General features: G+C 38.3%; 14 protein-coding genes and 2 non-coding genes across 24 annotated transcripts; 8 read left to right on the forward strand and 8 right to left on the reverse strand.

The window, feature by feature from the left end:
- The first annotated feature begins 403 nt into the window (after positions 1–403).
- Positions 404–22,462, forward strand: LOC149088652 (U3-aranetoxin-Ce1a-like). Of its 3 annotated transcripts, none has more exons than XM_089248496.1 (4): positions 404–561; positions 672–783; positions 1,442–1,557; positions 3,348–3,586. In XM_089248496.1, the coding sequence occupies exons 1-4, from the start codon at positions 514–516 to the stop codon at positions 3,396–3,398; spliced, it is 327 nt and encodes a 108-aa protein (XP_089104622.1). In that variant the 5' UTR covers positions 404–513; the 3' UTR covers positions 3,399–3,586. The 3 variants fall into 3 exon arrangements, with proteins under 3 accessions (XP_089104622.1, XP_089104636.1, XP_089104628.1); XM_089248510.1 differs by lacking the exons at positions 672–783; positions 1,442–1,557; positions 3,348–3,586 and adding exons at positions 6,737–6,848; positions 7,538–7,653; positions 22,331–22,462 and having other exon boundaries at positions 412–561; XM_089248502.1 differs by lacking the exons at positions 404–561; positions 672–783; positions 1,442–1,557; positions 3,348–3,586 and adding exons at positions 5,273–5,366; positions 6,737–6,848; positions 7,538–7,653; positions 22,331–22,462.
- A 3,461-nt stretch (positions 22,463–25,923) lies between these two features.
- LOC149088653 (U3-aranetoxin-Ce1a-like) lies at positions 25,924–52,477 on the forward strand. 3 transcript variants are annotated; one of them, XM_089248540.1, is made up of 4 exons: positions 25,924–26,049; positions 26,139–26,250; positions 26,419–26,531; positions 30,126–30,273. In XM_089248540.1, the coding sequence occupies exons 1-4, from the start codon at positions 26,002–26,004 to the stop codon at positions 30,174–30,176; spliced, it is 324 nt and encodes a 107-aa protein (XP_089104666.1). In that variant the 5' UTR covers positions 25,924–26,001; the 3' UTR covers positions 30,177–30,273. The 3 variants fall into 3 exon arrangements, with proteins under 3 accessions (XP_089104666.1, XP_089104657.1, XP_089104648.1); XM_089248531.1 differs by lacking the exons at positions 26,139–26,250; positions 26,419–26,531; positions 30,126–30,273 and adding exons at positions 45,775–45,886; positions 46,014–46,129; positions 52,249–52,477 and having other exon boundaries at positions 25,939–26,049; XM_089248522.1 differs by lacking the exons at positions 25,924–26,049; positions 26,139–26,250; positions 26,419–26,531; positions 30,126–30,273 and adding exons at positions 45,543–45,675; positions 45,775–45,886; positions 46,014–46,129; positions 52,249–52,477.
- LOC149088654 (U3-aranetoxin-Ce1a-like) lies at positions 33,553–39,513 on the forward strand. The gene is made up of 4 exons (XM_089248553.1): positions 33,553–33,653; positions 33,769–33,883; positions 36,373–36,488; positions 39,262–39,513. The coding sequence occupies exons 1-4, from the start codon at positions 33,606–33,608 to the stop codon at positions 39,298–39,300; spliced, it is 318 nt and encodes a 105-aa protein (XP_089104679.1). The 5' UTR covers positions 33,553–33,605; the 3' UTR covers positions 39,301–39,513.
- Positions 52,478–57,422: 4,945 nt separating the features above from the next.
- On the forward strand, positions 57,423–64,910 carry LOC149088655 (U3-aranetoxin-Ce1a-like). The gene is made up of 4 exons (XM_089248565.1): positions 57,423–57,649; positions 57,762–57,876; positions 62,727–62,842; positions 64,024–64,910. The coding sequence occupies exons 1-4, from the start codon at positions 57,602–57,604 to the stop codon at positions 64,060–64,062; spliced, it is 318 nt and encodes a 105-aa protein (XP_089104691.1). The 5' UTR covers positions 57,423–57,601; the 3' UTR covers positions 64,063–64,910.
- Positions 64,911–68,553: 3,643 nt separating this feature from the next.
- LOC149088656 (U3-aranetoxin-Ce1a-like) lies at positions 68,554–74,164 on the forward strand. Its single transcript, XM_089248577.1, has 4 exons — positions 68,554–68,692; positions 68,809–68,923; positions 71,906–72,021; positions 73,901–74,164. Exons 1-4 carry the CDS (start codon positions 68,645–68,647, stop codon positions 73,937–73,939), a joined length of 318 nt encoding a protein of 105 aa, XP_089104703.1. The 5' UTR covers positions 68,554–68,644; the 3' UTR covers positions 73,940–74,164.
- Positions 74,165–79,032: 4,868 nt separating this feature from the next.
- On the forward strand, positions 79,033–88,945 carry LOC149088657 (uncharacterized). The gene is made up of 4 exons (XM_089253066.1): positions 79,033–79,342; positions 79,557–79,683; positions 81,005–81,120; positions 88,720–88,945. Exons 1-4 carry the CDS (start codon positions 79,295–79,297, stop codon positions 88,843–88,845), a joined length of 417 nt encoding a protein of 138 aa, XP_089109192.1. The 5' UTR covers positions 79,033–79,294; the 3' UTR covers positions 88,846–88,945.
- Positions 88,946–94,360: 5,415 nt separating this feature from the next.
- On the reverse strand, positions 94,361–104,346 carry LOC149088658 (uncharacterized). The gene is made up of 4 exons (XM_089253067.1): positions 104,114–104,346; positions 103,863–103,965; positions 94,685–94,800; positions 94,361–94,518 (listed from the first exon to the last, which is right to left on the reverse strand). The coding sequence occupies exons 1-4, from the start codon at positions 104,183–104,185 to the stop codon at positions 94,414–94,416; spliced, it is 396 nt and encodes a 131-aa protein (XP_089109193.1). The 5' UTR covers positions 104,186–104,346; the 3' UTR covers positions 94,361–94,413.
- A 9,694-nt stretch (positions 104,347–114,040) lies between these two features.
- LOC149088659 (thymidylate kinase) lies at positions 114,041–130,421 on the forward strand. The gene is made up of 6 exons (XM_089248585.1): positions 114,041–114,156; positions 119,122–119,256; positions 121,638–121,746; positions 121,853–121,943; positions 125,333–125,521; positions 129,281–130,421. The coding sequence occupies exons 2-6, from the start codon at positions 119,130–119,132 to the stop codon at positions 129,410–129,412; spliced, it is 648 nt and encodes a 215-aa protein (XP_089104711.1). The 5' UTR covers positions 114,041–114,156; positions 119,122–119,129; the 3' UTR covers positions 129,413–130,421.
- A 5,548-nt stretch (positions 130,422–135,969) lies between these two features.
- On the reverse strand, positions 135,970–151,844 carry Polr1D (RNA polymerases I and III subunit AC2 l(2)37Cg). Its single transcript, XM_089248597.1, has 5 exons — positions 151,745–151,844; positions 148,920–149,017; positions 140,449–140,528; positions 138,824–138,903; positions 135,970–136,145 (listed from the first exon to the last, which is right to left on the reverse strand). The coding sequence occupies exons 1-5, from the start codon at positions 151,775–151,777 to the stop codon at positions 136,110–136,112; spliced, it is 327 nt and encodes a 108-aa protein (XP_089104723.1). The 5' UTR covers positions 151,778–151,844; the 3' UTR covers positions 135,970–136,109.
- Positions 151,845–162,232: 10,388 nt separating this feature from the next.
- On the forward strand, positions 162,233–208,957 carry LOC149088661 (major facilitator superfamily domain-containing protein 6-like). 2 transcript variants are annotated; one of them, XM_089248609.1, is made up of 6 exons: positions 162,233–162,368; positions 182,234–182,368; positions 199,850–199,936; positions 201,927–203,519; positions 207,060–207,227; positions 207,351–208,957. In XM_089248609.1, exons 3-6 carry the CDS (start codon positions 199,870–199,872, stop codon positions 207,485–207,487), a joined length of 1,965 nt encoding a protein of 654 aa, XP_089104735.1. In that variant the 5' UTR covers positions 162,233–162,368; positions 182,234–182,368; positions 199,850–199,869; the 3' UTR covers positions 207,488–208,957. The 2 variants fall into 2 exon arrangements, with proteins under 2 accessions (XP_089104735.1, XP_089104742.1); XM_089248616.1 differs by lacking the exon at positions 162,233–162,368 and adding an exon at positions 162,616–162,897.
- A 6,807-nt stretch (positions 208,958–215,764) lies between these two features.
- Positions 215,765–215,836, reverse strand: TRNAA-GGC (transfer RNA alanine (anticodon GGC)). Its single transcript has one exon. It is a non-coding gene; the product is annotated as a tRNA-Ala (tRNA).
- Positions 215,837–227,032: 11,196 nt separating this feature from the next.
- On the reverse strand, positions 227,033–253,499 carry LOC149088663 (uncharacterized). The gene is made up of 9 exons (XM_089252178.1): positions 253,328–253,499; positions 250,501–250,597; positions 249,570–249,660; positions 248,050–249,429; positions 243,175–243,336; positions 235,795–235,958; positions 235,611–235,695; positions 229,485–230,828; positions 227,033–227,286 (listed from the first exon to the last, which is right to left on the reverse strand). The coding sequence occupies exons 2-9, from the start codon at positions 250,585–250,587 to the stop codon at positions 227,120–227,122; spliced, it is 3,480 nt and encodes a 1,159-aa protein (XP_089108304.1). The 5' UTR covers positions 250,588–250,597; positions 253,328–253,499; the 3' UTR covers positions 227,033–227,119.
- Positions 253,500–259,893: 6,394 nt separating this feature from the next.
- Positions 259,894–278,054, reverse strand: LOC149088664 (major facilitator superfamily domain-containing protein 6-like). Its single transcript, XM_089248637.1, has 7 exons — positions 277,939–278,054; positions 275,286–275,357; positions 273,653–273,749; positions 272,570–272,660; positions 266,922–268,304; positions 266,053–266,202; positions 259,894–261,194 (listed from the first exon to the last, which is right to left on the reverse strand). Exons 3-7 carry the CDS (start codon positions 273,722–273,724, stop codon positions 261,148–261,150), a joined length of 1,743 nt encoding a protein of 580 aa, XP_089104763.1. The 5' UTR covers positions 273,725–273,749; positions 275,286–275,357; positions 277,939–278,054; the 3' UTR covers positions 259,894–261,147.
- A 5,736-nt stretch (positions 278,055–283,790) lies between these two features.
- LOC149088665 (major facilitator superfamily domain-containing protein 6-like) lies at positions 283,791–314,833 on the reverse strand. The gene is made up of 6 exons (XM_089248628.1): positions 314,777–314,833; positions 302,789–302,885; positions 301,232–301,322; positions 291,594–292,976; positions 289,488–289,637; positions 283,791–284,595 (listed from the first exon to the last, which is right to left on the reverse strand). The coding sequence occupies exons 2-6, from the start codon at positions 302,858–302,860 to the stop codon at positions 284,537–284,539; spliced, it is 1,755 nt and encodes a 584-aa protein (XP_089104754.1). The 5' UTR covers positions 302,861–302,885; positions 314,777–314,833; the 3' UTR covers positions 283,791–284,536.
- Positions 314,834–325,244: 10,411 nt separating this feature from the next.
- fuss (SKI family transcriptional corepressor fussel) lies at positions 325,245–429,197 on the reverse strand. Of its 4 annotated transcripts, none has more exons than XM_089248662.1 (9): positions 428,354–429,197; positions 393,792–395,004; positions 387,294–387,820; positions 363,645–363,684; positions 352,959–353,051; positions 352,772–352,831; positions 347,360–347,434; positions 341,781–341,855; positions 325,245–326,968 (listed from the first exon to the last, which is right to left on the reverse strand). In XM_089248662.1, exons 1-9 carry the CDS (start codon positions 428,444–428,446, stop codon positions 326,880–326,882), a joined length of 2,265 nt encoding a protein of 754 aa, XP_089104788.1. In that variant the 5' UTR covers positions 428,447–429,197; the 3' UTR covers positions 325,245–326,879. The 4 variants fall into 4 exon arrangements, with proteins under 4 accessions (XP_089104788.1, XP_089104797.1, XP_089104781.1 ...); XM_089248671.1 differs by having other exon boundaries at positions 326,810–326,971; positions 428,333–428,578; XM_089248655.1 differs by having other exon boundaries at positions 326,810–326,971; positions 428,354–428,526.
- On the reverse strand, positions 401,043–401,116 carry TRNAT-GGU (transfer RNA threonine (anticodon GGU)). Its single transcript has one exon. It is a non-coding gene; the product is annotated as a tRNA-Thr (tRNA).
- Positions 429,198–522,503: the final 93,306 nt, after the last annotated feature.

The raw sequence follows: 522,503 nt of genomic DNA on the forward strand, positions 1-522,503 counted from the left end.
TCTTCTTTCATCTTGCATACGCTGCTAAATGCCAAATTGTTTTGTTTATCAATTGCATTCCTGTTGCCACTTATTTCTTGGTGTTATTTATATGTGTATTTTTTCTCTCTCATTATTTATGCCGACAGATATGTATCGGATATTGTTTTGTGGGCTCGCACACAAGCTTGCTTAGCCCCTAAATGTTTTGTAACTGTGTTTAAAAATCTTAAATAAAGGAAATTTGAATTTATTTATTCATTTTTTGCCAGATGATAATATTTCATAAGAAATATCCTGTGGTTGTACGACTCCACATTGTTTGAGATTGTCATCCAATGTGTCTGGCTTTTACTTGAGAGAAGGTCATCGAAAGATTACGAACATTTCCGATAAGTAGGCACATGTCGATGATAAGCAGATGCCGTTTTTTTCCATAACATGGAGATATAATAAAATTGGTATCTTTCAGCAAAATTACTCCGTGTGAAAGGCGTTGTTTGTTATTATTTGTACGTAACTAGGGACGTGAAGATGAGGAATTTGGTATTTTTTCTGGTCGTTTTGGGTCTAACGTGCCTGGTAAGCAGAAAATCAAATAATATATTAAAAGCGCTCGAATATTATTGTATAAATTTTACAGGTTTACTATTCAGTGAGTTTTAATTATTATTATTTTTTTCACGTTATAGGCATTATGCGAGGGAAAAACATGCGAGAAACAAGAAGATTGCGGTTCGGACGAATGCTGTGTGCACGTACATGATTTCATGAGCTCCAAATGCAAGAAGAGGAGAGAAAAGGGTGACTATAGTCAAGCTTTTAAATTACAAACCTCGGCTAACGAACACTTCGGTTAACGAGCAAAACATTTGAGCAAATTTTGACTCGGTTAACGAGTGAAGATTCGCCTTACGAGCAAACATTTTGTACTATTTATTTTCACTTTATCACAACTGAGGTTGACTGACGGTTCTTCGCTTTCCTCCATTCACGTACGTGTGGAATTGTGGCCAATATTCTTCCCTGCAGTCTCCGGTAAGCGTGCCTCACTCGAAAAATGAACACACATAGGCGTGTGTGTGAGTTTACGATACCAAAACAGATGTAGCATTGTAGATCACGCGTATGTGTGGTTGAAGGTTTATTTATATATTTTTGATTTCGCTTGGAGAAAACTGCGAGCTAACTGCAGTATTGAACGTGACTATGGACTAGCTCAGGGATAGGGGCCAACACTTGTCGAAGTGATTGGAGACTGGACGTGCATGAGGATGGCATCCAAGAATACCAGCGATTCGGATAACCAGCACGTTGGCGAAACGAATTAAGCTCGTTAACCGAAGTTTTACTGTAATTAGCTAATTAACAAATTGTTCAATTTCATATTGGGGTGAGGGAGGGGAAACAAGGAGAACGTCAATTTTATTTTCATTGCAACGTTTTGTTTGTCGTCGTTAAGGTTTCTTCTGTTTCCCGGATGCGGACAAATTCAAGAAAGACAATAAATACCGATTGCTCTGCCCTTGCCAGGATGGACTCGAATGCAAGCCGGAACGAATTGAAGAGAAGGATGGGGTGAGTTTTTCTATTTTATACCTTTTCCAGCCTGGTATGGAAACAAAAGGAATATCCGATAAGCGGAGAAACGAAACGCTTAGCACACATTTTCCGATCTACGCCATGCAGTAATTACCGTATTTTAACGTGTGTAAACAACCTCTTTTTTGCCGAAAAATTCGAGGGGGGTTTCTTATACATGCATAGGGCAATAGAAGTCCGTTATAACGACAGTTCACAATCGACAGAAAATTGTCTTTATAACGGTCTTCTTGCCCTAGAAAAATGTACACGTACAAAACAGTCATGTAACAGTCCTTATTATACAGCCCTGTAAAGACCACGTGCTGTATCTTATTTTCTTGTTTAGAGCTTTTTAAAAAATGCTTAATTTTTTTTGGAGAGACATTTACATCTCCAAATATTTACATGCCCGAAAAATATTATCACTGCGCTTACTTAAAAAAATTTAAAAACAAATTTATCCAATTTCGTACAAAATATCGAAAATGATGTAATTTTTTTTTGTAATGGAAAAGTTGGTCAATAATTAAAAATCTAAAATTAGTCAAACTACTAATTGTAATTGTCATAATTGTAATTTTCTGCCCTGTTGGCGTCCGACAAGAAGTCACCAAGTTACAATTCACCTCTTTCATAGAATCATAGCCGATTTACGATACGTGACCGGACTTAAGCAGGTGCAGCCTACGATGGGGTGACCAGATCATGCGATTGAGAAACCGGGACAAATTCCGATAAAACACCGGAGTCGAATTGCAAAACAATGGCTAAAATTACCCGTTGGCTTAAAGCATGCGCCAACGTTTTTCTAATTGTTGAACTTAAGTGAACATCTTCGTGAACCGGCAAGAATGTGAAAAGTAATTTGCGAATAGGCGAAAAAAAGTATACAGGGTGTTCTGTTAATGGACCGACAAACTCAGAGGGTTGTTAGTAGGCATCAAGAGGAACAGAAATTGCAATGGAACATGGTGTCGCAAACCACGTTGAGAGGGTGAAAATCGCGAAAAACGCATGCAGGTTTTGCCGTCACGGTAACGAAAAAAAGTACAATAATAACAACAAAAAGATTTATTTGATTAAATATTACAAGAATTGTTTGAAGTGGCGGCCGCTGAGGTCATTGCGCAGTCTTCAACGACTTAAAAACGATTCCCAGACGCGCTCGAAGATACAACGTATGCTTATGATGTCTGCCGCAGCGACGACAATCCACGCAATGAGATCCTCAGCTGCGTCCACAGGCGTCGCATAAACGAGTGATTTATGGTGACCCTATAAGAAAAGTTACACGGATTGAGATCCGGCGAACGTGGATCCTGCTACACATGCTTAAACCGCAATAGCGCTTATTTACGTCGTCAGCAGCGCGTGATCCTACCTCAGCGCATGCGTTTCACGACACTGCTTACGTCAGATATGGTGAGCGAACCCACGAACGTATTCAGCGATCAGCTGCCATCCACTTTTCGTCTCCTCTGGACTCAGAACCCATGCGTTTTTAGAGATTTTCACCCTCTCAGCATGGTTTGCGACACCATGTTCCATTGCAATTTCTGTTCCTCTTGATGCCTACTAACAACCCTCTGAGTTTGTCGGTCCATTAACAGAACACCCTATATTAGGAAATATGCTTGCGGCCCTGTATTAGGCATAGGATCCACAAATTCGCTCCGCAAATTAACAAAGGTTGAGAACCGCTGCATAATATTGTTTATATACGTTGATATACACCAAGTAACTCGCTATGTGTATTTTATTATTATTTTTTTCATTTCTTTCAGCGCACAATTTACTACAATTCCAAGTGCCAGGAGCCTTCATGGATCATGTGAAACTGAATACATTTTCTTTGTAATTTAAGCCAAGTATAAATGACCTCTGACATTGATGGAAATATAGTTCGTCTTCAAATACTATTTAAAATGCATGTTTTGTGGATTTTTCATTCATATTTTTGCGATATCTCTTCTTTGAATGGGCGAATTTCATAATAAAACGTTTCAAATGTGTGTGGTGTTCTGAAATTTTTGTTTAATTAATTATGTTTTTTTTTAAACTGAGCTCAAAGGGTCTAGTTCATGGGTGGGTGACCAACCAGCACCTCCTAGCGAGAGAAAGGTTCTTCGGATACATCAGTAACTTCACTTTCCCTCGACGATGTTTTGGCTATGATTGGCAACTTAACATTATCAATTTTTTTTGGCGTATGGACGGTGCCGTCTTAAAGCGTGGGGCCACACCCGGGCACGGCCCGTACGGAGGGGGGGGGGTTCTCAGGTGTAGAGGGAGGCCCACATAATAATGACATCTCGTAAAGATTTTCGAGACTGAGCATGCAAATTTATAAGCAACCACTTCTAATCGTGGTGGGGGGGGGGGGTACTCGGGAAAATCTATTAATCTACCCGGGCACACATATAGTTTTTAACTTCCCGTACTTTCCATGAAGGAATTCTTACCGGAACATCTTTGTGGGGGGCATTCAGCCCACGGGCCAAACGTAGTGCACCCTGGTCTAAACCAACAAAGACAGCCCCGTTCCTTGGTTTAGTAAGAACCAATTGAAAGAAACCATGAATTTTTTTTTCGCCAAGCAGCGTATATAAATAATATTTAATTTTGTTTTTATTACTATGGTGATAGCAGGGATTCCATTGCAACGGTGTCTTTCGCATGTGTAAATAATAGAGCGCTATAAAATTGCAACAGTAGAGCTCTTGCTTCCACCTGCAAAAAATAAAACATGCGTATTTTAGTGGGTTTTGTCTGCCATAAAAATTCATACTATTCGTTACGCTTGCGCAGTCACCGCACAGAGCCACTGCTTCGCAATAAACATTTATTACGACGAAACATAATGATTATCTGGGTTAATAAAAAGGAAGACAGACATAGAAATTTTGAACCTCATGCTTTCGTGTGTAGTGACTCTCTGCCTCCAATACTCGGAATCACGTGGCACTCTCGAGGTCGTTGAAACGACTCTTGGGAGACGTCTGTGAGGGGCACCACACGCTGTCAAGTAGTTCATCAGGCCCGTAGCCAGAAATTTCGTTCAGAGGGGGACCAAAGTGATAGAACAATTGATTTGGCCATCTTTTTCCCTTTTTTTCGGTCAGTTTCGCACATTTCGGGGGGGGGGGGCATCCGACCCCCAAGCCCGCCCGCCCCCGCTACAGCCTTGCTGTTCATCTAGACAGGCCAAATGATCTAGAATAGACGAGCCAGACCCTTGACGAGCCTTTTTTTACGGGCTTCAGTGACTTTATATCGTGAAGAAAAAAAAAAAAATAAGAATCGTCCCTGGTACCTAGACTGCAGCCCTATCAGCCCCCACCCTTTTTGGGGATCACGGACAGCCCTGTTCCTTGGTCTAGTAAGGATCACGGCAGAACATTCATACAAATTTGGCTTAAAAATAAGTGCTACAGGTATTGTATGACCTCATAAAGTTAAAGCAGCCACGATTACATGCCGTAAATCGGGCTAAACTAAAAGTACTAGAATGCTTTATTTATTTTATTTATTTATTATTGTTACCAGGCATTTTATATAAATGATATGTCATAGGAAATATCCAGCAATTGTAGAAATATAGCATTTCCGATAAGTAGGCTCGTGCTGATGATAAGCAGATGCCGTTTTTCCCATAATATCGTATATATAATAATAAAACTGGTATCTTTCAGCAAAATTACTCCATGTGAAAGGCGTTGTTCGTTATTATTTGTACGTAACTCGGGACAGTAAAGATGAGGACTTTGATAATTTTTCTGGTCGTTTTGAGTCTAATGTGCCTGGTAAGAACAAATAAAATAACATAATGCGCTTGAATATCTACTCTCTATAATATAAAATCGCAAACTCGAAACGGGCCCGTTTCTAAGAAACGGAAATTAATGACGATTGTATGTAACGGAAGTCGGCAACGTTTTTATGCAACGGAAGTCGGTGACGTTTTTATGTGACAAAAATCTGTTACGATTTTGTGTTACGGAAGTCGTTTACGATTTTGGGTCAAGTTTTCATTTAAAACTTTCATATCGGGACCCATTTGACCCCTCGGGACTAACTTATGTGTATGTACCGAGAGGTTTCCACATCCTTCAGCAGGGCCCCCAAACCAGCTTTTTCACGGGCCCCCTCTGTGGTTAATTTATAGTGTGAAAATCAAAACGTGATAAGAATCGTTCTTGCCCTTGTCAGGCCATGCCCTTGTGGTCATGCCGAGAGGTAGGTATATGTATAATATACATATATCACCAGTGCTCCCAACACACAGAGTCGGGGTACCCGGGAGCATTGCACATATACCTTGACGGGGAAGTTAAAAGGTTTCGTTTCCATGATGGACCTCATTGTTTTCTTGCTGCTTTGAAATTGAAAAATTTCCGATAGCGAAACCCAAGATATATCCAGCCTGGGGCCCCCCATAAAAATCTGCGAATTCGGTCCCGAGTAATTAATTGCGTGGGGCGCTGGATTTTATTCGTCGGTAAAATGAATACTAATGAATATTTGCCGGGGCCCTCACGGGGGAAGCCCGATAAGCTTCCGAGTCGGGGACCCTGTTTCATTTTGGGCCCTGGGTTTTATTCGTTAGTAAAATGAATAGAAATGAAAATTTTCTGGACGTCTGACAAGCTTCCAAGTCGGGCTCCGTGCGGAAATTGACAGGTTTCATTTTGGGGGCCCTGGATGAATTTCATTTTTTTTCTGTTGTTTAAAATTGTGGAATTTGCAACAGCTGAAGCCCGAGATAAATCCAGTCTGGGTCCCACACTAAAAATCTGTGTATTGCCCCCCCCCCCCACTGGATGTGGGGGGGCCCTTGATTTTATTCGTTGTAAAATTAATAAAAATGAAAAATGTTCGACAAGCCTCATTTCGGGTTCCCCTGGTTGAATCTCAATGAATTTTGTTGTTTAAAATTGTAAAATTTGCAGCATCGGTAGCCAGAGATTAATCCAGTGTATGGTGCTGGGTACCCTCATGGAGAGACGTTTTCTCGAGGTACTTGATGAACCACATTTTTATTGTAAAATTCGCTTCTTCATTAAGCTGGTGCTTTCATATGGAAGGGAGGCACAGTCCTTTTAGTTATTGTATAATGTTACAGGTGTACTAATCAATGAGTTTTAATTATTATTATTTTTCTGTTACGTTTTAGGCATTATGCAAGGAAAAAATATGCGACAAACAAGAAGATTGCGGTTCGGACGAATGCTGTAGGTACACGCATTCGATCAGGATCGCAAAATGCAAGAAGAGGATAGAAAAGGGTGACTATATATGGTCAAGCTTTTATATTAAAAACTTCGGCTAACGGACAGTTCGGTTAACGAGCAATTCGGATAACGAGCAGAAATTTTGAACGCATTTTGACTCGGTTAACGAGCGAAGATTCACCTTACGAGCGAAAAATTTTGCACTATTTATTTTCACTTTATCACAACTGAGCTGATGGTTCTTCGCTTTCCTCCATGCACGTATGTGTGGAATTGTGGGCAATATTCTCCCCTGCAGTCTCCGGTAAGCGTGCCTCACTCGAAAAATGAGCACACATAGGCGTGTGTGTGAGTTTACGATACCAAAACAGATGTAGTAAACCACACTTATGTGTGGTTGAAGGTATATTTATTTATTTATTTTTGTTCTGCTTGGAGAAAACTGCGAGGTGGTTTCATTATTGAACGTGATTTTGGACTAGCTCATGCTTAGGGGCCAAAACTTGTCGAAGAGATTGTTTCCTTGGGGAAAGACTTAGGGACTGGAGGTGTATGAGGATGGCATTCAAGAATACCATCGATTCGGATAACGAGCGCGTTGGCGAAACGAATTAAGCTCGTTAACTGATTTTCCACTGTAATTAGCTAATTAATAAATTGTTCAATCCCATATTGGGGTGAGGGGGAAACAAGGAACATACATTTTTTTTTTAAATTGGAACGTTTTGTCTGTTGTCGTTAAGGTTCCCACTGTTCGCCGATTACGGAGAATTACAAGAAAGGCAGTAAATACATGTTGCTCTGCCCTTGCCAGGATGGACTCGAATGCAAGCTGGAACTAATCGGAGCGAAGGATGGGGTGAGTTTCTCTATTTTTTTTTGTACCTTTTCCAGCCTGGTATGGAAACGAAAGGAATATCCAATGATCATACGCGTACGCAGAGTTTTCTCTAGGGGGGATGTTTACTGCTTTTCCTGCAAAATAACACTAATCTCGGCTTGGAGGCCCCTTCCCTCTTGCGTACGCCAATGTCCATGATGAAAGCAAAGAAACATTTCCCAATCTATCTCATGCATTAGTTACCGTATTATAACGTGTGTAAGGAACCGGTTTTTTGCAAAAAAATGTTGTTCCAAAAATAGGGGGGGGGGGGGGCGTCGTTCTTATACATGGATAGTGCAATAAATGTCCGTTATAACGACAGTCCACAATCGACAGAAAATTGTCTTTATAACGGACTTCTTTTTCTAGAAAAATGGACGTGTAAAACTGTTATGTAACAGCCCTTATTATACAGCCCTGTAAAGACCACGTGCTGTATCTTATTTTCTTGTTGAGAGCTTTTTAAAAAAATGCTTAATTTTTTTAAAACTGTTAACAAGAAATAAAGATACAGCATGTCGTCTTCATTACGGGCTACTACTACTAAACCATACATGCATCTCGTTCATATTCCCCTGCGGAACTTCTAAAGAATTGGTACATGTTGGAATGTTCTTGTCCGTGTTGTGAATCTAACGTGAAGCTTGCTTCTATGTTATGCTTGTTATAGCGCTGCCATCTGCCCCCGATTTTTCGAACTATGAGTGAAGTGTAATGATTGAAGATTTATTGTTGTATGCCTGTTGCTCTCTGTGGCGAGACTTTTTAACGGGAGGCCGGCTTGCAGCACCTCCTAGATATAGAAGGTCTCTCTGCTGTTTGCCGTAAACGTCATTCAGACAACCTAGCAAGTTTTCCACATTTTGAAACACAGCATCCTATTTCTTTTCTTCTTGTTTTGGCGTATAATCTTCCTGATTGGCTCACAAATACCGCATGGTGATTGGATGTGGGGGCATAGAAATCGCCAATTCTGAGCCCGATGATTTCTTTTCCTCACAACGATGATACTGGCACGAGCAAGGAATTTTTTTTCCTTGAATATTCTGAGGGAAAATTGACTACTTACTGAAGTCACAAGCAGAGTGCAGAGGCCTTCTATCTCTAAGAGGTGCTGATTCGCACCTCGAGGTTGGGAACTACAGAAAACCAACTTCAGCCGACCACCACTGTGACGACAGTGGGGTTTGTTCCCGGGCCCTCGCGATGAGAGTCCGTCATTATGAACACTCGACCACCACAGCGGCTTCATTACAGGGCTGTATACTAAGGAGTTGGTACCAGCTGACGTCATGCGTGACGTCATTGCTTAAACAGAACAGAGTGCGCTCGCTGTGCTATCCAGTCAATCACGATAGAGTTTGCGATCACTGTACTGCCTATTTCACTGATAATTTTGGAATTATTTTCAAAATTATCTTTTCGATTATTGTTGTATGGTTTGCTTTTGTCAGCATTTTGAACACTTAAAAGAGAGAAATTTCGGTATTTGTTTATGACCGCTGTGATGGTCGAGTAGTTATAATGACGGACTCGCATTGGGAGGACTCGGTTTCCATCTCCATCGCCGCCACAGTGGTGGTCGGCTGAAGATGGTTTTTTGTGCTTCCCAACTTAGCTAGGCGTGAATGAGAGTCGATCTTCCTTTTGAAAAGTCTGGCCACCGATAGCAACAGGCCTATAACTATACAATTACTCAATCATCACACTCCACTCATAGTTAGAATTATTGACGGCAGATGGCAGCACCGTATACATTCACTTCTGAAATTTTGATGGCAGCACTGAAAAATCAGACACAGCACTAGATACGCACTCAGAAAGACTATTAGGCACAAACACACTCTAATACTTCCGTCACAACTCATTAGGTACTACATTTCCCATGGCGATAGAACGAAGTTATTCTCGGTTTGAAAGAAAGCAAAAAGAAAGCACTACACACACATGACAAGCATTATACAGAAACAGACTTCACAGGTTCACATCACATTCATGCACGGTTTCCAGCATGGCCTCAGGTCTTCTTCGACCAATTGGTAAAAATCCCTCCATTGCGACAGCGTTGCGGGCCATGATCTGGCTAAGCGGAGGAGGTTATGATTTAGTTAAGAGGAGGAGGAGAAAAGATTACGATGTAAACTTACATTGAGAATATTTTCCTCGGACCCATTTCAGTCGAATCACGTGCGCTATTTAATTTCAATTGGGTTGATTGGAAGCCACCTCGAAACACATAATTTCAATTATCTTCTGAACTCTTTCCAATAATTTTCGATTATCTTTTTGTTTTCTTTTGAATTAGGCGTAGCTTTTAGAAGCCTTGGACTTCCTTTATTACCAATACAACGCAACATTAACACATGGGAAGCAAATATAAAAAGAAAACAATCCTAATGTAAAATGCTTGAAGTTATTATTAGCATTTTGGATGCTAAATATCACAATAGATAGTATTACTGCTATGGCGTCAATAGCCATCGCTATCAGATGAAGCGGGAGAGGTCCAATTTCCAGCCCAATATAATATAATAATAAGAGAAAAGGGAAAAGGGGACTTGGGCCATTTAAATTGTAAAAAACATGCTCTTTCGCCTTCATCAACACTCCTTAATTTTATGGCCACTTACTTAAAGGGCCCCTTCAAAGTTTGCGTAATAGCCGCTCCGTATTCTTCTTTTCTCTCTCTCTTCCCTATATACTGAAGCCTCTTGACCTTTGTAATTGCCACCTGCAGGCGATTGACTTTATTTCATCTATTGTACGCATCCCTTCTTGGGAATATGTGCTTTCTGACTTTCTTGCTTCCTCTCTACTTTTCTTTTCCTTCTTTTTTGTACAACTTCCCCCTCCCCCCACAGAAAACGTCTTCCTCCCATATGCTTCGAAAGATCGTAGGGGGTGAACCTTGACCAATGATGTCAATTTAATACTATTTGTACCTACGTAATCCTCATCACCCAATGGAAGGATCTTTCTTTGAAGCCGGACTACCAATTAGAAATAGGGGGTTGGTACCCCTCAAAACTTTACTTTTTGGAATCTTTGAAAATTTAGAGCAGATTGATTAGTGCAGTCTAGAAATCAAGTTGAAAAAAAATGTAGTTTTTTTTGTTTATATACATTTTCAACTGTAGCATCAGGAGCGGCGATCATCCGTGATGAAAGGGATGGAGGAAAAGGTAGGAAAGAAATTCTTACCACAATTCTAGTACATTATAGACGTTTAGTTAAAACATAAATTAGGAGGAATTAACAGGGGGCAGAGATGGTGAAATTAGGTATTTCAGTGATAAAAGAGAGATATTCCAACATCAAATTAAAATTATTATAATTGAACATACAGTATTTTGTTTATGTATTATGCAGAATTTGATATCGTGTAAAATGGATTTTTCTAATTGACTTTTATTTTGTGTAAATATAACTCGTTCTTTTCATATGATCATTTGATTAAATATTAATGCTAATGAAATTTAACTGATTCTTTCTTTCATGAGTCATCGTTTTATTCTAAATGTATATTGGACCACTAGGAGCCTGGGTTAATCTAGATAATTATATATATATATTCTTCCAGTGGTTCGATATAACAATGGTACCGTGACCATTCCCTTACAGTATTATTCCAAATTTTATTTTTTGTAATACTGTTCTTAATTCATAAATTTACCCTTTTATTACCTTCAGATAAAAATGTCAAAACATGAACAAATGATGACTCTTGAGAGAATGTTCAAATTGATATGGTCATAATGATAATTTAAAAGGAAAAAAAGAAACATTAAGTTGGTGTTGAAATTTATTATTGTATAGAAACTTTTGTGTTTTGGGAATTTCTACATTTACTTTCATTGAATTTTGATTTTATAATTTTGTGAAATCTTTTGAATATATTGCACTATGGCTGAAGATCCTAGCAATTTTAATAAGTTAGCAGGGTGCCAGGCATTAATTCCCCATTTTGACAACGTGTCCGCTGTCACTCCCCGATATTTTGTTGATACGTTAGAGGCAATCGCAAAAACCGCAAATTGTACTGAATCAGAGAAATTATTGTTGCTAAAATCCAGAGTTCAGGGAGATGCGTTGACACAGATCATTAACAATGTTGATTTGGAAAATGAGCAGAATTATGAAAACTTTAAACAGAAATTTTTGGATTTTTTCTCCACCAAAACAAGCCTTGCTACACGACAGCAACTTTTTTCGAATTGTCGCATGTCCTCCGACGAAGGGGTCAAAATCTATGCTGCGCGTGTTTCCACAAATACACAACAATTTTTCGGCAATGCCGATATCAGTAAACCCGAAGTGAAATCACTCTACGAACAAACACGACTAGCCAAATTCTTGGAAGGCCTCCTACCAAAATACAAAAGTTCTATTTTAGTGAAAGACCCCCAATCGTTTCAAGATGCTGTGAATTTCATTGAAACTTTACAAGTTAATGAATCATCAACACAACACGAGACAATTTGTAATGTAGAAAACAGCAAAGATAAAGAAATCAAGAGCTTACTAGAAACGCACACAAAACTGACCCACAACACACTTGCTGCACTACAAAAGCAGGTGGAAAATCTTCAACTGCACTCCGTGCCAAGGCACGAAAACAGTGCGCAATTTCGTTTTGAAAATAATCCCTCCACAACTCAAGCATTCTCTGAACCCCCACAGCAACATACTCACACACAGGTGTGGACCGCAGGTTGCGGTGGAAACACTTGCTGCAACGAAACAATTTCACACAGATTTCCACTCAATGATTTTGAAGGTCATAGACACCCTCATTTTGCTCAGAATTTTTGTGGAAACTGTGGTCGAAACAATCATACAACTTCAGAATGCTATGCTTATAATCCTGAGCACCGTTTCAACCAACGTTCACACGCCCCACGCACTCAAAATTTTCATCAGACATTTCATTCTAGTCGAGGACGTTTTAATACACGCAATCATTCACCACATCCTCGAAGAAGCAATAGAGACAGATCAGTAAGATTTGAGAACAACAACACATCTCATTCCGGTACTTCCGCGGCTAGAGTCCGTTCCCCCAACATGAATACCACTTCAACTTCTACAGAGCCGCAACAAGATACATGTATTACACAAGTTAAAACGATAAACACACAGATTCTGGATTCACAAGAAAATGATTTCTACCTTCCTGTTGCTGATGTGAAATTTGCTGGTTGCCAAACAACCAGTTTGATTGATTCTGGCGCCTCAGTCTCATTACTTCAGTATTCTGTTTTTCAGAAAATCAGAAATGACGCACGCATAAAAAAAGCTAACACTGATGTCAGAGTTAAATCTATTTCAGGAGAGCCACTAGATATTTTGGGGTCATTCAAAATCCCTCTCACTTTGGGAAATAAATGCATTATTCATTCATTTTTTATAGTCAGAAATGATTTAGCTACACAATACCAAGCAATAATTGGCTATGACCTTTTGAAGGCCCACAAATTCACACTCAACCTCGATAATGACGTATTAGAAGCTGGTAATACAAAAATTAAAATACGAGACGCCAATTCTCCAACTTGTAACACATTATCCACAGAGTACGCCCGACTAGCAACGAAAATCACACTTTTGCCACACGAATCCAGGGTAGTGTATTTGAAAACTGACATTTTGGCTAGTGAAGGGGATGATATAATGTTGACACCTACACTACAAAACGATGCTATAGAAGTACATAGAGCTGTGTGCTCCATCTCTAAAGATAAAACGATCCCCATTATGCTTTCGAACTTGACCGCTCGAAAAGTGGCTCTAAACAAAAACACTCGTGTAGGTACAATCACGAATGACGTAGAAATCAGAGACATGGAGGAAATCAAACAGTTACGCAGGCAGGAATTGTCGGAAAATGATTTTGAGCTGAGCCACTTAGACGTTCCAACTCGTTCGAAGCTATTGAAATTACTTTTTGAATTTGGTGATATATTTAGTAAACGCTTATACACCATAGGTTGTACAGATAAAATCACTCCTATTTTACAAGTAGATTCATCAAAACTACCATCTACTCGCCCCTACAATGTTCCCTACGCTTTGAGAGACGAATTAAAATGTCAGTTAAATGAATTAGAGCAAGCAAATTTGATTGAAAAATCAGACAGTCACATAAGCTTCCCTTTGATCATGATAAAGAAGAAAAATCCTTCAGGAGACCCGAAGCAACAGAAATGGCGATTGGTAGTAGACTATAGAAAATTGAACGCTCATTTAAAATATCCAAGATATCCTCTACCAATCATTCATCACTTACTGGAAATGCTACGGGGATCTAATCTTTTTTGCTCCCTTGATCTATCATCATCTTTTTGGCAGATTCCTTTGAAACCCGAGGATCGTGACATGACAACATTTAGCTCTCCATTTGGCTCGTTCCGTTACAAAACTATGCCTCAAGGCTTGAATGCTAGTCCGGAAACATTTTCCAATCTTTCAGATCAACTTTTAGCTCCTCTTTCGGATTTGAAAATTGCCAACTATATTGATGATTTTTGCTTGGGTGCCGACAATGTCTCACAAATGCTCTACAAATTGAGAAAACTATTCGAGAGGTTCCGCTATTTTGGTTTGACACTTAATCCAGCTAAATGTTCATTTCTTGTTCCTCAGATCGAATTCCTAGGTCATACTTTGAACAGTTCAGGCATTCGCCCCATTGAGACAAACATTAGAAAGATAGAAGACTTTCCAGTTCCCAACACCGTACGGAAAATTCGCCGTTTTATTGGGCTGGTTGGGTATTACAGGCGTTTCATACAAAATTTTTCAGATATTACGGCACCTATTACTAACCTCACTAGAAAGAGTAGAAAATTTCAATGGACTCAAGAGGCCCAGAATGCTTTTGACATTCTAAAACAAAAACTTTCGCAACCTCCAATTTTGATTCATCCGGATTTCAACAAGGAATTTATCCTTTCTACTGACAGCAGTGACGTTGCATTAGGTGCAATGATTGGGCAGAGAATAGACAATTCTAATGTCATACATCCAATTGCATATTTTTCCAAGAAGTTAAATCCCACACAAATTCGATACACTATTATGGAAAAAGAATTAATGGCCATTGTGGAATCTGTAAAAGCATTCAAGTACTATTTGTATGGTAGACATTTCACTATTAGGTGTGATAATGCTGCTTTGACCAAATTATCGAAATGGGATTCACCAGGTAGCAGAGTCACTCGATGGTTTGCATTTCTCTCAGAATTTAATTATGATTTTGAATTAATCAAATCTTCGGAAAACCAAGTCGCCGATATTTTTTCACGTGACTTTCATGTGAATACAGTACAGATCACTTTACCTACCATAGAGGAGATAAAGTTGGCTCAGCGCGAAGATCCTAAATTGTCAACCATAATCTCTACATTAGAAGACGATAACACTCAACACTCAAAGCTCAGGATTAAGTATGTCCTATCGAATGGTCTTCTTATGCACAAAGGGATTATCACTCGCTCAGGGGGTCAGAAGATCATACTACAAATAGTTATACCTAACAAGTTCAAACCACACATTCTTGCAGCCAACCACTTGACACACTTTGGACACTTAAAAACATACCACGCCATTAAAGAGAAGTATTTCTGGGATAATTTATACACAGATACAAAACATTACGTAGAATCTTGCACACATTGCATATCTTTCCGATCTCCTCGTAGAGTACCACCTGTCCCATTGCAACGTCATTTTATTCCATCTCGACCAATGGAATATGTCTCTTGCGATTTTGTCGGAAGATTGCCTAACACCTCACGTGGAAACTGCTACATACTTACGTTCATTGATCATTTCACAAAATTTGTGAAACTGTACGCAGTTCCCGACCAAACATCAAAAACAACAGCAGAGAAATTCCTCGACTTTGCTTGCACTTTTGGATTTCCTGAGAAATTATTATCAGACAAAGGTTCAAATTTTGTGAGTGACCTTTTTAAAACACTTTGTAGTCGCCTAGGGGTAACGAAATTACAAACAACGGCGATGTGCCCACAATCCAATGGTCAAAGTGAAAGGATAAATTCTAACTTGAAGAAGTCCCTCTCTATATTTGCACTAGGAACAACTGATTGGGATGCATACATTAATTACTATGAATTAATTTATAATTCAACTATTCATCAAGCAACACAGGAAAAGCCGGCATATTTACATCTTTCCTACGACCCTACACTTCCAACAGACATTCTTAATCAGACAACTCCACATACACGTGTCTCATATTCTGATTTTGTCACACAAAAAACAACACAACTGCAGTACACATTCAACAAAGTGCGTGAAAGTCTAATTACATCAGCAGAGAAGCAGGAAAATTACCAACGAAAATTCGCGAAAGATAGGAATTTTCACCCAGGTCAGTTAGTATTCTTGCATCAACCCGACGCTGATAGACACGCTTCGCTTCCTAAGCGAAGAAATTTCGTCGGTCCCTACAGAATTCTCACAGTTCACAATCCTGTAAATTTTACAATAATTGATACAAGAAATCCAAAAGCAAAACCTATTAAAGTACATGCAAACAGGTTGATCCCATTCAAAGAAAGACGTCAAGAATTGGATTATATGCACAGTACTATTAGGGAAAACAGGAATAGTAGAAATCCGGCAGACTCCATTGTACAACAAAGGCCACACGCTAGTTTCGATGAATTGTCTGACCTTCAATGGCTTCAATGTATTTCTCCTAGTGCCGCACGTTCGGTGGGGAACCCACCCAGCAGTAGCCCAGGGCACTATTCCGAGGAGCCTTCTCGAAACACAGATAACCCTGCCGTTGTAATACCACAATCTTCTATTCAAGGATGTCAAGCACAAAGGCCTTCCACAAGTACAGCAAGTGATGCACCCCCTGCTCTGGATAATATGTCCCGTAATTTATTGCCTCAGCGTTCCGTTGGTCATCGATACAATTTGCGCTCTAACCGGCCGGCACAAATTAACACTTTCACTTTTGGAACATATTAATCAAGTGTTGTGTATGTAAATACATAAATAATATGGGACTTGCAAATATAAATTTTTTTAAAAATTTCTATAACGATTATTCGAAAATTAATTCATCGAATTTTATAATCGTATTCAGTGATAAGTTTTTTTTTTATTACTGGAATTCCGTCGTGGATACAAATATGCTGTTGATTGTTCAGTGAGAAGGGCCCCTCATTGGACGGTGAACGCTTATTTGTTTCCAATTTTCTTTTTTTTTCATGCAAAATTTTTCTTCAAACTCACTATCTCTCCTTCACAAATTAAATTTGAGGTAGACATTGAAGTACACTGCAAGTTTGATCAAGTCCCACCTTATTTAAAAAAAAAAAAAAAAAAAAAAAAAAAAAAAAAATTCATATATGTACATATCTCTATTTTTGAAGAAGCAGAAGATGAAGCATTCAGCAACAATGACTGTCAAATTATGTTTATATTGAAAACTATATGTTTAATGGATGCATTTACATTGTTCATTTCTATGCGTAATCAATTTCGCACTATTATATTTGAGAAAAAATTGTTAAAACCTTGAAAACAAAGTAGAGTTATAATGGAATTATGAAAAAAAAGTTATTATGAAAGTTTGAGAAAAAAATGAGACTATGAGAAAAAAAAAAAGAGAGAAAAAAAAAAATGAAATTATAAAAGGAAAATTGAACGTATAGAAAAAAGATGAAAGTATAGAGAAAAAAAAAAGGGAAATGAAAGTATACAAAAAAAGACGAAAACAAAATAAGGATGAAAAAAATGAAATTAAGAAAAAAAAAAAAATTGAAATTATGAAAGAAGAAAAAATGGAAGTGAAAAAAAAAAAAAAAAAAAAAAAATTTTTTCAAAATGTTAAAAATGTGCATGAGGAGCAAAAGTATTAATGTTGTACACTTATGCATGCAAGTACTTTCATGTAAATATCCACATATAGCATATATGCAATTTTGTGTTAAGAATACGACATACTGAGTATTAGTGTAGTATAATTTGATGTTGGAATCTATAATCCCTCAGAGTTATTAGGGTTTTAATATTTATATTGAGCATTTAAACAAGTTTAATTTGGGAATGATTATAAATGATCACACTGTGGTAAGATTTTTTCTTTCTCTGCCAAATGGTTTATATATATTATGTTTCTATATCTCTTCAAAGTTCATAATTCATAAGTGAAATGTGCCCGTACTCTCAGGACACCGCTCACAAATTTCAATTAACTCTGCTTAGAGGAGACAGTTATCAACTGTTTCAAACTTTCCCTTCGAACGATGCAAATTCCTTTTCAGCAGACAACGACATCGATCACTCAGACTCGTTGATGCGATGGTTCACCGAGTAATGTGGCAGTGATATCTTCAAGCAAAGAAATTTGCTAACTTCACTAATGTGTTCCAAACTTCACAGTGAACTGCCATTTCCAGACACCATAAACTGAAATTGTTTACGTGCAATTTCTCTTGGATACGCCTACGGAACGAGATGCTTCGTCGGTGTCGCACTTTGGTTGTCCTCAGTCGTCTGTGTAACAAATAGTGTTCGGGACTGACTGCACGTCTGAACACGAACGAACGGTCGAATATTTCGTTTAATAATTTTCGCTTCGACAGTACTCCAGCGTCGTCCTCTATTCAGTGACTGACATGTGAAAAGAACAAACACATTCGACGCTCTATACACATTCGCTGCAAAGTGCAACCCACGCTGAACATCATGAGGACTGATTCCTGACATTGGGTCTAGTGCGGATTGAGCCACAACAAGCCAATTTGTTTCCTGTACAGCTGGATTTTTGAAAATTTACACTTTCGAACTAATAACACTCGAGGCACTGAACAAGTACGTTGAAGTTCAGAGTAATGAATGTGCTGTAACTAATCTAGAATCAATGCGCAGCATTTTCAGGGAAACATGTTCTGCGACACTTAATGTTACATTTATTTCAGTGATAAATGCAACAGTGATTTTCTTGTTGCTGTGTCTAAACGTATTATTGATATATTTTTGTGACGTTATCCGAAGAAATTATATGTATCTTCGCTATTCCGAGAAAAAAAAGTACTTCCGATAAATCATCGAAAGGGATGATACGTAATCTACGTTATGAATTCATGAAATTTTTTAAAAAAGCTTCTGTGTATTTCATGCTCAGCGATTTTTGCAAAGCTCTTTTGTATATTTTTTTATTTCTGCTTATATTATCTTCTGCAATTCACTTACGACAATATCGAAGCACATGTATATATCTACAACACATAATGTATATTCACTTCAAATTTTTATATTACATATATATATTTTTTTCTTTTCGCATATGTATATCTAGGTACCAGTATTCTTTTCAATGCATTCCTACATTGCTTACCTTTGTGTCAAGTTATGTACATTTGTACATATCAGATTTTCATTCATGTTTTGAAGAGCAAACATAATTTTATTGCCAGTATTGTAATCTCCCGACTTATATTTTCTTTTTCTCTTTTTTTCGTTTTTTTTTCTTTTTCCGCAAGATGGATGTGCATTGCTATGGCGTCAATAGCCATCGCTATCAGATGAAGCGGGAGAGGTCCAATTTCCAGCCCAATATAATATAATAATAAGAGAAAAGGGAAAAGGGGACTTGGGCCATTTAAATTGTAAAAAACATGCTCTTTCGCCTTCATCAACACTCCTTAATTTTATGGCCACTTACTTAAAGGGCCCCTTCAAAGTTTGCGTAATAGCCGCTCCGTATTCTTCTTTTCTCTCTCTCTTCCCTATATACTGAAGCCTCTTGACCTTTGTAATTGCCACCTGCAGGCGATTGACTTTATTTCATCTATTGTACGCATCCCTTCTTGGGAATATGTGCTTTCTGACTTTCTTGCTTCCTCTCTACTTTTCTTTTCCTTCTTTTTTGTACAACTTCCCCCCCCCCCCCACAGAAAACGTCTTCCTCCCATATGCTTCGAAAGATCGTAGGGGGTGAACCTTGACCAATGATGTCAATTTAATACTATTTGTACCTACGTAATCCTCATCACCCAATGGAAGGATCTTTCTTTGAAGCCGGACTACCAATTAGAAATAGGGGGTTGGTACCCCTCAAAACTTTACTTTTTGGAATCTTTGAAAATTTAGAGCAGATTGATTAGTGCAGTCTAGAAATCAAGTTGAAAAAAAATGTAGTTTTTTTTGTTTATATACATTTTCAACTGTAGCATCAGGAGCGGCGATCATCCGTGATGAAAGGGATGGAGGAAAAGGTAGGAAAGAAATTCTTACCACAATTCTAGTACATTATAGACGTTTAGTTAAAACATAAATTAGGAGGAATTAACAGGGGGCAGAGATGGTGAAATTAGGTATTTCAGTGATAAAAGAGAGATATTCCAACATCAAATTAAAATTATTATAATTGAACATACAGTATTTTGTTTATGTATTATGCAGAATTTGATATCGTGTAAAATGGATTTTTCTAATTGACTTTTATTTTGTGTAAATATAACTCGTTCTTTTCATATGATCATTTGATTAAATATTAATGCTAATGAAATTTAACTGATTCTTTCTTTCATGAGTCATCGTTTTATTCTAAATGTATATTGGACCACTAGGAGCCTGGGTTAATCTAGATAATTATATATATATATTCTTCCAGTGGTTCGATATAACATTACAGTGTAACCTAACATAACGGACATCCCGTTAACGGACAATTTTATGATCCCCGGTCTGATGGAATACTGCGGTTCCCAATTTCGAGCCGATGTCCCCGTTAAAAAGTCTCGTCGCAGAGACGCAACAGGCCTACAACGGTATAATTATTCATTCATTACACTTCACTCACTACGGAAGGAGAAAAAAACTCATAGTTTTAAAAAGTTGATTGCAGATGGCAGCACTACAACTAACAAGCATTACACAGAAACAAACTTCATGGAAGGTCGCTCTATATGTGCACACACATTCCAACATGTACCAATTCGTTTGAAGTTCCGTAGAGGAATAGGGACGAGGTGCATGTTTGGTTCAGTAGTGGTTTCATGGAATAGGGATTAACTCCCTTTATTCCCCCCCCCCACACGCGCGCGCGCACACACACACACACACGCACGCGCACACACACACACTCTCTCACGTTTAAATTGCATAGGAACCAATTGCGGCCGAAGTCTCAAACGTCGTATAAATATCAAAGTCGTATAAATGAGGTTAAACGGTATATTGTTCGTCCCCATTAGCAGACAAAATTTTTGGTCCCATGGTGTCCGTTATCGGGAGGCTCTACTGTACTTACCAACCACTTCTTGGATTTAATTCATTTCTTAGCTGATAGATTATAAGAAGATTGTAAAAGTACCACGCGCACATCTGTGACAACACCACAAACGGGAGATTCCTTCACTCAAAACAGCAAATAAACAACTAAAATGTGAAAAAAAACAACACGTTTCGTGCGCTGCTGTGGTCTGCTAAAAAAAGTGCTTGGGCAGTGACGTCACTCAGTAGCTCCGAGACCACGCCCACTGCGTTGAAGCGGCAACTCAGCACCTCATCCTAGAGATAGAAGGCCTCCACACGGATTGTCAAGTTCATCCACAACGTCACCAAGACAAGTTTGCCATGTTTTGAATCAAAGCATCCTATTTCGTTTCTCCTTATTTTGGCACAGAATCTTCCTGTTGCGGTAAACAAAAAGATTCATTTGATTAAATATTACAAGAATTGTTTGCAGTGGCGGCCATTGCACAGTCTGCAACGACGTAAAAACGATTCCTAGACGCGCTCGAAGATACCAGGTATGCTTCTGATGTCTGCCGCAGCGACGACAATCCGCGTTATGAGATCCTCCGGTGCGTCCACAGGCGTCTCATAAACGAATGATTTAAGGTGACCCCATAGGAAAAAGTCACTCGGATTGAGATCCGGTGAACGTGGAGGCCAAGCAATGGGTCCTGCACTTCCAATCCACCTCTTTGGGTATGTAACATCGAAGTGATTATGCACCTCGCCGGAAAAATGTGCAGGGGTACTATCATACATGAACCTCGTTCTACCTGAGCCTCGCTGCACTGGCCATCTGTTCGATTGTGAATCAGGTGCATATCAGCGTGTTCCTCGTTCATGTAGTTCAGAGATCACGATACTCATTGAAGCAGACAACTTAACTGCTACAAGTGCTTAAACCACAATAGAGTGCTAATTTACGTCGTCAGCAGCGCGTAATCCTACCCCAGCGCATGCGTTTCACGACGCTGCTTACGTCAGATATGGTGAGCGAACCCACGAACGCCTTAAGCGATCAACTGACACCCATCTTCCGTCTCCTCTAAACTCAGAGCCTGCATGCGTTTTTCGCGATTTTCACCCTCTGAACGTGGTTTGCGACACCATGTTCCATTGCAATTTCTGTTCCTCTTGATGCCGATTCACAACCCTCTGAGTTTGTCGGTCCATTAACAGAACACTCTGTATTAGAAAGTAGCCTTGCGGCCCTGTATTAGGCATAGGCTTGCGCATCAGGCGACAAAGTCTCTCCGCGAATCAACAGAGGTTGAGAACCGCTGGATAATGTTGTTGATATACGTGTTCCCTTTCTTTCTATGTGTATTTTATTTTATTTATTTATTTATTTTTTCATTTCTTTCAGGTCACTGCTCATTACCATTCAGAGTGCAAGGAGCCTTCATGGTTCATGTGAAACTGAATACATTTTCCTTGCAATTTAGGTCAAGTATAAACGACCTACGTGTATTGAGGGGAAATAAAGTTCTTCTTACAATGGGCAATTCCATAATAAAAACGTTTCAAATGTTTGTGTGTGTTGTTCTGAAATTTTGTTTAATTAATTATGCTTTTTTAATTGAGCTCGAATGGTCTAGTTCGGGGATGACCAACCCGCGGCACGGCATGGTATCAAGAGTGACACGCGAACGCTTTTCCAAAATCAAATATAAAGTCTATTCCATTTTCCAATTAAAAATAAATCCCCTCCAACTTGTAAACAAGCCTTTTTCCCCAGTTCAGACTCTTCACGACCCCCCCCCCCCCTAATATGAATTTGTGTGAAAAACAAAAACAGAATCAAATCTGATGAGAATTATATCGGGCCCCCGGGCAGGAGCCCTACCCGACCTACTCTTTTTTGCGGGGGCCATGCAAGGGCCTCAGTCCTGCATAGAATAAGAGCTTCCACGGTAAGATCTGGCACAATGATTCTCGACAATAAATATATAAATCTAGGCTGCCGACTCGTTGCCTCATTCCTGGCGCCGGCCCTGCCAAAAATGAAAGGACGTGGGTTCGGCTCCCCGCAAAGGCGGTTGAATTTTCTCTCTTTCTAAAAATTCATCTTCGCAAAAGCCAGTTATTAAAAAAAAAGCGTTCGTATGGATAGCGGAGAGTTACGTCATCCTTTCATCATTCTTCATAGCTCAGGCCTTGTGTATCATCAAGAGCACGCGTAGCTCTTCTCTGTATTTCCTCAACTAAGTCAATGTCTTTTCGTAGGTACGGGTCTAAAAATCCTTACGGCATACTCCAGTCCAGGACGAGTTAAGCCTCGGAAAAGCGGAAGAATAACTTTAGGAGAAGAGACCTTTTTGAAAATGAAACCGAGCACTCTATTCGATTTTATGACCACCGCTGAACAATGTTCAGAAAACCTAAGCCGTTCAGCAATGAGAATTCCTAAATCGATGACCCTAGTTGCATTCCGGATAGTGACACCATTCAACTCGTAAGAGAAACATGTGTCCGAACAATTAACAAATTAAACCATTTCGTGACGACTGCTATGGCGTCAATAGCCATCGCTATCAGATGAAGCGGGAGAGGTCCAATTTCCAGCCCAATATAATATAATAATAAGAGAAAAGGGAAAAGGGGACTTGGGCCATTTAAATTGTAAAAAACATGCTCTTTCGCCTTCATCAACACTCCTTAATTTTATGGCCACTTACTTAAAGGGCCCCTTCAAAGTTTGCGTAATAGCCGCTCCGTATTCTTCTTTTCTCTCTCTCTTCCCTATATACTGAAGCCTCTTGACCTTTGTAATTGCCACCTGCAGGCGATTGACTTTATTTCATCTATTGTACGCATCCCTTCTTGGGAATATGTGCTTTCTGACTTTCTTGCTTCCTCTCTACTTTTCTTTTCCTTCTTTTTTGTACAACTTCCCCCTCCCCCCCCCCCACAGAAAACGTCTTCCTCCCATATGCTTCGAAAGATCGTAGGGGGTGAACCTTGACCAACGGTGCCGAGTTGCAGAATCGAATTATCAACAGTTTTGATGATAGTTAGCAACTATATTTTTACTTGACAGTTTCTTCGGATGGTTTGGCTATAATTAGCAACTTAACATTATCAATTTTTGTGGATAGGAGGTGGTAATGGCTCGTATGTACAGTGCCGTCTTAAGGCATGGGGCCCACACCCGGGCATTCCCCAGGGGCGCTCAAGTGCAGAAGGAGGCCCACATAATAATCGTATCTCGTAAATATTTTCGAGATTAAGCATGTAAATTTAAAAGTAACCACTTCTAGTCGTGGTGGAAGAGGAGGGGGGGGGGGGTACTCGGAAAAATCTATTAGCCCGGGCACATGATGCTCTTATCCCGTATCATTTTGAAATAAATTTCCAAAATTTTTTATCGCGGTTATTTCGTAAATACGAAATTTACGTATCCCTAATGATCAGCCTTTTACCACTGTTGTACCAGATATGACCCAGGTTCTGTCCCATATGGGATATAAGCACATCAACCCGATAGGTTGGGGTCACACTGGAAGCTTTTTACCACTGATACTTTTCTTACCAGAACACCTTTCTGGGGCCGCATTTGGCCAACACCTCCTAGAGATAGAAGGCCTCCGCACTCTGCTTGTGACGTCAAGTAAGTAGTCCATTTTCCCTCAGAATATTCAGGGGAAAAAAAATTCCCTGCTCGTGCCAGCGTCATCGTTGTGAGGAAAAGAAATGATCTCGGGCTCAGAATTGGCGATTTGTATGCCCCACATCCAATCACTACGCGGTATTTGTGAGCCAATCAGGAAGATTCTGCGCCAAAATAAGAAGAAACGACAGAGGATTCTGTGTTTGTGTAGCAAACTTGCTAGGTAGTCTGAATGACGTTTATGGCAAACAGTGCAGAGGCCTTCTATCTATAGGAGGTGTTGAGTTGGCCCGCGGAGCAAATGCACCCCCTGGTCTAAAGTAATAAAGACAGGCCTGTTCCTTGGTCTAGTAAGGATCAAATTAAGAAACCATGTTTTTTTTTTGCCAAGCAGTGTATATATAAATAATATTTTATTTTTATTACGCGGGTGATAGCAGGGTTTCCAGTGCAACGGTGGTTTTTCGCATGTATAATAATAATAGAGTACTACAAAATCGCTACACTAGAGCCAGGGCCTTCTTAAGAGCATCATGGGCACCCCCGGGCCAAGTGATGTTTTTGAGGCCAATACCTGGAAAATTCTTGAAAATTTCAACCACTTCTCATTTTTGTGAAGCCCCTCTCTTCTTAAGGCCTCATGCGCTAAGACGGCACTGACTAGAGCCCTTGCTTCCATCTACAAAAAGAAAAAGATGCACATCTTAGTGGGTTGTCTACCATAAAAATTCCTATTACTCGTTGCTCTGAAGTTCATCTATACAGTTAATCAGGAACCACGAAAGCCCCCTCCCCCCCACAAGACTGGGATCCTTGCCGAGCCTTATGCCAGATTTTCTACGGGTGACCCCTATAGTGAATTTATATTGTGAAAAAAAAAAAAGTAATGAGAAGAATCGTCCTTGATCCCTGGACTGTAGCTTTGCCGGCCCCACCCTTATTGTGAACCATGGACAGCCCTGTTTCTTGGTCTAATAAGGATCGTGGCAAAACGTTCATGCAAATATGGCTGAAAAATAAGTGCTACAGGTATTGTATAACCACATAAAATCAAAGCAACCATGATTGCATGCCGTTAATCGAGACAAACGAAAAGTACTCAAATGCCTTATTTCTTAATATTATTCAATTTTTTTTGCCTGGCAGTGTATATAAATGATATTTTATAGGAAGTATCCTATGATTGTACGAATTGGCATTGCTTAAGATTGTCATCCAATGTGTCTTGTTTTTACTTGAGAAAAGGTCATCAAAAGATTACGAACATTTCCGATAAGTAAGGCACATGTCGATGATAAGCAGATGTCGTTTCTTCCATAATATGGTAGATATAATAATAAAGTTTGTATCTTTCACACACACAGCAAAATAATCCCAAACGCAAGGCGTTGGTTATTATTATTTGTACGTAACTCGAGACAGTAAAGATGAGAACTTTGGTATTTTTTCTGGTCGTTTTGGGTCTAACGTGCCTGGTAAGCAGAAATAACGTAACATAATGAGCTTGAATATTATTGTACAATTTTCAATGAGTTTTAATTATTATTATTTTTTTACGTTATAGGCATTATGCGAGGAAAAATCATGCCAGAAACAAGAAGATTGCGGTTCGGACGAATGCTGTGCGCAAATAGATTCGTTCACGGACCCAAAATGCATGAAGAGGATAGAATGGGGTGACTATATAGTCAAGCTTTTGAATTAATTTAAGCTCATTTATATAAATAAGCTAACATAAGCTATTATAATTAAGCTAATTTATAAATTGTTCAAACTCTGGAAGAAAAAGAAGAACGTCAATTTTTTTTTTCCCCCATTGGAACGTTTTGTTCGTCGTCGTTAAGGTTCCAACTGTTTCCCGGATACGGAGGACTTCAAGAAAGGCGGTATATACCAATTGCTCTGCCCTTGCCAGGATAGACTCGAATGCAGGACGGAACTAGTAAGAGAGAATGGGGTGAGTTTCTCTATTTTGTACCTATTCCAAAGCCTGGTATGGAAACGAAACGAATAACCGATAAGCAAAGAAACGAAACGCTTAGCACATTTTCCAATCTATACCATGTGTACCGTATTTTAACCCCCCCTCAACCGTAAGGAACCCCCCCTTTTTTTGCCAAAAAATGTTGTCCCAAAAATATGTGGGGGGGGGGGGGGGAGTTCTTATACATGGATAGTGCAATAAAAGTTCGTTATAACGGCGATTCACAATCGGAGAGAAAATTGTCTTTATAATGGACTTCTCGTTCTAGAAAAAGGGACACGTAAAACTGTAATGTAACAGCCCTTATTATACAGCCCTGTAAAGACCACATGATGTATCTTGCACAGTCATGTTAGTCACAGTCATGCCTACATGAAGAAAAAAATTAATTATTTTTGAAAAACGTTTAACAAAAGGAAATAAGATACAGCATAACAAGTCCCGCCACAGAGAGCAATACAATTACTCAATCATCACACTTCACTCGTAGTTAGAAGAATTGACGGCAGATGGCAACACTACAGCTTCGCTTCTGAAATATAGATGGCAGCACTGAAAAATCATACATAACACTAGATGCGCGACGCACCCCGCTCAGACTGTTGAGTACACACACTCTGATACTTCCGTCACAACTCACTAGGCAGTAAATTGCCCATGACGATAGACCGGAGTTGTGCTCGGTTTGAAAGAAAGAAAGAAAATGCACTATACACATATAACAAGCATTGCACAGAAAAAGCATTCACGTTAGGATCACATCACGTACATGCACAGTTTTCAGCATGGCCTCAGGTCTTCTTTGACCAATTGGTAAAAATCCCTTCATTGAGACAGCGTTGCGGGCCATGATCTGGTTAAGCGGAGGAGGTTATGATTTAGTTAAGAGGAGGAGGAGAAAAGATTACGATGTAAACTTACATTGAGAATATTTTTCTCGGACCCATTTCAGTCGAATCACGTGCGCTATTTAATTTCAATTGGGTTGATTGGAAGCCACCTCGAGACACATAATTTCAATTATCTTCTGAACTCTTTCCAATAATTTTGGATTATCTTTTTGTTTTCATTTGAATTAGGCGTAGCTTTTAGAAGCCTTGGACTTCCTTTATTACCAATACAACGCAACATTAACACATGGGAAGCAAATATAAAAAGAAAAGAATCCTAATGTAAAATGCTTGAAGTTATTATTAGCATTTTGGATGCTAAATATCACAATAGATAGTATTACAGTGTAACCTAACATAACGGACATCCCGTTAACGGACAATTTTATGATCCCCGGTCTCATGGAATACTGCGGTTCCCAATTTCGAGCCGATGTCCCCGTTAAAAAGTCTCGTCGCAGAGAGCAACAGGCCTACAACGGTATAGTTATTCATTCATTACACTTCACTCACTATGAAATGAGAAAAAAACTCCTACATTAAAAAAAAAAATTGATTGCAGATGGCAGCACTACACGTAATAAGCATTACACAGCAACAAACTACAAAGAAAGTCACTATACGCACACACACATTCCAACGTGTACCAACGTTCGTTTGAAGTTCCGTAGAATAATACGGACGAGGTGCATGCCTGGTTTAGTAGTGGTCTCATGGAATAGGGATCAACTTTCTTTATTTAGACCATAGTTTCCCAACCTTTTTTGTCCCATCGCCACCTTCTTTAGAAATCGTTTTCTCCCACCGCCCCCCGACGCAATCTAACCCATAAGATCCTATGTTATACCCGTAGCTTCCACGGTTCCCCTGGAACTTTCCACCGCCCCCAAGGGGGCGTTAACGCCAACATTGGGAATCAATGATTTAGACGATTGGTGATTATGCATAACCACCAGTGCATCACTCTCTTTCACACACACACACACACACACACACACACACACACACACACACACACACACACACACACACACACACACACACACACACACACACACACACACACACACACACACACACACACACACACACACACACACACACACACACACACACACACACACACACACACACACACACACACACACACACACACACACACACACACACACACACACACACACACACACACTCTGTTTCTTCTCTCTCTCTATAACATTTAAATGCAAAGGAACCAATTGCGACCGAAGTCAAACGTCGAATAAATATAAAAGTCGTATAAATGAGGTTCCACTTTATATTGTTCCTCCCCCGTTAGCGGACAAAATATTTGGTCCCATGGGTGTCCGTTATCGAAAGGTTCTACTGTACTTATCAGCTATTTCTTGGATTTAATTCATTTTTTAGCTGATAGATTATAAGAAGATTATAAAAATGCCACGTGCACATCTGTGACAACACCACCAACGAGAGATTTCCTCATTCCCGTGGCAAGCCAGCACCTCCTAGACATAGAAGGCCTCCACACGGGTTGCCAAGTTCATCTGTAACATCACTAAGACTACCTAGCAAGTTTTCCATGATTCGAATCCTATTTCGTTTCTTCTTATTTTGGCACACAATCTTCCTGGTTGGCTCAGAAATACCGCATGGTGATTGGATGTGGGGCATAGAAATCGCCAATTCTGAGCTCTATCATTTACTTTCCGCACAACGATGATATTGGCACGAGCAAGGAATAATTTTTCCTAAATATTCTGAGTGAAAATGGACTGCTTGCTAACGTCACGAGAAGAATGCGGAGGCATTCTATCTCTAGGAGGTGATGGGCATTTAAATTTCCGGGTGAACGCCCTACACCGTTAAACTACAGAGGCAACCAATTTTCCTTGGAGCTGGTGTGCGCTGAATAGACCGTACATGGACGGTCGGACCTAACTGCGGCCAAAGCTCACAATTGCTGACAATGCCATCAGATGGCGACTAATCCGAGAATGATGTCACTCTCCGCTATCCATGCAAAGGCTTTTAACAGTTGGCTGATGCGAAGATATATTTTGGAAAAATAGAGAAAAAGACAAAATATACCTTCGCATCATCAGTGGTTTCCGAGCTATTAGGCCATGGTCTAAAGCATTTTCTTCCTCACGTTTGCCCGCACCTGTGACACCCATCCCTGACGTTAAACGGACGTACGTCCCTAAGAGACTAAGGCTCCGTTTCTCGTTTCCCGCGGAGACCTACGTCCGTTTAACCTCAGAAGATGCCTGCCACAGATGTGGGCGAAACGTAAAGAAGAAAATGCCTTAAACCATGGCCTAATAGCCCGAGAAACCGCTTGTAAGTCATTGAACGCCGCCACGAAAGCCTCAGACAATACATCCCGAGCGTGTTTCATAGCATTTTCCATAGAATATTTCACCCGTATTTGATCACGCGTTGAGACGAACGTACACAATAACCACCATTTTTGACTGTGCAGCGGTTTTCAACCGGTGCTCCATGTAACCAATGTGACTCCATGCGCACTTCCCAGGGGCTCCGCGGAAGTTTCCGCACTCAACAGACTCGCTCCGCGAACCAACAAAAGTTGAAAACAGCTGCATAATATTGTTGATATACGTGTTCCCTGAGTAACTATGTGTATTTTATTATTATTAATTTTTATTTCTTTCAGACCATAGTTAATTACAATCCCAGTTGCCGGGAGCCTTCATGGAGCATGTGAAACTGAATACATTTTCCTTGCAATTTAGGTCAAGTATAAACGACCTACGTGTATTGAGGGGAAATAAAGTTCTTCTTACAATGGGCAATCCCATAATGAAAACGTTTCAAATATTTGTGTGTGTTGTTCTGAAATTTTGTTTAATTAATTATGTTTTTTTAATTGAGCTCGAATGGTCTAGTTCGGGGGATGACCAACCCGCGGCACGGCATGGTATCAAGAGTGACACGCGAACGCTTTTCCAAAATCAAATATAAAGTCTATTTCATTTTCCAATCAAATATAAATCCCCTCCAACCTTTTAAACAAGCCTTTTTCCCCAGTTCAGACTCTTCACGACCCCCCCCCCCCCTAATATGAATTTGTGAGAAAAAAAATAGAATCAAATCTGATGAGAATTATATCGGGGCCCCTGGGCAGGAGCCCTACCCGACCTACTCTTTTTTGTGGGGCCATGCAAGGGCCTAAGTCCTGCATGGAATAAAAGCGTCCACGGTAAGATCTGGCACAATGATCCGACATAAATCTAGGCGGCCGACTCGTTGCCTCATGCCTACTACTTCACCAAACACCAACTCTGGCTATATCGCTTTAATGCAATTTGCTGCCATTAGTGAGATGGGTTGGAAGTGAAGGCGTTGCCTATCGGTGGTCGCCTCGAGTTCATTAGGGAAAATATCTTATCTATATCCTCTCTTGGGTTCGAACCCATGACCTCGATAGCAACCTTCACGATGGTAGACGAGCATCTTACTACCATGCCACTCGGGCAATTTGCCTCATGCCTGGCGCCGGCCCTGCCAAAAATGCCATTTCTCAATCAAATTAAATCCCCTCCAACTTGTAAACAAGCCTTTTTCTTATGAATGATGATCTTGTAGGTCACCAAACCTATATTCAGTATCGTAGCCCACAAATGCGTAGCGTGATTATGAAACACGTTTCTGCTGGCGCGAAATGGTCTAATTCGGTTCACGCGGCGCAAAAAAAAAAAAACCTATTCCTAGGAAAACCCGGCTTTATGCGCGTTCTTCGTCGGACGGAGTGGGCCCACGAAGAATTTTATCACGCTGCGGTTTTTTTCTCTTCTATATTTCGTTCTAATTTTGCTACAAAGAATTCTTTTGAGAGTTTCCAACAATTTGGAGCCCTACGCACCCCATATTCATTCGCATGGATTCGAGGCCTTTTCTCAGGCCCCGTTGGCTCACCTGTTAAGATGCCACTGAATGGTTTTAAAAGATTGTAAAACCAAATACTTTTTTTTTATTTAGGAACATTTAAGAAGCATATTTTCAAATTCGAAATAGACCCATAGGTTGTGAAGTTTATCCTTTTGTTTAAAGATATTCTGAGTTAATTTTTATGGCAGCGCCATCGATAGAAGAAGACATTGTGACGTCACAAAGCGTATGACAGCGCAGTCATTTAGGAGCAGCGCCGTCTTAAGGCATGGGCCCACCCGGGTACGGCCCGGGGGCCTCAAGAGAAGAGGGGCCTCAGAAAAACGAGAAGTAGTTAAATTTTTCGATAATATACCAGGTAAGGTCTCAGAAAATCACTTGGCCCGGGGGCCCATGATGCTCTTGAGACGGCCCTGTTTAGGAGCTGGCACGGTGACGTCACAAAACGAGTTCGCGTGTGAGGTAGAACCCCTTTATACATATGAAGGCGTCTTAGTGCGAGGTATACTCTCGTGTGGCCAAGAGGTGCAAGCTGCTCAAAAACAGGTTTGACATCCAGCTGGAAAACTGTCCAGTGTGTCCGTAGCCAAAGACAGTTTATTACATAGCTATATTCACTTAATCAAGTAATTAATTGACGGATTATTATATTTACCAATACGAGCTTGGGATTATGCATAATCGCTATTAAATGTGATAAATTCTCGATTTATGAACAAAACTTCACAAATTTTGAAAAAAAATTAGTTTGCCTGATTTTATTGTCCGCTAACGAGGGAGTGAAATACAGTAAGTATTACAGCCTTATTCCACGGGAGCGATGATCAGAAAAAGTGTCCGTTAACGGGAGGTGTCGGCTAACAGGGAGTCTCCGTTAAGGGAGGTTCCACTGTATTTGGCTGCGCTGTACATCTAGAGCTCTTCACTTTTTTTCTTTTCTTTTTCTTATTCTTCTCACTCCTGTACTAGACCCCTTCAGTTCCGATAAATACAGTCAAACCTCGTTAGTGCGTCACCCGGTTAACACGTCACTCCGCTTACCGGGTCACTTTTTGGAAGTCCCAGTTGTCCTCGGGCAGGAATTGGCACAGCTATGGCTTACTCCGTTTAACGAGTCACTCCGCTTACTAAGTCATATTTTTGCTCTCCCAAGAGGGACTCATTAACGAGGTTTGACTGTATCCACCCCCCCCCCCCTAATTTAGAGATAACCACGTTTATCCCCCGAAAGTTTTATAAAACAAATCTGCCACACATAACATTTACTATGGGATTATTATGGCATTTAATTAAATTAAAATTTCTAAATTCGATTTTGAATAATTTGAATTAAATTCAATTGAGGTGAATCTAGTCATGTCAGACCTAGAAGTTTCACTCCTATCGCGTGAGATTTTCGCGCAGATATTTTTGCCTGGCAGTGTATATGTTAAAGTAGTGTGATAAATCAGTTATTATACGTAATAATCAGTTATTATACATACTTATCAATCGTATTTACTAGTTTGATAAATTTATCACTTTTACCTGGTGATTACGCATAGTAACTAAGTGTCGTTGGTGAATTGTATAAATACTTGAAATTTATCGCCTTTGTCTGTGATTATGCATAATAGTGTAATTGATGAATTTGATAAATATTAAAAAAAAATCCAAATGAGTCTAGTATGTGTGATGAATATATTCGAACCCCGATATAATGACAACATATTTTACGATCGTACCGCGATATAATGATTGAATGCATGTGTTAATTATCATGAATTGTGTAGCATATAGTACGATTTATCATGTTTCCCAACAACGCGACGCTTGGGTATTATTCATAATCGCCGGTGAAAGCGATAGTTTTTTAACACTCAATATCAACCAACGACGCTTGGTTACTGCGTAAAAGCTCACTGGTAAAAGCTTACCAAAATGCTCGGCGATTATGAACAATAACCGGTTATTATGTATAATATACCACATTTATCACATTTACCGTAACATATATAAATAATATGGAATCTCTTTTAATCATGCCGTAGATAGTTCTCATGAATTTTGTTTTTTGCATCTTATTAGACGGGGAAGGTCATTAAAAAGATTACGAACAGAATCTGAGAAGTAGGTGCACATTCGATGATAAGCAGGTGCCGTTTTTTCCAGAGAACCGATAGATATTAAAGATAATGATATCTTATGGCACCAGAACATACAAAAAGGCCTGTTCACTTGTTTCTAAGTAACTACGACGGCGAAGATGAAGACTTTGGTATTTTTCCTGGTTGTTTTGGGTCTGACGTGCCTGGTAAGTGCGGAAAAAAATTATGTGTTAAATGTTACAAAATGAGGTTGAATTTCAAAGGCTTCCCGTATCTAATGAGTTTTGATCAATTAATTATTTTTTTTGCACGTTTTTTTAGGCGCTGTGCGAGAAGGGCCAAAAATGCGAGACACAAGAAGACTGCGAGTCGGATGAATGCTGCGTACACATACATTCGTTCACGAGCTCCAAATGCAAGAAGAGGATAGAAAAAGGTGATTATTAGAGCCCGGATTGTACAGGTAAGTCCTAGTGCGGCCTTAATGTCATCAACCGTTCGTCGTTACAGGTATGGTTCTAATTTAAGAAAAAATGCTCAAAATGTGTTCAGAAATCATCCTGTACTAGTTTTGGGGGTAAAAATAGACTGAATTTTTTTTTTTTTTTTTTTACTGTTGGCCTCAAAAGAGACCAGGCAATAACTTTCTAATTTGAAGTTAGAGGACTGGGGAACCATATAAGATTTGGGTTTTGTTTTACTTTGTGACACACTGTATCTTCACTCTCAAAACTGGTACAGTGTGATTTCTGAACGCATTTTCAGCATTCTTTTAAATTAGAAACCATGCCCCTCTGCGACGAACGGTTGATGAGATAAAGGCTGCATCGGGACTTATAGTACATCTTGCATGCAAATGCATATGCGCATGTGCATTTGCATATTTCGGCCTTTTTGGAACTAATGCATATAAATGAATAAAATCTAAGAATTCTTGGAAAGAATGCATATAAATGCACGAAATCTAAGAATTTTCAGAATAAATGCATAAAATATAAGAATTTCCAGAGTAAATGCGTGTTTTTGAATGTTTATTTAAGATACTTAATTTTATTTTATAATTTTTCAAATAAATATTTTTCGTAATATTTTTCCATAACATCGTTTTTTTCTCCCGCATTTGGGATTCAGTGAATTAATAGATGTTTGTAAAGTATTCAGAGGAACATTAATTTTTTTTATTGAAAGTCTATTTCTAGGCAAATGTGTCTCAAAGAGTTACATTTTTTTTTTAGAAACACTGTCAAAATTCTTATTTGCTACTGGTATTTCCGTTACTGAGCAACCTGGAAATGAAAAATGCCTGAATAAAAAAATACGTGAAAGTTAAAAATATTGAATTTGCATACGCGGTATATACAGGGTGTCTGTCCTGTAAGTTCTAACGTGGCTTTATCTCATGGACCGTTCGTCGTCGAGATATGATTCCAATTTAAAAGAATGCTCAAAATGCGTTCAGAAATTACCCCGTACCAGTTTTGAGAGTGAAAAGTGTGTAATAAAATAAAGAATCTAAATTTTTATACTGTTCCCTCACCCTTCCCCTATGGGGCCATTCAAGTATTACGTAAACAGATCCCCCCCCCCCCAACCGTCAGCAATATTTCGTCACCAGCTTAGAATATTTCCCATCTGGTTGATGACGTATGCAACCTTCAAACCTCCCCTACCCTCCTTGTTATGAAAAGTAAGCGAATCCGAAACCTCCCCCCCCTCGATGCTGACGTAATACTTGTATGACCCCCATCGTCCAATTAGAAAGTTGTTGCCCTGTCTCTTCTGAACCGAACAAAAAGGTGAATTTTAAGAAACACCTTTCTTTTTCTTTTTTTTCATGGTGATTTTTTTTTTAATGCACATTTTCTCTTTTTTTTTGGCGCACATTCGGAAGACTTTTAGTGCATATTCTGGGGTTTTTAATGAATATTTTGGCATTTTAAATGCATGTCTTAGGATTTTAAGTGCATATTTCGCCATTTTGAATACATATTTTGGCATTTTTAACCTCAAATTTTGGCATTTTTAACTGCATATTTTGGCATTTTTAACTGCATATTTTGGCATTTTTAAATGCATATTTTGGCATTTTTAACTGCATATTTTGGCATTTTTAACTGAATATTTGCATATTTTTAAAGAAGAAATTTCTGAGGATTAGATTATTTCACCAGAAACAAGAATTTACAATTTAGAGTTTTCAGGACTTTCAGTGCATATTCTGGGGGGGGGGGGTTTAATGAATATTTTGCCATTTTTAAGTGCATATTTTATCATTTTCAACTGCATATTTGCATATTTTGTCATTTTCAACTGTATATTTGCATATTTTGTCATTTTCAACTGCATATTTGCATATTTTGGCATTTTTAAGTGCATATTTGCATATTTTCGCATTTTCAACTGCATATTTTTAAAGAAGAAATTTCTGAGGATTAGATTATTTCAGCAGAAACACAATTCGATTCTACAGGAAAAAGCTCAAGAAGCTGCAAAAGAACTCGAACTCACCAACCTCGAAGCTTCAAATGCTTGGTGGGGGTAGTTTTCGTGTGCGTAACGAAATTATATTTGAGAAATCGTGCGATGAATCTGCTGATGTCAATGATGAAGTGTGCGGAGAACGGAGTAAAAAATTGCCAAAACTTATCGAGGAATATGCTATATATATATATATATGTATATGCTATATAACACCGGGGTGGCCAACAGCTGACTCACGGACTGCGTGAGGCCATGTTTGAGAAAGTGTTTGAATATTCAGCAAAACCCACCAAATATCATCTGATTAATTTTTTCAAAAGATGTAAATGCACTTTATGAACTTATGCACAATACTTTTTTCATAATTTTCATTGCCTATCTGTGCAATGGAGGGGTTTTTACTATTTTAACTTTTATTAGAATGCTTTGTTTTTCATTTTTAAGGTTCCTTCTGTTTCCCGGATTCTGAGAAAGCTAAGAAAGATGGTAAATACCGAGTGCTCTGCCCTTGCAAAAGTGGACTCGAATGCAAACCGGCAAAAGTGGAAGAGAAGGAAGGGGTAAGTTCGACTTGACGAATGGCAACGATTTCAAATTAATGAAAACATTTGTACATTGCAAGTCTGATATTGTGCGCAAAGTTGCTAATCATAGTTAGATAACACTTAAACTAATGCCATTTACACGCATGCAGTAATTATCAGCACTTGCGACGAGGTCGACTAGATGGGGTGCTCATATATTCCTATCTAGTCGGACTTGGTTGCGATAACCTGGTGTAATAGGGAGAAATAATAGTGCAAGGGTGCTCAACGTTTTGGGGAGTGCGCGTCACTTCACTGGTTTCAAAACGTGTCGAGAGCCAATTGAGTTATCTGGTTCCACGGGCTACTTAGGTCATTTGAAAATTTTCCGAGTGATCTGAAATTGTACCGCGAACCACTTAAGTGATCTAAATAATTCAACGAGTCGCTCAAGTGAACTTTTAATGTGTTTCGGGCCGCCTAAGGACGAACACATAGTAAAGGGTTGAGATAAGAGGGCGGCTAGCCTCGAGAAAATGCATCGAGGTGTTGGTAGAAGTGCCTGCACATACTAGAGGAGGTGGCGGAGAGCGAAAATGACCGGAGGGGTTCTGAAATGGAAGGGTGTGTGATGATGATGCCACCGCAGAAGAGGGGAGGGGGAAAAAAGGGAGAAAACGGGCCAATCACCAATGAGCGAAATGCCTTACCCGTCGCGGTAAAATGCCTCACTGCTCGAGTATGTGAGGGGTAGAACAAAACAGTACAATTGTTTTCGCCGCTCGCTTCTACCTCTTATCTCGACGCTACACTATGTGTTCGGCCTAACGCCGGGTTTTCCCATTACATCCTAGAGGTTTGTATCTAGGAGGTAATAGTTTTCCCTAGGAGTAGAAAGCACCGTGTGCAGCGTGAAAATGCTGATTGGTTAAAAGCCTGAAATTCAGGTTTTTTCTGTCCAATCAGAGATTTCACGTTGCACGGACCGTAGAAAACCTTTTTCTAGGAAAAGCCGGCTGAAATTATCTGAAAATGTGGTTGGGGTCGCATAATTGATCTGGATATGCTGTGCCGTTGGCTGCTTAAATGATTTGGAAATGCATCGCGAGCCACTGAAATAATCTGGAAATGTGCCACATTGATTTGATATTCTTTTGTGGCCAATTGAGTGGCTTGGTGATTTGCCACATCAGATCACTTCGAGAGCTACATTTGTCCTGTGGGCCATGAACATGTATACCCTAAGCAGGGGTTCTCAAACTGTCCGCCGCGGAAACTCGTCGTGTAATTTTTTACGTCGATATAACCGAGTTTGACTGTAGCAGCATAGCTTACGAATAATCTCTCAAATCGCTGATCACTTCAAAAGGAAAATGGGGCCCGTGGCCACTTTGTATGGGATTGAACCTCCTACTGGCCTGTTTTCAATCACCTTAGTTATAACTCAACTGATCAGTGAATATTTGCCAGGGTTCATGACTGGGTTCAGCGGACCCATTTTGTTCTTTGAAGAGGTTTTAGGGAGTCCGTAAGGGGGTTGGATGAGAAAGCAATTTATTGTTCTTACATTATTATGTGCTGATTGCTATCCAGTAAAGAGGTCAGTGGCCTTCATGTTGTTAGGAGAAGGGGTCCCTGACTTTTGTCTATGCAAAAATGCATAGGACGCAAAAGGTTAACACAGCCCTGGGATCGATAATAATTCCATAATTCCGCTTAGTTCATGATAATACAAAGTTTTATAGGATCCTATCATGCATTTGGAGGACCCTAGACGGAATTACCTATGCTTGAGTCGGACAAGGCCACCACCATCTTGATATCTCAGATAACTATCTCTGAGATAACGATGGTGACGACAGGGCCGTAGACATTTCATTTCATTTCGTGCCGTACACTTTCCAGGCTCTATCACCCATTGTCAATTTTAGCCATTTCCCCGGATGAGGGATAGGATGTTTTCGCGTGCTTTATTATGCATGAATAAATTACATATGTGCACATGCGATAATAAAACACACACAAAAAGTTATAGTTGCAATAAATTTACAAAATTAAACAAAACAGCTATCAAATATCGCCGCCATGTGAATAGATGCCTCATTCGGCGGTTATATGGTTTTCAGACATGTCTCGACGTTGCCGACCGGCCCAGGTATCGGCCAAAGGGACTGTATTTTGGGCACCCATTTCAGCACCCAGCGATCGGTTGAGCTTTTGCTGCATTATTTCGAAGTTGCCGACCGGTCCAGGTGCCGGAAAAACGGGCTTTGTGTTGCGGGCTTTCAGCTCAGCCTCCAGCTATCGGTTGGACTTTTGCCGCCTTATTTCGGTATTTCGGAGTTCCTTTGAGGTTTCCCAGTTGCCGACCGGCGTACGCAGGCACTGGTGAAACGGGGGGGGGGGGAAGGGGGTAATTATGAGACTGTGCCTCATAAGTTCGAGCCCTGGACAAATGCAATTTTTTTTGGGGCCCATTTTTTTCTTGTCTTCTTTGAGGCGGAAGCGTACGCAGGGCAAGGGGACATATTGGGGGCCTTAGGCACCACTTGTCTTAGTTGTCTTAGTTGGCCTTAGTCGTCCCACTTGCCCATACAAAATACGGGCCCTGGGAGGAACAAAATGATAGAACAGTAGATTTAACAATGTTTTCCCCGTACATATCAATCATTTTCTCACATTTCGGGGTAGGAAGCTACGGACGCCTGAAGTACCTTGACCAGACATGTACATTATTTTCGCATTTATGCATGTTGTTGATATGCATGCAGTCTGATTCACGTGACACGTTCTACATTTTTCTTTTCAGCAAACGATTATCTACCATGCCAGGTGTGATGAGCCGTAAACTCCATGGATCATGTGAAGATGAATATTGTTTCTTGTAACGTGATTCAAGTATAAATGTATCTTCCGTACATATAGTATGCACGAGAGAGAAGGGGGGGGGGGGCATAGACTCCATTCTAAAAAATTATTCAAAATATGCTTTTTTCATATTTTATTTTTTCAAATCTTTTTGCAATTTCTCTCTATTTCATAATAAAGCGTTTCAAATATATGTGTGGATTTTCTTAAATTAAGCTTAATAACACAGCATAGCGTTTCAAGTGAACTCAAACTGGCTTTATTCCAGATAACTTATGGTAGGGGTTCTTAACCTCGCGACCCGAAAGGGGTTTAAGATATTTGTCGCTGTCCAAATCCAAACAGTCTTAATCCATTCATAGCCGGTGAGGAGGGGGGGACGCAGGGGCTCCCAAAATGGTCGCAGAAATCTAGTTACAGCTAGGGATTCTTGAGCTATGGATCACGACCGAAACTTCATTAGCAGGGGAAGGGGCTTCAGAGATAGGTCGTGCAAAGCCAGTTATAGTTCTGGGCTCTTGACCTATGGGTCATGACCTAAACTGGATTCACAAGATCTTCCGAGATGGGACTCAAAAACCCACTAACAGCCAAGTATTCTTGAGCTATGTAACACGACCCAAACTTCATTCGCAGGGGGATTCCGAGATGCGGCATACAAATTCAGGTTATACATGTACCACGCGCATATCTATGACAACACCACGAACTAGGGATTCCCTCACTCAAAACAGTAAATAAGAAACTAAAATGTAAAAAATAAACAGCACGTTTCGTGTGCTGATATTATCTGCTAAAAAACGTGCTTGGGCAGTGACGTCACGCATTAGCTTCGAGATCACGCCCACTGCGTCGAAGCGGCAAGCCAGCACCTCCTAGTGATAAGCCTCTGCACGGGTTGCCAAGTTCATCTGTTACATCACCTAGCAAGTTCGCCATGTTTTGAATCAAAGCATAATATTTCGTTTCTTCTTATTTTGGCACAGAATCTTCCTGGTTGGCTCCGCATGGTGAATGGATGTGGGGCATAGAAATCGCCAATTCTGAGCCCAATCATTTCTTTTCCGCACAATGATGGAGCATTGAATTTTTCCCCCTGGATTTTCTCAGGGAAAATGGACTGCTTGCTGAAGTCACGTGAAGCGTGCGGAGGCCTTCTATCTCTAGGAGGTGCTGGGCAAGCGCGACTTGAAAGGGATGAAACAGCTCAGTGGTCTTCTTATCTACATTGAGAGGTACATGTGCCATTTATAAACACCTATGGATTAAGGGTGAAGAGATTAAAAAAAAATCCCACTACTAGTCGTTATTTTTATACATAATTCTTAAAGGAAAGGAAAACATGCTTTTCGAGAAATTCGGTTGTCGTTATAGCGAATGTGTTCTGATTTTAATTCGCTATAAGCGGATATTTTTTTGTATCTTTAAAATTTGACAATCGCTTGCGAAGTACTCGGAATAGCGAGATTTTCGTTCTAAGCCATACTCGTTATAACGGAGACTTTTAATGTATTATACATATTAACAAGTTACTCAATTCCTTGCGATTTACGATGGGAGTGAACTCTGATGATAATAATGAACTAGTCCATGAGCTGATTAGAGCGCATTGCATGAGAACGATGAAAAATTTAATGGTTTCTATGATGAATAAAATAAAAACACGTATTTTTTAGTATCTAAAAATAAAAAAATATCTTCAGGGTCGGCCTTAAGCAGGGGCGAAAAGCACAGCCGCACCGGGCCGCTAAATTTTAGAGGCCACAAAAAACGGAATAAAATACTTAATAAAAGTATTTTATTCCGTTACATTTTGACTTCTTAATAAATAATCTTAATAGCTCAAAGTCAAAGGTAGAATTCTTTCCAAGACAGGGAACCCACAGGTCTAAAGTTTTTGCCCCCCCCCCCTTCAAGCCAAGAGTGCTTGGGGATACGCGGTTACAGTGTCTGCCGGACGAAAAGGAGCGCTAAAATCTGTCTTTAAAGATGTAATTTATTTAGGTATACATGGAGGGATGTCGGCTCACCCCGGCCGAGAGTATTTATTTGTGGCTCTCTGGGTAGCGATCGTCTAGCCCTGACAGACCATTGTGGTCCCCATTATATAGATATTGTACACATGGCCCCATTAGGCCGTGTTCTTTGTGGGAACATAGAATAGATTTACTTCACCGGCCCCTCTATAGGGAATTTATAATGTGGAGGGGAAAAAAAAACAATAATGATTTAGAAACAAGAAGAAGGAAAAACAATATAGAAATCAGTGGAATCCCAGAAATGAGGAATGAAAATATTTTTGAAATAATAGAAACAGTACGGGGCCATCTGAGGATTCAAGAAACAACCGAAATAGCGAGTGCACACAGGGTTCCCACGAAAAGCAGCAACAAACCAAGGCCTATAATAGTGCGATTTAAAAAGTAAAAATCGAAGAGCATTTGGATACAAAACGCCAAAAAGCAACGTATCACAGCTGAAAAACTGAGTCCAGATTTTCCAAATGCCAAAATATATATAAATGAACATTTAACACCAGAGAACAAGAAATTGTTTTATATGATGAGACAAACTAAAGAAAGGATTGCATACAAATTCGCCTGGGTGAAAGAAGACAAGCTATTCCTCCGAAAAGATGAAAACTCTAAAATAATAAGGATAACCACTGAAGAACAACTTCAAAAGCTTGAGTTCAATGCAAGCAACAACAGAAATTGAAGACTATGAGAGCTCTACACAGAGCCCTTACCCACTGGAGGAAATTAAAGAAGTAAGGATAGAGAATTCTCAGTATTCCTAAGGCAGGAATTAAAACACTGACTTTTCTGGTTTTAAATATCCAAAGTTTAAGAACTAATTTTGACAATTTTTAGATTTTCCAAAGAACTTTATATAAACAAATTGATGTGATATGCTTAACTGAAATATGGTTAGATTGAAATTGCAAATTATAAAGGCATAAGTGAATATTATTCATATATTAATTGTAGAACATACAGTAGATCAGGTGGTGTAGTGATGTATATAAATAATGATATTGTATCAAACAAAAAAGAAAAGGGAGTCAACTTAATTACGGCTGAAGAACTACATATAAATCTTCCAGAATATAACTTAGATATTTTGCTCTTGTATCGATCTCATTCATATACTAGTACTCGATTCAATGAAGAACTGGTATTATATTTAAAAAATGTGAACAGAAATTTATTAATTGTTGGTGATATTAACATTGATTTGTTCAATAGAAATGGCATAGCGTCACAATATCTTGACGTATTAGCAACAAATGGATTAGTCCCTTTTACTAGACAAACAGACATAACACAAACATGTATTGATCATGTTTTTTATAGAAATAAACAAAACTGTGCTCATGAATTTAGTGTTTTTAAAACCCAAATTACAGATCACTATCCTGTATTGGGATACATAGACTTTCTGCAGAAAAAAATGAGTATTATAGATGAGGAAAGTAAATATATAAAAATCATAAATTATGAAAAATTTGAAACTTTATCTCGAAACTGAATCTCAAGAATGTCATTGAAGATGATAATGTTCATAATAAATATAAGCGATTTATGGATATTTTAATGTTGAATTCAAATTTATGGACCAGACAGTAAAACAAAAGCCTAAAAAAGATAAGAAAAACTGGATAAATGAAGATATATTGAAAAGAATAAATTATAAAGAAAAACTCTACAAAAAATACAAAAAGAATCCTCAAATGGTCTCGTACAAATTGCAATACAAGCCAATAAAGTCAATAATGACTTTATTACGAGGAATTTAAATACTAATGAACAAAATAATTTTTGTACCCGTTGTTTGGAACAAAATAATGCTACTAGCAATTCAATCAATTCCATGTTTTATACTGATGTAAATCAAGAACAGTTAAAACACATGTTATAAGGGATTTAAAGGAAAATAAAGCAAGTGGTTATGATGGATTGACCCCTAAAATGATTAAAATAATTGCAAAATACCACTTAAGTACAATAAAAAATTTAATTGATCATTCTGTATTGAATGGAATATTCTACCATGATTTGAAATACTCTCTAGTCCATCCCATATATAAAGCAGGAGATAGTAATGATTTGACAAATTACAGACCAATATCAATACTTCCCGTCTTCTCAGAAATAATTGAAAAATGTATAAAAAACCAACTACTTGATTTCCTAAACAGACAAAAAATTTTCTCAACTAACCAATATGCATTTCAAAAAAATAAAAGTACAGAAATGGCGATACTTGATCTAACTACCTATTTAAACAATGGATTCAACAATAATAAATGTTCCATAACTGTGTTTCTAGATTTGAAAAGAGCATTCGATTTTGTGGATTTGGACGTTTTAACAAATAAACTATTTGAAATAGGAGTGAGAGGAAACATACTTGAATGGTTTAAATTATACTATTGCAACAGGAAACAAGCAGTTGTTATTCAAAAAGAAGTTAGTACTTTTCAAGAAGTGAAAAAGGGGGTACCTCAGGGTTCTGTTTTGTGTCCGACATTATTTTTGATATATATATAAATGATTCATGTAACTTGAGATTGAATGGAAAAATTATAACATTTGCCGATGATACAGTGCTTTATGTAGAAGATACTGATACAGCAAATTTAATTTGAAAAGTAGAAGATGATCTAACAAATATTAATATCTGGTTAATTAAACATAAATTAAAACTTAACACTCAAAAAACAAAATTTATTTATATGAAGACACGAAATATAAATTGTAACACAAACATACATCTAAGAATACATAATCATTGTCAGTGTCTGGAAAACAATGAATGTCATTGCCAAGAAATAGATATTGTTCGGGAATACAATTATTTAGGTATCACAATACAGAATGATCTTAAATGGAACACGCAACGTGATGTTTTAATAAAAAAGATTAGAAAATATGCAGTGATCATTTACAAAATGAGAAACTTGATTGATGAACATTTTTTGACAAAATTTATTCTATGCATGGATATATTCAATTGTCAATTATGCAATCAGTGCTTGGGGAGGAGCATATTACGAGAATATTCGAAAATTAGATAATATATATGAGAGAATAAGATCTCAAATATTAATCGATAGTTCTGAAATACAATGCCATATTCTAACGTTGAGAAATCAGTATATATTTCTAACTCTGTCAAAACTTTTTGTACAGAGTTATCAAATTTTCACGATTAAATGAAAATTACTTAACGAAAAATCAAAATAGAACTACAAATAGATATAATCGAGTTCATCAAGTACCGAAACCAAATAAAGCATTATATAAAAAGAGCTTTTCCTTCATTGCCCCTAAGATATTAAACATTTCTCACACTGAAAATCAATTTAATAATAATAATAACATAAATCATGTGATTTTTGACTCAGTCAGACGCATAGATTACGAAACCATTTAAATGAAAGTATTTGAAAGAGCAAAAGAGTGTAATAATAAATAAGAGAAGTGGTGTACGATGGTTGTATTATATTGAGCTTCACGAAAAACAACTTAATTGTGAACATTATTCAGATATATATAGATAAGCGAAAATACATTTGTGAACACATATCTAACAGATATAATAATGCTGTTGCAAGAGAAAGAAAAAATATTCTATAGCTTATTCCTTTAGGCCTGCTGGAAGGACTTTTCAGTCCTTTGAGGCTACAAAGTGTTTGTAATATGTGTGCATCCATTTTTTTTTTTTTTTTGTGTATTATATATTTGTATTTGTGTAACACATTTCTAGATTTGTGTACTACATACTTGTATTCGTGTAAGACATACTTGTATTCGTGTAACACATTTTTGTATTCGTGTAACACATGTTTGAATTTGTGTATTACATGTTTGTATTTGTGAAATTAAAAAAAATAATAATAAGTGCTACCGGTATTGTATGACCACATAAAATTAAAGCAACCATGATTGCATGCCGTTAATCGAGACAAACTAAAAGTACTAGAATGCCTAATTTATTCTTTTAATTATTTTTTTGCCTGGCAGTGTATATAAATGATATTTTATAGGAAATATCCTATGATTGTACGAATTGGCATTGCTTAAGATTGTCATCCAATGTGTCTTGTTTTTACTTGAGAAAAGGTCATCAAAAGATTACGAACATTTCCGATAAGTAAGGCACATGTCGATGATAAGCAGATGTCGTTTTTTCCATAAAATGGTAGATATAATAAAATTGGTATCTTTCGCACACACAGCAAAATAATCCCAAACGGAAGGCGTTGTTTGTTATTATTTGTACGTAACTCGGGACAGTAAAGATGAGGACTTTGGTATTTTTTCTGGTCGTTTTGGGTCTGACGTGCCTGGTAAGCAGAAATAACGTAACATAATGCGCTTGATTATTATTGTATAATTTTACAGGTTTACTCTATTCAATTAGTTTTAATTAATTTTCTACGTTTTAGGCATTATGCGAGGAAAAAACATGCGAGAATCAAGAAGATTGCGGTTCGGACGAATGCTGTGCGCACATACATTCGTTCATGAGCTCAAAATGCAAGAAGAGGAGAGAAAAGGGTGACTATAGTCAAGCTTTTAAATTAATTAACTAATTTATAAATTGTACAATCTCTGAAGAAAAAAAAAGAAACAAAACCAAGAAAACGTCAATTTTCTTTTTCATTGGAACGTTTTGTTCGTTAAGGTCTCTTCTGTTTCCCGGATTCGGAGAAATTCAAGAAAGACGGTAAATACCGATTGCTCTGCCCTTGCCAGGATGGACTCGAATGCAAGCCGGAACGAGTAGAAGAGAAGGATGGGGTGAGTTTCTCTATTTTATAGCTTTTCCAGCCTGGTATGGAAGTGAAAAGGATATCCGAAAAGCAAAGAAACGAAACGCTTAGCACATTTTCCAATCTATACCATGTGTACCGTATTTTAACCCCCTCAACCGTAAGGAACCCCCCCCCCTTTTTTTTGCCGAAAAATGTTGTCCCAAAAATATGGAGGGGTTGGGTGTTCTTATACATGGATAGTGCTATAAGTCCGTTATAACGACAATTCACAATCGGAAAAAAGATTTTCTTTATAACGGACTTCTCGTTCCAGAAAAATGGACACGTAAAACACAGTCATGTTGGTCACAGTCATGCCTATGCCTACACGTTAAGAAAAAAATTAATTATTTTTGAAAAACGTTTAACAAGGAAATAAGATACAGCGTAACAAGTCTCTTAAAGAGACTCTGTCTGTAAACAGACTGTCTGTAACAGAGTCTGTTAAACAGACAGCAATACAATTACTTATCATAACATTTCACTCATAGTTAGAAGAATTGACGGCAGATGGCATCACTACAGCTTCGCTTCTGAAATACAGATGGCAGCACTGAAAATCAAGCATAACACTAGATGCGCAACGCACCTGGTTCAGACCGTTTAGGGTACGTCCATAGTGCACCGCTTCCCGCTTCTCGCTTTATTGCTTAAACCGCGGCAGTTGTAGAAGGCGAGATGATCCCGCGCGATTCTAGCTGGTGGTGGTTATAGCGCACCGCTCGCGGAAGCGTCTGCCTGCATGGGCAGTTGGCATCATGGAGCTATCACGTGGGGGTCTATTGTGTGTTTTTGTTGACAACAAAAAATATTTATTATAAAATTAAACATGAAAGAATGACGAATGTACATGAAATTAATAGGACTCGCCTTGAAGTTGCAATGGGTTTAGTGTAATCGCTAATTATAGTTAATTAATTAATTGATGATAAATCAGCGATTTCGCTTTTAGTGCCACAACAAATTTTCGATTAGAAAAACGAAAATTAATCGTTACAAAATTCCGTCTGATTTAGTTTCATCGTTAATTAATTTATATTAATGATAAAACTAAATCATGATCGATAATTAACTAATCAACTAATAACGATAAAACTGAACTGGCCGATAATTAACTAATTAACGGCAAAATCCGTTGGATTTAGTTTTATCGTTAATTAGTTTATTAACGATAAAACTAAATCATGATCAATAATTAGTAACGATAAAACGAAATCCAACGGTAGTTTGATTAATTAACGATATCGTTTTCATTACGTCAACTAATTAACGATTGGTATTAACAATAATTAGGCGTCATAAAAACTCCGTTGGATTTAGTATGATAATTAATGATCCTTAATTAATTAACGATTTCGCTTATTATGTCATAACTAATTAACGATTAGTATTAGCAACAATTATCCATCACAAAAACTCCGTTGGATTCAGTATAATCGTTAATTAACCTTAATTAATGATTAACCAACGATATTGCTTTTATTATGTCATCTAGTTAACGATTAGTATTAATAATCAATCGTCACAAAAACTCCAATTGGATTCGCTATAATTGGTAATTTTCTTTAATTACTTAATGATTAACGATTTCGCTTTTATTATGTCATAATTAATCAACGATTAGTAATAACGATAATTGATCGTTACAAAAACTCCGTCGATTTACTATTCCATTATAAAACGAACACTTAGAGGAAAGTATCCGTTCAAAACTGCAAGCGGTGAGCCGGTCAAGCGAGAAAAAGAAATAATAATTTATTCTGGTTAAAGCGGGTAAAAGCAGGTAGGCGGGCGCACTATGGCCACCCCAATGAGTTTTCACGATCTTTTTTCAGCCGCGATAAAACGAGTAGCGAGAAGCGGTTCACTATGGACGTACCCTTAGGCACACACACTCTAATACTCCCGCCGCAACTCACTAGATAGCAAGTTTCCCTTCGCGATAGACCTGAGTTGTGCTCGGTTTGAAAGAAAGAAAGAAAGAAAAATCCCTATACCCATAACAAGCATTGCACAGAAATGACCTTCACGTCACGTTCGCGCCACATACACGCACCATTTCCTGCATGGCCCCAGGTCTTCTTCGACCAATTGGTAAAAATCCCTTGATTCAGGCAGGGTGACGGGCCATGACCTGGTTAAGCGGAGGAGGTATTTGTTTATGATGTAAACTGACACTGAGAATATTTTTCTCGGATCCATTTCAGTCGAATCACGTGCGCTATTCAATTTCAATTGGGTTGATTGGAAGCCACCTCGAAACACATAATTTCAATTATCTTCTGAACTCTTTCCAATAATTTTCGATTATCTTTTTGTTTTCATTTGAATTAGGCGTAGCTTTTAGAAGCCTTGGACTTCCTTTATTACCAATACAACGCAACATTAACACCTGGGAAGCAAATATAAAAAGAAAAGAATCCTAATGTAAAATGCTTGAAGTTGTTGTTAGTATTTTGAATGCTAAATATCACAAAAGATATTATTACAGCGGAATCTACCCTAACGGATATCTCCCGTTAACGGACAATTTTATGATCCCTGGTCTCATGGAATACTGCGGTTCTCAACTTCGAGGCGCGAATGCGAGCCGATGTCCCCGTTAAAAAGTCTCGCCGCAGAGAGTAACAAGCCTGCAACGTTATAATTATTCATTCATTACATTTCATTCACAATGAAATGAGAAAAAAACTTGTAGTATTAAGAGGGTTGATGCACGCAAATTTTCCAAAAAATACATTTTTTTCAATTTTTAAATACTACGGAATTTTCTGCGTGTAACTGTGTTCAAGTGTTTGTTCTAGCCGCACTAAAAAATATTTTAAAAATATTTTAATATAAACTGCTGGCAGGCATTACACATGCTAATGTTTTCCACTAAAATGCGTTTTTTGTTAGATAAGGAAAATTTTTTTTTGGGAACACCACTCATTCAAATGTCTTGAAACTTTGTGCGTCTCTCAACACTATGGTGTTACATACTTTAACGCGAGTATTTAGAATTTTAATTGTTTGTTATTTTTTTAACGAATTTTAACTTCAACAACATGCAACATTTACAAAAATCACCAAAATTTACCCATATTTTGTGCGATAGAAATTTTTTGAATAATTTTAATAAAAAATCCTCGTGTTAAACTATGTAGCACCATAGTGTTGAGAGATACACAAAGTTTTAAGACATTTGAATGAGTGATGTTCCAAAAAAAAAAATGTTTCGTATCTAACAAAAAACTTAGTTTTGAGGAAAAACGCATTCAAGTGAAAAACATTAGCATGTGTAATTCCTGCCAGCAGTTTATACTAAAATATTTTAAAAATATTTTTAGTACGGGTAGAACAAACACTTGAACATAATTAGACGCAGAACATTTAAAAATGTGTTTTTTTGGAAAATTTGCGTGCATCAACACACTTAAAAAAATTGAATGCAGATGGCAAAAAGCACTTTGCTTAAACAAACTTCACGGAAGGTCACTATATGTACACACACATTCCAACGTGTACCAATTCGTTTGAAGTTCCGTAGATGAATATGGACGAGTTACATGACTGGTTTAGTAGTGTTCTCATGGAATAGGGATCAACTTTCTTTATTTAGACGGTTGGTGATTATGCATAATCTCACCAGTGTATCCCTTTCATTCACACACACACACACACACACAATCGTATAAATGAAGTTCCACTTTATATTGTTCCTCCTAATTAGCAGACACTCCCCCGTTAGCGGACAAAATTTTTCGTCCCACGTGTGTCCGTTATCGAGAGGTTCTGTAATATTTACCAACTATTTCCTGGATTTAATTCATTTCTTAACTTATAGATTATAAGAAGATTATAAAAATACCACGCGCATATCTGTGACAACACCACGAACAAGAGATTCCCAAAACCGTAAATAAACGACTAAAAAAAAACACACAAGCACGTTTGGTGTGCTGCTGTCGTCTGCTAAAAAAAGTGTTTAGGCAATGACGTCACGCAGTAGCTCTGAGACCACGCCCACTGAACCGAATCGGCGAGCCAGCGCCTCCTAAGCCCCGTTCACATGTGCAAGATTGGGGGTCGCTTTGGTGGTAATTACCGGCATGACAACTTTTTTCCCCTCGTAGGGAAGAAAAAGGTGGGAGAGAAGCTCATCAAAAAAAAGCCTATCTTTCTTGGGGTGGATTGGAGGTCGACACCGACCTTCTCTCCCATAATCCTTTGCGCCGCGAAAACTGCTATAAGCTCCTTCGTCAACCATCTTTAATCAATCACTTCCGTTCAACCTACGTAACCAGTGACGACTTCCGGAAATAAGAGGGGAATTACCGACATAAACTTAACGTCATGTGAACGGTCTGTAGCGAAAATCCCCGTTGGTAGGCTCACAAATACCGCAAGGTGATTGGATGTGGGGCATAGAAATCGCTAATTCTGACCCCTATAATTTCTTTTCCGCACAACAATGATATTTACACGAGCAGGGAATATTTTTCCCTGAATATTCTGAGGGAAAATGGACTACTTGCTGACGTCAGGAACAGCGTGTGGAGTCCTTCTATCTCTAGGAGGTGCTGGGCAAGCGCGTCTTCAAAGGGATGAAGACCAGCCCTGATCTTCTTATCTACATTGGGAGGTACTGACATGTCCCATTTATAAACACCCACGAATAAGGTGAAGAGATTTGAAAAAATCCCACTCCTTCTAGCCGTTATTTTTGTACATAATTCTTAAAGAAAAGGAAAGGAAAACACGCTTTTCGAGAACTTCGGTTGTCGTTATAGCGAATGTGTTCTGATTTTAATTTATAAATAATTCGCTATAAGCGGATATTTTTTGTATCTTTAACATTAGCTCTTTGACAATCACTTGCTAATTACCCGTAATAAGCCGTACTTGTTACATATAACGGACTTTTACTGTATTACACACATTAATCAATCCGAGGACGATGCTACTCTCCGCACAAAGGTTTTTAACAGCTGGATGATGAGAAAATATATATTGAAAACAAAATTTTCAACTGCCCTCGTGGGGGAATCGAACCCACGTTCTTTCACTTTCCGGGTGAACGCCCTAGACAGCTAGACTATTGAGGAAACGAACAACACAACTCCAACTTTCTTTGAAGCTCGTGTGCACTGAAGAGGACTGTACATGGACGGTCGGACCTAACTCGGGACAAAGCTCACAATTGCTGACAATGCCACCAGATGGCGACTTATCCGAGGATCATGTCACTCTCCGCTGGCTGATGCGAAGATATATTTTGGAAAAGGGGAGAAAAAGACAAAATATATCTTCGCATCATCAGTGGTATCCGAGTTATTAGGCCATGGCCTAAGGCAGAGGTTCTCAACCGATGCTCCGCGGAGCACTTGGGGCTCCGTCTACACTTCCTGGAGCGACTCGAGGAAAATAAAACAAATCAGTAACTTTGACAGATAAATAAAAAAAAGAGGCCTACAAGGTTCAACCATAAAAATTATATGCAAAAAAGGGCTCTTCGAGTGAAACAGGCCTCCGCCATTGAAATTATATACTGAAAAGGGTTCAGCGAGTCCAAAAAGGTTGAGAACCGCTGGTCTAAGGCATTGTCTTCCTTTTGTTTCTCCTGCCCTTGTGACAGCCATGTCTGACGTTAAACGGACGTAGGTCCCTACGAGAGAGGCTTCGTACTCGGCTCCGTTTCTCGTTTGCCGCGGAGACCTACGTCCGTTTAAACCTCAGAAGATGCCTGCCACAGATGCGGGCGAAACTTCACGAAGAAAATGCCTTAAAAGTTATTGAACGCCGGTCACACGAAATATTCAGACAATATATCACAACGTGTTTCATAGCATTATCCATAGAATATTTCATCCGTATTGCGACGGACGTACATAATCCTCCCATTTATTGACTGTAGTATAGCAGAGGTTTTCAACCGGTGCCACGTGGAATCAGTAGGACTCCATGTGCACTTCCCATTGACTCCACGGTCACCCCCGCAGTCAATAAATTCGCTCCGCGAATCAACAAAGGTTGAGAACCGCTGCATATTGTTGATATGCGTGTTCCGTGAGTAACTCTATGTGTATTTTATTATTATAATATATATTTTTTCATTTCTTTCAGCGCACAATTAATTACAATCCCAGGTGCCAGGAGCCTTCATGGATCATGTGAAACTGAATACATTTTTCTTGTAATTTAAGCCAAGTATAAATGACCTCTGGCATTGAGGGAAATAGAGTTCGTCTTCAAATACTATTTAAAATGTATGTTTTGTGGATTTTTCATTTTCATATTTTTGCGATATCTCTTCTCTGAATGGGCAATTCCATAATAAAGCGTTTCAAATGTGTGTGTATGTGTGGTTTTCTGAAATTTTTTTTGATCAATTATGCTTTTTTTTTTAACTCCGCTCAAAAGGTCTAGTTCAGGGGGTGACCAACCCGTGGCACGACATGGTATCATGTATACAAATACAACGCCACAACAGACAAAATGCCCAACGAGGTGGGTGATAAGTCTATTCCATTTTTCAATCAAATATGAAATTCCCTCCAACTTTTAAACAAGCCTTTTTCTTATGAATGATGGTCTTGTAGGTCAACAAACCTATATTCAGTATCGTAGCCCCCCCCCCTCTTAAAATAATAATTAAGTGATGACTTCTATTTAATGCATTTCAGTTCAGTATTCCATCTTTGTGTGTACAGTCGAATACCGTTAGAACGAACTCCAAAAGACTGAAGAAATCACTTCGTTATAACGATATTTCGTTGTAAGGGATTTCACGAATTTTAACATTCGTTAAAGAATATTCGTTGTAGTGGAATTTGATAGTTCCAAGGAAAAAATTACTTATTTACGTTCTAGATAATTAATAAAAAGAAAAGTTATTGAAAATTGTCTTCGCGGGTTCAAAGACCGTCGTCCGTTTTGAGTTTGTTCCCAACGTTTCCCCCAATACTAATGGTTGGCGTCTTCAAGAGAATTGATAAAACTGGATCAAAAGTCGTTGAGAGTCATTGGGAAAACGTTGGGTATTAACTCAAACGGACGACGGTAGAAAAGTTAAGTTCAAAAAATAATTCGAAGCAACTCAAGTAAATTGGACATTAAATTTTTTTTGGATAAGTTTTACTTACTTAACATACATGACTAATGTCCTGTGAAGACAACTTCATTCACATCTTGAAAACTTGGGTCTTATTTTTCTATGTGATCTGCTGTTTGAATTCGGTCCGATTTTTAAAGTGTTGAAAGAGTAGATGGAGATATTTAGCATTTTAATGCCAAATTATTGTCATTTACTCCAGCGTCAAGTTCAGAAATGAACTTAAGTTTTTCCTTTAATCGAAAACTGCAGGAAAATGAACAAAAGGGGGATTGTATAGGACCGGTCTCGTCTCTCACACACGTCCACAACATGCGTTCCTCACCCCGTTTTTGTTTGTGTTTTCAAGGACGCACGCAAAAAATCCAAATTTTAAGCCGGCTTTTCCTAGGAGCAGCTTTTGTGCGCCGCATGCAACGTGAATCGGCCAGTGCGACACGCCATGCACTCTCGAATAAGAAAAGCAATATGACTGTTCTACAGAGCGCAATACGGCTCACGACAGCGCTTTACGTCGAACATGATTGGCCGACTGCTACTGGAGGAGTCAAATGCTTCGTGCGCCTTTGTTTGCACTTCTTGTGCGTTTTGTTTTCCGCCCCTGCAAACCGGGGCATGCAGACGACAGAGTCAGGGGCGTAGCCAGAAATTTCGTTCCGGGGGGGGGGGGAGTGAACCAAAGTGATAGAACAATAGATTTGGCCATCTTTTCCCCTTTTTCGGCCCTTTTCTCACATTTCGGGGGGGGGGGAAAGGACCAGACCCCCCCAAGTGCCCCCCCCCCTACGCCCTTGGACAGAGTAGCTGATGCCAAGGCCATATACTATAATATAGCGGCCCTGATCTGATGCGCCACGCTGGGAAAACACAAACGCGTAGCGTGGTTATGTAACACGTTTCTGCTGGCCCGAAATGGTCTAATTCGGTTCACGCGGCGCGAGAAACCTATTCCTAGGAAAACCCTTCTTTATGCGCGTTTTTCGTTGGACGGAGTGGACCCACGAAGAATTTTATCACGCTGCGGTTATTTCTCTTCTATTTTTCGTTTTTCTTTTGCTATTTAAAGGTAAATAATTTCAGAATAAGTGAAAAGATTTCTTAGTTAAAGATGATGCGAAATTAATGAAAATAATGAGTGCCGCTGTGGTGGTCGAGTGGTTATAGTGACGGACTCGCGATGCGAGGATCCGGGTTCGAACCCCACAGCGGTGGTCGGCTGAAGTTGGTTTTCTGCGGTTCCCAACTTCAAGGCGCAAATGCGAGCCGATCTCCCCGTTAAAAAGTCTCGCCACAGAGAGCAACAGTCCTACAATGAAAAATCATTCAATCATAACACTTCACTCATAGTTTGAAAAACTGGTGACAGATGGCAGCACTACACATAACAAGCATTACAGAGAAACAAAAAAAACTTCACGTCAGGTTTCACTACACGTACACGCACATTCCCGCATGTACCGATTCGTTGGGGGTTCCGCGGGGGGTTGTGGGCGGGGTGCATGTGTGGTGTAGCAGTAGAAGGTAAGGCTCGTAGGTAGGGTAAAAAAGGGCTCGGGGATCCATGATGTTCTTAAGTCAGCCACCTCGTTGGGCAATTTGCCTGTTGTGGTGTTGTATTTGTATAACTAAGAAGATTTGTATTTGTGTATTGTATAATGCAAGAATCATTAAAAATATTGCAAAAATTAATGGAAAAAAATTGGAAAATTAATGAGAGAAATAAGTCTAGGATTAAAAAATTCAGAATTTATGGAAAAACAAATTTGGTTGAGAGTTTCCAATAATTTGGAGCCCTACGCACCCATATTCATTCGCATGGATTCGAGGCCTTTTCTCAGGCCCCGTTGGCTCACCTGTTAAGATGCCACTGAATGCTTTTAAAAGATTGTAAGGCCAAACATTTTTTTTTATATTTAGGAACATTTAAGAAGCATGCTTTCAAATTCGAAATAGACCCATACGGTCGTGAAGTTGATCCTTTCGTTTAAAGATATTCTGAGTTAATTTTTATGGCAGCGCCATCAATAGAAGAAGACACTGTGACATCACAAAGCTTATGACAGTGCAGCCGTTTAGGAGCTGGCACTGTGACGTCACAAAACTTGAGTTCGCGTGCGAGTTATACTTTCGTGTGGCCGGAGGGGAGGGGGTGGAAGCTGCTCTAACACAGGTTTGACAGCCAGCTGGAAAACTCTCCGTAGCCAAAAAAGACAGTTTATTATCTTTCCCTATCCCCCCTCCCCGTGACTCTGCACACCGCACTCTTTTGAGCTGCTACAGTAGAATCTCCCGATAACGGACATCCATGGGTACCAAAACTTTTGTCCGCTAACGGGGAGTGTCTGCTTTTGAGTAGATACCATATACAGTAGAACCTCGTCTATACGGCTTTCACATTTATACGACGTTTTGCTTCGGACGCAATTGATTCCTACATGCTACTGGGTGTAAAAATGATACACCGGTACTTATGCATAATTATCAATCGTCTCGTTAAAGAAAGTTTCATTAAATTTCAGTACATTTATCACTTTCACACCTGCGATTATGCATAATTCCGAAATAGAGTTGAAAAGTGTGACAAAAATATAGAAAAATTGAAAACCTTTCTTCTCTTCATTAAACCAATTAATTATTTTTACCAGCACATGATACGCGCAGTGCCTATATTTTGGAATAAAAATTGAATTAAATTAAACCAAGTGCAAAAAATATATAAACATTCATAACACCATTATCAATCTTGTAATGTTGGCTTTCTTCACGCGTATAACCATCCGCAAACAAAGCCAACATTACCATTCGGAATCAGCATCCTCCTGGACCATTGCTAATCAAGTTGATTCCATCTACTATTCAGTTAATCAAGTAATTAATATTGACGGATTATATATATTATTATTATATTTCTTCTTATATTTACCAATCCGAGCTTGGGATTATACATAATCGCTATTGAATATAATAAATTCTCGATTTATTAACAAAAATTCACAAATTAGAGTTTGGGAGAAGAAAATTAGTTTGCCATTTTACATTTTACCGGCCGCTGAGGGGGAGTGAAATATATTAAAGCCCTATTCCACGGGAGCGGTGATCAGAAAAAGTATCCGTAAACGGGAGGTATCCGCTAACGGGGAGGGCCCGTTAAGGGAGGTTTCACTGTATTCGGCTGCGCTGTCATAACGCCGTAAATCCAGAGCGCTTCTCACTTTTTCTCTTTTCTTACTCTTCTCACTCCTGTACCAGACCCCTGTACTAGACTTCAGTCCCGATAAAAATCACCCCCCCCCCCGCCTCTAATTTAGAGCCAACCACGATTATCGCCCGAAATTTTTAGTGAAAAAATCTGCCACACTTGGCATTTACTATAAATTTCTAAATTCCATTTTGAAAAATTTAAATTAAATTCGATTGAGGTGAATCTAGTAATGTCAGACCTAGAAGTTTCACTCCTATCGCGCGAGATTCTCGCGCAGATTTTTCTTTTTTGCCTGGCAGTGTATGTTACGGTAAGTGTGATAATCAGTTATACATAATAACCAGTTATTATGCATACTTATCAATCGTATGGTTAGTTTGATAAATATATCCCTTTTACCGGATATTGCGCATAATAACCAAGTGGCCTTGATGAATTGGATAAATACCTGAAATTTATCGCCTTTGTCTGTGATTATGCATAATACGCTAGTGTAACTGATGACTGATAAATATAAAAATAATTCCAAATGAGTCTAGTATGTGTGATGAATATAATCGAACCCCGATATAATGACAACGTATTTTACGATCGTACCGCGATATAATGATTGAATGCATGTATTAATTATCATGTATAGTGTAGTATATAGTAACGATTTATCATTTTTACCAACGACGCGACGCTTGGGTATTATTCATAATAGCCGGTAAAAGCCATAATTTTTTAATACTCAGTATCAACCAACGACACTTGGGTACTGCGTACTACTCGCTGGTAAAAGTCATAAATTTAGGGGAATTTATCAAACTTACCAAAATGCTCGGCGACTATGCATAATAACCGGTTATAATGTATAACATACCACATTTATCACATTTACCGTAACATAAATAAATAATATGGAATACGCCGTGATTACAGCATATCTCTTTTAATCATGCTGTAGAAAGTTCTTATGAATTTTTTTTTGCATCTTATTAGAGGGGAAAGGTCATTAAAAGATTACGAACGGAATCTGAGAAGTAGGTGCACATTCAATAATAACCAGATGATGTTTTTTCCAGAGAACCGATAGATATTAAAGATAATGATATCTGATGGCACCAAAACATACAAAAAGGCACTGTTCACTTGTTTATAAGTAACTACGGACGGCGAAGATGAAGACTTTGGTATTTTTCCTGGTTGTTTTGGGTCTGACGTGCCTGGTAAGTGCGAAAAAAAAAAAGAATTATGTGTTAAAAATGTTACAAAATCACGGTTATATTTCAAATGCGAGTTCTGATCAATTAATTAATTTTTTTATTCACGTTTATTTAGGCGCTGTGCGAGAAGGGCCAAAAATGCGAGACGCAAGAAGATTGCGAGTCCGATGAATGCTGCGTACACATACATTCGTTAACGAGCTCCAGATGCAAGAAGAGGATAGAAAAAGGTGATTATTAGAGCCCGGACTGTACAGGTAAGTCCTAGTGCGGCCTTTATGTCAACAACGTTCGTCGTTACAGGTATGGTTCTAATTTAAAAAAAAGAAAAAAGAGTTCTCAAAATGTGTTCGGAAATCACCCTGCACCAGTTTTGAGAGTAAAAATACGGTACATAATAATGTAAGAATAAATTGTTTTCTCAACCAACCCCCTTACGGACTCTCTAAAACCTCTTCAAAGAAGCCCAAGGATGGTCCATGAACCCTGGTTAGTATTCACTGATCAATTGAGTCATAATTGAGGTGATTTAAAACAGGCCATTAGGAAGTTCAATCCCTTACAAAGTGGCCACGGGCCCTATGGTCCCTTTGAAGTGATCAGCGATTTGAGAGATTATTCGTAAGCTATGTTGCTACAGTCAAACTCGGTTATATCGACCTCGAAAATTCCACGCACAAATTTCCGTAGCGGGCAGTTTTAAAACTCCTGCATAGGGCATACATGTTTACGGCCCACAGGATCAATGTGGTCCTGGAAGTCATCTGATGTGGCCCATGACAAATATCCAAACCACTCAATTCGGCACAAAAGAATATCAAATCACTTGAGTGGAGGGACGGTGTGGGCACATTTCCTGATTATTTCAGTGGCTCGCGATGCATTCCCAAATAATTTAAGCTGCCAACGGCACAGCATATCCAGATCATTTATGCGACCCCCAAGCACATTTGTAATTGAAAAATCGGTGAAAAGTTTGAAAGAACAGTATACAGTAACGGGGAACGATCTCTCACTTACGCTGTTCTTTCCCACCTTTTCTCCAATTTTTGAATCCAAATGCATCAGCAAATATTGCACATAAAGACTGAAATTTTTTTTTTTTCCGTTGGCCCCAAAAGAGACCAAGTAGCAACTTTCTAATTTGGAGTTTGAGAACTTTACTTTGTGACACACTGTATCTTCACTCTCAAAACTGGTACAGGGTGATTTCCGAACGCATTTTGAGCATTCCTTTAAATTAGAAACCATGCCTCTGCGACGAACGGTTGATGAGATAAAGGCTGCATTGGGAATTACAGTACACCTTGCATGCAAATGCATATGCGCATATGTATTTGCATATTTCGGCCTTTTTAGAATTAATGCATATAAATGAATAAAATCTGAGAATTCTTAGAATAAATGCATATGAATGAATGAAATCTGAGAATTCTTAGAATAAATGCATATGAATGAAAGAAATCTGAGAATTCTTAGAATAAATGCATATGAATGAATGAAATCTGAGAATTCTTAGAATAAATGCATATGAATGAATGAAATCTGAGAATTCTTAGAATAAATGCATATGAATGAATGAAATCTGAGAATTCTTAGAATAAATGCATATGAATGAATGAAATCTGAGAATTCTTAGAATAAATGCATAGGAATGCATGAAATATAAGAGAGAATTCTCAAATGAACGAAGTCTAAGAATTCTTAGAATATATGCATATGAATGAATAAGATCTGAGAATTCTTAGAATAAATGCATATGAATGAATGAAATCTGAGAATTCTTAGAATAAATGCATATGAATGAATGAAATCTGAGAATTCTTAGAATAAATGCATAGGAATGCATGAAATATAAGAGAGAATTCTCAAATGAACGAAGTCTAAGAATTCTTAGAATATAAATGAACGAAGTCTAAGAATTCTTAGAATATAAATGAACGAAGTCTAAGAATTCTTAGAATATAAATGAACGAAGTTTTAAGAATTCTTAGAATATAAATGAACGAAGTTTTAAGAATTCTTAGAATATAAATGAACGAAGTCTAAGAATTCTTAGAATATAAATGAACGAAGTTTTAAGAATTCTTAGAATATAAATGAACGAAGTTTTAAGAATTCTTAGAATATAAATGAACGAAGTCTAAGAATTCTTAGAATATAAATGAACGAAGTTTTAAGAATTCTTAGAATATAAATGAACGACGTCTAAGAATTCTTAGAATATAAATAAACGAAGTCTAAGAATTCTTAGAATATAAATGAACGAAGTTTTAAGAATTCTTATAATATAAATGAACGAAGTTTTAAGAATTCTTAGAATATAAATGAACGAAGTCTAAGAATTCTTAGAATATAAATGAACGAAGTTTTAAGAATTCTTATAATATAAATGAACGAAGTTTTAAGAATTCTTAGAATATAAATGAACGAAGTTTTAAGAATTCTTAGAATATAAATGAACGACGTCTAAGAATTCTTAAAATATAAACGCACGAAGTCTAACAATTTCTAGGATAAATGCATGTTTTTGAGAATGTTTATTTAAGATACTCTTAATTTTATTTTATAATTTTTCAAATAAATATTTTTCGTAATATTCTTCCACAACATCGTTTTTTTCTCCCGCATTTGGGATTCAGTGAATTAATAGATGTTTGTTAAGTATTTAGAGGAACATTAATTTTGTTATTTAAATTCTATTTCTAGGCAAATGTGTCTCAAAGAGTTAAATTTTTTTTAGAAATATTGTCAAAATTCTTTTTTGCTACTGGTATTTCCGTTACTGAGCAGCCTGGAAATGAAAAATGCCTGAATAAAAAATATGTGAAAGTTAAAAATATTGAATTTGCATACGCGGTATATACAGGGTGTCCTGTAAGTTGTAACGTGGCCTTTATCTCATGAACTGTTCGTCGTCCAGATATGATTCCAATTTAAAAGAATGCTCAAAATGCGTTCAGAAATTACCCCGTACCAGTTTTGAGAGTGAAAAGTGTGTAAAAAAATTAAGAACCTAAATTTTTATACTGTTCCCTCCCTACCGTCCAATCAGAAAGTTGTTGCCCTGTCTCATCTGAACCGGACAAATAAGATGCATTTTAAAAACACCTTTTTTTCACCTTTTTTTTAATGGTGATTTTTTTAATGCACGTTTTCTCATTTTTTTGGCAAATATTCGGAAGACTTTTAGTGCATATTAGCATGTCTTAACATTTTAAGTGCATATTTTGGCATTTTAAATCTATGTTTTGGCATTTTTAACTGTATATTTGAATATTTTTAAAGCATATTTGCATATTTTTAAAGCATATTTGCATATTTTTAAAGCATATTTGCATATTTTTAAAGCATATTTGCATATTTTTAAAGCATATTTGCATATTTTTAAAGCATATTTGCATATTTTTAAAGCATATTTGCATATTTTAAAGCATATTTTGGCATTTTCAACTGCATATTTGCATATTTTTAAAGACGAAATTTCTGAGGATTAGATTATTGCACCAGAAACAAGAATTTACATGTTGCCTACCTGATTCCACAAGCAAAAGCTCAAGAAGCTGCAGAAGAACTCGAACTCACCAAGTTCGAAGCTTCAAATAAACTGAAGAGCCAAAAAAACTGGTAAAGGAATGCGTATGCAAATAAAGAGATATGGAACCAATCAGAGTACGGCGCTGCGGTCGGCAACGCCTATATAACACAACAAGTGTCTGGCATAGTTGTTAGATCGGTTACTGCTGCTACAATGACAGGTTATCGGGATTTAAGTGAGTTTGAACGTGGTGTTATGGTCGGCGCACGAGAGATGGGACATAGCATCTCCGAGGTAGCGATGAAATTTGGATTTTCACGTACGACCATTTCACGAGTGTACCGTGAATATCGGGAATCCGGTAAAAAATTAAATCTACGACATCGCTGCGGCCGGAAAAAGATCATGCAAGAACGGGACTGACGAGAATCATTAAACGTGACAGACGTGCAACCCTTCCACAAATTGCTGCAGATTTCAATGCTGGGCCATCAACAAAGCTTTGCGCCTCGCCTGGGCCCCGACAACACCAACATTGGACTGTTGAGGACTGGAAACACGTTGCCTGGTCTGACGAGTCTCGGTTCCAATTGCTTCGAGCTGATGGACGTGTACGGGTATGGAGACAACCTCATGAATCCATGGACCCTACATGTCAACCGGGGACTGTTCAAGCTGGTGGAGGCTATGTTATGGTATGGGGGCGTGTGCAGTTGGCATGATATGGGACCCCTGATACGTCTAGATACGACTCTGACAGGTGACAGGTACGTAAGCATCCTGTCTGATCACCTGCACCCATTCATGTCCATTGTGCATTCCGACGGACTTGGACAATTTCAGCAGGACAATGCGACACCCCACACGTCCAGAATTGTTACAAAGTGGCTCCAGGAACGCTCTTCTTCTCCGCTGGCCACCTAAATCCCCAGACATGAACATTATTGAACATATCTGGGATGCCTTTCATCGTGCTGTTCAGAAGAGATCTCCACCCCCTCTTACTCCTACGGATTTATGGACAGCCCTGCAGGATTCATGGTGTCAGTTACCTCCAACACTACTTCAGACATTAGTCGAGTCCATGACACGTCGTGTTGCGGCACTTCTGCGGGCTCACGGGGCCCTACACGATATTAGGCAGGTGTACCAGTTTTTTTGGCTCTTCAGTGTACTTGGTGGGGAAAGTTTTCGTGTGCGTAAGAAATTGTATTTGAGAAATTGTACGATGAATCTGCTGTTATCCATGATGAAGTGTAACGGAGTAAAAAATTGCCAAAACGTATCGAGGAATACGCTATATATCACAGGGGTGGCCAACAGCTGACTCACGGACTGCGTGAGGCCAATGTTTGAGAAGGAGTTTGAATACTCAGCAAAACCCACCAAATATCGTCTGATTAATTTTTCCAAAAGATGTAAATTTTCAGTTTACGAACTTTGCACCATATTTCTTTTGTAATTTTCATTGCGTATCTGTGCAATGGAGGCGTTTTTTACTGTTTTGATTTTAATTAGAATGCTTTGTTTTTCATTTTTAAGGTTCCTTCTGTTTCCCGGATTCTGAGAATGCTAAGCAAGATGGTAAATACCGAGTGCTCTGCCCTTGCAAAAGTGGACTCGAATGCAAACCGGCAAAACAGGAAGAGAAGGATGGGGTAAGTTCGACTTGACGAATGGCAACGATTTCAAATTAATGAAAACATTTGTACATTGCAAGTATGATACTATGCGCAAAGTTGCTATTCATAGTTAGAAACACATGATGACATTTACACGCGTGCAACAATTAACAGCACTTGCGACGACTAGATAGGGTACCCATTTCTTCTTATCTAGTCGGACTTGGTTGTGACAACCTAGTATAGGAAGGGGAGAAACAATAATGTAAGGGTGCTCAACGTTTTGGGGAGTGTGCGTCACTTCACTGGTTTCGAAACGTGTCGAGAGCCAATTGAGTTATCTGGTTCTACGCATGTGTATTCTACGTCACTACACTATGTGTTCGGCCTAAAGCCGGGTTTTCCTAGAAGTAGAATTTCATTGAAAATGCCGATTGGTTAAAAGCCTGAAATTCAGGTTTTTTTTTTTACCAATCTGCGATTTCACGCTGCACGGACCGTAGAAAACCTTTTTCTAGGAAAACGCGGCTTAAGTGATCTGAAAATGTGGTTGGGGTCACAAAAGTGATCTGGATATGCTGTGCCGTTGGCTGCTTAAATGATTTGGAAATGCATCGCGAGCCACTGAAATAATCTGGAAATGTGCCGCAGGCCACATCAGATGACATCGAGGGCCACATTTGTCCTGTGGGCCATGAGCATGCGTGCCCTATGCAGGGGTTCTCAAACTGCCCGCCGCAGAAATTCGTCGCGAAATTTTTGACGTCGATATAACCGAGTTTGACTATAGCAACATAGCTTACGAATAATCTCTCAAATCGCTGATCACTTCAAAAAGGAAAATCGGGCCCGTGGCCACTTTGCAAGGGCCAGGAGCTCTGGGCAAATGCAAATTTTTTTGGGGCCCATTTTTTTCTTGTCTTCTTTGAGGCAGAAACGTACGCAGGGCAAGTGGACGTGTTAGGTGCCTTAGACACATGTCCCACTTGCCCATACAAAATACGGGCCCTGGTGGGGGGGGGGGAGCAAAATGATAGAACAGTTGATTTAACAATGTTTTCCCCGTACATATCAATCATTTTCTCACATTTCCGGGTAGGGGGCTACGGACGCCTGAAGTACCTTGTGCAGACATATACATTATTTCCGCATTTATGCATGTTATTGATATGCATGTAGTCTGATTCACGTGACACGTTCTGCATGTTTCTTTTCAGCAAACGATTCTCTACCATGCCAGGTGTGATGAGCCGTAAACTCCATGGATCATGTGAAGATGAATATTCTTTATTGTAACTTTATTCAAGTATAAATGTATCCTCCGTACATATAGAATGCACGAGAGAGAAGGGGGGGGGGGGGGTGGATAGACTCCATTCTAAAAAATTATTCAAAATATGCTTTTTTCATGATATTTTATTTTTTCAAATCTTTTTGCAATTTCTCTCTATTTCATAATAAAGCGTTTCAAATATATGTGTGGATTTTTTTTAAATTAAGCTGAATAACACAGCATAGCGTTTCAAGTTAACTCAAACTGGCTTTATTCTAGTTAACTTATGGTAGGGGTTCTTAACCTCGTGACCCGAAAGGGGTTTAAGATATTTGTCGCTGTTCAAATATCTCTGCTCACAGAGAGAATGGAAAAATTCGATGCATGGGCCGAAAATATTGATAAGAAAATTACCGAGTTCGATGAAAGGCTCTCTGCATTCGAACGCGTCTGGAGCATACTGGGATAATTGAATCAACGGCTCATCCCACACCTAATGTATACAATGACTTAATATTAAAAATTGATGAATTAGAAAATCGTAATGGACGCAATAATCTATTATTCTTTGGAGTCCCTGAAACTGATGAGACATATGGAGTGATACCGAACATACACTCACAGAATTTTGTAAAAAATATCTGCTTCTTGAAAACATACTTTTTTCGAACGTATGCATAGCCTGGGAGGAGTACGTGCGGATCGCGCAAGGCCAATTATCTGCCGTGTCCTGAACTTCAAGGATAAGGAAATTATAAAAAAAATCTCCGTTTCGACGCTGAAGGGATCCGGATTTTCGATATCAGATGACTTTAGTGTCCACGTGCGTACAATAAGAAAAAAAAAAAAAGCTTTGGGCTTTCGGACAAGAAATTAAATTGCCGGGGCAGAAATCACGCCTCTATTTCGACAAACTCTTAAAGTGAATGGCAAAACATTAATATATGACGCAAACTCCGATTCAATCGAGGAACTGAAAATTGAAAGTTCGAATTTAAACTGAAACCGCTCCCCATGGACGACAATATTCTCTCAACGATGACATCCTCAAGATCTGATGAAACAGTAAGTTATCTAAGAATTTTATTTTACAATGTGCCGCGGGTATTTTTAGTAAATTTTCATTTCCCGATTTTTCGAGACTTTTATTATCGCATGATATATTCTGTCTTGCTGAAACTTGGAATATAAATCATTTCCTTCTCCTTAATGTACACTGCTCAAAACAATTAGGGGAGCACATGGTTTTAACAAAATGACGCAAAGATGTATACCGATAAGTAACATAAAATGAATCATCCATAATTTAAAGCCTAGCAGGAAACGGGAGAAGAAAACTTCATATGCAAATCAAAGTTCATGACGTCAAAAACCAGAAAAAGGAGATAAGGGCAGAAATCGAGATGTTGCAGAAACGTCTGTTTTACTGCCGTAACTGTGGAATTCGATTGCGCAGTATTTTTTTTTTGAGACGAGGTGACTTGAGGATGTCTCAACAACGTGATTTACCGGAATCCATGGCATGGCGTGTTATAGGCAGACTGGAATCCGGGCAAACACAACGTAGTGTCGCGGACGCTGTTGGAGTCGCCAGAAGTGTTGTTGCAAGGCTGTGGAATCGATTCCAAGAAACAGGAAATGTTAGACGTCGACCAGGGCAAGGTCGGCCACGCGCCACTACAGCAACTGATGACCGGTATGTACGGTAACAGCCCGTCCAAACAGAACAGAGAATGCTACGCAGCTGCAAAGACGGTTGCTCTTGGCAACAGGACGAAGGGTGTCCAGCCAAACAGTACGTAATCGGCTTCATGAGGGAGGGCCCTATGCACGTAGGCCAATGGTTTGCATTCCGTTGACACCACGCCACCGTGCGGCCCGAAGAAGATGGGCTGCTGAACAACGAGATTGGGAGCAACATGATTGGAGCCAAGTGTTGTTTACAGACGAGTCCCGATTCAGTCTGGAGTGTGACACCCGAAGTGTTCTGGTATGGAGGGACAGGGGCACTCGAAATAACCCCGCATTCGTTCGTGAAAGGTCACAATACAGACGAGCTGGTTGGATGGTATGGGGTGGAATCAGCATAGGCGGACGTACGGACCTGCATATCATTCGGAATGGCACTTTGACGGCCCGAAGGTATGCAGACGAGATACTGCGACCTCACGCCATCCCTTACGCTGGAGCCATTGGAGATTCCTTTGTTTTCCAGAATGATAATGCCCGACCGCATAGAGCTCGTCTGGTGGAGAACATGCTTGAAGCTGAAACAATACAGCGTATGGAATGGCCAGCGTGCTCTCCTGACCTGAATCCAACGGACATGCTCGGACGACGCATTGCTGCGCGACCAAGGCCGCCTGTTACTGTCCGAGACTTGCAGATTGCACTTCTTGAAGAGTGGAACAGTATTCCCCAAAGTCCGATCGATTACCTCATCGCATCCATGGCAAACAGGTGTGCAGCAGTCAGCTGTTCGAGGAGACCACACGCCCTATTAAAACTCATGCATCATGTCTAAACAGTACTTTTTTTTATCGTTTACATGTAACCAAATTGTTGCCCTAAATCATTTTTTCATGTTTTTTCCATATTTTCAAAGAATTAAAGCTTAATTCCAAATTTTTTTACGTCTTTTTTCTGTATTGCGCATTTATACGCGTGTACTATCCATTGTATGCCAATACGTGGCTGTCTCGCACGGTTTTCTTCACTTTTTTGCTTGCTCCCCTAATTGTTTTGAGCAGTGTATTATCCGCATATTCAACCGTTCAAGTTGATGGTGTCAAAACTTCAAACACGGGCAGGACGAGCGGGGGAATCGTATCGGGTTATAACACCGATAAAATCAAAAATTTAAAAATTGTCTCGAAAACTAGATTCTCTATTATTGCCAAATTTTCTTTGACGAGTGATCTAAAATGTTTAACAGTTTTTGGCAGTTTCCTTACTGGCAAAGAATATAACACTAACGTTGGACAGTTTTTATCAGACCTGTCTGAACTGATTTGTAACTTCGATAATGTTATAATTACTGGGGACTTTAACGCTAGATTAGGTTATAAGACATATTTTCCTATTATGCATGATGAAAATGATACTGTTACTAGAGCTTCAATGGATAAAATAAATAACGAGCGTGGCCTTTGCTTATGATATTTTTTCTTAACTAATAACTTGATCTTATTGAATGGTTATCCAAGGGGAGATGCACATGGCGCGTTCACATGTTATTTCTACAATGATGCTAGAGCACGATTGATTTATTTGCTATCTCATATGATTTATACATACAATTTTTTCATGACTTTGAAATTTTGGATGATCGTTTCTCCGATCATTTTCCAATTAGTGCTAAATTTATCTCAGCTACTGTCCCTCAAAACAAAAGATTATTAACAAGCTACAAAAGATCATTCTGGAATGCCGATTGCTCAGATGAGTTTGACACGAAATTTAATCATTCTTTTTCTAGGTCTCTCTCTCTCTCTCCTGATTTAGAAATAACTCCAAACATATTCGTCGACTCTCTTTATGGGGCTACTGAATTGAATCTTATTCGTACCGTACACAATCGCGAGTTTTCCCATAACGCAGACAAACATGGTTTGATGAGGACTGCCGTAATTTGAAAAAAAATATATTCATAGAACTCTTCGTTCTCTCAGAAGATCTCACTCTCAAGAAATATTTTTGACTTTTCGAGTTCTGAAATTAAGGTATAAAAACTTTGTAAAACGAAAAAAAAAAAATGATTTTTTTTCAAACCAAACATAGAGATTGTTTATTTCTGCAAAAAAAATTTTCTGAATTCTGGAAAATAATTAATAATTTTAAACCTAGACTTTCGAATTCAATAATGTTCCTACATGGTACCACTTTTATTCAAATCTGTTTTCATCCTCCCGACTGATAACAATCAAGTACAAATTTTTCCCTCCAGTTTCGAGTCGGCTCTTGCACATACGAATCCTACTTTGGCCAACCCGTTTTCTTTGGAAGAACTTCTGTTTGCCCTCAGTAATATGAAAAATGAAAAGCCTCATGGAAGTGATCTCATAAAACCTGAATATTTGAAGAGTTTGAGACCTGCGAATATTTTCAAGGCTTCTAAAAATCTTCAATGATATGGTATTATTCATAATCGCCGGTGAAAGCGATAACCACCGACGCTGGGGTACTGCATACCACTCACTGGTAAAAGTGATAAATTTAAGGGAATTTATCAAGCTTACCAAAATGCTCTGCGATTATGCATAATAACCACTTTTATCACATTTACCGTAACAAATATATATATAATATGGAATACGCCGTGATTACAGCATATCTCTTTTAATCATGCTGTAGAAAATTCTCATCAATTTTTTTGCGTTTTATTAGAGGGGGAAGGTCATTGAAAGATTACGAACGGAATCTGAGAAGTAGGTGCACATTCGATGATAAGCAGGTGCCGTTTCTTCTAGAGAACCGACAGATATTAAAGATAATGATATCTGATGTCACCAAAACATACAAAAAGGCACTGTTCACTTGTTTCTAAGTAACTACGGACGGCGAAGATGAAGACTTTGGTATTTTTCCTGGTTGTTTTGGGTCTGACGTGCCTGGTAAGTGCGAAAAAAAAATTATGTGTTAAATGTTACAAAATGAGGTTGAATTTCAAAGGCTTCCCGTATCTAATGAGTTTTGATCAATTAATTAATTTTTTTTCACGTTTATTTAGGCGCTGTGCGAGAAGGGCCAAAAATGCGAGACACAAGAAGACTGCGAGTCGGATGAATGCTGCGTACACATACATTCGTTCACGAGCTCCAAATGCAAGAAGAGGGTAGAGAAAGGTGATTATAAGAGCCCAGATTGTACAGGGTGTCCTGTAAATCTTAGTGTGGCCTTAATCTCATCAACCGTTCGTCGTTAGAGGTATATTTCTAATTTAAAAAAAAGCTCAAAATGTGTTCAGAAATCACTCTGTACTAGTTTTGGGAGTAAAAATACAGTTTGTGCCTCAAAATAAATAAATATAATATAATATAAATTTTTATGCGTCTCTAATATACGTTGTATAACATTTTATCATGTGTATATATTGTTTGCAATTTTTGTTAATTGCATTTTTAATTGGGTTGCTATATTTTTGAAATTGTTCCTCTTTCTCTCCTGACTTGAACTGGAAAAAAATCCACGTCTCCAAGTGCATTGAGATATTGTAAATGAAAAATCGGCGAAAAGTTTGAAAAGAACAGTATACAGTAACGGGCAACGCTTCTTTCCCTCAGTTATGCTGTTCTTTCCCAACTTTTCTCCAAATGCATCAGCAAATATTGCACTTGAAGACTGAATTTTTTTTCTCTTGGCCTCAAAAGAGACCGGGCAACAACTTTCTGATTTGGAGTTTGAGGACTGGGGGAAACCGTATAGAGATTTCGGTTCTTCACTTCGTGACACACTGTATCTTCACTCTCAAAACTGGTACAGGGTGATTTCTGAACGTATTTTGAGCATTCTTTTAAATTAGAAACCATGCCTCTGCGACGAACGGTTGATGAGATAAAGGCTGCATCGGGACTTACAGTACACCTTGCATGCAAATGCATATTTTGGCGTTTTTAGAATTAATGCATATAAGTGAATAAAATCTAAGAATTCTTAGAACGAATACATATAAAGGAACGAAATCTAAGAATTCTTAGAACGAATGCATATAAATTCACGAAATCTAAGAACTTTCAGAATAAATGTATAAAATCTAAGAATATTTAGAATAAAAGCATAAAATCTAAGAATATTCAGAATAAAAGCATAAAATCTAAGAATATTCAGAATAAAAGCATAAAATCTAAGAATATTCAGAATAAAAGCATAAAATCTAAGAATATTCAGAATAAAAGCATAAAATCTAAGAATATTCAGAATAAAAGCATAAAATCTTAGAATATTCAGAATAAATGTATAAAATCTAAGAATATTCAGAATAAATGTATAAAATCTAAGGATTTCCAGAATAAAAGCATAAAATATAAGAATATTCAGAATAAAAGCATAAAATATAAGAATATTCAGAATAAGAGCATAAAATCTAAGAATATTCAGAATAAAAGCATAAAATCTAAGAATATTCAGAATAAAAGCATAAAATCTAAGAATATTCAGAATAAAAGCATAAAATCTAAGAATATTCAGAATAAAAGCATAAAATCTTAGAATATTCAGAATAAATGTATAAAATCTAAGAATATTCAGAATAAATGTATAAAATCTAAGGATTTCCAGAATAAAAGCATAAAATATAAGAATATTCAGAATAAAAGCATAAAATATAAGAATATTCAGAATAAGAGCATAAAATCTAAGAATATTCAGAATAAAAGCATAAAATCTAAGAATATTCAGAATAAAAGCATAAAATCTAAGAATATTCAGAATAAAAGCATAAAATCTAAGAATATTCAGAATAAAAGCATAAAATCTTAGAATATTCAGAATAAATGTATAAAATCTAAGAATATTCAGAATAAAAGCATAAAATCTTAGAATATTCAGAATAAATGTATAAAATCTAAGGATTTCCAGAATAAAAGCATAAAATATAAGAATATTCAGAATAAAAGCATAAAATATAAGAATATTCAGAATAAAAGCATAAAATATAAGAATATTCAGAATAAGAGCATAAAATCTAAGAATATTCAGAATAAAAGCATAAAATCTAAGAATATTCAGAATAAAAGCATAAAATCTAAGAATATTCAGAATAAAAGCATAAAATCTAAGAATATTCAGAATAAAAGCATAAAATCTTAGAATATTCAGAATAAATGTATAAAATCTAAGAATATTCAGAATAAAAGCATAAAATCTTAGAATATTCAGAATAAAAGCATAAAATCTAAGGATTTTCAGAATAAAAGCATAAAATATAAGAATATTCAGAATAAAAGCATAAAATATAAGAATATTTAGAATAAAAGCATAAAATATAAGAATATTCAGAATAAAAGCATAAAATATAAGAATATTCAGAATAAAAGCATAAAATCTTAGAATATTCAGAATAAAAGCATAAAATATAAGAATATTCAGAATAAAAGCATAAAATCTTAGAATATTCAGAATAAATGTATAAAATCTAAGGATTTTCAGAATAAAAGCATAAAATATAAGAATATTCAGAATAAAAGCATAAAATATAAGAATATTCAGAATAAAAGCATAAAATCTAAGAATATTCAGAATAAAAGCATAAAATCTAAGAATATTCAGAATAAAAGCATAAAATCTAAGAATATTCAGAATAAAAGCATAAAATCTTAGAATATTCAGAATAAATGTATAAAATCTAAGAATTTTCAGAATAAAAGCATAAAATATAAGAATGTTCAGAATAAATGCATGTTTTTGAATTTTTATTTAAGATACTTAATTTTTTTTTATAATTTTTCAAATAAATATTTTTCGTAATATTTTTCCATAACATCGTTTTTTTCTCCCGCATTTGGGATTCAGTGAATTAATAGATGTTTGTAAAGTATTTAGAGGAACATTAATTTTCTTATTGAAATTCTATTTCTAGGCAAATGTGTCCCAAAGTGTTACATTTTTTTTTAGAAATACTGCCAAAATTTTTTTGCTACATGTATTTCCGTTATTGAGCAGCTACAACATCCAAATATCGTCTGATTAATTTTTCCAAAAGATGTAAATTCAGTTCTTGCTAACTTTGCACAATATTTCTTATGTAATTTTCTTTGCGTATCTGTGCAAAGGAGGGAGGTTTCTACTGTTTTGATTTTTATTAGAATGCTTTGTTTTTCATTTTTAAGGTTCTTTCTGTTTCCCGGATTCTGAGAAAGCTAAGAAAGATGGTAAATACGTAATTCTCTGCCCTTGCAAAAGTGGACTCGAATGCAAACCTTTAAGACTGGAAGAGAAGGATGGGGTAAGTTTTTGATTTGAGGAATGGCAACGATTTCAAAGGAATGAAAAGATTTCTGTGGTGTTTTTTCAGAACATGACAACTTTTGAGATATCACATTTTTGAGATATAAGCATTTTCATTGCCATTCGAAAATAAAAAATAAAGTATACACACAAATACATATGGAGATATCATGTTCTGACCAAACACCACAGATTTGTGCACATTGCCAGTCTGATATTATGCACAAAGTTGCTAATCCTTGTTAGAAACACATGATAGCAATTTACACGCGTGCATCAATTAACAGCACTAGTGACGGGGTCGACTAGATGGGGTGCCTACATCTTCCTATCTAGTCGGACTTGGTTGCGACAACCTGGTATAGGGAGAAACAATAATGCAAGGGTGCTCAACGTTTTGGGGAGTGCGCGTCACTTCACTGGTTTCGAAACGTGTCGAGAGCCAATTGAGTTACCTGGTTCCACAGGCCACTTTGGTCATCTGAAAATGTTGAGCGAGCCACTTGAAACATCTAGAAATGTACCGCGAGTCCCTCTGGTGATCTGAAATTGTACCGCGGGTCACTTGAGGGAATCTGGAAATTTGCCGAGAGCCACTTAGGTGATCTATAAATATGCAACGGGCCGCTTAAGTGAACTGTTAATGTATCTCGGGCCGCCTAAGTCTGAACACATCGTGAAGGGGCGAGGTAATAGGGCGGCTAGCCTCGACAAATGCATTAGGGGTGTTGGTAGAAGTGCCGTACATACTAGAGGAGGTGGCGGAGAGCGAAAATGACCGGAGGGGTTCTGAAGTGGAAGGGTGTAATGATGATGATGATGATGCCATCGCGGGAGAGGGGCCAATCACCAATGAGCGAAATGCCTCACCTCACGGTAAAAACAAGATTTCTTGTTCGACTTCCCCTTACCTACGATTGAGTCACCCCTTGGGGTTCTTTGAAGAGGTTTGAGGGTCCGTAAGGGGGTTTGGATGAGAAAACAATTTATTGTTCTTACATTATTATGTGCTGATTGTTAGCCGGTAAAGAGGTCAGTGGCCTTGTTGTTAGGATAAAGGGTCCCTAACTTTCGTCTTATTTTTCGTTTAACGTTGGTGACGACAGGGCCGTAGACATTTCATTTCATTTCACGCCGTACACCATCCAGCTTATATCCCCTATGGATACATAGCGGGTTTCGGGAACAGGTGCTGGCCACAATGACTTTGTATTGCGGGCTCCCAGTTGAGTCCCCAGCGATCAGTTGAGCTTTTGCTGCATTATTTTGAAGTTGCCGACGGCCCAGGCGCCTGCCAAAGGGGCTTTGTGTTGCGAGCATACATCTCAGCTTCCAGCTATCGGTTGGGCTCTCGCCGCCTTATTTCGGAGTTGCCGGGCAAAGGAACTTGGTGTTGCGGGCTCCCACTTGAGCCCCCAGTGATCCTTTGAGATTTCGCTGCCATATTTCGTAGTTGACGACCGGCGTACGCATTGGTGAAACGGGAGGGAGGAAATTATGAGACTGTGCCTCATAAGTTCGAGCCCTGGGCAAATGCAAATTTTTTGGGGCCCTTTTTTTTCTTGTCTTCTTTGAGGCAGAGGCGTACGCAGGACAAGGGAACATGTTGGGGGCCTTAAACACGTGTCCCACTTGCCCATGCGAAATACGGGCCCTGGTTGGGAGGAGAGCAAAGTGATAGAACAGTAGATTTAACAATGTTTTCCCCCGTACATATCAGTCATTTTCTCACATTTCAGGTGTAGGGGGCTACGGACACTTGATGTAGCTTGCGCATACATGTACATTATTTTCCCATTTATGCATGTTGCGATGTATTGTTGTTGATATGCATGTAGTCTTTGATTCACGTGACACGTTTTACATGTTTCTTTCAGCAAATGATTTTATACCAATCCAAGTGTGGTGAGCCGTAAACTCCATGGATCATGTGAAGATGAATATTCTTTCTTGTAACGTGATTCAAGTATAAATGTATCCTCCGTACATTTAGTATTCACGAGATTGAAGGGGGGGGGGGGGAGGGGAATAGACTCCATTTTGAAAAATTATTCAAAATATGTTTTTTTTTCATGATTTTTTATTTATTTTTTCAAATTTTTGCAATTTCTCTACATTTCATAATAAAGCGTTTCAAATATATGTGTGGATTTTCTTAAATTAAGCTTAATAACACAGCATAGCGTTTCAAGTTAACTCAAACTGGCTTTATTCTAGTTAACTTATGGTAGGGGTTCTTAATTTCGCGACCCAAAAGGGGCTTAAGAGATTTGTTGCTGTCCAAATCTAAACAGTTCTAATCTATTAACAGCCAGTGGGGAGGCTCTGAGCTATGGGTCCCGACCGAAACTGGATTCGCAGGGGCTCCGAAAATGGTCGTAGGAATCTACTTACAGCTATTGATTCTTGAGTTATGGATCACGATCGAAACTTCATTAGCAGGGGCATCCGATATAGGTCGCACAAATTCAGTTACAGCTCCGGGCTCTTGACCTATGGGTCATGACCCAAACTGGATTCACAAGTTCTTCCGAGATGGGTCGCAAAAATCCACTAACAGCCAGGGATTCTTGACCTATGTAACACGACCAAAACTTCATTCGCAGTGGGATTCTGAGGTGGGTCATACAAATTCACTTATGGCCAGGAATTGTTAAGTTATAGAACATGACCTAAACTTCTTTCAAAAGGGCTTCCAAGAATGGACGTGCTAATCCACTTACAGTAAAGGATTTCTGAGCCACGACCCGGTCTTCGATTCGCAGTGGCTTTTCAGAGGAGTCGTAAAAATCCACTCACCTGTGATAAATGCACTTATTGCGTCACTATGGTCCTATATGGTCCACTGGTCCTAATTTCGGAAACAGTCTCATGGGTCGCGAAGCTGATCTTGTTGCTGATTTCGGGTCGCGGCTGAAAAAGATTCAGAAACTCTGACCTACGGAATACAGTCGATGTGGGGTTGATGATGATTCATTTAAGGAAAATACACTGGTCAAAACAATTAGGATAAATGTAGTTTTTATTTAATTGTAATTTTTAAACATTTTAATTGATGAAATATTAGCAAAGAACATTGTTAGGTATTCACAAAGATCGTATCGCAAGACTTAAACATCAACTGATATTCAATAAATTCAAATAAATAATAAATAAATAATAATAAACTTAAATATAAATAATACACAAATCCCCTAATTGTTTTGAGCAGAGTAATTTATATATTTGAGATGAGGGACGTCTCACGGACTATTAAGTGGGGTCTGTCGTCGTCCACTGAAGGCGACCTACTACGCTACTGCGATTCCATTCTCTACAAGTATGTTTATCGGGGATATACATACAGGGTGATTCAGAAAAGATGGGGGGGAAAACTTTAAGAGGTGATGGTACGCACCAATACAGACAAACAATTGTCATCAAGGAATGCATGGTCTAACATGAAACGCAAACGCTTTTCGAAACGGCCGCTCCGCAAACGTTAAAACGGCATTCCCGTCGGAGTTTATCGGGAGAAAAAGAACATCATGTACGAAAATGTAACCTGGGGAAGAAGAAGAAACCGTATGCTAATCTGCGTCACAGTGAATAAAAAGCGCGGACGCCAGCCCTGTGAAGTTATTCCAACGTGCAACCGTTCTAACAGTTTTAACGTACGGGATAATGGCGCACTTTGGTAATACTGAAGAAGCAGGCACGCATTTCACACCCTGTGAAATGCATGTCTGTATACGGTTTCTTCTTCTTCCCCAGATTACATTTGCGTACATGGGTGTACTTTTTCTCCCGATAAATTTCAGGAATGCCGTTATAACGTTTGCGGAGCGGCCGTTTCGTAATACGCTAGTGCGTTCGCGTTTCATGTTAGACATTTGATGGCAATTGTTTGTATTGCTGTGTACTATCACCTCTTAAAATTTTTCCCCCCATCTTTTCTAAACCACCCTGTAGTGATGGACTATACACGGTGTCCTGTAAATGCTAATGTGACCTTTATCTCATGAACCGTCCGTCGTCCAGGTATGATTCCAATTTAAAAGAATGCTCAGAAATGATCCTGTAGCAGATATTTGAATTCAAAAATTTTATCGAATTTCATGAAAAGAACTGAACTGAATGTAAAACCACTGCTTCTAGACAAAAATGCAAATCTTGTACGTCAAATACGTAAGCGTACACGTGTGTGTAGGCGGAGCCAGTAGAGAAACAGGCTTTATAAGCGCGCGTAAGTTAAGACGCATTTCGTTCGCTAGCACACCTCGGCGAATTTCTTGGTGTTATTTTGCAGCAATCGGTTAATTTCAAATTGTAACAGTAAAAATGTGTAACCACCAACGTTTAGATGATGGAATGAGGTGGCGAATTGTGGGGAGGCCAATCTCAAGTCCAGATTTGTAGAGAGTTCAATTTAACGCCCAGCATCGTGTGTAACTTATGGAAACAGTTCCAGAATACCGGATCCATCGAGAGAAAGCCTGGGCAAGGTCGTCCAAGAGCCACGACGGCCAGAGAAGATCGCCATTTATCGATTATAGCGAGGCGTAACAGGAGTGCTACAGCTCTCTCGTGACTTGTATGCAGCCACAGGAACCCGTGTATCAAGGGTGACTGTTTCCAAAAGACTTCATGAGAGAGGGTTGTTTGCAAGATGACCTGCTGTTTGCGTCCCGCTCACTTCTACGGACAGGAGAATCCGTTTATCATGTTGCAGAGAGCATAGATATTGGAGTATGGATCAATGGCCGACCGTTCTCTTCACTGGTGAGTTCAGCCTAAGCACCGATTCTCGCCGTACGTTCATATGGAGAGAGCCAGGGACCCGCTATCTACCCTCCAATGTCCGCGAAATCGATCATTATGGCGGAGGAGGTTTAATGGTCTGGGCAGGCATCATGCTGGATGGCCGCACACCTTTCCATGTCTTTGAAAGAGGCACTGTGACTGGTGTGAGGTATAGGGATGAGGTCTTGGAGCCTTATGTTCGCCTTTTCAGAGGTGCAGTTGGCCCTGAGTTCATTTTAATGGACGATAACGCGAGGCCACATAAAGCTCTTCTGCTCGACGGTTTTCTAGAGAGTGAGGATATTCGCCGGATGGACTGGCCAGCCAGATCTCCAGACCTTAACCCTATAGAGCATGTCTGGGACACTCTGGGGAGGGCAATTGCAACTCGCAAACCCACTCCGGGAACCATCCAGGGAATGAAAACAGCGTTGCCGAACGAGTGGGACCAATTGCCACAGGAAATGATAAACCGCCTTATTTCAAGAATGAAATCACGCTGCGAGACCTGTATATCTGTAAGAGGGGACCATACCCCCTATTAACCCATTTTTTTTGTTTATCCTGCAACCGCTGTTTCATACCTTCTGACTCTAACGAGTGTTACGCACGATCATGCGTGTGTATTATTACAATTATTGAATGGTTATTTGTTTTGTATTGTATCAATGTATGTACATATAAAATTTCATTAAAATCGGTACAGTAGTTCTAGAGATAATCGACCAAGTCTGCAAATTCTCTTAATTTCTTACACCAGTGTACAACATCTTAACGCCGAAGTTGACGAGTTATAAAAAATTGAATTTCTAAATTTTAATGAATTTTCTTCATCAGAAAAGGAATTTTTCCTTCCAAACTCAAAATAGTTCAAGACTGGACTTGAGTTTCTCTGTCGATAAATGTGGCGGATTATATACAGCAGTGGTTCTCAACCTTTGGAAGCTCGAGGCCCGATAAATCTCTTTTGCGTAAGTGAAAGGACAGGTCATACACCGAGAAATTTAAGGGGAAAATGAAACTTCGAATCACTCACGACCCGGTGAGACTAGTGTTAGGGCCCGGCGGTTGAGAAACACTGATATAGAAGGTAAATATTTGTTTGGAATTACTAATAATTTGCTATTCAAATTCCCTCCAATCCCCCCTAAATAAATGCCCTACTTTGCGGAAATCACGACCTGCTGCATAAACACCGAGAATTACAGGGTGAGCAAAAAGTCCGTAGAAACTTTAAAAATGCATAAAAACCGGAGAAATAATCGAAATAAAAAACGGTTTGCAGGGTTAGCATCGCTAGGTCACTAAAATTTTTTTAAGACAGCCGATAGGTGTTGCTGAAGTACACAAGTCAAAGAAAAGTGTATCGATCCAGTCCATCCAATCTGTCGGAACTGAAAAATTCGATCCGCCGAGAGGTGCCATGTACAGTCAAACCTCGTTAGTGCGTCACCCGGATAACACGCCACTCCGCTTACCGGGTCACTTTTTGGAAGTCCCAATTATCCTCAGGCAGGAATTGGCACAGCTATGTCTTACTCTGCTTAACAAGTCACTCCGCTTGCTAAGTCATATTTTTGCGCTCCCAAGAGTGACTCATTAACGAGGTTTGACTGTATAACATCCTGACCTGCTGCACTCTGCCATTGCTGGATTTGTGACTCGCCTGCTATTTGTTGTCCCCTGTGGTGGTGGTCATGTGGAACACATACTGCTGAAAAAACGATTTGGAGTCATTCTGTTCGTTATACACGTATCTTTTCTTTGACTTGTGTACGTCAGCGCCACCTATCGGCTGCTTTTTTAAGTTATTTTTTTCCTGTCAAAAAAAATTCCCTTGACCTAGCGATGCTAACCCTGCAAACCGTTTTTTATTTCGGTTATTTTTTCCGGTTTTTATGCATTTTTAGTTTTTACGGACTTTTTGCCCACCCTGTATAATATTACGGTCTGCAAGAGAGAGAGATTAAAACGTTATTTTGAAATTCGTATTTCATTCAGTTTCCACACTGGAATGATTGAATCTAAATTTATTCAAAAATACACTCTATATGTTTGACTCTGTACAATTTACAGTCAAATTTACATATACATGAACAAGTTTACATATCAACGATGTAAAGGCTCTCTCTCTCTCCATTGTCCAGCATTTGAGAATTTTCAAAAACTAGCGAATGACGTCATCCAACAAAAAGAAAAGTTTATTGTATTGTCTAAATATATCATCATCATAATAAGAATGATGGTTAACATTGAAATTTTCACGGAAAAAGAAGAAAACTCGTGCAGTTTTCGAGGCCCATCCTTGTTTTTAGACGTGTTTTCAAAAGACATTTTATATTTTCGTGTTATATCATTTAATTTATCGTCACAAAACCGACGCCGAAAGGAACGAAAAACCACCTACTGCGTGTGTGTTACGAACACAATTATACGCTTTCAAAGACATCGTTTTCCAACTCCATAGTGGACGCTTCAACCCTTTCAAGATGGCTTTTCTGATCGCGATGGTCCTCTTCCTTGTGATGAACTCAAAGGTAAATCACATTTATCATAATAAATATAATTTATACTGAAATAAAATAATTATCGAGTAACTTAAGTAGAAATCGAGGTAAGGAAATGGAATCCAAAACCGTACAAAATGGCTCTAGATAGAAATCTTAGAACATTGAGAATAAAAATTTCGTTGCATTTTTCCATAGATATTTTGTTAAGAAAATATGAAGGAAGCATAATTTTTTTATTAAGGCATACGGGAAAGTCAACGGGACTTGTAAAACCGGAGCCGACTGTGATTATGACGAATGCTGCGTTTGGGACGACGATGACCGTGACCTTACATCTGGGGGACTTTGCGAGAAAAGACTGAAAGAAGGTATTCAAAAACACGTGCATTTTTAATTATAAGCTTAATTAAGATTCATTTGATCATCGTTGAACTTTTTAGACGTAGAAAAATCTCATTTGACTGTGTAATTTACAGTGAAACCTGTCTAAGACGGACACTGTATGAGACGGAAACCTGTCTTAAACGGAATCAATATATAGTCTGTTCAATGATTAGCGTTTTGATTTGCACCTGTATAAGGCCGGCATTACACTACAAAAGTTTGATAAAAGTTCGTTTATAAAACTAAAATAAGGCGGATCAGCAAAGTTCGCTCGAATATAACAGATGTGCTTATTGGCTAGATTTTTCAAGTTTTATAAAATAATTTTTATCAAACTTTTACAGAGCAGTAACGGCCTAAAACGGAAATCTGTCTAAGTCTGGGATTACACTATAAAGGTTTCATAAAAGTTCATTTATATAAAACTCGAAAAATACAACCAGTAAGGTCATCGATTGCATTTGCTAGAATGTTGTTACCAATGCTCTTATTGGTTACATTTTCAACTTTTATAAAAGCATTTTTACCAAACTTTCATAGTGTAATGCCAGCCTAAAACGGAATATTATTTCAATCTCTTGACATTCCGTCTCATACAGGTTTCACTGTATTTACTCATGATTGAGATGAGGAGGATTCGTCTTACTAAAAGCACACGGTGGTACGCTTTCTCTCAGCTCTAAAGTAACGAAGAAAAAAAAATTTCATACTGAACAAGCAAACATGTTGTTATCCCGCCCTTACTGTTGTTATCCCTGGCGGGATACCCGAGTGGCGCGGTGGCTATGATGCTCATCTACCACCGTGAGGGTTGCTGTTATGGACCCGGGTTCAAATCCGAGGGAAGGACATAGATATTTTCCCCTAACGAGCTTGAGACGATCACCGGTAGACAGCGCGCCTTCATTTCCAACCCATGTCATTAATGACAGTAAATTGCAATATAGCGATATGGCCAGAGTTGGTGTTTAGTGAAGTATTATACTGACGGGCGCTGTATAAGTATGTAGCGCTCTTTCTGGAGGACGTATTCCATTGGAACTCTGTGTATACGCTATATGGTCCCCATGGGGAAAATGCAATAAAAAGTGCCACTTATTCAGCTGGTGACCGAAAATGTAACACTTTTTTTTTTTATTGCGTAAATCTCTCTCCTATGGCCTCGTTAAGATACCCTGACAATTTAGCTGTATTCGGATAATTAGTTTTTGAAGAAAAAGTACAGGAACTTTAATTATAGTCACTATATATATTAATGTACATTAAAGCGTACACGTCTCTAACAATAGCACTTTAATTATACAGGTGATCTGTGTTTCATGACTTTGAATATGGCGACGGATGACGAAACCTACGAATTTATTTGTCCTTGCCGCCACGAGCTGGAATGCAAGACCCGGAAGCTTTTGGTTCTTGGTGGCGTAAGTACCCGTGCAATAATATTGCAATAATTTTATTAATTATGTTCTATCTAATAGGCTCTCAACGAAGGGTTCGTAACATTTCATTTCATACCGTGCACCGCCCAGGCTCTATCGACCATTGTCAACTTTAACCATTGCCCCGGATGATGGGACTGGCCGGTGTCGGGTGCTTTATTAAGCATATAAAATACATGAATATAAAAACACATTATCAAAAAAAAAAAGTATATATAGATTTTTTTAAAATTTCTATTATACAACTAATTCCGATGAGCTCTTCTGATGTCTTTGTAGCTCTATTGAGCTTGAGCCCTTTGTGGCCAAGCACCAGGTTATGAACCACGTTTTCCCTCATTGGCTTGTTGGCTCGGGTGAGCCCTCCGCCGTGACCAGCAGGTCCTGGAAGGGTTCGTGGCAGTTGCGAATGCAAAGAAAACTCTCAACTTCCTGGGTCTACTTAAATGGGATGAAAGGTATACAAAAGTAATGACTCATAGTAAGGCAACTACGCACGGTTTGTGATAAATTTTAGTTACATTTACCTTCGGAGTGCTCCCATCATTCACAGATGATGAGCACCGTGACCTGTTCAATCATCCCGCGATGATTGGAATATTTTTTTTTAAGATAAAATTTTTTAAATGACATAATACCCTTGAATTTATTTATTTACTGATAGAATGTTGCATATGTGTATTCATAAAAATTCTCAATAATTTGGAGGCTCTTATTCCACTTTACACTGTACGAGACCCGTTGTACCCTTCTCCTTACTTTTTGTTAAGGTGCCACTACAAGTCTACAAGTGCGAACGCTTGTCACAATAGCCGAAATTACTGTTCAAAAGCGGCCATAAGTAAAATTCGAATTAAATTTCAGTTCAATTACATTATCAACATTCACAATTTTCTAGTGTAACAAGCAAAAGAAGAGGGATGAATAAAAAATATCTATATAGTATTCTATATCTCCCATTTTGATGGGCAGATTGACAATAAAATAGAGTTGAACAAGAGAATTCATGATAAATTTTATAAAGCTTATTTAGTTCTACCATTTTCCAATGTTCATAATGAGTGAATAGCTAAGTAATGTTGTGTGACAAAGTACCCCATAGTCTGCGACGACTTGTCCCGTATATGGAGTTGGTTGTCACACTCGACAAGAAATTTTTAAAAATTTATCTTTCATAGGAAGAGTGATTTTTTGTATCCGCAGAAAGTTCTAGTACACGCAGAATGTTCAAACTTGATGTAGATTCATTAAACATTAGGATTGGTTTTAATTACACATACACGAAATTAACTGAAATGTAAAAAAGTGTGACGGTCATCCCCGGTCTACCCAAGTATTTTGCATAGCTGAGCATTTCGTGTATAAGTATAGAGGTGAATAGTGTCTCCGAATTATTGTCAAAAGATCTACATTCTACACTAACTTGTTCAGGCTCTGAACAAACACATAGTAACAATTTATCAATTTTACAATTTAAGAAAACAAAGCTTGCACCTTCATTAAAACATTTTCCCATAGTAACTAAATACGTTTTCGACTTATTTTTGTTAAAATCCTTATTTGATATTTGAAATAAAAATTAAGAACAAAACAATACAAACCTTCTTTCAGATTGCAAAAAAATAATGTCAGATTTATTAGTGACACTGTATATGCAGGGTGCACAGACAACAGGGCGTATGGTATTTCACTGATGAATCGTTGATCCCAGAGTCCAATTATGAAAGGTATCCAAATAACGTGAACTACTCATATATGCCATTCCCGTTGCAAGTTGTTTTGTATAGTTATTAAAATAAAGATGTTAACATTTCATACACACACCCCCGTGATCAAAAATTCAATTAGAAAGAGCCTTGTCTGTCCTGATGACAAATTTTCGCGCTTCTAATCAGCATTAAATGCAGGCAAAATGGTTTTTTCCGTATTTAAAGCTGTTTTTTTCCCAACTTTCCTTCATTTCTTGAATTCGAATATCGCATTGCACTCAGAAGCGTGGGAATTTTTCAGTTGGCATCGGGAGAGACAGGGCAACAACTTGGTCATTGGGTTTTTGACCGCAGAGTGTCCATTTCAAAAAATAACATATTTATTTTAATAACTATACAAAACAACTGGCAATATGAATGACATATCTGAGTACTTCACGTTATTTGGATACCTTTTGTAATATTTACAAAAGGATATTTTTGGATACCTTTCTGTAATAATTGGAAGTATGCCCCTAGCAATAAAATGTCATACGCACTGTATTCTATGCATTTATATGCAACACTCTATTTTTTATTTCCTTCCTCATGTTAATGTCATTTAAATAGGGAGAAAATTTCGAATATGATATTCTATGCATTTTGTTTGAAATTAAATTTTTTTGGTCACTGTTTTCACAAATTTCTTCATGCCCCCCACCCCCTTCTAATCAGCAGCCGTGGCTCTCCTTTTGCAAGATTTTCTTCCATGGCCTTCCCCTGGAATATCCTAGGGCCCCCGGTTGAGAACCACTCCTTTTGACGATGGGTATAGGCAGTGCTCGCGACTCGAAACATGTTGAAGTCCTCTGCTTTAAACACAGAGTAATAATACTATAGAGTGCGCGCGAGGGGTTACAATGTGAAGCAAAGATCCGGAGTCACGTGACTCCAGTCGAAAGGCTGGTCAGGGAATCTCGCTGGCAATGCTTTCCTTATGGCTACTCGTATGACGATCTACACGCGCTGTCTTATTTTTGATTAGAATGGCCAACACTTGCGCAGCTTTCGGATGTTCTGAGCGGTTTAGGAAAGGGGGACCAGTATCCTTTCACAAGGGAATACTTTTTTGCTTATTCCTCTTCTTATAAATTAAAAATTGGAATATTAAATTGACGATGCAATGGATTTCTGACGTAATCTCAGTTTTTAACGACTCCATTTTGGATTTAATTCAATTAAAGTTCCAAGTTTTGGTAAAATTCAAATGTCATGAATCATTATTAAATGTTTTAATAGAATTTTTGGCAATAAATGATTGAAATTGTGAGTTTTATGAAGTTTTAACTGAAATATACGTCTCCGCAAGATTTGGCGAGATTTGGCGAGCTAGTGAGTTCATTCGAGTTTTGCTCAACTTGGAAGAAAATATGCTTTTCAGAAGGAGAAATTGATGAAAAATATTCTATTTAAATAGAATGTGAGGAAAACTTCCCCCCCCCCTCTAGACAATTGCAGTTTTGCATAAAAATGCATAACAACCTCTAAAAATAATAGTATTTTTACCCCTCTTCACACCTGAGATAAAGCTATTACAGAAAAGAAATTTTTTTATTCATTAATTTGTTTTTTGTATGTGAAATTGCCGCTTCAAACAAGAAAATTAATTATTCAATTGATTTTTTGAGTCAATATCTGTACTAAGACCTGAAGTCATATATTGTGTACCTCAGATGTTATCTTGAAAAAGAATCATTCTAAAAACGATTTAATACCTTAAATTAAGATTAACATATGCATACTTTTGGAGCGAAGAGATTACATATGTCACATATATATATATATGTGACATGTGTAAATATTATATTATATATATGAAATATTATATCCTAAAATATTATATATATATATATATATATATATATACACACACTTTAAGTTATTACATATATACTCTACATGGAATTTTAATTCTTATAATTTAGAGAAATTGATGATGAGATTCTGTAATTTTCTTGAGTAAAATCTATTTTAATCCTGAAATATTATGTAAGTGTTTACAGTTTTGTGTGATGAGGTTATAAAAGGTTTTTCAGGAATGTTAGAAATGAAACTTTTTCTTATTGTTTGAATATTGTTTCATGACTGAATATGGTATGAGTGTGAATGTGTTACATTACATAACATAATATGATGCATTATAATTAATTATACATTAATTATGAGTATATAGAGTAATTGTAATGTTCTGGAAAGATATATTTTTGTTTTAATAACCCCTAGTATAAATAAATTTTCGAAATTAAAAGCGACAAAGTGAATGAAGAGAATATTTAAAAATATAAATGAATTAGGCTTTACAACATATACGTTGTTCCGTTTTCCAATATTTGTTTATTTTATAGAATTTATTTTTTCAAATCTGATACTCCCTAAATATTTCACATAAAAATGAGTGAAATTCATTGAAAAAATGAAGGAAAGTTTTCATCAACTTGATCGAATTGAGTCAAATTTCGTTACAGCAACATCCTAGCTTCTGCGAAAACGCGCCAAATGTAATAGCGCAGAACCTGTTCTTTCCCCGACAATACTGCTCATCTTTTCTTCACGTTCGACAAGTTTTATGAATAGCGTGCGCGGTCTATTTATATCTTAAGTCTATGGCTTTAAATCATGGTTACTCGCCATTTCGGAGAGTAGGCTCCCAACGCGATTTGGTAACGTTCACGGACCATCCGAGTGATCTTTTACTGCAGCGGTTCTCAACCTTTTTTGACCTTTTCAGTATATAATTTCTATGGCGGAGCCCTGTATGATTCTAGGAGCCCTTTTTTGTACATAATTTTTATGGCAGAACCTTGTAGGCCTCTCTTATTTACTTATCTATCAAATTTACTGATTCATTTTATTTTCCTCGAGTCGCCGCGGAGCCCCTGGGAGTTGCACACGGAGTACCGGTTGAGAACCACTGTTTTACTGATTTTGTTGTTTTTTTTACATAAAGCCCAGAGGATCAGCTTCAATTTTCAATATATTTTGATATTTTAATATCTTTATCAGTTTTTAAAACAAAAAAATGGCACCAATGGTTTTCTTAGGGGGTCATAATCTCTCGTCGGACTGAGATGGAGTTTTCATTAATGGCGACTTGGCTCATAATACAAAAACAGCAATGGAAAATCCAATTCAGATACTCCAATTTTGAGGACTTGAGAGGACAATAGGGACGCTCAAATGAAATTTCTTATTAATGTATAATACTTGCTAAAAATGTTTTAATGACATTTCATTATCAATATGATTACAATTTCAAGTGTCTTAGTTTAAAAATGTTTTGTTTCAACAAGCTTGGTGCCAAAAGGGGCCAAACTGGAACAGTCATTTTTTGTCTCCCTGCGTCTCAAATTTAACTGAATTTTCTTTTTGGTCTGTAGGCATATACCAATGATTTCTTGCATGCATTTTGTGTTATGAGAAATCATTAATTAATAATTAAATATATATACTTGTTTTTGTGGCATAAATTTGCAAATTTTTCATCATTGTCAACTTGTTATTTTTTTTTTTTGCCAAAATTATCATAAAAATATAATCACACAGTAAAATGTATGCTACAAATTATTGATGCATGCGTATAGAGAAAAATATATAAAAAAATTGATGCTTTTCTGTGGGGGGGAAAAAAAAAAAAAGACGCCGGACACAAAAGAAATCACCAAAAAATGACCGTTTCAGTTTGGCGCCTTTTGGTGTCGACACTAATAAGGCGGCAAAAGCTTGTCGAAACACATATTTTTTAAACTAAGAGACCTGAAATTATTATTATATTGATACTGAAATGTCATCAAAGCATTTTTAGCAAGAAATATACAATAATAAGAAATTTTCATTTGAACACGTCCCTTGTCCCCCCTTGATTTAACAAAAACATTTTGAATGCAAGTCGTTCTTATAATGGTCTCTTTTATATTAATTATTAGATATTGTAAGTTTGAGTTTCTGGTTCATACCCAAAAAACTTCGAGTGTCGTGAGCAATGACTTGAAGATTTATGCTTTAAATCGGGGTTTCTTAACCCTTTTTAACCTACGGCCCTACCAATTTCCTTCTCGTGTGTTTCTGACAAACGCCCAGGACCCTCCTACCCTCATCCAAGTAGAAACTCTTTCTACTTGTTGTATTGAATTTCATCAAAACTGAATTTATATTGGGTAAACGTTTTATAAGTAAGATCAGTGGCGTCGGAGCCGGGGGTGCTATGGGTGCTCGAGCACCCACGGAAGTTTGTAAAACAGGTCCGAGCATCCACAGAATTGATTCAGAAATCGAAATTTCCTACATAGAACTCAAGACGAGCACCCACAGGTTCGAAACACTTCCGACGTCCCTGAATAAGATCGATCTCTGCTGGAACTCTGGATAGGCACGGATCCAGAGAGAAGGTGGGTGATCATAAGAGCCGAATTATATGGGGAAAAATATGTCTGTGTGAAATACGAGACGAGGCAGACTCAACGAAACTACGTAATAAATCAACTTTCTCAACACATCACCCTGGGTCAGCGCCTACTCTGGACTAGATTTCAATGAGCTTACTTCAAGTGAGGTTTTTATGCACGGCGTCTCGAAATAATGGGTCCTCAGGCAAAGTGATGTTCTGGGGCACCATACTCAGCTGGAAGTAACAGCTTACATATTTACAGGCGCCAGGTCACCATGGCGACTAAAAAATTGGTATTGGCGCCTGGAATTTTCTTTGTGTAGTTACTAAATTGCAGGCACAAAATATGTGCAATTTGTAGCAGCATATCTGCTAACACAAAAGAGGGTCACTAAACCCATGAAAAAGGTCAAAAGAAGCATTATTTTGGACCTTTTTCTCTGGGTAAACATTTTTTGACACCTCATCCAGCCCTCATATAAGCCTACTTACACTTGAAGAGCTCAGAAGGCAATTATTAGTATAAGTCAATAAACATTGGAAATGAAATAAAAAGATGTTTGAACCCTTTAAGTGGTAATGACGATATATCTCGTCTCCATAAAAGCCTCTTATTTCAGCATTGACAAGCACAGATAGTTTGCGGAAAGATTTCTTAATGAAAAACTCTTCCCTATACCCCTTAGTTTGCTGAAAATCGGAAAAAAAAAAAGCCATTTTCATTAAAAAAGATATGGCATTTCGAAGGGGAATTTGATGATTTCTAATTGCCGCTCAAAGGGGTTAAAGTATCTCCTTATTTCGTAGTCAGTATAAGTGGCGCTTTCTGCTTTTGCAATGTAAAGTTATCGACTTGAATTCTTTGAGAACCGAAAGTTTTAACAATGAAAAGGCACTGCCAATACGAGATTAATGAAATTTCAGAAAATTGACTTACACTAATTGGCTTGTGAGCCCTTCATTTGAAAATCATAAACCAAATTGCATTGTGTATCCCCCCCAACTATGGATATGAGGCCGCCCCCCCCGAGTCATGTCCATATGAGCCCGTGGGTAAAGATGACCCTGTCGCTATAGACATCTATGCTTCATTCTTGAAGTATAATCACATTTCCCCCCCCCCCCATCATATTTCACTTGAAGCCGCATTTCTTCACTGCACTTTATGCCTTCTCCTTCACAACTTGTGGCTGCTCTTTCATTTTCTGATTTTTCACCCGTAGCCCCCTCAGAATATCCTAGGACCACATGAAGGGGGGGGGGGGACTACATGGGCCCAGATTGAGAATCACCGCTTTAAATTGCTGATGCAATGACATAAAAATCCGGAGCTCTTTTTATGTCACCATTTTATTCTTACCACTATGGAATGTTTTTGCTTGTATTTACGTACATTTCAGTTAGCTTGAATAAAAATTATTTTGATGTAAATTTTATTTATTTCTCCAGTATCCAATATATAGTTATCCAATGTGCGAGCAGAAGAAGAAGAAGTCTCAGAAGAAAGCAAAACATGACGTCGGCGAAGCTTCGAACAGCTTATTCGACATGGTCTTCCCTCCGAATTCAAGTTGAGAACATGATTTTTCAAACTACTAACGTTACTGTAGAAATTCATAGAATTTTCCAGTTAAAAACAAACTATAAAGTGTCAGTGGCGGAAAATAAATACTAAAATAAGGTTTTCTCTTCATTTGGGTTATCCTAACCATTTTTGGCATGCGTTTTCATCACATTCACTTTAATGGGCCGTTCAAGTATTACGTCAGCAATTTTTCAGCCATTTTTGACTACCCCCCCCCCCCCCCGTCAGCAAAATGTCGTCATCTCTGCCATCTTACCTCCTATCACATTGGTGGAATCAAAGATCGTACGCGGGGAGGGGCTCTTGCCCCCCCCCCCACCCCAAACAATAAAAAAATCATTTTTTAAATGAAAAAATATTTAAAAAAAAAATCAAAATTGCGAAAGAAAATGCCTTTATATGTTATTATAATCAATTTTGTTGATGCTATTCGATGCTATTTGTTCAATGCTATTCGACGGATAAGAACTCAAAATTTCCTAATAAGAAATTCATTGTAACCAAGCCATATAATGATAAATCCTTGGCCCGTGGACCAAATGTGGCCCAGGGGGTTATCTGATGTGGCCTGCCCCCTCAAACCTAATTTTGTAAAAATGAATTAAGCGGCACATTTTCAGTTCACTCAAGTATACCCGTGGCACATTTTTCAGGTCACACAAGTAGGTCCATGGCACATTCACGGGTCACTTAAGTGACCCGCGACACAGGACCAGACCCGACCCAGGCTCTGTCCCTCCCGAGAATATGTATTGGAGGGGCGGGGGATCGAACCCCGGGGGTTTCACATTACTTCACTCAAGTTACCCCCGGCACACATACCCAGATTACTAAAGTGATCCGCGGCATAATTACGGAACACTTGAATGATGCGTGGCCCAGTTCTAGAGTACTTAATCGGCCCAAACACATTTCTAGACTACTTGAAGGATCCACTAAATATTTATAGATCACTAAAGTGGCTCTCTAGGAGATTCAGTTCAGGCTGCCGTTAAGAATATTTCATATTTTTGTAAAGGATGGTTGATGACGTAATCATCTTCCAACCCCCCCCCCCCCATCGATGCTGACGTAATACTTGAATGACCCCTAATCAATATAAATTGAAAGTTTATTTTCCATCATACTAAATAGCTGCCAAAGTTTAGCATCATTACTTAAATTTTGATATAATATATTGTATATACAGTGTGTCCTTTAAGTCCTTAATCGGCCTTTATCTCATCAACCGTTCGTCGTATATACGGGGTGATTATAAAAAAACTATCCCGACATATGGGCCCCTAACTATCATACCATTCACAGAAACTGAATGAAATTTTGGCATGAGGTATTTTGAGGTATGCGCTCAAGAATGATATGGAAAACAACAGTGTCACTCTAACAGTTACGGTTACAGTGAGAAAATTTCGAAAATATCAAATGGCAACACCAAGTTTTTTGTATTGGAATGCGATCTCCATACTGAAAAACACTAAATAGCGTTGGAATGGCACCTGTAACACGAAAATCCCCGGAGCTAGGCAAGGAAAAAGGACTTTGCCGTGCACCAGAGCATTAATGTTCGTTTCATTCGTCACACCGTTTCTTCGGCTGAGGTCCCAGCCTGATTAGTCCTCCACAAGGCATGTGGAAAACACAATAAAATGCTTTATTTTATGCTGCTTCTCTGTCCTTATTGGTTGTCCTCACTTTTAGCCTATCTACCGCCGGTGATTTTCATGCTACAGTTGCCGTTCGAACGCTATTTAGGGTTTTTCACAATGGAGATCGCATTCCAATACAAAAAACTTGGTGTTGCCATTTGATATTTTCGAAATTTTCTCACTGCAACCGTAACTGTTAGAGTGACACTGTTGTTTTCCATATCATTCTTGAGCGCATACCTCAAAATACCTTATGCCAAAATTTCATTCAGTTTCTGTGAATGGTATGATAGTTAGGGGCCCATATGTCGGGATAGTTTTTTATAATCACCCTGTGTATATATATATATATATGTATATATATATAGAGGTACGGTTTCAGTTTAAAAGAAAATGCTCAAAGTGTGTTCATTAAAAACCCTGAACCGGTTTTGGAAGTGAAACTCAGTGTACCACAAAATAAAAATAAAAACGAAATTTTTATATGAACACCCTATCCTAAAAACCAAATTTGAAAGTTGTTGCACTGTCTCTCCTAAGACCAACAAAACAAAAAAACATTCATGTTTCAAAGTGCAGTATTCGCTGAGATATTTGAATTCAAAAATCGAAGAAAAGCTGGGGAGGAACAGCGTAAATGAGGGTCAGAAGCTTTGTCCGCTAGTTTATGCTGGTCTTTCCTAACTTTTCTCCACATTTTTGAATGCAAATATCTCTGTAAATATTCCACTTTGAAACGTGAAATGATTTTTTGTTGTTCTCAGGAGAGACTAGTGCCGTCTTAACGCATGGGTCCATCCGGGCACGGCCCGGGGGCCTCGAGAGACAAGGGGCCTCAGAAAAATGAAAAGTAGTTGAATTTCTCGAGAATTTGCGATGTAGGGCCTCAGAAAAATCACTTGGCCCGGGGGCCCATGATGCTCTTAAGACGGCTCTGGGAGTCAAAACAACGTTCTAATTGGGTTTTTAGGACATATAGTTTTTTCATTTATTTTCTGACAAACTGCTTTGACTGTGGAAACTGGTATAACGAGTGATTTCTGAACACATTTTGAGCATTTCACACTGGAACCCCATACCTCCACGACGAAAGATTGATGAAATAAAGGCCGAATTAGAACTTACAGGACGCCAGGCCCGTCATTTGGGGGGGTCGGAGGGGGGGGGGGCGTTGCTCCCCCGGCTTTTGAAAATACACTATAAATAGTATATATGTATACAAATATATATATATATATATACACAGTAAAACCTCGTTAAGTCGTCACCCTAATAAGTCGTCACTCCGGTTAAGTCGTCATTTTTCTTCCGGCCCTTCCACCTCTCATAGACAACAATGTTATGAAACCCTCGTTTACTCGTCGCTAATTTCGGTTAACTCGTCACTATGAAAAAATTTGGGAAAGTGGGGCAGACTATTTTTATGGCTCCCATTAAAAAAAGAGCTTTTAAGCATTGCCATATGCTTAAAAGTCACCATAAAATTCTATTTACCCAAACGGAACAGTTTGAGTAACGAAAGTTACGCTGGGGAAGTTCATTTGCCGACTATGGTTTTTGGAACGTTGGGGACTGTTCAAGCTAGATCTCATTTCTGCATGGGCTCTACTGGAGAAACTGGACAAACCGCGAGACACCCAGGCTCTGTCGCAAGAAGCAACGTAAGCACTTCGGCCCCTAAGGGGTGGGGGGACCAGGGCATCTCCGGCAAAACCAAAATTTACTGATACGTCAAAGATTACACATAGTGCAAGGAAATCAAAAATTACGTAAATCAAATTCATCAAGTCAAAGTGCAACGCGGGTACGGATAATAAATAATCATAGAAAGCATGAGCTCTACTAATTTAGGGCTTGAAATTTAAACAAAATATCTTTGTTGAAAAAAATTAGACATTCTTTCCCAAGTCGAGGTCTTATGTTTACTTTTCCCTGCCCAGGGCCCCTCGACCAAGTCGAAGGTGTTCGAGATTACTTTGTAGTTGCATCATGAACTACTGATGAAGAATTCAAACACTAAAATTAAATTTGATGTCTGTGTAAAATTAATGTGCAATAGAGAGTTCTATTATGAAGAAAAGCTACTTATAGCTTTAGACTAACAGAGCAGCAACTGTTAGTCTAAATTAAAAATTACTAGTATAAATCAAAGTGTACAGTACATTTTACCACAATAATTTAAGTAATAAGAGATGAAAAAGGTAAAAAATGGCTATTATTTTTTCTTCCGCGATCTATAAATTTTATTAATATTGTTATTTTGATTCATACTTTAATAAATTTCATATTACTCTAAATTTATGCGATTTTCATAACATCGCACATTGAAACTGACGGCACTCCGCTTAAACCGTCATAATTTTCGATAACTTGAGGTGACGACTTATCGAGGTTTTACTGTATATGCATACCTTGAGTACATGTTCTATGTCCCCCCCCCCCGGAAAAAGTTGAAATGACGACCCTGCAGGATGCCCTGTATAATATGGATATCAATACAAATACAAGCCACAGCAGGTAAAAAGTCCCACGATGTGGCTGAGAAAAAGACCCATAACAAATATAGATGTCATATGCAGGGTATTCTGTTAATGGAGCGATAAACTCAGAGGGTTGTTAGTAGGCATCAAGAGGAACAAAAATTGCAATGGAACATGGTGTCGCAAACCACGTTCAGAGGGTGAAAATCGCGAAACACGCACGCAGGCTCTGAGTCCGAAAGGGGAATGCCAGTTGATCGCTGAATGCGCGTTCGTGGGTTCGCTCACCATATCTGACGTAAGCAGCGTCGCGAAACGCATGCGCTGGGGTAAGATCACGCGCTGCGGACGACGTAAATTACCGCTATTGCGGTAGTAAGTAGTTTGTAGCAGTTAGTCGTCGGTTTCAATGAGTATCGTGATGACTGACTACACGAACGAGGAATACGCTGATATGCATCTGATTTACGGTCGGGCAGCTGGCAATGGGACACAACGGAGGATCTCATAGCGCCGATTGTCGTCGCTCCGGCAGTAGCGATGCTCCTGGCATCTTCGAGCGCATCCGCGAATCGTTTTTACGTCGTTCCAGACTGTGCAATGACATCAGCGGCCTCCACTTCCAACAACGCTTGCGATAGATTATAAAATAAATTTATTTACATTTATCATTGTACTTTTTGTCGTTCCAGCGTGACGTCGAAACCTGCGTGCGTTTTTCGCGATTTTAATCCTCTCAACGTGGATTGCGACACAATGTTCCATTGCAATTTTTGTTCCTCTCGATGCTTACCAACAACCCTCTGAGTTTGTCGGTCCATTAACGGAACACCCTGTATTTCTTAAAACACAGCAACCCGATTGAAAATGCAATCACTAAAAGCTATGTATCATCATCATCAGCAACAACCATTTTCAATCCACTGCTGGATGAAGGTCTCCTCTAAATTTTTCCATTCTGCTCTGTCTGATGCTTTAGCCACTTTCCTGATCTGATCAATCCATCTTGCGTGGGGACGCCTTCTCGGCTTTTTTTAACCAGTGTGTGCTACCAGCACTGACTTATGGAGCTGAAACATGGACACTCACAAGCAAGACGATACAAAGGCTACAGACAACACAAAGAAGCATGGAGAGATGTATGTTATGCATCACAAGGAGAGACAGAAAACGAATCATTTGGATAAGGAACCACACAAAGGTATATGTTATCAGGGAAAGAATCAAACGTTTGAAATGGAAATGGGCTGGACATATTGCAAGAAGACGGGACAACAGATGGACCACAAGTATTCTAGAGTGGTACCCTCGTGGTGTTAAACGTCCGAGAAAAACTATGTATACATGATAAAATATATAATACGGATTTTTTAGAACATTTTATTCGTTATTGGTCGTTACATAACTTTTGTTTTATCGGAAAATGCATGGCTTAGAACTCTTCTTCCCACTGCACAAGTGGATAATCCGTGCAGTTGCGTACTGTTTTCATTTCCTCGGGGTCCTGACACCTCCGGTAGAGAGAATGGTAGGTTGCCTTTAAAAAGAAAAGAAATTCGCTATCTTATTAATGATCACGGTCACATCATGACACGTTAGTAAATTAAGCTTTCCTAATTAATACATTTCTCAACATGCCGATGGGCGATAGAGCCTGGGCCTTGTTCGGTTCAAAAGGGTATATCTCTCGTATAAATTCTTACCCCACTTTCGTGTCGGCATTTGATGGTCCTGCATTTCAAACAGTCCTCGCATGGGCAATTGATGATGTATTTATTACCCATTCGCATATGTTCTGGCTCACCAAGGCACATATTCCCTGAAGATATAAGCGAAAAAAATTCCTAGGTAAACTTATTTTCCAAAACAGTATCGTATGAGCACACAATTGCATCCATATCAAATAATTTTCATGGCATGACTTTCATGCTTTCACCATGAATGGGGGAAAGGGTCTGGTTCTCAATTAACAATGTCTCATGATAACGGACACTCATGGGACCAAAAATTTTGTCCGCTATTGGGGAAGATACTGTCGCGTGTTTAAACGACGACATTGCAAAAGTTGCGGGTTAAACGATACCACAAATGTTGCATGTTAAAAGATACCACAAGTCTTAAACGTGGCCTCATGCCCAGTTTTTTTAGCGCGACATATTATATAATACAAAGAAATTATGAAAAGGACATTGCGAAAATAATACTACTTCAGTTTCACTTAGAGAATTAAAATGAAGAGCCAAAAAACTGGTACAGGCATGCGTATGCAAATAAAGAGATATGGAACCAATCAGAGTACGGCGCTGCGGTCGGCAACGCCTATATAACACAACAAGTGTCTGGCATAGTTGTTAGATCGGTTACTGCTGCTACAATGGCAGGTTATCGGGATTTAAGTGAGTTTGAACGTGGTGTTATAGTCGGCGCACGAGAGATGGGACATAGCATCTCCGAGGTAGCGATGAAATTTGGATTTTCACGTACGACCAATTTGGATTTTCACGAGTGTACCGTCAATATCGGGAATCCGGTAAAAAATTAAATCTACGACATCGATGCGGCCGGAAAAAGATCATGCAAGAACGGGACCAACGACGCCTGACGAGAATCATTAAACGTGACAGACGTGCAACACTTCCGCAAATTGCTACAGATTTCAATGCTGGGCCATCAACAAGTGTCAGCGTGCGAACCATTCAACGAAACATCATCGATATGGGCTTTCGGAGCCGAAGGCCCACTCGTTTACCCTTGATGACTGCGCGACACAAAGCTTTACGCCTCGCCTGGGTCCGACAACACCGACATTGGACTGTTGAGGACTGGAAACACGTTGCTTGGTCCGACGAGTCTCGGTTTGTACGGGTATGGAGACAACCTCATGAATCCATGGACCCTACATGTCAACAGGGGACTGTTTAAGCTGATGGAGACTCTGTGATGGTATGCGGCGTGTGCAGTTGGCGTGATATGGGACCCCTGATACGTCTAGATACGACTCTGACAGGTACGTAAGCATCCTGTCTGATCACCTGCACCCATTCATGTCCATTGTGCATTCCAAAGGACTTGGACAATTTCAGCAGGACAATGCGACACCCCGCACGTCCAGAATTGCTACAAAGTGGCTCCAGGAACACTCTTCTGACTTTAGACACTTCCGCTGGCCACCTAAATCCCCAGACATGAACATTATTGAACATATCTGGGATGCCTTGCAACGTGCTGTTCAGAAGAGATCTCCACCCCCTCTTACTCCTACGGATTTATGGACAGCCCTGCAGGATTCATGGTGTCAATTACCTCCAGCACTACTTCAGACATTAGTCGAGTCCATACCACGTCGTGTTGCGGTACTTCTGCGGGCTCGCGGAGGCCCTACATGATATTAGGCAGGTGTACCAGTCTTTTTGGCTCTTCAGTGTACAAGTTAATTTTATTTATTCGTGGTAATCCTTAGTAGAGCTTCGTTTTTACGACTTTCCGCATTTACACGACGTTCGGCTTCGGTCGCAATTGGCTCCTACACATTTTAATGTTAAAATGAATGTTATTGCAAAAGTGAGACATCGGTGGTTATGCATAATCACCAAATCTCTCGATAAAGAAATTTTTATTGAATTCCACTACATTTATCAGTTTTACTGGCTATTATGCATAATTCTCTAAGCCCGGGATTACACTATAAAAGTTTGATGAAAGATCTTTTATAAAACTTGAAAAATCCAACCAATAGGCGCATTCGAGAGAATGCAACCGGTAATCTTATTGGTTGAATTTTTCACGTTTTATCCGTTTATTTTTACCCGTACATGATACGCGCACTAACGTATTTTGCAATAGGAATTGAATTTGAATTAAAATAAGTGTGAAGAAGATAAAAACATAAAAACCACATTATCAGTCTTGTAATGTTGAATTTCTTCATACGTATCAACGCGTGCAAACAAAACCAACATTAACATTCGGAATCGGCATCTTCCTGGACCATAGTTACGTATGTTCTAGTTAATCAAGTAATTAATTGACGGATTATCATATTTACCAATACGATCTTGGGATTATACGTAATCGCCGTTGAACATGATAAATTCTTCGATTTATGAACAAAAATTAATAAATTAGAGTTTGCAGGATTTTACTGTCCCTAACGGAGAATGAAATATACATTAAAGTCTTATTCTACGGGACCGGGGATCAGAAACGTGTCTGTTAACGGTAAGTGTCCGTAAGGGGAGGTTCCACCATACTGTAGCATGTAAATTAGTATGAATGTTGTGCTCAGGCCTCGCGTATACGGCATAATTGCCCCTTATGCGGAAATTAAGCCTTACATGAATAATATCCCAAAAAAAAAAAATAATAATAAGGAATAGTATTTGGAATATTCACGAATTTTACTCGGAATACTTCCTATGTGTTCGCACTCTTATCGTCTTATGTAACATATCGTGAAATAAGGAACACTATACAGGGTGTCCACTTTTATAGTTGTTCAACAACTGTTATTCCTGAACAGTTAGCCTCAGAGGTAACTTCCAATCAAAAAATGAAATGTTTCAAATGTTGTCGCACATCACCAAGGGATTTTTTATACGGTCCTTACAAATTATACTTAGTAAAATGTTCTTTTCTTTTTTTCATTGGCATGTTTCACAAATAAAATGAAAATAAACAAAAAAAAAAAATATTCCATTCCTTTAAGACAAAAACTGGCTCCGACATTTTTCAAAATGAATTTAAAGCTTGAATATGGGGAATCATGTACAAACTAACGGTACTTCAGTGATTAAAATTTTTTTTTACTATTTTAACCGCTTTGCTTACAAGCGATTGGCAAGGAATTTGGATCTTCTCTGTTTGTCGAATCGATGATAAATGTGATGATCTTGTTCTAACGTAATGACATATTAGAAAAGGAAGGAAAAAAAAAATAAAAAAGTAAGGAAAAAAAACAAATGAAAAGGAAAACAGTATATTATCTATAATGCTTATACAGATAAGAAAAAGTAGGTATGAAGTATATTTCTCTTTTCACCCTCACCTACCTGTTCTCCTTTCCCTCTTATGTACATGTGTATATAGTAGAACCTATATAACCTACGAGTAGAAACTTTTTACCTCCTCATGACGGAGGGAAAAAGAACTACTTTCTTTTCATAGGGTTGGTTTCATTTCGTGTTGGTGAGGAAAGAAAACGGATAGACTTGTTTGAATTTATTCCACTCGCGTTTGGAAGCAATATTGCGTCCTTGGTCGTAAAGTGGTTAAATTGTAGTATTATTTAGAAATACCTACCCTAGCAAGTCCTTATGTTACACCATTGAATGGAATTTTTTCAAAAAACCACACGGTATTAGTAATCACGCATAAATTTTTATACTGCTCTCAAGAAATGAGGCGTTTTCTGATGGAGAAATTTCCAAAAATTCCCAAAATTCAACGTTTTATAATTTTTAGTTCAGCTTCGGTAGTGAAATTATAGACTTTGGTGTGAAACCGTCTTTTAAATTATCTGACAAAATGTTCCGAACCAAATCCCTCAAATATTCGCATCTCAGGAAGGTATTCAGAATCTATTAGTGTTTTTGATGTCTGCTGGTAGATCTCATCAAGACGAATCCAGTGGTACTAGCCCCACTTTAATACCTCTTCCGGTCTGGGCACAAGACCCGCGGCCAGCTTTCGTAACGAAATTGTTTTACTCTATACTTAAGGAAATTCGCAACGCAAATAAAAGCTAATGGTATTGTCTGATAGGCAATTCTGAGATAAATTCGATGATAAGACTCTGGTTTTAATAAATCTTCCGATCTGGGTACCAGGCACGCGGCCCGCATTCTTAACGAAATTGTTTACGCTATATCTTGGGAGATTCGCAACGCAAATAGATGACATTGGTATCGTCCTTTAGCTACTCCAAAGACAAATCCGATGATTCTAATTTCATTATGTTAATACCTACCACATAGGCACAAAAAACGTAAAAACTTACGGCCATGTCAAAGACATAACCTACCCCAATTATTATTATTATTATTTTGTTAAACATGGCAGTGCATGAAGATAAATATGACCCAATAACCGCAACAAAAACTCAATTTCGTAACTTTTTAAGAAATACAATATATATATATATATGTATATATATATTGGGTTCCAGATGATGTGTGACGACATTTGAAACATTTTTTGTGAGTAGAGGTTAACTCTACAGATTTAAGAATTAGCTTTTTCAGATAACAATAAGAATGAACAATCTGTACTTTACACAAAAATTGCCACGTTTTTAAGACAAATAAATCACACTGGTCGAATGGTCGACGCGTTTCGGCTCTTCAATGGAGAGCCGTCATCAGGACCTCGTGGTCAGAACTCACACGAATGAAGAGTGATGTTTACGTCTGGTCGTCCGAAGAGTTCGCCTTTGTATTTGCTGCGTCCGAGTGGTCTTTGGATGCGAATTGGGGAGCCATCTGTTGTAAAGTGTTGAAAGTTTTTTCACGACTGAGGTTAATAAAGCCTGTCCAAGCTGACGAAATAGGTGGTGTGTTTCTTCCATCATTAACGAGGAAATTCTGGCATGTTTTGATGAAATATCCCTCGAGAAAATTCAATTCCGAATTGTGTGTTGCTTTTTTAAAAACAAATGCTTTGTCAAAATCAAAATGATGTGAATGTTGCCAGCAGTGTTGGGCAATAGCCGAATTATCCGTCCGTCCCTTCTCAACATGCCTTCGGTGTTCGAGAACTCGAATATTTAGATTTCTTCTAGTTTGGCCAATATATCCATTTTCACAATTCTTGCATGGGATGAAGTAGATACCAGATTCTTTGGAGGGTGAGATAGGATCTTTCAGATGGGAAAAGGTGAGTATATTTGTTGGCTGGAATATTGTATGGAAGTCAAATTTCTTGAAGATAGAAGAGATCATGAAACTTGAAGAAACGAATGGAAGAACAACGGTATTAGAAAACTGTTTTGAGTCAGCTGGGAGCAGGTTCGTGGTGCATGTCTGGGTCATTTTTCTGAGGACCTTGTCGATGATAAAAGGTGAAAAACCCCGATTAGAAGCGATGTCACGAAGGATATTGAGTTCATTCTGGAGGGAGGCTGAATCACTGCAAAGTTTTTTTTGCTCGATGAACAAAAGAAGAAAATGCCGAAAGTTTCTGATGGGGGATATCTTCAAGAAATTTGACTTCCATACAATATTCCAGCCAACAAATATACTCACCTTTTCCCATCTGAAAGATCCTATCTCACCCTCCAAAGAATCTGGTATCTACTTCATCCCATGCAAGAATTGTGAAAATGGATATATTGGCCAAACTAGAAGAAATCTAAATATTCGAGTTCTCGAACACCGAAGGCATGTTGAGAAGGGACGGACGGATAATTCGGCTATTGCCCAACACTGCTGGCAACATTCACATCATTTTGATTTTGACAAAGCATTTGTTTTTAAAAAAGCAACACACAATTCGGAATTGAATTTTCTCGAGGGATATTTCATCAAAACATGCCAGAATTTCCTCGTTAATGATGGAAGAAACACACCACCTATTTCGTCAGCTTGGACAGGCTTTATTAACCTCAGTCGTGAAAAAACTTTCAACACTTTACAACAGATGGCTCCCCAATTCGCATCCAAAGACCACTCGGACGCAGCAAATACAAAGGCGAACTCTTCGGACGACCAGACGTAAACATCACTCTTCATTCGTGTGAGTTCTGACCACGAGGTCCTGATGACGGCTCTCCATTGAAGAGCCGAAACGCGTCGACCATTCGACCAGTGTGATTTATTTGTCTTAAAAACGTGGCAATTTTTGTGTAAATTAAAACCAGGCAAAGTTACTCATTTTTTTGTGATAATCTGTACTTGTATATATATTATATTAATATAATATATATACAGTACAATATATAATAAGTATATATATATCATATTAACATATCATTATAAGCAGTGAACTTGACATAATTAGAGCTGGTCCAACTAATGGATCAGTTGTTAATCGCAGTTAAAATTTTTAGTTCAGTTAATCGACTCAATCCAATTAAAATTCTATTAAAATTTTTATCAAAAGTTGATAATTTATTTTCATTTGTTTGGTAAAATTTACTAGATGTCTTAAATTATGTTCCTGGGTTCCATTTCAAGTAAGTGACCATCAAAATGTTTGAATCAATATTTTGATCAAATTTTTCCACATGCGAGAAATACAAGTCGGTTCAACGAAAACTGGGTGATATATATATATATATATATGATTTCAGTTCCAAATTACTTTCGATGGAAGTTTTAGAGGAAAAGAATGACATTTTTTGTTCCCACTGTAACAGCATTTTCGAACTCGGGAAACATTAGCACAACCTACCCCCCCCCCCGTCCGTCCGTCCAGTACTATCTGGAAGCAGTTTCTAGGAAGGACAGTAACATCCTAGCATCCTAACCGAACGGTATTCCATATTCCAAGGAAAGGTCACCGCCGGATGATGATATCATCTTTCCTCCCCCTTAGTCCCAAGATCAACCACACAGGCAAACAAAGGACTGGACCCGTGCCAGCTAACACAACCCCCCCCCCTCCCCCAGTGCGACCACGAGCACTCTCTGCCAACACCTCCTATAACTACAGCTATAGATGGCGTTGGCACTGCCGAGCACCCACCAACCAGAGAATCATATGTTGTGCTGGAGAAACTAATATACAGGCAGTACTCAGCTGTGGGAGCCGAATAGGGCACTTCACAGGTCCTGAGACATGGTATTGTTGCATGCCAATTAGAGAACAGACAAATATAGAAACATAACTACACATCAATACGATACCGAAGCAGAGTTAACACTGGAAAACATTACAATGTTGTCGCTAGAATGTTGATCAAAAACATCTCGGTTGTCCTTGCTATGGATAACAAGTCGAGTCAAAACAACACCCCGCGGTCCTGGCGTTGGGTAGCAAACCTAAAACAACATCTCAGCCACCATCCCCGCTCAGGGTAGTGACCGGAAAGTTCTCGACTAGGGGTGGCTGTAGTAGCCATGTGGCCATATAAGGCAGTAGATCAAAATGAATGTAAATATGGGAGGATAATAACAGTGCCGTCTTAACGTATGGGCCCACCCAGGCATTGCTCGGGGACCTCAAGAGAAAAGGGGGTAAAGATAAGATGCGGTGGAAATTTCGTCTGAAGATCGAAAGTAGTTTCGAAATCAGTGACTAACCTAAAATGACTGATTTTCTTAACAAACAACATGATCCCAGTGAAGAAACTCCACTCCGGAATGCTAAAATGTTCAGTATCCGCAGTCTTAATTTCTTAATCTATTCCAATATTTTTATAAAAAAAAGTTTCCTAATAGGTTTGTTATAAAGTAATAGCCATTTGAAAACTCCATTAATAATCTATTAAAAATCGATTAATCGATTAATTCTTTTTATTAATCAGTTAAAAAATTTTAACCGATTCCCAGCCCTAGTAAAAATGGTATTATGAACATGCTAAATCCCTTAAAAAAACTGTCATATTATACGATAAATCAGGTCAAATATTCTAAGTTTATGGGGTCTGGGAAATATAAAATAAAAATTTAGACCAAGTTATGGTGTGTAGGGGGTTTTAAACTTTCTCAGCAATGACCCAAAATCAACAACAAGATCAGCTTCGCGACAAATGGGACTGTTTTTTTTTCGAAATGTAAAACCAGTAACGCAATACGTACGTTTATAACAGGCTGTGAGCGGATTTGAATGACTCATCTATAAGTAAGCCTCTGCGAATCCAAGTTTGGGTCGTGACTTGACTCATAGCTGAAGAATCCCTGGCTGTAAGAAGATTTTTACGGCCTATTTTGGATGCCACTGCGAATCGATTTCGGTGTCGTGACCCACAGCTCAAGAATCTTTGGCTATAAAAGTGTTTGCACGACTTTTTTTTTGGAAACCATTGCAAATCGAGTTTGGGTCGTGACCCATGGCTCAAGTCATACTGACGGGCTTGCATCGCGAGTTCCCAGGTTCGAACCCCACCGGCACCACTGTGGTAGTCAGCTGAAGTTGGTTTTCAGTAGTTCCCAACTTCGAGCCGATCTCCCCGTTAAAAAGTCACGCCACAGGGAGCAACAGGCCTACGAACGATACAAATATTCAATCATTATCCTTCACTCATTTCACTTCTGAAACTTAGATGGCAGCACTGAAACATCAGATACAATACTAGATACGCACCCATACTGTTAGGTACGCACTCTTTCACTTCCGATATAACTCACTAGGCAGTAAATTACCCATGGCGATAGACCTGAGTTGTGCTCGGTTTGAAAGAAAGGAAAAAAAAGAACAAAAAGCTCAAGAATCACTGGCTTCAAGAGGGTTTGTACTATCCGTTTCGGAAGCCATTGCGGATCAAGTTTGGATCGTCACCCATAGCTCAAGAATCTCTGACTCTGAAAGTAAATTTCTACGATTCCTTTTTGAAAGACATTACGAATAAAGTTTCCGTCGTGAGACATTATTCGAAAATACTCGGCTATAAGTGGGTTTATACGACCCATCCCGTAACCCCCTACGACCCATAGGTTAAGAACCCTGGCTCTATGGGTTTTTTCTTGGCAATCGTAGATGTTTTCTGATACAGTGGAGCCCGCTATATACTTGGGATCGTTGATCGCAGTGCCGTAACCAGCCATTTCTGTGACCTGTTCCAGAATTTGCATTTAGGCCCATTCTGCGCCCTCCCCCCTTCCAAGTGGGCCCTGTGCGGGTGCACCTGTTACACCTGCCTAGTTACGGCACTGGATGATCGCACATGTTTTTTTTTTTTTTTAATTCGGTTAATAATTGTCACTCGATTGTAATCAATACACTTACCTTGCTTGATATACGGTAAACAGTAGCTCCTTAACTTGAAGAATCGCTCCGAGCAACATTCGTATGCTCCGCACTCTTCTTGTTTTGCACACGGTTTCTTGATCTACAACAGAATATATGACAAACTTATAAAAAACTTTTTTTTTTCCTTCTAAATCAATGAAATAGTTCCAAAAATTTTGATGTCATTATTGACATATTTTTAGGGGTTTCTTTATGGGGGGAAAAAAATACAAATAATTCAAACTTGCCGATTCTGTCGAATGCAAAACAAACAGCAACGCAAACGTGGCGCTCGCTAGAATTGAAGTACCAAACCACATGGTGATAGTGGCGTTGCTAAGGGATTACTGAAGCACCGCATGCGTTTTGGTAGGTCCTAGGGAAGTAAACACGACTGCGTATCGCAAATGCATCAAAGCATGAATCGGGAACGGTTAAGCCCTGAATAGGAATTCAAGAACGCAATATAGCAAATCTTTTTTTTTCATTCATCAACAATACGACTTTGATATATCCGAGGTGAAAAAGTAGAGTCACGGGACATTTTAGGTGTGAAAAAACACACGGTGGGACTTCGATTAACGAGCACAATTCGTTTCGTGAACGTGCTCGTTATCCGAATCACTCGTATATCGAATCAGACTTCCTTGTAGGAAATAATGGAAACTTCGGATAATTCGTTCCACAATCATTCCTTCACCTAAAAATGACCAATAAAAACGGCATTAAATCAGTAATACAACACCATAGCAATACAGTCAACGCCGCTTATTAAAATCATGGATAATGTTATCATTTGGGTATTGTTGTCACTTTTCTTTTCAAAGAACGGAACGGACCAATATATGGGGAAAAAATTTTTCGTTTATAGTTTGTCAGGAATTCGGATAATATTATCCATTTTTGTTCCCATCGAAATTTTTTTTTTTTGCGCATTCTCAAGCCAAGGTTCAACTAAACTTATTTTTCGTCCTGTAAGTTATCGTTATCAGGCTGCAAGACAATGAAGGAGACTATAAGGAATATAATACTATAAGGAATATAAGGAGACTATAAGGACTATAATGAAGGAGACTATATATTATAGAAAATGTTCTCCCTCTCTCCTCTCCTCTTCCCTATTGACAAATATTTCCGTTCTTATTGTCATAAATTAGTTCGTATAATATTCGCTGTGATTCATGTACGTGTGAACCTACTTTTGCAATGGCTTTCCTGTAGTGATAAGGCAAATGTGTGACAAAAAAAAAAAAGGCTTTCCTTCAGTTTTTGATCAGTTTCTTTCAATTGACTAGATTCAAATTTCTTTTTCCGAGGGACTTTCTGAATTCATATAGGCCTCTATGAAACGTATTGTTACATTAAAAAAATGTCGTAATTCTCGTGTGATATATAAAGATCCCACGTACGCCTATCAGCCTATAGCACAAGTACAAACTGCCCCACCTCGCCGCTCACAAAGAAAAAAGAAACTGATCAACTACAAAGAAGACTGACTGATAGCACAAGACCAGTATAATGTCATGGAAATCGAACGATTTAAATTGAGGATGAAATCGATTATGAATTTTATCTGATTTTTATTATTGATTTCAATATGCGATTTAGGACTTTATATTCGAATTAAGATTTAATATGGAATATATAGGATTATATGCTTGATTTCCGATTGTATACGTAGATTTGTGATCTCGCAATTGATTTTATACTTAGATTATGATTTTATAGTTGTTATGATTGTAATGTATATTTTGTAATGTATGCTTTTTTATGAATAAATTGCCAGAGGTATCCAGTCCGTGTGGACAATGAGCCGATATTGCCATATGGCGATGTGGTCTGGGTATCTTTCGGTTTGACGGCCTTCCTTTTAACGTACAAAATTACCTGCAAAAATGTATTAAAAATATTGCGGATTTTTCCCAACCTAGACTAGCCTTTGAGATTTTTCTCATTGACTTCAGCCTGCCAGGCCTTTTGTAAGCCGCTGTAATAGCCCTGAGGACAGATCTCGGCATCAAATTCTCTCATTCCGCAAGGACACGGCCTCCTTTACAAATATTGGTTCCTGTTCGTGAGCTAGCTGAGGGGGGGTCTTCAACATTTGGCCATCGGAGTTTTTGTCGTGTCCCCACCGATCATTTTCGGAAAATGGTTGAAAACGTTCAAGAACGATTAATTCTAGAATTAATGAAAGAAATAATTTCGGAATTCGTAAAAGAAATAATTGATTTCGGAATTGGTAAAAGAAATGATTCTAGAATAAATGGCAGATAATTCCAGAATTGATGAAAATACGGAATTACTGTAAAAAATAATTTTTGAATTTTTGAAACAAATAACTGCAGAATTAGTGGAAAAAAATAACATAAATCAATGAGAGAAATAATTTCATAATTTCTGATGGAGTTTATTTCAAAGAATAATTACATAATTATTGAAAGAAATTATTACAAGTTACATACATATTGAAAAAGGAAATAATGTCACAAAATTACATTATTAAAGAATCATTTAAAGTGATTTCAGATTAAAATTAATCTCGGAACTAATTCATTTGGCATGCTTGCCCGGTGTGCAAGGAGACCTGGGTTCGAGTCCCGGAGGAGACAAGATAGCTTTGCTTTCCGAGTTCACTTCAGCATAATATCCGGACCAGCATATACCGGAGAATATCTGTTTCTATTAATTAATTTATTTAGTAATTAATCAATAACTTTCAGAATTCTTTAAAACAATTATTTCAGAACCAATCGGAACTGATAATTAATAAAAGAAATAATTTCAGAATAAATGAAAGTCTTCAATAATTTTTGTCCCTGTTTAACTCGGGGCTCTATGGGCCCCTTCTATTAAGATTCCGTAAAATTACACGAGTTGGTGACCCGCGGGCTTCGTGGGAAGTTTCAATTTGGCCAGCCGTGTCTGAAAGGTTGTAGACCCTCTGAGCTAGTCCCTCAAAGTCACGTTCCATAATGCAATCAGCCCACAGTTTTTTTTTTCAAACAGAATTAAAATCAAACAAACTTCAAGCTCATATTATCGTAGTTAGAATACTAGTTTTGTATCGTAAACAATCACGCTCACACGTGTGCTCATTTTTCGAGGGGGGGCACGCTTACCGGAGACCGTAGGAAAGAATATTACCCACAATTCCCCAGCACGTGAGGAAAACTATCAGCTCAGTTACGATAAAGTGAAGATAAATAAACAAATCCAAAATTTCTTGTTCCTAATAGCAAATCATCGCTTCTTAACCGCGTCAAAATTTGTTCAAATTTTTTTGCTCGTTCTGCGAATTGCTCGTTAACCGAATCGCTTGCTAACCGAAGTTCCACTGTATATATATATATATATATAGAAAAAAAAACGGAAAGAAATAAGCGTTTTTTTATAGGCTATGTATGAATAATTTATCAAGTGCGAATTATTGTCTGTGTTGCTTGTATGAGGTTATTGAAGAAAGAAAACAAGTGATCGAGCTATAAAACCTGACAAAATATCGGACATAAAAAATGGAGAACGTTTGACTTTCCAGATATGCGAAGGTTACGATGTGTGTTTTGAGTCGAATCGTTCTGAAATGAATTGACTACTATGCGTTTGTCCGAACTTGCATGCATACCTAAACCTTGAATTTTCGACAACGAGACGTATATAAACTTCAAGCATTATTAGATCAATGGTTCTTCATCTTTCTTTCATCCCCTATGCAATACGATTTACCTTCCCACATCCCCCTTGGATAATGTGTTTCCTATTTGCCAAAAAATTCAGTTTTTTAAATTAATTACATTAGTTGTACCTGTCAGTTAATTTTTACAAATTCTTTTACATATTATTAAATTCACTTTTTGGCTGTGGTATCATAAATAGTTTCGGCTTTTTTTTGGTTGAAAATTCAAAAAATATAAACTAAGAAAAGATTTAATGAGTTGTTTTTGATTAATTAATGCTAGACGAACTATAATATTAATATGTTGTTTGGTACTTGATTAAATTTTTTAATCAAAGTTAAGCGCAACATGCTAATAACACGAGGTACGAATGTATAAATAGACCAGAAAATATTTTGGAATAGTATTTTTCCTCAATCGAAATGAAAAACAAGTCCGACCGCTAACTACTACTACTAAACCCCACGTACACCTCGTCCATATTCCTCTGCAGAATTTCTAACGAATTCATACATGTTGGGCATGTCCGTGTTGTGAACCTACGTGAAGCTCGTTTCTTTGCGATGCTTGTTATAGTGCTGCTATCTACCCCATATTTTTTGAACTATGAGTGAAGTGTAATGTTACGATCGCTAACTGAAAAAGAAACTTTTGCGGTCGGCTATGATTCATATTTTTAAAGAATCGAAAAATTCAATTTTTCTCATCATCGTAGTTTTTCTGAATAATCAGTTTTCGCTTTTCATCTCCGCACACCCTCAAAACCATTTTGTCGCACCCCCGGTTAAGAACCACTGCTTTAGATGCTTATGGTATAACAATAATAAGATATAAACGAACTGATTCTGCCTCGTGAAATGCAGAAAAAAATAAGTAAATAAAGACTAAATTAAATTTTTCTGCAAATCATAACCATTGATTGTCATCAAATGTCCGATAGGCAAAATAGGACGTAACAAGAGAGTGAAGAAGAAACTATAATTAGAATTATGTTTTTGTAATAATACATTTATAGACAATCTGGGATCAATTATTTATAAGGTATCCCTAAGGGATACACGTATCATTGGCTGGGAACCACTGACTTGAATAATATGCGAAATGACTTGCATTTCATGAACCGGCAAAGTTTCTCATTGTTGTAAGTGTTGCTTTTCGAAAGAAAGCAGTTTTTGAAATTTTATTGATCCACATTATAACTCCCAAATTTGAAATTGCGAAACTTTCGCAAATTGCCACCTATTTTCAAGAAGAAGTTTTTTTTCCCTATTTGGCGAGCTGATAACTGCTCCTCCCCCAACAAGAAAATTACTCCGCCCATCGCTTTTATTTCCCCTCACAAGTAGGGTGACCATACGTCCCGTATTTCCAGGGACAGTCCCGGTATTTTCTGTTTTTTTGGCCGTCCCGACTTTTTGGCAAAAGTGTCCCGGTTTTTCCCGTATTTTACACGAAGCCAACTTGAATTTTTATTCTTTATTGAAGTCAAAGATTGACATTATTTTTCAACTCGTAAATTATTTTACGATAATTACAACTACATGTGAGAATATTAATCTCCCACATTTGCCTTGAACGTCTGTCTTTCGTGGAATACATTGTAATTCACTGCAATTTGCATCATTTCCCGCCATTGTGATTTTTCCGTAATTTCATTATATTTTCCCGTATTTGGAAACGCAATGTCCCGTATTTCTCTCGAGGAAATATGGTCAGCCTACTCACAAGGTCACAAGTTTCCGCACTTTTCAAAAATTGTCTACTCTTTGCTGATGATTTGAAGATTTTTAAAAGTATTGATTGTATTGATGTATGCTATAGCCTTCAAAATGAGCTGTCTTTACTTCACGAATGGTGTTTACTCAATAGACTTAATCTCAATATTGATAAATGTTTTGTTCTTTCATTCACTCACAAAAAGAAACCAATTTTTTTTACGTATAACATTAATAATAGTCAATTGCTTAGAAGAACCTCTGCGACCGATTTGGGAGTTATTTATAGTACCAATTTTAACTTTGCTGATCACATTAAAAATCTTTGCTCTGTGTCATATAAAAAACTTGGTTTGCTTAAAAGAATGTCGAGAGATTTCAAGGATAGTAATACGTTAATATCCCTTTTTAATACGCTTATAAGATCTAGACTTGAATATGCTTCAATTATCTGGAACCCATTTCACGCTTGCCATATTATGAGTCTTGAAATTATTCAAAACAATTTTCTAAGGTATTTATATTTAAAAAAATATGGTCCTTATAACAATATTCTATCTGCCACTCATCTACGAAACAGTTTCAATGTCAATAGCTTACAAAAACGCAGAGAGTACTTGCTCGGTATTTTTTTCAAGAAACTGTTGACTAACCAAATTGATTGTATACCAATTCTTAATGAAATCTGTTTCAATATTAAGTGTCACAATACAAGATCTAATTGTTTATTTGCCATCAAATCATATAATACTAATATTGGTAATTTCTGTGCTATAAACAGATTTTCTGAATTTTATAATGCGCTTCCTCAACATCTGGATATTTTTCATTCGTCTGTTACCGACTTTAGAAGATTTTTGCTGTGATTGCGTTGTATATATCTTTGTATAGAATTTTTGTATTTTGCGTAATTCTTTGTTACTTTTTATTTGTCTTTTGTGTACTTTATCATGTCGCTTTTTCTATTCTGTGCAAATTTTTATTTTTACTGCAAGCTGTAATTGGGTTTAAACCTGTAGCTTTGTTTTATAAATAAATAAATAAATAAAATCACCTACCTTTAGTGTGTGGCTATCTGAGAAGAGAAATACTTTTTTTTTTTTAAATCTTTTTCCAATTATTTATACCGTATACTTTTTTTAACCGTGCTGAAAGAAGGGTGGAACACACACAGTCTATTTTTCTCGCTCCTTCTCTTATCTAACCTTGAACAAGTGTTGTTTCCGTCCACTGGCAGTTGATTGATTTGGGGGGGGGGGGGATGAAAAACATGTTTCACTGTAGAAACAATTTTAACACATTTTTAGATGCCGAGGTATTTCGGGGTGGCTAAAATAAAGCAGATCAACTTGAACGAGATATCTCGGGATCACCACTGAATGGGTTAAAAAATAAACATATGTCCGTTAAATTTTAAGACTGCTATTGTCATTTCTTGATAGAAAACTGAAATTAACAAAAACAAACATAAAGGTACAAATTGGGGACTCATCTTGCCATCTTGCAGGGTTAGCAGACGTTCTGCTTTCATAGGAAATGTCCTCCTTTTTGATGTCATTTCAAGCATCCTCCTGCGTTTCTGAAAAATCACCCTTTTGTACCCTTTCTCATTTTTCCGGAATTATTACCGAAATTAGATAAATGAGAATCTAATAGAAGAGGAGAGATATCGAAAAAAATATCTTTTTACTTTACAGTAATGTACACAACCACACAGCTTAGTCAATCTACTAAAGCTGTTGCCCACAACCCAGTCGTGTTCGAAGGTGTCCCCATCCATTTGCGATTTGGTCAGCTCATTTCTGTGTCTGATGCATGCAGATAGAAAAAAGCTCTTGAATTCGTCCAGACTTTGTTTACTTTGATACTAACATTTCAAAATGTTTCAAAGCAGTTTCATTATATAGATGGTAGCCTGGGTTGCAATTCCTTCTTGTGATTCAAGCAACAACCTTTCGTGATTTTCTATAAATGTGATCATTTCACATTTTTAGATTACGATAATAGTCACCGCCATTGGGTTAATATGGCAGTGATGATTATAATCGGAACTGGACTCTACGAGACAAGGACACTTAAGGCATTCCCTTCCCCCATAATAATGATCATAACACCAATTTGCCCGAGGTGCATAATCTTGAGACGAACCTCGTGATTGCCCTCTCTCCACCCCCCCCCCGGCAAATTGATTATTATAAAAGTACAAATGTTGTTACCAAAATTTTTAGTTTGCATTCCATAGAAAAATGCTACGACAGTTAGGTATAAATGCAAACACAAGGCCACAACAGGCAAAAATGTCCAACGCGGTGGCTGAGAAAAAGATGCCCGTAACAAATATGTATGCCACATACTTCCAACTCCCAATTAAAAATGCAGTCATAAAACTGAAGACTATATATGTGTATATATAGTCTAATAAAATATAAAGCAATGCCCATGTAAAATATAAAACAATGCCCATGAAACTTATTTATGATTTTTTTGTCTTATTCTAAGTATGGATAGCTCTCGATTTATCTCAACATGTTTATCGTATTTATTTTTAAACATGTTAATTGTGTTTGCATTTACTACCCCCAGGGGTAAGCTATTTCATTTATTAACATTCTATTAGAGAAAAATTCCCTGCGACACCATAAACATGTTTAGGAAGGAGAGAAAATTCAACTGCCCCTCCTGCGGGGAGAATCGAACCCACGTCCTTTCGCTTTCCGGTTGAACATCCAAGACCACTAGACTAGAGGATAAGGGAGTTAAAAACCTTCGTATGGATAGCGGAGAGTGACATCATCCTCTGATAATAATTAGTTGTTATAAAGACTAAAGGTGTGATTAAAAATGATTGAATATAATCTGAAAGTTTTTTTTTTTATCTTTCTATCAAAAATAATCCTCTTATTCGTAATTATTACGAACCATCATTGGCGTTGTTTTTATAAAATTTGAAAATAAGAACTTTATCGTCATTACATGAGTCATTTTTAATTTTATGATTAGATGGCAGCACGAACGATATAAATCAAGCAGCAGAAAATGTCGTCTGCTCCTCCGAGCCTCTTCGTTTCGGATACCTCCTCCTATTATTACAGGAAAAACCGAACTTTATATTCAGTTCAATTTGTGAGTTGCACTTATAGGGAACTAAACTCAATGAAAAATTCTGCTTTTTTAAAAACAAACTGACCAAAAAACATCACCACACGAAAGATGACTAACTATAAAAATAGATGCCAGCACCAATACCATAAATTCAAATGAGAGAAATTCCTATTGTACTCTCGTCTGCTTCTTTAAAACCAGGTTTTCCTAGAAGCAGGTTTCTACAGCGCGTGCAGCGTGAAAACTCTGATTGGTCAAAATAACCTGAATTTCCAGTTTTTAACCAATCAGCGTTTTTACGCTGCACACTGCGCAGATATTTTACTCCTAGGAAAAACTCCGGGTTTTCCTAGGAATAGGTTTCTTGCGCATCGTGAACCGAATTGGACCATTTCGCGCCGGCAGAAATGAGTTACATAATTACGTTATGCGATCTGATGCGCCACGCTAGGCGCATCAGACCAGGACGGCTATATAGTATATGGCCTTGGCGCATGGGTGGAGATACGGGGGGGGAGTATTGCCCCCCAGCATCAAAGGTGAAGTCGACAGATCTAATGCATATATGTATAGATGAATCGACATCATCATCATCGTGCCCCTCCCCCCAGACTTCCAAGTCTATCTCCGCCTGTGCCTTGGCGTCAGCTACTCTGTCGTCTGCACTCCGGTTTGAAAGGAAGGGAAAGAAAACACACAAAAGTGAAGAGAACATCGGCAAAACTCGCGGTGCACGACGCATTTGACTCCAGAAGCAGTCGGCCAATTACGCCCGACGTAAATCGCTGTCGTGAGGCGTATTGCGTTGTGTAGGAAAACAGTCATGCTGCTTTTCGTATTGGTGAGTGGACGGCGTGTCGAGCTGGGCGAATCACGTTGCGCGCGGCACAGGAAACCTGCTCCTAGGAAAACCCGGCTTTAATGATTCTTCGTTTTGTATGAGTCCTTATATGACAGAAAAAAATACCGAACATTTCGTCCAGTTCAGTTTGTGAGCAGTGCTTCTAGGGAACTGAAATAAATGAAAAATTCTGCTTCTTCAAAATTAAGGCATTATAACCTTATCAGTGGTGTCTAAATTAGAAAGTAGATGACAGCACCAACATTCTACTACCTATTCATATCTCGTCTGCTTTTTGCACTGAGCTATAATGTAACACTTTTCTGCCGGCGCGAAATGGTCTAATTCGGTTCACATGGCGCAAAAGTTCTACTCCTAGGAGCAGGGTTCCTGTGCCGCGCACAACGTGATTCGCCCAGCGTGACACGCCGTCCACTCACCAGTAAGAAAAGCAGCATGACTGTTTTCCTACAGATCGCAATACGTCTCACGACAGCGCTTTACGTTGGGCATTATTGGCTGACTCCTTCTGTGGAGGAGTCAAATGCGTCGTGCGCCGCGGTTTTGCCGATATTCTCTTCACTCTTGTGTGTTTTATTTCCCTTCAAACAGGAGCATGCAGACGACAGAGCAGCTGATGCCAAAGCCATATACTTTTATATAGCCGCCCTAGGCGCATCAGCTCGCGTAAGGTAATTATGTAACTCATTTCTGCCGGCGCGAAATGGTCTAATTCGGTTCACGCTGCACAACAAACCTATTCCTAGGAAAACCCCGTCTTTATGCGCGTTTTGTGAGAGCGGCATCTATACTATCTTTTACTGAAGTGAATGTCTCTTTTGAGATTAATTGATCCCGAATCTGGCAACACATTCACGCACGTTTCTCCTTGTTTTGCTTATGGCCGGTGGTCAGTGAGTGATTGTCCAAGTGCTAAAGATTCTCAGCGATCAAAGGTACGTGCTTGAGGGCTAATTATTTAGTGATTCAATCGTGGTCCACGCTTTGTTTACAGTGATTCAATAATGAACTAATTTGTTCATAAAACTAAAGATCCGGGGTCGATCCCAGTAACTGCACCTGAACGTGATATGTATATAAACAATCTTGCTGAATATTATTTTGTTTATTTCATTTCCCATTAAATTACAGTGAGAATTACTTGAGAAATTGTTTTCGATTTATACTGTGTTATGATGGTATCTCATTTCCTATACAAATCTTGGAAATGAGTTTTTTTTTTTGTGACATGCTTACATGAGTTGAATTTTATTGATATTGTAAACAGGGCGGCTTAACTCTTTAATGCCCAGATAGAAAACCTGGGAGGTTCGTGAAAATACCAAGTTTTTTGTGTTCGAAGTGGAATCTTCCAAATTTCGGCCACTTTCCCTCTCCCCACTCTTTCTCTATGAGTTTCTATTCATGCTACCCTTTGCATTGACGTTCACCCTTTCATTTCAATGGATTTTCGGGAGATAATTTGTCTATACTGAAAACACACCCTCACAGTATTATGTCTTTGTAAAATGCATTGAGTACCCTTATCTTTCTATAAACAAAAATACTGGTATACATGAGTGCAAGGAGGTGTGATCCATCCAGGTCTATTGTGTGAGAGGGTCTACTGTGTCAGTAAGGAAGACAGTAACTGTACTTGGATATAAGCAGTCCATTCTCAAGGAGCATTCTAGTACATCAGCTTTTAAAATCCCATTGATAGGGCGTTGCAGTTGTCTTTTCCGTTCCCGCCTCTGACAAGAGCTTTCATCTTCTTCCCCGTTGGTGACAAAAGCCCACCAAAACATACCCATACCCCCTAGCTGGGCCGACTTGAGGCGGTTACGGGCATTAACCTACTCTGCCGATCTGGGCATTATAGAGTTAAGCAAGGGGTGTGGTGCACCCGGGTGGCAGGCTGCAAGGGGCAGCAGCGTAGACTTTAGTTAAAGCTTTAAAATTTTTTTAAAAATTCACTTATGACATCACGCTTTTGAGTCATGCCTCGATAATGAAAGGGTCCTGTCTAAATAAATAGAGGGGGGGGTGTCTATGACCGTAATACCAGAAACAAGAATATAAGCTATCAGGGGCAGCTCGAGACAGAATCTCTTATTTGGTATCTTAGATTTTTGCGCCTCCTATCTGCGCCCCACATCCTGCATCAGGGTCCCTAGGCTGAAATCTTTCAGGAGCCAAAAGCCAGATTCTCTATGTGGGGGTACCTTCAGTTAATTGATAGCGTGAAAAAAAAGGATGAGGATATAGTTCTGGAGCCCTGTCAGCCCGACTCTTGTGGACCCTCCCTCGTAACTTATCCCAAAAAACTTGGATTTAGCGCCTCTCCAAAATAGACAAATTTTTTTTTTCTTTTACCAATGAATTTTTTTCACCCATTCACCGTGGACTTAGCACTCCCTTGTGAGCAGCGCCCCGTACGACCGCAATGGTTCGCATGGTCCAAGAGCCGCTCCTGTACTCTATGAAAAGGGGCAAGTGTGCATTTTGGTTCCCTAACGTAGTATTCTTTCCAGAATGTCTCGTAAGCAAAGGAAAAATTTGGCTTCTCACTTATCCAGTCTCTGGAGTACCAGAAACACGTTCGAAATAAATTTCTTAATAAAAATAACGTCGTTACATTATCTTTACAGGAGAAGTGATGCTGATGGCTCATCAAAAAAAAGAGCGGTTTTAAGGTTTAAGTTACCTGTTATTTATCTGGCACATTATTAAGAACGGTGAAATAATTCTGCATCAGAAAGCAGAAAAATCTGCTTCAAAAGTGGGACGTATCTTCTTTACTCTCTTGTTACGCCCTATTTTGCCCATCGAATATTTGATGACAATCAATGGTTATGATTTTCAGAAAAATTTATTCTTTATCTTTTTTACTGCATTTCACTAGGCAGAATCAGTTCGTTTATATTTTATTATTATTATACCATAAGCATCTAAAGCAGTGGTTCTTAACCGGGGATGCTGCAAAATGTTTTGTGCGGAGATGAAAAGGGAAAACTGCAGCGTGTCGACTGATTATTCAGGAAAACTACGATGATGAGAATTTTTCGATTCTTGTAAAAATATGGATCACAGCGGACCGCAAAAGTTTCTTTTTAGTTAGCGATTGTAACATTACACTCATAGTTAGAAAAAAGATGGTAGATGGCAGCACTATAACAAGCATCACACAGAAACAAGCTTCACGTTACGGTGTATCTGTAGGTCCCCTTGACTGAAGCCCTGCCAGCCCCTCACCAGGATCATCTTAAGGGTGTGGCATATCAGGTTTTGCACCCGGGCGGCAGATAAGCTTGAGCCACCCCTAGGAACAATTTATTATAAATGAAAGGAGATGAATGGCCATTTTTTAATGCTATTTTTGTTGGGAAAAATTATTGTGGTGTTGGAGTTTTTGTGAATGTAGTGGCAGCATCTGTTGTGGAAATTGGGGAAAATGACATCATCATCATGTGTGTATGCGCAGGCGTCCTTTCTCAGTTTTCGAATCTAGTAACCCTACCCAGGGCCGATGTATATTTTGGCATCTCCCCGCTTTCCGTAATTTTGAATGGAAAAACAGTAATTTCATTGTCTGACCTCCCTGATCGAGTGCTCTGGGTACCAGACCCTCTGTCCTCCTCTGATTGCACCCCTCTCCCATCCCAGTCATAACTTGATATTAAATTTAAAGATTTGACAGGCTGAAATACACGCCGTGATTATTTGTTCAGCTGTTGAAAAGTCTTGGATTTCCAGCTAATATCAAGTTACAACACTACCCAATATGATGGGAAACGTTGTGTAAAATGAACTCGTACCAATGAAGGCCTTTCGCCCGGAGAACTTCTCTTCTAACATTCATTTCGCTTTATACCCAATAATTTCTCGCTTCCAGTTCAGAGAAAAAAGTTTTACAGTACCCACTTAGTTTGCCGATCAGCTTGGTTTAAATCACAAAACTTCATTTTTCATTTATTTAACTTCAATGATATTTAAGTTAAAGTAACCTGGCATAGTATAGGGTTATCAGGTTCAAAAACTGAGAAAGGAGGATGCCTATAAGCACACCCTTAATAACCTCAGTTTTCCCAATTCTCACAATAGGTGACGCCACTATACCAACCAATAAAAACTGATAACAACTGACCAATAAAAACACAATAATTCTTCATAATTAAAACGAAACTGCTAAAAAAAACAAAAAAAAATCCTGGGAATTTTGACGGCTATTGGTCAATGTGTATGGGAAAAAAACAAACACACTGATATCTGAAGAAATACAGTGGATCCCGTTTGCATCATTTTTCAAACTAGAGTCATAAAAAAACTTAAGTGGGAAAACGCTTTAAACAGGAAATTTTAGTGAGAACTTGTTAGAATTTTAGGACTATGAAAATTAATCGTACTAAGCTGGAAAACGTTCTAAGTGGGAATGTTATAAGCGGGATAGACTATATATATGTTTCAGTGGAAGAAAAAATAGATACAGTGCAGAAAGACAGTTGCTATATTTCTAGATTTTGTGCATGGAAATAATTTCAGAAAAATATAGGTGGCGCTAAACGTATGTATGACTGCACTAACCATTTGTATTGCATTGTAATGAGGTAGTAGGGTTTCCCTGATAAAAAGGAAAACAGAAAATTTAGTTTTTGCAGAGATCTTCGAATTTTGTGCCACGTAATTGCTGATTTAAAATGATATTGTACCACCATGGATATCGTTGGACTAGAAATTTTAATATGAAAAGTGAAAAGGTCTAGATTCGCTTGTTTTTTTAGCTAAACTTATAAAAAATCTTTGAAGGAATAGACGAAACATGTAAATTATTAAGCAATATCGTGCAAGTCGAAAGCTCATCATAGTAATTGCATGCATCAGTTTCAAGAAACAATCTTGTCAATAGAATATTTTTTTTCATTTAGTCAATGCTGAAGGACTTTTGTTGTACATCAGAGTGAATTGGGGGAAACCCTGTACCAAATGTGATATTGGGGTCATTCAAGTATTACGTCAGCATCGGCGGGGGGAGGGGTTTCAGATTTGCTGAGTTTTGATGACAAGGGGGGGGGGGGGTTTAAAGGTTGCTTACGTCATCAACCACCCCTTTCTGAAGATATGAAATATTCTAAGTTGATGAAATTTTGCTGACAGGGGGGGGAGGGGGTCAAAAATAGCTGAAAATCTGCTTACGTAATACTTGAATGGCCCTATTGAGTCACCACCGTGGATTTACTTCGGCAGGGAAGGGGGGGGAGAAAAGACACATGAATAAAAGCACTTTTCTCCACAAGAGAAACATTAATCCATAAGGTTCTATGAACTTTCATGTTAAATAAATGCAGATTTTTGTGTTCATATTTCGTGCTTATAGTTCACTTTAGTTAGTTTATTTATTAATGCAGAATTAAATATAAGAGATTACGCGAAGAAATATTCATTCGCAATGATTAACGAAATAAGGGTGTGCGGTAGCCCAGGTCAATAAGATACTTGCCTAAAGTACCAAAGGATGTTTAGAGGTGCAGCGAGTTTGATACCTGGTTCGTCCTTGTCAGAAAACTTTTGTGACACAGGGGTACAACAGAAACGGCAACGTGACCGCAGAAAAAATTGCTACTGCAGGGACTCCCCCATCGAGTGGTTAGCGCACCAACCTCTCCATGAGTATAAAAACAAGCCTGCCATTTGGAATCGGCAATAAATTGTAGGTCCCGGTCTAACTAGCCTTCACATGCAGAAAATGGCCGTGGTGTTACAAAAATGATCAAATGATTAACCAGATATGTTTCATTTAATCAGCAGTCGTTTAATTTAAATGAAGGAAATCTGATTCTTTATTTTCATACACTGCTTAAGCGCGAGATATATTTTGGTTGAAATTCAATATGAAATATATATTTTTTTAATTCTTTATTTAGTTCTTGAAATGCTTAGGAGAGGAGCTTTCATTGTGTTGGAAGGATGCGACCGTGTAGGGAAAACGACTCACGCGAAGATGCTAGCTGAAGCTCTGAAAGAGGATGGGCAGAAAGTGGAAATGATGCAATTTCCTGGTATTCTTTTTTTCTCTCTCTCTCGAGTCTGATTATGTGTCAAATATTTCCTCTATCTTAGTGATGCTAACTATGTATTATTTTTCATTGAAGCGTTTTACCATGTAGGGGCCAAGGGTATTCAACCTTTAAGGGAGTGTAGGCCACTTCATTCAGTTATAAATGTGTTGTGGGCCACTTAATTAAGTGATCTAGAATACCACCGCAGGTTGCTTAAGTCTATTTGCCGGGGACCGCTTGAGTGATCTATTAATGTGTCACAGGCCTCTTGAGTGATTCAGAACTGTGCTGCAGAATTTTCTCAAGTGTGTGTGTCAGGTTAAATTTTTTCTTCTTTTGAAGGGGAGGTTTACATTTTTCCCTGCAAAATAACGCTATAATTTTGCCTTTGGGGAGGGGGGTTAGAACCCCAAAACTTCCCCTTTGTTTATGCCAATGGCTTCAGGTCACTCAAATTATCTGTAAATATGCTTTGGATTACTTAACTCCTTAAGCGGCACAACAAGAATCGTTAAGCCCCCTTCAAAATGCAATTTTTTTTTTTTTTAATGAAGTAGGCCAACCGATTGGGAGTTTGATGATCACAGTGTGTACTTACTTTTTCGACTTGTCAGGTGCTGCTTTGCACGTCATAAACTAAAGCACATTGCACGTCATAAACATTCCTTAGAGTGATTTATAGTGAATTGGCACATGCTGGAATGTGCTGTGTACCTAACATGATACTCATTTCCGAGAGATGCATGTCATGTGTTCGAGAATTTCTACCATCTGTCTTTCATATTCAGAAATCTTTCTTTTTACTCAAGCACAACTCTAATCTATCACCATGGGCAATTTACTACCGATTGAGTTGTGTCGGGGATGTGTGTGCCTAATGACCTGAGTGTGTGTATATAGTATTGTGTGAATTTTTATTGCTGCCATCTATACTTTGAATTGTGAATGAAGTGTAATGATCAAATATTTGTGACATTGTGGGCTTGTTTTCTGTGGCGAGACTTTTTAATGGGGAGATTGGCTTGCATCTGCTCCTGAAAGTTTGGAGCCACAAGAAACAAACTTCAGTCGACCGCCACTGTGGCAGCAGTAGTATTCGAACCCAGGTCCTTGCAATATGAGTCCGTCACTATGACCACTAGACCACCACAGCGATATTCAAAAGTCTGCTGATTCTCTGCAAGTTATTTTGTCCATATGTAAGCCAGGGTTGGACAAATCGCAAAAAAAAAATCTAGGCATCAAAAAGTTTTTTACCCGACAAAAGAGATCCATAATAATGCTTCCTTTGACTTTTTCAGGGAATAGTGACCTTCTTTCATGTTGATAGATATGCTGTTACACATTCTAAACATTTTGTGCTCTTCTCGGCCTGCAATTTAGAAACTTCATAGAGACAATACCGATTTTTTAGTTTCCATGGTCACCTGATGCCTGGGATTTGTCTAGTCCTGATGTAAGCGTACTAAGAATTAGTTTTGAAAAAAAAAATTTGTGTACTTGAACTGATGACTGATCATCCGTAAGTCTAAAGGCGGTCACCATGTCACGTCAGATGGCAGTGGGGGATCATATCAGACATTATGCTGTGTGTACACTGGTCTGATGTTTTAAAATATACATTAAGGTCCAAACACACTACGATGACAAATTTGTGAATTCTTATTCATGGAAATTATGTGACATAGAATTTCCACGAATCAGAATTCGCTTCTCTGACATGATGTGAAATCATGTCACGTCAGTGTAGTGTGTTTCAATTTTACCTCTACGCCTCCCTTATTCAATCACAGCTTTCTAGATCAGTGACTTCCAAAGTGGTTGCCTTGAGATTGGTCAGAAGTGTCACAAAATATTTGATGAATAAAATCACATCAAACACAGTAATAAAAACTGATTCTCAATCAGTGTGTCATAGCACTCGAGAAACCCACCCAAAGTGTCAGGGGGGTGCCTTGAAATATTTAATGTTCTAATTTCAAGTCCTAGGGTTCTGTGGAAGCAAAAAGTTCAGGAATCTCTGTTTCTACACTCAAGGGTTACTTTCATTAGACAACACTTCCTCAACAAACAATCGGGGCAAAACAGTACTCGCCTAGCAAAAGAACCTTTTGTAAGACTTTCATGATGCAGCCTTTTATGAAAGTCAGTTATCTTTTGAAAAAACTCTGTACCTGGCTACAAAATCATGTAATTCAGTATTCAGTGGTTCAACTTGGACACCACCTGATGATGCCAACCAGTAGCACTGGGAGAATATGGAGAAGAAAATAAACTCGTAATGACTGCCCTTTGCCCCGAAAAACTCAAGTTACAATGGCCTCTGATCAGTTACTTTCTCAGTAATGTTTTCTGTATCTGTTTTTTTTTTTCTTTGTAAGATCGCAGCACAATGACTGGAGGGGTAATCAACAAGTATCTTGAGGGTTCTGAAGAAATGGAAGATCATGCTATTCATTTGTTGTTCTCTGCAAATCGATGGGAACAGGTGTAAGTTGTTGATTTTTTTTTTTTATTGACTATCAAAATGAATGATTTGACTGCTATAATATCATGAGTAGATGCAAAATTATTTCTTGCTGATCTTTATTTTCAGTCCAAAGATTGTCAAACTGCTCAACAGTGGCGTGAATTTGATTGTGGATAGGTATGCATATTCTGGCGTAGCATTTTCTTATGCTAAAAAGGTAAGAATCATCATAATTTTTATATGCAGTTCAAAAACGTGCCATGTAACTTATTTTTCTCTCGACTTAAAGTTGATTGATTTCTATTGGTAATGTAATTCAAGATTTTTTTATAAATGGGGTTCAATCAAATTAAGCCATTGATCTTTTACTCCCACTTGTTCAGACCTTTATGAGCATGAGGATGTGCATTGTTGTGTAACAATATAACATAGCTGCCAAGTCCCCCAAGTTTCTCCATCTCCCAGACTGGTGAAAGATTCTTATATCTCTGTAATTTCAGCCGTTATTGCAAAAAAATTCGAGTTTTGAAATTTAAAAGAAAAACTTAAAAGATTTAATTTACATAGAAAAAGTGCATTTCTTGTGATTTTTCCCAAAATTGCATCACGGGTAATGCTAAGTGGCACCATTGCATCAAATTGTCACCAAATGATGAAGAAATGTTTAATTTTAACAGGAAAAGACACTTTGCCAAATGTGCAGCATAAGTTTAGTCTCTTGACAGTTGTATCAGAGAGATGACCTGTATCTGTCATATGGAATGACCATATGCCCTGTTAGTCTATGTCCTGTTTTTTGTCCCGTTGGTAATTTTTTGTTGCCGATTATTTGACCTACTGTTTGTGGGGGGTACAATCATTGATGACATAGCGCTAATCAATATTAGCTAGACATACTTGTTTGTATCATTTTTCCAAAACCAGAAAAAATCCCAATAATTTCACTTTTATGTATGAAAAATCTGTCAAAAAACCTTCTTTTTTTTAGCAAATATTTCTCTGTGTGCACTTTTCATATGGAAATGAGTGTTTGAATGCCTCTGGTTTCTTCTTTTGGCAATCTTAAGCAGGGGCGTAGCCAGAAATTTCGTTCGGGGAGGGGGGGAACCAAAGTGACAGAACAATGGATTTGCCCATCTTTTTCCCTTTTTTCGGTCATTTTCTCACATTTCGGGGGGGACCAGACCCCCAAGTCCCCCCCCCCCTCGCTACGCCCTTGATCTTAAGGTACATTTTGAGTTATTTTTACACTACATTGCTGGGACAAAAACACTCCCAGGCACATAACAAGTGCAGGGTGTTACCATTTTTCGCAGTTGGGAATTTTGCTTGTTTCTTGTGATAACCTGCTTAACGTTTTTTCCAGAAAAAATTATGTACAGTCTTCTCACAGTGCAAGTTTACTTCCTATACGTGTATCTGAATGATAATATATATATATATATCATTTTCTGTGATAACTGTGTGACTGGAAAGAGGAAAATTGCCCTCATATTTCCACTTGAACTGCTAGCGTTCTACCAAAAATGAATGTGATTTCAAATAAGAAACATTTTGAGTATAAGAAAATACCTCCATGAAGTTGTAAAAAATTTAAAGTAAGGGTTTTTTTTTAAAGCTAAATCCTTTGGTGATAGTTCTGCACAAGATACTTTATTGGTTTTTTATATTTCTCCTTATACCAACTGTGCAGATAGTTTTTATGAAACTGTGTTGATTTTTGTGCATACAGTAGTCTCATTTATCTGACATTCCGTATTATCTGACGTCCCACTGTGTAAAAAAAAGCTGCATCAATTGGCAACAAGAACTGTAATTTAAATACATTGAGCAACAAGACGAAACAGGAATCGATATAATGATGCTACAAAGATGGTTAGACTTGGTAGCGAAGAAGTCAGGAAAGCAGACTACAATCAAACATTTTTTTACATCTTAACAGGATTGAGCTTTTTAAGTACTGTATTTAACTTCAAGATATTTTGTAACTATAAGTTTCTTTTTTAAGTTCATTTTTACTGTTCTTTGTTCTAAAACATCATTATTTGGTTTGTAATGTGTAAAATTGTAACATAGTTTGCCGTTTAATACACCTTTTTTTAACACCTTACTGTTATCCGACATTCTGCCAACCCATTTATGTCGGATAAACGAGACTCTACTGTATTTTTTGTCATGTTCATTTTCCGTTGAAATAATTGCATAAGGAATTGAGGTGTCAAAAACATTTGATTTATGTTAAAAAATTGACCATTAACCTTAAAAGTCAAGCAACGTAGTAAGTACGTCGTGCCCAGCCTTCATATGTGACGACCAATAGCATATGCTAATTCTTTAATTCATTATATTATTTCATGATCTCTGCATGTTCGGTATCATGAAAACATATTATTTTCATTTATCATATTTTATTGTGAATTGTTTTAATAATACAAAATTTTTGGCATTTTCTTTAACACACTCTGAACATTTGCTGCTTAACATTTATTCTCGAGAAATTATGACGCGCCTTTCTTCCCATGGCGGAAGTGTTCCTGTTCCAGAGTTTTTAGAAGACTGTGCTAGCTCATAATCTTTCAACGGCTCTCGCTTCTGTTTCTCCTGATCACTCTCCATATTCATTGAAGAAAGGGCCAGTTGCCATGCCCTCTTAATACCAGCTGGTCTCAAGCCTTAATTTGGTTTTCGTCTCTATCAACACTTCACCTTCGTAAATAATGAGAAAGATCTTTAGGTCTACACATTTTGTTTCCTTTCTGTACAATATCCTTCATTATGAAGTTGCTTATGGTGTTGGAAAGTTGACCATGACCGAGTTCTTTCCTAAGCCAGAGTTCCGTCTTAGGGAAGGACTCAGTCATGGGCCATTAGCTGGAACTCCAGCAATGAATACTCAAGCAATGAAGAATACTTCCCTTTAAGTATTCTTTATTGCTCCGAGTATGCAAAGAGAATTAAGGAGGAAAGACGTGGTCCAGGAACTGGCCATGGTGGAGGGCTCACCTGAGCCAACGAGGGAAGACATGATCCAGGACCTGGCCTGGCCACGGCGGAGGGCTTACCCGAGCACACAAGCCTAGGAGGGAAGTTGTGTGGTCTAGGATCTGGCCTGGCCACAGCGGATGGTTCACCCAAGCCAATGAGGGAAAACGGTTCAGAACCTGGCTCGCCGGCCACAGAGAACAAAGGGCTCAATAGAGCTACAAAGACATCATAAGAGCTCATCTATATAAATTTGTATAATAGAAATATTTAAATCTGTATATACTTTTTTTTTAAATAATGTGTTTATATTCATGTAATTTATTTTATATGCATAATAAAGCACTCGACACCGCCCAGCCCCCCCTCATCCGGGGCAATGGCTAAAATTGACAATGGTCGATAGAGCCTGGGCGGTGCATGGTATGAAATGAATGCAAAGAGAATTGAAGTAGCTGATTAAACTGGGTTAATTATTTTATGTTTATATGCAGATATTTATGGTTTTTGTGTGTAATTCTTGGTTTTTGAAGTCAGTATATTTTTTCATATACCTGATTTAAACGGAATGTACAGTTTTCTCATACCTTTTAAAATTAACTGTCATTTCAATTTTGTTTGTAGGGCTTGAACTTTTCTTGGTGTAAGCAATCTGATGTAGGACTGCCCAAGCCAGATTTAGTCCTCTTTTTAGATCTGCCTACTTCTGCCAATACCGAGAGAGCTGGATTTGGTGATGAACGTTATGAAAATGTTGAGTTCCAGACGGAGGTCAAGAAAATTTATGGTTTATTACAGGAAGACAACTGGAAGGTACATATTTTTTTTACATTAATCATCATGAGAAAAAAACTACTCTATTTCGAATTCAATGTGTCTTAATATGAACAAAATGATGGTATAAAAAAATGTACACGTGAGATGTGAAATTACATTGATTAGTAGCATTATAATTAAACTGCATATGCCCATGTTTATTAGACTTTTTATCCCTTGATTACTGTGTTGTAATCATGAAGGAATTTTGAAAGAATCAAGAAACTGGGGAATTTCCCTCAGCGAAAACACTTTTTTTAATCCTATAGAGTAGAAATTTTATTCACTACCATTGTATTTCTCTATTAACAAACGATTTTGTTTTATGGGTTCCATGACTCAGTGGTTCCACTTGTGTAATAAATCAAGCTGCTATAACTTGAATAAGTAACTCAAATTAATATTAAATTTCCTAGAAACACTAGTTTACCAATACACATGCATGCCAACCTTGAAATCAAGTCTCTCATGGAATGGGAACCCCCCAATTTTGCCTTCACCTCATGACTTCAAAATTCAAATCAATTTTATTGAAGAATGCCTTGACATTTAAAGTAGCCTGTCCTTTAAGTTGGGCTTGTTTGCGTGAATATTCCTTGTCAAATCACCAAAAACTCTTCAATATTTTGGAACAGGGCATTATCATTGCTATGTCGTCATTGACATCCCATAGTAGAAATTTATCCATCAAAAATGTTATGAAGAAAATTTAGGTTTATATATGAGCTTATGAAGTTCAATAATTTATCAATTATTGAACATCTGCTCATTGTTTTTTTTAATTCAGAAATTAAAATGTTTTCAGGGCCTATCTGGATTCAACTTGCGGATGAGCGGACACCCAAACAATGCAAGCTGTTACAACAGCTATCAACAAGGTCGTTTCACCTCAATATTTATTGTTTGGAGATGCGGTCTGTGTGTGCCGTCATTTTGTGCTCGATGGGACAATAGAATTCAGAGAAATCTTCAATCGAAAACAATGCTTTTGAAAAACAGGCTTTCATAGTTTTTCCACGATTGGCAGTAATTCTGTATTTTATGTTAAACATCTGCAGAAACTACAGGCACTTCATAGTAGTTGCCAAGTATGCTAATACATGTGGCAAGCATATCAAATGAAACCTGTGAAGTTGCTTGATTGGAAGAGTTATAAAGTAAGAAATTTAAAAAATGCTGGGGTCCATACTAAGGTTTTTTAACTTCATATACAGTAGTTTTGACCCAAAAAATGTGAAATAAAAGTTATCACATGAAATTTCAAGACTAATAATATTAAAAATTTCAAATGAATCTGTATGAAAGGTGGGGTTGTTTTTTAATTTTAAAATTACACAAATAGTTGAGGAGATATATGTTCAGTGAAACCTCCCAACAACTGTAATGGGACCGAGTAAATGTGGACGTTATTAAGACATCCAGTATTTCTGAAACATGGGTGATTTTGACAAAATTGGCCTAAATTGTGTCTCCAGCAGTTTCCATTAAATATATTTGACAATGAATTTTTTTTTTATTATGACTTTGTGTTTATATTCTAGTTTCTGAAACATGGTCAATCTAATTTTAATTTTTTTCATCAATATATTAGCAAATTTTCATTTGTTAAGAAAATGTCCTTCTCCTAGCTGCTCCCAACCTATTTTTAAAATTATAACTTTGTATCCTAAAACAAAATATGGTTTTTTTTTCAATGATAAATATTTTTAGGACCGGTATACTTTCATATTTAATCTTTTTTACAATTTCAAATATTTTTTCTCAACAGTTTATAGACAAATGAAAAATTTTCCCTAGCTTTTTTTTACATTAATGACATTTGGGTAACATAGGTGACAACTGATGTTGTAGGACTTGAACCAATCGGATTTTGTGTTGAGAAGATTAAGAATGTAGCCTCCTTTTAAATCAATTAGAATTGTAGATTAATGCTGAAATTATGTTTATTCAACAAAAAAGAAAGAGGTGAGTGGTGTATTAAATGGCCTTCTCCCGACTAGTTTTTTTGTGAGAAATATATAATTGAAAATTATTTTCAATTCACCTCATGTTTCAGTTTGGAGACATCTATTATTTCTGAAAAGTACATGTTTCTAACGTGCATAGTTTTTTATCAGTGTTGGAAACCATGCAAATATGTTTCTCCTGGCATTAGGTAACCAGAAGGAAGGTTTGCATAAATTGGGGGAAGGGGGGGGGCAAAATAATTCAGATTTTTTTGGCTGCAACGTCAAGCTGCGGTTATTTTTCATCTGGGGACTTTGCTTTGAGAGTGCATCTCGTGCTCTAGCAAAACAATGACAAATTAGAAATCTGTTGTCTCCCATAAACTTGACGAAAGAGTGTGAAACACAAAAAAGAAAGAAAAATGCAATCTACAAAAAGTTGTTCAGAATATCGGTGCTTGTCCAAGTTGAAAATGAGCTATCAAAATAGATGGAACATGTTGCGATTGTGAAGCATTGATATCAATATCAGCAGGTAAAGAAGTGTCCTTAAGAATTTTTTTTTTTGTTGACATTATTATTTTTTGGTAAATTTTTTTTTTCATTTTTTATCTTAATTTTGTGAAAATGACCTGTATTAATTTTTTTGATTTGCTTGTAGAATTATAACCCATTAATTAGAAGAACCTGTTTTTAGCACAACATTTATCTTGCATTGAAGATGTTCATGAAGAACTTTATATGCGATTTTCTATTGTTAATTTCATTCAAAAAATTCATGTAGAAAAATGTGTACAGCTGCGCCATAATCCTTGTATCCGTGTTCTTCATCAGATCAGATTCATCCTCTGATACAATCAGCTATTTTTTGTTTTTATCTAGGGCAATGAATGAATGAACAGCAGAACTTTGCCACTGGACTTATCCCATTGCCTAGCTTTGTAGCAGAGTCAGGAACACTTTATTTGGAGTCAAAAGAAAAAAATAATAACAAACTTAAAAAAATCTTTACAACATATTTTCCCCAGACAATTAACAAATGTTGTGGTGATAGATCAGATGGGGTTGGAGAAAAATTTCAGAGTTTGATTAAGGAGGATGAATATACATATTAGAATGAAGGTATGTCTTAGAAGCGATTGGGGAGGGGGGTGGGGTATCATGCCATCTCATCTTATCTTTTACACATATCTGTTGTGATTACATAGTTAAGTAATGTTAAAACAATAGGACCTTGCTATATACTGCAGAAGCCTTATTTACATGTTCAGTATTGGGGTAGAATGAGGGAATTTTGTCTGGTGAATATTAACCTACTACTTAAAACCTCTTTTCTCCCATAGGGGAAAAAGGTGGAAAGAAATGTTTAAATCATCATCTTTGGTGGATATATGGGTTTCATGCCCCATAATCCTTTGAAATTTGTCTCTATTGTCTAGTGAAATATACCAACCTTTATATATATATTTCACATGTAAACAGGTTCTCGCATAACGCAGGTACTGTGAAAGTCATTTTTAACATAAGGTAATACTGTCAATTTTTGCTATAACGACCATGCATTATAAAAAGCATTATGATGAGTCTTAAATGTTTTCATATAGTGACTATCCTATGTTTTCCTTTCGGCTACTTGATATAAAATCAATTTTTGAGGAGGAGGGGTCATTATAACAAACGTTGACTATAAAAATTATATTAATTATTTCAAAACATGAAACATGCTTGTGAATCCAATTACTTTGCTGTTTTTTTCCATGGAAATGATTATACAAAGTGACTCAGTCTACTCTCAATTATCTTGTTGCAGATAGTGAATACCGACCGACCGAAAGAGGAAGTTCATCAAGATCTGAAAGTATTTGTTCAAGAAGCCATCGATAACGTCTCAAGCCCAGCGTGTGAAACTTTATGGACTGATAATTATGAAACCTATGTGTGATAACTATTACTTATTATCTGTCAATGTTTTTTATACCAAACTTTTCAAAGTCATTTTTTTTACCTGTCGTGTACTTAACACGTGTGAGTGCTCTTGCAATAGTTGCGTCATTTTTTGGTTTTTTTCTTTACATTTCACCAAAAAAGTGTATTTTTTTTTATGTGGCAATGTTCAACACCTTCTCTTGTCATAGCATGGAGCATTTTTTTTTTCAATGTTTCGAGCTTTTTCTCGTATCATTGTGTTAGCTGACTGAAAAAAATAATCTGTATTTGTTTTTGATTTTGTGTTGTCCAAAACAATTTTTTTTGTCCTTTGTCTACTCTTTTTTTTTTTTTTTTCATAAAAAATGTAGTCATTTTTAGAAAAAAAACTAACACTGTATTTTGAAACTAATGGTTCCGTTACATTATAATCAAAATCATCAGATGCATAATTTGTTCGGCATTTCCTACTCATGAACAAAAATGTATAAAAACTGTGGACATCACTGCCTAAAATATGTACACTTTGCTCGATAATGGTGGATAAGTCAGCCTGGGGTTTCAGGGAGCCCTAGCTCTCTGTCTAGCAGAGGCATGTTTGCGCTTATGCTCTCTTAATTCATTTCAGTTAATTTAAACTGCAGACCTGCCAACTTTCCAGATTTAAGTGGGTGACTTGGTATTTTTCACCTGCTTTCTGGAATTTATAAAAATTGGCACGTCTGAAAATTTTTTTTGAAGGTTGGTAACTGGCAATTCTCTGGAAAAAATTCATTGTGCCCCTTTTAAAGGTCAATCCTGCATATGACCTCGCTATCTAGTACATTCAGCCCTCGATCATGGTTGGAAGACTCCTGCTTAATAAAAGTTGAACAAACTGCTGACTTCACTTATTGCAAAAGATATGCCGAACATTTTAGAGCTTATAAGCTCAACACATTAAATTCTATGAATAATTTATTACACTGCATGTCTAGGGCCACTGGTTTACTCTCCAATATTACTACCTAATCAAAGTAAATGAATTTCAAAATTTGGTTGAATGAGCAATATTCACAATTTGGTGGTATGACAATATCTGCAATTATGGTCATCTTTTGAGTGACCATAATGATATTCTAGTAGACAAGTATGAGGTAGGCTCATAGGCCAAAGATCTCATATGGGGGAGGAGTACTATGCAGGGTTTAAGCTATGGTCGCATTTTTCGTAAAATGTGAAAGAAAATCTTAGAATGCAAAAGAAGTGGTAGCCACTTTCGCAAAAATGCGCACAGGAGGTATGGAACGAGTAGGCATCAATCATTACATTAGCATTTTCGCGAAAGGAATTTTTTATCTAGCTTAAACCCTGGTACCATGCATGTAATATATAAATGCTACCCATCAAACTCTTGTAATATTGAATTAAAAAGCAAAGGTTGAGTTCTGGGTGTGTAATTGTGGCCTGGGACCTGAATTTGTTTTTGGAGCGATTGTGTAATAGAAATCCATTAGCATACCATCACTTTTATCCCATTTGTTTCATGAAAATCTGTTAAAATCAAATTCTTCTGGAAGTAAAATAAAATTTCCTCCATGCGTGACTCATGTTAAATGTGCATACTTATCTTTAATTCCAGTCAAGATATAGCTATTCTGTGTGTATGCACAGATAAGTTGTGCATAATTGCAGTCCAGGGTAGTAACTAGGATTTTTGTCGGGGAGGGCAAACACAATTTTGTTGTCCTTTCCACTGTAAAATTTGATCATTTTATAACAAATTTTTTTGTTCCCTCCTAATTTGTAAAATTTTGCTGAAACCAGCAAAAAAATTTGCTTGTTCCCCCCTTAGTTTTTCTACCCAGGGCAGTCGTCCCATCTGATCCTGGCTCTGTCAGTCTATCAACTAAGTGTAATTTTACTCTGTTGAAGCACAGTATGATGTTCCGTAAGTGCAATAAAAATAGATCTGCTGTGTATGTGTTTAAATGGCAGTGATGTCCATAATTTATTTTTTGGAAAGCCAGATATAATTTTGTAATTTGCAAGGGTGTCGAAATTCAATGCACATTGATGTTTAATTACCCTGTAAAATGTTTCTTATTGAAGTGCTAAATAATGTGATCATTATTCAAAAATGTTCTTGAGCAAGTCTAATAATTTTTTAAAAATCAGCCATGCATCATATACCAGTGCCAAATTAATCATCGCAAAGTACTCTTATTTGGCTGAATTTTCTCGTTGCTTTGATGGAAAAATATTAAGCATCATCACTTTTTTTTTCTACATACAGATTTTTAATTAGAAATTTCGTGCAAGAGCAGAAAATTCTTTTGGAAATTCTGGAATGTTTATTGAGTAGTGTTCGTACGACATCGTAATTTTTGACATTAAAATTCATACTTTTTCCCTTCCCATTTCATTGCATGAATATAGATTTCTCACGCTGCCAATGCATCATTGCTCATTATAGTAGTTAGAACGAGTAAAAAAAAAATCTTGCCTGCCATTAGATATAGATCTCTATTTGCTTTTATAAAGTAAACAGTTTTGAATGTTAATGATGAAAAAATTAATATAGTAGAATTTTTCATACAAATCCATTGTCATTGTATAGAGTGCAAGATTATCTATAAAAAGAGGAAGTGGTTTTTGTCAATCATCAGTTCCGGTTGATTAATTGCCAATCTTTCACCCTTTATACAATGTAAAACTACCAAGTATAGGAAATGTTAAATTTGCAGAAAAAATGCCACACATAGAGAAAAATGCTACTATATAGAACCTGTTTATTTGGCGTTTCCTTCGAAGCAACTACCCTGTGCAATTATGCATGTTTTTCCATTGTTCAAAAAGATGTAAACACTGATTGCAAGCCTTTTTGTCACATCCTCCAGTGCCTTCATTGTGCACTTCTTAGGAATCTGAGAATTGTCACCTCCCAAGGGCAAATTCTTTATCAGAGGAAAAATACACACAAGGCAAGATCGGGGAATAAGGTGGTTGTAGAAGCATCAGAATTGATGTTTTGACAGGTAATGTGAACCCAGTTGGGCCAGTGAGCCGACGCATTGTCGTGATGGGGCACCCATGACCCTTCCAAAGATCTGTTTGCTTGCATTGTGCAAGCAAGTAAGCACTCACAGGTGTCAGATTTATCTGTCAAAACATCACACTCCGATACTTAACCAGTTTATTCTCCTAATCTTGCCCCCATTTTATTTTTTTCAGATAAAGAATTTGCTTTGGAGGCAACGGTTCTCAGATTCTGGAGAAAATGCAGTGATGAAGGGGCTGGAGGATGTGACAAAAAAAAAATCTTGCAATCTGCATTTACATCTTTGTATAAATAATGGCAAAAATGCATAACTGCATAGGGTAGTTACTTCGAAGGAAACACCAAATAAGCAGGTTGTCTGTATTCATTCTTTCATAATAAAATAATGGGGTCGCTCATGCACTAAGGGACATTGCCCAGTTGTGTCCTTGTATTAAGATAGCCCTGCCGATATTTTTTATGACATCACATACAGTGATCTCTCGCTTGTGTGTCGTGCAAGGAAACAAGAAAAAAATATATATACACGAGTGAGAGAAGTGAATAGCATAATTGCACCATATCTTTGATTGCGAGTGCAGAAAAATTGCATAAGCTAGAGATCATTGGGGTTCAATAAGATACTCACCTAAAGTACCAAAGGGTGTTCAGAGGCGTCGACAGTTTGATATCCGGTTCATCCTTGTCAGAAAATTTACAGACATGTTTACAACGGAAATGGTGACATGACCACAGAAAAATATTGCTACCGCAGGGAGTCCCACACTGAGGGGTTAGTGCACCAATCTCTTGGTGAGTACAAAAAAGGCCGTTTGGAATTGGCAATAAATTGTAGGTCCTAGAGAGAGAGTCTAATTAGTTCTCCATTGCAACAAAAATGATCAAGAGATCACCATAGTTTATTTCTGGGAGATAAAGACACCGGGCTGTGCAAGCTCTTGATGACTGTTAAACGCGGTGGTGTCAGCCACACAGCAGTCGAAAATCAGATTTTTTATATTTGTTCTCAATTCTTTTTTCATCCCACCTCAATATTTCATTCTATTGTGTTATTTGCTGCAGTGTTTAATCGCTGGACATTTTTTAAACTAAAGTTGAAAAAAAACCTGCTTGTTTCAGTAGTTCTTGGCTAGTACATACGAATACCCCTACCATTACAAATAGTTGATAAAATGAACCATCTGAAATTTTTGCAAATCTGATCAGGTTCAAATGAATACAGATCAGTAGCGTTTTGCTGTATTCAGTATTACTAATAGTAAAATCTCGTTATTTGTGATGGTCTTGTGAAACCAAACATCCTTAGTTGTTGAATGAGCATTTAAAAAAAATTAAGTAAAATTTTATATTATTCTGTGACAAGATAATCATTCTCGCAGTTATAGAGACAGTGACAGATGCTTGTATGATCAAGGAGAGCGTATTGCATTTGGCATCCAGAAAATGAGTGTACAGTCGAATCCAGTTTTAACGAACACTTTTTTAATCCCCTAGATACGTTTTGATAGGAACAATGCACAAAAATCTTGAATTCCTTTATAACGAAGGGATTTCTCTGGTCTCTTGGAGTTCGTTATAACAGGATTCGACTGTATTTGAAAGTACCAAAATGAAGTTCCCGTCCCAGTATGAAGATTTTTCAAGTTCTCTGGTGTCCTATCTGCCAGAGTTTCAACCAACTGCCACATCTCAGTGCAGCAATGGAAATCCAGCTTCATCATTTGAGCTTAATGTTTGGACGTGGCTAACCATTCCGTTTAGAGGGTGGGGCTTTTGATAAATATATTTTCCAGGCAAAGCATAGTAGGCGCGTGTTACCCATCATCTCACAATTTAAAAAAAAATGCTATGAATACTGTGGGGGCATGTTACATTAATACTGTCACTGCTATAAAATTGTTTAAATGTGTTGTGTTATTTCTATATACTTGCAAAATTGATTGGATTATTGTCAGTTACGACTTGGTGGATTTCCTATTACAGTTGATGCTTGTTTTTACAAACTCAAATAGACTTGAATAATTAGGTCTTGTGCCGTAAATGAGAAAGATGCTTAACAACATGGCTTATTGTTCTGGACCAGAGGACTAGTTTGTAAAATCAAGCAGTGATTGCATATGAAAATATTTGTAAATGCTAATTCAATTCATTATAACTTTCTCTTAGTCGTATTACATTATCACGATATTTTCTTTAACCCTAGAATACTAACTCTACATCTCAGAAATGTAGAGGTATAGGCAGTTAACGTGCAGTTTTATCAGTTTTTTTAGTTAGTATTCTTAGGTTAAATATACTTATGAGATATTTCTCACTGAATCGTCCATGAATTTTCAGTTGGATCTTTCAGTAAATTTTAGATTATTTTCATTTTTAATCCCTGTGTTTCATAGGCTTAGAGTGATAATATTTGATGGACCAACTAATTTATTAACATTCCGCTAAGGGTATAGTGGAGTTTTTTAAATATATTTACAAATATATTCCATTGATCATTAATAAGTCATTTATGAAATATCAAAGTTTACATTTAATTCCGTGTATGATTCAGATCAAAATTTTGTCTTTCATGAGCCCTATTTACAAAGCCTGAACTCAAGAGCGCAACTTTATCAACATCACTTAAAGACTAGATTTCATTTAATCTGTGATTAGTTTTTTTTTTTTTTTTGCTTTGTTACAGGTGAATCCTTACTGTATGCTAACCCCTATAGTTCTTACGGAAATGGATAGCCAGGGCTTCACAAATCGAAAAAATATTTAAGTACCAGTCTAATTTTTTATTAGCCAAGCATAGTATTTTGCTCAAGAAAAATGGTCCTAAAAATAATGTTTTCTTCTATGTTAAAAGATGTAGCTTAATGAAATCAGAAAATTTTGTGTCACCCTGACTCCAATTTAGAAAAATTTACTCTAATTTAGCAACCATATTTAGAAAATTTTAGGCGATTTCTAGTTGCCATGGTGACACCACGATATCCGGTCCTTGATAACAATTGCATTAGACACATATTTTTAAATTATGCCCGATTTGGTGGCCATGGTAATTGGTAGAAAGCTTATTAAAACTAAAAATTCTTGCCAACTAAAATATACGAAGATAATAATCTGCAATAACTCAAGTTTTCGATACACTAGAATATCAATATTTTGAAATACTTGATGAAATGTGATAGGCTTGTGAAATGCACATATATATAAATTCTAAAACCGTATAAATGCGGTTTTAGTTTAATCCAAGCCATAAGATTCTATATCAATTTTTGTGAAATACAAAGAACAAAACCCAAAAAACCTTAATTATTTAGTGCCTTTTTACAATTGTGTTTTGTGATTGCACCAATCGCTGCCTTTCTCATACCCTTCCGCCATCAAAGAAAAAGTTTTCGAACAGGAAGAGAAATGAATGACACTTTCCCTCCAATATTCATCCACGAGCAAAAAATACCATTGAATTTAAATGCATTGTATATTTACAATATATCTGTATCTTCTCGTTTTTTTTGTTTTTTTTTTTCAAGTTTTTTTTTTTAATCTTTATTATTAACTTTTATTTTTAGTCTTTGAAGACATCAATCATTTGTGTGGTTGTTATATACAAGTGATCTCTTTGTAAAGAAAATTGTATTATTTTTCAATAAACTTCCGAACCTCTCGCCGGTGCTCTCTCTCTTCATTCCATGTTCTCTTCATATGATTTGAGCGCTTCCTGCAAATGAAAGAAAATACTTGTGAAAATCACAAACACTATCCTCTGAAAAGTTGTTTCTCAACAGAACAATACGTTTCTCTTAATTCTACAGTTTTGATTTCTGTTAAGAAGATAGTTTTACTACTTCTTTTTAATCAACATTCAGTGATACCTCAACCATATAGGTGGCAATGCTTCCGATTTACCTGGAAGCCTACCGATTTTTCTACCTTATTAAAACTTTCTGGTCGGAAATTAGATTCTCCTGCCAAATTGTTTGTATCTTCATAGAAAAATCCCTAGTAGTCCTCAAATTATGCTTCGTTTGAATGGAAAATCCCTGAAGAAAATACTCTTAGCCCTTGCAATTCCAGGCTGACCACATTTTCTCAGGAAAAATCTGGGGGGGAATCAGGATTTCAAGTATAAAAAAATCAGTATCACAAAAGCAAGCAAAGCGGCCAATTATTGCTAAAGAATCAGGACAGCAGAAAAAACAGGATTTACATATGGTCTCCCATTGCAATTCCAATGGGTTTTTCCCCCTTCTATTTGTGAGACATGTTTTCTTTCATGCAGAATGTGTCATCACATGATGAACTACAGATTTTTCAAGTCTGTGAATTGGCACCCCTGTGCTCAACTTACAATTAATCAGAGTTACATGCAAAAAACATATGCTGAAAATATTTCCCAGTGAATATTCGACTATCAAGCACAAAAAGAAAATCATGAAAAAAAAATGTATAAAATATGTGAAACAAGTTTGCATGACAAAGCAGTTGAATACACAGGCCTATTCTAGGTTTTGTGTCTCTGCAAAGGGCTAGAAATGAAAATGCTTACATTTCTAAAAAATGGTGACGTTGGCACTAACAGTAAAATGTGAACAAATCTCCCTTTAAAAAAGACTGGACAGCATAGTAAAATCATCAGGTTTGTCTTGACTTATTTATATTGGACCTTGAAATTGACACATTTTGCACTTTGCTTTTGAAAGAAGTCTCAAAAAGGAGCGTCATTCTTAAAAAAAAAAACTCACATGCCATCATAATTTGCTCTTCATCGAGGAAAAGAGTTGACAGACTTTGGAAAATTCGAAAAAAAAAAGGAATGTAATACATACTGTGAGGAGAGACAGAAAATAATTATTTGGTTTTTTTTGTCATTTTGCTTTGAATCGAGTCAATTTTATAGGATACTGAAATAGTGGTATTGGGAAAAAATTACTAAAACAATATTTTTTTAAAATAAAAAAATAAGTCGAATGATTTTTTTTTTTATCGTGCTACGATTATGTTGTCTGAGGGGCCCACCTCCCCGACTGTCCTACTTTTTCTAATTTTTTGAGTGGGAGCCCTGAATTAGTTTAAAATTTGAGCTCACGAAAGTCAGAGGCAATTGAATTTGTCAGCATATCCTGCAGCAGGGGCCCCAAAGGTGGGATCTCTCATGGGCCCTTCCAACATATCTATCTGTACCTCAACATACAATCTGTACCTCAGGATCATACTATCATATGTTTATTTATTGTCAATTTTGAGACATTACTTCTTCTAGTTCACATTCTGTAGTTTAGGATCATAACATTGTATTTTAACTAAAATCTTCTGTGTACCACAGAACCATACCATTGTACATCTGTTTGTGTGATTTTACAGTATGAAGTATACTGTAAGATCTGGTCAACTAAACAGAGGCGTTTTTACAGAAGGCTTAGCGCAGGCTACAGTCCTGGGCGACAAATTTGAGAAGTGAGTGGTCAAGATAATTGTTAGAATGGAAGAAAGGTGGCAAAGTTTCTGTAGCCCACAGGTGGTAAAACCATAAATTTATCTCTGACAAGGGACTAGGTCAATGAGCGGCCAAAGAAGTGTGCAGGCATGCGAGCAACCAAAAGAAAAACCTAAAGAGTGTTTGAGCATGGAAGTGACCCAGAAATCGCTGACCTGGTCCCTTGATCCTCTTTTGGTGCTTCATTGTCAGTGAACACCAAAAGAGTGACCGAGAGAGTGAGATATCACATTGGTAAGTGGACCAAAGAGTAATCAAGAAAGTGTGCAAGCATGTGGATGGTCTAAAGCAGTAGTTCACAATATTTTTTTTACTTGCAGAGCTCTTTTTAGCATATAATTTCCATGGTGGAGCCCCTTAGGCCTCATTTTTTTTTAATTTTATTCATCAAATCAACCAATTTTTTCTCCTCCAGCGCCCTCAGAGCCCCTGGGAAGTGCACACACAAGGGGCTGAGAACCACTGACGACCTAAAGAGCAAGGGGTTAGGTCAGTGAGTGGCCAACAGAGCGATTTATGGTGTCAAAACATATGCAAGCATGTGAGTGATGAAAAAGGTGATTAAGAGATGGCATATTTACGGGGTGGGGGTAAGCAGGGTGTGAACTTTGAAAAATGAGTGGTAAAAAAAATTAGACAAGAAGAGAAGCAAAATTCATGTAGCCTGCAGGTCGCAAAACCATAAATTTGCCCGTGCACCCTGATGATATTGCTATTCAGTGATGATTTGTATTTCTGACAGTTATAGTTTTAAAATTTGTCCTGAGTTCCACTCTCTGAAAACTACCTCCAATAGGTTGTACACGTGAGCTTATTAGCAACTTGAGGTTTCCTGAGGGCACAAGACTCTCAAATGTGGCACAAAATTATCTACAGAGACAAAAAAAAATTTTCACACATACTTTGAAAGTATCAGAAACATGATCGCATATTCTCAAGAGATCTTCCAAGCCCTTTTTGAAAGCATCTGCTGCAGCGACACCTACAGAAAAATAAGAAGTATAAAGAAATTAAAAATGGTGTTAATTTGTCACTTTCAAGCTTATTGAAAAATTAAAACTACACATTGGACTTCAGAAATACGAAACAGATATAAACTTGTGTGATACACTTCGTAAGTTGCTACTTATACACATCATTTTGTTGCTCTTGGGGTTCTCTGATGGCACGGGGGTCTGTGCTGCAGTAAAGACCTTGTGTGCCTGTCTGTAAGACAAATATCACATGATTTTGTGTCTATGTTCATAATAAAAGAAAAGGCATCTACAATTGGGTACCAAAGCATTATTTATCATGCAGACCTGCTAACCCTGGATTTAGGCGGGAGACTCCAGATTTCAGCTAAAAATTTGATTTTTCTCTTCATTTTAACGGAAAAATTATGAGTATTAAATGCACATTCATCATTTTTGATGTAGGCTTTGGCAGATAACGTGTGAACTAGAGTTGCCAGACGATCGCAGACAGCCAATGATGAGTGGGCGGTTTTTTCAGTTATGAAGCTGGGATTCATCTGTAAAAAAATAGCACTCATCGGAGACAACTTATGTGTTCCCCCAACTTTGATGTACGGCGATAATCATGCTTGTCTGGCAATGACCTTAAAAATTGATTTCTTTTTCTTTTACAAGCAATGTTTCGAAAACCAATCTGCCACCTCATGCAAATTTCTTGCTCGCCAGAGCACTGGATTCAGCGTACATGTAGACTTCCTCTGTCGCCTCCCATTCATTGCAGTTCTTTCATGCCATCATAATTGCCTGTGCTGCCCTCGGCCAAGCTTCCAAATTAATTTTTGTTTGGTTTGGCATGGCTGCGGGTCTGGATTCTGCTTTACGACTGTGATTGTCATAGATTACAGTAGCTACTGTGATGTATGGGAGCTCTATGAGGTTGCAGTTGTATGTTGACTGTGTGATATAAAGCTGTTGATATGATTACATTGAAAATAAAACGAAAAGACATTCAATATCACGTGCAAATCCAGAGAGGGGGCGACTTTTTTGGTAAGGTTCATTGGATCATCCCATATTTTAGGAGACAGATTTTTCCCTGTCATTCACGGCACTTGGGAAGGGCTTCGACCATACACATGCACCTCATATACATTCCTCTACGGAATTCCTAACGAAATGGTACATGCTGGAATGTGAGTATATGTGTTGTGAACCTGACATGAAGTTTGTTTCTGTGTAATGCTTGTTATGTGTGGTGATGCCAAAAATTTTGCCATGGGAGGGGGGCAAAGACAAAATTGTTACCAAATTTGCTGCTGTTCCAGATAGCATAAAAATTAAAAACAAAATACTGTTGCCTCTTGTCCGTCAAGTTGATGGATTCTTACGCTCTCTGTTCATATGATTTCATACCAAAAGTTTTGTTGATTTTCAAGAGGAGATGCAAATGTCTTGCATCATTATATTCTGCATAGGGAATAAACGGGACCTGTCTAGGAGGTGTGGGGGGGGGGTCATTTTCCTTTTTAAATTAATTTTTTTCACAAAAAAAAATAATTATTATAATTAACCTTTTTTGGTCTGTATCCGAAGAGTCATCTTCTGTTCCGATGGGTGAGGTATCGCATATCCACAGAAATCGACATCTGGACTGCAAATGTTTAAAATAGAAATGATATACATGCAAATAGATGTTCGGTTCTTATTTGTCTATAAGCAGATTTAGCAAAACAATAAAAGAATATTACTCTAAAAATATATATATACAAGGTGATGCCATAATTCCAGTTGCCACATTTTACTGGCGAACCGTTGATCATAGAGACATACTTCCAATTAGAAAAAGTATCCAGATAATGCAGGCGTGGATCTATGGAGTTGGGGCAAAATATGGAATATTGTCCCCAATGCGATAATTCATGAAATTTTCATAACTTCTATATGATAATAATGTATTCAATCAATCTGTTGAAAATTGCCTACATCAATGGTTTTGATTAAATAATAAATTCAAGAAAACTTCGAATAAACAAGTAAAATCGGAACAGAGAAAAAATGACACAGAAAATACATGGCAAAACGCAGGATGTATGGTCATCATAATTAGCACAATTTGTAAAAACACCCCTCCCAACAGCGAGCTCTAGATCCATCCCTGAGATAATGTGTTCAACTCAGGTACTTAATTCATGTTGCGAGGGGTTGGTAGTTTTACTCAAATATAAAAATAATTTTTTTACACAGATACCCTGTTCTCAAAAACCCGATAAAAAGTTGTTGGCCAGTCTCTTCTGAGGCCAACAAAGAAAATTCCAAGTTTCTAAGTGCAAAATTCGCTGAGATCTTTGAATTCAAAAATCGGAGGAAAGTTGAAAAAAAAAACAGCATAAACTGATGGACAATACGTCTTTCCTTCGTTTATGATGTTCTTTCCCAACTTTCCTTCAATTTTTAAATTCAAATATCTGTGAATTTTGCACTTAAAAATTGTTTGTTTTTTTTTTGTTGGTCTCGGGAGAGACAGGGCAACAACTTTGTAATTAGAAGTTGGGATTTTTAAATTTTAATAACTATACAACCCTTAGTGATATGAATGATGTACCTGAGTTCTACACCTTATTTGGATACTTTTTCATAACTGAAAATATGCCTCTAGGATCAACGGGTTCACCAGTAAAATTCAGCGAGCGGAATTTTAAGTAACCACTCTGTATATAGGTGCCAGCCACTTTTTTTTGTCCTCTACAGGAGGACCAGAAAAAGGTTCTCGGGTCATTCCATGTCAAATCACCCAGCCATGACACCCATAGTCTCAGATTTCAATGATTTTTTTTTTATTTGTTGCATTTACCATCCTTATTAACCGTGTGAAATATTATTTGCATATCTCTAAAACTTTTTGAGAAAAAAAATGTTGAAATTTATCAAAAATTGATGCAGATGACTTTTCCGAGGCTCAATTTTTAAGCAGCATTGTTTGAGAAAATAAATCAAATCTTTTTCAATTTTCAGTATATTCAAGTGAAATTTTCACTAAAGTGTTCACAAAAACATACAAAATATGAATAAAAATAATTCATACACTTACATTTGAAATTTACATGCAAAAAAATTATGTAAACTTTGTTTTTGTGGAATTTTTCTTCCGAAAAAATACAATTTTTCAAACGTATTTTTAGACCAGAGGCACAGCAGTTACCAAAACAACTTTTATTTTAAATTTCTCCTAAATAAATGAAGTAAAATACTGGAGAAAAAAAATAATGGTTTTTTGTCCGTTAATATGTTTATTCTGGCTCGCAACACAAAATTCATCGAAATAAGACTGGATCGTTCCGATTTCAAATCATTCAACTAGATACTGAAATGCAACCCATCATCCCGGATTCCAATCATTATTTTTTGTTTATTGCTTCTACCATGCTTGTTGACCATGCAAAGTTTCATGTACATATCTTAGAAAAGTTTTGAGAAAAAAAATGTTTTCTAACCTCACACGAATGACGTCTCTTAGGCTAACCCCATTCAAGCAATATTATTTGTGAAAATATATCATAACTTTGCAGATTTTCAATACATTCAAATGAAATTTCCACTAAAATGCTCACAAAAAAATGTAGATTATGAATAGAAAAAATGTAAACCTTAGAGGAAAAAAGTCATTTAATTTTTTTATTAATTTTTTTTTTAACACAATTTTTTAAACACTTTTTTTTGGATGCACAGCATGAATTTTCAATTTTTTTTAAAATTTAATCCTATTAATATATTAAGAAGACTGTAGAAAAGTAAACATTACTTTGACAGTTAATACATTTGAGTAACAAAACACAATTGTACTTATATGACTACATTAATTATATTTGTACATTTTGACTTAATATAATGATTCATGCTTAGTAAAAAGAAATTTAAATTTTATTTTTCATGTACGCTTATACATTTATTACAGTATTCACTAAATTAAGTTTCATGAGTAGTTAATGCAATAATTCAAAACAATTAATAAATTTTAAAATTCTAGGATTAAAAGAATTCATGAAATAATTAGAAATGTTAATGTAATGTGCCAAATGGGAGTTGGTGAAAAAAAAGGTTTTCAGTGAATGAAATAATTTTTTAAATTAAACATTCATGTTCAGATTCTCAGAAGTGTTCAAATTCCAAATAATTAATTTCACTTTTAATTGATGTATAAATATTTCTTATGATGCAACAAAGACGAACTTTTGCAATCTGATACATTTTTGCATAAAGAATTATTTTGTATTTGATAAATCTAGATAATATTAATCATATATATAGGCTAATTTTTGAAGTTTTTAACATGCTTAATTATAAAGTTATTTTATCACAACAGTGTTAAATTTTTTTTTAATTACTTCGACTTTTACAGTATATATTTTAATAAACATATATTTAATGTATATGATAAATATGAAATGGTTATACTTGTGTGAAAAAAAAATCTACATTATAATATTTAACACAAGCCTCTATATATTTTTCCCAAGAAATAATTTAAAATTGCTGATAAAAAGCCAGAATATGAGGCATTAAATAACAAAGAATGAAATAATGAGGCAGATGGAAGAGAGTAGAATTGAAACATAATGCCTGGGGGTGATATATTAGATGTGATGTTTCTTGCTGTGATGATGATTGTAAAAAATAATAATAGCTTCTGTGAAGATATAAACTATGGCACACTGGTCTTTGTCCTTCAGAGGGCAGCTGGTGTCTTATTTAATTATAAGACTTTATCATCCCAGCAGGTGATGATAAAGTCACTGCTGCTGCTTCATTGGGAAAACTAAAACAAAAGTGTTAGAACTAAACTGCTAACCCTCCCCCCCCCCCCATCAAATGATGCAAGTCTCAATTATGATCTTGCTGAAGACAGAATGTGCTCCATAAAGTAGCCTACTCCAGGGTTAGCAAATTTTTCTTATGATAACACAATTCCCATTTGAGCTAAATATTTTATATCATCATTTTGGAATCCAAAGTAAAATGTCAGAAAAGACACTTGAAATTTGTTGGAAAAGTGTGAGTGTTGGAAAAGAAACTGGATCTGACTGTCATAAAAAGTGTTATGCAAAAGTGTAAAATCTGTTACCCATTACATCATTGGACCTATCGGACATCAATATTGAAGAGTGGAGCAAGTTCTGAACATTTATCTACTGTGTGTTTAAGCATCATAGAGCTTTTTTTTCAAAGTTTATGAAATATATCCGAAAGTATGCTTTAATCCTTTAAAATGTCATAAGAAAAAAATAACAAAAGGTTTAAGGATAGTAAATTTGTATTTTTCATGTATAAATGAAATAAATGATTGTACAAAATCAATTCCAAAAATATGCCATGCCTGTAGGGACAGTGAATATAAACAACAATAAATTAGGTGAAGAAACTGAATACTGTGAAGAGATGAACACTGATAGTAATGTAGAGAAGTAACTTGGAAAAATGTCAATTATTAAACAAGAAGCAATTGAAGAAATAAATTCATCTCTACAGAACATAGTAATACCAATTAAACTAGTCACCAATTAAACTTCATAGGGTAGCTCCACAGTGCAAGTCAAACAATGCCAAAAGAAAAGTTGAATCTGCTTGCAAAACTTTAAAATCAAATGTTTGTAAAGTTTTTGAAGAATTACCAGAAAATTAATCTCAAAGCACACTTAATGAAGGTATTAAACAGAAAGCAAATATGATTATTTTGATAAAGTTAATTAGAAATAAGACTCAATTTAACCATCACAACAAGAGAAAAACTGCAAATTTCAACTCTGGCCCCCTGCTTTAAGAAAGGGGAACAAGGAAAAAAATCTGAAGAGTTCAATGTCACTGAATATGCTGTGCGAAAAGCAGGAGAGCTTTTGTAAATGAAAAAGCAAAGGTGAGCCATTGCGTTATTATAAAAAGAATCAAATTAAATTTCAAAAATTTTTTTTGCAATCTAATTTTTTAATGCAAAGGTTTAAATTTTCTTTCCTAGTGATAATCTACATTTTTTTGTGAGCATTTTAGTGGAAATTTCATTTGAATGTATTGAAAATCTGCAAAGTTATGATATATTTTCACAAATAATATTGCTTGAATGGGGTTAGCCTAAGAGACGTCATTCATGAGGTTAAAAAACATTTTTTTTCTTAAAAATTTTCTAAGATATGTACATGAAACTTTGCATGGTCAACAAGCATGGTAGAAGCAATAAACAAAAAATAATGATTGGAATCCAGGATGATGGGTTGCATTTTAGTATCTAGTTAAATGATTTGAAATATGAACGATCCAGTCTTATTTCGATGAATTTTGTGTTGCGAGCCAGAATAAACATATTAGCGGTCAAAAAACCATTATTTTTTTTCTCCAGTATTTTACTTCATATATTTAGGAGAAATTTAAAATAAAATTTGTTTTGGTAACTGCTGTGCCTCTGGTCTAAAAATACGTTTGAAAAATTGTATTTTTTCTGAAGAAAAATTCCACAAAAACAAAGTTTACATAATTTTTTTGCATGTAAATTTCAAATGTAAGTGTATGAATTATTTTTATTCATATTTTGTATGTTTTTGTGAACACTTTAGTGAAAATTTCACTTGAATATACTGAAAATTGAAAAAGATTTGATTTATTTTCTCAAACAATGCTGCTTAAAAATTGAGCCTCGGAAAAGTCATCTGCATCAATTTTTGATCAATTTCAACATTTTTTTTCTCAAAAAGTTTTAGAGATATGCAAATAATATTTCACACGGTTAATAAGGATGGTAAATGCAACAAATAAAAAAAAATCATTGAAATCTGGGACTATGGGTGTCATTTTGGCATTTTGCCAGGTGATTTGAAATGGAATGACCCTCTCATCAGAAACATTTAATAGTTTAATAAAAAAAAGTTTCTCAAGAAAAACGGCCAAAAGTAATAGTTTCTGACTTTTCGAGAGTTTGAGACCCTTATGTCATGATATATACAAACTAAGATAAATTTTTAAAAAAATTGTGTTTTATATATATATATACTCCAATCTATATATATAACATTAATTTTTTTTTGTCCGTCGGTTTTCTCTACAAATCTACAATTTTTGACAAATCGTTGCCACATTTTGCATACATACCAAACAGGGCCCAGATTGAACAATAGGCTACTTTAAAAATTCATCAGAGCATTTTGCAAATGTCCAAAATGGGCAAAAAAACTGTCGGGCAACAATGGTTTCTCGGCCTCAACATTCACTTTCGAAATGTTTACTTTCGATATACTGTGGTTCCCTAACAGTGCGTTTCAGACATATGTATGCCTTTACAATGGTTTGTCACTTCTCTAATGCTGCCAGTATATGTATAATAATTTATTCTTTTATAATGGTTTGCAATTTTTTTTCAATCATCCCCAGTAATTGAAGGAAGCCCAGGCAGCGGTGGGTAAGCTAGTTTAGCAATAATACTTGAAAAATTTTAGGTGTCAATCTTAATTTAGTCACTATGATCACCTGCCACCTGAGATTTATCAAGGTTTGGTTTGCAGTCCCGATTGAAGAGCTATTATTTCACTACACCATTTCTCAGCTTTTTCGCTAAGATCAACATCCCAGTAAGCCAGGGCCTGATAAATTCTGGATGCCAGAACACCATTATAATTAAAAAATTGGCATTGGCACCTAAAATTCTAAATGTATGACAACCAATGGAATTATATAAGTCTGACAATGACACAGGATTTTCAGAATTTATGTCATAACAGTGAAGGAAAGACTATTTTGAAGCATTTTTCTTGGGGGAAAAAATATCGTGCTCATTAGAAATTTGAGTAATGCCTATTTTTTATTTTTTTTATTTGTCACACACTTTAAGGTTTCAGAGTTGGCTTGTTTTGTGTTCTGCTGGTACTGCCATCTGACTTCTATATTCTCAAGTGAAGGTGGTAAAAACGCTTGAATTTTCATGTTATGTAAGTACAGTGGAACTTTCGTTAATGAGCTTAATTCGTTCCATGAACATGCTCGTTATCAGAATCCTGTGTATATTCCTCATAGGAAATAATGACAAGTCGGATAATTTGTTCCACAATCACTCATTCACAAAAAAAATTACAAATAAAAACAGCAGTCAATGAGTACAATATAATAATATAATAAATAACACAATGCAATAATCCAATAATAAAATAATGCAATAACACCATAAAGTGAACAATGATTTACAAATTAACTTACTCTAAATGGCGAGAGAGAGGAGGACTATCATTTAAGGTGGCTTACGCACTCACTATTGTCAGCACACTTATTTTTTATCTTTCTGTGCCACTTTTACAACGGAACCTATCCAATGACACTTGCTTTTGCCTCCTCCTCAGGATTTCTCTGAAATGGGAAATTGCACTGCCATCGGACAGATTCATTGCTCACACACTGCCACAGCTTCACTTGGAATGTTCTTTTGTACAAAATTTTACACAGATTCTCACATTTGAAACCATCTCCCTAATCCCATTTGAAGTGAGAAACTTCCCATTTCACTCCTCTCAGACGAGATCTTGTCAATAAGCTCTTGCTGTTGCGTGCAATGGAGATCCATCAGTTTATATGAAGTCAATTCCTGACCCATGTCCCTTCACTAGTTCTTGAATGTCATCCTCATTTACCTCCAAGCAACTTGGAGAATATAACGGGATATGATCTTCTCCAAGGACGTATCTTCAACAACTGGTGGCTTCTGCTCATGACTTAGCCCCTCAAAGTCGCGTGCAATAATGCACAGTTTTCTCCAAACAGAATTTAAAAAAAACAAACCTCTAGTGCACATGCGCATGGTTACAATGCTGTATCTAGTTTAGTATCGTAAGCAGTCATGCTCGCACACATGTTAATTTTTCGAGTGGGCTGATGCTGACCAGAGACTATATGGGAGAATATTACCCACAATTGCACAGTACGTGTGTGAGAGAAAGCAAAAAACCATCAGCTCGGTTGTGATAACATGAAACTTTATTAAAAAAGCACAAAACTTTTTCCTGTTATGTAAATCATCACTCGTTAAGCAAATCAAAATTTTACTCTTCATGAGAATTGGTCATAAACCAAAGTTCCACTGTAACATGCTGAAAAGGTCATCCTGCTTACTGTGGAGGGCAAAATTCAAACGGGGGAAGGCTCCGCATTCGCGCCTTAAAATTGGAAAAAAAATACAGAAAATCAACTTCAGCTGACTACCACTGTGCTGCCAAAGGGGTTCAAACCTGAATCCTCTCAATGAGAGTCCAGCACGACGTCCACATGGCCACACAGTATCAAAACCGATAACAACTTCAGTAAACTAAATTCCAGGTGGCAAGCTCACATCTTTGATTTAGAATACATCTATAGCTTCATAATCGCACTTGGGCAGGTGCACATTATAGAAACATTAAATATTTGAAATATTTCATTCCGAGCATTTCTCATTTCTTCATTAAAAAGGTAGACAAATACAACTAACAATGATAGTCTGACCTTGGTATGGCATTCATCAGGTGATTCAACCCTCAGGGCCGCAACTAGATACTTTGTCACTAGGGGCAAGCATGCATTTTGGCACCCCATGGAGGTATACAAGGATCAGTTAAAGGGTGAGTTTGTCACCAAGACAAGGCATGCTAATGTATATGCACCTTTAGTGTTGGGAGGAGAGAGAGAAAATGCAACAGCCAATACTTAATGGTTTTGAGTAATCAAAAATTATCCCAACAAAAAAAAAAAACAGTTCTCACCATTGAGATGAACAATGGTAGTTTCTGAGAATTTTTTTTTTTTTTTTTTTGGATTCTTATAAGCGGAAATCTGATTCTTATAGCCAATGATTTTCGTATGTTAAAACAGTTTGGTTATAGTTTTGCAGATCTGATTCTTATGCATGGTGTGTGTGTGGCTACTGCATTTTTATCCTATTTCGCAGCCCAGTATGGCAGCACCTGCCACGGCCCTGGCTGTTGTTTTTTTCTCAAGGATATTTAATTTAAGCCAGTGTGACAATAAGCTCAAACATACTTACTTTTGATTGATGACGTATCGTAGGGTGTTTCCAAGAGTATGATCTTCCCCCTTCAATACAAATGTTAAACAAGTGGGATCATCTTCCTCAGAGTGAATCTGAAAAAAGTTAAAAAATATATTAGGCCTATATAAAAATACAATAAAAGTCTATATCTTATATCTGGGATTGACGAATTGGGGGAATGCGACAAATGCCAAATTTCTTAGGAGTAGAGCATATTTTTCCTGAGAAAAACAGCAGACATTTCATAAGCAGGGTACCGCCAAATTTGGCAATTTTCTTCTTCTTGCCAACTGATTACCTTGGGGTTTGGCTATTTCAAAATTTTTCATTTGCGACAATCTTTTTTAAGCTAACGTGCTGCTATCCTTATATATTTTAGCACCATTTTCATATCCCAATGTCGCTAGTGTCGTTGTTATCCTCAGTGTCTTAGGTCTCGTTATGGTGTTCATCATCACTGAAATTTATTGAGCAATATAAGCAGAAGCCCTGTTCGTCAAAATACATCTTTTGCTGGTAATTTTTTAATTTTTTTCAAGGATGAGCCATCTTTATTCAGAAGAAACACGCTTCCGTTTCTGACAGATATGAGTGTGATACCTGCAAAAGAAATTGTAGTTTTTCGCCCAAAATGTGCCTGGGTTTTGAACAGTAATCGCACCAAGGAATTCGGTTGACATTAAGTTCACCAGAATAGGAACTCAGAACAAAAATGTAATGAGTTGGTGAATCCCATGACCAATGCTTTATTTATTGATTTCCCTTTTGCGATGTTCTACCTTGCAACTTTTTATGTACAAAAACGGCCACTGAATTAGCCTTTGCTGGTTTTAGCAAATGCATATATATTTCATTAATTCAAATGTTCCCAAATGACTTTTTCTGCAGTTTGCCAGCATGTTTCACATTATCGTACATTAGATTGATTCGTGTAATAAATTGTATGTTATGTGTTCACGTCATCTTGAATAAACTGCAACAAAGAGGATTTTGCATGGCTAAAAAAAAACAAAAAAAAACATCGGGTTGGCATCAACCATGCTTTTGGAAAATTAACCGATGCAGCCTGCAGCACGACATGGGTTGGTCAGAAATCTGAATTTCAGGGTTTAACTAATCCACGTCGAGTAACATGATGCATACAGACAGCCCCCGCCCCCCCACCATATAATTTAAAAAATTTAAATATGTATAGTCGAATTAGTGAAGGTAACCTCGTGACGCAAAATATCTCATTAGAGTAAATTTTTCTCCATGCATTCCGAAAATTGTGCAGCCACCTATCAGTGGAAATATGTAGTCAAATATTTTACAGTGGAAAAGTATTTTGCTTGATATTTACTTCATTTCTTTTAGTAAATATTCTTTTGTTCGATGAACTCTCAAAATTCCCTACAAACGCCAAGAAATTTCAGAACAGCTTCTCGTATAAGGGATACGCCAACTTGGCGACTTTTTTCTGACGATAAGTCGCCAGCGCAGACACGCTGTTCTGCTGGGCTGTCGTTGTTCTAGCATGTTCTTTCTGTTAAAAAAACTACAGCCTGGTGGCGCTGGTTGTTGTTCTTTCCTGTTCCTAGTGCGTCTTTTGAAATTTTCAAATGGGTCTTCCCCCTTTTTATTCTCTCTCCCTTTTTTTCTTCCAAATAACTTCACCTTACAGCCGCCGCATTCTGAATGATTTGAAAAACCGTTGGGAGATAGATTAGATCATTTTCCTCTTCTTTCCGTATTTATAGTAGTGTGTAGGTCGATTAACTAATTATTGGATATCTCTCACGTTGTACCTTTAATATTTTCCAATATTTATTCTTTTCTGCATACAGGATGCTCTTGTATGAACAGCTTTGGTATAAAGGACACGCCAAATTGGCGACTTTTTACCGGCGATAAGTTGCCATCGTTGGCGCACTCTGGTTCGGTGTTGTTCTGCTGGGTTGTCGCTGTTCTGAAAAATTCTGCCAGGCGGCGTTAGTTGTTGTAGCGCGTCTTTTCAAATAACCATACAGCCATTTTGTTGTTTGTGCTTGTTCCGAGTGTTTGGATTTCATTTTCGTCGCTGGTCAGGTTGTATTGTTCCCTTTTTTTTCCCTTTATTTAAACAGTGCCCGTATTTTATTTATACCCTGATCGCTTTATTATTTAAACAACGGTCTGGCTTTATTTTAAACAATGGCCGGGTTTTATTTAAACCCTGATCGATTTATTATTATCCACAATTTTATTTTTTAAACAATCCAGAGCTTATTTTTGTTTATACTATTTGTTTTTTACTGTTTTCTATAATGGCGATTTTTTTTTTTCTGGTGCACGTAGTGTCTGGCGGCTTTTTCTCGGACCGTCGGACATATTTGGCGTCAAAAATCGCCAACCTGTCCCTTATACCAAAGCTGTTCCGTTTAGTGTCCCAGAGCTGCTCTCAGCGTCTGGGGATGATACTCGAGATATCAATTAATATCACTCAATTATTCAACCCTTGTCCTCAGGTCGGAGTAAATTATTATTTATTTACAGCTATAACAAATAATGTATATATGAGGATGTATTTAAATTATTTTTTTTTTCTTCGGCGCCTGTAATGTGTCTAACGGCCTTGGCGACTTTTGATGGGGGTCGTCGGACATGTTTGGCGCCGAAAATTGCCAAGCTGCCTCTTATACCGAAGCAGTTCCTAATGTTTAACACGTGCTTGGAGACACACACATCAAATAGGAAACGTGGTCCTAAAAACACGTGTTAGAGCGAAATATATAGGAATATTGCACGGAAAAAGAAATAAAAAGTAGGAGGTTACACTTTCGGAGAGGATATTTTCTCACCACTTGCAATCGTTTTTCCAGCGCAAGACTCATGGAGGGGAGTTTAATTCAGATGCAAATGTTTACTTGAATAAACTAACACGGACGACTTTGACCCCCCCTCAGAGATACGTGATGCCAAGTTTTGAGAACTCAAAGTCATATCTCAAAAGAGTATTTACAACAACTTGTCACGACGGTCGTCTGGATGTAGACAAATTTGGCGGCGTTCTGAGAAAATCTGAACTAATTTGGTTTTATATCACCATTAGTAAAATTTATACAAATTACAAAATCTGAAATTTGAAATATTGAAATGCGTGTGCTGCCATCTATACTCAATGTTTACTCACAAAAGTAACTACAGAGTTTTGATTGATCACACACGGATTCTACAAAAGTTATTCTTTAATGTTTGATTCTATTTCGGTTTCGGCTTTCTATCAACAGATGGCAATAGCAATTTTAAATTCAGAGAAACATTTATTTTGTTTTATTTTTAATGAAAAAGGGGGAAAAAATATATAAGGAAAAAGAAAAATTAAACAACCATTAATTCCCCCCCCCCCCACGGGAAAAATCTTCTCTCTGGCAGAAAATGCAAAACAACACTTGCAACAGTCCGAAGTCCAGTCAGTTCACGAAACGTAGGCACTACTACTACTACTACTAAACCAGAAATGCACCTCGTCCATATTCCTCTGCGGAACCTCTCTCAACGAATTGGTACGTGTTGGAGTGTGCGTGTGGTGAAACCTGACGTGAAGCTTGTTTCTGTGTAATGCTTGTTATGTGTAGTGCTGCCATCTGCTTTTCTAACTAAGAGTGAAGTGTAATAATCGAATAATCTATCGTTGTAGGCCTGTTACTCTCTATGGCCTTTTTAATGGGGAGATCGGCTCGCATTTGCGCCTGGAAGTTGGGAACCACAGGAAACCAACTTCAGCGGACCACCACTGTGGTGACGGTGGGGTTCGAACCCGGACCCTCGTGATTTCTAAACACAGGAAAAAATGAAATGAGCTTCAATATACCTACGCAAGGGTTTTTCAACCTTCGGGTCGTCGCGGGGCTTCCATATGGGTCGTAAGAATTCTCTTACAGCCTAAGATTCGTGAGCTACGGGTCACGATTCAAACTGGACTCGCAGGGTCTTCCGACATATGTCGTTCAAATCAGCTAACAGCCCGGGTTTCTTGACTTATGTATGGCGACCAGGGCCGCAACTAGGGGAAGAGAAGGTGGGTCTGGTACATCAGGTGCCGGACCAGATGTGGGTTCAAATTTCACCCTTCAACCTCACCTTCAACATTACAAGGAGGTATGAGAATGCGTGCTTCCCCCTGACTGACCATGCAGTAGTTGCGGCCCTGCCTACGGATAACTTTAAATTATTGTTCACATTACCGAAATTGCAGGGCGGTAATGTGCCTTCTCGGGACCCCGGGGCAGATTTTTCCTTTGCGGCCCCCTCTTGAAAGGATAACTATTATCCAAAGCAAATGTAAATTTTTGTGGGGCCCCAATCGGCTCAGGCCCAGGAGCTGTGCCCTTGTTGCCCCAGCCTAGTTACGGCCCTGCGAAACTGAATGCCTACAAACTAATATTAAATAGCAAAAAAAAAAAATCTGCAATTTGAAGACATTCCCGTTAAGGTAAATCAAGGGTTTCAATTCAACCTTAAGAAGAGTGCGGGCCCCTTCATTGATTTGAAAACGTGTCACGACTTGAGCGATATGTAGATACGCCGCAAATCACTGCAGTATTCTGGAAATATGCCGTGGGGTCTCTTAAGTGATCTGGAAATGCGCCATGGGACGTTCTGGAACTGCGCGGTAGATCACTCAGATGATAATTGTATTGTGTCGCTTATTTCATTTTTAAAAAATTTGGTTTCATGTCACGGCTCACATCAGAGGACTCCAAAGGGCCACAAACTTCCCGCGTTTCATTGATTGAGCATATATGGTAGTGGCTCTCAAAGTGTGGGCCACGACCCCGCAGGTGGTTGCATCAATGAACTGGGGAGGGGGGGAGGGAATCGCGAGAGAGATTCTCCAAAAAATAAAAACGTCCTAACGAGAAATTCATTTTAATTTTAAAAATATGTAAAAACTGAAAAATGTCTTTACTCAGCTGAGCTAATCCTGTATGCATGGCCCCCACAAGAGGTGGACTGACAAGGCTCCAGCCCTAGGGCCCGGGGTGGTTTTAATCATTTTTTTTTTTGTTTTTCATGCTATAAATTCATCATAAAGGAGTCCCCGTGAAAGTCTGGTCGGGGGGCCCGTAAAAGATCCCAGCCTGGGGGCCCTGCATCAGGATGTGGGGGCCATGCCTGTATGATACATGGTGGGCAAAAAGTCCGTAGAAACATTAAAAATGAAAAAAACCGCAAAAATAACTGAAATAAAAAAAGATTTGCAGGGTTAGCATCGCTAAGAGGTCATGGGAAATTTTTTTGAAGACCTATCTGAAAATGAAACCGAGCATTCTATTCGCTTTCTTGACCACCGCTGAAAAATGTTCAGAAAACCTAAGCCGCTCGTCAATGAGAATTCCCAAATCGGTGACCCTAGTTCCACCCGGAATAGCGACGCCATTCAACTCGTAAGAGAAACGTGAGTTGCTCGAAACAAAATGAGCCACCATGCACTTGTCAACGCTAAAACACTAAAATACACTTGTATTAAAAGAACTTGTCAATGTTAAAAAAAGAAACGCTGCCATTAAATCAGAAAATTTTTTGTCATTCATAGACATGATTTAGCAATCATTCACAGAAAATTTTAGGCACCTATATACTGATTTTCTAGTCGCCATGGAAACCTGGTGCGTGGGATCTGTCAAGCCTAGTCTCAAATCTCTTCTTCATATTTTATTCTATAAAAATAGCCAATGCAATATCGGTTTTTATTGTTAAAAAAAATCAAAGAAATTCGAATTTTCAAATTTCAACATTTGAAGTCGAACCATTGAGAAAAAAATTATTGAAATTCGATCCATTTTAGAAAGAAATTGATTCTTAGATTTCAAATTAATTTCAATCCACTTTTTTTTTAGCGATAGGTAATTGGAAATTCGATCTTCTTCCACGTGGGATGGACTGGGATTCACTTTCGTTACTGTGTAGAGCGTGGGGCGAAATAATTGCTTGTAAAATGATTTGGAAGAAAATAGAATTGATGAATTCGAATTGCGAAACTGATCGGGAAGAGAATCTTCTGGAACATTCCTAGGAAATAATGACGAGATAGTGACAAAAAAACGAGAAAGAGTAGTTTTTATTATTCTTAATGATAAAGGTTAAGGTTGAACTTCGATAAGATTCTGATTAAGATTCTCTCGATCAAGTGATTGAGAGTTAATGGCTTCAATTAAGAGAAATATTTCTTTAATAAATGTTGATATTTTTTTCTTGGATCTGTGGGGTTATGAAAAGTCAATTCATTATACATCGTATGTTTCGTTGATTGGGCTCGTTCAGTGGCGTCTTAACGGGTCGGAGTGGCCCATGATTCAAATGGGGGAGTGGGGGATAAAATTTTTAAAGAATTTCATTATTTTTGATTGAATCCTGAAATAATTTTCATTAATTCTGAACACACAGGGGTGGCTCTACCCAGAGCCGTCTTAAGAGTATCATGGGGCCCCCGGGCCAAGTGTTTTTTCGGAGGCCGTACCTGGTAAATCCTAAAAAATTTCAACTGGATCTCATTTTTGTGAGGCCCTTCTTCTCTTGAGGCCCCCGGGACGTGCTGGGTGGGCCCATGCGTTAAGACGGCACTGGCTCTACCTCACATGCTGCCCGGGGTGCGAAAAACTCGTGTGCCGTCTCTAAAGACGATCCTGGTGGGAGCTGGTGAGAGGCTGAAAGAGCTTAATCCAAGGGGACTCTGGGATAAACCTAATTTTTTTATCCGTATGAAACCGTAAACTATTGTTTAGCCTAAAATATTCTTGGCCCATAAGTCCCGCTTTCAAAAAACTGCCCCGTTTTTTTTGGGTTGAGAGTTATTTGATCGTTCTTAACAACGCCGGATAATTACATTTACCTACATTACAGCTCTTATTGATGAGCCATCATATTTACCTTCCTTTTAGGATTGAATTTTTTAATTAATGGAAATTTTTAAAATAGAGTTGAACCTTGTTAACGCCAAAGTATCTACTCCAAGGTGCCCAGGGCGTAAACTAGGGGGAATGTAAGAAGTTTATGGTGCTCGGCCTAGGAGATTAAGGAAAACCCAAATTATTTCTTTGCCTTTATATGACCGCTCTCTAAAAATTAGGGGTGTTGGGGGGGGGGGGGTTGCAGTGGTGCATTTACAGTGGGATCTTAGTGGCCTATAGAATATCTTGCCCAGGCGGCAAGGTCCACGGGGTAGCAAATTTTAGGAATGGTGGTTAAGAAATTCAGATTAGAATTATTATTATTAGGTCAGAAGGGCACCAAAAAATGCATGTTAAAATATAAATTCGGCTCTGTGGGTAAGGGAACTAAAATGCACACTTGTCCCGTGTAATAGAGTCCATTCTTGTTTCTGGTATTACGGCCCCCAGGCCCTGCCTGCAGTGCCGTCTTAACACATGGGCCCCACCCGGGCACGGTCCGGGGGCCTCAAGAGAAAAGGGGCCTGACAAAAATGAGATCTGGTAAAACTTTTCCAGAATTTACAGTAAGGCTTCAGAAAAACCACTTGGCCCGGGGGCCCATGATGTTTTTAAGACGGCCCTGTCTGCCTGTTCCCTCAAGTTTTTCTCGTTATTTTCGTTGTCAAGGTATGGCACAAAAGGGTGACAGAACGTCTGTTAATTTAAATGCGTTTTGAAGTGTGGTAACTCGACATTTCTCGGGAAGAAAATTTTTGTGCCTTCCCTACCCAGCCTTTTGTGCCCGCTCCGAAAGTCAATCCTGCGTATGTCCTTGTACTGTAATTTGTGCAATAAAATTGAAGTGTGTTGCTCATTCGAATTCCAATTCATTAGATTGACGTATGTTAAATAATAACAAACACAGTCTAACGTTGTCAAGACGGATTCACTTAATGCGAATTGAATGCATAGGCGGAGATAAACGTGAAAGTCTGGGGGGAGGCACGATGAGATGATTGCTGGAGGGGGGGGGCATAATGATGATGATGACGCTAATCCATACACATATACATTAGATCAGTAGGCTCCATCTTTGACGCTGGGGGGAGGGTCCCCCCCCCCCGTATCTCCGCCCATGATTAAATATTTTAACGTTAGATATAAATTGAATTGCTATTTTGTGCAATAAGCATTTAGTGCATATAAATGCACAATTCAGTTAGTAATATTTCTGACGTAAATGTGTTTTTTTTTTCCGACTTCATCTCTTAGAAGGTTTGACATAAGAAATTAAGTACTTTCTTAAGACCACAGTCTTAAGAAAGTACGTCCAGGACACAAATAGGACATCCGAACGTCTCGTAACCCTGTTTATGAAACCATGGCAATCCAACTTTATCTCTCTCATCCTTTTTATCTCTCAGCCTTGACCACTGCTAAGAAGTCATAAGAATGAAATCTTAACAAAGCAACATTCACAGAAAATCTTCTAATTACCTAAATTGTCAAAGAAGCTTAAAAAAGTTTTCTGCTAAAAACCCGTTTCTCGCACAAAGCAGGATTGTTCGAACCATATTATCGTTATAATAGCGTATCAGAGATAAGATGTCACCTACTCCAAGAATCCCCGAACAATAAGTAAGCTCCCAATAACACCAGCTGAGCTTTTCTACCATTTGCAGCTGGTAATCCTACTGCGTGGATGATGATTGCCTTTATTTCCGGATTTCGTTTTTATCTCTGACAGCACAACAAAAATAGCAATGAAAAGAGATTTTTCTAGGAAAATTTTTATCATCACTATTATATTCTTTAATTTTATTCTTACAATGGAGAGCAGGTGGTCAACAAGTAGAGAGGAAAGAAATACATGTGCAGTCAAACCTCGTTAATGAGTCACTCTTGGGAGAGCAAAAATATGACTTAGTAAGCGGAGTGACTCGTTAAGCGGAGTAAACCCTAGCTGTGCCAATTCCTGCCTGAGGACAATTGGGACTTCCAAAAAGTGACCCGGTAAGCGGAGTGACGTGTTAACCGGGTGACGCACTAACGAGGTTTGACTGTGTATGGATCAACAAGTGGAGAACAAAAAAAATAATCAAATATAATAAGAACATTTGTGAAAAATCTCTTCTTCACATATTCGGCTATTTCTAGAAACTACCTTAAATAAGGTGATAGACACAGCTCCTTTTTTCCTCAGCTCAATACATAAAGGAAACAGATATTTTCTGACTATTATGCTGAGGTGAACTCGATAACTCTAGGGGGGCCGTTCGAGTATCATCGGGGGGGGGGGGTTGGATAATGCTTACGTCATCAACTACCCTTTATGGAAATATGAAATATTTTTAATGGCATCTTACTCGGCTCGCCGAAAACGAGAAAAACCATTCGATAGTTTGTGGGCACTCTTGAAGTAACATCCCCACCTCCCCCACCACTATTGATAAGTGCCCTACAGAGCCACTTTAGTGATCTATAAATGTTTCGCGGATCCAAGTGATCTGGAAATGTGTCCGGGCCACTTAAGTGCTCTGGAACTGAACTGTGCCACGCATCACTTAAATAATCTGAGAAAGTGCCGCGGGTAATTTGAGTGATGTAGAACCACACTGGGGGTGGGGGGGGGGGGTACTTAAGTGCTCTAAAACTAGGTTACATGTCACTCAAGGGATTTCTAAATGTGTCACGGATCGCTCAAGTGTTCTGGAACCGTGTCCCGGGTCATTTAAGTGATCTGAAAATGTGCCAGGGGCCGCTTAAATGTTCTGGAATTGTACCACGGGACACTTACGTGATCAGTAAATGTGCCGCTTCGTTCATTTTTATAAAATTAGGTTTCAAGAGGCCAGACCGCATCAGATAACCAGGGCCATATTTGGTTCGCGGGCCAAGGATCTTTATGTGATTTATCATTATATGGCTTATAGAGGGTGGGTCGCAATGAATTTATTAAAAATAAATTTTGACTTCATTGCCTTCAGATAACATTGAAATGAACAGAAATTGATTATAATAACATATAAAGGTATTTTCTTCCGAAATTTCAATTAAAAACAATTTTTGATCGTGGGAGGGGGCACGAGTTCCCTATGCCCGCCCCCTGTGTACGTCTCTGATCCTACCAATATGTGTTAAGATTCAGTACTGATGACGAAATTTTGCTGACAAGGGGGGGGGGGCGGTGAAAAATGGCTAAAAATCTGCTTACGTAATACTTGAACGGCCCCAGATGAACGGGACGAGTTTCAAGGTGTCACGTGAATTTCGCTTTTGTTATTTACGATATTTTGATTGCTTATGAATAACACCGATTTCAGAAATGTACGCCTATAACGAATTTTTGACAGGAATTTTCGATTTTCAAACATGCAATTGTCACAAATTTCTTGTAAATGTAATCTTATCTATACCTTCTTATCTGTAAAAATTTACCTTTCTGGAACTATCTCCTTTCTTTCTAGTAGAGCCCTAACTAGTACGGCATTCTAGTAGGGCTGTTTTGGGTACTGCGAAACCCTATTTTTTGCTCCTTTTTTTCCTACTTTTCTCTGTTATAAATGGATTGAGGTTATTTATTCCAAAAAAATCTAACCCCCCAAACGAAACGAACCACACATTTGTCATGGTGTGCCGATTAATTTTGAGAATGCCCAAGTGCAAAACGCTACTCATTGCTTCAAAAATTGTAGCTATGTAGTTAACTGAAAGCCAAAACTGGAGAAAAAAAAGTGAAGTATCAAACGAATTTCGAATTATACTCATAGCTCGTTATCCTCTCTTTAAATGGTTCGAAGAAACGAGATGAAAACTTTCCGGTGTCCGTGCTGTCAAAGGCGTAGCGGGGTTAGGTCCCCCCCCCCCCCCCGAAATGTGAGAAAATGACCGAAAAAAGGGAAAAAGACGGCCAAATCTATTGTTCTATCACTTTGGTTCCCCCCCCCCCACACCCCCGAAATGAAAGTGGTCCCCTTCCCCCCCCCCCCCCCCCGAACAAAATTTCTGGCTAAACCCCTGCGTGCTGTTACTGAAAGGAAAACATCACATTTTGCATGCTTACAGTATTCGGCCAAAATGATTCAAATCGAAACGTTTACCGTCCACAATCATATCAAGGAAGAAAAGAACGAAATAAGGATTGACATACATTTTTCTTAATTACCTGAGATTTTAATTAAATTTTTAATCTTCATTAAAACATATTTCAATCGATTCATTCTAAGAGTACCTTCTCATATCACTGGAAAATGGGTATATCGTGTATGTAAAATTTCTCTTACTTAAACGCATCATTTCTCAGGCCGGTACGGATATGACGAATAGATTCGCAGATTTTTCTGATTTCGTTATAAGCGGGTCCGAATTTAATAGCAAACCGCTTTTTGAGTGTGTGTGTGTGTGGGGGGGGGGGGGGTTCTTACTTATACCTTTTCGTCCTTATCTCACCGGCTTACTTCATTATACAATCGCCAAGACCCATAGACTCTGGTTAAGGGAGGCTTCCTCGGGGTTCCAGGCCCGACATTATTATTTAGGCTCTGATATTATTTTTTTTTGCAACATAAGTTTTATTGTAGATGGGCCTGGGGGATCCACCAGAGACCCCAGTCTAGATAGGGATCAAGGCTTTTTCAGACTGAAATTACTCGCACTCGCGAGAAAAATGGAACAAAACTCGTTCTTGGCGAAAAACCGAGGTTTTGAGAAGGACTTTTGAAAAATTCCAGATTTTAATTCTTTACACTGCGCAGCGTTTCTGCTAACTAATGATAATCATTGATTCATGATTAACAATTATTGTTAATAATTGTGAAAATTCAAATTGTAATTTTTTAAATCAAAATTCAAGCGTGCCTTGGAACAGAGGCGCATTTATGGTTTCGCCGCCCGTGGGCTATACGAATTTTGACACCCTTCTCTGGTCCCTCGCTCAATATGATTGTATATATGACCCCTCGCTCTGAGGGTCATTCTCATATGCTTGCTCATGTTCTAAGTCACTCTTTTGCCACTCTGTGAGTTATAGGAACTCAGGTGCTTGCAAACTTTCTAGGTCACTTTTTTTTTGGTCACTCATTGACCTAGTCCCTAACCGTCTGGGCAGAGGCGGATTTATTGAGGGTTATAAAACTTTTACCGCCCTTCTCCCATTCTACTAATTTTTTTGGGTACTAATTAATCAAATTTGCTACCCCCTCTGAGCGTTATAGCCCGCTGATTCCCCCCCCCCCCGACCAACTGTAAAAACGCCCCTGCCGTAGAAGTCCAACTGCGAGTTCTCAAATGTGCCACGGGATAAAAAAAGGTTGAAAAACGCTGCTTTTTTTTTACACAACGATAACCAGGGGGGGTCTGTCCAGCCGAAATTTGGGTCCGTTTTCCTGACCCTTTACAAAATTCCGGATCTGAAAAACAGACTCTTCACAAAGTTCTGAGTCTGAAAAAGGACCCTTCACAAAATTCCGAATCTGGAAAATAGATTCTTCACAAAGTTCCGGGTCTGAAAAAGGACCCTTTACAAAATTCTGGATCTGGAAAATAGACCCTTTACAACGTTCTGGGCCTGAAAAAGGACCCTTCACAAAATTCCTGATCTGCAAAACAGACCCTTCCCAAAGTTCTGAGTCTGAAAAAGGACCCTTCACAAAATTCCGAATCTGGAAAATAGATCCTTCACAAAGTTCCGGGTCTGAAAAAGGACCCTTTACAAAATTCTGGATCTGCAAAACAGACTCTTCACAAAGTTCTGGGTCTAAAAAAGGACCCTTCACAAAATTCCGAATCTGGAAAATAGATCCTTCACAAAGTTCCGGGTCTGAAAAAGGACCCTTTACAAAATTCTGGATCTGGAAAATAGGCCCTTTACAACGTTCTGGGCCTGAAAAAGGACCCTTCACAAAATTCCGGATCTGCCAAACAGACCCTTCACAAAATTCCGGATCTGCCAAACAGACCCTTCACAAAGTTCTGAGTCTGAAAAAGGACCCTTCACAAAATTCCGAATCTGGAAAATAGATCCTTTACAACGTTCTTGGTCTGAAAAAGGACCCTTCACAAAATTCGGATCCAAACGGACCCTTCACACAATACAAATTGATCAATTCATAAATTTGGCATTTCGTTTCTTTTATATGATCAATCAACTAGATTATTTTTTGTTGCTTTCCCCAAAAATTAGTTATTTCCCCACAAAATTAATGACCCCCCCCCTTCCCTTTTCCACCAAAAAAATAAGGGAAATTTTCACAAAAATATTACCCTACAAAACAAGAGAAAAAGAAGTCTGGACAGACCCCCCCGATAACGTAACACGCGTATGAAAAGATCCAAACACCCTCCCTAACTGGAGTGCGAACGGAAAAAAAAAGGAAGAAAACCTCTCGCTGTTGTGGAAAGTGACAACAAGCCTGTCTCCAGTGCGCATCGCTCCGCACACGCTCACAGACGCAACAGTTAGCGGAGAAGTAACGTCACTTCAAAATAAGTTCGCGTGGATCCCACGGAGAGAAGAAGTTCCGTTCAATACAAAAAAACTCCACACATGAAGGTAAGATTACCAAATTCCTCAAAATTATTCGTATTAATGTTGAGAAAAAATTACCAATTTCCCTCCATGTAAAATTGTATCTTTCTCGCGTTACCGGCTTCTTTTTCTTTCACTAGCGTGCACCAAAACGTGCGGAACCAGCAACAGGTTATGTTTTGATTCTCTTTTTCTTGAGAGATTACCTTGAATGACTGGTTTTATTATTATTTTTTTTTTTTGCTGGTAGAAATGTTTTCTTTTCTCTCTCATATCCTATATGTATTTGTAAGGATAAGGGAAGAAGGAGCTTCTTTTTTAGGCTTTCATTTGTTACGAATCTTTCGAAAGGGATGCAACGACATCGTTACGTTATTGGATACAATTTTCCCGTGTTTGTGGGTGATCCGAGTTGATTTACAACAGTTCTCTCGAAATATTTCGGATTTATTGTGAAAATTTGGGATTTACGTGTTTTTCCTGGAAGAGAGAGAGAGAGAGAGAAATAGTTTATACATGATCAATTTCTTTCGGTTCTGATTAATGGACTCAGGTAAATTCCTTATTTTGTTAGAATAGAAATGTTTCATATATGATGTATAACAGATATAATGAATACTTATTAGTTACTTACGACTTTATAGAAATTGATAATGAACTAAACGATTTGTGCTCGTTGTTTTGTATTGTTATTTGATGATGTTTTGTGAAGGAGTCCCCGTGGCTTTCATTTTATTGTCCACAAAAGACTCGTGGAAGACAAAATATTAAGAACCCCCGGGTATTAAGTAATGGCTTTGTGGGTATTTGAGCGAATTGCATTGATTCTGATTGGGTGCCATAAATGAAATATCGTAAATGTAGACTTATATTACTATCTTCAACAGTTCGGGCTCTTTTTGCTCTTTTTTTACTCGGGGGCTTCCAGTCAGGGTTCCCAGCCAGGGCCGTCTTAAGAGCATCATGGGCCCCGGGACAAGTGGTTTTTTTGAGGCCCTAGCTGATGACTTCTCGAAACATTCAACTACTTCTCGTTTTTCTGAGGCCCCTCTTCTCTTGAGGCCCCCGGGCCGTGCCCGGGTGGGCCCCATGCGTTAAGACGGCACTGTTCCCAGCAACCCGGAAAGTCAGAGAAAATCAAGGCAATGAGAAATAGGCAGGGAAAATGTGAAATATTTGGCAAAAGTCAGGGAAAACGTGAAATACAGTCGAATCCCGTTCTAACGAATTCCAAAAGACCGGAGAAATGACTTCGTTATAACGAAATTTCGTTATAAAGGAATTTCAGGTTGTTTGCATTGTTCCTATGTAAACTTATTTGAAGGATTAGAAAAGTGTTCGTTAAAACGAGATTTTCGCTATAACGGTATTCGTTAAAACGGGATTCGACTGTAGTTGGCAAAAGTCAGGTAAAATGTGAAATAGTTAGCAAAAGACAGGGAAAATATGCAAATATTTTATAAAAGTCAGGGAAAATATGCAAATATTTGATAAAAGTCAGGGATAAATTCTGCGAAGGAGAGAGAAAAACTGTAAAAGCAAAAATTAGAAATTTGGAAGGTTCAATTTTGAATTGTATTTCTTTCTTCCGGAGTTTTGATCGAGGAAAGTCAGGGAAATTTTTAGAGTTTTGGTCAGGGAAAAAAAATGGTCAAGCAGATTTTACTGGGAACCCTGCGCTGACCATAAAATTCTGGTTACCTTTAATACCAGTTTTTTTTTGCTAAATACTCTTTTAAAATTTAAAGTTACAAATCTGATACTTAACCTCGTGCATGTGTGAGATAAGTATCAGTTTACATGTGCACACACCATGGCCCCCACAACTTGGAGTAGGGCCCCTAGGCTGGGATCTTTTGTGGGCCCCCGACCAGTCTTTCACGGGCCCCTTTATGATGGATTTGTAGCGTGAAAAAAACAAAAAAATAATGAAAATCGTCCCAGGCCCCAGGGCAGGAGCCTTGCCAGCCCACCCCTTGTGGGGGGCCATGGCACACACACATACGCAGATGAACCTGTATTAAACTATAATAATAGATAAAAAAGGCTATCAAATTTCAATTATAATTTGGGTCAAAGCTCGGTCAAGCCGTCCGAACTATAATTTTTTTTTCAATGAAATTAAAAAAAATTTCATGACTCCTCGTGTTAAAAGGTGTTTTGCAATGAAAGCTGATTTCATTACAAAAATTTTGAGCTATCCTAGGACTACCCTCCACAAGGGTAGGGCTGACAGGGCTCTACCCCTGGGCCCGGGACAATATTCTCGTCATTCCTTGTTTTTTCACGCTATAAATTCCCCATAGAGGGGAACGTCAAAAGTCTGGCCTGGGGGCCCACCGAAGATCCCACCCTAGATGTCCTGCTCCAGGATATGGGGGGGGGGGGGCATGTATTGAGACTATAATTTATCTATCACATGTAGAAAATTTTAGGTGCCAATACCGATTTCCTAGTCGTCATGACGACCTGGCGCCTTGGTTTGGGATATGTAGGAGTCTATCATGATTTGGGATATATGTAGGATTCTATAAATTTCATTGTTTATTTTTGTAAAATGAATGTTCCTGTGGCAAGGCCGCAACTAGATGTTTGGTCATGCGGGGCAAGCACGCATTTTGACATCCCTTTGTAATGCTGAAGGAGAGGTTAAAGGGTGAAATTTGCGCTACCTCTAGTCTGGAGTCCGGGGCACTAGACCCACCCCCAGTTGCGGTCCTCCTTATAAAAACAGCCATTTCCTAATATTTCTGGGGAGGGCGGGGAAAAATGTTTTTTCCCATCGACCAATAGCCTCCCGGAATCATTCCCAGAATTTTTTCTGTTTTAGTCGGGGAAATTGCGGCCGGGTTTATCGGTCCGAGTAGTGGCGCCACTTGTTGTGAAAATTGGAAAAATTGACGTCACTATATAAGAGCGAACGCAGGCATCCTCCTTTTTTCAGTTTTCGAATCTGGTAACTCCTAATTCAGTACGTACTGGTAAATGTGATGCGATTTCATTGCCATCTTCCATGCTGTAAAAGAACTAAAACAACGTTTCATACTTCTATCGAGAGCTGTCGCCCACTAGTACAGTTTTTGCCAAATTATAACAGTAATACTACTGCAGTCTAACTAACGTTGCAGCTGTTAACTTTGCTGTTAATTGCTCGTTAGTTTAATTGAATTAAAGAAATTTATTTTATTCTCAACTTAGCATTATATATACTTTTTAAATTCTACAACTGGGCCGTGGCCCCTAAGTAGGAACCACTGTCTTAAAGTTACCGCAAAGCCCCCATTGTTAAAAATGAAAGACGTTAAAGATGGTCCAGGAGCCACAGAAATCTGTGAGGAAAAAATACAAATGAGAAGGAATATAAACCTTTTAGGTAAAATTCCATATAGGAAATATAGTGGATCTCGCTTATAATGTTCCCACTTAAAACGTTGTCCCTCTTAATACGGCTCATTTTTGTGGTCCCAACTAGTGCTAATACTCATCGATATTTCTCATATTTCTCGTTTGAAGCGTTTTCTCGCTTACAATGTTGTTTTATGACGGCTTTTTTGAAAAAAAAAAAAACGTTATAAGCGGGTTCTTCCCTGCATTGTTCAGAATATAGCAGAACTTCAATCGTCTCAATGTGCAAGTCCATCCAGTCGTAGTCCGGGACCTCATGTTACTAAGCTGACATAAGAGATGAGATGTACTATGATTTTTTCGGGCGCGTTAGCCCAGGTCGATAAGATACTCGCCTAAAGTACCAAAGAATGTTTATAGGTGTCGCGAGTTCGATACCCGGTTCGTCCTTGTCAGAAAACTTTCCTGACACAGGGGTACAACAGAAACGGCGACATGACCACAGAAAAATTGCTACCGCAGGGAGTCCCCCATCGAGGGGTTAGCGCACCAAGCCTCTCGACGAGTATAAAAAACAAGCCTGCCGTTCGGAATCGGCAATAAATTGTAGGTCCCTGTGTGTCTAATTAGCCCTCGTGTGCAGAAAATGACCGTGGTGCGACAAAAATGATCAAATGTACTATGATTTTTTCGAGAGTAATTGTGCATGTGTAAGATGTAACATCCAGCTAGAGAGAGGTAGCCCCTCTCCCCGAACATAACTTTGCCTGAGGCCAATGGATTTGAGGAGGCCCTGCATAGCACACCTCTTGCTCCCCAAAAATAAAGAAGCTCACTGGACACTACTAACTACTAGTCCAAGGTTTGTAGGTTTATCTTATTTGAAAAAAAATTATTTCCCCTAAAATTTATTCGAAAAACCAATTCAATTGCTAGAAAGGGTCTCGCTTTTTTAAAGAAAGTAGCCCTGGACGGCGGGGAAGAGCAGAAAATATGATTCAGGGGAGGCGCCATGGGTGAAAAAAAAGTTTGTGATTTAGAGCAGTTTCCCAAAGTGCGCTACAGCGCCCAGGCCTTGGAAGCCTTGCCACGTGTCTCGTATATCTGGACTGAATAACTTGGCGGGGGTTTGTGTGGGTATTTATTGGGTTGTATATTCATTAATTATTGGAGGAGGACTAAACTTTCCTCATAAAGTTTATTGGTGGACACTGATGTTTCTCGAGGTTCTCTTCCCAATTTCCGACACCTATGCGGGAGTAAAGACCCTCAACTTTTCCACCCATTCGCAGCTCTTCTGCAGGATTCCCGACCCGGAAAGTCGGGGGGAAATGTAAAACATTTAGTCAAAGTCAGAGAAATATGCAATTATCTGATTATAGTCAGGAAGAACTTCTGTGAAGGGGGGGGGGGACGACACTGAAATTCGAAAAACAAAAATCCAAAATTCAGAAAGTTAAGATTTTGAATTGTATTCCTTTCATCCTGAGTTTTGGTCAGGGGAAGCCATGGCCCCCCCCCCCCCACATGATGGAGCAGGGTCCCTAGGCTGGGATCTTTTGCTGGCCCCGAGATCAAACTTTCACGGGCCCTTTTATGAGGAATTTATAGTGAAAAAAACAAAAAATGATGAGAAAATCATCCCTGGCCCTGTCAGCCCTACCCTTGTGGGAGGCCACGGTTAAAGTCAGGGAGAAGATCAAGCAGATTTTGTTGGAAACCCTGTCTCGTCTCTTACGTGGTACCCTGGCACCGCAGTGCCATACTGGCTGGAAAACACTGTCGACTTAAAAAAAATATACCGCAAATCTATCCAACTTGAAGTGTTCTGCGGAAACCCCAATTTGATATCCCCGATGTTAAGTGCCACATTTCGAATTTGGATGGAATCTTATACGAAAATTGTTTCGAGTATCATTACGTAATAAGAGAAATTGGCTCTTATTAGGGGTCCCACTAAGATTGGGAAAAAAAACAGGGAGGCGAAACCTCTCTTGACTCCTAGTTATCTCCTAAATTTTCAGTATCCATAGGAAAAGAAAACGAAAAAAACAAAAAGAGATTCTTTTCTTATTGGTCTTTCCCGACAGTCATTTTGTCCGTAAATATCTCCCCAATCTTACAGTTTATTTTCATTGCTGCCATCCTTGATGGCCTTCAAGTGGCGAAACGTCCGTTGTGTGTGTGTGTGTGTGTCTTTTTTTTTGTATATTATATTTATATCCTCTCGCTCTCCCTTATGCCATATTTATCATTATTATTTCGCCCTTCATTGTTTACTGAGAAAAAAAATACATACTGTTATACACATACTGTTCTTGACCTTACCACGCTCTTTATGGAGGTTGGTCGAAAAAACAAAAAAAACTTGAGTTGTCATTCAAAATGGAGATTTGCTACCGAGAGTTATTTTAAGGACTGTTCGGAATATCCCTCGTAACAAATCAATTCCCCCCGTGAAAGAGACGGGGGGGGGGAATTTCTACTTAAAGCTGTTAATGTTTGGATTTAATTTGCCACCCGTGACATTTATGTGATACTGGATATCAACTGCCGTGATTTATGGACTGCCACGGACATTACAGTCACTTAGTGGGAAAATAAGTTTTTTTTTCTTTATTTTTGGTTAAACGGAAGTTAGTACGTATTTCAATCGACGTTGAAAAGCCAGCCATTTTTGTCTTTTTTGGTTATTCTATTTGGTTGTGATGACTTTAATGGGGAGTGATCAGTGCCGTCTAAATGCATGGGCCTACCCTGGGGTTCTCAAGAGAAGAGGGGGCTCCCTCACAAAAAGTAGATCTGGTTCAAATTTTCGAGAGTAATCATGCAAATGTGCCTGGTAGCGGCTCAGAAAAATCACTTGCTCTGGGGGGGGGGGGGGTTCCCATGATGCTCTTCAGACAGCCCTGGGAGTGTAGCAGTTTTCGCGTGGGTTTTGGTGATGGGTTCACAATGTATACTGAAAGAATCGGAATATCGATTCTTTGAGTACCCAAGAGATCGTCAGGGCCGCAACTAGGGGGGAGCAGGCGCGTCTCGTGCTCCTGGCGCTGAACCCTAGGGGTCGCAAATTTCATTATGAAACCTCTCCTTCAATATTACAAGGGGGCGTCAAAATGAGCGCTTGCCCAGGGTGACCAAGCATATAGTTGCGGCCCTGGAGAGTGCGCTCGATACTTGTGAACTATTTCGTACTCCGAGGTCATGATCTCCACCTCAAATTCAAGCCCCCATTCGACTTAGCATTTGAAGGATTCACATCATGTCTGTCGGAATTGGAGCATTTTCTCGAAGTTGCGATGTAAAGGATTAGCGAGAAATAAGATCCCCCACTTTAGAGAGCTCTGGAGTTCGTTCTAGTGCTCTGAGACAAAATTTAAATCTGTAATCGCACAGAACAATATTCGATGGCATGTTCTGGATATTTCGGCAGACTCACTACGTTCAGCTCTGGCAAATATGATTTTGTGATTAGATAATATTAATAAGAGATAATATTAGAGATAATATAATATAATTAGATAATACATTAATAATATATAATATAGAGTATATTGTTCACAAAATGAAGGGAGACTTTGAGCAGTTTTAGTGCAACATATTAAACATTTTTATGAGTGCTCCAGCGTTACCTATCGACGGATTTTTCCACTATATTTTTCATTAATAAATGACAATCGTATGCTATAAAGGTGTCTCAGAACATCACTTTGCCCGTGGGCCCATGGTGCTGTTAAGACGGCCCTGCCAGTAAAATATCTAAAACGATTCGACGGAACTCTAACTTACAGTTAATAACCAAATCAAAGGGCATGTGGAAAAATGCTCAAAAGTTCATTGTGTAACAAAACGAAAAAAAAAGCTAAATTTCTATACGGTCCCCTTGTCCCTTTAACTTCAAATTAGAAAGTTGTTGCCCTGTATCTCCTGAGGCCAACAGAAAAAAAAAATCAATGTTTCTAAGTGTAATATTCGCTGAGATATTTTTGAATTAAAAAAATCGGAGAAAAGTTATGAAAGAACAGCAAAAACTAACGGACAACGATCCTTTCCCTCATTTGTGCTGTCTTTTCCCAACTCTTCTCCGATTTTTGAATTCGAATATCTCAGCGAAAATTGCACTTGAAAACATGGAATTTTTTTTTTGTTGGCATCAGGAGAGACAAGGCAACAAATTTCTAAATGGAAGTTAGAGGACAGAACGATCGTATAGAAATTTTAAGTTGGTGGTGACGTAAGCATTATCGAAACCCCCCTCCCCCCTATTGTCATCAAAAGTCAGCAAATCGGAACCCCCCCCCCCCCATCGATGCTGACGTAATACTTGAATGGCCCCCTATTTCAAGCATTTATTTTATGTATTGCTTTTGAGGCTCTGCGCGTCCTCTTTGTGGTTTCGCGTTATTTTAACTTGAGAAAATTATCAGCCCGAAAAAGAAAGAAACGTGCTTTCAGGGGTTGATTCTACTTTTTTCTCCCCAAATGTTCTTTGTAATTCGAAGTTGAAATAACATATATATATATAAAAGAATCACAGTTTTTACTAGTGCAGCCTGAGAGTTTAGGCACATGCCTAAGTTGACACATGGGTGCTCTTCTTCTCATGTTAGTCTTATATGAACGATGCTCACGGCCCAAAAAACTCTTTATATAAACTTTATTCTTTTTACTTTCAATCATTTGTGATCTGTAATTGCACGATATTTGTTCACAATTCCTAGTAACTAAAACGTGTTTGGCCATGACCAAAATCCTTCCCAGATTATTATATCAAATCTGAGCTCATCACATTTTATTGCATGTACATAATATTTTAAATAGCGTTTATGTTATCCCCACGATGTAGTGTCTGCAGTTTTTTGTTTTCACGGACGCAGACGGAAATACTGAAAGTTTACATCAGCGGAACCAACACTCGATAGAGCATGTAATAATCATGCATCTCCGAATAGTTTTGACTACCGCGGCTGTATTTACGCATCAGAGCCCCATACTTCGTGTTGATGATACGATCCAAAGGACGAGCTCGAACGTCTCGAACCCACCGGGAGGACTGCAATTAATCGAGCTGGAAAATAAATGGCGGAATCGTCCTGAAATTGTCTCTTTCACCATATAGACCTATCTCTCTCCTGAGATTAATAACATGAACTTTGTATCTCTTGCTGCGCTAAAAGGCATTTTAACTCGCCTTGCCAGCGGCAGCTGTAAATAACTCAATCTGCAGAGGCTTTAATGTAATCTTTCTTTTATATATATACGGTATAATACTCTCTCAAGAAGTTCCACGCCCCGAGTCACGCCAAATGTAATTTATTGTCGGAGTTACGGGCGGTAATTTCCTCCCGTGTTTTTTGATGGCGGGTCAGCCAGGAAGTCCATAAGTCCAGCTGTTGCGCCATGAAGAGATATAAAAACAGTAAATGAGTAAGAAAAAATAAAACTGTGTGATGAATCACTATCACTGTAGCCATTGCTCTCTGGATGTGCGTGGGATGAGGATTCGGTCTCGGGGCTTGTTTCGGCTTGGGTGGATTTCCACGGTGCACAACACATCATGCGTTTTTTTTTTCCGTCTCTTCTCATTATAACTTGTGAGTTAATATACAGCCAGTGTGGATTTATTATGTAGTTAAGATCGTATTCTTATCACGTACGCGTCCACTTCATGCACCGGCGAACGTTATCGAGATACGCCGTGTGTGTGTGTACTTCGGGGGTGGTGGCGAAATTAATGCCGACATTACAGGCGACATGATGGATTTGTATTTGTCGATATCGTTTAATTCGATGAATTTTTTTTTTTTTTTTTTTACATGGCCGTGGTATGACTATCTGATGGGAGAAACTGTGGGATGTTTCTCTATAAAAACTGGATGAAAAATAATTGGTTTTGGTATCCATGTTATGTGTAGTGTGAAGATTAGTTTCGTACGCATGGTATGATCAGTGTTTTCGATGTCTGGATAATTCATGAATTGGTTCGATGTCTGGCTATGGACATAGGCTTTGATGAAAAGTCGGCTGTTAGGTTATTATGGAAAATCATTTTTCGTTAGATAATAGTTGGAAAAATATTGGGGGATTGGGGTTATCTGTGTATTATGTTGAAAAAAAACTATTTATTTGATCACGAAGGGGATAAGTCAAGGTAAAAATTGATTTCACCTATATATGAAAAGATGGTATTTTTTCGGCCTGAAATATACTGAGAAATTGAATTTTCTGGATGTTATGCTGAAACTGATATTTGGAAAGAAAAGTGATTTGCCTCCTCCGGGAATCAAATCACTCATTCGTCTCGAATTTTTTTGGAATTTTAAATGCGATTGGATGCTACTTCTGACAATTCTTTTGATGACAATTTGGTGATGTCTCGTATTTTTACGGATTATTAATTAAGATCCCAGTAAACCGAATTTTGTTTTTTAAAATAAAATATGTGGTCACGTCAGATCATTTGAATATTTTTTCCGTCAAATATGTACATTTTTGTTTACTGCGATTGTTGCAGTCCTTTATTTCCACACCTTCAGTGATTTTAGCAGCAATTAGCAAATTGCATTTGAAGCAACGAAATGCATTTTTTTTTTGCAAAATTTAGTGGTATCCATAGGCGTACGCAGAATTTTCTCGAGGTGGGTTTCAGATTTTTTTTCCTTCTGAGGGGAGGGGTTTTACGTTTTTTTCCTTATAAATAGCACTGCAATCTTGGGTCAAGAGGCCCCCCCCCCTTGTGTACACCAATGGTGATATCCCGTATTTAGGATCGCAATTTCCTGCATTCTCCTCGATGATGATCTTTAAATATGAAAGTATAATTTTATTTGAACCCATATGCATATTACTAATATCAATTACAACGGATCAAAAATTTCATCATGTCTACCTGCGGACCATAGGTTGAGAAATACTGATCTAAATCATGGTCAGAATAGCCGTTATCAGGATAGCTAACATAGAAGTTTTCCTTACTAGGTAATGTTTAAAAGTCGTTCTTACCAACATAATTGTTGTAAAAGTTGCGTACTCAACTCAGTAAAATGGTATTGTGAAAGAACTGTCTTTATCTTTACAAAACGATTGTTACACCAATTATTTTAACCACATATTTGTTAGAAAAGGGGAAAAATATTTGTCAAATCACTGTTGGAAAAATTTTCATTGTATCACCCTTACAAATTTTCTTTATTAAATCACTGTTGGAAAAATATGAAATCACTGTCGGATAAATCTCTATTTAATAATTGTTGGAAAAACCTCTCTATTAAATCACTGTTGAAAAAGTTTGTATTAAATCATTCCAACAATGATTCCTCTCAGCCACCTCGTTGGACATTTTGCGTGTATTTGTATTTATGTGTATTAAATGTGGGGTCTTATGCTAACGAGCAAGACACACTTATTTCTATTTATTTATTTGTAAATGTATTTTCCACCAGATTACATCACAATACATTATAAAGTTGATTGTTGTAATGATTTCAAATCTCAGTTACATATATTGCACATTGAGTCAAATGATTTTTTTTCATAGAACCATTTTTGCCAGCTTTTTTTGCCCTGGTTTTCCCCACTGTCCCGGCAAAATGACCAACCCTGTGATACATATACAGGATACATAGCTCTCAACACAAATTACTAGCGAACCGTTGATCCTAGAGGGTCCAAGGGTTGTACAGTCATTAAAATATAAAAAAAAATGAAATAAATCTTGTATTTGGACACTCTGTCCTTAAAACTAGAGTTAGACAGTGGTAGTCGTTGCCCGGTTTCTCGTCGCCCGGGGCCAACAAAAAACCCCTCGTTTTCTGAATGCAATATGCGCTGAGATATTAGAATTTAAAAATCAGAAAAAGGTTGAGAAAGAACAGTATGAACCAATGGACAATGTTTCTTCACCTCATTTGTGTTGTTCTTTTCCAACTTTTTTGCCGGTTTTCGAATTCGAATATCTCAGCGAATATTCCACTTAGACACGAAGGGGTTTTTTTTTTCCGTTGGCCTCAGAAGACTCAAAGCAAATCTTTCACATTGGGTTTCCAGAACAGGTTGCTCGTATAAAAAGTTAGTTTTTATATTTTAACCAACTATACAACCCTTTGCGTAACATTAATGATTGGATACTTTTTCTAATTGGAAGTAGGCCTATGTCTCTAGGATAGTTAGGTTTGCGGTGCGAAGAGTTAGCATCTTGCTCGTAAAATAGCTAAGTAGTTAAGCATCCGTATATTTTTTTAATCTATAATTTATATCTCTTATGGCTCTCAAACTTGTGTGACCCGTGGCTCTCTTGCTCTATTCATCGTTTATCCGCGGTTCTCCAGAATTGATTGATCGTTATTGCGCATTCATAAAAGATTCACTATAAAGCACAAGCATCCACACACATCAATATCGCCAGCTCAGCGCGACGCTCCTGGCAAAAGCTGGTGATGTCCCTAGGAGCTAGCCGCGACGCGCACTTTGGGAAACACTGATTTACATGATTGTCAAACGAGACAATAAATAGTAACACAAAAAAGAAAGGAGTAGAAGTAGAAAAAGAACTTTCTCTCTGAAGATCTATATGAGATAACAGGATATAAGAATGGTGATTGCAAATGAAGAAGAAAAGGGTTAAGAACCGAGATGAATGTATGGCTGTCGACAATGTGTTTCCAAGACGATTAATGTCACTTATAGAATCTCGTCAAAGGAAATTCCGTCAACGAGGTCAGTTATTAAGTATTTGGGACACGTTTGAAGCCCGACAACGTCGCGATAGATGGATGGATGTAGGAAAAAAACTAAAAGAAACATCACGCGCTGCTGTGGGTACTGAGTATCGTGAGCCACATCCATTACCATTCGCCTACGTATCCTGTCTCGGAGGATCCAGGAAATGATTCCCTGAAGCCCAAAGAAACTGGTTCATGGACAGTCAATTCAGATGAGTTTTCTCGAACTGATTTACATAAACAGTGAAAACGCTTTGAAGGAACTCTATGAACCTAACAGTCTCAATAGGGTTAGTGTTTTCTGGTCTGAAATATTGCCCTCGCTTAGGGTGGCCAGATCATGCAACTGAGAAACCGGAACAAATCATGACAAAAACCGGGACATTACGGAAAATGTTTTCTCAGTGAATATTACAGAGACGAATTGCGCAGCAATTTCTGAAATTACCTGTTGGTGATAAAACCTGGGAGTTGCACATGAGTGAACATTTTCGTGAACCGGCGTTAATGGGAAAATTTCTCCTGACCTTCTTACTGACTATCTATATCTATATAAAATAACATGTTCTGTGACTGACTGACTGATTCATTATCGCGCGCCGAAGCCACTGAAGCTATACATATCAAATTTGGTCAATAATTGTTTTTCATGACGTAAAGACCCATTAAGAAGGTTTTCTTTTTTCCTTCGAAATTCCACCCCTAAGGGGATCAAAAGGAGGGGTTCGAAGGTGCAAAGAGAAATCACGCCGAGCCGAAACCGCCGAAATTCATGAAATTTGTTTTATTTGATGACTTTTTTTAAGAAAGTTTTTTTTTTTTGAAATTCGACCTGTAAGGGGATCATAAGGGTGACCTGATGATCCCCTTACACTTGGCTATTATGCATAATCGCTGATACAAGTGATAATTTTTTTTAGTACCTACTTATTAAATTTACCAAAGACGCCTGGGTACTTTGCATAATCACGGGTAAAAGTGATTAATTTAGGAAAATTTATCCAAGTTACAAAAATGCACCGCATAATAACCAGTTTTTATGTGTAATAACCGATCAGTTATATTAGGTACTAGCTATAATACCCGGCGCTGCCCGGGTTTTCTTTCTTCAATGAGGCTTTTTGGATATCACATGATCTCTCTTTCTTTCAGGGACATACAAACCGTACCTAAGTTAACCAATATGGCGACTTCCTGCGTGACTCATGAAATAAACAAATCTGGATTTAAAGAAACGTAGAAATGGAAATATTTTTCTTCCTTTTTCAAGGGGCGCTGGGTATTTCGACCCCCCCCCTCCCCTGAACTTCAGGTTATCCATCTGCCTATTTAAGCTTTCAAAAATGCTTAGCTAAAGCTGTGGAATTTCTTCGCGCGCGATGCACTTTACGGCAGTGCCGTCTTAACGCATGGGCCCATCCGGGCACGGCCCGTGGGCCTCAAGAGAAGAGGTGTCTCACAAAAATTACATTTGGTTGAAATTTTACCTGGTATGACCTCAGAAAAACCAACTGGCCAGGGAGCCCATGATGCTCTTAAGACAGCCCTGTTTTACGGGCCCATAATTAATTTTAAAACAACCTAAAATATATGAATTTATGCAGTTGATTGCTAAAAGACAATGCGGAGACATTAATTTTCATTCTTGAGAACATATAAATGTAAAGTTGAAATCAATGTGTTATTGCATGAATATCCAACTCGAAAGTAGGTCCGGCTAATGGCTTCATATTCAATTTTCTGGCTTCGTATCTCTAAGCGAACTCAATATATTTAAAAAAAAAATCAAGAATTCAACACAATTTTTGAAATTACAGATGCAGCAGAAAACCTCATTAAATCTTCGCATTTCTACAGTAAAATCGGATATTTTAACACTGATTTCTATGAGGATCACCCTTTTCCTGACCCTCAAAGCGATGCTGATGATGATTATGACGTCATTCAAAAAAACCTCATTATAGTAGTATTGAAAATGTGGCAAACCATTATAAAGACATAAATTATTATTCATATAGTAGCAGGATTAGAGAAGTAACAAACCGTTGTAAAGGCATATACACGTCTTAAACGCATTGCTAGGGAACCACGGTAACCAAAGTAAACGTTCCGAAAGTGATTGTTGAGGCCCAAAAACCATTCTTGCCCGACAGTTTTTTGCCCGTTTGGGGCATTTGCCCTGGGCTGACGAAATTTTAAAGTAGCCTATCATTCAAGTCGGGTCCCATTTGGTATATATGCAAAATTTGGCGACGATCGATCTAAAATTGTAGATTTGTATAGAGAACACACAGACACACATAAAATCAATTTTATATATATAGATAGACTAGCTATAATACCCGGCGTTGCCCGGTTTTTCTTCAATGAGGCTTTTTTGGATCACGTGATATCTCATTTTCTCTGAGGGCACAACCATGTCTAAGTTCACCAATCTGGCGACTCATGAAAGAAACAAATCTAGATTTAAAGAAACTTAAAAATAAATATATATTTTTCTTTTTTTCAAAGGGTGTTAGTTCAAAGGGTGGTATCATTTTGATACCCCCCCCCCCCGTTTGAACTTCAGGTTATCCATCTCTGCCTGCTTCTGCTTCAAAAATGCTTAATTAAAGCTGTGGAATTTTTTCGATGAACTTTTTACGGGCCCATAATTAATTTTAAAGCAACCTAAACTATATGTGAATTTATGCAGTTCAATATTAAAAGACAATACGGAGACATTAATTTTCCCGCTTGAGAAGATATAAATAAAAAGTTGAAATCAATGTGTTATTACATGGATATCCAACTCGAAAGTAGGTCCGGGGATAATTACTTCATATTTAATCTCCTGGGTTTCGTATATCTCTAAGAGAACTCAATATTTCAAAAATCGAGTATTGAATACAATTTTTAAAATTATTGATGTGACAGAAAACCCCACCAAATTTCCTCATTTCTACATTAAAATCGGCAATTTTAGCCCTAATTTCTATGAGGATCATCCTTTTCCTTACCCTCAAACGATGCTAATGATGATTATGACGTATATTCAAAAAACCTCATTACTGAGAGTATATTGAAAATGTGGCAAACCATTATAAAGGCATAAACTATTATACATATACTAACAGGATTAAAGAAGTGACAAACCGTTGTAAAGGCATATATACACGTCTGAAACGCATTGCTAGGGAATCACGGTAACCAAAGTAAACGTTCGGAAAGTGATTGTTGAGGCCCAAAAACCATTGTTGCCGGACAGTTTTCTGCCCATTTGGGGCATTTGCCCTGGGCTGACGAAATTTTAAAGTAGCCTATCGTTCAAGTCGGGTCCCATTTGGTATATATGCAAAATTTGGCGACGATCGATCTAAAATTGTAGATTTGTATAGAGAACACACACACACACACACACACAGAAAATGAATTTTATATATATAGATAATAAGAAAGTTCAATTTACTGTAACATTTATAGCGTGCATTTATGAAAATCTGAAAATAATTTGCAACTGATAAAACGATTAAATCTAAATTTTTTAAGATGGTTTTCTGTTCATTGGATTTAGATTAATTTTTTAATGGGAATATAATACAGTAAAAGAACCTCTTTAAGGTATGAAACAGTAGGGCTGGGAATCGATTGAAACTGTTAACTGGCTAACCAAACATTTTTAATCGATTAATCGAATTTTAATAGAATTTTTTGTAGTAAATATATAATATTAATTTGTGGCATAAAAATATTTTTCTATTCATTCCATGCACCTATTCGCCAGATGTAGGAATACGTAGATTAGAAGAAATTAACTGCCCACTTGAAGCATTTTAAAATTCTTAACATATATTTTGTCAAATTCTGGAGCTTCTCTTAGATCTTGTTAAAAAAAAACAGTTATTTTAGATCAGTCACTGATTTCGAAAAAACTATTTTCGATTATTCTGTTGCTTGTTGTACTACATAGAAACTCACCCAAATGACACATTACAGGTGAGGAGCGGAGATGATGCTGCCAAGAAAGTAGGAAAAAACTGTTCATAATGGAGACAATAAATTTTAGTCTTTGAACTTAATTTGAAACTGGAGTCACCAGCGTGTGTGTGTGTGTTCGTTGAATCGGATTGCATTTCCCTAATACCATCAAAATATTGATTCAAATATTTTAAATATATTGGTCACCCTACGCAGAACACTATACGTGGGTACATTAAGACACATCTCTCTCCAATCGGTTTCGTCGAACAAATCAAGTTAAATTTTAAACTTTTAAACAGATTTTAATCGAATTTGATCGATTCGATTAACTCAACTAAAATTTTTAACTGTTATTAACAGTTGATTGATTAACAGACACGATTAATCGATCAATCGGACCAGCCCTAGTAAATAGTAATCTTTTTACGGGGGGGGGGGCAATTTTTTTGACCGAAGAAGTGTACACATTAATTCACCTAAATCCAACGGGTCACCGCTCCGAAAGGCTGGCTCTCGAAGAAACGAATAGTGACCTTTTAGTTTTTGCTGTTATGTTCCAGGTCGATTTTAAACCAGTTGGTTATCATTAACTCCATCGATAATCGATCATTATTCATATAAAAAAGAAAACCCCTAGGGAATTTCCCAGTCAACATGAATAAATGACATTACTTTGACCCTTTTCCCATGCTCACAACTTAGGAACATGAAAATGGCAATAGACGATATTATTACTTGCATCTCTTTGATATTGGAGCAAGATTACCACGAACCATAAAACCAGGTATAGATGATTCTGAAGAAATGAATACCCTCGGCGGAATCAGATTGTATCTGTGCAAGGATTGCTGGGCCCGTTTAGCACCGGTGTTTTCTAGGATTATGATAAATTTTGTCATTTGGGCATGTTAGACAGCTGAGCATACATGTGATAGGGCGAAGGCATTGGGAGGTTTCTTCATTTTGTCGTTGTTGTCGATACTCCCTAATGGCCGAAGGCGTCATTTCGTCATTCCCTTCAGTGAAGTCTTGTTATTCTAATATGTCATAATCACATGCAGGCAGAACTCGCTTCCGTGCGCTTAATTTGCTATAATAACCCACGACGGGTCGATGACTGCTTTAGAAAAGAAAAACATTGTGTGTTTTCTAGATTCTGAGAATTTTTCAGTTGATGAAATCAGAGGCGTATTTACGGGGGGGGGGGGGCACGTAGTGGGCTGTAGCCCATTGCTGCAAGTTCGGAGGAGTGACAATTTTGACAAAAAAAAAATGAGTAGAATGGGAGCAGGGTGACAAAATTGTATAGCCCATTGGCGGTAAGGCCACAGATCCGCCTCGGCCTAGAAAGTGAGAGACTAGGTCGGTGAGTGGCCAAAAGTGTGACCTATAGTTTACAAACACGTGAATGACCAAAACAGTGTGCACGCATATGAACGATCAAAAAAAGTAATCTAGAGAGCAAGGATTGGGCAGTGGGCAACCAAAAGCTTGACTTGTAGTGGTTCTCAACTTATAGAAGTCCTTTTCTTTCTTCCAAACAAATCACAAAAAAAAGCGATGGTGGGGTTCGAACCCGGGTCCGTCCGTCACTATGACCACTCTACCACTACAGCGGTCTGTACAAGCCCACGATCCGGTTGATTTCTTTCTTGTGAGTGAAAGGCCCGGTCATACACACTACTTATGGCAAATAAATGGGTAAAAATGAAACGGCGAACCATTCACGGCCCGGCGGTTGAGAAACACTGACCTAGTAAGTATGCAAGTTCATGAGACTTAGAGACTGTGCAAGCATGTGATTGACCAAAACACTGTGAATGACCAAAAGAGGGACCTGGAAATCGAAAGATCAGGTCAATGAGCGATGAAATGAGAGACCAAGAGAGTGAGGCACCAGGTCAGTGAGTGACTAAAAAGTGATCTAGGGAGCAAGGGATCAGGTCGGTGAGTGACGGAGAGATTGACTTGGAATTTGCATAATTGGCGTACGCAGAATTGGCGTACACTATAATCTCAACTTGATGGGGGGGGGGGGGGTTAGCACCCCAAAAATCCCTTTGTGCACGCCAATGACCTAGAGGGTGTGCAAGCATGTTGATTGACCAAAACTGCTCAAGAATGTAAATGACCAAAAGAGAGGGACTTATAGATCGAGGGACAAGATCAGTGAGAGACCAAAAGGATTATCTAGACAATGTTTCCCAAAGTGGGCAATATCGCCCCCCGGTGGGCAATGGAATAGTCCAAGGGGGCGATAAAAGCTACTGATTTAACATAGGATCCTATGGGTTCGCTTGAGTAGGTGGGCGATGAGAGTGAAAAAATTCTGAAGAAGGGGGGCGATGGAACAAAAAGTTTAGAAAACTATGATCTAGACCTTGAGAATGTGAAGGCGTGGTAGCGACCGCGAAAATGTGCAAGTAAATGAGTGATTTCGAAACAGGCGTATTTACGATGGGGGGTGGGGCTGAGCAGGCTATAGCGTAGGTGGAAAATTAGACCAGAATGGTGGAAGGGCGGCAAAATTCGTGAAGCCTACAGGCTGTAAAACCATACCCCTCTGCCTAGAAAGTAGAGACTAGGTCAATGAGTGACGGAAAGAGTGACCTAGAGGGTCTGCAATCATGTGAGTGAACAAAAGAGAGAGTTAGAGAGAGTGAGGGACCAGACAAAAACCCCTACAGATAAGATCTTATAAATAAGGGTTGGTGGACCAGGTGCGCGAGCGATCAACAATGTGACCTAGAAAGTTGGCAATTATGTGAGTGCCCAAAAAGTGTTATAGAGAGCAAGGGGGAAAAGCAACCAAAGATTGACACACAGACTCGTGTGTAAGCGTGTGATTGACCAAAATCGTGTTCAAGAATGTGAATGACCAAAGGAGGGAACCTAGAGTGTGTCCACTCTAGAATATCAAAAGTGTGTCCAAGAGAGCGAGGTACTAGGTCAGTAAAAAACTAGAAGAATGTCCTACACCAGTGATTCCCAACGTGGGCGTTAACCCCCCCCCCCCCCCCGGGGACGATGGCCTAGACCATAGTTTCCCAACCTTTTTTGTCCCATCTCCCCCTTCTTCAGAATTTTTTTTCTTCCATCGCCTCCCACCAACCCATAAGATCCCATGTTATACCCGTAGCTTCTACCGACCCCCTTTAACATTCCATCGCCTCCCCCCCCCCGGGGGTGTTAACGCCCACGGGTGGAATCACTGGCCCAGACCTAGAAAATGTGTAGACATGGTAGCGATAAAAAAATGTGCAGGCATGTGAGTGACTTGGAGATGATGTGTAGCTACAGAGTGTATGTGTGAGCGCGTGCGTGGGGTGGGGGGGGGTATAGCCTGAGTGGGCTATAGCCTAGGACAGAAAATTCGAGGAATGAGTAGGTCAAGGAAATTAGAACAGATTGGGAAAAGGGAGGCCCAAATAACCATAAATCCACCTCTGGATGAAATCGCATATTCTCTGAAAAATAGAAACCCACAGAACTTGCCATAAAATGCAAACCCATTGCCATAATCCTAGTCGCTGTTATTCACTTTCATGTTGCCCCATGAAACTGTCTTAGATCATCACATATGTGACGCATTTCCTTCTTGGAAAGTTTCCACCCACCGGATTCTTATGGATTTCTATCGGAAGAAAAATCCGCAATTATTTCCCCAAGAAGCATTTCATTTTCGTGCAATGCTAGTAAGTAACATTGCATGACGATATATTGAATATGAATCCCTCGGAATCTGTTTTTCCATGTACATGCGCACTAATCTCGTAAATTGATCGTGTTGCAATCTCTGTCGAGAAAGGAAAAGATTATAATTAATATATATATATATATTTTCTTCTTATATTTTTTTAGGGTATTACGCGTATGGAATGGAGAAATGGAGTACACGGAGGACATCATTTCGCTTTCGTGATTGAACCGAATTTTTAATTAAAAGGAATCTCTCGAAGAATCTAATTGAAATATCGGTGGAAATACATTTTCAAGGTAATGTATAGAATAGAATAGCATATGTTAAAGAAAATATCTAACATATTATTATTGTGCGTCATATGTGTCTTCTGTGTGTGGAAGATTTTCAATTTAGAAATTCATTTATGAAAAATGCACTTCGTCCCTAGAGTTAATGTACAGGGTCTTTATAATTAAAGTTCCACTTTGAAATGGCCATAAAAGGAAAACTACAGGACCAAATGTTATTAAACTTGGTAATAGTTTACAGGAAGTCGTGGGATTCAATTTCAGCAAAACAAAAAAAAAGTTCAAAAACTCACCACCAGCGCCGTAACGAAGAATGGCGCTGTATGCGATATTGTTAAACGGAATAAGACATCTGTTTAGAATATTTTTAATCGTTTCTAAAACGTGTTACAAAGCATGTTCAATGTGCCGTCCACCATTTTCTGAAAGCAAGTTCAATCGCATTGCTACGTTCTCAACAGTAGCTCTTATAACATGTCAGGAATGTTACGGACATGTCAGTGTATCGGTGCCATTGTGATTTTGCATAACCCCATAAACAGTTTAGTTTTAGAAACGGTTAGAAACATTTTTAACCGGTGTCTTTCATGTCTTATTTTGTTTAACAATATTGCATACAGCGCCATTCTTCACTGGTGGTGCGTTTTTGAACTTTATTTTTTCGGAAACTTGAAGCCCATGTAAACTGTGCAAGGCCCATGTGAAGCCCCTCTTGTAAACTATTACCAAGTTTGATAACATTTTGTCCAGTAGTTTTCCTTTTATGGCCGTTTCAAAGTGGAACTTCAATCACAAAGACCCTGTAGTTATTTAGATTGCAACAAAATTACATTAAAAATATTGATAAAGTTTTGGATTAGCTCAAATCAACATCCAACCTGTTGCTCGGGAGCACCTCGGTGCTCATTGAAGCATTGTTCAACATTTGTTCCAGACTCTCGTGGTATTGATCGACATCCCCATTTGATCTCCATTCATGGAAAAACAGTTTCAAGCCGTATTTAGGGTAGTTTTGAGGAATATTTTGCTGCTCCTCCTGAGCCTAAATCAATCTCAAAATAAAATATAAAATATACAGGGTGTTCTGGAAGTCCTAGTGGGGCCTTTATCTCATCAACCGTTCGTTGTAGAGGTATGGTTCTAATTTAAAAAATGCTCAAAATGTGTTAAAAAAATCACCCTATGTGAGTTTTAAAAAATACAGTGTAACATAAAACAATTTAAATTTTTAAACGCCCCCCTCCCTGTTCTTTAATTTTGTTGCCTTGTCTCCTCTGAGTTCAAAAACAAAAAAAATCTATGTTTTCAACTGGAATTTGAAGTTGTTGAATTTGACATTGAGTTGTTTGAATTTAAAAAAATAGGAGAAAAGTTGGGAAAGAACAGCATAGAAATAAGAGAAAGTTCGATTATTTTGTGCTGTTCTTTCTCAACTTTTCTCTGTTTTTCGAATTCGAAAAAATTAGATATTTTTATTTTTGCGACACTGAAAACTGGTACTGTGTGATTTCTGAGCACATTCCGAGCATTTTTTAAACTAGAATCATACCTCTACGACGAACGGTTGATGAGTGTGGATTGCAGGCAGGAGACCCTCGTAGCCGGTCAATTTGTCGCAATCAACTTGTCGCGCTCAACTCGTCGCGCATCAATTTGTCGCAGTGCCAATTCGTCGCGGTACAAATTCGTCGCAGAGACAATTCGTCGCGATACAAATTCGTCGCGGTACAAATTCGTCGCGATACAAATTCGTCGCGGTACAAATTCGTCGCAGAGCCAATTCGTCGCGGTACAAATTCGTCGCAGAGCCAATTCGTCGCGGTACAAATTCGTCGCAGTGACAATTTGTCGTGTAACCAATTCGTCGGGACGTCAATTTATCGCAGAGTCAACTCGTCACGCGATCTGTATGTAGGTTTTTTTGTCTCATACGTGAAAAAATAAACATGAAGAAAAGTTTTTTTCCATCAAGAAATGCACACAGTTTACTAAATTTTTTTTTTTGTCATTTCGAAAAAAATCATCGAAATTACATCGAAATTAAAATTACAATTGATATTAATGTTTTATTATTTAATTATTGTAAATGTTAAAAAAATCATTTTTTCTATGATAAAATTTTAAAATTCTGTAAAAAAATGTCGGTGTTTATGATATTCCCCAAATTACAGTACAGCGGAGGCTGTCTTTAAGTGTAAACTTGTATCTGTCCCATGTGGAATCGAGACTCCCACCAACATTAACCACTACAGTATCTCCACAAGAACCTGAAATAATTAATAATTTAATTTAATTAATATTTCATTTTCACCGGATAAGCCACACTTGTCGCTTTCTCTCGAGATTTGCATTACTCGTAGCGAGGGGAGTTGGGGCGCACACCGAGATGATAAATTGCGATCACATACATTTTCAAAATTTAATTTGCACCGGATAAGTTGCTCAAGTTAAAAACTCAAAAAATCCAACCAATAAAGTTCATAGGTTACATTCGAGCAAATGCAACCGATAATCTTATTGGTTGAATTTTTCAAGTTTTATAAAAGGACTTTTAGAACACTTTCATAGTGTAATGCTAGCCTTAGATATATTGTCGGTAAAAAATTCCTCAAAGATGTATTCCCTACATGGCAGATACATATTCAATAGTGAATTAGGGCCATTCAAGTATTACGTGAGCAGATTTTCAGCCATTTTTGACCCCCTCCCCCTTGTCAGCAAAAATCAGCAAAACACTGACCCCCATCCCCTCCCCCGTCAGCAAAATTTCACCAGAAGCTTAGAATATTTCATATCTTCAAAAAGGGGTGGTTGATGACGTAAGCGACCTTCAACCCCCCCCCCCCGCCATCAAAAGTCAACAAATCCGAAACTCCCTCCCCGATCCTGACGTAATACTTGAATGACCCCTTAGGCAAATTGTGCTTTGGGATGGGCATTGATCCTAATTTATCATCTTGGTGTGTTCCCGCAACACCCCTCGCTGCGAGAAATGGAGATCCCGCCAGAAAGCGGGAGTGCGGCTTATACGGTGAAAATTTAATTTTGAAAATTTATTTTATCGTAATTTATCATCTTGGTGTGTTCGCCCAACGCCACTCGCTGTGAGAAATGGAGATCCCGCCAGAAAGCGGGAGTGCGGCTTATACGGTGAAAATTTAATTTTGAAAATTTATTTTATCGTAATTTATCATCTTGGTGTGTTCGCCCAACGCCACTCGCTGCGAGAAATGGAGATCCCGCCAGAAAGCGGGAGTGCGGCTTATACGGTGAAAATTTAATTTTGAAAATTTATTTTATCGTAATTTATCATCTTGGTGTGTTCGCCCAACGCCACTCGCTGTGAGAAATGGAGATCCCGCCAGAAAGCGGGAGTGCGGCTTATACGGTGAAAATTTAATTTTGAAAATTTATTTTATCGTAATTTATCATCTTGGTGTGTTCGCCCAACGCCACTCGCTGCGAGAAATGGAGATCCCGCCAGAAAGCGGGAGTGCGGCTTATACGGTGAAAATTTAATTTTGAAAATTTATTTTATCGTAATTTATCATCTTGGTGTGTTCGCCCAACGCCACTCGCTGTGAGAAATGGAGTTCCCGCCAGAAAGCGGGAGTGCGGCTTATACGGTGAAAATTTAATTTTGAAAATTTATTTTATCGTAATTTATCATCTTGGTGTGTTCGCCCAACGCCCCTCGCTGCGAGAAATGGAGATCCCGCCAGAAAGCGGGAGTGCGGCTTATACGGTGAAAATTTAATTTTGAAAATTTATTTGATCGGCGTACTGACTCTGCGACAAATTTGTACCGCGACGAACTGATTCTGCGACAAATTCGTACCGCGACGAACTGATTCTGCGACAAATTTGTACCGCGACGAACTGACTCTGCGACAAATTTGTACCGCGACGAAATGAGTCTGCGACAAATTTTCACCGCGACGAACTGACTCTGCGACAAATTTGTACCGCGACGAACTGACTCTGCGACAAATTTGTACCGCGACGAGTTTGTAGCACGACGAATTGACGCTGCGACAAATTGATTGCGACGAATTGTCGTGCGACAAGTTGATCGCGACGAATTGACCTAGACCCGGAGACCCTCCACGTCCGAGTCCTTAGATTTTAGGGGAATCTTCCTGCAGGTTCTCTGCTTAATTTATTGCGTAAAAGATTTTAAAAAAATTATAAGTTGATGTCCAATTTCCCAGGCTGACATGTCAGATCTAACGGCGTTTTCCCGTAGAGGTATAGGAACCCGGAAGGTCAAATAGGTGCCCGTTAATCATTGAAGACTTTTTACTTATTTTTTTGAATTTTTTTTTTATTATTTTTTTTATTTCAACATTTAAGTTAATTTTATTCTTGGTAACTTAGAGTTCATTGTCTTACTTCTATAAATGACGCAGAAACTGAAGGGGGTGGGGGTTACACAAATTTTCTTGTCCCGGGTCCCCACCTTGAGCTCAAGTCTGCAACACCAATCTACCTGAAGGACGAAAAACGCTTATGACATCACCCTTTTAAATTCCGAATGACATCAACACCGGCTTCTACCCCAGTTCAATCCATCCTAATGGACCCTGGGGATATAAAAAAAATTGGTAGAAGGTTATCCGGAATTCAAGTTCTGTCACGCACCCTCAGTCTAGGAATTTCAACTCGCAGAATAGATATTTTTTTGCAATCGGGTGATTTCACCCAGGGGGTTAGCAGACATTTCCAATATGGCGGATGGGAACCCCTGAACGAATGTATCCACACATACATGTAGATGGTGTTGGCGAAAATCCTATTATACTGTATATATTATATTCCCATACAATAAAAGAGGGTAAAAAGAACGGGAAAAAAAAGAGTAGGATTGAATAAACAGATAAGTGGGTGAAGAGAAAATGCTTTTTATCACAAAGTAGCTCGGAATTTTTTTTTTTTCCCGTCCACCCAGTCTTGTCAACCCCGCAGCAGCACCATTTCAAAGCAAGCCCCAGACAATAATGGAAGACGTATGTTGTAGACGTATAGTTTGATGGAGCCAAAAAAAAAGTACACAGAGACACCATACAATAGTGGCACTCGTAACCTTCCCCCCTATAGTGTTTTATTGTGTCATTCCCTACTGAGGGAATGCGTCATCGTATCATGATATGTTTGGGAAAGGATAAAAACTTGCTACCGTATTATCATGTGTTGGTGTTATAAATCAGTGCAATGGCGCTGTGGAGGAGGAGGAGGAGGAGGGGAGAACATTCCAGCTGTGCGAGCGGAGCGAATTCCGCTGGGAAATGCTTCCAGAGCAGATTTGGTAAACAACCATAACGTTGTAGATGTTGGGATATCCCTCCAAATAAAAATCTCTTCGCCTATTTCGTTTGTTTTTCCGCTGAATCCACATTTATTGGGACTATAATGTACCGTAAACCGGGGTAACTTGGTGACAGAATTTGAAGTTTCCCTTGCTGTTAAACAATCATTTTCATTACCCTCTCCTTAATAGCCGGTGGTTTTGATATTACCTCTCATCCTTCCTCTACAAAACTGTATATACTAGTTATGCTTCAACCATTTTTGAACAACCAGTATCAGAAGTTGTCGCAGACTCACCCAATGGTGCGGGGTGAGTTTGTGACATGCCGTTTTTGTATTAGAAATGCGTGGGAAAAATAATTGTCACGAAGTCAAACCACATACTCTGTATTCTAATCCATTTTTACAGACTGAAATGAATTATGCATTCAAGTTTTCCATCGCGCTGACTATTACTCCGTCCGGTCTCTTCTCTGTCACTTTTTCCGGGAACGACTGCCCTTCAACGTTAACAACTACATAATGAATCTCCTCGATCATATTCTGTTTCCGTGATTGAAGCTCGGGTGGGAATCTCAGCATCGGAAAACTCTTCGTGTGCAAATCTACACTGGCATCTGAATCTCAAACAGAAAACGCAGTTTCGCTCTCTTCGCCACTAATCTCTTCTCTTTGAGGAGCCTTTTCCGAAACGGAGTTCCTACCCGAAATTCGTATTTAAATTTTCTGGGCGTGGATGGCTCGTCAGGGTTCGCTTCTTTGCTGATAAGAAATGCCCGGGGGCCGTTCAAGTATTACGTCATCATAATGACATAGAGAGGGGGGGGGGTTTCCGATTTGCTGACTTGTGATGACAAGGGGGAAGGGGGGTTTGGATAATGCTTACGTCATCAACCACCCCTTATGAAAATATGAGTTAGGATTTAGTTTCTTTCTTTTCTTTGTGACAAACAGGTGCTGTCACTATGATTCTCTGCTGATCTTTGATTTTTGGCATGATTATTAATATCTAGTATAAGACTCGTCCAATTAATATCATTTTGCAATATGTTCGATATAATATATAAATGCTCAAGAATAGTTACTTGTCAAACGATATCCCTTCTGTGTTTTGTTTGTTACTCAACTCATTTTCCGGTAAATACAAAAGCACCAATTGACTATATAACCTCGCAACACATCCTCGATAATGCCACAGTTAAAGCATGGCGAGTTCGCCGGCCCATCGATAACTGACAGTTCACATGGCACCAGCCTATCACGTTGCCCTTTTTCTGTTTGGTTCCAAGATCACGGCGTGAGATTCGAAATAAGGAAAATTTACATCTGGTCACAAAGTCACCCGGTTTACAAAATGTTCTAAAAAGTTCCAAAAGTAGTCTATATCAGGGGTAGCCAACAGCTGGCCCCGTGAAGTGATTTTGAGCGGTTCGTGACAAGGTAAAAATTACCGTGAAAAAATTAAATTTGCGATCATTATTTGAACTATCGGTTCCAACAGCAGATTTCTTGATTAACACTAACTGCTTAAAAACTTCTTATTTCTGGTGACGAAATTAATTTAATAACTAACTAATTAATTCAATTAATAATGGGGCGGCTTATACACCGAAGTTGCACCGCTGATGCGGCCCGCGACGCTATAGCTGACCATTATGTTGGCCAGCGAACAGAAAAAAGTTGGCCACCCCGGGTCTATATTATCCTCAATATTTTCATGTCTGCGTCTCTGGCACAGGCATTATTGAGAAAATTACCATTACTTGATTGCAATAAAGCTAGGGCCACAACCTGGGGGGGGGGGGCAAGCGGGTCTGGTGCTTCGGACCAGTGGAGGTGCAAATTCCACCCTTAAACCTCTATTTCAACGTTACAAAGGGGCGCCAAAATGCGTGCTTGGCTCCGCCGACCAAGCAATTTGTTTCGGCCTTGATAAAGGTTTTATTGAGAAGACTGTTGCACCACACGTTAGCATCGTTGTTTATTAGCATTGTTAGGAAATCATTGCTGAAAGCATGTTGGAAAAAAAAACTTTCATGTTGGCAATGACGATTTGGCGGGAAATCGTTGCTTGTTGGCAGAGTTATTTACTGCGTATTAACCCTTTAAGCATTTTTTGCAGAATTTTCCTGATCCACATTATAACTGCCACATTGGAAATAAAAGCGTGTTATGAACACGATATATTTCGGGGTAATCGAGATAAAGCATTCATTCATTCATTCAAACCGAGCACAACTCCGGTCTATCGCCCTAGGCAATTTAATACCGACTGAGTTGTGCCAGAAGTATGAGTGCTCTCCCAAATCTCCTGGGTCCCCGGTCCGCGAAAACGATTATATACAGTATATATATAGCCTACATCACACAAAATACACACAGTACGATTATACACTATACATACATCACACACATAATACATAAAGCTGCCTCGCGACATTTGGCCAGTCGTGACCCAGCTCCAAAGTTCAGCCTCTTCGCGAATCTAAACGATATCTGCCCCAAATATCAGGACCTCGGGACTTCTCAAATTTCAAAACTCAGAATTTGACTTTTTTTTTCACTATAATTGAAACAAAAAAAAATTATTGCATAAATATGCATTATTTGAACGCATATGTAAATTACCCCGGATGTATACATACATAAAAATACGAAAACCTTGCAACCAACGCCCACTCTATGTGTCCATTGATGATCAAGGCCGCCATTTTCAAGTCTGAACCCCCCTAAAAACATTCCTCTTTCATTTTTATGCCACGACGAGGACGTTATAACAATCGCCCACCTGAATCCAAATACTATACAGCCATAAAAACAATGGGTGCCCGTATATTTTATTGCATTTTAATGCCACGTTCTCTGTTTCCGTTATGAATGGGCAACAAAATGACGCTCTTCTTTTTTTCCCGAAAGATATATCACATACGAAAAAATACGTTCGTATATAATACAATTTTTTTTTTGTTCCGGGAGGTCCCGACGACCTTGGACAAAAAACCGCGTAGGTATACTTTGGTTTTTTGCCTTTTTTTTACACATTTATTCCATCATTATCATGTATAAGTGCGCGAATCGTTCCGTTTAACCCTCGTGTATTGGTCCGGGTAACTACCATCACGAACTGTATGCATAATTAATGTATACAGGACAATGATTTCGTCTTCCTTATCTCCCTTTTTTGTTTCCTAGTCCGATCACGTATTAATTAGCGCTGGAAAGTAATTACCCCGTAATTATATATCTGTGCCCGGATGGTTATTGCTCGATTCGAGAGTCTTATCTTTATTCTTGGCGCAGGTGCGGAAATGATAGGGTTAAGAGATTTTTATAGGAAACTGTCAGCGAATCTATTTACCTTGTCTTGTGTGTGTTGATATCTTTATTACTGCCTGAATACGCGCGTATATAGACGCATGACTGTATTCAGCTATACTAGTAGGGGTGGTTAGCATTATATGATGGGGTTATAAAGTTATAAATCTGAGCAGAGTTGGCCTTACCATCTGACTTAAAAAAATGAATGTATTTGGTGCTGAGCTAGAGGATTTTGAAGGCAGTTTGTTAACGACCGCAGGATCCAAAAGATGGTGACGGGGGATGAGTGACCCCCACATCCCCAAGAGCTTAACACAGGGATTCTTAACTTATGGGTCGCAGGGCTTCCGAGATGGGCCGTTCAAATCCGTTGACAACCAGGGGCTTTGAGCTGTGGATCCCGACCTAATTTGGTTCGAAGGGAGAGTCCGAGATGGGTCGTACAACTAAGTCCTCTTACAGCTATGGATTCTTGAGGTTTTGGGTCACAGCCCAAACCTCTGCTTGATTCGCAGGGGGTGTTTCGAGATTGGTCGTAAAAATACACTTACTGCCACAGTTTCTTGAGCTATGGGTTGCAACTCAAACTTGATTGATTCGCTGGGCTTCCTAGATGTGTGCGTGCGAATGAGTGAGAGAGAGAGAGAGTGGGCTTTGACTCTTTCCCATTTACGGCAAGGGTGCTTAACCTCGTGGAAAGTGCGGGGCCACTCATTGCTATGAGAATCTGTCGTGGGATACTTTAGTTATGTGGAATCGCGCCGCAAGTCACGTAAGTGATCTGTGAATGTACCGTTGGTTACTTAAGTGATCTTTTCTTTCTTTCAAACCGAGCACAACTCAGATCTATCACCATCTATGGGCGATTTACTACCTAGTGAGTTGTGCCGGAAGTGTAGCTGTGTGTGTACCTCACAGTCTGAGTGCGTATGTAGTGTTGTGTTTGATTTTTCAGTGCCGCCATCTATATTTCAGAAGTGAAGTGAGCGATGTGTTATGATTTGTACTGTTCGTAGGTCGGTTGCTCTCTGTGGCGAGTCTTTTTAAAGAGGAGATAGGCTCGCATTCGCGCCTTGAAGTTGGGAACCACAGAAAACCAACTTCAGCCGACCACCGCCGTGGCGACACTTATGGATCTGGAAATGATGGCATTTCTGAAATATAGATACGCTAGGGTTACCAACCATCCTTCTTTAGGAAGGCATGTCATCTTTTTTGATGTCATTCCAAGCATCCTCCTACGTTTCTGAAAATTCGCCATTTTGTCCTCTTTTTCTGGTTTAAGGAATTATTTTTCATTTCTTCTGCGGAAAGTTTTTTCCCACTTTGAAACATATTTCTTCATTGATATGAGTGTTTTTATGTTCCTCGCCCCCCATCTCCACCCCCCCCCACATTTACCTTTTTTTAGCAGTTGTGTTTTAAAGTTGGGAAAAATTATTGTTTTGGCCGGTTTTATTGATCGGAATAGTGCCGCCATCTATTGAGAAAATCGGGATAACACGTCACAAAGGGTTTCGCGCACCGGCGTCTTCCTTTCTCAGTTTTCGAGTCTGGTAACCCTAAGATACGCACTCAGCAGTGGCGGATTACCGCACAGGCGCATGAGGCGCGCGCCTGGGGCCTCGGCAGAGCGGGGGGCCTCCAAATAGTTGTGTGCTTCATCCTACATATGAATTTACATGCGCATCAACAAATCTCTTGAACTAAGTACAGTATCTGCTCTCCCTTTTTTTTTTAACCGCAATTTTTTTTTTATGTATACTCTACGTATAAAGGGAAGAAAAACGGGAACTGAAAGAAAAGAACAATTTACAAGACGCAGCTCTCAAGGGCCAGTTCTTCCCCGACAAAGAAAGAAAAGACATTGTAAAGCGATCATTCAGGGAGGGTCATTTTCAAACAGTATTTCCCTAAGGGCACAAGCAGGAGGAGGGGTGAGAACAGCAGGTCCTAATGTCTGTCCGAAATGAAAATTGGAGTGAAGGCATAAACAGATGTCTCATTCCACAGTATTAAATGCTTTTATGGGCGCCGATAATACGACAGCTTTGGTGTAAACTTTTGTATACAGTATAATGGATGACAAGATGGCTATCGGCAAGCGGCGACATCGACAGGAAGAGACACTCGTACTAATTAAAATGAATGTAGTAGAGCTCTTATTATTGTGATTTTGTCTCCCACTTGTTTGCATGAAATACTATAAGCTGGTTCAAACAACATATACATTTGCAATCTATGACTGGAACCATACCACCATATGACAAAAAAAAAGTGGGGTTTGAAATGAATGCTGAATGACATGCATTCTGAATCACGTGATTTTTCTGTTTCTCTTTTAACACTCCCTCCCCGGCTGAAAAAAATCAAGGGGGTTTCTTTTCCTTCTTTCTAAAAAAAAAGCTACATTTTTGGATTGGTCAAGGAGGCTTGGGTAGACAACATCTTTGTGTCAGACCGAAAAGTGTTTATTGTTAATGTAATTGTAATGTGTGTTATTGTAATGAAAAAAATTTTCATGCCGATCCTCAAGATTTACTTTAGGATTTAGATTGCAGAATCTCCAAAAATAACGGTAAGCAAAACTAAAAATATATAAATTATCTGATAAATTTTTATTTGAGCATTTCAATTCAACTACAGTAGTCTCTCGAGAATTCGGTCGTGCTCTAATCCGACAAACCAGTCGCGGCCCAGGCTCTGTCCCTCCAGGGATATAAGCCTTTTACCCTTGCGGGCTGGGTCGCGGGCTGGGTCGTGCTCTAATCCAGCACGTCCAGTAGTCCAGGATATTTAGGTGGTGTGGTGTCACTTTTCTCCTGATGCCCTAACCCCTTAACACGTTCTAATATTTCTTAATTGCTGATCAAGTCCTGACTATGTCTTTGCACGAAATTTCATATATTATTTCAATGGGTTTCTTCAAAGTTAATCCAGCAATTTCGGTAAAATCTGGTACACCGTGGTCTAATACGTACCGGATTAGCGAGAGTCTACTGCAGGGGTCTTCAACCTTTGAGGCATAGCAGGCCATATTGAAACATTTTATAAAGTACGCGGGCCACAACGTTATACTGTGGCATTTTTCGTTATTAAACGAAACGGGGGGGGGGGCATAATATAGAAGATTTTTATTCACTCTGAATACAAATAATACAAAGGCAAAGGCCACAACAGGCAGAGTGCCCAACGAGGTGGCTGAAAGAGAAAATAATAATAATTAATATAATAATAGTAAAAATAAAATAGAATAAACAAATAAAAAATAATAATTTCTAAATTTTTTTTATAACGTCTTTCAATGAGTCTGGTATTATTTTTCAATTAAAAATTTTCATCAATTTTTAAATAATTAAAATTCTGAAATTGTTTTTAAAAGTGATTCTGATATTATTTCTTTCATTAAATATAGATTTTTATTAATTCTGAAATTATTTCTTCAACCAATTCCAATTTCCTTTCATAATTTCAATGTAAAGTAGCCATTTTCTGAAAACGTTCGGTGGGCCCAAATAGCTCCGAGCATTGACGTACGCAAGGAAGGGATTTTGAGGTTCTGACCCCCCCCCCCCTCTTCGTTCGGAGGGGAAAAATGATGTGAAAACCCCTCCCTTGAGAAAATCTTGTGTGAACCTATGGCTCCGAGGGTCACATTTGGATCACGAGCTATATAAGTTGAAGACCCCTTTTTGCATTTAGAATGATTATTATTCATTTTTTTCAGTTAATTTTTCCTGTTTTGTTGTAAAATATGATTATTAGGTTTGCAATGTGTGAAATTATAACATAGTTTGAATTAATTAGGATTTTTCATTGATTTCCTTGTTGCATTAATTACAACCGTATAAGAAGTACAGTGGAACCTCGCTACAACGATACTCGATATTACAATAAATCCATCTAGCCCTCTACCACGATATTACTCCAAATCTTGTTTCGAATTGCCTATAGTCCATTGTTACAATTCTCTCGATACAACGATATCCTCTACTACAGTGGTTTGGTTCTTAACCTATGAATAAAATAAATACTGATATGTATAAATTAATAATTGACGGACTGCAGTCTACATTTCCCAATGTAGAAACAATTTTGAGAATCTTTTTGACAATGCCTATCTGCAATGCAAGCGGTGAACGTTCATTCTCCGTACTTAAGCGAGTTAAGAATTATATACGTAATTCATTAAGTCAATTACGTTTGAGCAATTTGGCTCTTATGTTTATAGAAAATGATGTTGTACAATTGTTAGATTATGAATCTCTTATTGATAAGTTCGCGAGAATGAAGGCAAGAAAAGTTCCACTTTAAACGAACTGTTCAATCCGTTGAAATTGTCCATCTTTATAATAATAATAATAACAACGTGATCCTCACGTATTCCCAAGGGATCAGCATGTCCAGGGAATTTGTTAGTGGTAATATTAATTATAATCATATTATTAATCAGTAATATTAAATTACTAAAACTATGACGGATCTCCATTTTTGCCGTGTGGCTGAAGGCACCAGGACGGACATCTTAGATTACTAAAAATAGGATGCAGAATTTTACTGTGATTTTTTTTTTTTTTTTTAATGGGAGTGTGATTATTTTTCATCTAGTACCAGAGAATATCATTATATTTCCTTATCTTATTTTTGTGTTTATGGTTTTGGTGATGCAAAAATAAAAAAAAAAGTTATGATTTTCATAATATTGTTCATTTTAGTGAACCATCTCGTTCTTATTAGGGCCAAAAGGGTGCAGTGGTGGATAAACGCAAATTTGTGGATGGGGGCGGTGGTTGTGACCATGTGTTCAATTTTTCCAGGACGGTTCTGATTTTTTTTGGAAAAAATTCTGAATTTTCCCCCTTTTTTAAGCAAATTTATTTTCTTGGTTTGTTATTCAGTCAAAAACGTAGAAAACATTTTTTTCCCATTTAATTTTTCTACTCTCGGGGGGGGGGGGTGGTGGTGGTGACAGCCCCTACCTTTAATCCGCCCCTGATAGGGGGGCCTTCAGATCAGGTTGCGCCTGGGGCCTCCCAAAATCATGATCCGCCACTGGCACTCAGGTATACACACACTTACACTTCCAGCACAACTCACTAGGTAGTGATTATATATATAACACACCCTAAGGTAGCACTAGGTAGTGAGATAGATACGCCCATTTATGGCGATAGACCTTAGGTGTTCTCGGTTTGAAAGAAAGAAAGAAAGCCGTAAATTGGGAAGATTGTCAGCTTATAGTCTGCAATAGCCGGTCACCAATGACTTCCACTCTTGCTTTCTGACTTGTAAACTCCCCCTTTAGACAATTTTTCAATCTGTATTCATTCCCTTAGAGACCTCCCATACTCAAACTATCACTTAATTCACAAGCAAAAAAAAATCTCATTTTACTCAATAAATCAGACCAATAAAAACTCTCCCGCCAAAAATAATTACCAGAAAAAAGAAAACCAATTTCAGCTCCAAATAATGGGATCCTTCTACGTACCACAAACACGTATTTCCATGCCAGAGAAATTAATTCGGATTAAATTGGGAGATAAAAAAATCAAGAACAGAATATGATTATAACCTCGAGGGGATAATATTTGTGATATTTATCTCTAATACCACCGCCATTTTTTTCCCCCCGCCTGCTCGGGGCACCAGAAATTAACACCAAAAATGGAGTAAGGAGATAACGCAAATATAAGTATCGAAGACTAGGCCGAGAGAGAGAGAGAGAAACAAGTGAGAAAGTTCAAGGGCGCCCAATATAATAAGTAATAAAAAGTCTCGAGAAGAAAAAAAAAATTAGAGGAGGGGCCCCCATGGCCGAGTCGGTTGACCGTGCAGATGGTAGACGGGGGCCGTGGGGGCCCCCTTTCTTCTTATATATTAGAAGAAATCCGTAATTACCGTTTCCTGCTTGTCTATGGATGGAGACACCCATTTTTATACTTCTTTTTCTTAAGGCAACATTGCGTAATGGCGGACCGGCTTCAAGAAATTGGTTTTTTTCACTTTCTTATCTGACTTGTAGCCATTTTTAATGGATTGAAAAATGGAAGAGAAAAAACAGCAATTTATGTGCCGTTCGAGAGCTCTTTTTTTGTTAGTGTGTGTGTGTGTGTTTTGTCGTGCTCATTTCCTTCGGAAAACGATTTTTCTACGTCTTGTTTCAGATGGTGGAGAGAATTCAAGGGCGGAATCGTTCGTGCTTGGATGGCAAGCAGGGGGCGCATCGATGAGATCCTTGACATTGAATTATTTATTAGAGGAAGAGCGGTTTTTTACATGTCGTCGAGTTTTTTTTGGCGATTTTCTAGCTGAAGAAGAAGCTGTGAATTTTTTTTTTTCCCCCAGTGTAGAATAATCTACCTGGAGCAGCAGCGATTCTTACAGCCGGTGCGTGCAGTGGAGATTATAAGCCAACGTGCTTAATGGAAATGATGAAAAATGAATAGAGAACAAACTACGGTGGAAATATAGTACTGCATACAGGGCGTCCTGTAAAGTGCAATCATCAACCGTCCTTCGTAGAGGTCTAGTTTCAGGTTATAAAATTCTCTAAGCCGTTTAAAAATTACCTTGAAGTAGTTTTGAGAGTGAAAATTCAGTGTTTCACACGCAAAATAAGAAATGTAAAATTTTACATGGTCCCCCAACTTCCAATTAGAAAGTTCTCTCCCCGTCTCATTTGATCATTTTAGTCGCACCACGGTCTGCACGCGAGGGGTAATTATACCGGGACCTACAATTTATTACCGATTCCGAACGGCAGGCTTGCTTTTTTATACTCATCGAGAGGTTGGTGCGCTAACTTCACCAAACACCAACTCTGGCTATATCGCACTTACTGCCATTAGTGAGATGGGTTGGAAGTGAAGGTGCTGTCTATCGGTGGTCGCCTCGAGTTCGTTAGGGAAAATATCTTATCTATATCCTCCCTTGGGTTCGAACCCGGGACCCTGACAACAACCTTCACGACGGTAGACGAGCATCGTCATGCCGTCGTTTTTGTTGTACCCCTGTGTCAGGAAAGTTTTCTGACAAGGACGAACCGGGTATCGAACTCGCGACACCTCTAAACATCCTTTGGTACAGTGATGGTAACCTCGTCAAGCAAAATTTCCCTTTTGACTAAAATTTTTCCCACACATTCCGAAAATTGTCCTGCCATCTATCGGTGAAAATACGCAGTCAAGTACTTTACGCTAGAGAGAAGCATTGTTTTGCATGTATATATTTTTTTTTCAATAAAAATTCTTTTGTTTGATGAACTCTCAAAATTTCCCACAAACGCCAAGAAATTTCCCATGTGGACCAATTTTGTCAAATTTTTCCCACGAATAAGGGAAATTTCCCACAAGTTACCATCACTGCTTTGGTACTTAAGGCGAGTATCTTATCGACCTGGGCTACCGCACCCCTTTCTTCGTCTCTCCTGAGGCCAAAAAAAGATCCAATTTTCTATGTGCAATATTCGCTGAATTATTCGAATTTAAAAATTGGAGAAAAATCAGGGGGGATGGACAGTATGTGCGATGACCCTTTATTAATGATATTTTAAAGTTTTGCTACAAACGATGATTAAAAAAAATATGTCGGATGAATATATGCATGGCCCCCATATCCTGGAGCAGGGCCCCTAGTCTGGGATGTTTTGCTGGGCCCCCGACAAGACTTTTACGGGGGTCCCTTTATGGGGAATTTATAGCGTGGAAAAGCAAAAAAATTGTGAACATTGTCCCGGGCCCCGGGGCTGAAGCCTTGTCAGCCCATCCCTTGTGGGGACCATGGATATTTGTGTGAATACATATACCATCAGAAACAAATTAAGAAACACCATATGACAGAGAATTAAATGAAGAATTGGAGAAAAATTAAATTTCTACCAGAATGCTCTGAAATTTTGTAAAAAATATTGTGAAGTCTCGGACATGGTTCGGACACTTTTTGCTGGGGAATGACCCATAGGCATTTTTTTTTAGCCCTTTTATCTCGCGGCACACCTTGTATTTATCGTTGAATTTCTGAGGCACACCCAGAAATACTATTACTGCAGGGAAAACTCTTCATGTGACTCGATATATTTTTCTGATTAATATCACCCTAAAGAAAAAATCCAGTTGTGTTATAACGAATTTAGCTGCAGGATTCTTATTATTAAGATTTAATGATTTCATAGGACTCTAAAGACATGATGGGGTGCTTGGAGTTCTTAGAATCGACATCATCACGGGTCCTGATTTATTTCTGCAATTACTTATATTCCAGGACGACACATACCTGTATTATTTATTACGTATGGAAAAAAAAGCATGGGTTTTTTTTCCCCTCAAACCGAAACGGAATGTTGTAAAATAATGGGGTTTTTTTGCGGATATTGTTGGCGGTTTTTTCTTTTACTGTCAGGAATCGACGACACCGAACCGTAACCGAAAGGGGTTACATTGTTAATTTTTTTTTCCCACCAACAGGTTTATTGCGTTGCTGTCAATAGAACTTACGGCTGAATGTCTCGTAATTTTTTTCAGCCTTTTTTCATATTATTTTCATGTTGAGTTCATTTATGTGTTGTCTCGCCTCCAAACAATACAAAAAAAAAAAAAAAAAAATTCGGCGCTGAAAGCAGTTCAGACACCTGTGACTTTACAAGGACTGTTTCAGGTTATTGACTTTGTTAAAGCGAATGGCTACCTCAATGTATGATCTCACCTGGAAAAAGGTTTAGAACCGCACAGCAGTGTGGATTGAATCACTGAAAATTGATCAATATAGAATTAAATTTGTTTTGATAGTTGAAATTAATTTTTTTATGCTGAATATATTGGATCAGTTCGAATAATTACTAATTATATTCCTTATCATTTACAGCTACGGATTAGAAAACTGAAATGGCTACAGTGTGTAGAAACCGTCAGCTCGTCTACTTATCCATCATATTCTTTTTTTATTTCTCAAGTGAGTATTTATTTATACAGTTATTTCGGTAGCAAAGGTTTTTGTGGAGGAAGTGGGATATATTAAAACATAATTATTGCCATTACTATTGTTAATCAAGATGCATGTATCGTACCTACAAGCTCGAGTGTAAGCGTTTCTACTTCCCGTGATGTTTTGATTCTTCGAATATGTCATAATAGCATAGTTTCTAAATTATTAATATCTTAAACTGCAATGTAAAAATGAAGAATCACAGATACGCGAGGCCTAACCATTTGAAGAGTAAGCATTGCTCAACTTACCAATTTGGTATTGTTTATAATATATACATTCACATTATAATGATCGTGTGTGAAGAGTAGTTATTGCACAGAGCATTGTTGAAGAGTAGTTATTACACAGAGCATTGTTGAAGAGTAGTTATTACACAGAGCATTGTTGAAGAGTAGTTATTACACAGAGCACATTGTTGAAGAGTAGTTATTACACAGAGCACATTGTTGAAGAGTAGTTATTACACAGAGCACATTGTTGAAGAGTAGTTATTACACAGAGCACATTGTTAAATTCATTGATCATCATTTTCAGTGAAGAAAAGTTAAAAGACATAATTGGATTTAAGAAAGTTTTTGAAAAGTCATTTTTTTGCGTAGAAGTTATTTTTCCTCAGAGTACCGTCAGTTAGGAATTATTTCGCAAAATATTGTTGAATACCAACAGCTATTGCACGAGCATTGTTGAAGGGCGGTTATTGCTCAGAGTAATGGCGTACGTGGAGGGGGGGGGGAGGACTCTTCACTCCCGATTTTAGTGCTTTTTTGTAGTAAAAAATGAACCCTCCTCCCGGGAAGAAAAAAATTGATGGCCCACCTGCGTAAACCTTCTTCTGAAAATCCTGCTTACGCCTGTAACTCAAAGCACTGTACGTTCAAAACCAATTATTGCACAGATAAGAGTGTTGATTTGAGATGAGTGATTATTGCTCAAAGATCTGTTGTGAAGAGCAATTATTGCTCAAAGATCTGTTGAAGAGCAATTACTTCTCAAAGATCTGTTGAAGAACAATTATTGCTCAAAGATCTGTTGGGAAGAGCAATTATTGCTCAAAGATCTGTTGAAGAGCAATTACTTCTCAAAGATCTGTTGAAGAGTAATTATTGCACCGTTCATTGTTGAAGAGTAGTTATTGTACAGAACATTGTTGTTGTTGAAGGGAAGTTATTGTACAGAACATTGTTGTTGTTGGAGAGTGGTAATTTAATGCCTTAGCATTAACATTTTCTCTCGCGGAAAATTAAAAGATATCATTGCCTTTGAGAGGTATAAAAGCTTATAAAAGCCATTTTTACATAAAGACCCGCAGAAAAGCTATTATTATATTTACACATAGAGCAGTGTTTCTTAACATTTGAGGGGGGAGGGGTGGTTATACACATGACTAAAGGGGAATAAACGGGCAAAAAGTGAAACAGTGAATCATTCACGGCTCGGTTTGACTGATGCCAGGACCCGGCGGTTGAGAAACACTGGCATAGAGCAGTGGTTCTCAACCTTTGGAAGCCCGCGGCCCGGTAAATCGTTTTTGCGTAAGTGAAAGGCCCGTTCATACACACAACTAACGAGAAATGAATGGGAAAAATGAAACTGCGAATCACTCACGGCCCGGTGACTAGTGTTAGGGCCCGGCAGTTGAGAAACACTGGCACAGAGCGTTTCATGAAGTTATTTTCTCATAGTAGTCATTTCTCTGCGATTCACGTGAAACTTGCCAAAAAGAAACTTACAAAAAAGAATGAAAAAGCTTTTGTTCAAGAGCCTTATTATTGTTAATAATTATTTGAAATACCTTTAAGTATCTGAAGTAATACACATGGTTATTTATTTGAGTTTTACGTTCGTGAAAGCTCCATTTTTCATAGCAAATAGTGTATTTTTGATAAGACCAAACATCTTGTCTACATACTGTAATGTGTTTTTTTTCATTCTTATACAAATCATTGTTTTACAGGTATAGGTTGCTTTTCGCCATTCTTGACACACCACATGAAACACCTGGGATTTTCTTTACCAGAATTATCGTTCATCAATGCCGTGGCAGCGTTCGTCAGCCTGATCGGTCCCGTCATTGGAGGGCTGATAGCCGAACGCTACAACAAGTACAAGTCGGTCTGCGTCGTGACCATCTTCTTGGGGGCAGTGGCGTTCGCCGTGCTGTCTTTCATCCCCAAGTCCGAGAGGCTTCAGTTCCACCCCCTGAAAGACTTTAGCTGCAGGTCTGGCCTACGCATAGAACGATGCATCAACTGGGGATCTTGCGGCAACGCATTCTTCGTCAAGAACATGACAACCGTCAGGCTCAGGGACTGCCGCTATAGATGCAAACACGGTCACAAACCCTTATCTAACAGGCCGCTGCACATTTGTTTCCACGGCGGTAGCGGCACCATTTGCGTCGTCTACGATCCGAAGAGTGGCAACAATTCCGCCGCCGAATTCGACACGGCACTTTCGTCTTGGACGTACGAGGAGCGTAGCGATCTAGAGGGATATTCTGAAGACGTCGATATAGATGGAGGGTCCGGCCCCAGTGGTCATGACGTGTTCGACCTGTCACTGTTGGAACCGGGAAGGATGGCCGATAACGACAAGCTCAGGGCCAACGTGTCCGTGTGCAGCTACGAACCACGAGGCCCGATTCTACTCAACAACAAGAAATACGAAAGCGTCACTTGTCGAGAGCTGCCCATCGACTGTGACGTGTATTGTCGAGTCGGATTCTCTAATGGCCATTCGGTCTGGTCACCGAATCCTTGCGAAGAAGCGAATGGGAACCAAGTCGTAACGTTTTGGAGCTATTTGGTGCTTAGGTGTATTGGAGATCTTTGCGTGTTCACGGCGGTGTGCCTGCTGGATGCTTTAGTAGTTTGTAGCACGTCCGATTTCGAAGGCGCTTACGGTAGACTTCACGTTTGGCCGGTATTGGGAATGTCGGCATTCGCACCTTTCAGTGGTGCTTTGCTGGATCACTTCACAGATCCCAAAGGCATCACTACGTTTTTCCCTGCAGTGTTCGTGGCGGCTGGACTCGCTGTGATATCGTGCGCACTGATAATAGCCCTGCCGATTCACAACAAAAGATCCACGGCCGAGTTCCAGACCCTACCGGGAAAAAACGTGAAATTTTTCTCTCCGGAACTTCTGGTCTTCGTGGTCATCGTCGTCATTCTGGGAATGCAGTGGGGCGTCATTTCTACTTTCCTACCATACCTAATGATGGAGATCGACTGCTCCAGGATGGTTGTCGGGATGGGATACACGATGATATTCGGGTGCTGCTTACCGTTTCTGGTTATATCCAAGAATTTGGTGAGGAACATAGGAAGGGCGAACCTGCTGGTGTTTGCGTTGCTTTTCTACGGGACGAGGTACGCTGGCGTATCGTTCGTCTTCTCTCCGTTGTGGACGTTGCCATTCGCTGCCATGGGAAGTTTCACACTGTGCGTGATGTGGATAGCTTCAGTTGCTTATGGACAGTCATTAGCGCCACCGGGATACAGCATAGTCATGCAGTTCGTTCTCAACTTGTTACACTTTGGAATCGGTGAGTACCAGTTCATTATTATAACCAAGGCCCGGATGTTGTTGACCTAAAAACTCTGAAAAATGGGTGTAAAAAACGGCGAAAAACTAAAAGAAAAATTCCTCAAAAATGACAAGAAATGCTATTAACTGCTTCGCTTACAAAGTACTAGCGAGAAATTCGGATGATCTCTATTTGACGAATGGGCAAAAAATATGGTTACCACGTCCTAACCTTATCGCACGTTAGAGGGAGGTAAAGAAGTTGAAGGGGAAAAAACAAAACCAAATGGAAGAAAACAATATAATGCAGTGAGGCCTGTACCAAACGCAACGTCAATAGACTAAAATAAAATTCCGTTTTAGACAGATTTCCGTTTTATAAAGGAGCAAATAAAAGCACTAATCCTTGAAAGGAATATATTTTGATTCCGTTTAAGACAGGTTTCTGTCTCATACAGTATCCGTCTTGGAAAGGTTTCACTGTATATAAGTGCAGATAAAGAGAGTGTAGGACGGAAGTAGTGTAGTGTACACACGGAAGTAGATTTCTCTTTTCACCCTCACCCAACCAGTTTTCTTTTACTCTTATACGTGTATAGTAGAAGGATACATCATATGTGTGGGGAAAAAGTTGTATAGAAATAAATGGAAGGTAAAAGAACAACTTCGTAGGGTTACAACAAAGCCTTACGGTGCTGAGAAGAGAGGAAAGAAAACAGACTGAACCAGTCATTATATTAAGACTGGAGGAAAAGGGGGGGGGGGAAATCCCATTCACACATTCTAACCATGAGATTTAATTTATTTTTGTTAAAACAATTTATAATTTTTGGAATGGGTTAAGAAATCGGAAGGCCAAATAGAAATTTCCGAAAAGACAAGACAAGCTTCTCTCAACATTAACTGACGTTCTTGGGGATATTGTGGGGATGGGGGTTTTGGTTGATCAACTCGCAGTGTTAATTACTCTTCGATTTCAGACCTCTTAGACCTCTCCCGTAAAGACATCAAAAAAACTGCAGGCAATAAGCCCCTCCTTTTTTTTTCCATTATTTTTCCGAATTTCATGATAGCAAATTGGCCTACCTCACTTTTAGCACACTGACTTTATCGATATCACATCAATAAAATCCATATAATTTTCTGCAAGGACTGCAGGGCCGTAACTAAGATTTTTGTCGCCCCCGCAACTTTAAAATTCGATAATTTTTACAACGGGGGTTATTTGTTTCCGCCTAAAACGGCTACCCCCTGAATTTTGCCGCCCGGGGTAGTCGCCCCCCCCCCTCCCCAGTTACGGCCCTGAGGATTGAATGGTGGAATTCAGAATGTTGAAGACTGATCTTATGCACGACATCGCTGCTTCAATATTCCCAAGGCAAAACAAATCTTACTGCTTGCAGCATTCTCACGGATCAAAATCATTCACATGGATTTGCAGATTTTAAAATCCCCCCGTAGTGCATGCAAGTATCATGTTCCCCTTTTATGTAATGAAAATTCCCCCCCCCCCCTCCCTCTCAACATCCCATATAGGATCAGAATTTCTTGAATTCACTTTCGTTTATTGTTTGGTTAATAGATATGGCCAGTTGTTGGAATTTTTACTATGTACTAAATTTACTTGAAATTGATTCTTAACTTTGTTTGTCATCTATAAAGGAGGATACACGTTAAATAAAGTAATGCATTTTCTCTTTTTAAAAAAAAATAATTTCAAAGTGAAAAAATATGCCGAAAATGCCCCGAAACCTGAAAAAATGCCCTTAAAGTGAAAAAAAAAAATGCAAATGTCACCAACATCCGGGTCCTGACGATACGCTTTTCGTCAAACTCTAATGTATTTTATTTAGTATCGTAGATGGCCAATTATGCAGGCTAATTCCGAACAAAGGTTTGAAGTGCTATAAATCCCACGCGAGAGGTAGCAGTGGTCTAATTGTAGTCATACGTACCAGGTTTTATAAATGTCGATAGTTGCCACGGCACCGTTGGACATGCCCCCCTCTCCCCCCCCCCCTCAAAGCGGGGCTGACAGGGCCTCTAGCCCTGGGAACCGGAACAATTCCATCATTTTTTTTTTTTTCACGCTATAAATTAACTATAGAAGGGCCCGTGAAAAGTCTGACCGGGGAAGCCGCAAAAGATCCCTGACTAGGCCCTGTTCCAGAATCGGGGAGGGACATGACGTTGGAACTGCTATGTCTTAATGCGCAACGGCGCCGGCGTAAGAGCAAAACAAAATGTCGCGACGTATAAAAGAGCTGCCTGGGTTGAAATATAAAGACTGATAAAATTTTTTGAGGTGAAAATAGCAGTTCATCGTCAAATTGTTAAGGTGCAAGGGAGCCAACTTGATGGGTTTGATGGGTGTGAAGCAGATGGCGAAATGGTGTCTGGTGAAGAGGACATTACCAGTTTCACTCATTAAAAATTACATCACACTTCGAATTTCAACATAAGGGTACGAACCTAGTGGCGGGTAGTCTCCGATTCTGAAAGTCGGCACCGTTATGGATTGGTTTCAGGATTTTTTAACCGATCCGTAACTGCTCCCAGGGTCACAACTACGTTGAGGCGCGAGCAGGCAGGCAGGCAGGTCTGATGCCCCGGGGGCTGGATTAGAGAAGGCGTGGCATTCACTCTTTAAATGCTTTTTCTAGATTACACGGGAGTGTCAAAACGCGTACTAGCCTCCGGCTGCCAAAGTATGTGTTTTGCGGCCACGACTCGCAAAATCGGAAGCCAGCCGCTACCATGTTTGCACTCTCAGACTTATGAATCTGAATTGATGAATTTCTAAGGTGAGAACGTTTCAAACGAACAATTCTATAGTGAGAACTTTACGGAGGACCCTGGCAGACTTGAAAACCTGAGCCCACTTTTCTGTCAGTTGAGCCATGTTGTTTTTCCTCTACGTCGTCACGCATCAGGCACATTTGTTCCAACTGTACCCTGGACAAACAACGTCATCCTATGGGTACGGGTGTACATGAGGGAAGAGGGGGGGGGCACGGCCTCCCCGTGCCGACCAAAAATTAGGAAAAAAATGTCGGTGGAAAAAAAAGCAAAAAGTCAAAAGAAAATACACTTTATATACTATATTAACCAATTTCTATTAATGTAAATGCTTTTTGAAGGGTGGTAACTCAAAATTTCTTGAGAAGAAGACTTTTGTACCCTCTCCAAAGGGCGATCCTCCTTATACCCCTGTCTATGGGCCTTGTGTAACCACAATTACGCAACTGCTGATTCAAGAATGGTATTTATGCTCTTAATACTGTATTTTTGGTGTATCAATTTTGTATATTAGAGCAGGGCCGTAACTAGGATTTTTGCCGCCCGGGGCAAACATGATTCAACCCCCCCCCCCCCCACAACTTTGCAATTCTATAATTTTATTACGGTGTTCTTTATTCGCACCTAAAACTGCTTGCTGCCCTCTAAATTTTGTCACCCGGAGCAGTTGTGCTTCCCCTTAGTTCCGGCCCCGTATTTAAGAGTACCTTATGAGATGAAATTTTATGACTGTCAATATCTTCACACCCTTTGAAAATAGGTCGAGGCATTGGCTGTCTTCTCGGAGGGACTTTGATATCTCACCACGGATTGAGGGTTATCTTCAGGGGCATTGCAGTTTTCTCTGCCTGCATTGGCCTCTTGTACTTGGCGTTGTACCATTTGGCGATAAGAAGAGAAAAAGCCAAAAAGAAGAACAATTTTCCAGGTAAAAATTTGTTTAATTAAAATAACGAAAAATCGTTTTTGTTTCAGCAGTTGTATGTCATGGCGGAACAAAAGTTGACGGGGGAAAAAAAATTAAATTTCGAATTTTACCAATTTTTTTCAGTCATGAACGGGAGTTGGTATCCACTCCAGGAACATCACCCGAACGGCGACGCCAAACGCCACCAACTGACGCTAGCGGAACCGGAAGAGGAAGACAACGAAGCCATCGCCAATACCGACGGCCTGATTTCCAAATGAACCAATGGAAGCAGCTAAAAATAGTAGTAATTCTTCAACAATAGAAATAGCATAGTCATTGTTGTAATCATCATCATCATCATCGTCGCAGCCACTTTTCACTCGCTGGGCATTTCTGGTATGTATGTAATACGACTGCGTGCGTGGTGTCTCGCATGCACAGTGGAATTATCGAAATTATATACTGGCGGGAAGAGTTGAAGCGTGTGGGAATGATGGAAACAGGTGCCATGAATAGGAACGAGTTTCTCGAGGGTTTTTCAAGGAAACTTTTTTTTCGCCTCTCTTCTACCACTGAGTTCAAAACAGAAAAGATTCGGTAATTTCTATGAAGACAAGACATTAAACGTACTTTTTATGGATGAAAGCCATTCAAGAGCTAGTTTCGCGCTGACTGGAGACATTCCTTTCCCGAAGAGAGCTGTTCTCAAGGAGGACATCAAAGACGCCACCTACTGTGGGAAAAGTTTCGTGAAGGAGCGGGGCTTTTATAAGTATTTTTTTTAGGAGGATCTATGTTTTGTGATTGTTTCATGCCTTTTCTTTTAAAAATCTCCACAACTTTGGATATTGTTATGCGTTACGAAGTACCTTCAGATTCTGTGAAAATGTTCCTCTGCTATTATCTTATTTTGGATACAGACATTTCTTAGTGTTCGTCGATAACTTAATTTCCATTCATGCGTAAAACTGTTTTTTTCTTGGCGTGAATACGTCTTTTAAATCGCCTAACGATGATACTGGGAGCATTTGCAAAAAAGTTTCGTGACGAAATTCTTTAAACACTCGTATCTTGAGAAATACGCAATTCACGTCAAAAAAGCAATGGTATCGTCTGATGCACGTTGCAAAGGTGCATTCGAGGATATCGCTCCGGTTTCAATATCTCTTCCCGTCTGGGCACCAGGGCCCGCTGCCCTGATTCGTAGCAAATTGTTTTCCGCTATGTCTGGAGCAGTTCGCGACGAAAATAGACGGCATTGGCATCGTTTGTTAACCTATTCCAAACACAAAGCCGATGATAATGACAATTTTTTCAAGACACAAAAAAAACGTATTCGCGTCAAAACTTGCGGCCGTGTCTATGACACACAGCCTACAACCCCCCCCCCCCTTTTCCCAATTTTGTTGGATTCTATACATAACTAAACATTCATTCATTACTTCTAGATGAGAGATAATGCGGAAGGGAAAAGCTTTACGAAATTTTTGTAAATTCTTGAAATAATATCCATGTTTGAGAGACCTCCCTTAATTGAAATGGGGGGGGTGTCCCCCCAAGATCTATTTGCTCGGGGAACCCTCTTGGTTGTGGGAAACGTTGTTTATAGCTGAAATGCGTGGCTTCTGATTTGAATTCATTTATAGTTGTCATGATCATTGCAGAGCTATCATGTGATTATTGTCTTGTGCATTGCATAATCTTTGTCAAATGTGTGTTTTTGAATTCAATAAATATGTATATATTTACGCAATATGCTTGATTTTTTTCATCCAATATACAATCAGACCGTCAGATCATAACGTCGGTACCGAATAAGACGCACTTCATAAACGGGGTGATTTAATAACGAATAAGCATTTAGCTGTTTGGGAAATGAAAGCTGAATTGGCTAGCTGTGCAGTGCCCATTGTTTCATTTCCGGAGGCCTGTTGAATCTTGCGGATTGTTTCCGCTCGGGAATATCACCAAGCTTCACGGTAACGCTGATGAAGTTTTTCTGCCATTTTGTCCCTTTACCTGATCTTAAAGACAGCATTTCACGCCATGTGCTGAACATTTCTCCACACACCCACTTCGGTCAGTTGTGGAACATGCCATCTTGCGATTTCACATGGTATCTGAAAATGATGGCCAACATGTGGAACATGTTTTGTTGCAGTAACAATTGTTAAAATTGTAAACGTTTGCCTAAATGTGTCATTTTTTAATAAAATGCCCTCTGGTGGCGACATGTGCAAATAATGTTTGTACTTGGACGTCACAACTTAGGGGCCATTCAAGTATTACGTAAGCATATTTTCAGCCATTTTTGACCCCCTCCCCCCTGTCAGCAAAATTTCGTCAGCAGCTTAGAATATTTTATATCTTCAAAAAGGGGTGGTTGATGACGTAAGCAACCTTCAACCCCCCCTCCTCCCCCCGTCATCAAAAGTCAGCAAATCCAAAACCCCCTCTCCCCCCCCCCCGATGCTGACGTAATACTTGGATGACCCCTTACCAGACGCTTCAAATGCCCCCAAAACCAAAAATTACATGGAATAAAGTCCGGGGATCAGGGAAGCCATAGATTAGGGAAGTGCCGGCTGATGTTGTGTCTGCAAGGCAGTGACGTGCTTGCGAATCCGGAACGATTTCGTTCTGTAAGAACAATGCATATTGCTTTCCGGTGATCGAACACGTCACCGGACCAGTAGAACGTAACTGCTCGTAGAAGTATTGACCGAGAATAACTGATCTACACCAGACCGTCACTTTTGGTGAATGCAACGGAACCTCTAAAATAGCGTGCGAATTTTCTGGTTCCCAAATTCGGCAGTTGTGAGTATTGACTGCATCATCCAAGTGAAAATGCGCTTCGTCTGTCTGGAGCAGCGGTTCTCAACCTGTGCTCCGCGGAGCCCTTGGGGCTCTATGTACACTCTCCAGGGGCTCCGCGGCCGCTCGAGGAAAATAAAGAAAAGCATTAAAAAAATTAAAAAATTATAAAAAAAATAATAATTATAAATATTTTTAAATAGTAAAAATAAATCAGTAACTTTGATGAATAATTAAAAAATTGGCCTACGGGGCTCCGCCATGGAATTTTTTATTTAAAAAGGCTCCGCGAATCAAAAAAGGTTGAGAACCGCTGGTCCAGAGCAGTGTTTTTCAACCGCCGGGCCGCGGCCCGGTACCGGGCCCTGATATCATTCATACCGGGCCGCGAGTGACTAGCCGTTTCATTTTTCCTCATTCATTTTCCGTTGGTCGTGTGTTTGACCGGGCCTTCGACTCACAAAAATGAATAAAACCGGGCCGCGGGCTTGAAAAGGTTGAGAACCACTGGTCTAGAGGATATTCCAAGGCCATTCTGAATCGACCTCAACGCGAGCTAGAAACTGCAGTGAGAACCAGAGTCGATCGACATAATCATGTGGAAGTAACCGCTGCACAAGTGAAAGTTTGTACGGATAATAGGAGGATATTACGCACGATCTCATGGATAGTTGAACGAGGACTATCCAACGCCTGTGCTACCACGAGAATTTGAAGCTCCGTCCTCTTCTACCTGAAGCGAAACCTCCTGTACTGCGTCTATAGAAACGGGGTTTCGTCCTGTTCCAGAGGACGATCCAGTTGTTTCAAATTTCGTTTGAAGCATTTCAACATTCATTGGACCTTTTCGAATCCTCTTCCAAGTCCGATATTTCCGTAGGCCGCAGGTACTGCGGAATTTCTGTTTTGGTAAAACAATTTGACCAAGAAAGCGCAATCTCGTAAACTCATCGCCATTGTGAGCAGCAAACACATTGAAAAACAAGATCTCTGCGAATGTTTCCTTGTAACAGCTTCTGCGTGACATCACATAAATTTACACGTTTACTACAGGTATTCAAAGTGAAACAACGCCCTCTAATGGCGACACGTGCAACTAATTTTTTTCCCCCCGAAACAAATTCCCATCATTTCATGAAGTTCTCCACAAAATTTCACATTTTTTTCTGATGACTGGTTTCGCCTGCGGCAATTTTAAAATAGAATTTTTTAATTATGGACGCCCTGTATGTCTAAAACTAAATAGTAAAATAGTGGAATGGCTTAACAGAAAATTTATTGTCTTGAAAATGACTGTGGAAATTGAATAGATACCGAAAAACGAATAAAGAAATTAAGATGTGACCGGATTTAGTAATTTACACCTGAATATTAGCTTTGAATAGGTTTTGGTGCATGAAAACAATGTCATAATAGCGTTCAATTTACATTTAATTAAGGAGTTCCCCCATCATTTTGTTTTCATTCAACCGTCAATTCTTTTGTTTTGCATGAAAATAACTCATTAAAAGACATTATTATAAATGTCTATTTACTAACGCCCGAATGTTAGTTTCTTTTAACGTTTGCGTCATTTTAACTGAATTAAGTGGTTTCGCATGAATGGCTAGCTTCAATGGCCTTCAAGTCGGCGAAGTTAATTGATTTCAGATATTAATTTTGTAGCTTACAAAAGGACTAATCCTCTGTCAAGGTTCTCGTGTCAGTCAGGGACTTCGTCAAAAAATATGAATATGTGCGCGAATAAATACAGCCAAACTCTGTTGTAATGACACTTTGGCTATAACGTCAATAACTAGCGGTAACGCAGGGGGGGGGGGGGGTTCGCAATGGCTTTTTGAATGAGTCGTATAAACCCTCTTACAGCTGGGGATTCTCGAGCTGTGGGTCACGACCCAAACTTGATTTTCGGGGACTTACCAGATGAGGCATTCGAATACGCTTACAGCCTGTTCTAAATGGACTTATTCGCGTTGCTGGTTTCACTCAAAGCGCTTGCAGAGTGAAACCATTTCGAAAAACAAACAGTCCGAGCTGATTTTGTAGTTGATTTTAGGTCGCGGCTGGGAAAGGTTAAGAACCCCCTGGGGTAACAGTTGATTCCCATACAGAATTCTGAAAATGAACCTTGCCATCGATGAAAGTGCATCGGCCTCGGATACAACGACAAATTTTTCATCGATTTTGCTTCTATTTCCCTGTCGTTTTTCCATCATATTCCTGGAATTTGACCTCAGTACAATAATGGAATGAGTTCCTGTTTCCTGTCATACGACACATACACGCGACTTTCCCGTATTTTCTCATAATTTTCTCTTCCAGATTCAATTTCTTTTCTTTTTTTTTGCCTTTGTAATATGAAATATCCTTTTTCCCGTATTTTCAACCGAAGCTTTCTTCAATTTTTTTCAGTAAATTCATGCACTGAAACCAAACATTTAAGAATATGTCCATAACTTTCTATTGTAACGTGATAATTATGATTTCTCATCTCAAATAATTTTCATGCTGCGATTTGCAGTAACGCTTTATCCCCCACTATTGGCGATTTTTCGGTGGTGCATAATACAGTCGTCCTCGCTTAATCGGATATTAACGATTCCATCACACAAAATCCGATTACGTGGGGAATAATTCAAATGCCATTTTGCAACGTTAGTATAGTTTGTATATTGAAAACTGTTGAAGGATCAATATTAATGAAGCCTCTCGAACAAAGCTGCATTAAGAGCCACTTACAAGCGGCTTTGCTCTCGAATAAATCAGACATCAAAAATGAAATGAAAATTATATTTAATTACAATGATTAACACTTAAGAATTTCACTTTTCCATTAGGAAAATTAGCGCTCTCTATTGGCTCAATAGACAACAAAAATTAAAATCATAATGTATGTATTGAAGACAACTTGATTACTTGGAGGTCACAGTACCTACTTTCTTAACCCTAGTAAACACATTTTTCATTAATTCCAAGTGTTTCATTCAAAGAAAACATCATGTGTATAGTTGTTGATGTATATCAACAGGTGATATACACGCGTGAAGCGTAATATTCGATTAAGCGGAGAAAAGTCATTTGAATTATCATATTCAATGGGGAACATTGTCTCTACGGGAGATATTTTGGTTAAGAAGGGTTTTATCCGATTAAGCGGGCTGACTGTACCTCCACGTTTGGAACCTTTTTTTGGCGACTGTTAGCGATATCCCATACTTAGGATCCAATTTTTCCGTAATTTCTTCGAGGAAACATAGCCAGAGCTTATGGGTAAAATAAATTAATTAAAATTTGATGACAATTAAATTGTTTGGGGTATGGTAATTGGAATGATTTTGGTTTTCTTGATGATTAAGAGATGTTATTTTGAGATGAAAAATAAATAAATAAATATCTAATAATTAATAAAATTAAAAAAATAATTAATTAATTAATCAATTAATAAAAAAAAACAGAGAGCAACAGTCCTACAACGATAAATCATTCAATCATAACACTTCACTCATAGTTAGAAAAACTGGTGGCAGATGGCAGCACTACACATAACAAGCATTACAGAGAAACAATAAACTTCACGTCAGGTTTCACTACACGTACACGCACATTCCCGCATGTACCGATTCGTTGGGGGTTCCGCGGGGGGGGGAGGGGTGCATGTGTGGTGTAGCAGTAGTAGGTAGGGCCTCCAAAAAATGGCTCGGGGGTCCATGGTGTTCTTAACTCAGCCACCTCGTTGGGCAATTTGCCTGTTGTGGCGATGTATTTGTATTTGTATTGATATTATTAACGGGAAATGATCCCTTCTGTTTACAGCGGTACTCATAAGAGTACGGTGGTGCCATTGTTTGCAATAATGTGTTTATTTCACAGCAATGACATAGAGAAGAGGATTTTTTAAATCCGGGACTCTAAACAAACGATCCACGGTCACGAGTAGGTCGTCCTGGCTTGGATGGGAATCGGCTCTACATTCTATTCTGGTCTGGTACGAGTAGGGAATTTTTTCCCCTGAATTATTCTGAGGGAAAATGGACTATGCGTTGACGTCACAAGCAGCGCGCGGAAGCACTTTCATCTCTAGGAGGTGCTGGTTTGACTGTATTATTTCATGTACTAAATTCCATGTGTACATAAATTACGTGCTTAAGCTATTCGATTTCGCGATCTCACCAAAACTCCAGTCTCGGAGTAGAATTGTTTCCTATTACCATGTTCAAAACAAGACAGAAGTAGTGATACACCACAAATCAACGGATACTACTACTACTACTACTACTCGCAGCTGGGGAAAACAAAAATGCATAAAATATAAAATTCCCGCGAATTGTAAAAAAGAAAAACACCTGCAGGAAGCAAACAATCTTGTAAAAAAAAAAAAAGCGGAAATCGTCAGTGAAAAGAAAATAATTTACACTCCCACGGGGTTTGTGTGATGTATAAAAACTACATTATATCAGCCCTTGTAATAAATCAGTCGATCAGAACGAGGCTGTGTTTTGCCCAGGGTTCAACACTTGTTATTAATTTTTTTTTTATATGCCAGTAAATTAATTTTTTTTTTCTGTATGTGTTTGGGGGGGGATCACAAGAGAAAAAACGGGCACATTTTCTATGCTTTGGATATCCCGTTCCTTTGTCTGAATGAGGACACGGCTTCCAAGCACGTGTACATGCACGTATGGTGTTCTGAAATACGTTACAGAGAGCCGTAACGTATTCAGAACAGAGCAGTGATTCTTAACCATGGGTGTAGGCAAGTGTTTTCGGGGGGGGGGGGCGGGTACGAGATGGGGAAAAGCAATTGTAATACAAATACAACGCCACAACAGGCAAAAAATATACCCATAACAAATATGTATTTAAAAAATACAGCAACCCAATTAAAAATGCAATTACAAACAATTGGTGGTTGATTACACTTGGGCAACAAACTTTCGAAAATTTTCTGCTTCTGAGATGAAAATAGCCATTCCCTAATTACGTGCTGAATACAAGTATGGGGACATTCAAGTGTTACGTAAGCAGATTTTTAGCCATTTTTGACCCCCCCCCCCTTCCCTCGTCAGCAAAACACTGAATTCTTTTTTTAATAGTGTTACCCGCGGTCTGTTTTTGGAATATCTTGTTTCAACTTACAAGTTTTGCCATATTTCCGGTTGTGGTGACAACATAGTTGATAATTTCAGTCCGGGGGCAGGGGCCCCCCTGTAACGGCTGGAGGAGCGAAGCGACGTCCGAGCACGGTGGCGAAGCCGTTTGCGGGCCTACAGGGGCATTTATTAATAAAGTAGTCGGAAGCATGTTTTTTTGAGTTGTGATATTATATTGTATATCATTATTATGATAATTATATTATGTTGCTATAAAATTTTATATCTTTGTAATATTATATCGTGATCTTTAATGAATCCTGGTGTTTGGCGATAAGTTGCCAAACGTAACAGCCATAGCTCCGAATCGGTAATGTTCGGCTCTCCGGCTAGTACGTCACGAGAAAAGTTCGGAGTTAGAATTTCCCTCGATCTTAAATGACGTCATTGTGATCTTCGCCAATGAGCGTATCCCAGGTTAAAACCTGTGTACATAATGGAATTGTGCGTCCCGGCTTTAGGTCGGGGACAAAGAGCATGTACACATATATATATACATAGAAACGTCCTCTCCACTAGTCAATACAAGATTCATCGAAAGACTGGTTATTTGTGGAGATGAAGATTACAAGGAAGAAAATTCATCACTGCCCCCACGGGGACTCGAACCCCGGTCTCTCGCTTGCCGGACGAGTGCTCTACCATCTAAGCTATGGAAGCAGACAGGATATTTTAACCTTGGAGCGTATATAAACTGAAGAGCCAAAAAAACTGGTACAGGCATGCGTATGCAAATAAAGAGATACGGAACCAATCAGAGTACGGCGCTGCGGTCGGCAACGCCTATATAACACAACAAGTGTCTGGCATAATTATTAGATCGGTTACTGCTGCTACAATGGCAGGTTATCGAGATTTAAGTGAGTTTGAACGTGGTGTTATAGTCGGCGCACGAGAGATGGGACATAGCATCTCCGAGGTAGCGATGAAATTTGGATTTTCACGTACGACCATTTCACGAGTGTACCGTGAATATCGGGAATCCGGTGAAAAATTAAATCTACGACATCGCTGCGGCCGGAAAAATATCATGCAAGAACGGGACTGACGAGAATCATTAAACGTGACAGACCCTTCCGCAAATTGCTGCAGATTTCAATGCTGGGCCATCAACAAGTGTCAGCGTGCGAACCATTCAACGAAACATCATCGATATGGGCTTTCGGAGCCGAAGGCCCATTCGTGTACCCTTGATGACTGCACGACACAAAGCTATACGCCTCGACAACACCGACATTGGACTGTTGAGGACTGGAAACACGTTGCCTGGTCTGACGAGTCTCGGTTCCAATTGCTTCGAGCTGACGGACGTGTACTGGTATGGAGACAACCTCATGAATCCATGGACCCTACATGTCAACAGGGACTGTTCCAGCTGGTGGAGGCTCTGTGATGGTATGGGGCGTGTGCAGTTAGCGTGATATGGGATCCCTGATACGTCTAGATACGACTCTGACAGGTGGCAGGTACGTAAGCATCCTGTCTGATCACCTGCACCCATTCATGCCCATTGTGCATTGCGACGGACTTGGGCAATTTCATCAGGACAATGCGACACCCCACACGTCCAGAATTGCTACAAAGTGGTTCCAGGAACACTCTTCTGACTTTAGACACTTCCGCTGGCCACCTAAATCCCCAGACATGAACATTATTGAACATATCTGGGATGCCTTGCAACGTGCTGTTCAGAAGAGATCTCCACCCCCTCTTACTCCTACGGATTTATGGACAGCCCTGCAGAATTCATGGTGTCAATTACCTCCAGCACTACTTCAGACATTAGTCGAGTCCATGCCACGTCATGTTGCGGCACTTCTGCGAGCTCGCGGGGGCCCTACACGATATTAGGCAGGTAGACCAGTTTTTTTGGCTCTTCAGTGTATCTTTGATAGCAAAATCAGTGCTGAGCAGTGAGTGTTATACTCAGGAGAATTGAAATGGGAGAAATTCAATTTTTCTACACAAAAATGGGAATCATGCCATTGTACATGCCATACAGCTCATTTTTTAGCTTTCACTCGCGGAAATGGGTCATTCAAGTATTACGTCAGCATCGAGGGGGTTTCGGATTTGCTGACTTTTGGTGATTAGGGGGAAGGTTGCTTACTTGAAGATTGGCCCTTTTTGAAGATATGAAATATTCTAAGCTGCTGACGAAATTTTGCTGACAAGGGGGGGGGGGGCTAACAATCTGCTCACGTAATACTTGAATGGCCCCAAATGTATTGCGTGAAAATTTTGAATGTTCCCAGGTTAAAAGAATTTAGAAGACACATCCATAAATGTGGGCTCTTCACGGAGAAAAACACACAGCCTCTATTTTCTAAACATTTATTACGCACACAAAAACACACAGGATGATCATACACAAACATAACAAAAAATGCGGCCTTTCCCGCGGACTTTTCCCGGCAAACTCACTGTTGCCAAAATTAATCTTTACAATACTGATTATTCCCCTGCGTGCCGCAGCGCCATCTAACCGATAACAAAAAGAACTAAAAACCCTACATATATATACAATTTTCAGACGCTTTCACAAAGTTTCTTTTTCTTGTTAATGGTACTAGAACTATTTAGATCGATTTCCTTTCGATCTTAATTCCATGAGTGGTGACAATTTATTGTAAAATTACCCCATTGAAATTGGGGTAAATTACCCCCCCCCCCCACCGTTTGGTTGATGCGTACGTCATCAACCGTCCTTTATGAAAATATGAAATGTTCTTAATGACATCGTACTTGCTGCGCTAGTTTGTGGGCACCTGAACTAGCATTCTCACTATCGATAAGTCCCCTACAGAGCCACTTTAGTGATCTCTGAATATTTCGCGGATCCAAGTGCCCTAGAAATGTGTCGCGCGCCGCTTAAGTGCTCTGGAACTGTGCTATGCATCACTTAAGTGATCCGTAACTATCCTGCGGATCACTTAAGTAATCTGGGAATGTGTCTCAGGTAACTTGAGTGACGTAGAATTGCACTGGCGGCCGCACTAATGCTCTAAAACTGTGCTACGTGTCACTCAATGGTAAGCGTGGATTTCTAGAAAAAAATAGGAAACCAGATCCATCCCTAAAAATACGGGACGTATGGTCATCAACATTCACAGCAGTTTCTAAGGAAAAATCACTCCTACCAGCGAGCTCTAGATTCGTCCCCGCTCAAGGGATTCTGAATGTGCTGCGGATCGCTTAAGTGTTCTGGAACTGTGTCGCGTGTCACTTAAGTGATCTTTGAATGTGCCGCGTTGTTTATTTTCACGAAATGGTGAGCATGAGCCCCCAATGCCTCCCCACCTGCGTATCGTCTCTGATCCCACCAATATACATTAGGAGGTAGGGGGCACAGCTAACGAAATTTTGCTGGCAAGGGGTGGGGAGGGGGGTCAGAGTTTTGCTGACGGGTGGGGGGGGGGACAAAAATTGCAAAACAATTGCTGACATAATCATGCCACTTCCCCCACCCCCAGACTTCCAAGTCAATCTCCGCCTATGGATGTAATACTACTTGAACGGCCCCTTTGAGAAAATTTGAATAAAAACTCATCTCTGTACATCTTGTTTTTCCCCTAGCATATATAGATGGCAGCACTTTCCACTGTTATTCTGACCCGAAGTGAAAACATATTGTTGACTAGTAAGGTTACCAACCGTCCTCCTTTTTCATGTTGAAAATTCACCCTTTTGTGCTATTTTTCAGGTTTCCGCAGGGGCGTAGCCAGAAATTTCGTTCGGTGGGGGGGGGGGGGGACCAAAGTGACGGAACAATGGATTTGGCCATCTTTTTCCCCTTTTTCGGTCATTTTCTCACATTTCGAGGGGGGGGGAACCAGACCCCCAAGCCCCCCCCCCCCCCCCCCGCTACGCCCTTGGGTTTCCGGAGTAATTTTTCTTTCATTCTGGGAAATTTTTTGCCGCTATATACTTAAACATATATACTTATTTTTGACTAAATTCAATTCAATAAGAAGAAAGGGGTCTTGCTCCTGGATGAGAGTGGGAGTGACAGACGGACGAGACGAAAATATGGTGAAAAGAGAGGCCATTGGCCAAAAAAAAAAAGTTAAGAAACACTGTACTAGGCTACACATGGGAATACGTATGGATAAAAGTTTATTCACACACACACATCTATCACGGCTCGTCCCAGCCACCAGATTTAATGGGGAAAATAAAATTCCAAAGTTGATGAAAATTCCAAATTAATGGAAGGAAAAATCCTAGAACTGATAAAACATTCAGAATGAATTAAAGAAAAAACTCCGAGAATGATAAAAATCCAGAATTAGTGAAAACTCCCAGAATTGATGAAAAATCAGAATTATTGAATGCAATAATTCCAGAATAATTCCAGTTCTTATCATTCAAGGCGGATTTTTAAAAAAAAATTATTTTCAATAAATGCGGTTAAATATGATTAGATAATAATATAACAAAAGAAATTTTATACAAAAGTTTACGTAAAAATTTTATTACCTTTATGCCCTTTATTACCTCCATCATGATGGAGGTGGCCAATTAATATGTAAAATATGTTTAGGTTTTCTATGAGTTGTTCTAAGTGATGAATCATAATTAGCAATCTCCCTCAAATGTTCTAATTCTGAATTTTCCAAAGTGTCTGTCTGAGCAAGTTCTTTAATGTGATCCAGAATAATAGGGATTTTTAAGTCCTTTCTCATGTTAGAATTTCTAATAAAGCCCTTCTTTAGAAGAAAAAGCCCAAGCTGAAGAAGCATAAGTTAATGTAGCTCTCACTATTGTCTTGAACAGGATAATTTTATTTTTTAACTAGCTATAATACCCGGCGCTACCCGGGTTTTCTTCAATGAGGCTTGGATCACGTGATATCCCCCTCTTTGAGAGACATACAAACCGTGTCTAAGTTCACCAATATGGTGGTTTCCTGCGCGACTCATGAAATAAACAAATCTAGATTTAAAATAACGTAAAAAAAAGTAAATGTATATATATATATATATTTTTTTTTTTCTTTTTTTAAAGGGTGCTATAGTCCGTTTCAGGTTAACTTTGCAGTGAAGAGGAAGCTACGAGGGAACCGCATCACTCGTTGCTATGACAACGAAAGCCTCTTAACCTATGTATCGATGCGCGGCCTCGGTAAGGTATGGCTGATTCTCGCCAATCTCGCAGAAAAAAAATATTTTTTTCGTATAACGTAATGCTTGTAGAAAAAATTGCAGTCAGTAACAATTAGCTAATGAAAAAAAAACCATCGTCGATACTTTCAGAAATTAAAGTGCGGGTTTCGAAATTTTTTTTTTTTTTTATTGAAAAGTATCTTAGTAACTCCTATTAACCCGGTTTTCACGTTTGAATTTGGGAATAGCCCCAATTAATAATAGTAATAAAAATGATAAGGAAAAATTTAGAATTCTTTTACTCACTTTTCTTTCCGAAATTTCCGTTGCTCACCCACCCGAACGCATATACGTCGATGCCACTTGTTATCACTACAGTTTTAGTCATTTTTTACGGATTCCCATTCTATGGAATCCTCGCTTGAAGTTGTAGAACTATCGGATTCTCTATTACTTATTAATTGTTGTTGCTCCAACATGTGTTCCATCAGGCCATCTGCAATCCAAAATTCCTCTTCCTTTCAATAACGTGCTTTATGCATTATTGCCAAAAAGAACGGAGCACGTTTTAGCGTGTCTATCTCTGGTGAAAAGATACAACTGTCGCAGAAGGAAAAAATACACTGCAAGCCTAAACCATTGTGGGTCTCTCTCTCTTGCTTATTTATATTTATCTGGAGAGACAGCCTCTGTGTCTGCTGTGGGGGAGAAGTTGGTGTGGACGCAAAAGAGACATTGCTTATGTCAACACCCTCCGCTATCGGCTATTGGAATTCAGAAACCACCCCTATACGAACACGGCAAGAAATAGATAATTAAAAAAAAAGGGTTGGGGCGACTGGAACCGTAACCTACACCCATAAAGAGAGCCTCTCACAACGGTATCGGCGCTGTCGTGAAAGAGGGACACTTCCTGTAATCTACGAGTGAATATCTGAATTTGTTGGAGGCTATTTTCGGGAGAAAAAAAAAACTGATTGAATATTCGTCGTAGGCCTATAACTACATTCAAAACTGAATGGAAAATTCAACAAAATGACGATATAATATATATATATAATTGTGCAACCAAAAAAAAAGCACGACAGTGATATTGGCGGGGAAAATTTCTTGGAAATCGCGCCAAAATGTTCTTGAGCTCGCCATGGATTTTTGATGATGGTAACCAATATTTTTTCTAATTTAAAAATTTTAAACAAATATACATTGGTTCAAAACGGTATTTTTTCAGTATCTTTTTCGAAATCATAAAAACATTTGAAATATTCTATATAAATGATCATCAGAAACCTCCGATGTATGGGAACTATATTTTGCGGCGAAGGAATACACTCTCTACCTTTCTCTTCACTGCAAAGTTAACCTGAAACAAACTATAGGTATTTCGATTCCCCCTTGAAATTCAAGTTATCTATCTCTGCCTGTTTCTGCTTCAAAAAATGCTTAATTAAAGCTGTGGAATTTTTTTGATGTACTTTTTACAGGCCCATAATTAATTTTAAAACAACCTAAACTATATGAATTTATGCAGTTCAATATTAAAAGACAATATGGAGACATTAATTTTCAAGGAAGATATAAATAAAAAGTTGAAATCAATGTTATTGCATGGATATCCAATTCAAAAGTAGGTCCTGCTAATTACTTCATATTTAATTTTCTGGGCTTCGTATAGCCTATCTCTAAGCGAACTCAATATTTCAAATATCAAGAATTCAATATAATTTTTAAAATTATTGATGTGACAGAAACCCCACCAAATTTACGCATTTCTACAGTAAAATCGGCAATATCAACACTGATTTCTATGAGGATCACCCTTTTCCTGACCGTCAAAGCCATGCTGATGATGATTACGACGTCATTCAAAAAACCTCATTACTGGGAGTATTGAAAATGTGGCAAACCATTATAAAGCCATAAATATTATACATATACTGACAGCGTTGAAGAAATGACAAACCATTGTAATGGCATATACACGTCTTAAACGCATTGCTAGGGAACCACGGTGGGGAAAGTAAACGTTCGGAAAGTGATTGTTGAGGCCCAAAAACCATTGTTGCCGGACAGTTTTTCGCCCATTTGGGACATTTGCTCCGCTCTGATGACATTTTAAAGTAGCTTATCGTTCAAGTCGTGTCCCATTTGGTCTATATGCAAAATTTGGCGACGATCGATCTAAAATTGTAGATTTGTATAGAGAACATACACACACATACACAGAAAATCAATTTTATATATATAGATGACAATTTAGCTTGGGGAAATGTGATTCTATTTAAATTCCCAAGATTCTAGTAGCTTTAGCTATGATATAATTAGTATGCTCATTAAAACTGAGTGATTTCTCCATACTAAATCCCAAGTATTTAATGTTGTATTTTGGTTTTATAACTTCTGTACCGAAATGTAAATACCGTCTGAGAATTTCAGTTCTTTTTGAAAACCAAGTGAAATTGCATTTTTGTAAGTTTAATTGAACTGCAGAATCTGAGCACCAGTCTTCTATCTCGTTTACAGTTTCTTGTAGATTATCAACAGCATGAAATTTATCCCGATGGCTAGTAAGAATTGCAGCATCATCTGCAAAAAGGCTATTCTACCATTTTCTGGACTGGGAGAATCATTAATATAGAGTGAGAATAAAATTGGGTCAAGACATGAACCTTGAGGGACTGAGGCAGTGATATTCTTTAAACTTGAAACATTATTTTGAATTTTAACACTAAAGGTTCTTCCAGCAAGGTAATTTTTAATGAAAATTATGAAATTATAGGGAATGTCCATTTCTAGCATTTTAATTAATTGAGTATTATGGTCAGTTTTGTCAAAAGCTTTGGGTATATCAAGGAAAATTGCAGTAACATATTCTTTGTTATTAAATGCAGTGATGATAAATTCAAGATCTCTTATTAATGATTATTTCTAAATCCGTGTAAGATTTGATTTTTAAATATTAGAGGTTGGTTGTTATTGGGTGAAAATCGCTGTTCGAAGGAATTTGCAAAAACCTCTGCTATTTCTGTACCATCAAAAACTGGTTCATTAATACCTTGTAATATGTTAATGTGTACCTTCATTCATTACACTTCACGCTCTACGAGTTGAAAGAAAAACTCATAGTTTAAAAAATTGATTGCAGATGGCAGCACTACACATAACACGCATTTCACAGCAACAAACTTCACAGAAGGTTCACTATACATACACTTGCATTCCAACATGGGGCCATTCAAGTATTACGTAAGCAGATTTTCAGCCATTTTTGACCCCCTTCCCCACTACGATACTGACGTAATACTTGAATGACCCCCTGAACCAATTCGTTAGAAGTTCCGCAGAGGAATATGGACGAGGTGCATGTCTGGTTTAGTAGTAGTATATATGTTATTGCCAAAGCCTGAATTACGGCCAATTCGTGACGGTACCGGCCAGTTCGCCAAATGGCCGGAGATCCCTGGCCAAAGCTCAATGTGCTGATGTGAGACGGCCCGGTATGAGCCAAATTAATTTTTCTAATCGATAGATATATATAGCAGCTGTATTGGATTAGCTCCATGTGTCGAAAGGAAAAAAAAGTGAAAAATTTGAGGGAAACACTATAAAAATAATTATATAAATAAATAGTTCTTCTGCCGAATCTTGGAGAGGAAAAAATTACTACCACATCGCGACTGTGGTTTGATGGGTTGCCATAACTAACGTGGACATAACTATCACGAAAAACACGCCAACTCTATCCGACGATTATCCCGATTCACTTGTTTTGTTATCGGATTTTGGCCGGGGATCAACGGCCACTTCGCGAACTGGCTGGCTTATGCCTGAATTTTACGGAATTGGCTGATTTCGGACTTTGGAAGTAACATGTCACGAGCGCACCTACACTCAATCTCCCCTCTCTCGTTTTCCCGTAGAGAAACCACAAAACACACATCAATACATACATGGGAAGCAACACGTCTGCTCACCTTTCCCCTCACCAGGGATTTCCACGACGCACTTGGGACCGAATGAGTACTTATTAAATAACACTATCACAACTCTCTACAGACAGACATTGTGCCTCTGGGACAATGAAAACCCCTTTCAGAAATCAGGTCGAATGCCTTCGACCAATAGCAGAAGTCTTCAACTTTGTGCGAAAACACACGAGGCTCTTTGGCAGAGAGAGGGGGCAAGTTTTCGCGGAGGGTGTATTCGCGTTTTTCGAACTCTATCTCTCTCTCTCTCTCTCTCTCTCGCAGAGTGTCATTCGATATGGCATGATTATTGCGTATCATGATCATTTAGATGTCGTGAATGAAGTCGAAGGGTCTTAAGGAATCTTGTACTATGTCTGGCAGTAATTTTTATTTGAATATTTAATTTGAATATCGTTACGACGCATCTTCATTCAATTATATCAATATATTTAATTGGAAGTAAGTAACGGGTGCTCAAAATGGCACCGTTACAAACATATACATAGGCATATATATGTTTTTTGCACTATTACCGTAAGTGTTAGACCCCCCCCCCCCACAAACCGCGGGGCCTGGTGTGGCCACACCTGTCACACAAACCTTTTTTTTTCAAACCGAGCACAACGCTGTCTATCGTCGGGCAATTTACTACCTAGTGAGTTGTGCCGGAAATGTAAGTGTGTGTGTGCATTGGCATCCGCAAAGTGGGGGGGGGGTTGGTTTGGGGGTTCTTACCCCCCCCCGAGCCAAGATTATAGTGTTATTTTGCAGAAATAAACGTGAAAAAAAACTGAAAATTCCCCCTCGAGAAAATTCTGTGTACGCCTATGTGTACCTAACACAGTCTGAGTGCGTATGTAGTGTTGTGTCTGATTTTTTCAGAGCTGCCATCTATATTTCAGAAGTGAAGTGAGTGAATACTTGTATGGTTTGTAGACCCTCTGTGGTGAGACTTTTTAACGGGGAGATCGAATCGCATTCACGCCTCGAAGTTGGGAACCACAGAAAACCACTTTCAGCCGACAACCACTGTGGCGATGTTGGGGTCACACAAACCTAAGAGCGGCTCTGCGTCCCCACAAATACAGTCACTCTCCGCCCCCGTCGGAAAGAAATTTCTAGCTACGGCCTCGCTGGCACTTGCGATAGCAAGGGGGGAAAAAGCAAAAGAAAAGGTCGATGCCAGTAAATAAAGGAGAGCATATCGAGAATACCACAAGATGTCATCTCTACACATACTCCTCTATTGCTTCCGACACTTCCACACACGTTATTTCTCAAAGCGTGGGTAAACGTACGCCATAATGCCCAACACGATTTATACTATAACGCAGATCTACCAGCTCAATAAGCAGGTGAGCAGTTACTGATAAAACACATTCTGTTTGAACAACTGTTCGCTCTTACTTTCTTCAGCTAGCTACCAGGGAAGCCGGGTGCCAGAAAAAGGGCAGTGGAGGGAGGGGGTCGGTGATAGAAATTTGGAAAACGACAGGAGAAAGACTTTCAAGAAGCGAACGATGGCGACGGAAACTCAAAACAAGAGAGCGGAAAGGGCAGAAATTCGTAGAAGGAGGAGTGGAGCTTATATTCCAAAACCTACGAAAGGGGTCACGAGTTGATTTTCTTCTGAACGTTTTATTTATTTACTAGCTATAATACCCGCTATAGTTATTCGGTTATACCCACTACTCCTCCCCCTTACCATATAGTTTTTTTCAATCACTGACGATTGAAAAACAGACAAACTATTATAAAGGCATAAACTATCATACATAATACAGGTATCATTAAAGGAGAGACAAAACCATTGTGTGTGTAAAGGCATATGCATGTCTGAAACGCATTGTTAAGGAACCACGATAACCTCAGTAAACATTCTAAAAGTGATTGTTGAGGCCCAGTATACCATTGCTCTGAGTCTGACAAACGTTTAAAGCAATAGAATTACAAATCGATAATTCTATACAAGGAAGACAAAGCCACGTCTACCCAAAAAATAAAAAAGCCCGAAAAATAGATGAATTGTGCAAAAATACAATATACAAAGATAAGTAAACAGAAGGAAGTTAATATGAAAAACAAGTGAAAACAAGAGAAAAAAACCAGGCAAAGTTACTCATTTTTTTGTGATAAGAGAAAAATCTTATGAATACAAAGCACTCTTAGAGATAAAAAAGGAACATTAATGTGGAAAATATGTACATTATCTAGACTGGAATGAGGAATCTTTATGAAAAATGTCAAATAAACTGCTTCGACAAGAGGACACCAGCATCGATTGTTAAGGGAGAATTCTAGGTTGTGGTTTCGCAGAGAGTTTTCCTCTAATAGGGTTGTGAATAAATGGAATCGCTTGCCTCCGGTGGCCGTGAATTCTAACACAACTGACACGTTCAAAGAAAAAGTAAGACGGACACAGTGGGATAAATCGAGAAGCTATCCATAGTTTCATAATACATTTTCATGCTCACACCGGTATAAAACCACCAACCATTTCATTTTAAGAATAATAACAGATAGTTTCGTTTTTATCCAATAGGTGTAACAACAGGAGGACCAGGCGCGGATCCAGAGCAATATGAGGAGGGCGAACTAGTGGGAGCAAAGGGGAGTACCGTAGATATAAGTCCCGTATTTACGGGACAAAGTTATTTCCTTTCGTATTTCTGGCGAATACGGGACGACCGGAACTCGAGCAAATCGCCCCTCCCACCTCATCGTCCTGGATCCGCGCCTGACACTCAATTTTTTAAAAAATTCAAAATTCACAACATGAAACAAAAGATTTCAATTGATTTTAATGAGCTTCAAAAATTCGTGTTTCCTTGAACAGTTAATTCAATCTTATTTTATTAAATAATTAGCCACTACTTCTTTCCAGTTGAATTTTGATTGACTGGCTTTTTTCTGTAGTACAAGAAGATGGCGTAAAATAGGAAAAAGACGCCGCAAAGAACCGCCACGGACATGAAGGCTAACTTTCCGCCGTACTTGCTCATCATTTGACCGCCTATGAGATTTCCTACGGCCTTACCTAGATATTGAAATTGAAGATTTATTAAATCCAAATTAACTCGAAATGAAACAAATACAGTCGCACTTGGTTAATTCGAACCTCAAGGGGACAGCAAAAAAAGTTTGAATCATACAATTCATCAATATAGGATAACTATACTTCTATTAAAAAAAAATCTATATACAGTAGAGTCTCGCTTTATCCGACATAAGGGGCCGGCAGAACGTCGGATAATAGGGAGGTACAACAGATACGGAAAACTGACTGACTGAGGAGAGATGTCGATGCTTCAGGAAAAGAAAATCCATCTCTGCCCTCACGGGTAATCGGACCGAGCCCTCTACCAACTAAGCTATGAAGACAGATAGATATTCTTCTCCTTGGAGCATATTGTATATGCTGAATGGCTCCGTACAATGGACGGTGGCAACATTCTGCTAATAGCTCTCAGATGATATTAGGGCCACCAGATGGCAGTATATGACGAAAGACGTCACTCTCCATTGTTAATACGACCGGGCAGAGATGAATCTTCCTTTCCTGAAAAACATCGATATCTCTTCATAATACGGATAATACGGAATGTCGGATAAGCGAAGGTCAGATAAACGAGACTGTACTGTATATAAAATTGATTTTCTGTGTGTGTCTGTGTCTGTATGTTCTCTATAATCGACAATTTTAGATCTATTGTCGCCAAATTTTGTATATGTATACGAAGCAGAACCCGACTTGAACGATAGTCTACTTTCTTAAAAGTTTGTCAGAGCTGGGCATGCCCGAATGGGCAAAAATCTGTCAGGCAACAATGGTTTCTGAGCCTCAATAATCCCCTTTCGGAATGCTTACCGTGGTTCCTTAACAATGCGTTTCACACATGTATATGCATCACAATGGTTTGTCACTTCTCTAATGCTAACAGTATTATTTATAATTAGCTTTAATACCCGGCGCTGCCCGGGTTTTCTTCAATGAGGCTTTTTGGATCATGCGATATCTCCCTCTTTCTTTGAGGGACACGCAAACCGTGTCTAAGTTAACCAATATGGCGACTTCCAGCGCGACTCATGAAAGAAACAAATCTAGATTTAAAGAAACGTAGAAATGAATATATTTTTTTTCCTTTTATATTGGCGATAAGTATTTCGATTAACCCCCCCCCCTTTAAACTTCAAGTTATCCATCTGCCTATTCCAGCTTCCAAAAATGCTTAGTTAAAGCTGTGGAATTTCTTCGATGTACTTTATGGGCCCATAATTAATTTTAAAAGGCTGTACACATACTGGGACGAAGAGATACGAGGAACGAGATGCGACTAAGAAGAAATAAATCGCCTGGGGTGGAAGAAGATATGTTCGCACATTTGTCAGGAGGAGGAGGATAGAAAAAAATGACCAGAGGGCTTCTGAAATGTAGAAGGGTGTAATGATGATGATGATCCCTCTCTCTCTCCGTAGAAGCTCTTGCCTTTATTTTAAAGGAAAGGGGGGAAAAAAAGGAAAAAATTTCCAATTTTCTTTGCCTCTTTCCTCTCCTTTGTCTGGCTTCCCGAGTATGTCGGGCGCATAATAAAATTATGCAACTATTTCCATCATTAATTCCCTTCCCCATTCTCGTACCTCTTGGTCGCTTCACTATGTGCGTCGCCTTAGGGCACCAACATAGCGCACGCTGGTTTCTAATTCTGGTAGTCGGCACCGTTGGTGATTAGTTAAAAAACTTGAAATTCAGGTTTTTAACCAATCCGTAACAGCGTTGATTTGGAGGGATCGGCAACCATCGTCACTACGTTCGTACCATTAGGAACACGGGGCGGAATTTGTGCACATCTGTTGAAATGAATTGAGTTACAATTTAAATCGAGTATCGTAAAATTCAGTTTGAATTATTTCTCCACGAAAAAGGCATGAACCAACCACTCTAATGTAGGAACGTATTTTAAATAACTTGGCTTATATATACTGGTATATGCCTATACGGTAGGTAGGTTTTAATCTAAAACAAGTGTTCTCTTGACTTTTTTGTTTCGCGTATCCCGTGTACGAATAAAATGAAGGCCAGGGACCCCTTAACAAAATTTTTTCCCAGCAATTTGAAAACAATGAGTAAATTGTTTACTCATCCAAAGCTCACGGACCGAAAAATATTTCCAAGGACCCTGGTGCAAAAAAAAAAACAAAAACAATATGGAGTACTTGGGGGTTTTTTTTCCTTACCGAGAACAAAGTGGATTATAGCCGCCAATGTTATAACCGTAGCAGCTAAACCTTCAGGGGCTATTTCATAACTGTGTCTGACGACAGCTACCCAAAGAAGGTGGTATGTGAATATGGCCGATGTCTCGAAGATCAAAGCGTGCCACACATTCACCAGGAACGAATAGCCCAAGCAAAAGAAGATACAACCGAGAAAACCACACAGAACAATATTCGAACAGCCAAGAGTACGAATCCACCAGTCAGACGTCAATAGAAACGGCAGTCCGCAGATGCTATTGACAGCCATCATGAGTCCCATGAGGATGCCAGGTGAACCCAGCTGATCAAGATAGATGAACGAATACATTCTCGCGAAAGCTGAGCTGATTCCGAGTACGAGCACTGCCAAAACAAAAGCCATAACGTCTAGATCTTTCATTAGCAATTTACCGTTTTTCATCATGTTGCGGCCTGGCGGGTTGATTTTAATATCCAGCTTGTAAACGAATATCATCAGTAGGGCGAGCATGCCATCGAACAGACATAACGGAAGAACATAGTTTTTCGAACTACCCTGTTCCGGTGTGGTCAAGTCGATGAGGTAGCCGGCGAGAGGCAGCATCAGAACCATGCTTAGAATCGCCCAGAACCTTTCGTGGCCAAAATCAGAGCCATATGTTTCAGCCATGAATACTGAAGTCACTTCTATGATGTTGTAAGTGTTAGATCTGAATACATTCATGAAAAAAATGATAACGAAGCTGGCAGTTTCCACCAAAATGCTATTGTCTTCGACGTTCGGACATTGAATTTCGATCGGAATATCGCCGTCTCCGCCATCACAGAATGATGAGCAAATGCCTTTAAGAATCGATTGACAAAACACTGTCGAGTTTTCTCTTGACGTATTAGAGCTGGAAACTACTTCTGTCCTATTGAATCCATCCCTGAACGTTTGTGGGATGAATTGATTTGGACCGTTAAGATTTTCAAGTAGACTAAAGACATGGTAGAACGTGATATTTGACTCGCATTGTACAAAACACGTATAAGCAACAGATATGCTGTTCGGATCCTTTGCTTTGAATTCAGGATTGCATTGGATTTCCACGTCATCCAAGAAACATTTTCTTTCTCTCACAGAAGGCACGAGCAATACGCTATTCACAGTGATTGCCATCAAGACAAGATTAGCGACTAATACTGGTTTACAACGTCCTATCTTGTCGGAAATAATGCCAGGTATCGTGCCAGCGAAGAATTGAGCAAATGTAGCCGTCGCGTTCATTAAGGATAGCTGTGAAACGGTTATCCCGAGCTGGAGTAAATAGAGGTTGAAGTAAGTCAGTAACAGTCCCCCACCTGAAAAGATAGATTACAACATTTCGTGTAAAATATTTAAAAAGATATTGTCGTTGCATGTTGAGTGAATTCTGCGAACTTTATACTACTATCGAGCTTGGTTAATTCGAAGTCCAAAGTCATTGGACAAAAGTTCGAATTATCCAATTAATCTATCATGGATCTGTAAAATGACTAAAAATTGCAACTTAATCATCAACATTCACATTGGATAATTATTATGAATTATTGAAATTTTATCATAGTTAAGAAACTGTTTTTTAATATTTCAGTAATTTATAATACAGTCGAATCCCAGTATAATTAACTCCAAAAGACCGAAGAAATCACTTCGTTAAAACGAAATTTCGCTGTAAAGGAATTTTAACTTACAGATATTTTCCTCATTTCTCTGTGAACTTATCTGGGAGATTAGCTAAGTGTTCGTTAAAAAAAAGATTTTCAACGACGAACTTTATACTACTATCGAACTTGGTTAATTCGAAGTCCAGTGTCATCAAGTCTTTGTGATATCAAGAAAATATATACCTTCATTAATGTATTACAATCTGAACTTTCCGATACATTACATGCTCTTAATGACGACAAAAAACTTCAGATTTTGAACGTGTTACACCTTGTGTTCGTTTGGTTGAACAGCCATAATCGGTATCAAGTGGTACCAGGGTTGGCAGGTTTTTGATGCATGTCACGTCAGAAACCTTAAATACTGCTTTTCAACATATAAATTCGCATTGAAAATACGCACATTGATTGCATGTAATGCTTGAAGTGACTATGCAATACATAATGTGTGATTTTAAAACAATCTCCCCCCCCCCCCTACATAATTATTTTGGACAATTACATATATATACGTATATATATATACTTTTAACACATAGAATTTGAGTAGAGAATAGTGTTCCGGATAATTTTCCACAAGACTTCGATGTTGCAAAACAAGAAGCAGTTCGACGGATCACAAACGACGCTCAGCTGAACAACGGTGGCGGCAGATGGTCAACACCTGCCGCTACGCATGTGCAGCGTTTTGCTTCGCCAGTGTTGCCAGATCGGCCGTTCTGACTTCATTCACCGAACTTTATTGTCAGAGGTTGTATATTACAATCCGAACTTTCCGATACATTCCATGCTCTTAATGACAACAAAAAAAAAATTCAGATTTTGAATGTGTTACACCTTGATCTGTTTGTTGAAGAGCTATAGTCGGTATCAAGTGGTACACAGTCTCGATGCACTCCAGCTAAACAATGTTAAAATGGGCACTAACTTATCAAAGAAAGAGTAGAGAAAAAAACAGAATTTTCAAACTTTAGTTATTCTTTAAAAATTTATTGTTTAACCACTTCATCTAAAAAAAGTAAAAGTCTGGCTTCTTGTAGAAATTTTCTCATACAAAAACCATGGTTTTTTTCTCCCTCCAACTTCGCATTATCCAAAATATTCGATAACTGTTGGAATTAAACAAAAACTTTTAACATTAAAATTAGAAATAAAACTTATGGAGAGTTCGTAAAAGTTCGAATTATCCAAAATTTCAATTAATAATCCAAGTTCGAATTAACCAAGTTCTACTGTATATGGAAACATGACCTACGAGCCGAATAGTTTGTGCACCCATGATTTGGAATAGCGGCACCCAACTTTCCATCATGATTTAGGTACACCCCACCCCCTTCCCGGAAACGTGAAGAAAGCTTGCGTACCAACTACACTGCTAAAAACAATTAGGGGAGCACATGGTTTTAACAAAATTACGCAAAGATGTATACCGATGAGTAACATAAAATGAATCATCCATAATTTAAAGCCTAGCAGGAAACGGAAGAAGAAAACTTCATATGCAAATCAAAGTTCATGACGTCAAAAACCAGAAAAAGGAGATAAGGGCAGAAATCGGGATGTTGCAGAAACGTCTGTTTTACTGCCGTAACTGTGAAATTCGATTGCGCAGTATTTTTTTTTGAGACAAGGTGACTTGAGGATGTCTCAACAACGTGATTTATCGGAATCCATGGCATGGCGTGTTATAGGCAGACTGGAGTCCGGGCAAACACAACGTAGTGTCGCGGACGCTGTTGGAGTCGCCAGAGGTGTTGTTGCAAGGCTGTGGAATCGATTCCAAGAAACAGGAAATGTTAGACGTCGACCAGGGCAAGGTCGGCCACGCGCCACTACAGCAACTGATGACCGGTATGTACGGTTAACAGCCCGTCGAAACAGAACAGAGAATGCTACGCAGCTGCAAAGATGGTTGCTCTTGGCAACAGGACGAAGGGTGTCCAGCCAAACAGTACGTAATCGGCTTCATGTGGGAGGACTCTATGCACGTAGGCCAATGGTCTGCATTCCGTTGACCCCACGCCACTGTGCGTGCGGCCCGAAGAAGATGGGCTGCTGAACATCGAGATTGGGAGCAACGTGATTGGAGCCAAGTGCTGTTTACAGACGAGTCCCGATTCAGTCTGGAGTGTGACACCCGACGTGTTCTGGTATGGAGGGACAGGGGCACCCGAAATAACCCCGCATTCGTTCGTGAAAGGTCACAATACAGACGAGCTGGTTGGATGATATGGGGTGGAATCAGCATAGGCGGACGTACGGACCTGCATATCATTCGGAATGGCACTTTGACGGCCCGAAGGTATGCAGACGAGATACTGCGACCTCATGTCATCCCTTACGCTGGAGCCATTGGAGATTCCTTTGTTTTCCAGGATGATAATGCCCGACCACATAGAGCTCGTCTGGTGGAGAACATGCTTGAAGCTGAAACAATACAGCGTATGGAATGGCCAGCGTGCTCTCCTGACCTGAATCCAATCGAGCATGTTTGGGACATGCTCGGACGATGCATTGCTGCGCGACCAAGGCCGCCTGTTACTGTCAGAGACTTGCAGATTGCACTTCTTGAGGAGTGGAACAGTATTCCCCAAATTCTGATCGATAACCTCATCGCATCCATGGCAAACAGGTGTGCAGCAGTCTTAGCTGTTCGAGGAGACCACACGCCCTATTAAAACTCATGCATCATGTCTAAACAGTACTTTTTTTTATCGTTTACATGTAACCGAATTGTTGCCCTAAATCATCTTTTCATGTTTTTTCCATATTTTCAAAGAATTAAAGCTTAATTCCAAATTTTTTCACGTCTTTTTTCTGTATTGCGCATTGATACGCGTGTACTATCCATTGTATGCCAATACGTGGCTGTCTCGCACGGTTTTCTTCACTTTTTTGCTTGCTCCCCTAATTGTTTTGAGCAGTGTATAAATGCATAAGAAACGTGGTTGCGTATTCCCTGAAATGTGTTTGTCTTTTAAATATGCCCATAAAAGGCTTGTGGACCCTTTGAAATATACATATAGGGGGGCTTGCTATTAAATTATTTTTTCCATTGGTTATGAATTTCTTTAATTCGGAAATTATTTTTTCATTAGATATGCATTTTCATTAATTCTGAAATTATTTCCTTATCATTTAATATATTTATCAAGCACTAATTTTCATTAATTCTGAAATTATTTCCTTATCATTTAATATATTTATCAAGCACTAATTTTCATTAATTTTTAATTTTTTTTCCATTGAATATGAATTCTCATCAATTCCTAAATCTTTATCTTATCAAATATTTCATGAATTTTGCGATTATTTTTCATCAAATATGAATTTTCATAAATCATGATTGCTACCTTAAAAAATCAAATTGCCCCCCCCCCCTTGAAAAATCATATTGTTCCCCTGTGGGACGTAGAACCCACATTGGCAATCACGAGTTTATATTCATGTGAAAAATAATCCCTGTTCATACATAGCAATGTTCACTACAGCATTGTCAGAAAAAGGACAATCCATTCGGAGGCGTACGCAAAGGATCGACCTTTGGAAGGGGCACAAAAGGCTTGGGGGGGGGAGGGTGTGGTCGCAATGAATTTCTTTAAGAGAAATTTTGTGTTCTTAGCCTTCAAATAGTATTTAAATGTATATTTTCTTTTTACATTTTAATATATGTTTTTTAAATATCGGCAGTTTTTCGCCGCCTGACAGTCGAGTGGTTAGGGAACTAACTACTAAATTCTGACTGTGCAGGTCTGGATTCGAATCCCGGTTTGGGCATCATGGATGTCTACTAGTACCAGAAAATTATTTGGACAGATCCTACAGAGATCTCGTGGTAATGTTGTGAGATCATAATATTTAAAAAAAAAATTAATATTTTTTTGATCACCTGGGGGGGGGGGGGGCTAGTGCCCCCATGCACGTTTCTGATCCCAATATGCGTTTGGAGGTCGGGGGGGGGGAAGAGCTAAGTCTAGCTGAGAAGGGGAGATCACACGACTTTTGATGACGGGGTGGGGGAAGCCAAAAATATTATACTTGCGTATCCATTCGAATGTGTAGAAGTTGTGCATAGCCTCAAAAATATGTAGGAAGCGTGCATGTTCTACAAATGTGTAGGCATCTTGCCCACTAGAAATTGCGTGGTAGGTGCTCGAATTACTAAAAATATTTAGAGGGCTTGTATAATTATCCCACAACAATTTTTGAAAATTTTTTATGACATTTTTTTTCACCCCGCCATCACTGCTTACTTTTTACTTATCAATTCTGAATAGCTCGTGTCACATTCTAAGAGGTTTCACAGATTGGGAACCCCAGACTTAAGAGATCTGGAGCTCCTTGAAATACCATAACGACTCATGATTTTTGACTGACTTCACCTCATATTTCAGCAAAGCTTAATTCTATTTCATGAGAAAAAAAAACCCAACTTACATGCCCACCAAAGAAACAAGGATGCCTTCAACGGTACCATCGGGATATTGATCTTCAAGTATTTCACACATTTATTTTTATACCGCTAAAATACAGAGAAATGTACTTAATATCTCCCTGTTCATAAAAAAGTTGGGAAAAAAAAATCAAACATTCGTAGAAAAATATTAGCTTCTTACAGTACCGTTATACTTCCATTCTCCTGAAACGTGTTGCTGCTGCTGCTGCCGCCCTGTATTTCGTTGATACTTTCGTGTCTTCTATAATATCCATCGGTACAGAAAACAGTTTTTGAAGCACGTGTTTGCTCACAAACAGCATTTACTTGATATTCCCGTATCGCCATCATTCACGTTCATCCAAATCTAAATTTCAAGTGACAAATTAAACATGCAATTACCATATAAAAACACAGCAAATACTTTTCCACAACATGAACAAAACCACAGAAATCAACGAAGTGCTCACCTTCTTTGGAAAACAAAATCAGTTGTTATTAATTTCTGCGCTATACGCGACGGAAACCGCAATGAACAACACCGAGTTTTGGGTGTTTTTTCCCCGTAACTTTGCTTCCGCTTAACTGAGAAAATCGCTGCTCAACAATTCACACTATTCGAATCACATGGATATAGACCTACATAAAAAAAATTAAAAGAAAACACAAGCACAAATACAACGCCACAACAGGCAAAATGCCCAACGAGATGGCTGACACACACACACAGGTGTAATAAACTGAGAGTTCTTCCCTCGTCCTTCAGTTCGCGCGCGTGTGTATTACAACGTATTCGTGATTCAATGATTATGTTGCACGGGGAAGACTGTTATATACCTTAGAACCTTATTTTTCAAAATTTTCTTACCGCACAGTTTTTACTGTGAAGTTTATCTAAATCCATTTTTAGTATCTGTATAATGTATGAAACATCTGGTGATATTTAAATTACCTTTCTGTTCTATTACAACCATGAGATATGGATTCAAGTGCGGGTAAAAATGTTCCAAGGTAAAACATTGGGTCTTGTACCTTGAAACATGTAATGTTGTAATTTGAAACAGGGCAAAAAATTACAACGAGAAAAAAAATACAAATATTACTGGAAAAATAATATAAATGAGTATTTTTTTAAATATAAATCACATATAAAAAAGAAAAATATCAAAATAATGACACAAATATGTATGATTATTAATAGGGCTAGGATTTTTATATGCCCTAAAACCTGTTAAAAAGTGCATTTATGCCCAAGTTACCATCACCGATTCACATGATTAATCTATTTATTTACAGCCACCAACCAGTGTCGTTGAAGGGCTAGTATTTTTTATTCCCCTAAAATTCAGTGTCGTTGCTGATTGGTTGAAAAACCCTGAATTTCATGTATTTTTTTTTACCAATCAGTAACGACGTTTCATTTTCAGTGCATAAAAATCCTAGCCCTAAATGATACTCTCTAATAAAGGCAATTTGAAATTGTCAGTGTTGCGACAGTAACTAACCGGTTTGCACTAACTAAGTGCAAACCGAAGTTGTGTGAGCATATCATTTCTAAGAATCGGAACGAATGCGGATTCTTTCCCGGGACCACAAAAGGGGTCGTCTATGCCCGCAAACGGTAATGAAGCCCGCCCCCCTCCCCCCGAGAACGAAAGATGTTGTCCAGGTATGCAAACGAGAATGGAGGCCTAAGAAAGCATAACTGTGAAGTGTAGAACGAGAGGTGTGGAAGAAAAAGGTTTTATTAAGGGGCTCGGTTTCCTAATTATTAAATAGTCTCCTTTGCATTGGTTTTCGTGGATCTAGGTTTCTTTTGAAATTTGAACGAACGTTTTCCAACTTCTTCAAAGCGGTTGTTGTCGGGAGTCTGGCGATGATATTCCATATCGGGAATGCCGAGTGGGTCCAATGGGTCGGGGGTCGATCTCCGTTGATCTATTCATTTCATCAGCAACAAAATACACTCCCATACTTGATTAAATCCCGTCAGATGCCACCAGAGTTGCGCGTTTGCGTTGCTTATATTCGGGGAAGTACTTCGCGTTCGTTTAGGGTGCTGCCCGGCGTTTTTGATGTCATTCTCTTCGCCATTTTGTTTTCTACGCATTCGGGCCCGATTTTTCTTATTTTGGTTGTACTTTTCACTCATGTATTGCGAAATTTTGCATACTTTTTTAAATTTACAGCCTTGTATTTTTTTAAGTATTTAAGATATATACAAACTTAGTACTCAAAATGAGTTATAGAATATATATTCTTGTTCAAAACAAGACTTGGTTCACTGGGATTGGATAAGTAGTTTCTGAGATATGATCCCATTTATAGACACATGTCGAATCCAAAAAAAATCGAAAATCGTTGGTTCATTTTGCGCATTCACAGTTGCTGAGATCAGGTTACCACAAATATAAAAATGATACTCGCTATAACGAGACCAAGATGGTAGCGCTATGCTTATGTTCTGATGGAGTTATGGAAGTTTGAAATTGCTTCAACAGAAACTGCCGCTCATTGGACGCGTTTGCCTCCCCACACACGCGGCATCATTTTGAAAACGTTTCCGCACGTCAAAAAAAAACAAAATATCATTACTTACTTAAACTATTTCGTGGTTTGTTTACCTCGTGTTATTAGCATGTTGTGCTTAGAATTGATGCTGTCGTGAACGCACGTGACTTAAGAAAAACGATAAAAACTTCAGTCAAGTGTCAAAGAAGCATCAATTTATAGTTGCTGCGGTTGGAATCAATAAGTCAAGAATGAAGTCAGTCAATAAGTCATTTCAATGAATCTTTTCCCCCAAATCTCATAAACATGTTTGAAAAATTGTTTTTTTTTCAGTTTCGTTTTTGAATTAATTTTCAAAAACAAAAACGAAGCCAAAATTGAATATTAGCCATAGCAAAAAAGACATTAAACAATAAGTAAAGGAATTCATAGAAATTAATTATTGGCTAATTAATGTAATCAATTACACAAAAAAAAAAACCAGAATTTTCAAACAGATAAAAAGCGTATTATCCAAGGGGGGTGCGGGAAGGTAAGCCACACATTGATCTGGAAGTAGGGGAAGAAAAAAAGGTTGGGAACCATTGCATTAGAGATAAAATATCCGTGATGTGATTGATGTCAACAATTTCTGTATCTGGATATAACTGATAACAATAAAATATTTTCCCACTTCTCCTCTTGAGGAAATTCGTTTGATAAAAGTTTTTTGTTGAAATTATCCCACACTGTAAAACACAATGTAGGTAAGTAACCTACCGGTGTATCAGCCAGGCGAAGCCACCACACCACCCCAGGGTGCCCCTCGCCAGCTCTCTCGCCCCCATTCCCAGCCCAACAATAGCCCAGCATCGCCACCCGGCACCACCAGGACGTTCGCACCCCTCAGACCCCAACTAAACATCCTCAGCCAAGTCCCACAACAGCCGCAACCCGACCACCAAAAAACTCCACACCACGCCACCGGTACATAAACCTTTTTACCAGTATTTAATGTCGTTTCCCCCCAATTTTCCTCTGTGTTTCGAATTCGAATATCTAAGTAGATATTGCACTTCGAAACGTGGAATTTTTTTTTAGTTGGCATCAGGAGAGACAGGGCAGCAATTTTCTAATTGGGTTTTTGAGCACAGGATGTCCGTATAAAAAGTTAACGTCTTTACTTTAATAAATATTCATCCCCTTGCAACATAAATGCGACATAAATGCCATATCTGAGGTCCACTCGTTATTTGGATAATTTTTCTAATCGGAAGTATGGTATCTAGGATCAACTGTTCGCCAGTAAAATGCCATACGCCCTGTTACCTATGCACCCTGTATACTAGGTATATATTAATCGATGTTTCACTGTATAAAATTTCACTGTAACTGACTTTAAATATAATAAATGTCATCAAAATAATAATTTTTAACCTAAATTTTTCCAAAAAAACAAAAAAGAAACACATCGCCATTCATCAGTTTAAAAATTAGTGTTTTTCAAGTAAACAGCAGATACCTCTGGTACAAAAATGCGCTATAATCGAAAGTGAAACTGGATTTTTAGATACCCCTTTGCCATGAAGCTTGATACATATTTTGTTAGATGTTTTCAAAAAAAAAAAAAAAAAATTAATGTGGGCACTACAATTTGCAGGGAATAAGCTTATAGATCGCATTCACGCGAATGTAACCGATAAGCTGATGGGTTAAATTTTTTCAAGTTTTATCAAAGAGCTTTCATAAAACTTTTATCGTGTAATAATCCCACGTGAATGATGGAATACGTTTTATTACCAATATTTCGCGACACATCCGAACCGAGAACAAATTATCAAGATAATCAGAAAGTTTCAGATTCAGATCCACTGTTGCGTCAGAGTCATCTGAAAATTTGATTAATCATTTGTCACTCATTAATAAATGATGGAATCGAGAATTATCTGCTCTTCCATACTCTTCATATTGTTGACTTCCCCCTTCGTCCTCTTCTTCTAGAAAATGGAAACGAAAGTGTTGTTTTTAGTACCGAAAGCACACCAATAATTGAAATTTGCATTAGACCTCACCTTTACCGAACATAACATCAAAAAAACTGTACAGAAAAAAAACAAAAAAACTTATATATAAATATATATACTGTATAATATAAAATCACAAACTCGAAAAGGGCCTGTTTCTAAGAAACCGAAGTTAGTGACGATTTTATGTTACGGAAGTGGGTGACGTTTTTGTGTTACGGAAGTGGGTGACGTTTTTGTGTTACGGAAGTGGGTGACGTTTTTGTGTTACGGAAGTCGGTTACGATTTTGGGTCGAGTTTTCATTTAACTCTAGCATACATCGGGACCCATTTGACCCATCGGGACCATGTTACGTGCATGTACCGAGAGACTCCCACATTCTACAGCAAGGGCCCCTAGGCTGGAATTTAGATGGCGAGCCCCGAAACCAGCTTTTCGAGAGGCCCCTCTTTGGTTAATTTATAGTGTGTAAGAATCGTTCCGGCCCCTGTCAGCCCTGCCTTTGGGGGGGGGGTGATGCCGAGAGGTATGTATATGTATAAATATACATACAACATCAGGGCTCCCAACACACAGGGTCGGGGTACCCGGGGGGGGGGGTTGCGCGTATACCTTCATGGGGAAGTTAAAAGCTTTCATTTTCAGGGGTCCTTGATATGGATCTCATTGTTTTCTTGGTGCTTTAACGTTGAAAAATTTGCGATAGCGCAAGCCCAAGATATATCCAGTCTGGGGTGGGGGGTCCCATAAAATTTGCGATTCGGTCACGGTTAGTTGCGTGGGAGGGCCTGGATTTCATTCGTTGGTGAAATGAATACAAATAAAAAATTTTCATGGCACTCGCAGCGGGGGATGACCGACAAGCTTCCAAGTCGAGGGCCCCATGTTTACAGGTTTCATTTCGGGGGCCCTGGATGAATCTCATTCTTTTCTGTTGTAGAATTTGCAACAGCGCAAGCCCGAGATAAAGCCAGTTTGGGGCCCCACTAAAAGTATGCGAATTGGTGTCCCGGGTAATTGGTTGGGGCCCTGGATTTTATTCGTTGGTAAAACGAATACAAATGAAAAATTTTCATGGCACTTGCAGCGGGGGATGACCGATAAGCTTCCAAGTACGGAGGCCGGATGTTCACAGGTTTCTTTTTGGGGGCCCTGGATGAATGTCATTCTTTTCTGTTTAACATTGTAGAATTTGCCGCAGCGGAAGACTGAGATAAATCCAGTCTGGATTCCCTACTAAAAATCTGCGTATTGTGTCCCCGCTACTGGATGTGGGACCCTGGATTTTATTCGTTGTGAAATTGATAGAAATGAAAAATTTCGTGGCCCCTCACAGGGGGTGTCTGACAAGCTTCCATGTCAGGGCCTCATGGAAATGTTGACAGGTTCTAATTCGGGGGGCCCCTGGATTGATCTCATTGATTTTCGTTGTTTAACATTGTAAAATTTGCAACACATCGGTAGCCCGAGATATATCCAGTCTGGGGCCCCACTAAAATTCAGCGAATTGAATCTGGGGACCCCCATGAGGAAGTTTTCTGGGGGGGTACTTGATGTATCTCATTTGTTTTTTTTCGTTTTTTCTCATTTGTTTTTCATTTGCACGTTGATGAAGTGGGGCGCAGGGCCCCCCCTAGTATATATATATATATATATATATAAACCACATTTAGCATATAATTACCATTTAAAGCAACTATTAGTCAGGCTCTGATCCAGAACGATGAGTCGGGAGGGGCGAATTGTGCGTAAGTTCTTTGAATCAACCCGTATTTTATGGGACATACAAATTTTCGAATATTCTTCCTCTCTCAAGAGGAGCGATCTCTCTCGCTCTCCCCCCCCGCCCCCCAATGGATCCGCGTCTCAACGAAGGCAGACGTCTTCAGATGTGAATTATGCCGAGGTAGAAGCCTACAGCTCCAAACGGAGTGAAGGCAGACTGATGAGTCGGACAAGCGACTTGTTGCATAGGTGTATTGAACATCCCGTATTTTAGAGGACAGACAAATTTACTCCCCATGTTATTCTAGGTTGATCGCCCCCCTCTGGATACACGCTTGCTACTAGTAAACCACCACATGCACTTCGTAAATGTTCCTCTGATTTTCTAACGAAATGGTACATGCCAAAAAAAAAATGTTGTGTGCCTCGCATGAGGATGGCTGTTTTTGTGAGGACCGCTTGTTATATTTTCGAGAAGCGCTGTCACCGGTCATCCGAATTCGAAATCACCAAATCGGCAGGTCATTGCCCGTACGTATCATGCGTGATTTTGAATGATAACATGATTGTTCTCTGTGGAGAAAGATTTTTCAAATACCATACTAGCGCCGGCATTCACTCATGTTTGAAACCACAGAAGACCACCTTAAGCTGATTACACAATGCCTTGCCACCTCGCATCGAATTCATCGTAAGAGACTACTACTACTACTACTTAACAGTGCACACACCCCTCGTACATATGGCTCTACAAAATTTCTAACGAATTCGTACATGCCGGAATGGGCGTTCTGAGAGTATGTGTGTCCTTAATGTATTTATGTTGTCAGCATTGCGCTTGTTTCGTGTTATTTCTGGTGCTACCACCTGCCACGGTCCCCACGTCCTCAAATTTTCAATTAGAAAATTTTAGCCCTGTAGTAGCCCCTCCTGAGGCCAACAGAAAAAAATTCCATGTTTCTAAGTGCTTTTCATATCATTTGCTAGGATATTTGAATTCAAGAATTGGAAAGTCATGAAAGGAGAGTAAAAACTAACGAATCACGCTCTTTTCCCTCATTTACGCTGTTTTTTCTCAACTTCTATCCGAATTTTGAATTCGAATATCTAAGCGAATATTGCACTTAAAATAGGAATTTCTTTTTCGGCCTCAGGAGACACAGGGAAACTGCAGCTATCCCAAGATATACACAGTCATTCATGAATTTAATCTTCTCGATAAGGTTTTGGTCTCAATCGATTACAAAGTGAAAACTTTTGGTGATTTCGAATAGGCTGAACTCTTTTCCAGATCACCTTGTGCACTAATGAACGTGTCATATTACCTGTGGCATTTCGTTCCTGATTAATTTTATTTTTCCGGAAATGAAGGAAGGCACCATAAACAACACCGGAGAATCCACAAAGGATGGCCATTAATCGATACGCCCATCTCCCACCGTACTTGCTCATAACTTGACCGCCGAAAAGACTGCCGACACCTCTACCTAAAGATCACACAAAAAAAATTAACACAGTATTTGTGTTACCAAATACATACTAATACAAATACAAGACCACTACAGGCAAAATGCCTAACGAGGTGACTGAGAAAAAGATGCCCATAACAAATATGGATGCCATATGTTACTAAAACACAGCAACCCAATTAAAAATGCAATTAGAAAAACTATATAATGTGTAGTTTACAACATATATACATGATATACATGTTTGTATATAAACAACATATATACATGAAAAAAATATTATATAATGCCCATACAATGTATTTATGGTTGTCTTATTCTAAGTATGGACAGCTTCTCGATTTACCCGAACATGTTTATCGTACTTCTTTTTAAACGTGACAATTGTGTAAAAATTCACTACCTCTGAAAAGTTCCCTGTGACACCATAACTTAGAATTTTCCCTTACCAAACCAACGAGAACACGCGTAGCTTTTCTCTGCACCCCTTCAATGTATATGTCCCGCTGTAGGTATGGTCTCCAAAACCTTATAGCGTACTACAGTACAGGACGAACCAAGCCTCGAAAAAGCCGAAGAATGACATTTGAAGAACGCGAAGAGACCTTTTTGAAAATCAAACCAAGCATTCTATTCGATTTTTCGACCACCACTGAACAGTGTCCGGAAAACCTAAGCCACTCGTCAGTGAAATTTCCCAAATTAGTGACCCTAGTTGCATACAGGATAGTGACACCATTCAACTCGTAAGATAAACGTGTGTTGTTCGAACCAAAATCAGCGACCAGGCCCTTTCCACACTCTAAACGTCATGCTCCATTCATTTGCATATGCTGCAATCCTGTTGAAGTTGATCTGGAACAATTTTCTACCGCTTTGATACCCGACTACCCCCATCACTTTCACGTCATCTACGAATTTGCTAGCAATCCCATCGATACCCTGATAGAGTTTATCGATAAAAAGGGAAAAAAGTAAGGGGGGTGGGGAGGGCCAACGACACTTCCTTCAGGAACTACACTTGTGACGTCTGTCCAACCAGAGAATTCCCGGTTCACCATAACTCGTTGAGACCTATCTCTTAACCACGATTCTATCAAATTCAGCAAGTTGCCCCTAATTCCAATGACGTGTAAACGCTTCAAGAGTTTACCATGTTGGATCCGATCGAATGCCTTCTGGAAATCAAGGTAAACAACATTTACATTTTTGCTCCTACCCAAAGCCTTAGTTACGTGATCATAGAAGCATAGGAGGTGAGTTACACATGACTTACTCTTCCTGAACCCATGCTGATTATCCGACAATACATTACTTTCGTCTATCCACTTCACAAACTGCCTTTTGATGGTAATTTCCAAAATTTTCGAGAGGGAGCTCATCAAACTCAGTGGACAGTAATTGGACACAGCTTCTCTACTACCCGTCTTAAATATCGGAACACTATTAGCAAGTTTCCAATCTCTTGGGACGATACCAACAGCAACACTACTCCTGTATATCCGTGCGGCTGGCCCCCAACAATTCATTAGCACATTCCCTGAGGACACTGGAATAGATATCACCTGGTCCTGGTTCTTTGCTTGCACATACATTTCTTAGAAGATTTAGTACCTCCACGTCTTCCAATTCAATTATTGAGGATTTTATAACCCCATGCAACACCCGTACATTGAATATGATTTTCTCTATTAAAAACCGATGCGGAAAAAGTCATTGAAAGCACTACATATGCCTACATTGTTCTTAACCCTAGACCCTCCTATTGAGAGGAGACCAACTGTCCTCTTACATCCGTTATTGACGTATCTAAAAAATGATTTTGGGTCAGAGTCAATGTTATCTGCCAACCTAGATTCAATTTCCTTTTTACTATCCCTTATCGCTTTCTTCAACAGTCTTCTTTTATCAGTAAACAATGATAGGTCACCTCGTCCACTTTTATACTCTCTGGATGCTCTTTTCTTTTCAAGGTAAAGGTTCCGCACGTTATCCGTGAACCATAGAGGGTGCGATGTACAAACACAATTTTTTTCGAACAAAGGAAATGTCGTGCAAAACCGAAGATAGCTTCGTACAAATTTTTTCCCTTTGACTTACCACCCCGACTGAGTCCAACCGGTCTTTCATAACTTCCGCTAACCTCTCTATCAAAACATTAAAGTTAGTTGTCTGAAAACAAGGAACCAGTCTTTTGTTATTAACCTTACCCGAAGAAGACTTACATAAAAAACTAACACGATGATCACTGGAAGAAAACTCGTCCTCCCCCGAAACATGTTAAAAAAAAACATCGGAGCTAGTGAGAACTAAATTCAAAATAGCAATACCCCTAGCAGCTTCTGATACATGCTGATACAAACGAGTCTCGAGTGCCAACTATAAAAGTCTCTTTCATATTGATTTCTAGCTGAAAGATTTTCCAAATCTAAACCCGGGTAATTGAAATCCCCCGGTATGACAACCCTCCTACGCTTACACATGTAGGAAATTTTATCATGTAGTTTGGCAATGTAGTTTGGATTCCTATTCGGTGGATTGTAATAAGCCCCAACAATAAGTTTATGACGTCTTTTGTTTTCAAGCTCAACCCGTATAGTTTCAATATCACTTCTCAGCACATTGCACTCTCTAGCCTTCAAACATGATATCACGTATATCAACACTCCACCCCCTTTCTTATCAGATCTATTTCTTAAAAAAAACATCGTATCCTGAGATGTGTAAGAAAGATTCATCCCCATCGTTTGCCCAAGATTCTGTAATGGCTATAAGATCCAGGCCCTCAACAACCATCATAGTTTCTAAAAAATCTTTCTTATTACCCAAGCTCCTGGTATTTATTATCACAAATTTTAATTTGCCCTGTGATTTAATGTCAAGCGAGAAGCCATCCAAGTCAGAGGTAGATAATTCTCAGTCAATACTGTTATTAATATCATTAACTAACCCGCATTGCCGTTCTACGTGGTCTGGGAGTAAAAACCTGACCTGAGCCTATCGTAAACCTCCCAGAACTCCTCCTATTCAGAAGAATCCCATCCCAACGAAGCCACCTATCGGTAAATGCTCCAATGAAGCTCCCCAAGTGAGGAGCAAATGACCTTCAGGCCTAAATTGAAATGGTGGATCCTACTCCTATATCCCTACTACCCCTTGGCAGTACTGGAATCATTGCTACATCTCAACCCCCCTCCCTACCGAATAACAGTAACTCCCGGTACTCTGAGGGAGACTGTCTAATATTCGCTCCTACCTGATTCGTTCCCACCCACAGAATTACCCGCAAGGGCAACTTTCAACGATGAAAAACGCCTCGAACGTTGCTAATCTTCCCCCAGGAAAATAACAGTCCTAGAAACTCCGAAAATCCCTACACATTCTGTTCCCTAACCATAGAATCACCGATGATTAAATCCCTATCACTATCCCCCTCTACCTCGTCCACGACCACCCATTCTTCCTCTAAACTGTCTTTGTTCGTTGAGATTGCTTCTTCAACGACAGGTGGCTCCGTAATAACCGGGCTCTCTAAAACCCAATCTCTCTCTTAACGCTTCGACCTCGAGTTCCAACCTTGCCCTATCCAAACACCCCTTAGAGTTGAAACTATCAGTTACTATCTCCTAGATCACGGTAACCTCCCGTCACAAGCCCTACACACTCAACACTAATCGAGTTCGAGGCATACTAACACTATTGCTATAAAAACAAGATAATAACAGTTATAAAATAGGAAAGTGAGAAACGTTAAAAAAGGAAATTAAAATAACGTAAATTACATTAGAATGCAAAATAGACGTAAAAGATTGTACGAAAAAATTAAGTAAAATGAAGTGCTCAACACTAAATCAGGAGGAATAAATAAATATGTATATAAAGAATATAACGAATGCAACACAACCAATAAAAAGGTACAAAGTACAAATTATACTTATTAGTATTAGCTAATTATCTATTCACTAATACTAAAAGAAAAGGATCCAAAATAAAAAAAAACTATACTGACAATACCCGGGAAAAATTATACACTGCTCGTTAACACTACCGCCCAAAAAACTCACGAAATTATGTCAAAGAAGCGGAAAAACACAAAAATGGTAGGAAACAAAGAACGAGGTATTCCCTCCTATACGAGCACGTGAGCAAAGAAATTGATTATCGACAAATAAACAACGGCCACAAACCTGGCGAAAGTACAATTAAAATGAAATGAAAATAAAATTTAAGTCGATAAAAAATACAAAATGAAAATTAAAAAAGTTGAGAGTAATAAGAAAAAGTAATCGCGCAAATATCCAACAATGGAAGTCCTTCTAAAAATCCAGTGACAAAATCAAACTAAAGAGACAATCAAACTAAACTCACAATCTGGGAAAATAAAGAAAACACCGCAGAGTTTGATCCAAAAAATAAACACCCTTAATAAAACTCACGAGAACAAAGGAAAACACAAAATGGCGCACCGACGCCACAGATAATCCTTCGGCAACGGTTTCCGATAAAATCACCGATATTGGTCATTATCGGAGCGCGATAAGAACACGTCGGATCACTACCGCGGCCAAGACGAAAATGAAGTCATAAATTATTTTAGACATTTAATCTCCTAAATTTAAAATGCTTTAATTCAATAAATCCTCTTAAAATTATCATAAAAAATTTTTGATTAAGTAAATTTGAGAGCGTGATTTTTTTTTTTCACAATGGGGAAACTAAGATACTGGTTACCTAAAGCCCAGTGTATGCCACCGGCGCACGAGATAACCGTTGCAGGTAGACCCTCGGGTGCTACTTCATGACTGTGAATAATAACTGCTACCCACAGCAGATGATATGTGAATATAGCGGATGTCTCGTAGATTAAAGCGTGCCATGGATTCTGCAGGAACGAATAACCCAAGCATACGAACACATAGGCGAGAAAACCACACAGCAGCAGGTTCAAACTGCCGAGTTTTCGGATCCACCAGTTTGATGTCAGTAGGAAAGGAAGTCCACATATGCTGTTCATGCCTAGTATGAGTCCCATAAGTATACTCGGTGAGCCTAGGCGATCGAGATAGATGAATGAAAAAAATTTCGTGAATATTGAAGCGGTGCCTAACACGAGTAGAGACAGGCCGAACGCCACTATATCCGGGTTTTTCAATAGCTTCAAGGCATTTTCTGTCATATTACGACCTGGTGCGTAAATTCGCACATCCAATTTATAAACGGCCAACATAAGAAAGACAAGAGTTCCATCAACGAAATAGATCGCAGTTGCACAGTTTCTAGGCTCTCCTTCTTCTGTCGTTAGGTCGACTAGGTAGCTTGCGAAAGGCGACATCAAGGTTATACCCAGCATCGACCAAAATCTCTCACGACCGAAGTGTGAATTATAGGTTTCGGCCATGAACATTGATGTCACATCCGTGAATCTGTAGCAGCTTGAAATAACAGCGGCAAACATGCAAGATATAATTGTACAGAGTGCTACGACTAAAATACTGTTATCCTCTACCCGAGGACATTTCATTTCTATCCACGAAGTGTTCGGTTCTCCATCTTTGCCACAGAATGATATGCATTCATCTTTCACCACAGACTGACAAAAAGATTCAGAATTGATCCGCGTAGCGTTTTGTGCAGTGATTTCAATGCCCATTTCACGAAAGGTCCTTTTTAAGGAGTTCGGAATCAGTTTCGTTGTATTCAGGATGGGATTTTCTTCGGCATTAGATTTGAATGGAAATATATGATATAGGGTTTCATTCGAATCACATCGTACGAAACATTCCAGGGAACTATTCATCAAGTGCGTCCTGTTTCCTAAAATCCTAACAGAAACGTTCGGACTACACTGAATTTCGGCTAATTCTGTTAGGAGGCATTTTCTTGTTTTTATCTCCGGCACTAGAAGTATACTGTTCATAACTATCACTACTAATATCAAGTTAGCGATTAACACGGGTTTAGATCTTCCCAGCTTGTCGGCGATAATTCCAGAGATTAGTGGGCCGATGAACTGAAGTATTGGATTCAACGCAAGCATGAAAGACAGTTGCGACACGGATATGCCAAGTTGAAGTATGTATAAGTTGAAGAATGGCAAGGTTATTGCTGCTCCTGTGAGATAATACAAAAGAAAAACATTTTTAGTTTAGAATCACTTGTTCGTTGTATAACTTGTGCATTGAAATGAAAATGTTTGACACTCTTTCAGCGAAAATACAGAAACTGAATACTTTCTATTACTGTACGCTTACCTCCATACCAGAGGAATAATGCTATCTTTAATGGTATCATGGGTTTATTGATCCTCGTGCATTTCCGAAGCTTGCCATCGTGCTCTACTAGCTGAAAGGTAGAATCTACATTGAATGATATTAAAATGCAAAAAGAAATACACACCGAATAAAATAAGAATATATACAGGGTGATTACTTAATTCTTACCTTGCCGCATTTTACTGGTGAACCGTTGACCCTAGAGGCATTCTTTCAACTAGGAAAAAGTATCCAAATAACGTGTATTACTCAGATATATCATTCATGTTGCAGGGGGTTGTATAGTTATTGAAATAACCTCTTATACGGACACTCTCTCCCCAAAAGCACAATTAGAAAATTGTTGCCTTGTCTCTCTTGATGTCTACAAAAAAGATTCCACGTTTCCAAGGGCAATATTCCCTCAGGTATTTGAATTCGGAAATTGGAGAAACGTTGGGAAAGTACACAATAAAATATCAGCCTCAAGAGAGACATGACCATAACTTTAAAATAGAGTTTTTGAGGACAGGGTATCCGTATGCAAAGTTAAATTTTATATTTTAATAACTATACAACCCCTTGCAATATGGATGACGTATCTGAAGTCTACACGTTATTTGGGAACTTTTTTCAATAGAGAGTATGGGTGTGAGACATAAACGGTTCGTCAGTAATTTGCTGCGAGAGGAGTTGACTATGCACCCTATATAATGATATATTATGCATTCGTATTCGTACTCGCCGTTATAAATAACTAAATTTTTTGCCCTCTTGAAGCTCGCTACAACGGGAATCGACTAGAAATAGGTCTTGAACAAAAGATGCTGTTAACACATTTCCCATAAAATGAAATTTACGCATGAAAATACGCATGAAATTACAGAAATAACAAACGGAGAAAGTAATTAGAAGTGAAAAGTTCCAATACCTCTGACTTTAAATCTTTTTGTCCAGTAGAATCGCTACTTGATTCGGACTTATATCCACGGGAAATGGCCATTTCTTGGATTGACATCAGTGATTTCCTTAAGATTGAATGAAAAAACGAAAAATATTCATGCATGTAGCGACTCCATAACCCCATATTTTTTTACACGGCTTATTTTTCAAACTAAGAACATAATTCTGTAGTGTTTGATCAGAACATGATAACCCCAAAATCACATTTTTTAGTTATAGCATTTTCATTGTCATTTAAAAATCAGAAATAAATCATACACACAAATGCAAATGAAAATATCATACCTCGGAATGTTGTTTAGCCGTACGCACGTATTTGTGCATTTATCTCACTTCTAATTAGTTATAATTAACAAGACCTATCACTAGATCAAAAAGACATTTTTTGGAGATATCAGGTTCTGACCAAACGCTACAGAATTATTATTGCAAATAATTTTAGTCAGCAGTGTATAGAAATAAAATAACATGACGACCTGCGTGAGTGCTAATTGAAAAAAAAAACAAGTGAGTAACAAAAGAGCATTAAGCTAGCCGTCCACTGGAAATGACTTGAAACGATAAACAAGTAGCGAAGTTGAAAAGATTTATGGCGGGACCTATCTGCTTTCAGACATCAGCCGCCCTCAAAATGGGCTCCTTTGGGAACCTGTGTGAAGAAGAAAAGACGAGATCATATTTGTATGTGTGAAGTGAAGTGCGTGTATGTCGTCAGAATAGGGGAATTTAGACAAAATCGGGATCCCATAATTAAATAATTATAGGCTTTAAAAAACTCAACATGTCCTTCCGAGCCGGTTAGTAATATTAAAAATTAATTATTTTGGGCAGGAAGAGTGATTTCTGCTCTCTGACGTAACAAGATTCACCATGGTCTCACCGTATTGGCTGGTAAGTGAGAACAAGCAACACCTTCTAGAGCAAGCTTTAGAAGGTATTGGAACAAGTCGCGTGCATCGAGCTTATATTGGAAGCATCCAGCCGCCGCGACGGCAGTGACATCTAATGCAAGGAAACCACGTGACTCGGTGGAAACAAAGTTCGTTTGCCCATAGAAATGTACTGTTCGGTCTCTGAATATTGGGTTTTAATAATTAAAAAAAAGGATAGAGAACTATATAAAGATGAAAAAATATTAAATAATTAAAATTGGTATAAATTTTATTCCGTTTTGGCTTTTGTGGCGCAAGGACCAATTTGTTCAAACTGCGCCAAAACAAATGATCATATAAAAATAAGATAAAATTTATTGTTGTCAAGGAATTAAAAGTACGTATGTTAATAAACCAATGTTACGTGAAGCGTAAAACAATGGCATAGATGTAAATTTCGCTTTGTGTACGGGGTGATTATAAAAAAACTATCTCCCGACATATGGGCCCCTAACTATCATACCATTCACAGAAACTGAATGAAATTTTGGCATAAGGTATTTTGAGGTATGCGCTCAAGAATGATATGGAAAACAACAGTGTCACTCTAACAGTTACGGTTACAGTGAGAAAATTTCGAAAATATCAAATGGCAACCCCAAGTTTTTTGTATTGGAATGCGATCTCCATACTGAAAAACACTAAATAGCGTTGGAATGGCACGTGTAGCACGAAAATCCCCGGAGCTAGGCAAGGAAAAAGTAAAAAGGACTTTGCCGTGACTTTACCAGAGCATTAATGTTCGTTTCATTCGTCACACCGTTTCTTCGGCTGAGATCCCAGCCTGATTAGTCCTCCACAAGGTCATGTGGAAAATTTGTGAAACACAATAAAATGCTTTATTTTATGCTGCTTCTCTGTCCTTATTGGTTGTCCTCACTTTTAGCCTATCTACCGCCGGTGATTTTCATGCTACAGTTGCCGTTCGAACGCTATTTAGGGTTTTTCACAATGGAGATCACAGTCCAATACAAAAAACTTGGTGTTGCCATTTGATATTTTCGAAACTTTCTCACTGTAACCGTAACTGTTAGAGTGACACTGTTGTTTTCCATATCATTCTTGAGCGCATACATCAAAATACCTTATGCCAAAATTTCATTCAGTTTCTCTGAATGGTATGATAGTTAGGGGCCCATATGTCGGGATAGTTTTTTTATAATCACCCTGTATATGCATGAGGAAAAAAAAATTCTTTTGTTTGCTATTTCACACATAGCCATGTATTGATATGATAAAGTAACTATCGTAATCAGTACGTTATAATTTGTTATTAAGAATATGCTGATTATTTTCATTTTCAAGATGCGTAAGTTTTTTTATAGCATATGTGTATTTCAAAAAATAACCATCATGAATACAGATAAAAATGTACGTGACGGAGATCTCGCATTGGTTTGAAGACACTGGTCCAGGCTGAAAAGCTAGTACGTGATAAAACCCATGATACAAGCTAAAAAGCCTGCATTAGTTTGATGACACTGGTACAGGCTAAAAAGCTGATACGTGATAAAATCCGATATAGTGCCAAAATTCCTTGGGACGGATGGTGGCGTTACAACGGGGTTCGAATGTATGTCATTCATGTAATGGTAGTAAATGAAAGTGAATCCGCGGACCTCTTACAAAGTACATACGGAGAACCAGGGGCCCGCGGACCAAAGGATAAAAATAACTGTTCTAAAATACGTTTTAACGTAAGAAGCAAGTTTCTGCAATTTTATAAACATACAGAGACAAAAAAATGGAAATTCGCTTAAACGAAAATTTCGTTATAACGACAATTTTCTTCTAAATTGCGAGAACTGTCGTTATAACGGACTTTTACTGCAATTGGTATATTAGGAAAAGACAAATACTCACTTCGATAGATCATCAAAAAAACAAATAAAAATCACTGAAAATGTTGAAATGCGAAAATTTTCGTTATTTGTCACACACTTGTGCGCTCTATACGCATAGAATAGCTAATCGACTAATTCTACGACACCATTTCTCGTATATAAGAAACAGCTACGGCTAGTGGGAAACACAAATGACAACTCATTCCGGATGTACATGCGTTATGTTTTTTATTGTGTTTATGTGAATGCCAATGAGGAAAAGAAATATATGTCTATTAAGAATGTTTCTCTTGGGGGTCATTCAAGTATTACGCCAGCATCGATGGGGGGGTTTCCGATTTGCTGACAAGGGAAGGAGGGTTGTTCGGACGATGCTTACGCATCAACCACCCTTTACGAAAATATGAAACATTCTTAATGGCATCTTACTAAAACAAGAAAAACCTTTCGATGTTAGTGGGCACCTGAACTAATATTCTCCCTATTGATATGTCCCCTGCAGATTAATGGGGGACATTATCATTAGTAGGGGGACGTCACTAAAAACACTTTAATGATCTGTAAATGTTTCGCGGATCCAAGTGATCTGGAAATGCGTCCGGACCGCTTAAGCGCTCTAGAACTGTGTCACATGTCACTCAAGGGATCTCTAAATGTGCCCTGGATCACTTAAGTGTTCTGAAAATGTGCCACGGGCCGCTTAAATGCTCTGGAATTGTGTCATGTGCATAGGCGGAGATAGACTTGGAAGTCTGGGGGGGGGTACGGTCATTATTGCTGGGGGGGGGGTAAGATGATGATGATGTCAATTCATCTATACATATATGCATTAGATCAGTCGACTTCACCTCCTCCCGTATCTCCGCCCATGGCCATGTGTCACTTAAGCGATCCATAAAAGCGTTACTTAGTTCATTTTTACAAAATTATGTTTGAGAGGGTAGGGGGGTCTGGCCACATCAGATAACCCCCAGGGCTGCATTTGGTCCATGGGCCAAGGGTTTGCCATGTATGACTTAGAGGGTGGGTCGCAATAAATTTCTTGAAAAGAGATTTTGAGTTCTAAGCCTTCAAATAGCAGTGAAATTAACAAAAATTGATTATGCATAATAACGCGTAAAGGTGTTTTCTTTGGAAATTTTAATTAAAAAAAATAAATTTTTGATCGTCTGGGTGGGGGGGGGGGGGGGGAGACACGAGATCTCAACACGACCATCGTTAAAAACTTGATTTTTCTCAGCATCCGGCGATATGTCGATGTAGATTTTTAAGAAAAACTCTCTGGATTGACAGTAGCGTTAGGTCCGAAAGGGATGGACCAATCAGATAATTTTCTCCTCTGCTGATAATCATCATCACTATCAACGAGTGCCGCGTTATTATTATTGTATTTTCATTTATTTTGTACGCTTTTGTGTGTGTTGATTGTTCCTAATTTTCGTAAGCTACATTTTTTTTTTTTTTAAATTCATCCGGATTCTTTTTAGTTTCGTCAAATATTTGAGAAAGAGGTACGACGCTATGCGCACGCACATGAAACTGGCAGGGGAAAATTTTCTAAATTATTACGTTTCAAAAATGATGTTCTGTTAAGTTCAATGATGTTATTATGAATTTTTCAAAACGACTAGCAAAAATATCGCCATCATATATTCCCATGTTTTTACATCAACCGTCTTGATATTTATCAAGATATTATATTATATATCAACCACCAAATTTGCACTGTTGTTTCGGCATCTCTTTTATATTCCGATCAGAAAATGCACTCAAGGATGAGGCTTGAGATTTTTGGCGGTGCGGGTGGATCGGCTGCTTCTTTAGTTTTTTTTTTGCGTTTGTGTTAGAAAAAGGATAATCTTTCCTTTCTGTAATTTTCTCTTTTCCCCTCCTTCATATTGTTCGTCTCGGTAATTTTTTTTCGTTGTTTTTTAGTTATTTATTTAATCCTCGTTTTATCGTCGAGACGGCGGATTTGGTATGTAGTTCCAACTCCCTTATAACTAACTTGATTGATAACAATATCGACATGGAAATTAATAACGATGCTCCCTCTAATGGTTTTGAGAACCCTAATAGGGCTCTGCCTGTCAACACGTGGTCTTCAAATATTAGTGATGTAGACTTATTAGCCTGTGCGTGTAATGAAATTAAATGCTTCACTGTCAAGCTGTCGGGTGCTCAAGCTATTCCGAGATCTCGACCGAGGGACTTGGAAAAAAGCTTATTAAATTATTTTTCGGACACCTCCCAGATCTTAGACGTCCGTTTCACTCGTGGTAATGAACTCATAATCGCGACCTCTTCACAAAAAGCGGCGACTGAAGCCTTATCGATACCTAGGATCCTAGATATTCCAGTCAAAGCTATTTTGCTTACTGATACCATTACCTCGAAATTCCTCCTGCGGAATATTCCTACTCTTGCGGACTTGGCCGACGAAATTCGCGAAAATAACATCACCCTTTTGAGTCTAAGAAGATTTGCAAGAAATGGTGAAGCGTCCACATCAGTGCTTGCTACTATTTTGGGAGTGAATCTACCTTCAGTTCTCAAAATATGGTTCACCATACATAGACCGAAACTTTTCATTGACCGGCCATTTCAATGTTCCAGGTGCTTCAAATTGAATCATCGACAAGTCCATTGTCGGGCCTCTGGTCCAGTTTGTCGATCCTGTGGGGGTGCTCATAGCTCCTCAGATTGTTCAAATCCTAGATCATGTGTCAACTGTGCTGGTGATCATCTGGACAAATCATGTGTGTCATATATCTTTGAATGTAAAGTGCTTGAATTTAAGGCAAGTAATCATGTCACTCTTCTGGTTTTGAGGTCCCTTCCAACCTAAACACACACTCATCCTGGGACTACATCTCATAACTCACAAAAGTGATCTAGCATCGTCCCCTAGATCTGAAGATTTTCTTTTCCATATCATCCCATTTCCATTCTTTTTGTAGTAAGCTACTACCGCTGTTGTTTTGAATTTTCAATTTTTCTTTATTTTATTACCTACCTCACATTACTCTCTCCCAGCCAGGGAATGGTCACTGCAGCCGATAGCCCTGCTTAATTCAACTGTAACTGTAACTCAAGGATGAGAAAAAATTTATTTGTTGACTAGCTATAATACCCGGCGCTGCCCGGGTTTTCTTCAATGAGGCTTTTTTGGATCACGTGATATCTCCCTCTCTTTTTCTTGAGGGACATGCAAACCGTGTCCAAGTTGACCAATATGGCGACCTGCGCGATTCATGAAATAAACAAATCTAGATTTACACAGAAACGTAGAAATGAATGTATATTTTTCTTTTTTTAAGGGGCGCTAGGTATTTCGATCCCCCCCCCCCCCTGAACTTCAAGTTATCCATCTGTCTGTTCCAGCTTCCAAAAATCCTTAGTTAAAGCTGTGGAATTTTTTCGATGCACTTTTCACGGGCTCATAACTAATTTTAAAATATCCTAACCCACATGAATTTATGCAAATAAATATCAAAAGAGACAATATGGAGACATTAATTTTCATACTTGAGAAGATATAAATGAAATCAATGATATTGCTCGAATATCCAACTCAAAAGTATAGGTTTGGCTAATTACTTCGTATTTAATCTCCTGGGCTTCGTATATCTCTAAGCGAACTGAATATTTCAAAAATCGAGAATTCAATACAATTTTTAAAATTATTGATGGGGTGGAAAATAACACTAATTTCCGCATTTCTACAGTAAAATCTACAATTTTAGCACTGATTTCTATGAGGATATCACCCTTTTCCTCATTACTGAGAGTATATTGAAAATGTGGCAAACCATTATAAAGGCATAAACTATTATACATATACTAACAGGATTAAAGAAGTGACAAACCGTTGTAAAGGCATATGCAAGTCTTAAACGCATTGCTAGGGAACCACGGTAACCAAAGTAAACGTTCGGAAAGTGATTGTTGAGGCCCAAAAACCATTGTTGCCTGACAGTTTTTTTTACCATTTGGGGCACTTGCCCTGCTCTGACGAACTTTTAAAGTAGCCTATCGTTCAAGTCGGGTCCCATTTGGTCTATATGCAAAATTTCAAGACGATCGATCTAAAATTGTAGATTTGTATAGAGAACATACACACACACACACACACAGACACACATACAGAAAATCAATTTTATATATATAGATTAATTAATTAATTAATTAATATAAAAAATTTACTTCGCGATTTTTTAAAGTGTACTTAGTGCGCAGAGTATACGGTGTATGAGTGTGTGTAAGGGTGTTTACTGCATTACACTTTTGTGTACTGCACAGAAAGTGTAGCGCAATACAATAAATAATATTCTTATATTGAGATAACTTTAACTTAAGAATAAAGGCATTTCCATGCACGATTTGAAATATATATATATATATCGTTGTAGAGAGATTTATCTCGAGTATAATAATTTATAACGATTTATTACTATGAATAATTTTTCCAATCAGTATGTGTAATTAGATAACATTTTAAACGATAATGCTGTCTCTGAATCATGTCTGTAAATTAAGTGACGTAATTCGGAGAATTATTATTCATTATAATGAGCAGCTTGATAAATTAATCATGAATGAATAATTTCAAATACTACTAATTTGTCTCCGTCGCTCTCGCCTTCACCGAAAAACATACTTTCGAGCGGCCCCCATGTTTATTTCCGTAACGCGAGCTTAACGAGTGCTTTCCTCCCGCGTTATCTACCGCTTCGCATAGCGATGACGATAACGAAGATCTCTAGTAACGCTGTGAGAAAAATCAACCTTTAGCGACGGTGACGTAAATCAATCCCACAATGCACCGCAAACCTCAAACACGTTTGAAACGCGGGCTTAACCACACCAGCGTAATAGACCCCCCTATCCTCCATCTTGGATAACGTAATATTATATTCACATAGAATATGGCATAAAATGATAATATTTGAAGGGAAAATAAAATAACATTTTGTTGGGGAAAATTGTCTTATCCCCCAGTTCGTCACACATTTGATGTCTTCGTTCGTGAGACTGTCTTAACAATTGTCTTAAAAGATGAAAATGAATGTTTGATTATTTACAATATGTACAGGGTGATTCAGAAAGATGGGAAAAGCTTTAAGAGGTGGTAGTACACAAAAAAACAAAACTCGCAGATTTGCATACGATTTCTTCTTTCCCACAGGTGGCATTTGCATGCATGTTGTTCTTTTTATCCCAATAAATTTCAACAGGAATGTCGTTTTAACGTTTGCGGAGCAGCCGTTTCGGAACGCGCTAGTGCGTTGGCGTTTTATGTTAGACCATGCATTCGTTGATGACAATTGTCGGTATTGGTGTTTGCTATATCCTTTTAAAGTTCTCCCCCGCCCCCCCCCCCCATCTTTTCTGAATCATTCTGTATATATCTCGCTGCTTTGCGTCTTCGCATCTGCGCAGTAGCTCGATACGCCGGTGACGAGAGAGTTGATCGTGTACCCATAGCCAGAAAGCGTCAGAATTTCTTCGAACTGCTGGGTGCCCGTCTTGAGTTTCAAGTGGAAAATTTTTCGATTTCTGAATCAGTTCTGTGGGTGCTCGGACCCATTGTACAAACAGGTTGTGCATTCCGTGGGTGCTCAAGCACCCCTTGCTCCGACGCAACTGCCCATAGCCACATGTTTTGTCTTGTTAATCCGTTTGTAAATACAGCCGAATCCCATTTTAACGAATACCGAAAATATAGCGAAAAAATCTCGTTTTAACGAACACTTTTTCTAATCCTCCAAATAAGTTTACATAGGAAAAATGCAAACAACTGGAATTCTTTCATAACGAAATTTCATTATAACGAAGTGATTTCTCCATTCTCTTGGAGTTTGTTATAACGGGATTCGACTGTATATAATACTTAGCAGTTGATTCTCGTTCTAAAAGGGAGTCAGATTATTCCACGTCACCGTCGCATTTTATCACCAAACCAACACAAAAGTATGATTTTTTTTATTCTTGAATGGTTTTTCATTTCAAAAATTATAAGTCTCGTACCTCATGAATATGTAAATTCGACCCCAGCATCATTAAAGACCCAGTATATTGCATATTACAGACTTAATCTCCGCACTTCCTTTTATATATAAAATAGATTGTCTTTCTGTGTGTATTTTCTATACAAATCTACAATTCTAGACTAATCTCCGCTAATGGGTTTTGTTTTGTATTTTGCATATATATAACAAACAGTGCCCGATTTGAGCGATAGACTACTTGAAAAGTCGGACAAATGCCCGAAATGGGTGATAACGATAACTGTTGGGCAGAAATGTATTATAGGCCACAACAATGACAATTTTTGTATGTGTACTTAGGTAACCGAGGTTCCTAGACAATGTGTTTCAGACACGTTTATTCCTTCACAATGGTATATCACTTCTTCAATGCTTCCAGCATATGGGGGAAAACCTGGGAAGCACCGGGTATTTTTTGCAAGAAATAAATAAAAGAGACAAATCTAATAATATCATTTTAAACTTTTATAAAATTTTTCCAATTGAATCAATCACCACGAAGTTCAATTACTCGATATCAAGAGTGTTTGTTCCACAGTATGTTAATTGATATTTTCTTAGAGAATGTTGGAGCACCGTGTATTTTAAAAGTCTCTTGATAATATTCACATCAAGTTAAAAACAACAAAAATTCACAATTTCAATTTTACGAATTTTACTCAGCGGATTTTATTAACATCGAAAATTTCAGAACAGATGAGATATACGCAACATGGTCTTATTTACTAATGATGATAATTCAAAATGAATGTATTTTTCTTTTTTTAAGGGGGGTTGGTGCACGTAAATTTTCCAAAAAACACATTTTCTAGTTTTTTAATTTTTAAATACTATGAAATTTTATGAATCTAACCGCGTTCAAGTTTTTGTACTACCTGAGCTAAAAATATTTTAAAATAAACCGCTGGTAAGCATTAACACACGCTAATGTTTTTCACTATAATGTGTTTTTCTCAAAACTAAGTCTTGTTAGATAAGGAACATTTTTCGAACACCGCTCATTCAAATGACTTGAAACTTTGTGTGGCTCTCAACACTATAATGTTACATACTTTAACATGAGGATTTAGGATTTTAATTGTTGGTTACTTTTTCTTGAATTTTAACTTGGAAAAACGTGCAACTTTTTCAAAAATCACCAAAATTTACCCATATTTTGTGGCATAAAATTTTTTTGAATAATTTTAATAAAAAAAATCCTCATGTCAAAGTATATAATACCATAGTGTTGAGAGACACACAAAGTTTCAAGACATTTGAATGAGTGGTGTTCGAAAAAGTGTTCCTTATCTAACAAAAAACTTCGATGTGAGAAAAAAGCATTGCAGTGAAAACCATTAGCACGTACAATGCCTGCCAGTAGTTTATATTAAAATATTTTAAAAATACTTTTATTACAGGTAGAACAGAAACTTTAACACAGTTGGACGCGGAAAATTTTATAGATTTAAAAATTGAAAAATATGTGATTTGTTTGGAAAATTTTCCTGCACCAACCCCCTTAACATAAAAACCAAAAAAAAAAATCGGAATTTTCTTTTAATTTTCTCTTGCTTACACACTGAAATTTTCAGAAATGTGCGCGTTACATTATCTTAAAAAAAATAATAATTTATTTCCAATATACAGTACATTTTGTGATGTATATCATGCAATGCTTTGATACACATTTCGTAAATATTCAGCGGGAAAGATCATCAGCGAATTGCAAGCTCTAATCGGTCAGTTCTAAAAAAACTTCTTTTCCGAAACACAATAAAAAATACTGTACATATTCTATTTCTCTTCATTATTTAGTGGTCGAATCCGATGCATCTGTGTCTTTACACTCCAGATCTACAAAAAAAAAAATTGAATTCAACATTTAGTTCCGTAAACACTGAGGGGCCATTCAAGTCAGCATATTTTAAGCTATTTTTGACCCCCCCCTTTCCTCCTTCGTCACACAAACAGCTGAAGTCTGACCCCCCCCCCTCCTTGTCAGCGAAATTTCGTAAGCTCTGCGCCTCCCCCCTCCTCACGCATATTGGGATTAGAGGCAAATGAGGGGATTAGATCACGAGCCCCCCCCCCTCCGCCCTTCCTAAAACAAACAAAAATTCATTTTTTATTTTAAAATTATATATATTTTTTAAATTAAGATATTGAAAGAAATACCTTTATATGTGATTATTAGGGCTAGGATTTTTATGCTCTAAAAACTTCTAAAATATGCTCTTAAAAAATGTAAATATGCCCTATAAAACAAAAAGTATATCATAAAAAATGTTTCATTCTTATCTCAAATAACATTAGCTTTAGCAAAATAATGCGATAATAGGAAGTGTTGATGCAGAGTCGAAACTATTTTGAATCATAAGGGGTCATTCAAGTATTACGTCAGCATCGGAGTAGTGGGGGGGGGGTTGGATTCGCTGACTTGGTGGGAGGGGGGGGGTTTGAAGGTTGCTTACGTCATCAACCACCCCTTTTTGAAGATATGAAATATTCTAAGCTGCTGACCTGTGGGGGGGGGGGGAGTCACTGTTTCGCGCTGAATTTTGCTGACGAGGGGGGGGAGAGGGTCAAAAATGACTGAATATCTGCTTACGTAGCTTACGTAATACTTGAATGGCCCCTAACTTATCTTATCCAGCGAAAATTTCCCTTTTCAGCAAGTTTTTCCCTAAAAATTCAAAAGTAATGTGCTGCCATCTATAGGCAAACATACTTAGCCAAGTATATAATTTTTTTTTGCTATTTTTAGTCAATACAAATCCTGGTAGCCCTGGTAGCACTCGTCTGAGACAGGGACCTAAAAAAAAAAAAGCCTGAAGCGGTATTGGAATAGCGGGGAAAAAATTTTACTTTTTATCGGAAATTATGAAATTTGTAAAATGTGCCTTAAAATTTCGGAAAATATGATTTGAAATAATAAACAGCGAAATACGCATAAAAAAAAAATGCAATGACACAATCAATTTCTGTTACATTAAATGCTATTTGAAGGCTTAAGAACTCAAAAAATTTCTGTTAAAGAAATTCATTGTGACCTACCTCCCAAGTCTTTTGTGCCTCTTCTACAGGTCGATCCTTTGCCTCTGAATGGACATACAGGGTGGGCAAAAAGTCTGTAAAGTCGCCTTATTGGTTATCTTGTATGTCCCTCAAAATATCACGTGATCCAAAAAGCCTAATTTTCTTTGACTTGTATACGTCAGTGCCACCTATCGTCTGTTTTTTTGAAATATTTTTCTCCTGTCATAAAAATTCCCATCACCTAGCGATGCTAACCCTGCAAACCGTTTTTTACTTCGGTTATATTTCCAGTTTCTATGAATTTTTAAAGTTTCTACGGACTTTTCGCCCACCCTGTACATAGAGAGTATAAATAGGGAGTGTGACACTGCTGTAGTGAGCTTTGCTATGTATGAACGGGGCTAATTTTCCGCGTGATTAAAGACTGAATACACCATATTTTTAGCCTGTGTTTCAAGTTTATTAATTACTGGTTTAAGAAGTTAAGCATTAATCAAAGGAGATTGCCGTTGCTATAGTTAATGAGCTCTCGTCTTTTTCATTATGGCTTGTCTATGTTCCAGAAATGTTGATCAATGGCAAGATGGTTGCCTAACAACAACCATTTGATTAATTTGAAGTAATTCCTTTTTATAGTTAGCTACTGATGCGATAAATGAAATTATTGCCGATGTGTCTGGTCTTGGCTAACTAATTGGAAATGCCTGACATTTTTATCTCCTGCTCCTCACACAAGATGGAGTTGACGTAAACTTTGGTTTTTCTTTTCATTATTAATATATTTTCCTCGGGGAAAAACAACCATTTGAGTAATTAGAGAAGTAATTCAATTTCAATATTTTTCTCTCGAGAAAAATATGTATATATGTTGACAGCACTCAATGTGCGAGGTTGTTCAGCAAGTCCCCTGAATATGTTTAATACGTAAATCACCCTTTATTAGAATTAAGCGTCGAGCTTTTTAAAACAGTGATTTTCTTATATTCATGGTAATGACCACCAGTGATTGCCAATTTTTATTCCGAGTGCAAGCTATAGGCCCACACACCACGCGTGATCAAGTATTTCAGGGGTACATTAAATAAATACACACCCAAACGCGTTTGGTCTTTTTCCCGATATCCCACCCTTCACCGCAAACCAGTTGCGGTCCCAGCTTTCCATCATTCAAGAAAATAGTTTTCACGATTTGTAGGTTCTTTGCTCGTCCCGTAAGTCATCGCAGCTTGTTTTCTCGTCCACATCATGCAGGAGCATAAACAATACGGGGCTGGGTGGTGGTCCGCTATTCAAGAAAAATTGTATCATTTGAATATGGGGGCAGGGCGAAGTAAAAAATCCATCCTCCTCCCCCCACATCACCATGCACACCTTCGGTGAACCATATCACCCATTGTTGCAAGAGCGTGTACCCGCTTATGTACGGGAGTCCAGTAAATTAGTCGGTGCCCGAGTGGCATGGTGGTGAGATGCTCGTCTACCTTCGTGAAGGTTGTTGTCAGGGTCCCGGGTTCGAACCCAAGGGAGGATATATATATATCTTCCCTAACGAACTCGAGGCGACCACCGATAGACAGCGCCTTCACTTCCAACCCATCTCACTAATGGCAGTAAATTGCAATATAGCGATATGGCCAGAGTTGGTGTTTGGTGAAGTAGTAAATCAGTCAAGCCAAGCGCTGAGGGAAAAAAAACAGTTTAAACAGTGTACCCCCCCCCCGTAAGTGATACCGGATGGAAAGGGCAGTCACAAGAGGTATGAGAGATTACAAGAGAAAGAGGTCCATACGGGACTAATCAATAAGGGGAAATGTTAGTTCAGGAGCCCACAAACTGTTGATGTGCTACAACACAGTGAATTTGCTTTCCACAGTTTGCAAAACAATATTGTTTCATTTGCACAGAACACTACGCTGGACCTCGGCTTGGATGAAATGGCTACTCAAAAGACCGGAACTAACCAAACATCTGGTCAAACCAAAACCTCATCACCTTCCTGAGCGACAACCCAGAGAAGGTGAAGATAATGGGGAAGAACGAATGATGACAGAAAAATGGTGGACCCGGACACACCAGTGGGCCCCTTGGAGATCAGCTAGACTGACAACAACACGCGATTGTATGTACAACGAATTATACGATGTATAGCGATTACCGAATGTATGACCCCCTACGAAAGGGCCCCCCAGTCTCCCGCCTTGTCTTTCAGAATTTTCTCCGGCACGACAGCGCCCTTCAGGAGCAATGAGCTAAAATCGCGTAAAACACAGAGCCAAAGTCGTTCTGTTCTGTTCAGTACAGAACACTTTCTCACTATAACGAGAAAAGAATTTTTTCATACAATATCTGTGATGTCCTTTGCTTCACTTCAGGCACGTTGAAAATTGGATTTCACAACAATACACGAATCATTCACAATCGATACAAAAATATTATTTGCATTTACTATAAGGGTAACTTCCGAAGAATTTGAAAATATTGAGTCCCTATGGCCATATTTATCTGGATCTGCTCGAACTTCATCAGATGCAGAAATTGACGGTAAAATTTCCCTTATGAGTGTTTCCTCCCTTTCTCACAAATTCAGAATTAATGTGCTGCGATCAATATGTAAAAATATCTTGCCGAGTACTGTATTTAGCTGCACAAAATTTAAAAAAAAACCCCATATAATTCTTTTCATAAAACTCTCAAAATTTCCCACAAACGCTAAAAAAATCCGCCATGGAACAATTTTAGCGAATTTGATTGGCTAACAACGTCTTTGTTCTACCGCTCATTCTTGTACACTTTTTCCAATGGGAAAAAAATCGTAAATTATGGTAAAAATTGCTAAACATCTGCTAAAGGGCGGGGGGGGGGAGATAGATAGGAGGCCAGTGCCTACAGCAGTGAACTAAAATGCATTTTCAACATGGGAAGGACGGGAGAGTTGGACATGACAAATATATTGGATATGGATATTCTTCACACTATCCTAAAAATTACAAGAAATAAAAATCATCTCCACCCGCGATTTTAGATAAGTTTAGAAATTTAAAATTAATTTTTGTTCAAAATATTTTTATCAAATAATGTCAGGTTGTGTGTGTGTGGCCGAAATTGCCGCTGAAAATGCGGGAATATTCAGTAAAATAAGGGTTACATCAGTGATTCCCAACGTGGGCGATGGAAAGTTGTAGGGGGCGGTGGAAGCTACGGGTATAACATAGGATCCTGTGGGTTAGATTGCGTTGGAGGGCGATGGGAGAAAAAAATTTCTGAAGAAGGGGGTGATGTGGGGGGACAAAAAGGTTGGGAAACTATGGGTTAGGGATCATTCAAGTATTACGTCAGCATCGGGGGAGGGGAGAGGGGTTTCGGATTTGCTGACTTTTGATGACGAGGGGAGAGGGGAGGTTTGAAGGTTGCTTACGTTCTCAACCACCCTTTTTGAAGATATGAAATATTCTAAGCTGCTGACGAAATTTTGCTGACAGAGGGGGGGGGGGTCAGTGTTTTGCTGACAAGGGGTGGGGAGGGGGTCAAAAATAACTGAAAATCTGCTTACGTAATACTTGAATGGCCCCTTATATGGTCATCCTACTATATAATGAATTTTCTGTGTGGGATATTTCTACTGAAATATTAAATACAAAACTTGTGCATCTTCAAACATGGAATTGGCTTTACACACCTTTCCGGCTGGTTCTATTTTTCCGAAAGTGAAGAAAGGTACCATAAGCGATACCGGAGAAACCACAAAGGATGGCCAATAATCGATATGCCCATCTTCCACCGTACTTACTCATAACTTGACCGCCAACAAGACTTCCAAGACTTTTACCTGTTAATGAGAAAGGGGAAAAAAAGATTATTATAATAGTAAATTATAATCTTTTTCATAATGAGTGAACATACGGGTGCATAGTAAATAGGGGGGGGGGAGTATGGCATTTTACTGGTGAACCGTTGATCCAAACTCTTCACCTACGTACATTTTATCATTTTCATCTTATAATGTCAAAATCAGAATTCTCAAATTCACTTTCGTCAACGGATGACACTTCGCAAATAGATTTCAAGGTTCTTTCAAAATTTCCATTAAAATATGAAATATATTTCCATGAAATATTTGTATGCAAAACAGTGAAGAAGAAAAAAAATGCCAACATAATTTGGGAGGGGAAGAGTTTTTGTTAGATTTTGCTGTTCTTTCCCAATTTTTTCGGCAACTTTTTGAATTCAAACGTTTAAATGAACATTGCATTTGGAAAAGACGCGTTATTTTGTTGACCTCAGGAGGTAACAGAGCAACAACTTTATAATTGGATTTTTGAGAATAGGGTACCCGTATAAAAAGTTAATTTTTTTTGTATTGATAAAAGTATAAAAGTATATTCTATACAACCCCTTGCAACTTGAATAACTTATCTGAGTTTTAATGGTTGTTATGTGGATACTTTTTCTAATTGCCTCTAGGATCAACGATTCGGCTATTAAAATGCGGCCAAGGACTCACTGAATTATATACTTAACCTAAAACATTCAAAAAATATTGGTTACCAAGAGACCAGTGAATTCCGCCAGCACACACGATAACCGTTGCATGTAAACCCTCAGGAGCTACTTCATGACTGTGTCTGATGACCGCTACCCACAGCAGATGGTATGTGAAAATGGCTGATGTTTCGTAGATTAAAGCGTGCCACGTATTCTCCAGCAACGAATAACCTACACAGTAAAAGACATGGGCGAGGAAACCGCACAGCAGTAGGTTCGAACTACCGAGTTTTTCGACCCACCAGTTGGATGTGAGTAAAAATGGAAGTCCGGATATGCTGTTCACGCCCAGCATGAGTCCCATGAGGGTACTCGGTGCTCCCAGGCGATCGAGATAGATGAATGAGTAAATTTTAGCGAAAATAGAAGTTGTGCCTAGCACGAGTAAAGACAGGCCAAAAACGACGATGTCCAGGTTTTTCAATAGCTTCGCTGCGTTTCTCATCATATTTCGTCCTGGTGGGTAAATACGCACGTCCAATTTATAAACAGCCATCATCAGAAGAACAAGTACTCCGTCAATGAAATAGATTGCAGTTGCAAAGTTTCGCGGTCCTCCTTCTGGTGTTGTTAGGTCAACGAGGTAGCTTGCAAATGGCGAGATCAAAGTTATGCTCAGTATCGACCAGAATCTTTCACGGCCAAAATCTGAATTATAAGTTTCTACCATAAACATTGATGTTACATCCATGAATCTGTAGCAGTTCGAGTATAGAGCGGAAAACAAGCAGGATATGATTGTACAGAATGTTACAACTAGTATACTGTTGTCATCTATGAGAGGACATTTCAGTTCTGTCCAGGAAGTATTAAGTCCCACATCCTCACCACAGAATGATGCGCAATCGTCTCTCATTATAGACCGACAGAAAGTTCTAGAATCTATCCACGTAGCATTTTGTGTCGCGATTTCGATATCCGGCGCAGAAAAGGCTCTCTTCAAGGTACTTGGGATAGGCTTGGTGCTATTCCAAGACGGATCTTCTCCAGTTTCAGTTTTATTTAAAGGAAATGCGTGGTATAACAGTTCACTATAATTACATTGTACAAAACATTCTACAGTAATGTTCGTAAATTGGCTCTCTTTGAGTTTGTTTTCCACAGACAAGTTCGGATCGCATTGGATTTCGGCAACATCTGTCAGGAAGCAATTCCTTTTCCTTATCACTGGAATTATGAGAACGCTGTTGATAACGATGGCTACTAATATGATGTTGGCGACTAATACGGGTTTAGATCTTCCTATTTTGTCGGCGATTATCCCAGATAATGTAGGGGCAACGAACTGGAGTATTGGACTCAACGCAAGCATGAAGGATAGTTGCGAGACGGATAGGCCCAGTTGGAGTAAGTATAAGTTGAAGAATGGCAGAAGCATTGCTCCTCCTAAGGGATAACAAAAAATATTGCATGTAATAATTATTATCGAAACTAAAAAAACAGTGTCATATAATTTTTTTAAACTTGAATGTGCCTGCCTCATTTGGAACCCTGTGTTCGTGATTATGAAATGGACACACTCGTGTCCCTTTGGTTGGCCCATCGAGCTTATATTACTGGAGGGAGTATGACGTCAGCGGTCTCCGCCTTGGCAGTGCTGAGAACGGTGTCCCCAAACATCTTTCTCGGAAGACCACGTGACTCGGTAAAAACAAACATGATCCCCCAGATCCCCCATAGAGATCAATGTTAAAATTGCCGATTTTAGCATAGAAATGAGGAAATTTAGTAAGGTTTCCGCCGCATCAATAATTTTAAAAATTGAATTGAATTTTTGATTTTCGAAATATTGAGTTCGCTTAGAGATACGAAGCCTAGAAAATTAAATATAAAATAATGAGCCAGACCCACTTTTGAGGTGGATATCCATGCAATAACATTAATTTCAGCTTTTTATTTACACTCATGTCCATAAATTGAGGATAATGCCAGCTCCGGCAAATAAAGGTTCAGAAACAAAACAAACGTTACTTATTCATAAAGCCCATTTATTAAACAAAAGATAAAGAACAAAAACGATGATGTATGTATGATACCATTCATAAAAACTACGATTTTTGCTCCTTGGCGCAATTGTAAAAAATATCTCCTTTACAAAAACTTACTATTACATGGTTGGTATGATGGTTAATACATTGTATGTCATCCATGCGATGAAATACAGTCCGTACAACGCCTAGGCATGCTGAGTATCAAATTATCGATCTGATGTTGGGGAAGATCGCTCCACTCAGCAAGCAATGCTCTCCGAAGTTCCGGTACACATGTAGAGGTGGCTGACGGGCTGCAACTCGTCGGCCAAGCATGTCCCACACATGCTCTATCGGATACAAGTCAGGTGAGAATGCTGGCCATTCCATACGGGTTATATCCTCAGATTCAATGCATTCGTTTACGATGTTTGCTCGGTGAGGACGGGCGTTGTCATCCATAAACGCAAATTCTGCGCCCATGGCACCCCTAAACAAATGTACATGTTGTTCCAGAATGATGTCCCGATAAATTTGGGCTTTCATGGTTCCGGTTTGAACATGCAGATCTGTTCTGGAACCCAGTATAATTCCACCCCAAACGAGCAATGCTGCACCACCGAAACGGTGTCGTTCAATGATGTTGTCTTGGTGATAACGGGTACCTGGCGTTCTCCATATGAAAGTCCGACGTGAATCAGACTGCAAGCTAAACCTGGACTCGTCGGAAAACATCACACAAGCCCACTGTGACGATGTCCACATTGCATGTTGTCTACTCCTGGCTAATCGCTGCCGAAAGTGAGTTGCCGTGAGCGGAACACATCTGACAGGCCTGCGAGCATATAGACCAATATCTCCCAAACGTCTGTACACGGTTTGCCTTGAAACGTTGGTACCCGTGGCTGCAGATAGCTGACGAGACAGGTCGGATGCTGTGCTCCGTCTGCTTCTTTTGGCAGTTACTGCCAAATACCGGTCTTCATTCGGCGTTGTAACTCGGGGGCGACCTGTACTGTAACGTCTACTGACATTTCCGTTATCTTGGAATCGTTGCCAAAGCCTAGAGATGACACTTTGGGCAATTCCAAGTTAATCGGATACTTCCATCTGAGTACGCCCACATTCCAGGCGGCCGATAATTCTACCACGTAAAAAATCATCCACATGCGTCCTCTGTGTCATAACTATTCGCTTATGGCACTGAGCGCCTTACAGAACTCTTGTGAACAATTTCACTTCTTTGCCACCATTCCTTATATACCCCCTTCTTACACTCTCGTCATTGTGGCATTACTATCGCTATCATCTGGTGGCTTCCTGAAATTTGCATATCATTCTTGCAGATGTGTGTGATAATTCTACAGGTGAAATTTATACTTTAGGGTTTCGATTTCCGTGTGATTCTGAATTATCCTTAATTTATGGACATGAGTGTATATGTTCTCAAGCACGAGAAAATGAAAACTAATGTCTCCGTATTGTCTTATATTATCCAATTGCATCAATTCATATGGTTTAGGATGTTTTGGAATTAGTTAATTATTAACTAATTAATTATTAATATTAATTAATAATTATTCATAAATTACAATGAAGAAATTCCGCAGCTTTAATCAAGCATTTTTTGAAGCAAAAACAGGCTTATCGATTCATTTCTGTGTTTCTTTAATTTAGAATTTGTTCCTTTCATGAGTCGCATGTGGCATTCCTTTCACATGAGAGTAATTAAAGATAATTCCAGAATTAATGAAAGAGATACTTTCAGCATTGACGAAACTGATAATTTCAAAATCAATGACAGCGATAATTTCAAAATTAATGAAAGTGATAATTTCAAAATTAATGAAAGTGATAATTCTATAATTAATGAAAGTGATAATTCCAGCATTGATGAAAGATAATAAATGAAAGAAAAATATATTGCATGGATATCTACCTCAAAAGTGGGTCTGGCTCATTATTTTATATTTATTTTTCTGGGCTTCGTATTTCTAAGCCAACTCAATATTTCGAAAATCAAAAATTCTATTCAATTTTTAAAATTATTTATGTGGCGGAAAAAACCCTACTAAACTTCCGCATTTCTATGGTGAAATCGGCAATTTTAACATTGATCTCTATGGGGATCGGGTTTGTTTTCACCGAGTCACGTGGTTTCCTTGCGTTAGATGTAGACGACGTCGCGGCGGCTGGATGCTCCCTCCAGTAATATAAGCTCGATGGGTTGGCCCAATATGTTCGGAGGTCAGTCATGCGCAAGTAGTGTTGCCACTCCAACATGGGCAATTATCGTCAAATGATAGAAGGTATTGGACGGCTGCGAAAGATTTTAACAGGTGGCTGATACGAAGATGTATATTTAGGAAATAGGGAAAATTCAACTTCTCTTTTCTGTGGAATCGAACCAACATCATCTCACTTGCGGGTGAGCGAACGAGACTACAAAGGCATCGAATATCTTAATCTTTCCTTACAGCTCGTCTCCACTGAACGAGACTGTACATGGACGGTCGGACCTCATTCAGGTCAAAGTTCGCAATTTCTTACACTGCCACTAGATGGCGACATATTCGAGGATGATGCCATTCTCCGATATCCATACGAAGGTATTTACCAGCTGGCTGCGAAGATGAATCTAGGAAAGAGAAGACTCAACTGTCCTTCCGGAAAATAGAACCCTACTCCTCTTATTTGCCGGGTGAGCACCATAGAGCACTAGACTAGAGAGGCAACGAATATCTCAATCTTTCCTTTGAACTCGTGTGCAGACATGGACTGCGGAGAGGGACATCGTCTTCGGATAAGTCGCCATCTGGTGGCAGTGTAAGCAATTGTGAGCTTTGTCCTCAATTAGGTCCGATCATCCATGTACAGTCCCGTTCAGTGCGCACGAGCTCTGTATAAGGAAAGAGTGAGATATTCGTTGCCTTTGTAGTCTAGTGGTCTAGGACGCTCACCCGGCAAGTGATAGGACGTGGGTTCGATTGCCCGCACACAAGGGTAGTTGAATTTTCCCTCTTTCCTAAATTTACCTTCGCATCATCCAGCCGTTTAAAACCATCGTATGGATAGCTTAGCGTGACATCATCCTCGGATTGGACGGCTGGTCGAACAGAACGACTAGTAGCATCCAGCTTCCAACCCAAGTCCAAGGAGCCGCCTTCGTTCCCGATATTACAATCGATCTGGCCCCAGCAATCATAACACAGAGAGTGTCCTGGAAGCAAATTTTCCTCCAAGAAACATTGGGCGAAGCTGGGCCAGTGTGTAACCAGCCCGTGCCGCTGCTGCTTCTTCGCACCGGAAGGGGGGGGGGAAGACAAATATTGGAAGCAAATATTTTAGCATTTTTAATTCAGCAAATGGAGTCTATTCAATATAGATTTCTTAAACATCTGCATTTCAAAAAATTCGGTGTCAGTTACGATTTTCTTATTGCTGATTCGTTTTTAGTCTCATTATTTCATGTTGTTAGTTTGAACGATCGTAGAGAGATTTTTTGCTTTCAATATTTTTTTCACAAATTGTTAAATATATAATGAGAGTGATTGTATGCAAATTTTACAGGAAGTGAGCATTAATGCCCCAATGTATTGCACGGGATCATATAAGTTATTTACCATTAAATTGGAGTGTATGTTACTGTTTTAACGGATTTTATAATTGTTCAATACTTACCTCCGTACCAGAGGAATAATGATATCTTCAAAGGTATCAAGGGTTTGTTGATCCTCATGCATTTCCGTAGCTTGCCATCGTGTTCTACAGGCTATGTTATTGAATCATCAAAAAGTACAGAAAATAAATTAATTTCGATTGCATTTTTAATCGTTTGTTTTTGCATTAAAATTTTGATCAATCGAATGCTTTTGCAGATATTTATACGTCTGCGGACTTATATTATCAGCTGAAAACACGTTTCCGCCCAATTCTTAAAAACTTGTTAAAATAGTGGAAACTAAAAAAGAATTCGTAACTTTTTAGGGTTGACTTAATAAAAGTGAAAATTTATATAGAAAATTGACTACTTGACAGTCGTGGAGGGTTGATGTTTATTTTTGGTAGTCCGGAGAGTTCGCCTCCGGTGGCTAAATTCCAGCCAACAAATGAACTCATCTTTTCTCAACTAAAAGATCTTATCTCACCCTCCAAAGAATCTGGTATCTACTTCATCCCATGCAAGAATGAGAAAAACGCTATATTGACCAAAAACACCAGGAGACATCTTAATATTCGAGTTCTCGAACGCCGAAAACAACGCCGAGAAGGGACAGACAAATAGTTCGGCTATTGCCCAACACTATTGGCAACTTTCACATAATTTTGATTTTGTGAAAGCGTCTGTTTTTAAAAAAAGCGACACATAATTCCGAACTGAATTTTCTCGAGGGATAGATACTTCATCAAAACTTGCCAGGATCCTGGCAAGAAATAGTGTGCTTGGACAAGATTTATTAACCTCAGTCGAGACAGAATTTTAAACACTTTGCAACAAATGGCGCCCCCAATTCGCATCCAAAGACCACTCGTCCTGAGCAAATACAAAGGCGAACTCTCCGGACGACCAAACAAACTTCAACCGTCCACGACTCATTTGTGTGATTTCTGACCACGAGGTCCTGATGACGGTTCTCCATTGTAGAGCCGAAACGCGTCGACCAATTGAAATTTCATTTGTCTTAAAAGCGTGTCAATTTTCTATATTAATTAAAACCAGGCAAAGTTCTAATTTTTGTTATAAAAGTGAAAATGTTGCGATACCTGTGAATTCGTACTTCCTTGTCTCGTAGAATCGCTCCTTGTTTCAACAGTTTGTCTATTAAAAGTATTCATCCCTTGAACAGACTCGAGACACTTCCTTTTGAAGAAAACAGAAAATATTCAACTATTATTTAATTCAACAAAAATGGATTCACATTCTGTGTGTGGGCGTGTTCTTTCTCAATACAAATGTAAAGGATGCAACCGGCAAAAATCTCAACGAGGTAGCTGAATAGACGTGTCCATATATGAGGTGTCTGTCCAGAATATGGATGCCAAATGTATACAGCAACCCAAAATTAAGAGTGATTATTTAAAGAGAAAGCAAATACACAACTGAAACAAAACTAATACAAATAATACAAACAAATGATTATGACAAAATGAAATACACTGCCCATAAAAAAAAAGATTATGGTTGTCTTACGTAAGTATGGATAGCTTCTCGATTTATCCCAAAATGTTCATCCTATTTCCTTTTGAACGCGTCAATAATGTAATAATTCACGACTCCCGAGGGTAAGCTGTCCCATTTATTCCCACCCTATTAGAGAAAAATTTTGCGCTCTGTTCATTTATTTCCACGTTATCAGTTATCACAACTGGAGAAACCGCGAGACACCCAGGCTCTGTCGCTAGAAGCAACGTAAGCTCTTCGGCCCCCCCCCCCCGGAAGGGGGAGGTCCAGGGCATCTCCGCCAAAACCATTATTTATTGATACGTCAAAGATGACATATAGTGAAAGGAAATTAAAAATTATGTAAAAAGAAGAATCAAATTAATCAAGTTAAAGCCAAAGTGCAACGGGCACGAATAATAAGTAATCATGGAAAGATGTATAAAATCATATCGCAAAGGCGCAATCAGAAATTTGATTAAATTAAATAAATAAATAAAATGAAATTAAATAAATAAATAAAATGAAATTAAATAAATAAATAAAATGAAATTAAATAAATAAATAAATTTGATTGATCGAGGATTGTTTGACAGAAAGGCAGAGCACCCCGTTGCGCTCGGGCAGTTCAGTACACTCTGTCCAATTCACTTTTGACCACAGTTGAAGGTCTTTAAAATATCTCCGAGACACTTGAGTATAGATTTAGGAGCTGGAGGAGATGGATCCCTTATCTTCCCAGGATGTTCCTCAAGGAATTTCACCATTTTTCTTATCTTTTCTCTTGATTCCTCTCGACGTAGTATGCCAAGCATCCATAGTCTGTGTAGATGGGCAGCCGGCGAACGGAAGCAGCAAGGGTTTATGGACGGTATCTCATCTGAGGAAGAGAGAAGTAAGGAGATGTCCCTCTCTCATAAAATGAGATTATGGGTCATTCAAGTATCACGTCAGCATCGGGGGGAGGGGTTCGGATTTGCTGACTTTTGATGACAAGCGGGGAAGGGTTTGAAGGTTGCTTACGTTATCAATCATTCCCTTTTTGAAGATATGAAATATTCTAAGCTGCTGACGAAATTTTGCTGACAGGGGGAGGGGGGTCAGTGTTTTGCTGACTTTTGCTGGCGGGGGGGGGTCAAAAATGGCTGAAAATCTTCTCACGTAATACTTGAATGGCCCCTTTGAGAGATGTGCAGAATGTGAGAATCTGTTTAAAACTCTGCAGAAAACAACCACCTGAATAAAACTAGCAGTGTGCGAGCAATGAATCCGTCCAACGACACTGCAATTTCCCATTTCCTAGGAATCCTAAAAAGGAGGCAAAAGCAAGTGTCATTGGATTAGGCTCTTTTTTGAAGTCATGCAAAAAAAATAATAATAATAATAATAAGTTTGCAAAAAACAATGAGTCTGTAAATTGTCCTGAACGATAGTCCTCCTCTCTCTTGTCGTTTAGAGTAAAGTCAATAATCAATAATGTTTGTAAACATTATCGTATTTTACGTTTATTTTTGTCGTTATTTATATTATGTATATTTTATTATCATTATTATTATTATTATTGTGTTTAATTATTGATTGAATGCCGTTTTTATTAGTCATTTTTATATGAATGACTAATTGTGGAACGAATTATCCCAGTTTCCATTATTTCCTATGGGGAAGTTTGATTAGAATAACAAGCTATTCGGATAACGAGCACGTTGGTGGAACGAATTAAGCTCGTTAACCGAAGTTCCACTTGTATTACTATACTCTATTATCTGTAATACTTACAAATAGTAGGTATATGAAGTATAATACACTTTTCACCTTCACCTACCTGTTTCCTTTCCCCTCTTATGTGTACATACTTTTTTATATTGTACAACCTATAATAATAACCTTAGAATAGAAGTTTTTTTCTCCTCAAAAAATGATGGAGATGAAAAGAACTTCTTTTTTGTAGGGTTGCAGCAGTTTTGTGTTGATGATGAGAGAGGAAAGAGAAAACAGATAGATTTGTTTTAATTAATTTCACTGGCGTTTGGACGCAATATTACGTCCTTGATCGTAAAGTGGTCAATAACGAAATACAGGACAAGGGAAAAAATCTACTGCTTACTGTACTTGGTCAGCCGGGTTGAGTGTGGATTTTGCATACACCATTCTCATCCGAAATATAGAACGAGTGTTCAAAGGAAGAGAAAGAGTGAATTCGTCCACCCCCCCCCCCCTTCCGGTCCAGTGCGTCAAACCAACATCAGCTATAGTAAAAACGAAGATTAAATTATTCAAATTTTTCAGCACAAAATGAAATCGTGGTCTGAGAGGAGCGAAAAATCCCAATTTGAGCAAAACATAAGACATGAAGTGAAAAGAACGGTCAGTTTTTAGCAATTGACTCCTTTCAAAGCACTAAACAAGCAATCAGCATTGTCGACAGCTAGCCGCGACACCCTTCACAAAGGTTTGGCGATGCCCCGACGAATTAGAGCCGCGACGCACGGTTTGAGAAACAGTAATGTCCAGTATTACGGTTCCTTTCTTTTAGACAACATTTATAAAGAGCCAGATTCCATTAATTTTTATCTGCTTTACTCAGATATGGAAAAAAAAATATTATGAAAAGTTGTTTTTTCTTTCAAATCTTCAGGAGAACAATATAAGAATACTCAAGATTTAAGCAATGTTGATGTAATGCGAATTACAGTTATTCCAGTAATTTATAATATGATTTTAATGTTGGGGGTAATTTATCACGAGAATGATTATTATGTAACAAACAAAATTCAATTAAAACACAAAATATCACAATAATATAATTATATAATATCACAAAAATTAGCGTTGCATTTTTGTGATATTTTCTTTGAGGTCTATGGGGGGGGGAGGGGGCATCATTTTTAGCGAAGTTTCAGTTGCACGATTTTCACCCATAATGCAACGTTTTGATATGGCCTCTTGAACGTCGTATAAACGAGGTTCCATTTGCGGTGAAGAATCTGTAGAATGGGAAAAACAGCCTCATGCAAGTTAGAAAATGAAACTTTTCTCTATGTCTTAGGATTGCTATTTAGGATTTGCTATTCAGAAAAGCGATAAGAAATCGTGAAGCTCAATTGGCCATCGGAAGGAAGAGAGGCGGGGGGGGGGGGAAGAATCCAAAGAAACAATTTAAAAGTTCCGCATCTATTGGAGGAAGACCCTCATAAAATCCGCATATAGGTCTTGAGTTTCGGGAATATGAGATTTTTCCAGAATTCCCAGGAATTCTTCTTATAAAAAAATCGCTACAGGTGAAACACAAGAAAAATTTTGAAGCTATCGGGGTTCCGACATCTTTGGCGTTCCGTCACTTATGCTTCCGCGGAACCCCAAAAAAAAATCTCTCGCGGAACACCAGTTGGAAAACCCTGCTCTAGGAAGGCGTTTGACAGCAGGTTTTTACCAGCCGCCAGCAACGATTCCGGAGTTACAGTTGGCGCTATAACAGGAATGGACAGCAATGTCTCAACGGCTCGTTGACAACCTTGCACTCAGCATGGGCAGACAATGTCAATCCTGCATAATAGTCAGGGATCATCATATCCCCTTCTAAAGGCCGAATTTTCCTTGCCAGTCTCTTGCTACATGGCCGTTTCGGTCAAAAAACACGGAGGATATTTGAGGGGGGGGGGGGAAGCGATCAATAAAACGGATACAACGGTTTTTCCAAAATCTCTGTTAAGGTCCCAAAGAACTGAAACAACATTCGGTTGTGAGGTTATGAATTCCTGATATTGATACACATCTCTGAAAACATCAGCTACAATGATGCAATACTATCAAAACTGTTTCAACTGTCACTATGGTCAAGGTAGAAGACTGTTCCACTGTTCGGGAAAGGAAAAGGAAAATATATACTTACTTTTTGATGACACTCTCTTGAAATGAAATCCCGTACAATCCCGCAGATATCCGAATTATTCGTGCTTTTGCTAAACACAGTGTGTAGAAAATGGTCTCTATAGTGGGCGCATTCACTCTTTACACATACTGCACGGAGATCTAAAAAGACCGAAATACACTGACTTGACGTGATTTCACGTCATGTGAGGAACGTTGTGAATTCTGATTCGTGGAAATATTCTGTGACGCGGGAATATCCTACGTAATATAATTTTTACGTCACAGAATTTCTACGAATCAGAATTCATAACGTCTCTGATGTGACGTGATTACCCCGTCACGTCAGTGTAGTGTGTGTTTTGGCCTGTACTGATCTATTCACTGAACATTTGAGTGTGAGATATGAATCTTGATGAAATTCGTTGATACGCCGGGATGTATTACATAATGCTTTCTTAAACTATTCACAGAAAGAAAAAATACACGACCTATAATAGAAAATTATTCGCTCTCTTCAACTAATGAATGGTCATTTCTGTTGATTACGTGATCCATCGGGGGGTTTTGTCTCATTAGTACTTCTGTACAAAGTTATGGAGGATGACCTTCGATTGTTTATTTGCTTCATTATCTTCATTCCCCCCCCCCTTTCCTCCCCACGCTTGAACGCGAACTATGGGTGGTATGTAACTTAATCATCATCATGCATTATAGTCGCAGAGGATGAAGTTACTTCATTATGATTAGAGGGTTGACCATATACTTTTTAGAAGGTTACGCCATACTTTATCGACAAAGATGAAGGAAATTGGGATCACAGAAACAAGGGATGACACTGACTCTCACCAAAAATGTCACCATCTGACGGCGGAATCACTAATTGCTACTTATATATAACTCATAAAATAAACTGATACCGCAAAAAAATGATAAACAAATAAATAAAAATAGCGACAAAGAAAACACGTCGCACAAATATGTCAGAAGATTATTTAAAGTCATACACATATATATATATGTATATATAAAATTTATTTTCTGCCTTCCTGTCTTCTCTGTGTGCGTACATTCTCTATACAAACCTACAATTTTAGACCGATCATCGCACAATTTTGCATATATATATACGAAGCAGGGCCCGGATTGAATGATAGGATAGTTTAAAAGTTTGTCGGGACAGGTCAAATGTCCTAAATGGGTAAAAAAAGTCAGGCAACAATACTTCTAGACTTTTAGAATACAAATACAACGCCACAACAGGCAAAATGCCCAACGAGGTGGCTGATAAAAAGATGCCCATAAAAATATGGATGTCACATATTTCAAAAATGCAGCAACCCAATTAAAAATGCAATTAACAATAATTATAAACAATATATAAACATGATAAAATATTATACAATGCCCATAAAGAATACTTATGGTTGTCTTATTCTAAGAATGGATAGCTTCTCGAATTACCACAACATGTTTATCGTATTTCTTTTTAAACGTGTCAATTGTGCTACAATTTACTACCTCCGGGGGTAAGCTATTCCATTTATTAACAACCCTATTAGAGAAAAATTCCCTGCGACACCATAACCTTGCATTGCCCCTCACCAATCGATACTGGTGTCCCCTTGTAAAAGCAGTCGATTGGCGGTGTACTAAAAGTTCATGGTCCATCCTATCCATCTCATTGAAAATTTTGAACACTTCGATCATATCTCCTCGACACCAGCGTTCATCCAATATAAACATATTCAAAAAATGAAGTCTCTCTTCATAACTCAAGCCCTGTGTGCCAATAAGGACACGCGTAGCTCTTATCTGCACCCCTTCAACCAAGTCTATGCCCTCTGTAGGTATGGTCTCCAAAACCTTACTGCATACTCCAGTCCCGGACGAACTAAGCCTCAAAAAAGCGGAAGAATGACTTTAGGAGAACGCGAAGAGACTTTTTTGAAAATGAGACCAAGCATTCTATTCGCTTTTTTGACCACCGCTGAACAATGTTCAGTAAACCTAAGCCGCTCGTCAATGAGAATTCCCAAATCGGTGACCCTAGTTCCATCCGGTATTGTGACACCATTCAACTCGTAAGAGAACCGTGAATTGTTCGAACCAAAATGAGCGACCATGCACTTATCAACGCTAAACGTCATGCCCCATTCATTTGCCCATGCTGCAATCCTGTTCAAGTTGGTCTGGAGCAACTCCCTATCGCTTTCATTCCCGATTACCCCCATTAGCTTCACATCATCTGCGAATTTGCTAGTAATCCCATCGATACCCTGATCGAGTTTATGGATAAAAAGTGAAAAAAGTATGGGGCCAAGGACACTTCCTTCAGGAACTCCACTTGTGACGTCTGTCCAACCAGAGAATTCCTGGTTCACCATAACTCGTTGAGACCCATCTCTTAACCACGATTCTATCCAATTCAGCAAGTTTCCCCTAATTCCAATGACGTGTAAACGCTTGAAGAGTTTACCATGTTGGACTCGATCGAATGCCTTCTGGACATCAAGGTAAACAACCTCTACATTATTGCTCTCACCCAAAGCCTTAGTCACGTTATCATAGAAGCAAAGGAGATTAGTCACACATGAATTCCCCCTTCCTGAACCCATGCTGATTATCCGACAATACATTATTCTCGTCTATCCACTTCACAAACTGCCTTTTGATGATAATTTCCAAAATTTTCGAGAGGGAGCTCGTCATACTCACTGGACGACAATTGGACAAAGGTTCTCTACTACCCTTCTTAAATATCGGAACAACATTAACAAGTTTCCAATCTCTTAGGACGATACCATCAGCAACACTACTCCTGTATATCTGTGAGGCTGGCCCCCAACAATTCATTAGCACATTCCCTGAGGACCCTGGAATAGATATCTCCTGGTTCTTTGCTTGCACATACATTTCTTAGAAGATTTAGTACCTCCACGTCTTCCACTTCAATTATTGAGGATTTTATAACCCCATGCAACACCCGTACATTGAATATGATTTTCTCTATTAAAAACCGTTGCGGAAAAAGTCATTGAAAGCACTACACATGCCTACATTGCTCTCTAACCTAGAGCCTCCTATCGAGAGGGAGCCAACTGTCCCCCTTACATCCATTATTGACGTATCGAAAAAATGATTTTGGGTCAGAGCCAATGTTATCGCCCAACCTAGATTCAACTTCCTTTTTACTATGACTTATCGTTTTCTTCAACAGTCTTCTTTTATCAGTAAACAATGATAGGTCACTTCGTCCACTTTTATACTCTCTGAATGCTCTTTTCTTTTCAAGATAAAGGTTCCGCACGTTATCCGTGAACCATAGAGGGTGCGATGTACAAACACGCTTTTTTCGAACAAAGGGTATGACGTCGTGCAAAACAGAGTACAGCTTGGTACTAAATTCTTCCCATTGACTTACCACCCCCTACTGATTCCGACCGGTCTTTGAAAACTTCCGCTAACCTTCCTCTCAAAACATCAAAGCTAGTTCTCCGAAAACAAGGAACCAGTCTTTTGTTATCAACATTACCCGAGGAAAAGTTACAGTGAAATCTGACGATACGATGATCACTGGAAGAAAACTCTTCCCCCACCGAAACATGTTCAACTACTGTAGATCCTCAGAAGTAGTAAGAACTAAATCCAAAATAGCAGTACCCCTAGTGGCTTCTGATACATGCTGATACAAAAAATTTTCGAGCACCAACTTAAGAAAGTCTCTTTCATACTGATCCAAAGCCGCTTGAAAGATGCTCTCTTAAAAAGACGACTCTTAATGCAGCTTTGTACTGATCTCTAGATGAAAGGTTCTCCCAATCAATACCTGGGTAATTGAAATCCCCTGGTATGAGAACCCTCTTACGCTTACACATGTAGGAAATTTCATCATGCAATTTGGCGATGTAGTTTTGATCCCTATTCGGTGGATTATAACAAACCCCAACAAGTTTATGACGTCTTTTGTTCTCAAGCTCAACCCATATAGTTTCAATATCACTTCTCTGCACGTTACATTCTCTTGCCTTCAAACAGGATTTCACGTAAATGTATATTAACACTCCACCCCCTTTCCCATCAGATCTATTTCTCAAAACAGTATCATATCCTGAGATGTGTAAGAAAGATTCATCCCCATCGTTTGCCCAAGATTCTGTAATGGCTATAAGATCCAGGCCCTCCACAACTATCATAGTTTCCAAAAAATCTTTATTACCCAAACTCCTGGCATTTATTAACGCACATTTTAATTTGCCCGGTGATTTAGTGTCAATTTCTTCTTTTCCACAGGTTGCATTTGCATGCATGTTGATCTTTTTATCCCAATAAATTTCAACAGGAATGTCGGTTTAACGTTTGCGGAGCAGCCGTAAAACGACATTGTACAAACAGGTTGTGCATTCCGTGGGTGCTGAAGCACCCCTGGCTCCGACGCCACTGCACATAGCCACATGTTTTGTCTTGTTAATCCGTTTGTATATACAGTCGAATCCCATGTTAACGAATACCGTTATAGCGAAAATCTCGTTTTAACGCGAACACTTTTTTTCTAATCCTCCAAATAAGTTTACATAGGAAAAATGCAAACAACTGGAATTCCTTTATAACGAAATTTCATTATAACGAAGTGATTTCTCCAGTCTCTTGGAGTTCGTTATAACGGGATTCGAATGCATATAATACTTATCAGTTGATTCTCGTTCTAAAAGGGAGTCAGATTATTCCACGTCACCGTCGCATCATTTTATCACCAACCCAACACAAAAGTATGATTTTTTTTATTCTTGAATGGTTTTTCATTTCAAAAATTATAAGTCTCGTACCTCATGAATATGTAAATTCGACCCCAGCATCATTAAAATCTAGTATATTGCATATTACAGACTTAATCTCCGCACTTCCTTTTATATATAAAATACATTGTTTGTCTGTGTGTGTTTTCTATACAAATCTAGACTGATCTCCGCTAATTTTTTTTTTTTTGTATTTTGCATATACAGTATATAACAAACAGTGCCCGACTTGAGCGATAGACTACTTTAAAAGTCGGACAAATGCTCGAAATGGGTGATAACGATAACTGTTGGGCAGAAATGTATTATGGGCCACAAAAATGACAATTTTTGTATGTGTACTTTGGTAACCGAGGTTCATAGACAATGTGTTTCAGACACGTTTATTCCTTCACAATGGTATGTCACTTCTTCAATGCTTCCAGCATATGGGGGAAAACCGGGCAGCACCGGGTATTTTTGCAAGAAATAAATAAAAGACAAATCTAATAATATCATTTTAAACTTTTATAAAATTTTTCCGAATGAATCAATCGCCGCGAAGTTCTCAATTACTTGATATCAAGAGTGTGTGTTCGACAGTATGTTAATTGATGTTTTCCTACAGAATCTTGAAAAGTACCCCGTTGTATTTTAAGTCACGTAATAATATTCACATCAAGTTAAAAACAACAAAAATTCACAATTTAAATTTTACTAATTTTACTCAGCGGATTTTATTAACATCGAGAATTACAGAACAGGTGAGATATACGCAACATGGTCTTATTTACTAATGATGATAATTGAAAATGAATGTATTTTTCTTTTTTTAAGGGGGCAGTTGGTGCACGTAAATTTTCCAAAAAACACATTTTCTAGTTTTTTTAATTTTTAAATACTATTAAATTTCAAGAATCTAACCGCGTACAAGTTTTTGTTTTACCTGAGCTAAAAATATTTTAATATAAACCGCTGGCAAGCATTGCACATGCTAATGTTTTTCACTATAATGTGTTTTTCTCAAAACTAAGTCTTGTTAGATAAGGAACATTTTCCGAACACCACTCATTCAAATGACTTGAAACTTTGTGTGGCTCTCAACACTATAGTGTTACATATTTTAACACGAGGATTTAGGATTTTAATTGTTGGTTACTTTTTCTTGAATTTTAACTTGGAAAAACGTGCAACTTTTCAAAATCACCAAAATTTACCCATATTTTGTGCCATAAAATTTTTTTGAATAATTTTAATAAAAAAAATCCTCATGTCAAAGTATATAATACCATAGTGTTGAGAGACACACAAAGTTTCAAGACATTTGAATGAGTGGTGTTCGAAAAAGTATTTCCTTATCTAACAAAAAACTTCGTTGTGAGAAAAAAGCATTGCAGTGAAAACCATTATCACGTATAATGCCTGCCAGCAGTTTATATTAAAATATTTTAAAAATATTTTTATTAGAGGTAGAACAGAAAATTTAACACAGTTGGACGCGGAAAATTTTATAGCATTGAAAAATTGAAAAATATGTGTTTTGTTTGGAAAATTTTCCCGCACCAACCCCCTTAACATAAAAACCAAAAAAAATTCGGAATTTTCTTTTAATTTTCTCTTGCTTACACACTGAAATTTTCAGAAATCTACATGTGTGAGTTACATTATCTTGAAAAAAATTTCATTTCCAATATACAGTACATTTTGTGATGGATATCATGCAATGCTTTGATACACATTTCGTAAATATTCAGCGGGAAAGATCATCAGCGAATTACAAGCTCTAATCGATCAGTTCTAAAAAAACTTCTTTTCCGAAACACAATAAAAAATACTGTACATATTCTATTTCTCTTCATTATTTAGTGGTCGAATCCGATGCATCTGTGTCTTTACATCTAGATCTATAAGAAAATGAATTCAACATTTAGTTCCGTAAACACTAAGGGGCCATTCAAGTCAGCATATTTTAAGCTATTTTTGAGAGGCAAATGCGTGGATTAGGTCACGAACACCCCCCCCCCCTTCCACCCTTCCTAAAACAATCAAAAATTCATTTTTTATTTTAAAATTATATATATTTTTTTAATTAAAACATTGGAAGAAATGCCTTTTATATGTGATTATTAGGGCAGGGTTTTTATGCTCTAAAAACTTCTAAAATATGCTCTTAAAAAATGTAAATATGCCCTATAAAACGAAAAATATGTCCTAAAAAATTCTTCATTCTCATCTCAATAACATTAGTTTTAGCAAAATAATGCGATAATGAGAAGTGTTAAGAGAGAGAGATTCAGTCTAAACTATTTTGAACCATAACTTATCTTAGCAAGCGAAACTTCCCTTTTTGAGTTTCTTCCCTAAGTTTTTTTCCCTAAAAATTCAAAAGCAATGTGCTGCCATCTATAGGCAAAAATACATAGCCAAGTATATAATAATTTTTTTTTGCTATTTTTAGTGAATACAAATCCTAGCTCTGGTAGCACTCGTCAGAGGCAGGGACCGAAAAAAACAAGACTGAAGCGGTATTGGAATAGCGGGGAAAAAATTTACTTTTTATCGGAAATTATGAAATTTGTAAAATGTGCCTTAAAATTTTGAAAAATACGATTTGAAATAATAAATTTTGAAAATAATCACGAAATATGCAAAAAAAAAAAAAAGCAATGACATAAATCCGAATCCTAGTGATTACAATCAATTTCTGTCAGTTTAAATGCTATTAGAAGGCTTAAGAGAGAGAGAGAGAGAGAGAGAACTCAAAAAATTTCTGTTCAAGAAATTCATTGCGACCTACATGCCAAACCCTTTGTGCCTCCTCTAAAGGTCGATCCTTTGCGTACGCCTCTGAGTACATATACAGGGTGGGCAAAACTTTGAAAATTCATAAAAATCGTAAAAATAACCGAAATAAAAAACGGTTTGCAGGGTTAGCATCGCTAGGTCAAGGGGATGTTTTTAAGATAGGGGAAAAAAACCCTCAAAAAACCGCCGATAGATAGCGCTGGCACGAGCAAACTTCGGTGGAAATATGTAAATAAGACGATTTAAGAACTTGCGCTCCTAATCCACAAGCAGTTCACCGTTGTAAACCGCGTATGTGGACCTGCTCCACTTTGCCGTTGCTATATTTGTGATTCGCCCTGTGGTGGTGGTGGTCACGTGGAACACATACTGCTGTAAGAAACGATTTGGAGGCATTCTGTTCGTTATTTGCGTATATGAGGCTTTTCGAATACACGTCATAATCATCATCATCACTCCTGAGGGACATACAATGGATGATCCCCATAGAGATCAATGTTAAAATTGCCGATTTTAGCGTAGAAATGCGGAAATTTAGTGCGGTTTTCCGCCATATCTATAATTTTAAAAATTGAATTGAATCTTTGGTTTTCGAAATACTGAGTTCGCTTAGAGATACGAAGCCTAGAAAATTAAATATAAAATAATGAGCTAGACCCACTTTTGAGGTGGATATTCATGCAATAAAATTGATTTCAAATTTTTATTTATATCTTCTCAAGCGGGAAAATGAGAATTAATGTCTCCGTGATGTCTTATATTATCCAATTGCATGAATCCATATAGTTTAGGATGTTTTCAAATTAATCATAGGCCCTTATAAATTACATCGAAGAACCGCAGCTTTAATCAAGCATTTTTTGAAGGAAAAACAGGCAGAGATCGATAACTTGAAGTTAAAAAAAAAAATCGAAATTTCTAGGTCCCATTAAAAAAGAAGAAAAAACGATTCATTTCTATGTTTCTTTAATTTAGATTTGTTTCTTTCATGAATCGCACAGAAAGTCGCCATATTGGTTATCTTGTATGTCCCTCAAAATATCACGTGATGCAAAAAGCCTCATTTTCTTTGACTTGTGTACGTCAGTGCCACCTATCGTCTGTTTTTTGAATTATTTTTCTCTCATCTCATAAAAATTCCCATCACCAAGCGATGCTAACCCTGCAAACCGTTTTTCATTTCGGTTATTTTTCCGGTTTCTATGAATTTTTAAAGTTTCCACGGACTTTTTGCCCACCCTGTATATAAAGAGTATGCATAGGGAGTCTGACCAGCACCTCCTAGAGATAGAAGGCCTCCGCACTCTGCTGGGGAAAATAATTCCCTGCTCGTGCCAATATCATCGTTGTGCGGGAAAAAAATCATCGGGTTCGGAATTGGCGATTTCTATGCCCCACATCCAATCACTATTTGGTATTTGCGAGCCAATCAGGAAGATTCTACGCCAAAATAAGAGGAAACGAAATAGGATGCTGCGTTTCAAAATGTGGCAAACTTTCTAGGTAGTCTGAATGATGTTTATGGTAAACAGTGCAGAGGCTTTCTATCTCTGCTGGTCTGACACTGCTGTAGTGAACTTTGCTATGTATGAACGGGGCTAATTTTCCACATGATTAAAGACTGAATACACCATATTTTTAGCCTGTGTTTTAAGTTTATTAATTACTGGTTTAAGAAGTTAAGTATTAATCAAAGGGGTGGCATAGATTGTCGTTGCTTATTAATGAGCTTTCGTCTTTTTCATCATGGCTTCTCTATGTTCCGGAAATGTTGATCAGTCAATGGCAAGATGGTTGCCTAAAAACAACCATTTGAGTAATTTGAAGTAATTCCTTCTTATAGTTAGCTACTGATGCGATAAATGAAATTATTGCCGATGTGTCTGGTCTTGGCTAACTAATTGGAAACACCTGACATTTTTATCTCCTGCTCCTCACACAAGATGGAGTTGACGTAAACTTTGGTTTTTCTTTTCATTATTAATATATTTTCCTCGAGAAAAACAACCATTTGAGTAATTAGAGAAGTAATTCAATTTCAATATCTTTCTCTCGAGAAAAATGTGTATATATATGTTGACAACACTCAATGTGCGAGGTTGTTCTGCAAGTCCCCTGAATATGTATACGTGAAAAGTACTATAGAAATTACGTAATTTATTAGAATTAAGTGTTGAGTTTTTTAAAACACTGATTTGTTGATTCATGGTAATGACCACCAATGATTGCCAATTTTTATTCCGAGTGCAAGGTAGGCCCGCACACTACGTGCGATCAAGTATTTCAGGGGTATTAACATTAAATAAATACACACTCAAAAGTGTTTGGTCTTTTTTCCGATACCTCACCCTATGCAAGAAAATAGTTTTTACGATTTGTAGGTTCTTTGCTCGTCCCGTAAGTCATCGCAGCTTGTTTTCTCGTCCACACCATGCAGGAGCATAGACAGTACGGGGCTGGGTGGTGATCCGCTATTCACGAAAAATTGCATCATTTGAATATGGGGGCAGGGCGAAGTAAAAAATCCATCCTTCCCCCCCTCCCCACATCACCATGCGCACCTTCGGTAAACCATATCACCCCCTGTTGCAAGAGCGTGTGCCCGCTTATGTACGGGAGTCCAGTAAATCAGTCAAGTCACGTGCTGAGGGGACACAAAACAGTTTAAACAGTTTTACCCCCCCCCCCCCCCCCCGTAAGTGAGACCGGATGGAAAGGGCCGTCTCAAGAGGTCTGAGAGATCTACAAGAGAAAAAGTTCCATACGCGACTAATCAATAAGGGGGAATGTTAGTTCAGGTGCCCACAAACTAGACTGTTGATGCGCTAGAACACAGTGAACTTCCTTTACACAGTTTGCAAAACAATATTGTTTCATTTGCGCAGAACACTACGCTGGACCGCGGCTTGGATGAAATGGATACTCAACAGACCGGAACTAACCAAACATCTGGTCAAACCAAAACCTCATCACCTTCCTGAGCGACAACCCAGAGAAGGTGAAGATAATGGGGAAGAACGAATGATGACAGAAAAATGGTGGACCCGGACACACCAGTGGCCCCTTGGAGATCAGCTAGACTGACAAGACGCGATTGTATGTACAACGAATTATACGATGTATAGCGATTACCGAATGTATGACCCTACGAAAGGGCTCCCAATCTCCCTCCTGGTCTTTCAGAATTTTCTCCGGCATGACAGCGCCCTTCAGGAGCAATGAGCTAAAATCGCGTAAAAGACAGAGCCTAAGTCGGTCTGTTCTGTTCTGTTCAGTACAGAACACTTTCTCACAATAACGAGAAAATAATTTTTTCATACAATATCTGTGATGTCCTTTGCTTCACTTTAGGCACGTTTAAAATTTTATTTCACAACAATACATGAATCATTCACAATCGATACAAAAATATTATTTGCATTTACTATAAGGGTAACTTCCGAAGAATTTGAAAATATTGAGTCCCTATGGCCATATTTATCTGGATCTGCTCGAACTTGGTCAGAGGCAGTAATTGACGGTAATCTCATTGAGCCAAAATTCCCCTCAAAAATTTCCCTGATGAGTGTTCCCCTTCTCACAAATTCAGAATTAATGTGCTGCCATCAATAGGTAAAAACATCTTGCCGAGTACTGTATTTAGCTTTAAAATAAGGTCAGGTTGGCCGAAATCGCCGTGGAAAATGCGGGAATATTCAGTAAAATAAGGGTTATATCAGTGATTCCCAACGTGGGCGATCGAAAGTTCTAGGGGGCGGTGGAAGCTACGGGTATAACATAGGATCCTGTGGGTTAGATTGCGTTGGAGAGCGATGGGAGAAAAAAAATTCTGAAGAAGGGGGGTGATGTGGGGGGGACAAAGAGGTTGGGAAACTATGGGTTATATGGTCATCCTACTATATATATAATGAATTTTTTGTGTGGGATATTTCTAATGAAATCTTAAATACAAAACTTGTGCATCTTCAAACATGGAATTGGCTTTACACACCTTTCCGGCTGATTCTATTTTTCCGAAAGTGAAGAAAGGTACCATAAGCGATACCGGAGAAGCCACAAAGGATGGCCAATAATCGATATGCCCATCTTCCACCGTACTTAATCATAACTTGACCGCCAACAAGACTTCCAAGACTTCTACCTGTTAATGAGAAAGGGGAAAAAAATATTATTATAATAGTAAATTATTATCTTTTTCATAATGAGTGAATATACGGGTGCATAGTAAATAGGGGGGGGGTATGGCATTTTACTGGTGAACCGTTGATCCAAAACCTAATGGTATACTTACAATTAGGAAAAGTTTCTCAGATACGTCATTCATGTTACAAGGGGGTTGTATAGGTATCAAAATAAAAGAAAAATTATACAGTCCACGCGTGCCCCTAAAACCGAATTAGAAAGTTTTTTGCCTTGTCTCTCTTGATGCCAACAAAAGTAATTCCACGTTTCTAAGTGCAATATTCTGTTATTCTGCGATATATTTGAAAAGCGGATTAAAGTTAGGAACAAAACATATCGAAATACGGAAATACACCTTTAGGATCAACGGTTCGCCAGTAAAATGCCGTAGCCGCTGTGGTGGTCGAGTGGTCATAATGACGGACTCGCATCGCGGGGATCCGGGTTCAAACCCCACCGTCACCGCAGTGGTGGTCGGCTGAAGTTGGTTTCCTGTGGTTCCGAACTTCGAGCCGCAAATGCGAGCCGATCTCCCCATTAAAAAGTCTCGCCACAGAGAGCAACACGCCTACAACGATAAATTATTCAATCGTTACACTTCACTCACAGTTAAGAAAACTGGTGGCAGATGGCAACACGACACATAACAAGCATTACCCAAAAACAAACTTCACGTCAGGTTTCACTACACGTACACACACATTCCCGCTTATACCAATTCATTAGAGGTTCCGCAGAGGAATATGGACGAGGTGCATGCGTGGTTTAGTAGTAGTAAAATGCCATATACTTCTTTCTCCGTTTGCAATGCACCCTGTACATACTGAGTAGTAAAGAAAGGCCCTTTTCACATTTTACTGGCTGAACATTGATTCTAGAGGCATTCTTCTAATTAGAAAAAAGTATCGAAATAACGTGTAGTAGTCAGATACATCATTCATGTGGCAAGGGGTGTATACTTATTAAAATGTAAAAGAAAACAACTTTTTGTACACAGTACCACCATGTGCTAAAAAACACAGTTGGTAAGTTATCCCTGTTTCTACTGACGTCAACAACAACAAAAGTTAAACGTTTCAAAGTGCAATATTTGCTAACAAGGAAACGCTCCCAATATAAACTCATAGAATTTGACGAAAATTTTACAGGCGTTAGTAGATGGCTCAAAATATGTACTGTGAAAAGGGAACAGATTTTAGTGTGCGATGTTTCATTTTATTACTGCTACCGCCAGTATTCAACGGCTGCTCTTTCAGTTTCAAATGAAGATACTCTGGATTTCCTCATTTTAACTCTTCACCTACGTACATTTTATCATTTTCATCTTATAATGTCAAAATCAGAATTCTCAAATTCACTTTCGTCAACCGATGACTCGAAATCCAGAGCGTCTTCTACTTCATCACTAAACACTTCGCAAATAGATTTCAAGGTTCTTTCAAAATTTCCATTAAAATATGAAATATATTTCCATGAAATATTTGTATGCAAAACAGAATGAAAAAGGAAAATAAAAAAGCCAACAAAATTTGGGAGGGGACGAGTTTTTGTTAGATTTTGCTGTTCTTTCCCACTTTCTTTCGGCAACTTTTTGAATTCAAACATTTAAATGAACATTGCATTTGGAAAAGACGCGTTATTTTGTTGACCTCAAGAGGTAACAGAGCAACAACTTTATAATTGGATTTTTGAGAATAGGGTACCCGTATAAAAAGTTAATTTTTTTTGTGGTGATAAAAGTATAAAAGTATATTCTATACAACCCCTTGCAACTTGAATAACGTATCTGAGTTTTAATGGTTATTTGGATTCTTTTTCTAATTGCCTCTAGGATCAACGGTTCGGCTATTAAAATGCGGCCAAGGACTCATTGAACTATATACTTAACCTAAAACATTCAAAAGATATTGGTTACCAAGACACCAGTGAATTCCGCCAGCACATACGATAACCGTTGCATGTAAACCCTCAGGAGCTACTTCATGACTGTGTCTGATGACCGCTACCCACAGCAGATGGTATGTGAAAATGGCTGATGTTTCGTAGATTAAAGCGTGCCACGTATTCTCCAGCAACGAATAACCTACACAGTAAAAGACATGGGCGAGAAAACCGCACAGCAGTAGGTTCGAACTACCGAGTTTTTCGACCCACCAGTTGGATGTGAGTAAAAATGGAAGTCCGGATATGCTGTTCACGCCCAGCATGAGTCCCATGAGGGTACTCGGTGCTCCCAGGCGATCGAGATAGATGAATGAGTAAATTTTAGCGAAAATAGAAGTTGCGCCTAGCACGAGTAAAGACAGGCCAAAAACGACGATGTCCAGGTTTTTCAATAGTTTCGCTGCGTTTCTCATCATATTTCGTCCTGGTGGATAAATACGCACGTCCAATTTATAAACAGCCATCATCAGAAGAACAAGTACTCCGTCAATGAAATAGATTGCAGTTGCAAAGTTTCGCGGTCCTCCTTCTGGCGTTGTTAGATCAACGAGGTAGCTTGCAAATGGCGAGATCAAAGTTATGCTCAGCATCGACCAGAATCTTTCACGGCCAAAGTCTGAATTATAAGTTTCTACCATAAACATTGATGTTACATCCATGAATCTGTAGCAGTTCGAGATTAGAGCAGAAAACAAGCAGGATATGATTATACAGAGTGTTACAACTAGTATATTGTTGTCATCTACGAGAGGACATTTCAGTTCTGTCCAGGAAGTATTAAATCCCACATCCTCACCACAGAATGATGCGCAATCGTCTCTCATTATAGACCGACAGAAATTTCTAGAATCGATCCACGTAGCATTTTGTGTTGCGATTTCGATATTCGGCGCAGAAAACGTTCTCTTTAAGGTACTTGGGATAGGCTTGGTGCTATTCCCAGATGAATCTTCTCCAGTTTCAGTTTTATTTAAAGGAAATGCGTGATATAACAGTTCACTATAATTACATTGTACAAAACATTCTACAGTAATGTTCGTAAATTGGATCTGTTTGAGTTTATTTTCCACAGACAAGTTCGGATCGCATTGGATTTCGGCAACAGCTGTCAGGAAGCAATTCCTTTTTCTTATCACTGGAATTATGAGAACGCTGTTGATAACGATGGCTACTAATATGATGTTGGCGACTAATACGGGTTTAGATCTTCCTATTTTGTCGGCGATTATCCCAGATAATGAAGGGGCAACGAACTGGAGTATTGGATTCAACGCAAGCATAAAGGATAGTTGCGAGACGGATATGCCCAGTTGGAGTAAGTATAAGTTGAAGAATGGCAGAAGCATTGCTCCTCCTAAGGGATAACAAAAAATATTGCATGTAATAATTATTATCGAAACTAAAGAAATAGTGTTATTTAATTTGTTCTAAACTTGAATGTGCCTGCCTCATTTGGAACCCTGTGTTCATAATTATGAAAGGGACACACTCGAGCTTATATTACTGGAGGGAGTATGACGTCAGCGGTCTCCGCCTTGGCAGTGCTGACAACGGTGTCCCCCAACATCTTTCTCGGAAGATCACGTGACTCGGTGAAAACAAACACGATCCCCCATAGAGATCAATGTTAAAATTGCCGATTTTAGCGTAGAAATGCGGAAATTTAGTGGGTTTTTTTCCGCCGCATCAATAATTTTAAAAATTCAATATAATTTTGGATTTTCGAAACATTGAGTTCGCTTCGAGAGATACGAAGCCCAGAAAATTAAATATAAAATAATGAGCCAGACCCAGTTTTGAGGTGGATATCCATGCAATAACACTAATTTTGGCTTTTTATTTATATGTTCTCAAGCATGAGAAAATGAAAACTATTGTCTCCGTATTGTCTTATATTATCCAATTGCATCAATCCATATGGTTTAGGATGTTTTGGAATTAATTATGGGCCCCATATAAATTACAATGAAGAAATTCCGCAGCTTTAATCAAGCATTTTTTGAAGAAAAAACAGGCAAATCGATTCATTTCTGTGTTTCTTTAATTTAGATTTGTTTCTTTCATGAGTAGCATGTGGCATTCCTTTCATGAGAGTAATTATAGATAATTCCAGAATTAATGAAAGATAATTTCAGCATTGACGAAATTGATAATTCCAAAATTAATGAAAGTGATAATTCCAGAATTAATGAAAGCGATAATTCCAGAATTAATGAAAGCGATAATTCCAGAATTAATGAAAGTGATAATTCCAGAATTAATGAAAGTTATAATTCCAGAATTAATGAAAGATGATTCAAAAATTAGTGAAAGATAATTCCAAAATTAATGAAAGTGATAATTCCAAAATTAATGAAAGTGATAATTCCAAAATTAATGAAAGTGATAATTCCAAAATTAATGAAAGTGATAATTCCAAAATTAATGAAAGTGATAATTCCAAAATTAATGAAAGTGATAATTCCAAAATTAATGAAATCGATAATTCCAGCATTGATGAAAGATGATTCCAGAATAAATGAAAGAAAAATATATTGCATGGATATCCACCTCAAAAGTGGGTCTGGCTCATTATTTTATATTTATTTTTCTTGGCTTTGTATTTCTAAGCCAACTCAATATTTCGAAAATCAAAAATTCTATTCAATTTTTAAAATTATTTATGTGGCGGAAAAAACCCTACTAAACTTCCGCATTTCTATGGTGAAATCGGCAATTTTAACATTGATCTCTTTGGGGATCGTGTTTGTTTTCACCGAGTCACGTGGTTTCCTTGCATTAGATGTAGACGACGTCGTGGCGGCTGGATGCTCCCTCCAGTAATATAAGCTCGATGGGTTGGCCCAATATGTTCGGAGGTCAGTCATGCGCAAGTAGTGTTGCCACTCCAACATGGGCAATTATCGTCAAATGATAGAAGGTATTGGACGGCTGCGAAAGATTTTAACAGGTGGCTGATACGAAGATGTATATTTAGGAAATAGGGAAAATTCAACTTCTCTTTTCTGGGGAATCGAACCAACATCATCTCACTTGCGGGTGAGCGAACGAGCCTACAAAGGCAACGAATATGTCAATCTTTCCTTACAGCTCGTCTCCACTGAATGAGACCGTACATGGACGGTCGGACCTCATTTTGGTCAAAGTTCGCCATTGCTGACACTGCCACTAGATGGCAACATATTCGAGGATGATGCCATTCTCCGATATCCATACGAAGGTTTTTAACAGCTGGCTGATGCGAAGATGAATTTAGGCAAGAGAGAAAATTCAAACTGTCCTTGCGGAGAATCGAACCCACGTCCTCCTACTTGCAAAATGAGCACCCTAGACCACTAGACTATTTTTAATTTTTTTTTTTTTTAATTAAAACGAACAAACAGCAAATTTAAATATACAAATACAAACATATGTTACACGACGCAAAACACACACACATATAATACATACACTATGTAGCCCCAAGGGACTATGAAGTCCTTCCAGCAGGCCTATATGATTTTAATTACATGATTTTGTCCCTCAGCAACAGCCTCTTTTCTTCATTAGATGTATTTTAGTATATAATTAATATGCATTGGTGTACAATAATTTATTTCAAAGTACTGCATTAATATCTGTGTTTTTGATCATAATAAAGACATTGTAATGTGTATTTTTATTACTATTTGTGTAATTACTTGAGTAGATGAAGTTCATTATTTTCGGTGCGGTGTAACAAAAACTTGTTTGAAATGATGTTTTGTTACTTTTAGGCACTTGATAGATATTTTTATATCTATTCGAGGTTCTATTTTCATTTTTTACTAACCATTCTTCGTTTTTGATGACAAATTTATAAATTCTGTACATGTAGTTCTGTCTCAGTGTCAATATGTGGCACTATATGTTTTTGTTTTCTATTGGAACATTTATTAATTCTCTTAATTTATTGTAAAGATTGTCTAGATTGCGTATGTTTTCATAATATGCTCCTCCCCAGACACATATTCCGTAATTTATATTTGAATAAACCCACGCATAGAAGATATCTTTCAAGAAGTTATTATCAACTATGTATTTGAGTTTATAAATGACTCCTGAATACATTCTGAGTTTTTTTTTATCATTTTTTCACTATGTATGTTCCATTTTAGGTTGTCTTGTATAATTATTCCTAAGTATTCATAATTGAACACTCTACCTATTTCTTGACAATTGCATACTGATGTAGTTTGAGATTGGCAGTGAGTGTGTAATTTTACGTGAATTTCTGTACTGTCATTTATATTTCTTGTTTTCGTGCACATATAAGTTTAGTTTATTTAGTTTTTTGTGTATTTATTTTTAATTTGTGTTTAATTAGCCAGTGATTTATTTTTGTTAGGTCCTTCTCTGTTCTCTTAACCAAACTATATGTTTCTGTATCTTCAACATATAAAACTGTGTCATCTGCAAAAGATATAATACTACTATTTAGATTTAGTTTACTCAGTTCATTTATGTAAATTAAAAATAGCAACTGCCCTAAGACCCCCCCCCCCCCTGTGGAACGCCTTCTTTACTTCTTGAAAATTGCTAATTTTTTTCTCTATTATGACAGCTTTTGTCGTCTAGTGTAGTAGTATGATTTAAACCATTCTAAGATATTTCCTCTTATACCGGCTGAATATAATTTCTCTGTTAAAATGTTCAAGTCCACATAATCAAATGCTCGTTTTAGGTCCAAAAAAACTATTATTGAATATTTATTTTTATTTATTCCATTGTTTATCAAGCCCGTTAATTTTAGAATTGCCATTTCTGTATTTTTGTTTTTTTGGAATCCATATTGATTGGCTGAAAAGAATTTTTGATGATTCAGGAAATTGAGCAGTTAGTATTTCATACACTTTTCTAAAATTTTTGAAAAAATCGGTAGAATTGAGATAGGTCTATAGTTGTTAGTATCATTGGAATCTCCAGTTTTAAATATAGGGTGCACGAGGGAATTTTTTAGTTCAGAATAAAATACTCCATTTGTTATTGAGGAATCCACTAAATCCTTTAATACATCTATATGGTAGTGAGAGATAATTTTCATCATTTTAGGTGTAATTGGATCGTAGCCATTTGCTTTATTTTCTTTAATTTCTGAAACAATTTGTCTCAGTATATGACTTTCAGTTTCGAGGTAGAACATGGAATTTATTGATGTGTTTGAGGAACCTTCTTGTTCTATACAAATACAATTATCTGCGTTTCCCTCATCATCATTTATATTTCTTGTGATAAATTCTTGATTAAATTTATTTGCAAGTTCTGTTGGATTTTTAAAATTTGGTAATATATATTTTTTCAAATCTTTATTTAATACATTTCTTCTAATAAATTGCCATTGCAATCGTTTATTCTTTTCACAAGCGTTAAAGTTCCTCTGGAAGTATTCTTGGTTTACCTTTTTTATATAAATTTTCAAATTTTTATTATAACTTTTGTACTCGTTCTCATATAAGGTTATGTGTGGATTTTTTTTTTTGTTTTTTATATAGCTTTTCCTTCAGGTTTATTCTGACAAGTATTTCCTTAGTTATCCATTGTTTTTTTATTTTTCTTGGAGTAAACTTTAGTCCAGAGATTAGTATTTAATGTTATTAGATCCAAGAGATTCAGATACAGAGATTCAAGATACAGATATTATATCCATAATGTCTGTATTTATTTTGTACTGAATCATTTTCTCGTATGCAATCGAAATTTATTTTTGATATGAATTGTTCAAACCTTATATAATCTATTTTCGTTATTTCATCGTTCAAATTCTCTTCTTGTTTTTCAAGGAATGTTATACTTCCTAATATTGGGTAGTGGTCAGTGATATTAGTGTTAAATACTGTGAAGTTTTGTGAAGTATTTCCTCTTGTTCTATAAAAGACGTAATCTATGCATGTGTGACTTTCCTTTGTTTCTCGTGTTATTTTTTTGTGTAGTGGTTCGAATCCATTTAAGGCCATTATGTCTAAATATTGTGATGTTCCATTAGTTTTACTATGTAGATCAATGTTGATATCGCCAACAATTAATATGTTGCTTTTCAATTTTTTCATATTGATTTCTAATTCTTCATTAAATTGTGTAAGTGTATGTATGTGAACGGTACAAGAGCAAAATATTAACATCATATTCTGTGAGGTGTATAAACAAATCTTCTGCTGTAGTGAAATTAGTATGTTTTTTTTGTGTTGATTTAATTTTTTTATTTATATACATAATTACTCCCCCTGATCTATTGTAACTTCTAGAATTTGTGTAACAGTAATAATCATTGAGATGTTCATAATTTGATGTATAGTAATTGAATTCTTCATTTTCATCTATCCATATTTCACTTAAACAAATTATTCAATTTTTTCATTTAGTGTTCTTAGAGAAATCAAAAGATTGTTAAAGTTCGTTCTAAGGCTCTGTATGTTGATTATTAAAAATGTAAGTGTTCTATTTCTAATGTTATGACACCTTATCACCTTTCTCACTTCTTGAATTTGCTCCAGAGGCCGTTGATCCTCTATCATATCTGTTTCATCAGTTTCTTTAATTTCCATTGTCATTTGAGATTGGGTTCAGTCTCTGTAGTTGATCTTCTGCATATATTCTCAGTGTTTTCGATTTCTCATCTCTCCGGAGGAAAATCTTTCCATCTTTTGCCCAAGCGAATTTATAACCAAGTCTGTTTTTGGCTTGCCTTGCTTCGTAGAACAGTTTCTTATTTTCTGGTGTGAGGTGTTCATTGAGGTATAATCTGCCATCCTGAAAATCTGGATTTATTTTGTTAGCTGTTAGACTATCTTGTCGCTTTGGCTTTTTCCATCCAGACATTCCTTGACCTTTCATTATGGAACCTAACAATGATTGGTTTCGGTTTACTAGTGTTTCTCGAAGGCACTCTGTGGGCTTTTCCTATCTCTGTTGTTCCTTGTATTCCCAGGATTGTTTTCATTGTGTTCATTATTTAATTTATATTTTCTTGCTTTGTTTCTGGGATTCCACTTATTATTATTCTATATTATTTCCCCTACTTCTTGTTTCCATATCATTCATTCTTTGTATCAAATCGTTTACTTCTATTCTCAACTTTTCATTTCCTATTTTTGTTTTTTTAACATCAGAATTAATCTGTTCAACTGTTCTTTGAATGACATGAATGTCGCTCTCCACTTGTTAATACAAGATATACAGAAGACTGGATGTTGTGAAGATATTTATTATTTGAGATGTTAATTTTTTAAGGAAGGAAAAAACTCATCTCTGCCCCTACCGGGAGTCGAACCCGGGTCAAAAAAAATGCCGGACGAGTGCTCTGAACACTAAGCTATAGAGGAGATAGAGATTTTCCTTCGCTAGAGCGTATATATGCCGAACGGAACCGTGCAATGGACGGTGAAACCGATCAGCTAATAGCTCATGGACGACGAGCCACCAGAGGGCTATATATATGACATGAATGTCGCTCTCCACTTGTTAATACAAGATATCGAGGGACCCGGGTTCGACTCCCGGTAGAGGCAGAGATGAGTTTTTTTTTCCTTCCTTAAAAAATTAACATCTCAAATAATAAATATCTTCACAACATCCAGTCTTCTGTATATCTTGTGTTCTTTGAATATTTTCAATTTTTTTCCCTACATCCTCCATTGATTTTGATTGGAATTCTATTGCTTTCACAACGTCCTGGACCTTTTTGGTAAGTTGATCTTGTTTTTGGGTGATTTTATTTACTGCTAGATCCACGGTCTTTTGCATTTGATATTTAAAGGCCTCGAGCATTTTTTGCATTTTTTCCAATGGTTCATCCATATCGACTTCATCTCCAGAAGCCCAACATGCCTGTTTCCTGCCTGTTTCATGTCCAGTAGCACTTTTCAGCTCATGTTTACAGTCTTTGCACCTATATTCCTCCTTTTTTTCCTTTGCCATCTTTCTAAAGCTAGATTCTGTCGTTCCAACACACTTCGGATGAAAAAACTTTCCACACTGAACACAACAGAAAAACTCACTTTTGTCATATACCGGATCCTTGCAGGTTTTACATTCATCCATATTTATTTGTAGCTCGTTGCAAGTTCACTGTAAAAATTTTCTCCGAGACACTTTAAGATTTGATCTTTTAGTACCTATTTTGTATCACAGATGGCAGCTCTATCATCACCCTCTTCTTTCCTCACTTTTTCGTCAATATCTTTTAATTAACTTTTTTAGGTTTTACTTACATCTAACGTGTTTAATTTAACATTTTGTACTCATACTAACATTATTTTATCAATATCTCTCACCTCTGTGTGCAGTACTTCCAAATTTCACGATATTTAATGTTTATTTGCGGAGCTTGTTGTAGACACGTGTTTACAAACATTACGGCGTGTTGCCACTGTCAAACTAGAAAGGAGAATATCTCAATCTTTCCTTAGAACTCGTGTGCACGCATGAACAGCGGGGAGTGACATCATCTTCGGATAAGTCGCCATCTGGTGGCAGTGTAAGCAGTTGTGAGCTTTGTCCTAAATTAGGTCCGATCATCCATGTACGGTCCCGTTCAGTGCGCACGAGCTCTATATAAGGAAAGATTGAGATATTTGTAAGCTGACCATATTTTCTCCAGAGAAATACGGGGAATTGAGATTCCAAATACGGGACATCGCTAATTATCGCCAAAAATGACGCAAAAACCGAACAAAGTTGCCAAATATTGTTGAATTTATGGAAAAAACACAATGACGGGAAATGAAGCACTACTGCAAATTGCAGTGTCCCGGGAAATACGGTACGTATGGTCATCCTAGATATTCGTTGCCTTTGTAGTCTAGTGGTCTAGGACGCTCACGCGGCAAGTGACAGGACGTGTCATTCGATTGCCCCCACACACAAGGGTAGTTGAAAAAATTTTCCCTCTTTCCTAAATTTATCTTCGCATCAGCCAGCCGTTTAAAACCACCGTACGAATAGCGTAGCGTGACATCATCCTCGGATTGGACGGCTGGTCGAACAGAACGACTAGTAGCATCCAGCTTCCAACCTAAGTCCAGGAGTCGCCTTCCTTCCCGATATTACAATCGGTCTGGCCACATATTTGTCGGAGAACGCCAGCAATCATAACACAGAGAGATTGTTCTGGAAGCAAATTTTCCTCTAAGAAACATTGGGCGAAACCGGGCCAGCCGTGCCACTGCTGCTTCTTCGCACCGGAAGGGGGGGGGACAAATATTGGAAGCAAATATTTGCGAATGATGGGCTAGGCTTGACCGGAGTGTGGCCCTAGCATTTTAAATTAAGCAAATGGAGTCTATTCGATATAGATTTCTTAAACACTTGTATTTCAAACAATTCGGTGTCAATTCCGATGTTCTTATTGCTGGTTCGTTTTTACTCTCGTTATTTCATGTTGTTAGTTTGAACGATCGTAGAGAATTTTTGCTTTCAACATTTTTTCACAAGTTATTAAATATATAACGAGAGTGATTGTGTGCGTGTCAGCAAATTTTACAGGAAGTGAACATTAATGCACCAATCTATTGCACGGAATCATATAAGTTATTTACCATTAAATTGGAGTGTATGTTACTGTTTTAACGGATTTTATAATTGTTCAATACTTACCTCCGTACCAGAGGAATAATGATATCTTCAAAGGTATCAAGGGTTTGTTGATCCTCATGCATTTCCGTAGCTTGCCTTCGTGTTCTACAGGCTATGTTATTGAATCATCAAAAAGTAAAGAAAATAAATTAATTTCGATTGCATTTTTAATCATTTGTTTTTGCATTAAAATTTTGATCAATCGAATGCTTTTGCAGATATTTATACGTCTGCGGACTTATATTATCAGCTAAAAACACATTTCCGCCCAATTCTTAAAAACTTGTTAAAATAGTGGAAACTAAAAAAGAATTCGTAACTTCAGGGTTGACTTAATAAAAGTGAAAATTTATAAAGAAAATTGACACGCTTTTTTAAGACAAATGAAATTTCAATTGGTCGACGCGTTTCGGCTCTACAATGGAGAGCCGTCATCAGAACCTCGTGGTCAGAAATCACACAAATGAGTCGTAGAGGGTTGATGTTTATGTTTGGTCGTCCGGAGAGTTCGCCTTTGTATTTGCTCAGGACGAGTGGTCTTTGGATGCGAATTGGGGGCGCCATTTGTTGCAAAGTGATTGAAATTCTGTCTCGACTGAGCTTAATAAATCTTGCCCAAGCACACTATTTCGTGCCAGGATCCTGGCAAATTTTGATGAAGTATCCCTCGAGAAAATTCAGTTCGAAATTATGTGTCGCTTTTTTTAAAAACAGACGCTTTCTCAAAATCAAAAACTATGTGAAAGTTGCCAACGGTGTTGGGCAATAGCCGAACTATTTGTCTGTCCCTTCTCAACATGTTTTCGGTGTTCGAGAATTCTAATATTCAGATTTCTCCTAGTTTAGTCAATACATACCCTTTTTCGCAATTCTTGCATGGGATGAAGTAGATACCAGATTCTTTGGAGGGTGAGATAAGATCTTTGAGTTGAGAAAAGATGAGTTCATTTATTGGCTGGAATTTATCCAAAGAATCTGGTATCTACTTCATCCCATGCAAGAATTGCGAAAAAGGGCATGTATTGACTAAACTAGGAGAAATCTGAATATTAGAATTCTCGAACACCGAAAACATGTTGAGAAGGGACAGACAAATAGTTCGGCTATTGCCCAACACCGTTGGCAACTTTCACATAGTTTTTGATTTTGAGAAAGCGTCTGTTTTTAAAAAAAGCGACACATAATTTCGAACTGAATTTTCTCGAGGGATACTTCATCAAAATTTGCCAGGATCCTGGCACGAAATAGTGTGCTTGGGCAAGATTTATTAAGCTCAGTCGAGACAGAATTTCAAACACTTTGCAACAAATGGCGCCCCCAATTCGCATCCAAAGACCACTCGTCCTGAGCAAACACAAAGGCGAACTCTCCGGACGACCAAACATAAACATCAACCCTCTACGACTCATTTGTGTGATTTCTGACCACGAGGTTCTGATGACGGCTCTCCGTTGTAGAGCCGAAACGCGTCGACCAATTGAAATTTCATTTGTCTTAAAAAAGCGTGTCAATTTTCTATATTAATTAAAACCAGGCAAAGTTCTAATTTTTGTTATAAAAGTGAAAATGTAGCGATACCTCTGAATTCGTACTTTCTTGTCTCGTAGAATCGCTCCTTGTTTCAACAGTTTGTCTAGTAAAAGTATTCATCCCTTGAACAGACTCGAGACACTTCCTTTTGAAGAAAACAGAAAATATTCAACTATTATTTAATTCAACAAAAATGGATTCACATTCTGTGTGTGGGCGTGTTCTTTCTCAATACAAATGTAAAGGATGCAACCGGCAAAAATCTCAATGAGGTAGCTGAATAGACGTGTCCATATATGAGGTGTCTGTACAGAATATGGATGCCAAATGTATACAGCAACCCAAAATTAAGAGTGATTATTTAAAGAGTAAACAAATACACAACTGAAACAAAACTAATACAAACAAATGATTATGGCAAAATGAAATACACTGCCCATAAAAAAAAGATTATGGTTGTCTTACGTAAGTATGGATAGCTTCTCGATTTATCGCAAAATGTTCGTCCTATTTTCTTTTGAACGCGCCAATAATGTAATAATTCACGAATCCCGGGGGTAAGCTGTCCCATTTATTCCCACCCTATTAGAGAAAAATTCCCTGTGGCACAACAACCTGGAACTGTCCCTTGACAATCGATACTACTACAACTATAAACCACGCATGAACTCGTCCATATTCCTCTGCGGAGGAAACAACGAATTGCTACATGTTGCCATTGGAATGTGCTTGTACGTACTTTTAAGTTTTAATGCTTTTTTATGTGGGGGATTCAAACCCGCGGGCCTCGCGATGCGAGTCCGTCAGTATGACCACTCGACCACCACAGCGGCTTAACAATCGATACCCCATGTAAAATTGAGGTCGAGTAGTATTTACGGATGAAAGCAGATTTAGTCTGACTAGCGATTCTGGACGCATACACTTCTGAAGAAACCGGGGAACACGCTATAAATCCTGCAACATCATAGAAAAGAACCGGTTTGAAGGTGGCGGAGTTCTGGTTAGGGGAGGTATCATGCGCTTGGTACCCGTACACCAAAGCTGCATTAAGAGTTAACTTTCAAGCGGCTTTTTCGTACACCTGCCTAGGTGGTTCAGTCGGACCTACTTGGTAGTGGGGTAACCGAAAATACTGTTCGCAAGAAACTGCATTTTTAAATTTTAAGGGACCTAAATGCAAATTCTTGCACAGGAATGGCTATTTACGGCTCCACTAACACTCAGGGTCTCGTGCTGTGGGTCGTCAGGATTCGTCAGGTCTTCCGAGAAAGGTCATACAAATCCATTTACAGCCAGGGGATCTCGAGCTATTGGCTGTTTAGTGATGCGACTACATCGATTGCGAACGAGAACATAACTGACTCTTTAATAATAAACATCCGGCAGAGACATGTTGCCATAACAACCGAGCCGACATTCGAATGCCATTATGTTGCCATTCCGCGACTCGTTATAATGATAATAGTAATAAATTAATAACATCTTCAACAATTGGTCACTATGCAAGTTTGATTCTCAAAGGCTTCCGAGACAGGCCGAACAAATACAATTACAGCCAGGGGCTCTTTTGCTATGACCCACACTTGATTCGTGGGATCTTCCGAGAAGGGTCGTATGAATCTATTTACAGCCAGGGATTCCTGACCTATGGGTCACGACCCTAACTTGATTCGCTGGGGCTTTTGAGATGGGTCGTACAAATCCACTTAAAAACAGTAATGTTATAAGTTTCCACCTATTTCGAGAAACAAACAGTCCCATGGGTCGCGAAGCTGATCTTTTTGTTGATTTTGGTCGCGGCTGAAAAAGCTTAAGAATCCCTCATGTATGCTTAGATTTGATACTGTCAGAGGCGGATTTAACACAGGGCGAACCGGGCGCTCTTGGGGCTCCGACTTCTGAAGGGCGCCAAAAACCCCAAACTTCACACTTTTTTCTAATTCAAGGGGCCCAATATTTTCTTTTGCGCCTATTTAACAGATAGAAAGCGTATTATCTAAGGGGGTGCGGAAGGTCAATTCGCATTGCTCTTGGGGTGTGGGAAGGAAAAGAAGGTTGGGAACCACTGCTCTAGGGCAGGGTTTTCTCAACGTGAAAGCTCGCGCGGAACCCTTGATGATTACGAAGCTATTCCGCGGAACCCTTAACAAATTTTGAATATTTCTTCAATATACAGGGTGTACCAAAAGTCCGCATTCACTCTACGGAACAAGAGTCGGAACTCGTAGTAGATAAAAAGTGTCTAAAATATATATGATCCATATTTTACGGGACAGAAATATTTTTTTCAGAATATTTGGCTATTTCATCGTTTTAGCACAAATGTTAATTTAGACAAGCTTGCTGAAAAAAAACTCACTTTGAAATTTTTAAATCGTGAATTCGTTATTTTAACATGAGCTATAGGGTCTTACATCACAGAAATGGCCGGCTTTTTTTACATTTGGTCATCTTACTTATACACATAGCTTCAGAATAACGAAAAACATGCTCATTTAATCATTTTTCCCCCACCACCTTCATTTCCTGCACAATAGGACAAATTATACCGTTACTTATACAGTTCGCAGCCGATTCCGAACGGCTTTTATATGCTTCCCACCGAGATGCTCGTGTGCCAAACGTTTGGTGTGTGCAGACTTTCCTCAATAGCAATGTGCTGTTTGATCATCATGGCGCTGTTAATAGCTAGTAAATGTCATAGTTCTCTTGTATCAGAAAAGACATTTGGCAAGAGGACAAAAAAGGGTAGCTAGCATAGGACATCTCTGTGCATCTTGTGGCACAGTTGGCGAATATCTTATCGACCTGTCTACCATATTCCACTGAAAAAAAAAAAAAACAGATGAAAGAAAGAGGGAAACAGTATACAGTCGGCCCCCGTATTCGCGGGGGTTACGTTCCGGGCTGACCGCGAATAACCGAAACCATTTTCTCTTGTATATCTCGTTTATTGAACATCATGGGAAAGAACAGGGTGACGCAGAGGATAGAACGAAATGTAAAAGAGGGTGCAGCGATTGTTGGCGATGTTTTCTGAAAGAACATTGTGATTTCTGTTTGTCGTATCTTCTTCATATGATCAAGTATGTTGTAATATGATGACAAGGCTTCCTCTACCAATTTTTCTAAATGTGAAGAGCGTACCATATGGGGATCTGTGGCATGAAAATAATCCATTGCAGATTTGAACGTGCGAAGCCTTTCCGCTATGTTACTCATGGTGAACCTGTCTTCTACTTCTTTATCTTGATCTTCATCTGGTACCGCTTCAGTTTCAGGAGCAGTCAACCTGCATTAATTCCTCCTTGGTCAACACCTCTGAATTGCTATTAATTTAGCTGTTCGAGTTCCTCTATATCCATATCATTGAACTCTTCTCCACTCACCTGTTTCGCTAACGTGACAATGTCTTTTATAGTCTCTAAGTGGTTGTATTCTTTAGTGCACATTGTGGCAAAAGATTAATGCAACCCAAGAGGACTGTTTCTCTCTTGGAGGCTGCCACGGCTCTGGTGATGACAGTAATGTCATTAGCGAGCCATTCTAAATATGCACAACTAAAATTTTGTAAACAAAACACATGAATGACGATTTTTGAGAGTTGAAAAAAAAATTCCAATAAAGGAAAAAAACCGCGAATACGGGGGGGGGGGGCGACTGTACAGTGGAACTGTCGTTAGCGAGCGGTTCGGTTAACGAGCAATTCGCATAACGAACAAAAATTTTGAACGAATTTTGACTCGGTTAACGAGAGATGATTCGCATCACGAGCAAAAATTTTGCGCTTGGTTAATTTATTTCCACGTTATCAGTTATCACAACTGAGCTCATTGCGGATAATATTCTCCCCTAAACTCTACGGTAAGTGTGCCTCACTCGGAAAATTAACACACGTGCGAGTGTGAATATTTACGTTACGAAACTGGATGCAGCATTGTAGCCATGTTTACGTGCGCTTGAAGGTTTTTGTTTTTTTTCAAATTCTGCTTGGAGAAAACTGTGGGCTGATTTTAATTATTGAACGTGACTTTGAAGGGCTAGCTCATGAACAGGAGCCACCACTTGTCGAAGAGATTGTGCGATTGGGGAAGACACCATGGACTGGGAGTGCATGAGGATGGCATTCAAGAACTAATGGTGAAAAATATGTAGGAGTTGACGGTAGGTGAAGTGATGGATCTCTCTTGCATACACCAGCAAGGTTTTATGGACGGTATCTCATCTGAGGAAGAGAGAAGTAAGAGAAGAAAGGAGATGTCCCTCTCACATAAAATGAGATTAGAGAGCTGTGTAGAATGTGGGAATCTGTGCAAAACTCTGCAGAAAAAAGAACCACCTAAATAAAACTAGCAGTGTGCGAGCAATGAATCTGCAATTTCCCATTTCCTAGAAATCCTAAAAAGGAGGCAAATGCAAGTGTCATTGGATGAGGCTCTTTTTGGAAGTCATGCAAGAAAAAAAATAAGTTTGCAAACAACAAGGAGTCTGTAAATTGTCCTGAACGATAGTCGTCCTCTCTCTTGTCGTTTTTAGAGTAAGTCAATCTATCTATATATATAAAATTGATTTTCTGTGTGTCTGTGTGTCTGTGTGTGTGTATGTTCTCTATACAAATCTACAATTTTAGATCGATCGTCGCCAAATTTTGCATATATACCAAATGCGACCCGACTTGAACGATAGGCTACTTTAAAATTTCGTCAGACCAGGGCAAATGCCCCAAATGGGCAAAAAACTGTCCGGCAACAATGGTTTTTGGGCCTCAACAATCACTTTCCGAACGTTTACTTTGGTTACCGTGGTTCCCTAGCGATGAGTTTCAGACGTGTGTATGCCTTTACAACGGTTTGTCACTTCTTTAATCCTGTTAGTATATGTATAATAGTTTATGCCTTTATAATGGTTTGCCACATTTTCAATATACTCTCAGTAATGAGGCTTTTTGAATAGACGTCATAATCATCATCATCAGCATCGCTTTGAGAGTCAGGAAAAGGGTGATCCTCATAGAAATCAGTGCTAAAATTGTCGATTTTACTGTAGAAATGCGGAAATTAGTGGGATTTTCCGCCCCATCAATAATTTTAAAAATTGTATTGAATTCTTGATTTTTGAAATATTCAGTTCGCTTAGAAGCCCAGGAGATTAAATATGAAGTAATTAGCCAAACCTATACTTTTGAGTTGGATATTCGAGCAATATCATTGATTTCATTTATATCTTCTCAAGTATGAAAATTAATGTCTCCATATTGTCTTTTTTGATATTTATTTGCATAAATCCATGTGGGTTAGGATATTTTAAAATTAATTATGGGCCCGTAAAGTACATCGAGGAATTTCCACAGCTTCAATTAAGCATTTTTGAAAGCTGATACAGGCAGAAATAGATAACTTGAAGTTCAGGGGGTAGATAGAGGTTTATCGAAATACCTAGCGCCCCTTAAAAAAAGAAAAATATATATTCATTTCTACGTTTCTGTGTAAATCTAGATTTGTTTATTTCATGAATTGCGCAGGTCGCCATATTGGTTAACTTGGACACGGTTTGTATGTCCCTCAAGAAAAAGAGAGGGAGATATCACGTGATCCAAAAAAAGCCTCATTGAAGAAAACCCGGGCAGCGCCGGGTATTGTAGCTAGTAGTCAATAATGTTTGTGAATATTATCGTATTTTACGTTTATTTATGTCGTTATTTATATTATGTATATTTTATTGTGTTATCTATTATTATTTTTGTGTTTAATTATTGATTGAATGCCGTTTTTATTAGTCATTTTTATATGAATGACTAATTGTGGAACGAATTATCCGAGTTTCCATTATTTCCTATGGGGAAGTTTGATTAGAATAACGAGCTATTCGGATAACGAGCACGTTGGTGGAACGAATGAAGCTCGTTAACCGAAGTTCCACTGGTATTACTATACTCTTTTATCTGTAATACTTACAGATATAGTGAAGTATATTTCTCTTTTCATCTTTACCTATACCCCCCTGTTTTCTTTCCCCTCTTATGTGTACATGTTTTTTTATATAGTACAACCTATAATAATAACCTAATTTCTTCCACTAGTTCTGGAATTATTGCTTTCATTAGTTCTGGAAGTATTTCTTCCACAAGTTCTGGAAGTATTTCTTCCACAAGTTCTGGAATTATTGATTTCATTAGTTCTACGTTCGTCCTACCATTCTACTCGGAATACGCTCAAGTTTCAAACCTGATTTTGGTGCTACGCTGGCGGACTTGGTCTTCGGAACATCTTTGAGGTTACGTGGAGACTTCTTTAAAGATTCCGACAAGCACATCTCGAAATCCGATTACGTCACGAAATTGCGTATGTCAAAGCTTCGTCCTTCGGCCTTTGTCCAATCATTCTTCAAAAAACATTTTTGTGCACAAGAACTTGGCCAAATCCACACACGTTTTTGTGAGGGTTGACATTGTAAGGCGTTCGCTACAGCAGCCTTAAAAAGTACCTTATGATGAAATTTTGAGCAGGAGAGATAAATTTTTTACACTGTGTATCACACACACACACACACGCACACACACACACACACACACACACACACACACAATAATGAATGAATCTAAGTGTATTTCTATTGATCATTTAAAACCTGCATTTTTGTGTGTAAGTAATTCTTTGGAGTGTAAAGAATCTAACGTCTGCAAATCATATCTATGTAACGCCTAGCCTCGCCACAGGGCTTAGTCATTAAGCTACAAGCTTAACGTCCTTCGGACTCGTGGGGAAGTACTGTGGCGACGCTGTTGGCAAGAGTGCGCAGGTGTTGGCACTCGTAATAGCATATATCTGTCATCACATAGTTTTCGTGTGCGTGCGCCTTTTCTTTATCTTTTTTTTTCTGTTCGAGAGAGAAGGCTTTCGTTTCTTGCAGAGTCAAGATGTTATTTTCCAGGTATCCGCGTATATTCGTTTCTTTCTATATGTGTAACGTACCATGTGTTTTGTCAAATTAATAAACTTCATATTTAGCCGTTCTCTGGAATTTAAGTAATTATCGTATAAGTCAGATTTATGTTATCTATGGATAAATCACTGCTTTAATTTTAGTGCCAGTACACCACTTTCTACGCCAGTGATACAACCATAACTTTCGATCCGTCCAAAAACAAAAATTAGGCAATAAAAGCTCACTAACACTCGTCAGGAAAGCAGACTACGATCAAAAATTTCTTTAAATCATCACAAGGACTGAACTTCTTAAGTATACTGTATTTAGTACCGGTAACGGTATTTAAATTTCTTACACATTTAGATTCATAATTTGTTAAAATTTTAACATAGTTTGCCGTTTAATAGGCTTTTTCTTAACACCCCTCTATTATAAGACATTTTCGCTTATTCGACGTTCTGCCTTCCCATTTATGTCGCATAAGCGAGACTCTACTGTACTCAGCAGAAAAGATCATCAGCGAATTACAAGCCGTCAGATCTAAAAACCTTTTTTTGGGTGCCACATCAAAAATACGCTAAATAATCAATTTTTCTTCACTATTAAATGATCGAAAATCCGATGCATCTGCCTCTTTACTGGATGTTTTATAAGAAAAAAAATTAATTCAACATTATAGTTCCGTAAACACTAATAACATAAATTCACACCAATTAATATCCATACAAAATATAAACAAAAACAAAGAAGCGTTAGTCATTTAGGCAAAACCTGAATTAGTGAATCTGTTAAAAAAATTAATTATTTTTAGAAATTTTTACAAAGTTTTTGATCAAAACGTTCCTGAACTGAAAAATGTCTGAACCAAGTTTTCAACTTATAGGCCTAAATCATATCCTTCAATGAAGCTTTCATTCATTGGCCAAACATTGTTTTATACATGCTACGGTGAGCGTGATAAATGCGGTTATTATACATAATAACTGGTACAATTTCACCAAGCATTTGGTAAGTTTGATAAATTTCTCTAAATTTATCACTTTTTTACCGGCGATTATATATAGTTATCCAAGCGTCATTGATAAATTTAATAAGTACTAAAAAATTATCACACTTACCAGCGATATACGCATAATATCATTGGTAAACATGATAAATCGTACTATATGATATATTATACATGATCATGATAATCATACATATGTTGTATCATTATATCGAGGTCGTAAAATTCGTTATCATTATATCGAGCTACGATTGTAGAATTTGTTATCATTGTATCGGGGTACGACCGTAAGTTTTGTTATTGTATTGTAGGTATGGTCGTAAAATTTGTTATCATTATTCGTTGTCTTACTACCGTTATCACACATATTAGACTCATTTGTAATTTTTCTTATATTTATCAAATTAACCTTAAATTACACTTGGGTATTATGCGTAATCACTGATAAAGACGATAACATACCGTAACATACATATTGTTCCGGATAATTTTCCACAAGACTTCGAGGTTGCAAAACAAGAAGCGGTCCGACGGACAAACACAGATTTATTTACTGAACAGCAATTTACTCGTATTTATAACCTAATCACAGAGCTAACAACTTTCTCGCAAAAAGTTCAACAACAACTGACTTTCAATTCAGTCTCTCTCTCTATTCGAGCCTCTTTGAGCCTGCCATCTTGTGAGCGCCAGGCTATTTATAACCCTGGCAGAAAATTCGAGAAATAGAATGTTCTACCAAATTCTATTTTACAGTTTCCAAGTCGGCGGTGCCACTGTACGGACTGTCTGGAGGGACGGCACTTTATGAAATGTTATCACCAATAGCATCCCTCTCCGATAAACCGAAACCGGCATCAACTTCCGTTGCCAACAGCAGACCGCGCTAAAGAAATTGCGCCATCTATCGTCTCTAGTTCGTAACATTGCCCCTCTCTTAGAATTGTTCGTCCCGACAATTCAGTTCTTAGGTCGGCGGGTTGCATTCACCGTGGTAAGAGGGTCATCTATTGAAGTGGACCACCTTGTACTTTGAGGACGGTGTTTTTTGGATCCGAGCTACGACGTCCTTCAGTCTCTTCACGACTCTGTAGGGTCTTCCCATGACGTCTGAAATTTCGGGCACAGTCCTTTCCGGCGCATCGGGTTCCACAGCCAGACAAGGTATCCTTCCTTGAAGTCATGAGACGTGGCCTCCGCATCGTAGCGGTTCTTCATCTTTTCAGAGCCGATGTTGATCCTGTGTCTGGCGATTCGATGCATGTCCTCGAGGCGCTCCTGGAGTCCCTGGACGTGTTCTTCCGGTGGAAGAGCAGCATCTATCGGTCGACGAAACATCAGATCACCTGGCTTACGAAGGTCCTCTCTCATCAGCGATGGCGAGTATCCGGTGCTCTCGTGGGCGGTCCTCGGTAGCGGTCGCAGGATGTTCGGGGCGATTCCTTTGCGGACGGCGCAGGCGTCGCAATTCTTGCACCATTCGTGCACATCGGTCCTGGATTTGTCCCAACAGAATCGTTCACGGTCCTTCTGGAGAGTCCTAATCATGCCGAAATGTCCACCGGTCGGGCTTTCGTGCAATTCTTTCAGCACTTCTTTCACACGACTCGTGGAATAAATAAAAAATGCCCAAAGAACTGTATGACCCATAGTTTTCGAGAAAAATAAGGAAGTAAAGTATGACGTCATATCCGGTGCAGGGGAGAGGGGAACTTTCCGTGTCATTCCACGGTGCGCGCAGGCATGCCTGGATATGCGCGGTGGATATTTTGAACATCTGCCTATGTAATATGTAAATATCGAAGTTCATGTTTCCAATAAAGTTTTTTTCCCCCTGCAACGGATATGACATCATACTTTTCTTTCTCATTTTTCTCGAAAACTATGGGTCGTACAGGTTCAGTTCTTTGGGCATTTTTTATGTATTCTAAGCGAGGCATCTGGCTGTGCAGAGTTTTGGTGGTCCCGATGGGACACCCTGTATAAGTACAATGCTTTTCTTTTATCTAGAAAGTGTTGATTCCTTGTCTTTTTCTGAGAGCTGCGGAAATTTAGTGTTTTTTCAGAGATTTATCAAAATTTCACTAAATTTTTTTTTTTTTTGAATTTTTGGTATTTGATTAAATTGACCAGAGTCAATTAGTCTTGAGTAAGAAAATGGACTGGAGGTACACGGGGATGACATTCAAGAACTAGTGGCGGAAAATATCTAGAAGTTGACGATAGATGAAGCGATGGATCTCTTTCGCACGCACCTGCAAGTGTTTATGAACGGTATCTCGTCTGAGGAATGGAGAAGTAAGCAGAAAAAAACTCTGTAGAAAAGAACCACCCAAATAAAGCTGCAGCCGTATGCGAGCAATGAATATGTCCAAAGAACACTGCAATTTCCCATTTCCCCAGAAATAAGGGAAATAATCCCCCTAAAAAGGGGACAAAATCAAGTGTCATTGGATAAGGTTCTTTTTGAAATTCACGTAAAAAGAATAGGTTTGTAAACAACAGTGATTCTGTAAAACGTAATGAACGATAGTCCTCCTCTCTCTCGTCGTCTAGAGTAATTTGTAAACATTATAGTATTTATGTTTGTTTATGTTGCTATTTATATTATGTATATTTTATTGTGTTGTGTATTATTATTGTGTTTAATTATTGATTGAATGCCGTTTTATAAATCACTTTTATATGAATGAATAATTATGGAACGAATTATCCAAGTTTCCATTATTTCCTATAGGGAAATTTAATTCGAATAACGAGCTATTTGGATAGCGCGCACGATGGCGGAACGAATTAAGCCCGTTAACTGAAGTTCCACTGTAATAGATAAGTTGATACGAATGCGGTACAGAGTAGATTTCTCTTTTCACTCTACCTGTTCTGTTTCACACTTATAAGAAGAAAGATACATTGGGAAAAAAAATCACTATCAGGATGTACAAAACACAAATAGAAAAAAATTATGGGGTTGCAACAAAGCTTCATAGTGATGAGGAGAGAGGAAAGAAAACAGAGGAAACTTGTTTGAATTTATTCCACTGGCGTTTGGGCGCAATATTACTCCCTTGATCATAAAGTGATTAATTAAACCTACGGAATTTCTCCCATCTACTTTATGGACCCATAATCAATTTTAAAACTTACTAAACTATGTGGATTGATGCAGTTAGATATTTAAAGACAATACGGAGGCATTAATTTTCATCCAACTCAAAAGTAGGTCCAGCTAACTATTTCATATTTAATTTTCTGGGTTTCGTATCTCTAAACGAACTTAATGTTTCGAAAATCGGGAATTCAATTCAAATTTTAAAATAATGCGGCGGGAAACCGAAATAAATTTCCGCATTTCTAAAGTAAAATCGGCAAATTTAACATTGATTTGTATGGGGATCATCCCGTGCTTGTCTCTGAAAGTGATGCTGATGATGTGATTATGACGTCCATTCAAAAAACCTCATACTATTATCACTTGTTTGACAAATTTATGATGGTATTCTACTTCTCTCTATATCATTGATCAAAGTTTCCGTGTGGTCAAAATGGCCTCACCTCACAACTTACGTCAGTTTTTTTTGTTTTTTTTTTTGTCTCATGGCCGGGGTGTTCAGATCGAAATGGCGTATCGGAAGAGTGTTTTCTCGGTAACATTTTCAAATTAGTCGTGAAACATCGGATATCCAAGTTGAGCATGAGGAAAGTGCTGTTAGAGTGCATTGTACATCAGATATCTGTGATCAAAAATGTCATAGTGTTGTTTTTCAGTACTATGTTACCGACTTAAAATAATACTAATTTTGGTGCTTGTGAAAATATAGTAAAAATTATTTTAATTTGTAAATTTTATTTTCTGAGTATGCTTCAATCATGTCTGTTAATTTTTTAATCATGAAAGCTGCGTTCAAAAAATTTAATAAATAATTTAAAAAATAATTCAAAAGTCACGTATCCCTCCATTTTTTTTCGAATGTGTATCTTAATAAAATAAATATTTTTTTAGGAAAATAATTAAAGAAATTTGAAAAATTATTTAGTGAATTAATTGATAGATGAATGAAATCATGTAAAAAATTCAAAAAGTGAAAGGAAAATATATTTACTTTGATGGACACCTGAAATAAAGAAAACGTACAATCTCGCAGATATTCCAAATTATTTGTACTTTCGCTACACACAGTGTGTAAAGAAAATGGTCTCTAGTGAATACGTTCGCTCTTTCCACATACTATACGGAGATCTTACTGATCTATTCACTGAAAGGCACCATTCGTATGTGAGACATGAATCATGATGAAATTCGTTGATACGCCAGGATGTATTGCATATGCGATGCGCTCTTCAACATTTCAGAGAGAAAATACACAACATATATAATAGAAAATTATTGGAACCTTGAAGAACTAAGAATCCTCCAATCTCTTCTTCACTGTGGATCTTCAATTAATGAATGCTCATTTCTGTTAATTACGTGATCCATCGGATTTTTTCTCATTCGCACTTCATCATGATGCATTATATCTGCAGAGGATGAAGTTATTTCATTATGATTAGGGGTGGCCAACGAAAATTTCATCATCTGTCGGTAGAATTGCTAATTGTTACTTATGCAGACCTTTTAGCGGGAAATAAATTTTCCCGCTAAAAGTTGGTGTGGTAAATATGTGAGATGATTATTTATAGCCATATCTATATATATACAGGGTGGTAACTATCGACCGCCTAATGATTACACACGTGATTCCTTGTGCAAAACTAATACGGGGAAGTGTTATCAGTTGTTTTCATCTCACACATAATTAATGAGTTATAACGGTTTAAAAATTGATGACGCCAGTTCGAAATCCTGCCAAATTCACCAAACGTATAGCTTGGCGTTTTTTAAAATGTTTAAAATGTATTAACGAGACGAGTATTGTGCGAGTATTATTGTGCGAGTATCGGGCTACCGCGCCCCCACAGCCATTTCTCCAGCGCCAACTGAAGAGACTATATAGGACATTGTCCGGTTAGAGAAACAGGTGGGTGGAGAACGGTTCAATAATATGGATATAGAAGTCGAACAACTAATTAATAGCAATTCAGCAGAGGTATTGACCGAGGAGGAAGTAATGCAGTTGACTGCTCCTGCAACTGAAGCGGTGCCAGATGAAGAAGATCAAGATAAAGAAGTAAAAGACATATATGTTCAACATGAGTAACAGCGGAAGGGCTTCGCACGTTCAAATCAGCAATAGATTGTTTTCATGACATAGATCCCTCTATGGTACACTCTTTACATGTAGAAAAATTGGTAGAGGAAGCCTTGTCATCATATTACAACATACTTGATGATATAAAGAAGAAACGGCAAACAGAAATCACACAATATACTTTCAGAAAAAATCACTGCACCCTCTTTTAAATTCCCTTATACCACTGCGTCACCCTGCTCTTCTCATGCTGTTCAATACACGAGATATACAAAAATAAAACCTATAGTTTCGGTTATTCGCGGATTTCTGTATTCGCGGTCACCCCTGGAATGTAACCCCCGCGAATACGGGGGGGGGGGCGACTGTATAAGACAAAACTATATAGTTATAGATTAATAAAATTCTCATTCTTTAACAATAAATGGTTAGAAACGAAACAAAATAGAACCTCATCTAGATTGAATAACTTATATCAAGTGCTGAAAACAATTAAAACGCTATTCCAAAAGAGTTATATATATACAGCCCCGAAAATAATGAACCAATACCATGCAACTAATCGCACAAATAATAACATAAAATCCAATCACAATATATTTATATTCTCAATAAACAATAGTTCAGAATCCATACTACAACAATAATGGATCATAAAGCGACACAATTAAAATAATTCATTCTAAAAACATCAAAAATATAATCATTGCTGTAATCAACTTAAAAATACATGTGAGTACACAATGTACGTGAATTCTGTGTTCCCCAACTGACCTAATTTTATATGTTTATATTTAAATAAATATATATATATATACAGGGTGATTATAAAAAAACTATCCCGACATATGGGCCCCTAACTATCATACCATTCACAGAAACTGAATGAAATTTTGGCATAAGGTATTTTGATGTATGCGCTCAAGAATGATATGGAAAACAACAGTGTCACTCTAACAGTTACGGTTACAGTGAGAAAATTTCGAAAATATCAAATGGCAACACCAAGTTTTTTTGTATTCGAATGTGATCTCCATTGTGAAAAACCCTAAATAGCGTTCGAACGGCAACTGTAGCATGAAAATCACCGGCGGTAGATAGGCTAAAAGTGAGGACAACCAATAAGGACAGAGAAGCATCATAAAATAAAGCATTTTATTGTGTTTCACAAATTTTCCACATGACCTTGTGGAGGACTAATCAGGCTGGGACCTCAGCCGAAGAAACGGTGTGACGAATGAAACGAACATTAATACTCTGGTGCACGGCAAAGTCCTTTTTACTTTTTCCTTGCCTAGCTCCGGGGATTTTCGTGCTACAGGTGCCATTCCAACGCTATTTAGTGTTTTTCAGTATGAAGATCGCATTCCAATACAAAAAACTTGGTGTTGCCATTTGATATTTTCGAAATTTTCTCACTGTAACCGTAACTGTTAGAGTGACACTGTTGTTTTCCATATCATTCTTGAGCGCATACCTCAAAATACCTTATACCAAAATTTCATTCAGTTTCTGTGAATGGTATGACAGTTAGGGGCCCATATGTCGGGATAGTTTTTTTATAATCACCCCCGTATATGTATATTTTCTTTTTTCAGTTAAAAAAAATATCTTAAAATATATACATGACTTTATAAAATATTAACCAATTAGCACAGTAACAAGGCTGTTGCATAATTCCAATTAACCCTTTAATTTGTTTCAGTTGATTTTCAAGAAGTGGCAACCCGCTGCTGGCTGGCGGAGAAATGCACTTTTGTTCAGAGTTTGGCACTCAACTGACCGTTAGAAAAATGGCATGTATCCATATATATTTGTATATATATATTCTCTATCTTATAGATATATATTTATATCTACTCTCTACTGTGGTGAACTATTAATTACCACAACACTGGTTTAGTTCTGAAATGCATTTCAGACTGTGATGTTTCATGAGAATATTTTGTGTCTAGTCTCTCGAATTCCCACTGCCAATCCTGGATATTCATCGGATGGACTGTGATGTTTGTCATGTTGTTCTTGCCTGACAATTTCCACTCGATGTTAAGCACTCGCTGTCATTTCTGTTCAGTGCTTGCTTGTGCCATGTGGCGCTTCACAATATGCACCTGCTGATTTCTTTGGGGCTTGCTTCGCGGTCGCTTGTTCGGAATTATGAGACGACATTTTAGAATTAGATTTAATTCCTTCAAATACAAAACATGCGAGCTAAATACATGTGCGACTTGCTACCACGATGTTTAGAACGTAACTCCCTGTTGCCATCTTACAAACAGTAATAATGAGAATAATCGATAAAAAGGAAGAAAACAAAAATAAAACGATCCCCGATCGTCCACCATGTATGTATGTTTTCTTTCGGGTGGCAGAAGAGCTGAAACGAGTGATTGGATGCCACGAGTCCATCTACAGATGGATTGGTGGCGACAGAGTGCAATTGTGACAAGGACAGACACAAGCTGCTGGAAGAGGACGGACATTTGGTTCCGTTCTGTTGCTCCTTTGGGCGATGAGTGACGGACGGAGGTGTTATTTCGTGGGCTGGTGGGGAGCCTAGGGCCGCCGGATGTTTTTGCTGGGTCGGAGATCTGGCGGGCTGTCCACCTGTGCTCCTGCTTGAACTGCGGGTGTTTCCAGGAGCTTCCTGGAGTGTGGCTGCTGTTGCTTGAGATGGAGTGGGGTCTCGGCGGGGACGGACCCGGTAGCTTGCGAGTCGGGGGATGTTCGCCGGGCCCGGATGCCAGGAGAGTTCTTCCAGCATGGCCCAGCCGCAAGTTAATCCGCTTACATCCCGCAAGGGACATAGCGAGGCCATGTATGGTGTTATGGTTAGAAAAATGAAACGTCACAAAATTTCAAACCCGCCACACTGTCTCAATGAAGAGATATAGGCAGACCTAGGCCTATGGTGGCAGCTGTGCGTCTATATGTGAAGTTTGTTTCTGTGAAATGCTTATTATGCGTGGTGCTTCCATCTGCCATCAATTTTTGTAACTATGAGTGAAGTGTAATGATTAAATGACTACCACCACAGGGAATAACGCATTGCAGGCGAGTCACAAATCCAGCAACGCCATAGTGCAGCCGGTCCGGATGTGTATACATGGTACCTCTCGGCGGATCGCATCTTTCAGTTCCGACCGGAATTTTTCCCGGTCGGGAATGTAACTTAAAATAATGTAATAAGTGTAAATTTCTGGAGATTTTTTTTGTCCAGCCCTGGAAAGGACAAATGTTTATGAAATGCGAGTGAATTTTTCGATAAATCCATATATTTTTACAGAAAAATATACTTCGACTACAATGTAGAAAAACCTCACGACATATACTATGTCTATTAAATGTAAAAGTTGCTGATTTAACCCAAGGGAGTGCAAGTTTTGCTCCAACCGCTTCATTCTATGAATATACGTAGCATTTATCATGTGGATCCTTATTAGAAATATTCATTTGACGAAGAAAACAAATTCTCGTGGAGAGGAGGCGGGGGGGGGGGCAGTGGATATGTCTTTCAGATAAATCTGGCTGGATATGTGGCGAATATTCGAACCAAATGTGACAAAGTATTTATATCTCATCATCAATGGCGTCAGATCTCTGAATCTCGCTTTCCCTGCAATAAAAACATATTTCTCGAGGGTTTAATAAATTAATGTGATCCATTGGCTTTTCTTGGTCTTGCGGACAATTTATAGAGTGAGTGATCTATGATTTATGTTTCGCTCAAGAGAACCCCCCTCCCCACGAACCACGTGTAGATACTTAATATGTATTTCATTTATTAAATAGCATAATATACGTAGGAGAGTCATTAAGCAAGTCACAAAAGAACTACGTCCACGTGTTGGAATTTTATCGGGAAAACGGACGAGATCTTATTTGTCGATCGCACCGTATTTGTAGGTCGCGTTCCGTCGAAACCTCTGCTTGTAAATAAATACTTGTAAATAACTGTTCTGTACAATAAATTTGTGTTCTCCGTGAAACTGATTCGTGGTTGACCATCTCAAGTTCTTGTGAGAGACATTATCCATAACATGTGCGTCTTCTGAAAATTCCAATTTCTTCATCGCGTGTTTTTTTTGCTTATAACATGTAAAGTTTTCAACCCAAATTTCATGAATCTCACAAGAATTGACTCTCTCTTGAAAAATTGAGTATTTTTCTAAAAATTCGAAAGAAAATGTCTAAACTTTATACGAAAATTTGCAATTCGTCTCTCCTTAATTATACAGTAATTCACGAATTTGGCGGACTCTATTCACGGACTTGGCATGCTTAAAACCGTTATCTCAATCATTATAAGTACAGTTATATCGTTCACCAACCTGTAGGAGCAGCGAATCGTTGTGAATAGCATTGGTCTTCATTACTGTATTTGCGGTTCGTATGGTTTTGAGGGAAAAAAAAGGAGGGGGTAGGCTCTTGTGTCATAGGCACCGCTATTACTACTACTACTAAACCATACATGTATGTCGTTCATATTCCTCTGCGGAACTTCTAACGAATTGGTACATGTTGTAATGTACGGGTAGTGAAACCTGACGTGACGTTTGTTTCTGTGTAATGCTTGTTATGTGCAGTGCTGCCATCTGTTTTTTCTAACTGTGAGTGAACCGTTGTGAACTGCTCGAGATGATAGCGGTGACCAAACACTTTCCCAAGCCGTGCCACAATCAAAATTATTCTGAAAATTTCAATACGCAGACCATACGTCCTGCTTTTAAGGGACATGAGCTCATTTTCTCTTTTCCTTTCTCCGTCTCTTGTTTATATATGTATATAATATTGTTCGGCTATCCTCTTATTTTCGTAAAAATGTTCAGTTTGTCACTCTTTTCAATTCGAACTTGTTTTTACTTTTGAGCCACAAAATTCGATTATCGCAATGCAGATTGTGTGTTTTTACTCGGTAGAAATTCATCTTACTTACACCGTGTTGGACATGAACACCGGAACCTGATGTTTTAGACTGATTCCGCCCCCCCCCCCCACCACCAAACTTAGTAAGAGGACTTGGCTTATTGAAGTTTTATCAAAGGACTTTTACGAAATGTTTATGAAAGTTCTTTTATAAAACATAAAAATGCAACCAATAAGCGTATCGGTTACATTCGATGCTATGTGCTTATTGGATGTTGATTTTTTTTTTTTTTTTTTTGAAGTTTATAGATATTTTTTCAGTTCTGCAGCAGATCTTTTATCAGACTTTTATAGTGTAGTCCCGACCCAGGCGGTAAAAGCCGGTAAGAGGTTTTACCAAGTCGAGTTGGTAAAAGCTGACATTTCGTAACTTTCATAAAAATTAGTAAAAATGTGAATTTTCTAATTTTCATAAATTTGTAAGCTTGTCATTTATCAATCACAATGATCCTTGTGCTAATTAAGACCATCATTAATTAACTAATTAGTCATTCAAATTAGTCAAAATTAGTAAAATTGCGAATTTTTTTTAATTTTTACTTTTTACTCTTTTTATCACAAAAAATTTGCTAAATTTTGTCGGACAGTTATCTACTGTACTGGAAGTTTTGAAGCTCCTTTAAATTGAGCTTTTTTATATTTTGTAAGGCCTCACGCGTGAGGCATTATCTTATTAGCACTGTCCCCCCTCCCAGGGGCGGTTCGAAGTTATCCGCCGCCTGGGACCGTCGTGAGACAGTTTAGTTTTTCCGAAGATGATGTCACTCTCCGCTATCCATACGAAGATTTTTTTTAACAGCTGGCTGATGCTAAGATAAATCCAGAAAAGAAAATTCAATTGCCCTTGCGGGGAATTGAACCCACTTCCTCTCACTTGCCGGGTGAGCACACTGAACGACAAAGCCAACGAATCCTCTTTACTTGCAGCTCGCGTGCTCTGAACGGGACCGTACATAGACAGCCAGACTGCTGTCAAAACTTTCGCAGCAGAGAATGATATCATTTTCGGATAAATTACCATCTGGTGGCAATGTGAGAGCTAGAAATTGTGAGCTTCGGCCTGAGTTAGGTCTGGCTGTCCATGTACGGCTTCATTCAGCGTACACAAGCTCCAAGCAAAGAGGATTCGTTGGTTTTGTGGTCTAGTACGCTCACCCGGCAAGTGACAGGACGTGGGTCCGCACAAGGGCGCTTGAATTTTCTTTCCTGGATTTATCTTCCAGCAGTCAAAACCTTCGTAGTAATAGCGGCGAGAGACATCATCATCGGATATTATCAAAGCCTTTGAAAGTAGGAAAAGAAAAGCGTTAGCGAAAGGGGGAAACACCTTCAATGCCCGTGCTTAGAAATATTCACACTATAATTCTGCCTTAGATTAATTACTTCGGAAACATGAAATTTCATTTATTTATTTATAGATTCAATATCGAGTAAAATATACTTGTAAGGACCAGGGTGGTGGGGGGACACCAAAACCATTCAAGTGCTCAGGGCCTCCAAACATCTTAATCCGGCCCTGTTAAAAGACAGCTAGATGCTGTCGCATTGTCCTGCTGAAATTGTCCAAGTTCGTCGGAATGCACAATGGACATGAATGGGTGCAGGTGATCAGACAGGATGCTTACGTGCCTGTCACCTGTCAGAGTCGTATCTAGACGTATCAGGGGTCCCATATCACGCCAACTGCACACGCCCCATACCATCACAGAGCCTCCACAAGCTTGAACAGTCCCCTGTTGACATGTAGGGTCCATGGATTCATGAGGTTGTCTACATACCCGCACACATCCATCAGCTCGACGCAATTGGAACCGAGACTCGTCAGACCAGGCAGTACAATGTTGGTGCTGTCGTGCCCAGGCGAGGCGTAAAGCTTTGTGTCGTGCAGTCATCAAGGGTACACGAGTGGGCCTTCGGCTCCGAAAGCCTATATAGATGATGTTTCGTTGAATGTTTCGCACGCTGACACTTGTTGATGGCCCAGCATTGAAATCTGCGGAAGGGTTGCACGTCTGTCACGTTTAATGATTCTCGTCAGTCCCGTTCTTGCATGATCTTTTTCCGGCCGCAGCGATGTCGTAGATTTAATTTTTGACCGGATTCCCGATATTCACGGTACACTCGTGAAATGGTCGTACGTGAAAATCCAAATTTCATCGCTACCTCGGAGATGCTATGTCCCATCTCTCGTGCGCCGACTATAACACCACGTTCAAAGTCACTTAAATCTCGATAACCTGCCATTGTAGCAGCAGTAACCGATCTAACAACTATGCCAGACACTTTTTGTATTATATAGGCGTTGCCGACCGCAGCGTCGTACTCTGATTGGTTCCATATCTCTTTATTTGCATACGCATGCCTGTACCAGTTTTTTTGGCTCTTCAGTTTATATACGCTCCAAGCTTGAAATATTCTGTCTGCTTCCATAGCTTAGATGGTAGAGCACTCGTCCGGCAAACGAGAGACCGGGGTTCGAGTCCCCGGGGGGGGGGCAGTTTTGAATTTTCTTCCATGTAATCTTCATCTCCACAAATAACCAGTCTTTCGATGAATCTTGTATTGACAAGTGGAGAGGACGTTTCTATATATATATATGCGTACATGCTCTTTGTCCCCGACCTAAATCCGGGATCGTAACCGATCAGCCTATTCGTTGTGTTTTTAAAGCTGTGGAATTGCTTCGATATACTTTACGGGCCCATAATTAATTTTGGAACAACCTAATCTATATGAATTTATGCAGTTCAATATTAAAAGACAATACAGACACATTTTCATTTTTGAGGAGATGTAAATAAAATGTTGAAATCAATGTTATTGCATGAATATCCAACTCAAAAGTAGGTCAGGCTAATTACTTCATATTTAATTTTCTGGGTTGCGTAACTCTAAGAACTCAGGAAATTAAATATGAAGACTGAACTCTGTATTTCAAAAAATCAAGAATTCACCGCAATTTTTAAAATTATTGATGTGGCGGAAAACCCCTTACTAAAGTTCCGCATTCCCTACCCGGATCTTACTTGAGACCATAACGGGCAACACGGAAGTGCAATCTACCATTTTCCATTGTGGACACCCGTACAGAAATGTTGTTTGTAGGAGAGTGGTTATCTTATTTTGCCGAATATTTACTTGTGTGGATGACATCCCGTGTATAAAGATGTTGCTCCAGTGCCCATCAAAATTCTGAGCATGGTAATGAAACTCCGGTACAAAAATTAGATCGGTTTGAGGTAACGCGTTGCATTTTTCCATTGAATATCGGTCGATGAATCCGCTGTTGTCATACACTACACTTTGATCTTAGCCAAATGGCCGAGAAGCGATGTGCGGCCATCCACTAGATTAGGAGTGCGCAACCTCCGGTCCGAGGGTCAAACGTGGCGTGCTAAGGGGGTTTCATCTGCTCGAAAAGTTTTCCGGTAGAAAAGTATCAATGAAGCTTTTTTTGGATCACGTAATATCTGCCTCTTTCTTTGAGGGGCATACAAACCATCCGTATATATCCAAGGTAACCAATATGGTGACTTCCTGCGCGACTCATGAAAGAAAAATATCTTGATTAAAGAAACGTGGAAATGAATCTTTTTTAAGTTAAAGTTATCGACCTGCCTGTTTTTGCTCCAAAAAAAATGCTTAAAGTTTCAAAATTTATTCAATGTAGGCCTACTTTATGGGTAAATAATTAAAACATCCTAAACTGTTATGGATTGATGCAGTTGGATATTAAAAGACAATACGGAGACACATTAATTTTCATGCTTGAGAAGATACAAATAAAAAGTTGAAATCAATGTTATTGCATGGATATCCAACTCAAAAGTAGGTCCAGCTAATTACTTTACATTTAATTTTCTGGGCTTTGTATCTCTAAGCGAACTCAATGTTTCGAAAATCAAGATTTCAGTTCAGTTTTCGAAATTACTGATGTGGCGGAAAACCTTACGAAATGTCCACATTTCTACAGTAAAATCAGCAGTTTTAACAATGATTTCTATGGGGATCATTCTTTGCCTGAACTTCAAAGTGATGCTAATGATGATTCTGACGTCTATTCAAAAAGCCTCATTACTGTGAGGATTGAAAAAGTGGAAAACCATTATAAAAGCATATACACGTCTGAAACGCATTGCTAGGGAACCACGTTATCCAGAGTAAACATTCCGAAAGTGATTGTTATGGCCTATTAATCATTGTTGCTCGGCAGTTTTTTGCCCATTTCTGGAATTTGCCCAGCTATGACAAACTTTTAACGTAGCCTATCGTTCATGTCGGGTCCCATTTGGTATATATGCAGAATTTAGCGAAGGGATCCATCTAAAATTATAGATTTGTATAGAGGACACACACAGAAAATCAATTTTTATAGATTTCACATGTTTGTTTTTCTTGTATTGTTGTTTTTTTTTTTGGTTTTTTTTTTGAAAAATCAATCAAAAGACTCCGAGACATTCGATTGTTTTATTGATTTCAACGCTCATAATATTTTTAGTTACAAAGAAAGGAAAAAATTGCATTTTCTCGATAATATTTTCTTCTCATCGTTCAATTATGGAACATCATCCACCATTTTTTTTTATTTTTAGTTTCAAACAGGAACCGTGTCAGTTAATATACAGGTATTTTCTTAAATGCGACTTCTTTGTGTACAATGCATTGTACAAATAAAATATACATAATATGAGGTCTAAAAGGTTCATACCAAGGTTTCGAGAACGAATTTGTTCACAGCCGAGTCAATCAGATCTTTGCTAATTTAGGTATTGCAATGATGGAAGTTCCTAATTGCATTCTAAATCTTATTTTCTACTTTATTGTGCATATCATTATTATTATTTGTTATGCATATCGTATGTTTAAGTGGTAGGAAAAAGCAACGTCATGGATGTAGGATGATAACATAAAATCAAGGCCAACACATTTTGTCCACATTTACATTAGACCTCCGGGCTTTCTAGAGTTAGCTGTTGACTGTTTGGAGTCAATTAGATCTTCATTGATAGGTGAGAGATCCGAGTCGAGATCCAGATTTTAGTTCCGAGATGACTGACTTATCGAACAGCAGGAAAGATCTAATCGACTCATTGTTTTATTTCGCTTCGACTCATTTTCCATTCTCCATGAACAGTGTAATTGGCACCTAGAAATATCTGCGGTATTAATGGGGTAGATGAAGATTTTTGCTGCAGACGTGGACGTTAAAATTCGGAAACCCAGATTTTGATAGTACTGATAGTACCCCAGAACTATCAGTGATAACGTACAGGTTTTAGCTGTTCCTATCAACAGGATTGGCAGCAGTAACACAATTCGTGTATACAGTTTTCTAATTGATCCGGCTATTTTTGAATTTCACTTTTTTATTCTCGAAAATAATTGGGCAAGATTTCATCATTATTACGGGGTGTCTCATGCACCCGAGTGGAGCCCATGACAGTCATAGAGTCAGGGCCCCTCAGTCAGTCCTAATTAATAGAATTTTTTTTTTCATAAAAAGGAACAACAGAGTTTCTTCAGAGAAAATCTGAATCATATTTTCCTAAAAACAGGATACGTCTCTAAAAGAAACCACCTCTTACAATAAGAGATGCTAATTTCTTATTTCTAATAAGCTTTTTTTTTTGTTTTTAGCTCTAAAAATTACATTTATAATTTTAGCATTGAACAAACAGACACCGTATGATGATATAACAACTCAATTTACAAGGCATGTGAAAGAGAGAGGCATTTCTCGATTCCTCAAGGGTGTTTTTTTTTCATATATATATAAAAAAATTAACGTGATCTACACATTAAAGTACCTATATAGGAATACTTTCGTGAGCACTGAAAGTGCCAACTCTAAATTCGTAGAATATATTGTATGTACATCACCAAAAAAAAAAAAAGAGAGAGCACACACAAACACACTCAAATAGTATATCGATATTCGTGACTATCGACGACGACGACGACGGTCTCTTGCGGGAACGAGTTTCTGGGAAGTAGGAATGATCAGAGAGACAGAAGAACGGAGAGTGTTCCACCATTTTTTGGAGCATGTAGTTATTTTGCTTGTCGGCAGATGGCGTCACACTCGCCCTCACTCTGGTATGGCAGCTTTGTATCCGCATTCCGTGCAGTGCCTGGAGGATAGCATCTTGCAGGAGAAGTGGTGAAGTGCGTCGTGAGCTTCTGGGAGAAAAGATGTAGTTTTGTGTTAGTGATGTGATCTTTTTATCCAACTAAAGATACACGTCAATAGCATAAAATACAGAGTATGAACTAGTGCATACTAGATAGGCCGTAAAATAATTAAGTTTGTTAATTTCAGCTGTAGCCCTCCCACACTTCCTCCTGCAAATATGGAAAGTTAATTTATGGCAGATATATTTTTTATGATACAGTGAAACCTCACTGCTATAATACTTGATACACGACGCTCGTTATAACGACACATTACGTTACAGCGACCATTCCATTACAACGACAGGTAGGATAAGTCCTAAATGTTTTCATAGAACGACTACAATATAGGTTTTACTTTCGATATAACACCCTCTCCTCCCAACATAACATCCGTTTCCGGTGGGACAAAGGGGGTCGTTATTTCGAGCGTCGACTGTATAATGATAAATTCCTCTACAACGATATTTTTTGTCTTGTTGGGAAATGCCTGGTGTTGCTGCCTCTCGATATATTATGTGATAATTCCTCAAAAAACATCTTTTCTTTGTCCGTATAGTATCTTTTTTTTCGATATTTCACTGCTTTCCTAAAACTATTTGCTTGCTAATAAATTAAAACATGAGCTACATACACATATATTACCAGTTTTTTGTAAAAATCAAGATGAGGACGCACTCTCCAACTGCTTTGGTAACGACTCGATTATGACTGCTCACAACAGATGGCACCGCTATACTTTAAAAAACTATGACAGTTTTCAGTTGCATTAAAACGGAATTGCTATTACTATTTTTTCTAGGGTTACGGATTCTCAAATTTAGAAAGACATGTGCACGTGCTCTCAGAAAATTCCCTACATATTTTCACAATAGATGACGCCTGTATCTGTACCAATAGAAGAGAAGTATAACTAGGATTACCTGATCTGGAAACTGAGAAAGGAGGATGCCTGCGCACGCACATAGTTAGTAACGTCACCTTTCCCAGTTTTTACAATAAATGACGCCACTATTCCGATCAATAAAACCGGCCACAACAGTAATTTTTCCCAACTCTGAAGCAGAACTGCTAAAAAAACGCAGAAACTGAAAAAATTCTGGGAATTTCGGCGGCTATTGGTAAATGCGCGTGGGGGAGAAAACTCAAAACAGTCTTATCAATAAAGAAATATGTTTCGAAGTGGGGGAAAAAGTTTCCCCCAGAAAAAAGGAAAATAATTCCGGAGACCTGAAAAGGAGGACAAAAGGGCGAATTTTCCGAAACGTATAAAGACGCTTGAAATGGCATCAGAAAGGAGGACGGTTGGTAACCCTGAGCACAACTGTTTTCCAACCAGAACAGAGGCTAATTTTACATTATGTTTCGGCAAATGTGATAAATTGATGTTGTTATGCATATACTTTATTAATCACTTTGGTAAGTTTGATAAATTTATCACTTCTATCGGCGAATATGCATGATACCCGAGCGTCGTAGATAAATTTGATAATTACTTGAAATTTATGGCCTTTATCTGCTGTTATGCATAACATCCTTGTGTAATTGGTGACTGATATATACGAAAAAAGAAAATCAAAATGAATCTTATAAGTGATAAATTATATTAATATGTTAAATAATATTATATATGTGTGATGAATAGCGTCGGCCCCCGACATAATGATAAATTTTACGATCGTACCCCGATATAATGATACAATACATGTATGAATATCATACAGTACTATTTATCATGTTTACCAGAAACGCGGAGCTTGGGTATCATGCATAATCACCGGCAAAAGCGATAATTTTTTTAGTATTTATTAAATTTACCAACGACGTTGGGGGGGGGGGGAGTTTACATGTATAAAGTTCATTCATTTTTAATCCCATTTCCATGACAGAATATAAGAAACCTTTCGAAGAAATCTCATGATTTTGTTACTACCAACTGAAATAAAACTATGCTTTTGATAAAGGAACACTCTACGAATATAAAACATTAATTTGCGTATAATAAATAGCCATGCAATAAAGAAAATGGACGGAAATCTCAATCAAGACACTCTCTACCAGTGAAACATGTATTTCTTCATTGATACGACTGTTTTTGTGGTTTTTCCTCCCATACGCATTCACCAACAATCGTCGAAACTCCCAGAATTTTTTTTGTTTCTCCTTTTTTTAGCGGTTCTGTTTAGAGTTGCGGAAAATTATTGTTGTGGCCGGTTTTACTGGTCAGAATAGTGGCGCCATCTATTCTAGAAATATGATAAGTGACTTCATTAAGGGTGAGGATATGCGACCGTCCTCTTTTCTCAGTATTTAAACCTGGTAAACCTACCACAAGAGCAAAATTTCCATTTTGACTATGGTGACCATACATCCCGTATTTCCGGGACAGCCTCGGTTTTTCTGTTTTTTTCGGTGTCCCGACTTTTTCACGTATTTCTGACGAAGTTGTGAGTATTTATTCTTTATTTTATTCTTCAAATCAACGATTGAAATTACCATTCCAAGTCAGAAATTACGTTAAGATTATTACGACTACAAACAAGAATATTCATTCACAGATTTGTCACGGTCTTTTTTTAATTCACTGCAATTTGAAGTGGAGGTTCATTTCCAGTGATTGGCGACTTTCGCGTGATTTTAGCATGAGATGGTGACTTTGCTGACTTTTGCCATTATTTTTGGCGATAATTAGCAATGTCCCGTATTCCTCGTATTTCGAACCCCAATTTCCCATATTTTGCTGGAGCAAATATGGTCAACGTACTTTTGACAATATTTTTCTCACACATTCTGACAAATGTGCTGTCATCTTCCGAGGAAAATACGTAATCAAGTATTTTTCAATACAAAAGTATTGCACTGCATTAATTTTTTCAAAAAATTCTTTTGTTTGGTGAACTTTTGAAATTTCCCACTATTTTCCCCACGAGTTACCACAGAACCTGGTTACCATCACTGCTTCCTAATGACTTATGTCCAAGGAATTAAAAAAAAAAACAGAAGTAAAACTAGTACTGCCATCTAGTATTGATAAAGAAAACCTATTTAGTTCTTCATTCTGTCGATAGATAGCAGCACGCGCTATTCTAACTGCGATTCTTCAACTTCGAGGCGCAAATACGCAAGCGAATCTCTCCCTCTCCCCTATTTAATACTAGGTTTACCGACATTTTCTACATACCTATCTCTTATCATATCGAAAAGGGTCAAAATAACCCTCCCGGTGAACCTAGTGTTAAAAACATTTCTATGCAGAAAAAAAAGCCGAAGTTCCAACTCTGCTCAAACACGACTTTTTGTAGCTTTTTACGTGTAGCATTCTTTGAAGAAGAACTGAAGTGTACTAGAACAAGGGCATGGGGGGCCTGTGCTCCACCACCCCCACCCATTGGTATAATTTTTGTAAATAAAATTTGTAAAAAAAAATATTGGAAGAAGTTGACATCCGAATGGGCCTCAAAATTTTTTAGGCCCTTGTCCCACGTGCTTCGCTGGCCCATACGGGAAACAGAAACTGTGCAGACTTCGAAAATTCACGCATAAACCAAACATATCAATTAGCTGCCGAGTTCTTTGCTTCTCAGATTCCTAAGACAGGTGGCAGTACGTTACCACACATAACAAACATTCCTCAGGAACAAAATCACCCCGCTTATGAAGTCATTTTTATTTGGTCTGCAGGGCTGACGTTATTTCGACGTCTGACTGTACAGTGGAACTTCTCACGACGGACATTCCTCATTAGCGGGCACTTTTCTGAGGCCGGGGTTATACTGTAAAAGTTTTTAAAAAAGTTCTTCAATAAAACTTTAAAAATGCAACCAATAAGCGTATCGGTTACATTGGATCGAATGTAATAAATACACTTATTGGTTGCATTTTTCAAGTTTTATAAAAGAACTTGCATCAAAATTTTATAGTGTTATGCCTGCCTGAGTTCCATGTAACTTCAAATTAGAACAGCGTTTTCCAACGTATACTCGGCGACGATGGCATAGGTGGTTCTCAGGCAGACTTGATGAAATTATTCACCCACTATAACTGTTGATATTAGTAAATATCCATATGGGTTCAAATCTTCCATACATCATCGAGGAGAACACCGGAAATTGCTATCCTAAATACGGGATGTCTGAATTTTGCCAAAAATTGCAGTTTATTGCTTCAAATGCAATTTGCCAATTACTGCTAAAGTTGCTGAAGGTCTGCTGCGAATCGCAGTAAACAAAAAATTATTTCACGAAAGAAATATTGAAATGCTCCAATGATCATATTTCATTGAGAAAAATACGGTAAACTGGGTCAGTTATACGGTAAACTGTATTATTATCTTAAGTAATAATACGTAAAATACGGGCCATCACCAATTGTCATCAGAAACAGACAACAAATTGTCAGAAGTAGGCACAATCACCAATCGAAATTTGAGGACAAAACGTTAAACCTGACAAATATGTAAGATGAATATTATTTATAATTTTTGCCGTAATTATAAAAATATAATTTATGTCAGGAAAACACTGTATTCACGACTTTAGTAAGTATTGTAAATTCAAATAAATGTCGTTGAAAAAAACGGGACATATACAAAAAAAAAAATCGAACAACGAAAATTGCAGGAATGTCCCGTAATACGGGACGCAAGTGGTCCGTCAAACTGCTTCAGACATTTTACTGGTCCTTCTTTTCAGAAAGGGAACACTAAATTGGAGTATTTCACTCATTTGTCGGGGTTTGAAAAAATTGAAAATAAAAAATTTCATTTTTCAAGCAAGCATTGCATACTTTTCTCCCGAGAAAAAGCGCCTTGAAGAACATTCTTTTTGGAGTCTTTTCTGGGACTCAGTGCACAGTTTAAAGGCATAGGGGGCCCACCCGGACACGGTGCTGGGTCCTCGTGATATTTTTTCGCGAGTAAGTATTTAAATTATATAGGTGGCCTTCTAGCCAGATGAAGGGGACCCCGAGAAAAATCCTTTTCCTCGGTGGCCTATGATGCTTTTAAGACTGTTCTGGACTTCGTGATAAATTTTTTCGTGTTAGTATAAATGTTGTGCCATGAACTTTGAAATTTTCTGTAGTCCTCGGACCCTATAATTTAGTGACTACACATGGAAAATTTTTCCTGTATTGATTTTTACGATAATTGTTATTGTTGAACAGCATTACTTCGTTTTGTCTTGCAAAATATATAATAACTAGCTATAAAACCCCGGTGCTGCCCGGGTTTTCTTCAATTACAGGGAGGATTGCAAAAGTGACAAACCGTCATAAAGGATTAAACTATTATACATAATACTGGCAGCATTAAAGAAGTGACAAACCATTGTAAAGACATATACGTGTCTAAAACGCATTGTTAGGGGAACACAGTAACCAAAGTACACATTCAGAAAGTGATTGTTCAGGCTCAGAAACCATTGTTTCCCGACAGTTTTTGGTCCATTTTGGGCATTTACCCAGCTCCGACAAACTTTCAAAGTAGCTCATCTGAGTCATGTCGGGTCCCATTTGGCATACAGGGTTATTTAGAAAAGATGGGAAAAGCTTCAAGATGTTGTAGTACACACCAATACAAACAATTGTCATCAAAGAATGCATGGTCTAACATGAAATGCAAACGCATTTCGAGACGGCCGCTCCGCAAACGTGAAAACGGCATTCCTGTTGAAATTTATCGGGTGAAAAAAGAAGATCACCATGCATGCAAATATAACCCGGAGAAGAAGAAAACGTATGCAAATCTGCGTCACAGTGATTAAAAGGCGTGGACGACAGCTCTGTGAAGTTATTCCAGCGTGCAAACGCGCGCGCGTTATAACAGCTGTAACGTACCGAACAATGGCGCAGTAATACTGCAAAAAGCAGACATGCATTTCGTTCACGGAGCTGCAAACGGAAGCACCACAGCATGGGCGGAAATACGGGGGGGGGGGCGTGGGGGCATTGCCCCCCCCCCAGCGTCAAAGGTGAAGTCGACCGATCTAATGTATATATGCATATATGAATTGACATCATCATCATCGTGCCCCCCCAGCAATAATGACCGTGTTCCCCCAGACTTCCAAGTCTATGACCGCCTATGTACCACAGAGGAAGCACAAATGTACGTTGAGTGTTTTTCCCAGAGGCGGTTGCCCAACCCGAAAACTTTTGCGTGCTTGCATCGGCAGCTGTGCGAAACGGTATCATTTCTTTTTTCCCAGTCTGATGCAGGTCGTATAAGGACTGCCAGAAAAGCAGGTGCGGAAGACGAGATTTTGCAGGTGGTGGCAGATCAGCCAACTACAAAATGTGAGCTGTGGGCCGCAATGTACAACATGGGGGATGCCGAAGGGTGAGAGGTTGCACCCATACCTTTTTCAACGAATCCAAGCATTGAATGAAGGAGATTATGCTCGTCGCGTAGACTTCGCCCGCTGGCTCCTAGAGCAGAGTTCATCACGCCCAGATTTTGCGGCAACTCTTCTTTTCTCCGATGAATGCACTTTCGCACGAGATGGTGCATTTAATATCCGCAATAAACATATCTGGGCGTCTGTAAATCCACATGCGCATCAGCGACGCTTCTCCATCCATTTTTGGGGGGCAGAAATCACCGGCGACCACCTAATAGGACCGAATCTTCTGCCAGAATGCTTTGACGAGAGTAAATACCGAAAGTTTCTGCAAGAGGTGCTGCCAGAGTTGCTGGAGGATGTTTCATCTGCCCTCCGGTAGCGTATGTGGTTCCAGCACGATGGAGCTCCAGCCCATTTTGGGCGAGAGGTACGGCATTATCTGGACGTTACTTTTCCAAAACGATGGATTGGGCGAGTCGGTCCTGTAGCTTGGTCACAACGATCGCACGATCTCTCGTGTATTGATTTCTCTTTATAAGGGGACAGCTGAAGAGTCTGGTGAATGAGACTCTTCTTGACTGTGAAGAGGACCTAATCGCAAGACGCAAGACTTTCGGTTGCTGCTGGGGAAGTTTGCGATATGCCTGGAGTATTCCAGAGCGTTCGCCAATCCCTCCTTCGCCGCTGTTCTTCTTGCATCACCGTTGGCGGTCGCTCTTTTGAGCAATTATTGTAAATTATTCATTAAAATTATTTTTTTAACGTATACGTTATTCTTTCTTCTCGTATCCTCGGTTTTACTATGTTGCGCCCTGTAGCACGTTTGCATTTCATTTTAGACCATGCATTCTTTGATGAAAATTTCTTGTTTTTGTGTTTACTACCACCTCTTAAAGTTTTTCCTATCTTTTCTGAATCACCCTGTATATGCAAAATTTGACTACGATCGGTCTAAAATTGTAGATTTGTATAGAGAACACATTATGATATTATAGTAATAATTATGCTTATATAAGTAATTCGTTGAACTCAATTGTAACGACACCTTGATTATAACGTCAATAATTTTGTGTTAACGATGGAAAATTCCGGGGGGGAGAGGGGGGGGGTGGTAGAAGCTACGGGTATAACATAGGATCTTATGGGTTAGATTGCGTTGAGGGGGATGGAAGAAAAAATTTCTGAAGAAGGGGGGAGGCGATGGGACAAAAAGGTTGGGAACTATGATGTAAGGGGTATTGGAAACTTTTCTCCAAATTTACTTAGTTCCCGAGAGGCGATCTCTATCTCAATAGTTCATTCCTTTTCCGCTAGAGGAACTATGTGTCAATTTTCTTGTTTCATCAGTAACATTGTTACTTAGCGACCATGTTGTTGATGACTTTCTACAATATTTAATATGACATTGAACCGACTTTGTTTACATTATAACAATGGTTTTCGAAATTTCCCACGGCAATAGTCATCTCTTTCCAACAATGCAATTATTTCAACAATACGGATTTTTGAGCTAGAAAATATGCATGAGATTAAACCCTTATATTTCTACAACAAAAACAAATAGAGCGACAGAATAAAGGCTAGATGATAAATTAGATGCGTTTCATCAGATAAAGCTATCTTAACGCCCTCTAGTGATAAGTTTAATAACTTTCTGGCTTAATATTCCAGTTTCCAAGCCAAACAAAATACAAAGAAAATTATAGTAATATAGAAGAATAGTAAAAAATATAAAAACTGTTTCTTCAAAAATGTCCCTGGTGAAAAACTCTTTAAGGTGGGGGGTCGATTTTCATTTCTCCGAGCAATTGACTCTTCACAGAGGTGGTCTTTAACAGAGGTGCATTTTGTGAAACTTGTGTGTAAAAATAAATGATTCCCTCATTTTTTAAACGGAATCACATTTATGTAATCCGTGCTATGTTTCTTAGTGTAAAATTTATGTAGATATTTGAAAGCATGGTCTGTATTCAGAGCCACCCTTAGAGGGGTGAGCAATAAGTGCAGTAGCACCAGGACCGTTCTTTGAGGAAGTGGGGGGGGGGGTATACCATGGTAGTAGAAAAAGAAAAATTATGATTTTTTTTCCCGTGATAAGCTAAGGGGCTGCACTTAAACTATGAAAAGTTTATGAATATTTTATCAGCATCGATTCACACAAAGGTTCACGCAGTTAGAGTACAGTATATGAAATGATTGTTTAGCTGTAATTAATGTTTCGAATCACTAGATGTCACGTAGAGACTACTTCACCAAACACCAACTCCGGCCATATCGCTATATTGCAATTTACTGGCATTAATGAGATAAGTTGGAAATGAAGGCGCTGTCTATCGATGGTCGTCTCAAGCTCGTTAGGGAAAAATACCTTATCTATATCCTCCCTCGTATTTGAGTTTCACTATCCTGACCCTGACAGGTACCAGATTCACGGACCAGGCACGTGGTCCCCACAAGAGTGGGGCTGACAGGGCTCCAGACCTGGGTGCCCGGGACAAATACCATCATTTTTGTTTTGATTTTTAATGCAATAAATTCACTGTAGTACTCCCGTAAAAAGTCCGGCTTGGGGGTCCCAGCCTAGCACCACCCAACCCACACGGGTAGAGGGCTTACATCCTGGACGGAACAGAGCCCGGGTCGTGTCTGGTTTGCAGCCTAGGGGCCCTACCCCAGGTTGTGGGGGGGGGGGGACATGCCTGTGACAGTAACCTTCACGATGGTAGACGAGCATCTTACCATCACGCCACTCGGGAGCTTTTGGTAGAGACTGTCACGTGTTTGAAATGTCTCAACGACCTGAAAACACACTAATACAAATACAAAGGCCACAACAGGCAAAATGATCTCAACGAGGTTATCTGATCGCTAAAACGTGTTTGTGCACGTAAATCCTTTATACTTTGCAAGCATATAAAAAGGTAATCTAACTAGAATCATCTGGTTTTTTTTTCCTGCTTTCTCCAAATTCCCAGATTTCCACTTTTGGTGGATCCTTGCACAGGAGAAGAGAAAATACATTTCATTAAAAAGAAGGATCCAGATAAAAAAAATATATATATATTGGAGAGGTTAACAAACAGGTCGCTGAGGAAAAACATCTCCCGATTTTAATTTTTCCGGAATTCAACACTACTACCTATATCGCGTCCTTTCAACTGTTGATGAATATACCGTTATTTTGTGTTTGAAATATGGCCTGTCGATATTCAATAAGACTATTGATCGAATTGAACACAGACGTAATGCCTCGTTTATCTAAAGCAACACCTGATATAAATCGTCCGGCCTTCAACTGACATTGCGGGTTTTATATCTTTATATCCACGATTTGTAGATCAATATCCACGATAAACAACTCCGAAAAAAATATTCATCAGTAATTTCTTTTCTTTTCTTTTTTATCTCGAATTCATCAGTAAGTCCATCAAAACTGGACTCTGGTCATTACTGTGTGGCATCGGGTAATTAAGAGCGAGAAAATCACACACACACAAACGCTATCCTAGACGTCTGAATGGCGTCGTCCACCGTCGAAAATTACTTATCTTGCTATTTAACTGGTTTTTTTTACTTAGATAGCGTGAGAGAATAGTATTGATGTACAAAATGGCGGATCTCATTTCAAACTTAACACAAAAGGCGAGAGAGAGAGAGGCAAAACAAAACTTTGATACTCAATTGGAACCGATAGGTAAACGTTAATGACACTTGTTCAGTTTCATTTAAGAGATGTCAGAGAAGTCATTAGCCGGGAGCGTGAAAGGATCTCCCGCCTAATATATATATAACATTTAAGTGTCCTCTCCTTCCCATCATTATTAAGTGTCCAGTCGATGTATCGGACTCGGACTATTTGTAAATACTCATTTTAGTTCGGGATTGCGGCTATTAAAAGTAAAGAGAGTCTCTCTCTCTCTTATGCAATCAGTACCGGCGTTAAAAAAGTAGTAGAGAAAAAACAACTGTGAATCGATGGACACTGATTGGCATTTGACGTTTTCTCTTTGCTGAGATGACGTGACAGCATCATAGGTCCATTCTGGTAGGTCACGAATAAGACATGTCTTATTCTAGTAGGTTAGTCATCATTTTCAATGGAACTGCGATTAAGTTTGAAATTTTTGAAAGTTAATGAAATAAACTTTTACACAGACCTAAGCAATTTATTTTTTTAGGAATTTTGAAAAAAATTCAAAATTTTTGCATTTTTGATACTCAAAAAATGTATTAAAAACATAAATGTCAGCAAATTCTTTCAATTTTTTTTTATCCTTTTTTTTTGTTATCACACTTTATACAATACAATACAAATACAACGCCACAACAGGCAGATTGCCCAACGAGATGGCTGACTTAAGAACATCATGGATTCCCCGAGTCCTACCTACTACTGCTACACCACACATGCACCCCGCCCCCGCGGAACCCCCAACGAATCGGTACATGCGGGAATGTGCGTGTACGTGTAGTGAAACCTGACGTGAAGTTTTTTGTTTCTCTGTAATGCTTGTTATGTGTAGTGCTGCCATCTGCCACCAGTTTTTCTAACTATGAGTGAAGTGTTATGATTGAATGATATATCGTTGTAGGACTGTTGCTCTCTGTGGCGAGACTTTTTAACGGGGAGATCGGCTCGCATTTGCGCCTTGAAGTTGGGAACCACAGAAAGCCAACTTCAGCCAACCACCACTGTGGGGTTCAAACCCGGATCCTCGCATCGCGAGTCCGTTACTATAACCACTCGACCACCACAGTGGCAACCTTTGTTAACCTTTTTGCAGCCAAGATGATGGAGGGTATATTTATCTTCAAATGAATTTTTTTTTTCGCGAATTTTATTGCTAAATTTTATGTAATAAATCACACTTTCCCCGGAGAAGCACTTTCGCCTTCGCCCCCCCCCCCAATGAAAGTTCACCTTCAAGTGCTGCCCTCTGATGAAAGTCCCCAAAGTTCATGTTAATTATATTTCTAACTCTAAACTTACAAAATCCTTTAAGCCAGGGCTTAACTCCCTGAGGTGAAAGGAAAAATTCTACTGCGAGGAAAGACGAAACACACATTTGTTGCACCAGGGTCTGAAAGGAATAAAGCGGGAGGATCTAGTCCAGAGCTAAAAAGTTACCTTTTAGAAACGCTTCAAAAGCAATAATATTAGAGTGGCTGGAGGGCTGAACAAATCTCCAAAAATTTACATATAACATAAAATAATTGATACCCGAGGTAATTTTTTTACATGCCCGAAAAATATTATTAATGGATTTATTTGAGTAGGTACTTATTTCATATTTATCCTTCACTATTATGAATAAAACGGTGAAACGAAATGAAATGAATGAAAAAACGGTTTCAGCGAGACTCTTGCTTATCACCTATTGAATAAAAACAAAACTATTTGTTATAATTCCCAAAATAAAATGGCTGTTGGTTTTAAACCAATGTGTAGTTTGAAAATGAACAACATGTGGTATGAAACGATGTGTTGTTTGTTTTTATGTTGCGTACCGGTGTAAATTTTATGCGCCAAAATACCGGTTAACATGTTTTTTGGTGCTCACAGAGTAATTTAGCGGCAAACATAAAAACATATTAACCGTTATTTTGTTATTTTGGCATGAAATTTTCAATGATATATATATATGACATTCAAATAACATATTTTGTTCGTTTCCATGCTGCATACCGGTTTGAAACCAACACAACCCACTTTACTTAAAAATTATGACATATAGTTTACTTTCTATTTGATAGGTAGCAGCAGATGTCACATATTTTTTTGATAAATATTTTTTGCGATATTTTTGTGCAGAACAGAAATGCGTGTAAGCATTTTCTACAATTTTAGAATCGCTCGCAATTTTTTTTATCCCTTTCCGACACTGTATAATTGGGCCATTTAATACGTAGTTGTTGGGTTTTTTTTTTTTTTTTGCGAAAGTATATTTTTACGTATTTATGTAAGCTAAAAAGTATTTTTTCTCTTCTCCCATTAATACCGTCAGGATATACTATTTTGCTGAAAGTGACATTTTCCGTTTTCCAGAAAAGCCCAGTTACAGTACGCGATTCCATTTTGATCCAAGCTGAAGTACATGAGGGGCCCCCATGACCGCACCGGGCTGCTAACTAATTAGGACCATGAAAATATATCGAAATACGTTGACTAGATACACATGCAGCATATTTAAAAAACCTTCGATGCATCTCTGGAAAGTCTGCAACACTTCTCAAGAATAACCTTCAACGCATTTTCTGAAAAATCTCCGAAGCATTTCTAGATATGCGTACGCCTCTCCTAAGCACCTCTAAAAAGCGTGCGTCTCCTAAGCATTTCTTAGGACACGTACGCCTCTTAAGCATCTGTAGCGGTACAAATGTCTCTGAACCATTTCCGGCAACATACTTTGAAGCATGAAAGTTCCGGAACCAGGTCTATAACGATCATATAACAACTAGCTCTCAAATGATTCCCAGCCCATGTCCAAGGATACCATTCATCCTTTACTATCCACAACACTAGAACCAGTGCCGTCTTAAGGCATGGGCCCACCCGGGCACGACCTGGGGGCCTCAAGAGAAGAGGGACCTAACAAAAATGAGATCCGGTTAAAATTTTCCAGGATATACCAGGTAGGGGCTCCGAAAAACCACTTGGCCCGGGGGCCCCATGATACTCTTAAGACGGCCCTGACTAGAACCACCAGACGGTATTTATGAATTTATAAATTACTTCACCTTGAAATCCGACATTTCACGAATTGATGGGGAATTTTCCGCATTCAATCGGATTTCCAGCATTGTTTCTCTAAAATATTGCCCCTGATATATAAAATTATTTGATTACTATCAGGTAAAGAAAAAAGGGACTATGCACTTTTTCCGTCTTTTTTCTATTTTTCTCTCAAGATTTTCTCGACGACGACGAAAGCTCTAGAAAGAGCTCCACTCACTGAGCACTGACCAATTGGATTTTTTTATTTTATTTTGCTCTCTCTCTCTCTTCTAGAATCCTGGACACAGGGTTGGATCACTCAATAATCCCAGATTGCCCTCTTGGGATTCGGCCATCGATGGGGTCCTCGCCGAGGCAAAAAGAGAGAGAGAGAGAGAAAAGGTAAAGTAAAAGAAGGTCAGGATTCGGGAGAGCTTTTCATCCAGAGCGAGCGTCCCCGGGGACACCGAGCTCCTGTCCACGCTGGTGTCCACCCTATCCTTGTTGTTCCGCCCGACCGTTTCTTTCTTTTGCCTTTCAAATCTCTTCCCTGCCACCACCCTAGTCAGGTATTTTTTTATATGGACAAAGGGTATCGATGGTGGGGGGACCCGAGTCAGATAGGTTTAGGTGGACATGGTCGAAGGACAGAGGGCTACAGGGAACCTATGAGTTGTTTGGCCCACTACTTCAGAAGGCCAACGGACCGTGCAAATGCAATTCGCAAAGTCTAGATCGTAATTTTTTTCTTTTGGTACAAGGTCCGTTTAAATCAACATAAGGGGTGACCGATGTTGACGTCACTCGGTGAGTTCCCTTCCCTGTGTCCGTCTTTCAAAGGTTAGTGCCGTGTACAGTACGATATTTTATAGCTGCGTCCGGGTATTTCCAGTAAAATAAAGGCCCGGTGGATAATAAAATTGTGTATGATGTTGAATCTAGAACAAGATTCGATTTTGTTCCCCCGAAGTATAATCATGGGATTAGCTTTGAGATTTGACCAGATGTACCGGGTATCGGTCAATTGGTCATTTTAGGAGACATCATTATGACCTTTAATCGGTGTTCTTCAACCGCTGGTCCGCGGTACGTGAAACAATTCGACTTGTTCATTTATATAGCCCCAACACAACACAACTTTAAATTTATTGTGAACATTACATTATCTTCATACTGGATTATATTTCTGTTAGCCGTCAGGTCAGCAAATTACTTCTCCTACTTTATTTTTTGCTGGGTCCGTGAACTATTTCTACTACTTACTTATTTTTTGTGTCGTTCCTCAAATTATTTCTCCTGCTTGTCACTGTTATTTAATATTAATTATTATTTAATTAACAATTACTTTCTTCCGCTTATTCATTTCCCAAGTTATTTCTCCTACTTATTTATTTTACACGCCGGTCTTCAAATTATTTCTCCTACTTATTTATTTCTCATATTACTTCTTCTACTCATTTATTTTTTTGCTGGTCCTCAAATCATGTCTCCCATTAATTCATTTTTTGCGTGTACTCAAATTATTTATTCTACTTATTTATTTTTTCCCGTTCCCCAAATTATTTCTCCTATTTACTTATTTCTCTGCCAATTCGCAAATTTTCGATATTTTGCGGACTATTTCAACTGCTTTCACCAGTCTGCAACTGTAAAAAGGACGAAGAACACCGCCTTAAAAAACGTCCGTCGAGGACTTTAAGACTATGAATATAAACGCTTGAATATTTACATTTTTATGAAGATAAACATGAATGTACATTACCTCGAACGATTTGCAGCTGTTTGGCAACTTCTTCCCTGTAAGCGATTTCTTTTCGGACTTGTTCTTCGAATGTATCTGCGGAAAATAATAGAAATATGAGATGAGCATGCTATAGTGTGTGTAGAGTACAGTGAGGGCTAGTCAAATCTCCAAAAATTTACATGCCCGATCGAGCATGTAACTTAAAATAATAGATGCCCAAATCGATATTCTACATTCTCGAAAAATACCATCGCTGGATTTACTTACTTTGAAAATTTTTGAAAACAAATTCAGTTTATTTGCATAAAAAGTATCGAAAAGAACATTTTTTTAAATCAAAATATTGAAAGAAATACTAAAATGCAAAAGGAATGTGATCACCAATTGAAAATTTAAGATTAGTCAAATTGCTAATTAGGATTTCCCATGCTCTTGGCTTCGGAAAAAAAGCATAAACCAAGTTAAAACTCCCCTTGCTTATAGAATCACAGCCATGGCCCCCACAAGGGGTGGGCTGAAGAGGCTCCAGCCCCGGGGCCCGGGAGGATTTTAATCTTTTTTTTTTTTCACGCTATAAATTCATCATAAAGGGGGCCCCGTGAAAGTCTGGTCGGGGGCCCGTAAAAGATCCCAGCCTAGGGGCCCTGCTTCAGGATGTGGGGGCCATGATCACAGCCGGTTTACGGATTTACGGAATTTTCATGTTTTGTCAGTATCGTGTTGTAGGCCTGCCTGCTTTCTGCGGAGAGACTTTTTCAAATGGGGGACCAGCTTGAGGCACGAACGTGAGCCGGTCTCCCATTTGGAAAAAGTCTCTCCGCAGAGAGCAGGCAGGCCTACAACACGATACTGACAAAACATGAATATTCAAGCATTTCCATCTTTACTTCAGAAAATGGAAGACAGATGATAGTGATAGTGATAGGAACCGAGAGACACCCAGGCTCTGTCACACTCAGTGATATAAGCACATTGTCCCTGGGGACTCGGGTGCCTCCGGGGAAACCTAACCATTTATTGATCTTGAGAAAGATATATTACATACATGGGCAGGTGCCATTACGCACCTCGCCAGTAAACGAGTATAAAATTTGTAATCGAAAAATGGTGATTCATGTAAATAAATCACAATTGTAAATCACAGGTTATAAATCACAAAATCATCGTAATAATCGTCATAATCGGGAATAGTTCTTGATAAAATTTGTGTGTGTGTGTGATCTGCTTCTCTTCAGGGATTTTCATTTGATCAGTAACTATCACATCAATGAAAGCTGTCAATCTGCTGCTGGGTTGATCTAATCGCTGCACCGTGTTGTTTGATTTGGTCCAAAGAGATTCGTCAGTAATTGCTGCCTGTATCCAGCTTTTCGATAAGCCAGCGTGGATCAAACTATTCTTGACTACTCAGGCTCCTCTCCTTCTTCCTCTTCTCTAAACAGATGTACGAGATCGCTGTCTGGGTGTAGTTGACGTCGTAGTCTAGTGGATCTCCTAACTGGCATAGGTGGCTCTCTATCTGGTTCTAGCTCCGGGACTGTAGTTCTGATATCCTCAGGGTATTTCTATGTCCCACTATGCGGCTTTTGTGAGGCAATCAGGAAGATTCGACGCCAAAATAAGAAGAAACGAAATACGGTGCTGTGTGGCAAATTTGCTAGGTTGTCTGAATGACGATTATGGCAAACACTGCAGAGGCCTTCTATCTCTAGGAGGTGTTAACCATACATGGGCAGGCGCGAGGAATAGCGTGGCAGGGTCATATGACTGAGAAACCGGGATAAATCCTGATATAAACAGGGAAAAATTATTTTTTTTTTTTTAAGAAGTCGTTATAGTGTGGAATTGTAAGGCAATCCTCGTGTAAATTAGGATGATGCTCTCATGTTTGATGCTGTTGTGAGCATGATTCACGAAAAACGTGAAAACTTTTAATCAAACGCCAAATAACCATCCATACATCGGTTGTTCCAGCTTTAATCAATAAGGGTAAGAACATTTATAAAAATAATACACTAGTAATCAGAAACAATACACTAGAAATCTCTTCCGAAGCCAAAAAAATCCACGTTTCTAAGTGCGATATTCGCTGAGATATTTGAAGTCCAGAATCGGAAAAGTTGGGAAAGAACAGCATAAACGAAAGAAAGAAGCGTTGTCTGTTTGTTCGTTAGTTGGAAATTAGCATTTTTCCAGATGCTAATTTGCCACCCATCCATGTTTTTCTTTAATCGGGGCTCAAATATGTCCCGAAAATGTTGTAGCCCTATGCTCCAGATCTTGCCAATACAGCCTTGCCCTAGCTCTTCAGATAGCGAAGTCATAACGAAATCTTTGTACCCAGACTGCACCTAGGTAGTCACAATTAACTCGTGGATTTTAAATCCGGAAGTTTCAATTTTTAAAATAAAACTTCATGTAATCTAGAAACACAAAACAATGCAAATCTACAGTGCCTTGGATTTCGTTTCACAGTTTCTCCTTACATCGATGTTCGATAGATGGCGGTGAATCCCAAAAAAACATTAATCTGGGAACTTGATGTAAATTCAGCCAAGCATTTCTCGAACATCCATATTTGGGACAACACGAGTAAACACCAATTTCACTTCCGAATAAAAGTTTCCGTGAACACAAAAATGGCCGCTAAAAGTGGATTATATCCCCACTCTGGAGATTAAACCCGTGACGTCATAGGAAGTCGACAAAGAGGGAGAGATTGGCTCTAAATCTTTTATTATAATCATTTATTCTTTTATATTCCTCCATCTTTGGTTGCTTTTTTGCGATGTTCGTCGTTGAAGAAGAAGAAGAGCGAACTGCAATCAAAGTTAAAAGGGCCTGGGCAATCGCCATGAGTAAAGGTGGGCCAGGATATGTATTTACCTATCGTCGATGTATAAAAAGGAGTAGGAGAGGTTTTCTGTATATACATAGAATGCAAGGGCGTATGTGTGTGTGTGTGTGTGTGTGGGTGTGTGTAAGTTCGAGTTCTAAGGAGAGCGATTTTTGAGCTTCCGTGAGTCGTATTTAATGTTTACTCAGGAGAGAGAGAGAGAGAGCGATGTGTTGAGCTTTCAGGCTTATTGCTCTTGATCGAGTTCAATACCATGAACTTACATTTATTCCAAAGTGCATAAAAGACGAGGATAATATATATACGGAGTCTTTTGACATGGGATCCTGATCGATCACGATCCTTTTCTATGTACCTACTGTCTCCAGAAATCGTACATTAAATGTCTTTTAAGCCATTTGTTTGATGGCATGTCTTCGTCTAGTAAATAAGAATAATGTATTATTAAATGTCTTAAAAGTTAGTTTTTAAAATCACGCATTAAGTCCTTGTTAATTTCTCACTTATGGTTTGTGAGACAAATGAAGAATCTAGTGTTCTTCGTGTTTGGCGGCATGCTGGCTTATGGTGGGGGGGGGGGCGCTGTATATTTCAAATTGAAAGTTTTGACGGAAGTTGACTAGAGACTGATGTAGAAAACCAAACTAGCCGCCAAATCATTCAATATATGCGTCAGCATCGATTCGTGTTAAACACACGCATATCTAGACACTTACTTACTAACCGAAACGTTGACCCAGTCCATATTCCGAAGAATTTCTAACCGATAGGTCACCGCCTGGGTATATATCTAGACACTACAGTCTGGTGCCTTTACATTGGATTAAGGTTAGGATAATACAGGGGTGTCTAAGCTGAAAATATACATAATGGCATATGTGAGAGAACCACGCATGCTCAGTTATGAAAGATTATCGCGAGTAGATAGGAAGAATTGCTCAAATAATTTGTCCAAGTTTAATAATAATTTGCCAAAGTCGTGAATTCGTTCTATCGACAGCTGCTTTGTGTCGCTTTCCGCAGTTTCGCGGACTGCCAGCACGGGGACGCAGTGGCCGGGTGAAGTTCGTTTTCTGTGGTTTTCAAACTTTTAGATACCAATGCGAGGCGATCTTCCATTTCATTGCAGTCTGTCCACAGAGAGAGCAATCAAGTCTACAACACTGAAAATTCACGTATAGTTCGTTCGTGATACAGGCAAAATGTTGATGCAGGGTTGTTTGCTCCCGAGTTCAGAAGACAGTGGGCAGCATTCCTCAGAAACAAACTTGTCGATGGGTCATGGCCTCTACATCCTATGGAATCTTTTATGCGTGCCTCCCCCTCCCCTACACCAGACTTTCACATGCCCCTTTATGACGAATTTATAGTGGGAAAAAACAAAAAATGCTGAGATTCGTCCCGGGCCCCAGGGCTGGAGCGCTGACACCCCACACTTGTGGAGACTATGACGATGGTACGCAAAATATACATCGCACATTCGGAAGAACTTGAATTTTTCCGAAGTTTCAAAGAGGAATGTTTACTAGGTGAGCGTGATCAACTATGCGAAGACGGAAATCGCAGCTCCTGCTTTCATAATTTCAATCACGGTTTTTAGTTGTGGTGAACAAAAGTTCCGCTTATGTACGGGAGTCGGAAGAACAATCATGTCACATACTGAGTGGACACAAACGGTTTAGCCGTTTGGGGAAAGGAACCCTTTCGGGAAAGGGCGGGAGGGGGATGTCTGTTGTGGTATGAGAGGTCTACTAGAGAAGGAGGTCTCTTGAAGACTTACAGGCTATTGACAAGAAATTCGGACGATCTCTATTTGACTAATCGGCGATAAATATGGTAACCTTGCCCTAACTTAACCACACGTTGAAAAAAGGAGAAGGGAAAAAAGGGGAAGGAAAGGAAAGAAAGAAAAACAAATGAAAAAGGAAAACAGTTTAACTGATAAGTTGATAAGAGAGTACGTACGAAGTAGATTTCTCTTTTTACCCTCACGCAGGACTGCAACTAAAGAAGAACAGGCGGGTCTGGTACCCGGGCAGAGGACATGTATCCGTCTAATATATACATACATATGAGAACGAGAGAACAGTAGGGTGAGGGCAGGGCCGCAACTAGATACTTGGTCAATCGGGTTGCTGCCCTGCCCTCACCCTACTGTTCTCTCGTTCTCATATGTATGTATATATTAGACGGATACATCACATGTGGGAAAAAATCACTAATACGAGTTTAGAAATAAAAAGGGGTGAATTGTGAACAACTTTTATTTATGTTTTTTACTTTACAACAAAACTTCGCGATGATGAGGAGAGAGGAAAGAAAACAGAGAGAAATTGTTTGCATATATTCCACTGGCATTTGGATGCAATATTACGTTCTTGATCGCAAAGTGGTCAAGTCAGTGGCACATTAAATGCCATGTTCGAACTGAGTGCATTGTGATGTCTCTCCTCCATTATTTGAAACAGCTTATTCCCGCAGCACTTGATTAAATAACACCTCAAACGCTCTTGAACACTTGGCAAGGTGATCGGGTATCGTTTCGACATCTGCAGAGCCACTAATAGTGCTCACATTGAACTTTATGGACCATTAAATAAATCTGAACAGTTACCCTGTTCAACGTAATTTAAATTTACGAGTCATCATGTCTGTTTCTCTCACTAAAAAGCCATTACTTTTGGACACCCACCAGCCATTAAACACCCTATATTTGAACGAAAAACGACATCGTGATTACCTCTAATGACTTGATACTCTCTTTCGGCTCTTCTTCTTGCTTCGGCTTCTTGTAAAAGAACTTCCTTGAGCTCTTCTGTTAAGAAAAAGTCAAAATCAACAATTTATAGCTATCATTTTCCACGTTTTTTTTCGTTCACTACTGTATGAACTGGGCAAAAATTTCGAACTCGTATGTAAATTGTAACTTAATAACTATTTACTCTGCCCTTTGAGTTGGTCACAGCTGCAATTAAACGTGGCGTGGATTTCGATTGAAGCCACTAGCAAATAGGAAAGGGGGGGGGGGTTGTTCAGCAAGGTTTTCAAAATGGCCACGGTGTTTATTTACACGTTACTCCAGGTAGTTAACCAAACTCTCTAGAGCAGCGTTTCTCAACCTACGGTCCGCAGACAGACTTGATAAAATTATTCACCCGTTATAATTGATACAGTGAAAAACTTCCCCTAACGGACACTCCCCGATAACTGGCACATATCGTTAGTGGACACTTTTCCGATCCCCGACAGACTCTAACAAAACTCTCATTTATTAATTTTTATTCATAAATCTAGAATTTATCATATTCGACAATGATTATGTATAATCCCAAGCTCGTATTGGTAAACCGATAATCAATTAATCCGAACATACCTATGGTCCAGGAAGGTAAATTCCGAATAGTAATGTTAGTTTTGTTTGCACATGTTTATACGTGTGAAGAAAGCCAACATTACAAGATTGATAATGGTGTCATGAATGTTTTTGACACTTTACTTTAATTTAATTTTTATTCCAAAATGTGCTTAGTGCGCGTATCAGACTTTACAACTTTATTTAGGAATTATGCATAATCGCAGGTGAAAGTGATAAAAAAAAGTGTAGCGAAATTTCAAATCAAGCTTTCTTTATTGAGACAATTGGTGATTATGCATAACCAATGCACCGGTGTTCACTTTTACACACACGCGCAGTATTATATACATTTTAACATTAACGTTTATAAGAACTAATCGCGACTGAAGCCAAACGTCATATAAGTGTGGAAGTCGTATAAACGACGTTCAACTGCACATTGTACCTTCCCCCATCAGCGGACATTTCCCGTTAGCGGACAAAATGTTTGGTCCCATGGGTGTCTGTTATTCAGAGGTTCTACTGTATTAGTAATATGGGTAATCATATTTGGGTTCAAATAAATTTACACCTTCATACGTAGGTTCACACCATACATCGTCGAGGAGAGAATGCAGGAAATTGCGATCCTAAGTACGGGACATTGCTAAATTTCTCCTTAAAATGACAAGAAATATGGTCTGCCTAGGTATTCATCACGTTGTGAGTGTGAGGCTTTTTGAAGAGACGTATAATAACCATCGCATCACTTTCAGAGAATAGCACGAGATGATCTCCATAGAAATCAATGTTAAAACCACCGATTTTGTCTGCAGAAATGTGGAAATTTAGTGGGGTTTGCCGCCACATCAGTAATTTCTAACATTTAACTGAGACCTTGATTTTCGAAACATTCAGTTCGCTTAGGGATACGAAGCCCAGAAAATTAAATATAAAATAATTAGCCGGACCTATTTTTGAATTAGATATCCGTGCAATAACATTGATTTCAACTTATTATTTACATCTTCTCAAGCACGTGAATGAAAATTAATATCCAACTGCATAAATCCAATATAGTTTAGGATGTTTTAATTATTCACCCATAAAGTACATTGTATAAATTCTGCAACTTTAAGCATTTTTTTGGAGCAAAAACAGGCTGATCGATAACTTTAACTTAAAAAAGATTCATTTCTACGTTTCATTAATCCGGATATTTTCCGGAGTCGTGCTGGAAGTCGCCATATTGGTTACCTTGGATACGGACGGTTTGTATGCCCCTCAAAGAAAGAGGGAGATATTACGTGATCCAAAAAAAGCCTCATTGATACTTTTCTACCGGGAAAAGTTTTCGCGCAGATGAAACCCCCCCCCCCTTGGCAGGCCACATTTGACCCTCGGGCCGGAGGTTGCGCACTCCTATTCTAGTGGATGGCCGCACATCGCTTCTGGGTCTTTTGGCTAAGATCAAAGTGCAGTGGATAGCCACAGCGGTTTTGATATGCAAATCTTCATCGACCGATATTAAATGAAAAAATGCAACGCGTTAAACCTCAAACCGATCTAATTTTTGTACCGGAGTTTCATTACCATGCTCAGAATTTTGATGGGCACTGGAGCAACATCTCTATACGGGGTGTCACCCACACAAGTAAATATTCGGCAAAATAAGATAACCCTCCTACAAGCAACATTCCTATACGGATGTCCACGATGGAAAATAGTAGATTGCACTTCCGTGGAGCCCGTCATGGTCTCAAGTAAGTTCCGGAGAAACCTCTGGCTATAAATTCTCGAAATTCCTCCGTAATAGGAAATAGAGAGGATGTGTCTTGCCGATCTAGTGGTTTGGTTGCTCTATTGACCAATAAATCTCTCGTTCCTGGTGCTCGTTACGACCTCAAAACTGCTTCAGCGGGAGAACACTACTGCCACACACACACACCGACTCAGTAGTCTTCTCCAGTTACTTGCTTGCGATCGTAAATTTTCACCATGAATAGGGAAGGAGGACTCTACCTGAAAACACCACGACCACGCAGTGTTTTAACTCTGATTTGTTGTTGCGGATACCGGGTGTCCTAGTGATAACACGGAGATAACGGGGAGGGGGAGACGAGTGATAATTTTTTCGCCCATGACGTTACAATGGAGGGCCTCGTCTCGAATTAAAAGCGCTGTTCGTCCAGTGACTAACAAGCAACTTTCAAGCCTCAACGACTTTTGAAAGCCGCGGTTAATTAATGGTTTTTGATGCCGCACGTAACAAGTACGGGGTCGGGCATTTCCCAACTAGAGTTCCATTTAATGATCTCCATGATAGAATACCCGTATATAACTGCTAGTATACCTCACCTTATTTATACATGAGACCGATCGCTTCTAAATATTAATGGCTGAATGAGAGAGAGAGAAAGAGTTTTTACGCCAAGCTTTTGACAGTGGTTTCAAAATTAGGGTCCGTTTCCTGTATGTGTTAAATGTGTGGCGCATTTTCATTCCAATTTTGTACTTTTTTCATTTTCTTTCCTACCTCCCCCCCTCCTTCATTGTAGAATGACGCCAACTATGATGATGATGTATTGGTTTGATTGATTGCGATGGCCGCCGGACTCGAATTTGGCTTGTAACGCGTTTTTTACGTAACGACGAGACGATGGGAATAGGCATACCGTTGTGTGGTATCGTATACAACGAACTTATAAAAATTGATGTCCCGTTTTTTACGGTCTGTCGCTCGAGGTTAAATTTACTCGATGGGCGGAATCCTGTGATACAAAGACAGAGAGAGGGGAGAGAGAGAGGGGAGGGGCAACATTAGCTATTCACGTGACTAATTACCTTGGGGTTCATGTTTAAGCACTTTCGGTTTGTACGTGAAAGGTTAAAAATGTTTTACAACTCGTAAATTCCGCATGGAAGAGCCCTCCTACGATCATGGAAGTTCGACTTGCTTTGTCGATGGAAAATTCGCCAACTGTACCAAGTCCCTGAGGTTTTGTGGATTCGAGAATCCGACCAGTCCTTCTCAGAATAATTTCTGAAATAGTGGAATTACTTCCACTTGTGAAGAATGGATGGTGCCCAAGATCAGTGGTGTACGCAGGGACGAACAAAGGGAACCCCGAAACTTAAAAATCACCCCCGAATATTAAAAATTTAAATTATTTTTCGAATATTGTTATAGAAAAAACTAGCTGCTACTCACGGCTTCGATCATGGGGATTTCGTAAACTAAAAATTCCTCCTTATGACACCCTTTCGGTGTTGAATTTTGAGAAATCCTTTCTTAGCGAGTCTCTTTACCTTTGAACCCCTCACGTAGGGCCGGAACTAGAAGGCGCGGGTGCAACTGCCCTGGGCGGCAGTTTTAGGTGGGAACGAAGAACATAGTTATAAAATTATCGAATTTTAAAGTTGTGGGGGCGGCAAAAATCCTAGTTACAGCCTTGCCTCGAGACCCCTTAGGGGCGGAATTTTAAGAATTCCGTTCTTTGTGAGTCTTTACATTATGGAATAAAACTACTGACAAATTTTTTTGACATTTCATATTTATAGCTGCAATGGTTTTGGCTCGGTGGTGATGAATGTGAATCAGTCAAACAGGACTTATTTACAGGGACATTATTATACAGGGTGCCCTGCAAATGCTAATGTGACGTTTATCTCATCAACCGTCCGTCGTAGAGGTATGATTCCAATTTAAAAAATGCTCAGCAGACGTTCAAAAATTACCCTGTACTAGTTTTCAGAGTGAAAATACAGTGTGTTACAAAATAAGAAATCTAAATTTTTATACGGTCCCCGTGTCCTCTTCAAAATTCTTTCAAGGAACGGAATTCCTTGTGCCCCTCCAAAGGGAGATCCTGTGCTTACGAGGTGTCCAAGATGAGCTCACAGCACACAGAAACACAGAATGCTTTGTACATCTACTCTGTGCGACACAACATGTTGGTCTAATAGTAAAAATAGTTTACAAGAGCCCCTTACAATAAAATAGACGTACTCTCAGGTTTTGGCACTAGTTTGCAAGTTAAAGTTTAGTTGAGAGAGAGGCGGAGACAATTATTTCGAAAACCTCTGTGTGCCTCTTTTCAAAGGCCTTGGGCTGTGAGTGAGGTTGTCCAATAATTTATAGCGCTATTCAACTCACTGTTTGAGGAAAACATCTGATCTTTTTAGAGGTTTTGTTTTGCGGTTGGTGGTGGTGGGGGGGGGCAAACAGACGATTGTAGCTAAGTGACAAGTCTGGACTACAGGTTAGGTGTTTCTGCATTTCTCAGCGAAATTTGGTGAGAATATTATTTGCTTGCTGCAAGGCTTGAACTAGGAGACAGAGTAATTATTTTCGGGAAGAGGAGGAGGAGCATAATTTTGCCACATCTTTCACGCTCAAAATTCTACGATTTTATAGCAGTATTGTTTTTTTTTTTGTTTCTTCCAAAAACTTCGCAAACAAAAAACAAAAATCTGGGGCAACTCCCCACTAGTTAAGGCCCTGGCTTGCCGGGACAAATGTGAAATGAACATTATCCATTATCGTACAGAAATACAACGTCCATAATCGACATGTCTGCTCATGTTCTTCATCGAAGACGATGACCAATCTGAAGCCCGGAGGGTGAGCCTACGAGTGCTACTTCTCATCAAGGGCTGTTAAGCCGTTTTGATCTCAACACCTTTGAAAGAAAATACATTCGGAATCTACTATAAACCGTACGTCCAAAGGGGATAGTCAGGCTTCACGTGATTGAAATGGCCATGGTTAAGACTAGAAATCGCAACAATATATTTTCAGAAATATTGAATTCTTACCTTTACTAAGAGAAGACAAACGCTCGGGATCCATGAGAATAGATTCGGAAGCTCTTCCGACTGAAACAAAACAAAATGTTTAGTAATTTTGTCACCAAACAACAATTTTTGGTTTGAAATAAAATTTTTTTGTCATGGCTTCTATCATATGAATGGAATTCAATGTCAACTAAAAGCCGGAACGTACCTTTGAAATGCGACGAGGGTGAAGTTATCTGCATGGGGCTGAGTTTGTCCATCAGTGGCCGGAATAACAGGCTGTTGCCGCTCACCGAATCAACTGCGTATGAATATCATGGTGGTAATAATCACGTGAATACACAATATATACAAAAATAAATAAACCTGATAAGTACAGGGTGATTAAAATTAAATTCTGCACACTCTGAGTAGTTTTTCTTACGAACTGCTCATCCGAACACAGCCAAATTTGCAGGGCACCTTAATGAGACCATGGGGGGAGTAGCCTATCGTACAAGTCGGGTCCCATTTGGTATTTATGCAAAATTCGGCGACGATCGATCTAAAATTGTAGATTTGTATAGAGAACATACACACACACACAGACAGAAAATCAATTATATATATATAGATTATTTTTTATTGGCCATTATTCTATGAGGGAACTGAACATTAATGACGTTCGATCATGCCATTAAAAAAAAGTTGTGGAAAAACATTTTCTTTTTCACTGAAAAACAACACAACTGACGGTGTTTTTCGATCCAATTCGAAGCAGAACTCATGGTCAGCAAAAATACAAAAATTCAAAGGGAATATGTTTGCAAAATAAAAATACAAAAACAGCGAAATCCCAGATTAGAAAACTTTGCAAATTAAGACACCGAGTTGCCGTTCACCTTGCTTATCAAATCCTAGTGTTAGGTTAAATCCTGGTTTGGTGACACGGAAAAAATTCCCGGTAGCCGAAATACCTGGACACAGATAATGAAATTATTAAAAATTCCATCATTGGCTAGAAATTGCACATTGAACTCAGTAATTGTTGAACTCCCCCCCCCCCCCCCCGTGACGACGATGACTCCTAATATACGACGATGTAAGGAGTGTGATAAAAAGGTTCCTAATCTCATCTTTAGATAAATTCTGTCAGGCATTCATCAATTGTTGCTCCAGACATTTTGGGTTGCCCGAATCTGGCTGCCTACCATGTCCCATACATGTTCACAATCTGGACCTTTTCCGAGAAACAGTATCAACAGCACGGAGGCAGTCCAGAGAGGATGCCAGGCATTATGGCCCCAGGATGTCATCAACATATCATTAAGATGTTGATATTGTACGCAGGATGAATATAGACTACCTGCTGTCGTAAGAGGTAGCACCCCCCATGCCATCACACCAGGGGTAATAACTGTATGCCTCTGTAAAACAAAGGCTGATTGGGACCGCTGGTCCCGGCACCTCCACACACGGATCCGATGGTCATCTGCTCCGAGACTGAAGCGGGATTCATCGCTGAACACTATGGGATGCCAGTCTGTTGGCAGACATGATGATCGGCAACTCTAGACGACTTTGCCGATGTTGTGGGGTTGAAGGCAGATGTCTTACGCTGTGAGCGTAACTCCGCCTCAGCCAAGCTCCGTGAGATGGTGGAAGGTACCACGGGTACCTTGGAAGTAGTTGGAAGTGGCTGGTATGGAAATTGGTATGGAAGCGGCTGTAACACGTTGGATAGCGAACAATGATGCCGTTGGGGCAGTTCGGACTTGTCGCACAATCATCCGATATTGCCTCACATTCGTGCATCTTGGCCTTCCAGAGCCTTCATTCCACCAATGAGTTCCTTGCAGCAACCATTACTGCCAGCACCTTTGCACAGCCGTGTCCGTACGGTGCAGGTGCCGGCCTATTTGCTCGGTATGAGCAGCCAGTTTCACGCATACCCGACTAACGTACGAAGTCGTCCAATTGGATTTAAGATCTTCGACAACATCGTAACGACATTATTGGTTGTGTCTCCAGGGAACTGCAACGCCGACAACGAGAAAAGATAAACCGTCCGCGATTGTTACCTGTTTTATACAACGCTGGTGGCGCAGTAGAACCGCGCGCTATAACCGAAGTTGACATTCATTGGCCGTGAAAATTTAATCATTTGAATACTTGGTAAAAAGGAATTTTCATGCGGAGTTTTGAGCTGATCGGATTACTTTTTATATAGGGTAGTGCTTCGTTTTATTTTGCTGAAGAGTGTATTTGAATTACTGCGTCCGAAAAATTAGGACATTTATTAGGGAATTCTCTAGACATTTTCTTGGGAAACTGAATCTCACAAAAAAAATGTCGTTATATTCGAGGTCGTTATAGGTTTTCATTAACCTTATAAACAACGTTCATTAACATTATTTTCCATAGGAATCAGCTGAGGCTGCATAATATCGACGTTTTTGCAACCGAGTTTCACTGTATCTCCCATATTCATTTCAGTCTCATAATCAACCGTGTAATTTCTGTTTCTTATTAAAATTATCATAATTGAAATAACACTGATATCATAAAATATCTACACTGTGCAGGTACATTTTCGAAATGGATTAGGCCATGGTATAGGCAGTACATTAATGTCTTTTCAGGGATATTAAACGTGAAATCACGGACATTAATGAGTAATGCAATCTGTAAAGTAACCTTCCATGTATTACATGATCCCTTCCGGTTAATGTCGAAAGTCATCTTCGATTGTTTTGTATGTTTCTCGGACTGCATATGACCGAAAAATGTTTAATGATAATAATGATAATATATGGCGACCTACATTTTTTCCTAACCGATATGTTATCATTTCGGACGCTCGGCTAAAAACAAGGGCAATGAAGAGATCGTTTGCCAAAATGATTGAATGTTAAACTAACTGGAACTATATCATGTTACATCAATTTCGGGCGAACAAGTTGCGATATGAGGGAGCACCGGCCCGTGCAAAAAACAATCATCCTAATAGAATGTATTCGGAGTTTTTTTTTTGTTTTTGGAATCGAAATGCCGATTCTCACATGTTATATTAAATGCAAAAGTATTTTGATTCGATTTTCTCTGTAGAATTATTCTCAGAAAATGGCCATGCAATTACACTTATCTCAGATCGGATACCCGGAAATGGATTCCGTATCACTGTATTCGAACACCTCCGATGAGATCATCAATGAATTTTTGAGTCACTATTGAATTTGGAGCGACCAATGATCATCGCATGGAATTTAGAGCATTTGCACGGTTATTGGAATTAATTTTTGGAGTTTCTGAGGCTTTTATAAGTGAATTTAAAAATCTCTAATGAAATTAATCCTTATAAATGGAATTCAGAGTTCAATATATTTAGTGTTGTATTCGAATCATAAAGTGGTTATCTTGAAATTCGTCACCGTTGCATTCGCAGACAAGAATGTTATTGTCGAATTCACAGATCCCCTGGCTATTACCATTGGATTCGCAGATCTCCTGGCTATTATCACTGGATTCGCAGATATGAATGCTATCCGACTGGTATCATTGAATTCGAAAATTTTGATTGTGCTATCATTGAATCCGCTGATACGAATGTTATCGTTGAATTCGCGGATATGAATGTTGTCGTTGAATTCACAGATATGAATGCTGTCGTTGAATTCGCAGAATTCGCCAATGCGATTGTTATACAGGAATTCGCATGAATTCGTAGATGCGATCGTTATAGATGAATTCGCAGAGTTCGCAGACACGAATATTATAGATAAATTCGCAGATGCCAACGTTATTGCTGAATTTAAAGATCCTGACTATTGTCATTGAATTCACATATTCTGACTATAATCATTGAATTCACTTATTCTGACTATAATCATTGAATTCACATATTCTGACTATAATCATTGAATTTGCGTATATGAATGTTATAGAAGAATTCTCTGAATTTGCAGATGCGATTCTTGTGGATGAATTCATTTAATTCGCAGATGCGATTGTTATAGATGAATTTGCAGAATTCGCCGATGAGATTGTTAGAGGAATTCACGGAATTCGCAGATGCGATTGTAATAGAGGAATTCGCTGAATTTGCAGATGTGATACTTGTAGATGAATTCGCGAAATTTGCAGATGTGATACTTGTAGATGAATTCGCGAAATTTGCAGATGTGATACTTGTAGATGAATTCGCGAAATTTGCAGATGTGATACTTGTAGATGAATTCGCGAAATTCGCAGATGCGATTGTTATAGATGAATTCGCAGATACGATCGTCAGAAATGGATTCGCAGAATTCGCAGATGCGATTGTTATAGATGAATTCGCAGATGCGATTGTTATAGATTAATTCGCAGATGCGATTGTTATAGATTAATTCGCAGATGCGATCATCAGAAATGGATTCGCAGAATTCGCTGATGCTATCGTTATAGATGAATTCGCAGAATTCGCTGATGCTATCGTTATAGATGAATTCGCAGAATTCGCAGATGCGATCGTCATAAATGGATTCGCAGAATTCGCAGATGCTATCGTTATAGATGAATTCGCAGATGCGATCGTTATAAAGGAAACCACTGATACGAATGTAATCGTTGAATTCGCAGAGTTCGCAGATACGAATGCTATCATTGAACCCAGAGCCTCCATTATCATAAAATTCCTAATTCGAAACAAATACTACGATTTTAAGACTAAAATCATATTAATAATTTTAAAACTTATATCATTGACTTTGGATTCGCCGACTGAATTCACCTATTTGGATTCACTGCTTCATTTTCACTCAATGATTAAAGTAATAAACATACTGAATTAGTATCTGAATCGGCGGCAGCCTTTGTCTCGCCGCGATTCATCGGCTTTGTTCCAGCACAAAATCAGGCATTACGAATATTGTGACATAACAGATTATACATAACTAATGTTTTTTGCAGTGTCGTTAATATTCAGGGAATGCAAATCCTGCGCAGTTTCGCGAAGCCAATCGGGAGACCTATCGCCGCATAATACACATCCAGAAGGCAACTCGCTGATGACTACGGAATAGTCGAACGTTTAGGAGATATAACTCCGGTTTGTGTGTACAGGAGAATGACGGTGAGGCGGGACAATTGATTGGAGGAGGCTCCGAGAGTAGGAGAGGGATTGAGGAATCGTTATGATGTAAATAGGGGCAAAATGGATTTTGTGCCGAAGGGTCTTTTGTGGCCGACACAGAATAGACAAATCGGGGGAGAAACAACTTCGCGTAACACAGGCGGCAAAGTTAGATTTGTTGCAAATTACTTATCGGAGGTGTTATCGGATCAGAAAGAGAGACGAGTAGTAGGGAGTTCGGGGAGAAAGGGAACCCTTTTTCGACTTATCGCCCGCGGATAACCTCTCAAACGACCACAAAAGGATGCCAAGGGTTTATATGGTGTATCGTCATATTTGGCTGTAGAGAGAGAGCTTCCCTGCTTGGCTTGAGCTGTGGATTTACGGGCCGCGTCCTGTCCACAGTCATTCCCGAGAGAGAAATATTACCAATGATTTGTCTTGTTTTAAAATAAATATGATACTCTGACATATCCGATAGATCATGTGGAGTAGGTGAGAAATGATACTCTGAATCATAACCGCGAGAAATGGCTCTTGATTCGATTATGAAGAATACATAATCAATTAAAAAGAAAACGACATCAAAAATACTTTAAAAAAATGCCAAAAATAGGCATTGAAGAAGGCAAGTGTAAAAGAAAAACAACTAAAATATTAAGGGTTTGGGAAAACTGCCAAAAAATTTTCTGCATTTACTTCGTCTATGTTTCAATAATATAGTTTATGATAACTGCATTATCAGCCAAGCTAAATTGATACTACGCTGATCAATGCTGATCCGTGAACTGGATAACAGGAGTCATGTTTGGAGAAAAGAATTTGAAACAAAATCGCCATGTGACCATAGACTTCTCAATAGAGGATAATAGAGACTATTCTTGATATACGAACATGCGAGTCGGAAAAAATTAGACTGAATCCAAAGGAACAATATTAGATTATTTGATCTCTGAGGTTTTTCCCATTATAAAAATACCTGGGGATTATAATCTCTTCCGATCTCCGCTGGAATCTTCACGTTGATTATATCTGTAATAAATGTCTTCAAAATCTCTTTTTCCTTCGCCCCGTAACCTGAAAAACTCCACCCGTCATGTCCGTCACTTGTGCTACCAGACATATATTCTCCCTGCTCTGTCTTATGCCTGTGAAGACTGGTATCCCCATACCCAAACCAACATAGACAAATTAGAATCTATCCAAAACAAGTCCACTCGCTTCATTTTTAACTGTTGGTCTTCATCTGTCTCCATATTGGAACTCAAGCGCCAACTCAATCATTCCCAAAAATTTCAGCTTATCTTTGCCTCGTCAGATTGTCACAAATTTAGCTTCTTCCCAAGAACTGGGACAATCTACCACCAAATATTGTAGATTGTACTACGATTTACGAATTTTCCTGTTCCATCAATCGTCATTTTCGTCATACATAACTTCCGCATCCTCTTGTAGAGACCTCGACCAAACAATATTGAATAAATAAATATACAGTCGAATTCCGTTATAACGAATACCGTTATAGCGAAAATCTCGTTTTAACGAACACTTTTCTAATGCCTCAAATAAGTTTACATAGGAACAATGCAAACAGCCTGAAATTCCTTTATAACGAAGTGATTCTCCGGTCTCTTGGAGCTCGATATAACGGGATTCGACTGTATTATGTTCGTATATCAAGACTAGTTCGTAAACCAAATTGTACGCAAACCTAGAGTTGACTGCAATCTGTTGTCTTTTGGAATAAATAGTGAAATATCTGTTAGATCATGGAATACATTTGCCATGATAAACGTTTGATGTTTTAACATGCCAAAAAAGCTTTTTGTTATTAGTTGGATTTTCCCCGTTTTATCGTCTCAATGAATTCCGTAGATTTCTTTAAAATTCAAATATCTCCGACTTACAAATAATTCGACTTACGGAACTGAAGTCGGGAATGGCTTTACATACATATAAAGGAAAAACTTAAAAATGGAAACACTTGATAACAGAAGTATTTAACACCTTGATACACGAACTAAAAAGGTGTCAAAATTAATAAAGAAAGTGTTTTTTTTTTTTTTTTGCTTCCATCAATACACACAATAATTGATAGTAATTGCATTATTATACAAGTTGAGTAGCAGATGACGTGAGTGAAGCCTATTGTTTAGGGCTAGTTTCTGGACCATATCTTAGCTTTTAGTTTTTTCTCTTTCTTCCAATAATAATTATAAATGCCTTTTTTCAGTGCCTAATTTGAGAATTTTTAGTGCCTATTCTTCCGGGTTCTAATCATTATACTTCAGAACAGGTAAATAAAAACTGTATAGTCCAATGCTATTTTCAGCGTGGTTTCCTAGGGCGTTATATCCAATGCGTTATATCCAATACTCGCTTTCTTCACTTTTCTTATTGGCAAGTACGGGTATAACCGCGCAATATTGTACCAACCCATTGAAGAAATCTTCGATTTAACAGTACACGAGACGATTTCTTCTCGATTATATTATTTCCCCTCTGACGGATTTTGCAACATTTTCATCCAGCTCACTAGTCTCCCACATATACATGTACGTGTGTTTCCACAGGCCTAGAAGGGGGATACATGTTCTATTCCGTGATTAGAACGACGTAATCCTTTCCATAAGCGGCAACTAGTTTTGAACGAGTTCCAGACCGAGAAGGAGAGAGAGAGAGAGAGAGGATAAAAACGGGAATAAAAATCCTTTTTCCCGCTTGGACGAATAACACTACAGCCGATGAATCAATTCGAAGTAGAAAAATACGGGACAAGAGCGGGGAGGAAAAACGAATGTATAGAAGCACACCCTAAAGTGAACACGAGTGGTCAATTCGTAATCGTGGTTAATCCACTAAGACCCGATTTCTCCCTCAAAAACCCGCCGTTTTCTCATCATGGAAGCCGCACAGTCATCCTTTTGGTACGAGTTGATGCAAGTTAAAGCGCAATCCAGTGTGAAAATTCGCCCCTTCTTCCTAAGCCCACCCCTCCCCTAAAAAAAAAGTAGTACATAAAGACGACCAAAATAAATAAGATTCTAATGAAGGCTCCACACACACACACACAGACAATATCTTTTCAATTAACCGAAGAACCCAGTGTATTGTATTAAATCTCTTGAACGTTAATTCTGTCTGGAAGTACCACGAAAAATAATTACGGCGCGAGTTCTTAAGCCGCTTGTTTCCTTATTCTTTTCTGCTTTCAAGGAGGAGGATCTTGTTGTGGTTTTTTTGTGCGTGTCTTTGAATGGACTCTTTAAGAAAAGGACGCCACCGTCACCATGTTCCGTCCCCAACGCGACGCCAAGTTAAGTTTCCCCAAAGTCAAAGGGAGCGAGATTATACGAGAGGATAAAATTAACCACATGTCCGAAAAACACTCTCCTGTGTGTGGGTAAACGAATGCATGGAGTGTATAAAGGTATCTAAGTACGTTTTCCTTGTCCGCTGTTTTAGGTAGTGGTAGTTGTGTAGGAGCAGTAACTGCACTGAAATGATGTTACTAAATGGCCCCTGCGAGGAGAAAGAGTATGTACTTGGAAGCCAAAGTGTCTTAAGGGAATCTCGGGTAGAATCGCTTTTTTTTTGTTTAAAAGCCAACTTCTTTTCCATCCCATACCCGTGGGTTACCTGATTTCCCTGAAATACTTAGAATTGTGTCAACTCGTGCACTGGCTCGTGTACAAACTTTTCACTGGCCCCTGGTGGAACCTTGTGAACTTGGAATTTCTGTGACATATCTTTTCCGTCTTTTATGTAATTAGCATTGTGTTCACTTCATACAGAGTGTCCCACAATCGACTGACGTTCTTCAAAATGGAAACAGCAAGAAAACGGTGACATATTAAAGTCATTCTTGCGGAATATAAGTGTGCGGTCAGCATGGCCCCCACATCCTGGAGAGGGTTCCCCCAGGCTAAAATTTTTGCGGGCCCCGGTCAGACTTTTCACTGGCCCCCTTCTGTAGTTAATTTATAGCGTGAAAAAGCAAAAAATGTTCGAAGTGTCATGACGGTCAGGAATTTCAGACACGTCATTCAAATACGAATATAAATACAAATACAAAAGCCACAACAGGGAAATTTGCCCAGCTGGGTGACTGAAAGAATTATGCCCATATGGATGTCAAAATACTGCAACCCAATACAAAAACATGTAACCAAAAAAATAAATAATAATTAATAATTAATAATATGTCATACACTGCCCATGGAAAAGATTATGGTTGCCTTGCTGTAAGTATGGATAGCTTCTCGATTTATCCCACGATGTAATTCTTTTTAAAACGTGTCAATTGTGTTAGAATTCACGACCCCCCCCCCCCGAAAGTAAGCTATTCCATTTATTAATAACCCTATTAGTGGAAAAACTCTCTGCGACACCAGATCCTGAAATTGTCCCTTCACTCGTAGTTTTTCTCTGCACCCTCTCGACCAATTCAATGTCCCTCTGTTGGCGTGGTTCCCAAAACCTTACGGCATACTCCAGTCAAGGACGAACTAAGCCTAGGAAAAGCTGAAGAATGACTTTAAGAAAACGCGAAGAGACCGTTTTCAGAATGAAACCGAGCATTCTCTCCGATTTTTCGACCACCGCTGAACAATGTTTAGAAAACCTAAGCCGCTCATCAATGAGAATTCCCAAATCGGTGACCCTAGTTGCATACGGGATATCGACACCATTCAACTCGTGAGTGAAACGTGGGGTTCTTCGAATCAAAATGAGCGAGCATGCACTTATCAACAGTAAAGTTTGTACTCCATTCATTAGCCGATGCTGCAATCATATTCAAGTTTGCCGGAGTACTTCCCTATCGCTTGGATTCCCGACTACCCCCATTAGCTTCATGTCATCTGAGTATTTTCTAACAATCCCATCGATACCCTGATCGAGCTTATCGATTCATGTTGCAAGGGGGTTCCGGGAATTTCACGATTTGTGTAAGAACCCACTTGCATCATCGTCGATGAAAAAATTCAACAAACGAAGTGTTTTCTGTTATTTTTCATGTCTGCATCGGGCTTATGGTCAAGAAAAAGAAAATACAATGTCCGGTCGAAATTTTTACATGCCCCGGGCATGTCGGACAATCGATTTGCCCAACCCTGGCGTGCACCGTCGGTCTCGGACATAACTACGCGGATTCTCTGTCTCTGTCTCCCCATCTGAATAAAATGGTAGTGGGTGCTACCATCTATCTTGTAAGTGAACGGTTAGCCGAGAGAAACTTGACCCAATTTGTTACCTGCGGCCGCCTATTCGGTAGTCAAATAGTGGTAAAATTGCCTCTGGTAGTAATAGACCTTGATGGTGTATCTTATATATAAATGTGAATGCATGTCTGTTGTTTATACAAATCTGTAGTTTTTGACCGATCGTCGCCAAATTTTGCATATATACCAAACGGGACCCGACTCCAACGGCTACTTTAAAAGTTCGTGAGAGCTGGACACATGCTCGAAACGGGCAAAAACAATGCCGGGCAACAATGGTTCCTGTGCCTCAACAATCAGAATGTTTACTTTGGTTATCGTGATTCTCTAACAATGCGTTTCAGACATGTATATATGTCTTTACAATGGTTTGTCACATCTTTAATGCTGCCATTATAACAGTTTATTCCTTCATAATGGTTTTTGTCACTTTTCCAATCCTCCCAATAATTGAAGAAAACCCGGGAAGCGCCGGGTATTTTTGCTAGTGGGTAATAAAGTAAATCTAACGGGTGAATAATTTATTAACAACATGATTGGATTTATTGAGAAATGAGGAAAATTAATTAACTTAACTCACCGGTTTGGTTATTCATCAGCTCTTCGTCATCAATTTTCTCCTACGGAAAGAAATAGGAAAAAGACGTTCAGTTCGGAATTTCGTACCAAAAAAACATATCGTAATCCCATACAACTCAGACGGTTTACGGAAATTCACAGCCGGAAAATTCACCGACAACAATTCACCGCTATGCAATTCACCGCTGAAAAATTCCCCGCTAGGAAAATTCACCGACAACAGTTCGATGCGAGTCAGAAAGCGAGGAAGTGAGCGATTGAGTTAATGAGTCAGTGAACGAGGGATTGTGCGAGTGAGTGATTGATTGAGTGAGCGAGCGAGCTACTGAGTCCATGAGCGAGTAAGTGAGGGAGTGAATCAATCATTTGTGATACTACTAGGTTAAAACGAACTAATTCACTCACTCCCTCACTCACATACTCACTAGGTCACTCACTCATTCAATTACTAGGTCACTTACATACTCAGTAGGTCACTCACTCACTCCTCTCTCACTAATTCAATCGCCCACTCCCATGCTAACTGACTCGCATCGAACTGTTGTCGGTGAATTTTCCGGACACGACTCAGACACAGTATTAGTTACTGTACAAATCATCATAAATGGAGAAAATATACAGATTTGAAGTGCCACAAAGACCTACTGCTACTACTAAACCAGACATGCACCTCGTTCCATATTGCTCTGCGGAACTTCTAACGAATTGGTAAATGTTGGAATGTGCGTGTAGTGAAACCTGACGGTGAAGTTTGTTTCTTTGTAGTGCTTGTTATGTGTATAGTGCTGCCATCTGCCACCAGTTTTTTCTAACTATGAGTGAATTGTAATGATTTATCGTTGTAGGCCTGTTGCTCTCTGTGGCGAGACTTTTTAATTCGGCTCGCATATGCGCCTCGAAGTTGGGACCCACAGGAAACCAACTTCAGCCGACCACCTCTGTGGTGACGGTGGGGTTCGAACACGGATCCTCGCGATGTGAGTCCGTCACTATGACCACTCGACCACCGCAGCGGCGTCCACGAAGACCTCCGACGCTTGTGCGAACCATTCTCATTGCATTCCGGTACGTTATCCAGTTCACATCCAAGGGCTGGGAAGGCTGGGAAAATCTATTGCCGGCCGGCCCTGGGCATGAAAAAATTTCGAAAGGCACACAGTGGGGGTATTTGACCCGCAAACCTAGCCAAAATTATTTTTACTTTTCATTTCGATATTTTACGCTGAAATATCAACTACTTAACCGTTAAAATATTAAAAAATAATGTTATGAACTATATTGTATAAAGTATTAGCGTACAATAATGTACAGTGTGTCTGTCGTGTAAGTGCTGCCTTTATCTCATCAAACGTCCTTCGTAGAGATACAGTTTAAATTTCAAAAATCCGTTCAAAAACTACCCCGTACCAGTTTTGACAGTGAAAATGCAGTATTTAACAAAGTAAAAAAATATTAATTTTTATACTGTCCCCTAACTTAGAATTAAAAAGTTGTTGCCCTGCCTCTACAAAATTTCCAAGTTTCTAACTGCGATATCCGTTGAGATATTTGAATTCACAAATCTAAGAAAAGTTGGGAGAGGACAGGATAAAAATGTAAGGAAAGGAGCGTTTCCCTCATTCGTTTTTGCTGCTCTTTCACTACTTTTCTCCAATTTTTTAATTCAAATATCTCAGCGTATATTGCACCTAGAAACATGGAATTTTTTGTGTTGGCCTCAGAAGATACAGGGCAAAAACTTTCTAGGTGGAGGTTAGAGGACGGGGGGGACAGTATAAAAATATACAGTCCAGACACACTTTGAAAACTGGTAATTTTTGAATGCCTTATGAACATTTCTTAAATTGGAATCATACGGCCGATTGGTGAGTTAACGGCCACATTAGCACTTACAGGACACACACACACACACACACACTGTATATTAGCATATATACAATCGAATCCAGTTTTAACGAATACCGTTATAGCGAAAATTTCGTTTTAACGAACACTTTTCTGTAATCTCCCAAATAAGTTTGCATAGGAACAATGCTAGGTAACCTGGAATTCCTTTATAACGAAATTTCGATTTAACGAAGTGATTCCTCCGGTCTCTTGATGTTCGTTATAACAGGATTCGACTGCATTACCAAACCGCCTCAATGATGAGTAAAATTCCTATGAGAAGAAAAACTCCAACGGACGTGAGAGATGTCAGCGTGTACTTTCTCAAACGTTGTGGAGATGATTTTATGCTCGTTTCATTATTGCTTTGCGTTTGATATCATTCGTTATGATTATTTATTTGTTAATATTAGCATGGCAATAACATTTCTTCATAATCTATAATATATAATCTTCATACATTTCTTAATTACAGTACATGCTTAAAAGTTTTTCACTGTTTCTTTCCAGAGTGCACCATTATTTCCTGAAATAGTTTGTGTGTGCGTGTGGTTTTTCTTTATCATGAAAACTTTCATGATAATTTTCATTTTATCTTAATCATTCCGCAAAAAAATGCCATATTACTGAAGAGATGTAGTGCATTCTTTCTCTGCTAATCGTAAAATTGTGTTACCGTGAATGAGTTATTTTTTTTGTTAATTTGATCATTTTTGCCACACCATTTTCACGCCACGGTCATTTTCTGCGCACGAGGGCTAATTAGACCCGGGAACTGCAATTTATTGCCGATTCCGAACGGCAGCCATTTTTATTTTCATGCTCACGGAGAGGTTGGTGCGCTAACCCCTGCCGCAGCAATCTTTTCCGTGGCCACGTCACCGTCTCTGTTGTATTTCCGCGTCAGGAAAGTTTCTGACAAGGACGAACCGGGTATCGAAACTGGTGACACCACTAAACATCCTTTGCTTTAGACAACACTACAACACATTAGTCTTATAAAGTTACATTATCTTGTTGTAATGTTTATCTATCACAAGGCATCAACAAACCAACCTAATATTGCCATTCAAATCCACACATCCTAGGCCATTCAGTTAATTAAGTAATTAATTGAAAATTTAGCATATTTACCAACACGACTGTTGAACGTAATCTTGTAGGAAGTGATAAATTCCCGGTTTATGACCAAAAATTAATAAATTAGAGTTTTCCTAATTTTACTGTCCGCTAACGGGGAGTGAAATACATTAAAGCGTTATTCCACTTGACCGGGAATCAGAAAAGTATCCGTTATCGGGGATTGTCCGTTAGGAGAGGTTCCACTGTATACAGTTGTATCCCGTTATAACGAATGCCAAGAGCCCGGAGGAATCACTTCGTTATAACGAAATTTCATTATAAAGAAATTGCAGGTTAACTAGCATTGTTCCTACGTAAACTGATTTGGGGGATCAGAAACGTGTTAAAACGAGATTTTCGCTATAACGGTATTCGTTAAAACGGGATTCAACTGTATTTAAAACCTGGTTTAAGCAACGAAATTTTCAACTCCTATCAAAATCACTCCTCTCGGTAGTTCTTCAGGTAAAAGAAGTTTTAAAAAAATCAACGGAATGACTGAAATTTGTTTTTTTTTTTTTTGGTTTTGCTTCAAATGACAATTTTCGGCAAATTTTGGAAAAAAATCACGGAGGAAAATTTTGAAATTTTGGAAAATAGAGTTGTAAATGGGGGGGGGGCGACCAGAGTTTGGAAAAAAGCGGTCAGAAAATGACCACGAGATAGTTCTAGTGTTAAATGGATAACCGTGAAAAATCTTGGCCTATAGAGGGAGTCGCGTATATCATCCCATGGTACGGAGGCCATGATTACACCATACCGTGAATGATTTTCTCTTCGCGTGACGAATCTATTATAAGTAAGTGTATTTAGTCTATCCATGGCACGAGGCTGCTCTTACAGTTCGGGATCCCGAAGAACGTTTAACAAGCTCTGCCGTTGTATTGAGCGTATTGAGAGGTCGTTTTGTGACGATCCTTTGTGTATTTGTTTAATGTCGGTATACCATTTTGGTTGAGGGTTTTTTGTCCTTTAACATACTGAGGAGACTAGAAGTGGCTATAGAAACGACCGCGGCAATTGCCAGAAATGGTAATGGACACGGGAGAAGAATAAAAGCGTTTACTTATTCTCCCTATGAGATGTTGAATTGTATCCTTTTGTGAATGTTTTTTGTACATTATGCTTAAAATACATTATTAGCCATCATTTCCGGATCGACAAATCAATGGTTATGGTGAGTAAATGAAGAAAATTTCTAGCAAAGATTAATGACGTTCAAAAAAAAAAATGAAAATTGCTTATTACTTTATATTTCTTGCTAAAAAAATGCTTTAATGACATTTCAGTATCAATATTATAACAATTTCAGGTTTCTTAGTTTAAAAAATGCATTTTAGCAAGCTTGGCGCCTTATTTATACACCAAAAAGTGTCAAATTGGAACGGTCATTTTTTTGTCCCCTGCCTCTCAAATTTTTTTTTTTATTTTTCTCTGTAGGCACATATCAATGGATTGTACCTTGAATTTTGTATTATGATAAACCATTAATGAAAAAAATACATATGCACCTGTTTTTTATGGCACAAAAATTGCAAATTTTTCATCATTTTCAACTTTTTTTTGCCAAAATTATCATCAAAATGAAATCACACAGTGAAAATACAAATACAACGCCACAACAGGCAAATTGCCCAACGAGGTGGCTGACTTAAGAACGTCATGGATCCCCGTGCCTCTACCTACTACTGCTACACCACACATGCACCCCCCCCCCGCGGAACCCCCCCAACGAATCGGTACATGCGGGAATGTGCGTGTACGTGTAGTGCAACCTGACGTAAAGTTTGTTTCTGTGTAATGCTTGTTATGTGTAGCGCTGTCATCTGCCCCCAGTTTTACTAACTATGAGTGAAGTGTTATGGTTGAATGATTTACCGTTGTAGGACTGTTGCTCTCTGTGGCGAGACTTTTTAACGGGGAGATCGGCTCGCATTTGCGCCTTGAAGTTGGGAACCACAGAAAACCAACTTCAGCCGACCACCACTGTGGGGTTCGAACCCGGATCCTCGCATCTCGAGTCCGGCACTATAACCACTCGACCACCACAGCGGCATACAAATTATTGATATATGCCTAGAGAGCAAAATAAAAAAAATTATGATTTTTTTCAGTGAAATTTGAGACGCAGGGGACAAAAAAATGACTGAAAAATGACCGTTCCAATTTGACGCCTTTTGGTGTATAAATAAGGCGCCAAGTTTGTTGATTCGCCTTTTTTAAACTAAGAAACTTAAAATTGTTATTATATTGATACTGAAATGTCATTAAAAAGCATTTTTAGCAAGAAATATAGAATAATAAGAAATTTTCTTTTGAACGTCATGTCTCCTTAAAGACTATTTCAAATATCTAAAAATGTGTAAGAAAATGCCATGTTCTTAAATAAAAATCATTGCGGGAATTCAGTCTCTTTCTTAGTCTTCCTTTTTACTTGGTCTCGTGTATACAGGGTGGTTCTGAACTCGTTGTACACACTTAAACAAGTAAAAGCACAGTACAAGAAAGATAAGTACACTGTACAATAATGTATATTATCTCCCCCCCCCCCAGAAATGGGCGCTTTTGAATTATTTTCACTCTCTCTTGGCACTCTTATCTTTTCCAACGTCCTCCCCCCCCCCCACACACACACACTTCCTTACCCAGAAGCCAGGTCGTTTTTGCTTATTGAATTGATTTTTTGAGTAAATTGTATTAGGGTGACCCAGTAGTGACCCAGGGCTAAAAAAAAATCACCGAAAATGCACATGTGTCCTGTTGTACATGTAACTTAAACCAATACATGCCCGAAACCACTGCAGAGTTGATTTTTAAATCAGAGTTCTTTTATTCCGGTTCAACGTACGGTCATCTAAATAATGAATCTTAAGGCGCGTATATACTACCGCGCCGAACTTGCAACGCACGATCTTAAAGCCGGGTTTTCCTAGGAGTAGGATATCTGCGCAGTGTGCAGCGTGAAAACGCTGATTGGTTAAAAACTGGAAATTCAGGTTATTTTGAGCAATCAGAGTTTTCACACTGCAGGCGATGTAGAAACCTGCTTCTAGGAAAACCTGGCTTAAAAAACCGATTCCAGGTGGGTCCAGTGAAAACAGCTCAAGAATTGTAGTACCGTACAAATACAACGTACAAATTACTGAACAACCAATTGCGAATGCTTTCATTGCATGATCCGCGCGATACTGTATACGCGCCTTTATAACGGCAATGGGAATGACTTATCGTGTGTACTAATGGCAAAATGCCGATTAAGCATAATAACCGAAACGTGATGGATTTAGTAAGATTTATCATGTTTACCAACGACGCTTGGGTATTATGCATAATCATCGGGGAAACAACGATGAATTTGGGAAAATTATCAAACTTGGCAAAATTGTCAAAGATTTTGTCATAATAACCGAATTTATCACACGTTTACCGTGAAATATATACTCTCCATGTCAATGAGGTTTCTATACAATCAATAGTTACATTACCATCGCACGCACAAGCGTGTTATCAAAAATTTTCTCCCAGTACATATTCCCTCGCACGGCTTTACGTATTCACCATTACATGAATCGAGAAGCTTCTGATCCGCCAACCTACCTGGGCTGCACCGAACAATAGTTTCGGCTTCGTAAATCAATACCACCGTATAATAGAGGAATGGGAGCCTCAACTCTCCAGCGGCGGTGGTCGTCACCATCATAGAACTGTTTTATTGCGCGTCACCCAGGATAGATGGATATATATATATATATAATATCCAGAGCTCTTCGACATGCGAAGCCTATCTCAAATAATCGAGAGGGTCAGGAGAGAGGCAAATAGGGGCGAGAAGAATCCATCATATCCCGGCATGCTCTCTCTGTCCACCCTCTGTTACATGTGAAGCAACCCTTAATTCGAAACGATTTGCTGGGCTATTGAGTCAGTCAGCACATGTTTACCCTCGTCACAGAAGAGGAGGAGGTGGAGAAAAGAGGGTTTTGAAGGCACTGTCGTATCCCAATGGCGATTAGAATGTTGTTCATTGGCGAGGCTTTAGTCCATCCAGCCTCCCTCACACCAGTGGTGTAGACACACACGCACGCAACAAGGAATGGTATAGAGAGTGAGACAGGAGGGTTAGGTCCCCCCCGCTTTCATCTAATCAACTGATTAAATCCCATCAAAGCACGTTATATATATTCCGCTTTTCAGCCATTCAATTCCCATCCGGATTCATTCGGAATCGCATCACAATGTCCGCGCGAACTGAGAGAGAAGGTCCATTGTGAAGTGATTTTAGCATAAATTAGGGAAAACGCTGGTTGTGTGTGTAAAGTGTCGACAAAACGCACATGTTAATTGCTCGTCGGGAATTGCGTTTTGTCAACGTTTCAGATTTTCTGAGCTGGAAAATATTCGCCCGCGAAATGAATGGAGTCGGAAAAGCGATTCCCGTACATTATGATACGTATCGTGGCTCTTTTAAGAGAAGAACTCGTTGGGCTACTCGCTCATATCCTGGAAAAATGGTAGCTATCTATTCATTTATATCATCAGTTCATTAGCGATGAGGGATAATTATGAAATTGCTAATGTTCGACATGATTGTTGTTGGAATGAAAATTCGATTCGATCTGTAAATCGACGGCCCAGTTCAAGGAGGCCCACGACTCAGGAAATTGCGCTTTTTTGAGATATGCACGTTACGAAGAACGGTGAGAAATGGTTCAATGTTGCAAAACAACAACAATTTCGCTAATACCCAACCTACTGTAATTGATTCCCGTTCAGTTGTCCTTGCAAGTTGAATCTTTAAAGCGATTTCCACACTGGTGCGCTACTACAAGGGATGCAGTGTGGGATAGGGTGCGAATGCGAGCCGATCTCCCCGTTAAAAAGTCTCGACACAGAGAGCAACAGGCCTACAACGATACAGTTATTCGTTCACTACACTTCCCTCATAGTTAGAAAAATTGATGGCAGGTGGCAGCACTAAACATATATAACAAGCTTTACACAGAAACAAACTTCTCTTAGGTTCACAACACGTACACGCACCTTCCAATAATGTACTAATTCGTTGGAAGTTCCGCAGAGGAATGTGGTGCATGTATGGTTTAGTAGTAGTAGTAGTAGCATGGCATTGGTTAAAAACCTGAAAATTTCAGGTTTTCTAACCAATTCGCCTTACATGCTGCATCGTTTGCAGTATTACGCCAGTACGGGCCGATCTTCCCTTGAAAAAAAAAAGTCTTGCCACAGAGAGCAACAGGCCTACAACAGTCCAAATATTCAATAACTAAACTTCACTCATTCTTCGAAAAATAGATGGCAGCACTATTAAAAGCATTGCACAGAAACAAACTTCAAGTTTGGTTCACAAAAAAGCACACGGACATTCCAACATGTACTAATTCGTTAGAAGTGGCGCAGTGTGCACCCTGCCCAAAAATGCACGATATCTCAAAACAGAATTTTGTCCCTCTATGTCCCTTAGCTCATTTTTGACAGCTCGTACAGTTCGAGAACAATTTGCATAATTTTTTCATATACATGTATGTGATAACTGTCTACTTAAATAACATATCTTCGAAGTTTCGAAAAATTTGGATATTGGTTGAACATGCTTTTCTGTTTGATTAATGTAAATTTCAAATCACAATAAATTTTGTAATTAATATAAATGCATTAACTTGATTAAATCAAAATAATTAAAAACTATAATTTTGGCAAACCTCATATGCCATGTGACAAAACATGGCATCCTATTTTTAGAAAAATTATTTCCGTTCATGGTCAGGGGAAAAGAAATCCAAATAGAAAATCGGGATAAAATTTCTAAAAACTCAATTTTTGAAAAATCATAAAAAAATCAAATTTCATTGTGAACATATTACGATGCTCAAAAAATGAGCAAAATACTATCAGATTTGAGCCTTGAATGTTTTAAGTCTGCGAGTCGGAATAGTTAATGCTTTGGATCACAAACAATGATGATTTTTTTGAAGTGAAACTTCTTTAGCTAGGAGAGTGCATTTTTGTGTGAGGGGAAAGAAAATTCATCACAAAAAGTGAAACACTTTCTTTTTCCCCCTCAAAACCCGTTCCGTAGAATAACTAATTGTGTAATGAAGTTCCGAGAAGTAGATGGGTTGTGATGAAGCGGGGGAGGGGGAAGCCCACCACAATTGAGGGTTGCCAACAGTCAAATCTGCCATACAAGGGATTTATAGGGGTTCAATTGTGATTCCATATGACGCCGAACTCGTTGGACTTCTACGGGGTGGACGATGTCTTGGGGTGTAAGAGGTCAATTAGATCAAGTGGGTCAAGTTCGGGAAGAGAGTAAGATTTGAGGATGATAAGGGGTCAACAAGATCAATCTTATTTAAAATTTCTAAATTAAATTTTAAATAATCAAAATTAAATTGAATTTATTTACGTGAAAGTGTATAGTCATGTCAAACCTAGAAGCTTCACTTTTATCGCGCGAGGTTTTCTCGTTTTTTTTTTTACGAACATCTTTTGCGGGCCAGAAGTTGTGCACTTCGGCTGCGTGGGATTTTAAAAATAACGTAATTCACCGGTCAATCTACCAATGAAAGTTCCCCTGAGTGTTCGTTACGCTAGTCGTAGATGATTGCGGTTGCGGCCCCATGCACTTCGAAATTGGGATTTTGGAATATTAGTCTTTCCAAACTGCGACTATCTTTCCGATGCTGGCAAAACGCTTCTACTCATAATGTAAAGGGTAATATTTTTTATCAAATCGATGATTTCTGGCTATCATCGCCCTCAACTGAAGCACACCCATAGGATCCCATGTTATACCCGTAGCTTCTATCTCCGACCTGGACGATTCCATCGCCCAGCAGGGGCCATATTGCCCACTTTAGGAAACACTACATTAGAGTTAGACTACTAACTACTTCAAGGTAGGAAAAACGAGTTTATGGGATCCTCAAGTGTTCATAAACATTCAGCTTCAGATAACCCGTACCACTAGCTTCTCCGAAGCATGAAAAATTGGTTTTGGCATCCAACAGTCCTTATAGGTATACATGTTTTTAGATACCCAGGACAACTAACTTCCTCCTAAGAATAAAAAACTAGTTTATGAGATTCATGTCTCCACAAATATTCTGGACCGCCTAATATCTAAAGTCATCAGAAACTGGTTTATGCGATCCACCAGCCTTCATAAACATACGGCTTTAGATACCCCGTAACACCAGGTTCCTTCGCAGCATGAAAAATTTTGGGATCCATCTGTAAATATAAGTATGTATTTTTAGAAACCCAGCACAACACCAACTTTCTCTGGGCATGAAAAACTGGATAGGATATACCAGTCTTCATAAACATTCATGTAAACATGAATGTATTATTACCAATCGGTTCTGAATTTCATCAGGGGAGATTGTGTATTTTCTACACAAAATGATTTGCATACCCTAGTCTTGATACTGATACGTTTCAAGATTATATCCATGTTAAAACATCATAACCACGCAAGTGGAAATCGAGCATGTCCATGGTGATTAACCTGAGCAAATGAAGGATTCTCGAATTCATTCCCAACCTTGTGTACTTTATATCGCGATTGTCGGCAGGAATCGGTAAAAGAGCTTCCTAATGATTAAATGCCATTAAAATTTTGGCTTTCATCCACCGTTTTGTTTGCGTGAAAATCCCCGGAAAAGGAAATATCCGCACACGAGAGAGATGGGAATCCGAGAATCCCCCTCGGGAGATTACCAAGGGGGAATCATCGTATTCCCAACCTCACATCTCTCCCTCTCTCTCTCCTTTTACCCTCACACTCCCATAATAGTACAATGCTGTATCTATGAGGATGAGTGGGTGATTCCGGAATCACCGAGAACAAGTGTATGTATCCATGTTCAGGAGTATTAGACATGGTACACACGTGTATACTCGACTCCCGACTCCATCTACTCCGGGACAAAGATTCGCGTTCTCTCGGCATCATCTTTGGAGTGGGAATTCTTAAATAAATATTAATATAGAAGCAAAATTTAAACGAACTTCTCTGTCCGGGTGGGGGGGGGAGACTATTTTACCCCTTACGATTACCCCTAGGGAATACGAGGCGGCGCTTGTAAGTAATGGCTCCTAATATCAGCCAAGGTTAGATTTTAACAATGTGGCCGCTGCTGGTACGTATGAGGACTCGTCCAGTGGCAGGGAATGGGATAGAAAAAAAGTTTATTGTTCCGTCCTGTAGCCTACTCCTTTCATTTTTCAGTACATACTTCCTTTACCTCATGAATTTTTGTTATGTATAGTCTCGTCCAATTTTTTTCCCCCACAAAATGCTTTAAGGTCAATCTAGAACAGGGGCTAGGAACTGACACGAAAAATAAGCAGTAATGGCGGGGGGAAAAACAAGTGAAGTACCGTAAACGCGGGATACACTTTGGCTACGTGTGTGTGTGTGCGGGGTGTTACTTTGTCCTAAAACAGAAACAAAAATGAATTTAAACATGCTTGCTACAAGCTGATTGCTTCAGGTTCGCATCTTATGCAGCGATTCCGCCATGCCGTAGCACTAGTTAGACAATTTCCACCTTCAATAGTGTTCTGATATTCACCGCTAGGTTGCAGCAGTGCTGTTTTCATAACTCCGTTAAATACATGTTTTTTTTTTTTTGTTAAAATTTCGTTCGTACAACGAATCCAGTACATGTTTCAGTTTAGGTAAGTACCAAATTTTAAAACCAATATCACCCTGATTAAGAATACAGGGTGTGTGAAGTTAAGTCTTTAGACACCCTTTATCTCTTGAACCGTTGGTTACAGAAGCATACTTCCAGTTAGAAAATGTACCCAAATAACATATATGTCGAGATACAAGATTTAACTTTTACATGGGCCCCCTGTTCTCTAACTTCCAATTAGAAAGATGTTGGCCTGTCTCTCTCTCTCTCTCTCTCTCTCTCTCTCTCTTCTGCTCCCAACAAAAACATTCTACATTTATAAGTGCAATATTAACTGAGATATTCGAATTCAAAAAACCAAGGAAATTTTGGGGGAAAAAAGCGTTAAATGCGGGTGAAACGGTTTTTCCGCATTTACAGCTGTTTTTCCCCAAACTTCTTCCGTTTTTGGAATTCGAATACTTCGGTGAATATTGCACTTAGGAACGTAGAATTTTTTTTGTTGGGATCAGAAGAGAGACAGAGATCGGTCAACATCTTTCTAATTGAATGTTAAAGGACAGGAGGAATCATGTAAAAATTAAATTTTGTATATCGATATATATACGGCCCCTAGTGAAATGAATGACATATCTGACTCCTACTTATTTCTAGGATACGCATGCATATAACGCATGTTCAGTGTATATAATATTGCCCCTTATGCATTTCAAGGGGGTGCACAAGCGTCCGACGCATGTCCAGAGGTAATAACCATATGCATGTTCAGGAATAGGTGAGCGTCTTACCCATTTTCAAGAGTACGCAAGCGTATCAGTGAATTTGCGTTAATCCCGGTTTGTGTCAGGATTGGCCAACAGAACCCGATTTGAACCCGGTCAACAGAATAAGGATTGGCCAACAGCCCCGGTTTCTCAGTAGCATGATCTGATTACTCGATTCCACGCGCGTGCCCCCATGTGTGGTCGCGTACCGTAAATCGGCTATGATTTTATAAGTGAGATGAATGTGTTTTCTTTTGAACTTTTGGGCCTTTTTTTTTCGACGAAACCAATGGGGAAACTAGGAACTGGCCTACTTTTGGAAGAAGATTCCTGACGCTCATATTTCATATTTGGCCCAAAGCCGCATTGGGGCCTTAGGGCCGGCCAACAATCTCCGTATGACTTGAAGACGCAGTACGAGACACCCAGAGGGCCAACTGAGAGCCTCCAACGAAAGAACAAAGTCCCACTTGTCTGGCCTCACGGCCGGCCGGCAAGCCCGGCACGACTTGATGAATGGAGGAGGCTTAACTCAACTGCTCTAAGGAAAGAAGTTAGTTACTTCTGTAGCGTTGGAGTCTAGTCTAGCGTTCTCCTGAGACGCGAACCAGCTTATATCCCCTAGGGGAACAGAGCGGGGCTACGGTTGGTCTGGAAGGAAGTCTAGCGCGCTTGCCCGACAAGGGTGAGGACGTAGTTTCATTTTCCCGTAGAGGCAGTTCAATTTTCTTTCCTGAATTCACCTTCGCATCAGCCAGCTGTTAAAATCTTCAGTAAAAAAAAAATTGCCACATAACAATTATTGCCACGGAAACAAACTTTACGTTACATTCACAATACGTACATGAACATTCCAACGTGCACTAATTCATTAGATGATCCCCAGATTAATATGGACGAGGGGCATGTCTGTTTTAGTAGTAGTAAAAAATGGACTTTACGTAAGATTCGGCTCGATGAAACCCCGAGTACTATTTCAGGGTTCCCGTGGCTGAGTTCCCGTAAAAAAAATTCCAGAATAAAAATAATTTTTTTCTCCATCTCTCAAACAAGACGCTGCCAAAGCCCGAAGACTCTTAAAAGGAAGCCGTTGCACCAGACCGAAAATCAGACATACGTACATACGTATAAAGAGGGATGCGGATGGGCACAAGCTGTTGCACTCCACCCACGGTGTTGGCAGATCCACGGAATAAGCAATTACTGATGCTGAAAAGCTTTTCGTTAGAATTTCCCAGTCGAAGTTTACTGTTCTGCCGGGCTGTAACACAAATATTTTCCCTCCATCGTCAATTCACTCGGATCTATCTCTATCTAGTCAATGGAGAGTCGTCAGTGGTTGGCGGCGGTGGTCGGTTGGATTTTCTGATGAGGCACACTCGCAAGCAGGAGAGAGGCGGCCCTCCTTTTACCCATGGTTCTTAGTATACACACACGACTGTCCTAGAATTTACTTCACTCGGGAATATACCGACTCTGAGTCGTCGCATTTATACACACACACACACACATATATATACCAAACATGCGAAAAGAGGATTTTCCTCTCTTTTATTCAGTCGATTGAGCATTGATTGAGTGAAGGATGAAGAGCGTTGCTTAAAATGTGTCGGCACCAGTCTATGAAACACGTGTCTACATACACAAGAGCCATTTTCTCTCACTCTTTCTCTATGTAAGGGGGGGGGGGGGTTGTTTCTCTTCAATCGGTAAAAGCTTGGAAGTCTCGGGAAATTAAATTCTTTTGAGTTTGGTGAAGGGCGTGTTAAATTCCCAAATGTATTCACGGTCTAGGGTTCGAATGGCGGCTTGTTGTTGTCGTCGTCGTCAATGAACAAGAATAAGAAGAAGACGTAAGTGAATTTAACGTGATGATGATGTGAATCGACGACGTGGAACAACAAACTTTTGAAGAAAAAAAAGAAGAAATGACAAAAAAAAAAAAATGTATGGATGAGAAAACCTTTGATGTTTTTTCATTTAAAACGACGCGATGAATAAAAGCGATGCGTCGACATGAAAAACCGGTTTATACGTAAAATTTTAAAATAAAATTTTTCCTCGAGACTTTGGTATTGGCGCTGCGAAAATGTTCTTTGAAGTTTCCTTGAGGAAAATGTCTTTAATCAATTTTCTTTGCGATGCTTTTATTCGGGGAAAAATAAAATAAATGAAACGTCTTTAATCGGTTACTCCTTTTGAAATTATACTCCCCGTAAGACGCCGTTATTATAACAGATTTCACATCCCTCACTATTTCATTCGATTAAGTTTTCTTCTTTAAAGTTATATTTTAATAAGTGAAATATATCGAAATTTAAGAAATGCATACTGAGAAATACTCATATAACTCTGTTACTACGATATCGAAGGGACTGTGTAAAATTGCGTCGCTATAGCTGGAGTTGACATTTTCGAGATATTGATTTGAAATATATATTATCAGATGTTATTAAGAAATGGTAATTGTATACAAATACAGTAAAACCTCGACATAATGATATTTTACGTATCAAGAAAAAAAACCCCATCGTTGTAGAGGGATCATCGTTATATCGAGAGGCACCATTATCATGCATTCATGTGCCATGAAAGAAGCTCCGTCTTGCATAAAGATTGTTCCAGTGTTACCATAATAAAGAACTGGATGGTTTCATAATATTCTTTATTATACACGAGACGAAAAAGTGTTGGACTCCTGCTGCCACATATCAAATAAAAACAAAACTATCTCATAATTCTGAATTGAAAATTGCTTTATTCATTTGAAATCGGTGTGCAGCGTCAGAGCGAACGAAATTCGGTATGATACCACGCATTGTTTATTTCAATGCTGCACACCGATGTAACTTTTTACCGGTTTACTATGCCCACTGTATAATTTTAATTATTACTTTTCGTGTAAAGGACATGAATGTGAATAGAGTTGATGCGGCTCATAACGTTTCCTAAAAAAAAAACCCGTCATTAAAAGAACATTGTAGGCGAGGGACTAAGTCAGTGAGCAACCAAAAGAATGACTTAGAAAACAAGTGACCAGTGAGTGAGCGACTAAGAAGGTGATGTGCAAGCATCTGAGTAACGGAAAAATGGAGACAGAGGTGTATTTACAGGGGTGGGGCTATAATGAGCGGGTTATGTCTCAGAGCTACAAATTTGAAGGATGAATGGTCAAGAAAATTAGACTAGAACGGGAAAAAGACGGCAAAAGCTGCGTAGCCTACAGGCGGCAAAACCATGAATCCACCTCTGAGTATTCACCTACCTAATCATTTACATCCATCCACCCAGACTTCAATCTTTCCTAATACATCCACAACATCTTAATGCTAAAAATCAATCCCCACAAAGGAATCCATTTCTCTTCCGACACACGATCCCTACGTCTATTGCAAGTCAGAAACACTAAAAAATCATTCATTCATTGTCGCGCGTCGAGGCTATTACATTATCTGTTGCGTTTCCTTCTCGGAATAAGTCCCAGAGAGAGAGAGACAGGAGATAGGACTCTCGGAATATCTTTTGGTTGCTCACAAGAAAAAAGATAGATCTTTTCTCTTATATCTCCTTTAATCACTTGAGAGTACTCGAAATCTTGTGCAACCGACCCGGAGGAAAGTAAAAGTTTTGAATCCGTGTCAAGATGGAGAACATTCCCATGCAACCATTTTGCTTCTGGGTTTTGGCAGATGGTCTTACATCTTTTCTTTTCTGGGAGTGGGGGGGTCCCTTGTATTGATGAAGTCGCTATCTCTATCTCTTTTTATTCCTTTTTCCTCCTCCGGATCTCACGTTGTTCCTGATATATTACCTCCAGGATATATCTCAATCATTCCTCAAGCTCTCGGTCCCTCCATATATCCACGAGAAAAAAAAATATATATATATATAAAAGCCAATCTTATTCTTTCTATCTTATCTCCCCTCGGTGTGCAACATTATTTGCATAGAGAACGGAGATAAAACAAAAAAAAAGTGGTTGAATTAATTGAAAAAGTTCCGAAAAAGTCCTTCTCTCCCCCTAGGAGAACCAATCATAAGACAGTCATTAATCTCCTTGTTGTCCTCCATATTTTTTTTTTTTTTTTTTGTGAGATAACTGAACGTTTACTTTTGTATCTCTTTGTTATCTCTCGATTTTACGAAGGCGTTACTGTGAAATTGTGATCATCTTTTGGGAAGAGGTTTATTAATTAGAGAATCCGATGTTATAATTAATTAATTTTTTTTTTTCGATTTGAGTGTGTTTTTATCTCGCTTTTAAATTGTTATCTCTCTTTTATTTTTATTCAAGACGCTGTAACTGAGTTATTAAATTTTAAATTTGATTTGATCAACGGCAATTCATACATTTCTTGGATGAATTAGGCGTCAGTGATCCGCGTAATTTGGATGTTTTAAAATCTGCCTTTCAAATATTTATGTAATTTTTTTTGGATATTTATCTAGTAGATGTTATTTCTGTAAAAAAAAAATTTAATTTAAAAAAATGGGATGAAATACGTTATTTTTTTTTTTACTGTATAAATGAAAGCATTTAATGAGTATATATTTAATGTTTGAAATTTAAGGAAATTTAAATTGGAATATTCGAGTTTTTTTAAAATTTGCTCTGAATTTCGTTTTGCGACTAAATTTTTACGTGGATGTAATTTACGCTTAGGTGGATCCTGATGTATTTAAAAGCCCTTAATCAATGTTATTTTGATTTAGAAAATTATTTTTCCATATTAAGTATGATTATTTTCGTTATTATTGGATTTTATTTTTTACAATGATGATAAAATGAAATATATATATATATATGCATATATTTCATTAATATACATTTTTATTATAATAAATTGGATATTTTATAGTTTTAGAAATTTACTGAATTCTTTCATTTTTTGTGATTGAATTCTTGGATGTGATTGGATGATTTAGGCGCTGCAGGGAATTCTGGTATATTTAAACCTGAAATAAATGTTATTAAAAGTTAGAAAATTATTATTTTTTTATATTAATTGTTAGTTTCGTTATTATTAAATTTTAGAAATTTTTATGTGAATTTTTGAAATTGATTTGGTAAGTAAAAATGAATTGGAAAAGATATGAATACTTTCGGAGCTTTTACAATGTTTATAAATTGAAATTTTGTTAAAGTTAAAAAAACAAAAATCAGGGATTAAATGTAAGTTATTTCTCGCTGTATACAGAAAATGAAGACATTCAATGAATATATATTTGATATTTAGAGTTTAATTGAATACAGTCGAATCCCGTTATAACGAACTCCAAGAAACTGGAAGAATCACTTTGTTGTAACGAAATTTCGTTATAAAGAAATTCCGGGTTACATAGTATTGTTCCTATGTAAACTTATCTGGGGGTTAGAAAGGTGTTCGTTATATCTGTATTTATCATATATAAATATATAGTTTCATATCTGAAAGATGTTCGCTATAACGGTATTCGTTAAAACGTGATTCGACTGTATTTTAGTTTTCTAAATTTACTGAATTAGAATTCAAAAACGAAAGAACTTTCATTTTTCGTGAAAGTAATATAGGCCAGTGGTTCTCAACCGGGGCCATATGCTTCCCCCCCCCTTGGGGTCCTGGGATATTCTAAGGGAGCCACAGCAGAAAATCAAATGAAGGGGGAGCCATGACAGGTGCTCAAGGAGGTCACAGAGAACCGTGGAGAAAAATGTAGATGCGGAAAGATATGTTTTTTTTAAGTGAAAATTTAGTGGGGGAAAAATTGACCAATTTTTAGCAAAACTGCCCTTAGAACCAGGGTCATCTTAACACATGTACCAATCCAGACATTGTCCATGGGACCTTATATCCACGGGGTGCCTACTCAGTACCGAGTAAATGAAAGTGCCCGAAATGGGCAGAAAACTGTCACGCAACAATGGTTTGAGGGCCTCAACAATCACTTTTAGAATATTTACTTTGGTTACGGTTACTTTGAGGTAGTGTTTCAAGGGGTTGTAAGGTTATCAAAAAACTTTTTATATCGTTCCCGTTTGGTTTACTGTGGGTTTCAAATATGTTTATTCGTTTGAATGGTTTGCCGCTTCTTTAATCCTGCCAGTAATTGAAAACCCGGGCAGCGCCGGGTATTATAGCTGGTTATGAGTATTTTTGGAGTTTTTGCAACGATGAGATAAAATGGAATATACAAGGTTTGCAAAAAGTCCGTAGAAACTTTAAAAATTCGTAAAAACCGGAAAAGTAACCGAAATAAAAAAACGGTTTGCAGGGTTAGCATCGCTACGTCACGGGGAATTTTTTTAATAAAATAAAACAGGAAAAAAAATAACTCAAAAACATCCGATAGGTGGCGCTGACAAGTCGTAGAAAAGATACGCTAATAACGACCAGAATGCCTCCAAATCGTTTAGTACAGCACTATGTGTTCCACGTGACCACCATCACAAGGATAACACATTGCAGGAGAGTCACAAATGCAGCAGGTCCACATACACGGTTTACAACGGTGAACTGATTGTGGATTAGGAGCGCAAGTTCTTATAACGGTCTCATTTGCATATTTCCACCGAATTCGCTCGTTCCAGCGCCACCTATTGGCTGATGTTTGAGTTTTTCCCCTGTCAAAAAAATTCCCGTGACAGCGATGCTAACCCTGCAAACCGTTTTTTTATTTCTGTTATTTTTCCGGTTTTTATTCATTTTTTTAAGTTTCTACGGACATTTTGCCCACCCTATACATATACAGGGGGAATAGCAAACAGGGACATTTTAGTGACGAACCGTTGATCCTAGAATAATGTGTGTGTGGTACCTTTTTCCCTTCCCGCACACCCTTGGATAATACATTATTCATGTTAGAAAATTCAGATTTTTGTACTCTGTAATTCATTACATTAATTATCCAATAATTAATTTCTGTAAATTCTATTACTTATTTTTAATGTCTTTTAGGCTATGGCTAATATTTAATTTTGGCTTCATCTTTTGGATATTAATTCAAAACGAAACTAAAAAACCATTTTTCAACATCTTTTTGAGATTTGGGAAAAAAGATTCATTGAAAATTTAGGGGGGAAAAACAACGTTAAATGCGGGTAAAACGGTTTTCCCGCATTTAGAGCTGTTTTTACCAAAATTTCCCCCATTTTCCGCATTAGATATCTCTGTGAATATTACACTTACAAACGTGGAATTTTTTTAGTTGGCATCAGGAGAAACGAGACACCAACTGTCTGATTGCGTTTTGGGCACACGGGGACGATATAAAAAGGTATTTTTTAATAACTACACAACCCCTTGAAATAAGAATGACATATCTGAATAGTACATGCTATTTGAAAAAATTTTCTAATTGGAAATATACCTCAAGGATCAACTGTTCGCCGCCAGTAAAGTCAAAAAAATAAAAATCGGGATAAATATATGCTATATTTCCTGTATAAATGAAGGTATTTAATACGTATATAGTTAATATTTGAAATTTAGGAAAAAAATTGGATGTATTGTAGTTTTATAAATTTACTTAATATTGTTTTGTTACTAAATTTCCAAATGGATGTAATTTAGACGTTCCTGCGGTGAATTCTGGTGTATTTAAAACCATAGTAAATGTTGTTTTAATTTAGAAAAAAAAGTTCATATCAATTATGTATGGGTTCATTATTATTAAATTTTAAAAACTTTTAAATGAAATTTTTGAAAGTGATTTCGTAAGTAAAAATGAATTGAGAAAGACTATTATTAATATTTTTCGAACTTTTCCAATGGTGATGAAATAAAATACAGTAAAACGCATCTTAACCGACACCCCTCAGATGCGGTCATCCCTCTTTTACGGCCAAATAATAATTCCCCCTTTTGTATAATAAAAGCATGCGTTTCAAACCCCCTGATCAACGGTCACCCCGTTTTATGGACGAATTGTTTTTTGACCCGCCGGTGTCCGCAAAAGAGAAGTTTCACTGTAATTATTTTTAACAAGCATTTCTTGGGTCAATTAATGTGTTTTCAGCAATGTGTGAGACAAACAATACGTTTTCAGCAATTCATCTGGCAATTAATGTGTTTTCAACAAATGAATTTCGTTGGTGAAACAATGTGTTTGTTTCCAATAATACTTTTCAAAAGATCAGGAAGATATTTGTTGAATTATTAATTTTTGAAATCGATTTAAAATTTTAAATTTTTTTAGTGGAAATGAATGGGAAAAGACTATATTATATGAGAAAATGTCAACGCGTTTGATTAGTCAAATAATATTGCTTTCCGTTGATTAAACGATAAGTTTTCAACAAAAATTTCGATAGGTCGGTAATGTTAATTTTAAGGGGGGTTGGTGCATGCAAATCTTCCAAAAAACACATTTTGTAATTTTTCAATTTTTAAATACTATGGAATTTTTTGCGTCCAACTGTGTACAAGTTTTTGATTTACCAGTACTTAAAATATTTCAATATAAACTGCTGGCAGGTATTACACATGCTAATGTTTTTCATTAGGTGCCTCAAAACTAAGTTTTTTCTTAGATAAGGAGCATTTTTTCTGAACACCACTCATTTAAATGTCTTGAAACTTCGTGTCTCTCTCAACACTATGGTGTCATTTGATTTAACACGAGGATTTTTCATTAATATTATTTAAAAAAATTTTATGGCACAAAATATGTGTAAATTTTGGTGATTCTTTTTGAAAAAGTTGCATGTGTGTGTGTGTGTTGATGAAGTTGAAATTAGAGAAGAAAATAACCAACAATTAAAATCCTAAAAGCTCGTGTTAAAGTACGTAACACCATAGTGTTGAGAGACATACAAAGGTTCAAGACATTTGAGTGGTGTTGGAGAAAAAGTTCCTTACCTAAGAAAAAACTTAGTTTTGAGAAAAATGAATTTTTGTGAAAAACATTAGCATGTGTAATGCCTGCCAGCAGTTTATATTAAAATATTTAAAAAATATTTTTAATGCAGGTTCAACAAAAACTTGGACACAGACACATAAAATTTCATAGTATTTAAAAATTGGAAAATTGATGAATGTGTTTTTTTGGAGAATTTTTGCGTGCGCCAATCCCCCTTAAATATTTAAACCTGAATTATTACTGAATCTTAGTTGGCCAAAAAAAATGCCAAACAACAAATGTAATACATATGGGTATTTTGTTGGTCAAAAGATGCATTTTCGACAATGTAATTAATATTTGCTTAGTTAAACAATGAGGTTTTCAAAAATTCATTCTGACGTAAATCATCGTTATTATTAAATCAAGAATTTTCAAATTGATTGTGTTTTTGAGTGAGAATAATTTAAATGAGACTGAAATAATATTTTGCAATAATTTGGGGGGAAAAATTAACAATAATAAATTTATCAACTTTTGATTTGTAGAACAATACAGTGGCATCAAAAATAATAAGGGAATTTTATTGTTAAAAATTAGGTTGTTTTTTCAAAATTTAATTAAATTCGATTTTTTAGTTGAAAATTAGAAAAGGCTATTACGAATATAAATTTATTTCTTTTTAGGATTAATTACTCCAAACTGCCAACAATGTATTTCATTAATAAATTATTGCGTTTTTAAAAATACATTCCGATGTAAATTATTGCTATTGTTAAATTTTAAGTTATAGAATAGGATTTGGAGTTGGTTTTTCAATAAAAATGCAATGAAAAAGCTATTATGTAAATAAATATTGACCTATTTTTTACAGAAACAAAGAATTTATGAAAAATAATTAATATCAGCAATTTTAAAATTTTTGAAATTGAATTTAAAGCATCGATTAAGTTGATTTGATATGATAAAAGGCTCCAAAAAAGACCAATATCAATTGCGTTTTTAACTAATGGAGAATTGGAAAAATGTCAACAATGAACTTTCAGTAATGTATGAAATCAACAATGTTGTTACTGATTGGATTTAAAAGTTTTTAAATTAAATACTTAAAGTTGATTTTTTTTAAGAGAAATTGAATTTAAAAAAATGTTATGACTATAAATTTACTTTCTACAACAATATAAAATTTCAAAAAGTAAACAATGGTATCTAAACAATGTGTTTGGCAGTTATTTAATCAAACAATGTGGTTTCAGCTATGCATTATTCGGGAACTTTAAAATTTTTGAAATGGAATTTATAAGTTGATCCATCAAATTAAAATTAGTTGGATACAGTAATAATATTTTAAATTTTGTTAGAGCTAAAAAACAATTTCAACAATGAATTTTGAGCAATGCACTTCTGGAAGTTAAGAATATAGTTCCTAATTAAATACTGTGAACTAAACTTTTAAAATGAATTTAAAGCTAATTTTTTTGGGGTAAAAGTGGATCAGAAAGACGTGAATGTTATTTTAGACATAAATTAAGAACTCAAAATGTCAACAATGCATTTGGATATGGTTCGTAAAGAAATTTATTCTCAACAATTTTTGAACTGTATTTGACTTGATTTCTTAAGGGGAAAATGAATCAGAAAGACTTATATTAATCGAGTTTTTTAATCAACCAACCACAATACATCAACAATGTATTTCCGAAAGTCAAGATCATTGTTATTAGTTTCAAGTTCCTAAAATTCGATGTCAACTTTTAAAGTAAATATGGATCGGAAAAGAATAATGTAACCAGTAATCTAGTTTGAATAATTAGCGTAGATCTCTCTCTCGCTAAAAAAATGCCAACAATGTATTTCTGGAAGTGATTATTTAAGTTTTAACACACTTAAATTCGAATTCAACGTTGACTTTCGAAGAAAATATGGACAGAAAAGACAAATATTAATTAATTTTAATCCTAAGTGGAGAACACAAAAATTTCAACAATTTATTCTCAACAATGTATTTCTGTGAGTGATTTTTAAGTTTTAAATTGCTCAATTTGAATTAAAAATTGTCTCTTGAAGTAAATATGGATGAAAAAGATCAATATAAATGTCAGTTAATTTTAATTCTGTGTGGAGATTCAAAAATTCTAACAATGGTTTTTAACAATGTATTTCTGTAAGTGATTACGTAATTTCAAGTTTGAATTCAAAGTTTATTTTTGAAGTGAATACGGATCGTAAAACGACTAAATGTATTTATTAATTCATTTTAAATAATTGAAGTGTATCTCAAAAATGTCAACAATGAATATTCAACAATGCAGTTGGCATTTTTTCGGCCTTAAAAAGCGTTTTCAACAATGGAAACTCAGAAACATGCATAAAAAAAAAAATGTATGAATCAATTACCTGTTTGCTGCTGATCTTGTCGTTGCAGTGGTCACTGGTATCAGGTGTGGCCGAAGTGAGGTCCGGTGGTGACCCAGAACGGTCCTCGTCGGGACTCGGTAACGAGACGTGCCTCCGACCAGAAGTGACCTCCTCGGCGTCGTTGCTGACGTCGGTCACGTCGACCTCGTCGTGTTCGCTGCTGCTGCTGCTGGTGTCACCACCGCGTTGCTGGTGGTCATCCGAGCAACACGACGGGTATCCCAGATTGTTGCTGTCGTAACAGCCGTGGTCGTTGTCCGTCGTCGACGTCGTCGTCGTGTCGACGGCCGTGTCGGCTTCGGCGTGAACGGCCGGAGCGGCTGCTTGGGGGCCCCGGCCGCCGCCGCCGCCACCTCCTCCTCCGTTCGAGCCGCAGACTCTCCCGACCGGCCGGAAAGCCGACGCGTGAGCCGACGGCGATGCTCTCCCGGGGCTCCCGGTGCTCTCTTCTCCCGGATCCGGGAACGAACGGGTCGTTCCTTCGCTGGCTGATGACAGAGGACGCCCTGCCACAAACAAATTTGAATAAAAATATAAAAATAACTATAAATTATTTCACTCACTTGCTGCACTTAAATAAATTACACTTAAATTTTTTTTACAATTTATAACATTTTTAACCATTTAAGCGGCATTGACGAGATATCTCGCCTCCTAAAAGCCAACTTATTTCAGATTTCTAAAATTCAGATTGTGACACGTTAATGAAAGTATATTTCCTTTCGTAACTGATGATATCAGTAACTATATATATATTTCCGTGAATCAGGCTTTGAGCGTGGTCAAGAAATTCTGCAGTGACGCTGATTCGAGGACAGTGGAATCTAGCTAAGATCGATTATTATAATTATTAAAATTTTGAAAACAGTTTCTTTATTGATGATGAAATTTTAATAACTATAAATACTATCTTATGAGAATGGTGGTGATTAAGTTGGAATTTGTAGTCATTTTTTTGGTTTGGGATAAAGATTAAGGTATTCGACTACGTTGAAAACGTCATTTTGGAAGAAAATATTGATTTTTGTTTGTGTTTTTCCCCATTTTTTATGAAAGCCCCATTCTTTGTGATTTCCAAACAGGCCTTCTTTTGTTTATATGACGCTCAGAACCGAAGTTACGTCCAATTTGTGTTGTGTTTTTACGTACAAATAACGATGCTTAAATAACGACTTCAAACGCGTTTAACGGAGAATGTTATTTTTGACATTTTACTTGAGTTTTGAAACACGATTTTTCTAAAAATTCTATTCATTGATCATTACGAAATTTTAATATGATATTCTGCTATATATATCACCGAGGTTACGAAACAAAATCTAAGGTATATCACATATATTTGTCTAATTATAGTGTTTTATAGGAGAAATGTAGAATGAAATTTCAAAAAATTCACACGTACATAAACATCTTCCAGTGTAACTTATGGGCATATCATACAATCCTTTAGATTTTGGTTCATAACCTGCAACATTATTAGCTGAATGTACTGGGGAAATTACAAAAAATTTCATTAACAAAATTTTTCGTAATCGTCTTTGGAATATTACGTAAATTTTGCCTAAAATTTGATATAAAAATGACTTTTCCATAAAAAAAATAACCTAGGTAGTTCAAAATTTATTGTTTTTGTCATTTCGGGACGCTTTATAACAAAAAAGTGTTATTGAAGTTCACTCCAGTACCATTTTAAATAAAAGTGACAGGAAAAGTAGTCGCAAAGTAGAATTGGATAATTCAAACTTCTTTTCCAGTGACTTTGGACTTCGAATTGACCAAGTTCGACTGTATTTTGTAGATGTTTTTTTTTTTAAAAATAAAAATTTTCATTAATACGGCCGTGATTCTAAACCAGGCTGCCACGGAATTTTTTATTTAGGTGCCAAAGAAAGTGTTTCGAGATCGAGCAAGGGTGCCGCGAGATATAAAGTATTTGAAATTCCGAAAACAAAATTTTCAACCCTCTATCGTCCGGTGAATATCCGAATATACGTAGCAAATACGTGGTCAAAAAACTCATTACATCAATTTTTTTTTTTGGTAGTTTGCAAATTGCAGCGGAACCTCTCCTACCGGACACCTCTCGTTAACGGACACTTTTCTGATCCCTGGTCTCCTTGAATAGGACTTTAATGTTCACTCCCCGTTAGCGGATACTCTCGATAACGGACAGTAAAATCCTCCAAACTCGAATTTTTTTTTCAGAATCTAATTTACTAATTTTCGCTCATAAATCTAGAATTCATCATATTCAAATCGGTGATTATGCATAATCTCAAGCTCGTATTGGTAAGTATCCGTCAATTCATTTCTTGATTAACTGAACATAACTATGATCCAGGAGGGTGATTCCGAATGTTAATGTTGGTTTTACTTGAACATGTTAGTGCGTGTTAAGAAAACTAACATTATGAGACTAATAATGGTTTCTATGTTTTTGGCTCTTCTTCACATTTACTTTAATTTAATTCGGTTATTATTGTAAAATACGCGCAGTGCACGTATCATGTGCTGATAAAAATAATTGGTTTAATGAAGAGAAGAAAAGTTATATATAAAATTTTCCATATTTATCAGACTTTCCGACTTTATTTGTGCATTATGAATAATCTCTCGTATGTGAAAGTATTGAAATTTAATCAAACTTTCTTTATCCAGGCAATTGGTGATTATGCATCGCCACCGCACCGGTATTCACTTTTACTCACACACAGTGACATAAACATTTTAACATAAAAATTTATAGAAACCAATTGTGACCGAAGCCAAACGTGTCGTATAAATATGAAAGTCGTATAAACAAGATTCCATTGTACATCGTACCTCCCCATTAGAGGACAAAATTTTTCTCCCATGGGTGTCCGTTATCGAGAGGTTCTACAGTAAATATTTCGGTGTCATTTCAGTACAAAATATGGCTATATAAGTGCAATACTTTTTTGCCTAGAAAGAGCTGATTCTTTATAGGTGTCATTTTTTTACTTGAGAGCTGCTGCAATTTTACGTGTTCACAGATTTATAAAATCGCATCAAATTGAGGGAATTGGAAATAAATCTCAAGGCAACGACTATTCATCTTAGCTAAGCAAGGTATGTTTCATTCATGTATAAAACATTAAAATCAAAAGGAAAGCTATAAGTGTGTATATATTTTACCCTTATAATTAACTGTCTTAAATAATTAAAGACCGATTAATAAAGACCCTCTGTCTACACCAGTGTTTCCCAACCGTCGTGCCCCGGACCGGTACCGGGCCCTGGCATCAGTCAAACCGAGCCGTGAGTGATTCATCGTTTAATTTTTTCTCCATTTCCCATTAGTCGTGTTTATGACCGGGACTTCCACTCGAAAAAAAAAACAACTCAACCGGGCCGCGGGCTTCCACAGGTTGAGAACCACTGGCCTGCACTTTAAGAACCTTACTTGCGGTAGGGCAAGAGCTGCGCTGTATAAGCAACGGTTTTAAAGCATGGCCCTGAAAATCACGACGGTTAGGCAGCTGCTCGCGAGGTGGCTGGACCTTGAAGACTGGGCCACGACTGGCCAAATGTCGCGAGGCAGCTGCGTGTACTATGAGTTGAATACTTAGTACTAATCGTTTTCGTGGCCCCCATCCAGGGGTTCCGGGAGATCCGGGGGCCGGATTCGAGGCGGGTGACACTCACACTTCCGGCACAAATCAATCGATAGTAAATTGCCTATGACGATATACCGGTGGTGTGCTCGGTTTGAATGAATGAATATCCCACCAGTGTTTGCAGTTTCGCTGTATAATGTGGTAATTTAAATTCATGAATTTTATTTTGACTCTAACTGCTCAACAAAACGCTAACTTAAAACTCTTTCTATTTATGTCAAATCAAAGAAATAAATGTAACTCATTAATAGCAAGCGCATGTTTCAGTACAGAGGGTATAACGTTTCCTAAATTCTTTTTTCTTTTTTTGCTGACGTAGGGGTACAACAGAAACGGTGACATGACCGCAGAAAAAAATGCTACCGCAGGGAGTGCTCAATCGAGGGGTTAGCGCACCAACCTCCCGATGAGTATAAAAACGATCCTGCCGTTCGAAATCGGCAATAAATTTTGGTCCCGTAATTAGCTCTCGTGTGCAGAAAATGGCCGTGGTGCGACAAAAATGATCAAGTACTTATCATGATCTATTTTTATAAATAAATTAAAAAAAAATTCAAATTTCACTCACGAGTGGCGCTGTAAAACAAAAAACTCGACTTAACACATAAAATGCAACACAGATTCATGATTAATGTTTATGAAAATTTGCGTTATACAAAACTACCACATTACAATATGAGAACCCTTTTTTAACTCGTGCTACATCTGAACAAGTGAAAGGTTGCTCATGTTGGAATATAGCAGTTTTATGTAGCGCAAGTCGTCATAAGCATAAACATTAATTATGCACTGTTCGTGTTGCATTTTATGTCTTTTCGAGTGTTTCGCTTTACAGCGCCACCTGTGAGGGAAATTTCAATTTTTTTAATTTATCAAAAAGAAAACAAGAAAGCAACTCTTGGGTATGAAAAATATTTTGGTGTGAACCCTAACCTTTTCATTGGTTGGTTATTCGTTATATTGACAATTGGTTCATTTATTATTAATTTTTTAAATGTGTCCAGGACTTTTCGTCCACACTGTATTTTACAGATAACATAGATAGCCTTGGATAGCAATGGCGAAAATTATTCCAGCCTATTTCAATCGATTTCCTGCGGAAATATGACTGAAAATGGTGGTTGACCGTAATGAAAATAGAGCCCTTTTTTTCGAGAGCACGGCTCTTCTATAACAACACTATGGAGCAGTGTTTCTTAATCTTCCTTGCGCGAATACCCCTCCACCCCTTTATAGCATTTCCTCGTGGTAACTCTCCCCCCCCCCCGTCTTATCCAGCCTGTGCATCTGTTGTGCTTTCATCCAGACAAACAAGACCCTTTCTACTTGTTGAATAGGTTTTCAAGTAAATTTAGACTGAAGAAAATATTTCACAAATAAAGATCGGTCTCCGGACCACTGAGCCTGAGATCAGAAAGCTTCCCCTTCTTTTCCTGGGGCATCTCAAAATCATGGATACCTGGACAAAAATCAATTTTGGGGGTGGGGGGTGCTACTTAGATGGAAAAAACGACTTTCATATTCACACCTTTACTCTGATACATCATGGTACCAGATATCATCATGTAGATCCCCGTCCCATGAACATGAACCCCCTTCCCCTCCCGAGCTGGTCCGTGCGATAAGTTGGCTCTCGTTCCACAGGCAGTTCTGCTGAATTCTGAAAGTAGTTGCACTTTTTCCACCATATTTCGCATTTCTTCACGTCTGAATTATTTTTTTTTTCACAGCTCTCTGTGGTCTCTTTTATTCTCTGTCATGGCTTCCCTTTTCAATTGATTTCCACCCGTGCCCCCCCCCCCCCACTCCAGAATATGCCAACACCGCAAGAGGGCATATGGCTCCCCGCTTGAAAGCCACTGCACTGGGCGACCAATTACGAGGTTGGTAGTACCATTCTGCACTCTTCAAGGTCCACCCCCCCCTTTTAGCAACAGCGCGAACCCTCTTTAAGTGGTCAGTGGTCGCGATGCCAGTCTGCTCCAAATTGCCCATCGACTGTCAATAATTAAGTGTGAATGGGTTCCCTGTGCCGTGGCTGGGTGAGCCAGTGTGTTCCGAAAGCTGTAAGAACAACTCAATCAGAAAACGTTTTTTGCCCAAGACATCCATAAATTTTAAAGGTACGATAATATAGGACCGGACTTGGGCAGGTGCGAAGAATGCGATCTCAAAGGACCGCTAAATTTTACGGGCAGCAAAAATAACTAAAAATACCTTGATTACATTTTGACTTCAACTTCTTAACAAAGCAATAGCTTAAAATTCTGTCTAAGACCTCTAACATTCAGACGTTGAACCCTCTGTACTTCTGACAGATCCCCCCCCCCCGAAACCAATAAGGGTGGTACAGGTGGATCTGGTTCCCGGGTGCTGAACCGGGGAGGTAGAGCTAAATTCTTCTTTTGCCAACTTATTAAAAATTAAATGAGGTAGGCGTAATGCATTCTTATACAAAGGTGAAAGTATCTAGTGGAGGCCCTGGGTAGAGATGATCTTTTCTCTAGCCTTAAAAGCCCCAAACCTTCAAGTGCTTGGGGACATAATTGGAATTTTTCCGCTGTCCAAATTTATTGGCTTTTTTATGACCACAAAATAGTTTTTCTCAAGTGTCAATGTCGTGCAAGAAGATACGTATGAATACTCGGAGATTGAGAAAACCCGTTTTAGAGAGCCGCAAAGTTTTTCCTTCTCCGGGCAGCAAAGCACTTAAGCCCTTCCCTGAGTGTTTTCAAGCGTTAACTAAACCAAGTGTGTGCCCAGAAACATCTCCAGAGATTTTAGTTTCGAGATTTAGAGAAACATGGCATCTCTATATAAGGAAGATAGATCAACTTACCTTGGTCTACGAGAGTAGTTGTCGTGTCGGCAAGGCTGTACGGCAACGTCTTTTCTTGCGAAACGACCCGGCTCTCCCTTAGATCGATAGTTGCTGGAGGAGGTGGTGGTGGGACGACACCGGCCGATCTCGGCCATAACATTCCTCCATACGGGAGGGGAAAAGTCTGCTTTCCTGCCCACATGTACTCCGCAAAAGTCTGTCTGATATCGGCTGGTGATATTGGTTTTCCTGTGGCCAACCCGAACGCTGGACCAGCGGGGGACACGAACGCAGGCGAGGGCTGCAACGAGAATCCCTTGTTGGCCAGCGGCACCACTGGGAAATACGGTGGCTTGGCCGCCTGCAGAGTTGACTCCGATGGGCCGACGACTGGAATGGAATCGTTACCACCACCACCACCACCGCCGCTAACGACGTTTCCACAGCCAGCGGGAGACGACAACCGCGACCGTTTCTGGTCCTGATGGTGACTCCTCGAAGAGCTGTGTCCACTGTGATTGCTGAGTATTCTCTTCCGGCTGCCGCCATTGAACATCGCCTTGACGTCCTCCCAAGCGTAGACAACTTCGTCCGGCGGATTGCCTCCCAACTTGATGTGCCTCCTCCACGAGTTGAAATTAGCTGCGTCTGGTTGAACGTACTTCGAATCCGGAAGTCTGTGAGAGTGGAATATGAACTTGTTCGGCGAGAAGAACAGGCCGCAATAGGCGCACTTGATACATTTGGCCCTGGAGCTGTTGTACCTCGAGGGCACGAACGAGCCCCTGCATCCCCAAGCGCATAGGTGCATCACTTCGAACGCGAAGTTCTCCGGCAGCTTCGGCGGCCTGGTGTCCGCCAGGAAGCTCTTGCACAGTCTCTCGGCCTCCCGTTTCGTAATGAGCCCACACCTCCTTGACGAAACGGGCATAGCCCCGGCCCGTCTCAGTAGCTCCAGCTGCACGGGGGTGCACTGCACGCAAGTGATGCCCAGGGCCACGCGCCTGTTGTGTATCTCGTTGTAGCTGAAGGTCTTCAGCAAGGTGTTGGATATCTGGGCCAGGCACAGCCTCTCGTAGCCGTCGATGACCAGGGCGACGATCGGCACGCCGTACAGCATGACGGACCGGACCTCGTTATTCCTCAGCCCGTGGTTAGGGGTGAACATGCTGCTCGTACGATCCAAAGTTGTTGATGAAGGACTAGACTGGCATTTGGGTGCTCTCGGATCCTGAAACAACATATAACAGAAGAAAACATTTATGTTCAGTGATTTAAAAATTCTCAATGAAATACATTAAGGGGGAAATCATTTTGATGTCGGCTCTCAATCACTTCAGCCGGCCTCCAATTTGTGGCCATGGGCAGCAAACTCAAGCTAGAACGATGCGAAGAATCGATTTGAACGGGACAAGATTGATTTCTATTGATCCATTTTTGAAGAATTTCCGCTCTTTAAATCAATATGGAGGAAACGTAATTCCTGACGCTTCTCCTCCGACTGATATATATAGTGAAACTTATGAAGGAGTTACCTTCCCTCGGGCTTTTTTTTGGTCTGAAATTATACTGTGTATGTTATTCCACTTCTATTGAGGGATCACGGAAAATTGATTTTTCGAAGGGCTGGTTTTCTAAGCAATGGAAGGTGGCTTTGTGTCATCTTCGTTCTTCGGTGACCAAATACAATTGGAATGTGCAGTACCTTGAAAAAGTAGCCACCGTTTCAGTCGCGCCGTGAGATATTGGGACGCCTGCTTTGTGCCATGAAGGAGAAATTTTCTGAAGGTGCATCATTTGCTCGGCGATAAGAATCAAGTCCTTAAATCATTGAGGTCCCTATAGCTAAGTATGAAAAAGAAATTTTAGTTGCCTTGGGAAGTGGTCCTACCATAGAACGGTAGTACGACCCCTGAAACACTCAGAGTGAGTGTTTTCACGGCAATGTCTTCCCGCAAATGTACCAGGACATGACAACCTTCTCAACAAATTTCACTGGAAAGCACTGAAACATCCTTTCTAAACCCATACCTTTCCTTTCTGCGTAATGAACAAGGCCCAGGCTGTATCGCCGATCGGCAACTATCGATTACCCTGTGACTTCCATTCGGTGCACCCCCCCTCCCATCAAAGAAACTGAGAAAATCTGAGAGGACTGAGGTTAGCCTCGGATTGACTGCTGTTGTGTCTCAAGGCTTTCTTTGAAAAGGCCATAAAATAGGTTTTGAGGCAATGGAAATTCTGAAATAATTTCATCGACTTCAATGGCAGGAGTTTAGTGAAATATACTGAACTTCCTTGATAAAAGGTCCTGTTTTAGTGAAATTCACTTCCTGATGTTTGAATATTTGTACTGTTGCAGGCCTGTTGCTCTCTGTGGCGACACTTTTTAACGGGGAGGTCGGCTCGCATTCGCGCAGTTGGGCACCACAAAAAACCAACCGACTACCACTGTCGCGTTTGAACCCGTGTCCTCGAAATACGAGTCCGTCAATCAAACCACTGAACCAGACATGCACCACGTGCATATTCCTCTGCGGAACATCTAACGAATTGGTGCATGTTGGAAAGTGTGTGTACGTGCAGTGAAACCTGGTGGGAAGTTTGTTTCTGTGTAATGCTTGTTATGTGTAGTGCTGCCATCTGCCACCAGTTTTCATAACTATGAGTGAAGTGTAATGATTAAATGATTAATCGTTGTAGGCCTGCTGCTCTCTGTGGCAAGACATTTTAATGGGGAGATCGGCTCGCATTAGCGCCTCGAAGTTTTGAACCACAGGAAACCAACTTCAGCCGACCACCACTGTGGTGACGGTGGGGTTCGAACCCGGATCCTCGCGATGCGAGTCCGTCACTCTGATCACTCGACCACCACAGTGGCACCTATTGTTACTACTGCTAAACCAGACACATGCACCTCGTCCATATTCCTTTGCGGAACTTCTAACGAATTGGTACATGTTGGAATGTGAGTGTATGTATAGTGAACCTTCCGTGAAGTTTGTTTCTGTGTAATGCTTGTTATGTGTAGTGCTGCCATCTGCAATCAATTTTTTAAACTATTGGTTTTTCCTCAACTCATAGAGCGTGAAGTGTAATGAATGAATGATTATAACGTTTTAGGCCTGTTGCTCTCTGCGGTGACACTTTTTAACGGGAAGGTCGGCTCGCATTCGCGCAGTTGGGCACAACAAAAAAACCAACCGACTACCACTGTCGCGTTCCAACCCGTGTCCTCGCAATGAGAGTCCGTCACTCTGACCACTCGACCATCACAGCGGCACCTATTGTTACTAAAAGAATGTACCCTTATACAGTTTAGTTTAGTGTTCTTAAAATTTTTTCTCATTGTAGACCACTGAAATTAAGTGAAAATTTTCGCGGACCGGCATGAATAGTAAAAGTAATTTTCGAACCGGTGAAAAAAATATACATTAGCAGGAAAATTTTCTAACCTTGTCTAACACTATAATTCATATTTTTATACTTTGCCGTTATAAAAATACGATAAATTGCTTTAAGCTAAGAACCCTGCTGTCACCTATGAACTAAAAACAAAACTAACTGTTATAATTCTTAAAATAAAATGGTTGTTGGTTTAAAACTGATGTGTAGAATAAAAAACGATGAGATGAAAAAAAATGAAGATGAGAAAGAATGAAAAAGTATGAAAAAATATATAGTAGATTTTTTTTCCTTTTTTTATGCTGCATACCGGTATAAATTAATATAATGCGTGAAGAAATACCGATTAACATCATTTTTGATCTTTACAAAAAGTGATATGGCGACAAACACAAAAACATATTATCCGATACAGTCAAACCTCGTTAGTGCGTCACCCGGTTAACACGTCACTCCGCTTACCGGGTCACTTTTTGTAAGTGCCAGTTGTCCTCAGGCAGGAATTGGCTCAGCTATGGCTTACTCCGCTTAACGAGTCACTCCTCTTACTAAGTCATATTTTTGCTCTCCCAAGAAGTGACTCATTAGACGAGGTATTTTGGCGCATACATATTTATACCGGTATGCGGCATAAAAATAAATAATACACAGTATCTCAACACCCTTTTGTTCGTTTCCATGCTGCATACTGATTTGAAATCACCAATTATCTTTTATTTAAAAAATTATGAAATTTTTGTTTACGCAATTATAAATTTTCATTATTTCTGAAAAAAATTCCATTAAATATGAGCTTCTATTGATTCCGATTCTCCCCCCCCCCTCCCCACACCAAATATGAATTTTCATCATGAACTGAATTTTTCCCTTAAATTTCGAAATAATTTTTCTTCATCAAATATCAATTTTGGAAATATTTCTTTCAATATTTTTAGTCATTTTTCTCTTTCGTTATAATTCTAAAATCATTTCTCGTTAATTTTTAAATTATTTCGCACTTAATCTTCAATTATTTCGCACTTAATCTTCAATTACTTCTCATCAATTCTTGAAATATTTCTTTTTAGTTCTCTCTTGAAATATTTCTTTTTAGTTCTCTCTTAAATTATTTCTCGTTTTAGTTCTTAAATATTTTCTAAAATTGATTTTGAAATTACTTCTTTCATCGATTCGGGAATATATTCCTTTATAGTTTTTGTTTTTACTTCAGCTTCAATAAATTCTGTAGCTTATGAGTATTTTCAACGGTGGGCCCCTGTAGAAAGCTTCCGAGCCTACACGTGGTCCGCGGGATATGCATTGAAGACCCTCCCTCCCCTATGGCATTTGATCAGGTTCAGCAGACCCGTACTGTCACCAACTTACCTCTCTGAAGTTGCCCGCCACACGCTGAACGTCCGGAAGTGTGTTTCTCAGACCCTGGCCTAACAGCCCGAAAATTATATTTATTTTAATGGTATTTCTGTCTTCAGGTCCGAGACAGTTACTGAGAAGTAATCTTTACTACCAGTGACTTAATTAAGTGAAATTAAAGGAATTTGGTGACTTAGAAAGAGAATTTCAAGCTCGAAAGAGCCGTAAACAGCGACGCTTGGCTGTGAATCCGAGCAAAACGAAACCGAAACTAGATATTCTCCTAATGATTACTCTTTTTATTCTTATCTTCCAAGATAAGCAAGCTGAAAAGATAAGTAGCATATACAACACTCGTGAAAATTAATTAGCTCAAGTGGAAAATATAATTAGATTTCCATCCCGAAAATTAAACATTTTCTTATAAGATATTGCCGTTGAGAGAAAAAATAAATATTCCGCTCTTGTTATTAACAAAGTTTTTGGCTCGTTAGGCTTCCAGCCAGCTTTTCACGACGTTAATAACTACTCGGTAAGAATACTTTTCTTACAGTATATATATATATATATATATATATAATTATCTCCTAAAATATTCAAAGCCCTCCCCTACCATCGAGAGCACCTTTCATCGAGATCATAGACGATCATACCTGCGGAGGCATCGCTTTCAAATAAGAATACCAACGACTACACAAAATATATTGTTTTTTCCACGGATACAGATGCTCTGTGGCGAGAAAATGGAACAGTCTGCCATCAAAACTTGTTGTATGCATGTCCCCTACGCAAGATTTGCTTCTTCCGCTATTGAGGATTTTGACATTTCTCCGTATGCGAAGTGCTTTCCCTTCTGGCTATTATTTTTATTATTCATTTATTATTTTATATTATTATTACTGTTCCGGTGTAACTGCATTTCATGTCATCTGGGGTTATTGTAAATAAATGGCGTCACGGAGGATAGGAAAAGGTAAAAAACTGTCTTCATCCGGCACAAACTGACCAAACCAAACTCTCCCTCACCCAACTTTATTTTCTTACACTTCCGAATTCGTGTATTGACACCACCATCACAACCCATCTGCTTCTGAGTACTTCATTACACAATCATTTATTCTACGAAACGGGTTTTGAGAAAAAAGAAAGTATTTCACTTTTTGTGATGAATTTCCTTTCCCTCACAAAAATCGACTCCCCCCCCCCCCCCCTGGCTAAAGAAGTTTGACTTCAAAAAATAATCATAGTTTCCTAGCATATGGTGTCCATTTTCATTCTGCACGTCGGTTTAAAACCACAACCATTTTATTCTGAGAATAATTACAGGTAGTTTCGATTTTATTCGATGGGTGACAACAGGGGTTCGGGCTAAAACGGGTTTTATCAAGTTTTATCCCGGTTTCTCATACGCATGATCTGACCACCCTATCTGCGTCTGCCCTTATACAAATACAACGCCACAACAGGCAAATTGCCCAACGAGGTGGCTGACTTAAGAACATCATGGATCCCCGAGCCATTTTTTGGAGGCCCTACCTACTACTGCTACACCACACATGCACCCCGCCCACACAACCCCCCCCCCCCGCGGAACCCCCAACGAATCGGTACATACGGGAATGTGCGTGTGCGTGTAGTGAAACCTGACGTGAAGTTTATTTGTTTCTCTGTAATGCTTGTTATGTGTAGTGCTGCCATCTGCCACCAGTTTTTCTAACTATGAGTGAAGTGTTATGATTGAATAATTTATCGTTGTAGGACTGTTGCTCTCTGTGGCGAGACTTTTTAACGGGGAGATCGGCTCGCATTTGCGCCTTGAAGTTGGGAACCACAGAAAACCAACTTCAGCCGACCACCACTGTGGGGTTCGAACCCGGATCCTCGCATCGCGAGTCCGTCACTATAACCACTCAACCACCACAGCGGCAATTCCCGCAATTTCCCTTGTCCGGTCCCGTACAGGGAATCAGCTATGGTTCTATAAGCGGGGGTGAATTGTAACTTGTTGACTTCTTTTCCGACGCTAAACAGCATGGGAGATTATAATCAGCGGTTTGTCTAATTTTGGATTTCTCAATGGTGACCCAGAAACATTTTGAATTTCCGTATTTCTTTCAAAATTTTGATTTTGAAACAAATGTCACTTCCGGTAATTTTCATTATTCAGAAAAATCAATTTGTTTTTAAAATTTTTCAAGTAAGGAAATCCAGTGATATAGTATTTTTCCGGGCATGTAAAATCTTGATTCGGGCATCTGTCACTTTAAGGGGTGTCACGACCCCCTGAAGTCGATTTTTCAAAAATAACTTTAAAAAAATGTTTTTATTTAATTCAAAATCAAATGCAAAAGTAGAAAATAAAATGCGTCAATCGGTTAATTTGTTCTTTCAAATTGAAAGAAAGAATTAATGAATTAATTATAGTGTAAATAATATACAAAAACAAACACATTAGGAATCAATTATTTTCCGGATATTATGCTGAGGTGAGCTCGGAAAGAAAAGTCATCACGTCTCCGCCGGGACTCGAACCCAGGCCCTCTTGCATACCGGGCAAGCATGCTACCATCTACACCACTGGAGACACATGAATCTGCCCTCCAAATTTCACGAACTGTGTCGTGAGGCGCTGAAGTAGAGGAATTAGTAGCCTCTCTTAACTTCAAGAGGGTATGCAAGAGGGCCTGGGTTCGAGTCCCGGCGGAGACGTGATGACTTTTCTTTCCGAGCTCACCTCAGCATAATATCCGGAAAATAATTGATTCCTTGATATCTCTGGCTGAGAAAAAAGCCATCTATATCTCTCCAAACACATTAGATTCGAATACCAGGGAACGACCGACGTATGTTGACCCAAAATCGCAAAAAAGGAACCACAGCTAAACGCGTTTCGGAGCTACTATATATGAAGTTCCTTCATCAGTAGCAAAGAAAGAATAGTGAAAATACTCCTTATAGCGGGATTTACTCGCTGTTGTAGACAAAGAGTCGAATTCAGAATGAACCGACAAAGTCTTGGTTGGCTACGTATTTTCTAGCCAACCAAAACTTTAACCGTGTTGAACCGTGTTCAATTTTTCAAAATTAATAAAACTTTAACAAATTGTCAAATATCCACGTGAGATTCATTTTACTAACACGTGTCGAATAAACATTTCTGCAAATTTTGGAATTTTTGGCGCAGTACCAGTAGTCTTTTTTACAATCTTAAGCTCGAAATCTGAGAAAATCGAGTTCAAAGAACGTGCTCGAGGTTGAACATTCAAGTCAAGGGTTAAGGAGGCTTGAATGCTTCGCATCTATGTTATTTCTCAGAGCTCTAATGACCTGCTGTGGCTTCTCTTTACTTTTTCATTTTTCCACCTGTGCCTCCCTTAAAATATCCCAAGGCCGTGGGGGGGGGGGGCATGTCCCCTTCGTGGTTGAGAACTGCTGACATAGAAAAATGAAACCCAACGATTACCGCTTAAAATACAAAAAATTGGAACCCCAAATAGCCGTTTCACAGCTAATATAGCCTCTCCTTCAGTGGAAAATAGTTAAAAAGTCTCGCCACAGAGAGCAACAAGCCTACAACAATACAATTATTCAATCACTTCACTCACAGTTAGAAAAACTGATGGCAAATGGCGACACTTCACATACCAAGCATCATGCAGAAACAAACTTCACTTCAGGTTCACAACACGTACGAATGCATTTCAACATGTACCAATTCATTAGAAGTTCCGCATAAGAAGATGGACGAGGTACATGTTTGGTTAAGTAGTAGTAGTAGTAGTGGAAAATGGTCTCACATAACGCAGCCCATTCGCGAGAATAAAAGCACAGTTTCGTATAGAATGGCCGCGGGCAATGATGATGATGAAGGCAGATGAAGTGATAGTGATAGATATAGACAATTTTAAAATTTGAGCTTAGATTCGGGCTCAATTCTTAAAATTAGCCATCCTTGCAACTCCATCATCGATATACTCCGTCTAGTAATCGTAAACGCACCTATCATCATCTAAATCTTGTTTTGTCATCATCATTACCATCAACTGTCGGCCTACTATACGACCAAGTGCTTTAGCTCTAGTGAGCGGTCTGCGCTATATTAGACCATTTCCCACTGAAGAAGGGCTATATTATCCTTAAAACGGCTGTTTGGGTGTTGCAATTTTTTTTGTACTTTGAGTGATATTCTTTGGATTTGATTTGTCTACACTGTGCTCAAAGGGTATTTCCTTTATACTAGAGATACTACTATCTTTATACTACTATCCCAGAGCAGTGATTACCAACGTGGGCGTTAACGCCTCCAGGGGGCGGTAGAAGCTACGGTTATAACATAGGATCCTATGGGTTAGATTGCGTTCGGGGACGATGGGGGGAAAACAATTTCTGAATAAGGGGGCCATGGGAAAAAAGGTTGGGAAACTATGATATAGAGCATAGTTTCCCGACCTTTTTGTCCCATCACCCCCCTTGTTCAGAAATTTTTTTCTCCCATCACCACCCAAGGCAATCTAACCCATAGGATCCTATGTTATAACCGTAGTTTCTAGCGGCCCCCGGAACATTCCATCGCCCCCAAAAGGGCTTTAACGCCCACGTTGGGAATCACTGATATAGAGTATAATTTCTTCTCAAGAAGATATACATACATTATACTTGTGCTTAAAAAGACTTATCCATTGCGAGGATGGTGATATAATAGCCGAAAATTGTAATATAGCCAGTGAAAAATACTATTTGAAAGAATTGAAAACTGAACCCTTTAAGCGGTATTGACGAGATATCTCGGCTTTTTAATAAAAATATCCACAAATAATTAATTATCCGCGCAGGTTATAGACCATCTCAAAAACATTTCGGAATAATTTCCGAAGCCAAACTTTGGCTTGCTTTCATCACAAACACGCATCCAAAAGAAGCCAATGTGGAACCAAATCCTTTTAAAGTACATCTTTCATCAGCCAATGAGGTACCAGAAACGTCCGTAATCGACTGAACGGGAGCAGAAAAATAGGGGGAAAAAAGGATAAATAAAAAGCTTTTCCCAAAAAAACGGGAACGCTTGGCGATCTCCTCTTCAACTTCACGGTCTAAACCCAACACCACATTCTATATCAAGTGAAAAAAAGAATCCGAGCAACACTAACAAAAAAAAAAATCACCAGGGTGAGAGAGAGAGACCGAAACTCCCGTTTTTCCCATTTTCGAATGACATTCTAATCCTTATTTTCCTTTTTTCTTCCAGTTTTTTTTCTTTTCCTGTCTCTCCTCTCCTCTAACTCCAATTCCGGACGACTGATTTCGTTCGTCCGTAGCTGTAAAAGCGGGACAATTTTATTTTATTTTTTTGTCCCGGATATTTTATCGCAGATGAGACTCTCTCTCCCGAAAAAAAAACTAAAACTGGATCTCCATTTTAAGTCGTAATTGTTTTTTTTCTGAATTTTACTTTTTTAGACTTTATTTCAACGACTTAATCAGTTTGAAGACAAGTCTTAAAGACATAGAGAATAGAAAAAAAGGAAATCTAAAATTCCTGGGACGATAATAATACTAAGAAGCATGGAGCTCTCCGGGACGGGGAAGAGTCAAAAGAAATTCCCGGATTTGTAAGAATTGTTTTTTTTTTATAAGAGACTATTTCAATACGTCTCTAGAAGTATATTCAAATGAGCCCGAGAGAATTCTCCAGGAATGTCCCGGAGAAAAAATCTAATCTGTCCGTACAGAAAAAGATGATTTCAAGCAGCAAAATGACTAAGAAGTCTCCGATGATTGAGTCTCTTTTTGGAATTTGTCCCGTTTTTTTTTTCCTTTTGGAAATTCTTTTGAAACAGGGGGAAAAAAGTGTATGTATTCATTCCAGGAATGACTCTTAAAGCTCACGGACTAGAAAATGGGAATCTCCCATAGAAAATAGTCTTGTAAGAGACGATGGATTTGACTAGAAATAAGTGTCTGTCGCCAATGGAACCGTTCGAGAGATCCGGGAAATAGAGTTGTAATTTTGTGGCTTTAATAGCTTTTCCGTGGTGTTTTTCCGGGAACTGGAACGAATATTGGGAAATTGGATTCCTTTAAGGAGGAGTTGTCTCAAATTTGGAGGCATTGAAGGCCAAATTACAATTTAGTTTTTACAAAAGAGGTTACGCTGCTGTTTTTGGATTGTAGATGGCTTCCAGATTTACAAGGGCCTGATGTAAATTACGAATTAATTAATTTTAAGCATTTTTAAATTATTTTTACCCGTAATTTCGAATTATTTTAATAATTATTTTTAAAATTATTTCTTTCCTCAGTTCTAAAAAATAAATTTCATTATTTCTTTCATTGATTCTTAAAAATAAATTTCATTATTCTTTTCATCGATTCTAAAATTATTTCTCTCAGCAATTTTAAAATTATTTATTTCCTCAGTTCTAAAAATGAATTTGATTATTTTTTCATCGATTCTGAAATTAGTCATTTAATCGATGCGATTCTGAAATTATTCCTTTAACCGATTCTCAAGTTATTTGTTCCATCGATTCTGAAATTATCCATTTCATAGATTCTAAAGTTTTTATTTCATCGATTCTGAAATTGTTCCTTCAATCGATTCTGAAATTGTTCCTTTAATCGATTCTGAAATTGTTCCTTTGATCGATTCTGAAATTATTCCTTTAATCGATTCTGAAATTGTTCCTTTGACCGATTCTGAAATTGTTCCTTCAATCGATTCTGAAATTATTCCTTTAATCGATTCTGAAATTATTCCTTGGATCAAATCTAAAGTTATTTCTTTCATCGATTCTGAAGTTATTTCTTTTCATCTTTTCTGAAATTATTCCTTTAATCGATTCCGAAGTTATTTCATCGATTCCGAAGTTATTTCATCGATTCTAAAATTATTTCTTTCATCAATTCTGTAATTATTTTTCTCTTTTCTTTTTATGACCTTAAACTTGGCTACTGAAAGGATGAAATAAGCTCTCGTGAGTGGGATGAGAAGACGAGTCCATTAAGAGGAAACGAGTCCACCTTATAAGGAATGTATTCCAGTCAATCCTACGCGCGTGCTGACGGGTTAATTAATACGAAAAGTCTTATAAGAAATTAAGACTGGGCATTTACATCTAAAAATTTATATCGGAAGTATAGCCATCTTAATAGCGTCATGGGATGGGGCCACTCGGCGAAGCGATGCATTAGTAGTCCTATCAGTTGCCGAAATTGACGCTAATTGCAGTTGGAAGATTATTACGAGGAGAGTCCCGCAGGCTGCGTTCATAGTAAAGTGAAGAGTTCCATGAATTTTGACTACGAAGAAAAAATTCATAGGGGTGGTGGACGAGATGTCCGCATATAGTGAAAGAGTAGCAGGATAGAGAAAATGATCGGAGAGATTCTGAAATGTAAGGATGTGATGATGATGATGATCCCCCCGCAGAAGAAGGGAAAGAAAAAAAAGGGAGAAACGGACTAATCAGCAGATAGCGTAAATCAGCTGATCGAGGTGAAAACAAACATGTTTTTTCGACTCCCTCAGTGAGTGGCCTCTTTCTCTTCTTTGTCTCGCTCCTCCAGTATATGCTGTGTAGAACAAAAAAAAACACAATTGTTTTCGTCGCTAGTCTCTATCATGCACTCCCGTACCTCGTGGTCGCCTAACTATGTGTACCGCTTTATGCATGAAGTTCTCCTTCTTCGGGCTTTGCCCACTCCGCTCCCCTCGAATGGCGTTTCACGCGATCGTTTCTATTCGGATACCAAGTCTATTGTGTGAACTGTACTTCACCACGGAAGCCATTACACTTCTTCGTTCCAAGAAGAAAATACGGACTGAAATATCAGCCACTTGGACGAGATATTTTATTTGCTGTTGGATCAACGAGTTTAAGCGACTTTACGGCTACCGATAGAAATAATTTACTTTTTGGCCCCTTTAGACAAGAAGGGAGGTTCAGAAGAAAAGAAGCAAGTCTCTCGGACTTTTCTTCTCCTTTATTTTGGACGATTGATGATCACGAAACTTCTGCTGCCAACGACAAGTCACCATTTTTCCTCCATTTTTCTTTTTTCTTTTGCTCACGAAAAATCTCAGTTTTAAACAAACGCACTTTTGAGTTTTTTAAAGATGAAAAGCCTTGGGAATTGGGCCAAAAAAAAATTTTTTTTTCTTAACCCTATCTTTTTTTAGATCTCAAGTAAAGATCGAAGTGATCTATGGTTCAGTCAATGATCGTTTGGTACAGAATCACTAAAGAAGAGCGAAATTTTCATGATCTCGTGAAATACTTTTTCAAAAAGTCTGATATATAATGGCTGTTCATTTCCTATTTCGATCAAGAGCTTTCATGAAATGAATGCATTCAAGGGAATGCATTCTGAAGGAAATAATATTCATGAAACATACACTTATGCGGCCATTGTATTCGATCAAATGAGCAGAGTACAGACGAACTTGGTTAATTCGAAGTCCAAAGTCACTGGAAAAAAGTTCGAATCATCCAACTAATCTATCCTGGAAGCGTAAAATGACTACAAATTGCAACTCAATCATCAACATTCACATAAGATAATAATTATAAATTATTAAATTTTAACATCAGTTACGAAACTAATAAAATTGTTTTTCTGTCTGTGTATGTATATATATATATATATGTATGTATGTTTTCTATACAAATCTACAATTTTAGACTGATAGTCACCAAACTTTGCATAACAAACGCCAAATTTTGTATGCAAAACTGAACCCGACATGAACGATGAGCTACTTTAAAAGTTTGTCAAAGCTGGGCAAATACCGGAAATGGGCAGAATACTGTCGGGCAACAATGGCTTTTGGGTCACAACAATCACTTTTGGAATGTTTACTTTGGTTTCCGTGGTTCCCTAGCGTTTCAGAAATGTATTGGCCTTTACAATGCCAGTATTATGTATGATAGTTTATGCCTTTATAATGGTTTGTCACTTTTTCAATCCTCCCAGTAATTGAAGAAAACCCGGCAGAGCACTGTATACTATAACTATGTAGTTATCTATATATACAATATAATCCCAGGCTGCGGTCTCCGGTCCTTATGTGCCACTGGGCGCACGTGCAATTTTTCTCCCTAGTCATTGGATTCAGTCACCCATTTTTGTCAAATGGCTTGTATGTTGCATTGAGTTGATGACTGTCTTCATGGGGAGAACGACGCGAGTGATTCGAAACTTGCGAGCACGGGGCAAGGGGAGCCACCACTATAAATCTTTGCTATCTTTTCCGACACAATTCTGCCTCTTTTGAGGTAACGGAGGTAAGGTGCTTTGCATCAGTTCGGGGTTGTGAGCGGTATCTATCTATCTATATATACAATTGATTTTTTCTGTGTGTGCGCGTGCGTGCGTGTGCGCATGTTTTCTCTATACAAATCTACAATTTTAGTGATTTGTAATTAACGACCGATCGTAACCAAATTTTGCATGTATACCAACCAGGGGCCCTGATTGAGCGATAGGCTACTTTAAAAGTTTGTCAGAGCAAGGCAAATGCCCAAAATGAGAGGAAAAACCATCGGGCAACAATGGTTTCTCAGCCTCAACAATCACTTTCGGAATGCTTACTTTGATTACCGTGGTTCCCCAGCAATACGTTTCAGACATGCACATGCCTTTACAATGGTTTATCACTTCTCTGCCAGAAGGATATAGATAAGATATTTTCCCTAACGAATTCGAGGCGACCACCGATAGACAGCGCCTTCACTTCCAACCCATCTCACTAATGGCAGTAAATTGCAATATTGCGATATGGCCAGAGCTGGTGTTTGGTGAAGTAGTATTATGTATGATAGTTTATTCCTTTATAATGGTTTGTCAGTTTTTCAATCCTCCCAGTAATTGAAGAAAACCCGGGCAGCGCCGGGTATAGCTAATAATATTATATAATTGAGTTTTGCTGCTACATTATTTCACTGTTCTCGAATCAGCGTCACTGCAGAATTTCTTGACCATGCTCAAATCCTGATTTACGGAAACAGCTCATGATCATCCATTGTGAAACTGTTTCCCTAATTTTGCACCTGATTCTTATGCTATCAAGGAAATATACTTCCATTAACGCATAACAATCTGAACTTTCCGATACTTTCCACTCCCTTAATGACGACAAAAAAATTCAAATTTTGAATGTTACACCTTAATCTATAGGTTGAAAATCGAGAGCATAATCGGTATTAAGTGGTACACACACACACACAGTCTCGATGCACTTCAGCTGAACTATGTTAAAATGGCCATTAAATTATCCAAAAAAAAGTGTAGAGAAAAATACAACTTTTAGTAGTGTCTAAAAATTTGTTGTTTAACAACTTGATCGAGAAAATCAAAGTCTGGCTTCTCGTAGAATGTTTTCAAACTAAATTTGCTCATACAAAAAAATCATTATTTCTTTTTCCCTCAAACTTTGAATTATCCAAAAAAAATCGAGAAAAGCATGAATATATGAAACAAGAAATTTTAACATCAAATTAGATAGAAAACTCAAGGGTTTTCCGTAAAAGATCGAATTATCCAGAATTCGAAATAACCAAGTTCTACTGCCTTATAACAACTTTGAGGGGAAGTAGGGAACAATTTGCAAAGCAAGCATGACCGGAAACATCACCCAAAGGTTACAGGTAGCGCCGTTTTCCTGCACTCGAGAAGGCTTTTGAGACATCCTTTCTTAATAGGAAGCTTCAAGCCAGTGTATATGAAACTCGTTGTCTCTAGAATCGCAAGAATCTCTCTTATATCAGCTCTTATATATTTATATATATCTTATATCCACTCTTATATAAATACATATATATATATATATATATATCTTATATCGCCTCTTATATCCACAAAAACCCAAATACAGCCGACGTCGTTTATTATAATTACGGATAACCTATAATTTTATCATTCGTGTATCGTTATCACCGAAGCCCGGATGTTGTTGATCTAAAAAATCCTGAAAAATGCCCATAAAAAATTTCTCAAAAACTCGAAAAAATGCCTGAAAAACTAGAAGAAAAATTCTCCAAAAATGACAAAAAATGCTATTGAAATAGCAAAACAAATTTCTTTAGAAACTGAACTAGTCATTATATTGTCTGGAGTTGAAAAAAAAAATTCTCTTACAGTATCTATTGAAAATCACATTCAAAATTCTCAACATTAGATTCCACCAAAATTTTCCAATGGAATTAATTTTTCAAGTAAACAAACAATTCATAATTTATGAGTGGGTTAGAAAATCTAAAGACAAAAATACAAATTTCTGAAAAGACAAGATAAACTTCTCCCAATATAAACAGATGTTATTGGGGACATTTGTGGTGAGGGAAGGAATCTGATCTATTCACAGAGTGTTAATTTATATTCAATTTTAAAACTTTTAGACGCTCCCGTAAAGACATAAAACAATTTCTACACAGGCACAAGAAATCCTCTTTTTTTCCGATTATTTGTTTCGAATTTCATGATAGCAAATTGGTCTATTCCACTTTTTAGCACACTGGTTTTATCGATAGTATTAATAAGCTCCATACTTTTCTGCAAGAACTGAATGAGATGAACCAGAATGTTGAAGATTGATCTTATGTACGTCATCAGTTCTTCAATATTCCCAAGGCAAAAGAAATCTTACTGCATGCAGCATTCTTACAGATCGAAATCATTCAACATGAATTTGCAGATTTCAAAATTCCTCCTGTAGTGCATGCAAGTACTATACTACGTACCCTTTTATATTATGAAAATTCTTCTCTCTCAACTTCCCATGTAGTGATCTTGAATTCACTTTCGTTTATTGTTTGGTTAAGTGTGGAAGTTTAGTATTAGTGTGTGTTTAGTATTTTTTTACTAAATACTAAATTTACCTGAAATTGATTTTCAACTCTGTTTGTCGTCATGTAAATTTGTCGTAAAGATGCACTTTACGTGATGAAAGCAATGCTTTTTTTTCCTTTAAAAAAATCTGGCCTCTCTTTTATTTTGAAAAAAAAAAAGTTCAAAAATGGAAAGATTATCCTAAAATTTCCGTAAAACCTCAAAAGATGCCCAAATGTGAAAAAATACTGAAAAATGCAAAACAATGCAAATTTTATCAACATCCGGGCCTTGGTTATCACTTTTGTAAAGAACGAACCGGACCAATGTCATAACATGAGAAAATTTCGTTTATAATTATCAGGGCATGATAATTATATTTTACCCCTGAGAATTTTTTTTTTGTTTGGTCAAACATTCTTTTTCCTGTAAGTTATCGTTATCAGGATGCAAGACTATGTAGGAAGCTAGAAAGGTGATCTCTCCTCTCTCCCTTGTTGACAAACATTTCCGTCCTTTATGTCGTAATCACTCCATAGTATCCGCTTTGATCCATATACGTGAGGAGCTGCTTTTGCAATGTCCCTCCTATACTGAAGGCAAATTTTCATCAGTTTCTTTCAGATGATCAGATTGAAATGTCTTTTTCCGAGACAGTTTCTCAAGGTTTCTACGGGAAACGTATTGCCCATATAAAAAAATATTGCAATGCGTGAAACACATTAAACAGTTCAATTCTAACACCTCCCAATGGCTGAATAACAAAACTGGCGGATTTAGGATCAAGGGAGAAAAAGTCCTGTTTTATAATTGAAGAAAAAAAATGGAACGATTGTGAAAGTTTTGCAGCCACTTTTGTGGAAAAGAAAAACAAAGCTGTCCCGTTTACAGAGGCGGATTTAATGGCAAGCGCGCCCGGGGCCCCCGAAAAACCAAAACTTTACACTATTTTCCTTATTTATGAAGGGAGGTCCAATGTTTTCTCTTGCGCCCGGGGGCCTCATCCGATTAAAATCCGCTTCAGCCATCCCGGTTTGACCCGTTTGGTCAAACAGGATGTGTAATCGCCATGCTTGCAAACGGGACACTTTTCCGATACAGTACTCAGATGTATATATGGCAGAAATACATCTGACCTCACGTTACGGCAGCTATTTTGCTGGTGTTTCTACCACATTAAAGTTTAAAGTTTCCATCCAAAATAACCTAAATGAAAAGTTCGTCAAAAAAAACGGGAGAGTCCCGTGAAATATTGCATCTATAACCTTCGGTATTTATGATGTGCGGCTCATAAATAGAGAAAACGGCTCTAATCTCCATCTGTAATCTTGACTGGGAGAGAAACAAAAAAGAATGGTCTGTGGCCACACAAATGTGTTCGTACGCATTATGATTCATGACGAGAAACAGACACGGGCGTATTCCGGTAGCCACAACGAGAGAGATCCCATCTCCCAAAGATAAAGGCTTCTGGATGCAGTCTTTTTTTTATTGATGTTATTCCGTATTTTACCCTTATCGTCACGTTCACGTGTGCCCTTACGTAGAAATTCTGTGAAAGAGAGAGAGAGAGAGAGCTGTAGATGGATGAATGGCCAGGCGAATCCTTCGGTTAATGATGAATAGCTCGCTTCGAGCAGAATTAACTTTTCATGTCCAACACTGATTAGAACAAGGGAAGGCGTGAATGAGGAGAGGGGCAACGCCCAAAAACCTAGTTACTTTGCCACTTCCAACACCGATATATACATACATTATATTTCTTGTGCTTAAAAAGACTGATCCATTGTGAGACAAAAAAAAAATGATAATAATAACTAGATATCCGCAAGGTCTCCAAAACTGGGGAATAAAATCTTTCGTGGAGCACGTATGTGTGTGCGATGGTGATGTAATAACTAAAATGGTAATATAATCAGTGAAAAATACTATTGGAAAAAATTGGACATTTAACCCTTTAAGTGACATAGACGAGATATCTCGTCTCCTTAAGGGGGATTTTGTTTTAGTATTTACAAGCTCAGATATTTTTTAAAGTTGATTTCTCATTGGAACACTTTTCCATATAGGCCTACATTTTTTCTTTGCAACTGCTGAAAATCGGAAGGAATCCTGTTTAATTGGAAAAGATATGACATTTTATAAGGAGTTTAGTTATTTCTACTATGCCGCTTAAACGTATACTTCCAATTAAGGGATAGTGCACATAAAAAAAAAGAGAAATTAACTTTTCTATACAGTGCTGAAAAACCTAATTATTAATTAGAATAGCGAGACCTGTGCAGCTGCATCTGACCCGAAAATCAAGACGCGTAAGAATTTTAGGATCACTTTCATGCCGCCGCAGAGTGGTCCGAATTGCGACATTGGCGAAAGCGTTTTCGTATCGGGGAAAAAAAATCTTCGTGAGGTTTGTTTAACCCCTAGGCTGCAAGAATAGGCGGGAGCACACACACTCCTTCCCACTCCACCCTAACCCAATTTTCTTTTTTTCCTAACTGCGCATCGCCCATCACACTGAAGGGGCAATTCGACGATTCCAGCGATGTCACGGGCGTAGTGAAAAGTAATAAACTGTCTTTGTGCGACATAAAGCTTCCAAGCCACCCCCACCTTTCTTTATTTTCTTATACGACCTAATCTGTATTCACATTCCCCCCCCACCACCACCACAGCCCATCTGCTTCTCGGAACTTCATCGCACAATCAGTCATTCCACGAAACTGGTTTTGAGGGAAAAAAAAACGTTCCACTTTCTGTGATGGATTTTCTTTCCCCTAACAATTTTTTACTCTAAAGAAATTTCACTTCAAAAAAAAACCATTGTGTATAGGAAAATGTCATGTGTATCTTGAGGTGTTGTTTATTTCGTAATATTTGTTTAAGTGGGGGAAGCATCAGCGGGACAAAATAGAATGATGACTCGTTCGGGATTTTCACTGAAATGTGATGAGAAACTAAATTTCTTAGCTCATTACTCAGTTGTGCGTCAGTGACATCGGAAAATATTTTTTACCACTCCTTTCCAGGCTCTTTTTTTCTTTTCGACTAATGTGTAGAATGAATTGTTTTTGAAAATGATACTTGAAGCTCTGTTTTGGATAGTTTCAAGCACAAAATGTGACTTACGATAAAAGTTCATCTTTTTCCCACCGAATGAATTACTTTTGCCGAGATTCGTGGCTAAGTCTGGAATAAAGTGTGTGGTGTAGACCTAACAGTCTGAGCGCGCATCTAGTGTTGAATCTGCTTTTTCAGTGCTGCCATCTATATTTCAAATCGAGAGTGAAGTGTAATGATTGATTATTTGTATCCTTGTTCAGCGGTGGTCAAAAACGCGGATAGAATGCTTGGTCTCATTTTCAAAAAGGTCTCTTCGCGTTCTCCTAAAGTCATTCTTCCGCTTTTTCGAGGATTAGTTCGTCCTGGACTGGAGTATGCTGTAAGGTTTTGGAGACCATTCCTACAGAGGGACATAGAATTGGTTGAAGGGGTGCAGATAAGAGCTACGCGTGTCCTTGTTGGCACACGGGGCTTGAGTTATGAAGAGAATATTTTGAATATGTTTACATTGGATGAACGCAGGTGTCGAGGAGATATGATCGAAGTGTTCAAAATTTTCAATGGGATGGATAGGATGGACCAACTTTTAGTACACTGCCAATCGACTGCTTTTACAAGGGGGGACACCAGTATCGATTGGTGAGGGACAATGCACGGTTATGGTGTCGCAGGGAATTATTCTCTAATAGGGTTGTTAATAAATGGAATAGCTTACCCCCGGAGGTAGTAAATTGTAACACAATTGACACGTTTAAAAAGAAATACGATAAACATGTTGGGGTAAATCGAGAAGCTATCCATTCTTAGAATAAGACAACCATAAGTATTCTTTATGGGCATTGTATAATATTTTATCATGTGTATATATTATTTGTAATTTGTGTTAATTGCATTTTTAATTGGGTTGCTGTTTTTTTTTTTTTTTTTGAAATATATGACATCCATATTTTTATGGGCATCTTTTTATCAGCCACCTCGTTGGGCAGTTTGCCTGTTGTGGCGTTGTATTTGTATTTGTACGCCTGTTGCTTTTTGAGGCTAGACTTTTTAACGGGCAGATCGGCTCGCACCAGCTGCTCGTGATAACGGTGGGTTGGGCTTTCATTTTGGAAAGTCGACAGATCTGTTGATAAAATACATTGATCAGAACCCCCCCCCCCCAATACGCTAAATTTAAACATCCCCTCGAACAATGAAGCGTTATACTTAGTCAGAATATAAAAAAATTTCATCAGTTGTCGTCTATACAAGACTCCTCGAAAGACTGGTTATTTGTAGAGATGAAGACTACAAGGAAGAAATTTCACCACTGCCCCCACGGGGACTCGAATCCCGGTCTCTCGCTTGCCGGACGAGTGAACTCTACCCATCTAAGCTATGGAAGCAGATAGAATATTTCAATCTTGGAGCGTATATATATGTTGAAAGGCACCGTACATGGACGGCGTCAACAATCAACTAATAGCTCGTGAATGACATAAGCCAACCAGATGACCACATGCACATAGAAATGTCCTCTCCACTTGTCAATATGTCCATGTATTAGAATCTTGCTATCAGTTGATTGTTGACGCCGTCCATGTACGGTGCCTTTCAACATATATATACGCTCCAAGGTTGAAATATTCTATCTGCTTCCATAGCTTAGATGGTAGAGCACTCGTTCGGTAAGCGAGAGACCGGGGTTCGGGGTCCCCGTGGGGGCAGAGATGAGTTTTCTTCCTTCTAATCTTCATCTCCACAAATAACCAGTCTTTCGAGGAATCTTGTATTGACAAGTGGAGGGGACATTTCTATTGCAGTTGTCGTCTATTAGGAAATTTATAATCATGCAAAGCAAGACATAAACACGTTTCTCCGACAAGAATTCGTCATGATTAAGAGTAAAAGTCGATATGCCGACAACAATACTCCACAAACATCGAGACAGAACTGATCATTTGATCGCTCTTTGTCACACCACGGTCATTTTCTGCACATGACGTCTAACTAGACCGGGACCTGCAATTTATTGTCGATTCCGAGCGGCAGGCGGCTATTTTTTTATACTCACCGAGAAGTTGGTGCGCTAACCCTACGGTGTGGGACTCCATCCGATAGTCGAGGTCGAATTCAGAAAAATTTCAAAGTTAGTCGTTTGTAGACCAAGATGCTTCAAATTGAAAGGAGTCTTTTGGAGAAGAAAGAACCGCTCGAGAGCGAGTCTGGCTATGCAATACAAGTTGTTGCAAGATCTCTGGCCAATGCACGATAACAAACTTTTACCTTCAGTTAGATTAATTTTAAAAGCAAAGAATCAGTGCTACTGATTTTTTGTTAATATTTAAATTGTAGAAAAAAATTACATAAACGTAAATTACTGTTTGGAATCGATATTTTTTTTTCAAGTTTTGATGGCACTGTACAGTGCGTAACTAGCCATTCCTGTTCTCTGTGCAAGAATTTGCATTTAGGTCCCCCCTCTTGGGCCCAGAATTGCCAATTTAGGCCCATTCTGGGCCTCCCCCTTCCAAGTGGGCCCTGTGTGGGTGCACCTGTTGCACCTACCAAGTTACGGTACTGACCATGTAGATACATATTTGGGATTTTTCTATAACCAGTGGAGCTTTCTGTATTTTTTATTTCAAATTTCATTCTAATTACAAATATCTGATCGATTATAAAAATCTAAAATGCGCACTAAATGTTCCATTTTACTCTTTTTTCTCTCGAATTGTTGCGCCATAGAGCAAAAAATATTATTTTTTTCGAATAATAGTGACCAAAAAGTGTGTGGTATCTTCTCTAATTGATTTACAAAAAGTGACCGAATCAGTAAAACCCTAAGCAAGGTAACACATATTAATATCCATCAAACAACTTCATTCATTCCTTTTAAGTCATTCTTAAAATATTACTTTGATAGGTGTTATCCACCATATTCTTATTACTCGTTAATCTAAATCATTGCAATGCATGTGCTACTGCCAAAGCCCGAAATTGACCAATTCGTGATGAGAACAACCGCTTCGCGAATCAGCCAATTTCGTTACACCCGGCCAGTTCGCGAAGTTACGAGTGATCACTGTCCAAAGTCCGATAACAAAAGACATGATTCGGGATCATCGTCGATTTGGCGTATTTTTTCGTGATAATTATGTCTACGTTAGTAATGGCAACCCATCAAACCTCAGTCACGATGCGGTAATCATTTTTTTCTCCAAAATTTTGCAGAAAAAACTATATGTTTATATAATTATTTTTATCGTTTTTTTCTTTTAAATTTTACTTTTTTGTTCTCTCGTCACATGCAGCTGATCAAATACACAGCTGCTACATAAAACATGTATAACACGTTGGTGGTTAAAACAAATGGATTTGGCTCCTACCTGGCCGTCTTACATCAGCACATCGAACTTTGGCCAGGAATCTCCAGCTGCTTCGCGAAATGGCCAGTCAAAGTCCGAATCATTTCTGCAATTCGCAGTTTGGCAAAAACTCTTGGCCAACTCGTGAAGTGACCGGCCCCGTCGAGAGTCGGCCGTACTTCGGAATTTTACAGTAACGTATATAAGGTACAATTTCTCTAGTCGCCTTCGAGACAGACACACGTTAACACGTGTCTGTAGTCGATGATATGAATGTTGATCAGATTCCACTCGCGTGAGAGACATTTTTTAACGCAAAAACGATGTCTATTTTTTCCGATTAACTGCGTAACATCGGAAGTGTCACATTTTACGTGCGGTTTTTTATTTTTATTTTTTGTGTCGTTATTCTTGCCCTTCCTCCGTGTCGCGTACAGTGGAGGTGGTGGTGCTGTCAAATAAATCCTTCAGCGCGTCAAACCGTGAAACCTCGAGGGAGGAGAGGATTGAACGACAATCCATTTGTACCAGATCCATTACCGCCACCACCATTCCGGCAAACCCAAGGAGGAGCTTCATTTACGTACGTTACTCCACGTAAACTGTGAAACTAGATACACAGGGAACATATTGAAATGAACCTTATTCCCCAAAAGGAAAGCATGATTAAGGTTACAGGAGGTTCGATTCGCCAGCGCTCGAGGTGGGCTCATTGAGACGATTTATGATACTTTGCGGTCATGGCTTTCAAAACCACGGTGTACGGAACTTCCAAAATCTCTGACCTGAGCTCGTGGAAAGAATCACTATTCACTACTTACTATTGCTCCGTACCTTAGTCACCCCAAGTGAAGAGGGGTTACTTGGGTTTCTCTCTCCCTCTCTCCCCCTCCCCCCCCCCTCTCTCTCTCTCTCGAGGTGGAACTTTTAGTAAAAAAATATCAATTCCTAACCCAAGTCACCACAGTTTACGGTATCCCTAACACATACAGTATAACCTCAAAAACACTACTAACACTTACCGTAGAATTATATATTAAATTATATATGCATTTCTTGCAACGCATGACGTAACGCTAACGTAATAGAAGGCATGAATTGCTAATATCAGATGGCTAAGGTTCTAACTCCAGTAGAGACTAAATATTTTGGCTCTTTAGCCACAGAAAACGATCAAATCCTGGGATCAAACTGGAGATTTTTATTGGCATTTTTGGCTGGTAGGAAAAATCGAAATTCCCAAAAAGAACGATGACATCACACTACAGTTATCATATCGCGTCTATTCTGATTGGTCTAGGCTTGAAAAGTACTCGTACGTATAAAAAAGAAGTAATTGCACCTCCATTAAGCGGACGGGTGTAATTGTCACGTTCCAAGTAATACAGTTCCGAATGGTTTAGCTTTTTCTTGGGCCGCGAGGGTAAAAAGACGGATCTCTGTCTCTCAATGTGTGTGTTCTTTTGCCTCAAATGGCGCGTTTCCATTAATGCAGGAGAAAGAGGGGGGAAGGGAGGGAAAGAAAACATTAAAAAGATCGACTGTCCTCGGAATTATTTGTTATGTGTGTCCACTGATGCAAGTGATATTCGCACATTTGTCCTTTCTCCAATCACCCTATAAAATATTCAATGTCTAGCTGGCCATTCACTTTATGTATCGGGCCGCACGATCGTGATCTCTGTCCATTTAATGGACGATTTTGATTCGTAACCACTTTTTCGCGGCTAATATCTCTCCTACCCACCATGACAAATGGCGGCCTGCAAAACTGCGACTAACGCTATTTAGTGTCAGGATTTGTTCTCGAAATAATGATAGTGGGAGAAGGGATCATCGTTGTGCGGAACGTTCTTCGAGAGAGAATCGTAACGAGATTGATATTTTTCGAGGTGAAAACCACACTTACTTCTTCCCTTCCCCTTCCTTTTCTTATTACTACCATTTTCCTCGTTCCACTACCGTCGACAATTAAAGTACGGACTATTATTGGCCACCTCGTTTTGTTTCTATGTAATTTTCGCACCATTTCATCAAATGGCTTTTCTTGCCCTCCCTCTGTGTGGCTTTCTACTGATCTCTGTGGCAATTTTGTCGAAAAGATTATGAAACCGAAAAATTCATCACAAATTTCATTGCATTTTATACCTCACTCGGGTTAAGAAATGCATAAATGTACACATTATTGGAATTCTCAGAATACTTTAACCTATTAATTATCCAAAATAGACTGCGTCTTAGTAGCAACTCAATAAGCCGCAGGTACAATTGAAGCTCATTTGTGCCCCCATTAATGTCTAAATAACCTCAATAGCTCCTAAATAGGCCTCAGAGTAATTCTCAAATAGCACTTAAATAAGTCGCACAAAGCATCTAAATAGCGCCTAAATGAATCGTATAACACCTCCGTAGTGCTTAAGTAAATCGAAAAGTGTCGCAATAGCACTTATATAAGTCGTAGATCGTCTCCCGATAGCACCTAAATAAATCCCAGAGCACCCCAATAGCTCTTAAATAGCCCACAGAGTGCCCTGAATAGCACCTAAATAAGCCGCAGATCGTTTCTCAATAGCACCTAAATAAGCCGCAGATGGTCTTAGACCGCAGAGCCAAACGGGCCACCTACGCTCAAGCATTGTAATGTAAAAAGAATAATTTTGTTATAATTCGCACTATCATCCCTTGAAGTTTTATAATGACTTCAGATTCAATGTAGGTCTACAGAAAAAAACGTTTTTGAAAGCTTTTTTAGTTTTATTGACTGATTTTTATGTTGTTTTTGGTGCTGATTTTAAAACTGCAATCTATGTGTTTCATTAAATTTATTTGTATTAATATTATTAAAACATGAAGAAAAAAACATTTTTCCTATCACGTAAGGTTTTTTTCACAAAACAATTTCCTATTTTGGGAGAAAAATAACTCAAATCCTGATATTTTGAAATTTTTGTTTTATATATCGCCTCATAAAAACATACTTCACATTTATATCCTAGCTCTATCATTATAATGATCGGCCCTAAAATCACACTAAAATCAATGAAGTATCTTCGGCAATTATTATTTACTGAATTTATATTTATTCATAACAAACAGTTTCAATGTGATTTGTATGAGAGAGATGCTTATGTTTCCCTTTATCTCAAAAACTAGACCCCATCTGACAAAACCAATGCAAGATTCGGAATCAGCGCTCTAAAATCGGTGGCAACACGACAGCAGGGAGGACGCACGCATGTTGCTAATGCTCCGGAAATTTATTAAATTTCCCATTTATTTATTAATCATTTTTTAAAAATATTTAATTTGTTTGCGTCTGATAGAAAGGTATTTATTTCGAAGTATGTCGATGAAGTAAAATTAATCCATAGACATATATGATCTCTTTGCGAATGACGTCCACCGCGTTCTTGGTATTTATGTTGATATATCTGCTTTGATCAATCATAACAATGGTGGATACATGTTCAATTTGTGAAGGCGAAGTACTGAAAGGGAAGGAGGTATTTTCATGTTCTGGTTGTGAATCACTTATTCATCCGATATGTGTTGGAACCACAGACACAAATTTCAAAAAAATGTCTACTGAAATGAAACAAAAATGGCGATGTACTGACTGCATAATATCAGCAAAGATTGAAAAACGGGAAAAATTGGAGCTTGAAAAAATACATGATATCATTCGTGAAGAATGTCGAATTATGACTAAACAGATGGAAAAAAAATTCTCTGAAGAATGCAGTGTGTTGAAATCCGAAATGATCGAATTGAGAAAATCAATCGAGTTCAATGATGAAACACTCAGGGACATGAAAGCTGAACTATCGGAGGTAAAGAAAGAATTACAGATAATGAAGAGATCGAACGAGGGGTTGCGAAGTGAAAATAATGTTTTGAAGGAAAAAATCAAGAACATATACGATGAACTGGATAAAATAGAGTTACGATCGAAATCAACCAATATAGAGATACAAGGAATGCCGGAGGAAAAGGGGGAGGATGTGATGGAAATAGTGACTGAAATTGGTAAAACTTTGAATGTGTATAAACCGAATGATATAATGAAGCTACATAGGGTAAATTCGGTAAACAAAAATAGGATCAGACCAATTATTGTCCGATTTAGAGACTCTGCGGTGCGAGATGAATGGATCGAAGCTAGCCGAAGCAAGAAGGGACTAAATGCAAGTGAAATTGATGAACGTTATGGTGATTCAAGGCTATTCATAAATGAACATCTTACTAAGACTCTCAAAGACCTTTTTTATCACGTCCGGAAGTTCAAGAAGGATAACGACTTTGACTTTGCGTGGGTGAGGGACGGCAAGGTCTTACTGAGAAAAAGGCAGGGTGAAAAACTTCATTATATTCGTAACATAAATGACTTGGATAAAATTAATCAACAGCAGAATTCCCAGGAATCAATAATGTAAGTATCAACTCATCTTGCCTTGAAACATTCGATGATTTGGTGAGTTTTTCAAATAGTCCTGAAACTTTCAATATATTGCATGTAAATATTAGAAGCGCTCGTGAAAATTTTAATAATTTATTATTGCATTTAGAAAAATTAGTGGTTCCATTTGATGTTGTATTACTGTCTGAAATTTGGATCAAAGATCATGAAACTGATCTGTACAATATTTATGGCTATAATAGTTTTTGTGAATGTCGAAATAGAAATAGATCAGGCGGCGTTATTGCATATGTAAATAAAAAATATTCATTTTTAAGTACTGCCTTGAATATGAATACAGCTGAAGGCTTATATTTGTACAGTGAAATGTTAGATCTATGCATAATTTTAATTTACAGATCCCATGATTTTTCTCGAATGGATTATATTATTGAGTTCAGATCAATTATTAGCAATTTAGGGTATAAAAATATTATCTATACTGGAGATATTAATATGGATATATTGAAGTCTGACACGGACAGTGATGAATACATGAGTCTCATGTCTGAATTTGGTTTTTTATCATACATAAATACACCAACAAGAAAGTCAGCGTGTTTAGATCACGTTTTCATTCGAAACGCGAGGTTAAATTATCGATTTGAAACAGCAGTATCAAAATTAGAGATAACGGATCATTTACCACTGGTTATTAAATGTAATCTTGGAACTGATACAAAACTTTTAAATAATAATCAAAATAATAAAAATCGGTTTTGTCAAAATGTGGATTATGATAAGTTTGAAATATGTGTAAAAAATTATGAATTTGATGAAAACATTTTCAATGAGACTGATGCAAATGTATTATATGACAAATTTCTTGATATTGTGTTTAGGCATCGTAATTTCTGGACAAAACAGTCTAAATGCAAAACAGGAAATAATTTGAAAAGTGAATGGATTACATATGAATTGAAATGTATGGTCGATACTAAAGAAAGACTTTATAAAGTTTTTAAACGAAATCCTTCAGATCGTGATAAGGAAAATAATTACAAAAACTATAACAAACAGTTAAAAAAGAAGCTAAAAGCTGCAAAGGATGCTTTTTACTATAATAAATTTATAAAATGTGGTAACGACGTCAAGAAACAATGGAAAGTTACTAATGATATCATAAATCGAAAAATAAATAAAATAGTACTTCCAGTAAATACTAATCCTGAAACAGTGAATGAAATGAATGAATTTTTTATCAATTCTGCAATAACTGAAGATTCTGAGTTAATAGATGAAATAGAGCTTCTAGTACCAAACCAGTATAATTCTATAGTTGTTACTGAGATAGAGGAAAGGAATGTAAAGAATTTAATAAACATACTTGAGAATAATAAAGCGGTTGGTTATGATGGAATCACTCCAAAAATGCTAAAAATTGTCAGTAAATACCATTTGAAGTTTATAACCCACATTATAAACTCTTCAATTCTCAATGGAGTTTTTATTGATAAATTAAAATGTGCTCTTGTTATACCCATTCATAAATCAGGTAATGTCAATGATTTCAAAAACTATCGTCCGATCTCTATTTTGCCCGTCTTTTCGAAAATTTTGGAAAAGATAATGAAACACAAAATTATAAATTTTCTAAATCAATTTAATTTTTTTTCGAGCAATCAGTTCGGTTTTCTTGGAAATAAGAATACTGAGATGGCAATTTTGAAATTTTCAGCAAAAGTATATGAAAGTATTAACGAGAGCAAAAGAACCCTTGCTATGTTTTTAGATTTAAAAAAAGCCTTTGATAGTGTCGATCATCCAATTCTTATGCATAAGTTATATTGTTCAGGTCTGAGAGGCAACACTTATCACTGGTTTAAAACTTATCTGTCAAATAGAATGCAAGCAGTTAAAATAAATGATACAATAGGTACATACAGGATTATTAAAACTGGCGTCCCACAGGGTTCTGTTCTTGGACCGATTTTATTTCTAATCTTTGTTAATGATATCAATAACCTGGATCTACATGGTGATTTGATTAGCTATGCCGATGACACAGCTATTGTTTTGTCAGAACAAACGTATACCATGCTGAAATCTGATACTGAAGAAGATTTAACAAAAATTAACACTTGGTTGAGGCATAATAAGTTAACCTTGAATCTCAACAAAACTAAATACATAAATTTTCAATTATACAATAGAAATATTGAAACACTTATAATTCGATGCCATGAGTTGGGATGTTCTGATGACCAATGTTTTTGTCCGATTGTCTCGGAAACTGAAGAGTATAAATATTTAGGAGTCACTATAAACAAAAATTTGAAATGGAACTCTCATGCAACTGCACTTAGTAACAAAATAAAATACATGAATGTTCGTTTATATTGCTTAAAAAATATTATATCTCCTCAATTTATTCATACACTTTATTTTGCTTGGTTCTACTCACTTATCCAGTATGCTATATGTGTTTGGGGAGGTGATTATGAGTCCAATTTAAATGTTTTAATAAGTGCTCTGAAAAAAACTATAAATATTATTTCCTCTCGTAACCCTACACCATCTGCCTATAATTATAAATCAGACTATAGATTTAATATTGAAAAATTGTATATATACCGAAGTCTAATGTTTATTTATAAAAATCCTACTTGGTTTGAAATCAAGCAATGCCCAACAAACACACGTCTCCGTCGAGGTTTTCAATATAATATTATACAACCTAAAAAAACATTAACCCAAAAGCAATTTATATATTTGGCTCCATTATATTTTAATAACCTGCCAAATGAAATAAAATATGAAAATAAATTAAGAGCTTTCAAACAATTAATTATCAATTATATTAATATTTTACTACAATAGGAAGGTACTTCTCGGCCCCCAGTATACAGTGTTGTGTCACCTAGGCCTTTGAAATATTTGTCTATTTCTATACTTGTATTTTGCTTAGTACTTGTTAGTAGCCTATATGAAAGTGTTTGCCACCACAGAAAAATTTATGTTTGTATACTCTGGACGGATCAAGCGATCCCTTGAGTAGAATACTGTATTTATATATTTATATATATTGTTTTATTTTTTTTCTTCTCTTAATAAACTATTATATTTCACCGAAAAAAATCACTAAATAATTTTCGCCGCAACCGATTTACTATATTTCGATATTTACTCATAGCTCGCAGTTTTTCAATGTGGTTTCTATGCTGCCACGAGATGTGATGAAATCTTTAAAATATTTTTCCAGTAATTTTAGCAAAACAAAAAACTACAAACTGATTATTTTTAAGAAAGCTTTACCATTGCTAGCCTGTATAATCTATCTTTCCCACAGTCTGTGTTGAAGATAGATTGGATTTCAACATGCAAAACTGATGGGTTAAAGATCAAGTTTCGGGCGCTCAATTCTTCACCTGAATATTTTCGTTAGTCCTCCCTCCCCCTAAAGCTTCTTTTACACGTGCAGGAAAACTTTCGAAGCCATCGATTATATTTAGCACCACTCATGAAAATTTTCGCTCGATGCATGAAGCTATTTTATATGAAGTTAAAGCTATTGATTTACATTAAAAAAAGGTATTGAATGAAAAATCGACACACAGTCCAGGGTTATAGTAAAATATTAAATACACATCAAAATTTTAAGTTCAACGAATTTGACTCGGTATATTTTAGTGAAGTAAGTTATGTTCTAATTATAGCTACCTTTTCTGAAGGAAAAACCCTTTCAGAAATTAATCCTGGAGGACAGTAATTTGGTTATAAGTGACTTGCAATGTGCCCCCCCCCCCTCCTCCACGGATAAAGAAAGCTTTTTTTTTCATACTTTTTAGATGCAAATGACTTTTAGAACTTGTGTTGATAATCATAACACTATGATAATAAACATTAAAAAAAAACTTGGCCAACCAGAAAACAGCTCTTTTTTTTCAATGCTGAGCTGAATAGTACGTTTGATTGCGTATAAAAAGCTAACTTAAATTGATTGCAGGTACATATAATCAGAGGCGCATTTAAGGTTTTGCGGCCCATGGGCTATATATACACGAATTTTGCCGCACTTCTCCCATTCTAATCTGATCTCTTCTTGACTACTCCTTCCTCGAATTCGCCACCCCGTCCTATAACCCGCTTTCCTCCCTCCCCTTCCTGAAAGTGCACATGTGCGTCACTATTTTAGTCATTCACATGTTTGCACACTGTTTTAGTCACTCACATACTTTCACACGCTCTAGGTCATTCACTGAACTGGTCCCTCGCACTGCAGGTCACTCGTTTGATCATCCACATGCTTTCTAACTGTCTAAGTCATTTGCTCACTCACGTGCTTTCAGACTCTCCAGGTCATACATGCTCAATCCATGGCCAGCGCGCCAATTCTGGCCCTCGAAGTCATCTGATACCGCGACCTCAAACCTAATTTTGTAAAAATAAACTAAGCGGCACATAACCAGATCACTTAAGTGACCTGTGGTACATTTAAAAATCACTTACGTGAACTGAGGGAGCTGTACCATATCACCTAAGTGACCTACGGCACATGTACACATCAGTTAAGTGACTTGGGTCACATTTACACATCAGTTAAGTGACTTGGGTCACATTTACACAACACTTCGCTGACTTGGGGCATTGTAACAGATCACTCAAGTGACCCGCACTTTCCAAAAAGTTTAGCATCCTTGCTCTAGGTCACTCACTGGCCCAGTTCCTTGCTGTGCCGGTCTTCCCCCATTCTACTAGTTTTCTTGTGGGGCTCTTTCCTCAAATCTGCCGCCCTCTGAACTTGCCACCCTGGGCTATAGCCAGCTAATGCCCCCCACCCCCAGTAAATACTCCACAGCATGTAATCGATACATGATCTTCTAACATGGGTAAATAATCCAAACAGATATAATTTCATACTGCATTTTTGGCATTGGCACCTCTTGTGCATACCAGGTTATTCCGTGCAAAATAATACTCATTCTGAAAAACATACATGATGTTCGCATTGAAATACATACTGTATAGGTTGTGGTAAATGTGATAAGTTTGATAAATTTTACGAATTTATCACATTTTACTAGTGATTATGTATAATCCCCAGCTCGTATTGTTAAATATGATGAATCACCAATAAATTACTTAAATTTAACGGAAATTTTGCTCAAATTTCAGTCTAGGATGATGTATTTCTATCGGTGATGTTGATTATGTTTAAAAATGTTGATAAATATGAAGAAGGCTAACATTACAAAGCTGATAATTATTTTTACGTTTTTATATTTATGACACTTATTTGCATTTAATTTAATTTTATGGCTAAATTATATGTTTAGTGCACCTATCACGAACAGGAGATAGTATTATGTGGGTGAATTTGTGTTTTTTCAGCATGATCTCTTCCATATTTATCACACTTACCAACTTCAATCGGGGATAATACATAATGACCAGTAAAAGTGATAAATTTTGGAAAATTTATCAGACTTATTTAGACGATTGGTGATTACGCATAATATACGGTGATTATCGATAATCACTGATTTATAACATTTACCGCACTATATAGGGGAAACTGTTATATCTTGACCAAAGTAAATCTTAAATCTCTTAAAGTAGTTTTAAGAGTGTTGCATTCTAGCTGATGTTTTTGGAGTGCAAGACATCAGAAATGCATAACCCTACAATGTTACTTCAGCACTTTGAGACACTTCACAGAGATTTTTTTTAGTAATAAAATTGTACGCTTGTTTTTTTGCCGTGTTCCCTCTAAGCATTTCAAGTTCAGCGAACTATATTTAGTAATTATATAACCTATGCATTCATTTGATGAACCATACCAAGTTCTCAATTATATCAAGCACAGTGAATAAAGTTATAAACATTTCTCACAAATGGTGAAAATCGTGTACCTTGAAACGGAAAAAAGATCATGTACCTTGGAATAATATAAAACTTGAAATTTCCCTAGTTTGCCTTGCAATACTAAACTTACACTAACTTTTAATACCTCTTCTTTTCGTTTAAATGTAATGCATATATATTTTTAATATTTTAATTCCATTCTTTTATAAAAACTTCAGCTGTATCCCCATTTCTTCTCTTCTATCGACCTTTGATTTCTTGCTCAAATTTGTTAAAAAACAAAAAAACTAAGTTTACAGTGTGAGATACAAGCAACGTCGGCGCTCAAGCAAACTGACTCTGGGGAATGGTTCGGAGTTGGCATCGTCCCTCTGTCCCTCTCTCTCTGTCCACTAATAATATGCTGATCTTTTCACAAGAAAATACGACCGAATAAAGAAAGTTTTACCGAAGAACCAAAAATTATCACCAAGTGAGCTTCCTTGAGAGCAGAGGTGAGAGAATATTTTATTGTTCATGAATGACAGATGTAGCGAATGTTGGCATCACGGATGTTGCAATTCTAATGAAATGACCCAGAATCAAAGGAACAAACAGAACTAAAGGTTTAAACATTTCATTTTCTTTTCTAGACGTATAATGTAGAATAATATTATGTGTTTCATCTCATCTTCATTAATAGTCTACGTTCCTACCTCCATTATTGTTACTTTTGTGTATATATATATATATTATTAATAATCATATTTCTGTCATTATTTTAATATATGATTTACATTAAAAATACTAATCATATTATTTTTCAGTAATATTCGCATTTTTTTGCCTTTGTACTTTTACCCTGTTTTAACGTTCAAGATTATATGTTTCAAGGTACAAGACGCAATGCTGTATCTTGGAACATTTCATCCCGCTATTAAATCCATATCTCATGATTATAGGTAGAATTAAAGTTAGTTTTAATATTACTCGATGTCTTATACAGTACAGTATACTGGTTCTACTGAAACGAATTTAGTGAAATTTTACAGTAAAAACTGACTTGGAAAAAACAGGTTTGAAAATAATATTCCAAGGAAAAATAGTCTCACCGCACATTTTTCCAAATTGAAAGTTTGCGAATGTTGGTTTCACTGCGGTTAGGCTATATCTACAAAGAAACAAACTTTACGAACTTCACGCTTATCCATACGATATCAATGAGTTTAATACGCGTGTTTTTAATCGGACACTGAATATAGATATCGAGGGTAATCTTTTGATTATTTCAAGAGAGATAAAAGAGTATAAAAGTTCAAACTCACGTAAGTGGTATGAGGACTTACCGCCGTGACGTCAGGAGCCGGTGGAGGCGATTCGTCCCGTTCGATTTCGGTGCTCAAGCGAACTGACTCTGGGGAACGGTTCAGAGTTAGCATCGTCCCTCTGTCCCTCTCTCTTTCTCTCTGTCCACTAATATGCTGATCTTGCCCCAAGAAAATACGACAGAATAAACAAAGTTTTAACGAAGAACCAAGGAAAAATCCTAAAGTCCAAAATCGGAAACGTGTGTCCAGTCAATCACAAAATTCATAAAACTGGATGCTGCTATGGAAATGTAAATAAGATATTGACAAAAACAATGATAGTCCTTTTTCGAGATCAGTCTTTGGTGATGATGAATGAATTCAGAAAAAATTGGTGCATTTACAGAGAAAGAATGATCGCTATAGTTTATTGAATCTGAACATCCAGCAAAGCTTCAAAGAACTTGGAGAATATTCCACTAAAGAATCTTTGGTGATCCCTATTCAAGGACTTCGCGGAAAAATTATATTGCTCAACTGTGAGGAATTTCGACTATAGGACGGCTTCTTATACTCCATGGATTTTCCATGAATAATTTTGATCTGACGTCCTTCTTCATTACGTTCAAATGTGATCAAAACGGATTTATGTCCTGTCGAGTGCAATAAAATTCACGGTCGCGGACGCCGCTGTCTTTTGTGTCCAGGGTACCAACCAAGTTTTCATTTTCTACGAGACTTTACAAGTGAAAGACAGAGAGCGAGAGAGAGACAGAATGAAGGGGGAGGCGCATGTATGTGTTCCCCCTCTTCCGGGCAATCACGTGCCCAATGATCATAATCACTTGACTAATCCTTTCGGACTTGGTGCGTGAGCGGCAATGAACGATGTCTGGCGCTCTTTTGCGCAGGGCGATCCGATTTGTTCGAGCTGCGGGTGCGCGCGATTGGCTGAGGCGGCTTGTGTGTGCGAGTCAATACGGTCACCGGATTTGAGGAGTGGCTTTGGAGGACGTCTCCCATTGGGCGAGAGGAGATGATATATCACTCACCTACTGGAAACTAGCTCTCTCTATCTCTCTCTCTATGTCTCTGTAGCTGCTGCTTTTCACCCGCTAATTGATCAAGTTCACGAAACACATGATGACGGAGCACCGAGAGGATGAGGAGGACTCCGTAGAAGTGAGGGAGAGAGAGAAGAAGGAATTCGGAAGAGAGAGAGATAGAGGGAGGATTCATCCCCTCCTCGAAACTTCATCAAAGCTTTCGACTACCGTGTCTGTGTGCATTAAACTTTTGAAGTTAATTTAGGATGAGTTCCATTGACGATTCTGGCACGCAAAAAATCGGTGTCGAAACATTAATTAATCATTAGAAGAAAAAAAATTAATGTTTTAAATTACTGTTTAAATCTCTAGAACCATGTGTATTGGAATATTAATGTGTATACATGAATACACATGGCAAATACGTGGTCAAAATAAAACCCACTACAGCAATTAATTTTCCCAATTTTTTTTTTTTTTTTTTTTGGTATTTAAATGTACAAAATCCATCCATTTTTATTTATTCCATCCATCTTCAATTTACATGTACACATCATATCCATCCAAATGCCAAAAAGAGATTTAGATCTACATCAAATACCCAAAGATTTAGGAAGTATATCTTTTCGTATCATTTCAGTACAAAATATGTCTATATAAGTACAATACTTTTAATATCTAGAAACAGTTGATTACTTGCCTGTGTCATTTTTTGAGAGGTACTGAATTTTTTTTGTGTTCAGAGATTTATGAAATTGCACAAAACCAAGGGATCGAAAATGGAATTCAAGGTAAAAACTATTCAACTTTTGCTAAGCAGGATTTTATAAATGACATTAAAATCAATGTAAGCTGTATTTTTAACCGCAATTAACCATTTTAGTAAATGAAAAAATCCACCCTCTAATTAATTAAACTACTGATGTATTGTATCAATATAAAATGATGCTAACAACACTCATTTGCATCCGTACTTTCTAAAAAAATTTCATTACGTTTTGATGACTGAACCATGGAAGATCAACTCTGTTATAACTAGGTCTGGGAATCGATTAAAAATTTTTAACTGGTTAATCAAAAAAATTTTGAATGAATAGCATTTATTTTCAAATGCTATTCCTTCGTAGAAAACGTAGTGTTGGTAACAATGTAATATATCAATTGATGCTCTAAAAATATATTCCATTCATTTAATCGAATTTTTGTCGAATTGGTAGAGTTGATTAACTTCACTAAAATTTTTAACTGCTATTAACGAATGATCGATTAACCGACCCGATTAATCGGACCAGCCCTAGTTATAACCACATCGGTTATCACAAAACTTCGTCTACAATGAGAGGGGTTCATATATGCTTCTCACAGAGGATAATTCAATTTCTTTCAAGCGATAAAAAAATGCAATGACCTCTGATATAACGCACGTTTTCTGCTATTTTAATTATTGACATTTCACTTAAAAACATTGATGTGCTATATCTTCCTGATTATTCCACTAGTAACTAAGATAATAAAAACAGGATTCATTATAGGGGTTTTTCGGTTTTCTCAATTTTATTGGAAAAATATTGCTAACCTTTTAGAATATTCACGGATTTATATGTTTCTTTTTATTCTTTTCAGTGTCTAAAGGTAAGCTACATGTGTTTCTACAGGGATGAAGACCATTAATCTTTGCATTGTTGATTTTTCTTGATTCTCTATTTGTTTGCATCCAAACATTCCTGGAAATTAGTAGATATGATCAGTGGCTATGCGGTTTTTTTCCATTAACTCAGCACTTTCATTCCTTTCACTTTGACCACAAATTCAGGCAATATTGTCACTTCTGCTCTGCTTCAACAGTTTGGCGAGGGCTTGTGTGTCTATCTCTGATCGGGCAACTGACTATAACGCTCTTAAAATGAGAGTGCATGAATTGGACTGGCCTTTCTTGAGAATCTGATCTGTATTGAGAATTTCTCAGCGATGAAACCATCCAACCCACAATGGTTCAAAACTTTTCATATAATTAGTCCTGGCCCTTTTATGGGAATAAAGAGATCAATTTCGAGCAACACACTTCAAAATTAGTGAATAACCTACACGAGAGAGTGATAGCAGGGATTGCAGTCAAAAGTGAGTCCACACGTTATTATATTATTAATGTAATACGGGCCGAAAACTTGAAACAACGAAGCGTCTGGATCAGTGTTTCCCAACCTTTTTTTTCGCCATGCTCCACTTAAGCATCTTGTGAAATCCCGATGTCTGCCCATACAAGACACATACGCCAATCGAGAGTGGGGGGATATGTGGCCCAAAATAATTAAAAATTGAAAAAACATATTGTAAAACAAGTTAAAATATTGAACAAATATCGTTAAATGTGCTGTTTTTAACCTATTTCTATGAATTTGACTCTTTTTTGAAGGTTAAAAACTCGAAATTTCTATGGAGAGATCCTCTCTGTGCTCTTGAATTAGCCCCTATGTCTCCCTCCTCCGCTCTCAATCCACGTGGAGGTATCCCAAAACCTGGAAAGCCCTATAACCCAAAGCGCAAAGCCTTATAACCTGGTTCTAGAGCATGAGTTTTGTTTTGAACCATAAAGACAATTTTAGACGAAAAAAAAGAAATTCCAATGACCAATAAGTCATTGGTCATAAGTAATACAGTATGTTGATTCTCACAGTAACGTCTTAACGGGTAAACCCAATGGGGCCTCGGGGTTTTCAAGGCAAACAGGGAGTAGTACATTATTGGAGAATTTTACTTATTCTGATATCATTTTTTTCATTAAATATGAATTTTTCATTGATACGTGAATTTATGACACTATGTTTGATGTCGCTCTATACTTGTCTATGCAAGACATACAGATAACTGGGTGCTGTGCGAAGATGCTTGTTTAATTATTATTATTATTTCATCTCGTTCCATAAATAATGAAATAAGCATCTTCACACAGTATCCAGTTTTCTGTAAATCTTGAATACTTTAATTATTTCCTCGCTAAATACGACATTTGGGCATTTCTTTTTTTGACTAGATATGAATTTCTTTAATTGGGAAATTATTTTTCCATTAAATATAGATTTTTCATTAATTCCGAAAATTATTTCCTTAATATAATTAAATACACTGTGTGTATGCTCTGCAATTATATTTTCATTAAATATAAATTTTTCATTAATTCTGAGAAATTTTTTTTTCATCAAATACTAATTTATTTTCCCAATCATGATCTCTCCCTTAGAAAATCAAATTGCGCCCCACTTAAAAATCATATTGCCTCCCTGTGAAGACATGGGCTCCACATTGAAAATCATAGGTCTAAATCAGTGATTCCCAACGTGGGAGTTAACGCCCTCTGGGGAGCGATGGAATGTTCCGGGAGGGAGGTAGAAGCTACGGGTATAACATACGATCGTATGGGCGTCCGTTAGGGGTGGGGCGATGGGAGAAAAAAATTTCTGAAGAAGGGGGCGATGGGACAAAAAAGGTTGGGAAACTATGGTCTAGATGCTTATCATTAGAGAGCTTTAGAGAGGCCACATCAGCTACAAAAATCCCAGATGCAGAAGCCGTAAGCTCCGAAGACCATGTTCTGTCTAAGATCACTTACATGGACCGTATAAGAGCTCAATCACGTTTTTTGAGAGCCAAATACTAATCAAAAAAAAAACTTGAAAAGGCATGTTGGGCAATTGCATAGAAATTTCCATCATAATCAGCATCAATCCATTCACAAATTAAAATTAAATTCGCATCTCGTATGATGCTATTTCAATATTATGAAATTCCATAGAATTTATGGGCCAGAATTTATGAACCTCGCTATTATATAAATATATCATCGCTATTATATATCTGCAGTATTTACTTAAATTTATCGGTTCGTGTTTCGTGTCCAACAGAGAATAATTTAATTTATCTTTTTTACAATATATTTATTTATAAATTTTTCCTGTTTGATTTGACCAAAGCGAAGCGAAGTAATAAAATAAAGAAAGGACTTTCCCAATCCTTTTCTTTCTATTCTGAGGAAAAAGGGGGAAGGTCCAGGTCGTCCGAATTGTCCCAAGAGTAAACAAGAAAAAAAGGTTTTCTAAACATTCCTAGGATGTACTTTTCGAGTTAGTCCTACAACAATGACCACAGGCCGCGCTGCTGCTGTTGTCTCTTCTTCTGCTGCTGCAATTTCCAGAAATAAATGGAATTTCTCTTATTTCTACTGTTTTTCGTTTCTCCTCTTTTTTAGACGAGTTTTTTTTTTCTAACTACACTGCTCAAAACAATTAGGGGAGCACATGGTTTTAACAAAATTACGCAAAGATGTATACCGATAAGTAACATAAAATGAATCATCCATAATTTAAAGCCTAGCAGGAAACGGAAGAAGAAAACTTCATATGCAAATCAAAGTTCATGACGTCAAAAACCAGAAAAAGGAGATAAGGGCAGAAATCGGGATGTTGCAGAAACGTCTGTTTTACTGCCGTAACTGTGAAATTCGATTGCGCAGTATTTTTGTTTGAGACAAGGTGACTTGAGGATGTCTCAACAACGTGATTTACCGGAATCCATGGCATGGCGTGTTATAGGCAGACTGGAATCCGGGCAAACACAACGTAGTGTCGCGGACGCTGTTGGAGTCGCCAGAAGTGTCGTTGCAAGGCTGTGGAATCGATTCCAAGAAACAGGAAATGTTAGACGTCGACCAGGGCAAGGTCGGCCACGCGCCACTACAGCAACTGATGACCGGTATATACGGTCGAAACAGAACAGAGAATGCTACGCAGCTGCAAAGACGGTTGCTCTTGGCAACAGGACGAAGGGTGTCCAGCCAAACAGTACGTAATCGGCTTCGTGAGGGAGGGCTCTATGCACGTAGGCCAATGGTCTGCATTCCGTTGATCCCACGCCACCGTGCGGCCCGAAGAAGATGGGCTGCTGAACATCGAGATTGGGAGCAACATGATTGGAGCCAAGTGCTGTTTACAGACGAGTCCCGATTCAGTCTGGAGTGTGACACCCGACGTGTTCTGGTATGGAGGGACAGGGGCACTCGAAATAACCCCGCATTCGTTCGTCAAAGGTCACAATACAGACGAGCTGGTTGGATGGTATGGGGTGGAATCAGCATAGGCGGACGTACGGACCTGCATATCATTCGGAATGGCACTTTGACAGCCCGAAGGTATGCAGACGAGATACTGCGACCTCATGTCATCCCTTACGCTGGAGCCATTGGAGATTCCTTTGTTTTCCAGGATGATAATGCCCGACCGCATAGAGCTCGTCTGGTGGAGAACATGCTTGAAGATGAAACAATACAGCGTATGGAATGGCCAGCGTGCTCTCTTGACCTGAATCCAATCGAGCATGTTTGGGACATGCTCGGACGACGCATTGCTGAGTGACCAAGGCCGCCTTTTACTGTCCGAGACTTGCAGATTGCACTTCTTGAGGAGTGGAACAGTATTCCCCAAAGTCTGACAGATAACCTCATCGCATCCATGGCAAACAGGTGTGCAGCAGTCTTAGCTGTTCGAGGAGACCACACGCCCTATTAAAACTCATGCATCATGTCTAAACAGTACTTTTTTTTATCGTTTACATGTAACCAAATTGTTGCCCTAAATCATCTTTTCGTGTTTTTTCCATATTTTCAAAGAATTAAAGCTTAATTCCAAATTCTTTTGCGTCTTTTTTCTGTATTGCGCATTGATACGCATTGTATGCCAATACGTGGCTGTCTCTCACGGTTTTCTTCACTTTTTTGCTTGCTTCCCTAATTGTTTTGAGCAGTGTAAAAAATAATTTAATATAATGTAACGCCACCGACGATGCATAATCTATAGCTACTCTCTAAGCGCATTGCAAGAGCTGTGTTCCTTTACTTTCACATTCGTTCATTCATGCCATTTTTCATGAAATGCAGTATCTTAAACATATTATGGTAAAATTTTACTGGGTACTGGGTCATATAGGAATACCGGGCAATGAGAAAGCTGCAGCTTGAACAACATCTAAAATTAACAATAGGCTTTTTTTGGTCCCTGCAGTGACCACGAAATGGGCAAAAAATCTGTTGGGCAACAAGGGTTTCTGAGCCTCTGCAATGACTTTTAGAATGTTTACTTTGGTTACCGTGGTACTTTAATAATGCGTTTCCGACATGCATATGCCTTCACAATGGTTTGTCACTTCTTTAATGCTGGCAGCATATGTATGATAGTTCATTCCTTCTTAAAGGTTTGTAACTTTTTCAATCGTCCCAGTAATTGAAGAAAACCCGGCCAAAGCGTCTGGTATTATAGCTAGTAAATCATAAACTACATGCTATTAAGCCCACACTTGGCCATTGGCGTTCGAACTGTAGGTTTAACCGAAAAGGAGGATGTCTTACTCGCCCGGTTGCGCACAGGAAACAGTCACCTCACAGAATAATATCTCTTATTACGATAGAATCAACCAGAGTGCCCCCCCCCCATTGCCAAACTCCATTGATCATTGCTCATTCTTTTACTTGTTCACATCGTCGTCCTCATTTTACGACCGCTTCTGGTCACAGTCATCTTTCACTTAGCGACATTTTAAATGGCCATTGAGATGCATCTAGAATTTCTAAATACACCAAAGCCATTGATTTTTATGAGAAATTATAGGTGTTTAAAACCCATGTTATTGTTTCATGTTTCATGTAAAATTGTTTTTTATCGTGCATGCTTTTACTTTCCTGACATGATGGGCCATTTATATGGTCATTTGTTTTGGCGCATAATAAAAATCCAATCCTATCATAAGGTATGATTTTTGATATAAAAGCTGATAGTAATTGATTAATGAAGGGGAGGGGGTTGATGAGATTTTTGAGTACTGTCTCATTGCAGCAAGAAAGTGGGGAAGGTCGAAATATTTTATTTGTTCTTTTTTTCATTCTGGTGTTGGCAACGGAACGGAGAGGGTCTCGCATTCCCCAAAGCCGTCTCTGGAAAATTCACAGACAGGAAATTTCACTGACGGAAAATGCACTGAAAGGAAAATTAACTGGCAGGTAATCAATTAAATAACGAAATAACTAATTTATTATAAAACAGATTATCATGATCACACGGAAAACACCACCATCACGCTACAGCAACTCACAAGCTACTAACGGTATTGGCGGGAAAACATCGGAAAACCGCCACAAACAAACTACAAAGGATATAAGCGGTGAAGAAAACATTACAGTAAATATCTCAACAATAATATCTTAGAACATTTGTAATTTTATTGCCTTGAACATAAAAATTGAAAAAAAAATCATCGAGGCGAAAATTCACTGAAAAAATTCATCGACAAGAAAATCACAGAAAAGAAAATTCGTGGAAGGAAAAATTCACAGAAAAGGAAATTCACACAGGGCCGCAACTAGATGCTTGGTCAGCCGGGGCAAGCACGCATTTTGGCGCCGCCTCATAATGTTGAAGGAGAGGTTAAAGAGTGAAATTTGTGCCCCCTGTAGTCCGGCGCCCGGGGCACCAGACCCACCTGCACCCCCCTAGTTGCGGCCCTGAATTCATAGAAGGAAAAAATTCACAGAAAAGAAAATTCATAGAAGGAAAAAATTCACAGAAAAGAAAATTCATAGAAGGAAAAATTCAGACAAGAAAATTCTGGGTGTCAAAAATTCACAGTAAGGAAAATTCATTGACTGGAACATTAACTGAGAGAGGGAATGTGTGTGAAAAACTAACTCATCGACAAAAAAATTCACTGAATGGAAAATGAATCGACAAGAAAAATCACAGAAATTGAAAATTCAAGAAGGAAAAATTTACAGAAAGAAACATTCTTAGAAAGAAAATTTACATTAAAAAATTCATAGAAAGAAAATTTACATTAAAAAATTCATAGAAAGAAAATTTACATTAAAAAATTCATAGAAAGAAAATTTACATTAAAAAATTCATAGAAGGAAAAATTGACAGTAAGAAAAATTGATTGCAAGGAAAATTCGCAAAAAGCAAAATTCACCGACAAAATAATTCACAGGAAAGAAAATCACGGAAAGGAGTATTCATCGACAGGAAGATTCCCTGAAAACACTCATCGAGAGAGTGACCACGTCAGTGAGCAAATGTGAGAAAGGGTAAACGGGTGAGTGAGCGAGAAAGTGAGTGACCGAATGTGCAATGGGTCATTTGAGAGATCTGAAAATATACTGCGGGCGACTTAAGTGATCTGGAACAGTGCAGTGAGTCACTTGAGTGATTTGAAAATGAGCCATGGGAATCTTAAGGTCTCTGTAACTGTGCCGTGAATCACTTAAGTGATGGATAACTGCATCGCGGGTCGTTTAAGTTATCCGTAAATGTACCGCGGGTTACGTGCGTGCGTCGCCAAATTTTTGCATATATGCCAAATAGGATCCGACTTGAACGATAGGCTACTTGAGAAGTTCATCAGAGCTGCGAAATGCCCGAAATAGGTGAAAACTGTCGGGCAATATTGGTTTCCGGGCCTTAACAATCACTATCAGAATGTTTACTTTGGTTACCGTGGTTCCTTAGCAATGCGTTCAGAGATGTATATATCATTACAATGGTTTGTCACTTCTTTAATTATGCAGGAATTATGTATAATAGTTTGTTTATTGCTCTATAATGGTTTGTCACTTTTTCATAATATAATATATGGAAATGAACCAAGTATAATAAATATACTTGGTTCATTTTTACAAAATTAGGTTTGAAGTCGCAGGCAACATCAGGTGATTCCAAAGACTACATTTTTCCCTTCGGACCATTGGTTGAGCATGTATACCGTGAAATGTCATGGAACACAGCAGTATTGGAATACCACTGAAGAGAGTCCAGAGGTTCGTTCAAGCGTACGTGGCATTATTTCTCGGGCACCCCCTTACCCACCGCCTTACTAACAAAAAGGGGGGGGGGGGCAATTCCATTAAAAGCGTTTCATTCGTTGATCTGCTTCTGTCGACGCAATCAACAGTTACTGACCACCATTGTCCGTATAGACACACACATACACGAACACCCCCCCCCCAGAAAAAGCTGGTCATTCTTACCGCCCCCAAGGGATACTCCCCTGGAGGATATCCACTGGAGAATGCCTCCTTCTCCTCCGCCCCCCTCCACACGAACCCAGTCCATAGATGTCCGAACTAACGAGGGGCCATTAATTACCGGGAACAAAAGTCCGAGCCATAAACTTTTCTTTGTCCTTGTGTGTGTACCTTTTGTTGTGTCTCTATTCTCGGTAGGATTCGGTAACTTATGTACCGAAACAGTTAAAGGAGTTTCTTCTTTTGGTAGGTGGGGGGGGGGAGGATTCTGGACATGGGGGGGGGGGGGGGAGAAGGAAGTCTTTTTCTACAAACATCCGGGGTCCTTTAAACGGCCATAATGTAATTCCCTCTCCGTACTAACTTCTCAAATGGCTAATTCCATTACTAACTTGACCGCTGAACTCCCTCTATTGCCTATTGTGGAAAAAACACAAAAAAAAAAAAAAAATTTCCTAAACCCCAAAACTGCTCCGTCAATTGCTGGACAATGGCTATTTCGGACTCCTCGACTCTTCTCTCCCTCTTTCCCCATTCACTATCCTTTATTTTTTCAGGAGTGCACAATCAATTCAGTCCGCGGGTGACCATGCGACCGGTATTTTAAGGGACATTCTCATTTGCTGTCCCAACTATTTCATAAAATGTCCTGTTCCATTCCCCCCCCCCCCAATATTCTCAACAGGACTTAATTTAATTTCTGAAGTGAAGATTATATATTTTCATGGCTTATGAGTTATATACATTTATTATGATAATTATGACTATCATAATTGATTATAGTCACATAAATATATTCATCTCAGATATTTGTCAAATATATACGTTTTCTATGGTAACATTTTAACTTGCGGAACCCATCGTTTTCCGCGACTGGCCGCGATTTTAGCGATAGTTGGCAACTTCAACTGCCTTTGACTATTTTTTTCGCTGTGATGTATATTTTTTTGACAACTTTACTTGACTTTCTCAATTTTTTTTTTGGGTGTAATTGACAACTTTCTTTGCATTTGACAATGTTTTGGCTGCAATTTGACTTTCCTTCCATTTGACAACTTTTTTTGGCTGTAATCGACAACTTTACTTCCGTTTCACAATTTTTTTGGCTGCAATTAGACTTTCCTCGCGCATTTGTAAATTTTCCGACTAATTACTTTACCTGCATTCGACAATTTTTTGGTGATAAATGAAGATATCCCGCATGTTATTATTTGAATTATTATTATTTTGAAGGAAATATGGTCTGCATAGGTATTTATCACGTTGTGAGTATTGATACTTCTACCTATTGATTCTACCGAAAAACCCTTCGCGGTCCGGATGAAACCACTTGGCGGCCCGCATTTGGCCCGTGGTTAGGAGGTTGTGCACCCCCTGTAGTACATTATCTGGAGATGATATATCTGCTGTATACATACAAGGTGATTCCATAATTCCCCTTTCCATATTTCACTGGCGAATCGTTGATCCTGAAAGCGTGCTTCCGATTAGAAAAGGTATCTAAATAACGTGTAGTACTCGGATATTGTCATTCTTGTTTCAACGGATTATATATAGTTACGTGCTCGGTTCATTCTGTATTCTGTATATAGTTATCAAAATATAAATTGGGATTCTTTTAGGACAGGGTGTCCGTCTAAAAAGTTTTTTTTTTTTAAATTTTAATAACTATGCATCCCCTTGCACCATGAATGACTTATCTGAGGTCCACACGTTGTTTGGATACTTTTTCTAATTGGAAGTAGGCCTCTAGGATCGAAGGTTCGTCAGTAATTTGCGGTCAAGGGACTTGAGTGTTCACCCTGTATATGTTACTGCCAAAGCCTGAAGTTTGCTACTTCGGGAACTAGCCTGCCTAGTTGACCAAGACAATGTCCGAAATTCGGGTTTTCACCGGTCCCTATTCATCAATACCTATGATGTCGATATTCAGATTCCTTTGGTCGTTACGTTGAATAGCTATGTTGTTAGCTATGGCTAATTATAAATGACCAAAATTATCACAGAAATACATGGCGATGTTCCCGAATCATATGGATCGATATATAGAAATTAGGGATTGATATATAGGGGCCGGTCAAAGCCCGAATTTCAGATATTGGCCTTATCAACTGGGCCGCCCAGTTCGCTAAGTGGCGAACCTCGTGCTTTGGTAATGACATATATATAAATATATAGTCCAAAATGCAACTTTTTCGCGAAATGTCTGAAAACTTCATGATTGCCTGAAATTCGGACAACGGTCCCTTCGCGAAACAACTGGCAATTTCGGATAGTGCTTTGAATTCCTACACTATGAAATAGGAGCAATAATTTGCGGACATTTCCGCAAACCAAGTAAAATCATTTACACAAACCGTCAATAAATACATAAACAGGAGAAATCATTTGTGTGTGTGGACGGGCAAAATACATAAACAAGTGAAATGATTTGCTGGCCAGCAATACATAAAGTAGAGGGCAATAATAGTTTGTGACGCTGGCCAAAATAAAAAACCCGCAAATATGAGAAATATTTTGCGGACCGGCAAAAAGTAAATAAAGAAGAGGAAATAATTTGAAAAACTATCAAAAAAATATAAATAAACAGAAGATAATTTGTTCAACTGCGAAAAATGAATGAAAAATAATGATTTTAGGACCAATGAAAAATAAATGGTTTTAATGTAATCACTTGATCCGGTCAGAAATAACACTTCTCAGGCTTATTCGGAAAGGAACGTGTTCGTAACTCGGGGTATGACCATATGCATCCAAAAATTTGTACTTTGGTAAATTTCACACGAGTTTTAATTGAATGGCGTTAACTTTTTTTTTTGCCCATTACGCCAATCTCATTATAACAGGAATATGAGGTCGGCCATTGTGGTGCAAATTCAGAGGCGTTCTCTGACTACCATAAATATCCGAATCGTGTTTGCGGTTGTGCACCAGACACGTGACACTCTCTCTCTCCTTCGTGGCGCACTTCATCGGTGTCCACGTGCACATTAACGATGTGCACAAGGGAAGGGGGGGGGGATTGAAGTAGGACACGTGCCCGAAAGGGTGACGCGCAGAAAAGTTCTGGATCAGGTGTTGATTTCTCAATAAGTGCGCACATGCTGCACATCACCATGGTGAGAAATTTCAGAAAGTTGAAATTTCCTTTCGGGGCCCCTTTAAAGAATGAATCTTTCATGGTCTCCTTTTAAGTATCCTTGTATGACTAAAAAATATTAATAGCAATGTTGACACAGGGTTTCTCATAAAAAGGGCATGGTCTCTCACAACCCCCTTTCCTTAAGAATTCCCAAAAAATTCATGTCCAAGGCACTGTCTTGATATAATGAATGGGAATTGCATGACTTTGTTGAGACGTTCGAACCACTTTTATCAATGAAATATCTCTCGGCGCCCCTGCCCGACCCCGAGGCCCCGTCGGAAATCACCGACTTGGACGAAATGTCCGAAACATGAACCCGATTTGTATCGTTCAAAAACGTTTCCAAACGTCTGGCACCCACAAATTACAGGGAACCCTCACATCATAGAGAAAGAGGGTCTCCTAGACCAGCGTTTCTTAACCTTTTATTTGCCCGTGGCACCCTTTGAAGCATATTTTTTTTCTCGTGGCTCCCCTGTCTTACCCAGTCTTCGACCCTCATCTAGAAGCAAGATCCTTTATACGTATTGAATTGATATTTTTCAGTGAATTTATACTGAATGAAAATTTTGCAAATAAGATCGGCCTCCAGACCACTGCCAAAGTGATCTGCCAAATATTATTTAGTTTTACTGAGGCAACCGCATTGAGTCATCGATGGAGCGAAAAAAGACGCCGTAGCACCTATGATATTCATCGATTTGCGGAGTGGACAAGGCAGACATGTTGCGCTCACTATATGACAGGTACAGAAATTCAAAGAAATGGTGTCACAGACTGTTTTCCATGATGCTTGAAACGGCCTGTGCCATTTATAAAGAAATACGTGGAGAAGTTTCACTATTGAAGTTCCGAAGAAACTTGGCAATGGGACTCATAGCCGAGGAAGTAGCCCAGTAAAGAAGAGAAGTCGTACCTGCTGTCACCACCACATCATAAAACAGAAAGAAGTAACTTTACGAGACATCAGGAAACAAAATCTGGGAGCTCATTGGCGTACATTTGTTCAGCAGATGGGAAGATGTGCTAGGTTCGAAAGATACAGTCCAAAGCCTCACTCAAAATGTTCATTTTGCAATGTATTTCTCTGTTGTAATGAAAAAAAAAATTGTTTTCAGAAGTATCATCTCGAGTAGTGTGAATAAAAATTGTGTGTTTGAATTTTTCCTTACATGCACTGGTGAAATAAATTAGGAGAATTTGCATATTTTATCGAATTTCATGAAAAGAACTGAATGTAAAACCACTGCTTCTAGACAAAAATGCAAATCTTGTACGTCAAATACGTAAGCGTACACGTGTGTGTAGGCGGAGCCAGTAGAGAAACAGGCTTTATAAGCGCGCGTAAGTTAAGACGCATTTCGTTCGCTAGCACACCTCGGCGAATTTCTTGGTGTTATTTTGCAGCAATCGGTCAATTTCAAATTGTAACAGTAAAAATGTGTAACCAACAACGTTTAGATGATGGAATGAGGTGGCGAATTGTGGGGAGGCTAGAAGCAGGCCAATCTCAAGTCCAGATTTGTAGAGAGTTCAATTTAACTCCCAGCGTCGTGTGTAACTTATGGAAACAGTTCCAGGATACCGGATCCATCGAGAGAAAGCCTGGGCAAGGTCGTCCACGACGGCCAGAGAAGATCGCCATTTGTAGATTATAGCGAGGCGTAACAGGCGTGCTACAGCTTCTCAGCTCTCTCGTGACTTGTATGCAGCCACAGGAACCCGTGTATCAAGGGTGAATGTTTCCAAAAGACTTCATGAGAGAGGGTTGCTTGCAAGAAGACCTGTTTGCGTTCCGCTCACTTCTACGGACAGGAGAATCCGTTTATCATGGTGCAGAGAGCATAGAGATTGGAGTATGGATCAATGGGCGACCGTTCTCTTCACTGATGAGTCCCGGTTCAGCCTAAGCACCGATTCTCGCCGTACGTTCATATGGAGAGAACCAGGGACCCGCTACCTACCCTCCAATGTCCGCGAAATCGACCATTATGGCGGAGGAGGTTTAATGGTCTGGGCAGGCATCATGTTGGATGGCCGCACACCTCTCCATGTCTTTGAAAGAGGCACTGTGACTGGTGTGAGGTATAGGGATGAGGTCTTGGAGCCCTATGTTCGCCTTTTCAGGGGTGCAGTTGGCCCTGAGTTCATTTTAATGGACGATAACGCGAGGCCGCATAGAGTTCTTCTGCTTGACGATTTTCTAGAGAGTGAGGATATTCGCCGGATGGATTGGCCAGCCAGATCTCCAGACCTTAACCCTATAGAGCATGTGTGGGACGCTCTGGGGAGGGCAATTGCAACTCGCAACCCCCCTCCGGGAACCATGCAGGGAATGAAAACAGCGTTGCTGAACGAGTGGGACCAATTGCCACAGGAAATTATAAACTGCTTATTTCAAGTATGAAATCACGCTGCGAGACCTGTATATCTGTAAGAGGGGACCATACCCCCCCCCCCCTATTAACCCATTTTTTTGTTTATTCTGCAACCGCTGTTTCATACCTTCCGACTCCAACGAGTGTTACGCACGATCATGCGTGTGTATTACAATTATTGAATGGTTATTTGTTTTTTATTGTATCAATGTATGTACATATCAAATTTCATTATCTCTAGAACTACTGTACCGATTTTAATCGACCAAGTCTGCAAATTCTCTTAATTTCTTACACCAGTGTATTACCCATATTCCTGTCGGTACTTCTAAGTACCAGCTGCATGATTAATCACTGAAGCACTATAAAAAGTATTTTACTCTTTTTTTCCTAGGGTTATTCTGCACCAAAACTTATCCAATGATGCAAAAATATAATTAAAAAGTTACTGGTAAATTAATTCAGGATATAAAGGGTTAAAAACGTTGAAGAACCCTGACCTAGAAGACCGAAATATTTTCTCCTCCAGCCCCTGGGCCCTAACATCCCTTATAGAAGGCGTCGAGATCTGTTGGAATCGGATATTAATCAATTACCACCATTTTTAATTTCAAGACCATCGCCATCGCACTTGAAGAGTTACTTTTTGCGCACAATCGCGTCAATTAAACGCACCGATAGGATCGAAACAGCATTTATTAGCCCAAAGATCGGGTTCGAATCCCTGAGGAGGAGGGTCATCCATCGCTCGATCATATCAATGATCCTGCAGGGATACACGGATCACTTTACATCGCACCGGCCAGAAGTGAAATGAACAATAGGTTTTTCCTCCCCTAAAAAGCCACCATTATCCAGATTTTTATTACCCCCCCCCCCACCAACCATAATGGCCCCTTTCATAATGGCCCGAAACGGTGTAACAGGTCGACTTATGCATATGGTTCGTTTTTCCGAGGGAGAGAGGGTTGGCAATAAAAGGTTGATGAATATGACAAATGATTGGGATTTCAAGCCATTCGGGTGATATCCGATAACCCTTGGGGGAGAAAAAAAATTCCATATCTACTCGGCGGGGGTTCTAGGGCTTTCGGGAAAGGGGGGGGAGGCGTGTGGGCCGATCAGCCGAAAAGTCAGTGAATGATCGGCAATCGGAGTCAGTCAATCGGACTGGGTGAAAGAAACCTGGCATATGGCGTTGAAACCAATTAGGTGATGTGACTGTCCCGTTTTTCCTTCTTCGGGTAAGGTTAACAAGGGTGATCAGATCGGTCCTGGGGAGGGGGGGGCGGTGGCCACGAGGGCCCCTCCCCTCTCTCTTTTATGATATGATCGCCGATGACTGCTCAGTTTACTGTCCTCTCATTATTACACTTCGTGAATCGTGCGTAGGTTCAGTCGCGTGAATCACGTGGTCAATTAGTGTACACTTTATTGGTCGTTGATCAGGGTTCAGAAATTATTATGAAACAATATTATTTGTAACGTTATAGCTCAATACAATATGAGCGATTGCCTCATTTTAAAAAAAAACGTGATGAAAGTTTATTGTTGATTTCTAATTCTTGCGTAACATTTATAACATTGAATTTTCGTTTGACAGATGCATTTTCAGCAGCTATTTTTGTGCATAACAATGCTGCTTGAAAACCATTGTTATGGCTGCAATTTATTCTTTCCGAAATTTTTTTTTTGGTTACTTGGAAAAAAAAAATCATTATTTTTTCACATTGTTCTTTGTGCATTTTTGATTAACACGGTTGTATACTGTTGATTAGTGATCATCGTTATGAATCTGTATTGTTGATTAGAGACCATCAGTTATAGTTCACTATTGTTGATTAGAGACCATCAGTTATAGTTCACTATTGTTGATTAGAGACCATCGTTATGAATCCGTATTGTTGATTAGAGACCATCAGTTATAGTTCACTATTGTTGATTAGAGGCCATCGTTATGAATCCGTATTGTTGAATAGAGGCCATCGTTATGAATCCGTATTGTTGATTAGAGGCCATCGTTATGAATCCGTATTGTTGATTAGAGACCATCAGTTATAGTTCACTATTGTTGATTAGAGACCATCAGTTATAGTTCACTATTGTTGATTAGAGACCATCAGTTATAGTTCACTATTTATTGATTCGAAAAAACGTTGTAGTTATGAGTTGTTTCCACATCGATGATTACGTCATGGGTTCTGCATCGTTGATTTAGAAACCATCGTTACGGTCGTAAATTGTTGTTTCCACATTGTTGATTAGAGACCTTACCTTCGTTATGGTCCCACATTGTCGACTAGAAACCATCGTAATGGTTCTGCATTGTTGATTAGAAATCATCGTCATGGTTTTCATTGTTGATTAGAGACCATCGTTATGCTAATTATGCTTATGAATTCTTGTTTCTGCATCGATGAATGGAGGACATCGTTATGGTTCCGCATCGTTGATTAGAGGCTATCGATATAATTCCTCATCGTTAATTAGAGAACATTATTGGTTCGTTTCCGGTCATGTTTTCTCCCACAAATATATGGTTTGGTTCCGTCGTATGTTTCTCCTCTCAAAGTTCCCAAGACGTTTTGCATCACACTGTTTTCGCTAATACTGTGATGCTGCTAAAAAAACTTCCATGATATGATCAGCTGCTCAATATTAATGATAAGTTTACAATGCTAATTATATAGAAAAATCTTACCTAATCATGTGTAGAATTCAATATAAAATTGGAATAATCCATTTCTTCCTTCTTCTTCTTCTTTCCCGGCGTTTTTACATCCAGCTTTCGTTTCTCGCCCCCGCGGGAAAAATCCGGGGATCGATTAGAATAATCATCGAATCTCCGGGAGAGAGAGAGAGAGAAAGAACGCGAAACCAATTTCCCGGTAAATATCTGATTTCGGCAGTGTTTTCGGAACGTGCCTCTGATCGAGTGATGTTTGGACATATCAAGCTGATTAAAAGTCCTTTAGTATAATTGACTGTCTCTCCATCGCATTTAAGGAGGATCTGGCTAGTTAAGAGGAGATTCTCTCTCTCTCTGGAAAAATCACTTTTGGTCATTTCACCTGATTAGTTTGTCATTAGAAAGACGCGATCTCTTGGTAATGCATGAGATGAAGGCTATTTTGGTGTTCGATTTATAATGAGGAAATTCCCTCGAAAAATAGCCTTCGAATAAATTACGAGTGGAAAGTTCACATCAGAGGATTGGTAAATTTTTGTAACGTATATATTTCTAATTAGTTGAGATCCAGAATTATTTCGCATCAAACACGTGAAATTTGTCCTACTTAACGAAATTACTGTAGGTATATTGAATACTAGAAATCACTGGCTATACCCTTTTGCCACAAAATAATTAGATTAGTATGAAGATTTTATCAGACACAGGGAGAATCGGTAGGGGTGATGGTTTTTCGGTGCTACACATCCCGTATTTTACGGGACAGAAACATAACTTCCCTACTTTATTTTAGGCCGGGATTATACTACAAAAGTTTTATAAAAGTTCGTTTATAAAACTTGAAAAGTGCAACCAATAGGCGGATCAGTTAAGTTCGCTCGAATGTAACAGATGTGTTTATTGGTTACATTTTTCAAGTTTTATAAAAGAATTTTTATCGAAGTTTTATAGTGTAATACCAGCCTAAGGTAGAGGGTCCTGATTAAGACGGGAAAGAGTTTACGGAAATTTCACTACGACATTTCGCTGCTCTTGGCACGTTTCGTCTCGGGTGCATTTCACCCTCGGAAATTTTTTCCCTGACATTTCGGCTGCTCTAACCGTGCGAGTGACGAAGTGGATGACCAAGTGAATGCGTGAGTGACCATATGAGTGAACAAGTGAGTTGGGAGTGACCATATGAGTGAACAAGTGAGAGATGAGTGAACAAGTGAGAGATGAGTGACCACGTGAGTGAGTGATCATGAGTTATTGAAGTGAGTAACCATATTAATGATCAAGTTAGTGACCGTATGAGTGACGAAGTGCGTGACTTATACTCACTCACACACTCGTATGGTTACTCACTTGGTCATGCGAGTGACGAAGTGGATGACCAAGTGAATGCGTGAGTGACCATATGAGTGAACAAGTGAGTTGGGAGTGACCATATGAGTGAACAAGTGAGAGATGAGTGAACAAGTGAGAGATGAGTGACCACGTGAGTGAGTGATCATGAGTTATTGAAGTGAGTAACCATATTAATGATCAAGTTAGTGACCGTATGAGTGACGAAGTGCGTGACTTATACTCACTCACACACTCGTATGGTTACTCACTTGGTCATTCATACGGCCATTCACATGACAGTCATACGGTCTCCCTCAATGGGTCGCTAATACTTTCTTTCTTTTCAACTGAGTCGCTGATACTATCATTCGCACACTTACTTGGTCACTCATATGGCCGCTCACTCACTTTATCATTCATATGGTCATTCACTCACTCACACTCCTCCACCCATACGGCCACTTATAAGGTCACTCACACACTTTTATGATCACTGATATAGTCGCTCACTCACTTGGTCACTCATACTCGTTAGGGCAGGTGAAATGTACTGGAACGAAACGTGCCAGGGGCGAAATGTCGGAGGCGAAAACCGTGGATCCCACAGAGGAGCCACGAGAAGAAAATATGGTCCAAAGGGGGCCGTGGACTTAAAAAAAGATTGAGAAAACACTGCTATAGCACGGCCGACTAGACATTCATAATTGTTTAGTGGGCTATGGCTATAGGCTGCTATTAGTCACCCCGACCCGACAGGCTCGTGCCTGACAGAGTGGACATTCAATCCAGGAATGTCTTTCTAAAACACAAAAAGAACAAGGCACACACACACGCGCGCGCACAAAAAAAATGGCGTCACGCTCGGCATCTTATCGGTTAAAGAATGAAACCATGGAAAAAGCATTGCTCAATGGAGTGAGAAAAGAAATGGAAGCCCGAATATAATAATATGATTACTACATTTAATAGTGATTCGTAGGAACAAGATCCGAACACGACTTTCATCTTTACCCGATGAGGTTCCAGATGAGGATGACACGTATTTCCAATCCGAATGACAAGGACACGAGAAGATATAGCGATGAATCCGTGACGTGTTGTGACTTATTGTGACCCGATGCGTGAAGAGACAGTTACAATAGCCCTTATCAAGGATATGAGGATAGACCTTTTGGGAAAACACGTTACTTTTGTGATCATTTTGCTCATGCCGTTGATTGATGATACCTATAACATGACAGAGTCGTTCATATCCCATGAGATAGAATTTCTAATTTTTCCTATGAACGAGTATATACGTCGGAGGGTAAACCGATTGGCAATAGAGAACGAGGATTTAGATTTCCATCAAGCAGTCCATCTCGCAATGTTGCTACATTGTTGAACATTGAATATGATTAGGTTACTCTCTTTCCATCGTTGATTGGACCAAGGGAGCCTTGAGTCGAAATGTTTGACAGAGTGATCACTGAAGAATGAAAATGATTGGCCACGGGGGCGGGTTTATTAGTCAAAGTGGTCCTGTATATATTGAAATTATTATTTTTTCCAAAATCCTGATCATGAAAATGATAGGCCGAAAAGGGTCACGAATCAAAATGGTCATAGTAAGGACGGAAATTGTCGCCAGGAGATTGCAAATCAAAGTTGTTGAGTAAATCTTCAGATAAAATTGTGTTTATTTCTGAGATGGAAAGATCTCTTCCTATAAGAGGAAGGGGGTAGGCCATGACATAGACACGGCCGCGAGTTTTGACGTGAATACGTTCTTTGTGCTTTGAATCTCGCAGTAGATGCTGACTTAATCGAATGGGTGTCATCGGATAAGACTCAAAAATATCTATCGATGATACATAGGCATGATAATCATTGGCTTTCATTTGCGTTGCGAACCTCTCGAGATATTGGGGAAAACAATTTCGTCACGAATGCAACAAGCGAGCCTGGTGCCCTACCGGAAGGGATATTGAAACCAGCGTAGTACCATATCGGATTCAACAAGATCTATCCACACATATCAAAAATTGGATATAGTTTTTGAGATACGGACGTTTAAAGCATTTCGTTGCGAAACTTTTGAGGATGTACCGGTATTGTCAGATGATACTCACTTCTCATTTCAAACTTAAACTTGAAACAATTGTGCACAATCACATTAGATATAATAATAGATCGCCGCTGAATTCTTGGATTCCACTCATGAATTACAACACCTGACAAAAATTAAGCAAAAACTGTATTATAAAACACGAAAATTTCCATTCAAGTTCCCATTAATTTTAGCCTATAAAAATGTAAAACTGATCAAATCCAAAATAAAATCTGCTAAACTTGAATATTTTTCCTACCGATTTTCAAAATGTAACATTTTCGCAAAACGTTGGAGGTTCATATTGATGGTATAATTAATGAAACTGATGATCATAATAAACTGTTTTTCTCCGATTGTGATCCTATTCCACTGACCCAAAACTTTATTTGCCATTTTGTTAATATTTCTCCACTCAATATCAACATGAATGATGATTTTAAGCAACACATGATATCGAATTGTTTCTCAATATACCTTTTTCCAACAACTGCTGATGTGAAATCTTGATAATTATTAAAAAATTACCCACTTCTGGATCCTTTGTAGGAACAATCAACACCGAGGTCTTGCAAATTCTTCCATATAATATTTTGAATACTCTTTCAGATTTAATAAATACATGTATGGCTAGTGGTGAATTTCCGAGGTCTTAAAATCAGCTATCGTAACCCCCATTTATAAATTTGGATTGTTGCTTCTTATTTAACCCATAGAACACAGTCAAAATTCACAATAGCTTTAGTACCCCATTGGAAATAGTGAAAGGCGTTCCTCAGGGCTCTGTCTTGGGACCATTGTTATTTTTAATGTTCATAAATGATTTATGCAACTTAAACATAAATGGCAATATCATAACTTTCGCCGATGACACTGTATTACTTTACTCAGCTGACGATTTCCAATCTCTAAATAACCTAATCAATACTGATTTGATTAGAATTCAAAAGTGGTTAGTTGCTAACGACCTTCAGATAAACACATCAAAAACTAAGTTTATAAATTTATCTTTCCCAAACTAACATTCACTTTTGCTCTAATTTAATTTTCCATAATCACAATTGTACTGTTAGTTCTGATTGTAATTGTTCATGTCTCGAACAAGTTACTATAATTAAATACCTTTCCACATACATTGATCACAATCTTAAATGGAAGAGTCATGTCAAGTACTTGCAAAAAAAGACTACGGCTTAGCAATTCATAAATTTTATCATCACAAACCTTACTTGAATCAGTCGTTTTTACTAACTCTTTATTACTTCTTGTTTCACTTACTACTACCACATGGTCTGTCTGGGGTTCTGACTACATTTCAACCCTTTACCTTGTAATCAGCCTCCATAAGAGAATAATTAGAATCATCGCAAATGATTTTACTACTCCATCAACAACTTCATCAACATCTTGGAATACTTACATTACGCGTCAATTATATTTCTATAAATCTATTCTTCTATACAAATACAAATACAACGCCACAACAGGCAAATTGCCCAACGAGGTGGCTGACTTAAGAACATCATGGATCCCCGAGCCCCTACCTACTACTGCTACACCACACATGCACCCCCCCCCCCGCGGAACCCCCCAACGAATCGGTACATGCGGGAATGTGCGTGTACGTGTAGTGCAACCTGACGTAAAGTGTGTTTCTGTGTAATGCTTGTTATGTGTAGTGCTGTCATCTGCCCCCAGTTTTACAAACTATGAGTGAAGTGTTATGGTTGAATGATTTACCGTTGTAGGACTGTTGCTCTCTGTGGCGAGACTTTTTAACGGGGAGATCGGCTCGCATTTGCGCCTTGAAGTTGGGAACCACAGAAAACCAACTTCAGCCGACCACCACTGTGGGGTTCGAACCCGGATCCTCGCATCATGAGTCCGGCACTATAACCACTCGACCACCACAGCGGCAAATTCGAAGGTCAATTCTCCTTACCTTTAAATACATCTTGATCTTCAAATAGACTAAATAATATGTATTCACTTTCGTTACCTCATAAAATACTGTTGAAGAAACATTTCACTTAACCCAAAATTCTACAAAGCATTACCACCAGAAATCACTCACGATACTAATTTATCATCCTTAATTTATCAAAATGTGTCAAGCAATACACGTTCTCACTTGATGATATAGAAAATTTGTTTTAATGTTTTCCTTTTGCTCATGTAATTCTTAAATACGTAACAGTTTAATTTAATTACATGCTGCATCTAGTTGCTTTTGCTTTGATTCCCCAACATCCAAAAATATATATATTTTTAGATGTAGCATATAGAACTGTTTTTAAAGTCCAACTTCTCTGTTGCCATCAATTGAATTGAGTCATTTGAATAACGCAATAGACGCCACTTATTAGAATCATGGATAATGTTATCATTCGGGTATTCATATGACTTTTGCAAAGTACGAAACAGATGAATTTTTGAAAATTTGTTTATAGCTATCAGAGTTTTGGTTTATGTTATCAATTTTTTTTTTCTGTCGAAAGTTTTTGTCGCGCCTTTTGACGTTGAAGTCGAACCAGACATTTTTCACCGATAAATTATCGTCATCAACCTGCAAGACTATGCAAGATATCAGAAGGTGCACTCTTTCCTTGTCGGCAATCGCTTCCATACTCGGTTAACAATGCCCTATTTGGGTAGAAGCCACTATATAATCCATATACGCACGAAGTCACTTTTGCAATGACCCACCCTTAATGGAGACACAAATGTAATGTAAAAAAAAAAAGATATTCTTTGGTCGGTTTCTTTCATTAGTCCAGATTCACAGTTACTCAGCCGAAAGATTTTCTCGGGGGATCTATGAAATGTATTAAAAGAATTAATATATAATTTGTAAAACATATGAGTATTTTTTTTAATATAACGTGATCGTCACGTATTCCCAGGTGCATTCCTGTATTATCCCTGTATAATTGATTCTCTGTATGATCTGTCCAGGGAATTTGTTAGTGTTAATAGACATCCATGTCCGAACCCAGACCTGCACAGTCAGGGCTAGTTCCCTGACCACTCGACTGCCAAGCGGTAAGTCGATTCCATTTAAACTCCCCATAATTTGCGTGAATAAAAATAATAAACACAGGATAACACGCAGGCTTAAAGCAAAAATATCTTGTTTTTAAACAATATGAAAAAAGGAAACGGCACGATTGAAAATTTTGCAAACAGTTGTGTGTAAAAGAAAAAACCGAGTTGTCCTGTTCGATTACACTGGGGGGAGCTATGGCCATCGTATGTGCTTTTGGATGTCTTTCGATAGACCAGTTATCAATCGCTTGCGTTTATCACAAATCCCGAGTCCCGATATGATTATATTAAGCAGCGTGAACTGCATGAACTTCTGAACACAGACATGCAATGACACGTTTTCCTCTTCTATGGCTTAAAGAAAAATCAGCCGGATTACTGTACGGGCCAGATTAGCACACGGCCGGATTATCGAGAGTCTACTGTATTCAAGTGCAGTGGTTGGCGAGACAAAATCATTTTCGTGATGAAGTTATTTTTTCTGAAATAGATTTATACATAAAAAAATGGTCATGGAGAATGAAAATGGTGGACCAGGAGCATCATGAATCATAGTTTTTGGATGGAAAGAACGAAAACTAAAGGTCAAATATTTGGAATGTCGATTGAGAGTCAACCGCTCTTCCATCGAATCATGTTAATGACTTTTGAATCAATTTCCTAAACTGATATGAATCAAAAATATACAAATAGGATTTCAGAGGCCACAACAGGCAAATTCCCAACAACGTGACTGGAAAAAAATAATGAAAAAGGTAAAAATGTATACTATAAGAAAAACACATTTTCCTTTCAGACATTTATCAAGTCAAAACCCGCTTTTAACGAACAAATCCTCCATCATGAACTCATTAGTTTCCCCATGAACTTATTAGTTCCTTATTAATTAATAAATATAATTATAAATAATTAATAATAAACAAATTAATTAATTAGTTACCATGCTAACACTAATTAAACAATTCTTAAAATTGTCTACTCCTGACGCTGATTAAGCAATTATTAGTTACTATTCATTACCTAATTAATCTACTCCGACCATCAATAATCATTGAAAATCGATTTTAACTATTCAAATTAATTAGTTTTCTCCGAACAGTATGAAGTTTGAATCAATCAATTCACTAATGATAATTTGTCATTATTTCGTTAGCGTTAGGAAGTATTGAGTTCTAGAAGCTTGATTAATTCAATAGTTACTAGTTATAATTATTAAATAATCAATGAGAACTTTCATAATGGTTGATTTATTCATTAAAAATGAACTTTGACTTGGTAAAAGTCCGAAATGAAAATGTTTACAATCGTATTTTGGGCTTTTACCAACTCGCCTTGGTAAAACCTAGGTTTCACCAGTCTACGGGCTTTTACTGTAATATATACTGTATACATGTGTATGTATATATACTGTAATATATATACATACACATGTACAGGGTGATCAGCGAATAAGCCCTTATTTCAAAATTAAATATCTCTACAACAAAGATCAATAGAATTATGCGGTAAACGGTACGTTTATTAGCAAAACTATAAGAATGCACAGAAATTTCGAAAATTTCGTTTTTTCTTAATTTTTTAAAATTAGAAAAACCAAAAACAAAACTGGAGATTTTGGGGTTCCGAAAATCCTCATTTGTGTGAAGAGAAACCACTGCATTCGCTTAAAGTTACTGCATGGGCTGCGGTATTCGCCATGTGTGCTGACAAATTGTTCCAAAATTGTAACGTAACGTTCAGTAGTAATCGTTTCTCGCACGAAGAAGGGGCTGATAATGCCTCTGGCGCATACCGCAGCCCATGCAGTAACTTTAGGTGAATGCAGTGGTTTCTCTTCACACAAATGAGGATTTTCGGAACCCCAAAATCTCCAGTTTTGTTTTTGTTCTTTAATTTTAAAAAAAATTTTAAAAAAACTGAATTTTTGAAATTTCTGTACAACATTCTTACAGTTTTGCTAATAAACGTACCGTTTACAGCATAATTCTATTGATCTTTGTTGTAGAGATATTTAATTTTGAAATAAGGGCTTATTCGCTGATCACCCTGTATATACCTACATCATGTACGTATATGTAACTATTATAACAATTTTTGAACTTGTGTAACATGTGTAAGTGAAATAAATTTGAAGTTTGAATGACACACATATCTGAGTCTCTACACGTTATTTAGATACTTTTTCTAATTGGAAGTATTGTACAGAAATTGCCCTTAAAGATATGGTTGTAGTTCTTTCAAGTATGGATTATTCCCACCCAGCTTACGTTTTCCCTTGAAGGTGTCACTCGTGAGGAAATTAACGATAACCGAAGATAAGTTATTCCATGCATTTATAGAATTTATGCCTAATAGAGTTGAACTTGTCGCATTGAACCGCAATTGAATAACGGCGTAAGAAACTCCCTGGGGATAATTTGCATGCATTGAATGAAAAATTGCTTCAAAGTCCAGAAAAATACTTTTCCGGAAATAATTTTTTTTTTTTTTTTTTTGGTATACCTATTTAGACGAGAGTTTGTATTTAAAATCGGTAAAAGTCCAGAAAAGTCCAGAATTTAAAAAAAAAAGGACCGAAACTTTGAGGAAACGATCCCGAGGAGAAACACCGTTACGATAGCAAATAGGGCGTGAAGAACAAGGAGAAAAAAAAATAATAATAAAAACGGGATATATTTTTCCCGGAAGATAAAAAAAAACACGGACCCTACGGTTATAGCGTAAAAATCCAAAGCGGAGGGGCGGGGGCGTCGGAGTCGGAAGGGAGGCAGACTAAAAATCGCACACACACACACACACGCACACGCGCCCATTAATATCCGACTCTCGGCAACCAGATCTGGCAGCTTTGAAGTCACAAGGGGGTCCAAACCCCGGGAAAACACTCGGTCACGGATGGGGTGAGAGACACCCCGGAACGTGTTTAAACTTTTCCCACTTTTAAAACCTCCTATAAAAGGTTTGGTTGGTTTCGGGCTCTCCGTTGCAAAGAGAGAGAGAGAGAAAGATTGTGCAAGTGACTCTCTTGCCATCCACTTGGTATCCATCACTGACGAAGAAGACCATGAGACCGTGAAATTGCGACTTCCTGTGCTTTAACTAATGGGTCGCATGGCCCTTTTGAGCCAACTACTACTACGACACCTCTCCTTCCTTTCCTGGCCAACTGATACAGCGATGGTTGAGCAATAAGTCCGGGAAGTAAAACCTGGAGAAAAAAATCCGTAAAAAAAAAAAAAAATCCGGTGAAAATTACATTTTGCCGGAGAAAATGGAGAAGAGAAAAATTCCGGGTGAGAGAGAGAGAGAGAGAGATGTTGCAACATGGCGATTAACTTTGTAACTTATACGCATGCATGTGCTGTGTACAAGCATGCGCGATGCAATTTTTTTTTATTTGCGTACCTCATTATTGGTGCTCTCGAGTTTGGATTAAACTTCAGGAATCGTAGTGAAAATGAGGAGTAACGAGCACCGTTGAAGGTGATGACTGACTTTTTGAGGTGTTTAACCTCGTCCCGCGTGTGTATTTGAATATGCATGGCAAATGCGTGGCCAAACAAATATGTATTTCTGCTGTTTATTTATATATTTCGTCGGTCCTAAATTATTTTCCATATTTTTTTCCACTTTTTCGCGGTCCCAATTTTTTTCCCCATATTTGCGGTCCCAATTTTTTCCCCCATATTTGCGGTCCCAATTTTTTTCCCTATATTTGCGGTCCTAAATCATATTTCTCCCATTTATTCATCTTTTGTCGGTCCAAAATTTATTTCTCCACATTTATAAGTCTTTGCAGTCCCAAATGAAATTTTTCTTACTTATTTTTTTGCGGTCCCCCAAATTGTCTCTGTCATTTCCGCCGGTCCGTAAATGTGAAAAGTTTAAAAAACATGCTTAGGCCGGGATTAAACTGTAGATGTTTTATAAAAGTTGTTTTATTAAACTTGAAAAATGCAACTAATAAGCGCATCGGTTGCATTCGAGCGACCATTAACCCATTAGGCTAATTGGTTGGGGGTTCTTTTTCAAGTTTTATACATCTTCTATCAAACTTTTATAGTGGCTTTCCCCGGCCTTATAGAAGGTGATTGACCAACTATTTATGAACATGACACCCATTCTCCACTTTCCAGCTCGTCAAAAAGCAAAATGGTGATTTTCCTCGGATGCTGGAATCATGAACAATATTGGACTCGAAAGAAAATATTAAGACTTACACAAGATCCTCGATGATTATAAGACGGCAGGTGCAAGAGTGATCAATCATTCAACTTTCTCCCGGCCGTCCTTAAACAGTTTCATCCATCAACGAACTTCAGTCATTCATCACAAACGGCTGGCAGGAGTCACATTTCTGGCTTTCAGGTGCCAAACACGCATTTTATCTCGCATAAAGCGGGTCGCTCTTGATCTCATTCTTGATCTTAAATTCCAAGATATTTTAAACGTTCATTGTAGCAGAGAAATATCCTTCGTACAATCACACATTTATCGTCAGTTTCGCTTACATCAAAAGCTCGGTCTTAATTTACAAAACGGCTCTAGCGATATCTATCGTTGTTTTAATTATATCGGGGCCGCCATTTTTTTTTCGGCTTTCGCTATTCATTAGGCCGTTAACGTAATTACAGTTTCGTTCTGGAAAATTCTACACTGTTCAGTAAATTACCTTCGATTGTGTGTATATTATACATTTTTCCCCTTTGAAGTGTTATTACACGCACGCATTGGTGCATCGTATAGGGCCTTACATTTAATCACCGTTTCAGGTACAGGGCGGGGTTTCATCGTCAGAGTGAGTCCGAGGGGGATCACTCTCTCTCTCTCTCTCTTTGTATTTTCACGTCGAATGATTGATCCTTTTTTACCTAAAAGTGATCTCACCACAGCGAGGAGGAGAATGATGTTCTAACAGATGGACGCGTGTGTTTCGCTTAATGAAAAACTACACGTTTTTAGCCGCCACGGGATCATCATACACACGCGTTCCTCTCACTTATAAATAATGAATTGGATATATAGGATCATTTTTTATTATATCCTTTGTTCGAATGATCCCCAAAGGATCATTCCCGCCTCGCGTAATGTCTTAATATGCCGATCCTTTCATAAGGATCGGTTTTAAAGTTTTGTTATTATTTCTTAATACAGTAATTTCATATCTTTGTTTGGTTGTGTCTCTTAATTCGATTGTTTTTTTACGAATTAAATCATTTTTTTTCCTCAATTTTGTAAATAAGTTCAACCAGAGTTTATGATTGACATCGACAATTTAAAAATAGCAGATGGATTATCATGTATGATTACAGGTCGGGAAGGACTTGAAATTGCGCATATCGTGACGGTAATAATTTTCGGAAAATTCACCGACAACAATTTATCAATTTGCCGATATAGAAAAATTTACCGCTAAAAAATTCTCCGACGGAAGAGTCACCGCTGGGAAAATTCACCAATAACGGTTCATCACCAGTGAGGGACTGACGGAGTGCTTGCTGATTGAGCAAGTGAGTGAGCAAATGAGATATCGAATGAGTGAGTGACTCGCTCGCTCTCTCACCTGCTCACTCATTTGCTGTATTCATCCATTCACTTCCTCACTCACCCACTCATTCATTTGCTCACCTGCTCACTCACTAACTCCCTTACTCACTTGTTCAATCACTAATTCGTCTACGTACTCGCTTGCTCATCCACTCACTCACGCTGTCTCTTTGTTGATGAATTTTCCTAGTGGATAATTGTCCTGTCGGTGAATTGAGTGGCCGTGAATTGTTGGCGATGAAATTTTTCTCACAAGGACTGAAACATCAGAAATGTGTAGAAAATGACCGTTGAAAAACTGCTGCAGAGATTTCATATGTTGCTGGTATGTCAGCTATGAGTTGTTCAATTTTAAATGGATAAACTGCGCGTGTGTTGTATGTGCCAACGAATCGTCCTCAAATATCTGGCACAAGAAAAATACAGACGCTCATCATTCTTGATAGTCTGCCGGTTGTTTTTTGTGTGAGTTCTCCATGTCATTCATTAAGTCCAGTTAAGCTAATGAATCTTTCACTATACAGCTGATATATACTATCCCTCGCATAGACTTTTGAAATGATAAAGACGCGAAATATGACATAAATGGTACTCGAAATTGGCATTGGAGAAATGTTTCTTTTTTCACTCCTGAAAGAAAAAAATATTTCGAATCAACCCAGCTCATGGAAAACGCAGTTAACAGTAAAAGTTCGGTACAGCAGAGCTTGGCCAATAAGTGATTTGTGAGTAATTGCCAAAGACCTAATGTTAAAGATACAAAAAAAATAGACAATTAGTTTCACGCCTTCAAACGATTGCACATCTCTGTTCTGTTACACACATTGTAATAACTGAATACCGCTTTCTATCAATATGGCCGATACCGAAACTAACTCAGTACTATGTTTAATGAGACGCGGTCACGGTTTGTTCCTCTCATTTCGGTTATTTTTGACTAAGCACACGCATGTCCAACTCCCGTAATTTGTCGCTGATTCTGATCTTTGTGTGTGCGCCTCTTCCGTGACATTAATCAGCGCGTGACACTATATTACATTTTTATTGTATTCATCACGACGATGACGTTTATTTGCCTGTGAGCCGTCACCTTCCCCCCCCCCCCTAGTTACGATGAAAATCTACCACAGCTTCATCGTTAAAGCCAAGGCTAGGTGAAGTTCTTGGATAGAAGTTTCTATCTATTTTTTTTTGGCCAGTGTCTAATTCACACGAGGCTTGGACGGATCAGGAATGCTGAATGCATTTTTGATCCCCTATTGAGATTTCAGCTAAAGTCGGACCCATTTTCAATGTAGTTAGCGAATCCCGGCTATACGTTGGCAACGGTTTTATTGATACTTAGGAAATTTTAGACAACTGGAAATCATCAGTGTTGGTGCACGATCTTGGCTTCCCCTGCTTTCTTATTGGAAAAACATTTAAATATTTTCTCTCTCTCTCTCTCTCTCTCTCTCTCTATTCGCTTCAAGCACCCCATTTTTTTTTCTCAAATACTACAGGCATTTTTATACAATCTAACACGAGTATTTAGGATTTTCATTGTTGGTTATTTTTTTATCGAATGTTAACTTCAGCAACATGCAACTTTTTCAAAAATCGCCAAAATTTACCCATATGTCGTGCCAAATTTTTTTTTTCAATAATTTCAATAAGAAATCCTCTCGTTAAAGTACGTAACACCATAGTGGTGAGAGACACACGTGTCAAGACATTTTGAGAATGAGTGGTGTTCCAAAAACATTTTCCTTATCTAACAGAAAACTTGGCTTTGAGAAAAGTGTATTTTTGTGGAGAACACATTAGCATTAGCCTACCAGCAGTTTATTTATTTATGTAGGGTAATATTTAATAATAGTATATATTTGGTTATTATTATTTTTAAATGTATGAATGTGTGTATATATATAATGCCGTATTTCAATGAATGGCACTTCGTTTTTATCTACTCCATCATCAACTTTAGAAATGATCTTAAGGGTTTTGTTTACCCTAAAAGTGGTTCCTTTGGAGGCCACTTCATTCTGGAAAAGAAGAAAAATTAAATATTCCTAACATGTCACACACACATGCTTACCACAAATTCCACGCACCGTATTGGTTAAAATTTCTTGCCGAACCCCCACAAGTCATAGAAGAACAACTCTTCTTCCCCAGTTAAGATTTAATAAGGCAAGTAAATTCTCTGAATCCGATTTTGTGTGATAAGTTTTGGAGAATTCCGTACTCGGTTGTGGATTTTAAGAAACTTGTTTTTGAATCTGTTATAAAGGGGTTTTCATTTCGTAATATCGGAATTCGCAATACGTTGTTCCTATGCAAACTTATTTACGGAATAGAAAAGTTTTCGTTGCAACGATATTTTTTGCTTTAACGGTATTCGACTGTATACGAAATATCCAAGTGTACTGTATAATTTTGGATATGAGTTGATTCTCAAGATTTTCACGTTCGGTTCCCTTCAAAATATAAAAAAAAATGCCCTCTCTCGCTACTTGATTTTGAATCACTTCGGTGGCACCCTAAATAATAAGACATACACTGGCTAGGAATTGCTACGATTAATGGAAAAAAGAACTGGACCTGGACCCGTAAAATACGAGACAAATATGTCACCAATTCGACACATCACCCTGGATCCATCATGCCCGACAGACACGTGATCCTTACGGTGAGGGATTTGCGTGTCACCGGTCATACCCCGATTCATCTAACAACACACACACACACACTAAAGATGGCGCTGATTATTTGCACTCAACACCAACAGTAAACTAAACTTAATTTAGCGAAGTGCACGAGTAGTCGCTCACTCTCCTCCCAACTCTTCGCTACCCATACCATACTTTATACGTTCATTCGTACTCGTGCATGTACAATGATATACATAATGAATTGCACTTAATAAGTAAGTAACATGTCCTGCAAAAAAAAAACAGGAGAGGTAAAGAAACAACGTAAAAAAGCGGAATAGCAATTATTGGCAAAATGGCGGATGAGGTCAGAAAGAAAAGAGTGAGTCGGGCTATACGATGGTAATGTGGATATACACGACTCCGTTTTTTGACACGCATATGTTGCGCATCACTCAAACTTGAGCACGGAATCATGGTCCTTCATTAAATACACAATCATCAATATTCTATGAGGTTACTATGATTAAAGAAATGTATGTTATATATTCTCCGTTTCCATAAGGCGTAAATATCATTAATGATCATCGGAGACGAGAATATCCCCGATGGCTATTGACTCTTGTCATCTCGGCAAAATACGCCGTATTTCATATCCATAAAGAGGTTCAGAAAGTTTTCGATTTCAGTGACTTCAGAGAAATAGGAATAAATTGATATGGCGGCTATGTGTGTGTATGGATAATCATGACCATTCACGCGTCTTACGGATCCTCAAGGTCATGTGTTGTTAATTATATTGCATTATGTCACGATATCTTTAGCATTGTGTGTGTGGTATCCCTTGTCAGTCTTATTATCATCTTATATTTATGCGTTTATTTTGTGTTCTCGTTTTATTATTATTATTGTGGCTAATCAGCCGGGTATGATTCGTAATGATGAAAATGTTTTAGTTCTTCAAGGTCAATGGGTTATCTGTTTATGATTTATGTTGTTTGTTTTGTAATTGGTAAGCGGAGGAAACCCTAAAATATCGAGAACTTATTTATGGAGGGAAGAGAGGACTTTAATTTTGACTTCTCTGCTGTCACTTGATGCTGCGTGAGTGCACGTTGTATATTTTCTATATCCGTGTTCAGAAAATTCACCGCCACGCAATTCGAATTATGGCAATGCACCGACAGACAATTTTTCGACAGGCAAAATTAACCGACAATGTTAAGAGAGCTCACCAAATATCTGTGACTGATTCTCACCGAGCAAGTGAGCAAGTGCAAAAGCGAGCGGATGAACGAGAAAGTGAGTGGCTGACCGAATCAGGGAGTATGTGAGAGAATTGGGAGGGGAGCGAAGATGAGCGAGAAAGTGAGTGACTGAATGAGTGAGAAAATGACCGAGTAAATGAGTGAGTAAGTAATGAGCGATTGAACAAATGACCGAGTGAGTAATGAGCGGTGGAACAGAAAGAAGACCGAGTGAGTGAGTCAGAGGCAACGGACATTTCCTTGAACACGTTGCTGGACACTTTCCCACAGAAAAGAGTCCCAATAGCCAGGGCTTGTTCATCACGAGTTCGGGCCCTTGTTTATATAAGAATTTTTCGGGGTCTTTTATATCCAATTTTCCGTAAGGCAGAGACGTACGCGGGGGAAGGAGTCTAAAATAGAAGAGACAGTCAATTTTTGGGCCCTTAAAACTTGTGGATATTCCCCCATTTGCCCATACGGTAAACGGACCCTGCCCACCAAGACAGCTGTTAAGCATCGCCTCTAATAACTTTCAGGTGACGTTTCCGATCATACTTTCCAGCACGAATGTGATTTGTTTTTATATCTTCTATGTTCCCCCAGAAAAGTTCGAGCTGGCGCTTGAATGACTTAACCCCTTAACCGGCAATCACGAGAAATTTGACCTACATAAAAAGTCACTTATTTCAGCATTTACAAGCCTAGATATTTTGTTGAGTTGATTTTTCAGAGGAACTTCTAGCCAAAACGCCTTTATTGAGAGAAAGCCTAATTCATTAAAAAATATATGGCATTTTACAGCGATTTAATGATTTCTGCTGTAGTGCTTAAAAGAGTTAAAGAAAGTAACCATCCAATCAGAACTTATAGAACCTAAAAACCTGTGCGGCTTAAAGGATTAAGGGCGGTATTCACCGACATGGTTTAAACCTGTAGTTACAATTTTTGGATAAGAGATCAACATGGATTGGTTAAAACCCTCAATTTAACCAATCCGTGTCGATTTCTTATCCCAAAATTGTGACTATAGCTTGAACCATGTCGGTGAATACCGCCCTAAAGGAGATAACTATTCAATCGGAACTGAGTAATTAGCAATTGAATGAATGACCGAGGGTGTGTGAGTGAATCAGAGGCAACGGGCATTTCATTGCAAAACCTTGGAAGACCTCTTCCTACAGAAAAAAAAAAAATAGCCATTACCTGTTCTTCATGACTTCGGGCCGTGGGCAGATACGAATTTTTGGTGTCCCTTATATCTAGTGTTCTTTGAGGCGGAGGCGTACGCAGGAGGAAGTCCGTGGGAGCTGTGCTTAAAATACAAAAGGAAGCCAATTATCGGGTCCTGAAAATTTCTGGGCCCTCCCGTTTGCCCATTCGATAAACATGCCATGCCAATAGCCCACCAAAACAGCTGTTGAACGTTGTTCCCTCCAATAACTTCCAGGTTGTGTTTCTAATCATACTTTCCTGCATGAATATGATTTGTTTCCATATCTTCTATGTCCCCCTCCCCCAAAGTTTTAAAAGCGGATTTTGGTTGCTTTAACCCAGTGATTCCCAACGTGGGCGTTAACGCCCCCCTTGGGGCGATGGAATGTTCCAGGGGAGGGGGCGGTTTGAAGCTACGGGTATAATATAGGATCCTATGGGTTAGATTGCGTTGGGGGGGGCGATGGGAGAAAACAATTTCTGAAGAAGGAGGCGATGGGACAAAAAAGGTTGGGAAACTATGCTTTAACCCTTTCAACGGCAATCACGAGATATCTCATGTTCATTAAAGTCGCTTATTTTAGCATTGACAAGACCAGATAATTTTTTCAGTTGGTTTCTCGGTGGGAGAACCCTCTCTATACCCCCTGAAAATCGGAAGAAAGCTTTCATTAGAAAATATATGGCATTTTACAGCGGGATTCAATGATTTCTGCGGTAGCGCTTAAAAGAGTTTAAAGAAGGTAACCATCCAATCAGAGAACTTATAGAACCTAAGAACCTGTGCCGCTTAAAAGGGGTAAGGAAGGTAACTGCCCAACCGGACCTTAGAGAACCTAAAATCCCGAAAAAACGCTTTAACTGACCATAAAAGAAAAGTTTTTTATAACATTCCCTAGGATCTAAATCCTGAATAAATTCGCGTTTTATGTTATTCCATTTCCAAGTTTTACAAGGGGGAAAAGTAATATTTATTTATTTCCATCCATGTTATTATTCCCTGGACGAACATGTAGCGACCAGCTTTTTTCTTTTGAATCTTAAATTTCAGGCTTTTCCGTTCTCAAAGCTGAAGTTAGAAAACACGTTCCATGGTAACATTTACAATAACGGACAACACATGCGCCTCCTAGAACATGAAAAAAAACAACACTGGTCTGTAAATCTCATCCATATAATTCAAAATGTCTTCTCCCATAACTTTTATATATATATATATATATATATATATATATATATTTTTTTTTATCCATTTCGTTGCCACCTCTCGTTGAGAAATAATGGGCCGAACACACACAGCAAGTTACAAAAGAGAGAAATATATTTCCCGCAATTTTTTCGCATCTCGCCCTCATTTGTAGAGCTACGCTCTCGGTGGCCAGAAGAAGCCTCGGTCAGTAACGTGCGGTTCGGTGGTCCGTCCACGGCTATATCCCGAGGGCTAAAATAATAATATAACATAATATAAAAAAGAACAGGCGGAAAACACAAAGATGGAGAGGGATCATCTTAAACCCATGATATATTGGAGTCCATATCTGGATCCGCACGCCAACAAACCGTTATATTGTAGCAAAAAAAAAGAGATCGGTGATGGTGGTGGTGGTGGTTGCGGTGGCTCTCTCTTCTCTCTCTCGCCCTCACTGTGTAAAAAGGCCTCATCTCACTTTTCAGCACCATTGTATATCCAGGAGACCGATGGGCCATCTTTGCTGGTTGCATGTGTTTGTGTGTGTATCCAGGATTAGGAATTGGTGGAGAGATGTGTAACGGATACCGGCAAGCTGTTAGCAGGTGGACGGAATACGAGAAAGGACTATTACGTGCGCAACACAGATTCCTTCAACCTGGTGCTTTTCTGTCTCTCTCTCTCTCTCTCTCTTTCTTTCTGGATACATGTGTGTACTATACTGTACAATGTGTACATTCTACTCTTCTTCGCTGATTTTCGTTTTGGGTACGTGCATAGTTGTTACTTGATGGAGAAAAGCTGTCTTTTTTTTTGTGAGGGGTCGGTCGCAAATTTAAAACTTGTGGGATTCTCTTCGGAATGATGCGGATTCCACCGATTTTTGCATCCACCTTATGGTCGAGGCTCTTTTGAAAATCACTTCAAAACCCTCTGTAATTCACCTCCATAAAAATGTATTGAAAATATATATTTATACAAAAAATGATGTAAATATGCTAAACATCTAAAAAGCATGCTAAATATTTAGCTTATTTTTATTTGAACCAATACATCAACACAGCAATATAATTAATTACAGTGGATCCTTGAATTAACTAGAGTGATTTATGAATGGTAAAATATACAGTTTGCCTTGATTTTAATGTTACAGTTGATGCCGCTTATTCGAATCACGGATAGTGCTATCATTCAGGTATTTTTATCACTTTTGCTAGGAACGAAACAGACCAATACCATTACATAGGAAGAAATTCGTTCATAGGTATCGGGACTTCGGATAATGCTATCAAATTTTTTTTCCCCCCATCGAAAGTTTTTTCTGAGCATTAGCTAAGGTTTAACCAAACTTAATTTTTTCCCCGTGAGTTATTGTCATCAGACTGCAAGACTATATAGAAGGTGTTCTCTCTCCCCTCATCTCTTGTTGGCAAACATGTTCGTACTTTTGATGTCGTAATCAGTCCATAGTACTCGCTGTGATCCATATACACGTGGAGCTGTTTTCGTAATGGCCTTCCTATTGTGAAGGTGAATGAATGACGGAAAAAAAATGGTACTTTTAAGTCTTGATCAGTTTCTTTCAGTTGATCAAATTTCTTTTTTTTTTTTTCAAGAAACTTTCTCAAGGTATCTATGAAACACATGGTGTCCTTTTTGAAAGAATATCGTAATTTGTAGGCAAAAGTTCTGTACAAAGTTCAGTTTCATTCTGACGCCTCACAACTGCTGAATAATAAAAATGCAAAATTTTAGCTTAAAGTTAAGAAAGGTCCCGTTTTAGAACGGAATAAAACAAAAATGGGAACAATTTTTTGAACATTTTGCAACAAATTATGTAGGAAAGAAAAATAGTTGTCCTGTTTTTCCAACACCTGTTTACCATACATTCCGTTCGATGAAACGGGTTTTTGATCACCATACTTGAAAACGGGACTTTTTTGGATATAGTTATCAAGAACCCCGAGTCCCAATGTGATCATGTTAAACATCGTACTGTATTTATATAAATAGACAAAATCTTGCTGGCAAAATTAATCAGTTTTTACCTTGAATTTTATTTCCAATTTCCAAAATTTGGGGCGATTTTGTAAATCTTTGAAGCCATAAAATTTCAGCATCTCTCAAAAATTGGCACCGTCAAACCGAAAGATACCCAGGTCACATCGCCATATGGCAATATCGGCTCATTGTCCTCACGGACTGGATACCTCTGGCAATTTATTCATAAAAAGCATACATTACAAAATATACATTACAATCATAACAACTATAAAATCATAATCATAAAATCATAATCATAAAATCATAATCATAAAATCATAATCATAAAATCATAATCATAAAATCATAATCATAAAATCATAATCATAAAATCATAATCATAAAATCATAATCATAAAATCATAATCATAAAATCATAATCATAAAATCATAATCATAAAATCATAATCATAAAATCATAATCATAAAATCATAATCATAAAATCATAATCTAAGTATAAAATCAGCTGCGAGATCACAATCTACGTATAAAATCGGAAATAATCAGGCATATAATCCTATATTCCACATATTAAATCTTAATTCGAATATAAAATCCTCAATCGCATATTGAAATTAATAATAAATCCGATAAAATTGGGATTTTTTTTTTACCATGTATTTGCCATGTTTATTCAAATATATACGGGACCATTAACAACTGATGGGATACATTATCCAAACTAAGTGAGACCTTTTAGTTAGAGCTCTGTGGGAGAACTTCAAATACTATGATGAAACCAACTAATGTTGAATATTCCTTGCATTTTAGAAACCGCTATATTAGCATAGAAAAATGGTTTTAGAAGTCACCCGAGAGATATAAGACATTGTTTGCTCATACTTCACGTGGGATATTGACACTTTTTTTCCCGATGGCAAATCTCTCAAAAGCCATTGCGTACGAAACACCAGTTGCCTCTTAAATTGACTTCATAGTGAGAATCACCATTTAGCACCAGTGATGCATCGGAGGCAACGCGAGGAGAAACAAGGAATCACTCACGAGAACAAAGTCCCAATATCCTATCTGGACAGCTTGCAAAGAGCGCCCCTCCCCCCCATATCTTACGGGTTGTGTTTTCAGTCATACTTTCTTATGTGAATGCATCGGGACTATCTTTCTGCTGGACCTTTTCTAGGCCAGGGTGAAAAAACGGCCCATTGTGTCTGAAATGGGCCTTATAGTAAAAATCCCTATTTAACAGCAGCGCATACAGGATAATGTCAATACATCTTCGGTAATGTCTGGTGTTTTGCGGATACCAGCAGTCGCTTCACAGGCAATAGGCCTTTCATACACCGAGGCTTTGAAACTCCCCCAAAATGAGAAAGTCTCAATATCAAACCTGAAGAACTTAAAAAACAGCACCTCACATAACTTACGGGTTATGTATCCCCTTTATATAATGAAACCTCTCCACAACCATACTCGATATAACTATAAATCCCTTTACAACGATATTTTTTCAAATCTTGTTTTAAATCGCTTAGTCTAATATGAAACTCTCCTCGATACAACGATATTCTTTACTTTCCATAAATCCCTCTACAACATTTCTTGAGGATATTTCGAAACCACTGCAGCGGCATTTTTTTTATAAACAGTATTTCAGTCAAAATGACTTCCAGTATATTTTGAGATTTATCACAACATCACCGAAAGTGTAAATGATGTTGTCGGTACTACTTTTTTCTGTATAGTACACAAAAGTGTTGTGCGGTAAACTACTTTACAGTGTGAAACCAACCAAAATTTTGTCCATCAACTGAACAATTGGAATTTTTTGTGAACAAATACTTATATTTTATGTGATGGTACTAACAATACCAATATAGAAGAGATACCAACACGAGTATAAATTTGACGGCACCTGATGATAATGCTACCTCTCGATATAACGATAACCCTTCTAAGCGATATTTTTCCTTGGTGCTCAGAGTCTTTATATCGAGGTGTCCAGGAATTTGAATGCACCGGAGCGTTTTCTCTACAGGATCGTTTCTAGGCGAGGGTGTACAAAATTCCTTTTGCCTATGGTATGGACCTCATAGCAAGAATCACCATTGGGTGGTTTTCACCAAAATTCTTGAATAGAATTCAAAACTAATTGAAATACGTAGTGCTTTTTTCGAGCTGTAATTCGTAAGAACGGCAGTTGCGTCCACTTCAGTGTTGCGTTTTCACACATCAAAGTAATCTGTTGATAAAACCTTTGAACGTGTTTTTAACGAGAATGCTATTTCTGGCATTTTACTTGAGTTTGAAACATGATTTCTCTAAAAACATATTGATTGTATCATTACAAAAATTTTATAGGATGTTGTGCTATGCATTGTTAAAGTTATAAACCAAAATCTAAGGGTCTATCACAGATATTTGTTTTATACACGATATGTTGAATGAAATTTCAAATACTTCACACGTACATTAACAGATCTGGTTGCAATCTTATGAGCATACCTTACAATCCTTTAAATTTTGGTTCATTACTTGTACCATCTCGCAGATTGTACTACGGAAATACCAAACCATTCCATTCATAGTATTTTTTTCAATCGTGTTTTAAGATATCCGACTACGTTGAAGACGTCATTTTGGAAGAAAATATGGATTTTCATTTTTTAATTTTTTATAAAAGCCCTATTTGCTGTGATTCCAAAACAGGCCTTGTTTTGTTTATATAATTCTTAGAATCAAAGTTACGTTCACTTTAGTGTTGCGTTTTTACATACAAGTAATACGCGAATAGAGACTTTAAACGTGTTTTACGAAGAATGCTATTTTTGACATTTTACTTGACGTTGTGACATGATTTGTAAAAATTGATGCATTGCATCCTTACGAAATTTTATTGTGATATTTTGCTATATTTTGTTGAGGTTATGAACCAAAATCTAAGGTCTATCACATATACTTTCGAATTACAGTGTTTTATAGACAAAATGTGGGATGAAATTTCAAAAAATTCGCACGTACTTAAACATATTTTGGTGTAACTTATGAACACATCATGCAATCCTTTAAATTTTGGTTCATAACCTGCAACATTACTAGTTACATGCACTGAGTTATTATCACCATTTCGAGACACTTTCTATCAAAAAATGTATTTAAAGTTCACTCCAGAACCATTTTAAAGAAAAGTGACAAGAAAGGTAGTCGCATACCTTAAACATTATATGAATTTTGCTCAAAATCTGACATAAAAAATTACTTTTTCATAGAAAATTACATTATGTAGTCCACAGTTTATTATTGTTTCCTTCATTTTGAGACACTTTCCATCAAAAACTGTTATTAAATGTCACTCTAGAAAAATAGACCATTTCAAAGAAATGTATTCGGATGCATCTCAATTATAAATGACTTTTTTTTTTACCTATTTTAGGTCATTTTTGTGTTTTTGCCTGCCTATTTCGACTATTTTCAAAGACTGAACTTGTTGTAATACTACGTTTGTGGAGTCGTAACTCGTTTTTGAATAGAATCTAGAAAGGCAAATCTCGAGGAAGAAACACGAACTACAAATAGTATTCGCTAATAGCAAGTCGGCCCCTAGCGTTGTGTGTGTGTGTACCTATATATACGAGTCTCTTGTACTTCTCGTCTTTAGCTAGTTTCGCACATTCTATAAACTCACCGAGATATATCTAGGAGTATACTGAGAAAGAGAGAAGAGGATTTGCTCCTCTAAACAAGATGAGGGTGTGCGTGTGCATCAATGTTTCTCGTGTCTCGTTTATTGGTGCCTTGGGAAATTTGCATATCATAGACACAGATTGTGTTCTAAACACAGAGAGGAAAGAGAGTGTGAGTGTGTTTTTCTGCGGTAAAAAAACTACATGTAAAAGTTTGGAATACTTGCGAAGTAAAAAAAAAATCAGCATCGTGATATTAGGGTGAGAAAAAAAAACTATTGTAGGGGACGGAGAGAACGTGAATTAATGATGGCGATTACTCCTTGGCAAGAATGACGCTTTTTTGCATATATGCTAATCTCTGGGTTCTTTCTCTTTCCTCACTCGCTCGTACGTACGTCTCAATCAGTGAGAGAAAAAATCCCCATATTTTTTATAGTTTTTTTTAATTCCCGTTCAAGAGCTCTTTGAATGAGATGAATGCTGTTGAGCCAGGTTTAAATTTTATTTAACGCAGGAATAAAGTCAATTCTGACACAGTGGAGCTACGGTCAATCTCATAGCAGTGACGCTAAGGTCATTGAAGGGACTATAAATGGTCAACGGAACAATTCCTATTCCTAACAAAACATGGGTCGTTTCCCAACGTATTGTAGAACCTCTCTAACCCGGACGTCGAAGTCCACGTTTGAGAAAACAAAAAAAAAAATCTCGGCAGAAGTGTCATGATTGTGGGTTGGTTATGCGAAGTAGGCAATTCTACTTTCATAGGTTACGATCTCAGATAACCATTCATATGAATGCGAATGATAGGAGATCTGGACTCAAGATCGTGCAATTACACCAAAATAGCTCCATTTTAAATTCGCACGTGCAAAAACCTGACAATTTTGAAAGAAAAACCTTCTTCGAGACAAGAATACTGCATAAAATGATTTAAAAACCATCAAATTATTTAAAAGCCATCAAATTATTTAAAAGCCATCAAATTATTTAAAAGCCATCAAATTATTTAAAAGCCATCAAAAGATTGATGGTTCTTGTTCGATTCTTGGGAAATAACTTAGATAAGGTATAAACTTTTTTTATACCTTAGTATAAAACCTTTTTTCAGAATTAAGGAAAAAATGATTTCAGAACTGAACTAAACTGATAATTAATCAGAGAAATAGTTTCAGAATAAATATAAAACTCAGGTCATCATTGGCCCTTTCCGGTAAGAATAATTCTAGAATAATTAAAAAATATCACTATATGTAAAATTTCACTAAATTACATGAATGGTCGCCCGCGGGTATCGTGGAAAGTTTCGATTTGGCACGCTATGTCTGAAAGGTTGAAGACCCCCCCGCGGACTAAAATGTTAAAATGTATATATCACTCTTTTTAACACGTAAGTGCTCATTTTTTTTCCGAACTGAACATTTTTTTCATAATTAATGTTACGTAATGAAAGCCAGAAAAATCATTTAAAAAATCTATTTCGAAGTGTACTGCTTATACGGGGACTTACTGGAGACGTACAAAGCCTCAAAAATCGCACATGAAATAAATGTATTGAAGTAATATTACTTTCCAAATATATACAGGATGAATCCGGCCGAATTCTGCCAAACGAAACGGGGGGGGGCGGGGTGTCAGATGAGCCTAAGTGGATCATGAAACACCCCACCAACCCTATCCTATCCCAAACCGTTTTCGAGGTGGTGAATAATCGATTATGGGGAAAAAAATGCGTCAAGTCTGAGCAAAAAACAGAATTTGTGACGTTTCTGAAAGATCTATACGCAAACTGTGCGCACATTTGGAAAGAACAGAAAAAATGCTGTAAGGTGACTTTAATTTCATCTAGTAATGAACGCGTAAATGACCCTTCAAAGGCTATGAAAAGCTATAGGAAAAGCTATGCATTTAAGGGTGGATTATGTCCGTGGGGGATAATGTAGAAATAAACGTAAAGTTTGTTACTTTGTAGACATTATCATACTGCAGTGAAACCAACATTGAAAGTCACAATTTCAAAAAAAAAAATTGTGTTACGGTTAAAGGGATAAATCGGTGATTATCCATAATCACCTGTTATTATGCATATTCACCAATTACCTCGGTAGGTTTGATTAAATATTCCTACATTTATCAGTTTTACCGGTGATTTTGCATAATTCCCGAATGAAGTGCATAGGCGATTTCGAATTATTTTCATAAAACTGACTACTACTTAACCGTACATGCAACTCGTCACACATTCCTCTTCGGAATTTCTAACGAATTGGTGCATGTCGGGATGTGTGTTCTGTGTGTGGCTCTAACGTATCTATGTTGTATAGTTGCGCTTGTTTCGTGTTCAAGCTGCCATCTGGCTTCTATTTTCTGAAGTAAAGAGGGAAACGTTTGAATTTTCGTGTTATGTCAGTATCGTGATGTAGGTCTGCCTGCTCTCTGCGGAGAGACTTTTTAAATGGGAGACCGGCTCGCATTCGCGCCTCGAAGCTGGGAAACCGCAGAAAACCAATTTCCTCAGGGCGAGTGTACAGCACGATGCCCACACAACCGCACAGCGGCATAAAACTGACTGCAGTAAAGAACGTTTAAAGAACTTTTTTGCACATATGCAAAGTTACGCATTTAATGGTTAGTGCTTAGGTCAGGACTACGGTACTCGTTAAAAATAGGTTGAATATGCGTGAATATCTCACAAATGTGACTTGAAATGCAAAATTGACACTATCTTCCATGAATTTACATTACACAGTCAGAAGATGTGAAATTTTAAAACGTAATTTTCGTGATGTTGAGAATTTACGACTGGAAACCTAGCAGAAATCTCATTCTTCCTCAACTTTTAGGGTGAAAAAAAATAGTACATAGAATGTTTTTGAGGAGAAAAGAAGTATCACCATGCTATTTTACATATACGTAGAATATACGAAATAAAAACCACGTGACACCTCCGGGGCTGAAAGAAAATCCATCCGTTTATTTAAACATGGCGTCGCATAGGACGAGTGAGTATGTTACATCTCGAAACTCCTTCAACGGGATAAACTTTTCGTTCTGTGGAGTTTTGTCAAAACAAACTTTACGCACATTTTTCGAATCTCGAACTAATGCTCAAGGTTTCGACAAAAGCAGTGGAGACGATTCTATGTTATTTCACTGACAAATAGTTTATTTTTACTTTATTTTACTTTTATTTTATTTTTTTCTGGATTTGAATCTCTGATTTCATGTGAAATCTATTTTCTTGGTGAAGATTGAAAAAGAGAGAAAAGTTGGAATATCTGCCGTTTTTTAATCTGAAGAAAAATTGAAGTAATGTTGCAATACTGTATTTTACTTTGTGTGTATATATATATATATACAGGAATTAAATCATGTGAAAGATTGTGAAATGATTGTGACGAAACATTTTATGAAGCCTACGTTGCAAGACATTTTATGAAGATTTCGTTGTTAACGAAGTACTGCCTTGAAATATTTCTACTTTTTTTCAGATATTTTTGAGAAATATTTTTAATATGGGAGATTTCATGAAAAATTTATCAATTTATTGATTTAAAATTAAAACAAATTTGATGTTTATGATGTTTATTTTCATTAAAAAAAATTTATGAAGCATTGCTTTGAAATATTTTTGTGAAACAATATTTGTGAAAAACTCCCACGAAATATTTTTCATGAAGCTGTTCAGATGATTTTTAATGAAGTCTATGTTGCAATAAATTTTTATCAAGTAGTTGTTGCGGAATATTTATATAAAGAGTTCTTGTTTTGAAACATTTCTATGAAGTCATTGATGTGCAACATTTCTATGAAACCATCGATGTGCAACATTTCTATGAAACCATCGATGTGCAACATGTCTATGAAGCCATTAATGTGCAACATTTCTTATGAAGCCTGTAAAGACTTTCATTTTATGAAGCCATTGATGTGCAGCATTTCTTATGAAGCCTGTAAAGACTTTAATTTTATGAAGTCATTGATGTGCAACATTTCTTATGAAGCCTGTAAAGACTTTCAATTTTATGAAGCCATCGATGTGCAACATTTCTTATGAAGCCTGTGAAGACTTTCATTTTATGAAGCCATTGATGCACAACATTTCTTATGAAGCATGTAAAGACTTTCGTTTTATGAAGCCATTGATGTGCAACATTTCTTATGAAGCATGTAAAGACTTTCATTTTATGAAGCCATTGATGTGCAACATTTTTTATGAAGCCTCTAAAGACACTCATTTTTATGAAGACATTGAAGCGAAACACTTTTATGAGCCATAAACGCGTAACATTTTTGTGTAGCTATTGGAGCGAAACATTCTTTATGAAACTATTAATGCTTAACATTTTTTATGAAATTGTTGAAAAACAAGTTGCAAACTTTTTTATAAAATCTTGTATATGAAACACTCTAACGAAGATTTTTTAAAGAAACCACCGCTACGAAACATCTGCATGAATTTCGTTCCCATATTCCTTAATAAAATATTCTAACCAATATATTTGGTTTTCCGTAAAAAAAAGTAATCTATTTATAAAACTTTTTCTTGTGTAAAAGAAACTATCTTAAATTTTGAGAACCAACTTTTTAAAGGTGTAAGTTCATCAAAACAATATAAAGAAAAACAGTCTGGCTTCGTACATTTTTCATACACCATACATACCAAGACAAATCCAGAAAGTTCTATGATAAACAAGCATCGCAGATGTAAGAAAATCTCATATAAACGAAAATGTGCTGGAATTTCATTTCAAACTATTCTTGCTTTTATGATATGAAACAAAGTGAATAACGTTTTTGTTGCGATTAGTTTTTCTGTTTGTTTTCGTTTTCTGCTATTCGGAACATTTTTTATGAAGCTTCTATTCGAAAATTTGTTTTATGAAGCTGTTATTCAAAAAAAAATTTAAGAAGATGCTGATGAGAAACATTTTGTATGAATCTGCTGATTTGAAATCTGTGATGAATCTGTATAGCGATACATTTTACCAAGCAGTTGTTGTGAAATATTTTTTGAAATTCTTGTTTTTTGAAACATTTTATGAAGCCATTGATGCGAAAAATTGCTTATGAAGCCACTGAAGCGAAACATTCTCGTTGGGAATTTTGCCTGTTGTGACGTTGTATTTGTATTCTTCATGAAGCCATTGACGTGAATTCTTTTACGAAGAAATTAATAGGAAGCATTTTTTAAGCCGTTTGACCGATACTTTTTTATGAAGCCATTGAAATGAAACGTTTTTTTAAGTTGGACCGATTGATACATCCTTTATGAAGCCATTGAAGTGAAACATTCTTTATGGAGCCATTGAAGCGAAACATTCGTTATGAAAACATTAACACGAAACATTCGTTATGAAAACATTAACACGAAACATTCGTTATGAAAGCATTAATACGAAACATTCGTTATGGAAACATAAACACGAAACATTCGTTATGGAAATATTAACACGAAACATTTTTTACGAAGCCATTAAACATTTTTTAAGTCATTGAACCGAAATATTCTTTAAGAAGTCATTGGAGGGATACATTCTTCATGAAGCCATTGAAGTGAAACATTCTTTATGAAGCCATTAACGAAAAACATTTTTTATGAAGCCATTGAAGCAAACATTTTTGTGAAGCCATTGAAGCAAACATTTTTGTGAAGCCATTGAAGCAAACATTTTTGTGAAGCCATTAATTCTAAACATTATTTCATGAAATTGTGTAAAAACGAATTATACAAACTTTTTTCTATAAAACATTGTACATAGAAACACTCTAACGAAGAATTTTTAAAGAAACCACCACCAGAAAACATCTGCTTGATTTCCGTTTCCATTATTATTAATAATAGTCAAACATATTCTCTAACCTATACAGATATATTGTAAGATATTTTGTTCTCCTCATAAAAAAAGTCATTTATTAATAAAACTTCCCGAGTAAAAGAAATTGTCTTAAATTTTCATAACCAATTTTTTTATAGTTATAAGTTCCTCAAAACAGTATAAAGAGAAAATCGGTCTTCCTTCGTACAATTTTCATACACCATACAGTCTTCATCACGAATCCAGAAAGTTCTATGGTAAACAAACCATCGCACAGATGGAAGAAAACCTCATATAACGAAAATTTGCTGAAATTTCATTTCAAAATCCATTCGTGCTGTTATGTATTTATGAAGGACTTCGTGAAGTTTTATAGAGAAAACGTGTGTGACATGCAAACGATGCGTGTGTGTGTGTGTTTATGCGGATATATAAATTTTAAGACACTTGGAATGTATAGGATATACCTGGTATTCTCAAGGTTCTTGCCTTAAGGAGCCTGGGAGTAAAATATTTTCTCCTTGAGATGAAGAAGGGGGAGGAAAACGATTTCGGCAAATAAATCTTGAAGAAATAGGAAAACGTATAAAATATTTGCGACGAAAGAGATGAGTGGTGGAGGAGAAAGAATTGGACTCTAGAAAGCCGTTTCATCTAGGAATTCATCACAAATGAGTCCTGATTATAAACCTCAGAGTTTGTAGGCAAATAAATGTGTAGATATACGTACGTGTGTGTGAGAGAGAGAGAGAGAGGGAACCAAGGCTCAAACTCCCGAGAGTGATACGGAGCGAATAGTAGAGGCAACATAATCCCAGAATCACGCCTCAAACGCCTGCGGCTGGTAAAAATTCTTTTCTAAAGAGTGGGAAGCATCCAGAGCTCTTTGATAGGAAAACTCCAGAAAACGCACCACGCGTCCAATTCCACCATCTCCTTTTCACGAAGGTGTTCTCAGAAGAAGAAGAGACACCTTTGCCGGATGAATTGAAAAGCTTTCAAAGATCGATCTCGCCTCTATACGAGTACATAGATACAACGAGAGTTGCCTCAAGGATCTCTACTCTCTCCAATCCTCCCGCAATGTGCTAAAGCATTCCCTCCTTACCTTCCCAGTTTTTAAGGAAATTAGAAACATTAAACACAAAATGTGTTTTCGATTAAACGTGTCCCCCCCACCGCTGTTTGAGTGGTGGGGGACACATTTTTTTTCTCGCGATGTATGTATAATTCTGAGAGCTTCGTTCTAATTTACGTTAGCTAGTAGTCAGAGGGCCGGGTAAAGAATAAAGCAGAGGTTATTTCAACAAGTTACAGAGAGGGATTTATACAGGGAGTTTTGGGAGAGGTTGGGTTGGTGGTCGTTGGTAATGACGTCAACATTGGCCTGCGGCGAACGAAACTGAAATTAATGGGACCAATTCATTAGAGCGGAGCTTTTCAAATGAGGCTAATTAATAGAAAAGGAGGGGATGATCTCGTTGTGGAACTTGCTTTTCATTTTTGGCGTCGGCTTCCATGTTGAGCGGGTGGATTCTCTCCCCTGAGGTCATGTTAGATTGGATAAGGTTCTCGCTGAAAAGATATTTAAACGGGGGATTTTTCATTTATTTCGTATGTGGAAGGGGGGAAAGAGAGAGAGAGAGAGAGTGGGCAACAAAAAATTTATTTAAATAAAATAGAGTTTTCTAGAAAGGAGACTGGGGGGAAAAATTAAAACATTGGATCCTTTGGGTGTGAAGGAAATTCGAATTAAGTCCGCCTATAAATTCTTCTACATTTTGTTATAATGAGTTTGTTGTCGAGTTTTTGGTTATTTATATTTTCTTCGACCGTGTTTTGCGGAAGGTATGGAATATAATAGAAAATTATGCGTTTACGAAACATACGAAATAGCCCGATATGTTAGTGAATTTTGCTATTGTATTTCCCTATTTTAATTTTGCTGAGGGCTTAATTAATTTATTTATTCAGTTGTTTTGGTTGCAGTGTATTTGATTCGCGTGATATCAAGTTTTTAAATTATATTAAAAATACTATTTTTGAAGAAAAAAAACCTGACATTTGTATTGAAGTTACCTATCTAATAATCTCTTTTTTTAGAATGGTGTATATTTCATCTACAAATTTTAATTTGTAATGCTATTTGGATGCCTACGTGCGGTGTTCCTGCAGTTTGTGAGACGTGCAATTTGTGATGTAAAAAAAACCAGCTAGTAAAAATGCCAATTTGCGTGCATGCGTGCTTAAACAGTACCTACCAAATTAAAACTGAAATAGGAAGACGGCATACGCAATCCAATCCTAATAAATTTTTAGGGCTCTTAAATAATATCACTCTGACAGGCAATTGATACGCCGTATATTGTGGATAATATAGACATCAGCATACCTTCAAGATCTCTCTCTTCTGCTTGAATGAAGTCGAAGTGATGACAAAAGGCTTGAATGATGCATCCCAATGTATCTTGTAAAATAGGTGCGTATTTCATGGCAAATACCAGTCGTAAACTCCTTCAAAATATATGCCAAATCTTTTATTTTCAGTTGATCTAAAGGAGAGAAATCTAGAGTGGCTGCCAAAGTCGAAACGATAAACTGGACAATTTTTGAAAATATTTGAATGAGTCGTCATTGTTAGAACTAAAGAAATCCAACACTGGCCTCACTATCATAAATTTTATATCTGGTTTAAAAAGCCTAACCCCACCCAAGTTTTTGTGTAGTGAATCTCAATCAGAACCATCATTTAATCTTTGCATATTTCCATATTTTTTCCATCCATGTTCCTCTCAATAAAATTCAAGAATACCCTCCCCATTAGTAAATTTGCATTTCTTATGTAAATAGGGCGAAAAAGGGTTTTGGGGGGGGGGAGCTTAGCAGGCTATAGCTCAGGGTGACAAATTTGAGGAATGAGTGGTCATCAAGATTTCTAAAGTGCACAGGTGGTAAAACTGAAAATCCGATTCAAAAGAACTAGCGAACGAGGGACTAGGTCAGTGAGTGACCAAAAAAGTGGCCCAGAGAGTTTTCAAGCTTGGGAAGGGAAAAAAAACAATGAACTAAAGAGAAATGGACAAAAGGTCAGTAACTGATCAAAATAGTGACCTACAACAGTGGCTTTCAACCACCGGTCCGTGGTTTTCATTTCACCCAATTCATGTAAGTGCTACCTAATTTTAGGTTTAATAATTAAAATACCGTCTTCATGTTGATTTTTATTTGCATTATATGTCAGGAGGTCCGAAAATCATTCATCCTATTTTTCGTGTCTAGATCCGTAAAAACCCAAACTCAAACTATCTCCTTTCCCAAATAAGGATATTATTGCAGTGAATCAAATTCCAAAAAGACGTTTTATCATATTTTACTGCTACTTTTTTTTTAAAACATAAAGCACAATAAATGTTCATTCCTTATGGATGATGGAAACTATAAACTTACCCCCCCCCCATCACCCTAAGACGGGATCCTTAGACCAGTACTTGTGTAGTACCTCCAGGGGCAGATTTTTCATGATCACCTTTCTAATAAGTTTGCGAATTTAAAAAAATAATATGGTTGATCTAGTGATCACGGACCTCCGGTCTAGAGCCCTGGACATCTATAGGAAATGGCCATGAATCATAATTATACAGGGTGGGCAAAAAGTCCGTAGAAACTTTAAAAATTCATAAAAACCGAAATAAAAAACGGTTTGCAGGGTTAGCATTGCTAGGTCACGGGAATGGGGAAAAAATAACAAAAAACAGCCGAAAGGTGGCGCTGACGTACACAAGTCAAAGAAAAGATACGCAAATAATGAACAGAATGCCTCCAAATTGTTTATTACAGCAGTATGTGTTCCACATGACCACCACCACCCACCACAGGAGATAACACATTATACACATTAATCTAGAATGAAAGTAAACTAAAATGATTTAAAGTTATTATTCATATTCCAAATATTTCATTATCACGCTTCTCGGCTTCGTGGCTCGGGTGAGCCCTTCTTGTCACTTTGGCCATCCCGGGTGCTGGGCCACATCTCCCCTCTCGACGTGGTGGCTCCAGGGAGCCCTTTACCCTGAACAGGCCAGGTCTTGGACCAAGTCTACTCTTCTCGGCTTCGTAATGAGGGGGCATTAAAATTTGGCAGAATATTCCGCTAATGGTGATGAGGCTTCAAAATGTAGATTTTTCTTCAAAAATAGCTTTTTTTTTTAAATATTTCACTCAATTACAAATCAAATGTAAAAAATTTAGGTCACTCACTTACTCAGTAGGTAGCTCACTCTGTCACACACTCTCAACCACCAGTTTGTTCATTAACTGACTAGGTCGGTCATTCTGTCACATACTCAATCACCATTTCACTCACTTACTCACTAGGTCAGTCATTCTGTCACTGGCTCACCTACTAGATCACTCAGTCTATCATTGGGCCGTTCACTATGACACTCACTAGGACGTCCACTCACTCACTAAGTTACTTTCTCTATCTCTAGATCGCTCACTCACCTTCACTAACTACTCTGTCACTCACTCACTCACTGCATCATTTACTGGCTCACTCACTCGGTCATTCCTCGCTCATTTACCGGCTCACTGACTCGTGTGGAACTGTTGTCGATGAATTTTCCCAAATGAATTGTTGGTCGTTGAATTATCCTAGCGGTGAATTGCATGGTGGTCAAAATGGAGTATTTTTGAAATTCGTTTCTCTCTCTGAAAAACCAACATTAGCGGGGGGGGGGGGGTCGTGACACCCCTCAAAATTTCGCGGAATATTCCACTTGCAGATCCAAATGATTAAAAACAGAATGTTAGTCCCTGTAAAAGTCTAAAACTTGATTCACTTCAATAGTATCTCTGAATGGGGAGAAGCATTCAATCAGTTTTCAGATTTCAAAAATACGAGGATTTCATAAATATGTTCCTCAATTATATTTAGCTGAATTCTGAGAAGGCATCGATAGTTCATTCAAGAAAGACATTCAATGTTAGCATTTTTTTGCAATTAAATCCCTCCTCATAGTTAAAATACAAAAACAATCAAGCACAGATGCTTGAATCGATTCAACTTTGCTTTACTGGAACTATACCAGTGAAGAATAACTTTTCTTGGAGCTACTGAAGTCTTTAAAGAATAGAAGCTTTATGAAGAACAGTGCCGCAACTACACATATAAAATTTATACTGTCAGTATGCGGTTTGTCGCTCTCACTCCAGATTGCTCAGTGAGTGATCAAAGGAGGACAAAGGTCGGATTCAAAATCCCAATTGGTCCGACAACTTCGGACAACAATTGGTGGATTATTTCGTTCTTGTTGATGAGGCGCCATTGTTATGAATGTTCACATTCCGAGGCGCATTTATGGTTTTGCCGCCTGCGGGCTACATTAATTTTGCCTCCCTTCTCCCATTCTCGTCGAATTTCTCGACTACTTTTTCTTCGAATTCGCCAAGCTGTGCCTCCCCCACTCTTGCAAGTGCACCTGTGTCTCTAAGTCACTCTTTTGGTCACTATCATGCTCACACAATCTCTAAGTCACTTTTTCAGCCCTGTTTTCGGCTTATAGTGTTTTGATCTTGCACTCACATACTTACACACTGTTTTGGTCACGCACACGCTCTAGTTGTCACTCTTTTGGGTGCTCAATTGACATGGTTTCTTGCTTTATGGAACACTCTTTTGATCATTTACACCATAGTTTCCCAACCTTTTTTGTCCCATCGCCCCCCCCCCACCTTCTTCAGAAATGTTTTCTCCCATCGCCCCACAACGCAATAAAACCCATAGATCCTATGTTATACCCGTAGGTTCTACCACCCACCGGAACATTCCATCGCCCCCCCCCCCCCAGGGGCATTAATGCCCACGTTGGGAATCACTGATTTACACATTTACAGGTGCTCTAGGTCACTCTTTTGGGTGCTCAACTGACATGGTTTCTTGCTTTATGGGCCACTCTTTTGATCATTTACACGTTTACACGTGATCTAGGTTATTCTTTTAGTCACTCATATGCTTGCACGAACTCTGGTTGCCATTAGGTTACTGTTTTGGTTATTCACATGCTTGCACACGCCCCAAGTCGATCTTTTTCTCACTCACGTGCTTTCAAACTCTGCATAGATCACCCTAACTGTTTGGGCAGACGTTGATTTATCGAGAGTTATACAAAATTTGACCCCTATTCTACTAATTTTCTTAGTCACACATTTCTCAAATTTGCCACCCCCAATATCAACTTGCCGCCTTGCAAATACGCCACTGGGGACATTAATGTTTCGCGGAATATTCCGCTTGCGGATGCAAATGAGTATGCTTGCCCCTGTAAAACTCTAAATTGTAGTTCACTGCATCACGAGCTTTTATACAAAGAAGCATACAGTCAGGGCAAAAAAAACTGTTTTTAGATCTTAATACGAGGTTTTAATGAATATATTGCTCAATACACTTCTTACATCAGTTCTGAAAGCATCGCTAGTCCAACCGAAAGACGTTAAAATATTAATATTTTTTAATTAAATCCCTCCTCACTATGAAAAAATGGAAACAATCAAGTACTAATAATGATGTTTGAATCAATTGATCAATCGCTCTAACTTCGTACTTCTACTACTGAAACTCACACACACATACCTCATAAATATTTCTCTGGAGCGTATACAGGGTGTCCTGTAAGTACTAATGCGGCCTTTATCTCATCAACCGTCCGTCACACAGGTATAGTTTCAATTCAAAACATGTTCAAAAGTTAAAATACAGTGTATCGCAAAATAAAGAATTCAAGTTTTTAAACGATTTCCCCCCCCCCCCGTCCTCTAACTTTCAACTATAGTCTGTTTCAGGTTAACTTTGCAGTGAAGAGAAAGATAGAGAGTGTATTCCTTCGCCGCAAAATATAGTTCTCATATATCGGAGGTTTACGATGATCCTTTATACAGAATATTTCACAATTTTTCTATGATTTTGCAAAAAATACTGAAAAAATATCGTTTTGAACCGATGTTTACTTGTTTAAAATTTTTAAATTATAAAAAATATTGGTTACTATTATTAAAAATCCATAGCAACGGCAACGACATTCTGGCGCGATATCCTAAAAATTTTCCCCGCCAATATCACTGTCGTGTTTTTTCCGTCACACAGTTAATATACTGTATATGTGTGTGTGTGTGTATATATATATACGGGGTGATTATAAAAAACTATCCCGACATATGGGCCCCTAACTATCATACCATTCACAGAAACTGAATGAAATTTTGGCATAAGGTATTTTGAGGTATGCGCTCAAGAATGGTATGGAAAACAACAGTGTCACTCTAACAGTTATGGTTACAGTGAGAAAATTTCGAAAATATCAAATGGCAACACCAAGTTTTTTGTATTGGAATGCGATCTCCATACTGAAAAACACTAAATAGCGTTGGAATGGCACCTGTAGCACGAAAATCCCCGGAGCTAGACAAGGAAAAAGGACTTTGCCGTGCACCAGAGCATTAATGTTCGTTTCATTCGTCACACCGTTTCTCCGGCTGAGATCCCAGCCTGATTAGTCCTCCACAAGGTCATGTGGAAAATTTGTGAAACACAATAAAATGCTTTATTTTATGCTGCTTCTCTGTCCTTATTGGTTGTCCTCACTTTTAGCCTATCTACCGCCGGTGATTTTCATGCTATAGTTGCCGTTCGAACGCTATTTAGGGTTTTTCACAATGAAGATCACATTTCAATACAAAAAACTTGGTGTTGCCATTTGATATTTTCGAAATTTTCTCACTGTAACCGTAACTGTTAGAGCGACACTGTTGTTTTCCATATCATTCTTGAGCGCATACATCAAAATACCTTATGCCAAAATTTCATTCAGTTTCTGTGAATGGTATGATAGTTAGGGGCCCATATGTCGGGATAGTTTTTTTATAATCACCCTGTATATATATACATACAAAATTTGACGGAGATCGGTCTGAAACTGTAGATTTGTATAAAGAGTATACACACACAGAGAGAGAGACAGAGAGAAAATCAATTTTATAGATATTTTAAGTATTCATGATGCAAATCCCAGATTTCGAGAACTAGAATGCTCTTGAAAAAAGATATGCAGTAAATAAGCTAACTATATAAAATGCGATAACTCCCAACTCACGAGTACGAAGAGAACAAGATAGCGAAAGAGCATCCTACAACACGCAAGAAAAAAAAAACTTTTAATAATAACCACTTTGAAATAGTTCAAAGACACACACATACGCTCTCTGAACTAAACCACCGCCAACATTAACGGCTTCGATGCATTAATTAACACCCATTTCAAACTGAGATGTAAAAGACATCAACGATCTCCTCCGCTACCAACAAATTCCATCTGATATTCAATTATTAAACTATGGATACACACGCACGCATGATACACTTATACTATAACTACTCCGTAAAACGAACTGTATGGGAATAGTTTAAACAACGCTTCTCTCCGATTCCCCCAAATGAATGGAAGTATCTCACAGTAGAAAAATTTCCCGTTCGACGGCATCATTTTGACGATTGTATTTACCTAAAAAGACCTTTTCCAAGCCATGGAATATTTAAAACGGCTGCTATATATACTACAACTACTGAAGACGTCGCTCCGGAATACGTGATGTTGAAAGTAGTCTCGAGCACTTAATCAAAGTACTATTTTAACCGTTTCAAAATTGGATGGTGGTGGGGCCGGTAATGGAAGACTTTGGAAAATTCACGAATGCAAACAGAGGAAAAGGAGGGAAAATTTTTAGAAAAATGTCTCAACTTCATGAATAAATAAGTAGGCAACAGAGAGAGAGAGAGACTTGTCCAAATAAAGAGCAACAGTTGACTCAACTCATTTCCTAGTGTCTTTGTAATTTCAAATTAACCGACTGCCTTGCCATCAACAGAATTGGCTCTTGCTCTCTTTCTCTTGGGAGTTACCCTTCCCCCCCCCCCTTTGCACATGTTATTCCAAAAGAGAACATCGTTTACAGTTCGCATTACAAATTATTAGTTAAAAGCCATTTGTTCTCTCTCTCTCTCTCGAGAAAAAAAAAAATTTAAAAAGCAATTTTTTTTTTTTCTAATTTGAAACATCGACTAAATTTAAATTTTAATAGAAACGTTTTCACGACATCAAAGGGAGAGGAAACGAAATTTTAGAATTCGAATTGAAAATGATACAAAAAAAAAGAAGAAGAAACTTCTCGATTGATGGTGTAAATGTATTTCTCTCCTTTTCAAAATGCTGTGTTTGTTAAATTAAGAGATGAAAACAGTTTATAATTAACTGAGAATGTTTATCATTAGCCAATTGAATCGAACGTTGCCATTTTTCCACGGTTTTGGAGAGAGAGAGAGAGAGAAAATTTCCCAAGAGACCGACGACGAAAACATTTCGACAACGTTTTAGACGTTTATTAACTCAAAATGCTTTTCTCGTTGGCATCGCAAGATGACAATTTTTAAAATTTCCGTTAAAGGCGCTTCCCGTTGGTTTTCGTTTAAATTTCAGGTCTGAGTTGAGTTGCGAACGCACTATCTGTGATTTCTATTGTTAACATTTACTTAATATAATGTTTAATTACAATTAATGATTGGTTTGGTTTGTGAGAAGATGAGTCTCTCTAGCCGTGGTTTTGCCACTTTTGAATGATATCTGTGATCGTTTGAGATCCCAGAAATGTGCGGTACTGTTACGAGGGAAATCGTAGAAAGCATGCGATCTCATCGTAGATTCGTATCAAATCAATAACTGCCAATGAAAAACGTTCATACGTTTCTATAACCATTTTAGTTATTACCGTTTTCAATTTTTTTTACTGTTTATGTTAGAATTATTGAAGAAAAACAAGAACTCGCAAATCCGAATTGAAGCTCAATTTGTCGCTTCTCCTTAATAAGGATATTATTGCAGTGAAACCAATTTCAAAAGGATTATTATTTTTTTTTTCCAAGATGTTGAACGCAATAAATTTCATTCGTTATGGATGACGAAAACTGTATAACTCAACAACGCAACTAACACCCCAAAAGCGGGATCCTTAGACTAACTAGTACTTTTATTGGACCTCCAGGGACAAATTTTTCATGATCACATTTCTAATCATTTTGTACATTTGAAACAAAAATGATTTGTTGATCTCGTGGTCACAAGCCTCCAGTCTAGAGCCCTGTTGCATCTCCATGGAGGGAAGAGTGGACATGTGAATCCTTTTCTCTTTTAAGTTTTTAAATGCATCGTTTATCAAAGTTTTTCGTCTCATAAACACTAGTTTATCGCAAAAGCAAACTTTCCAATTTGAAATAATGTGATATCTAAAATTCGTTCCTCCACATCCCTACAATATTAATCGTGTGATCATTTTTTTTTTTTTTTTTTTTTTTTTGTCGCACCACGGTCATTTTCTGCACACGAGGACTAATTAGACCGGGACCTGCAATTTATCGCCGATTCCGAACGGCAGCCTCTTCCATACTCATCGAGAGGTTGATGCGCTAACTCCTTAAGGGGGGACTCCCTGCGGTAGAAATGTTTTTATGTGGTCATATCGCCGTTTCTGTTGTACCCCTGTGTCAGGAAAGTTTTCTGACAAGGTCGAACCGGGTATCGATCTAACGGCATCTCTAAACATCCTTTGGTACTTCAGGCGAGTATCTTATCGACCTGGGCTACGCGCCCCCTACAATATTAATACACGGATAAAAAATCAAAGATTACAGTAAAATACAGTAGATCTTTATCTAGAATGAACACTAGAGAAAACACTAACATTATTTTTATTCCATCATGTGCATGGTAAAACTATATAAACTATTAAAAACTATGTAAACAAACAAATCAATCATTGAGCATTCCCAGGTTCCGTTTTCGGGGAAAAAATTGCACATCACCAGAGAGCTCTTCTGCACCAAACAATGAATATTTCTGTTTATAGTTCAAATTATCATAATACAATTTATAATTTATGGAAATTATCTATATCTTCATCCATGATTTCATTAAAGAATGCCAGAAAGCTTCGTCGAAAAAACAGTGGGATAACCAAAATTATGGGAAAATAAGGTAATATTCCGCAATGGTTCAAATGTAAGTAAAAATGGTTCTTGGGAACTCAATAATTTTTGGAATGTTTACTTTGGTTTCCGTGGTTTCGTAACAATGCGTCTCAGACATGCATATGCCTTTACAATGGTTTGTCACTTTTTTCTCTGGTGCCAGTATAAAAAAAGTCCGTTCATCGCCGGATATTATACCAGTTGTCAATGTTTAAAAAAATATGCGATGTTGCACTTCACTGTATTTTTATGATTTAAGTGGATATGAATAGCATAAAAGTGTCATTTATCATTTGCCAACTTAACTTTTCTCTATCATTGTTGAAGAATTCACAACAATATGTGTCCTACACTCATGGGTATTTCACTCCAAAATGCATTGTCAGAAATCGTTCTTCCTTGGCTTGTCAAGAAATAGGACACATGGGTACCTTGTGAGCCATTCTGCTAGTAATCATGGGAACTTCATGAACAGTTCAAAAATGAAAATCGAATGTTTAGGAGTTCCGTAGAAGCATCAATGCCGAAACGAGCTCAAAGTATATACAATCCCATTATTTCAAAAATATAAGAAACTCTTGTTATTTGAGAGCAACACTACTACTATTACTACTACTTAACGGTACATGCGCCTCGCATACATTCTTGTACGGCATTTCTAACGAGTTGGTACATGCCGGAATGTGCGTGTGCATGTTGTGAATCTAAAGCGGAGTTTGTTTCTGTGAAATGTGTGTAGTGCTGCCTTCTGCCATTAATTTTCCTAACTCTCAGTGAAGTGTAATGACTAAATAATTGTACGTTGTTGGCCTGTTGCTCTCCGTGGCGTAAGAGCAACACTACTACTTAACCGTACATGCACCTCGTACACATTCCTCTATGGAATTGGAATTTATAACGAACTAGCGCCGGGTATATAATACCCGGATATATAATCCGCTGCGCGGATTTTCTTCAATTACTGCGAAGATTCAAAAAAGCGACAAACCATTATAAAGGCATATGAACTATTATACATATACTGACAGGATTAAGGAAGCGACAAACCATTGTAAAGAAATAAACATGTCTGAAACCCATTGTTTGGGAATGGTAACCAAAGTAAACATTCCGAAAGTGATTTTTGAGGCCCAGAAACCATTTTTGCCCGACAGTTTTCCGCCCATTTAGGGCATTTCCCTTACTCTGACGAACTTTTAATGTAGCCTATCGTTCAAGTCGGGTCCCGTTTAGTATATATATATATGCAAAATATGGCGACGATAGATCTAAAATTGTGTATTCGTATAGAGAATATACACACACAGAAAATCAATATATGTACAGATTGGTACAAGCCGGAATGTTCGCGAACGTGTTGTGAATCCAACATGAGGTTTGTTTCAGTGTAATGCTTGTTATGTGTAGCGCTGCCATCTGCCATAATTTTTCTAACTATGAGTGAGTAAGTGAGAGCAACACTGCTAAATAAAGAGTTCAAATCCATTTTGCTCCAATATTGTAATCAGAATCACTCACGTGATCATATTAACTTTACGATGTGTAATCAAAATATTTATTTTGCACACACACACACACACAATGTCTACCAATAACCAATCTACTTCACAATCCGAATCAAAACGTCCACACTCGTCAATAACGGGAATATTCAATGTGCCACCATAAATAATGTCTTCTTTTATGAATCGCGGTCGCAACGACAACAAAAAAAAGCATGAATATACACATTCTCTTTCCGCTTCGACGGCACTCAAATTCCAACTCGAGTGGTGTAATTAAACGCGCAAAAAAAAAAATACATATTTACATATTACTCCTCTACTGAAATATTTATGAACGTACCTCCAATTTTAAAATAATGTACGTTTCCGTTGAAATGTGATTTATACATGTTTTTGAGTGTACGTAAGCGAAATCAATTCGAAATATTTCGTGAATCATTTTATTTCGAGAGCTGGAAGTCTGTGTTTTGCATATCATTACTCCCTCTATTGTGTGTCTGTAGCAACTATAGAGAGAGAGAGTGTGTGAGGGGAATGTAGGGAACTGCATTGCAGTGCTTGTGTGTGTGTGTGTGTGGTAGAAGTGCTTCTTGCTCCATTATCACCATACAAATTCGAATCACGCAGATCAGCGACCAGTGACAAATTCGTGGGAAAACACATTCGAAGTGGGAGAGAGAGGGTGAAAATGAAGGTATTTTTCGTGGTTGCAGCAGCGGCGAAGATGATTGGTCCGTCCCTCTCTCTCTCTCTCTCTCTCTCTCTGAGTGTGTTCAGGTTCTTGTTGGACGGCGACGAGGACGTCAACGTAAAGCGTTAATGTTTTATTCAAGACGTGCTGACCGAAAACGAAGTTAGAACAAACGAACCGTGAGCAGATGGCGGCGAAATATTTTGATTCGATTCTCCTTTGCCGAAAAGTAAATTTAATCAATTTGCAGTAACCACACACCATCATGTGTGTGCGTCCTCTCTCTATCTTTCCTCCGAATCTCTCTTTTTCTTTTGCGTCCGTGGCTGTGGACGCATGACGTCCTTATCACAGTCGTTTGTGTGATGTGTGTGTAAGAGGACTGATTGATTTACATTGAGTTTTGTGTGTTCGAGAGGTTTTTTTGTGGTTTTTTTTCCGGGAGTGAGTATCCATGTAAGTATCATGGAGAGGCATTTAATTAAATTATACATGGATAATAATTAACTGAGATTTGTTGTCTCAACTTTTACCTTATAGTCTCAAGTTTACCGGTTATCGTTCGGATGTGGCTATTGAATTAGTGCTATCTTTACGCACCATGAAATTATGGTGTTTTGATCAGTTTTCTGGATAGCAATGGTTTCCAACAGCTCTGTCAATAGTTTTCGGCGGTTCTCTCTATGGCAATTTTTTTTTTTTTTTGGGGGTAGTTTTTTACGGTTAGCGATTACGGTGATTTTTTGAACAATTTTTCTCCGTGATAGCGATTGTGAACACCTTTTCACGATATAGCCTAAGTGATTTTGAACAGTCTTTTTCTCAATCGCAATGGTTTTGAACAGTTTTTTTTTTTTCAGCTTCATGACAGTGATTTTGAAGAGTCTTTTTCTAAATAGCAATAGTTTTGAACAGTTTTTTCCTCGATGCCAGTGATTTTGGCACTTTTCTTCCTCAAAGACAGTGATTTTGGCACTTTTCTTCCTCAAAGACAGTGATTTTGAACAGTCTTTTTCTAAATCACAATGGTTTTGAACAGTTTTTCCTCGATATCAGTGATTTTGACCACAAAATTACCATCGGGTATCGAACTGGTCATTCTGGACGTCAACGAAATGCAGTGCACGAAATTTGAGCTTCCCGTTAAGCTAAACATGAATATTTCATGAATGTGTCTATTGAATCAGTGCAATCTTTACGCACTACGAAATTACGGTGTTGAGCAGTTTTCTGGATAACAATGGTTGTTTCGAACAGATCTATCGATAGTTTTGAGTGGTTCCCTCTATATGGCCTTATTTTTGGGACAGTTTTTTTCCCCGAAAGCGGTAATCTTAGTTAAGCGGTAAGCGGTTAGACACTTTCCTCCATAGCAGTGATTTTGAACAGTATTTCGCGATAAAGGGGATTTTGAACTTTTTCTCGACGACAATGATTTTGAGCACTTTGTCCTCGACCGGAGTGATTGATTTTTTTTCTCGATGCAGTGATTTTGATAAATTATTTCTCGATAGGAGTGGTTTTTTGAACGTGTTTTTTCGATATGTCTTTTTTTTCGATAGCAGTGACTTCTAAAATTTTTCCTTATACAGTGATTTTGGCACTTTTCCCCCAACAACAGTGATTGTGAAAACCTTTTTCTCGATTACGTCTCTCTCGAGGTCAACCGAAATTCTCATTTCTAAATGATTCGACGGGGTATTTGAATTCAATAAATGGAAAAAAAATTGGGAAAAAATAGCATAGACACAAGAAAATGCTCCCCCCCCCCCATTTACACTGTTTTATTCCAAATTTTGCTTCGTTATTTGAATTCAAATATCTCAACGAATACTGCACTTGAACGTAGATTTTTTTTTTGATTTTTTTTTTTTTTGGCATCAGGACAGGGCAACAACTTTCTAACTAGGATTTTGTACAAAGGGTGTCCGTATAAAGTATTTTTTTATTTCAATAAATATGTAACCCTCTGGCCCTATGCAATATGAATGACATATCCGAGGTCCACACGTTATTTGTATACCTTTTCCAATTGGAAGTATGCCTCTAGAATCAATTGTTCGCCAGAAAATTGTGGTGACATCTACTACTACTAAACCATACATGTACCTCGTCCATATTCCTCTACGGAACCTCTAACGAATTGGTACATGTTGGAATGTGCGTGTACGAGTAGTGAAACCAGACGTGAAGTGTATTTCTGTGCAATGCTTGTTATGTGTGGTGCTGCCATCTGCCACCAGTTTTTTTCCAAGTTGTTCCCGTGTACCTCCTGAGGCCAACAGAAAAAATTCCATGCTTTTAAGTGCAATATTCGCTAAGATATTTGAATTCAAAAATCGGGGAAAAGTTATGAAAGAACAGCAAAAACTAACGGACAACGCTCCTTCCCCCCTCATTTTATGCCATTTTCTCCCAACTTTTCTCCGATTTTTGAATCCGAAGTTTTCTAGGAAAACAAGCAGCAGTATAATCGAAAGTAGTTTCGAAATCTGCGAAAAAATAACCAAAATAACCGTTTGAAAAAAAGAAAAAAAAAACAAGATATCCAAGTGAAGAAGTTGCAAGTTTTGGAAATTATTATCTGAAGAAATCACAAATTTTTTGGCATATTAAATTGCTTGAAGTGGACAGACTTAATTTCTTGGCCTATTCCTATATTTGCATCTACAGAATACGTGAGTGAAATGAATAAATTATATTTTTATAGCATCTATAAATATTACATGGTCACAAAATTATTCGATTAAAATTCGATTAATCGATTAAAAAAGTTTTGATTAACCAGTTAAAAATTTTAATCGATTAATTATCGTAGATATATTTTATGAGTAGTTTTTTTTATCCTTTATGCATTATTTTTTGAGGAAAGTTCTAAAAAAATCAAATATTTATGAAATTTCATCTTTCTATAAGATTAGAGGGAAAACAAAATGAAAGTGACAGCAAAGTTTCCACGAAATACGTGCACCAGAACAGGTGCTACATAGATCTGAGTAGTGTCTCTGGGTATTAGAGGCTTTGGATATTGCACCATCTTTTTCCCAGAGTACATGCATGACACGATTGGAGTGCCTATAGAAAGTTTTTAGAGATGTGTCTTAAACCAAGAGTTGTTTTGTCGTCGACAATGTAGCTGTATACATCATAGTTGCAGCTCTTGAAGTCCCTTGTCAGTCGGTAGCCACTCTGAGTTACTTCTTCCATAATCTGTAAGTAGTTCACAATTCACAAGGAGATTCGGTCTGAGAGTCAGCCATTCCAAAAGTCATAGTATATGACTGTATAAATTTCAAAGTCGTGCGGATAGGTATTTGTAGCAGTTTCTGGGTACAGCAGGTTGTGCTCTAATCCGACGATTTGTGGATCCGATTGAGTTGTAGCCATAGGTATAGCAGCCTGCGAGTTCTCATCCAGTATGTTGTTAGAGTCCGCCTGCCATGCCTGTGTGCCCGGCCAATCCGACGTACTGGGTACCTACCGGCCGCGGAGTCCCAGGCCTCTGCGGAGTAGTTTGCGTCTCCTCATGCTTGGCTCGTGGATGGACGACTGCTATATTAGACATGAGTGTTCTATTAATTATAGGAAATAACGGAACTTATAACTAAGTAATTTCCGAGTTTAATTATAACCACTCTGTACTAGTCAATGTATGGGGGATGGAGGGAAAGAGCCGTCTACTGGAAAAATAGGAGCTGCTCATCTCGTAGATATTTTTTGATTGCCTCGCGATGATTCGGCTAATCACTGCTGCGTGGTAAATTTACGATCCGTTTAAATTTTAGTAGATCATCTTTCATTTTGTCATGAGAAAAAAAGAGAATCCCAGCAGGAAAAGATCAAAGGGGAGAAAGGGAGAGGCGCAAAAGGTGACAGAATGGCGTTATTCTGACTCTTCCCCTTCAAAAGAGTTAACAAGCAGCCTCACTCTTATATATTATTATTTTTTCCACGCTCACACACACAATGAACACAAAAGCTTGTTCGTCAAGGACCAACCACGAGCGACACACGAGAATGCGGCAGATTCATTAAGATGTGATTAAGGCGTCACTGACACCAACCGGGCAGTAGTGGGAAAAGATTAGGTCCGCCACTGCCATATCTCTCTCTCTCTTGTTGTATGTATGTACGGTATGTTCATCCATTCCCCCCTTGCCGACTCTTGAAAACTGATGATACAGAAGAAAAGACTGAACTGAAGAGACTCGTCGTCGCTTAACGAGCCAGTTATGATACTACCGACAGAAAGAGAGAGAGGGAGCAACACTGGGTTGCACTGTCACAGTTGGCTTCCCCAAAAAACTCTTCTGGTTCTGGCGCCAAAAAAATCAACGCCAAGGATCATAGAATAATGAATATCGAGGTGGGACCAATTTCGGTGTCTGCTCAATTTGGTTCTATTTGCAATTTTAGGGAAATTGCAATTTTTGAGGTGACATGTATACCCAACTGATGACGTTTTGACTTTGATGTTTGCTTTCTTCCTCTCTAATTTCTTACTTGAAATTTTGAGCCACTCTGTACGTCTAAAAAAATTATCAGTAGATCCTGAAAGGTTGGGTACTAAAAATGGCAAAAATACGCAGACAAAAAAAGCGCTAAATTAGGTACTAAAATGTCTAAAATAGGAACTAAAATACCTAAAATAGGTACTAAAAAGGCAGAAATAAATTAAAAGAAAGGAAAAAGTAATCAAAAGCTACGATATTAAAGGTCTAAAAACTGGATAAAATCTTGGCTGTACTCACTTAATCTATTGTTTCAAAAATAGAATTTTGCACAAAATTTTTTGCAAAAATACAATTACCCTGTACCAGTTTTTCAGCGTGAAAATACAGGGCGTCACTAAATAAAAAAACCAAATTTTTATACGGTTCCTTTGTCCTCTGATTGGAAATTAGAAAGTTGCTGTCCCGTTTCGCCTGTGGCCAACAAAAAACCATGTCTCCAAGTACAATATTCACCGAGATATTCGAATTCAAAAATTGGAGAAAAGTTGAGAAAGGCCAGCATAAATGAGGGAAAGAGGCGTTGGGTGCCCGTTGGTTTTGATGCTCTTTCATAACTTTTCTCCTATTTTTGAATTCAAATTTCTTTGCAAATATTGCACTTGGAAACTTGTAATTTTCTCTGTTGGCCTCGGGAGACACGGGGCAAAAACTTTGTAATTGGAAGGTATGAAAATTTAGATGTTTTTTATTTTGTTACACATGCGTTTCCATTCCCAAAACTGGTACAGGGTAACTTTTGAACGCGTTTTTGAGCATTTTTTAAATTGGAATCATACCTCTGATGAAATAAAGACCACATTAGCACCTACAGGACACCCTACGTAATTAGCTAACATGTGCAAAATAGAACTAGCCGAAATTAAAAACTAATTAAAGCACAACTATTACGTTTTTTACATGGAAATGTTTTTTTGTAAAAAGTTCTCATGATAAACATTGTTTTTGTATGAAGAGCTGGTATTGTTTCGGCCTGAAATAAACTGAGAAATTGAATTTTCTGGATGGTATGCCGAAACTGATATTTGGAAAGAAAAGTGATTTGTCTCCTCCGGGAATCGAACCCGGGTCCCTTTCCAAATATCAGAGTCCCGGTTTTTTCAAATATCAATTTCAGCATAACATCCAGAAAATTCAATTTCTCATTACATTTCAAGCCGAAAAAGTACCATCTCTTCATACAAAAACGCCAACGGGGGCGAAAATTGCTGTAGTTAAGAGAAGCTGCCGACTCCACTCAGCGCTTCACTCTACTAATGCACGTTATGAGGAATTGAAGAGTGTCTTTGTTTAGCTCACTTACCCGGTATGCAAGGGGATCCGGATTTGATTACCCCGGAGGAGACAAATCAATTTTATTTCCAAATATCAGTTTCAGCATAACATCCAGAAAATTCAATTTATCAATATTATTTTTCCTCAAAATTTTCAAACATTAAACTTTCCATTCAGTTGGTCTTTATCGACTTGAAAAAATATGTTCCAAGTTCTGTGGAGATGATTTTTTGTATGTCTAAAATAAATTTCACATGATTCTTTGCTGTTCATTTATGTATGGTTTAAAAAAAATACGAGAAATAAAATCAAATTAACATGGGCTCTAGGGCAAAAGCCCTGTCAGCTCCGCCCTGTCTGTTGTGGCTATGATGTCAATCAATGAGATTATTAGAGCAGTCATCGCTCAGCTATTCAACTACAATGCTGTGCGATGAGCAAGACACGTGTGGGCATGTGAAGAAACAAACTTCTAATAAATTCTAATCTTTACATGGGTTGCTTTTGTCTAGAACTCTTACATTATTGATGTGAATTCGACGGTATATTGATTGCTATCTGAAAGCTACGTGTAGCCTTTGTCACTAAAGAAAACCTAACTTAAGTCTGTCACTTCTATGCCTAACACATCTTTTCCTATCGCTCGAGCCATTATGCCTACTTGCGTTTAAATGGGAGCCAGGAGGCGGAACGTTTTTTTGATTAGAATCGATGCTTAGGGTTAAAGATTTTAAAAAGAATTTTTTTGAAGTTTCCGATGCCAAAAATATCTAAGTTCTACAAAAAATGACCTGTAAAATTCATTCGTGAATTTTAGAGGCCATAATCGCACCAAATTCGTGACTGATTCTCTAAAATTAATTCATGAATAGATAAGATAATGTCAAAATAGACATTTTTATGGTAAGAAAAATTCAAAAAAGACATTTTTAACAGCGATCCCCGGACCTTAATCCATGCGATTTTCGGCTTTGGGGGCATTTGAAACGTCTGGTAAGTCGTGATAATCCAAGAACTTCACCTGACCTTAAAGGCAGCAAGCATTTCACGCCACGTGCACACACTTCTGTCACTTGTGGAACATGCAGTCTTGCGATTTCACATGGTATCTGAAAATGATGGTCATAATGTGGAACATGTTTTGTTGCAATTGCCTGAATGTGTCATTTCTTAATAAAATGCCCTCTGGTGGCGACATGTGCAACTATTTTTTTTCCTTCTGAAACGAATTCCCATCCCCCCCTTCAAGAAGTCCTCCACAAAATTTCACAATTTTCTGATTACTGGTTTCACCTTTAGGTTACTTTAAAATAGGGTCTTAAATATGGATGCTCTATAGGACGCTCCTTAACGCCCTATAGACACCCCTTAACCATCTGCATATCAAGTGTTGTGCGTGAAGTTAGTGCTGCCATCTGTATTTCGAATTCTGAGTGAAGTGTAATGCTTTCATATTTGTACAGTTGTAGGCAGGGCCGCCACTAGAGGTCCCCGTGCACTGGACAAGGAAGGGCACCTTTGCTTTTTGTTCGTTCAAAACTACAGGTGCGTCAAAATGGGCACTTGCCCCGGGTGGCAGTGTTTTTGGTTGCTCGCCATGGTTGTGGAATCTGTTACGAGACTTGACAACAGGGTCGATGAGCTCGCATTTGTGCCTGAAGCTGGAAAACGATAGGAAAACCAACTTCAGCCAACTACCACTACGCCACCAGAGGGATTCGAACCCAGGTCCTCGTGATACTGTGAACATTCAATTTTAAAAGACAGCACCAGGACTAAAGAAAACGACAAGAGGGACGCAACTACCAAACTTTAACAAATTTGCATTTTTACGGGGGGAAATTGAGAAAAAAAAAAGATTTTTTTCATCAAAACATAATGCAAAAACGTTGTTATAGAGCAGTGTTTCCCAATGTGGGCAATATCGCCCCCCCCCCCCGGTGGGCGATGGAACGTTGTAGGAGGACGATAGAAAAAAGCTACGGATATAACAGGATCCTATGGATTCGCTTGAGTTGGGGGGGGGCGATGAGAGGAAAGACATTTCTGAAGAAGGTGGCGATGGAGGAAAAGGTTTGGGAAAACTATGTTATCGAGCTTTGGAGTTTTACAGTGACAAGGAGAGTTGGCAAAACCAATCTGTCCCTTCTGACAAAAGTCCCTGTGTTTAGACATGATAAAAATGCCTTGAACGCGAAGATTTCGAGTGTCCGAATAAATAATATCTTTCGAAGTGCTTGGCGGGTCATTCAGAAACATAACTTTTGCATTCCCAGTTGTCACTTCTTTGTTTTCAAAAAGAAGTCACAACTGGGAATGCAAAAGTTGTTTCTTTTTACACCAAAAAAAAAGTAAAGACGCATACAAGTAAATGAACAGAGATTAACATTTTCAGTGATAAAAAACGACCAAAGAAAAGTGATCGAATGCTTGAAAATCCCTAAAATACGTCCGATCGCTGAAAAATGCTTAAAATATGACCAATAGCTCGAAAATACCGAGAAATATAACTCGTACTAAAAAAAAAAAAAAATACGACATAAAAATCCGAGCCCTAGTTATCAGAAATATAAGGTCTAGCCCAAAGACGCCAAGGAAGGAAAAAAAAAGGCCAGATATATCGCCAAGAATGGCACAAAAGTCCTCTCGGGGCCATCAACAAGAACATCACGGAAATTTGATTTTTATGCGGCTCGCGTATGTACGTGTGTGGGAAAGGGGGGATTCTCTTTCACTATTGTGATGTTTATGAGATCTTGTTAGCGTGAACAGGGGGTAATACTGTGGATATGATATGATACGATATACTGTATACACATACATGTGTGTATATATGTATAAGTCACTCTCTCTCTCTCTCTCTCTCTCTTCTCTCTGTGAGATCTCTCTTCTCTTTTAGATAGATTTTTCTTTCTTCTCTCTCTCTCTTGTTTCTTTCATTCTTGTGTTGGGCCGTAAACACTAAAAAAAAAAAAAAAAAAAAGAGGGATCCAGAAAAAGACGTAAAATAAGAAAATGTCGACATTTGTCTGTTTCCCAAACGGGAAAAGAGGAAAAAAAGGAATAAAATTTATTTTTCCGAGGGGGTTCATTTTTTTTTTTTTTCACTTTTCTTTGCTTGACTCGTTATTGTTAGGCCACTTGTCAAGTTTCGTTTGGTTGCCGCAACAATTTAAAACTTCTCACACTTACGTACACGAAATATGTGACTAGATAACACATCAGATATTTCTTCTTTTTTCACTGGAAAAGGTGAGAAGATTTTTTCTTCTGCAATAAATTATTTTTCAAAGTCTTTTAAAGTTCCATTGATTTATGAAATTCCCCTCCAATTAAGAAAAATTACCGGATTCCCAATTCTATAATTTTCTTTTATTTGCACAAGACGGAAAGACAATTACAGTCGACGTTCGTTATAAAGACCTTCCTCGTTGAAGGACGTTATAGTGGGAGGTCGTTATATCGAACGTTCAAAAAAATCTTGAAAGAATTCATATAATAACGTGATCAGCACGTATTCCCAAGAGATCGTTACGATCTGTCCAGGAAATTTGTTAGTGTTAGTAGACATCCATGCCCGACCCGGGATTCGAACCCAGACCTGCACAGTCAGAAGCTAGCTCCCTAACCAGTGGAGTGCCAGGCGGCGAAAACGACTATTTGGGCAGAATAAGAAATTAAATTATTCATTTTGTTATTACTTAAGTAGTGGCAGTAGAAATGCGTCGGGTTAGAAAATAATAATAAAATTTGGAAGAATTAATTATATATGCTCGAACCTATTAACTGAATATAAAGCAAGGGTTCTTAACCCCTTTCAGCCGCGACCCAAATTCAACAAGAACATCGGCTTCGCGACCCATGGCAACTGTCCCAGAGCTGCTCTCAGCATCTGGGGCTAGCTCATGATCGTATACTCGTGATACCAATTAATACCAATCAATTATTCAACCATTGCGTCATCAAGTCGGAGTAAAAAATTAATTTACAGCTATAACAAATGTGTATATGAGGATAATAATAAATTACATACATATAGATTAGTACATATATTTTATGTTGCTACTCCTTGAGCGAGAGAGGGATGGAGAAAACAAATTTAACAAGCTACACTAGCTAACTTGTTACACAACTGTTTTTCAAAATTAGTGAAACCAGTGACGCAATAAGTGCATTTATAACAAACTGAAATGAATTCGTACGACTCATCTAGGAAGCCCCACGAATCACGTTTGGGACGTGGCCCATTGTTCTAGAATCCTTGGCTGGGATTGTTCTTGTACGACCCATCACGGAAACCACTGCGGATAAAGTTTAGATTGCGAGCCATATTGGCTGTATTTAGATTTGTACGACCAATACCAGAATCCCTTACGAATCAAGTGTGAGTTCAAGAACCTTCACCAAACGAACCTGTCAAACACAATTTGTGCAATTGTTTTTTTTTTTTAATTTATTTGTGAAAAGAGGCGGAGCAGATCAGCCACCGGACGTTGTATTGGATTGAATGATTATTTTTGGTTTACTATATTGGATTAAAAATAACATGGTATGAATAGGGGAACAAATTGGTGCTTGTCGTTCTCCGGTCGTTATAACGGAACGGTCGCAATAATGGATGGTCGTTATAACGATTGTCGACCGTACAAAACAAACGTTATTTTACCCAAAGAGATAAGATCCTACCGTGGGTCATAAACAGTAATTTGTGACAAAAGTATCAATACACGCAAAGTGATGAGTGCTAGACTGACCCATAAAAATACGGAAAATCACTAAAAAGAATATCAAATACAAATTGCCGATTACAGCCAAAAAATTGTCAAATACAAGTAAAGTTGCCGATTGCAGCCAAAAAATTGTCAAAGGGCAGTAAATTTGCCAACTATCGCTGAAATTGCTGCAAAATCGCCGATAGCGGGAATTGGAGAGGCTACTTCAAAATTGTGTATCTCACACATATGTGAGATGAGTATATATGACTGTAATTAGTTATGAAAAGTCATAATTACATATATATACCATGATGTAATTTAAAAGCCATGAAAATAACCAAAATAGAAGTCCCCCAGACATAAAAATCTATCACGTACCAAAAACAAATAAAACACTTTTTTTCATAAAAGCTACCCGTATATACACAGCCCCTCAAAATATTAAACTATTACCACAGCGTTAAAAATTGTCCGGAAAATTCACCGAATGGAAAATTCGTTCATCCCTGGGAAAATTCACTGGCATCACTTCGACGTGAGCGAATGAACGAGTGTATGAATGAAAGCGTGAGCAAAAGTGAGTGAATGAATGGAAGCGTGAGCGAAAGGGAGTGAATGAATGAAAGCGTGAGCGAAAGTGAGTGAAGGAATGAAAGCGTGAGCGAAAGTGAGGGAATGAATGAAAGCGTGAGCGAAAGTGAGTGAATGAATGAAAGCGTGAGTGAAAGTGAGTGAATGAATGAAAGCGTGAGCAAAAGTGAGTGAATGAATGAATGAAAGCGTGAGTGAATGAATGAGCGAAGACGGCCTCTCACTAGAGCTAGCTTGCTCACGCTAGCTCACTCACCCACCAGGTCACTCAGTCAATCACTAGGTAGCTCATTCTATCACTCACTCACTCACTAGGTAGCTCATTCTATCACTCACTCACTTACTAGGTAGCTCATTCTATCACTCACTCACTCACTAGGTAGCTCATTCTATCACTCACTCACTAGGTAGCTCATTATATCCCTCACTCACTAGATTGCCCATTCTATCACTCACTCACTAGGTTGTTCATTATGTCACTCACTCACTAGGTTACTCATTATATATCACTAAGTTGCTCATTATATCACTCACTTACGCCATAGGTCACTCACTCACAATGTCGCTCGCTGTGTCACTTGATCACTCTCTCAGTAAGCCGGTCACTTACTTGACTCTCATTACTCTCTTACATTTTCTCTCTTTGTCACTTACTTCCTAAGTCACTCACTCGATCACTCGTTCTATCATCAACTCACTACGTTGCTCACTCTGTTATACACTCAATCACCTCTAGTCGCTCATTCTATCGCTAACTCACCTGACCATTGTCGGGGTGCGAGATCATGATGCGCATCCTGCGAGGGGTAGTCGTCATCTCCGCACGGCAGTGAGAACAGCGAGGAGTCACGACAAAATAAAAGTTAATAAATAATAATTGATTAATAATAAATAAATAAAAATAGAGTATATATGAATAACTAGTTGATAATTAATTAATAATTAATGATCAATCAATATAGGGAAAATTAATTAACACAGAGAATTCAAGTTATTCCCACAAAATGGCTTTCCCATCACTCGATTAGCTGCGGAATTAACATTCCAATATTAAACTACCAATAAATATTTGAAGTCATTTTCAAAGGGCAAATCTCGTGTAAACGCAACAGGAAAAAAACATGCAGTACATGTACATTGTGTGTGTGTGTTTCCGACAAGAATGTCAACGCAGACAGAGAGCGTTATTTATGCAAATGAGGTCGAACTCTTTCCCCAAAAAAAGATCATTTTCTCGATATGAATTCCTCTCGCTTCAATTTTAAGGACGAATCGTCACACTTTAATCATTTCTATTCATTACAGGATAAGTTATTTACATAAAGGGGTTTCTAGAAGCTTCCTTTATTCCTTTTATTCGGCGGTTAATTAGCTTCAATTAAAAGGCTTTTGCGACCGTTCCGTGAAAATTTTCGGCTTTTCCTATTGTTTGTGGATAGTATCGCGTTTATCAACAATTAATTTACTTGTGTAAACGCTTTGTCCCGTCCCCGTCCCCTCATCATTTTTTGAATAAGTTGGAAGTTTGGCTAAACTATAATTTGCAAGATCTCCATGTAGGGACCTACGTCAAAGTCGAACGAGGAGTGAAGACCCACCGTCAACAGCAAGCGTAGATCCGGAGGGGGGCGATCGCCCCTCACAAGAGCCAAATAATTTGGGGAAACGTTTTCTGTCCCGTAAAATAATGGGATGAACCGATGCAGCTACACTTCAAGTTGGTCCTCTGACACGTCACCCTGGATCCGCCTGCCTCGACTTCATTCTCAGCTGAAGATGTCTACCTCCACTCTAGTCGCAGCTGAGGATGTCTGTCTCTTCTTCATTCGTAGCTGAAGATGCCTGACTCCGCTCTATTCGCAGCTGAAGATATCCGCCTCGGCTTCATTCGCAGCTGAAGATGTCTGTCTCCACTCCATTCACTGCTGAAGATATCTGACTCTGCTCTATTCACAGCTGAAGATATCTGCCTCGGCTTCATCCGCAGTTGAAGATGCCTACTTTCTCCCGTTACATCGTCCTGGATCCATGCCTGGTCAATAATGAGTTAGGTCGGAATTACACTATAAAATTTTGAGAAAAGTTCATTTATAAAACTTGAAAAATTTAACCAATATGTGCATGGGTTAAATTCAAATCATTCAAAAACAATTTATGGCACAAAATATGGATAAAGTTTGCTGATTTTTGAAAAAGTTGCATGTTTTTAAAGTTAAAATTCAAGAAAAAAAATGACCAACAATTAAAATCCTAAAAGCTCATGTTAAAGTATGTAACACTATAGTGTTGAGAGACAAACAAAGTTTCAAGACATTTGACAATGAGTGGCGTTCGAAAACATGTTCCTTACCTAAAAAAAGACTTCGCTTTGAGAAAAAAGCATTTCAGTGAGAAACATTAGCATGTTTAATGCCTGCCAGCAGTTTATATTAAAATATTTTTAGCACAGCCAGAACAAAAACTTGAACAAAGTTAGAAGTGGAAAATTTCTTAGTACAAGGTGGGCAAAAAGTCCGTAGAAACTTTAAAAATGAATAAAAACCGGAAAAATAACCGAAATAGAAAACGGTTTGCAGGGTTAGCATCGCTGAATGAATGAACGCCAGAGTCTCTGCCACCGGACTTATCCCGTTGCCGAGATCTCTTCCAGCCCAGCTTCGCGGCAGAGTCTGGAACAAAGTGAGTGTGTACACCTAACAGTCTGAGTGTGTAGCTAGTGTTGTGTATGATATTTCAGTGCTGCCATCTATACTTCAAATTGTGAGTGAAGTGTAATGATTGAATATTTGTAACGTTGTAGGCCTGTTGCTCTCTGTGGCGAGACTTTTTAACGGGGAGATCGGCTCGCATTCGCGCCTTGAAGTTGGGAACCACAGAAAACCAACTTCAGCCGACCACCACTGTGGGGTTCGAACCCGGGTCCTCGCATCGCGAGTCCGTCACTATAACCACTCGACCACCACAGCGGCGGATTAGCATCGCTAGGTCACGGGAATTTTTTTAAGACAGGAAAAAAAAAATAACTCAAAAAAACAGCCGATGGGTGACGCTGGCACGAGTGACTTCGGTGGAAATATGCAAATGAAACGGTTATAAGAACTTGCGCTCCTAGTCCGCAACCAGCTCACCGTTGTAAATTGTGGACCTGCTGCACTCTGCCGTTGCTGGATTTGTTGTGACTCGCCTGCAATGTATTATCCCCTGTGGTGGTGGTCATGTGGAACACATACTGCTGTAATAAACGATTTGGGGGCATTCTGTTCGCTATTTGCGTATCTTTTCTTTGACTTGTGTACGTCAGCGTCACCTATCGGCTGTTTTTTGTATTTTTGTTTCTGTTTTGAAAAAATTATCGTGCGATGCTAACCCTGCAAACCATTTTTTATTTCGGTTATTTTTCTAGTTTTTATTCAATTTTAAAGTTTTTACGGACTTTTTGCCCACCTTGTATTTAAAAATTGGAAAATGTGGTTTTTTTTTGGAATATTTACGTACATCAAGCCCTTTGAAATGCATTCACGCGCGAAAACAAAGTTTGCACATGTGGCGCATATACAGTGCGTATTATGAATATTTATATTTGTACATAGTTGTATGGGCATGATATAATTTCTAAGTTATGAAAATTATCTTCATATTTTAGTGATTTAAAATTATACAGGGTGATTCAGAAAAGATGGGAAAAACTTTAAGAGGTGATAGTACACACCAATATAAACAATTGTCATCAAAGAATGCATGGTCTAACATGAAACGACAGCTCCGCAAACGTTAAAACGGCATTCCTGTTGAAATTTAGCGGGAGGAAAAAGAACACTATGCATGCAAATGTAACCTGGGGAAAAAGAAACAGTATGCAAATCTGCGTCACAGTGAATAAAAGGTCAAGATGCCAGCCTTGTGAAGTTATCCCGTACGTTGGGTGCGTTAGCCCAGGTCGATAAGATACTCGCCTGAAGTACCAAAGGATGTTTAGAGGAGTCGCGAGTTCGATACCCGGTTCTTCCTTGTCAGAAACTTTCCTGACACAGGAGTACAACAGAAACGGCGATATGACCACAGAAAAAGTTTTCTACCGCAGGGAGTCCCCCATTATAAGGAGTTAGCGCACCAACCTCTCGATGAGTATAAAAAAACAAGGCTGCCGTTCGGAATCGGCAATAAATTGTAGGTCCCGGTCTAATTAGCCCTCCTGTGCAGAAAATGACCGTGGTGTGACAAAAATGATCAAATGATTATCCCGTACGTTAGAACGGTTGCGCACGTTGGAATAACTTCACAGGGCTGGCGTCCGCGCCTTTTATTCACTGTAAGGGCCGCAACAAAGAGGGGAGCAGGCGGGTCTCGTGCCCCGGCCGCTAGACCCGAGCGGGTGCGAATTTCATTCTGAAACTTCTCCTTCAACATTACAAGGGGACGTCAAAATGCGCGCTTGCCCCGGGTGACCAGGCATCTAGTTGCGGCTCTGTTCACTGTGACGCAGATTTGCACACTGTTTCTACATTTGCATGCATGGTGTTTTTCTCCCGATAAATTTCAACAGGAATGCCGTTTCAACATTTGCAGAGCGGCCGTTTCGAAACGCGTTTGCGTTTCATGTTGAACCACACATTCTTTGATGACAATTGTTTGTATTGGTGTGTACTATCCCCTCTTAAAGTTTTCCCCCATCTTTTCTGAATCACTTTGTAGATTAACATAAGTGTAATTAAATTAATATAATGTTGAGTGGTCATTTTAAAAAAAAATGGTTATAGCCAAATTTTCAGGAAACATTAAATTTTGACGGCAAAGTTATGGGAAAATTGATAGCACTGTTCAACAAAAAAAAATTCATGTTCTTACAGAAATTTTAATGGTTTTAGGGTGTATTGGAGGCTGCTGATGTCAAAACTGGCATCGGTTTGGCCTAATTGGCTCTAGTTTTACAGATAATGCATACTACGAACAATGTGATTTGTACGCTGCTTATGCTTTTATCTCAAAAACTGGAGCCAATCGGACAAAACCAATTCAGATTCGGAATCAGCGCCTCAAAATCACTGAAATATCTTTGAAAACAAAATTAGTGTAATGATCGGAAAACTGGTCAAAAAATTGTGGACAGACAAAATTGTTTGTGTGTAGATCAAAAATGGTAGATGAAATTGTCATGTGTAGATCAAAATCAGCGTGTTTATGATCACATGCAAAAATGAAAATGATGACTGAAGTAGTGACGGGATGAATGAAAATAGTGGACGGAATGGTCATGTGTGTTGATCAAAAATGATGAGTTGCATTTTCAGGGAAAGATGAAAATGAGGAGTTGTGTTGTGTGTGTGTTGGGTCATCATTGGAAAATGAGAACGATAAGTTGGGTGGTCATGGAAAAAAAAAATGAGTTGTTGGACGGTCGAGGGATAGATAGAACCGCTCACAAACCCGGACTGATTTAAAGCACCTTACTCCCGTTACCTCAAAAGAGGCAGAGTTGTGTCGGAAAAATTAGCAAACATTTATAGTGGTGGCTCTCCTTTCCCCGTGCTTACAAGTTTCGAATCACTCGCGTCGTTCTCCCCATGAAGACAGCAAACTCGATGCAATGTACAAGACATTTGACTGTAATGGACAGCTGAACCAATTGACTAGGGAGAAAAAATGCACGTGCGCCCAGTGGCACATGAGGCCGCAGCCAGGGATTTCGAAAAAGTGTGGAAAAGACTTGTGGGCAAGAAAGAAGAAAAAGAAGCTGGCATGTTGAAGTGGGAGAGATTTGAGAATGGCCTAAATACACAATATATACAAAATATATATACGCAGCGCCTCGACTGTGACGGGAAACGAAGAAACAAAGCTTCCGTCCACAGTGCTGGGCAGTTTTGTTTCCCTTTCCTTTTGCAGAATATGCAGTATACACACACACAGAAAGTATACAGAGCCTGCACTGCGACGGGAATAATCAAACAGAGCCTCCGTCGACAGTGCTGGACATTCACATTTGAATTACACACAAACATTATTTACATTACAAATACAAATACAAATACAACGCCACAACAGGCAAAATGCCCAACGAGGTGGCTGATAAAAAGATGCCCATAAAAATATGGATGTCATATGTTTCAAAAATACAGCAACCCAATTAAAAATGCAATTAACACAAATTACAAACAATATATACACATGATAAAATATTATACAATGCCCATAAAGAATACTTATGGTTGTCTTATTCTAAGAATGGATAGCTTCTCGATTTACCCCAACATGTTTATCGTATTTCTTTTTAAACGTGTCAATTGTGTTACAATTTACTACCTCCGGGGGTAAGCTATTCCATTTATTAACAACCCTATTGGAGAAAAATTCCCTGCGACACCATAACCTTGCATTGTCCCTCACCAATCGACACTGGTGTCCCCTTGTAAAAGCAGTCGATTGGCGGTGTACTAAAAGTTCATGGTCCATCCTATCCATCCCATTGAAAATTTTGAACACTTCGATCATATCTCCTCGACACCTGCGTTCATCCAATGTAAACATATTCAAACAATGAAGTCTTTCTTCATAACTCAAGCCCTGTGTGCCAATAAGGACACGCGTAGCTCTTCTCTGCACCCCTTCAACCAAGTCTATGTCCCTCTGTAGGTATGGTCTCCAAAACCTTACAGCATACTCCAGTCCAGGACGAATTAAGCCTCGAAAAAGCGGAAGAATGACTTTAGGAGAACGCGAAGAGACCTTTTTGAAAATGAGACCAAGCATTCTATTCGATTTTTTGACAACCGCTGAACAATGTTCAGAAAACTTAAGTCGCTCGTCAATGAGAATTCCCAAATCGGTGACTCTAGTTGCATCCGGGATAGTGACACCATTCAACTCGTAAGAGAACCGTGGGTTGTTCGAACCAAAATGAGCGACCATGCACTTATCTACGCTAAACGTCATGCTCCATTCATTTGCCCATGCTGCAATCTTGTTTAAGTTGGTCTGGAGCAACTCCCTATCGCTTTCATTCCCGATTACCCCCATTAGCTTCACATCATCTGCGAATTTGCTAGTAATTCCATCGATACCCTGATCGAGTTTGTCGATAAAAAGTGAAAAAAGTATGGGGCCAAGGACACTTCCCTGAGGAACTCCACTTGTGACGTCTGTCCAACCAGAGAATTCCCCGTTCACCATAACTCGTTGCGACCTATCTCTTAACCACGATTCTATCCAATTCAGCAAGTTGCCCCCTATTCCAATCTCGTGTAAACGCTTCAAGAGTTTGCCATGTTGGACCCGATCGAATGCCTTCTGGAAATCAAGGTAAACAACGTCGACATTTTTGCTCTTACCCAAAGCCTTAGTCACGTAATCATAGAAGCAAAGGAGGTTAGTTACACATGACTTCCCCTTCCTGAACCCATGCTGATTATCCGACAATACATTATTCTCGTCTATCCACTTCACAAACTGCCTTTTGATGATAATTTCCAAAATTTTCGAGAGGGAGCTCGTCAAACTCACTGGACGATAATTAGACACCACTTCTCTACTACCCTTCTTAAATATCGGAACAACGTTAGCCAGTTTCCAATCTCTCGGGACGATACCCTCAGCAACACTACTCCTGTATATCTGTGCGACTGGCCCCAACAATTCATTAGCACCTTCCCTGAGAACCCTGGGATAGATATCATCTGGTCCTGGTGCTTTGCTTGCACATACATTTCTTAGAAGATTTAGGACCTCCACGTCTTCCACTTGAATATCGTTGAGCGTTTTATTACCCCATGCAACACCCGTATATCGAATATAATTATCTCCATTAAAAACCGACGCGAAAAAGTCATTGAAAGCACTACACATGCCTACATTGCTCTCTACTTTTGAGCCTCCTATCGAGAGGGGGCCAACTGTCCCCTTACATCCATTATTGACGTATCGAAAAAATGATTTTGGGTCAGAGCCAATGTTATCTGCCAACCTAGATTCAACTTGCTTTTTACTATCCCTTATCGCTTTCTTCAACAGTCTTCTTTTATCAGTAAACAATGATAGGTCACCTCGTCCACTTTTATACTCTCTGAATGCTCTTTTCTTTTCAAGATAAAGGTTCCGCACGCTATCCGTGAACCATAGAGGGTGTGATGTACAAACACGCTTTTTTCGAACAAAGGGTATGACGTCGTGCAAAACAGAGGACAGCTTCGTACTAAATTCTTCCCATTGACTTACCACCCCTACTGATTCCAACCGGTCTTTGAAAACTTCCGCTAACCTTCTTCGCAAAACATCAAAGTTAGTTCTCCGAAAACAAGGAACCAGTCTTTTGTTATCAACATTACCCGAAGAAAAGTTACAGTGAAATCTGACGATACGATGATCACTGGAAGAAAACTCTTCCCCCACCGAAACATGTTCAACTAGATCCTCAGAACTAGTAAGAACTAAATCCAAAATAGCAGTACCCCTAGTGGCTTCTGATACATGCTGATACAAAAATTTTTCGAGCACCAACTTAAGAAAGTCTCTTTCATACTGATTTCCAGATGAAAGGTTCTCCCAATCAATACCCGGGTAATTGAAATCCCCTAGTATGAGAACCCTCTTTCGCTTACACATGTAGGAAATTTCATCATGCATTTTGGCGATGTAGTTTTGATCCCTATTCGGTGGATTGTAACAAACCCCAACAATAAGCTTATGACGTCTTTTGTTCTCAAGTTCAACCCATATGGTTTCAATATCACTTCTCTGCACGTTACACTCTCTAGCCTTCAAACATGATTTCAATATTTACAATAATTTCCCTTTTTTTTATACTATTGAGAATGCACATAAACATTAATATGAAGGTAATATTGGGTACAAATATCACCATGAGCTCATACAAATATTCAGGGTTACAGGGTCGAGGGAAGGTAAAAACGATGAGTAAAGGGGTGACGAGAAAAAAATGGCGTGCAGAATGCGTCAAGGGCATATCCAAATAGTCGAAAGAATTCATGCGAAGAATGATATACTATATTCATAGGGATATACCATGACGAATGATCATGGTTAAATAAAAATGATGAACGGAATGATCATGAGTTCAAAAAATAGGGTGCGCTGTGCGTTGATGGGAAAATGAAAAATTACATCACAGCACATACGAAGTTGGCCAAATCATAGGAAGAATAAAAATGGAAAAATCGGGCATTGCAAGAATGAAAACGTTGTGCCCATAGATTCTGGAAGGGTAATATATACGACGCATAATTTTTTTTTCGTGAATATAGCTTTCTTTTTTTAAGAATTATAGAAACAATCTTAGGAAACGCAACACAGTATTTATGTCTTGATTGGAAGCATTATTTTTTCAAGATCGAAACACAAAGGAGGTTCCGAACTTTGTAATGGATGCTCCTCATAAACACCCAAGGAAAAATAAGAGAGAAGGAGCTTCACTTTACAAAACAAATTCGGAGAGAGACGGTCGAGGCCGTAGCAGATTTCCTCGGGTCAACTTCGAGACAAGGCCAATGATTCAGGTGACCATTGGAGAATGGGCCTCTCTCGAAGAAAATCTCTTTTCAAACTCGAACGTCACGTCGTCCGTCTTCTCCGCCGGGAGAAGAATCGGGTCACTTTATTGGGTACAGAAAAATCAGATTAACATGAACGACGAATTTATTATTTTAAGAGCCCCCCCCCCCCAAAAAAAACACTCTAAACTTGCCGCTTTTCCCCTTCTTCTTGAATTTCTCCCATCTTTTATCGCCTGAAATTTAAATGAACCGATAAACTTTTATTGCTTTCGGATAAGTAGGAAAATTCACCCGAACACACAATGGCATTTCGCACTGACCGACCGACACCGAAGTGCTCACAACTTCTCTTCAACTGACCACGGGTGGCATTGATCACAATATCTCAAGTCAGATTTTTCTTCAAATGACTCCACATCGAGCTCAAACTGTTGAAGAAATGTTTGTGGCAATGAATGAATCACCTTTTCGTGTGTTTTTCGGTATAAGACTAATCACATCGACAAGTACGATCGAAAACATCACCCCCGAAGGTCATAGGAAGCACTTTTCGCTAAAGCTAGGGCCACACTCATGTCCAGCCTGGTCCTACAGTCATTCGCCAATATTTATATGTAATATTTGCCTCCCTTCCCCGCCCCCCCCCCTGCTGCAACGCAAGCACAACTTACGGCCACGTAGGGGAACTGGAAATTCACATAAATGATATGGCGTTAAATGGCGAACTTCAATGGACGAAACAATAAACACTTAAACATGTGAACGTGGTGGATCAATGTCACCTATAATCAAACTACTCCGGGAATGATGAAGTTCTCGCATTGGCCTAGGAGAATAAAGATTTAGGGTACTTATGAAACTGCAATGTGCGCCTAGATCGAACTGAAACACCTTTGTGACCGAACATTGGCTGACTTGGACCAGGAATCCATGTGACGCAGACGTGACGTCAGTTTGTCGGTCGTTGACGGCCTCCAACTTCGGAGATCCGACGAACGCGAACGTACCGCAACCAATGGAATTTTGGTTAGCAAGTCCAGACGGGCTAGGAACGCTACAATATTAATTTAGACTTCAATTCTTAGACCACGATTCATCATAATTGTGTCGTTGATTTACACGCTTGTAGGCAGACTTTTTGTTACTACGTTATACAAATTCATATAGATATAGATATATACACATATACTCATTTAATACAATTCCAGATACACCCATCTTTCGGGAACGTTTCGGTATATCCTTGAGACGGGAATTTGGGCGTGTTCTTTCTTTCAATGTTAAATGCAACGAAGCACCAACGGCATCGGCTGGCTACACATTAGCCTAGCCTGGCTCAATGTTATTGGCGAATATTTTCTTCCAGAACAATTTAATACCCGACGCGTGTTGTGAGTGTTGGCGTTCTTGGACCAATGTGTGACTAGACTGATGGAAAGATCGGAAGGAAGGCGGTTGATATGATACTTTGACTTGGGCTGCAGGCTGGATGGTGCCGGTTGTTTTCTTCGACCAGCCTTCCAATAACTTCCAGCCTCTAGCATTTGACGATCATTGCCAATGATCATGACCAACCTTGCAACATACTGGGTCAGGCTCTACACCAGTGTGGCCCGAGCTTGAAGCTATGGCGACTATTTTTCTTTGGGGGAGGGGCTTTTAAAACAATCAGGTGCGGAATGCACGTTGCTTTTGAAATTGACCTCTTCGCAAGAATTGCATCCACTATGCAAATCTGAACTTTCATTATTTCTGAAACTCTGAACTTTCATTATTTCTGAAATTCTGAACTTTCATTATTTCTGAAATTCTGAACTTTCATTATTTCTGAAATTCTGAACTTTCATTATTTCTGAAATTCTGAACTTTCATTATTTCTGAAATTCTGAACTTTCATTATTTCTGAAATTCTGAACTTTCATTATTTCTGAAATTCTGAATTTTCATAGATTTTCTGAATTTTCATCAATTCTGAACTTTCAACAATCCTGCAATTTTGAATTTTCACCAATATATTCTGAAACTATTTCTTTCATTTTTTTTCTCAATTCTGGCAGTATTTCTTTCATTTATTCTGAATTTTTATATGGGTGCTAGAATTATTTCTTGCATTTATTAGGAATTTTCATGAGTCTCATTTTGTAAATATTTTCGATTTCCCTCCCCATGGCCCGGCTCTAGCCCTGACCCGGGACGGTTATCATCATTTTTTTACTTTTTCATGCTACAAATTAACTACAGAAGGGGCCCGTTAAAAATCTGACCGAGGGGCCCGCAAAAAATCCCAGCCTAGGGGTCCCGCTACAGGATGTGGGAGCCATGTCCCTCCCTCACAGAAGGAAAAACTCGGGACCAAGAGGGCTCCCGCTATTATTTTCGCACTGAGCCTCGAATCCAATAAGGGCGGCGGCACCGTTTCGAAGAAAATAAAGTGGAAATATTCGCTTTTGAAAATAAAAGTTTCTCAAATGATTCGCATCAGCTTGCATATAGCGTGCTATCAGGAAACGGTACAGCTATCCATTCCCCCCCCCCCATTTTAATAACGCATACTAATACCAAAATTTTTTACCGTATAAGTACCACACGAAACTAAACGCCGGCATAACGCATAACTTGTTTAGAGATTTTCCCCCATAATTCCATAATTTTTCATGGAAAATCTCCATTGTTATGGATATGCTTTTAAACAGATGAAAAAAACTTGTTGCCACAAAACAAACGCCTCTTCTTTCTTTCTTTTTTGAGCACCGAATCGCGTGAGAGATGATAAAATTCAAAAAAAACGCAAAAAATTGCGTATGAGGATGGCCCGCTTTTAATCAAATTAAAAGCCATTTTGCCGAATTTTTTTTTTGTTACTTTTGGATAGGCTTTTTTAAGTAAGGCATCGCCGAGTGCGAAACGCAGTTATATATCGTATACTACAACAATACAACAATTTAAGTTATGGACGGAAGATTGATCGGCTCTTGTGTGTGTGTGTTGTGAGAGCGAATATAATAATACTATCACTAAATATAATGAGACGGTTCATACTATTATAAATCGAGCCACACCATAGAGTCAACAATCGAATGGTTTTCATGAATAGAGAAGATCATCGAGTTCTCACAGATACATTAACTCGGAGATTGGGTGTCGTTATTATTGTAATTTTATCTGTTCCTACACCACACATCCCCCCCCCCCCGTCTTTTGCATTATTGTCATCATCATGTGAATGACGATGACGCCATTGTTACACGTTCTATGAATTTCGGTTGTGCGGTTCATGTTGTTGTTGGTGTTGAATCGAGAAGTGGAGGCCGAGCATTATATCATCTCCCAACCTCACGCTCCCTGTTATCTATATCGATAGTCATGTTTGCTTGATTGTAGAATCGGTGGGAAGAACTCGTCATGTATTCGACATGCGGTAGAGTTTCGTGTTTAGGGTATTATCATGATTTCACAACATGGTAACAGTACAATCAACCCTCCGTTTGAAAAAAAAAATTAAGTTAATCAATAAAAGCAGTGTTTGAATTTCCGATCCTTTTTTATTGTTCATGTTGAGAGATTTTACGAAAATTAGCATTACAATAGATGCTGTTATCTAGCCATGTTGAATCATGTTTATTAATTTTTTTTAATACTATTGAAAAAACGTATTTTTTAACGAGATTAGTTTATTAGTTATAGATATAATGCTAATGCTATACATCACAATAAGTTCACAGTCGAAAAATTCGAATTTAGATGATCTCGTAAATTTTAGCATGGTCAAAAAATCCTCAAAAACTATGCTCTACTACATGCAATACTCAACCCATGGCCCGCGGACCAAATGTGGCCTTCGAAGTCATCTGATGTCGCCCGCAACCTCAAACCTTGTTTTGTAAAAATGAACTGAGCGGTACAGTTCCACATCAAACCCGTGACATATCTGCATATCACTTCAGTGGCACGTGGCGCTTTCCCAGACCCTAAGTGGCTCGCGACGTACATACAGATAACTAAATAACCTGTTGCGCTGCTGCAGATCGCTTACGTAATCTGTTTCTCAACCTTTCTAAATCCAAAGGAACAGTAAAATAATGTAAAATAATAGTGAAATAATTTGACGGACCACTTTTGTCTCGTTCCTGTATTTTTGATTGCTCCGACTTTTACATTTGTCCCGTTTCTTCATCGATGCTTATTTGAATTTGTGATATTTACTAAATCGTGACTAAAGAAATTTCTCATAACATAAATTATATTATAATAACTATAAGTTATTGATTATAAGTTATTGATTATTGATAAAAAGTTGATTATTGATAAAAAGTTGATTATTGATTATTGATAAAAAGTTGATTATTGATTATTGATAAAAAGTTGATTATTGATTATTGATAAAAAGTTGATTATTGATTATTGATAAAAAGTTGATTATAGATTATTGGTTATTGATTATTGGTTATTGGTTATTGATTATTGGTTATTGATTATTGATTATAAGTTATTGATTATAAGTTATTGATTATTGATTATAAGTTATTCATTATATAAAAATATTACGTTATTAAGTATATAAATATTCATCTCACATACTTTTTTCAGGTTCAACGCTTTTTCTGTGCACTGCATTTCAAAAAATTCACCGATTCCAAGTCATTCATTTCCTCTCCGAATGGTACTTTTTCAGCGATATCAACAACAGTTGGGAATTTTGCCTACTTCGCAACGTTTTTGGTGATAATTGGCGATGTCCCATATTTTATCGTATGTGATATCCATTTTTTCTTCGTATTTTTCGTAATGAACTATGGTCGCCTAGTTATTTGAATCTTATAATCATTATTTTTTACTGCGATTTTCATCACCCTTTATTTTCCCAACCTTCGGGAAATTTTAGCAGCAATCGACAAATTTGTCAAAATCGCATTTTGTTTTGAACACAATGCATTTTTGTTGAATCCAAGAATGAAGGTACTGCATAATTTTTATTTGAACCCATATGGATATTACTAATATCAATTACAGCGATGTGTAATTTTTCATTCTTTTAGAATAAAATTATCATATCTGCCTGCGGACCCCCAGTGACAACGTCACGAACCACCTCTTGTCCACGGACCATAAGTTGAGAAGCGCTGGCGTACACAATCGGAAATGTATGTAAAATATTTGGAATAAATCAATGTCTATAAACAATATTTCTATTGATATTTCTACTAGATCATATTTGAGTCTTTTTGGTCATGTAAAATGTATGAAGTCCCTTTAACCAAGTTCCACTGTATGTATGGTGATTACTTTACCTCTTGCCGCATTTTACAGGCAAACCGTTGAACCTAGAGGCATACTTTCAATTATTAAAAACTATCCAAATAACGTGTAGACTTCAAATACGTCATTCATATTTGCAAGAGGTTTACATACACGTTCTTTTCAAAAAATTGGGACATCCCAAATATTTACGAAAGCAGTTGATGAAACGCTCAAGCTTATAAAAAGCCCAAATTCAGAATTCAGTTGTAATTTGCATTTTCATCTCATAAGCAGGGCCGTCTTAAGAACACTATGGGCCCCCGGGCCAAGTGATTTTTCTCAGGCCCCCACATGGAAAATTCTTGAAAATTTCAACCAGTTCTAACTTTCGTGAGGCCCCTCTTCTCATGAGACCCCCGGGCCGTGCCGGGTGGGCCCATGCGTTAAGACGGCACTGCTCATAAGAGGTTCTTCTTGAGCATATCGGCGGAAAAAAATTTGCATAAAGTAGTTTGAATGTTCCTTAAAGTGACAAATTGTTTTTGTTTCAAAAAATTAGAACATCTGACTTAGAATGAATTATGATTATTTTTGGTATTAATGGTACATAATTATTTGTATGCAAATTTACATCAAGTTGATTGAATTCATGTCTTATGTCTTTCCTCCATATGTATGTAAACCCAGAATCGTTCAATCTTCGCAATACGGGTAGAAAAACGGGACGTTACTGCAAACGCAAAAAATTGCATGTGCATTTGGTTGGGCAGTATGAAGAAACGCGTGCTGATATCGTACGAATACATTATACTATGATCATCTTTGGCCTTGACCATGGACTTTATGCTTTAAGACATTGAATAGATAGTCTCTAGCACAGATCTCGATCGGACCTCAACTATGAATCCCATCGTCACTGTTTTAGAGACGACAGAAGCTAATTTGTAATTGATTAGCTTTTTATTAGCACGACTCCACAGTCTCTTGGTAGAATCAGCATCAGGTACAATCATTAGATGTCCCGAAACTACAGAAGTATCGATGATGTTTGATTGACATTCATTGACGAATTCTTGATCCAATCTTCATTTTCAATCTTCGAAGTCTTCAGCTGCTGGAACCAAAAATACAAACCAATGAATGAGAAGACTTCTCTGGATGGAGGTGTACATTAGGCTCCCTACCTTTCGATTCCATGAGTTGAAGACTTCACGCAATTTTGCGTTTGCAGAAATGTCCCGTTTTTCTACCCGTATTACGAATATTGAATAATTCTGGGTTTACATGCATAAGGAGGAAAGACTTATAAGACATGAATTCAATCATCTTGATGTAAACTTGCATAAAAATAATGTCATAATCCATTCTAAGTCAGATGTTCTAACTTTTTTAATCAATTTTTGGCATGTGCTAATTTTTTGAAACAAAGACGAAAACGTATTTTGATACTTTAAGAAACGTTCAATGTACTTCATGCAAATTTTTTGCCGCCGATATGCTCAAGAAGAACCTCTCACACGAACCTCACACACGCAAATTACAGCCGTACCCTTAATTTGGGCTTTCCAGCTTGAGAATGTCATGAACAGCTCGCGTAAATATCTAGGGTGTTCTAATTTTTTGAAAAGGGCGTGCAGTTATTAAAATATGAAAATTTATTTTTCCTTAAACCCAATTAGAAAGTTGTTGCCTACACACACAGTCTCTCTCTCTCTCTCTCTCTCTATATATATATATATATATATATATATATATATATACACACACACACACACACACACACACACACACACTACTACTAAACATCACATTTCACTACTACTTTAAAAAAGCATCTCAGCGAATATTGCACTTAGAAACGTGGAACTTGTTTTAGGATTGAGGAGATATATATATATATATATATATCTGAGTTCTACACGTTATTTGGATACTTTTCTAATTGGAAGTAGGCCCCTAGGATCAATGGTTTTTCAGTAAAATGCAGCCAAAAGGGAATTATGGAATCACCCACTCAAAGGCACCGGAACTTGGGTGCTGAGGCCATTCAAGCCCCCCCCCCCCTCCCACGCAAAAAAAAAATTTAAGTGGGCTGAGCCCCCAACCCTCCCCAATAATTTTTGAAAAAACAATGCAGTGCACCATCCCTCTCATGCGTACGCGCTCGAATCCCCTTACATACGGGACGACCACAGCAACTTTCAGCCCCTCCCCCACCATGGCCCCCACATCCAGTAGCCGGGCACCTCGGTCACACTTTTTTCACGGGGCCCCTTCTGCAGTTAATTTATAGCGTAAAAAAACAAAAAAATGATAACCGTCCCGGGCCCCAGGGCTAGAGCCCTGTCAGCCTCCCCCTATGTGGGGGCCGTGCTCCCCACCCAATGTTTCCCATCATGTCGGCGCCTCTGCACTCACTGTATGCAGGTATCAGCTCTTTACAGTGACCAATCAGTACTAATTCTGATCCAAAATAGTGTGAAACATCCAATCCCGCAGTGACTCGTAGTGTGGGAAAATCCACGACGAGTACCTACACAACGGGACTCACCTCGTACTTGGAATATTCAACACTCATCGGAAAAGAAACACTTAAATCCAACCAAACAGCGATGACTACAGACAGAAACACTTTGAAGTGTCTTTCTTGTTGTCCAAATATCCGAAGTTCGACAACATCCAGAGAGTGTGCAAGTCGATGAGACACACCACACACACTCACACACACGAAATAGGGTCCAGATGGTAGACGACGAACGAACAGAATCCGCCCTCGTGAAGAGTAAATAGCGTCTGCCTGTTCTCTCACTATATACTACCACCTATTTTTTTTTTAATCCTCTCCCGTAAATGGGACCCTAGATCCCCCCCCCCCTTTTATAGATGGCGTCAATTGCAGCGAAAGGGGACACGTTTCCCCTTTTTCCCCCCTCCTTGAGGACCCCGAAAAAATAGAATCATTCGATACAATATGAAAGTCGTGTCATTCATTTTCCCGCTTCCTCTAGGTAGGATAGAAGGCGTGATATTTCTATTTTTTGAAATTTGATTTATTCGGGAAGGGGGCCCCCCTCCCCCGAATAAATGTATTTAAGAGATTAAAGGGCCCCGAAATTAACCAATTTGTTCACCCCCTCCAATTTTAAAAAAATAGCGTGGGAATTTTTCTGCTGAACGCTTGAAATGATTTCCTAGGTTCTTAGGACACGCACCCTGAGGCGGGTTTAAAATTTTTCCGAATGTGGGCTACACAAATTTTGCCGCCCTTCTGCCACTCTAGTTTAAGTTTCTTGTACACTCATTCCTCAAATTCGGCGCCCTGAGCCTTTACTCGCTTAGCCGCCGCCCCCGCCCCCCGTAAATACGCCTCAGCCTGTAGATCACTCTTTAGGTCACTCGCATGCTTGCAAACATTCTTTGTCACTCTTTGGGTAGTTCACTGGCCTGTTTGTTCCCCCACTCTCTAAGCCGTGCTGTTTCAACGCATGGGCCAACTCGGGCATGGCAACCCGGGGACTCCAAGAAAATGGGAGGCCTTGCGAAAATGAGAACGGGTTGAAATTTTCAAGAATTTTCCACGTAGGGCCTCATGGTGCCCGAGTGGAGCAGTGATAAGATGCTCGTCTACCACCCTGAAAGTCCACTGGTTCGAAACCGGGCATAGAACGTCAGAAACAGGTTCTTTACCTACCGAACCTTGGGCGACCACCAGTAGATTGTGCCTTCATTTTTCCCCTAACTACACCAGTTGGAAATTGCTGTATGGCGATATATATGTATGACCGGAGTTGGTGTGTGTGTGGTAAAATAGGAAGGCCTCAGAAAAATTATTGGCCCGGGGCCCATGATACTCTCAAGACGGCCCTGTCTCTAAGTCACTGTCGATAATTCGCATGCTTGCGTACTCTGTTTTAGTTACTCATATTCTTGCAAACTTTCTTAGTCACTCTTTTGATCGTTCACTGACCTGGTCCCTCGTTTTCTAGGTCACGCTTTTGGTCACTTTTATGTATGCACACCGTTTTGGTCACTCATATGCTTGCACACGCACTCTTGGTCAATTTTTCAACCAACGGGCCACGATCAGTATCGAGCTCTGACTCCAATCGCAATGGGCCATGAGTGATTCAGTGTTTGATTTTTTCTATTAATTTCCCGTTAGTCACGTGTATATGGTCGGGCCTTTAACCTAAAAAAAAATAAATTTAGCGGGTCGCGAGCTTCCTAAGGTTGAGAACCACACACTGTTCTAAGTCCCTCCTTCAGTCTCTCACTCTCTAGGTCACTCTTATGATCACTTACATTCTTGAAGACTGTTTTGATCACTTACATTCTTGAAGACTGTTTTGATCGCTCACATGTTTGTACATTGTTCTAGTCACTGGTTTGGTCACATACGTGCTAGTCCCTTGCTCTCTAGACGAGGACGCATTTAGGTTTTGCGCTTGCGAGCTTTGCAAATTTTTCCTCATTCTCCCATTCTACAGATTTTCCTAACCACTAATTCCTCAAATTTGCCGCTCTTTGGACTTTCCGCCTTGGGCTACATCCCTCTAAGCCCTTCTGTAAATACGCTTCTGCGAGCATCGTGGTGCTCAACGAAGCTACTAAGAATGTTCGATATCTGTGCCTGATTTCGTGCTTGTAAGGAATCGATTTATCATTCGAAATAGCCCATTAAATATCTACAAATTCTGGGATGTTGGCCCATGATCCCCAGGGCTGAATTAACGCATGGGCCTACACGGAGGCATGAGCCCCACAAGGGTGGGGCTGACAGGGCTCCAGCCCGGAGGACTGAGACGATTTTCGATTCTCATTTTTTTTTATTGTTCACGCTATAAATTCACTAATGAGGGCCCGGCCAAATTTCGCCCCTGGACATTTCACCTACCCTGACAGTATGAGTGACCGATTGAGTGTGTAATGTGTGACTGTATGAGTAAATGGCCAAGTAAGTGACCGTATAAGTAAGTGAGTGTGAGTGACTGTATGGTTAAGTGAATGGCCATAAGTATTTTGAAGTTAGTGACTTATGAGTGAGTTACCGTATGAGTGACGATACTCACTTGATCTCCCATACGGTCACCCACCCATTCACCTGGCATTTATCACTCACTTGGTCAGTTTTACGGTCATTCAATCAAACAGTCGCTTACCCACTCACTTCGTCACTCACACGGTCAGGGCAAGCGAAAACGCCGGTATACCCAGTAAAGTCCGGGGAACACATGATACAGCAAATACGGCCCTGCATGGTGCAGGACCTGCAGGGGGTCTTTACACTTCCCATGAAAGTGGCCACCACCACTCGTGGTTTTAAGAATTGTAAGATGGTATCGAGATTCACAAGGTATGTAATGAATGTATAGTGGCCCAACGGGCCCCAAGTAAGAAAGGGAGCCCGAAATTATCCAAAAGACTTTTATTTACTCTAAACCTATTTCTTTCAATAGATTATTCGTTAGAATTATTCGTTAAATAATTCTGAAATTATGAATTTTCATTAAATATGAAATTACGGTTCCTTTTTATATGTGACTTGGTGACCTCGCGAGCTGTTATATCAAGTTGAGCAAGCCCACAGAACATAACTTTGCGACTGCCCATGATGTTGAGACAATTTTTGTTCGTCCGCAAATTATTTCTGGTAGCCATTTTTTGTCGGGGCCAAAAATTAGTTCTATTTATTTTTTGCCGGTGCTCCAAATTATTACTACAGTCGAATCCCGTTATAACGAACGCCAAGAGACCGGAGGAATCACTTATGGAATATAGGATTATATGCTTGATTTCCGATTGTATACGTAGATTGTGATCTCGCAACTGATTTTATACTTAGATTATGATTTCATGGGCGGAGATACGGGTCCCCTCCCCAGCGTCACAGGTGGAGTCAACTGATCTAATGTATATATGAGCTGACATCATCATCATCGTGCCCCCCCCCCCCAGATTTCCAAGTCAGGCATATCCGCCTATCATACATAGATTATGATTTTATAGTTGTTATGATTGTAATATATTTTGTAATGTATGTTTTTTTATGAATAAATTGCCAGAGGTATCCAGTCCGTAAAGACAATGAGCCGATATTGCCATATGGCGATGTGGCCTGGGTATCTTTCGGTTTGACTGAGGAATCACTTCGTTAAAGCGAAATTTCGTTATAAAGGAATTCTAGGTTACCTAGCATTGTTCCTATGTAAACTTATTTGGGGGATTAGAAAAGTGTTCGTTAAAACGAGATTTTCGCTATAACGGTATTTGTTAAAACGGCATTCGACTGTACTACTAATTTTTTCTCCTGTTCACTTTTTGTTGTTCCGTAAATTATTTCCACGTGTTTCCTACGTTATTTCCTACGTGGACTGTAAATTATTCCTCTTATTCGTTATCTTTCCTACTTATTTTTTGCCGGACCCGTAAACTACTTCTCTCTTATTTGTTGTTATTTCTCCTACTTATCTTTTGCCACGGTGTGAGCTCCAAAAATTATTACTATACCACTTATTTAATTTTTCCTCCTGTTTAATGTTTGTTTGTCCGTAAATTATTCCTGGTAGTAATTTTTAGCCGGGGCACAAATTATTTCTCCCATTTATTTTTGTCAAAGACCATGAGTTATTTATTATTTCTCCTACTTATTTTTTGCCGGTGATCCAAATTATTACCACGACTCATTTTTTCTCCTGTTTAATTTTTTTCTGACCGTAAATTATTTCAAACATTTATTCATTCTTTTGCCGATCCGCAAATTATATTTCCGGTAATAGTATTTTGCCGGTCCTCAAATTGTTTCTCCTATTTATTTAATTTTTTTGAAGGACCCGTAAACTATTTCTCTTATTTATTATTTCTCCTATTTATTTTTTGCCGCGGTTGTTGCTCCAAATTATTACTATATATAAATACCACTTATTTATTTTTCCCTCCTGTTCAATTTTTGTTGGTCCGAAATTATTCCCG

The sequence above is a fragment of the Pholcus phalangioides genome, unplaced genomic scaffold, assembly GCF_987345545.1.
Source record: "Pholcus phalangioides strain wild (caught in Gottingen) unplaced genomic scaffold, Ppha-v1.0 ptg000003l_1, whole genome shotgun sequence".
In the NCBI taxonomy this organism is placed as follows: Eukaryota; Metazoa; Arthropoda; class Arachnida; order Araneae; family Pholcidae; genus Pholcus; species Pholcus phalangioides.

Bases quoted from the DNA above. Each gene is read 5' to 3' on its own strand.
- LOC149088652 (XM_089248496.1), top strand. From the start codon at position 514: ATGAGGAATTTGGTATTTTTTCTGGTCGTTTTGGGTCTAACGTGCCTG. The intron at 562-671 runs GTAAGCAGAAAA...TTCACGTTATAG, and splicing joins TTTTGGGTCTAACGTGCCTG to GCATTATGCGAGGGAAAAAC. The intron at 1,558-3,347 runs GTGAGTTTTTCT...CATTTCTTTCAG, and splicing joins GAATTGAAGAGAAGGATGGG to CGCACAATTTACTACAATTC.
- LOC149088653 (XM_089248531.1), top strand. From the start codon at position 26,002: ATGAGAACTTTGGTATTTTTTCTGGTCGTTTTGGGTCTAACGTGCCTG. The intron at 26,050-45,774 runs GTAAGCAGAAAT...TCTACGTTTTAG, and splicing joins TTTTGGGTCTAACGTGCCTG to GCATTATGCGAGGAAAAAAC. The intron at 45,887-46,013 runs GTGACTATAGTC...TTGTTCGTTAAG, and splicing joins CAAGAAGAGGAGAGAAAAGG to GTCTCTTCTGTTTCCCGGAT.
- LOC149088654 (XM_089248553.1), top strand. From the start codon at position 33,606: ATGAAGACTTTGGTATTTTTCCTGGTTGTTTTGGGTCTGACGTGCCTG. The intron at 33,884-36,372 runs GTGATTATTAGA...TTCATTTTTAAG, and splicing joins CAAGAAGAGGATAGAAAAAG to GTTCCTTCTGTTTCCCGGAT. The intron at 36,489-39,261 runs GTAAGTTCGACT...TTTTCTTTTCAG, and splicing joins AAGTGGAAGAGAAGGAAGGG to CAAACGATTATCTACCATGC.
- LOC149088655 (XM_089248565.1), top strand. From the start codon at position 57,602: ATGAAGACTTTGGTATTTTTCCTGGTTGTTTTGGGTCTGACGTGCCTG. The intron at 57,650-57,761 runs GTAAGTGCGAAA...ACGTTTATTTAG, and splicing joins TTTTGGGTCTGACGTGCCTG to GCGCTGTGCGAGAAGGGCCA. The intron at 62,843-64,023 runs GTAAGTTCGACT...GTTTCTTTTCAG, and splicing joins AACAGGAAGAGAAGGATGGG to CAAACGATTCTCTACCATGC.
- LOC149088656 (XM_089248577.1), top strand. From the start codon at position 68,645: ATGAAGACTTTGGTATTTTTCCTGGTTGTTTTGGGTCTGACGTGCCTG. The intron at 68,693-68,808 runs GTAAGTGCGAAA...ACGTTTATTTAG, and splicing joins TTTTGGGTCTGACGTGCCTG to GCGCTGTGCGAGAAGGGCCA. The intron at 68,924-71,905 runs GTGATTATAAGA...TTCATTTTTAAG, and splicing joins CAAGAAGAGGGTAGAGAAAG to GTTCTTTCTGTTTCCCGGAT.
- LOC149088657 (XM_089253066.1), top strand. From the start codon at position 79,295: ATGGCTTTTCTGATCGCGATGGTCCTCTTCCTTGTGATGAACTCAAAG. The intron at 79,343-79,556 runs GTAAATCACATT...TTTTTTATTAAG, and splicing joins TCCTTGTGATGAACTCAAAG to GCATACGGGAAAGTCAACGG. The intron at 81,121-88,719 runs GTAAGTACCCGT...TTATTTCTCCAG, and splicing joins AGCTTTTGGTTCTTGGTGGC to TATCCAATATATAGTTATCC.
- LOC149088658 (XM_089253067.1), bottom strand. From the start codon at position 104,185: ATGTGGTTTGGTACTTCAATTCTAGCGAGCGCCACGTTTGCGTTGCTG. The intron at 94,801-103,862 runs GTAAGTGTATTG...TTATATCTTCAG, and splicing joins TTTACCGTATATCAAGCAAG to GGAATATGTGCCTTGGTGAG. The intron at 94,519-94,684 runs GTAAGAATTTAT...TTCTTTTTAAAG, and splicing joins AATGCCGACACGAAAGTGGG to GCAACCTACCATTCTCTCTA.
- LOC149088659 (XM_089248585.1), top strand. From the start codon at position 119,130: ATGCTTAGGAGAGGAGCTTTCATTGTGTTGGAAGGATGCGACCGTGTA. The intron at 119,257-121,637 runs GTATTCTTTTTT...TTTCTTTGTAAG, and splicing joins GGAAATGATGCAATTTCCTG to ATCGCAGCACAATGACTGGA. The intron at 121,944-125,332 runs GTAAGAATCATC...TTTTGTTTGTAG, and splicing joins CATTTTCTTATGCTAAAAAG to GGCTTGAACTTTTCTTGGTG.
- Polr1D (XM_089248597.1), bottom strand. From the start codon at position 151,777: ATGAGTCTTGCGCTGGAAAAACGATTGCAAGTG. The intron at 140,529-148,919 runs GTAAGTATGTTT...AAACATTTGCAG, and splicing joins CGATACGTCATCAATCAAAA to TCCAGATGTCGATTTCTGTG. The intron at 136,146-138,823 runs GTATGTGTGAAA...TTTCATTTGCAG, and splicing joins ATGTTTCTGATACTTTCAAA to GAAGCGCTCAAATCATATGA.
- LOC149088661 (XM_089248609.1), top strand. From the start codon at position 199,870: ATGGCTACAGTGTGTAGAAACCGTCAGCTCGTCTACTTATCCATCATA. The intron at 203,520-207,059 runs GTGAGTACCAGT...CTTTGAAAATAG, and splicing joins CTTGTTACACTTTGGAATCG to GTCGAGGCATTGGCTGTCTT. The intron at 207,228-207,350 runs GTAAAAATTTGT...AATTTTTTTCAG, and splicing joins AAAGAAGAACAATTTTCCAG to TCATGAACGGGAGTTGGTAT.
- LOC149088663 (XM_089252178.1), bottom strand. From the start codon at position 250,587: ATGTCAATCCAAGAAATGGCCATTTCCCGTGGATATAAGTCCGAATCA. The intron at 249,661-250,500 runs GTATTGGAACTT...TCTACCTTTCAG, and splicing joins AAAAAGATTTAAAGTCAGAG to CTAGTAGAGCACGATGGCAA. The intron at 243,337-248,049 runs GTAACCAGTATC...TGTGATCTTTAG, and splicing joins TGGCATACACTGGGCTTTAG to GTAGAGGTGTCGGCAGTCTT.
- LOC149088664 (XM_089248637.1), bottom strand. From the start codon at position 273,724: ATGAATACTTTTAATAGACAAACTGTTGAAACAAGGAGCGATTCTACG. The intron at 272,661-273,652 runs GTATCGCAACAT...TCAATAACATAG, and splicing joins AAGGAAGTACGAATTCACAG to CCTGTAGAACACGATGGCAA. The intron at 268,305-272,569 runs GTAAGTATTGAA...GTTATCCCTTAG, and splicing joins ATTATTCCTCTGGTACGGAG to GAGGAGCAATGCTTCTGCCA.
- LOC149088665 (XM_089248628.1), bottom strand. From the start codon at position 302,860: ATGAATACTTTTACTAGACAAACTGTTGAAACAAGGAGCGATTCTACG. The intron at 301,323-302,788 runs GTATCGCTACAT...TCAATAACATAG, and splicing joins AAGAAAGTACGAATTCAGAG to CCTGTAGAACACGAAGGCAA. The intron at 289,638-291,593 runs GTAACCAATATC...TCTCATTAACAG, and splicing joins CGGAATTCACTGGTGTCTTG to GTAGAAGTCTTGGAAGTCTT.
- fuss (XM_089248671.1), bottom strand. From the start codon at position 428,446: ATGCTAACTCTGAACCGTTCCCCAGAGTCAGTTCGCTTGAGCACCGAA. The intron at 353,052-363,644 runs GTGAGTTAAGTT...ATTCATACGCAG, and splicing joins GCTGATGAATAACCAAACCG to TTGATTCGGTGAGCGGCAAC. The intron at 341,856-347,359 runs GTAATCACGATG...TATTTTCCGCAG, and splicing joins AGAGTATCAAGTCATTAGAG to ATACATTCGAAGAACAAGTC.